The 478,118-nt window shown below is 38.1% G+C and overlaps 3 protein-coding genes, 6 long non-coding RNA genes and 2 pseudogenes across 17 annotated transcripts; 5 read left to right on the top strand and 6 right to left on the bottom strand.

Annotated features, from left to right (window-relative positions):
• Positions 1–2,020: 2,020 nt before the first annotated feature.
• On the bottom strand, positions 2,021–47,292 carry STON1 (stonin 1). Of its 2 annotated transcripts, XM_031675575.2 has the most exons (5): positions 21,673–21,910; positions 21,230–21,288; positions 13,045–15,003; positions 6,862–7,064; positions 2,021–5,028 (listed from the first exon to the last, which is right to left on the bottom strand). In XM_031675575.2, the coding sequence occupies exons 3-5, from the start codon at positions 14,954–14,956 to the stop codon at positions 4,954–4,956; spliced, it is 2,190 nt and encodes a 729-aa protein (XP_031531435.1). In that variant the 5' UTR covers positions 14,957–15,003; positions 21,230–21,288; positions 21,673–21,910; the 3' UTR covers positions 2,021–4,953. The 2 variants fall into 2 exon arrangements, with proteins under 2 accessions (XP_031531435.1, XP_006211319.1); XM_006211257.4 differs by lacking the exons at positions 21,230–21,288; positions 21,673–21,910 and adding an exon at positions 47,236–47,292.
• Positions 34,148–45,216, top strand: LOC140685872 (uncharacterized). Of its 3 annotated transcripts, XR_012059310.1 has the most exons (4): positions 34,584–34,655; positions 43,453–43,612; positions 44,025–44,128; positions 44,858–45,216. It is a non-coding gene; the product is annotated as an uncharacterized lncRNA (long non-coding RNA). The 3 variants fall into 3 exon arrangements; XR_012059312.1 differs by lacking the exons at positions 34,584–34,655; positions 43,453–43,612 and adding an exon at positions 34,148–34,337; XR_012059311.1 differs by lacking the exon at positions 43,453–43,612 and having other exon boundaries at positions 34,576–34,655.
• Positions 46,858–50,513, top strand: LOC140685702 (uncharacterized). Its single transcript, XR_012059048.1, has 3 exons — positions 46,858–46,993; positions 49,444–49,538; positions 50,066–50,513. It is a non-coding gene; the product is annotated as an uncharacterized lncRNA (long non-coding RNA).
• Positions 48,977–50,594, bottom strand: LOC116279409 (large ribosomal subunit protein eL29 pseudogene; annotated as a pseudogene).
• Positions 50,595–57,283: 6,689 nt separating this feature from the next.
• On the bottom strand, positions 57,284–115,273 carry PPP1R21 (protein phosphatase 1 regulatory subunit 21). Of its 3 annotated transcripts, none has more exons than XR_012059047.1 (23): positions 115,046–115,219; positions 104,211–104,279; positions 101,386–101,532; positions 99,161–99,259; positions 97,871–98,035; positions 97,637–97,695; positions 96,556–96,650; positions 93,829–93,881; positions 93,188–93,337; positions 90,811–90,912; positions 90,633–90,721; positions 88,414–88,550; positions 82,783–82,875; positions 78,935–79,062; positions 76,400–76,552; positions 73,313–73,405; positions 70,695–70,937; positions 65,521–65,553; positions 63,682–63,798; positions 61,432–61,530; positions 60,290–60,418; positions 58,090–58,182; positions 57,284–57,952 (listed from the first exon to the last, which is right to left on the bottom strand). XR_012059047.1 is itself a non-coding variant. In XM_072937761.1 (23 exons), exons 2-23 carry the CDS (start codon positions 112,876–112,878, stop codon positions 57,923–57,925), a joined length of 2,286 nt encoding a protein of 761 aa, XP_072793862.1. In that variant the 5' UTR covers positions 112,879–112,958; positions 115,046–115,137; the 3' UTR covers positions 57,284–57,922. The 3 variants fall into 3 exon arrangements, 2 of the variants coding, with proteins under 2 accessions (XP_072793862.1, XP_006211316.1); XM_072937761.1 differs by lacking the exon at positions 58,090–58,182 and adding an exon at positions 112,876–112,958 and having other exon boundaries at positions 115,046–115,137; XM_006211254.3 differs by lacking the exon at positions 58,090–58,182 and having other exon boundaries at positions 115,046–115,273.
• Positions 115,274–152,837: 37,564 nt separating this feature from the next.
• On the bottom strand, positions 152,838–205,561 carry FOXN2 (forkhead box N2). The gene is made up of 6 exons (XM_006211253.4): positions 205,380–205,561; positions 178,371–178,925; positions 167,133–167,257; positions 164,806–164,870; positions 158,491–158,559; positions 152,838–157,250 (listed from the first exon to the last, which is right to left on the bottom strand). The coding sequence occupies exons 2-6, from the start codon at positions 178,905–178,907 to the stop codon at positions 156,727–156,729; spliced, it is 1,320 nt and encodes a 439-aa protein (XP_006211315.1). The 5' UTR covers positions 178,908–178,925; positions 205,380–205,561; the 3' UTR covers positions 152,838–156,726.
• Positions 205,562–205,669: 108 nt separating this feature from the next.
• On the top strand, positions 205,670–354,475 carry LOC140685874 (uncharacterized). Of its 2 annotated transcripts, none has more exons than XR_012059315.1 (5): positions 205,670–205,945; positions 206,513–206,555; positions 223,283–223,376; positions 333,627–333,744; positions 354,169–354,475. It is a non-coding gene; the product is annotated as an uncharacterized lncRNA (long non-coding RNA). The 2 variants fall into 2 exon arrangements; XR_012059314.1 differs by lacking the exon at positions 205,670–205,945 and adding an exon at positions 205,988–206,110.
• A 10,560-nt stretch (positions 354,476–365,035) lies between these two features.
• Positions 365,036–429,944, bottom strand: LOC140685875 (uncharacterized). Of its 2 annotated transcripts, XR_012059316.1 has the most exons (4): positions 429,859–429,944; positions 392,738–392,849; positions 381,188–381,347; positions 365,036–365,155 (listed from the first exon to the last, which is right to left on the bottom strand). It is a non-coding gene; the product is annotated as an uncharacterized lncRNA (long non-coding RNA). The 2 variants fall into 2 exon arrangements; XR_012059317.1 differs by lacking the exons at positions 365,036–365,155; positions 381,188–381,347 and adding an exon at positions 389,176–389,547.
• LOC140685873 (large ribosomal subunit protein uL22 pseudogene) lies at positions 410,442–411,021 on the top strand (annotated as a pseudogene).
• A 612-nt stretch (positions 429,945–430,556) lies between the features above and the next one.
• LOC140685876 (uncharacterized) lies at positions 430,557–431,403 on the bottom strand. Its single transcript, XR_012059318.1, has 2 exons — positions 431,336–431,403; positions 430,557–430,956 (listed from the first exon to the last, which is right to left on the bottom strand). It is a non-coding gene; the product is annotated as an uncharacterized lncRNA (long non-coding RNA).
• A 63-nt stretch (positions 431,404–431,466) lies between these two features.
• On the top strand, positions 431,467–437,453 carry LOC140685877 (uncharacterized). Of its 2 annotated transcripts, none has more exons than XR_012059321.1 (3): positions 431,467–431,664; positions 433,166–433,262; positions 437,258–437,453. It is a non-coding gene; the product is annotated as an uncharacterized lncRNA (long non-coding RNA). The 2 variants fall into 2 exon arrangements; XR_012059319.1 differs by lacking the exon at positions 437,258–437,453 and adding an exon at positions 435,076–435,329.
• Positions 437,454–478,118: the final 40,665 nt, after the last annotated feature.

The following is a 478,118-nucleotide window of genomic DNA, read 5'->3' on the forward strand; positions in this document are numbered from 1 at the left end:
TTATATTCAACAGCATTTTTAGACAAGGCATTAAGAATACTTTAAAATGTTTGTCTATTGCATTAATTTTAATTATGCTCCACTAGATTCACAATGCTTTGAAATGCTTTACAAAATGCCCCCAAGATCTTTTATTAATCATAATACAAGCACCACCAAATTTCAAATGCTGTTTCTCATTCTGGGTAGCAGCAGCTTGCCTGCGAGCGCCCTCTTCTGTTTCAAGAGTATACCGCAAATTGTATTACATGGAATCCAGAGCAATTCCTGACAGAATAAAAATGGGCTTTTCAGGAAAATGTCAACACACACAATCATGTTATTTAAATATGCTATCCTCCCACCTGAGTTTGTACAGCTTTTCTGGAGCGGACAGATGAGGTGAAGATGAGGCAAAGGTTGCAATCCCCGAAGTGTAGCAGTGATTTGCATTTCTTGCCCAGGAAGTCTCCTAGAAATGAACTTTGAAACATGGGGAAACTCGTCTAATCCGTTTTCCGTACAGACGGAACATGATTTTAAGGCATAATATCACCTGGAGCTTTTATCTAAGGTACTTTTTGTAACTCAACTATTTGTGTTCTGATTAGCAATTCTGTCTTGCTTTAAAATTGACAAATTCATATTATAGATGCCAGTTCTAAGCAGGAACTTATTAACATAATTATAACAAGAAAAATCTTTTGTTTCATATAAACTGGAGAAATATGCAGGTGATTAGGTTAAGCCCCATGAAACTGCTATCAGGAATGGTTAACTATTGTTAGTTTCATACAGTTCAATCAAATACACCCAGCCTGTCCTTTAGGACCATGGGCAAGAGCACAAAGGTCCTGGGAGTGGAGGAGCTGCTGATAATAGGGAGGGGCTGGGAGAGACCCGGCAAAATGTAGTGGAATCAGCATGTGTCTAAATAAAGGGGGCAGGGAATCTAGGTGGAATTGAGACAAAACAGAAAAGAAATGATGGATGGAATTTGAGGAATTCTATTACAAATATGATCAGTTTATGTCACTTAATCTTTTTGTTATTCCTGCAAAGTCAAGCCCTGTTCATCTCAGTAGTGGCTAAAACAGCTATTAACGATCTGGCCTCTATGAAGTTTTATTTCCTGATTTTGAAATTTAACTTTAATAGCTAGATAAAAATTGAATTTCAACACACAGCAGCTTCCTTATATAAAGGAGTGAGGTTGGTTTTTATTAGAGCTAATTTATCTTCATATCTTTAATGCCCTCCCCCCCAACATATATATCCCTTATCTGAAACAGATTCTGTACAATTGCATAAAAATTGTTTTCTAAACTTAAAAAAAATGCTTTAAATGCACATAATTTCTCTAATACTAGTTGTCAAAGTTCGAAAATTCCTTAAAATTCTCCTGTGAACAAAGTTCTTCCTGTTATTGGGAAGACCGAATAGTAAGGTGTCTTAACTAGTTCATTAATCCAGGTTATCGACATTTTCCATTGTCTTAGAGCTGTTTTACAACTTTGTAAGTTTTAGAAAACTGATAATAACACAAATGATCCTTGTCCATACAAATGCAAATTAATTGTGTGGGGGTAGGGAAAACTGAATATTGACATTGCCCCGTGGATAGATCCATTTTGCCTTTATTTGTAAATTCATTTCAGAGTTCCTTATTTCCTATGTATTCACTGCTTTCTGAATTCTCCTTGGAACCACTGTAACATCTTACCAGTTCTCTCATTAGTTAGTGAGTTAAGTAAAACCTTGGGCACATACTCTTATTGTTTCTTTATGAGAGTAATGACGATTTACTCTTTCTAAAAATCATTCTTTAATGTCACAAATTGTACTTTGATGGTATTATTTTTCCAGGATATGCCAAGACCAGTGAACATGGTGTTCACTGACTCCTTAATAGCGAAGCAGTATACATTTGCCTGACAGAGAGTCAATTGTTTAAGGTTATTGAAATTGATTTCATATCTTAAAAAAAAAAAAATAGCCCCAGACCTTGCCAAAGAAGATATAAGTCCACTGCACAGCAAGAATCATTTGAAATACATCTTTAATTTTAAAAAATCGATATGCAATCTACAAAATACTTTGTTACATGATTATTAAGGTTCAATCTGTTTTATATTTGTATTGATATGGCATAAAATCATATTTTGAGTAAGATATAATAATACTTAGTCATTATTAAGGAAGGCCTTCTGATTGAATTTATAAGAAAAAGGGCTATATCATAACATTGATCCAGAACTGAGGGAACTAAAACCCTAGAACTGTCTAATATGTAAATCAGGTCAAAAATGCCAGCCTTTATTTACGTGCTGGGAAAGGTTTTTTTTTTTCATACTTTTTTAATGAATAAACTATTTCCATTCCCATAAAAAAAGGAAATGTCCTTAAATTCAGATCTGTACAATTGATCAGGTAACCATCAAGCCATGAATTCATTTACACAATTAATATGGTCCTTTGACTGGTAAGGCAACCAGACCAGACCAATTAGAGTAGAACAGCTCATCCCAAACTGATCAACTCCTTGGAAGTCGGCCATGGTGTCCATCAAACAACTGACCCCCAAAGGTCAAATTCACAAAACGCTGATCTACATTACCTAAACTAAAATGCTAGAAAGGAGTACTTCCTACCTCACTTACCTCCTTCCTCTCTTCTCCGCCTTAAAAGCAGAAGGTTTTGCTGTTATTGTTTTGAAGATCATCATTTACTTCCTGGCAAAGGAGATTCTACTTCTTAATTTGTAAGTCTAAGTGGATCCTACCTAATTTTTCACTTAGAGCACTGTGGTCACATTTGACCTTCTGCCATTTCTGAGGTCAGAAGAATTGTATTAAAAAGCCTCTCCACCTACACAGAATGTTAATTTAATGCTCAGTAATGAATATTTAAGGATCCTAATAGATGTGCAAATTAACAATTACTCTGCAGCACCCCGCTGTTCTTGCTATCAACCTTTGCACTGCGCAGGAACTCAACTTGGGCTTCAGTCAGCCTTTCGTTAAATTTCCAGCACTGAATCTTGAGATGCCCTTGTAGGCTGGAGGGCTGATGAATTAATGACCCCAGCAGTGAGGGACCCGCACATTCTGGCAACCCCCTGAAGCCTGAGGGGCGATTCGTTGAACCCTATGCTGGAATTACTTTGCACTGTAAATATTAAGTTCATCCGAATCAGACTGAGTTCTTTATGGGCAGGATGCTGTAACACAGTTTTGAAAGGAATGGTGGTAATTAACCCAACAAACGTCCCAGGAGGAAGGAGCGGTATCAGGTTCAGCTGCCTCCGGATTTGTTCAGAGCAGACTAACGTCACTCCAGAATGTGGCACACCAGATGAGGAGACAGGATGGCAGAACTTTTTTTTAAAAATGATACACAGATTTGCCCTTCTATACGTCAACAGTGAGTCTTAAGGATATGATATTATGAGCAATACATTATGTGAAGTTAAAAAGAGCAATACCAATTCAACAGTCAACTTTTGCATTCTTTGCCTCCACAGTAAAATAATGAAAAGCAATAAAATCTGATTGATACAGATCATTATGAAAGTTTGTTTTAACCTGCATTTTGAACAGATTAAAGTGAAAGTAATGTAATATTAAGTAAAATGGATGAGGCAGCCTCTGTGGGGCCAACAAATAATGTTGTTTGGAAGAACACTATTCTATCAGTTTTGACTCAAAACAAATCTAGTAAATAGAGAAAAATATCTCCTAATCATATCTAAGGATCAACATAAATTGAAGGTGTATTAATACATGTTTTTTCCACATGTCTTTCCAACTAAAAAACTACCTAGAATATAGATTTCATAAATTTAAAAGTCTGATCTTTCACTGTAAATACTGAAAGGAAATTATAAACAGAATTACAACTGCTAACGCCACAGGTTTTCATTAAAAAACATTTACCTGACTTTGAAGAAAAGAAATGTCATTTCTTAGAAATCTAGGTAAAATAATCTAGTGTCTTTCACTTTGCTCATCTTTCAAAGAAAATTACTCTAAGCTGAATTAGTATAAATAGCATGATAGCAGAACTAGCATAAAATAATCATAATATGATTTAGACTTCCACTCAAGAGTGGCTTGTGTTAATTACAAATAATACTTTATCAAAATACATTCTTAGAGTCTGTACTTTGGGGAAACAATATTCATGAACTTTAAAAATTCATTCTTAACATACATAAATATTTTAACTAGTGTCCAATACTGGGATTCCATTTCGAAAGGACTCTCTCCAAGCAAAAGGCAGTATGTCTTAGTGGCTTGTACTAAAATGTGTATATGAACAGAAACAGCTTCTTTGTAGCACACACCAGAATACAAATACACTTTGAAAATAATAACAGACTGGGGGAAAGACAGGTACCAAATACTCACCAGTGTGGTAATAGGTAATAGGAAGATAAATCATTCAGAATCAGAGATAGTTCCACATCTCCATGTAAGCCTGTGGGTTTCAACATCATTCTACAACTGGCCACATTTCAGAGCAGAGCAAGAGGGAGAATGAAGTATTTTGGTTCCTGTCTCCTTTGATTGCCTCCTCCTCCAGTTCATGTGCTGACTTAACAAGGAGAGATAGGGACGGGAGGATAATAAACATGGCACCCAGGTAACCCAGAGTACAAAACAATGAGCCACTGGGCAATCAAATATCAAAAATGCTTTAGCCAAGTGGCTGTCAGGTCACACCCTGAATAACAGTGCCTTTGAATTTCACTAGGAAACAAAAACATCATGAAAATTATAGACACATTTTCAACGAAACCCCTGGAGCAAAAACACGTATCAAAAGCATAAAGTACAGATGGTCTGGTGTCAGGTCTAAACTTTTCTCAACATGGCCATTGGGCCGGTTATTTCCCATACAGTAGCAGAACTATATGGTTTCTGTGAATTACATATTTGCAAAGTGGATCGTCATCACAGACTCTTGCTACTCCTACTGAGTTACGCAGTCACCAGCTTTATCTGGGTCTTCTCCATCGATTTTTATCCACTTCTTTTCTATTTCAACCTGTTATACAAAGCAAAACATGGGCAGCGTCAGTAAGTGCAATGCAGTACTAACACCTGTTCAGTCCTGGTTTATAAGTGAGGACTTTGTTATATAATTTTGAGCTGTCCTCTAAACTGTATGAAACTGGCACATCCCATGAACAAGAAAATTGGTATAAGGGAAGTCTCCATGTGCACGTGACATACATTTCAGTCACACATAATACTCATATACCTAGTGTTACAGGTCAGGTTCCCCAGAAGCAGACGCTGAGATGGAGACTGGTATGCAGGAAGGTTACTGGGGAGTGCGGTTGGGGCCAACACCTGATGGGGAGGGGAGGAAGGGAGCAGAACAGGAAGAGAGAGAAGTTGGGCTGCAGGACAGCCACAATAAGGGCTGCAACTAATCCCCAGGGAGGGCTGAAGCCAGGGTGGCCCTGCAGGGTTATTCCAAGGTTTTTAAATTTTTGTTTTGTTTTGTTTTGTTGGCTTACAAAGTTGTCTTTATTGGTTTCTTACTGTCTCACAGAGCATCAGGGTTGATCCCTCCCAGGAATATGGTATTTGAGAAGATAAATACTTAATTTGCCCCTTTCTCATCAGGAGAGGAAGATTTAATAAAAATTGTAATGCAGTAGCAATAATAATGACTGTGATCAATAATACAATGCTCCTATGATCCCCTGATACACAGATGGTTGAAGCTTTGAGAAAAGGGAACCCCTTTTTCTGGTGAGGGCCAGCATGCGCATGGAGACCCGTAGGGTGCCCATCTCCTACCACGCAGCACTTTTAAATACACCCCCATCCCAAGAGGCAAAGTATCTTAAACTCCTGATCCACCAGTCACTGGACACAGGCTGCCCCAGGAAGGGGCGTGATAGGAACATGATAGCTTTCCTCATCCAGGGCAATTCCCAGATGTTGAAGGAATAAGTCACTCAGTTCCAAAGGGGCTGCACAGAACACCACCCACTTGTCATTAATTTTCCCAGTAGAAAAAAAATCAGTGGATCCAAACATACAGGCTTCTAAACAGTCCAAAACAGAGAAAAATCCAGACTTATATTCCTATATTATGGAACCACCAGTTCATGTTAATGATGTCTTATGTAATCACACCATTTGAAGATACTATGGGAAATATGTGGCAGAGGTCATCTCTGTATCTACTAACTTTGCAGATGAGAAGGAAAAGCAAGTGCAAGTGTATGCCGCTCTTTAATTCATCTGGTGCAAGAATGTGGACGAGCTGATGGTGAACATAGAGTAATTCAGCATTTCCCAAAGGGTGCTCCCCAGAATACTACTGCAGAAGATATTGATAGGTGTTTTACATGCACGTGCCCATGGAAACAAGATTCCATAATCAATGAGTTGGGAGAAACTAAGCCAAGTTTAACAAGTTTCTTTATTGCAGGACTTCTCAGAGCCTTCATTACCATTAATTAAGTATATGAAATTCCCCAACTTATTTTTTTTCTTGGATCATTATATGGGACACATGTTCCACAGAACACATGTTGGGAAATGCTATTCTAACAAAATTGTTATTATAAACATGCTTCTGAAATGTGAGTTTATTTTTAACACCCTGTTTTTCATTGAGAGCTGAGTTAAGAACATGGCACTGTGCACTCAGTCTCCTGATCTTCTCAAGAACTGAGAGGAAGAACTAGACTCATTGGCAATCATCCAGTTTCCACAGCTGGGCTCTTTCCTAGGTCAGATACACACATACACACATATACATACATGGTCACTTAACAGGGCAAAGCAAGTACTTAAAGACAAATCAGGTCATAGTTTTGGAAACCCCCAACTTGAACCCAAGGACTTTGGGATGTACCTGGACGTTGTAGCAAGCTCGCTGATGAATGTGTTTCTGTGGCTGGACATCACTTTCCACCCCCAGAGACCGGACCTCTGTCTGGGAGGCACAGGTGTCGAGGACCCCAAACTGAACAGTAGCAAATGGGTACCAATCAGAGGGAATTTCTTGGTCTGATCCAAGTTCTAGTTTGTATGACAAACAGTGGGGATGATCAGGACCTTAGAGAAACAAAACTGAATGTCAATCAAAGTATTTCAATGGCCATTGAACAATCCTCTTGAACTAAGGAGGCCTGCATCCCTCTCGTTCATAAGCAATTCCATTATAATTACGGCAGTGTGAATTCCACTTAAATGGCATACCTCAAAATTCACAATTTTGCACGAACTAGGGGGAAACCTGCCTGCATTTTTAAAGTACTAGCTTTAAAAAAAAAAGAAAGTTTAATATTGCACTTAATTATCCAATAAAACAATGACCAACAATGCAGTGACAAGAAAAATTCAGAATTGTATACTAAGCTTTTTTTTAATTAAAAGATGAGTAATATTTACATTAAGCATCATTATTTGGCTACAACGTGCATGGAATCTGTAAGAAAAACTTTCTCTTAGGTAGATAAGATCTTACAATAATTCTTAATTTATTCATTTTCTTACCACTCTATTTATTGATAGATAATGCAAAGGTAAATTTCAGACTAAATTAGGTCACATTATCAAAAATTCTGAGTTTTTAAAAGTTAAACTTCATAATTTTTTTTTTACATTTCAGAAAATATTCTAGGCCAAAAATATTTTTTTAGTAGAACAGATTATCTTTCAGTGCATTCATTCCCACTCACCCTCCTTAAAGCTCTAACTGGAACAGATGTACAGTGTGGAGATGGGCAAAAAGGCTTTCAATGTTTCAATCTAATATTTATTTTCCCTTAATTAAACTTGCCATGTATTGAGCATCTACTCTATGCCAGGTCAGGCTCTGTGCCAGACCTAGGGATATCATATATACACAAAAATTTTAAGAGGGGTCATGTAACGTGTGTGTGTGTGTTTATGTGTGTGTTACAATGGAGCAAAAATATTTTCAGTGTAACCTCTGCAGGAACTCTATAAATGTTCCATGATTCTGATGCATTGTCCACAGCATCTATATATTCCATTCAGCTATCTTTTCTTAAATAAATGTATGAGATGATAATAATTTCAAAAGCCAGATTAAATTACTGTACCACTGACATAACTCAAGAAAGAACATTTCCATCAGAATATAGCTTTAGGCACAAAAACAAGAGTTTAAAGGATTTCACTTAATTCTTAAAAGATAAATTGCCTCTCATTCCTTACAACCTGTTTCTTGCAGAGAGACTAATAGAATTCTAAGGCTGTAAAAGGCCTTGAGAAGCGATCAGTCAATTAACCAACAGATGCTCATTAGCCATCTCCACCACCGACTTGTAGGGCCAGACAGCAATGGCCTTGGGGGTGCTCTCAGCTACCCAGATCACCGCAGCCAAGTGATAACTTTATTCACACAGACACAGACCCAGCGGAGATAACACAATCCGTTACCCTTACTAGCCTCTGTCTGCAAGATACAACAAGTTTATTTAAACTTAATTTAGGCACTCCTCAGTCCTTTATGGCACAGCGGTTAAAGCACATGAACACTGGACTCAGATTGCCCAGGGTCAGGTGCCAGCTCTGCTACTTAAAATGTGTGTGATCCTAAGCAAGTTATTTGATGTCTCTGAGCCTCAGTTTCCCCATCTAAAAATGGAGGTGATGATGATGATGATGATAATAATAGCATGAACTTTATAAGACTGTTGTGAGGATTAAACAAGCCAGCTGGCCCATGCGGAGCACGAGAGACGTAGCATTCTGTTGTGGTACAGACAGAAGAGCAAGGTGCTCTTCCGTGATGAGTCCAATGTTATTATTATTTAGTTGTCTTAGTTTTGGCTAATGAAGGGACTGTGACGTCTATACTCTCGGAGCTCAAAATAACATTGGAGAGGATCTAATTTGATATTCACATTTTAAAGAAAACCTCTTTTGGAACTTTTGTAGTGAAAATTACCCAAGGTGAAGACAAAATGTCAAAAACAAAACCTTTGTACCCACTTTTCTAAAAACCCAGTAAAAGATAAAGAACATTTTTCCTTTCAAGTTTTCTGGCATATTTTTCCTGGCTTTTAAAACTCTACTGTACAACGTTTAATAACTCACACTCCCTTTGTACTTTGATATCATGAAGAGAAGTATCATGTCTGTCCTTAGTACAGGTCTGTCTGGCACATTTGGGGCTCAAAAGACATTTGTGGAATTTCTGAGTAAATGAATAAAAGATAAGAGGAAAATCATGTTTATTTATTTCAGTACTGATCACCAGGGGGCACTCTCGGACTTTGGTAATTATTCTATCATCACTTCCTTAGGATCAGGAAAGCAAATCACAAAATCTGTTCTATTTATGGCTAGTAGATATCTGGTCCTTCCTGAACCCAAATATTTCACAACTGAAACTGAACTGTTGAGAGCTGGAGGGAGTGAATGGCAGGAGAATGACACAAGTGGAGCCAGCAAAGAGAAAAGGTAAAGGCAAGTGATATTTAAAAATTGGTAAAATTGTGAAAGTGGAGATAGATACATTTGTTAACTGACCCTCCACCATTCTCACTTCCCTTTCTAATTCTATGCTACTGCATGCAGCCTCTACGGCTGGTAACCAGTGTTCTCATTTGTCCTCATTCTCTTCTCCCCCCCCCTTTCCCATCCCCAGCAAACCCTGTGCTCAAGAAAGGTCCTCTGTTGTCCTTCACACCTTAGTCTGAATGAATTATTTGAGCTACCTGCCAGAGGCCAAACTGTTATAAAATGAAAGACTTGCCCACTGATAAAGGAATAGTAAACATTGACGTGCTGGTAGAAGAATATTTAAGGAGCCAGCATCCCTCCCCACCTCCCCGACAATCACATATATGTGACTGTATCAATAGGAAAGGTCAATCCTGATCTCATAAATCCCCAGGAGAGGCATTTAAAATTTTTTTAAATTAGTGCATATACTTCATATATGCACTAATTTAAAATATACATTTTTTAGTTTCCCTTTTTAAATTTTTTTTTCTTACAGTGCAGGTCTTTCAGAAAGTAACTTCAAAGGGTAACATTTTAAAGACATTCTTTTAAAATCCTCTGCTCTCTAAACACCCAGGTGATTTTAAAATCATATAGAAACACAGAGATGCATTCTAAGTCCCTGCTCCTCTAGTGAGGTCCGGGGACCCGTCGCATTGGCATCACTGGAGTGCACGTGGGAAACACAGTATGGGGGAGCCCCACCTGCTGAATCAGAGTCTACACTTTAACAAGGTGATTCATACGTACACGAAAGTCTGAGAAGCACTGCCTTGGGACAAAGATTTCCTCTCTGCCCTGTCTTCCTCTTTCTATGCTTCTCCTCAAGAAGCAAACTGCCAGGCAGCCTCTCTTGGCACTACCCTTCCACACTCCTACCACAGAGACGCGTCAGTGACAGGGCAACGTGATCCCAGAAGCATCCAGCACCAGCCCAGCTTACAGCGGCCTCCTGCCCCCCAGACTCCACCAGACACAGCCTCATTGCCTTTCTTTCCCCTGGGCTTCCTCTTGGTGCACAGACCTGATCTGAACAAAGCAGCTTTGATCCCAGAGGATTTGTTCAGTGAACTCTCACCGTGTAATTGGCTGGAATGCTTGTAAAACATCGTTCTGTGTGAGCCTGGTGCTCTGATAGTCTTCCGAAAGAATTCCCAAAGGCCAAGACCAAGTTCAGCCGGCCTCTCTGGGAATGCCCGTTCTTGTAACTGCTCTCAGGGAGCTCAGTGCTGCTCTAGAAGACACAGGAAAACACAGAGCAGGGAGCAGTGATGCCTAGGAGGCCACGACAGGTTTCCCAGGAGAGGTACCGGGCGGTGGTTCTCAACCCTGGCCACATGGGAGAGCCTTTCAGAAGCACCAACATCTGGGCCTCACCCCAGAGTCTGACCCGGCAAGGATGGGGCCTAAATATGGGTATTTTAAATATGAAAGCTCTCATGCTTCTAAAGACTAACACGCAGCCAGGGCTGAGAAACAGATTTAAAGGGAGTGATGAAAGAATCCCAGGCTATCTCATCTAAAAGCACCATCGCCCACCTATTCATCAAAGCCAGAGATCCTAACTCCTCCCACCTGCTCTCTTTCCCCTAGGCCCGCGGACCACCTGTCATGGTTCCAGGGTCACCTCTTCTGAATTCGCTCCCCCACCCCTCACTCTGTCTCAGTGCTCCCACTGCCTCCCGCCTTGCTCAGCCTCTCCCCTCACCCACCAGCCCCTCTCCGTCTATCTGCCATCTACCCGAATCTCTCCTTTGAAACGTACACCTGACTTTCTAAAACAAGGTATGATTCTGTCACAGTCGTTCCTGAAAACACTCCTGAGGCCCTGCTGACACCCCCCCACACAGCATGGTGCACAGCACTCTTCCCACCCTGCTTTCTTCTCCAACTACCCTCTCAGTTCCCAGACTCGGAAGACTCCTCATCGGCGTGCCTGTGTTTCTGCTGTTTCCATCCTTGATGGATTCCCACTGGTGTTCCCATGCTGAGCTCAACCATCATGTCTCAGCAGAGCCTTCCCTAGCAGCCCCTGCAGTTTCCCACTCCCTTCTCTGGGATCCCTACTAGAGGTGTCTGTACCTGCCTGGACTAGAATAGAGCACATTTCCACAGCGCATCTGGATAGCAGCTTCCAGCTCTGCTTCATCCGCTAGACTTCTGTTTCTGGAGAGGAGGGATCATGTTTGTATCTGTATCTCCCAAGCACCCAGCACAGAGATAAGACTGCCTTTCATTTTTACCCAAGTTAACTTCTAAGGCAGTCTTATTTCGAAGAGCAGGGAACAAAACTAAGGAGGAAGTGATCCCAGCTGAGAATTACAAAAAAGTTGAGTTATATTCATGGATGGCAGATCTTAAAAGGTTAATTAGGGAAGCTAAGCTCTGTAAAACAATAATTTTAATATTTGAGGTTGATGGTTGATGTCAAGAAGTCCAACAAAGAAAAGGAAATCTTCCTACACTATTGGTGGGAATGTAGTTTGGTGCAGCCACTATGGAGAACAGTCTAGAGATTCCTTAAAAAATTGAAAAAAGATTTAGCCTATGATCCAGCAATCCCACTCCTAGGCATATATCCAGAGGAAACTCTAATTCAAAAAGATATATGTACCCCAGTGTTCATAACAGCACTATTTGCAATAGCCAAGACATGGAAACAACCTAATGTCCATCAACATATGACTGGATAAAGAAGCTGTGTATATATATGCAATGAAATTTTACTCTATAAAAACGAATAAAATAATGCCATTTGCAGCAACATGGATGGACCTGGAGATCATCATACTAAGTGAAGCAAGCCAGAAAGGGAAAGAAAAATATCATATGATATCACTTGTATGTGAAATATTAAAAAAGAAAAAAAAGGAAACAAACAAACATATGTATTTACAAAACAGAGACAGACTCACAGGCATAGAAAACAAACTTATGGTTACCAGGGTGGCAAGGGACGGTGGGGAGGGATAAATTGGGAGTTTGGGATTTGCAGGTACTAACTACTATATATAAAATAGATAAACAACAAGGTTCTATTGTATAGCACAGGAAACTATATTCAATACCTTATAATAGCCTATAATGAAAAAGAATATGAAGAGGAATATATCTATACACATATATAGGTAGATAGATATAAGATACACAGATATATATATAGATATATAGATCTATATCTATATATATAGATATAAATGAATCACTGTGTCATACATTAGAAATTAACATAGCATTGTAAATAGACCATACTTCAATTAAAAAAAAAAAGTCCAACTAGATGGTGCCACTATCCATAACAAAATCCTAGCCTCAGATAGTATTTCTTAAGATATTTAAAAAAAAATTAGGTTAAATCTATCTGGTACAGCTAGGCATAAGGGGACAAAATGAACCAGCTGTTTGACTAAATGTGCCATCTCCCACCCAGCCATGCAAGCATGGCCTCAGCTGACTGAAGTTACCATCTGTCTCAGCCTGGTTTCAACCCAAGGAGGAGGGTGAAAACATTCAAGCAATTTCACAGGAAAATCAGCTTGGAGCATGGAATATTTACTTGAATTTTTATCAGGAAGCCGGTCTATCTTCCATACCACGGCCCGGTAGGCACTCTCATATTTTGCTGATCCCACAGTGACCTGTATGATGGGTTCAGATTCCGGTTCATGTAAATTCCCCAGACATGCCCGGCGGTTCATTTTGGCTTTCAGGGACTTCTGCCTCTGGAGGTTCATGGTCCAGAGAGCCTTGATCCACTGTGACGGAACAGGAAAGTGTATCATTATGTTGTCACAGGACCTCAAGGAGCTGGCACGGGATGGGGTCATGTTGACAAACGCCTGAAGCTCCACATACGCCCCCTGGACAACCACACCAGACTTTAGGGAAAAGGGAAGATCTTCCCCGTTGTACAAAGTCTTGAAACGCATCAGCTCAAACCGGCAGGCATCCAGAGGTACAAACTTAATGATTCTTGATTGCTCAAATTCTTGTGCTTTCACACACTTATGAAAATGATAGTCAAGAATATCAATCCCCTTCTTTTCTGGGTCTTTTTCAAAATAGCGTTCATTTCGCTTCTGCAGCTCCAGGTCATTCAAGGTTAAAAAGCATTCTGCATTCCCATTCACAAAGCAGAGGCAACAGATCTGAGTGATCACCGCACTTTCCACCAATTTTCCTCCTTCTTTAGTGATTTTACCCCAAAAGTTGTCCACAATTTCCAGGCAAATTTCTTGCTCCTCATAGTTCTTCTTTGGTTTTGAAACAGCTGGCAGTTTCATCAGTTCCTCCTCCACAGTAGTCAGAAAATCGAGGAAGTCATGGTACTCGGTGGACCCCAACTTCAGCATCTGTTCTACGTCTGGTTCGTGAACTACTTCTGTCTTAGAATGGTATTTCCTTCTTTCTGTGTAAGACACATGTTCAATCTTCACAGTATGGATCTTTCCTGTCACACTGAAGTTCTCAACTTTGGGTTCAGAAAGCCTGCAGTATGGATCAAGCTGTAACTCCTTAAATGGTTTTTCTAATCCTTTCTCATAATACATTTGCAAAATTCCTCCAGGTAACACTTTTAGAAAAATTGGCCCCCACTGACGGGAAGACATCATGTTCTTCTTCTCAGGGATTCTCAACATGAAAGACCATCCAGGCTTTGGCTGACTCCTGAAGAGCATATGGGGGACAAAGGAAGAGGCGGTGTCTTCAGGGTACAGACACTGCAGAGACAAATTTCCAAGTAAGTCTTGGTTCTCAGTTGACTGGAGATGTTCAAGTTTCTCACAGATGTAGCTGAGTGAACACTGATTTAAGCTTTTTTGATCAATAGGCATCTCTTTGTCTCTTGATGGGAACATCTTTCTGCTTCCTGGAGGGTCAAAGGTGAGCTGGGAAGCACTGCCTTCATCTTTCCAAAATGGACTTGAAAAGGCACAGTCCTCCCGAAAATACTGAAACTTGGGAGTATCACTTTGGAACCCTAGGCTTTCAGCCTGGTGAGGGCTCATTTCATCTGGAAGACCTACTTTGGGAGCTGGATGTATACATGAGTGGTCACTGGGCAAGGAAGCATGGGATAAACAGGCTGGTTTTGTGGGCAATAAGGAAGAACCTGCTCCTGGTATAAGCGGACTGTTTGAAGATGACTCCGGAATTGGATAAAGCACGTGAGTCCCTGCTTTGGGAATGCCAGGAATACCTGGGAAGTCTTTGGTAGGTGTAGAAAGAGGAGAGTTACTTGGAGGTCCTGGACTGAAGTAGAAGTCTGTGATGGGAGAGGAAAGAGGGGTACTGTTGGTGGAGGAAGATCCACTAGGAAATTCCTTAGGACCAGAAAGGTTCAGCTTAAGTCCATTCGGCCTACAGATGCCTTGATTCTCCAGAGGGAAATTCTTTGACTTTTGAGAAGACTGAAAAGTGGGGTCATCATCAAATGTGACCCAGTTGCCGGGGTTTGTGGAGCACATCTTTGGGATCAGATTGTGGTCTTGTCAATGAATCAGATACGTTGTCTCTATTAAAGGAGAGAGAGAAAATAAGAATATAAAATGAGGGGGGAAAATTCAAGTTACTGGAGGTCTTTTAATTGTTCTGAGAAATACTCGGATTTAAAAACATCCAGATTTATAGATTAATTTGGTTCAAAGAAATGCTTAAAAACTGTAACACCTTTGATGGCTAAATGGATTAAAAAAAAACAAAACAAGATCTAGCCATATACTGTTTATAAGAGGCCCATTTTAGATCTAAGGATACACATAGGCTAAAAGTGAAAAGATGGAAAAGATATTCTGTGTAAATGGAAACCAAAAGAGAGCAGGGTGACCATATTAATATAGAACAAAACAGACTTTAAGTCAAAAGCTGTTGTAAGAGGATTAACTTACCAGGAACATATTATAATTACAAGTATATATAAGTTCAACATCAAAGCATCCAAATATATGAAGCAAACATTAAAAAACTGAAGGGAGAAAAAGACAGCAACACAGCAATAGGAGATTTCAATACCCCAATTTCTACAATGGCTAGAACATCCAGATAGCAGATCAATAAGGACACAGAGGACTTGAACAACACTATAGACCAAACGGACCCACCAGACATACAAAATGTTTCACACAACAGCATTAGAATACACATTCTTCTCATGCACACACAGAACATTCCCCAAGACAAATCACATGTTAGGTCACAAAAAGGTCTCAACAAATTAAAGAAGGTTGAAATCAAATCAAGCATATTTTCCAAACACACTAGAATGAAACTGGAAATCAACAGCAGAAGAAAAACTGGAAAATTCACAAACATACAGAAATTAAGCAATACACTCTTGAACAACCAATGGGTCAAAGAAGAATTCAAAAAGGAAACTAGAAAATATCTCGAGACAAACAAAAATGAAAACACAACATTTCAAAACTCATGGGATGCAGCAAAAGTAGTACAAAGAGGGGAGTTTATAGTAGTAAACACCTACATTTCTTCCTATTTTCTTTTTTTCTCAATCTACCTAAAAGTTTGTCAATTTTGTTGATCTTTTCAAAAACCCAACTCAATTTCATTGATTTTTTTCAAAGAATTCATGTAAATGAACAACAGGCATATAAAAGGTACCCAATTTCACTAATCACCAGGAAGAGACAAATCAAACCACAATGAGACTGTCACCATCCTCTTGTTAGGAAAGCAATCACCAAAACAACAACAAAGAATAAACAGAAAGCCCACAAACAAAACACCAAAAAAATAACAAGGGTTGGCAAGGATGTAGAGAAATTGGAATCCTTGTGCACTGCTGGTAGGAATGTAAAATGCAAAACAGTATAGAGATTCCTCAAAATTTTTTGAATAGAATTACCACATCATCCATCAATCTTCTGGGTATTTATTCAAAAGAATTGAAAACAGGATCTCAAAGAGATATTTTGCACTCTCATGTTCACTGCAGCAACATTCACAATAGCCACAAGGTGAAAACAACCTAAATGTCATTTGTCCAATGAATGAATAAAGAAAATGTGATATATACATACAATGGAATATTATTCAGCCTTAAAAAGAAGGGAAAATCTGATTCATGCCACGTGGGTCATGGATGAGACTTAAGGACACTATGTTAAGTGACATAGGCCAGTCACAAAGAGATAAAGAACTATATGATCGCTCCTACATGAGGTATCCAAATTAGCCAAATTCACAAAAGCAGAAGGCAGAATGGTGGTTACCAGGGGCTCCAGGGAGAGGGAAAAGGGGTGTTGCAGTTCAATGGGTACAGAGTTTTAGTCATGCAAGACTAAAAAGTTGTAGAGATTTGTTGTACAACAACATGCGTGTAGTTAACAGTACTGTCCTGTGCACTTAAAATTTCGTTTAGAGGATTTTAAATGTGTTAAAGATTTGTTGTTTCTTTTACCACAATTTTTAAAAAATTACAACACTTTTGAATCAATTCAAAAAGTCATGAATGATTTAGACCTTATTAGTGCCATAGAAGACACAGGAGGAGGAGGTAAAAAGCCAGTTTATAATGAGCTTATAACCCAGTGACAGCCCCAAAATATGTGATGTTTATAGTTCAGAAGCATTTTCAAATTCATGATCTCATTTACCAAAATGACTCTGGGAGATATATATCGTTATTCCCACTTCATAGCTGAGATTACTCGGGTTTAGAGTCATTGCCTAAAGTCACCCAGCTGGTAACAGGCAGAGCTAGGGTTTTGTAAATAACGGCCTTATTGGCATATAATTCACATATACAACATGACAATTTACTGATGTTTAGTTCAGTGATTTTCACAGAGTTGTGCAACCAACACTACTATCTAATTCCAGAATATTTTTCTCAAACTAAAAATAAACTCTCTACCTATCAGCAGTCATTCCCCATTCTCCACCCAACCCCCACCCCAGGCCCTGGCAATCTACTTTCTTTTCCTTTGAATTTGCCCAGTCTGGACGTTTCATTTAAATAGAATCTACAACATGTGGCCTTTTGTGTCTGGCTTCTTTCACTTAGCACAATATTTTCAAAGTTCATCCACACTGCAGCATGCATCAGAACTTCATTCTTTTTTTGTGGCTGAATAGTATTTCATCATGAGGATATCCCACATTCTGTTTATCCAGTCATCAGTTGAGGGATACTTGGTTTGCTTCTATTTTTTGGCTATTAATGAATAATACTGCTATGAACATTTGTGTACAAGTTTTAGTGTGATCATTTCTCCTGGATATGTATCTAGGCTTGGAAAGAACCAGAATTTGAACACAGAACTTGACTGCTTCATCCCGATCTAATACAACATAAATTATTGAGGTTTTTCTAATGACATCAGAGGCCACGAGCTGGGGGCAGGGTGATCCAAATGCTGGTTGCTGCCCCTCACAGGCTGCGTGCTAAGCCCCTCCAGGATTTCAGCAATTAGAACAGAATAATCTCTGAGGTCCTTCCCAACAATACAATAATTCTGTGGTGGTTGACATCCAAGTGAAATTTTTTTTTCTCAAAAGCAGAAATTGCTTTTGTGTTACCACCGGCATACCAAACTTCTTGACCAAACTTCCAAACTGACAGAAAGTAAAACTCCATGAGGTCTACTGACGTGAAAACTCAAAAATGTACTGGAAGAAAGCCCGTGAGAAAGGCATATTTTTCTCCCTCCAGTCTGCTTTCTCGCCTCTCCTTGTGGATAATGAAGGCTCAACCAACGCAATCACTCAAGCCTGGAAAAGAGCCAACACAAAGAGAGAGCGAGGGCCTGAGGCTCCACTGGGGACAGGGCACGCTCAGTGTTGCCATTTGCTAAATCCGCACATTCCTAGGGGCACACATACACACAGTGGAGCAGCAGCCCAGGCTGGCTGGCTCCCTCTCGGGGGCATTTGACTGTCACTGCCCTTGGGCTGAAATTGCCATAAAACACTTTCCCTTCAAAGCTGGAAGAGCAGTTTTGACAGGATGCAGCCAGGAGGCTCAGAGGCAGGAAATCAGCAACAGTATTTCCTGATCCATCCCATCCCGCCCTCCTCAGAAGGAATCCAGCCAAAACAATTCTTCATGTAGGGTGAGAGGTTGTGTAAACATTTCCTTTAGTTGGGTTTATTAAAAAGAAAGAAAAAGAGAAGACCAAAAGAAGAAACAGTTCAGCTTCAGACTGAATCCTATTCTGATAGATACCAAACGTTTCACCTTACCCGTTTTCCACTGGGAGCTTCAAAATTTGGAACAGTGATAGTGGTTTCCTTACAGTATTTGCTTATTATGGAAAAAAAAGTGATTTCCATCAATCCCATTACTTTTTAAAGTGAACCTTGAACTTGAAATAGCACACCTTGCAAAAAAATCTATCTTGAAGGCAAAATCCATACAAAGTGCACACTTCACCCAATGCAAGACTCTTCCATAGGGACGCACTCAGCAAATGTAAGTTTAATTCAACCAAACAGAATCGTGCCCAACAAGATCCCAAACCTACATCCCTTTCGAATAGGCAGGACTTAGATGCTGCTCTGGAGTGAGCGGCTAAGACTCCAGGTCCCTGTGGTCCAGGACACATTTGCTTCCCACTATGCTCCTCTTTCTTCTCTTCTGTGTCCCTGTTGTGCCTTCCTTATTATTCCTTTTTACACTTACTTCCATTTCTCTCCTACCTCTTTTGCCTCTTCCCTCTCTATCTGACCTCATCTTTCTACTTTAGTCTCAAAGCATCCCCTACCCCAGTGTTGTCCCAAAGCCAACAACTAGAATCCATTCCATCCAGCACTTTCCTTCTCTTTCCACCCCTCCTGATCTATCCCCACCCCCAGCAGGGAAAGGAGATCATGTCCTGTTCAGAGCCTTGGTCTCTCCAAGGCCCAGTGGGTCTCAGGGAGAGATAAGAAAGCTCAGAGTCAAGAGATCCGAAATGCGTCTTCTTTTAATCATCTGCAACTTCACCTCATCTACTTGAAGACACTGGAATCAAAAGTATTCAAGCAACAACACCTATTCAGCCTCAGTAATTTTTTTTTTCCTGCATTGCACGTGGAGTAGGATCTAATTATGTATCTATGCTTCCCAGAGGGCCCTGATTCTACCATCCCTTTCACAGGCAACACTTCATTTAAACTTTATAACAATCCAGAGTGCCTCTGAGTGCCTTCTCCAAAGTCAGGATCCGGTTAGCAGAGGGCTGGGAACCCAGGACTCCAGGCACCGGCTTCCCAGCTGCCTTCCTCTGAAGCAAAGGTTCCTCTGGTTCGACTCCCTGGCTTTTTCCTCAGCTGTGGATTCTCCCTCACCCTACATGCCCTAATCCATTCAGAGGTCTGCTTTCAGCCAATCTGGATTATCCTAAAACTCCTAGAAGACAATTTCAGATAAACTTCAGAGACAGGGCAAGACACTAAGACTCCAAATGAGGCTCAGACAGAAAATGAAAATGTATTATGGTGGAAATTTCTAGAAATCACCCTCTGAGGTTTGAAGGTTTCTAGGGGAGTGTGTGTGCTCCCCCTTAAGACTATTAGACATTCTTTTCAGTTGCCTATTTTCAAAGCAGCACCAGAATCCACTGAACTTAAGAACAAATTAAAAGCAAATACACATACTTACTCACCCTGGGAATAATAAGGATGTAGGTAGACAGTGGTTTTCAATCTTTTACCTCAACACATGTGACAGCTGGCATCCAGAAGCCTAGCACATTCTCTTGGATGCACCAAGACTTCAACAACCCCTCAAATACTTATGGAAGCTCTAAAACGACTAATTATCCCCACCATTCCAAACGCTGGGTCAGTAAGGGAGGGCCCCAGGCCACGGCAAACGTGAGAAAGGCTGTGCTCACACACAATTCCTGCACCCCACCCTTTCTTCCACTTAAGAGATCACATGGGAATTCTTATAGGGGTACTGTGGAGATTGTCATGAATTTATTCTAAATTACTTTCAAAGTAAATCCTGACCAACAGAAACACCTATTAAACATACAGCAAATTACTCACAATAAGCCTTATGAATAGGAAGCACTGGTATGAAAACTCGGTCTCACCAAAATGAATTTGGGGATATAATTTTTCAGATTATTGTAGGAAAAATTCATATATTCTTGGAGAGTCAGAGGGAAGCTTTTTCAAGGAGGGGCCATGTCTCACTCAGCAGGGCATTTTCCACACTGCCTAAATATCAGCTCAATGCATTTTTGATTGAATCATTTTAAACGGTCTTTTTAGTTTTCCATAAAGTAGATCTCTATACTGCCCTCCCCAGTTCAAAAAATCACTGAATTTTAGAGTTAGGCAGAAATGGGAAGTATTCTGTTCAATCAACCATACCAACAAACATTTATCAAGTACTTACTAGGTGCTCATGCTATGCTAAGGACTGCATGCGTATAATCTCATTGAATCTTTACAGCCTCGTGAGGGGTCAATGCAATAATATGATAAAATATATAATTATATATTACAATATAATAATGTCATCTTTTTTTTTAGAAAAGGAACATAAGGCTCAGAGAGGTTAAGCTACTTGCCTAAAGTCACCTAGCCAGTTAGAGGCAGACCTGAACTGTGACCAGGTCTGTCTGATCCCAAAGCCCCTGCTTGACAGTATCCACCACCCCAGAAGTCCCAAGAGATCCAACGAGTGGCTGGTGTCACCACTCCAGCCTTCACTAAGGAGAAAGTTCCAGGGCAGGAGCCTTCACTTCCTGGAGCCAGGAACTCTCTGAACGGGAGGACGCTGTTCTCACCTGAAAAGAGCTTGTTTCTCCACAAAGACCAGCTCAGGTGTCTGCCCCGGGACAGCAGGCTGTGGGGAAGACATACTCTGAGACAGCTGTTCTCAAGAACCATAACAGCTCAGGGGCAATTTGGGTCAGTTCTGAGAGTGGCTTTCCTAACTCAGCCTGCCCTACTGTGTCCCTTCTCGACTGCATCATCTGGCCATCCCACCCTTAGTTGTGAACAGTTTATCAAACTTGCTGCCCAACACATTCATTGAGGTCCACCCTCTCTTCTGATGACAATCTTGGTACACTAATTCCCCAAACTCTGCATAGCTCCCTACATCTGTCCTTCCTTCCATGTCATCCCCACCCTCCTCTATTCTCAAGGGTCTACTTCTGTTGTTCTTGGCAGTTTTCCTTTGCTTTTCTTCAGAAATCATTTAAATCAAGTAAATATGAAGTTCTACCTTTTCCTGCAGATCGTCAAAATCAGATTAGTGGCATTTGGTTGTTGAATCAGCATTCCAGGCGGTTGGCAGCTGCAGACTCTGTCCCCACTTCAGCACGTCACCTTGGAGACCACTACCCTCTCGGGTGACCTCTAGGGTCTGGTTTCTCCATCTCTACCAGGTGCTGGGAGAGCACTGGGGCTGAAGAGGTATTCAGCAGAGCTCAGGGAAGCACCACTGACACCTAGCAGTAGCCTCCCGCTCTCAGTCCCGCCCCAAGTGTCAGTGTTGAGCTCCCTCCTACTCAAGCCCCACGACTACATCTGGACCCTCAGCAACGCCCTCGCCTCTGCAGAGGGCTGAATTCAGTCCTTTATGCCTGTGACTTTTTTGCTGTACAGCAATGCTGCATAATCTAGAGAAAGAATGTCTTCATGTCAGTTTCTGTGTGGTTTCACTGGCTGCTCCCCAAATAAGGAGTTCTCCGACTCTTCCCAGTGCTGGACTCCAAATGCAACAGTGGAATTGGGCTGGAGCTGCATTTGGAAAAAAAAAGAAAAAGCCTCCCTCTTGTTTTGTGTGGCTGGAGGTCTGCCACCTAGCTACCCTCCTTGCATTGTGAGATGTATATCCCAGAAACAGAGCCAAAGGCAGGGACAGCCCCGTGTGCAAAATGCATGGATGAAGAATTTTCTCAAAGGTTTGCTGTGGAAGTGTTTAAAATATCCTTCTAGAATGTTTCCCTTTAAAGGGAAAACTAAGAGCTTGAAACAGAAAGGAATCATAAGACAACACAAAACTCCAAGTGCAGAGAAAACCTTTGCAGAGCACACCCTCAGCTTAAGCTGCAGGAGAGGTGCCCACTGCGTGTACTGCGTGTACTACTAGCACATATGCTCTGCAGCCCATAATATTTAATCACAAACATGTGTGGCATTTATAGTTCAGCTATGTGACAGGAAATACCATTTGTAAAATATTAAACCACAGCAAAACCTGTCCATGCCTTCCAATATTATCTATGCTGGTTCCCTCCTACACATGGCTGACGGCTGATGACTGTAAGGTTAAAACCTAAAAACCAAGGACCACACTTATCACCCACAGTCCAGGACTGAGCATCACTCTGTACTGGTGGTTCTCAACGAGAACCATCTAATTCCCCAGGGCACGGGTGGCAGTGTCTGGAGACACTCTCGGTTGTTACAACTGCAGGTAGGAGGATGCTACCGGCATTCAGTGAGCAGATGCTGCGGAACACCCTGTAATACACAGGCCGGCCCCACAGTAGAGAAGTCTCTGGCTGGCCCAACGGAGCAGGAGCGCCACGGTTGAGAAATCCTGCTCTACATTGAGGTCAGAAAGCTGAGTGTGGGGAGCAGGGTGTCCACCCTCCTGCGTGTGTCTGCTTTGTGGACAGTGAATCAAGGCTTCAGTTTAGTGATTTGCCTGAAGTGGCCCAACCAGAAAAGGGCACTGTCAGAATCGAACCCCCAAATCTCATGCTCTTTCCACTACACCACACTGACAGCCCGAGCAAGAATCAGAATAGGAGAGAAGGCAATAAAGGAATATTTTTAAAAGGAGATTTGACAGGACACCAAATGGGATCTAGAAAACAAGGCAAAGCGCGAGTCTGGCACTTAGAAAAGAGAGACACAGGAGTGGCAGGAAGAGGAGCTGGGTTTACACATGTCTGTCAGGTCCGAGTATGTCTAAAGTGGAAATACCCAGCAAAGAGCTGGAGACACGAGACAGTCCCCAGAGAGAAAACCGGGGCCAGGCATGTAGAACTGGAAGTCTTCCTCCGCGAGGTGACATCCAGACACAGGAGAGAAAGGAAGAGGCCACATGGCGCCCAAAGCTGAGGACTGAGCCACTTTACAGGAAGAGGAAAAGAAACAGAGAAAGGAAGATATGCCTGAGAGGCCGAGGTAAAACCAGAAGGTGCAGGGATCCCTGCCTCAGGCAGAAAGAGTGTCCTGACGGAGCTTTGAAGAGCTGCAGAGGGCCGGACAATAGAGACAGATGGCCTTTGGATTTAGTGATTTGGTCACTGGTGATGGGGTGGGGGTGGAGTGCGGATGCTGGGGTCCCTGGGCAGGGCTGGGCTCAGCTCTCTGTACCTTGGCTACCCCACACCCTCCTCCCAGATCCCAGGTCTCTGTAGCTATGAGGTTGTACTGTTTCCCAGAAAGACTGATTTCTGGCAGCCCGAGTAACAGCCTGTCCCTTCATTACCCTACCTACTTCTGATCTGGGAGCACAAAAGTGCCCCAGGGCTTCCCACTCTCTGAAAAATCCAGCCCACCCCCTGGCCGGGGAAGGAGGCAGACAAGTGAGCCTTCGTGCAGGAGAGGGCCTGCAAACAAGGCCTGCTTTCAGGGCTGCCTTCTGGTATTTCTATCCCCGGAGGAGGGGGTCTCCAGTGGGAAGAGCACGGTGCTTGTGAGCAAGGGCATTATCTCCACAGGGGCCCGTGGAGCTGGGCTGGGGTTGGAGGCTCTGTGGTTATTAGATGGCAGCTCATGGGCTTGGATTCTGAATTCTCAAAGGAAACCACGAAAAAGATGTGGGATAAAGTTAGCTGAAGGGGGCTGGGCTCAGATCACACATCTTAAATATGCAAATCTCCTCTTCCCCTTCCCCACAGGCCCACAGGACCTCCTGAAGATAAGCAGAAAGTCCCCTGGAAGTTTAAAGAACTATCAGGAAGATCTTTGTCTGGACTTAAATATTTAGTGGTGGGGGGACCAAAATCAACCACTTTGCTATGAAAATTGGTCAAGTAATTTATCTTAATTACCATGTAATTGCTTCTAGTGTTTTGAGAGGAGGCGGTAGCTTAATGGCCCAGAAAGGCTATGTAACGCTTTAAAATGTGACTCCTTCCCACAGCACTAATCACGCTGATTGCAGATCAGAACGGTACGGATGAGACGTTAAGGGCAACCATCTGCCAAAAGAGATGCAGGATCTCGACCCTTGGAGGCTGGGGTTTGGGGAATGTCTGCCAAATGTTCTGGTCCAAATTCTTGTCCCACACATCCCCTGCTCAGTCAGTTAGCAAATAGATTACTGTGCCTTCTAAGTGCTAGGTCCTGGGTGAAGCACCGTACAGACAACAGAAATGATTAAGACCTGAGTCACTGGTCATCTGGGAGGTGTGAAGAAGGGTTTAGAAGTTAGGGAGATTTGGAATCCCAGTTCTGCCACTGACTACCTGTGTGACCTGGGGCAAGTTACTTTAATTCCCTGAGCCTCAGTTTCCTCAGGTTTGAAACAGGATAATAATAGTTAATATTTAGGGTGTGTTCGGGGCTGAATTTTATCCCCACAAAATTCATTCTTAACCCCCAGTACCTCCGAATATGACTATATTTGGAGATGGGGCCTTTACAAAGGTGATTAAGTTAAAATGAGGCCGTTAAGGTTAGCCCTGAGGCAATCTGGACGGGGTCTTTTCAAGAAGAAATTAGGACCCACACAACAGGGATTTGAACAAACAATGAAAAAGTCATGTGAGGACACAGAGAGAAGGTGGCCATCCATAAGCAAGGGAGAAACCCAACCTGCCAACACCTCGATCTTGGACTTCCAGCCTCTGGAGCTGTGAGAGACACATTTCTGTTGTTGACGCCACCCAGTCTGTAGTGCCCTGTTATGGCAGCCGGAATGAACTAAGGCAGGGTTCTGGCACATACTGAATAAAGTAACGTGTATAAAATGGTAGGTGTGTGGGGGAGACCATAAGGAGAGGCTGTTATTACTGTCGATTCCTGCTCCCAATGCAACCGAGCAGGACCCTTTGGAGCCTTCCCCAGACAGACCCCTCCCCCCATGTCTTCTGTCTGCCTCTTCGTAGAAAAGCTGTAGTCTCCCCCAAGTCAAAAAGCCTGATTAAAAGGATGTGAACAGGTAGTGACAAAAGTAGCAAATGGGCCAGAACTGGTGACAATTTAAACAGTAAATCAGCCATATGGCAGTCACAAAATCGCTAGTGACTGAAATACCTGGATAACTGTATGTGATGCACATTTCCTGAGTTGTTTTACAGATGCTAAATTGCCACCCCCACCATGGAAGAAGTTAACTACTTGATAACCATGAGCACACAGCCCCCAGACCAGCTGGAGCCTGAGAAGTGATAATGTTAACTCCTGTGACACTACCCTGTTACCTCACCATCAACCAGTCAGAGAATTGTGAACAAGGTGATCACACATAGTGCAACTCTCCTTCCTCACCTGGCCTTTAAAAATGCTTCCCTGAAATCCATCAAGGAGTTTGGGTCTTTGGAGCATTAGCTGCCCATTCTCCTTGTATGGCCCTTGAAATAAACCTTTCTCCACTCCAAACTCCGACGTTTTGGTTTGTTTGGCTTCACTGTGCATCAAACACACAAAGTTGGGTTCAACGACACTAAGGTGTTTATAACCTGGCAGGAAAGAGAAGAGAAAGCGACAAATGACAGGCAGAATATGCCCACCCTCCTGCACTGATGTGCACTGGGAGGGTCGGAGAGGACAGCCCTAGCTCAGGGCAGGAGGCTTCCTCGGGAGGGGGCATCTGCTTAGGCAGAGACACGGGGCAGCAGCTGAGGCATTAGTGATCATACCCTCTGCCATGTTTCTGTGCATCTGGGTCACGTGCCAGTTGACACCAGCATAAGGGAATTTCTCCTGCCTGACTTCATCCATTCCACTGAGAAGACACAAATCCAGTTATACGCATGCTGATCATCGCTATGGCAGTTCTCTTCTCTGGCTGCCCAAACTGAGCCACAAGCCACGGAGATGACCTCAGAGGTGATCAGGGCTGTGTGTGTTCTCCAAATCAAATGCATTTTGGTTTATCTGTGTCTGTCCAAGGCTGTTGCTGACCACCAAGCTCACCTAGCAATGTCCACATCAGTGGGAATACAGAGGCAGGAAGCACTGACTTACGGAGAACACAAGCATGTTTGCTTCGATTCTCGCCACTGCCAGGAGCTCCATGAATGTTCACGCGTATAAATGTGCAACCAAAACTGACAAAACATTGTAAAAACGACTATACTTCAACAAAAAATAAAAATAAGAAAATAATAATAATAAAAGAAAAATAAATGTGCAACAACTTGAGCAATTCCAAGAATAGGGAAAGATTTAAAACATCATTCATTAGTAGAGCACAGGGAACTATATTCAATACCTTGTAGCCTATAATGAAAAAGAACACGAAAAGGAATATACGTGTGTATATGTATGACTGAAACATGTTGTACACCAGAAATGGATGCAACACTGTAAACTGACAACACTTCAATAAAAAAAGAAACAAAATAAAAAACAATAATCATGCATTAAGGTACTAAATATAAACCAAGTATAGATCAACATTTACTTGGGCTCTTAGTCTCAAAGGCAGATATCACACACAAAAATAATATTTGTGTCTCTAAATTCACAGGGAATGTGTACAAAATATTTTTGAATTTAATCACATTTTGAAGGTCATTAAAGTCTTCACGAAGAAGAATTTTGCACTTAGATCAAAATCTGATTAGAAACATGTAAACGGATGCAAATGAATGGATTTGTCGACATTCTCAGCAACAGGTGCTAGTGTATATTTCAACTTTGGGAATGTCTAAGTCTCAGCCTGGGGCACTCGAGCCTGTGGCAGAGTGGCATCCTTCCTTCTGACTTTGAGCCCTCATTTTTTTTTTTAATTTTGTTTAGTTATAGTCAGTTTATTTACAATGTTGTGTCAATTTCTGGTGTACAGCACAATTTTTCAGTCATATATGAATATACGTATATTCATTTTCATATTCTTTTTCACTGTGAGCTACTACAAGATCTTGTATATATTTCCCTGTGCTATACAGTATAAACTTGTTTATCTATTCTATATATACCTGTCAGTATCTACAAATCTCAAACTTCCAGTCTGTCCCTTCCCACCCACCTCCCTGAGCCCTCATTCAAATGAGTAACTTCCAGCCTCCCCACAAAGCACTCTGTGTGCCTCTGAATAGCCCTGCCCAGCGAGGCCCATGTGCCCCTAAAAGAGCCAGTCCAGCACAGCAGGGGCTCACCCAGACTCTAAGGTGCTGGTGGCCTCCACTGTACACCACCCTAGGCTCTTCTGTCTTGCCACACCCATCTCTCCACCAGACCTTCATACCACCGCTCACAGCACACAGAGGTCTGTGGTGGGAGGTCCCCACAGCTGTCTGCCCTGCCTGGGAGCCAGGACACCAGTGTTTGGGAGGTTTTTTTCCCAACTCTGCTTCTCTCTGGCTCTGTAAAAACAAGTCACTGCTATGAAGTGGTTTCCAAGGGCCCTTCAAACTCTTAACAATCTTTGAAGATGAATTCTCCCCAAAAGGGGTCTGCAGAGATCTGTGCCTCCCTGAAGACCCCTTCCTACTTAAACACTTCAGGGCTCCTGCAACCATGCTTCAGGCTGGAAGTTTTCCAAAGATGGTCACAGCAATATCGCCTATCTAATGCCCTTCTTTCTGAAAGGTCACCTTGTCCCTCTCGCACTGAGAAGGGGGCTCTATTTCCCCTCATTTGAATCTAGGGGTGGGCCTTTTACTCTTCTAACCAATACAATGTGGCAGAAGGGACATTGTGACAATTCTGGGCCTGAGCTGACCCAGAAGCTGCCAATTCCTGCTTGCTGGAGGCCAGAGCCACCACATAAGAACCTGGCCATGGAGGGGCCACACTGAGGCACCATCTGGGACATCCAGCCACTTGAACTTTCAGTGACTAGGCCCCAGTTACCATCTGACCACAGTGACATGAGAGACCCTAATCAAGAACCACCCAGCTGAGCCCAGTCAATCCATGAACCAAGACAGGGAATATGAAATTGTGGTTTTAAGCCTCTACAGCTTTTTGTGGTAAAATATACATAAACATAAAATTTACCCTTTTAACCCTTTCTAAGTGTACAGTTCTGAGCAGTAAGTATAGTCACATTGATGTGAAGCCACCATCCATCTGCAGAACTTTTTCATCTTCCCAAACTGAAGCTCTGTATCCATTAAACACTAACTCCCCATGCCCCCACCCCAGCCCCTGGCAACCTCTGTTCTATTTTCTGCCTCTGTGAATCTGATGATTCTATGTACCTCCTGTAAGTGGAATCATACAGAATTTGTCCTTTTGTGACTGGCTTTTTTCACTTTACATTATGCCTTCAAGGTTTATCCATGTTGAAACATGTGCCACAATTTCTTTCCTTTTTAAGGCTGAAAAACACTCCAGTGTCTGTGTATACCATGTTCTATTTATCCATTCATCCATCCATGTAAACCTCTACACTTTGGAGTGGTTTTCTGCAGCAAAAGATCATTGGAGCAAAAACAATGCAGCCCGAGGGCAGCAGAGCCAGGCTCCCAAGGCAGACGTCGGGGCCTGGAGAGTGTGGTAGGAACACAGAGCACCAGGGCACCAGCCCCCAGAGCAGATGACTGGCCAGGAATCCAGGATGGAGTTCCCAACAGCACTTGTCACAGCGGGCTGGGTATGTCCTGGGGGCTCCATTCTAGGCTGGAAGCACCCACCCCCCAGGGCAGGACCTGATTCATGGCTGGGTACCCTGCCCTGGCACTCGCTAACAGGCCCAATAAATGGTTGGTGAATGAGTGAAAAATGTACTTGACACTGAAGCCAGGTTCTGACTCACTCTAAAGTTTCTCACAGGCTTCCAGGAGGGCAAGAACTATGCCAAGGAAAATGCAGGAGAACAGCTACTTCTGACTGAAAAGGAAAGGGGTAGGGGGTGGGGAGAAGCAGAAAGACATTCTGACAGGATAATTCACAGCAGGCCCGGGCTTCCCAGGAAGCTCAGTCTCCATCGAAGCACCCATCCCAACCTAGGGACGGGCAGGGCCTTCACCATCCAGAGGTGAGGAGGCCCTATTAGGAAGGTGTGCCAGGCATGAGGCCAAGTCAACAGGACGAAGCCCCTCAGGGATCAGTCCTGCTCAGGGCAGTAGAGCCTCATGTGCCCATTAAAGGGGCAGGGGCAGGGCTCAGAGGGGCTCAGCCCATGCTCACTGTCCAGGCTGTGGGGGTGGGGCAGGGAACTGGGCTGTGAGCTGAGTTGCATTTTTGAGCCCTGGGAGCTTTGGGACAGCAATCTTCCTTCACTGCAGGGAGACCCAGGGTGGTTGCACGATGACTCCAGCCCCCTCACCATAACCACTTTGCCAAGGGAACAGGCCCATTCTTCCTGAGGCACTGCTCCACCTGGCCACTTAACAGGGCGCCTGCCACAGGCCACGATGCACTGGACCATGGACATAAACACCAAATCTAAGAAGAGGACTTGTACCTGGTTGACTTAAAGAGCAAGTGCCACCTCTACAAATGCCCACTTGCGGGTTAGCAAAAAGGGCTCAAATCGCATTTCAACTCTGCATTTAGGTTTGCCAGCCTCTAAAGATAAAGTGAAACCGTGGGTAATAACCACAAAGGTGTTTTTCTTATTTCTCTTCAAAGCATACATATACCTCAAAGTTTGGAAACTGCTCACCATGTGGAAAGCAGTTATAAGTACCAGTAAAAGGACTCAGAAAACATGGGCTTGGGAGTTGGCACAGCTTCGAAGTAACTGCGGGCAATTTGAGCAAATCAATTACCCTCTTTGGGTCTCAGTTTCCTGATCCACAAATGGAGGAAAATACTATGTATCCCCATGGCTTGTTTAGGTACATTAATAAGAATAAATGTAAATGAGACATGTAGAAATAGATATGTAGACAGATACAGACACAGATATAGACATGAACATGGTTACAGACACAGACACATATGTGAGGTCCTCATATGAAAAACCGTAACTATGTTAGAGGTTTACTTATGTCCAGTGGGGCTTGCTGATACCTGCTGAATAAATGGTCGAATAAGACAAGATTATGACAAGCCTCACATTTGGTGCAAGCGGGTCCATTGTCACACTTCAGAACCCTCAGCTAGTGTACCTACCAGATCCAAGAAGGCCAACTGTCTCCCCAGGAGGCCAAGCCCTACTCCCCATGTCTTAACAACAGACACCCCAGCCTGCATGCTTCCTCCCAGCAGGCCTTCTATTCTCCCCGCCACTCGGATGGAGTTAATCTCCATGGCCTGATCTCCATGGCCAGAGCCTGCCTCTTGTCCCTGCCCCAGACCCCCCCTCCAAACATAACATGAGGCCCCTTCTTGGGCCAACTGCCAAACCCAGAACCCAAGGTTTGCCCCCAACGGTCTCCACTGCCTTTGGTACCAGATGGAAACAGCTGATTCCCTTTCCCTGGTTTTGCAGAAGCACAACCACATGGCAGATTTGTGGCTCGGGAGCCAGCGTGTCTGCTCAGGACCTCCTCCTCACACCTCAGGCCTGGACTCCACCTGTGACCTTCACCTGCAGAATGAGGCTCACGTGGGGTCCTCCACCTCAAGGGGCTTTGGGGAGCACCACATAAGGTGAAAGACTTGTACGTTTCTTTGAAACATACAAAGCCGTCCATAAGTTCTTTAGCCTTTGTCATTCTTGTTAGTTTATTTCTGTGTGTTCTCTAAGTCTCTAGAAGGATTGGTCCCTGGGTAAATTCTTTTGGTACAGTGACCACACACACAGAGAAAAGCTCGATGCTCTTTGTGATTCCAGTGCTATGCCTGGAGTGTGATCTCCGGGACAGAGATGGGGACGGAAGTCAGGAAACCCAGTCCCAGCCTCTTTAGCTCTGCCAGTAAATTAAGTGCATCACTTAACCAATCTGGGCATTTTTCTTCACATGCACAATGGAGCTGACAAGCCACCCACATTCCTATTCACCAGGATACCAGGAGGGCAAAGAACTTGAAAAGAAAAACACTGCACAAGTAGAAATGTCACAGTTATCAGTGGGCATAGAGAGTTGAGAAAGAAAAGATGAAAAAGAAAAAAGAAAGGGGAAAAGAAACACAAGACAGAAAGCATTTGGAGTGAAATGGGAGGCTCTTGAGAAGGTGGGGATGAATGCCATGGAAGTTCCCGGGATGGAGAGTCTCCCCCAGGCCTGAGAGTCAGTGTCTAGATGAGAAGATTTATCACAGGGACATCTGAAATCCCCTCTCAGGTGGCAGGAAATGAAGTCCGTACACCACCCGAGGTGGCACAGGACACACCAGAATTGCTGTTAGTACTGTTATAGCTCAGCACAGAGTGAGAAGATAGGTGAGAAATTGAGGTCCACTACCTGCAACAACTGTGCAATGTCCCTGGAGAGGCCCTGGCCGCTGGCACATGAGCTCCAACCTACGTGCTCCCCTTTAAGGGGGACTTTCAAAAAATGAAAGAGTTCCCAAAGGCTGGTCACCTGCTAATCACGGTGGGGTGTGCTGAGCCCACATCACAGAAATCTGGTTATGAAATCTGGAAGTGTTTCTCGCAACAAGATTTGGGGGAGGCATGCGAAGCACACACTCTCTTAGAAAAAGACTTCAAACATCCTCCAGTCCGACCTTCACATGAGGAATGTCTAACACCACGTAGGGAACAATGCAGCTACCGCAAGAACTCCGGCAGTAATGGAGACCTTGTGACTCTATAAGTGAGCTCATCTCATTATCATTTGGACAGAATTAAACTCTTCTCCCTCCCGTTAACCCCAAATTAACCTCCTCCCGGCTTCCATCTATGCTCTGGGGGGAGGTGGGAAGGGACACAGACTAAGTCTAAATATTTTTTCACCCACTCATTCGTCAGACAACTGAAGACAGCCAGTCTTGATGACTTGTGCTAGGTCTTCTCATAGACTCTCCTGAGAGGGGCACATTTTCAGGATGCCCCTGAAAACACACCAGCCCCTTTCTGTGCTTCTTTCCTGGTTATCTCTGGCCAGCTTTGACCTCAGACTGCCATCAGATGCTGACGACTGCCCCTGCCTTACTCAGGGCATCCCATCCTGGCCAGGACCCCTAGCTCTGTGTTTGCTTTACAACTTGGCCTTGGCCTTTGGCCATAGTTTGAGTAAACTCTGGCCCATTTCGTGGTCTCAGTTTTGTTGCTCTGCCCAGTGCCCAGGGCTCGTCATGAACGTGATCCATGATGAAGTCAAGAAATGTGAGTCCTAAATTCATGGCACTTAATGAAAAGCAGCTGGGTGTTTGACTTTAACCCTTCTGATAAAGACTGAATCTAGAATGTTCAATAGGCATTAAATATCTTTTCTAACACTTCATGTGACAGATGAGGAAACAGAGGTCCAACGAGGTAAGTCGTCCACTCAGGTTAACATGGCCAAGAAGATGAACATGAACTCTAATCTTTGGTTTTCCAGGCCCACATTCTTTCTACTGCAGTTGAGAGGAAGTGAGGCTCCATTGTGGCTCTCAGAACATTTTGGAGTAAATCTTCAGTAGTGTGTGTGTATGTGAGTTCATTCTTTCTTTGACTCAAAAGACATTCACAAGCACATACTATGTGCTTTGTAAATACCCCAGTAAGATTTGGAGTAAGCTTCCATAGGGATCTACACCTTGGTGTGCACGCACATGCAGAATTAGTTCATTCTTTCACGCATGCTCACATTCACTCAACAACATGATAACACCCTTAACACTAAACTGTGCAGTGGCACAAGTGAAAAACAGTCATAGTCCCTTACCCTAGGGCAGTGTCCATGTAGCAGGGACAATTCTCAAATGTTATATCAATGTAATAAAGCCCAGTGCAGGGTATTGTGGTACTTAATTAAGCCAGATGGTTAATTAAGATTGGTGCCAGTGATGGTAGTAGTGTCCATAATTGTGCGAGGAGGACTAAAGCTGCTGATCCTGATGGTTTGAAAAAGCCTTAGGAAGAGCAGACTTCTGAGCTGCATTCTGAAGGCTGACAAGAATTGATCAGGCAGGACAGAGTGGAGAGAGCTGGGTGTGGGTGCAAAGACAGGGAGGCAGGAGAGAATCTGATTCTGCAGGTAGGTGGGCATGGCTGAAGCCAGGAGTTAACATGGGTGATACACTAAGAGAGGCAGACGGGTGGGTAAGGTACAGAAGCCCTTCTGCATCGTGCTAAGGAATGTAATTTTATCCTAAAGGCAATAGGATTCAGTGAAAGAATTTAGAGAGAGCGTAAATAGGAGCAGATAAGAATTTTAGAAATAAAGTTCTTACAGTAGAGGATGGACTGGATGGTAGTGAGGCCAGAGGCAGGGAAACCAGATAGTAAGCTATGGCAGGAACCCAGGAAAGAAACGAGAGTTGACCTGATGGATCTGCCTACATGCACGTAGTTTTAAAGGCAGAAATACAAGGAGAGAAGAGATTGTTTTTCATGTACATCTCTCGTGGCCTGGGGCAATTTCCCCAAAGCTTTGCAGAACCACATCACCTTCAAAATTCTTCACAATTCTCCACAGTGACGTGGTGGCACCAGAAGGTGATGTCAGCTACAGCATCAGCACCAGTTGTGATGTGTAGGGGCCTCAGGCAGAGCAGCTGCTCTGTAAGTGGTGGCTGCCTGCATGAGCCACATATATCAAAAGCGGGTGGGGATGGACAAGCCCGAAACAAAGTAAGGTCAGGGCCCCCAGTGCATGAATAAGTCAGGTCGGAGCAAGGCAACAGTGAGAAGCAAGACAAACAGAAAAGTTCCAAGAGTTAAAGGAACCAGTTCTGCACAGCAGCAGAGGGAGAAGAGCACGGACAGACTAGGTAACCAATTTAAAAAAACAAGCATCTGTCTCAGGCGGTGACATCCTCCGGTGAGAGTTTGTATGCAGAGTGCAGTTGGCGGAGCCCTTGTGAGAATCGGAAAGGAGTCCCCTCTGGTCAGACCACCAACAAGCAGGCCACTTGGGCGGAGTTCGCAGCCCCGTTCCCACCCGGGGCTGGGGAGAGCCTGTGTGCGCGTGCGGACGGGCACGTGCGAGCGGTTAAGTAGCAACAGCCGGCGCAGAGGGGAACGTGTGGGTGGCGATGAGGCCGACCTCCACACGCAGGGGGCTGTTTAAAGCTGGTAAACCCCATCAGGTGCGGTACAGAGCTATTCTCAACTGGGAGTTTAGAGTCTAAGACGAATGAGGTGGAAACCCTAAAATAATTTTCTTCCTTATGGAGGAAAAATGTTCATCTAGGCAAGTCTGAGTGAGCCTTCTTGGAATTGGAGGATTCTGACATTATCACCCAGTTCCTAGGAAAGCCTGGTCACTATTTTTTTTTCCAAAATAATTTTTCCGAAAATCAAGAACACCCGACCACAAGTATGTTATTTAGAATGACCCGCAATTAGGCACCTTCCACTGAAGCCACGACTAGCAGAGGCACTGGGGATTTTCACAAAATTTACGGGGTTCTGCTTCAAGCCACAAACTAGTAACAGGTCTGGAGCTGCACTGGGAAGTTCTCAGTTGTAAAGATGAGGGATTAAAATATTTCTCTATGTTTGTATTAACTCTAAATTGAGGCCAACAAAAGCAAGGTTTGTAAGATCAATTACCTATCTTCCAGGGCCTCCAAATTGGTCCTGATTATGAGTTACCACAAGCTGGGGGGGGGGGGTTCAAAGAAATGAACAGAGGCCAATGTGTCAGCCAGGACTCTCAACTTCTGGGCTGTGGCTGTTTTAAATTAGATTCTCAATGCTGCTTCCATGAGAACTCTTGGCTTAGATCTGCAATGGAAAAGTTATTTTTGTGCTCTAAGCCACGGATATTTATATGGAAGCATATCCATAATTTCAATTATGTTCTGTTTTCTTGATGCTCTTTTCCTTCACTTCAGGACAGTCACAGCTATTATTATCTCTGATTAGACACTTGCAAAAAAGCTCTGGGTCAAGTACAGACTCCACGGGGCCCGGATAAATGATTATTATAAAACAGGGAGATTTTAGGTCTTGTGAAATCCTTAAGAAACACCTTCAGTTTTTCTATCCACTCTGGCTGCCTCTTCTCTGTCAATTCCCTACCCCCACCTGCCCCTCAGTGGCCAAGGGCCTTCATGATCTCTCTTGGGAAAAACTAGTCCCAGAAGTAGTTCTGTTTTTCACTCCTTATGTACACTCTCTGTGATCTCTGCATTTAAAACGTTATATTCAGTAATGAAACAGACGGTTTTCATCTCCTTAAAGAACAGGCGCACCATCAAAGAAAGCAAAGAGAGATTTCTGGTTAAGAGGGGCATGGCTCTTAAGTGACATAATTATTCTATAGAAAGGTCGATCTGTAGGTGAGGGGGGGGTTGCTATTAAGAGGTGGTACAGATGCAAAAACAAAATGGCAGAAATTCATCCAAGAGAAATCTAAACTGATGACCAAGAAAACATATTGAAGGGGGAGGGTATAGCTCAGTGGTAGAGCACATGCTTAGCATGCACGAGGCCCTGGGTTCAATCCCCAGTACCTCCATTAAAAAATAAATCAATAAACCTAATCCCCCCCTCCAAAAAAAAAAAACAAAGAAAAACAGAAAGACAAAAAGAAAACATATTAGGAGATGTTCCGTGGCCTCTCCCCAGAGATCTCTCTGGATAGAACCTCTGCAGCACAATCTTGGTTCAGAAGAAACAGCGCAGAGGAAAGGAGATGGTGGGAGGAGACTAACATTTGTGAGCGTTAACATATGCCAAGCACTTGGCCCATAGTATTTCCTTTTATCTCAATCTTCAGGAAAACATTTTGAGGTAGGTTTTATTATCACTGTTTTATAGAAAAGGAAGCTTAGCCTCAGAGATGTTAAGTAACTTGCCCAAAGCCACTGCCATGGTCTGAATGTTTTTGTCTCCCCAAAATTCATGTGTTGAAACCCCAAGCTCCAAGGTGGGGCCCTCAGGAGGTGATTAGGTCACGAAGGTGGAGCCCTCATGATGGGGATTCCTATAAAAGAAGGCTCAGAGAGCTAGCTCACCCTTTCTACCACGTGATCACGCAGACAGAAGCTGGCTGTCTGCAACCCAGAAGAGCGTCCTCACCAGAACCATGCTGGCACTCTGATTTGGACTTCCAGTCTCCAGAACTGCAAGATGTAACTTTCTGTTGTTTAGGAGCCACCCAGTGTTTTGTTATAGCAGCCTAAACAAACTAAGTCACACACCTAAGTTAGTGGCAAAGCTTATATTCAAACCCAGATCTGCTTGACTCCTAAGTCCATTTCTTTTCCATTATCACATAGGACTGACATGAGGGCCAGAGAAGGCCAAGGATGACTGCAGGTTTGGTTTCCTTAAAAAAATAGGATGTAGGGGGTGGGCATGGGAAAGGTATGTCTGTATAGATATCTTTAAATATTATAAACAGGCTCTGCTCATCTCGATCAGCACTCCCAGAGCTGCTGTCAGCCACAAGCAAAGAATCAATTGTTCAACGTAAACCTGTCTGCGCTGTTAGAGACACAAGTAAACACACATGCCAACGGAGACAGAACATCATCTCCACGACCTAAGGGCACAGGAAGTTCTCCACAGAGGCTTTTCCTCTCAACACAGATAAGAGTTAGGATGCTGGTTTGCCACGAGAAGGTTTTCATCTACTATAAAGAATATAAAGACCCACATTTGGGGATAGGAACAGTGTTTGGGAAATTCAGATCTCTTGTGGACTGAGAACGTATGACCAGATACTGAGCAAGACACCACACCAAGGTTGTCCCCTGATGTGCAGAGTTAGCACCTGGTACTGTTAGGGCCTCTCCTCTGTTGTGTTCATTCAGCAGCATCCAGGGACTAACGTAGAGGCACTGACTTACTTGTATTCTACTTTACATACAGCAAAATAAAATAAACTTTAAAATCCCTAGCTTAAAACTTCAGTCAGTATGATAGGTTGGGTTGACACAAAAAACTACACCCTTCCAATCTAAACACTTCAAAATATGAACAAAACTCTAACAACAAAAATATTAATATATAAACATAAATAAAGCAGAAATCTCTAGATACCAGAAATAAAGAGAGAAGCCAAAGTAGGTCATCAGTGGGAGCTGATGCCAAGGGGCTCATGGAACAATCCAGACCAGAAAGAGGCCTGAATCCCCGGGGGCTCAGACTCTAATGCCTGCAGCGAAGGGAGTCCAGGTGATGGCCATCTTACACTGGGGGCTGTTAGTGAAGCATTTACATAAAAGTGGAGGTAATAAAGTGAAACAGTTCTAGAGGGACACCATTAGCCCATCAGAGGAAAGGGCAAGAAAGCCTGTCATCTGCTTGGGCCAAGAGAAAAAAATGAGTGACCTAAAAAAATCTGAAATCCAGGCTTGCACCACAGTGTGGGAACAACGTTTAAGTGCATACTTTCAGGTTGTACAGGGCATATATGCCAAGACATTAACCAAACGGCTCGTTTGGAATGGGTGAAACCCAGAGAGAACAAGCAGAAGCAAATGTGAAATCACTTTACAAGGATATACTAACAGTCTTAGGTAGACAGGATTTCTACGGAAAACAACTCTTGGCAAAGATGTAAGACAAGAGGAAATGAATCGTCATTAAAAAAAATTCAAAAGCAGAAATAACAAACAATCTAAAAATATCTTTAAAATATTGAAAGAGAGAAAAAGGATTAGAAATTATAAGACCGAGGTAATATTTTTTAAAAAACAGGCAGATATCAAGCACCAAATAGAAAGCCTAGAAATAAAAATATATAGACATTAAATTAAAAAAAACAATGGATGGGTTGAACAGTAGACTAAATTCAGTTGAAGAAAAATGAATAACCTGGAAAACAGAACTGACAAAATCACTCAGAATATAGTTCAGAGATAAAGAGTTATATACAGCTGACCTTTGAACAATATGGAGTTGAAGTGCGAGGGTCCACTTATATGTAGATTTTTTTCAAGGGTACCACATAGGCCTCAGTTGGTTGATTACAGGGATGTGGAACCACAGATTTGGAGGAACCACACATACGAAGGAACTGCACATATGAAGGGCCAACTGTATGTTATACGCAAATTTTCAATTGCGCAGAGGATCAATACCCCTAAATTTCCGCTGTTCAAGGGTCATGTAGTAAGGAAGAGAAACCTCAAACGCGGAAGACTTACATGATAAAATGAGAAGGTTTAACATTTGCCTAATGGGTTTTCCAAAAGGAGAGAAGAGACAGCATGAGGGACTCAACATCAGGGTAGGGGCTTTTGTCTCTTAACATTCATTCCTGTATCTCTAGCACCTAGGAACATTCTCGATACACGGTAAGTGCTCAATAATTACTTTAAAATAGATTTGTAGAGAAAACTGAGAAACCTTTAGATATGAAAACAGAGAGTCTTCAGATTAACAAGCACACTGAATTCCAAGTCGAATATTATAAAACAGACTGTACCTGGATACGTTCTAATGAAAAGACACAACATGAAAGACAGAAACCTGAGACTGAAAGTCTCCAAGACAGAAAACAGATTACCTATAAAAGAATGACAAACTGAAAAGAGATTCCTCATAAGGAACATTTGAGACAAAAAGATAATGTAATAATATCTTACAAAATGCTGAGGGAAAAATATCTGCTTAGAATTTTATACTTTGATAAATTATCTTTTCAAGAGTGACATGAATTAAGACAGTTTCAAAACAAACAAAACCAAAAATATCCACAAGATTAAGAGTACTGCCACTCCAGAACTTCACTGAAAAAATTATCAGTATGAAGAAAATGGACACAGAAGTAAGGAATTGTAAGCAAGAGGCAATGTGAAGACAAGAAATTGGTCAAGTTAAATTTTGACAGTAAAAAAAAAAAAAAGTAGAAATAACAACATTAATGATTAAAGGCAGGGTGGGGAGAGGACTATACACAATGTGGGACTAAACCACTACACCACAATAAGCAGGAAGATGGGAAGAGGGCAGACTAGATTTAAAGCCATCGAAGGCTACCGCATTGTTGAGAAGAAAACAGAGAAACTGATTAACTTTAGATTTTGTTAAATAAATGCACATGTTAAAAATTTAAGGATAACTACTAAAAATACAAAAAGAATTTGTTTTTCAAAACAGTTGATGGAAAAAAAGTAGGAATATACAAAGCTTGACCAATCTACAGAAAACTATGAAAAGAAGAATAAAAGAAACAACAAAAAATAGTAAATAGGAAACACAAAAACTTAAGATGGCAGAAAGAGGTCAAATGTATATAAATTACAAAAAATGCAAATGTTTAGACTCTATTATTAAAAACACAGATTTTCAGAATATAATGAAAAAGAAAATGAAGCTATATATAAAAACTGTTTCTAAGATTCACAGTTAAAATTATACAGAGCATTTAATATAAAAGGATATACAAAGACACAAAAAACAGTAACTAAGAGGAAGTACGTATGGCAACATTAATATCAGATAAAATAGAATTCAGGACAAAAGCATTAATAGAAATAAAAGGACAGTACATAACAAAATAAGTTCACCCAGGAGAAATAACAATCATGAACTTGCACCAACACTGATGGATTACAGTGAGAAATTGACAAATTCACAGAGTGGAAGATTTTAACATTCCTTTCTCAGAAACTGAAGAGAACTCAGCAGGCAAAATTAAAAAATCAGGAAAAACATGAGAAATTTGAAAAACACAGGTAATAAGTTTGACCTATTAGACTGATATAGAATGTTGCATCCATCAAGCAGGGAGTATATTTTTCTTTTAAAGCACACATGAAATACTTGGAAAAATGTTTATGTAATTGGAAAGGATTGTTATTATACAGACCATGCTGTTCTTTCATAATGCAACTAAATTAGAAATCAACAATAATTTAAACAAAGTTTTTAAAAAGTTTTTTAGAAAGTTGAAAATGGAAAATTAAATAATCCACGGGTTAAAAAAGAAATGAAGTACAAAAAATTTAGTCAAGTGGTAATGACAGTACACATATCAAAACTTGTGTGATGTTGCTAAAGTAAGCAGAGCTAACTCTACAGCTTTAAGATGCATTTACTGAAAAACAAAAAATAAATGAGCTAGGAGTCAACTCAAGTCGCTAGAAATGGAAAGAAGAAATAATACAAATAAAACGGAAAAAAAGAAATAAGAAACAGAAAGTATAGATAAGAAGGAAGCTAGTTATTTCGTAAGACTAGGTAGACATCTATATTAATTTTTAAAAAGAGATGGCACAAATAAACAATAGTAAGAATGAAAAAGGGAATGTATGTATCTTAAGATATAGTCAATATTTATAAAAACCACATAAGAAAGTTATGAATAAGTTTATGCTAATAAATTTGAGAAACACGAAATGGATCATTAAAACAAATTATCAAAACTGAATCAAAAATAAATAGAAAAACCTAAATTCATCAATAATCATTAATGAAATGGAATTGTCAAAAACTTGACACACGTACCCTGGCTAAGCAGTTCAGATGATTTTACAATGAACTTTATCAAACTTTTAAAGGAACAGTCTCTACAATATTAAATATGGTGAACTGGTGCAATGTTTCTGATCTTAGGGGAAAGCATTCAGTCTTTCACCATCAATTATCATATTAGTTATAGGTTTTTTTGTAGGTACCCTTTAGCAAGTTCAGGGAGTTCCATTTCATGAGTAGTTTGATGAGAGTTTAAAAAAAAAAGTGTATTTTCTCTATCTCTTTCATTACCCTAAGATGTTGAATTACATTGATTGATTTTTTAATGTTGAAGCAAGCTTGCATTCCTGGAATGCATTCTACTTCATTATGATTTTTAAAATGTATCAACAAATATGACTGATGATATTTTAAGCATTTTCGTATCAGCATTCATGATGGATACTGGAATTCTATTTTTCTTTTCTTTTAAGGTCCTTGCCAAATTTTGGTGTATTAGGTTGGACTCCAAAAGATCAGTGGGGAATGTTCTCATACCTGTTTTCTGAAATAGTTTGTGTACCGTACAATATTATTTGTTCATTAAATCCTTGATAAATTTACCATTAAAAAATTTTTTTTAATTAAAAAAAATAAACAGATAGTCTACCTCTCAGAATCTGCTTAAGAAAAGTATATATGAAAGAGGAAAAGTTGACCAATTTATTTCATGGAGCTAGCTAATATAAACTTGATACCAAACAATATAAGAACATTTTTTAAAAAAGAAAATTATAGACTAACTGTTCCACCTATGAACATTTGCAAAAACCCTAAATAAAATACTAGCAAATGATACAGTCCATAGGATAAAAGAACATATATGTGTATACATATGCAAGTACATCTCCACATAATTGAATATACTCATATTATTTATCATACTATAATATTAAGAAAATTATATCACCTCATATAATTTACATAAAGATATTAAAGCATTACATAAAATCAACACTCAGTCATGATAAAATGTTTAAGTTGTTAAAAAACATTAATAGAAGGCAAGTCCCTAATTTAATAAAGAATAACTACTGAAACCTTAAGCAAACTTCATGCTTAATGGAGAAACTTTAACATAACTCATTAAAGACAGTAAGAAGACAAAGATGCTCGCTGTCACTGTTACTATTAAATATTTTACTGGAGGGTAATGCATTAAAATAAGAAAAAGATACAGGTCATAAGGAATTAAAAAGAAACGACAAAATATTACTGTTTTGTGATTGTCTACCTAGAAAATTCAAGAAAATCTACACAGAGACTCAGAACTAACAAGAGAAGTCAACTAGGATGCCACGTACAAAGTCAAAATTCAAAAATCAGGAAAGTTTCTATGGGCCAGCAAATAAGCAATTTCAAAATATAGTAAGAAAATAAGATATCATTTATAATATCAACAAAACGTTTAGAAAATAAAAATCACAAAGTTGTGTAAAACATTTATAAGGGAAATCACCAGTCATCTTTCACCTGAATAAAAGGAGATGGGAAGATCTGATACCTTTGTAAAGGTGTTAGTTCTCTAGCATATAAATTGAACAAAATTTCATTAAAAATCCCAACATGATTTTTTGCATGTGTGCAACTAGACAAACTAATATTTATATGAAAGCCAAGAAAGCCAAGAAATTCTGAAAAAATATAAAAGTAATTGTAATGGCTAAATATTATTGTGTGCTTCCATATACAGCAGGCACTATTTGGACATTTTGCATACATTATCCTTGAAGTGGATACTTTTATCTTTTGTACAGACAAGGAGACTAAGAGAAATTAGGAAACTTGCCCAAGGTTACTTGGTATTCTTAGGAGAAGCAGCAGACACAAGAAGACAATGATGTAATATGTTCCAAGTACTGAGGGAAAATAATTGTCAGTCCAGAATTCCACACTCATTCAAACTCTCATTTGTAAGAGCAAAATAAAGGCAATTTCAGGAATACAAATATTTTAAAGTTTACCAAAGACCTGTATGAAAGAACTTCTAAACAGACACTGACATGAAGAGAAATGAACTCGGAAGGAAGGAGTGGGGTGTCAGAAGCAGCAGCCTCCAAAATGCATTGAATAAATAAAATAATATAAAGTAGGTGAGAAAGGTGGGACTAAGGAAAGTATACGTAAGAAACAGAAGGTGTATAATAAAGTTATTAGTTATTCAAAGTATAGGCCATAAAGTCTTATGCGTATGCTAGAAGTATAGGCCATAAAGTCTCATGCGTACGCTTAGAACCACTAAGTTGGTTCAGTGCTTCCTTTTGGCCAAATAAGAAGGGAAATGTCAATTAAAGGATTCACAGCAACCATGAGACAAAACAGACAAGTTGCTCATGAGTACTATTCCTGGCACTGAGACCACAAAGACATTCCTCATATGGTTAAATGGATACAAGAAGTAGGACTTTGGTCCAAGTATGATAATTTGCTTGTGAAAGAGGTCCTTGACTCTGACAAATTTTTTTCAACAAGGTGATTTAGAAGCATCAGCCTTCCAGAAATCTCTTCCTTGAAGAACAGATGAGCTAAAGCCTCCTTCTTAAGGCATGTTATTTGAATGACCAGGTGTTTCATTAGACAAGCCCATCTTTCTGCAGATCTTTGCGTACTTTCCAGGAAGAGGATGGATAAGGTGACTTCTGGACCTGGTTGCCTGTGAGGGGACATGGTGGTACAGCATGTGGGCTTCTTTCCCAGAGCTATCCCCAGAATATTTCCACCTCCACTAAACCAGTTCACCTTGCCAGTGCATGGGATCACCCACATAGCCGGGCTTCCAAAAAAATAATTTATTATTGTATTGTCACAGTAATAAGCATAGAGAAGCAATAAGCTTTTCTTTTTCTCTCCTGTTCCATGGTAAATCCTTGACCTATCCATCCTGACATTCCATATAACACATAGGTAAGTGGGAGCCTGGCAGCTTTCCCTGGGTCTTCCTGCCCATCTCACTCCTCTGACAAGGCCAAGAACAATGAAAGCCCACATTGGTACAGCTCTAAAGACATAATTTGCCAATCTTTAAAAACTCTGCTTTCTACCAGGATTGCTGCAGAATCCCATGGGGTTCCTGGAACTTCAGGCTGGCTGGGAAGCCTCTAAGGAATTCTGGACATTTCTCATTGGTACAGCTGGCTCCCAAGGGAAGGTGAGCTACCTCTGACTAAGTCTGGAGCAATTTCCAAGGACTTCCAAAGAGAAGTGACAGTGGGAGATGGAAGAGGTGGGAGACAGAGGCATTTTATAATTAATCAAAACTGATTCTTACTGAAGTTCTTACTAAAGCACAAATTACTTTCTGTTCCTTTTCTATTTTTCCTTAAAATAAAACTAAAAAAAAAAAATAATAATAATAATAATAATAATACACACGCAGGGAGATGGTAGACAGCAGTGATTGAGATGTGTAGACTTTGGCCACTGACCCAAATTCAAGATTTAATTCTAGCATAGTGGTTATTCAACCTTGGCAAGTTTCCCCTCTGATTTTAGTTTCTGAATCTTAAATCATGAGAATAGTAGTACTTACCTCAAAGAGTTTTAAAATGAAATATGTATGTGCTTCATACTCAATAAATGTTAGCTATTACTATTGTTAAAAAGTTGAGAAACACAGGCAAGCACAAAGAAAATCAGAAGTACCTATAATCCCACCATCCATTTCCATGCATATAATTCCAGTATTTTAGGGGTATATTTTCAAAGAGTGAGATTCAGTGCTTTCTATTTCATAGCTTGCTTTTAAAATTTAACATCCCTACCCTAAGCATGTCTACACAATTTGGTATTTTGTACAACATGATTTTAAAAGGCCACATCATACTCCTTTAGGTTATTTTACTTCTTAATGACCTCAGCTCTCCTTCCTACTCTGCAGGTCCCACATCTTGTGTATTTCCAACTCACATGACCTGTCCAGATGATAGCTGGCTGCTTTCTATTGGCTAACTGGGGAGGCAGCCTTCATCTCACCATCCAGACCACGGGCTCCTTCAATCAGGGACACGTTGCTAGCCTTCACTACATCCCCAGCACCGAGAGCAGCCTATCTGGGACTGTACAGCAAACCTTCGTGACTGATGGCAAACCTCCCTGTTTAACAAGATTCCACAAGGGGATACAAAAGCTGAACAACGCAGAAAGGCCATTTCTCTCCAAACAGCATAAGGTTATTTTCTGGGGCATTAAGTACACTATTAAAAATTCTCAGGAAAAGGAAGAGGCTGAAGATTTTTATCTGAGTGCATTGTTTTTCTAAGCACCAGGTCCAAACAAGTTCAAAACTTCGAAGGGCTTTCTTTTTGAATGGAAGTCACAACACTTCCTTACCAATGACATTTCGAGACCACAGTAAAACTTTACTAATTTATACTAATGGGGAACAGCCAAACTCAATCAGCAGAGAAAAATGAATTACATCCTTTTTAAAATAAAGGAGTTTCTTTCCAATGAAATTCATTTTTAAAAAAATCTTTACTTCCAAATAGTTCAATACCTTAACTTGTTTTGATGGGTTGTTCAGAACCTGGTCTAAGACATTTGTTGTAACTACATTTATTGTTTGTATAGAAATGGGAATGTCTGAAGTTTCTGAGAAGTGCATTCTCCCTAAAAACAGTAACAGTCAACACTCCCTACAATCTTGTTCATACAGCTCACTCCTTAGGAAAGCTTTTTCTTTCTCAGTCACGTGGAAGCAAACCCCAGCTCAGGCTGCCCCCTCTCCCTCCACTCCAGTTCTGAGTGAGTGGGCAGAGAGGTTTGCAATATCAACCCAGATCAATCCCTAAAAAAAACAAACAAAACAAACAAAACGAAAAAAACAAAAAAAAACCCAAAGAACTCCAGATTCCAGGCTTGATCTGTCCAGACTCATCTGAGAATTAACAAGCTCCTTCTAAGCACCCAGAGAACTAAGCCTGTCACGGAAACACTGATTCAACCCTAACAAGAACAGACATAAAAACCACACAAATGAACTAAACATTCCTCCACCCAATCAGCATCCAGTTGAAGCAACAGCCTCAGGATTAAAATTAAGTGAGGCTGTTTTTTCTTTGTGGTCCTGCTCATTTTCCACTCTTCTATTGCCTTCTTTTCACAACTCCTGTTTATTAGAAAGTGGGGGAGCTGGGAAAGGGCTGGAGAGGAGAGAAATGCAGGGACTATGTATGCCAGGCTGGGAATGCCAACAAACACTGCAGTTTATGTCGGGCAAATTAAAACTTCTAGCCCGGGGGAGGCTGCAATAGTCTGTTTAGGACAGCCTGAAAATAAGCTACACTGAACTCTCATCTCCCACTAACACAGTTAAGTATGGAGTGAAGTCTTTACTTTCCAAAGATGGGGTTCTGCACAGTATTTTTAGCAAGCATTCTTCTTCTTTATTATTTTTCCTGTTTCTTTCAGAATTAGAAAGGCTAATTAAATGAAGTATCATTATTATTTGAAGAAAGCATAGTCAGAGAGGTTTAAAAACAAAACAAAACAAAAAGACGCCCAAGAGAAATAGTAAAATCCCAAGGAGGAATGTATTTTAATTTCCCCTTGGGTACACAAAGTAGGACTTGCGGGTCCAGGGGACCCAACACCAAATCCCAGTGAAAGTCACTCCTGCAGGAAATGTGTGGGCAGGTGTGAAGGCCCCTGTGGCTGTGGCTCCTCGGCCTGGGTCATCGCCCTCTAGGGCTGGAGCGGGCCCCAGGCTGGAGATACCAGCCTGTGGGACAGGAGCCTCCCAGGGAAAGGCGGGGAAGGGGAAGTAGCAGCACGAGTAACAGGAGCCAAAGAAGGAAAGTGAGAGTGTGGGGGTGGGGGGATGCTGAGCCCCCGAGAGAGGGATGGAGGACTGGGGCTGGTGACCCGGGTCCGGGAGGCCCGCCCGGACCGCGTGGATTTGGACGAGCCCCCAGCCCCGGCCCTCGGAACTGAGTCTAGATTCTTCACTTTGCTGCTTGAATTTTCCTTCTCTTGAGAGCGGGACCCAGGTCACAGCAGCAGCCCCAGAGCTGAGGTACGGAGGGGAAGCCCGGTGGGGCCCACCCGGCGCGGGCGCTGCGCCCTGAGGGTAGCGAAGGTGGTGAAGGGGAGGGGAAGGGGCACCGCGCGCCCGGCGCCCAGCCAGCCCGGGCGCTGCCTGCGTCCCGCGGCGCCGGCGCCTCCGCCACCCGCAGTTTCCCAGCAAACCCGGGCAACCCACTCCGGAGAGGGGGCTCCCCATGCCTCCCCGTCAGTCCCCTGGGGCTGGTCACTCACGGGCAGCGCGGCCGGGGCTCCGACTCAGACCGCCGCCATCCACCCCGGAGGAGGAGCAGGAGGAGGTGTGGGAGGAGGAGGGGGAGAAGGGGGAGGAGAGGGAGGGCCCAGAGCGACCCGGAGTGAAGGGGCGGGGAGGGGGTAGCCACTCCGCGGAGGCTCTTGCGTCCCTGCCCCACCCCCTGCTCCGTCCTCTGCCGGATCCCCACTTCTTTCCCGCCGTGGATCCCCAAAACTTTTTCTGGTGTCTGATTCTCCATCTCTTCCCTCCGTTATCTTCCTGCACCTGAGTCTCCAGCCCCCAAGTCGGGGAGAAGGTGCTCCGTTCCCCAAAAGTGGGGCGCGGCAGGGGCAGGTATGAGTTACGTTTGGAGGCCCCTTGAAGTAGACGGCTGGGGCCTTTGACAGATCTGAAGCCACCCTGCACCCCCTAGGATTGCTATCATCGCTGCGTGGTGGGATGATGGGGGCGGGGCAGGGATGAGACCTGTGGTGTTTTCCACCTTGCTTTACTGAGCTTTTGGGTTTTCTTTTCTCTTGAGATCCGATAGGAGAACTAAAGAACTTTTTTGACGTTTTTTAAAAACTTAAGTATAGTTGATTTACAGTATTATATTAGTTTCAGGTGTACTGTATAGTGATTCGGTATTTTTCACAGATTATACCCCCACTAAAAGTTTTTACAAAATAATGGCTGTAATTCCCTGTTCTATTCAATATATCCTTGTTGCTTATCTATTTCACGCACAGTAGTTTGTATTTCTTAATCCAACACCCTTAATTTGCCCCTCCCCTCTTCCCTCTGGTAACCACTAGTTTGTTTTCTGTTGAGTCTGTTTCTGTTTTGCTACATACATTCATTTGTATTGTTTTTTAGGTTCCACTTATAAGTGATATCATACAGCATTTGTCTTTTTCTGTGTAACATTTCACCATGCATAAAATTCTCTAGGTCCATCCACGTTGCTGCAAATGGTAGCAGTTCATTCTTTTATGGCTGAGTAATACTCCCTTATAGATGTGTGTATATATATACACCACATCTTATTTATCCATTCATCTGCTGATGGACACTTGGGTTGCTTCCATATCTGGGCTAAGAATTATTTTTGAAGCCTCTGTCAAGTGGCTCCTCTTTTCCCTGAAGGTGGGGCCAGCCCTGGTGCCAGGGTAAGATGAAAGGTAAAGATGGAATCCCACCTTCAAGGCCCATCAATACTAAAGAGGAGGAGACAGACTAGTGAAGGGCCAGGCTGTGTGGATGAGGCAGAATGCAGAAGACAAGGGGAGTTGTCCTTCAAGAAGAGCTTAAAGGGTGGCTTCTAGTCCCTACTCCATCACCTCCTAGCAGGTGATTCTGGGCAAGTCACTTGACATCTGAGCCTCTTCCACAAATGAGGCTGCCCCACTAGCAATCAAAATAAAAGAAGATCCACTAGTGCCCTTTACCCTGGAGGGACACCTAACCCCAGGATGGGAGGCTTGTGAGGATTTGAACAGACTCAGAGAGGAGAAAAAAGGGCATTCCAGGCCCTAGGACATGGTGCTTTGGAGGCTGGCAGGACTGAAAGGCTTAGGGCAGGTGGGAAATGTTTGGATGAGAAGGTGGGACTGGACATAAAGCAGAAAATGGGAAATCCATAAAGTTTTTAAGCAAAGGAATATTTTTTTTCCTGCCTCAGGTTTATTTGTACAAACAGCACAGGTAGACATGAGCCCCATGCAGACAGCAGCCCAGAGGTCACACCAGTCCTTCTATCCTCACATCAGTAGATGAAAGCCTCTACTCTGGAGCCTTTGTTGGGGGCCTGTGTACCTTTGGGAGCCAGAGCCGGAGCTGCAGCTGAAGCTGTGGCCTTGGTCTAAGCCTTGTCCTTGGCCTTTGGCCGACAGAGCCTGAGACCCTTGGCAATGTGGGCATGAGCACATTTTCTGAGCCTGGGGTGAGCAGTGTAGGCAAGCTGACTCAGCTTGCGGCTGTTCCTCTTTGGGATCTTGGGCTTGACCTCCTTGGGCTTTCCAAGAGCCTTGACAGTCTCAGCACGTGCACTCATGGCCTTGGCGTTGTTGGCCTGCATCTTCTTCAGGCCCTTCTTGCTGTGCTTCTTGGCAAAACGCGTGTTCCTCAGGAACATGGGGTCCACCCCCTTAAGAGGTTCGTATCGTTGTGATCAGGGTTTTTTAATGCCATTTCTGTGCCACTTTCAGGACTGGTTGTGTGTGGTGTGGTTCTTCGACTTGGCCATGTCTGCACCGGAGCTGGGAGATCCCGAATCAAGCAAAGGAATATTTTGATGCAAGTGGTATCCTGTTCACTGTTGTATTCCCAAAGCCTAGCATACAATAGGTACCCAGTAAACCGTTTTGGACTCAAAATGGCGATTTAGGAATACCGATTTAATGGTCTGAAAAGTCCATCTTTCAGATGGACTATCTGGGAAGAGGGGGCTTGAGCTCAAGGAGAGGAGTTAGGAGGCCCTAGTGAACATCTCACCATGAAGGACAATGCCTGGTGGTGGAAAGGAAATGAAGGAATTCTGATTGAACACGTCCTTCTGTTTGCACCGCAGTGTGATTGTCTCTTCAATGCTCTTTTAGGTGTAGTCTTACTTTTGACCTTGGTGTTCCTTGGTGAAATGGAAAAGATAACCAGTCAACTGCCAGCCAATGGTTAGAACCTGTGCTGAGGGCTTTGAGGAAGGAGGGAAACATTCAGAGGGCATGGGAATGCCTTAAGTCACACAGCTGGGATCTATTTAGGATACTTTTAGCTTCAGATAAAATTTCTAATTGTGTTTATGCTTAAGACATCCTAAACAACCAGAAAAAGGCATCAGGTCCTCCTCACTTCCCTATTTCCTCCCACGACCATCCCTCAAGAGTTGAGGAAGAGCAAGAGGGAGCCTGGAGAACAGAACGTCAACCGAATGGTAACTTTTCAGAGACTCTTCTGTGGAATCAGACAGGTACTGCATCAGAGTCAGCCTTCTGGTAAGGAGCTGAGAAAAGTGCAGAGCAAAAAGGACAAAGAAAGAGAGAGGCAGAGGAAGGGAAGAAAAGAGGGGCTTTGACCCCAGGCATTCTGGCTGAAGCCCCAGACTGAAACTCCTGTATCCCGTGTCTAGCCCATCTCAGAAAATGCCACAAGTAACAATTGGAGAAAGGACTCAAACAGGAAACCCCACCACACTGGACAAACCAGCAACTGTCGATGCATTTAAATGAGTCCTGAGCATACCTTCTTTAATTCCATCATCTTAGACTAAGCAGTATGGCCTTGATTAGTAGGCAGTCCACCTAGTGAAAGAAATAATTGTTTTGGAAACTTTGACACTTCTGCAAAGCAAATAGGCCCATAATTTTCTAAAGACCAAATCAGTTGGTTGAAAACCATTTATCTTTTGCAAGAGACAGCCCCTCCTCTTCTGTGTGACTCAGCATGGCCCCAAAGGTTGCCACTTTCATGAATGCAGATTTATTTCTTGTAACTCCTCCACATATTTCCAAAGGACCCTTTCTGGCAGTATCCCTTTGTATCAAAATCTGTTGGTAAACAGCTCAGCCTGGCCTCAATAGCTAGGCCACCACAGCTGTTCAAGGCTGGCTGTGCCTGTGACCTCATGTTACTCCAGATCCTGTTCTTTTCCTAGCTCTACAGTAAGGAGACCCTCAGACCACATCACTCTTCTTGTCATTAGCACGTTTCCCTTTCCTGGCAGCCTTTTTAAGGAAACCATTTAGAATTCTGTTTAACAAGGGGCCCCCAAATTCTCTGTAAATATGATCCAGTATATTAACTCAGAATTCCTCAAAACTCAAATCAGTTGAAGCTGTCAGGATCTGTTAATATAAATTCAAACCAGCTTGTGGAAATGCCTGATTTGAAAGGGGATTTGGTTGGAAAGTGAGGACTTCAGATCTAGAACAAGCTTAGCCCTAAATGCTTGATAAGAACATTCCTCCCTAAAAACTTGAAAACAGTAAGTCTCTATTTATATTGCAACGTTCATTCAAGACAGAGTAAAAGCTTGTGGAAAAATCGTACTCCAAAAAGGTATTGAACAGTGATAGCTTCAACAACAGTGAAAATGAAACAGGAAAAAAAAATCACCATTTTAGGCACATGATGCATTCTGGACTGATATTTGAAGAACACACTGTTTTTAAACAACTTTATCTATGAGGAAACTTGAATACTTGTGGAAAGAAATTTCCAAAGATAAATAAAAAGCCCACATCTTCACTGAGAATGCTAACTGAAATCAATGGTAATTTAGGGAGATGATCACTTAATCAACTCTGATTGGCTATCCTTTGTCTTGGAGATGGGACACTCTTAGGTGTGGCTTGAGCTAGTGATACAGTCCCTTGGCCTGCTCCCTAAAACGTATCCAGTTAGCATCAATTGAACACCTACTATGTACAAGACATCCTGCTAGGCACTGTGGGGAAGTAAGTGTAAGGCATGGTTCCTGCCTCACAGCATCTGTAGTTGTTCAGAGAGACAGCATACAGCAAAATGACCAGATGGGATGTGTTGACAATTTAACATAACAGAAGAGGTGCCCTAAGGAAATGCAGGAAAGTGGAAGAGAGGGAGCGTATTCTTCAGCATCTGAGCAAGACGTGAGCGACATTTTGTTTTTGTTAGTTAACTGAACTGCGTTGTTTCTATTCTTGGACCTCTGGGGTGTCACCACTCAGCCATCCCACTAGTGTTTAGGGAATAGTGGGGCTGAGTTCAGAGATCATTAAACACACCACAAAGGTTCTAAGTGGGGGAGGTACCTTTTGAGGCCCCTACATCCACAAACCAGACAACAGATTCCAGCATGTTTCTACCCAGGAGTCAATTCTAATCCTCTCCTTATGAAAACAGTTACTCTAATTCTGCTCTATAACCTTTTCTTTCAAAGATTTGGAAGAACTGTAATGGGTTTTCCTGCTCTAATGCTCTGACTGCCAGATAATTTCCTAATTTGGAGCTAATTACCAAACTGCTTAAAAATGTAAGTCACAGGCAACACTTACTGACAAGCTTTCCACTTACCACCATGGTATCTGAGGACATGGCCCTTAGCCAAGAACAGAAGCTTCCAGCTTCCTCTTCTATCCCAGAACAGACTATTCCTTGTCAGTGTGGCTCTGCCAGATGGTTTCTTAGCCATCATCAACCAAGTTGCTATCTTCATATGTTAAAGTTATAGAGTTAGTTTGAAGACTTTTAAGAGCTGGGAACAACTTTCAGGGTCAATGCTGCATAAAACAAAACTCTAAACTGTACATTTTTCTGTCTGACGATTTTTATTATGAAGAAAGCTTTCATTCGTAGTCATCTGGAGATAGCCTTTCCCTCCAACTTGTTTGATGACTTTCTTAGCTAATTGGTTCCTCATTTTACTTATTTTTTTCTCACATTTTTGTTTGGAAATAGTGCAGCTGAGTTTTTGTTTTAATGGATAATGAACTTGGAAGTGGTCATGTTGCTAAAAAGTATCTGTTAGCATAACTGATAGAGTTAGTTTCTTACCAAAAACAGTGGGAAAGCCAATTTTATCAGCTTTGAAAAGTGAGCAGTATTGCTTATAATAACATAACGGGGGGGGGTGTTTAAAAGTGATCTGACAAGACACATGCTATTTTATCACTATTTCTCAAGCTGTGCGTGGAGCATCTTATCCCTTCTCCCAGGCCTGCTATAGAACAGAATGTGAACAATGCCCCCTAGAGTTGTGCAGCCAGCTAACCTACCTCCCGCCCCATCACTTCCTATTTAAGAGTTTTTTTCTCATTTGGAGTTTCTTATAACATAATCCCAATTCTTATTAAAAACTTATAATGCATGAAAAAACAGGAATAAACAAAATATTAATAGCTGAATCTCCATAGAAGGAGATGTGTGCTCTTGAAACTTTCCCTCATTTTCCAAATTTTCAACAATAAGCATGCAGTATGTAATCAAGAAAAAGTCGGAAATGTCATTTCAATAAGTTCTGAAAATTCCATCTCCTTCAGGAAGCAATGCATGATAATTAAAAGTCATTTTTCTTATTTTTTCCTTTTGCTCCAACGTGGATTTCAACCAACCGAGTCCCTACTTTGTGCCCAGACCGAGATTTCTCTCTCATTTTTCACCTTCCAAGCCCCCAGAGGTCTGGTCAGAACAGACGATGCTTTGAGAGGGGCGCTGCAATGGAGGCAGAGGCACAAGACACTCACTGAAGGGCTTGTGGAGTGTGAAACGGTATTTTAAGAGTGGCAGCCGCTTGATGCCCAGAATAATGAGGAAGGGAGATCCCAAAACAGCAGCAGTATTGCTGGCCTAGAGACCAGCCAGGATAGCCTGGAGCAGATCAAAGGACTTGTAGGAAAGACTTCTTGATGGAGATAAATCTGGCTGAACACCCAAGTGAATCTGACAGCAGAGACAGAAGTTATATACCGAGAGAGAATTTAGGAATAAATGATGAGTACCATAGAAAACACAGATAAATAAATAAATAGGTAAGTAAATAAAGAGCCAATTATTAACTCCAGGAAAAATAAAGAGTTGTACAAGAAAGGAAAAGTAATCATGCTACATCGTGTGACTCGGCGACCAACAGCATTTAAATAATCTTAGTAAGGAATATACTGAATATCGACCTAATCAAAATGTTGGTATAACTAGCTTGAGAGAAGACAGGAAAACAGGAAGCATGTATATGTATGTGAGTGGTGAGGAGAGGGAGGCAGATGAAACAGAGACAAATCCTCATCTTCCAACTGTGACATCAACTGATAAAGCCTAACAGAAAAAGCAAAAGTAGCGTGCCATTTGGAAATACGGGGACAGACACCAAAATAGTGAGTGCAAGTGCTTTTCTTTGGGGAGCGTGATACGAGGGGGAGGATCAGGAGGCTGTTTTTGTTTGCCTCGTTTTGTTTTTTTCTTTGTAGTAAGTATTTTAGAACAGTTTGACTCAAACTAAGTTTGTAACTTTCGTAAAAATACAGACACTTAATTACAAATGTTACAGCCTTGACAGATTATCCCTCACTGCCCAGTGTGAGGCTAGCCCAGAGCAGGCTGGATGACCTGTGGCCATCTGTAATTACGCATGGACGCGATCACTTTGTTGTCTCACTAGCAGGCAGCCAGCACGCCTGTTTTGCGCATCAGTCTCATCAGCACTGACCACTCAGCAGGCGCTCCACACGTCCTTGTTGAGCAAATGATGAAATGAGTAAGACAGATACAGAAGGTAGTGCTCCCCATCTTTACACAGGTATGCATAACTGAAGGGTTTACAGGTGAAATGAGCCAATGTCTGGGAATTGCCTTAAAATAGTCCAGGAAAAAAAAAAAAGAGTGTAAAAAAGATAAAAAAAGATTAACAAAATGCTCATAAGATGTGATGGGGACATAAGAGTTCATATTAGTCTCTCGTTTTGTGTATGTTAGAAAATTCCTTTACAAAAAAAAAAAGAAGTAACAACAAAGTTTATACAGGAAGAGGATTATAAGGGAGGGGTAGCGTCATGGCATACATTTATTAAATTCAGAATTTGGTAGCTGGGAAGGTTTGTGTAACAGGGAATATGTAAATAAAAATAGGGGTCAGAGGAAAAAAAAAAAAGCATGTCAAAGACAAACACTGCACCAGGGCCGTTAGCCCAGGAAGCTAACTGAAAGCTGAAAGAAGGGTAGAGGTACATAATGAAGACATGGAAAAGGAAAGCTGGATGGAGTGCAGGAGTTACTGATCCTCCAAATACAGAGCACCTGTAGGAACAGAACTGAATGTCCCCAATTTAAAGCAGAACTACAGCACTGCAGTAGTGAGTGACCTAGGCTCTGGAATCGGCCTAGCCTGGATCTGACCCCTGATCCACACATACCAGCTGTGTGACTGTGGACAAACTGCTTAGCTGCTCTGAGCCTTGGTTTTCTGTCTGTTAAAACGGGGGAAGTGATAGCACCAATGAGATATAGGTATTGGAGGTTTAAATGAAATAAGTCATGGCAAGCCTCATTCCATGCCTGACTTAAGTAACTGGTTAACAAATGGTGGTTATTATATGCCGGGGCAAGGTACTCTGCCAACAGAGCAGAGATCTTAGCAGTTAAGTTGAAAAGGGACAATTCTGCCAGGGAACCAACTGCACCCTCTACAGTCCTGCCCTGTCCCTCAGGCCGAGGAACCCTCCCAGATGCACTGACCCTGACAGAACGGCCAGACAGTCTCCAAGTACTGCCTGCGGGTCTGTGGGAACCAGACACCATGCAGGGTGAAAGGGGCCACCAGTCTGAGAGCTCTGGCAGCTCATGGCTGATGGGAGATACAAGTCTCAGCCACCAAAGCAAAGAGGGACACAATCCCAAGATTCACATTTTCTCTAAGGAAAAAACAGGCCCAGCTCTCAGGAGAAGTGTAACTCTCCCTAACCCAGAGGTCTGAGTGTGTTCATAAAGACAGAGGGCGAGGACGCTGGGCGCGTGGAAGAGAACAAGGAGAAAGTGAGTGATGGTCAGCTTGTGTGTCCACACGTACCCACTAGAGCTAGACTGTGCCCAGCAGTCAGTGAGGGGCCACCGTGAAGGCTTTCCACCAGGGAAACGGCTCTGGAGAGAGACGGTCTGGTAAAAGGCGTAGGAGGTCTGGGTACAGGAAGACGGGTCGTCCAGACAGTAAGGAGCCAGGGCTTGATTCATGGTTTTGAGTAAGGATCCTGCAAAGGCAGAAAGACTCAAAAAGAAAAGATAACCAATGAAACATGTGAGGTGAGGAGGAACCCAAGGTGATTCCCAGGTGCTCGGCTTAAGTTACAATCAGGTGGAAGCAAGCTGCTCCTCCCTCAGTCCTCCCTCTCAGTCCTGTTTGTTCAGGTTAAAATCCTTGCCTCCCCTTTGACCCCTCCTCTTTCTCTCACATTCCACATCCAGCCCAATCAACATTCACGTCAACCAGTGTTCACTGAGTGCTAGACGATGTTCTAGGTACAGTGAACAAACCAGACCAAAAATCTGCCTTCCTGGCACTGCGTCTTCTAGAAGTAGAAACAGGCAGTACATGAGATAAATAAGCAAAACACACTGTATGCTAGAGTATGGTAAGTATTAGGATTAAAACAAAGCAGAGATGAGTGGCGTAAGTAAAGGGGGAAGGTGCTGCGATTTCAGCAAATCCTATTCACTCTCTTCAAAATAAACCCAGAAACAGACTTTACACAACTTCCTCTGCCACCATCATCTCTATCCCAACTTGCTTGCTTCCACCCTTGCTCCCCTACAATCTATTCTCAACATAGCAGCCAATTCCATTAAAGCATCAGCCAGACGATGTCACTCCTTTGTCCCAAACCCTCCAAAGGAAGAAGAGAAATGGACTAGAAACTCTGATTACAGCATCACAGAACACTGAGGGTCTAGCGGGGGCTGGAAACTCTAGGTGTACAGTGGAGCTAATCAGCATGGTGACTTGATGTTTCCCTCTCAGTGCTTGGGGGCTTAGATGCAGCTGCAATGGAAACAGCTGGTTCAGTTGATGGAGAATTAAAATGAGCAGGGCACAGAAAACAGAAAGGGCAAAGGGGCTAGGGACTCGAAGGGCCCAGAGGATGGGACCAAGGTGACTCACCCAGAGATCCCCGAGGCAGGATTCAAACACCTTCATTACTGTGAGGACTGGGCACAACCACCAGACTCTCCTGAGCAGTCAGCCGAGGATGCGGGGCAGGGTCCGAGGAGTTGGCCTTTGTGCTGAGCACTGAGGGAAGCTGGTGGTGAGCTCTCAGGGAGAGACACCACTGAAAGGTACACTGAAATGACACAAGGTTTATGAAATAAACCAAGGGGAGCCTGAAAGGGCTGAAGGTCCTTGCTTGAAGTATGGTTGCGAGTACCTTGAGAGGTACTCAAAGCCTTAATAAAGGATTAATGTACAATTATTCCAATTTGGGGGATTAAAAAGATTACATCTAAATCAATTGGGATTTGGTAATTTCAAGAAGCCTACTTTAGTAAGTTTCAGTTTCCTTTATCAGATTTTCATAGAGAGACTGAAAGTTTGATGTAAGTACGAATTTATTGACATCAATTTTCCTTCAGCTATTATTCCAACACAGAGAGGGTACTGAAGAGTTGAAGACAATGATAATAAACCCACGAGATCTAAAGTTTTCAAGGCCCACTCCCTCCAGAACAGCAAAAGAGAAAAGGAGAGAAGGAGAGGGAAAATGTGTAAGTCTTCAAAACGCATCGAGACTGCTTTCTATTATAGCAAAAAGTAACGAGTTTGACAATTTAAGCATTTTATCCAGAAACATAGATCTATTCCATAGATACCAAATTGATTACCATATAATTGAGCTTGAAAATATACAAAATATTTGTTGTTCTTACATACTGAAATTAAAACCTAATTTTAAAAAGTGCACAGTAAAAACAGCGTAAGGAAACCTACAATATCCATGGTATGTATATTGTTTTCCATTTTACTGTCAACAACAAATTCTGTATTTGCCTTATTGGTTACAAATATATTTTAAATATTTCAAGGCCATTTACAACACTGACGACTTTACTAGGTCCAACAACACTCCAGCCATCTGAAGGCGGCCAGCACTGGACGTGGTCTCGCTCCGCAGCTCCGCACAGCAGTAGCAGCTCTGGAAAGAGAGCGCCCACCAGCCAGCTATTTGTAAACTATCGACTCTTGTTCTTTTTAGAATTTCCCTGTGCAGAGAAAAATATCAACAGTAAGAATGCAAACTTCTAGAAAAACCGTTTACACAGTTCAGAGACCAAGCTGTCTGGAAGCCATATTTCACTTTAGAAAACTTTCACTCCCAAGAGGGAGAGCAGCTGATTACCTGCATCGCTAACTTTTACTCAGGAATCACTAGGAGTTTGTTACTTTTAACTCTCCCCACTTTCTCCAGTCATGGACCTTATTCCCTTGGAGTCTGAAGACAGACAATAAAGAAAAAAAAGAAAGCTATCTTAGATTTAACAAACCTCAAATACCCATTTTGTTCCAAAGACAAGGTATTTTATGATTTCATAAAGCTGAAAAAAATTAGCTTAATCATCTTTCTCTGTTATTTAAACACCTTTTAAAAGGTCTTAATAGGCACTAATTTTGAATAGGTGCCAACTAGCACCCCAATGGCAATGATTATCTGTCAAAAGGAAGCTCAGATACTGGCTGAGAATGAGTTAGAGAGAAGAAATGTCTTAATTTATTCCCAATTCCCTCACACATGGAGATTTGGATTTACCAGTTTTATGTAACTTTTCTTCTGGAGAAGTTCACTTTTTAGGAAAACATCCTGATTAAATTCCTGTATTTAACTATTACGTACAAAGACTTTTTTTTCATGTAAGTGGGAAATGATTGCAGAATACAAACATTAAGAGCAAGATAATAGCAAACAAATGGTTTCAGGATGTTTACTTGGTGTCCAATGGAGACCATGTCAACTCAGCCATAAGATGATGCTGTAGCAATTTAAATTACCAATAAACAGGGGGCAGGTGGTGGGGAGCAAAATACAGGGACCAAAGAATGATCAAAGAAAGCTTAACAATAGAAACTACAAAGTGAAGAAGGATCTCTAGCTCAGTGTTTTATTAATGACAGATATCCTAAGGACTAGATTAAAAAGTTATGAGAGAGCTTAAAAATCCCCTAACTTCTAAAGTAGCTGCAATACAATTACCTTTGGGACAATAAGCTTTACTATACTCAACATTAATCCTTCTCAATCCAGAACCAAATGCCTTCTGAGCAACTCTGAGGTTGAAAACTTTCCCTGTAATCACTGCTACTTTTTTTTCAAATGTTATTATGTGCTAAAGCAGGCGTTCTCCTACGTCTCACACTAATGCATGTACTTTCATGAGTCACCTATTGCCCTGGCAGAATATCCAGAGGCCAAAAGGGTTAAAGGCAGCATTCTTCAAGATAACCAACACCCTACCCTCTACTTCCAAGCTCAAGTTTCCTGAAGCACAAGTGACTGGAGAACCCTAATCAGAACCACATTGGCTGGTTACAGTCATCACAAGATGTCCCAGAAAAGCATCACAGACACTCTCTGAAGTAGCCAGAGGCCAATCAATATCACAAAACTACGCTGAGAAACACAATTATATCACACAGATTCCAGTGCATTAACCCGATACACGTTCCAAGGAGACACCAACTGAGCAGCTGGCTGCACCACCACTGGCAGGTGCTACAGTGAAGCTATGGTTTGTTCATCTCCATGTCCTCCCCAGTGCCGGCACACAGTGGAACTCAGTAAATGCCTGCTCCATCAACAAGTGGCAGCAGCGGATCTCAAAGAGCGCGGGCTGGAGACTGTAAATCCTAGCTGCTGGTGGTACAGTATTGTCTAAGTTATAAAAATAAGCTAAGCACCTGAGATGATGCATGAAACCAACTCTCTGGCCTCTGGAAGCCTACCTTTCACATTAAGAGTATATACATTATGTTACAACAAAGAAACATGGTATGTGGATATGCACTTCCAACACAAAAACACTACCAATATCTACTGACCCCAGCCTGGACAAGCAGAGGCTTTACTGGAAATGAAATCTAAGAATCTTTTGGCATTAAAAAGACAAGATAGTCCTAGGTTATTTGGATATGTATGAGAATAAATTTGCTAAAGGAGGTTACTCTTCAACAGCACCATTTTAGACTCATATCAATGAAGAGTAATCCCTGTCATAAACCTCTAAGAGTGCTCCTGATTGATAGACTAGTAGCAGAAATACCAAAAATGCCCAAAATGCAAAAAAAAACCCCAAAAAACAAAAAACAACACAGGACACAGTAGTAGGGCTTCAGAGGTCAGATCATCTCTCAACTTATAACTTAATCAAAAAATCTTAATTTTTAATATTTTTAATTTTAATAAGAGGGCAATTGATGAGATTTATAAACACTTTAAATCTCTTAACCTTTCACCCTTGAAAAGCACAGCAATGAAGTACCTTATATTAAATACATTAAATATGAAATATTATACTTCAGAGACACCCCTCCGTCCCCTCCCCTACCTTACTGGACATCTTTAGCGTGTCAATCTCTTCTCTCTGTTTAGATAATGTCTCATTCATGCTGCACAAGTGGTCACTCATCATACTTAACTGATCCTCGTAACTCCTCTTGGTAGTTGTCAGCTCATCCTGAATGGCGAGGGAAAAAAGAGAAATCAAAACCACTCGAAAGCATTTTTAATTTATGAAAAAAAAAATTTGGAAAAGCAATCTATTAAGACCCATTTGATCAATTAACATGAAGGTTAAGCCACAGGCTTAACAAGAGAACAAAGTTAAAAGACATGGGGAAAAATTTTTCTTGGCCTTCAAAATACGTTCTGAATTTTTTTGCAAAAAATGAAAGAGTTTCCTTCTTTGCCAGGTATAAAATTGTCACCAAAAAACCAGAAGGCTACATGGTCTTTCCAAATTCCCTCAGGTTTTCCAGAGCCTTTGGTGAGGTGGGGAAGGCAGTCTCTGGCACATTCCTGCCACCTCACATCTCAACCGCCCATAGCCCTCTGGGCAGGACCCTCCCTGGAAGAGGCAACCTCCACTCTTCTCATCTCCCAGGCTCTCTTTGGCCCTTTAAAATCTAATCCTGTGCTCCTAGCTAATCTGATAAACTAATCTGAGACTAGGAGGACGTGTGTGTGGCTGTGTTAATGAGTTACTTCTCCACTTATATCATGTTTATATTTAATAAAGGCTTTCTGGAAACAAGGTTTTAAAACAAAGCAGTGATTAAGGAGGAATATTTTGCAGCCCTACCTTTCAGTTTACGTGACTTTTACCAAAGAGTGAAGAGAAGGAACACAGTCACAAGAACAGAACAAGCCCACAGCCCATGACAGGGCTTAACAGGGAGGAGAAGAAAAAGGAAGGAGCACGGGTAAGTAAGTATTACTCAGAGAAGTGCTGACTACAAAGCTATTTACAATAAAAGAGTTACAAGTTACAAGTTCGAGAAACCAATACTACAACCATTTCTTGCCTGATATAAGTGAGATGTTACTTTAAAATGAGTTAAGAATAAAATTGTTAGAAAAACGCGTGTCTAGAGGTCAAATGCCAATACTTTAGAAAGAAAATGTTGACTCTGTGGTCCAAGAACTTTCAATGAAAAAACATACTAACACTGCTTAGTAGCATGAACTCACCTGAAGTCTGCTAATGTTCTGAGTGGCTACTTTCATCTCTTCGGTCAGTGCCTCTTTGGACTTTTCAGCCAACGCCAGTCTTTTAGAGAGTGCTCGGCACTATTAAGTCAGAAAACATTCCATTATCCCAGAGAGCATTTCCCAAAACCAAATTTACTTCAGGAAGGGTTATGAGAAAACAAACCTCGAAGCCTAAAGTACTTCCTCCCTCCCCCACCTCCACAAGTATCAGTTGACTATCTACAGGCCATGTACCACATGCTGGAGTGCACATAAGAAAGATATGGTCCCCACTCACATCATTTTAATAAGGAAAAAAAAGTCTACTAACCCAAATTCATCAGTGTCTTTTCCTAGCTCTAGTCTGATGACTAAGGTTACAAAAAACGTTAAGAAGTTTTAACATTTACCCAAGATTCATTTACACCCACACTCAATGAGAAGGGATATGGTTACTTCAAAAGTTATCAATGGCCATGCAATATGAATCCTAAGATATTTTTCTTGTGTTTTAAGACCATATCACAGGACTAATAAAAGCTTTACAGCACTACTCCACAGATAAAAAAAAAAGTGGATGCTGGGCTTTAAAGATCCCAGTTGCTTTCTTTGGAGGCTCTACCAAACCTAGGCTGTCCAGGACAGAGGAGATCAAGAAGGAAAAAGAAAAGTTCTGTTTCGTACTACATTCAAAGAGGGTGTGCCATTAAAAGGATCACTGGAGGGGGGAGGGTACAGCTCAGTGGTAGAGCATGTGCTTATTTAGCATGCACGAGGTCCTGGGTTTGATCCCCAGTACAACCATTTAAAAAAAAATAAGCTCACTAAATTTTCTGATAAACCATGAGACTGACAAGAGGATCTGTTGAGACACATTTGAAGGCTGTATCAATATCAGATGCTCAGACTAACCATTCCAGTAAAGTCATACAAAGGGCTACCACTTCCTGTTTACACACAGAAAAACTAGTACAACTTAAAAATTCTTGCATCACAGTTGTGCTGAAAGAATTTACCAAGATAAGCAAATCTCTTAGAAATAAAACAACCTCAGTTATCCCCCCTTACTCATTTCATTCCTCACAAGAGAATTTTAGGCAAGTTCAGCCAACCAAATCAACCACCCCTCTATTAACCATGTGTCTCTATACTCAGCACTGACCCCGAAAGAGAGGGAGAGAGCTGTGTAAAGCCTGGGTTCTCATGAGGATGACAGTCAGGTCTGGGACAGTAACTCAGATGACAAGAACTGCAGCAGCTCTGTAGTCAGGCATCCAGCGTGCCGTCCTCTCCATTTTCTACAGCCCAACAGGAATCACTACTGGTCATCTTATCAGACAGGCATGTAATGGCTGTTGTAAACAACACTTAGCTAGGCACATCATTTATTTTAGCAGGAAGCAGGAAAACAGAAGCAAAGCCCCTCTCCACTCCTAGCAACTGGCTTCCTATCAACCTCTCCGTCTCTATAGTATAGGAGAAAATCACAGTCAGGTCCCAATAAAGGGCGTTGATTTTTCTTTGTCAATTTCCTTAACAATGTGAAGCATCATAATTCTCCATCTGCCATCTATAACTGATCTTTTAATAAAAAGTTTCAAATCAGAGACCTGGTAGATATCTTATATACTGAATGACATCTATACTATCTTATCATTCGTTCCTTCTCTGGTATATATAATTTCTTCCTTCATTTTCTCCCCTTCTAATCAATGAACTATGTATAATCTTATTACCTTGCACAGTGTTTTTCTACTTCTCTTAAGAAAATGAATTATTTGGTGAGGGAAGAAGAAAATGTAACAAAAAGTAAGATTTTATGTCTTTTAAAGGTTAAAAGAGGTTACATTTTTTATTTTATCATTTATAGAAACTCGTTTCCACAAGCTATCATTTAGAAACTGGAGAGTATTAAAAAAAAAAAGGCATATTTTGCTTTTAATTTTCTTAAATAAAAATTCCTTGACCTATGAACATTACCTGCTTATAACTCTCTAAAACAAGGAATCCATAATAATAATGTTCCAAAACATGTTATATAACCATAAGAAAGGCTATCTGTTATATTTCTTGCAATAAAGATTTTTGGTTGATATATGGGCCAATCAAAATGAACTCTAACTAAATCTATATTGTGGACACACAGACACTGACTTCTCTCTTCTGATGAACAGCAGGAGGCCAGGACAGTGACCTAATTCCTGAAGGGGTTAGGAAAAAACCATCTAATCTAATTAACTCTCCACTCACCTCAGCATAAAAATGCACTGACTTACTGTCAGCCAGCTGCAGCTGAGACGTCAACTCCACGATCCTTGCCATGTAGTGATTTTTAATTAAGTCTTCACGAGATTCCACATCTGGAACCTAAATAGAGCACACATAATTCAATAAAGGCCAGGGAGATGAAACAGCTCTAGGAAAAAAAAAAAAAGCATCACTTTAGCAAAAAAAACCAGACATTTTGCACATTTTCATTTGAAATGTGATAGGGAATTATAGTTTTTCCACCTGTCAAACTTCAGACAGAGCAGGTAAATATATATTGCAAATTTCTTTTATTCAGCATCCTGCCTATCTCACAATGAAGCTGAGGCTTCAACACAACAAAGCAGAAGTGAAGTATTAGGAGGCCCACCATACGTGGAGCCATGTCCCACCATCTGGTTTTCACTAGCCACAAGCCTAACTTTCAAAATCTCCATCCATTCGATGGACCTGAAGACCGTCATTCAAAGTGAAGTGGGCCAGAAAGAGAAAGAAAAATGCCATATGACATCATTTATATGAAAAATCTAAAAAATAATAATAATAAGGACACAAATGAACTAATTATTTTGATTTCTTGAATATATGTAAGCACATTGGACTGTCTTTTACGACTGGATTACCACTTTCTGTTGATTCTTATTTTGTAGTTGGCTTTATTCCTTTGATAACTATGGAAGTTTAAAAAGCTAAAGATGTAATCTGTTCTTAGAAACAATAATTAGTACATATATGAAGACTAAAACAATGTGCGGTATACTGTATATATGCATTTATATGCAACATAATGTGTGTGTGCAGTCAAACTATAATAATTCTACATAATAAAATTGGGGGAAAAAAAAATCTCCATCCATTCGACTACTATGTCCTCCTCTAACTGGAAGAGAACAGGGGGAAGGGGAGCATCTACTGGAACTCCTGAAAAAAAGGAACATTGTTTTTACCCCTAAATTATCTTATGATAGCAATGCTTTTAAACATACTAACAAATTAGGGAGGAGGGTATAGCTCATTGGTAGAGTGTGTGCTTAGTGTCAACAAGGTCATGGTTTCAATCCTCAGTACCCCCATTAAAATAAATAAATAAATAATCTAATTACCTCCTCCCAAAAATAAAAAAAAATAAAAAGGCCTAAACATACTAACAAATTAAACTGTTCCTACAATGAACAATTTACAGTCCTTGTCCCAGACTAGTTTTCTACTAGTTACTCTAGCAGTGACACACTATGGGTTTTAAATATATGCAGAAGTTCAAGATTACCTTAAGTATAAGGCCAATAAGGAAATCAAAGAATTTACAGACCTACTTGAACTATATTTACTAGCTTGTCATACTGAGGGGTAAGGTGAATGACTTCAGTGTTCTTTTAATGGTTATTTATAAATTTACATCTTATTTCAAAATTAAAATGTGTAAACCTGACAAGCCAAATCTGATCTGGGTTCACTCACCTGAGGGGCTGAAAAGAACTACCAAGCCCACTGACGGTCAAGGCCCTGAAAAGCCCTACCTTCCCATCCTGCCTACTGGGAGGGTGAGGTTCTCAGCCTCGTGCCACATGCCAGCGAGCTGGTGGCCAGGCTCGTGCCCCACCTTGTCAAACTGCCAAGACAAGTCATTTAAGGAGGCAATTACAGAAACAGGCTATAATTTGTTGGTGACAGTTAAAACTGACCCAGAGAGAAAAGTAACATGGATCCACATTTGCTAGAATCGTCAGAGAACACAATTGGACAAAGCTGACTTTTACAGCTTTTACAACAAACGTGGCCAGATATTTACTAACAAACAACATGATGTTAAGCACAAATTACCTCGCTGTCAGATGTCCTGGTTAAAATCCCAATCTAGAACACAAGAGAGAAAAACCTTTAGACTTTCACACTTCCAACACAATAGTTTAAATACTTGTAATATTTTCTCTTCTCGGTTCATACTGTTTTGAAGTGCATTAGCAGTGGAGTTCTAGAAGATCACCCTCAAATCAATCCTCCGTCCCTGCAAAAAAGCTGGACCTGCGGATAAGTAATCACACTCTCGATTTCTGCCATGAGGCAGTGATGGATAATGACTACCACCACTATTTCCGCTATCAAAATGCTATTAGCCATTTTCACTGAAAACCAACAAATTGTCTGGGAAGAGGGAGAGGAAGAACAGTTCTTAACTCCTCTTGTCATTTCTACACTCACTTCCAAAGCAGCAGCCAAGAAGATGTAAAAACAGTTTCATGATGACCGTAATAACTAAATATTCAAAACACAAAACACAAATAGTAAACTCTCCGGCTGAAAGGTCAAAGGAGAAAGAAGAAATACATTTTTGATATGTTACTATGACACTAATAAGAATTAATTTCAGACTTAAATTAATGAAAAAGAAAATGTAATTATAAACACATTAAAGTGTTACCAGGTTTTTAAAAACTTGCTTCAGTGGATTAAGAATTCAAAACATCTTGATTGTGGTGGTGGTTTCAGAGGTGGATACCTCTATCAAAATTCATTAAATTGTATATCTGAAATATGTATAGTTTACTGTACAGGAATTATACACTACGATAAAGGTGTTTTTAAAAAAAAAAAGAATTCAAAAACAGATAGCCATGGTTCCTGAATTCAGGTTACTGTTGAAAGAGGAAGGGCATGTGCCTGGGCTCAATAATTTAAGGAAACTATTGGAAACTCAGTTCTATAGATTCTGTTAATCAGAGGTAACATCCAATGAATAGTTTTCACAGATTCTAAATAATACCTTTAAGAGTACTGCTTTGAACTGTGAGCAGTATATGAACGTTATGCCCACTTTGCTGTAAAAGGATCTTTCGTAAGTCCCTTTTTTATAGAAGAGCTGTAATTTTCTACACATTGAAGTAGGAATAGCAATTAGTCTTTCAGTTAAAAACTGTTTATAGTAACGCACTCATCATTTTAATTTTATACATTCAAATATGGCTACATTTGGCAAAGTAAGCCACAAGTATGCATCTGTTCTGCCTCGCCACCCTGTCTCTTTACTCCTGGGATATGGTTTGAAAATGTGGTACAGCACACAGTCCCACAAAGGAATGGAAGAATATAAATGGAAGGAAGAGCTATAACATTAATCATTTCAACATTTTCTCATATGCCAGTAAGAGTATAAACTAATATAGCCCTTTTAGAAAATAATTTGGCAATAAAGATCAAGGAATTTGCAAACATTCATGCTTTTTGACCCAGTTACTCTAACCCTGAGAATACATCCCAAAGAAAACATCTGAGATATATAAAGACTCTTACGCATAAAAATGAGATGTTATTTATAATAAAAAAAATTATAAACAATGTCCAATCATAAGTAAACTAAAGAGTACTATGGAATCAATAACTAAGTTTACATAGTTCCTAATAACAGGATGTATGTTTTTATACTAAAAGATTTGAAATTTTATATAGTATAATGTCAACCAAGTACGACATTTTGTAAAAAAAAAATGTTAATGTTTGTTGGGTATTCAGGAAAATATCAATTTTTTTCTTCTTTTACTCTTCGGTATTTTTTAATTATCTACAATGTACATGTATTATTTTTATATTTAAAATATGTATTTACAAATTCTATGAATTTAAGCAATGCTTTAATTTCAGCAAAAAAAGTGGAAACTTGTATTTCTCTCTGCTTTTTCTTAAGGTTACAGCTATTCTTTTATTATAATAAATAACAGGTGGCTAAATGTTCAAATTACAGTACGAGGAATTTCAATGAAAAATAATAAGCCGTTTAACTTTGGAAGTGCTGTAGGGAGAGAAATAACAAGTTTCTATCTGATGTAACTTTTTCAGTCCCAAAGTGCCTGAACCAAAGGAATCTTCCGGGGACTTGCAAGGTGAGTTCCTCTGTTAAACAATTAACTTTAAAGTGGGCACAGACTTACTCCAACTCCCAAGAGGAAGACAACAGAAAGGACACACACAGAGCCACACACTTAGCTCACTTAAGCTCACTTGGGGCAGGGTGGGAGGTTTGGGGGAAGAGGCGATAAAAAGAAAGGCTGAAAAGAAAAACATCAGAGAAGGCAGAAAACGCCACCTTTTTTCATCTCTATTGTCTCCAGGTTATTTTTGGCAGGAACCTGCCACGTGCAGAAGGGAAGGAGAGTTATGTGGGGAGACCATTCTCTCAGCCTGAAATATACTCTTTTTCTGCCTAGGGCTCCTGTTCACTTATGAAACGCACCAATGTTACCCCTTCTGTGATGAACTCCCTGAATCCTCCAGGCGCCTTTTTACACTGTGAAACATGAAAGGGGGCCAACCATGTCCTGGTTCTCTGATCCTGACCATTAAAGACAATGCCCCAAACTAGTATTCATGGAAAATGTGGCACCTCAATGGTACCTTAAATGATAGTAAGAGTTTTGAATTCAATAAGACAAAGAGAAGGAGAGAGGAGTTAGAAGGCAAAAGTATTTGAGTATGCAGGTGATGGGAGTGATGGATAGACATCCAGACAAAAGATAACAGCTTGAACAAAGACAGGGAAGCAAAAATGCAAAAAAAAAAAAATTATCTGGAAACTGAGCTCAGTTTGGGTTTGTACAAGGAAATGTAGAAAAAAGGTAGCTTGGAGTAGGTGTTCACAGACCTTGAATGTCAAACTAATGAGTGGATTATATAATATAGATAGTAGGGAGCCACTGAAGTCTTGAAGCAAGAGAGTGCCTCATCAAAAATATACTCTAGGAAAATTACTCTGCTAGCATCTTATGAGGGTAGGAGGAAAGAGATCCTTAAGAGATGCAGACAGAAATAGCAGAAATCAAGGCTATGTAGCACATGCTAACCAGACAGACTACTTAAAGTAATAGCAACTTCCAAACTCACCAAATCCAAATAAAGTCATCGTCACTCATTACTAAAGGTTTCCCATGTCCCTGGAATCTTTCTCACTTACGTATGGAAGAATAGTGCTCTACACTGAAAATATTCAAATAAAAAGACAGTCCTCAACATTCAGCAACTGAGATTAATGACTCAAATACACTAGTGTTACCAACTTTCAGTACTTCAGAAAGGCAAGCTGTAAACAAGTAAGTCTGTCAGTTGATTTGTTTTTTGACATCTGTCAGAGCACAAGACTATGTTGGTTAAAAGGACAGAGGGTGGACCTAGATGTCCTGGGTCTGAATCCTAGTTCCATCACTTATCAAGTACGTGACTTTAGGTGAGTTATTCTACCTCTCTGTCCCTACGTTTCCTCATCTATAAAATGAAAATGTGATAGTACCTACAATCCCACAGGATCTGTGTGAGGACTGACTGAGTTGACACACTGAAAAGTCCTTAGGACCATGCCTGGCACATGACCATTGCAATTACTGTCATTGTCATCAATGCCCTCTCTGGTCTGGTCCCACAGTTAGTCCCTGGCCAGCAACCAACCACTGCTAGTGCAAGTGAGAGAAAAAGGAAGAAGCAGAGGCAGGGCAGCAGGAAGAGACGATGAGATAATGAAGAAATCAAACCCAGTGGAGAACAGTCCAACCTAATCAGTGAGCAGGCTCTGAAGGAAGTCCAAGGATGAACGGTGGCAGTGCTGCACTTCCCCAAAGGGTACCTGAGCAGATGTCAGAATTCTCCTCTGTTTGTTAAATGCTCTTCTAGGTAGTCATCCTTCCCTGTCAGAGGCAATGTGCAACACTTGTGGCCGGGACTCAGACTTGCCACTGGGGGTCACACAGGATCATCCAGTGAGCATGGTGGCCATTCAAGTCACAGCTCTGAGAAGTTTGCTTTGTTTTTCCCTTTTCTAAAAATTTTAACTCTCTTTCCTCCCCTACATTTTATTATGAAAATGTTCAAACACACAAAAAAGTTGGGGAAAAAATTATAATGAACATCTGTGTATCCATCATCCACATATGATAATAAATGACTTGCTGTATTTGCTTTATTTATCTGTTGTGTGTATATATTTTCTGAACAATCTCAAAGTTGCAGACATTATGATACCTTAACCTAGGTACTCTGGCATTTATCTCCAAAAAATTAAGATATTCTCCTGAATATTCATAATATCATTATCACACCTAGGAAAACTAACACTAATTCAGGTTACTGACACTGTTAAGGTACAGTGAGGTCTGTATACATCCTGAATATAAAAGCTCATTTGTGTGTTTACTATCAGGTATGCTCTGGATCAGACACAAGGTAGATGTGAGAATGACTGTGACTTGCTCTTCAACAGTATCAGTGAGCTACAGGGCTAATACACGCCTTAGGACAGGGCCTTCATGAAGTACCATGGCTCTCCTCAGGCTCCTCAAATGCTTACAAAAATACACCTAGTGAGATCCTTCCAATTTTGAGGGTTTTTTCCCTTCCCTTCCTGATTTCTCATTTTGGTTTTTTTTGTTTGTTTGTTTGTTTTTTACAGTGAGTAGAGAACATTCTAATCAGAAAACTTTTCTTAATGTAACTTTGAATTCTGTAAGTCCAATAAAGATGTTTCTTCACCTTCGAAATCAATGCAGCTAAATATAAGGCAAGAAATATAAAGCTGCAAGATAACTTGCCAGTTTAGTGTCTTCTAAAATATAACTAACTATATGTGTATCATAAAGTTTTATACTATCTAGGAATATACCATACAATTGGTTTAAAATGCTATTTGTGGTCATTTCTATAAAAAGTTAGGCATTTAGCCCTTGGTCAGAAACATAACCTCCATATTACAAATGTTTTGATGGAAAAACAGAATTATCTTAAATTTAATTTACTATTATTTTCTCTAGGAACACAGCCCTCACCATGGGGAAATCTCATGTAAAATCAAAGGGAATCAAATGGAGTTGCTTTTTGAAGGGAGCATCCTGCTTACCAACCTGCTTTTTCTAGAGCACATGGATTATTCCTGCTATAAACTGATGTGTGATTTAGACGGTTAACACTGAACACGTAGCTGGATCCCTATCAATTAGCATTAACAAAAGAAAGACACTTACCAGACTGGTGCTGTGAATGGGCTCCTGCCCAGCCTTAGCTGAGGCGTCTTCCTGGCCCATAGCAGTCACCACGGTGGCACTTTCCTGGGCCAGCCCAACCATCTGCCCATTACTTGTACTCTTCAGTTTATCTGCAATTCGCTGGTTTTCTTTCTCCAGCTTGATTTTAGCTAACTGAGCTTCCAACATCCAATGTTCTTTTTCCTGCTCCAATTTAGAAATCTTCTCCAAACTCTGCTGAACCTTGAAAGCAACAGAGTTCTGCACCTTAGAGGATGTTGCAGGCAAAACTTAGCAGCTCAGAAGAGAAAAAAAAATTATAGAATGTAAACCAAAACTACTTCACAGTTGTAAAAATAAAAAAGTTTGATCCTTGAATAGGGAGAGTTTATTATTAAACAGGATACAAAAAGCACAACCATAAATTGAGAAACTGAACAAAATAAAAAAATCTCTAGTCATCAATAGGTATCATAAAGAGATTGAAAAGGAAAACCACAAAGTGGACAAAGCAGCATGTATCCAACAGAGGACTAATATCCAGAACACAAAAACAACTTCTATAATCAATGATAAAAAGATAGGTAACCCAATAGAGAAACAGGAAAAGAGACTGGACTAGGCACTTGAACAAGACTATCAACATAAAAAAGAAGGGACTCGATGTCACTATTTATCAAGGAGAAGCAATTCAAAACCACCAAAATGGCTAAAACAGAACATACAAAGATGGGCATGTTTGTGGAGCAACTGGAACTACCATTTAGTGCTGGGAGGAGTGGAATTTGGGACACTTTGTAAACGGTTTGGCAGGATCTTTAAAAGCTGAAAATGTCATATCCTATGACCTAGCAGTTCCACTTCTAAGTATATGCCTAACAGAAATGCATGCATATTTATCAAAAGATAAGTATAAGAACACCCACAGCAGCCCTATGATAGACAAACACTTGAAACTACCCAAATACTCATAATAAGCAGTAAAAATGGATAACTGAGTTATATATATTCACACAACAGAATACTCAACAACAATGAAAATGGACCACTTACAACTACATATAACATGGATGAACATTACAAATATAATGCTGAACAAAAGAAGTGAGATCTGAAAGAGATGCTGCATAATTCTCACTTAATATAAAGTTCAGTATCAGACAAAAAAACAAAGAACACAGGATAATGGTTATCTCTGGGGGAAGAGGAGAGTAGTAACTAGAAGGCTTCTGGGGTCCTGATCATTTTTTTTTAAGGTACATCTTACAAAACAAAACGTCCTTTTAAAAAATTTTTTATCTAGCTACTGGTTACATTAGTGTATTTACTTGTGAAAATTCATTGGGATATATTAATAATTTATATACTTTTCTTTTGTATACTTCAATAAGAAGTTTCAAAAAAAACTAATTCACCAAGCAAATGAAAGCATGAGAATTAAATGAAAATAAAAGCAGCCTTAGCATGAATTCCAAATGCTTTACCAACTATCATGGTTGAGCAATTACCATGTACCAGACACTGTTCACAATTTCCTCCCATTATCCCACTGAAGCCTCCTAACAATACTACAACTCTCATTTCTCAAAGAGGAGAACTGAAGTCCCAGCAGCTCAAACCACCTGCTGAGCTAACAAATGGCAGAGCCAGGATTTGGGACCTCATGTGTCTCGTTCATCAGTCTGATGATGCTTCCCACCACATCATACTGCCTCCTCCCATTGGCTGAATTAATCCCTGCAAGACCCTCACTTTAGACAGGCAGGATGTGAGACCCCCGAGTGCTTTCAGACCAGCCTGCAGCTGGTCAATGGCAGAGTGGGAAAAGCCACAGCTCTGAAGTCAGACCGTTCCACCACTGACTAGCTACTTTGGATAAAAGCTGCTTAATTTCTTTGAGCCTTACTTTCCTCACATAAAATAAGAAGGTGGTCTACATTTCACTGTTAGTCTGTTTTTCAGGAATTATGTGGATTAAATTTTTAGTTTCAACGTCTTCTTGAATTAATGCTGAAAAGGTAAGTGATGTGTCCAATGAAAATAAGGTCAGCATAGGCAAAATATTGTCTCTGATGAACCTGTGCTTCCCTTAAAACAAGTATTTCCAAAATCAAAAGCAAAGCAGGTGTTAAAGTGAATAAACCTCTGGCAAAAACTAAACTGGCGTCAGTCTGCACCAACTTCTGAAAAAGACAGTACCACCTACTTCCACCAAACCCCCAAATTCAACTGACCAACTAAATACTGGAAATTTCTTATTCCTGCTCATTTAAGAAATAAAAATAACTCACCTAATCTCTAGCCTTCCCCTTTTTTTGCCTTATTATTTCAGCCATTTAAATCTATTTATTAGAAATAAATAATCAGCATGGCCAAAGTGTGCTGATATTACTTCAGTGGCAATTACAACACCAACTGAATTAAGACGACTTATTTAGAGTATCAAGATACGTTTTCAATAAATAATGCTTATGGTGTTTTTTTAGCATGTTAGTTAATTAATTTTGCATGTTTACTTATATAGTCTTTTAAACCACTCTATGTATATTAAAGACCTTCTACAGGGGATTTAACATTTATGCCCTTTAACAAATACCAAGATTTTCCAGGTGCCATACCTGTTGTGCAAGGCCTTCTCGACTTTCAGTAGAGCTGAGAAGGACCCGGCGGTTTGCCAGTGCTTCTTCATAAGGCACAGATTCCAAGAGGGGCTGTGGAAAAAGCATCACAAGGATTAAAGAAAAAGAGCACATCATTCCCATGATCTTACACGTAGGAATGCTACATGATGTCTGATGATAAGTTCAGATATACACCAATATAGGCTGTTTCCTTTAATGGATGTGAAAAGAAAAAGGAAAGAAAAAGAATGAAGGGGAACTTATCATAACAGTCTATAAGCTACACTATCTAAAACCACAGGATTTGCACCAAAGTAGACAGATGAAGGAACAGCACAGAAACAGCCTAAAGCACCCACAGAAATGTATTATGTGACAAATGTTACATTTCTAAGTCAATGGAGAAAGGAGAAACTGGATAAATCGGGCAAGGACAACCAGCTAATAATTTAGGAAAATAACTATGTAGATCCCTATTTCATACCTTATATAAGAATAAATAAATTCAAAATGGGTTAAATATTTCAATCTAAAAGTTTAGACGAGAAAAATACTGGAAGAAAACATAGGTGAACACTTCTATAATCCTGGAGAGTATCCTGACTTTCTAAGATTCCCCTGACCAAGAATCACCAACATAAAGAAAAGGACTGGTTTGATGATACAAAAATTAAAACTTCTAAGTTTTGAAAGATTACTACAGCAAACTGAGGGGAAAATATTTCCAACATAAACAAAGGCCTAAAATCCTTACTATAGAGAGAGCTCTTTCAACACTAAGTAGGAACATTTATTTTAAAATAGGTAAATGACTTGAATAGGGAATTGACAGAATAATATAAACTAATTTTATAAAAGGATGTTCTACTTCAATAATAAGCAAAGAAATGCACATTAAAACAATGATAAGAAACCTCTTGTCTCTGAGATTAACAAATTAAATTTATGAGTTAAATTCATAATTTTATTGCTGATAAACTATAAATAGGTAAACTTCCTAAAGTGTAGTCTAGAAAGATGTGTCAAAATTTGAAAAATTCACAGACTTTGAACCAGCAATTCCATTTTATAGGAATGAATCATAAAGACATAATGAAAAAAAATCAGATGACTATAGGGAGACAGGTAGCCTGATACATAGCTAGGGATGTACAACCACTCTTAAGGGCAATCTGGCAGTAAATATTAAAACTTAAAATGTGCAAACCACATTATCCAGAACATTCCACCTCTCAGTATTCCACACACATGCCCAAGGAGGCATTTACAAAGCTATCCATTGCAAGAAAATTGTAACAGTAAAAAACTGGAATCAACCTAAATGCCCACCAAAAAGGGAGTATCTAATTGAACCATGGAATATCCATATTATAGAATTGTATGCCATTTCAATATAGTAGCCATCATATGTATTGATATAGACAGATCTCTAAACATATTTTAAACGAAAAAACAAGCTACACAACAAAACATGTGTTTAAGCTTAAAAAAAAATTTAGAAAATTCTATATATTATATATAGTCTGTAAGTCTACACAGATGAGTATAAAAGCTCCAATAGAGTCTGTAAGGTTATACACAAAACTGATAACTACAGTTACCTCTGGGAAGGAACTGGAATTAGGGATTATAGTTTACCTATAATGTTCTCATGTATTATTTGATTATTTTATTTTGGCAGAGGGGGAGGTAAATTAGGTTTATTTACTTTTTGGAGGAGGTACTGGGTATCGAACCCTGGACCTTGTGCATGCTAAGCATGCACTCTACCACTTGAGCTATACCCTTCCCTCCTCATGTAACATAAGAATGTTTTATGTGTAGCTAAAAGTTAAAAAGTAAGGGCAAAAAGATAAAAACAAATGCACAAAGTTGCATGTACAAGAATACCTACTGTAGTACTGTATGTAACAGTGAAAAATAGGAAGCAACCTATTAGCAATGGTTGGTTAATTAAATTATTACACATTTCCACAACGAAATACTACAGATAATATACTGGAGGCATTAAAATGACAGCAATTTATATTTACAGATATCTATTTTTTGATTTATAAACATATCTACAGTGCATTAAGACAAAAAAACAGATTCTAAAACAAGTGTATGTATCCAGATACACTGCTTTTTATAGTGTGTGTGCATATGTGCACGCACGTATTAAAATTTTTGTGGATACAGATATACTCTAACAAAGCTAAGAGCAGCTACCTTTGGGGTGGTGGGATTTGAAGTGACCATAACTTTCTTCTTTATGTATTGCTGTATCTTCTGATTTCTTTCTGCAATGATTGTATACCCTTACTATATTCAGAAAAAAATTCTAAATGTATTTCGATATTTTTTCTGTTTCTACAAGGTTGAGATTTCCTGAAATCTGACACTTACCGGCTACCCAGTTGCCTCACCTTAAACACTCTACCAGGCACTGGGGACACGAGTTTATGAACATGGCACATGCATACATCACTTATTATGTAAGTCCTGGGTCTGTGTCATGTCCTCCTCCTCAAAGATCGTCCCTCCATGATAACCACCAACCACCTGTGCCTCAAAATTTTATAAAATCTAAACAATATGAATCATGGAAAGCATAGAGGGTCATAACCCACTGCAGCTGTCCACCAATAGTGCACCCTGAGCAGAATTCAGGATGAAAAATCAGGATGAAACATTGTGTGCTTTGAATATCCGGGACCCTAGATAATTAAGATGCATATCTGAGGAGAAATTTCAGTGACTCCAGATTCTTGCATCTTCCCAGACATAGATATCTGTTCTTTATTTTTTTAATTAACTAATTAATTTTTGTTAATGGAGGTACTGGGGATTGAACCCAAGACTCTGTGCATGCTAAACATACGCTCTACCATTCAAGCTATATCCCCTACCCCAGATATCTGTTCTTTGTGATTAGCAGTAATCTTTTACCAAGATGTATGCCTGACCACAGGTATTTCCCAGCCAAAAAATGTATATATATACTGGCTTCTCCCCTGCCTCTTCAGAGCAGTCTCCTGGCCATTCTCTGGAATGATTTCTGATTTCTTTCTCCGATTTAAATGTTAACAGCAGTTCACAAACCTTTCTCAAAGCCTTCATATAGGCAGCAGCTTTTTTCTTGTACTGCAGCATGCATTCAGCTGAAAGAGGACTGATGAATCCACTCGCTGCCCTAGGCCCATAGCTCAGTGAAGCAATGAAGTAGTCCACATTGTTGCTGAAGAAAGATGCAATCTAAACCAAGCGTGACAAGAAGACAGAATCTGTTTTCCAATAATATATCTAAAATACATACCTGATAGCTTTCAGAGCAAAGTAAAAACTACTGAGAATGGAAATGAAATGTCAACACTTGCCTCAAAAGCCTACATTTCTTTATTTGAAGAGAATACCTAGGCAATGATTTATAATAAAAAGACAAACCAGTACAAATACTGAGAACAGTCTTTTGACATGTCTTAATCTAGACCATTTCTATTCTCCCTGAAAACCATGACTAACCCCAATTTAACCTGGAGATGATGCTCATGAGCTTTTTACTTCACTAATTCTGCCCCTGCTCTCAAAATATATATGTTTGGATTTATAGATTCCATTGGCATTTTAACTTTGAATGTTTCATATTCCAACATACAACATGACAAACACCTTGAATATATCTCTACTTAAATTTAACTCTGCAAATCTTAATCTGTGTGTACAAATATAACAGGAAAAAAAGACTGAAAATTCAGTAAACCCTTGTCATTTACAGATTTATCATTTGTTAAATCTATGTAAGCAGCCACAAAGATCCTTAACTGTAATACTGCTGAGCCACAATTTTGAATCAACAGTGCTACATGAAATGCTGATATAAATCAAAATGTCTCAGGAATTCCTTAGCCAGAAAAATTAAAGTCTTGGATATATTAAATAGTATTTCATTTTAATAAATAAGAAAAAAGTGACTAGTGAAATACAGGATTCTACCTTGGCAAAAACGGCTCAGAAAGTAAGAAATCACTCACTAATGGTATGAAAGGTTATCTTTTTCATTAATATTTTCCTGTGTCAAATGAAATTCTGTTAGGTAGTATTCAAGAAAATGAAAACTCAAAATCTTGAGCTGTGTATTCCTTGTGCATGACACGGATAATCACTTACCCAGCGTTTGCATTTAGGTCATGGTAGTATGTGGTGAGGTTTACTTTCTTTCCTCTTTCTAATATTTCTACATTTACCAAATGTTCTGTAATATGCATATGTTACACTTTCCTAGGGGTTTTTTAAATTACAAATGATAAAATTTAGTTTAATCAAATCACCTTAGCTGCCACCAACTTAACACTTACTTCAGATACTTATTTTAGTTAAAAACCATTTATAAGAATTTCAGTGAAGATCAAATACTTTACCTTGAGACAACTTTTAAGGTTCCAGGTAAAGCAAATCTAAAATAACCTATAAAGTATATGAGTATTTAATAGTCCAAAGTTCTCATAAAAAGTCACAAACGTAGAGGTTCCTATAAAATGTCACCATTCTCTTTTTCCAGAACTTTTCTTAATTGAATTAAAGTTAGAAACAGCCTCAGAAAACTTCCAGCATGCCTGCAGATAGAAGCGTTAAAGAGGAGGCAGTTGGGATGGTCTTCTGGCTAAGGAATCCTGTAAGGCACTGATCTGTGAGCTGACAACCTAGAGACAACACCTTCTAATTACAGACCCAAACTAGAACAAACTGTCACTAAGAGCAGGCTGAGTTTGGAAAAAATGACATTGAATACCAAAGATGATCTATGATCTTTTAGATTAACTTAAACCACTTGAAAAAAGTATGTTCCTATTAAGGTCAACATGTCAGAAAAATTATGGCACATAACACAGAAATCAGCATTTCTTTAAGAAATTATGTTGAGTATGCTGAAAAATATGGGCTAAGATCATCCTGAACAGTCCTTTGAATTTATATGTATGGGTAATTCTCAGAGAAATTCTTATTATTAAAGGCTATGATGAACATGTACTCTTAGAATGTGACATCTGCTAAAACTAGTTATCCAAGATAGAACTATTTTTAAAGGCCCTGCACTTTGGTCAGCTTATAATAGTAACTAAGTACTTAATGGTCATTATTTAACATTAAAAGTTCAATGAAAAGACACATGTTAAAGTCAACTTAAAAGTACTTATGAAGGCACAAAACCACAGAACTAGCATTATGACAAATGTTACCAAAAAACAAACAAAAAGCATTGAGGGAAAAAACAAAATATTAACAGAAGTTTTATATTTTTTCTCTTTTTATATATCCCAAATTCTATACAGCAGATCTTTAACACACACACAAGGATCTACAGTGAGACCACCTAGAATCTTCAAATCATCAATCAAGTATCTCATTAAAACATCAATAGTGACTGACCCACTTATTCATCACAAATGCTTAACAGTAATTACCATATTGTTCTAAATATGAGGTAGGAAGGAGGAAAAGGGAGACAACTTTATTTTAAAGCCTGAAAATCCAAAACCATTTTACAGATTGATTTACCTGTGTCATCCAAGAAAAAAAAAAAAAAGGAGCACACTTAAGAATTAAATTTAATGTCAATATAAACCAGAGAAAAATTACCTTTCCTGCTCCATTTGTCAATGCCACTACCGATGACAGGATGCAGTCATTAGTTGTTATGAGCTTCTGTGTTGCTGTTGGAAGTTCATGCTCTATCGTAGCCTTTTGACTATAATGTTTGGAAATATCTATAAAACCAATCAAATGGAAACTCATTACTATCTATATACAAGTTGCATACAGCTAACCAGCCCATTAACATCTCATATTTACTCTTACAAATTTACAAAATAAATTTGACAAAAAGTGGTTCGTGAAAATCAGGATTGTGCTGAGTATCAATCACATCACAAGTGCCTGTGGAAAGAATAGAAAGTGGTGAAGTTCCCTTAACACCATCCTGGTATCTCTATTACAGCTCCCAGCTTGTGGGTTGAATTCTCCCTCTTTTGAGTATTAGCCCTTATTCTACTGCTGGGTAAAATGAGCCTGACTAGTATTTACCGCCTGAAAACCTTGTTTTGATAGCCCAGCAGGCACAAATGAGAATTTATATTGTGCTTATATAAACAAACCATGAGGCTGGAAAAGAATAACCAACATGGGCACAATGTCCCATAATCCCTACTGGATCTTAGCTGGTTGGCCAGACACACTCTAACAATCAGAAAGGTCTGCATGGCCAAATAAGGATTGGATACTCTAGCGTTTGGCTTCACATGCTATTGCCTCCAGTCCAAGAAACTTGTAACAAAGGCCTCTGCTTATAAAAGCATAGAAGAGAGGCTTAGATATAATTGTGTTGAGAGAAACAGCAGTAGGTGAAACTGGCCAAACAGCTAATCTTGGGGTTTTCTGGGTCTCTGAGAAATAAAATAAATTCATCCTGGAAACAAGAGAAAATGGGAGAATTTCAAGACAACATTGATTTACAAGGAATGGTAACTATATTTTTAAATAATAACGTGTTTACAATATATAGCCTCCTCTGAATTGTTAATACTTGTTACAAGATTATCATTACCAGAAAAGTCAAAAATAAATCACAAAACATGGAAATGAACTTTTTAGAGCAGATGTGTATACAAAGAATTTCATTTATTCAGAATCAAGAAATTTAGCTGATTTTAGACTACGGGTAATTAAGAGGAAATAAGACTATTTAGAAAGATATGGTATTTGAGATTTAATCTGACAATGATCATGATATTTTAACACAAAATTACTGTTTTAAGAATAAGATTAATTTTACTACAATTTAACAGAAAATTGTGTTGTTTGTATATATTGTATGTATATATACATATAAACTTTCATATATATAACTTACAGTTTAAGATAGTTTAAGGTTTATAGAAAAATTACAGAGCTTCCTGGATACCCTTCATCCGACACTACTACGGTACAGTTGTCTCAGTGAAGGGACCAAATAATTGGTACATTACTATTAGGTTTAATATATTTTTAAAAAATAAATGACTATTCATAAGATATCCAAGTGAATAAAAATTCAATTGGAATGCTGAACATTTTTTGTATACTGAACTTGCTAGCCCCTAGAGCAGATACTTTCTTTCTATACACCACAGAAAGTTTTACTCAATATTGTACCGTCAATATACAATAATATAATACAACTGGCTTAGTACATAATCTTGGTCGATTGGTGTAGGTGACTGAAATACTTATAAAAGATGTACACTACTAAGAACCCTCACAGAGGGTTCTATTGAATTAAAGCCACTGTAGTTTGACTATAGTAATTCCAATCCAATTGTTTACTCTTTACTGAGTCCAAATATTTTCATTATTTAGTGTGTTCCTTGATATTAAATTTTAACTCCAAAAAGAACAAGGAAATCATGTGATCTAGACCACAGAGGTTTATTTTTATTTTATGTTTCCTACAAGTCTACTCACTTTAGACCTAAGACTAAAGATCAAACAATTCTCACTTAAAATGCCACTTGTTAAAAAATTAATTCACCCCCATTTTAATTCCATGTAGGATACACATTTTCATAAATCTTTCTCTTTTTATACTAACACCAGCCCACCTGCTTACTTGCCTTCCGTCCTTCCTTCTTTCCAGCTTAGATCAAGCAATTATTCAGGGCAAAGCATCAAGAGAAAAGGTTTGAAATAAGAATTCTCTTAAGAACAAAGTTTATTCTGTTAATGCCAGTTAGTGCTCACTCTGAGCTTTCATGAGAGACACACAATAGTGTTCCAGCTAGGTAAGAAGACAGATTTGAACTGTAAACCTAGCAACAAGAGCCCTAATCTGCTACCAACCATCCTTCATGTTTTCCAATATCCTCTCCTTTTATTTTGTCCACTTTCAAGGACAGAAACAAGATGAGGCACAAAGGGGGCTTAGGGGGCCTCTGATCCTCCCTAATCTCCACCAGCTCATGCCAGAGAATAACAGTAACATTCTTTGACTTGGACTACTTGGCATCTTCTTAATCTTATGTCACATATAAACAAAAGCATCTTTAGAAAACTTAAAAATGTATTATTATTTACAGAAGCAGAAATAAAAATCAAGATTTTTTAATGTAAATGAAGCTTTAAGATCTTTCTCAAGGGATAGCTACCCTCCACTGCTTTAGCTACCCTCCTTTATCAAAATTCTACAAAAAACACTAGGAGGAACAAATCGTAACATTAGCAAAGGAAAAGTTAGAAAACAAAGCCAAAAAACCTGCAGCCACAGAGCTACTTGTGGTTTCATCAATGGCCTAGTTCTAGGTTAAGTAAAGTTCTAGAACAGAGACTATAGTTAACGAGCTCCCCAAATCAAAAGCTGCACAGCTGAAAGGTATCAGTCCCTCAGGTTTTCTACAGACCAGACTAAATTCTGGAGGGTTGGGGCTGACTATTGTCACCTGCCACCAAGACTGTCCATGCAAGCTATGATTCCTGAAAGCAGACCTAGCTCCAGAAGTACAGTGACTTTAAATTCCTTATAATTGAAGGCAAGCCACAGGAAGGAGCATTCTCCAGACTGAATGGCAAAGTGATACTGGATAATACTGCTGAGACTAAGACTGATTCTCACTACCAGAGGTTATGTGCCAATCTATAGAAGGTCCCAAATATATCTATTTTATATATGCCATCCAACAAAGTTTTAAGTTTTTAAAAGGTATTTTCTGTGAAACCAGTCATTGGTCACAATTGTACACTAAACACCACAGTGAAAAATCTAGGCACCTGGGCTGTTTCCAAAAGTCCTTAATAATTGCTCCTGTCCTCTCCTCCTGCACTTACTCCAACAGTCTTCAAAAGGAAGAGAAAGGAGGAAAAAACTTAGGAGACATGCAGAGCTACAGATTAAAAAGTCAGGACTCAGAATCACATGCTAAGAAGCAAATGAAATATCCTTCAACGATTATATTCTTAGGCACACATAGCAACTGACAAAAGCTTAAAAACAGACCTTCATTCCTTAAGCCTCTGCTGAACAAAACAGAACTTAAAATGGGTACTCCAAACCTAAAAATGCACAGGAGGGTAGAAAACCAGTGCATTCTTTCTGGGTACATTAAACCTTCATTTCCTCAGTTCCTTCATGCTTGGGCTCTAACAAGTGCAATATTTTGCTAAATGCTTCTGAATAGCATGTCTGGTTTGATAAAATTCACACACCTGCCTTAAGTCAGAGTAATGCATTTTTGGCTACAGTTCTGTGCACAAGAGTTTCTCTTCAGCACTCTGTTTACCTTCAGGAAAAAAGCAGATGGGAAAAGCAGAAGGCAGAGAGCTGTGCACTTCAACGTAAGCCAAATGCTACTAAGCCTTTATCTGGGGTCTATTACTCTCGGCAGTATTTGTTTAAATCTCATTTAGGCAGATCTGAGAAAATGGGACGAAGCCTATTTAGGTTCTTTTTCAAGCCTCACCTTTCATGACATCATGAAATCCATTCAGAGCAGCACCAACATTTGTTAGGACAGAACTGTAGTTTGTTCGAAGGAGTCCATCGGGCTCTGTACCTAGGAAATCAAGATCACAAACCTAAGCATTTTCCCAGAAGACTCCTCCTGAAAAACTGATAGCCCACTATCTCCCCTGTACTTTAGAGAATGAATACTGTCTGTGATATGTTGAAAATAGTGGCTTTTAACATCATTGCAGACACATTCGGATAAAATGGTGATAATTGAAGACACATCTAAATTGATTTTCATCCCCTATGTCGACAAATATTAATGGTTAAGAATCAAAATTAAATTGCTCAGCAGGGTTATGTCTTTCACAATTCTTTTTGAAATAACGTCTCTGTGAATTTCACCTTATTACTATAGAACACATTTCTCATTTTGCTCTTTCCCTACAGATTATTATTTGCTGAACATCACTAAAAACACTATTACTCAAACATAGTTCCAATTCTGGCACGACAGCACAACCCAGCTCCACAGATCCACTCCCAGTACAACTGGTGAAATTATTTTACAACCACTTAAAACGTTGGAAATTACCCTAAGGGCACACAGCAAATGAAGAAATAGTTACTCAAGAAAACCTGTATCAACTTGGTAAGAACAGTAAGAATCTGTGGTATTTGAACCAGGACCCACTCTCTCCCCCTACCAGTCAGTGAGCTAGAAATCCCAGTCCAGAGGGTACCGCCACTGACACAGGACTCCCTCTCCCCTAATTCAGCTGGACAGCTGAGTTCCTTATCTTGCTCCCAGCTACCTGTTGCTGAGGCTAAGTTCTAGGTAAGTATGACTCAGAGGTGGTGGCTTTCTTCTATCATCCAGCCCCGACTTGTGGGATGGAGGCTTTACATGGGCATGGTGCTGCTGAGAACATGGGGCCTTGACCACCCTGACCCCAACTCATTAACAAGAGTTCCATGCTGAAAGAGGCAAGCTGAGGAGAGCTAGGGCTCCTGCCCTATCCTGTCCATGGAGTGCTCAAGCACTCATGCAAGAGTGTCACTCTGAGAGAAGTGCATCATTGTCCCCACCCTTAGCATAGAACCACGGCTCAGAGATTTAGTCCAAGGGAGAAACAGTTTTTTAAACAGAAAGCTCTGGATCTCTTTCCAAAAGAACTAATTTAATTCGCAACAGACTGGGGAGAAGTTTAAGCCTAGGGGTGCTGTGAAAGCAATTGATGTACAAAAGAAACTAGTACATTCATTGGAGATATAAGCTTAACTGACATCTATCAACTGATTCTTAACAAGGGTTCCAAGACCATTCAACAGGGAAGGAATAGTCTTTCAATGCATGATGCTGAGACAGCTGGATAGCCACTATGCGAAAGATTAAGTTGAACCTTACCTCACACCATATACAGAAATTAACTCAAAGTAGATCAATGACCTAAATGTAAGAACTAGAAGTATAAGACTCTCAAAAGCACCCATAAGGATAAGTCTTCATGACCTCACATTTGACAACAGATTCTTAGGTATGACACCAAGAGCCTCAGTACCAGAAGAAAAATAAATTTGACTTCATTAAAATTAAAAACTTATACTTCAAAAGACACCATCAACAAAATGAAAAGATAATCTGTAAAAATGGAAGAAAATCTTGAAAATCAAATCTCCACTAGGGAAATGCAAATCAAACCTACAATGAGATACCACTTCAAAAAGTCGGGTAACAACACAAGGGTGGCTAAAATCAAAAAGTCACATAACGAGGGGGAGATCAAGATGGCAGAGTAGATGGACATTAAGCCCACCTCCTCCCTCAAAAATACATCTACAAATCTCACAGAATATCTACTGAAAGCTGAGAGAATATCTCATACAACCAAAGCTGCAAGAAAGATTCACATGAAACTGGGTAGGACAAAGGGAAAGGGGAGAAGAGGAAGAATTGGGGTGGGACATACACCCGAGGGAGCTGTGAAAGAGGAAAGGTTCCCTCATCCTGGGAACCTCCGTCACTGGCTGGGAGGTCTGCCGGGACAGATAGGGAGCTCCAGAGGCTCAAGAGGAGAACGCAGGACCTGGTTTGCAGCACTGCAGGGTATAGAGAGACCAGCACAGATGGTCCTTGCTACATCACAGCACTTCCCAGGCCCAGACACAAGCCTGCTAGTGTGTGCAACAGTTGGTGCTGAAGTGGCCCCTAAGGGCAGGACCAGCAACAGTGAGCTTTGTGAATGCACATACCATGTGGCAAGAGGCATCACAGAGTCACACATCCCAGTGAACAGCTCCTGGGAAAGAACATGCAGTGGTTCCTTTCCCAAAGGAGTACTTTAGTCCCGCCTACCTCACAGCACAGCTGGGAACCAGATCTGAGGGCTTCTACTCCAACAACTGGGGAGCAGACCCCACCTCCAAAAGGGCTGTGACAACTATAGAGCACAGAGGAGGCCCCACCCAACATCCAGTGCAGGCTCTGGCCACAACACCAAACATGCCCCCTGGCAAGGGGACAAGGGCCATCATATCCTGAGGAAAGATGGCAGGAATCCATATCAAAAACAGCCCTTGCACCAAAAATATTGGACTCACACAGCCTACACAGGGTCACTCTTACATAAAAACAGCCCTTGAAGGCCGCAGTAGATAACTGTTTCTCCGAAATTCATAGAAATAAAAGTAAAATGAAAAAGCAGAGAAACTACTACCAATTAAAAGAACAAGAGAATCCCCTGAAAGAACAATGGAAACAGACTTCTCCAGTCTATCAGACCCCGAGTTCAAACAGGAGGTAGTAAAAATGCTGAAGAATTAAAGAAAGACTATCGAAAGAAATGCACATTTCTGTAACAAGGAACTAAAACTATAAAGATGAGTCAATCAAAATTAGACAACTAGGGGGGACTATAGCTCAGTGGTAGAGCATGTGACTAGCATGCTCAAGGTCCTAGATTCAATCCTCAGTACACCCATTAAAAAAATAATAATAAACCAAGCTAAGCAATCAATAGCAAAGTAAATAATGCAGACAAACAAATAAGTGACCTGAAAGACAGACTAAAGGAAATCATCCAATCAGAACAGAAGACAGAAAGACAAATGAAAAAAAAAAATGAAAGCAATATAAAAGACCTATGGGATAATATAAAGCGTAACCAACCTACACATAACAGGAATTCCAGAAGAAGAAAAAGAAAAGGGGACTGAAACTATATTTGAAGAAACTGTGGCTGAAATTATCCCAAACATAAAGAAAGAAACAAATATCCAGCTACAGGAAGCACAGAAGGTCCCAAACAAGGTAAATCCAAACAAACCTACTCCAAGATATTTCATAATCAAAATGGCAAAAGTTAAAGAGAGGATTCTAAAGGAAGCAAGAGAAAAACAAAGAGACAGTTACAAGGGAATCCCCATAAGGCTACCAGCTGATTTCTCTAGAGAAACTTTGTAGGCCAGAAGAAAGAGGCAAGATATATTCAGTCTTGAAAGGGAAAACATGCAACCTAGGATACTGTACACAGCAAGATTATCATTTAGAATAGAAGGAAAGAGAAAGAAATGTCTCAGACAAGCAAAAACTAAAACAATAGAGCAATACTAAACCTATCCTAAAAGAAATATTGAAAGGTCTTCTCTAAATAGAAAAGAAGCAAAAATCTATAGGGAAGGGAAAATCACAATAGTTTGATTGTTAAAAAAAAAATCAAAAAATTCTGTGAAAGCAATTATAACTACAACGAACAGCAAAAGGATAAACATGAAGACGTAAAATAGAACATCAAAATCACACGTGTTGGGGAGGGGAGTACGAAAATACAGATCTTTTATAATGTGTTTGAGCTTATATGACTACCAGTCTAAAACAACTAGATATAGCTATGAGTTAATATACTTGAAAACCAGGGTAACCACAAACCAAAAACATACAACAGATTCATGGAAACCAAAAAGAAAAGAACTCAAACATAATACAAAAGAAAACCATCAAACCACAAAAGGAAAAACAAAAAGGAAAGAGGAAAGAAGAATACAAAATCAACTGGAAAACAAGGTTTAAAATGGTAATAAATACATACTTATCAATAATCACTTCAAATGTCAATGGACTAAATGCTCTGATCAAAAGAGACAGAGTGGCAGACTAAATAATACAATAAGAACCTACAATATGCTGCCTACAAGAGACCCACTTTAGGGAGAAAGACACACATAGATTGAAAGTAAGAGGATAGAAAAAGATGTTTCATGCAAGTGGAAATGACAGGAAACCAGGGATAGCAATATTCATATCAGACAAAACAAACTCTAAAACAAAGACCATTAAAAAAAGACAGAGAAGGACACTATCTAATGATCAAAGGATCAATACAAGAGGATACCACATTCATTAATATGTATGTACCCAACATAGGAGCACCTAAATACATAAAAAAATACTGACAGACATAAAGGGAGAAATTGAATGGGAATACAATAATAGTAGGAGACTTTAACACTCCAATGACATCAATGGACAGATTTTCAATCCAGACAGAAAATCAATAAGGCAACAGAGATCACAAATGACACATGAGAACAGTTAGACTCAACTGATATCTACAGGACACTGCATCCAAAAAAACCAGAATACACATCCTTCTCAAGTGAACATGGAACATTCTCTAGGGTAGACCACATACTCAGACACAAAACAAGTCTCAACAAATTTAAGAAGACAGAAATTATTTCCACCATCTTTTCTGACCAAGACGGCATGAAACTAGAAATCAACCACAGAAAGAGAAACAAGGAAAAAAAATACTACATGGAGACTAAACAACATGCTACTAAAAAGCTAATGCATCACCAATGAAGTCAAAGAGGAAATTAAGAAAACAGATAAAAAACAAATTTCTTCTGTATAGCACGGGGAACTGTACTCAATATCTTGTAATAACCTACAATGAAAAATATGAAGACAAATATATGTATATATATGTATGATTGAAACATTATGCTGTACACCAGAAATTGACACATTGTAACTGACTCTACTTCAATTAAAAAGTAATAATAATGTAGTCACAATTAAACAAATCAAAAAATGGACAGAAGACCTAAATAGACATTTCTCTAAAAAGACATACAGATGGCCAACAGGCACATGAAAAAATGCTCAATATTGCTAATTATCAGAGAAATGCAAATCAAAACTGCCATGAGGTATTGCCTCACACCAGTCAGAATGGCCGTCATCAAAAAGTCTACAAATAATAAGTGCTGGAGAAGGTGTGGAGAAAAGAGAAACCTCCTACAATGTTGCTACAAATCCTTACGCTTTGTCCTCTCCATTTAAGAAAGAAGAAGGAGAGAAAGAGATTTAATATTTAATGTATGTCTTCAATGTCTGATATTGTACATTTTAAATTCAACTGAATATACTTCCATTTTATAAATGGGAAAACAAGAGCAGAGAAGTAAAGTGATTTGCCCAAGGTCATATATTTTTAAGGGGCTGGACAAATTGAATTCAAGTTTTTCTCACCCCAGATCCTAGGCTTTTCTCACTTAAACATGCCAAACCCCCTCCCTTCTCTAGCTTTCTATAACTCTAAGTTCTTCAAATTGAATCAAGAGCAAAAAACACACTTACTTGGCAAGGCGAGAAGACCAATGTAAGTCTGCAGCTTCTCAAACACAGCTGTCATCTTTTTCATGTCCTGAGACAGCTCTATATTCCTGGCTCGTAACGCAGACGTGCAAAGGGAAGCTTCACATTCTTCTTCTAAACTAGGAATGGGCAAATTTTTTTTAAAGTGAGCATCCTGAATGATTTTCAATTCGTTATAAGAAACCATCTAAATTCTCAAACATCTATACCCAAAGAGAGAATTTGCCAAAAAAAAAAAAAAAAGAAAGAAAGAAATTTGACCTGATTGACAAGGTTCCATTTTTTATACCATAATATACACACCTGCTTGCTGCAAATGCCAATGCAGCAAAGGACAACTAAATGGAGGAAATAAAGGCAGGTGCCCATTATCTTTCCATCCTGAGAGCAGCACAAAAATGTTTCCCTTAAAAATATTTTTAGGAGAAAAATATTTCATAGATTGAATTCCTAAAGAGAACTAATTAAACAGGAACGAGGAGAGAGAATCATTAAGAAAACTTTTTCAGTGTATGTAGTTTCAAAAGTCAGACTGGAAAAAACAATCTATAGGCTCAATCTGAAAGTAACTGATTAACATTCATAAAATATATTTTACCATTTTCTATTTTTAAATGGTAAGGTTAAAAAACTACATAGACTCTCAATAGTGTTTATTAAAAATGTGCAGGTAATCAGGTAAAATGCTTTTTACACAAAGCTAGGAAAGTTATTAGCACAAGAATGATAATGACATCCACTCTCTTGACCCTGCCACTTCTATTTATTTATAGCAGACAGCTTCATTCAATACTAAGCCCATTTACTACTAAAGAACAGGTCATATTGTCAATTAAAGTGGTATTTAAACCAATGACAAAAAAAATTGCCTAGAAACATGAATACCTGATAAGGTAGGGCTGAAAGCATATGGGACAGAACATTCCAAGAATAGGAATCTTTGATCAAGAAAGGACTTATACAGTGTTTCTAAAAATGTAATGTTGAAAAAATTAATTAAGATAAAATAAAAATGCATAACTATTTCAAGTAGTAAATACCACTTTTGCAATGGTTCTTAAACATTCTTTTTAACGTAAGTCAAACCAATAAAGTATATTCAGTGTTAAACTTATAAAGTCAATTTTCAAAAAACTTTAATTACACTGAACTTAAAACATTAAAGGATCTGAATGAAACTATAACTCATAATTATTAGTTCAAGTCATAATTCTCTGATTCCTAAAATTCTGTCATATGCACTAATCATGGAATTCAGTTACTAAAATACCTTGTTAGGTTAGAATTGGGAAGTAAGATGGCTCTTAACACATAATAATTTCTCTATAATAAAATTTCACATTTTTGAAAAGTTAAAATCTACTACTTTAGTTCTGCAAGGACTTAAAAACTCTAAGTACTTGTATTATTTTCAATACTGTAAGTTATTCATTTACATATTTCCTAAACCTTAGTTTGCAATATGGTATAATACACATATGTTCTTATTTCTCTTATGTTCCAGTTGTACTGTTCTTTCATTTAGCCTTTTTAAAGACTAAATCTCAGGATGAAAAGATTTAGATGAATTAGGAGTCTTGGTAGTTTTAGACCAAAAGCATCAAAATGTACATGCAATGTTCTCAAATTTCCAGTTACATAAATTATTTGCTCTTGCCTTTCCAGAAATATTTAAGATGGAATATTTAAGGTTATTAAATTACATATGATATGAAGGCTGGAGTAAATAAACAAAATTTTTACTTTATAACTTAAATAAATTACCAATAATAAAAACAACAATATACTATTTCAAAGAAAACTAAGGATTATGCATTCAAATGTAGAGGCTGTTATATACCCCCATCTAGATGTTTACAGTAAAAGGATGATAAATAACCAAAATTGAATTGCTTTCAATAAGTGTGTCATTCGCAAGCATTAAAAATACTGGTTCACATAGCATTACATGGTTATCGTAGTATTCACAGTACAGAACTACTGAAAAAACCCTAGCTAACAAACAACAATTCAATTTTTTTAAATCTAAGTTTGTACTGCTCAAGCCACAATTTTCCTTTTTCACAAAAGTCCAAACTGGCTGTGGTGCAGATAACTCAGGCACATCACAAGGCTCACATGTTAGTACTTCATTAACTCCAGCACAGGTCAGGTGACACCTCATAATTCCCCAAGCTCCCTGGCCTTAAGGGCTAAAGTACCTTTTTAACTGATAGGGAAGAATCTTCCTAAGAAAACATATGTAAGAGGTTAAATGCTCTGAAAAAGTTTTCAATTTCACAGTTGTCTCCTGGAAAAGAAAAACAATTTCAAGGTTAATAGTGCCATCTGAAAAAGAAGAGCTCCCGCTTCCAGAAGTAAAACGTTGAAGGAAATTACCAGGACAGTCACAGTATCCTCAGTAATACTTTCAAATAAATGAAGCATTCCTTCCTCAAGAGGGCGAACATAGGATGCATTTTCATGAAGATATTGTGAGAACTAAATAGAAAGGAAAGAACTGAATTAAATCACTGGAAAACAAAGGATATCAACACATTTATAAATGGACTCACTGAGTTATAAACCTAAATTCTTTTGGAAACTTTTTTTGGGATGTTTGACTTTTACACAGAGCTCCCTGCTAGCAATCCCAGATACTATCCCCAAGTCCCCATCCCACTGCACAAGGGGGAACTAGAAGAGGGGTGACAAAATTAACAAGCAGGCAAGGGGGTACCACTTACAACCCAGCACCAACAGGCCTTCTTCCCTCAACACCTGCTTGGGTACAGAGGTTCCAGTTTAAAAAAAAAAAAAAGATTTGATAATCAAAATTGTATGACATAGACTTTTGTATTATTTAACTCATTTTTTTTAAGAAACAAGCCCCTTAAGGACAGCTTCTTATTTTTACTATATACAATGCTCAAAGTTAACAAATTCCAGGGATGTTGTCATCATCAAAACTTTTATAAAAACTTTTATAACTGTCACGGATACCGTAATACCTACAAAGGATTAACTCAGTGTGAAGATAAGATTTCTAAAGAGACTCCACAGGCACTTGGATAATTTCAAAAAAAAAGTTAATTTTTCACTTGTGAAATATCTGTTATCTAAGAACTGTATAATGGCTCAGGATTCAGTTCTTCAGAACAGAAATGTAAGGTCCCATTTTGCACAAATGTGATTCATCTGGCCCTACTGCAAGCTACACAGATATACAGGCCTGGGGAACTCAACCTCTCTGGGCTTCGATGTGCAGAGCTGTAAAATAAGTTAACTCTAAGCTCACAGGTATAAATGGTATAAAAGTCTACTTTATGAATTCTAAAAACAAGTCTAAACACTTTGGTCATCTTTTAACACATGGTTTCTGAATCTTTTTCAATAATACTTATTGGGAAACCCACACTGGGCTTCTCAGAGGCCAAAGCACCAAAGGTAAAGTATTGAGAAAAATATGAATTCTTCCAAGTAATTAAATGCTTAAGATGAACATATTTGATTCTCACTCTGTGCGCATAATATGGCAACAAACTAAAATAAAATAATGGACAAAGAACAAGTATCGAGTGGGAAGTCTTCTTTTCTCTTATAAGTTTAAAAGAAAATACAACTACATTAAAATGCCACAGTTCCATTTTCCTTACCCAGGTCATCTGAAGGCTTTTTCCCGCAGTGATATTAAAGGGCACTTCGAAAACCTCAAGTTTAATTTTTATGAACTTCAAGAGAATAGTTTCATCAAAACTGATGAAAACCAAGCATGGCTTCCCATGTGGAAGGCAGCACGTGACGATGGTAAGAGCTGGCCTTCCCTGAGTGCCCACTATGTGCCAGGCACTGTTCTTAGTGCCGTACGTGTATTATATCATTGAACCCTCAAACATACCGCCAGGGAGGTACTATGTCCTGCATTTTCAAGATGCATAGAGAGGATAAGTAAGTTGCCCGAGGGGACACAGAAAATGGCAGAACTGGGCTGGGTCCCCAGGAGTATGACTCCAGAGTGCAAGCCTCTGCTATGCTAATAGGCACTTACGGGATCTGTGGACATAATGCAACTCAAACCCTGTAAATATTGCAGGATGCACACACAAAAAAAGGAGGGGGGGTGATGACAAGAAGAATTGGGTAAGTAGAAGAGAGGCAAGACTCACTTCAGACCGCCAGTTATAGGGCACTGAGTGCGCGTGGACAGCGAGATCCCCACCTTCCTCCCTCCGGGACGGCCCTGATGATCCTGCCTCTGCTCGTCTCGGCTCTGAGTAACATACCAGCCTCGCACACTGTGTCAGGGCTGGTCTGTGTGACCCGTCCCATACAGCAGGAGTGACGGTATGTGACTACATGCATACTCTCTCTGCTCTTCCTCTCTGTGGTTTTGCTCATGCCTTCCCCTTTTCCGGGGGGAAAACACCTATCCTGCTTCTCTCCTCCTATCCAAATCATGCTCATTTTTCAAAGCTCAGTTAAATCATGAAAGAATCTTTCCAGACACTATCACCAGCAGCAACCCTCCCCTCCCTGATGACCTCATATCACTTGCTGCTCCTAACGCTCACTCACACTAAGGTCTTTTAACAACACCCTCGTTCATTTTTTAAGAATCTCCATAGTTGCCATATTTTCTTGAGGGCAAAGCCTATGACTTATAGTTTTTCCCATGTCCTCCATAGTACTTCACTGATGCACAGACATGGTCTGATAATAAATAACAAGTCTCCATGTGTGTTCAGGGCAGACAGAAGGTATCCTGAGTTAAATTTACCTTCTGATTCAATGGAGATATAGTGTCGATGGCAGAGTCAACAGGAAAAATCTGAATCCTTTGTTCTGTGTAAGTGTGAAAGTTCAGAAGAGCCTTGACAAGATCCTGAACAAAAGCCAGGGCCTGCCCAGCAATATCCCGCATCTTCAGCTTTAAAATGAAAAAGATACAGTTAAAGTCAGCTACCAAGTTATGATTTCCAAACAACTTTATTAACTCTGCTTTTGGAGAAAATATTTGAATTCTAATTATTCCTTAATTTAAATTCATTTGCACCCACTTAGATTTTAACATTACCACCTAAGTAAGTTAGAAAGCCACCAGTTTTGACAAATATACCTCCTCCACTTAACTTAGACTGTTAAAGTGCAACGTCCACCAAGCTAAACAAAAGGTATGACTCACAAAATTAGTGCATCCCACAATTCGGTTCTAATGTTATCAGATAAGAGAGACAGCAAAAATCTGTATCATTTACAAACTCAAAAACAGCAAGTTACACAATTTAAAGTCATGTATGAGAAAGGAAAGCTGAAGTTAAACGCAATGTTTTGGTGCACTAAACAGAGGCCCAAACAACTAATGCATGTTTCTGAGAAGTGTGACACGCAAATTGCTGAAAATAAAAGCTTCATCTTTACCTGATGTCTCCTATTGTGGACCGGAACGTTCAGAGCATTATACTGACTATACTCTGCAAAGCAAAAATGGATATACATTAAGTCATTTTGCAGTTACAGGAAAACAGCTTAACTGAGAAATACTGAATGCCCTGCAGCAAAATCAGCTTCACATAAGAATTTAAGATGATCAAAGCCACAATCACAGTACAGGAGAATGATGGAACTTACACAGAATCAGTTGTTTCTCAGGTAAGGTAATAGTTCCATTTTTTTTTTTAACTTTAGGATAAAAAACCAAACCCCAACCCTGTGTTTCTAAGAAATCATTTCAAAAATTCTTTTGGGGCCCAACAAGATTACTTAGAAAGGCTCATAATGTTCTTGCCATCTTCTGTCACTCTTCCTGAAATAGCCCTGCACACAGCTGCCACACTAATCATCCAAAAATGCCAGTGTTTCCATGACACTACAATATTTGAAAATCTATCACTGTCTGCTATCACTGACTCCAATGACTCAATCCTAACTTTTCTGGGTGGTTTCCACACCTTTCTCACAATCCTCCTCTAGAGTCTGCCCTAGAGTCTGTCACTGATTCTGATAGCCTCCATTTCTATTAGATCAGCTGTGTACTCCCAGCTTGGTCTCCCGTCCATCAATATGCATTCTCCTATTAGCCCTTTTTCCGCCTTGCTCATATTCCTTCCCAGCCTGGTCATCATTTTCAACACTGCTCTTACTAACAGAAAACTAGATCAGGATCCACGACAATATATTCTGCCTAATTTAAGCAGGGAGGGGTCTTCAAAGTTACTCAGCCCTCCATGATTTCATTGCTGTGTCTCTATCATACTTCACATAACATCTACTCCAAATCTTTTGAATTTCAAGCCCCCAATACCATTCCTCCTTTCCTCCTCTACCCTATGGATGGGTTGGCCTCCCCCTACAATGTCAAGACTAGAGCCAAAACACAAGGGGTTCTTACACTCCTCACTCTCTATCCCAGAGTCTATGGCTTCACATATCCTTTCCTCGGCTAAACTTCTGGGCCCCTAGCAACAGCCCCTTCTGACCCCAGCAGGCCTTAGGATGTCTATCACCCCCTCCTTCCTATACTTTCAAAATCACTTCATTATAAAAAGAGCATCTTTTGCAGCTTGTTTATCCCCACAGTGACATTTCCCTTTTACTTATATCATACTTCATTCTCTGCGCACCCATCCCCCGTGTGCACAACCTCTCCTTTTTCTCTTCTGGAGTACTGAGGATCAATATTCTGGCAGATTGGTGTGCACTGCCCTCCACACCCCATTGTAGCCTCCGGTCAGACTTAACAAAGTACTGCTCAGCAGGCCCTGACAGCACCTTTCATCCTACATACCACGCTCCACGCAGTTCCCTGGCTCTTTCTTCCTCATCTCTCTGACCAATAAAACCTACTCTGGCATCCTGGCCCAACTTAAAGCACACTTTTTCCAAAAGGGCTTCCCCAAACAACCCCACCAGCAGTAATCAGCCTTCCTCTGAAACTCCAAGAGATTCTTCATGGAATAGCTTAGCCCGTATTTTAGACATTTCTACATCTTATCTCTCCCCTACTGGACTACAAATTTCTTGAGGGTAGAGATTTTTGTCTTATGCATTTTTAACATATTCTATGCTCCCTGCCAATCTAGACTTTCAGCAAATATCTCTATATACGTCAGAACTAAAAGTAGTAACCTATTTGTGACATAATAAGGACTTAAAATAGTTACAACTAGTACTAGAAAAGAAAGCACAAACCTAAAGAGATTCAGAAAGAAATTCTAGATCTGATGACTGATAGATACAAGGGTTAAGGGTGAAATGAAATGCCAAGGTTTCAAGTCTACTAGATCAAAGTACACTGGTGCTATTTACATTAATGTAGAAAACAGTAAAAACAGGTGTTTTCAGAGAATTTAGGTTTTTGATGCAATAATGACATATGTTGATTTCAGTGTTAGATCACACTGCTATTTTTCTTTGGTGTCTTTTCTTTCCTCTTTCTTTAGGTTTTCCTTAAGAAAAATCGAGACGTCATCAAAAATTAATTTCAATCATATAATTATGAAAAAGGAAATGTGTATGCATTTGAATTTAAGTTTCTGAATCCAATTAAATGTTTTCTTTGTTTTCAAGTTTTTGATTTAATTCTTGACTAAAGATCACAAATTTGGCACCTGTTCTACACATAAGTTGATGTTTTATTTTTCCCTAAGTTCTTCTTGTTGCTCTTGGCTGTGTAAACTACCAGACCATTCCCAGGATGAGCAGGAAGCAGGGCTTACCCAAGTCAGCTCCCTAACTATCACTGGGGACTGTCCAAAGGGCAGGAGCGACCAAGCTAAGAAGATTCACTTCCCACTCATCCCCCTACTCCTCTCCCGCCTCACTGCCCACCATGATCAACTTTTCTTATACAAATATCCAGGTACTTTATGTGCAGGTTGGTTTTCACCTTGGGATACGCTAAATTTGTGCAACAAAAAAATAAGTTTTGGGCTTTTTCCAAGTCTAGCTTTGGAATAGTTATATGATAACTTAAAATCTCCCCATAAAACATTAAGAGCCAAAGCTTATCCAAAGGACAAAAGGAAAGCAACCCTCTGTTGGGCCAATGAGATTTTCTGACAAATAGGTCAGAAATTATGCTAATTAGCTGGTTATCACAAAGAGGTTCAGAGTTGCAAACACTGGAAAACTGTACATAATACCTACTTGTATCATTAAAAGGTACTTTTTCACTGATGATTGATAAGGATTCCTCTAATCTACCTGACAAATCTTCATGAAGATTCTTTAACTGTAACTGACTGAAAGAAAAAAAATACAAAACCATATTATCAACAGACAGTGGATGGTCATTTGCTTGTTACCTCAACAGCTGGTATCAGGCTTTCAGAGAATCATGCCTGACATCTCAGATGCTCTTGATAGTAGAGAGTTGTTTAAAAAATGAAGATACAAAAAATAGTAAGTCTTGATTCTAAAGTTCCTAAGACATCTGCTGAATGAATGGAAGTTTGGAAGAATTTATCACAGTCACATTTATTTATTTATAAATACAATAAGTGTTATATCTTATACAATCTTAAGTTTATTTCCCCAAGCTCAAAGAAATCATAGAGCCATTTCAAAATCACAAATTTGCTCTTTACAACACATAAATATTTGTTCAAGTATTATGGTGAAGTTTTTTAAAGTATTATGTTAGATTTTTTTCTCCTTTGAGCTCAAAATCTGATCATTTTTGGTTGTGATTCAATTAGGAGCATAGGCACACATGTAAATCATGCACGTAGCTCTAACAATGAAACTAATCTGAAGAAATCTACTTGATTGAGTCTGTTAAACTAAAAATGTCATTTATAAGTAAATGGTGGTGCATGCTCTTACCACCCAGAGATAAGCAATATTTTAAGATGTAGCTATCTGCAAATTAGATATCATAACCTCTATTTTATTTAAAACGTACCATTAAAAGGATGACACCATGATCATTATCAGAAGGCTTTCTCTCTAAAGTAGTCTGAGACAAAAAGGATCCAGTCCTCAGGACAGGAGCCCCAGGATGCCATCTGCCACAGCCCTTAACACCCGCAGCCTGAGGACTAATGCACACACCCCTCTACCAAGAACATAAGGTCCCAGAGATAACAGAGTTGGAAAGGATCCTGGAGATTACCTACTCCTAACTCCCTGCAAATGTGAGAAAATTAAGAGAGAGGAGCTACTAAACCAAAACTCAGGTCTTCTGATTCTCACTTTAGTGTCTCTTGGAATTCACGTTTCCACATACCATTCTTCTGTCCGAAGTCGACACTCCTTGGCCTCCTTTTCTAGAGTCTGAGATTTTACCTGAATTTTAGAAAGAAAAGAAAAGCAGATGGCTCAGGCTACAGATGAGAGCATGCTGAGGAGACACTGCAGGCAGCAGTCTTGCCCTAAATAGCTAATTCTGTCCTATAAAGCACACAGACGATTTACAGAAGCCTGCACTATTTAACGTGCTCTCTCCGATAGCAGGGCTTACTTCTAGTCTAGCCTTGTCGTTCTGCAGCTTCTCGATGGTTTCCATGTACTTCCTCGTCAGGCCGTCGACCACGGCTTGGTGCTGGGCCGCCTCCATCTCCAGGGTGGCCAGCCGACTCCTCAACTCTGCTTCCACATGCTTGTGCTGCTCATCGGCTTCAAAAAACTGAAAAGAAAAGATCATTTTCTCTTCTCACCATGTCCCAATATATGCAAATGAAGAGAAACCTATTGTAGTGACTAATCACTGAGCAACTTCCATAAGGTTCCATATGCTCACTATGCAAAAGCCACACACACGTGGCCTCAGAGGATCCTCACCGTATGTCAGAGGTAGTGCCACTGTAATCCCTCCTCTATAGATGAGGAAACCGAAGCTTCAATGGGCTACTTAACTAGTCAAATGTCTCACAGCTAAACACTGCAGAAATGAGACCTGAACACAGGAGATCTACTCCAAAGTCTCCTCCTTCCCACCTCCTGAATTTCTATTTCAAATAAATTCTGGCACACAGAGACTTCAACTGACCAGGGTATAACTCTTGTATATAACACAATTATATAATCAAAATTCAAATAGACGTTACTCCTGAAGCATGTAAAGCTCCTTTCCTTAACGAGAATACAGTACTAATTAAGAATTATGAATACTTAACACAAAATGCATGAGGCCAAAAGTTCATCTTTTTAAACCTTTTCAAAGACCAAGAAAGCACATTTACTTTCCACTGTTTGACAATGCTCACCATATCACATTAAAAAAATCAGGAGAAATAGGTGATGCCTCACACTACACGCTGAATGGTTTGGAGCAAACATTGATTACTCAACATTCCATAAATATCGGACGGGCTGCCACGAGTGAGGCCCTGTTCTGAGGCTAGGAAGACAAATCCAATATAGTCTGTACCATATAAGACCTTCCAGACTAACAGGGAAACATAAAAACCAACTAAACTGCAATAAATTAAAAAGCAAACACTATTACTGATAAATCCCCACCCAACCATTTCCTATATAAAACGAACAGTGCCCAGTATATGTCTGTATTATTAACTTATAAAATTATTCTGCTGTTCTCTGAACAAGTGCATATTCAAAGCATATATCCACACTAAAATATGAGTAAGATTTTAGAAATGAATACATGACATGACATATATACCTAACAACCACAGGAAACATTAAAATACCCTCCCATACACAAAACACTCCATCTTGCACTGGTTTTTCCACATTCCAGATCACATAGCCTATTTTTAAATTCATATGGAAAAAAAGATTTTCTCACTTGTATATGCAACCGTTCATTCTCTTCTATCTTCTTTTGCAGGTCTTCATCAAAGACACTCTTCTGCTCTTGACTCAGCTGAGAAGATTCTCCACTTTTCTGATGGAAAGAATAAATTATGTCCACATAACTTTCATCCTTTAGAGAAATATCCTAAGCTACCCAGATTACCACCTTAGCAGCTTGTCTCTTCTACATGTTCACCATTCTCAAACAACCCTGCAAAAGGCATACAGTCCATCATTTAACTTTTCCTATGTGACACTAGCTGAAACTGCAAATATGGCAATGAGCAGGAAAACTTTAAAAAGAGAGAATGAAAAAAAAAAAAAAACAGGTAAGGCTCACTATTCTTTGCAGATGAATCCAGGAGTAGCTCTCTTGGAAGACAGAGCAGACCCAGAAAGCTAGCAATATAAATATGCTAACAAACATCATTTCAATTGATCTTTTGCTTTGGAAAACGACAGTGTTAGCAATTCCATGAGTCTGAGTTGCTAAACTCCTTTAAGAAATTGTAATAAATTTCTTAACAGCATTCACAAAAATAAGTTTATACAGAAGTTCACATAAGTTTCTAATTTGAAAATACATCACAAGATAAAGTTATAAATAAACAGAAGGGAAAAGCACAAAGATTATGAAAAATACCTTCCTTTTGCCTTTTTACCAGTATTAACTTTTTTTCTACATAGAAGAATAGCACTATTTAGAAGAGCCAATAAAGAACATTTGTTTCCATAGAATACACACAGAAGTGAGACTATTCAAGGGACAGCCCAACAATGAAACTGTGTTCAGTCATCCATCACCACCCTCCTCTGCCTTTCTTGTGCTTCACTCCTCACTTAAAATGAAGTCACTTACCGATCCAATGTGAACCAATGATTAGAAAGCCCTCTGAAAATGGAGTAGTTATGTTCAAAAAAAAAATTAAATGCAAACATAAGAGGTATGCATGCATAAGGAATACTGTTGAATGACATATTCTGGGTCCTTAGTACTTCCAAATTTGGAAAGCTTTCATTAAAATTAACTCAGAAGTATTAAACCCAAAACTCTGCTAAAAGAGCCCTGGGAGAGGATCTCACTAACCTGGGGAGCATGTTTGAAGTACAGATGGCTATTCCCTCCCCAAGGGTCTTTTAGAAGTTCCAGAGCATGTGTATTTTGACAAAGTTTCCCAAATGATTCTAATACATAGCAGTTTTGCCCTCTCTTTTGCCAATTTACTTGAAAATTACCATTCTAGAGAATACTTCCAGGTAGGGGAAATGTAAATGGAAATGTACTAACACATAATTATGTGGCCTGCCCATCATATGCCAAATACAGTCCTAGGCCCTTTAACATGACCCCAGTGAATCCTGACAGCAAACCTGAGAGTATCCTCCCTACAACTGAGGCTGCAAGGCTAAAACATTTGCCTAAAGTCATAGAACTATAAATGGCAAAGAATTCAAACCTGGGCTCAACGCCAAAGCCTGCACTCTTCCCTTCACACCAGGCTGCTTCAGAGTTACTGCACGCCTCCTTGCCTTCTCCCTCCAACCATTCTACCATTATTGCCTCGTGTGGGCTGTTCTACACACGCACAAGACTTTTAAGGACTCAATCACTAGCTCCTGCCCACCCCCCAACTCCCCAAAATAAAGCAACTTCTTAATCACAGAACGTTCAAAAGTACCAGATCATCCATTTCAGAGCAGTAAGCATCTTGCCTCACTATATAAAACCATAAGAGAAAAAAATGTATATTTACATCTCAGGACAAGAATAACAAATTGGCCTCCTAAAAATAAACACTGAGAAATCTACAGCAAAGTCATAGCCTAATATGAATATTTCATCTGCTATTTTCACTGAGAGTTACACTTTGACGATGTTTCTCATTTTATCTGCCTTATCCTGGGTTAATGGCAACTTGTTATAACTAAAAGATATTAATAATTTTCACCAATATGAAATACTCTATTCACATTTTTCTAGCCACTAAATCAACTACATACATGTTGGCTCCTAATAAATTCTTAAAAACTCACTTTCATTTGCAAATACCTATAACAGTATATATTAATAGTAGTAATGCTTTCTTGACCTAATATCTAGGTGTAATAATGGAACTTTAGAGTATTTGGAGGTGAGGTCTTCTGTTAAAACCAGGATGGCCTGGCGATGTCTGTACCTATGACAAGGTCACATTAACTTGCTTTTACTTGACCTACCTTGTTTTTCTTGCCTCGGGGTTCACTTAGAGCCAGTTCATCTTGTAGTAGCTCTACCCTCTTGGCAAGCTGCAGATTCCGGAATGTCAAACTGTCCATTTCCTGCTGCAGTTTCCTCAATGACTGATCCTTCATTTTCAGTTGTTCCTACATCAAAGTGAAAACATACCATTTCTTATAATTTAGCCTTAAGGTTTGAAAATAATGGAAAAAAAAAGATTTTTGTTTCACAAAAATCGAATCAAAACATTTTGCTTTAAGGATTTCAAGTTGTATGTTTATCATTCCAGTTCCTGTATCTTTAGCTCTGTTTTATGACAGAATCATCTTCTGGCCAAACTGAGCAAATTTAAAAATAAAATTAAAAGCATATATAGACTGAAGTAACAGATAGTCATCAACTCAAAGTGAAATATCTACAACTATATGTTGTGATACAATGTTATTATACATGTTTCCCAGCAGTGAGGAGGCACAAAGCCTGAGGCTACAATTTTATGAGCTTGAAATTTTAAAGAGAACCTCAGACTCACTGATGATGTTCTTCAGTAAGCAAGAATGGAAGAAACAGACTTTATTCACTTTTTTCCATAAGTCCTCCTTGAATTTAAGTCAGTCAAAATGAAGTCTTTTCAATACATTTTAAGTTATTCTGATTTATCAAAGATAAAAATCAAGATTACCCTAACTCAGGAATATTTTCAGATGCTGTTCTATGTCAGTTGACTTTCAAGTGACAATAGGAACAGAATCTAAAATCCAAACAACACATCTACTGACCATTCTGTACTGTTTATACCATGATGGGGTAAGAAAACAGGAAACTAGAGAAATACTTAGTTTCACTCTATTTTTTTTTAAAAAATATTATTCTAACTATATTTTCTTTATGACATTCTGACAACATTGTGTTCACTGGTAACCAAACACAGATGGCCATATCCTACCATATATTGAAAGATCAGTACGTTTATTACTTTCACTGAAAAATCACTATAAAGCTAAGAAGAGGTCAAGTTTTAATTAATAGGGGATTTAAGTGCATTGAAACAGCAACCTAAAAACCAGAGGCTGGTGTCTGCAATCTACTGACATTACTTGCATGTTGAGACCACTGCTAGAGGGATAGAGTATGTTTCCATTAACAGAAAAAAAAAAAAAAACTTCCCTTTCTGCAGTTTGTTTAGTAAGCCCTTAATTTTTACTTGAAGTTCACTGGTAAATTCAGGCCCAACCCATATCCAAATTATCATATCTTTCAAATTAAAGAAATTCAAATCAATGAATGCTTACCAATAATTCATTGAAGAGGCAAACCCAATACAATCAAACACCTACCATAACAGAAGATGCTCTAATAATTCCATTGAGCAAACCAGCAAATTATCATTCTTACTGTAATTTTAATGACTACCGCAATGAATAGTAAAATTAAAAGTAATTCCATTATGTCCTTATAATTAGTTAATCACTAGTTGACTAATGTTCGAACTCCATTAACCAATCATTAATTTCTCAAGACATCCATCCCAATCTCTCTGTAAACCCCAGTTTCTGCAAAGGGGATGATAATAGTGGCATATGCTCTCATAGCGTCATTGTGTAAACCAACTAAGATGATGGATGTAATGCGCTCAGTACAATGTCTGACACACAGTGAGAGCTCAGTAAACAACCTGCTGTCGCCATCACCTCTGTCGCCACCAGAGCCACTAACACAGAGTTAATCAAACACAACCAGCAACAGGAGGGTGTCAAACACCAGAGTGGACTACTAAGACAAGCTGGGAAATACTTTCTCTACTAATAGGTTTTAAACATTACGAGGACTGACAATGACCATTTTTTCGTGATTCAGGCAAAATAATAACGTGGTTAACAAATCCCGACTATAAAGCTTATTTTCAATAAATCTCAGCCTGGAAGCAGAAAGCTGGGGAAGTATAGGGAAGGTGTTCTGAACCCTGAGTCTGTGGAACAGCACCTGAGGAGGGAGCACTCTCAAGAAACAGATTTCTCTAATGTAGGGTCCAAAATTGGCTAAGTAAAAGGACATAATCTGGGTCCTGGTTACTATGTCACTGGTTGGGGGCTACTCCAAAAAAGAGATGAGAGTAAAAAGAATCCCTTTATTCTAAAGAAGGGGCAAGGGAGAGAGCGAAAGAATGAGGTAGGCAGTGTATTCAACTGAAGCTTGACGAAGAAGGAATCTATATTCTAGAATTAATTTATCCAATTAAACATATCACTAAGGAATATTTATTACATGCCTACTAAAATGAGGTAGAAATTCATCTCCCATCATATTTCTCCCCTCAGTTAACCAAGGTGCTGATGGTAAAATGTATCACTCAAATAGCCCTGATTAACACAGGTTATTACTATTAAATAGCTCAACTCAAAAGCAAGATTAATGGACTAAATGGTTCATACTTTCAAATCCATTTATTAGGGGACAACCATCTGCTGAATGCTGGGGATATAAATATGAATATGACATAGCCCCCCTCAGAGTGCTATCAGATGAAGACAGATAAGAAGCCCCATTAATCCAGATGAATTTAGCTGTGAGAGAAGCTGGCTATAAGAGAAATTCATTAGGTACAATCAAACAATACTTTTTTGTAACTTCTAGCTAAGGAAATCAAAAGTCATATCTAAGCAAGTAGGAAAGTTAAACACACAAAAAACTTTATTACCCTCCGTATCTTCAGTGAATCAGTGTCAGAGTTGGGACTCTAACCCAGAAAACCAGCTGAATTCCCTGCGATGAGCATCACCAAACACTAACCTAATCCTCACAATACAAATACCCTGTTGCATACCTTTAAAGCAGCAGAATTCGCCTGTTCATCCACAACACCTTTCTTCAAAACCTGATTCTGAGCCCGAAGCTGAAAACAGAGGAAGTTATAATTATTTTTTAATATAAAGAAATAACTTATAGCAAGGAAATCACTTACCATTACTTGATAGGAATCAGTGCACTGAGTAACTATCTTCTCACATATATATGAGATCAAAAGTATTAGCCCAGAAGAGGACAGTAGAGATCATTCTGCCATTTCACAAATAAAGACAGAGGCTGAGCTGCCCAATGACATAAAACTAATCAGTGCAAAACTGAGATTAAAATCCAGGTCTCTCAACTTTAAGTACATGGTTCTTCCTAGGAAATCAAGTCACTTCCCTAAATAAAAACTAATAACAACAAATAATAGGGGACTGAGTATACCATTTTCCTTGAAAATGAAACACCATTTATCTGTAAAATACACACAATTGGCCTAATTATGGAATACGAATCCTACAGAAAAAGTACAGGGCATCAACATACCCCGCAAGACTAATACTGGTCGTGCAAATATCATCAGCCACAACAGTCTCAGGAATAGTGGACTTAATCAGGCATCATCTGAAGCCGTGTACAAAAGCAACTAAGAAACAAGCTCAATTTAGAAATTAACAATAATAGCAGCTAGCATCTGAATGCTCATTATATACCAGGCACTGTCCTAAGTGCTTTATATATATATCTCCTCATTAATCCTCACAACCCTATAAAATAGGTAGGTATTTTAATTATCTCCATTTTACAGATGAGCAAACTGAGGTACAGAGAAGTTAAGTGGCAAGGCTGAGGTTCAGACACCAGCAGTTTTGACTCCACAGGCACAATGCCACTGGACAATATTGGCTATGGTTTTATAAAGCTACATATAAATGAGAAGAGTAGTGGGTTGAAGAGGTGGGATAAGCCTTTGAAGAGGTAGGGCTTGGGTTTTGTGTGTGTGTGTGTGTGTGTGTGTGTGTGTGTGTGTGTGTATCTATACAGTTAATTTTTTTAAGTTGAGAAATAACTTAATTTTAAATAAAGTACACAAATCAAAAATTATACAACTTAATGAATGTTTACTTATGTACACATCTACACAACCAGCACCAGCAGGGTTTTGAAAGGTAAACCTTCAGTAGTAATTCCCTTTTGTAGTTACCAGCAAGGATAACACACAGCATGTGAGTATAAATATACCAGTTAGCACAGCCAAAGCAAAAGGATTACAGACTAATATTCTGAGGCTCTGTACAGAGAACACGAAAGACTAGGTTCTTCTCTGAGAAACTAAATGAATGGGACAATTTTATCCATGAGCTTAAAAAAAAATTTACTTCTAATTCTGCATAGCTCACATCTGTCTCCCGAGAACAGAAATGACCCTTTTCTGTGCCAAAAGAGTAGGGTTATTTGAATACGAAACCTTAAACTGAGTAATCGACACTCAAGAGAAAATTTAGCTAAGATTCTAAGAAGAAAAGCAGGAATACTGCAGGATATTCGGTTTGAGCAAGACAGACTAAAAAGATGAGCTGCTTCTATTTTTAGAAAGTTGAAGATCACAGTTCTCTACCACAACAGAAAGAAGACCCAAATCTTGCTTTGTTATTTCCTAGAAAATAAAAACTTCACTTAACCTTTCTGAGCCTCAGTTATATGGTCTATAAAATGGGCTAATACATCCCTATCCTCATTCTTCAGAGGTGGTTGTGAGACCCAGATAAGTAACCTATGTCAAAGCACTTTCTAAACCACAAATGGAAAAGGAGGTCTTCTTAATACAGCAGTATCGAAGGGAAAATAGATACATTTATTATAGTTTGCCTGGTATAAGGCATTGTGCTAAATGGTATGGGGGAGAGAAAAAGTAGAAGAAGTGGTTGGTCTCTGTTTTCAAAGAGTTTACAATTAAAAGGGAAAATAAAAGATAATTAGCAACACTAGTATTTCCTGCTTTAAAAATAATATAGATATTAAATTCTCCAGAACAGGAGTTGATAAACTAAGGCCTATGGGCCAAATTGGTCTGCTACCTATTATAAAGTTTTACTGGAACACAACCACACTCATAATTTACCAATTGTTTATGGTTGCTTCTGAGCTACAATGGTAGGGATGAGTAGATGCAACAGAAACTGTATGGCCCCAAGCCTAAAATATTTACAATTAGGCTCTCTACACTCTGCTCTAGAAGTTCAGAAGTGAGAAGTAAATATCACTTTAATGTTGACTTCCATCATATAGTATTTTACCTTCTAAGCAGTATCAACATACTCTTGGACAATGTGCTACCTAGCTAACAGAATTCAACAAACATTTTCAAACCCATGTAGCCAAAAGACAGCAATACTATTTCAGTCTTTAGGTTTCATTTTATACCCTTGTCTTAACTTTGACCTATGATCTCTCACCTGTCATCTTTGTGTGGTATTTAGAAACTCCTAATGACTGCTTCAAAGACTATGGGTGAAACTTGAAATCCACTGAACTTATAATTTTCTGTAGGATCAGAACTACATTAATCTAAAAAAAAAAGGGATCTCACCTTTAATTTCTAAGGCACACTTAAAAGCTACTTGAAGTAGCTCAATATCAAAAAGAACAAACAATCCAATCTAAAAATGGGCAGAAGACCTAAATAGACATTACTCCAAAGAGATATAGATGGCCAACAGGTACACAAAAAGATGCTCAGTACTGCTAATTATTAGAGAAATGCAAATCAAAACTACAATGAAGTATCACCTCACATCAGTCAGAATGGCCATCATTAAAAAGTCTACAAATAATAAATGCTGGACGGGGTGTGGAGGGAATATAAATTGGTGCAGCCACTATGGAGAACAGTATGGACAGTCCTTAAAAAACTAAAAATAGACATCATATGATCCTGCAATCCCACCCCGGGCATACATCCGGAGAAAACTATAATTCAAAAAGACACATGCACCCCAATTTATAGCAATATTATTTACAATTGTCAAGACATGAAAGCAACCTAAATGTCCATCAATACACATATAAAGACATGGTATATATACACACTGAAATATTACTCTGCTATAAAAAAGAATGAAATAATGTCATTTGCAGCAACATAGACAGACCTAGAGATTATCATATTAAATGAAGTAAGTCAGACAGAGAAAGTCAAATATCATATGATAATATCTATACGTGGACTGTTAAAAAAAATGATACAAATGAACTTACTTACAAAACAGAAAGAGATTCACAGACATAGAAAATAAACTTACAGTTACCAAAGGAGAAAGTGGGGTGGGGTAAGGGGGGGATAAATTAGGAGTTTGGGATTAACATATATACACATTACTATATATAAAAAAAAAGATAAGCAACAAGGACCTACTGTATAGCACAGGGAACTATAATCAGTATTTTATAATAACCTATAATGGAAAAGAATATGACAAAAATAGATACATATATATATATGTATAACTAAATCACTTTGCTGAACATCTGAAACTAACACAATATTGTAAATTACCTATATTTCAATTTTAAAATGGTTTAAAAAAGCAACTTAAAGCAAACTCAACAACTACTTTATTATAAAAGCAAAACAATTTTCAAATTACTGCTGTTTGGAATTTAATCTGATTGTAATGAAAAATGATTTGAATTTTCTTTTGGAAAATACTGTTTGCTAAATGGATAATTCAAATATGGTTTCAGTGGAATCACTCAATAGAAAATGTAGCTTTTAGAAATATTTATCTGAAATCCCTTTTTAAGATACACGTACCCCAATGTTCATAGCAACGCTATTTACAATAGCCAAGACATGGGAGCAACTTAAATGTCCATTGACAAGACGATTGGATAAAGGAGTTGTTGTATATGCGCGTTTCAAGGAAAATGATATACTCAGTCCCCTATTATTTGTTATTAGTTTTTATTTAGGGAGGTGACTTGGTTTACACATACACACACACACACACACATACAGACAGTGGAATACTACCCAGCCATAAAAAATAAAATGCCATTTGCAGCAACATGGATGGACCTGGAGATTGTCATACTAAGTGAAGCCAGTAAGAGAAAGAAAAATATCATACGATATCACTTATATGTGGAATCTAAAAAAAGGACTCAAATGAACTTATTTACAAAACAGAAACAGACTCACTGACATAGAAAACAAATTTATGGTTACCAGTGGGGAAAAGGGGAGGAGGTGGAAGGGTAAATTGGGAGTTTGGGATTTGCAGATACTAACTACTATATATAAAACAGATAAACAACAAGGTCCTACTATATAGCATGAACCATATTCAGTATCTTGTAATAGCCTATAATGAGAAAGAATATGAAAAGGAATATATATAATTGAATCACTATATTGCCAGAAATTAACAAACATTATAAACCAACTATACTTCAATAAACAAATAAAAATAGAAATTTAAAAATAAAATAAAATCCCTTATCTGGTAGGTAGAAAAGGATAAGCTCGCTGACTTCATTGCCATGTTCATTATACTTGTCATTTGGTGTCTTCCTGCATTTCAGCATCACTACTGCCACATCTCTGCATCCTGACCAGCAGCTTGTCAGATGCAGATAGTGCTGTGATCAGTCTGGTCTCTGACATTCTTTCTCCTCACCAGCATTCACCACAGTGGGGAGGCAAATGTAGTGTTTCTGTTTTAGAAATAGTTACAAGATCACCAGATGGTCACTAATGCCTCTAGGAGACAAGTGGGGAGACTCCAGTGGACGTGGATATAAGTGACAAACTGCCCTGAAGTCTCCATTAAGACAGAAAGACCTCCAGAAGGTGATACAGCCTACTTCTAGCAGCTGTGCTGCACACTTCTGTTCCATTCAACAGAGAAATGGTACCTCTGAATCCCAACTGAGAAACCCTCTCAGTCTTTCCAAACCTCAGTTTTTATTGTTTTGTAATCTTTTGATTAGCTTTACCTTTACTCTGAAAGCACAGCCTTTCCTCATTTTGACCAGCCAAATCCTGGTTGTTCTTCTAGAGCATACTTCCTGCTCTGGTCCTATTTCCTCCATAGATTTTTCCTAACCACTCTCTGAAGTCCCCCATGAACCACAGTGAGCTTGCCTTCAGTTCCCTGGGCACTTGCTGATAACAAGACATCTCTTAGTAAACTGTTCAGTTTTAATCTTACTTTTTAAAGTAGTAAATTCTACAGTTAGTAATTTATGTATGATTTGTGCACTCATGTTCCATCTCCAATTAAACTGTCCTTCACAGTACAGACTACAGTATACTTCCTCGTATCTCCTGCCTACAATGAAAGACCAATGCTATGGATAGAGAAGGAACTCAATACATTTTTAGTTAATTAATCAAAGTAAGTGCTGTAAATAGAAGTGTTTAAATGTAATGGACAACTATAAGGGACCGTCATTACTTTAATAGTAACTCTCAAACACCCTTCCCCAGATGATTTGAACCTCATGGTCCTACTGGATACCAAACATCTTCAAAAGCCCTGAGCCTAACTCTCTAATAACCAGTGTCCAGACTGCTCTATGTAACTTTGGTTCTACAACAGCCTGGGCTCAGACTTATCACAAACCTGTTTCTCCAGGGACAGAGAGAGTGGTAGTGAGCCAACTATGATCTCTCTCATACCACTCTGCCAATCTGTGGTAGGATAATTGGCCCAAGATTATAGAGATTTACTACCTTCGATCACAAACTATTGGAAGCGTTTGTGGGGAAAGAAGAGATAAATCACCTATATGCATTTTCTTGTCTAATCCTCAACAACCTTCTGTGTTACAATCACTGTTTTCATACAACGGACATCTTGACACTGTGTCTAAACAAATCTTTAGACACGCAGCATTTCTCCAATACAAAGAAACATGTGCAAGAGATAACCCATAGCCCATCCCCAAGCCTCACTGATACCCTGACCCAAAGCTTCAGAATACTTAAGTCATCTGCAGACCCCGACTTCAGTAACTCTGGCCTGGATGATCTCCAAAAAACTCCCAGTTCTAACATTTTAGGTATTTTAAAGAACTGGGAATACCATTTAGTCTTTCCCTGCCTACTGACTTGCTCCTTTCCCTGCTAAATGATAAAGTAACTGCACGCTACATACTATGTACTATTAGGTAGGGGTTATTTTGTCACTGTGAGTTGGGAAGGAAATCTTTCAGACCCGCCCTAAAATGAAACCCTTTCTCCCTCCACATAGGGAAATTCATTAGGACAAAACTTCCACCCTCAACCCTGCAGACTAACTGCGTCATCAGTGGCTGGTTGGCAAGTCAGTTGAATGACGGAAGAAGAGTAGAACACCCCTTGTCTTTCTAAGGCCTTGCTGTTATTCAAAGCGTGGTCTGCGGATGGCTGCAACAGCATCACCTGGGAGTAGAATCTCAGGCCCCAGCCCAGACCTACTGAACCAGAATCTGCAGTTTAACAAGGTCCTCAGGTGAGCCACATAGACATTTACATTAGGGGCTAAGTTAGCATAGTTCAACAGGGTAGCCAGTAGCCACATGTGCCTATTTAAGCTTAAATTACTTAAATAAAAATTAAAATTCAGTTCCTCAGTTGAGCTGACCACATCTTAAGTGCTGAACAGCCCAACTGGACAGCAAAGATGCAGAACATTTTCTTTCTTATGGAAAGGTCCACCAGACACCACGGAACACAAGGCTGTTTTTCAATCCACCTTTAGTAGTCAACCATACAAATTAGGCTAGAAAAAAGCTGATACTCAACTTTAATCCAATCCAATCTTACAGGAGGAAGTGATTAATCAGGCTCAGCCAAGCTCTGCTATCTGGAAAGCAAACACACAGAACCAAAACCGACCCTTTCCCAAAATAAGTAACTTGGAGAGTGTAAGTTTAAACAGTTTCCAAAGGTGATCTCCTTCATAACTAAAAGAAGCATCAATTGCAAACTATTAGAGAAATAATAGGTGTTTAGCTTTCCTGTTGGTTTTTAGTGCCTTGAAGAGAGCTTCAAAAAGATTATCTTCATCCAAGCCAAAGCTACCATACTGATACCATTTCTTGAGCAATGGTTCTCAAACTCTAGTGTGCCATCCAAATCACTGGAGAGGTTTGTTACAACACAGATTGCTGGGCCTGACCACCAGTTTCAGATTCAGTAAGTCCAGATCAGACCCAAGAATTTGTATTTCTTACCCATTTCCAGATGCTGATGATGCTGATCTAGGGGCTACACTTTGAGAACCACTGACCCAGAGTGACACAAACACTGGAAAGACATTTAGAACTTGAAACTTGCGTACACACAGTGCATGGTGCCAGGTAAGAGCACAGGGGCCTGTGCAGAGAAAGCAGGCTGAAATCAAATGAGTCAGGACTGCGTGCTCTCAGCCCCTCTTCTCTATAATGATATACCAGAGCATCAGAAGCAGAGCAGGCCGTGGAAGAAACACCAAGAAATGATCTTTGATTCTTAATCTACAGTGTCATAAAAATGAGGCCTTACTTAGCTTTCCTTCACATCTCAAAGAGGCAGCCTCCATCTACTACCCATTAACTTCATAATTCTCTGAAAACCAGCCTCCACAACCTTTCCTCTCCCCCAAACTCGGTCAAACCAGAAATTTTAAAAGCCTCCAATGATCTCCTAATTGCCCAAACCATTAGAGTCTTAATCTCCAGTTACTGACCTTTCCAAAATACTTTACGTTTTAGCAACCTGTCTTCCTAGAAATTCTCATCTGCTTTGGCCTCTTTGGTTCATCTTTTATCTCACTAAACTCTCAGTCTCTTTAATGGGAGCTCCTCAGACTGTTTTGTTTTGTTTTCTTCTCAGGGGAAAAGAAAATTATGACAAGTTATTAAGGAAGAAATGGGCTCCTTCCCGGAACACAGGCTGAAATCTGCATTACATAAGAATGAGAAGATTCCACAAATGTCCCTTACTTAGGGATCATGCTTGCTGCTCTCTTAATATGTAGGCCTCCTGCTACAGATTAAAAGGAGATCTTCTTTCCTTCCATTCTAAACAAGGAAAAAGAAAGATGTAACTGGATCTCAACCTCAGCTCACAATTTCTGCACCAAGGAAGCTAACAAAACAGTAGAATACCCCTTCCCTGGGCACAAGGTAGCAGAGATTTTACCTAGAAATTGCTTGGCACTGGAATTGACAGGGAATGAAAAGCACATGAAATCTTTTGACCAATCCCTATTCTTGTGCTCTGAAATTTCCATTGCATTGCAAGCAAAAGGATGAAAAATGGTCTGGCCGAAGAGGGGAGACAACCTCAAGTCTGGCAGACCTCCTACAGTCTCCTTAGCATCCCCTTCTATTGTCATATCCTTTCCACAAAGAATCTACCGAAAGTGATTAACTCTCAAAGTTCAACTATCATCTTTACGGGAATTATTCTAAAAGCTCTGGCCATTGTACTGACTTTTAGCCAGTCCATCTCCACTGGAAATTTTCAGCAATTACCCCAATATCATCTCAAGCTACTATGAGAAAAAGATAGCTTTAATGTGCCTTCCAACCATAACCGCTATGATTGAATCTAACCTTTAATATACCCCTTTGCTCCAAACTGGCTTACCTGCCCACCCTCCTGTCAGTGGGCAGTCGTGTTCCCTCAGAGCAGTCCATGCGTCAGCACTGTGTCTTCCCTCACTTACCATGTCCTGCAGAATGAATGAGACACAAGGATGGGTGCCTTGACACCTTTATATCCTTTCTAAGTTTGCTGATAAAGCAGGCACTAGAAAAAGAGATAAACTAAACTGTATTTTTTAACCATAATTCCCAAATCTAAGCCCTCCTCTCCATCTCAACCATCACTAAATTTACTTAATCCTAAATTACTCTTCCCAAACTTATTCTAAGAGCCTACAGTCTGGTCTTCTTTTCACCAGTCTTTCCCTATTTCAGTCCATCCTCCACCAAGCTACCAGTTTCCTTCCTAAAAGCAATGTCAGTTTCCTGTTTGACAATACTTAACGTCTCTCCATTACTCAAGGGTAAAGTTCAAACTTCTTATTTGACATCCACAACCCCTCATGATCAGGTCCAAATGATCTCTCCAACCATTATTTCACCACTCTTGCCGTGTATCTGAATGAGCCATCATGTCAGCAAACAGAGACAGTGCCCTTTGCTTGGACTACTACTATCCACCCCTTCCTACCTCGTCCCTACTGCCCAATCTGAGTAACTTCTACCCTTACCCACCATTTCTTCTGTGCTCCCACTGAACTAACACTTGTCTCCATCCTGTATCCTAATTATGTTCAATGTCTGAACATTCTGTTAAAGGATTCTCCTTAAGGTGGAACTCTGCCTCACTCAACAGAGCCTGTCAGACTGTTCACAGGGGGCACACAGTAAATGTATCCTGAACAAAAGACCTTACATATCCAAAAGAATACAAATCTTTCAAAGTTTTTATTACTTTTGGGAGGCTATACAATTATTTCAGCAATGAACTCACTGCTCAAAGTATTTATGGCACTCTCTTCTGCCTTTGGAATTGTCTTCCAAGCTTATTTACTCTCCGGAGAAGAGAATCAGTCCCCTTACTTTATACTTCTGAAACATTTCAGCAAAAAACAGTAGAGCCAAGTTTCAGGTATTGCCATCCTCCACCCACTGCACTTTATCACATGGACTTGTTCTAAACAACTTCTGGTCCTTTCAAACAAAGAAATATTCCTTCAAAGGAAAAAAAAATTGCCATCACTGACACTGTGCCACAGGCTCTTAAGACAAATTCAGATGGAAATGCAAGAAGTTTCGCCAATAGTAGCACAGCTGAAATAAGTGTAGCATCTCAAAAGGCTCCCATTTGATGGTGAAAAGACTTAAGGGTGTATGCTTGCAGAAAGGTTTTATTTGTCAAAGAATATTTCATTTCACCAAGCTGAATACTTCTTAAATGAAGTACAAAACTGTGTCTCGGTTTCTTCAAACTGTAAAAAGGGGTCTGTTTTCCCTTTGCTCTCATGAATGCCAAGATCATCGAACACTAAGTTAAATGACTGTTCAATTTCCAAAGATGTAAGATTCTGCTTTTGTAACTTAACTAGAATATTCTTGAGGCAGAACCACCCTACCTAGAAAAGCAGTACCACCCTTTTCCAAGGAAAGGGTTCCATCATTTAAAAGACTAATACCATAAATACCACAAAGGGACAGGTCCCATTTTTGCTTAATTCAGCATGTATTGAGCACCTGATAGGTGCTTTGCCTCACTCCAGGTGATTCAAGAAAATGAGAGCGAAAAGGACACAGCCCTAGCACTTAAGCTTTCAAAACCATTTTCAGACATCTTGCCAAAGCACTGAATACATTCGTCAACAAACATCTCTGGTGAAGCAGTTTTACATGCATGAATCTATTACCCTGACTGGGGGCAGATAAATCCCTTTATCCTCGTATCATCCCTGTGGGAAGGGAGAAAGCTTTATCTTTCCTATCACTGGGCTGGGAAAATTGAGGAAGCAGCAGTGGAGGGATGGTGCTCACCTTTCCCTCCCCCTCCCGACTAGCACCAGAGGCAGAAGCCAGGATTTCTGACATCCCAGTCCAAGCCCGCTAGTTCAGTGAGAAGGAAAAATCAAACTCCTGCTCCTTCCCGCAGAGACGCACACGAACCCAGTTACCGCCCAGCCCCATCTCCTGGGAGCTGCAGGTGGAAGCACGGTAATGGTGGACAGAGGAGGCGGAGGGGTGAGGAGGGGCGCGCTCTAGTGCCCCCTGCGCCCGCCTACTTCGTCCTGACAAGTCGCTGCTAAGGCAACCCAAGGCCGCAGGGCCAGGGACCCCGTACTCCCCGCCCACGACGGGTACCTTCGAGTACTCCTGAGCCAGCTTCTGGTACTTCCCCTGCAACTCTGCCGAGGCCATGGCCTCCCCCGCCCCGTCCAGGCCAGGCTGCCCAGGCCGCTCAACCCCGCCTCCCGCCCCCAACCCCAGACACGCTGCCGGGTTCAGCTCCGCCAGCGCCTGCCAGCTCTGCCACCGCCGCCGCGCCTCCTCCTCCACTTCCGGGTTCGCCCGGTGAGAGGAAGGCGGAGTGGGGCCGGGGGCGGAGCGGCCACCGGGGGCGGGGCTACGTCTTGACGCCACCGCCCCACCCTCCCGCGCCCGAGCATGTGCGCGCGCAGTCTGGCTGGCGCTCCTGGACTCTGCCTGTGGGACCAGGGGGCGCCATCTTGACGCATGGCCCAAGATGGCGACCTAGAACAGAGAAGGAGAGAATCGAAAGAGGAAGAGAATGATGAGAGCCCACAGAATGGGAGGGGGACTGAGGAGAGGGGCGGTGGTTGTGAAGAGCCTAGGACCGGAAGAAGAAACATTCTAAGCGCATCAAGAATTCTGGCCGGACCGCATCACACACACCCGCGGCTGGTTCCCATGGCAACCGTCTGGCGTTTGATGGTTACGGAAAGAAAGACCTCTGTTTTCGGCTCTCTTGTTATCCGGATTTGGTAGCGCCGGACATGCCTTGCATTGTAAACTCTCAGACCTCCCCCAAATTTATAACTCTCGCTGCTGCCACTCTCCCCTGTTCCAGACCAGACAAACCTTCATTGTCTTACATTTTGACATTGAAATTTCTTTGTGTCCATTTTTTACCCACTTCATCCGCCCACCCCTGCCCCCATATGCATACTACATCAAAGCCTTTTTCAGTGGATTGGGTAAAAAGCCCTTAGGAAATTTAATGGAATGACCCCTAGCACGCAGATGGGGTAGACGTTAACTACAAATAACTAGAGAAATTAAACAAAAAATAACCTGCCTTAAATATTTTATGCTGCTTTTGCTCGAATTAAAAGCTTACCTCTACTCATTCATTAAATTTTTTGAGGACATATTATATGTTAAGTATTGTACTAGGCATATATTGCAACATGGAGATGTTCATAGAGGAATGAATAACTAAATTTAGAGTATTTGCCATAAATTGCTACACGGTAGTTTAAAACTATTAAAACTAATAACCTAGATCTGTTTGTATCAACCTGACAAAACACAACGTTAGGTGTAAAAAGCAAGTTGCAATATACAGCATGAAAAAATACATTTTAAAAATACGAAGCAACATTTGTACTGCTCATGGACACATGAACGTGTACTAAAAATAGAGAAACAAGAACTGGAAGGATACACGGTGAATGCTGGATGGTAATTGCCTCTAGTGAGAAAAAGAAGAAAGGGGAATGAAAAATAAGAACAAAGGAGCAGAAATGTTACTTTTATTTAATTTTTTAAAGTAAATATGACAGGATGTTACAATTTATTATCCAGGTAGTACGTACAGGGATGTTAGTTATAATGGCATTTTAGAATGCTTGACATTTTCCATGATTAAAACAACTGCTATCCCGGTTTCTTGTTGGTCTATGACTAAGCCTGGGATTTCAGAGTGAAAGGTTGAGGCTGTATGTACTTTTCAGCTATTGTAATGTGTAAGAGAATTATAAACTTTTTTAATTTGCTATAGCCAAGTCCTACTGTACAGCAAACTTTTTTTTAATTATTAGTTTTCCATGGCACCACCAAGCGGCAGAATTAAATATTGTAAGTGTATTCCTGTGGTTTGTAACATAATGGAATTTTCAACTATTTAAAAATAAAATTTCAGAAATAACATTCCAGAGAAAGAATGTTCAACTTTGGCTAGAGAGCCTGTGTAAGTTTATTTTATTGAACTGAGAAATTTATATTTCCACTGCTTAATCTAGTTGTTCTGTCAGATTCATTGTTCCCAAAACCCAGTTGATAAATATGAGTACATTAAAGTTAAGACTCTCTTCCTCAAAAGACACCGTTAAGTGAGTGAAAAGGCAAGATGCAGCAGAGTAGAAGATGTTTGCAAGATATGTATATCCAACAGAGGTCTCTTACCCAAGTATGTAAGGAGCTCTTACAAATCAATAAGGAAAAAGACTAGCAACCAGACAGAAAAATGGGCAAGACACTTCAGCAGGCACTTCACAAAAGAAAGATACATAAACAGCCATTAACCGTACAAAAGAGTGTTCAGTTTCATTAGTGATCAGGAGGAAGTGAAATTAAAACCACAGTGAGCTACCATGCACACCCACACACAAATGGTTAACATTTAAAAGACTGACAAGTATTACAATGTAAAACAAGAGAACGTGCCATAAAATGTTGGTAGGACTATAAACTGGAATAGTCATTTAGGAAGACAGTTTGGTATTATCTACTCACCTACAAATTATATATATTCATGGTCTAGCAATTCTACTCCTATGTATACACTGAAAAAAATGTGTGCATGTATTCATAGCAGTATCATTCATAATAGCTAAGTAAGTCTATCAAAGGATTGATAAAAAATGATTATACGTTCATGTTGTGGAATACTAAACAGCAATGAAAAAGCTGAACAACTACAGTTAACTACTGGGTAAATCTCAAAAAATAATCCAGAATGAAAGAAGCCAGATCCCTCCAAAAAAATGTATTGCATGACTCTTCATTTGTATAACATTCAAAAATGTCAGAAGTCAGTTAGAAAATCTTAACTATTCTAACAGTTCTGTTTATACATTTAAATTCATATATCTAATGTTTGTTTTATCAATTACAATCTGAATATCTAAGCAGCAGGTTGACTTTTGCAATAAAGATGCAATATGGAATGGTTCACAGTTGGAAAAAGAAGAAAAGATAAAAGTACTGTGAATTTAAAAGAATTTGGAAAATTTATGAACCATTCCAAAAATGATAACAATCAGCAACCAAAAAAAGACAATTCAACTACAAGGTTCAGGTATGCAGGCTTGAGAAATAAAACTAGAAAGAAAATTAAAGAAGTGCTAACCACAAAAGTCAGGAGCTTTATTATTTTGGTGAGGAAGAGGGTGATAACTATTGAGGAGGGGCATGAGATGGGCTTCGGGGATTGTTGGCAATGTTCTCTTTCTGTGTACTGGCTACACAGGTGTTAACTTTCTGATAATTTCTCAGGAGGTACATTTTTGTTTTGTGCATTTTTTTGTATGGGTGTTACATTTCACAATAACAAAATTTTTAAAAAATCTCTGGTATCTCATATGCTTGGCAGCAATAGTCTTCCAGCAGGTCTACCTCTACTTCTGCTGGGGAGCAAACACAGCAGCCCACAAGTCCTGAGCCTCCCATCTCACAACTGTGCCTCCAGAGAGGACCTAGGTTGCTTAGTTCTCAGTTTGAAATATCCCCAGGAAGGTCTCTTCTGGCCCAGCTTGGGAAAGGTGCCTATCACTTGGTTAGTCAGCTCTGGCAAGAGGGCCTCAGTCACAAAGGACAGGCTGGTCAGCTGGGACAACCCCTATGCCCTGACCAAGCCAAGAGAGAAGAGATTATTCTCTCCCCTAATGAAGACTTCTGTGGCAGATGTCACCAAGGTAAATAAGGGACACATCACCACAAAGTCCAGTGAGGGCCAGAAAGCAGCACCAGGACCTACCTGATACAGATCAAAGCCCCCTGCCCTGCCCTCAAGGGCACAGTGTACTGATCACACTCCCAGAAGCTATCTTGGGAGGTGAGAGGAAAAGGACAAAACTCAGAACAAATGAACATTTTCTAAAAGGAGAAACTGTTGTAAACCAAAAGAACACTATTTTGACTGAGAAGATTGGGAAATTATTAACTAATGAATTAGGATTTTCTCTTCCAATTCAGTGGAGACTGTGATGAAGACTAGATTGGACACAAAGAAATGGAAGGCTCCATTTTTTTCTGAGCATCTAAGCACACTATGAAATGACTAGGATCACATAAGAAGAACAAGAAAACATTTTGTATTTTTAATACTTCGTCTTGAACATGAAAGATTGGGCATAAAACAGAACTTGGGGACTTTACATTAATGAGTCAACACTATGTATTAAATAAGGTCTCTTTAAACAGAAACACACCTAAAATAAGGATATCTTTTGATCAGTTGACGAAAATGTGACCAGAGGCTCTCAGGACCTAATCTTATATTTTCCCCAGGACCAATGCTATTCTCTAATTCAGGGTATGTGGTGATTTTACAGAATATAACTACTGCAAATAATGGGAATCGATTGTTTAAGATTGAGAACAGTGTGGAACTTCCTTAGGTAGTTCAGACCAATGACCAGGTATGACACTGGGTTACTCAGATGTTGTTGTGAGTCTGAGTGAACGTTATTTCCTGGTGCAGTAGAGTCACATGTTTTCTATCTTTGCATGGATCTGAAAAGCAAGAACTTCTTTCAAGCTTCAAAGCTCTGTCCTTTGAAATCATGCATTCTAGTCGATAATAACTTGCCATGTGCAGCAGTTAACTACAGTGACATTGCGAGGCCAGCTAGCTCCACCCATACAGCCATTAAAATAACTAAGTAAAGATTTTGTTTGTCCTGGTTTCACAATCCCCATGGCTGGTCACCACACTTGGGTGGACATAAGGAAAAGATTAAAGAAGGAAATTTATGGGCCTTTTATTATGACATATTGTCCTTGTTGTTATTTACATTTTTAATCCAGTAGGGGAATGTATATCACTGTACCATGAAATTAAAAGAAGGTGGGAAGGAGAAAGAAAAGAACTTTCCCTCCACATGCATGAATTTTTTCTTGAGCAGTTAGCTCCAAAGCTTACATTTTGTGATGAGTACTCAGTGAGACAAAATCTGAAGATTTGCAACTTTGAGGATCTCTACTAAAAATAGGAATTCTGAACTTGAAGTTTTGCAAATTCTTTCTCTGGCCATGCCCTAATGCTTTACCTATTTCAGTCACAGAAAGACAGAATGGCAGAATAAGCACAGAGCCCTGGCATATCTTGCCCAAGGTCACTTGAAAGACATTGGCAGAAGCCAAACTAGAACCCAGGTCCTTCCCCTCCACTGCAAGTCTGTATTTCCTCTGCCAGGTGAAGTGCCCACTTGTGGGAGACCCTTTACTATGTAGCTTACACAGTCAGAAGGTGAATGCATCCTAGATTAGGGGTGAGGATGCCAAAGGGTGCGTTATACTCCGAGGTATTTGTTTGGACTTGTACCTTCATGAAATAGATACCTTTTGAGCTGTTTAAAGGGAAGAGGGTGGGACTGCTCTGAATATCCAGGGGTCTCTCACATAACCCAAGGGCAAGATCCAGAAGGCAGGTGGGAAGCAGAAACATTTTACTGCTCATGCCTCATTTCTCACCCCTATTCCCCTCTGTGTTTTCAGTTCATAATTGTTTTTTCTTTTCTCCTAATACTGGTTTTCTCTGCTGCCCAGTTTTATGGAAGAAAATGATGATGTACAATATCCAGATTTGTACACATTAACCTATTAGACATTTGAAGTTTGTAATTTTTTATCACGGACAGTTTGAAAAACGTACAAAAGTAGAGAGAATAATATAATGAACCTCATGTACCCATCATCCAGCTTCAGTAGGGGACAACTCCCTATCACTGCACCCCACTTAATTAATTTGAAACAAATCCCATATATCATATTATTTTATGCTTAAACACTTCAGTACATACCTCTAAAAGAAAGGGCTTTCTTCACATTATTTTTAACTAAGGTGCATAATTTATCCAAATTCCATTTGTTTTTACTTACTGTCCTTTTTGTTCCTCTTTGGCTATAACAGTTTCTCAGACTTTCCTTGCTTTTATGATCCGGACAGCTTTGAGGAGTACCGGTCAGGTGTTTTATAGGGTGTGCCACAACTGGGACTTGTCTAACATTTTGTTATGACTATGCTGGGGTTAGGTTTTTTGGAAGAAGACCACAGAGGTAAAGTGCCATTCTTAACATATCATATCAAGGGCACATACTAGCAACATGTTTATCTTGACCATCTTGATAAACTATTAGATGTTAATCTTGATAATCTATTAGATTTTGCTATTAAAGAGCATTTTCTTAAGCATGGAGACTTCACTTTCCCTTTCTTTCTGCCCTAAAATTCCGATTTTGCCCTTTCTGTTAGAAGGGCTCTAGGTCCCCTGTTTGTGCAGAGCTAACTGCAGACCTAATATCCGATGTTAGACAGAAAAATGGCCTCCCAAGCATATCCACGTTCCAGTCTCTGGCACCTATGTATATGCTTGGTTACGTGACAAAGGGGAATTAAGGTTGCACATGGAATCAAGGTTGCTCATCAGCTTTCCAAAGAGAGAAGCAGAGAGATGGCAGCATGAAAGGAAATTGGCCCAACATTGCTGGCTTTGAAGGTGGAGAAAGGAGGCCAGAAGCCAAGGAACGCAGATGACGTCTAGAAGCAGGTGACGTCTAGAAGCAGGTGACGTCTTGAAGCAGGTGAAGGCGAGAACACAGATTCTCCCCTAGAGCCTCCAAAAGGAACGGAGCCCTGCCAAGAGACTGCTAAAATCTTAGCTCGGTGAGACCACTTTCTGACTTCTGACCTCCAAAACTATGAGATAACAAATTTGTGTCATTTTAAACCACTAAGTTTGGAGTAATTTGCTATATCAGTAAGAGGAAACTAAATAGCCCCGGAGTTGACACTCATAATGCTACTACCCAGCTCCTCTCTTCTACTGTGTCCTGAGGTCACTGGCCATCCCAGGCTCATAGTCATCCCAGCCACATCATTCCAAGTCACCAACCACATATTTTACATTTCCATGGCAACACTGCAAAACTGCAGTGGGTAAATCAGTGGTGTGATGGTGCAGGCTCATAGTGGCTTGAAAGAGACAACTGCTAAATTTTCAGGAGTTGTTCAAGTTCGTTATTAAACAGAGCCATCATTAAAAGTTAAATCACAAAGCCAGTTAAACATTTGCCACCTCTGTAGAGGACACGTGAAACCTGACTTTGAAGTTCTACATACAACTTCAGGGTACTCTTTGTATGTCCCACAGCAAAGGCCATAAACATCTTTGTGAGGCAAGATCCAGGAACTACTGAGGCAAAATTCATCTGCTAGGCCCTGAGGTCTCACAGACTCGGGGTCTAATTCATCTTCATTTCCCTAATGCACTGAGTGCTCAGTAAATGACAACCAAATCAAAAAATTAATCCATGGTTTTGTCAAGGTAAAAAGTGACACCTTACTTGAATAAGGCCCTTTGGATCACACAATGACTAGCACTCTTATTTTTTCTGTACTTAATGAGTTTTCATAAAAATGATTTCATTACTAGCTAATTAATTTAAACCAGTACTAAATGTTTCATAAATGTTAGTAGCTGTTATCATTACAAGTATTACTATTTAGCCCACAATCTATCCAAGTCCATTGGCATATTAATGTTCTATATTAGGTATCTTTTTCTTTTTTATTTTATTTTATTTTTTATTGAAGTGTAGTTGATTTACAATGTCAGTTTCAGGTGTACAGCAAAGTGATTCAGTTATACATGTATGTACATATATACATATTTTTCAGATTCTTTTTTGTTACAGCTTATTATAAGAAATTGAATATAGTTCCCTGTACTACACAATAGGTTCTTGTTGTTTATCTATTTTATATATAGTCATATGTATCTGTTAATTCCAAACTCCTAATTTATCCCTCCCTTGCCTTTCCCCTTTGGTAACCGTAGTTTGTTTTCTATGTCTCTGAGTCTATTTCTGGTTTGTAAAAAAAAAAATTGTATTTTTTTTTCAGATTCCACGTGTATGTAAGTGGTATTATATGCTATTTGTCTTTCTCTGTCTGACTTACCTCGCTGAATATGATAATCTCTAGGTCCATCCACGTTGCTGCAAATTAAGTATCTTTTCCTTAAAGCCAGGTGAGGGAATTCATATATTTACATTTTGAATAATAATTGATTGTGATAGCTTTTCTTGTCTTAGCCTTTTAAAGTTTGTAACCATCAGTGCTGGGAAAGTTAGACAGCTACATGTAAAACAATGAAACTAGAACATTCCTTCACACATTAAAAAAAACCAAAACCTCAAAATGGTTTAAAGACCCAAGTGTAAGACATGACCCCATAAAGCTTCTAGAAGAGAACATAAGCAAAACACTCTTTGACATAAATCATAGGAGTGCTTTCTCAGATCAGTCTCCCAAGGCAAAACAAATTTTAAAAAGCAAACAAATGGAGACTGATTAAACTTAAAAGCTTTTTCACAGCAAAGGAAGCCATCAACAAAATGAAAAGATAACCTACTGACTAGGAGAAAATATTTGCAAATGATGAGACTGACAGGGGGTTAATATCCAAAATATACAACTCAATTAAAATAAATAAATAAATAAACAAACAATCTAGTCAAAAAATGGGCAGAAGACTTGAATAGACATTTTTCCAAAGAAGGCATACAGATTGCCAACAGGCACATGAAAAGATGCTCAACATGGCTAATTATTAGAGAAATGCAAATCAAAACCACAGTGGGGTATCACCTCACATCTGTCAGAATGGCTATCACCAAAAAAGACCACAGGTAGCAAATGCTGGAGAGGATGTGGAGAAAGGGAAAATTCGTACACTGTTGATGAGGATGTAAATTAGTGCAGCCACTATGGAAAACAGTATGGAGGTTCCTCTGAAAACTAAAAACAGAACTATCAGGGGAGTGGGTATTGCTCAGTAGTAGAGTGCATGCTTAACATGCATGAGGTCCTGAGTTCAATCCCCAGTACCTTCATTAAAAGAAAAATGAAAGGAACTATCATGTGATTCAGCAATTCCACTCCTGGGTACACATGCGGAAAAAACAAAACACCTGAAAGACTTATTTAAATTTAAATACCCCCAGGAGACATTTGGCAATGCGTGGAGACATCTTTAGTTTTCATGACTGCGTGGGGAGGACTAGTGGGTAGATGCCAGGGATTCTGTTAAATATCCTACAACACACCAAACAACCACAAAGAATTATTCAGCCCAAGATGTCGAGGTTGGGAATCTCTGACTTAAATGAACAAACTGTTTAACCCTCTCTGTAGTGTAAAATTAATTAGACCAGGAAGCATTAGGCTGAGGTGGTCTACGGAAGCAAACCAAAACCTAAGCCTCACGGTTACAAATCGAAGCCTAAGGACAGCCAATCACGCAACTAGGTTATAAGCTATAGCCATGAATAAATTCCTTACTTTGCTTCTGGTGTTTTCTCTAGAAAAGTTTGCCTCCGGCTCCCATCTCTGGAGTGCTTCTAACTGCTCTGCCTAGTTTGAATGAATTTTGCTCAAATAAGTTCTTAAATTTTAATATGCCTCATTTTATCTCTTAACAGTTCAAAAACACCAAAAGATAGTTTACACTGCGAGACTCTTCAAAATCTTTGCCTCCAAACACTTGCCTTGCTGTGCCATTGTTGGGCTCCACCCCGCAGGCCGGCAAGCCCTGTACTCGCTCAGCCTCAAGAGCAAAGAAAGTGCCCGGAGTCAGTGACAGAGACATCAATGGTTTGATAGATAGGGAGATCTTACGTATCTGAAGCAAGGCCTTGGAGCGACACCCCACCATGTGCGGTGGACTGTGGGCAGGACACAGTGGCAGTCTTTGCTCCTGGGGGAGATGGGGAGGTTACCAATTATAGGGGAAATTGATGTCAGGTTGGTTCATCGGTTGCCAGGGTAACCAGCAGAGAGGCATGTCTCTCACTGCCCTTTTGATAAAGTATGCAGTAGAAACAGTTCTGATCTAAGGATTAGATCACCAGCTGAGGCCAGTAGCAAGTACATAGGCATTTACTGATTGGGCGCTAGGATTAAGAGGGAAGACTGGTCAGATGAGTAGGGTGTAGGTGAAACAGGGACTGGGTGAGCAGGGCACCTACACAGAGCAAGAGAGCCATCTTGAGGCTCTGATCATACATCCATAAATCCTAAACTATTACAATATGGTCCTCCCTGAATTCTAGTCAAGTCTTGGCATTGAAATACCCACCTTCAACCAGCCTTTACCCTCCCTCCTCCAGGATGTTCCTACGACTGGTTTGGCCTCACCATGGTGAGAATAATTGGTCTTAAAGATCGTTTTGGCAACCATTCCAAGGAGCCAGTGCCCCACAGGTGCCTTTCCTGCATCACCTGGTTGTAGGGTCTGCTGCCTACAAGTCTTCATTCCTGTGTGGGAGGGTGAGGAGGACGGGGAGCGAGCCCCAGGCCTCCGGGAATGGGCCCAGCCCCACAGAATGGGCACGAGCCTTCCTCACAGCCTCTCTGCCCATGTGTTCAGACTGTGCAGCTCCACGAAGATCCAGACCACAAAACAGGAGACGTGGGTCCTATCTCTGACTTTCCAGGTAGCGCACTGGGAGATCCCTGGCAGGCCTCTCAGCCCATGCCCACAGATGAGGATCCCCACATGGATGGGATACAAACTGCAGGGCACTCTGAAGATTACAGAGGCAAGAAATGGCCCCCACCATTCGCCCAGTGAGTTCCAACTCCTTGGCCTGGCTCATTTAAAAACAATTGAAAAATAGAGAAAAGAAAGGAAGAAGTTACATATATATATATATGTATATAAATATATATATATATATATATATATATAAAAACTTGGAGGCATTTACCCAAGAGAAATGAAAACATATGTCCACAAAAAGATTTATACAAAAACATTCATAGCAGCTTTTTTCTTAGTAGCCTAAATTGGAAACAATTCAGATGTCCAGCAACAGGAGTGTGTATAAGCAAATTGTGGTGCAATGGAACACAACTCACCATAAAAGGAACTGGCAACAATGTGGATGAACCTCAAAAACATGCTGAGTGCAAAAAGCTATGCACAAAAAGTACACATTGTACATTTCTATTTTATGTGAAATTCTAGAATAGGCAAAACTTATTCATGATGAAAGAAAGAAATCAGAGCAGTGGCTGGGGGTGAGGGTAGAGTTAACTGAAGGCTCAGGAGGAAACTTTCTGAGGTGATAGCAGTGTTCTCTATCCTGAAAAGTATGGGGTTACCAGGTGTATATATTTACTGAAACGCACTGAACTGTACACTTGATACCTGCGCACTTGACTATATATAAGGACAAGCCTAAGTGAGAAAGTAGTGAGGGGGAGTAGAAGAAATATCTACAAAAAGGCAGTTTTATGTTCAAGGAAACTTGAACGTAGACTGTTTGTATGAGCATTTAGATGACTGCAAGGGGTTTTTAGATGTGATAATGGTGTGTGGTCATGTAAGAAAATGCCCAGTTTTTAGAAACGCTCACTGAAGCATTTAGGGCAAAGTGACATGATGTCTGGATTATAATATTTTAGAAAAAAAGCTGCTAAGAAATGAATAGGATACATAAAGCAAGAGTGACAAAATCTTGGTAACTCCAGAACCTGGATGGTAAGTAACTGAAAATATTGTTCTCTTCTATTTTTGAAGACTTTTGTAATAAAAAATTGAACTATCCTAGGTGAGCAAAGAGAGAATATAATACCCACAACATAAAAGCAGAAAGTATATGGAAGCTGAAATATTCTTTTTCCTTATCAGACCAGGGGTCAATTTTCCCTTTTTTTCTGCCTTGGCAGATTTTTCACTGTGGATTAAAATTCACGCATTCCAAGATCATAATTATGAATGGATTATAATAGTCACTTATTTCATATTCCAATCAACAGTTATTGAAAAATAACCATTCATATGCCCCTTTGAGAATGTCCCGGAAGTATCCCCTACACCCAATTATTTTCTCCTCCCGAGGAGTCGCTGGCTCCGGTTTTTTCTGCCTGGTATAATCTCACGTTACCAGCAGGGGGCGCGCCCTAATCGAATTTGTTTAGGAAAGATAAAGTCAGAAGACAGTCTGAATGGCTGGTTATGAGTCTTTTGGCGCGCCTGTGACCAGTGTTTGTAATTGTTTAGGGACGTCTCTAGTGACCTCATCCCACTACACCTGAGTCTTTCTGAGGAAACAATTAGCCTGTTTGAACAGAACACGTACGGCAAATTAGTGACTGGAAAATTACTAAGTCATTCTACAGGAAGCGTAAGGACATCCGGTATTCCCTCGAGGCTTAGAGTTAGGGTGTGGACCATTCTTCCTCACCTGAAGGCTGGGAAAAGAGACTAGTCAGCCCTCACCACAGGGTGCAGCCCCTCCTTTGTCCTGGGTAGGCTGGGCTGGCAGAGTAGGAACAAGGCGGGTCTTTCTAAGCAGGGCTTCCATGGTACAGATGAGGGGGCTTCTCTGGCTCCCAGCCTCCTGAGCCATGAAATGCAGCCTTTGGAAGCCTCCGTGCTGGAGAAGTCTCCAAAGAGGTCATGCCATGTGCTCCAAACTCTGGGAGCTGACTCTCCAGCACATCCTAGGCCCTCTGGTTCCTTCTGGCCTTGTGCCGAGAGACCAGTGGGTTCCAGGCCGCATTCCTGCTCCATGAGCAAGGCCTCAGAGGACACGGCCCTCGAAGGAGAGGATGAGAACGGAGGACTTGCTCTCTCTCAACTGCAGATTTGATCCTACTCTCCGCTCAAGTAAACCCTTCAGTGAGAGTGGGCAGCTCCTGACAGCTCCCTGTGGCTTTCAGAGTGAGGAACAGATCCTTGTCATAGCCTGCAAGGCGGGCACAATTGGCCCCTTCCTACCTCAGTCTCATCCTGACCACCCCCCCACGATGTTCCTGCAGTCCAGTCGGCAAGGCCTTTGGTTCCTGGGCTGCCCTGTTGTCACCAATACTTTGCTTGCTTTACCCAATACTCTCCTCTGCCCCCTCCCCACGGCCCCTCCACTCTCCTAGCTGAGTGCCTCCTGTAAGAATTCTATGGACCTCAAGCTTTTCCTGCAGAGCTTTGCCACAAGACATAATCCCATGCTTCTGATCCCTCCACCAGACTCTAAGCAACTTGTAAAGTATTTCCATAATATGTTTTGAAAAGTTAAAAACACTTCATATGCCCATCACTACCCCAGGGTTGAACCCGTAAGTGAAGATACTAAAGGCTTCTATCTGACCCCCAATCCCCAAAACCCCAAGGAGACATAGAAGCAACCTAAGTGTCCATCATCAGATGAAAGGATAAAGAAAATGTGGCATACACACACCAACACACACACACACACACACACACACACACACACACACACACACACACACACCATGGAATACTATTCAGCCATTAAAAAGGAAGGAAATCCTGCTATTTGCAACAACATGGATGAACCTTGAGGCCATTATGCTAAGTAAGATAAATCAGACAAACACAAATATTGTACAATCTCACTTATATATGGAATCATTAAAGAAACAACCTCATAGAAAAAGAGTTCAGATCTGTAGTTACTAGAGGTGGGGTGGGGTGGGGGAAAAGGGGTGATTGGATGAAGGGGTCAAAAGGTACAAACTTCCAGTTATAAGATAAATAAATACTAGGGATATAATGTACAACACAAAACCTAGAGTTAATACTGTTGAATGGTACATTTGAAAGTTGTTAAGAGAGTGGATCCTAAAAGTTCTTATCACAAGGAAAAAAAATTTTGTTTCTCTTTTTTTTTTGCATCTACATGAGATGATGGATGCTCATTAAACTTACTGTGGTGATTATTTCATAATGTGTGTAAGTCAAGTCAGTGTGCTATACACCTGCAACTCATACAGTGCTGTATGTCAATTATATCTCAATAAAAATGAAAGAAAAACAAGAAGACCCCAAGGAAGGAGGCACCAGAGTGAAGAACGTGGGAACAAGGACCTTCCAGAAGCCCCCAGACCCCACCACTGGGGCAGCTGTCTTCTCTCCCTGTGGGCAAAGCTGATGGATCCTAGCCTGGGATCAAGGGACATCAGAGCTTAAGAGAGGAAAAGCAATGGCTGAAAAGACAGAGCTGAGGAATGTCACAGAAAAAATAATAATCAGCCTGCTCAGAGCCCAGAGTCCAGAAGACCCCCTCGGTGCCCCACACTCAGAGCTGCTTCTCCTTCCACAGTGGTACCAGTTTCTCCCTGCCTCAGGCCTTTCCAGCAGAACCGTCACCAGAGGGGACCTCAGATGAGAAGGGAACTCCACGTGAGAATTACGTTCTGGTCACCATTCATTTATATGTTTGTGTGTTCACTGAACAGATACCAACGGGGGCAGTGTGTGCCAGGACGAGGGTGGGTGCTGGAGGTGCCCCGAGGAGCCCACAAACAACCATCTGGTGGGGAAGGTGGGGAGTAGGAAAATCACTGTGATACAACAGAGGCACTTCAGTCATCACAGGCACAAAGAGGCCCTTGTGCCAACACAGAGGTTAAGAATCTGGACCTTTCGTGAATGAAGAGGAGGAAAGGGCCACGCTGAAGGAAGGTGTCCAGACGAGGTGGGCCTTCGGAGACTCAGTCAGCCCGTCAGCCAGTAAATGCTTCCTGAGTGCCTGGCGTGTCGGGCACTGTTCTGGGCACTGGGATGCATCAGGGAAGAAACGGTCAAAAATCCCTGCCCTCACGCAGGTGGAATTCTAGCGGGGGCGGGGGTGGTGGAGCACAGAGCATGAACAATCAATACAATCAACACGTAGATTCAAGAGCGGGTTAGAATGCTGTGTGGGAAAACAGGACAGCTGAGAAGGGGAAAGAGTTTCTGGTGAGGTGGTCAGGCTCATTGAGGAGGTGACATTTGAAGAAGGACTTCCAGGCAGAGAAGGAATCAAGGAACCAGCAGCTCCCCCGGCACTGGTATGTGGGGCAGGTTTTCCAGGTGCAGAGAGCAGCCAGGGTCAGTGCCTGAAATGAGAACGTGTGAGAATGAGGAAGGTGAGGAGGCCCGTGTGGCTGGATCAAAGGGGAGGGAAGTAGGAGATGGGGTCGGATTGCAGGGGGCCTTGCAGGCAGTCGTGACAACTTCGGCTTTTACTCTGAGGGAACTGGGTCACCACCAGAGCAGTGGTGTGCTGCTCAATTGCGTTTCTAAAAAAGGAGCCTTGATTTTTTAGCATCTGCCAATTTTGGTCGTATAAATACCCCCACCATGGCCTCTTCTAAGCTACCAAGGTGACACTACACTGAACACAGAAGGGAAGGCTTGGGAGGGTGGCTTCTCACCGGCTCGGACCAGCTCCTCCAGCCCCCACTGTCATGGAGGGTTTTGAGCAGAGGTGTGACATCATCTGACTTGTGTTTTAAGAAGGTCACTCTGAGAGCACCCATAGGTGGGTGGGAGGGCAAGGGCCAAAGCAGAGGGGACACTTTGGAAGCTAGCGCCAAGATCAAGGTGAGAGAGGTGTTCCCGGAAACCTGCAGAGGTGGAGTGAGTGGTAGACAAATTCTGGGTGTATTCTGAAAGAGGCAGATTGAAATCCACCTGGGCTTTTTGGCAGGCTGGATGTGGAGTGTGAGAGAAAAAGCAGTACAGGATGGTTTAGTGGAAGGTTTGTGCGGGAATGAGAGGAAAGGCATTCCAGGCACAGAGAACAGCGTGTGAAAGCCATGTTGTATGCATACATTGGGGAAAAGAAACAAGGAGGGGATGGGGTGAGTGAACCAGATATGTGAGCAGAGGCTGTGGACAGGGCTGAAGAGGGTCCCAGCCACGTGCACCCTACGAAGGAGCCAGGACTTGGGCCATAGCCAGGGGAGAGCTACTCATGGGGTTTTAGCAGAGAAGTATGTGCTTAAGTTCATAATATTCAAAAGTAACTGGAGAAGCTGGAGGCAGCAAGACCAGTTAGGAAGCTGCAGCATCAGCCCAGAAGAAAGAGCAAGAGCTTCATCTGGACAGTGGTGGTGAGGATGGAGAGAAGAGGAAGGAGGAAAGAGAGCCTGACGGCCACAGCACCGGGTCCGAGGCCAAGCTTGCACATGGACTGTGGAGCACTGTGGGCATTCCATACCTGTTCGTTCAGTAAATTAACTCATCAGCTGACTGATGTGAGTCTTATCCTTACAAACCTCCTCCCAACCCCCACTTATCTCCCAAACTAAAATGTCTTTTTCAGAGGACAAATAAATATATAAAATACTGTTTAAATGCACATGTTCCTGTGAGGGAGCTGAAAAGTCCTCACTGTTGATCCAGTGGGTGGCTGCATGGGTGTGCCTGCGGAAGGATTCCTCAACCTGAGCTGGGCACATCTGTGCACTCACTGGGTGTATGCACACACACACACGCGCGGGCCAGGACTCACTCTGCCATGTCAGTGACAGAGCTCGGTGCCCTTCCTTAGACTGAGCCCTCATTTCCAGGAGGGAGGAGCGGCCAGGAGTACTGGGTGAGAACAGAAGTCGCCGACAGAGCACGAGGAACTATGAACTTCACCTGCTTGTTTGCTGTTGAAAATCCAGGTGGCTGTGGTGTTCTTTCAGCTTGAGTCACACCTTAGGGAAGGTGTATGTGATGGGAGGAGAAAGGACAGGGTCCATTCTTGTGGCTGACACAAGACAAAGACACCCTGAGCCCAGATTTGTCTCTTAACAAAGCTGTGTGGTTACCATCCCGCGATGTCATTTTTTATAGTACGGTGAAGCTCTGGTCGCCAGTCTCCTGGTCCGTCTATTCCAGAAGAAACAGGCTCTTTCCATCCTTCAAATTGCTTCCCACCCCCACAAATGGCTTCTCTTCTTTTCCGTGTCCAGGGCACACGTGTATTTCTTCCACAAGGCCTTTGTGGACAGCACCTCCAGCCACAGACCCGTAGACTGTTACAGACGGCCCATAAAGCCCAAACCTCACCTACTCCAGACTCAGTTATTACTTCCTCAAGGGCAGTTCCCTGGGGGAAGGTTTCATTCTGGTAAGGTTTGTTTTCTTAGTTAGCCCGCAAGTGTGAGTTCAGGGGCTGACCTAACTGGGGCTGGACTCCCAGAGGCTCTCAGGGACACTCACTGTTCTCAGATAATGACCCCAAAAAGGAAACAAGAGAAGGCCCCCTTTCGTGCTCAGACTGTGAAGAGTGTATCCATCCACGTCCACCAGAGTTGGAGTCTCTGCAAGAGAACCAGAAGAGTATGTATGTGTGTGTTTTTGCTGGTGTAAACACATTAATAACTGTCATCTGTTGCATGCCTACTGAGGACCAAGAACTTGATATTCTCAGTGAATCCTCAAAATAGCCCAGCCAGGAAAGTGTTACTATGGGACTTCTGATTAATAAATCTGTTACACACTAGTCATGGGAATGACATGAGACTTTCTGATTCATTTTCTTTTCAGAGATATTTGACAATTTTTACAGATAGGTCAAATTTTTCCCACTTTACCACTTTTATGGGATTACACTGTCTGTAATTTGGACTAACATGCATGACGACCAAGCCTAATCAGAGAAATAAATATACACTTCTGCATTTAAACATTTTTAACAAATAGTATAACTCATGAACAGCTCTAAGTCAAGTGATTTTATTAAAAGAAAATGCTCACTTAAGTAACTGTTAGGTCATATAAAATAAATCGAGTAAAAAGCAAAATAATAATAATAACAATGCCCATTACAAATGGGTATTCGGTAAGCATTTGTCCTAAACTTTCCCTTAAGGATACAAATTACTAAGTGTCTGAAACTCAGGGAAGTAAAAGGACTCACCCAGGGTCACACAAGCTTGATCTCCAGACTCCCTTTGTTTACCTCTTGGCAGACAGAGAAAATCATGCAAGAAATACAGGCATCTCGTCTCTGCCCTCCATGTGGGCATGGGCTGGGACTTGGGTTCCTTGTAGTTCAGGCTGGAAATCCCCAGGAAACAGTCACCGTAAACTAACGCTAAGCTAGGAGCAAAAGAGGATGAATCTTTCAGAAGATGCTGTTCCAGAGCTCACGCCAGGCATGTTGCTGACTGATTCCCACTTCCTTTCTGGACCTGAGCACATTTTACAATAAAGGGTTTGAAATGAATGAAGAGTCCAAACCCTAGCCAGAAAAGAGCCTCAGACAAAAAGAATCTGAAAAAGAATACAATATATGTATAACTGAATCACTTTGCTGCACACCTGAAACTAACACATTGTAAAGTAACTATACTTCAATTTTAAAAATGGTTAAAAATTTTGAAAACACATTAAATTATAATTATGTTGCTTACTAGCAAGAATAAAAAAGGATTTTGTATGATTGATAGAAAGAATAAAATACAAATTTTTTTTAAAAAGAGCCCGAGACAGTCATGGGGTGGTCATCAGGCAAACACTTCATTTACCACATCCTTAGAAATGACGATACCTTTGCCAGTTTGGTTTCTGTTGTCCTGGCAACAAGCCATCTCTAAACAGTCCTTGTCCTGGCCAAAGGGCCGGGGCAGGAATTTTGATCAAGATATAGTCCAACCTGAGCTGAAAGTTGGTTGAGATTTATCTGGGGAGAAGGTGAAGGTTTTAACTGCCCTGCAAAGATTGTTTATACTTGTTTGTTTTACTCTCTCTTACTCCTTCGGGTATTCGAGAAAGCGGGCCCAGCCCCTGCTACAGTTCTACCCACAGAGAAGGCATTCAAGCCACATTGGATGGAATGAAGTGACATGATTTTAAGGAGGTCATAACATTTTTTTTCCTCAGTTGTTTCACAGATGAGGAAACAAAGAAAGGTTAAATTCCTTGCCCCAAATTAGAAAGCGTCTCAACCACTGAGCCCAGTCCCAGAGCTCCTGACTGTCATCTGGTCCAGAAGAGCCCAGTGGCCTGTGGTTTGCTCAGGGTTCTCCGTCCCCTTGCTTTGCCTGCGCCAGGCTCCATAGGAGACACTGCCGCTTTGTGTCTCCTTCCTTGGCACAAGATGAAATCAGGTGGTCCCCATTCTTCCTGCTCCACTCTGCCAAGTTTATCTGAACACATTTCCTGTGCACAAAGCCAGCTCACCAATTATCTGCTCCAATTAAGGAGTGTGAGCTGTGGTTAAATCAGTCACTCCAGTGGGGTGACCAGGGCGAACGGTGGGCTGGCCACACTGGCTGCAGGTCCCCTCTGTGTCCCTTGCTGTGCTGCTTCCCCTGGCACCCCTCCTACCCCCAGATGGCCTCTGTGGTTTCTTCACTTCCCCTCTCATTCTTTCTGAGTCCCTGGAGTTCCAGAATTGTGTCTTGCCCTACCTCCTATCTCTGTCAACAGAATTCTGTCCTAATTCTGTGTCCTCTGATAAACTAATGTATAGAGTTGCCAGTGGTAGATCATGGATTAACACTTAAATCTCTCAGAGATAATTAACCATCAATTGACCTTGCACATGAGGCATCTTCTGCATTTATGTCCAAAGCCAGGCTTGCTACAGATGAATGTGAAAATCATGCCTATTTTGCTTTGATGTACAAACGCCAAACACTCAGCTCTCTCTTGCCAGCCCTTTCTGCTTCTTAGCACTAAAGCAAAGAAGGCAGACAAAGGCTGAGTGTGTGTTAGTCTGATCAGACAGGACAATGGGCACTGTCAAGACCAGTGCCCTCCTCTCTGCTTTACGGGAACAAATGTTATGACCCTGAGATGAAATGTAGAGAAAATACAACCCACGTATTCATACCTTCTTAACAATAAAATCAGCATAATGCTTTGACTAAAAAGATTCAAAGAAGAAATAAAAGGGAAGTAATTTGTATAACGTAATATGGATTTCAATATGGAAAAACTTGGGGCCAACTACCTTAGATAAAATGAAGAAGTCAAATGTTGTAATTAGTCATAGATTCACCATGAATGGGACAACTATAAATGTAGATCAATACAGTTGTATCATGTTGCAAACAACTAGTGTTGTGAACAAATCCTAGTAAAGTTCCAAAACACAAAGTCCAAGATTTCTTTCCTTTACGTGGCAGTTGCATTCCTGGAAAAATTAGGTGTATCTGAATCCATGCGAAAAAAAAAAAGCCCCACATTTTATTTATATGTACAATATAGTTATGGCACAGGTAATTTTAAGCATTTTTATTGGTTTAAATCTACATGAGCATCTGAGATGGATGTCTCAGGCTCTTGTCTACTAAACACAAGTAGTGCCATTTATTGTGACAACAAAAAACAACCCCCCAAAAGCTCCTAGTGGGTAGTACTGTGCCCTTCACTCCATAAAAAGTCAACCCATTAGTAATTATGTTTGGCTTCTGCTAACAGAATCCTTAAGGACTTAAACAAGGTAGGGATTCGGTTTTCTCTCAAGTGAAACAAATCTGGAACAGACAGTCTAGGGCTGGTTTTTCTAAGTCTCTTATCCTTTCTGCTCTAACATTCCTAGTATTGATTTCCATCCTTAAATTAATGGTCACAAAATGGCTGCTGGGGCTCCAACTATTGTGTCTGTGATCTAGGTAGGAAGAAGAAAGAAGGAAAGACATCAGGAAGAGCAAAGCCACACAGTAGATGAATAAATCTCCTTTCAGAATGTTTCTGGAAGTCTTGCCCAACAACTCCCTTTATTTCTCATTGGTTACCCCTATTCTCAAAACCAGCCTGGAAATGTAATTTTTTAGTTAGATGCTTTGCTGGGTTCCATAGTGAGAAAGCAGGAGTGAGTGGACATTTGGTAGGCAGACAGTCATCTCTACCATATTATTTCACCCACTGACAATGTCCAGGGAACCTACCAAAGCCCCAAATGTAGATTCAACACGCAGGTGCTAAAAGAGATACATAGTCTTCTGGGTTGTTTGGCTCGGGGTATCAAATACATGTGGACTTCAGTATTTGTCTGCTCTTTCGTGCGAGGGAGCAGAGTGAAGCCTCATCACAGTGATCCATTCTGACTAGATCTGGGTACCGAACAGATGTAGGGACAGCAGGTTTATCTGAGAAGGGGCTCAAAACCCAAAATCTGCCTGAGCTTCTAGTGTGAGAGAGCAAGAAGACAGTGGTTCAGTGCCTCACATTTGACATTAGCCATTCAAATGCATGTATGTAAGTATGCATGTATATTTTCCAGAATTTGTGCCAACTCTATTTTCCTGGGGTGGGTAGCAGGGATGGAAGGGGAATGAAGGGGTGGCAGAGACAGGCTACCACACTCTAAAGTGGTCAGCACTATGGAAAGGCACATACTGGGCACTGTGTGTCTGCAATATTCACACATAATGGGTGCCACACCTAGTGTGTGCTCAATAAATAGTTGTATTTCTGACTTGTGATTCTTCTCTGTGTCTCTTAGAGAGGAATCTGTTCTCTTCTAAGCTGAGGCTTCCCAGGCTGAGGAGTTACTCACCATGGCTGGACTGCTGAAGGCTTTGTTTTTCCTTCCATTTCATTCAGTCCACTCCTCCCTAGGAAAAGTTCCTGAAATACGTTTTAATATTCAACCTGGCAGAAATCCTTCTTGGTTGAAGCCATGACCAAACTCTTAGAACTGGGAAATATCAGAGATTAAAAAAAGATAATAAAAATAATATCTGTACTGGGAAATTCCTAACTCTTCCATAGTCTCAAAATCCCTCTAGAGGGCAATTTGGAAAGTTTTCAAGATTTTATAAAAACATTCATACCCTTTGACTCAGCAATTTCTCTTTTAAGAATTTATAGCAAGAAAATAATGAAGGATGTACCCCAAAGACGCAAAATAAGGATAATTGTTAGGGTCTGGCTTATCATCATGAAAGACTGGAAACCACTAACTGTGGTTGTTTCCAGTGTTTTATAACCAGTAATAGGAGATCAATGAATAAATATAGTACCTTCTGTACAACAACACATTACAGCCACTTGAAATGATTCATGTAACAATTGTGTATTGATTACCTGCTATGTGCCAGGCACTGCTGTAATTAGAAGGATACATTAGTGAATAAAACAGACAATGCAGATCTCACATTCTGGTTATGTGCCATAATTGTATTTATTGATATGAAAATATATTTAGGCTATATTGTTAAATGAAAAAGGCAGGTTAGAATGTCAATATTATTATTAAGAATAATAATAGCTAACAATTATATAGCGTTATTATGTGTCAAATATCAAATATTTAATTTATATAAGAACCTAGAATGAACTAATACTTGCTTAAAAATATTCCTTATATTCATTACTATTTTGTTGAGTAAGACAGGCACCAGTGAGATAAAAAGGTCACTGTTTTCTTTCTCCCACATTTTACTTCAAACTTGCTTTCAGGATTTGTCCTTTTCCTGCCCCTGGACGAAGTCACTCAGGCAGGTCTCCAAGCTTTTCTGGTCCCTTTCAGTCAGTTGAGCAGTCTTACTTCGGTAATTACAATGTGCAGTCCAGTCTGAACTTCTTTCCACTTGAAGAGAATCTTCTCCAGGCAAGCCTGATGCGAGCTTGGACAGCTGGGCGGGTTAGTGGTTTGTCTTCCCTCCCATAGCTCCTCCTCTTCCCTCCTGCTCCTACCCCTCCGAGGCTGGGCCCCTGGGATGGGGCAGTGGGGAGAGCAGTCCTCCATGGCAGCCTCATCCTGCTCCATCATTGGTTCCTGTGATTGCGGCAGAAGCACCTTTGCAGCCTCTTTCTCTGACAGGTGGCTGTGCAGGTTTCTCCCAGACTCATTGTCCAGGATTGCTGTCTCTTCCAGGTTGAAGCTTCCAGTTCTCGCCTCCGCCCATGGGGTCTCCAGCCATCTCCCTTACACTAACTCTCTCCTTTGGGCCCTTTGCCCTCCCATTCAGGCATTCTCTTTTGTAGTTCCCTTTTTAAACAACCCAGGCTAGATCCTTCCTCGGATACACATGGCCTGGCGAAGCTCACACTAACTTGCCCCTGACTACGGAAGCGCAGCCTTTCTCCTTGCTGGCAGACAGGCTTTGGGTCCAGCCAGAATCGCGCATCTGTGCGCTTCTCTTGACAAAAAGCAGACATTAGTCCCCAAACTCCAGTTCTCTGAGTGGGTCTCTGGAAGAATCTCTCACTTGGCTTGGGATGAAGGGATTTACTTTTCTTCCCCCTGGGAGATGGGGTGAGACTTAGCCCACCAGCACAGGGCTCCCCCGTGAAATTTTCTCTTACTACTTAACTCTTCAACCCTCATTTTTCAGGCTGGAGGGTTGATTGCTTAATGCTGGCAGAATCTGTTTCATAATCTCTGTCTACCCTGCATAGTTTACATAGGCGTCATCACACCTTAATTTGAATATTTAGGATGTGGAATCCTTGGGCATCTATTATACTGTTATCAGCCTTTAGGGCTTCAGCCAAAAGTAAGCAGAAAGATTCCCACTTTAACATCCGGTTACATACATAGATGAGTGCACCCGTCTGAACGTTTCACTTCAAAATGCTATCAGTTATCTTCAGGTCAGGGAGTTATTTTCCTCTTTTTTGTTGTTAAGAAATTGAATCCATGCTAACTGGTCTAAACAAGAGGAAATCAAAATTGAAATGATAGATAATTTATACATTAATAAATGAAAATTCACAGTGAAATGTATTTAGGGAAAAATCATAAAATTAAATACTTTTATTAGTAAAACTGAAATGTTGAAATAAATTAAAGAAGGTAGAAAGAATAACAAAATAGTATGAAGGTGAAAGTAGGAGTTAGTAAAAAAGATAAAAGCAGAATCTAATTTATTAGAAAACAGAATTGTAAAAGAGAGGCAATGATAGGCACAACAAAGTTTTATAAGAATATATGCAGTTTTATGACAATAAATCTGAACATTTAGATCAAATGAATAATTCAATAGAAAAATTGAAAATCCAAATAGACCAATCACCATAAAACATTGGAAAAGTTTGTCAAACCTCCCTACCTCCATTCCCAACAAAAACACAAATCTGGTGGTTTAACAGGTGAATTCTACCAGTCTATCAAGGAGCTGATCATTTCTCTCATTTCTACTGTTCCAAAGGATAGGGAGAGGAAGACAGGAAACTGTCTTAGTCTATTTTACAAAGTTACAAATCTCTAATACCAAAACCAGCAAAACATCACAAAAATGCTATAGATCAATCTCCAGGATAGTACTAAACTGGCAAAGCCTTACAAGGCTCATGTGACTTGACGCTGTCTTGTTGTTGATGGGTGCGTACGTTGGCGTGCCATCTGTCAGTGCAATTTCTGGGTGTTTACATTTAACTTAGAAATTCAGTTTTCCCTCTTTGTCTTAAATTCATATGAATATTTCTGAGTAATTTAATTTGTAGGAAGGGAAAGTTGCTTTTACTCATTTATTTCCTGTTTTATTTCACTATGGTCAGAAACTGTGACTGTAATTTTTACCTTTCAAATATCTATTTGACAAGGATAGAGATTTTTGTTGGATACAAAATCCTACATGTATCTGTTAATTCAAGCTTTCTAAGTATATATATAATTCAAACTTTAGTTTGGTTATTTTGTTCTTTCTGTTTTAAAAATTCAAAGGAATGTTTATTAAAATTTCCAGTTTAATTGTGGTTTTATCAGATTCTCAATGCAGTTCTAACAATTTTTGCTTTGTTTATTTTGTCCATAAATATTGACAACTATTATAACATCTACTTGGTGGACTATACATGTGTCAAAATAAAATATCCCTCTTTATCTTACCTTTTTGCCTCAAATTCTGTCCTGTCTTATATTAATTTTACCATCTTCCTTTTCTTCCTTTATTCCTTCCTTCCTTCTCTCTTTCTTTCTTTCTTTTCTTTGTTTCTTTCTTCTTCTTTCTTTTCTTTCTTTCTTGCTCTCTTTCTCTCTTTTCTTTTTTGTCTGTTTAATCTGTTTGCCCAGTCCTTTATTTTTAGTGCTTTTATTTTTGTTCATGTCTTTTAACAACATACCTAATTTTGCTCTCTTTAAGAAATCATTTGAAAGTCTTTCATGGGGAATTTGATATATTCACATTTACTGTGCTCACTGCTTCCATTACATTTTAAGTTCCTGTGTGGAGACCTCCCCACACAGAGGGATTTTCTGTCTAACCAGGGAGACAAACAACTAATGCATAGGATTTTAGCTCAAAAATGTTGGCCTTCAGAGTTCATCTAATCCAACTTGCTCTTTGACAGATGAGGAAACAGATTAGTGCAAGGTCACACCATTTAGAAACAAGTTTGAACTAGCAGCTAAATTTGAACACAAGTCTGTACCATCTAATATAATTTCATGAAGGGTTTGTTAGGATCAACTGAAATAGCTGTAGTCAGGCTCTTCCCCTTTTTGACAGTCCACAGCATTGTTTAGAGCTCAATTATATTTAATGTCATTGCTCATTTAAAAACATGTTGCAATATTTTCCAAAGAGTGATACAATTATCACTGAGGACTGGATATAATTTTAGGTGGCACACAGATAAACATTAGTTTAATAGTTACACATTTACTTTAATGTAAATTAGGGAAAATATGTATCTACCATAGATTTTATCTAATGGGTATAACTTAGCATAACACTAAGATTAAAAGTGAGGCCAATTTAAAGAAAAATACTAGAGAAATAATAGTGCAGGTGACAGACAAGGAAAATATGAATGACTGAAGTTTGGGCATAAAGATTTTTGGATAAGAGAAGTCGGGGAACTGTGGTTTCATATCTTGGATCTGTCTCTTTTGAGGATTAAATACAATAAGATATGTAAAATGTTTGGTTTAGTAAATCTTTGGCTATTTTATTTCTATAATTTACATTGTGTCAGTCCTGTTGACTTAATTACATTGTAAAAACCTTCAATGACAGAAAAAATTACACTTTGCAAAGCAAAAAATAACTATAATATGGGATTTTTATGTTCTAAAAGAAAAGCGGCCTTGATAAGCTTGTTTATTTCTAGACTGGATCTGAGTTTTATTTTTTCAACCTCAACATAGTCCTCAAATATACCAGTAACAACATACTGAAGACAGATTTACGATACCAGATAAGCCATACAGCAAGTCAGTGGAAATGATCTTTGCCCTCTTCATGGTTACAGTCTAAATTAGTCTCCATATTGGCCTTATTGTAGGGAATCCTGGCTACCCTTTCAACTAGATGTATGAGTTAGTTATCTGGGTCTCAGTTTCCTCAACTGCCAAATGAATATTATACTAGTTAACTTGTAAGTTTTCTTACAATTCTAGTGGATTACAAGTAATTCTCCTATTGGATCCCCCCAAATGAATACTATTAATTAATTATGTAAAGATATATGTGCATTTACTATGTGTCAGGCACTGAGAGAGAGAACATGGTACCCACTGTCCTCAAGAAGCTCCCTTAGTAAGTATCTAGTTGATTTATTATCTGACTAAGATAATAATAATAATAATAGATTTACCTTCCTAAGGAGATCATTATACTGTATAATTGGGGACAGAAAAAAAAAGTTAAATGGTTAGCTCTCCCAAATTCACAAAAAATTATTTTCATGAGAGAAATTCTGAAAGAATTGTGTTTCTGGAAACAAACCAAAACAGTCTGAACGAGATGATTCTGGAAATCCATTTTTGGAAACCATATCACCAGTCCACACCTGGAACTGTCCAGCTCTGTGCTAAATTGTCTAGCAGAGTCAAATGCAAAAGAGGAGGGACAAACTTGCAGAACGTTCTAACTAGTTGGAAAAATAAAATGTACTTGCATGGCCCTGTACCCAAGAGCTCATACAGCAACTTTGTGCAAATTAGGAAAAAGTACCCACTCCAGGCAGACAAATTACAAAACGGTGCCCCAAACAAATCAGATAAAGACACCCTTCCTGAGACCTGAACAAGGGTGTGTGTGGACACATGCAGCACAGGCTGATTTCAGCTCCACTCAACCCCCTGATTTTGTGTTGAACACAGACCACAGACCTGTGGGACAGCCCAGCTTATGGGGAGCAAGTGAGTAACAGTTCTAAAGACACTTAGGAATCATCTTGTGAGTTAAATTGTGACTCTTGTGAAAAAGAGATCTAAGAAATTTCCTATTTTACCAGTCTCTTCAAACCGAGTAACGTCCTTAGTTTAAAATGAAGTTTCTTCCCATTGCCGTTAGAAACATAGTTTTTTTTTTTTATTTTACAAAAGCTACATTATTCATATAAGGCCTTTTGTCCAGAGCTTACTGCCATATCAGCAACAAGAAGCCCTGACGGTGTGAGGGTTAAATGTTTGAAAATTCTTTTCCACTGAAGGCTGATCTTGTTGCCTAGTGACTGCTGCGTTGCTTGCTGCTGTCACTCACCTTGTCTCCAGAGAGTTATCCCCCACTCTCATAAGGAAGTTTATGATTGGACAAAGGTGACATCATAGCACAGAGAGGAGCTGCATCTCTTTGTCAAGACAGCACCAATAAAATGACTCAAGAGTTGGTGGTCAAGTGTTTTGGTTCCTTTGTTTTGTTTCCTTAACATGGAGCTAACAAATTTGATGAAACAGTTCCTTCTTTTGCCGAACCAGTTTTGTAGGTGTTAGTAGGGAATTTTTGCCCATAAAAATATACCTTGACAGCACATGGATTATCTTCACATCCATTTAATCAACACTATCCCTGCCAAAGCCATTTCCCCTCCAAGCACTTGGTCAGCACTTGAGAAGGCGAATAGATTACAGGCAGAAAATGACTACCCTGGAGCTCATTATCACACCACTGGTTGCAGAGTGAAATTTCACACAAGGCAGGTTCTTCTGGGTGCTTATCTGAGAAGTACCTAAAGTGGTTCCAAAGCATCAGTTTCAAGGACAGCTCTATAATAAGCCTTTAGCGCACATACATGAGGCAACAAAAAAGTTTTAAAAAAATCGATTAAAGTTGAAAGCACACCTCCTTTTAAAATCAAGCAGTTGGAAAAATCTCACACATTTTAGATAAGTAAATATAAGCTCTTTGATTACTTTTAAAATTTATGTCACACATGTTTGCACTGCTTTGAAAATCAGGCCTGATAGCCTTTATTTTGTTTTTTGCACTGACTTGAGCTACGCACGTAGTCTTGAATATTTCAGCCATTGAAGACATTAGCTATGTGACTGGAGTGTCGGTTGCAGATTCATTATGGCAGGCTGCTATATTAAATCATCTGTTAAATGTGTTCTTTTCTTGGTAAATATTCAGTATACAGCATAGTCACGGCTGGGATAATTGGATAATTGCTTCCAATTAATGCTCTATTTTGAAAGCTGCAACTCTATATAAAGCTTTGAGTTGAGCTGTAACAAAGGCAACCCCTACCCTGGGAAACAGAGAGTGAGAATTCCTTTCTGCATTTCTACTGGAAAGCAATTAGAGAGAGAGAGTACTAATAAATTATATATGGTCCTGCTTTTACCTGCACTGAAAAAGAACCTGTAATGTGTTAGCTGAAATGTGTAAATAAACCACCGCCTCTCCTGAGAGCTGGCTGCAAGTATTTTAATATTGCAATTCTCATTCAAATAATCAACATTGTTCTTAAAGTGAATTAAAGCTGACCATGTATTTCCTGAGAAAAATTCATTTAAAAGAAGGGAAAGATGCTATTTACAAAGAATCAAGTTACAAGAAGACACTAATCCTCAGAATTATCATCAAACACATTCAGGCAAAAAAAAAAAAAAAGACAACTTATATATAATTCAATTTCCTTTAAGGATTCTGATTGGTGTGCAAGTGAAGAAAGCAGAAAGTTCGTTTAAAAGACATCTTAATAGATGTGAGGGGAAAGTTCTGCTTCTGACATGATTCTTGTTCATTTGGCTAGAAAATACCAAACATCTGGGTTCTTACAGTATTTGCATGGTAACAGTGAATTATGGTGTTGTAGAGCTGACAGTGCTATAATCTGGTCAAGATTCAGTTTTATATTTACTTTTACTTACCTATTAATAGATTTAATGCTGTAAACAAGATCTTAAGGGAATGCTTAAATTACTTAATGAAAACTTCTCAGATAGGCTAATTATAAAATTATTCTTCTCTATTCCCTTAATGCCACAAAAAAACTAGGATGGCTTAGATCCAATTACACTTAAAAGTAATAAATATGTATTTTAATAGATGTTTCAGCAATGTAGCCTGACCATTAGACCAATGAGAAGAGTTGAAGATTTTTACTCTATGAGACAACTTGTTAATAAGATACATTAATATATGTAATATATGTATACAGTTTAGAGAAACACCACTTCTTTCTTAACTTCCTGGATTATACATCTCTTGGTTTTGGAGTTATTTTGGTTTGAAGGGTAAGTGGAACAGGTTATAGTGTAGAGGATGTCCTGTTTTGTCAGAAGGTATTTCATTAAGAATTTGTATTTACAATTTGCTATGAACGATTTGCTAAGGTGTGGCAGTGACCCTTAGAATATGTAATTTGATTCCATTACTCCCAGATCGTGAATTCTAAGTTCTTACCATGGTGGCCACAGAACTCTGCATGACATGACCCTTGGAACCTGAATACTTCACAGGCCTCTGCTCCTACCAGTCTTTCCTTTGCACAGGATGCTCAGGCAAATAGCTATTCCTCTTGCTAATGCTGTAAAAACATCAAAGAGCTGCAGCCTCTACCTTAGCCTTCCCTCTTTCCTTCCTCTGGATATTTGTATATGTCATTCCTGCACATCATTTTAATCCCTGCTCAGAGCCACATAAGTCAGTGGGCCTCCCTGTCCACTTTATCTAAAGTAGCAACTGTTGTGCTGCACCCCACAGGCCTGCAAGCCCTGCACGTGCCCAGCTTCAAGACCGAAAAAAGAGCCCAGAGTCAGCAACAGAGACATCAGTGGTTTAATGGAAAGGGGGAAGTTACATGTCTGAAGAAAGGTCCCAGAGTGACACCCCACCGTGTGCGGTGGACAGGACATGGCAGTAGTCTTTACTCCTGGGGTTGAGAGGGAGGTTACCAGTTACAGAGGGAACTGAGGTCAGGTTGACTCATTGGTTACCAGGGAAACTAGCAGAGGGACACGCCCCTCACAGCCCTTTCATAAGCTGTCATAGTGGAGACACTCTGATCTAAAGTTAGAACAGCCACTAGCTGGGGTGGGGCAAGTGTGTAGGAAGGTCGGTGGGGTGAATAGGGTGTAGGTGAAGCAGGCACTGGTCGAGCAGGGCATGTACAGAGAGCAAGAGAACAGCCAACTGGGTGGCCTGATCGTACAGCTATTATCACCTCTCCCTTTCCTCACCTGTTTTTCTTCATAGCACTTATCACTTCCAATATTTTATTTCAAATTTTTATTTTGCCAATCTCTTCCCACTAGAACGTAAGCTCCATGAGGGCAGAGACTTGCATTTGTTTTGTTTGCTGCCAAACCACCAGGGCCTTGGTGACGATTCGGTGAATAAACGAAGTTCAAGCATTCTTCTTGTGCCTGCTTAGTCCTGTAAACTAGAGGCAGTAAAACCTAATATTTTAAGGACAGATTTAGGAATTAGACTTGGTTTTTTAACCATTTACTGGCTGGTGTAACCACTGGCAATTTAAGCTCCTTGCCTGTGGATTTGTTCGTCTATAAATAATGTTTACCTCATTAACCTTAGAGAGTTAGTTGATGGGAGGATTAAATAAAATAACAAACAATATCTAAATGCTTGGTTTAATACTTGCTATGCCTGTCAAGTAGAAAACACTTAATAAGCAGCAGTTATAACATTCCAAATAATACCCTTCATACATTAGTAAATCAGATTCAGGTGGTTCTTAATTTAATTTTAAAAAAAAGCCACTGAATTTCTAGCAACTGGTTTTCCACGCTCACTCAACCCTCCTCAGAAACCTTTTAATATTTCTTCCTCTCCAATCCATCTCATAGTCTGTATGGGAACCATCTCTCTGACTTAAGGGTTTTTATTTAACTCACAGATCTGAAAGTAATAGAAGCTATTGAATTTATTTCAACTTCTCACCTGTTCCTTACTAACAAATTTTTATTAACTTTCTTACTCTGCATTTCAAATAGGACAGATTATTTTTGTTTTGTGAAAAAGAAATTGGAATGTCAAGGAGCTTTTCTTCCTACTACCCCATGTAGGCTCTTAGTTCTCACTCCGCCCCCCACCTCCACACCCCACACGCTCACCTAGGCTACCACTGATCTGCTTTCTGTCACTATAGATTCAGTTAGTCTTTTCTAAAATTCCATGTAAATAGAAGCACATAGTACATATTCTTTTGCAACTAACTTCATCTACAGTGTTATGCGCATCAGCAGTTTCTTTTATTTCTAAGTGATGCTCTGTTGTAGAAACTCACCACCATGTTCTTATTCATCTGCTGACGGACATTTACGTTTTTCCATTTTAGACCTATTCTGAATATGACTACCATGAACATTTGCTCTCATGAACATTCAGACACAAATATTTCATTTTTTCATCAGAGTATACCTAAGAATGAAATTCCTGGGTTTTATGGGCTGAATTGTGTCCCCTCCCTCTCCTCCAAATTCTTATCTTGAAACCCTAACCCCCAGTCCTCAGACTGTGACTGTATTTGCGGATAGGGTCTTTAAAAAGGTAATTAAACTAAAATGAGGCCATTTAAGGTGGATCCTAATCCAATCTGACTGGTGCCCCTGTTAGAAGAGGGAATTTGGACAAAAAGGAGACAAAAAGAGACACCAGGGATGCCAGTGTGCAAAGGCCGTGGCAGGGTACATGAGACGGCAGACTTCTGTAAGTCAAGGAGAGAGGCCACTTTATCTAAAATAGCAACTGTTGTGCTGCACCCCACAGGCCTACAAGCCCTGTACATGCCCAGCTTCAAGACTGAAAAAAGAGCCCAGAACAGAGGAAACCAACACCTCCATCTTGGACTTCCAGCATCCAGAACTGTGAGAAAATAACTTTTTATTTCTTAAGCCATCCAGTCTGTGTCATTTCATTGTGGCAAACAGCCCTAGCAGACTAGTACACTGGGGTATATAATAAATGTTTAACTTGATAAGAGATTGCCAAACTGTTTTTCAAAGTGTTTGTGCCATTTTATATTCCCACCAGCAAGTATGAGATTTATAATTACTTCACATTTTAAAAAATTGCTTCACATTTGGTATTGCCAATCTTCCTAATTTTATGCATTCTATTGGATGTATAGCAGTAGCTCAGTGAGTTGTTGTTGTTGTTTTTAATGGAGGTACTGGGGATTGAATCCAGGATCTTGTGCGTGCTAAGCATGCACTCTACCATTAAGCTATACCTACCTCTCTTACTGGGATTTTAGTATGCATTTACCTGATGACTAATGATGTTGAGCATCTTTTTCCATGGTCTTATTGGCTATTCACATACCTTTGGTTAATGGTCTGGTCAAATCTTTACTTGTTTCTTTACTCAGTTTATGTCTTTCTAATACTGAGTTGTAGGAGCTTTTGATATATTATGAATACAATTCTTTGTTCGATACACATGTTGTGGATATTTTTTCCCAGCACGTTTGCCCTTTCATTTTCTTAATGATGTCTTTTGGAGAGCAAGAGTTTTTAATTTTGATGAAGGTAAGTATAATTTTTTTTCTCTTATGGTTTGTGCTTTGTGTGTTCTAAGAAATCTTTACCTGCTCTGAGATCAAAAAGATTTTCCTCTATGTTTTCTTTTAATTTTTTTTTACACTGTTATCTTTAACATTTAGGTCTATGATTGATTTCAAATAAATTTTTATGTATGGCGGGAGGTAAGAGTTGAGATTCATCATTTTCCACATGTGTCTCCAATTGTCTAGCACCATATCTAAAAAAAAAAGTACTTACTCCTTTGAATTAATTTGGCGCCTTGTTCAAAAATCAGTTGATCATATATGTGTGAATTTTCTTTCTTGACTATTCTGTTTCTTATATATATTTATGACAAATACCATACTGTTTAAACTTATGCCAAATACTGTACTATTTAATTATTATAGCTTTAGAGTAAATTTTGAAATAAGGTAGTATAAGCCATTCAACTTTTGTTTAATGTTTTTGGCCATCCTCTAAGTCATTTGCATTTCCATATAAATTTTAGATTCAGCTTGCCAACTTCCTCAAAAAAGCTTGCTAGATTTTGCTTGGGATTGAACTGAATGTACAGATAAATTTGGAGAGAACTGACATCTTAACAATGTTTAAGTCTTTGAATCCATGAACACAGTGTATCTGTCCATTTATTCAGATCTTCTTAAGTTCTCTTGGCAATGCTTTATAGTTTTCATTGCACAGGTCTTGCATACATTTTGTTAAATTTGCTCCTTTCTATTTCATTTCTTGCATACTAATGTAAATAGTATTTTTAAAAATTTCACCTTCCAAAAGCTTGTTGCTACTATATTGAAGTACAATTGATTTTTAAATCATTTTACATTTTAGTTGATTTTTAAATCCTGTGGCCTTGATAAATTTGTTTATTAGTTCTAGTAGCCTTCTGTAGATCCTTTAGAATTTTTTTTACATATACAATCACGTTGTCCATAAATAAAGGTGGCTTTATTCCTTCCTTTCCAAGCAGTATACCCTTTAGTACTCCCTTCTCCTCCATTTTATTTTTTGGCCTTACTGAAGTGGCTAGGATGCCCAGTAAAATATAGAATAGAAGTAGTGAGAGGAGATACCCTCGGCTTATTCATAATCACAGTGGAAGTGGCTCTCGCCATTCTATATAATGTTAGCTATAGATTTTTCAGAGATGCCTATTATCAGGCAGAAGAATGTCAAGAGCTGTGAAGGATGTGAGCTTTTACAGTACTTTCAAGCCAACAAACTTGCCTGCTACAGTTTTATGGATGTTGGCAGAAAACATGAGACTCCTGGGTCAGAGACAAAGGAATTGATTACTTACAGCACAGAAAGCAACATGAGCTTCACCATCATGTTGGGTCTCATTATTCCCATAGAGATGTGCAAAAGCAGCCTAGGTGGATGCTACTTAGGAAACCCAAATATTTTATAAAGGCTGCAAGCGAATGTGTCTGATCTTTGATCCAGAGGGAGCCATTACATTCTTGAAAGTATAGTTTGGAAGAAAAGACTGTCAGTGCCTCTGTTTGCAAGATATGCAAAAGTATGAGACACCGTACTTCACCTCCATTAAGATGACTATTATGAGAGAGAGAGGTTGAGAGACACACAAAGGAAGAAAAAAACAAGTGCTGGAGAGGATATGGAGACACTGGAAAATCTGAGCATTGCCGTGGGACTGTAAAAGGGTGCAGCTGCTGTAAAAAACAGTATGGTGGTTCTACAAAAAAATTAAACACAGAATTATCATATCATCCAGCAATTCTACTTCTAGGTATATAACCAAAAGAATTGAAAGCAGGGATTTAAACAGATACTTGTACACCAGTGTTCATAGCATTATTCACAAAGGCAGAAACAACTCAAATGTTCATCAACAGATGAATGGGTAAACAAAATATGGTATGCATTATGGTATGTATATACATTGTACATATATTATATATTATATATGGGAAGTTTATAGAGATACAAGCCTACCTCAGTAAACAAACAAATAAAAATCTCAAATAAACAATCTAAACTTACACCTAAAGGAACTAGATAAAGAACAAAACCTAAAGTTAGTAGAAGGAAAGAATTAATAAAGATTGTAGCACAAACAAATAAAATAGAGACTAAACAACAGGAAAAATCAAGGAAACTAAGATCTGGTTCTTTTAAAAGATAAACAAAATCAAAAAAACCTTTAGCCAGACTCATCAAGAAAAAAAAAAGGATGGTCACAAATAAATGAAATCAGAATGAAAGAGAAGTTACAACTGGCATCACAGAAATTTAAGAGATTAAATTAAATAAGAGATTACTATGAACAATTATACACCAATAAAATGGATGAACTAGAAGAAATGGACAGATTCCTAGAAATGTACAATCTCTGAAGACTGAGTAAAAAATATGGACAGACTGATTATCAGTAATGAAAGTGAATCAGTAATTTAAAAAATTCCAACAAGCAAAAGTCTGGAACCAGATGGCTTCACAGTTGAATTCTATCAAACACTTTAAGAGAAGTTAACATCTATCTTTATTAAACTACTCAAAAAAATTGCAGAGGAAGGAATGCTTCCAATGTTTCCAAACTCATCCTATGAGGTTAGCATCATCCTGATAGCAAAACCAGTCAAAAGTACCACACACACACGCAAAAGAAAAACCAAAAAAAAAAAAAACAAAAAAAAAACAAGAAAAAGAAAGAAAATTATCGGCCAACACAAGGACATATATTCAAAATCCTTGACAAAGTATTAGCAAACCAAATTCAACAGTACATTAAAAGGATCCTACACCATGATTAAGTGGGATTTATCCTAGGAATGAAAGGATGGTTCAATGTCTGCAAGTCAATCAATGTGATACACCACATTAACAAATGAAAGAATAAAAGCTATTCATCTCAACAGATGCAGAATAAAACTTTTGGTAAAATTTGACATCCTTTTTTGATAAAAACTCTCAACAGTGTGGGTATAGAGGGAACATACCTGAACATAAGTCATATATAAAAAACCTACAGCCAACATTTATACTTAACAGTGAAAAACTGACAGACACCATTTCTTCTAAGATCAGAAACAGGAATGCCCACTCTCACTACTTTTATTCAATGTATTATTGGAAGTCCTAACCAAAGTAATCTGACAAGAAAAGGAAACAAAAGAAATCCAAATTGGAGAAGTAAAACTGTCACTATTTGAAGATGACATGATACTACATATAGAAAATCCTAAAAGTGCCACTGAAAAATTATTAGAATAAATGAATTCAATAAAGTTACAGGATACAAAATTAATATACATACATCTGTTGCATTTCCATACACTAACAACAAACTATCAGAATAGTACAGACTTTAGTTGTAAAATAAGTCACAGGTATGTAATATAAAGCATAGGGAAAATATAGTCAATAATATTGTAATAACTTTGTACAGCGACAGATGGTAACTAGGCTTATTGTGATCACTCTGTAATGTATACAAATATCAAACCACCATGTCATACACTTGAAACTAATGTAATATTTTAAGTCAACTAAACTCTAAAATAATTTGTTCATCTAAGTTGTTGAATTTATTGGCATAAAGGTCTTTTATATATTTTTTCATTAAGGTATAAAGGTCTTAATAGTATTCTTTATTACCCTTTTAATATCTGTAGAATATGTCCTTATGTCTCATTTCATTTCTGACTTTGCTGATGTGTCTTTTTTCCCCATTAGTTAATCTGGCTAGAGTTATCACTCTTAATGTTCTTGTCAAAAATGTTTCATATATTTTGTCCAGTTCCCTGGCTGCAGTCTATTTCAAATCCTCAGCCAGTGGACAGCAATTTTGCTTCAGGTTCTTGAATCTCCACTGTTAGTATTTTCTACAATCTCTCTTTTCTGTCCAACTCCTAGTTTCCTCTTTTATCAAATTTTCCCAACAAGATGGATTTATAAGTATTTACTTGAACCAAAACCTCAAGGTAAAGAAAAATGTATAATGGAAATCAATCCACTTAAAACTTTTGTATAAGAATCACTTTCAGTTAAAGAGGGATTATTGTTTATTCACTACATTATGAGCTAAATAACTTGCTTTGAAGTTCACTGAAAAATGTTTCTAGTTTTCCAACAATCTTTTGGAACACAAACTATCTTTAAATATAAGTTGTATTTTCTATGTAGCACATAGTTATTTTAATTTAGAAGTTAGTAGCTTCTAAACATACCTCTGTTTAAAATTTCATGGAGCTATAACATAAACAAGGACTTACTTGTATAGTGCAGGGAACTGCATTTAGCATCTTGGAAAAGAATCTGAAAAAATAGATATATATATAACTGAATTACTTTGCTGTACACTTGAAACATTTTACATCAACTATGTTTCAATAAAAGTAAAAATTTAAAAATTCATGGGGCATATTAATAGTTATTGTTAATATTTTCATTCCTAAAGATTTTCAGCACTTTTATATCTAGGTTTTTGAACTTCTGCTAGCTTTATTTCCAATTAAAAAAAATGAAAAATTCATGTCCTGAAATTCTTGAGGAAAAGACAATGTGTTTTTACTTATATTTTAATCTTTTTCTAAAAATGATATATAAAAATCATACTAGTTCAGAACTAGTATGAGCTAGCAAATAGTGAATCCAATAGTGAGAATGAAATTCTCTCTGTAAAGGAACAAATACATGAATCTCAAATGGCTATCTTTTAAATGAATCTGCATTTCAAAGGGATGCCTTGGAAGGATCCAGGCTTAGAGAGGGTGGTAGGAGTACAGAATCAATATGGCTGTCTCACTGACTCATTTTGAATAAACAACTCTAAGTAAGACAATACCATTTAAAGGACCAGCACAGAATTTCAAAGGGGAAGTAATTCCCCTGGGGGAATTAAAATCAAGATATTGGTTGTAGATTATCCCATTTTCCAATGGATGCCCTAAGTTTTAAAAGGTGGTATTGCTGGTACTTTTGAAGTAAAACTACTGTACAGTTGACCCTTGAGCAACGTGGGTTTGAACTCCAAGGGTCTACTCATATTTGGGGATTTTTCAACAGTAAGGACTATCGTACTACAGTCCGTGGTTTAATCTGCCTTTGTGGAGGAATGGGAGATACAGAGGGCTGTCTATAAGTTATATGTGAATAAACCCCCACATTGTTCAAGGGCCAACTGTATTTAGAAATAGTCTTAATAATTTCATATTCTACTCAATTTTAAATCATATTTCAAAATATCTCATATATATGAATAGGAACAGAATTTAAACTTTAGGAAGAGAATAATGTAATGAACACTGTTATAGCTTTCAACAACTAAGGTGACATAAAAACCAGGAAAAACAATACTTTTAAAAAATAGTCTTAAAAAAATTCTGAAATTAAAACTTTATTCTTGTATGACTCCAATTCTGCAACACTGAAATGGAAAGTGTGTGTGTGTGTGTGTAGGGAGTATGAACCACCTACATCTACACTACCAACCACCAAAGGACAGAGAAAGCACCGCAAAAATGTTACAAAACAAGGTTTATTCTGTAATACTTCATCATAATGAATTGCATCTCTTTGGTAAAAATAAACTTTATAAACATTTTAATAATCAGAGATTAGATACAAAAACTAAACATTTGTTAAGTTGTTTTTAATATGAGCAAAGACTGGCAACTGAGAAGTGGTTCACTTGGACGGGTCACCTACTGGCAGTTATAACTCAAACTCAGGGTAATTTTTATGCTACATTAGAAAAGAGGATAAGGACACAGTTTAATAACTCAAATTTCTTGAATCAGAAAGCATCCTTATACTTTCAAATAAATAATAGTTACAATGAATTGGCAATTATACATTTTTATACACTATATAATGGCAACATAATACTTTAAAATTAAGCACTTTGTTTAATAAGAAATGTACAACAATTTTAAAAACAACTTTTGACAATGGCACTGGCAGTTAGATGCAAAAAATGTGCTTCAAGAAAAAATGGCAGGTACAACATTAAAATACTCTACTTTGTCTTTCAATAAATATTTGACTAACATCATTAACATACTGAAGCAAACTTTATTTAAATCAAAGCCTACACATTTCAAACTAATAAAAAACTATAAAATATATGTAAACCAGAAAGCCTCAAAGGTTCTTAATCGAATGCTATGGTCTTCACAAAAAGTTGTTAAGTTACTGTAGTATTTAGGACAATAGTCCTTACAGCCTTGTGAAATAGCCACTTGTGTTGCTTAAATTGCTGGGAAAGGCCTCCTGGTCTACCAAGACACACACATTCCCCCCCTAAAAATTTCTCTAGTTTTAAATTCGTGCTAATGTATATTTAATTGACCATCTAGTATGAACCCTTTACATAATACCTCAGAAAGGAGCAAAAGAAAAAAATACATATATTCTAAACTTTACTATATACAAAGGAATCTAAAGAGAAGTCATGCTGGCTATTATGGACAGGAAAGGCTTATTAAAGGTGGAAAAAGGTGGTGATCCACCAATAATTCGCTTTTCCATGAATACAAGTATTTTTTCTCTGAATTTGAAAAGTAAAATAAAACATGAACTAATTTAGTAATATATTGCACAAATAAATTTCAAAAATATATATTCCAGAAACACTGATTCTGTTTAGGATATGAAAGATGATTAGTTGTGTTGAGTTACAACTTTTACTAGGGATCTATTATAAAATGGAATCAGCTGTAACAATGTACACTGATGCAAAGCAAATTATATGTTAGCTTAAATCACAGTTTAAAAATATGTTGGAATATATATAACCTCTCCAAGATTGCCAAGTTGTTTCTATTACAGGAAAATATTTAATAAAATAGTCTTGGAAATACCATTTCCAGCCGACAGGACTTGGAATGACTTTCCTTAACTGGATGATTATTAGCCATGTTTTTATCTCAACATCCCTGAGGAATGGGATCATGTCTATCGAACTAATAATGGGGGACCATAATTAAAAAGTTTCTTCCCCTTAAAAATAACTGCCTTGGTAAATCAGCACATGGAAAGTGATACACTGAATTCTGTGCAAGAATTCAAAATAAGGTATCATGTAACTCCTTCCTGTTAGTTTTTAGTGTGAAAGTGTTTACTGACTTTGCTAGTGATGAATATAACTTTCAGCTTTCAAATTTGTGGAAAGAGTACATAAAGAGGGAGAGAAAAATCAAGTTTAAAGAGTTATTGTTATTTATATTAAGAAAAGCATTTTGAAGATCCCTATTAAAACTGGGAATGACTTTCCCCCTCCTTATTTTAGATAATTTTCCTTTACTTATACAGAGTAATTATCTAATGGACAGGAACAAAAGAGAACATTTGTGGTAAAGAATTTCAGCTAAACAAAACAAATTGGAACCAGATCATTGAAACACTGTTACTAAGGTCTATCCAGAGGACCACAGTAAATAGCTTAAAAATTTTGTTACTAAAGTGATTTTTATAATTTGTGTACTATTTATACTGTGGTATAAAGGCAATTTTTGGTGTTATATTCATTGTCTACAGTAAAAGGTGTTAACTTGGGCTAGCCATTTTCTATAGAAGATGTGACATATATGAAGGAAAAAAAACCCCAATACCTCATGTTGCATACGTAAGGACTATTTTTCAGTATCAACAAGTTGAAAAAAATTACTATTTTTGAACAGCACCAATTCTATTAATGTGGCTATCCAGGTTCAATTACAACTAACATGGAAACAGGACAGATCATATTAATGTTGTTATCCATGGCTTAAAGACTTGCCAATTGAAAAAGATTTTTTCATTATGCTTCTCATTTGACAGTTTTGCCCAAATAAACTCTTAAAATAGAAATATTTGTCTCTTAAAAAAATTAAGAAAATGATTTATTGTCATAGAAATAGTGAAAGTAACAAACCAAAATCAAGAGCCTGTGTGTATACGTATGTATATACATGAGCTATCAGAAAATGAAAACAAGGTCACTGTCAATGAAACATGATGTAGTATAAGACTGAACTTTTAAAAGGTTGCTTTCACTGTTATAAAACAATATATAGTGAATAAGTTTAGTTTTAACAGCATCCCTTGTTCTTTTTGAATGATATAGTCGAACTATAGAAATGATATGAAAAATGTATCATACAAGCAGATTTGTTCAAATATTTAAGAAGGCCTTAGTCAATACATGTTTGGAAGGTAACAAAGTCTTTTAGCGTGGATTTCATGGCACATAATAGGTATTATACTGCCTCCTCAAAAGAACTTATTAAATAAGATCTAATTTTATATGAATTTTGAAATCCATGACGGCATTTTTCTCTCTAGTTCTGTTAAATCCTTTAACTTAATTGGGTACACATACAAATTTAAATTCATACAAAGCTTGGACAGAAGGTTTTTCCTAAATGATCTACCTTTATTTCTGATGACACAAGTAATAGTATTCAAAATGTTTATGTTAGATTATGCTCCTTTTGTATTACAAGATTCTCAGAATACAGTACACTTAGCAACAAATGAAAGATCCTCTTAATGCAAAAGTGTGTCAAAATGGGTGTGTTAACCCCTAACACACTGTATGGCTATATCCTCTCATTGGATAGTTTCTCCTCAACAAAGATAGCTAGTGGCTAACATTTAAACAATGGCTGCAAAGCACTTTGGGAAAGAACAAACGGCTCCAATAAATGCTATGCAATATCTGGAAAGTTAAAAATTTTCAAAGATAAGATTGTAATAGGAATTGGAGTGTTCTTAGATGAAATTACATTACAAAATTGCCTTTTCTGAATCTTAGAACTTTTTCTATACTCTCTGCCTATGTATCCAAAAGGAACTTTCTAGAAATCTAGGATCTTTTCTAGTTCAATTTTGTTTATACCTCAACAAAACAAATTTAAAACAAAAATTAAGATAAAATTAAAAATTTGAATCTCATCTTACTGGATTGTATGTGTCAAGAGAGGAGTACGTGATAAAGACAGCAGCAGAACTTTTAGCTGGATCAGCAACTATAGGTAACTACAGATTGGAAAAGAAAATGAAAAAATATGTTACAGAACCACCAATTCTTACATTCTGACATATTAACAGAATAACAGATTTCCCCTACAAGTTTAAGACAGAGGCTGGGGATTCTCTTACATGAAAATTTCCAAATTTTGGAGACACTAATTGCAAAAATTATGCTTCTAGGACTTCACATCATATGGCTGGGCATGATCCTTAACAGCAGTCATTTAACAAAAATTTAAAAAACAAGCAAACAAAAAATGTTTTGAAACAAGTAATTAGCACCCCTCCCCCACCCTAAAACAAAAGAAGTCCATTATGGCTTTGATATCCCTTGTAAAGAATTAAGTAGAAGAGTATTGCCACACTTCAAAATAATTTCACACTAATAAGTATTTCTATTTTTTCCTCTGCTTTTGATTTTGTATCTTTGCAGTACTTATTAGGGAACCTAGACATGTACGAATTCCAGCAAGGTGGAGCAGAGATCCAGCTGCCTCCTTGAGCTCCTCATCAATTTCTTGACATGACTGTTTTTGTCTCTTTTTGCCTGGTTGCCCTTGTTCAGAGGTATCTGTACAAGCCTGGGATGCATAGCCACTGTCTCCAAGAGGGTCATCTTCATAATCAACGTCTGTATCTTCTTCACTGTGAAATCCTTCACTGCCGTCACTTCCTACATGGCTACTCTTTGGGATAAATTCATATACCTCATCCACAGAAGACAGGGAAGACACACTAGACCTGGATGCACAACGCTGTGCTGCCATGCTACTTGCACTGTAATTGTGGTCTTCTTTTGGATCGATGCTGGTGGCTAAAGAATCACTCTCATGTAATCGCACTGCACTGGAATGATTAAATGCATTGCCATAACTCCTCTTTTTTTGCACTGCTGTTTTAAGAGGAATGGGCTTCTCACCTGTGGAAAATAAAGCTTCGATCAATAAATCAAATGCATTTGATCACAAAAACAGGCCATTTAAAACTACTATATCATTCCTGAATAGGCCAATTTAGATTGGCAATGTTTTGTAGGTGGTTTTATTTTACACAGACCATATCATCCTATAGGTATTAATCTGAAACATTTTAAACCACTTAATGGTATGTCTCGATCTTTGCCTGGAAAATATAATTATTTTGAGCTGCCTGCACAGAATGCCTCAATATCAACGTGCCACTGTCTAGCTAACCATTTCCTTGTTGATATTTAGGTTGTTGCCAATTTTTCATTATTACAAATAAACCACAATGAAAACCCTTCTGGATGCCTGTTCTCACACATATGCAAGAGATAACAAGAAACAGAATTACTAAGTAAAAGAATAAACACATTTTAAATTATAATTGGTGTTTCCAAATTGCCCTCCAAAACGGTTGCACCAATTTATATCCTACAGTGTATGATAATATCCAATTCTATACTTAACCTCTAATGTCATTTTAATTTTTCATAATCTCATGGACAAAAATATAGTATCTCAATATTGTTTCATTTTGCATCTCCCTGATTTCTAAAGGCATCTTTTCAAATGTGTGCTGTCCATCTATATATTTCCTCCTCTGAGACCTACCTATTCATATATTTTGCTGGCTCTTCTGTTGAACTGTTTTCTTATTTCTTACTTATAGGATCATTTTATATTAATGTGTATATTCGATATTAATCCTTTGTTACATACAGTAAGGAAATGTTCTCCCAGTGGTGTGTTTATTACTTTTCTTAAAGATATCTTCTGTTCTCAGAACTCTAAAAATTTGATGTTTAATTAAATTTACTCATCTTTTACGAATATTGCACTTTGTATCTCAAAGGTGTCTTTTGCCATTTCAAGATTATAAACATACTTTTGAATGTTTTCTTATTTATAGCTTTCATTTTTACTTAAATTTTTAAGATTAATTTCTAAAAATGCTACTTATTTCTTTATTTCTTGGTCAATGTAACAAGATCTATCACATCATTAACCTCAATCTCTCAACTGTTCACATAAATGAACAGAAATACAATAAAATGGAAACTGAATTATTCAGATGAAAACACGATTTAGTTGGAAAGAAGAAATTCTGTCTGTAACACTGAAATATTTTGCATGCTAAATGACATTTGAAAGGAACTCACAAAAATGTATTTTAAAAAGAAAAGCATGATTGCTTACATTCTAAAATTCCTTGTTCTATAGAAGTATTTAAAAGCATCATTGCAGTGGCAGCATCAATATCAGATTCTGAAAAAGAATGGTAATATTAATATTCTTTATAAAAGAGAGGCTGTTATAAGTATTTGTGTGTACCCAAAGTTAACCAACTTATCAAGGTTTTGGTGTATTTTCTACTTAAAAATATACATATATGTACATACACACGCATGTGCATACACACAAATACACTTTAAACAAAATGAGGTACATATTATTTTGCAATCGCTTTTGTTCACTTAAAATTATGAACAGTATTGTATAATGAATTGCGAGGTACTAGAGTTCATGAAAGTTCTCTTTTTCACAATGAAAATAAGAAACTGACCTACATTTCAGTAAGGATTGCCCTTAAACAGATTAAATTAACTAAAAATGCACAAAATATTAGTACTGACTTCAGTTATAACTATATACAAGCCTTAAGTACTACAGGTTTATATAATACTCAGGAGCTCAAACACAATTATGGATATCCCATAGAAAAACAGGCTTTTAAAAGGTTGGTAAAATCAGCAGGTTCTATTCTAGGTAAGGTCTTTATGGTCTCATATCTACTTTTAAACTGAAAGTTCCTCTCCATCTTGGTGATCTGTTAGTCTGAATAATTGCAATCAAATAAAAGTGAAATGGTATAATCTAAAATGTAAAAAGAAAGTTAGAAAATGTTTGTAAATTTTAGATTACAAAGAGTAAGTTTAAAATAAGACTCAGATATGAAAGCTCCCATTTCTCTCTCAAAGATGGAAAATTTTTATTACTACAAAGCTTTCCATTTTACTTGTAATATCTGATTATAAAGTTACTTTAGATAATAAAGCCATGAGGATATTGACTTGCTTTCTCCTCATCTTGACCACAAACTCTGTGAAGGCAGGAATGTTATTATTATTGACCTTAATAAACAGGCCTAAGTAAATCAGAAAGACTGTTCTATGAGGGGGCACATAATATTGCACTCTTTTCCCTTGATACTGAATGTCTTCCTGGTTAGTCTGTCAGCTTCTTTAAGGTAAGAATCATGTCTTATCCTCTATGTTCCATAATGCCTGGAACAAACAGTAGTTCCTTGATAAATGTGTGAAGAATATATTACATCTTTCCCCTCCTTTCCTTAGATTAAGCTAATTATCACCAAATTACTAACACTGAGTAGTTTCAACAGGCTTGGTATGTTCTAAATATTATTACTCACCTAATCCTCACAAGCTTGTGGTGGGTACTGTTAGTATTTCCATCTTAAAGATGAGAAAATAGACAAACAGGGGTCTCTAGGAATGACAGAAGTGGGATTTAAACCTGAGTAGTCCACCTCCAGAACCCAGGCCTTCAATCTGTACTCTATCATCACCCCTTAATACTTCCTAGGCATCATAATTAGAGAAGGAAGTTTTGTAGAAAATTACAGAATATCCTGGAAATTAAATTCTCTATTCTGTTATTCACTCAATAAGCTGAGTGTCCTGTTAGGAGGCTGACACCATTCCAGGCTGCGGGAATATAGCAGAAAGCAAAACAGGAAAATCCCTAACCTCTCAGAACACAAAGAAATACAGCATATCAGAGAGTAATAAATACTAGGGAGAAGAATTAAGAGGGAAGGGAGATAGAGAATGTGGGGAAAGGTGGTTGCAATTTTAAATACAGAGGTTAGGGAAGGCCTCAAGGAGAGGTAAGGTTGAGCAAAAACCTCAGGGAGGTAAGAGAATGAAAGCATGCAGATATCCAAAGGAAGAGCATTTCAGACAAAAAGAACAGCAAGCAAAAAGAATTTCAATCAATGATTCCCATACGCCACAGCCATAAGGCTAGCAAAAGAAAGATCTCTCTAATTCCTGTCTTTTAGAATGAGACCTGACTAAAATATGACAGAGTTCTGTATTCTAACATGTCTTTAAAGAAAAAAAGGTGCAGCTCTAGCCCATATTGTGTCTCTGTGTGAACTGGAAAAAAAAAAGCAACTTGCCTCCAGGTGAAAGCTTCCCTGTACCAAAGCACACAGCTTGAGGACTAGAGTGTAGGATGATTTCAGAGCCTCTCATTGCCTCAGCCAGGTGTCCTTGTGCAGGGCGTGACTTGCATGGCATTATGCAAAATCCCTAACAGAGATTCCTGCTCAATGAAATAATTTTTCATTTAATTAAAAAAAATCTACCTTGTTTCCAATTTTATTTAAGAAAAAGGGAAGTGATGGTGAGAATCTAACACTGAAATGCATTATACTGAGGAAACAATTTCAGGAAATTTATAATCTTATAAAGGAAGCACCTATAAAACATTCTTAGTAAAAAAAATTAGTATAAAAAGTATATCTCTAACTTATAGTAACTTAGCAATTAGTAATAACTTGGTAAAAAAAAAAGCATATCTCTAACTTGACCTCTTATAGTAAACTTCTATTACAATTCAAGGAGTCATATTTCTGAAACACAATACCTAAAACTAGAGAAAATTGATCAAGAGATTTACTGTGACAAAATAAAAAAGCTGCACGAACATCATTTCTTAAAATAATAACAAAATTAGGTACTGCTTCTATAATGCTAGAATGATAGGAAAAGTGTGCCTTAAATACAGTTAATTCTTACAGGAATTTGTTTTAGCCAAGTTAATTTGAATTCTCCCACATGAAGTTAACTTCATGAAACCAAAAACTTCTTTGCAAAAGGATTTTAGGTACATCTGATTTGTTTGGCTAAGTATGCTTCCCACAATGTCCTGCCAATTAACTGAAAAAAAGGTTTAAACTTCAATGTTAAAATATGAACTAGAGAAATGACCCAAAACACTTCGCAATCAAGAACACCTGATTATCCATGATTTGTTCAAAGTACTATCTTGAACTTCTTGGAACAAAAACTGTCTGTGTACACTTTACAATTTTTACTTATAATATTAAAATTAAACTGAGGACTTAGTTGTTTATTGACACATCTGAAAACATTTCATAGTATTACTTTTTCATTAATAAGTACTTTATGCTATTTTAAAGACTGCTCTGTTTTTTTAATAAACATACTATCAGCTCTATTATCTAATATTTTCTGTTCATAAAGCATGAAATTTGGCTCTTTTATAAAGTCTCTTGTATATATTTTCTCTGACACTATTTAGGTGAATCATATAATTCACTTTCAGCTGAAAATCATTTGTCATCAGAGTCATCAAAACAGTGAGTTGAACAACAACAACAACAACAACTTAGTTAAAAGTCATTATTATTTCCTTTTTTATCCTTCATAGTCCTGGCTGGAGTTCAAAACATGCTACTGATTTAATAACTGGTTCAAATAAATCTCTGTCAAAAGTGTTAATTTATACCTCCTGGTTTATATTTTCTTAGCCTTGATGCTAAGAAATTATTAAAAATAATTGAGAAGAAATTAAAAAGACGTCAGTTTTAGCTATGTGAAAGTGAGAGTTACAAGACAAACAAGTTTCTGTTATCTGATTCTCAGTCCATTTGCTTAAGGAATGATATGAGAATCACAGAGGCAGAATTTAAATGGTTATAGGCTATGTAATGACTACAATAGGGTTTACTGCCTCTATCAAAACCAACATACACATTTATAGGGCATCTAAACAGAGAAACTGTCTGGTGATTATTCAAAGAAGTAGGAGAGTGGTTTCAATAAATTACCAACACTTTAAGCTGCTTGGACAACCTGTTTACTTTCACTTCAATTAAGACACAAATTATGCCGATTATGAACTTATTTTATACATAGTAGTTAGCACCTCTTAATCCTCTACTATATATCCTCTAATAATATTATCTTGCCCCTCTGCTGCTATCATTTGATATAATTGCTTTGGTCCTTTTTATGTCTTGGAAGAAAGTTACTTAATTTCTCCAAAGTCCAGTTTTCTCTTTTTATAAGAGAGGGTCACAACATCTCAAAGAGCTGTTGTAAGGATTAAGAAAGATAATGCATGCAAAATACCATAGGCAGGAACTCAATGCTAATTAATGTTATAATTTAGGAAGATGTTCAAACTCATTATGCTAAATAAGTTCTCTTTGATTTGGCTAACACTTGCTTAAACTTCTTCATTTGCCTTGCTCATGCTAAATGATCACATCTACAGTTACTGGACGGAGGCTACCCAGTCCTCTCTACGCTCTTAGGTTTCAGTCATACTTACCAACCTGCCGTTCCCAGCAACTGTTCTCCATCAAACCTCTATCCAAGGTTAAGTATCCTCCCAACTCCAGCTCAAGCACCACACTTTCTTCTCTAAGAGGCCTTTCCTGATCTACCTTTTAGTTTGCCACCCACTTCCTTTTTTCACAGTATACTCTGCATAATTCCAGTTGATCTTCTTCAATTAAACTATATGTTTTCTGAGAGCAGAGCCTGGATCTCTTTCATTTCTGCATATCTCAAAGCACCCAGGTCAGTGTTTGGCACTGAGGAGGAATTCAGCAATTACTTGGGAGAATAAACTGTTGAATGTTTAATAGATTTATTGCTGTATTTTTCAAACTTTTCCCTAGAAATAATATCAAGAATTAAGAAAAAGCAAATTTCCTCAAAAGTCTATGAATATGTGCTAGAGCAACCTGATTTAAACACAAAATTTTTTACAGTTTTTGTGTGGTATTATGTTTTTCTCTTAAAACTCATGAAAACTTTGTATTCTATTCCAGGACAGGCCTGCATTTGTTTTAACCTAGAATACCAACCACCCTTCCCACCAAGTTAATTATTACTAGGGGATAGGTCTAAGACTCAGAATTACAGAGACGGAGGAAAGTAAGGTGTTAGCAGCAATGGAGAGATGACGGATCATATGTATAACTCATTAGATGAAGGAGAAGTACCTAGGCTCTAGTTGTGGAAGCTGCTCCCCAAAGGAAGAAGCAGAATTTGGATGGAATAGAACAAGAGCAAGAGATTCTAAATAAACCCCAGAATTTAAAAGAGAAAATGTTCTCCAAATGTGTATATGAACTAAGCTTAAAAGACTAGGAATCAGAACCTACTGAGGTAATGCAAAGATAAAGGAAGTTTTGGCAATATCTGTAACAGAGAAATAATATTTTCCCACACAGGCAACAGGAAAATGGATACTTACGTTACATTAAGTCAGAATATTATCTAAAGCAGACTCTCAACTCTTCCTTATTTTTACAGAACATCATTATATTGCTTCCTAGGTTCAGCTTAGTGTAGTTTCAAAGAATCAAAATGTCTCTGATACGTAGAAAGGCTTTTAGTCTGAGAATATCATTTTTAATGGTCATAGAAATACCTGAAGGCTCTAAAGCAATAATGCTAGGAAAACTTATGTTAATATATTACTAATCTATAACATTAACTATGAGTAGGGGAAAAAAACACTAATTCAGAATTTTGATCTACTTAAAGGCTACAAAATCTAAAAGTTAACTTATTGCTTTTTTCGTAAATTATACTTCTTTACACTTATTAACCTATAAAAGAAATATTCTGAATTATATTCTAATCCAGGGGTTGGCAAATTTCTTCAGTAAAGGGTGAGTAAGTAAATATTCTAGGCTTTGTAGGCCAAGAGGCAAAATTAAGGATACAATATAGAGGTCTCTGTTGCAACTACTTAACTGTCACTGAAGCCAGTTTTCACATGCCTCAAAATATTATATTGATTTTTTCAACCATTTACAAATGTAAAACTATCCCTAACTCACAAGTCACACAAAAACAGGCAGCAGGCCAGACATGGGCCACAGTTTATAACCTCTACTCTAGTTCAAGACAGACTTGAAAAGATAACTCTCCACTGATGGTATTGCTGAGAAATATATTCAAGGAAAAGTACACATAAAAGGAAATGAAAAAAGGGATGTAAAACAGTGTACACAGTACAAGCCCAGTATTTGGAGAAAAAGTGTGTGTGTTGTGGCGGGGTGTGGTGGGGCAGGGTGTATGTGCATGCATATGCATAAGGTATAAAAAAGGACCAAATCAATTATATCAAAATGGTAGCAGCAGAGGGATAAGAAAGATAGGGGAAGGAGATGAAGATGTACAGCTACTACGTATAAAAAAAATAAGCTACAAAAACATATTGTACGACACAGGGAATATAACCAGTATTTTATAGTAACTATAACCTTAAAAGAGTATAACCTTAAAAAATTGTGAACCAATATGTTGTACATCTGAAACTTTAATTTTTCAAATCCTCTACAAGGAACACATAATATTTTTACAATTAGAAAATAATTAAACAAAAACTCTGATTTTTGATCTGAGTTTTTATGACTTAAAATAATGATCTTTCACATACCTTTGAGAGTTCGCACCTGGTTCTGCTTGAGCACAGAGCTTAAGTAGTGAGGGGATAAAGAGCCACTGAAAAATGAGATAGTACAAATATAAAAATCTTTTCACATTTTACAGAACTTAGCCACAAATACAACTAATTTGTACAATAAAAAACACAAACTATTTTTACCTTATTTTCTTTGCTAAAACTATTCAGTTTAGGAAGAGTCTGCCAAAGCAGAAAGAGCATAAGATCCAAGATTAAATCACAACTATTTGGACGTTCACAACTATTTGGACGTTCTTAGGCAAAATAATTAATCTCTTAGTGTCTTCATCTGTAAAATAGGAATAATTAAACCTCCCACATAGGGTTGCTGTGATAATTAAATAAGAATAATGAATTTAAAATGCCTGGAACAAAAGACAATACATAATAGTTACTGTTCGATTTGAACTAGATGCTTAAATTTGATATATTACAGGTGTTACTATAGAAATCAAAGTGTTTATCAAAACAATGTTTAAGGAGGACTGTATAATAATGACTAAAAATAGGTAAGTTCCTGATTTAATTACTACATACCAATATCAAATTAAAATCTCTAAATTCATGAAAAGAGATCAGAGTTTTTTTTTTAATTCCAAAAATTGAAACATTTGGGGGACAAACTACTTCTCTTCTCTAGAATATGTGATAGTATCAAAAAAAAATCTGTTTTGCTAATTAAACTAAAAGTCTATTTCCTAGTCACAGTTTTATATTCACTATAGCTCCTTCTCTTCCTTAGACTTAACAATTATGACATGAAAGGGCTACACAAAGGCATGTCAGATGGAACTGCCATTTTGTCAAACAATGACAAAATGTTTCTGAAGATATTACAGTAATGTTTTAAAGTCAAAGATTATAACCATTATGCTGTTGTTCTATCCACCTATTTTTAAGCCACAAGATCATCTTAAACATACAAACATGGCAAAACTAAAAAATATAAATATGAAAATGCATCATATCAAAGGCACAGGAAAGTATATATTTCATGGTATACAAAAGAGCGCCAATTCTCCCATTTAATTTTTAATTAAAAAACATCATTAAATAAAATACAAAAGGACTACCAGTAGAACTTACCATTAATTTCTAAATTATTATTTTTTTTAACTAGGACATCTCATAAGCACCAACATTAACTAATAAGGTATCAATCAACTCCCAAACAATGAGAATATAAACTCTAAAAACATCTTTTCTAGGTTTCATTCCATAAGGATAAATCAGTTCTTCTTACAATGATCTTTCTAATCTCTTTCTCATCTACTAATATGGTAAATAAACTTAAAATCTTAGTGAGTATATATATATTATTCAACTTTAGTCTTAACTTTTTTTTTTACTGTATGTCAGCTACCAATCTTTTAAGAAATTAGACACTATATGAAATGTTGATAATTATTTCAACTGGGAGTTCACACTCTCCTACTTTTGTGTATGTTTCAAATTTTCCATTATTTTATTTAAAAGCTTTCAAAAATTGCTTTTTAGAAATTGCTTTTTAGGGTAGTCTACAATGGGTATTTTGATAAAATCTGTCATTTTCAATTCAAATGAGTATATGTAACAGAATTAAAAAAAAAAAGATTCTGAAGTCTTTGTTAGAAAAAGGGAACAATCAGATTTAAGGATGTTGTATCATTTTCAGATTTGATTTAAAATGGGAAAGCTGTAAGATCAATAAAAGTCACTGAGTTTGAAAACAAAAGCCAAGGAAAATCATAATTACATTTATCAGCAGAAACAAAATAAAAAACTCCAAAGCATTATTTTACTTGCCACCATTTTAAAATTTGAGATTTGAACCTAATTTTCAAATATTAAACATGCTGTGAGAGAAAAAAACTTAAAATAGACAAAGAAATATAAATACACATATAAAAATGTTGCAATGACAAACTTATCTTAAGCACCTTATTTAAAAAATTTTAGTATATTTTTACTTTGCCGAGTCTTTAGGTCAGCATTAGTACTGTAGACAATTAAAATGATTGAACCTTTACAAAAATATTTCAGGTTATACCTGAAACCATATTATAAACGTTTAGCTAGAATATATTCAGTATTGACAATATTTTTCAGAATTCATGTTCTCACCTATCCAATATCCTATTTCTTAATTATGTAAGTTGGATCATAAGTAAAAATGTCTTAGGCTAACATCTTATCGATGTAAAAATAATTCTCCATATAATTAAAAACCTTCAAAACCTTAGAAGTTTGTTAATTTTCTCCATCTTATACAATGAAATCTTATATATCCATCACCGACATTAATAGGAAAGATCCTGTACCTCTGGGGTGATGCAGGAGGGGTGTAAAAAGTTGATTTAGAGGGAAAAGGTTGCTTCTTCAGTGCCTGCACAAGGTTGGGTTTATATTCTGGATCAACACACCATAAGGAGCCTTTCCCATTAACCTAGAATAAAATACACAAGAATTAATAACCTGAACTTTAAGACATACACAATCAGTGTCTGAATGTTTTTAGTATCTCTGGGACAATAGTCCCTCATTTGTAACAAAGGGATAATAACAGTATCTACCTCATAGGGTTGTTCTGTGGATTAAATTATACATAAAATGTTCTGCACAGTGCCTGGCACACAGGGCCACAGGACCACACAACTCTAGGACATGTCATTCACATCACAGTTTGTGAGAATGACACAACCCCAAGTTGTGTGGAGAAGAGCATGAAGGGCTATACAAGGCGACCCTCCACGTGCTAAGATGTCAACAAATGTTAGCCATTATTATTGCATTATTATTGTTAGAAACAAGAAAAAAAGTAAAAAGTAGGTAGTGTCATTTCCCCAAACATAACAAGCAATAAGATATTAGGTGATGCATCAAAAAATAATTTTATTTTTTAACAGCATTAACACTAGTGTTTAAGTTCCCATTTAAACTGTTTAAATTCAAAGCGAACAATTTAATGAAAAGCATGTTGAAAGTTTCAAAGAGTAGCAAGCCAAAAACTGAGGCATGGAAAAGATCCCTGTAAAAGATAAAACTGAGGAAGAAACACAATCCGTTCCCCCTTCCCTCAAGATGGTTAAGTTACAGCATTTGAGGGACTTCTGGATGATATGGTAATGAGCACACAAGCCGAGATCTCACAGAAATAATCAATAGAATCTAAAAACAATAGAATTTGTAAGATTACTGAAAACTAGAGAAAACATAAATAAAAGTGCCTCCTAAACTGAAAATTAGAAGTGCCTGAAAGAACAGACTGCCTACTCCACAATACCTAGTAAGAAGGAAGAGCTTACCAGGAGGATAAGTGGACAAGATAACTGAAGAATCTCGCTAAAATCATCTAACATGCAGTGGAAAGGCCAGGCTATAATTCCTTCAAACAGATTTGAAAAATGCTGCATATTTTACCTCTTTCCTTCTTAGAAGTTCACATTACATATTAGCAGATTAAAGAGTCCTAAATTAGTCCTGCTTTAATTAAACCTGTTTCATGTAGTCTCCCAAAAGTTGTTTGACATAGAATTTCTTTCTCCCAGGAAATATCTGAGGAAACTAGTGCTCTGTGGAATACCTATGAGAAAAACTGATATAATTAATGAATTCTTATAGAATATATTTTCCAATTAATGGAAAAAACTATACACATTAATTAGACCATGAAGAAAAATAAATTCTCCTTTGAAGGTTACTCTAGCGCAGAAAGAACAACAACAACAACAAAAAAATGATCCCAACAAGAAAATTCACTGACCACTTGGATATTTATAAATACCTGAATTAAAAACATATCCGAACTACAGTTACAGATTATTGAGTAAATAAAGGGTATAAGAAACACAGTTACATCAAAAAAAAGTGGATGTGGTCACAGTTTTACTTAAAGGCAAATTTAAACAAAAATTGAAATGTATGAAATAAGTTTTTATCACATCTGGGAAGAAAAACAGAAAAAAATTATATAATGTAGATATATAGAAATAAAATTGATAAACTGAAAAACTAGATATTAGGAACAGAATAAAACTGATAAATAAATTCAATAGAGTACTCTAAAAAAACCATCAGTATGCTACACACACTAGTTGAGCTAGTCAAATGAAATAACTGAAGGGCTTCAGGAGCTGTGATGTCATCTGCTAATTCTTCTCTCAGGATAAATCTTTCCTACTTCCTTAGTTGAACATCCATCCCCACCTACACATCCTGAACAGAAGCCTAACTAGAAGCATACCTCTACAAATGTACCACACCTGCCCACAGCCTACACAAAGAACTCCACAGCCATACAAGGAGGAAGTCCAACTGTAAACCCATTCCACTTCCCCAGAGCTAAACACTAACTTGTAGTTAATAGTGTAAACTTGGGGTTAGAATGTCTACTTTGGAATCCTGGTTCAAACACTTAACTGCTGTGTAACCTTTAGAAAAATGTCTATGTTCTCTGTGTACTGGTATGCTCAAAATATATTTAATAAAACTTTTAAAGATACAATGTCAAAACTAAATATAAGGTACAACTTAACCCCTCTCCCACCATGATGATGTACAAAACTTCCTTAGACTCTCAGAACTAACTCACAAGTTTAGTGACATTCAACACATTAACTTATTAATTTTTATCTTTATATTACACCTTTTCTATTTGAAAAACCTTTTTTAAAAAATTGAAGTATGGTTGATTTACAATGTTGTGTTAGTTTCAGGTGTATAGCAAAGTGACTCAGATATATATAAAAACTTTTTCAGATTCTCTTCCATTATAGGTTATTACAAGGTACTGAATATAGTTCCCTGTGCTAAACAGTAGTTCCTTGTTTATCTATTTCATATAGAGTAGTATGTACCTATTAATCCCAAACTCCTAATTTATCCCTCCCAAACTTTTCCCTTTTGGTAACCATAAGTTTGTTTTCTATGTTTGTGAGTCTGACTCCATTTTGTAAATAAGTTCATCTGTATCATTTTTTTTAGATTCCACATATAAGTGATATCATATAAATTCGTCTTTGTCTGACATACTTGACTTAGTATGATAATCTCTAGGTCCATCCATGTTGCTGCAAATGGCAATATTGCATTCTTTTTTATGGCTGAAGAATATTCCACTGTATATGTATACCACATCTTCTTTATTCATTCATCTGTTAATGGACACAGTTTGCTTCCACATCTTTATGGTGACTCTATTTTTAGTTTTTTAATGAACCACCGTATTTTTCTCCACAGTGGCTGCACCAATTACATTCCTAACAAAAGTGTAGGAGGGTTTCCTTTTCTCCACATCCTCTCTAGCATTTATTATTTTTAGACTTGCTGATGACAGCCATTCTGACCGCTGTAAGCTGATACCTCATTGTAGTTTTCATTTGCATTTCTCTAATAATTAGCAATGTTGAACATCTTTTCATGTACCTAGTGGCCATCTGTATGTCTTCTTTGCAGAAATATCTACCCATCTTCTGATTGTGTCAAAAATCCTGTCTTAAAATTTGAATTACTTTTGACACAACATTACAAACTGACTATAACTCAATAAAAAAAAACAGAAAAAATATTCGAATAACACTTCACAACTACATTAACCATTACTTAGACAAATAAAATTTACAAAGTTGTACTAGTTTCAGGTACAGCAAAGTGATTCATATATATATATGTTATATATATATAAATATATATATTATATAATATATATATATATATATAAATAAATACTCTTTACAAGGTGATATTAGTCTATTATTGAATCTTTTTTATCACTGAATATCATTATAGCAGAATGGCATAATGAAAGAAAACTTTCAGAGGTTTAAAAACTGAGGTCCTAGGGGTAGGGTAAAGCTCAGAGGTATAGTGCATGCCTAGCATGCATGAAGCCCTGGGTTCAATTCCCAGTACCTCTAAATAAATAAACCTAATTACCTTCTTCCACTAAAAAGACTGAAGTCCTAATCAATCATTGCTTATTGATTGGCTATATGACAATGGACACATCATTTAATATCCAAGAGTCAGTACTCTCATTCATATTTTATCAATAAAATTTTTAAAAAAGGTAATTTCACTGAGTTGTGATGAAATTCAAATAAGGTAGTTTATATGTAAGTGACAGATCTGCAAAATAAGTGAATACTAAGGGGTTATTCTGAAACTGGCATACAGCAAGAGTTTATATGGTTTAATAACAATATTCCTACTCTGTTTCTTCTAAGAGATGAAAGTTTTTAAAGTATTAACAGTAAGAACAAAAATCAATTAATTCTGAATAAGAGACTAAAGTTAGGAGAAAAGAACAAGAGATAAACTAAATTTAGAAGAGAAAAAAGCTCTTGTCTAAGGAAAAGTATGGTAATTGAGTGTAAGGCCTTTTGTAACCTAGCAACTTAAATACACAGGAAAAGAAAAATCAGGGGTGTCATATCATACTGTAATACAGAAAGAAACATACCATACTATCAGGTGAAACTTTTTCTGGTGGAAAGCAGTATGACATCACATGAACAAGTATTTGAAATTTTACTTCTTTTTCAAAGGAAGTCAAGTTTTACAAATGTATTTTTGGATTAAGTGATGGAATATCTTAAAGTAGATATATTTTCAGTAACTTGGCCTAAGTGGTAAATGTGTTTTGATTGATAGGAAAATAAAACTTCAAAATGTTTGCACCCACAAAATCCTTTGCCCCTAAACCACTTGTTTCATACAGAAAAGATATGCATGAATTATTTTTCATATATTAACTAAAACAATTATTTTAATAATTCTAACCATGTTCTATCTTAGTATTTCTGAGATTATACTCCTAGATGCTGTTTAGTTCAAATCTACTTTTAAAATTCTATTGTGAGAGAACTGCAAATTGTTTTGATCTCAGAACTGCTATTTCCTTGAAATAGCAAATTGGAAGAACTGGTAGTGAAAACTTGCAGTTCTGGGCAGTGAAGTATCTTGAGTAAGGTCTCCAAATAACAGTCTGGTTTATGTTACCATGGCAGCACTTCCGTTCACTAGGTCTGTTCATGAACTATCAGTAACGAGATAAAATTATGTATTTGCTAATCTATGTTTTAGAGTCTATAGCAAAAAGGAACTTATTTTTAACTAAGTTTCACTTAAAAACTTTGCCTCTTTATTGTGTTTAGATGATGGAACACAAATCATAGTTTTGGAAGTTAAGTATTGTTTAAAAATAAATATGCCTGTAACAAGATACATTTTTTGTGCAATGGAAACAGGAAATCTGCATTCTCTCATGTACTATTTTGCATTTTGGAACTCTAAGGCTTCGGACTTATCTGGTAGAGAACCACTGAAGGTTCTGAAGAAATGAGGAATATACTAAGAAATGAACTTTGGAAGTTATAAAGAAGTCTGGGAGAAGAGGCAATGTTCACTATTCCTGAAATATTTTTATGTATTTTCCCTGTACATTTTAATAGATCCCCCCTCCACTTAACTACCTTTTTTGTGGTTTTTAGAATCACTGAATTAAAAATGACATTCATAACTCTGCTTATAGCATGAACTTTTATGGTAGTTAGGGTGACTTCCTTTCTTGAGATTCAGCTAATCATCACTGTGAAATGTACAGTCTAAAATTGTACCAAACCAGGCAAAATTTCTAATTTCATGTTTCCCAGCTAAAATCTCACAGTTAAATATTTCAGTTTGGCTTTTAAAAATATTTAGCGTTTAAAACATAAAAACAAACAAAAAACCCACCATGTCTAACATTTTAAATTTTAAAATCCTGAGGCAGATAGATACCAAACCAAGATTTTTAGACCTGTCTTTTGAGAGTAATAACTCTGGTATGGATGGGCGTAGGGAACTAATCAGCAGCTACATCAGCTGGTTGGGTATCAACATTAATTTGTAGTTTGACCTGGACCTTTGTCATCTTGTCTTTTTTTTTTTTTTGAGCATATCATCTCTAGATGAGTTATTCATCAGGCACGGGGAAATATACACAAGATCTTGTGGTAGCTCACAGTGAAAAAAAATGTGACAACGAATATACGCATGTTCATGTATAACTGAAAAATTGTGTTCTACACTGGAAATTGACACAACATTGTAAACTGACTATAACTCAAAAATGTTTAAAAAAATAGAAAAAATAGTTATTCATCAGAAAAGTGCTTTCAAGGTTGTCAAATTCAATTCCAACTTTTAATGGAAGAAAGTATAACTCACTTGCCTTCTTCAAATTGGAAGAGAAATACTGTCATTTTAGGCACTGGTTCAAGAAGTATTTCATAAACAAACAAAACCACAAACATTCCCAATCCTACTTGAACGTATCATTTTCTGTCCAAATTTCTGACATTTAAAGTGGTCCACTGATTTTCGTGAAGACCATCACCTACCAGTTCCTTCCCTCCCACTCTGACTTGTAATGCTAGCTAATTTTTGATCCAATATATTACAATTTCTGTATTTATCCTTGTATTCTTTTAAAAAATTTTTTCTTTTTTTATTTTCGGGGGAGGTAATTTTTTATCTTTTAATGGAGGTACTGGGGATTGCAGCCAGGACTTCATGCCTGCTAAGCACACACTCTATCCCTAAGAGCTATATCCTTCCACTTTTCCTTGGATTATTTATTAACTCAAAAGATGATTTCTTTCTCATCACACTCTCCCTGTACTCTATGCTTTCCTATTCACTTGCTCTCACTTCCTTAATGTCTTTCTTTCTCTATGCATTCAGAAATGCTCAGATTGATTATATAAATAATGCATACAATAAAACATTATGGACAAGAACATATCCTTTTTGATCACTACCACAAATTACACCACACTAGACATATTGTTCTGCAACTTTTATTACAAACAATACCACAGTGGATATTATTAGCATCTCCTGTGTGCAAGTAAGAATTTTACTTTAAGAGAAATCAGAATCTGATCCACTATATCAAAGGATATACACATTTCTAATTTTAATAACTACTGCCAAATTACCTTCAAGAATGGTCATACTAATTGACACTACTATCAGTAGTATGAAACTACTGATACCGATCTATTTCTCCATATCTTCATCTAATTTGATATTATAAAACATTAAAAATTTTTGCAACCTTATGGGTAAAAACTTTTTTGTTTGTCCCTGATTACCAGAGAGGATGAACATCTCTGCATAAGTTTATTGATCATCTGTATTTCCTCCTCTGTGAACTGCCTAGTCATATTCTTGTCCATTTTTTCTATTAGGTTTTCTTTTTCTTGTTGAATTATACTTGTTCTTTACATATAGTGGTGTACTGCTGATTGTAAACATCTCCTATCAACTTCCCATTTAATGATACAATGTTGGTAGCTTGAAACTGACCATGATAGAAATATTTATACCATGGAAGTCTATAAAAGCTGCATCTCCACCCCCATCCAATTGTTAAACCTTTACCAGTATACCACTATTTATATAATTTTAATCCTAATCTTTTGGCTGCTACTTGTCTAAATCATTTCTTCTTAGCTAATCATTTTCAAGTTTTCTATAACATTTGACACTGTTGCTCATTCAACTTATCCCCCTTGGCTTCCACTATACCATACTTTTCCTAGACTTGTCTACTGAAAATCAGTGCTAATGACTTCCAAACTTAGTGCTTTAATCCCACAATATCACCACTATTCCTGTATCATATTTCTAAATACCTAGTAGATAGTTTCCCTTTTATATCCCACCATAAGTATAAACCTAGTAGGTTTAAAACTAGAAAAGGATTAAGTGATAGTTAAAAAAAAAAATCTAGTGATGCATGTTGGAAAGGATACATTCAGAATTTCTAACACTTCCAGTCACCTGAAAGTTTCACTGGAGCTGAGGAGTCTGCTTCCAAAATTGCTCACTCACATGGCTACTAGCAGGATGTCTCATTTTCTTGCCACATGGGCCTCTACATAGGGCTACTTTAGTGCCCTTATTATATAGCAGCTAGCTGGTTTCCCACAGAGCTAGTTATCTAAGAGCTCAAGATGGAAGCCATAATGTTTTTTATGACCTGGACTCAAAAAATATGATCCATCATTTCCACAGTATCCTCTTGGTAACACAAGCCAGCCTTGTTCAGTACTGGAGGGGACTCTACAAGGACATGAATACTGGAAAGTGGGGCTCATTTGAGGGCCAACTTGGAGGCTGACTATGACAGAGATTAATCCTTTGAAATTGCTGAGGCTTTTTCAATGGCCTAGCATGTGGCTGATCTTCATAATTATTCCATGTGTAGAAGAGAATGTGTTACAAAGCAATTTATTACACAGCAATAGATAACTAATACAAACTCCTTTAAATTAGTTATAAGATGATGATGTGTTCAAATGTCTTGCTACCCAGTGTGTCCATGGATTAGAGGCATCAGGATCACCTGGGAGCTTGTTAGAGAGCCTCAGTCCCCATCCCAGATTTGCTGAATCAGAATCTGCATTTTAACAAGATCCCCAGATGATTAGTAAGTTTGAGCAGCACTGTCATATAAAATCCTTCAGTCACCTAAAAATATAATTACTTGCTCTTTTAACTTTTAGTCCAAATAAGAACAGGAGAGTTTTGCTACCATGTAGGGTATAGAAAGCCGTAAAAGAATATCACTCCCAGCCTAACAAGGAAAAAAAAATCTACAAAACCATGATTTTTTTATGAGCTTATCTGAGAGCTCAGGCTGCAAGACAACTGAAAGAACTTAATTCTGAAGAGTGACAGGCCCTGTAAGGAGAGATGAAACATATGAACTGCTTCACCTTTGGAAGGGCGTGGAAGAAATGGCAGTCATAATAACAGAAGGTAAGAAAAATTGCGCAAATTTTAACAAATTTTTAAAAGACGAGTGTAAGCTGGCAAGATAATTTAGCATCCCTGGCATTCCCAGACAGAAGAGTCTGCATCCACCAGTCAGCATTTTTCCACGAGCCTCCATAATGTGCTTCACAGGAAGATTGTAGGCAGGGCAGGAGACCTAGGGAAGACATCCTTGGAGATGGAGATAGATATACAGAAACTTTCAAGGCTTGATGCTAGAGCAAGGATACCAGGCAAAGTTCATTCATGCTCCAGGCCCTGAATGTGCATAAGGTGAGATCAGGTGTCACCGTGCAAGAGGCACAAAACCTGCCTACACACTGGACAAAGCTCCAATAAGAAGCAAAAGCTGTCTGCCACTGAGCGAGAGGCAAAATAACCTCCTCACCCCAGTCCTAGCCAAAGGGTGGCTACTGTTGGAAGAAAAGTATAAAACCCAGCTATCTTTATACTTTCCTGATACCAGGTAATGTGCTACGTGTCATTAGAAGGGCAGGAAATCTGCTCATGCCCAAATTCTCCAAAGATACAAAGCAGAGATCTTTGGCCACTGGAAAAGGAAATGGTTGTTCACTTGTACCCAGAACTTCCCACTGATACTAGGCAGCATTTATCTACCACAATGGGAATGAGCAGAAAATTGGCCTGAGCTGTGCAACAGCACTGTCCAATAGGACTTTATACAATGACAGAAATATCTATGTTTGTGCTGTCCAATATGCCAACTAATAGCCACACGTAGATAATTGGTAATTGATGAGTGCAGCTCAAGACTCCACTCTGAGTAGATGGGAGAGACTGTCCACTCATGGAGGAGATGAGAAAGTCCTACTCTTGAGGCACAGGCATACAGAGCCTGCTTAAGACTGAAACTAGAGCATGAGAACAAAGAAAGAAACACACCCTGCCCACACCAAGCACCCTGCACCAAGTAACAAAGCAAGAGCAACCTCCTGCTGATGAAGGGGCTAGAGCACAGAGAGAAATACTCAACTCCCAAATGCGTCACAAGCTGAAAGATGAAGGTGGAGCTGAAATGCTGAGAAAAATTACCCGACATTCCAGGCCTCACAGTAAGTACAAAGTATCAGTGGTCCAACTCCATAGGAATGTGAAGACTATGATACACTGAAGGTAATTACGACAACCACAAGACCCAAACCCAGTTCAATTATTAACTAGATTGACCAATACCTTTTCATACTAACAACCTAATAGAAGTACAAGCTTATATATTTCTGGAAAGAAATCTTATTTACCTCAGTCTCTAGCATTCTTTTACAAACAGTATCTGACATTTAATCTAAAATTATGAAAGACACAAAAACAGGAGATAAAACAACAAACAAAACCAGACCCAGAGATAGCCCAGAAACTGAAATTATCAGACAAAAACTGTAACTATGATTAATATGTTTACTGGTCTGGTGGGGAATTTTAGCAGAGAGATGGAGACTTTTCAAAAGGCAAGTGAAATACTAGAGATAAAAAATATGAAGAAAAGTTTATCAAGCTGATCAGCAGAATGAACACAATAGTGAAAAGAGTAAAACTGGAGAAAGATCAACAGAAATTATCCAAACTGAAACAAAGAAAGAAAAGAGTAGGAAAAGGGGCAGAGCAATCAAGAGGGGAGACAAAAGCAAATGGTTTAATATATTTTTACTTGGGGTCCTAGAAGTAGACAGTGAACCACAAGAAATAGTTGAAGAGATCATAAGCAAAAAAAATTTCTAAATTTAATGACAACAAACCACAGAATCAACAACCTCTGAAGAACCAAAGCAGGATAAAAATAAAGAAAAACACACTTAGGCACAGGATAGTCAAACTGATAAAAATATAAAAACTGGGGATAAAGAGAAAAGAGAAAAATCTTGAAGACAGAAAAAACCCACAAAAACATGACAACAACAACAAAAAAGAAATATTACAAACAGAAGGCCAAAGAATGGCAGCAGACTTCTCATTTGAAACTATGCAAGCCAGAAGACAAGAGAGTAATGTCTTTAAAGTACTTAAAATATTTCATTGCTAGTGGACCCAAACTATAAGAAATATTAAATAAACTTCTTTGGGAAAAAGGAACTGATCCAGATAAGGCATAAGGATTAGTCAACTTCTTCCGTAAAAGGCCAGATAAAAAGTGAAATAATATTTGAAGGTAGACTATGATAAATTAAAGACATATACTGTAAACTGTATAGCAACCACTTTAAATAAAAACGTAATAGCAAGTAAGCCAATAGAAGAGATAAAATAGAATCATAAGAAATACTCAATTGATAAAAAGGCAGAAAAGGAAAAAGAACAGATAGAGCAAATACAAAACAAATGTGGCATGATGATAGACTTAAATCTAACCATATCAATTACATTAATGTAAATGGACTACATTCCAATTATAAGGCAGAGACTGTTAAGTTGAATAAGAAATAATACATAGATACAGTGACAAGACTACTACAGAAACTAAGAACAGAAAGTTGGAATATTAAAAACAAAACTAGTTTATGTACCTATAGTAAACTAAACATAATTCTGCTAGACTTATGTCAGTACAGAAAAAAATTTAAAACAGCTCAGATGAAAGCAAATGGTGAATACAATTAACCTCAAGCAGAAGTAATCTTACTTGACTATTTTTTGTCTTACTTTGATTTCACCATATTTTAAGGTCTCTATGTTAATTCTCCCCCACCTCCCCAAATATAGCAATGTTCATAAACACTGACCTTGCCATGGCTTCTTTCCACTTTCTGAAAACATTTATTCAGGGACAGATTATGTCGAACAGAATTCTTCCAGCCTGTTGGTGCAGTTGCAAAATATGGGAAGCGGTTCAGAATCCAGCTATAAATTTCTTTGACAGGCAAACATTTATTTGGAGAGTGTTCAATAGCCATATAAATGAGAAGACTAAAGGAGTATGGGGGCTTTGAAGTTGCTGATTTTTTCTCTGGGTTCTGATAGCAAGGTGGTCCTAAGGATGGCACATCATCTCCCTCTATGTCATACAATGGACTAACAATTGGAAGACCCTCACTTCCGAAGCTGAAGTTTGTTAGAAGATTAGTACTTTCATGAAGCCAGTTCAAGTTTGTGAGCTCATCATCTGCTGACTCACTGTCCACTAGAGTGGCCTTTGGCCTGGCAGCATCAACAGCTTCAGGCAAGCTTCCCATTTTGTAAATCTGGCTTAATCCTGCGAACTTTTCAGCTCCTGGAGTTTCAGCTCTCTTCTCTGGAGTCATTCCAATTACTGGACCCATTTACTCCTACAGTTAGTTCTGAAACAAAAGAAATAATTATCAATCAATGTAATATTGAAGATTCATAAACTCATGGAAAAAGGAAATACATCTTTAAATATCCCCAAATCAGAGAAATTTTACAATTAGTATCCCACATAATATTTAAGCACAATATTTGTACAACAAAGACACTAAAAGTTACAATACAAGAAACAGAACTTACTGCATATTATTTGAAATAACTGTAAATAAAATGAAGTATTATAGCACTATATGTAAGGGTGACATTAACATAATTAAATAATGTATTTTGAATACTTGTTAAAGTCCCTAGTCTGTAGTAACTGCCTAATAAGTAATGAGTGCTATTATTAAAAATAAACAGACTATTTCTTAATCACTGAATTACCAGCAAAATTATATTTACTATAAGTTTATCATTTCTTTTGTAAATTCCATTATTTTTAACTCTTCCTTCATTATCATCTTATCAAGCACTGATAGTGAAAGGCTGACATTCTCTTAGTAAAGTCTCAAATGTCACTATATTTTCAAGGGGAGAAAAAAAAGCTGTTTCTAAACTATCCTTTTTTATTTCTACTTTTTCAGTGACTTTTGGATTTCCTCTTGAAGCAAACTTCAATTCAAAAATCTTATCAAGGGAGAATAACTGACCAAGAAAGAAAGTGATAGAACCTTGCCATTTAATTCATTTTCAATGGTTCATCAAGGTACCTCATCTCCAAATTCTGTGAAAAATACTCTATTTGTCTTCTATTATTCTATTCAATCTTCTTATGCTTATATAACTGAAATAAGAGAAGTATGTCTGGGATTTCATTTTACTTAAATCAAAGCTGGAAGATTACTGTAAGACTTATGAAAACCAGTCAATTTTAGATGTAGAACAGTTTATCTAGATTCTGGTAGCTATTAGATGCCATCTCAGAACACCGAATTATCAACAGAATCAGGTAATACTTTTGGAGTCAGCCACTGCACTAAAACACAACATACCACATTTCAATTAACTATCAATTAAACCCTACAAAGTAGGCACTATTATTAGCTCAATTTTATTGGGAAAATGACTCAGAGAGGTTAAGCGTCCTGTTTGAGGTTGCCTAGCTTGTAACTAGAAGCACTAGAATCTAAACCCAGGAAGACTAACCTCAGAACCAAACCTCAAACCACTACATTATCCTGGTAATAGTATACGTATACACATCACCTATGAGTACCAATGACCCAACCCTATCCATTTGAAATCTTATCACTGTTCTCTCTTTATCCAGTTCCTATCTCTCTCATGTATACCTACGACTTAACAAACCAAGGCATTGCAAAAAGGAAAAGATCAAACTATAACAAATTTGGTTTCTATTTTAATCAATTATGAAAACCACACATACACAAACATATGTACATGTGCACGTATGTACATACAACATATTTCAGAGATGACATCCTGCCCTATGTAACCAAATTATTAATTTTACCACCAAAGTCTCTCTACCCATAGAGAATTTTTAAAATATAATGGATGAGAATTCATTAGTTGAAGAAAGTCTTGCTTCTTTTTTTTCCAAAACACTCTTAGCACTCAGTGTTCAAAGAGTGGAAATGACAAATTTCTAATGGTCTACTTCTGCCTTTTCACCTATATCCACATTCATCTTCAATTACATATAAAAATTAGAGAGTACCAAATAGCAGTGGCTAACATTTACTAGATTTTATTATATTACAGGCACTATATTATAGTCTTTAAAATGCATCATCTCTACTTATTCTGCACTACTACTTAGTTCTTTGTACGGTCCTCTCTTCCTGACTGTGAATCCCATAAAGAGTAAGTCTTTTACTTTCGTATTCCTAATGAATCTTAACAAAATGTTGGGCATGAGCTGGCAGTCAAATCATAATTATTTCAAACTGAAATGACCTTATAAAATCAACACATACCAACTGCTGTGCTATCTGCTTTTAAGAGTTATTTTACTTTAGAAATAAATCCTTAATGCTAGGAAACATCCTCACTAGTAGCAACCAGAAAACTGAAATCATTGTTATAGATGAGGAAATGGAAGTGAAGTAAGCAATTTACCTTAGGGTTCTAAAGCCAATAAAAAGTGAAGCCAAAATTGTAAACCAGGCTGAGTTCTACATTCAAGTTTTTTGTCCATTAGAATACACTAATGTCTTGAGAAATTTATATTTTAGCAATACCACTCAAAACAGATAGATACTGTTGACAGTCTCATCAGAAACTAATTTGAATGATAGCAAATATGTTATTCCTCTGAATTACAAGCTTAGAATAAAATCCCATTACTTTAAGATGTAAGACAACATTATGGCAGCAAATATGCCAAAGACTACACAAAGCATACAGCCAAGCAAAGGTAAAAAGTCAAGTGCTGAAATTGAAAGGCTGATACTCTTTTAGTAAGGTTTTTATGGTCACTGTATTTTCAAGGAGAGAAAAAAGCTGTTTCTAAACTAACCCTGTAGAATATTTTAGAACACTATCTACTTAAAACACTAAGTCCACCATAATAGACAAATGATCTTTTCTTACAAATAAGTATATAAATAGCAAACAAATGTATTAGAAAATATTCAGCTTCATTGATGATCAAAGAAATGCAAAGCAAAATAAAAATGTGATATTAAATATGATAATGTACTTATTAGCACACTGCCTGGTGAGCACAAATATTGGTAATACAAATAACAATTTCTATTTTTGCCCAAATTAGCAATGGTTTAAAAAATATATAATATACAATTTTGGGCAAGGACATAGGACCATTCTGGAGAGCAAACTGGCAGTATAACCAAGAATCATTAACAGTGTCATATTCTTTGACCCAATAAATCCACTTAAAAGTCACTTCAGTGCAATAACCCCATGGAGGGAGAAAGATTCTCTCCCCTCTTTCTCTCTTAAACACAGAGATGTTTATCCAAGAATTATGAAAGATAATGGGAAAACTATAAACACCTTATATATTTTATTATTGAGAAATTGCTGACTAAACTAAAGCACATCTATTCAAGCTGACATTCAGCAGTCATTAAAAATGTCTTGAAGACTGTGAAGTAAACAAAAAAGCTTATTAACTGCTGAAAAAGTAGAAAATATACAAAAAGCTAATAATGGTTTATATTAGTAACTTGGTCATTTTTTCTTTGTTTTAGTTTCCAGTTTTTCTTTAATGTTTGTTATTTTTATAGTTTAAAATTAAAACAACACACTCAAGAGGGAAAAACTCATGCTAGATTATTTTTAGTTGTAGTATTTCCATTTCACAAAAAATCAAATCACAAAAAGGTCACAGACTGATCAAAGACCTCAAGTCAGAAACAGAAGGCACCCTTCATATTCTTAGTACACTACAGCCTATTCTGTTACTAAGCTTTTCTGTAACACAAATTAGCTCACTAGTAAGGGAAAGATTCTACTACAATGTAAAAATCACATTGGTTTGTACATGATTTTTCCCTGCCTATATTTTTGCACTACTCAGTAATAAGAGCTGAAACCAAAATAGGCTAACACACTGGAAAGCAGCAAGCTGCTGAAAATACAGTACTGTACACAATTCTCATTCAATCCATGTTCTTCCTCTTGGCACAGCTTAGCCACATGCATTTTCTTGGAAGTGTTTAATGAGCTCCTCTTCTTCTCCAAATCTTTATATATTTTACTCTGGCCTCCATAACCCTGCACTTCAATCTTTCCTTGCATGCCCTTCTATCAGGCTGCGTTCATCTTTTTTTTTAAATCTTAAATTGACTGTAGTATTTCTTTATTTATAACAAATTTAATATATCTTTTAAAACATTCTAGTATTTCTATTAAAATTTATTTTTGTTAGTGTTCTGATTACAAAGCTTTGCATGTTTTAGGTGTGACCCATCAGCTGTGCACAATTTCAGTGTTTTCAGAAATATATAATATGTAATATTACCACAGAAAGGTCTGTATATTTCCCACTATAACCAAGAAAACTTGTAGTTTTATTTATTTGGAAAATTCTAATTTTATGAAAAACTATTTCTTAAACTGAACCAGTTCAGTAGCAGAAAATAATGTGCGTACAAGTTTGCTTCATGAAGCTAAATGAGTAAAGAAATAAAAGGAAATCTGGGCTAGTAAAATAACATTTCCTTTTAAATCTTTCACAAACAATACTTCAACAAACCACATATAATTGTTCCACATGGTAAATGCCACTCAAAACAAGCAGTTAAGGCCTAGCAAATAAGATGTAGGATTTGAAAAATATATTCTAATTTCTTAAGTGTGTAACTAGCATAACTCAAATAATGAATATATGCTTTATAAATTGATTCCTAAAACCAAGCCATTACTACCAAAAAAAGTAGGCAAATGTACAAGTCATTTCAGAAAAGTACACATTTGTGTTAGGACTCCAAATCTACACTTCAAAAAAGGACAGAATTTTCCCTCACAAGGAGAATTTTTAAAGTGGAGAGTTCAAACCCAGTACAATGATTTGGAAGCCTGTATCTAGAACTTCACTGTTCAGTGTCATGGCGGTATCTTGAAAAGATGGCTCAGGATTAAAATGCACCTTTTTCACAGCTATGCAGCTCAACCCTCTTTCAAAGGTGCGTAACAGAAAACTGCATATCTGCATATTATGTTCAATATTTCAGTGAAACTCAACTCTAGGACAAGAAAAATAAAACTCCCTATTTGAGTTATTAGATCATTTCCTAAAAGGTTAGAGGAGAGCACTTTCGCTTAAGGTTGGTATTAACACTGGTCTGAGAGGAAATTCTTAACAGGGACCAAAGAAGAGAAGGGACACTAAGACACAGAATTTTCAGTGTTATGTAAGACACAAGGTGCTGAATTACAGTATTACAGGTGTTACACTGATAGCTTTATTTTGCCTCAAATAACTAAGGAACTTCCTAAACACAAAATGTTGGTTAAAACCACATTTTATGGCTTAATTTGTTCACATTTTAACCGACTGTATGAAAGGCTAAGCAAATAAAAATTTTTTTCTTATAGTTAGGATCCCTAAACATTATATTATTTAGCCCTCTAAGTTTTTCAAACATAGAAAATTGAATTGTACTGAAAATTGTTTCCCTGCAAAATCAAATTCATTAACATTATTGCAGCAGTAATCCATTCATTTTTACAGATGGCTTATATTCTGCCTTACGAATATGACACAACTTATTATACTATTAACATGTTTGTTTGGGGCTATCAGAAGTAGTATTGTTATGGACATCCTTGTTTGCACCTCCTGGAACACAACTGCAAAGAATTTTTCTTAAATTCTAAAAGCAGAATGTATGTGAAGGAGTAGAAATATTGGGTTACAGAGTTTTCTTTTCTTCAACTGCTAATGACAAACTGATACCAGGAATGTATGTGTATTCTGTTTGCTCCGTGTAGTCATCAAAAATAATTTTTTTTTTGCCAACCTGATAACTATGAAATTGTATTTCCTTGTGGTTCAATTCACATTTCCCAAGTTAGTAATGGGGATGAATATCTCTCATATACAAAAGAAACCTAAATGGCAAATATATATAATTTTTTCATCATTTAGATTTCCTCTTCTATTAAATGTCTATTTAAGTCGTCCGTATTGTCTGGATACTAATCCTTATATGTGATGCAAATATATTTCCCTAGTTAGATGGCTTGTCTTTTTATTAGTTGCTTATTAATGAAAAAGTTCTTAACTTTAATATGGTAGACTAACCCTTTTCTTTATGGGTTAAACAAACTGTAATTTGTTTCTCATTTAAAAAGTCCTTCTGTATCTCAAATTCATAAAGGTTCTATCCCTTACTGTCTTCTAAAAGCTGTATAGTTACCTTTTGTACTTAAATCTTCAATTCACCAAAAATGTGTATCTGTATTTTTTAATCCAATTTCATTTTTTGACATACGGATATACAATTGTTTCAGCATCACTTATTTAAAATTTTGTCCTTGTTGGGAGTACCAATCTGTCACTGGCCTTTAGCATCCCTGCACATTATCACCAGGTCTGCCAAGGATGAAAGGCTTTCACATGGGCCATTGCTTAGAGTGGTGCTTGCTACAAGCAGAATTGAGGAATGACCTAACATTCCATGGACAAAGAGCACAGTCCAAGCTCCATCAACATTTCTTCTTCCATTCATGAGTTATTTAGAAGAATATTAATTTCCATGAAAATTTTTTTTCTTACTGATTTCTAACTTAAATGAATTGGTCCACATGAACAATTTCTAATTAATTTTAAGTTAAATGAAATGTTCTACAGATATTCATCCTTTGAAATTCTTTGAAACATCCTTTGAAATTCATTGAAACTCCAGTATGTGGTTGATCAGCTGATGCTTCCAGTGACTGGAAGAAATATGTCTATTGAATCAAGCTTGTTAATTACATTGTTTAAGCTTTCTATATTCCTACTGTTTTTTGTTTGTTTTGGTCTGCTTTCTTATTAAATCATGAGGAAGATATATTACAATCTCCCACTATACTGCTGAAATTTATCATTTTTTCCTGGTTAGTTCTATTAATTTTTGCTTTATTTGTGGTTATGGTTATTAGTTGCATACAAATTTTAAACTTCTATATATTCTTGGCAAAATGAAACATTTACCATTATGTATCAATTCTTTTTATCTCTAGTAATTCTACTTGTCTTAAAAATCTATTTCAAATAATATGCCAGCTTTCATTGCATTAATATTTGCCTGCTATATTCTTTTCCATCATTTTACTTACTACATGTTTTCCTTTTGTTTCTTTGCAGTCTGTCCTAAACCACATATAGCTGAACATTTTAAATATAAGGCACAGATATATTTGGATTTACTTCTATCATCTTATTTGGTGTTCCACTCTTTCTGTTTCTTTCTCTCTTTTCTTGACTTCTTTGGGATTATTTTTTTCTGGTTCCTTTTTTTTTTTTTTTTTACCATCTACTAGTTTGGAAGTTATATATTTATTTCTATTATTATTATCTTAAAATTTTTACCACACATACTTCTCAAAATCCAGTTACCTGTAATCTCCTGAGTAAAATAAAAAGATCTTTTGAATACTAGCTCCAATCACCTCTTCCTGGTTTATAACATAACTGGTTTTAGTTTTAGCTTTTTCCCTTTTTTAAAATCCCACAAGACACTATTATTATTGTTCACACAGTTTTTAAAATTAACTTAATACTTTATTAACATACACTTAGCCACTGTCTTTGATTATCACTCTACTTAAGAAGTGGTCTGCTAGTGAACTTACAGATTTCTCTAAGCATGTCTTTATTTTGCCCTTTTTTTTGAAAGCTATTTTTTTGCTAGCTGCAGAATTCTAGGTTGAAACAGAATAGGTCATAGATTTTAGATTTATTTTCACTGAGTTTTCATTTCATGGTCTCTATTTCTATTACTATTATTCAAACCTGATGATTCTTTGAAAGTGTTCTGTGTTTTCTCCTAAAAATTTCCCCTTTATTAATCTCTTTTATATTTTCCAATTTCTTGCCTGTGTTGCATTCCGGATTTCTTCAGATTTATCTTCCATTACATCATTTTTTTCTTCAATGGAGTCCATTTGCTTTTATCTATCCCTTGAATTCTACTTTCAGTTACTGTATATTTTCATTTCTAGAACTTCTGCTTCTTTTACAAAATGTTTGCTCTTTTCCTCATTTTTAAGTTTCACTGAACATATGCTTATTTTATATTTTATATCTGATAATTCCAAGATGTGAACCACTTGCATGTCTGATTCTACTGATTCTCTTATACTGTGCCCTGGTTCCTTAGATGGTTTGTCAATTTTTATTTTAACCAACTTAATTTTTTTTCCTTTTTTCAATTTTATCAGGTAGAATTATTACAGTTTGACTGCACATACACATTATATTGCATGTAAATACATATATACAATATACTGCATTTTTTTAGTTTACATATATGTACTGATCATTGTTCTAAGAACAGATTAGAGCTTTAGCTTTTTAAACTTACATAGTTATCAAAGAATAAGGCCAACCACCAAGTAAAAATCAACAGAATGTGGCAATCCAATCATAAAGGACAGTCAAATGTACTTACACATATTTAAGAAATCAATCATCTATTGAGCAACTTATTTTCATTAGAACTTTATCAACAGGAATTCTTTGAAGATGATGATTTGTACTGCTTCCGTTAGGCCCCTGGGAGTAGTAACAATCCAAGACCATTTAAAATTCTTAGCTTATGGTTTAGTGTGAATTCAGGCTGCAAACCAGTGTGAGGGCTGGTTTTTGGTAACAAACTTCTAGTAGAAATTTTTAAATTTTTCCTGTTAGGAGCAATATTCTAGAAAGATAATTTTCTTTGTTGAGAAAGAATTTCTTGATCACTCTTACACCTAGAAGGTATATAGCCCTATGGAGAAGGGCTATTATTGGAGAAGACTATTTCCTGCTTCATGTTTTACTTTGGCTGGGTCTGGGCTTTGCTTCCTGATCCCTGAGCCCCTACAAGGCCAGGAAAACAGAAGCTCACTTGATTTGGTAAGTATCCTCCAGGCAATAGCCAGCTTCAGTTACTCAGCTTACCTCACTGGATTTTCAATTAGTGATTGGTCTAAACATTCTTTAATATTCATGCATTTTATCCAGCATTTTAGGTTGTTTTCTGCAGAAAGGCTTGTCTGGCAGTAGGTAGAAGACATTTCTCTGGAGGTGAAAGGTGGTTATCAAAAACTGTGTGTACATTTTTTTAAAAGGGTGCTTCTTCTCATCCTTTTTAAAAATCATACTGTTTAAATATAGCAAAGATGTTTTAACCCCTTAACTATGATTCAGGGTATTATAAACAAAGACTTGGTAAAGAATAACACACGGATTACTCAAATATATAGGACTATTTGCCACTTTCTTAGTGTTTCTCAAATCAGAGTGTCCCATGGACACTCTGGGGGTGGGGCACAAGTTTCGCAAATTTTCATTTTGTGCTTTCATTTCAAAACTATAAAGAGAAAAAATAGAAGCCTTAAAAAAAAAAACTACCTTAGAAACTAAAGCCGAAGATTTTTAAAATGGGATCTATAATAGTTTCCTTTAAAAGGGATCCACATATTATTCCAGTTATAAATATTGCTCCACACTAGAAGGCCTCACATTGCTATGCTTCAGTTACTGGATTAAACCTAAGTTCTATATCCTAGTCCTCAGCTGTATTGTAGTCACTGTACCTGATTATATAGGTATATGATCCCTTATCTAAAATCCTTGAAGGCAGATATATTTCAGAATTCAGAATATTCTGGATTTTAGAAAGGGGCTATAAGGCACATGTGACATGTTATATGATGTGTCAGTGAGGTCTGAGGTAGCACCCCATAATAAACATATGAATACTTCTGCACCAAAATGTATATTCACACTAAGAGGGGAGTAAATAAAGACCATCCATAGCTTTATTATCAGTTCAGATCATGTTTTATCACTAAACAGGTGAATGTTTTATCACTAAACATTAACTAAACAGGTTAATAGAAGTTTTGGCTTTCAAAGTATTTTGGATTTCTAAATCATGGAGATACAATTATAAAACCATTATCTGCTACAGACTGGAAAAATCAGATAAATTTCATTAGAATGTCAAATAAATAAGATCTGATAAGGTAAGGAATTCACCTTAAGGTGCATGAACTTAATGTATAAACTTCGTAATCTTTTCCCCCAGCTACTGAGGAGTACCTTTTTGTCTCTACTTGTGTTTTAACTATTGAGGATACAGCATTAAGTAACCTCCTGAGAAGCAGGAAATGTATTATATTATGAATTTTAAAATGTCAGATGCACCTAAATGTATACAGAAATTTAAAATACATTCCAAAGCTAACATATTAGCTATATCAGATTAAGTTTTAGTATCTTTACATTTAACAATGTAGATAAAAGATAAAGACGTAAGATAGAGATAAGAGGTACACTGTTCAGAACAATCTCTCCTGGTCCTTTGCTAAAGAGTTTCGAGAAACCTTTCACTCTTACTACACTAATGGCTCTGTTGTCACAGTTGTTAGATTCTACGGTAATATAGCATAGAACTGTAAAACAAAAGGCTTCTTCCTTGAGAAAGGAATATGTAATACGAAAAGATACTGAACAGAAATTTGAGGGGGCAGTATATTTAAAGTTAAAATTGTGAAAGATAAGCAATTTCATTTTATAAAAATATTTACATCTGGTGGCAGTGAAGTAGAAGGTTGAGAATATGAGCTGAGAAGAGATACTGCCTGGATTCAAATCCCAGCTCTGCCACTCAACAGGGTATAAGGCCTATCAATTCAGAATTCTAACTGTCCCTATTTTCAATAAGACTGTTAGTACAAATTAAATGAGAATATAAAGCACTTAGAACAAAGGTAGAGGGTAAGTACACAATGAATACTAGCTACAGAGATAATTATAACTTATTTATATTTAAAATTATTATTAGCATTCTTTCTAAAATAGTACATTTATAAATGTTGTATCTCTCAAATACAAAAAAATTAGGGTACAAAAGCAGTAACAATACTTTGTTTTGAAGTTTGGAAATTAAAAAAAAAATCTAGTATTAAGGATGGGTCTCCCTTATGTTCAATGATACCCTCTGGTAAGGTAGCCAATTGGAATTAGGACTTCTCAGAAGAGTGCTGCAATAACAGTTTCATCATTTTCTTTACAATGTGACTTTCACTTCCTTATTCTATCTGTTTCCATGAACTTTGTTATGTCATGTCAACTTTTTACCAACCACGCTACATGACAGAAACTTTCTTCAGATCTCTCTAGTTTAAATAATCTAAAAGAATTTAAACCATACAAACTTTCAGAACTTTTTTTAGTATTTTTTAATTAATGGCCCCAAAAGAATCTAAGTTCCTTTACTAACAGCTCTGCCTGATGCTAACATTCTAACACACAAAAAAAGAATTTATAAAAATATTAAGTGGGGAGGGTACAGCTCAAGTGGTAGAGCACATGCTTAGCATGCAGGAGGTCCTGGGTTCAACCCTCAGTACCTTCTCTAAAAAATAAATAAATAAACCTAATCACCACCACCCCCAAAATTAAGTAAATAATTACACTATCTCTGAAATAAAAAATGTTGAGTTTTCACTAGTAATGACATTCTTAGTAACAAAAAGATATAGAGGCAAATATAATGCTATAATCAAAACAGGACAGAGATACACATATTTACATATAATTACATTTATTTGTATCCAACTAATTCAGCATCTACCATCTTGTTACAGAACCCCTATAAGTTAAAATATTCAAAATAATAATTTATTCCAAGATATTACTTTCCAGATATTACTTATATTGTATATTTCAGGATAGCTGCAATACTTAAAAAATATGGACCTGTGTATAAAATTTATTTAATGACCCCAAAAAATCAGATCCTCAGTCCAGCAATTCTCATAAACATAAAAGTTTTTATAGTGAATACTTTAGTATTATAAATCCATAGCAAATAAAAAATTACTGCAATTAATTCAGTTCTATTAATGATGTGTTTAATACTTTTAAAAAGTGCTTTTCAAATTATATTATTGAATCTCTTCATGTTACATTTTTCAATTTTAAGTAAGTTTTTATCTTACTCATATTATAGTTCTTAGAATCCTAAATCTGTAAGTTATTGTTTGTAAGATAATTTTCTAATGTTAAATATGTTATTTAAGAATCCTTATTAGGAAATAAATAGCACTGAAAAATACATCAAAATAAAATATGATAGTAATTTTTGATACTTCAAAGCAAATTTATTACAATTTATTTTTTCCTGGCACCCTTGAGCCAATCATTGAATATTTCTTTCCTCATTATACAGAAAGGGTAAATGACAAAAATCAATTTTGCTGTTTCTGAAAAGTTTTTATTACACTGGGGTGAAAGGGAACCATGCCATTCATTATGTTTTATTAGAATGGGAATGAAGTTGAAACCAACTCTTGAGCAATTGTGCTGAGAGGCCCTGAAGAAGACTGGCAATCAGTGCCATGCTTAAAGTAAGGGATGATTAATCTTGAACAACATGGCAGCATCTGACCTAAAGTAGTTTCTCATTTTCACCCTACTAGTCAACTTCCTACTTAAAATCAGTCTCATAAATACTCTAAACATCTGAATTCCCGAAGTGTGTGACAAATGAATATGATTTTTGGTTATATTTAAGTATATACATTTATAATTTCTAATTCTGTCTTTTTACATGGTCTTAAGACATTTGCAAACTTCTACTGTCTCGCCATTTTACCTCTCACCAAGAACTTAATGTCATCAATAACTTAATCTTAGAAATGTCAAAGAGCAAGCAGAAAGTAAGCCCCTTCTCAGATTTGTGGCTTTTCCATCCAATTGCTTTAAAGTAACCAATATAAAAAACCATATGCTCGACTAAGACAACCCTAGCAGAGGCTGTCATTCACTTAGCTCAGATCACTAAACAATGATTTCCATAGGGGGAAAAAAACCTACTACAGAGTTACAGCATAGTATAGAAATCCAAATGTTTGTGAATTTTATTAGAACTGCCTGGCAATTACTTCAATTCTTTAATTTAAGCTTTGTCTCCAAACAAGATTTCCTATATAATAAAAGGAATTTCCGTTCAATTTCCCTCTCCTTTCCTCACTTTTAATCTCCTTAGGAATAAACCATTTACTCAAGACTGGAATCCACATTATTACATTTCCTAGATTTATTCAACAGTATAATAAGCTTATTATAATAAGCTCAATATAAAATATTTTAGCAGTTTACAGATAACTTTTCAAAATCTTGAGAGTTCCTCATTTTTCAAAAACGAAAACAATTTTCTCATTAATTTATCACAGCAAAAATAAAGTGCAACACCTACTGAGCACATATCATTTGCAAGGCATTGTGTAACAAATCTAAGGCTAGAACTTTAAAGATATTCTATTAATGCAAAGTATCTGATAACTCTGGTACTCATCAGGTAAGAAAAAAATAGGACACATAAAAGGAACTCACAACCTTTCCTACAATACATTCTTTGTTTTGATTAAGATTCTCTATTATAAATACTGTCTATCTCATAAAATCCAAAATTGAGGTTAGAGGGTAGATTCAAATCCCAAATGTACTACTGCAAAAAGACGTATGTTTGATTATAATGCTACATGATGTCATGTATCCAGGACAACAGAAGCATTATGGTCTCTTAGGGATAAAACTGCCTCTTGGTCATAGATTTAGGTGACACAGCATGTGATCCATTGTCTCTAAACAAAAAATGTGTGCAGCTGCATTTTCGAGTCAAGAAAGGGGGAAGGGCGGGGGGAGGAATGCAGAATACAAAAGGGTCAAAGATTTGTCTCATAGGGAAACTGTTTTTCAAATAGGGGTAAAAAAATAATAATAAAATAAAATAGAGTGTGTGGGCAGGGGACTATTTCTCCAACTCTTGCTAAAAGCAGAAAACAGTAAAATCTGGAGGGGAAAAATCTGTTGTAATAATCTTCCACTGAATCCACTTTTCTCCGAAATTAACTTGCCCAGATACATTGTGTAAACCATGGTTCAAATGACACTTCTATCTAAATAAGTTTGTTCTATTTGTACACAGCATATAGAGTTTTCCTACACATTGTTGCAGCATTTGCCTCCAAAACAAAATGTCTCAGTTGTTCATCAGTTTCTCAGGGAAGTTAAAATGAAGCAATAGCTTAATAAGTTTAAAAAAAAAAAAAGCACATTTGCTTCTAACCGGTAAACAAATCTGATACTTTCTGTGTAAAGACCAAATACTTTTTTTTCACAATGAATCCCTAGCACATCATCCTGCCTTTCAGAGACAAATAATGATTTCATAGAACAGCAGTACTACAACAGTTCTAAATTGAGCACAAATTGTTTTCTGTCAAGAGAAATTGCTATTTCTAATAATTACTTTTAAAAAGTTGATGACAAAATAATTTGTAAACTTCTATTAGTATCTAAAACATAACACTAGTTTACCTTACATGTTATTAAATACAATGACAGAAAAAAAGCACCACTAGCTCTAAGAGTAAATCTAGCTCAGAAAACTCATCTCCTCAACTTTTGGGATTGAAATCAATGCCATGTCTAAACAAAAATATGTTAAAGGCTAGAAAAAACTGACAGCACAGACATTAAAAAATAAAAAACAACACAAAAAACAATATCCACGAATGGAGGGAAAAATCCTTACCATCTAGAATTTGAAGCAATATCACCTGTGGTACAAACTATATAGTGACCAATTAGCCAAACAGCACTCTGGTTTTTTAATAGCCCTGAAATTGCACTTAAAAAGTTATTTTGAAAGGAACAAAGTTACAGAAACCTGAAAGTCAACAGATCTAATACCCTAAAGCACAAAGATAAACTTGGTTGGCATTTGAGTACAAACAGGTGGTATTCTTTGCCATCAAAATTTATGTGTAATATGATTTTCAATGCCTTGAATATAAGCCATAATTAGTCAGCCATGCAGTAAATCTACAGTGAATTACACTGTTCTACTGAAAATAACATCTTTTAAAAGAAGATTCATGATCAAAATAAATTTAATAAAGGCAGTCAATGATATCTCACTTTACTAATTGCTCCCATGTCAAATTTGGAAAGCAAGATTAAAACTTAAGACTGTATACTAGTTGATTTAATATCATGATTTTATAAGTCATTTCTAAGAACACAATAGAAGTATAATTTAACACAGAATTAAGTCCTTTTTAAATAGGACTAAACTAATGCTATATGTACATTTACTGAAGTAAAATATATTTATGCTAAAAATGATCAGATATGTGTTATTACATAGGCTATCTCCAGAGCATTTTAGAAAGTAATACTTAACGATAATAATCATTCAAGTTTCTAAATAAACCTACATGGAATATAACCCAAATTCTAAGAGCCCACATCAACTGCAGCTGCGCACAACTACAGCGAACTAGTCTAGTTGTCATTACTAGCAGACAGGATCAGCAACTGAGTGGATGCTAGTTCCATTTGATAATACAGAGATCACTGAAAGAGAAAATGGCTGTTTTTCTCCTTGGAGGTAGATCAATGATTGTGGCGGCGTTTTTGTTTTTTGTTTTGACCTGTTGAGTTTGAGATGCTTGTGAGCTTTTAAGCAGAGTGGGCATTTGGGACATATGTGATCTAAAGTTCAGGGGAGAGGTCTGGTCTGGTATTTTGGAGTAGTTAAATCTGAAATCTGCCCATCTCTCTCCCACTTTCACAGTCACTACTATAGTCCAGATCAACATCATCTCTCATCTAGACCACTACAATGGTAGTCTACACGAGGACCCTAACCCTATGGCTGTGTTTGGCACAAACATATGCAGTGGCTCTGACAGTATCTTCCTAAATTAGTCTCCTTGCGTTATATGCCTGATTATCCTAATTTGTTCTCTATAATACAGTTTAGAGTATCTTTTAGAATGCAAATCAGAAAATGTCCCTTTCTTGCTTAATCCATCAAGGGGACCCTTAGGTCAAAGTCCAAAGTCCTTAACCTTGTGTACCAGAGACCCTGCCTAACCTCTCTGGCCTATCTTTTGCCACTCTCTCCTTTGCTCCCCCCATTTTAGATGTCTGAATAGGCCATGCTTTCTCCTCCCTCAGGGTGTTTACAAATGCTACTCCCTTTGCCTCAAAACACACTTCCTTTTACCTAGCCCAGGCTAACTGCAATCATTCACATTTCAGCCTAAAAATCGTAAGGGAAACTTTCTCTAACATCCCAGACTACAGAGGGTCACAAGTTCTTTTCTTTCATAATATCCTATACTCTTTGATAATATTTGTCACACTTGAGATGGCTTAATACATATCTTTCCTGACTTACTGAAAGCTCCATAATGGCAGACAAAACAGCTGTCTGTCTTATTTACTGCTCAAATATTTGTTGTCTGACAGATCTTGATTCCAGCTCTGCTACTACGTAACTGTGACATCTATAAAATGAGATGGCTGAACTTTCATTCTACAAGAATCTAAATGCTATTAAAAACTGAAATTCAACTACTACTAGCTTTCCTGTAGATACAGACATGGTTAAGACATATCTTTCCTGCTAGTAGGTGTATTTCCTATATGTGTGTAAGTGTGTGTGTATAAATTATGTACACCTAATTTATGTAAGTGAGATCTAGTACTTTTACATAAAAAACTCATTGGCTACTTACTGATACCATGGATCATGTAAAGTGCTTTACTAGTATTAACTCTTTTAATTTAACAACGCTACCAGGTAATTGCTATTATTAGTGTCCATTTTGTGTAGAAACAGATGCAGAGAGATTAAATAGTACGCCTAAAATCACAAACCTTGAAGTAGCACAATTGGCAAGTAACCTCAGGGAATGTGGCTCCAGAGCTAACATTCTTCATTTCTACACTAGCTGCCATCTTACTAAATGCCTAAATGGCTTCATAAGTACAAAAAAATCAAAAAACAACAAAAAAAATACTCTCAGCAATTCATCTGACTCAATATTTACATTCTCAAACTAATGTTCATCTACTTGAAGTTAGTCCAAACAAGACTAATCCTGTTCAAATACTTCCTGTACATTTCTCTTGTTACATGCTTGCCCCTGCTATTCCAAGCATCTGGATTGCCTACCTTCTCTATCACCACTCAGTCAAAACCCTAAAATTTAAGGCCCCATTTAATGACAATTTCTCTACATAATTTCTATTTGAACTTCTTTTAGGGATTTTTTATCTCTCCTACAATGCTCCAATTGCATTTATATGTCCTCATTTTAAAGTAGTTATTTGTGTCAACAGCTCAAAAGAAACAAATGACATGAAATCCCCTTATGAACACTAAAGTTCTATATCTTAAAAAGTATTTAATCCAGACTAAACCAAAATCCAGAGAAAGAGACTAGAAAACAATGGGCTCACACCCCTGAGCAGAGCACCTCAGGCAAGCACAACCTGGCTCTAACCAGCTGCCAACTAGATTAGAAAAAGGTAAAACTGTACTCAACTTATACTGCATTTATATGTTTTATTTTTATTTAAACAAAGTAGGTATTCTAAACCAAACTACATGGAACAAAAAATTGAAGGGTAAAATATGACATTCATTAAAAAAAAATTTACTGAGCACTTAACATTCAAGTACAGAATATTATGCTAGACACTACATTCCATTCAGCTTCGTGATGTTTTCACTTTCTAAATTTCAGTTCTCTACTTAAGAAGTATTAGGAAAATAGCTTTATCACAAAAGAAAACTTTTAAACATTATATTTTAATTCTATCTGAATAAAATGCTATTTTGAAGTAGTAACTGAAGGAAGTCTACTGTTAATCCATTTGTATGAACAACTATTAGAGGAAAAGTTTGACAAAAACAGAGATAAAGAGTCATTAAAGGCACTGACACACCATAATAAACCTCCATTATGACTATAAAATCTACCCCATTCAATCCCACTCCTTGGGGAAAGTTCCTACTCCGTGTTCCCACAATACTGGAATCTATATCTAGAAGGGTATGTCACACACTGCAGTTATTTATTGACATGCATCTGATTCTTAACACATAGTAAGCATTTGATTTTTGTAAAATGAGTATCTTCACCTTGTACAAATTAAATTTTTGTTCTCCTAAACATCAAGAGAATTTCCCTTTAGGCATTCTATGTCTTATTTCTGAATTATCATCTTTGTATTAGGGAAAATCAACAAATTATGTTCTCAAAACTCTAAACAATCAATATTAAGCTATTAAACCCAATTATTTCTCCATAATTTAAGAACGGCCCTATGCATACATAAAGTAGCTTAGCTTTTAAATATTGTAAAAAGCTAAAGCATTAAAAGTCAAAGTACTAACACTTATGTATTTGCAGCAAAAAGATAATCCCATAACCCTTACACAATTTCCCAAAGGATCTTTAATAGATTCTTAAATGTTCTCTCAATTATGAAGAAATAATCAAGGGAAAACAACAGGTTCAGAACTTTGTGACATATATAGACAACCAGTGGACGGTATTAAGTGGCAATAATTTCAGAGGAAATAAAAAAATTTTGCCAAGGTCTCAGGGGGAAAAAATGTTACCATAGGATACAGACACCTTTGAGGAAAAAGAAAAAAAAAAAAAAGAAAAGGAAAAAAAGATACGACCATTTCCGAAATTAAAATGATCAGGAAGAGGATTATGCGAAGATGGCAGCTCTGGTGGCAGCAAATTTTTGATTCCTTGAAAATCTTCACATAAAAACAGGCAGAGCAACTAGACAGCAAACCCCAAACCAATCGGTAATATTTACAACAAAACTATTTAACAAAGTCTCCCCACAAATGCCAAAATACAAAGGAATGAAACAAATCACCAATAGCCCCAGGCTTATTTTCTAGGTGTCTAAGTGAGAGAAAACAGGGAAGCAATACGGTAATTGAGGGACTGGAGAAAAGAAGCACAAAGCAGTCAAAAGGTATTCACTAGAAAGCACTGAGAGACAACTTGTGAACAGAAGCTGAAACGATTCCAAGAGTGGGTGAGTGCAAAGGGGTCCGTCCACAGTAAGGCCTTTAGGCTAGTAACAATCTAGTCCCTTCGAGCTCTCGAAACTGACATTTGGGGCCCTCTTCCAAGATAGATCCTACACTAAAGAGGCAGGGCTGGGCATAGAAACAAAATTGAGCATGATAGGGAAAAACAAAATGAAGGAAAGAGGGTCCAGATGGAATAGCTAGAAGTGTTTTTAGACTGTATGACAGAATCACATAGACAAATGTATCTGTTCTTTAACAAAAGAACGCCATGCAATTCCAGAAAAACTATAGGCCTAATAAATCTAAAATCTTTAGTATAATGGCCTGTAAGTTCCCTAAACCACCCCAAGATTCCTGAATATGCAATGCTCTTTACATCTTTGTGCTCTTAGATGTATTTAAGGTTCTCCATCCCATGTTTTAGAACTGCTCAAAGTCATCTCCCTAGGAGACTTCCTTGAATTATTTGCTTTGTCCAATCATGCTTCCTTAGCATCTTATATGGAACCCTATCATAGAACTTACTTGCTATTTCTGGTTACTCACAATTACTTGTTTACCTTTCCAATTCAGCCACTAGAACAGTAGTTTTCCAACTTTTGATGCTATCCCACAATCAGAAGTACATTTTTATGAGACCCATGATATGCTTACATATATAACTGAAGCAAAATGAAATCAACAACTTTTACCACGTACAACACGTTGAAATTTTCTATTTGATTGTATTTTGGGGTGGTAGGATGGTCAGGTGGGGGAGGGTAATTAGGTTTCATTCATTCATTTTTTTTTTAATGGGGCTTGAATCCAGGACCTCGTGCATATTATGCCTGCACTCTACCACTGAGCTATACCCTCCCTTTCATTGTATTTTTTTCAAAGAAATGGTCACAATTTACTATATTGACTATCATCCATTTAAGAAATACTGCACTAGATTATAAATCCTTGTAGGAAGAACTCAATACATTCATTTCTATAATCTAGAACAGATCATAACATTCAGTAAGCAAATGTTTAAATGAATGAATAAACACAACAGCATCCTGTACTAGAAAAGCAGAAGAGTTTTGAAGTAAAGCAGACTCATCAGCCACCAACTTATGCAATCTCTGACAAATGACTTAACCTCCTTACATCCCAAGGAATAACACCACTTATTTAATTCACCATAACAATAAAGTAGTGGCATTCCTGTCACAGAATAGGCATTCCACAAATATTAGTTTGCTCTCAGTACCTTGTATTCTTACCTACTTCTTCCAGAGGACAGATCAAGATGCAAACATCTCATCCTGGCAAGTATCCATTTTGCAAAGACTTTACGTCTCAGCACAAAGAACATGCAGTTTTAAATCTGAGAGACTTGGGTTCAAATAACCTGCTCTGCATTTACGTGACTTCTCATTATCTGTTTTTTTTTTTTTAATTTTTATTGAAGTATAGTTGATTTATAATGTTGTATTAGTTTCAGGTGTACAGCAAAGTGATTCAGTTACACATATATATTCTTTTTCAGATTCTTTTTCATTATAGGTTATTACAAGATACTGAATATAGTTCCTTGTGCTAGACAGTAGGTCCTTGTTGTTTATCTATTTTATATATATTAGTGTGCATATGTTAATCCCAAACTCCTAATTTATCCCTCCCCCTCAACCGCTTGCCCTTCTGGTAACCATAGTTTGTTTTCTATGTCTGTAAGTCTATTCATTATCTGTTTCTTTACAGGAATAAACTACATCCTGCAGGGCTGTTATGGGTAATTAAATATTATACTCATGGGTCTAGTACAATACTGTTCCAGAACATAGTAAGCATTCAATAAAAGGCAGTAATTATTGCAATGATTATTAATAAATGTTGTTCAATCAGCATAGAGGAAGGAGGAGTTGGACAGACGCATAGGGTAAGCAAAAGGAACAGTAAAATCTTAATTTACAAGAAATTTCTTCCTTATTTTCTGCATTTCCTCTTTTAAGATAAAGAAACAAACCACAAGGATGTAAATTTATCAATTTCCTCAATTCTCTACCTCTAAGGTTATATTTACAACTTAAAATAACTGTACTGTGTCAAAATTCTAATTTAAACATTAAATTATGCTCAGTGGGCTATATGACATAAAATGTGAAAAGCATAAATGTATTAATACATTTTAGGAAGAATTTCAATATGAGTTCAAAGTAAGAGTGGTTTTAGTTAACCCAGTTAAGTAGAAAAAATTTAACTGAAATTCTCATTCAAAAGTCTTTAATCTAATTTTCTCTAAAAATTGGTATTGTTTCAATAGTTCTATTAATATTGCCAATGTTAGAATGGCATCACTCTTCTATTAAGTGACTTCCTTCCAAAAAGGAGTTTAACATAACTTTCAAAACTTTGATTAATGTTCTTTATTTTCCTCAATCTCATTTTCTTTTCCATAAATAAATAACCATGACCTTTCAAAAAGAAACGAGCTGAGGGTCTCTGTTCTTTTCCCAATGTGTTTTTCCCAACACACCTTTCAAACCACTTCTTAAGAAAAAAAGCCTCCAAGTAGCAAAAGAACCAAATACCTATGAAAATACAATCAAGAAGCCATGAATTTTCTTATACAACCTGCAAACTTTTAAGATATAAAGATAATTAATAATAATTAAATTTCTGGTAATTTAACAGTAATATACCTATTTAGAATCAAAGTAATTTTCCATTATCCGTGCTGGTAGCAAAAAGATGGTTATTTTTAATGGTATGTATATTCAACCTTTATGGTAATACCTATTTTCTAAATGGCTACTATAAGCCTTTTAGGTCTACAGTAATATTATGCTTATAACTGTCAATAAAATAAGACCTATGTAGGTGAGGGGACAAATTCTATTCTACAGGAAGACTCCAAAATGGTAGAAATGATGTCTGTTGCTCACCACTATATTCTTAGCAATTAAATACAGTAGATGCTCAATAAATACCTGTCCACGTTTAAATGTTCATTTAAGGACAAGAAAAATAGATTGAGGGAAATAAAAAAAAATACATGAATCAAAATTAGGTCAAAGCCTTGAGTATAGGCTGTACTTGGTGACTTGCTTCCAAAGAGCAGAGTATGAACAGATGGGGAGTGAAATCTGACAAAGACCTCAAACAGGTGATCAAGGTGAGCAGCGCCAATTCTATGCTGTTAGTATATACTCTTGATATGCTATGATGAGAATGGCACTTCACCTCTGTTGTCTCTCTAAAGCCCATAACCCCAGGCTAGTCATGAGGAAAACATCAGATAAATCTCAACTGAGGGGCAATCTATAAAATATCTGACTAGCACTCCTCAAAACTGTCACAATCATCAAAAACAAGAAAAATCTGAGAGACAAGAATTCTGCAACAGGAAAAAGGACACTAGGGAAAAACTAATGAAATCTGATTAAAGCATGCAATTTAGTTAATAGTAACATAGCAATTTTGTTTCCTTAGTTGTGACAAAGTTAACAGTAGAATAAACTGGGTGAGGTATACTCTGTACTATCTTGCAGCTGTTCTGTAAATGTAAAACTATTCTAAGATTAAAAGCTCATTTAAATAAAAAATAGTTAAGGTAAGAAAATAAAAAATACATGAATCAAAATCCCCTGTAAGTAAATGATGATAAAATATTCTTTTGGTCCCTTTATATTTGGTTGTAAAACAGAGACAGCATTCTCATACAGTGGAAATAAAGTTACTGAACAAGTCTACAGTGTTAACTATGAAGTCACATATGACTAAAGCAGATGACCGCTTATTCTTGTTTCCCAAAGCACCATTCTTAGGCCTCAACACTTTAATTACTAACTCTATGACAAAAAATCATTAACATCAGCTGTCACCTCTATCTTGAATAGATTATCCCACATCTTTAATCTCTAGTCCCTAAAGGTTATGTTCACCTTGTTATCTCCTACTCACCTTACATTCAACTAACAAAACTCACCATCTTCTTGATGATGCTCCCTTTCCAAACCTCATTCTCAAAGTTACTTATTTTTCCTTCAATAGGTCTCTCTTCTTCCCACAATTAATAATTAGTGCTGCACACTGCTGTCAAATGAACCTTCCTCAAATAAGGCTTTTATCCTATCATTCCCAGACTCAAATGCCAGCTTTTTTTTTTTTTTGGTACTAAACTATGTTTAAATTCAGAAGTGATGTTTTCAAGACCATCCATAATTGATTATTCTTTTATACCACTCACTTTACAAGACTTTTCTAACCATCTCTCCACCTCATACTGTAAGTGCTGCCTTGCCTTTACTTAGAAAATAATCAAACATTCATTAAGCAAATAACATATATCTGAGAAAATAAGACTCTTCTGGGTGGTCAAAGACTGTAACTTTCTTGTGGGGGCAAAACCTAAAAATAAAACTAACAAAGAGTATTGGAATTTGCCTCATTCACGGCTGTAGCCTCAGTTCCTGTAACAGTGAGTGGCACATGGTAGATGCTCAAAAAATATTTATTAAATAAAAACAAGGTAGTATAGAGGGCTACAGCACAGAATAATAATATACTATTAGGGAAAAGAAAAGAATTTTCAGTTGGAGAGGTGAAGGCAGGTCTAAAATACTACGATTCTAAGGCTCTCAGGGTCATCAAGATTTTAGCCAAGCCTCAAGTTTGAGTAGATCTTCCAATAGTTTAGAGTATGTGTGCAGGGGCATTACAAACAGGAAAAAAAAAAATGTATCAGCAAAGATAAAAAGTAGAATTGTTATGCCACACTGAAGTAGTGAATAATGAACAGTTCCTGTAAGTTAGTGGAAGATAAGCTGGAAGAAGACTGGGACCAAAGTTTGAGAAGTCTTGAGAAATTTGGCATTCCTGCTTGATATAAGGGGTATGGTCATTAGAGTGATATAATCTTTAGGAAGATTAATCTAATGGTAGTAACACGGATGTTAGACTTTAGAAAGCAAGTGCCTTAACTTTCTACAAGAAGTCTCCCCTATCTACTTAAACTTTCTAGTTTCCTTCTCCTCTTAACTCTTAAAGCACCTGCCTGCATTATACAATTTAACTCCTAATTATATCCTCTTAAATTGTAAACCTTTTTTCCCCACATATATTAATCTTGTCTCTTCAACTTAAGAATAGAGATCAAATCTAAGACCTTTTTTCTTCCCTAAGAAATCAGCAAAGCACTGGGCCCTCAAAACTTTATTTTGGAGGACTTTTTTTTTTTTTGCATTTATTCAAAATCCGGCTACTAAAATGACAACAATCTAAAAGCAATACACACACACATATAAGCTGCCATAAGAACAAGATTAAGCCTTGTTTGGGTGGCACTGTAAACAGTTTCACTTGATAGTGGGATCCCATTACTAATAATGTAGTTATCTTCCAGCATATGTTTTCAGTGCTTCCTGCTTTATATAAGTATTTCTTCACCTCATTTACTCTTCTTTCTCAATTAAGCATTGCTCTCAGTGGTCAGCACACATATTCATTTCTCAATTGGGGGGAGGGTATAGCTCAAGTGGTAGAGTGAGTGCTTGGCATGCAGCAGGTCCTGGGTTCGATTTCCCGTATCTCTACTAAAAAAAATAAAATAAAATAAATTACCTCCCCCCAAAACAAAACAAAAAATAAATAAACCAATCAATTGCATTATCTTTTCTGTACTGAAGAGTCTCTCATCTTTTTATCTATTAATTATACTGATTGAGAACCACTATGATGGCATAAAATTCTAATAAATGGTGCTGCTATAACTTCTTCACACAATTCTTTTAAACATTCTAAATGTTTCCTGTGTAGCATTCTTCAAGTAAAACTGATTCAAATATAAATATGTTACAGAAATAATTCAAATTCACCAAAGCTTTTAGAAAATGAAACATGGTACACAAGTAACCAAGGATTGTATGTGCTTAAATTCTAAAAATCTCCAAACTCTCCAAAAGTTTACCTTCAATCCTTTTTTATTTTATTTTTATTTAAAATTACTTTATTTACTTTTATAAAATTTTAATCTTCAACTCTTGACCTTCTATGTACTCTAAAAGTTAAATTTCACTCCCTTAAAATAAAGTCTGTTCATGTTAACAGTTATTTTAACTGTTAATACTTTCCCTCCAAAAAATCAATTAAGTATTTCATCCCTAAACAAGTATTTTCACTCGTAATATATTTCTATCTTTTCAGGTCACATTTTTTATGTTAAAAAGAAAAAATTTAGATTTTTATAAACTACCAAGAAGAAATCCTCCAGAATGTGATTATTTCTGATTATATCAGAACCTCTTATTAACGGTTCTGAAATTCAAACACTTTTTTCTCCCAGAGTTGAGAAACTCCATAAAGTTCTCTTCTATTCCCCATCATTCCTTTATGGTAACTAATACTGCTGAGATTTTAAAGATGAATCATCAAAACGGCAGAAAAAGGCACAAATGTCAATATATTTTTACAAGGACTTCAAGGAAACAGAGACAAGTCTTCGATTCGAAAGAAACAGAGATAGACACGAACAGTTCAGCTTTTTCCACTTCCCCATCTCAGAAAACACCAAAATAAATGGATGTAAAGATACAGCAGTTACAAAGCCCCTGGCTACCAGTGAAGCTTCAGCCCTAGTGGCGCTAGGACACTCAATTACACTCAGCCGGCCACGTGGCTGTCACAATCAGAAAGAAGACAGGAGAAACAGAGTAAACTAATCTGGAAAAATAATCGACCTCCTCCCGCAACCTCGGAGTTGGGGTAGAAGAAAGAATATCATTTCTTTGCACGCTAAGACTTTTTTTTTTCTGTAATAAGAAAACGAAGTACAGAGGCTGCTCTAAAGAGACTTTAAAGCAAAAATCAGGTCCAAGAAGATCCTGAATGTGCCCCCAATGAGTTAAGACACCGTAACTCTGAGAACTGCTGTGTGAACAGAGGCATTCTGCAAAGGGGTAATGGGGTGGAGTAAGATGGAGCACTCTGCACACGGGCCGCTTTCCCCTGACTCCCACCGTGTCCCCCAGGTTCCAGCCCTACCTCTGCAGCAACTCAGAAGGCTGAAGAGCCTCGTACACGCCCTCACGACCTCTCACCTTCCTAGGAAAGAGGACTGAAGGGCAGAGATAACCACAGGGCCAGAGAAGCGGCGAACAGGAAGTGCCCATATTGCGGCGCTGAAACACCAACTCCCACCCTTCCAAGGCAGCCGCCCTCGGAGGCCCCCGGGGCGCCCGCTGGAGGAGGGGCCAGAGTGTGGCGGGGTCGCTCCCCCCCACATCCGGGTGCCGCCCCTGTCCACCCCAACGCCTGACCGCCCCGCTGCTCGAAGTTTACTCCCGGCCGCGCCCGGTGCCTCCCCCGGCACTACTTGGCCGGGCCCAGCCAGTCCGCCCGGGGCCGGACGAGGACTCCACGCTCGGCACGTCTCGCTGTACTTCAAACCGGGGGAGGGGGGCGTTGCAAAGCCTCCCGAGGAGCTTGGGGCGCTTCTCCTCACCGCAGATTCGCCCCCATTCAAGCCATAAGCGTCCTCCGAGCCACCTCCGAGCCTTCCCGAAGAGCCGGCACCGCTCGCCGCGGTTACCGCTCGCCGCGGTTTCCGCCCCACGACACCCGCTCCTGGCTAGTCATTACCTTTCAGGAAAAACTCCTTAACTCCTCTCGGGGCCGCATTACCCTCAGTTCGCCACCCCACCCTCCCAGGAGCCCACACACCACCCAAGCCGCGCGCAGGGCAGACCCCCGCGCTGGCGCCAATTCCTCACAGGACAAAAATGTCCGGGCGCGTCACGGGACAGTCGCCTCCGCTCCCCAAGCCCGGGGCCCGCCGCACGCGCTGCCTCCGCGCCTAGGAGCTGCGCCGCGGATCCGGGCGTGGAACGCGGACGCCGGGCGGCGTCGGCCGGGGAAGGCGCCGCTCCACCCCGGACTCACCGTCAGCTCGGCCGCCGCAGCGGAGAGGCGAGGGTCGGGCTGGGGAAGACACAATATGGCAGAGCACCGCAGCTGTTCCCGGCGGCTTCCAGCAGCCGCCTCCGGGAAGACGCGGAAACGAGCAGGCAGCGGCAGCTGCGGTGGCGGCCGCGGCAGTACCACATCGCCCTCTAGCTCGCTTCCTCCCCCTCCCTCTGCCCTCCCCCGCTGCCATGGCAACGCGGCGCCAAGGAGATTAGCCCCGCCCCTACCTCCGGTCTCCGCCTCCGGCGACCCCTCCGGAGCGGGGCTCCGCCCGTCCCTCCCTGTCCCCTCCCACATCTTACCAAAGGGCTGGGCCCGGGACTCTGCAGGCTGCCCAGAACAGCGGGTTGGAGAGGAAGGGAGATGTAGTGTCCGCAAGGGCGGGACTCACGCGGAAGGCAGGGCCAAGACGTTGTGGGCCAGTCGGGTTTCGGGCTGAGGAGGGGCTGGGGAAGGCGGGAAAATGGAAAGGCCTCGCCTGTCCCGGGAAGGACCTATAGGAGTGCGGCGGGGCGCGGCGCGGCCGTTGAGTGGCCGAGACGGTACGGGGGCAGAGCTGGGCGGAGGTGGGCGAGAGTGGCCGCTAGGCTGGTCCGCCCGCGGTGCCTGTGGTGGGACTGCGGCGACGGCCCCCAAAACCTGAGCTTCTGTGGGTTTCCCCGGGAGCTTTCCGCCGTTGACCAGGCCTTGAAAGCGCTTTAGGAACGGTAAAGAATTAATAGAAACTTAAAGTAGTATCCCCCTCGCTTGACTGAAATTTTGTGTGGAAACTAAGTTTAGTGTTTATGAGGTAAAAAAAAAAAAACAAAAAACAACAACTTTGGAATCAGATCCAAAATTTAAGAAACATAGCATTTACTGAGTGCTCATAAGTGCTGGGGACTGGGCTAAGTCCTTTACATGCATTGTCGTAACCATAATGCTAAAATAGGGTTGTCAGATAAAATACAGGTGTGCCCAGTTAAATCTGAATTTCAGATAAACGTAGTATAATTTTTTAGAGTAAGAATCTTACCTTTGGAATATACTTCCTGTTTTATTTTGTTTTTTGTTTTATTCCCCTTAATCTGCCAACCCTATCCTAACTCTTATTACTTCCCACTTTACAGATAAGGAAACTGAAGCTTAGAAAAGTAACCTATCAAATAGAGGGTGAGTGACAAAACTGAAGTTCCATTTTACTGCTGTCATTGTGATCTGATAATTACATCTCTGAATGCCTATATCCACATCTTCAAAAACTAGATTATTGATACATAGCTCACAAATGTATTGAATGGATTTTTTAAAAGGGTATATGAAAGAGACCTGGACAGTGACTGAAGTGTAGTAGGTATTGACAGAAGTTCATTTCCTTTCTGAACAATTTTTTTTTTTAGTTGAAGTACTGCCAGTTCCAATGTGTCAATTTCTGGTATACAGCACCGTGTCCCAGTCATGCATATACATACATACATTCGTTTTCACATTGTTTTTCATTAAAGGTTATTACAAGGTATTGAACAAAGTTCCCTGTGCTATGCAGAAGAAACGTTTAAAAATCTATTTTTATGTATAGTGGCTAACATTTATAAATCTCAAACTCCCAAATTTATCTCTTCCCACCCTCTTTCCCCCTGTAACCAAAAGATTACTTACTATGTCTGCAAGTCTGTTTCTGTTTTGTAGATGAGTTCATACTATCCTTTTTTTCTTTTTCTTTTTAGAGTCCACATATGAATGATATCATATGGTATTTTTCTTTCTCTTTTTGGCTTACTTCACTTAGAATGACAGTCTCCAGGTCCATACATGTTGCTGCAAATGGCATTATTTTATTCTTTTTTATGGCTGAGTAGTATTCCATTATATAAATATACCACAACTTCTTTATCCAGTCATCTGTCGGACATTTAGGTTGGTTCCGTGTCTTGGCTATTGTATATAGTGCTGCTATGAACATTGGGGGCATGTATCTTTTGGAATTAGAGTTCCCTCCAGACATATACCCAGAGGTGGGAATGCTGGATATATAGATATGATAAGTCTATTTTTAGTTGTTTAAGGAAACTCCATACTATGTTCCATAATGGCTGCATAAAACTACCTTCCCACCAGCAGTGTAGGAAAGTTGCCTTTTCTCCACACCCTCTCCAGCATTTATTGCTGAACAATGAATATTAACTGTATATTAAATATGTGCCAGACTCTAAGTATCAAGTAAGCAGAGTATGAAACAAACACCTACTGACAATAAAGCAAGTCAAATTGTGGGGATGACAGAGATATAGAAAAATTGAAGGTATTACAATATATAATAACATAAATGGAGGTGTTTGAGCCCCTCATTCCACAGATGAAAACACTGTGTTTCTGTAATTTGTCCAGAGTCATCAATTGGTTCCATTTTTTTCTCATTACACTGGCTCTCATAAACTATAAGGGACTCATAGATATATTTAGAGTCAGAGGCCACAAGGCAAATGTACAGTGTGCTTCAAATGAAGCAAGAGTTGCTTTAGTTTCTTCCTTCAGAGTAGTCACTGTTGCCCCCTCATGTAGACAAATTCAAGGAAGTTTCTAAAGGAAGAGTTTAGCAGAAAGGGAGCAGACAAAAGAAGGAAGAAAGTCTGAGAGAAGGTGGCTTCTGGAAAGTGACAGCATCCTCAGACCTCAGTTTTGTTTTCTCTCTGCTGGTCGTTATCATGGTAGCAACTAACATAATATAGGTATTCATCTCCTTATAGATTATTATACTACTGTCTTACTTGATATAGTGAATGTCAGTTTCTATTTTCCCTTCTAATCTACTTTAAACTCAGGTGACCAAACAGTCCTCCTCAACTCTAGAAGACTCACAGAATTTGAGAGCTGGGAGTTATATATACTATAGAGAGGTATCATCTAGGAGTCAATCTATCATGGATGGGAAAACAAATTCAGAAACTTTATGTTAACTTATCCAAGTCAAATACTGAATCTACTACACCCTCATCCACTAAGTTTTCTCTGCTGATTGATTCATACCAGAGAGGCTGGGCCCATTTAAATAATCTCTGACAATAAGGCTTGCTCAGTCTCTTAGGAAATCTGTCACACTTAGTTTAGAGTCCAGGGACACTTGTATACTTGGAGGCTGCTTTAGAGGAATTTGAATACCTATCAAGGAAAAGCTCTGGTTAAAAATAATAATGATTCAGAGTGAGTAGATTTTTCCCAAGAATTCACAAGACTAAAAAGGCTAGGAAACCAGAGCTTACTCTTTAGGAAAAAGAGGATCCTTACATTTAAGATATTCTCTGAAGCTTGGACTCTTCTTTCTCCAAAATACTAAATATGAAAACGAATATGTGTGTGTATATGCATGACTAGAACATTGTGCTGTATACCAGAGATTGACACATTGTAAATGACTGTACTTCAATAAAAACAAAAAACAAACAAAAAAACTAAATGCTTTCAAGCAACATATTCAGTAATAAACTTTACTAGAAGACAAATGCATTGGAAAATATAGTGTTTAAAACAATCTCATGTTTAGGCTGAGAAGTGATAGGAACTCAAATATACATGTTTATATTTTAAATGTATTTATCCTTGTATCACATATATTTATGTATCACTAAAAATAACTGGTTTACCAACAAGGAATCTCTACTTCAACCCCCTTGAGGTCAGTGGTAATATCTTTTTCATCCTTATAGTGTAGTTTCTTAGAATAGCTTTTGAAACAGAGGTGATGTTCAATAGTATTTTTCAGTAAACGAAGTAAGTTTCCTCAAGTTACGTACCAACACTAGGATATAAGATTCCTAAGTACTGATCTGCCACTTGGACTCAAAAGGTAGAATTGTGAATGAAAGTTTAATTTTTTTTATTTAAAGGTCTTTGAAAGCAACTATCTGTATTTAATCATATTTATAAGCCCTGGTATTGGCAGTAATTTGGCAGACTAATCCTCCTCTTGAGGACAGTAGAAAAACTCAGTAAAATATTTAAAAAATCAGCCCAAAGGCATCAGAGAGCTAACAAGATAGGAATTACCAGGCTATGATCTGAGGAATGGTGGAGGCCTGGGGACATCCATTTATCCATTCCATAGAAGATTGCTGAGAGGATGAGCAGGGATGGAGGACAATAATTACAGTCAGGGTATACTAAAGGGGAAGGAAGAGAGGTCTGTTGAAGCCCCTTTGTTTAGGACTAGGAATCCAAATGGCTATATCCTAGAAGTAAAGAGAAAACATCTCATTTTAAAAACATCTCAAGACTTAGATTGGGTTAGGATAATTCCTTTTACCTAATGCCCTCAAGCCCTTGTTGGAAGCGTACTAAAATGCTATCTGGAGCAGAGCAACATAGGCCTCAAATCCTTTCTGCAAACAATTTTGCAAGAGACAGAATGGAGTAACAAAAAGTAATCAATCTAAATGTCAGATAGGAGAAAAATGAGGACATACAACAGACAACAAGACAAATAGAAAGAACTTAGTAAGATGGTAGATTTAAACCTAAATATATTACTAATTACATTAAGTGAAAGTAAATCCTAATGTAATGAAAAAGATTGTTTTGATTACCGATTGCTGTGTAACAAACTACCTCCAAATTTAGTGTCTTTAAACTACCACCATTTAATTATATTTCATGATTCTATGGGTCAGGAATTTGCATAGGACACAAAGGGAGTGGTTCATCTCATTTCTGGGTGATGTCTGCTGGGGCTGAAACATCCCACATAGCTTCTTCACTGAGATTCACATGTCTGGCATCTCAGTTAGTATGGCTCCAATGGTGGTGGTCAGCTGGACCAGCTTGACTGAAATCATCTGTGTAGGGCACTGGTTCTCACTGTTGATTGAATTCTTCGGTTTTTGTACAAGTAGTTTCATGACTTCTTCCGCTTCATGTAGTCTCTCCTTGGAGATAGGCAAACTTCTTATACACAAGCTTAGGGCTTCCAAAAGGATTAGGCTTGGAACTAGCACATTGTCATTTCTACCACATTCTATTGGATAAAGCACATTACAAGCCCAGAGTCAAGGAGAGGGAACTATATAAAGATGTAAATATTAGGAGGTGTGATGAACCTGAGTCCACCAATACATGTAACCAGCTAGCACAGACCATCAGACTGGACAAAAAAATCGAAACCCAACTACATGCTATTTACAAGGGATAAATGTAGAATATAAAGATGCAGAAAGGTTGAAAGAAAAGGGATAGAAAAAACTAAACCATGGAATACTACCAAAAGAGAGCTGGATTAGATTAAGTAGACTCTAAGACAAAAAGCATTACTAAAGGTAAAGAGAGATTCTTCATAGTGATAAAGATTTAATTGGCCAGGAAGATGTTTAAAATTCTAAATTTGTGTTGCCCTAATAACATAACCTCATAATACATAAAGCAAAAATTTCAGACCTCTAAGGAGGAATAAAAATTTGGTAATTTTAGTGGGAGATGCTAACGTGTTCTTCCTGATAAAATAGGCAGACAGAAAGTTCAGTAAGAATATAGGTTTGAACAACACTAATTAGCAAAGTTGAGTATAATGGCATATTGAGTACATTTCTATAATTCTTTACATATGAACAAATTCATCACTTATATTATTTCTATTTGGGCTTATGAAGCTGGACGGGACATCCAAGGATCCTGAGCCTTCAGGCTGGTTGGAACATATCTCTGTTTCACAGATATGTTTACCATTGTGTATCTTTATCTTGTTTATTAAATAAATGTATTAAGTTCCTATTATATCCAGGCCCTGTACTTAGCACAGAGATGAAAGCTACAGTTAACATAACAGACAAGCCAATCAGAAAATAAAATGTGGTACTGTAAGTGCAGTAATAAAGCTTCACATAAGAAGCAATGGGAACCAGGTCCTAACTCAGCCACAGGAGATGATGTCTGAGCAAACTATGAAAAAAGAAAAGAATATAGAATAGAAGTGGCAGTGTTGGGGTGGGAAGTGGCCCTGCACCTAGCAAAGCCTGGTTGTGTGAGAGATGACTGTTCAAGTCAAAGAACTGCCAGTCCTTTGGAATGTCTGAAGTATAAAAGTTTGCTTGACTTAGGAGTTATCTGGTTGCAAGAAACAGAAATTTGTGCCAGCTGGCTAAAGGAAAGGAGGAATGAATGTAAAAATAGGCAAGGATTAATATGAGACACAACTGTGGGAAGCACAGCCAACTCTACGAGAACTCCCTTCCTCCTTTCTCTCTCATCTTCTGGTCTCTAGGCTCAGCTTTTCTTTGCATGTCTGCTTTATTCTCTTTGCAGATTGGCTTCTCTGCTTGCTTTCTGCTTGTATGTGGCCTGTGACTGTCCCAAATAGTGATCCTGGCTCTCCACCAATTGCCCCCACCCAGTTTTCCCAACTTTTCTGCTTAGCAACCCATAGTTATTATTAACTCAGCCTCAGGGTACCAATTCCAAATTCCCAGGAGCTGTAATCTGCCTGGTATAGTTTCAGCAAGCATGTAGATCAGGGGTCAGCAAACTACAGCCTGGGGATGGTGGTGGGGGTTGGGGAGGGAGTATGGCTGTCTTCTGCTTTTGTAGATAAAGTTTTAATGGACCACAGCCACACACAGTTATTTACATATTGTCTGTGTCTTTGGCATTTGCAAGGACAGAGTTGAGTAGTTTTACCAGAGAACCTATGGACCGCAAAGCCAAACACTATACTATCTAGACCTTTCAAGATAAAGTTTGTTGACTCTTGCATTGGACAGTGGGCTGTTGGGACATAGGGCTGTATAGAGGGTTGGGGTTGGGGTGGGTTGGGAGTCAGCTCTGGTAATGGAAGTTCTGAGAGGGGATAACCCCTTCCCCTCTGTAGAAAAAAGGATAATATGGAGAAAAGGCAGCTGAGGAATTGTTTTGAGAAAAGAATTGTTTGAATGTTCTAACACAGGAAAGAAAATAATCAGTCTAAGTATGCACTAAATTTTTTACACAAAGGGTGGGAGAGTGCAAGACAGTTACTCCTTAATCTGGAGAAGTTCGTTAAGCCACTAAATTTAGGAGAGCATGTCACTGTAGCTACCTTTAAATAACCCACTTATGGCAAATTTCCCAGACCCTCCATAGTTATCTCTTGCTGAGATGAACTGGCTGAGGCACAACGTTCATTGTACATACAAAGATTTTTAAAGGTACGTCAAGAAGATTGAATATTTACCTTTCAAAAGAGGGAAAGAGTGAGAGAAGAGGCACTGAGAGAACGAGACAGATAGATGGAAAGACAGAGGCAGATGGACTGAGATTCAGGGGAGGGGGAGATGAAATCTAGAAATTGAAAATTTACCATTTTGGTAAACTTAAGATCATTGTAGGGAAAATCTTTCATAAATAGTCTTTTGGGTTGAGTCAAAAAACTATTGGAGTTTAAACAGTGTTAGAGATCATTCTAGTCCTTGCTACACAAAGCGTGATCTGAGCTCACTCAGCAGCATTGGAACCACCAGAGAGTTTATTAGAAATGCAGAATCTCAGGCCCCAGACCAGACCCGCTCGTTAAGAATTGCATCTTTAAAGATTGTACAGATGATTCACAAACACATTAAAGTATGAGAAGCACTGAATTAGAACAGTAGTTTTCAAACCATTCAGAGTAGAGCAGCGGTGGTTTTGTTTTGTTTGCATGAAATCTGACAAGGAGTCCAACTCTATCAAATGATCAAAGTGGACATTCCCTGGTTGAAGATGGGTGGATGCTGACAAACAGAGAAGGGCTGGAAAAGCCCAGATATTGCCATCCAATGTTCCTCCAGGGATACAGTTTGAAAACCACTGACAGCAGAATGAATAGAAGTAATATCAGAATCTTCAGGGCCAGGCTCAGTCAAATTCCCAGGCCCTCTTCCACTTCTACCTCATTGAGAATTTCCACTATAATGAATCCCTGTTAGTGATGCCATACATCCTGCCTTGAGAGAGATGGAATTTTTAAAGACTTGGAAATCACTGATCTAGATCCTTTTTCTCAGCTTAAAGATGGGGAAACTGGGCTCAGATTGTAACCCACGAAACTCCATTAAAATATGGCCACATTTAAAACTATATTCATTTCTATGCTGTAGGCTGATGTCTGTGTCCCCCAAAATTCATCTATTGACCCCTAATGCTCAATGTGATAGTTTTAGGAGGTGGGAACTTTGGAAGATGATTAGGTCATGAGAATGGAGCCCTAAGGAATGGGATTAGTGCCCTTATAAAAGGATCCCTCAGAGGTCCCTTTTCCCTTCTGCCATGTCAGATTACAGTGAGCAGATGGCAATCTATGAACCAGGAATTGGATTCTTACTGGACACTGAACTGTGGGACTACACAGACTCTAGAACTGTGAGAAAAAAAATTTGTTGTTTATAAGCCACCCAGTCTGTTATATTTTGTTATAGCAGCTGAAATGAACTAACACAGAGGCAAATCTGAAGCTTCAGTAATTCTCAGAAACAAAAAAGTGCCAACATTCCACATGCCTTTTTATTTAGTAGTGAATTGGAGAGACAATGTGTGCAGTTTTTAAAAGCCCTAGACTTAGACTTACGTTTGAATCCTGGGTCTGCTACTTCCTAGCCCAGGCAAAGTAGTTCAACATTTTCTAAACCTCTTCATGTCTACAGTGAAGATAATTCCCAACCTCAGAGGGGTGCTGTGAAGCAAATGTGTATGAAACAACCTAGCAGTGCCCTGGTGTGCTCAATAATAAGTGCTTAATAAATGTTAGCTACTATTTATGTTGTTTTTAAATAAACAACTGAAAAGTCAAACTACTTCAATTTTAGAAATTGTCTAAATGGATTGAACATATGAAGCTAGAGAAGACTGTTTTCTTTTCCACTTTTGGAAGAGTAAAATAAACTTACCTGCAGCTACAGGCTATCTAGTAAACAGAGTTTCTTCAAAATACTGCAGTTGTGAAAATCGTTTTTAATAAATGAGACAAATATTTAAGGAAAGCAGAGAGTAATAAAGAGATTCCGAATTATATGATGGCAAATGCAACTTTTTGTTCCACAGCAGTGTTACATTTAGAATCAGGCGTTTTTAGTAACTATGGTCAATTACCTCACTCTATCTTTTGAATTGTGCAAGCCCCAAACCTTGGAGTCATCCTTAGTGCCTCAGTTTCTCTCATAACTTCAAAATATGTTTAGAATCGGATCCCTTCTCCCCCGAAGGTAGTCTACTGCACTACCTTCGTCAAAACCACAGTCATCTCTCAACAAATGAATTTAATAGCCTCCCCCAACTCCCTGCTTCTATTCTTTCCCCTACACAATATTTCTTACGATAGCAGCCGGAGTGATCCTTTTAAAATCTGTCAGTTCGTGTTACTCCTCACCTCAAAACTACTCAATGGCTTCCCCATTTCAAGTCCTTGTAATAGCCTAAGTCTTCCATAATCTAACCCCACCTCTACTACCACCATAGGCCTCCCTACCCTTTGATGACAATGGCAGGCACACTCTGCCCTGTGACGTTTGCTCTTTGCCTAGAATGTTCTTCTCCCAGGTATCTGCTTAGCTAACTATCTCACCTTCTTTAGGCTTGCCTTGACCTCTAATTTTATACTGAGAATTACCGACAGCCACATCCCAGGAATCCCATTCCCCTTTCCCTTGGTGTACTTTAGTTTTCCCACAGTAATCATCATCTTACGACACACTAGATAGTTTATTTGTTCTGTTTGCTTATGTCTGTCCCCCTCCCCCAGCACCAGGCCGGAGAACGTAAGCATCACAGGGGCAGCAATCTCTGTTTTGGTTACTGATGTATTCTAAGCATCTAGCACACTGCTTGACATATAGTACACACTCAACAAATATTTGTCAAATTAATTAGTTAGTTTTGTGGTTACAGGTTTGTTGCACTTTTTTAGACAAAACTAAATGAAATTGATGATACTTTAACAAATCCAATAATTGCATGAGTTAGGGGTTTTCCATTTTCTTTTTACTTCTCTTTGTTTTTGGTTTCCTCTTCATGCTGTGATAAAACCCCCAAACGTCTTAAATACAACTCTATTTTAAACTGACATGCATATTTCTTCACCTAAGCACCCATGCTCCTCATGTTGTTTAACATACACTTATGCCATTTCCACTTTCTTTCCAGTCCTCAGTCACACCCAATCTATGCACAGAACAGATCTTTTATGTCCAGATATCCATTACTTTTAGGACTACCTGGTCTTACATATTGGCTGAGAGACGCTCATTCTCAGACCAATAAGTCTAGATTGGGACTATTGCTGTAAAAAACGGAGAGAATAGAAGCACTAGTGCATAGATAATCTGGCAGTTGGTCCCTATATGGGAAAATGTTGAATCTCTGTTACCCCTTCTCTCAAGGGACAAGAGAAAAAAGACAAATTGGAGTGGGGACATTAATAAAATTGTGTGCTATATGCCGTGGTTTATAAAAGCCTCTCTTAGCTCCTTTACAAAATCTTCAATAAAGTCTACATTGCTTATAAAAATTTGAGGAGTGGAGTTTCTTTAGAAGGGATTTGAATATGTTCTGAGTCCTACTTCATGGTTGACATGGGGCCAAAATGGAGGCTTCCATGACAGGGCTACAGAAGGAAAATTTTGGGTGTAGGATTAGCAGAACTCATAAAGATCTATTCAAGTAACCGAGAGAAGTGTTAGGACAGAGACCATAAAAATGACAAAAAAAATCATGAAATTAGAGCCCTCCTTTTTTGTTAGGAATCTATCTCCCCAAAATACCTGTTTCAAATGTACAAATGTTGCCTTGGCAGGGAGAAATTGGTAGGGTCCATCCCATCCGTCATTAACACACTTGTTGAGGTTAGTTAGCTCCTGTAATAAAAAGCCTTGAAAGAAAAGGCAAAGGGGAAGTATTCATAGTTAGGATGAAACAGGAGTTTCAGAAATGTTTGGAGGCAAAACATACTGCCAATTGCAAACAGGCATTGGCACCAGTGTGTCTCCTGGCAATCGGGAGAGGACATAGTTGAAGGTGCTGCTCCTTTGTGTGCAAGATTGGATTACGTTCTACTCAATTTCATCACATTTTTGCTTAATATCATTCTTGGCGTAAGGTTTTATGATCACGGATATCCTCATCTTCTGCTGTTCCTTTATTTCCAATGAAAATTTTGTTCTCATTTAAGCAAGTTCTTAATAACATTTTAGATCCCTATTTTTATTAAGTTGTTGATTAGGTTTATGCAGTATAAGATTATTAAGCCATGAATAGGAAGATAAAGAAATAAAAAGCACAGGAAATACTAAAAGATCATAGAGGTGTCCTTAAATAAAGTTCTGGCTTGAGAACTCAATGTACGTATTACCAAAAGGTAATAAACCATAAGCAGTGGTAAACAAGAGACAAGCAAACTACAGATAACTTTGAGATAGTTGGGGAAACTTGAAGGAAAAGATGGGATTTGACTGAGTACTGAAGATCTGTGGGGATTACTAAATGAAGTGCATTAGGGAAGAAAGAAATGATATTCTAGGTGGTAGAAGAAATGGATAGATCCCTACAATAGAGGACCTGAAAGCCTCCACAAATAGACGTATAATTGTATTTCATATGGTAGCTAAAAAATCCTTAAAAATTTTAAGTATTTTGTACACAATGTTTTCCCCTCTGTTTATCAAAGAAAGAATGTTTTTGGAAGAAGTGCCTTTATTATTTTTACTGCTTGGCACTATAACTTGACTTGAATCCTGCCAGCATTAGTTTTTTCATCTAAAAAATTATTTCAACACAGACATAAATGTGTATACACAAATACACACAGGTATTTGTGATTTCATTTTTGGCATGCTCTGGAAGTGACTGTAGTTCTGTGAGCAGGGCTGGCTTCACAGGTATGTGACTAGTACATTCCCATAGGGCCTGGTGGTGCTCAGAGGGTCCACTTTTGGGATATAATGTCTGTATTTCCTCTTAATAATTTTATCTTTGAATTTGTGTGTTTTGTAAGTGAAGTTGTTGGGACAATGGAACATGTGATGGGGGCTTGGCTCCTTAACTTACACGTGGTCCCACCTCCTGCCATCTGCTGATCTTCCAGAATGGGTTCTCAACTGCTGGCTCTCCCATGCCCTGACACCCCAAGCCTTGCCTTGCCGTCCCCTTTGCCCTCCTCTTTGCCCCTGCCTACAGTGGCAGCTTGGTCATGGGGAAGTGGAGGAGGTTGTATTCTACCAGTACCCTCCAGCAGGGATCTGGGTTCCTGTTGGGTAGGGAAAAGGTCCAGCACGTGCACCTGCAGAATCTTGGGGCAGGCATGACAGTGGCTGTACGTCACAGTGCTTTTGGTGGGTGTCTTTGGCAGGGGCAAGCTAGCCCTCCCCACATCCGGGTACCAAGTGCCTCCTAGAGTGGAGGTTGCAATCTTTTGGGGATTGCCCATCTGGCACGGGTTAGGGTGACAGGCCATGGGAAGGGAAGATGACTTTCTGCCCCTACCCAGGGCACAGCTGGTGAGAGGTGAACCTGGCAGCTGGGGAGTGTAAGTGCACACATTTGTGGAATGGTGCCCCAGGGCACGTCTGAGTGGCTTAGGCCCTGAAAGTATCCCAGTGCAAGGCAGCAAGACATTAAGTAGCAAATAAAAGAAACACCGTGATGAGCTGAGAGAGAGGAAAGAAGAAAGAAAAATGTTTTATATTTTAGTGTCTTTAAAATTGCTGTGTGTTGGCCCTTATTCTATTTTTTGAACTAGGCACTATATTTTCATTTTTCACTAGGCCCTGAAAGTAATGTGGCCAGTCCTGTCTGTAGGCATTGCCATTTCTTTTTCCTTTCTAAGTAACAAGTTATAACATCAGAAGTGGTGATGCATCTTCCATTAGTGAAAATAAGCCAATTTTTACAACACGTAGTATTATTAATCTTCAATTATCTTTGATGGGTTTAGCAAAGGGGAAGCAATTTTCCCCATACCCATAAGAATTGCTGTATCATTAAATTCACTTTATTGTATGATTTAAAATTAATAAGCAGGGAAGAAAATTTAGTAGTTGTCAGTAAAATTCCATTTTAAATTGCAGTAATTTCTTTTCTGGATGTACTTGATATCTAGCAATCATGTATAAAATGTTGCTTCTGTATAGATACTGTATCACATAGAATTTATTTTCAGTTCTGAGGCAGTCAAGTCTTCTAAGAATAAAATAAGTGTTAAAATAATTGAATCTTTGAAATATGCATTTGCCCTTCTTTGGTTAGAAAGTGGTAGTTTACTAGAAAGAACCCAGGATTCTGAGATAAAAGAAGAAAATGGGAAAGTTATTTAACTTTTCTGGTTATCAACTTTATCTTTATTAAATAAAGACCTTCAAGTAATTAGAAGATTTCTCAGGTTTCTTCCAACCCTGGAATCCAATGAAGTTTGGACAGCATGCTTTAAACACACACACACATGCACACATGCACACATACACACGCACTTTATTTATTTGAATGAATACTACTACTGTTAAATTGTCTTTAATAACTATGGGTCTTGGAACATATTTGCATGAAATGAATAGAGACCTATTGAATTTACTCAAGTAAAATTTTTTTTCCTTTTGAGTAATTGTGTCATGTAGAACAAGAATGTATAAAATATACGTGTGTGAGTACATATTAAAAATAAATGTATAGTAACCACCACCCAGACTAAGAAATAGAACACTGCTCTTCCTTAAAAACCTCTGGTTTACACCTCTCAGAACACATCTTTCTCCCTGCCCTGCAGAGGTAACTGTTATATTGCTTTTTTGAGATAATCATTCTCTTATTATCCTTTACAGATTTTACCATCTATATGGGTGTTGTTAAATAATATGTTATTTTTAAAGAAGTTGTATTATAAAAATATCATTTTGCATTTCACAAAGGAAAAGGGAAGGACAGGAATCAATACATTTCGGGACTCTCAGGATCAAGATTTAGAGACCTTTGCTCTAGCGCTCTACCATTAATGTGCCTCTGCTACCAAAGTATTGAGGTAGAAAGTCTTACTGGCTGAAATGGCTTTTTTCTCCTTAGTCAGTTCTCTACCTGTGATCCAATTAACTGTGGCTGGGGAGAATGTAACATGGTAGAAACAGGGCTGCCAGAACAGTCTCCGTCATGATTTATTCAAACGTTATGTACACTGCTCAAGAAATAGCTAGATACAATGTATAGTCAGCCAATGATGGTGTCACTTTGAACAACTCTGAACTACCATTGGCTTTGTTTTCTCACTGGTAAATACTGCTTTTCACATTCTGTTAAAAAATAATGGTAAGCTTTTTTTTTTTTTTGGTGGGGGGAGGGAGGTAATTAGATTTATTTATTTATTTACTTTTTTTTTTTTTTTATGAGGAGGTACTGGGGATTCAACCTAGGACTTCATACATGCTAAGCATGTGCTCTACCACTTTGAGCTATACTCTCCCCCCTAAAAAAACGGTAACCTTAATTCATTTAATGGGGCAAAGGAAATAATTTTCCCCTTTAATTATTTAATTATTATTCCGCCTTTCTTGCGTGTCTGTCTTGCCACTTAATGGAGAAATGCACTGAGTCTCACCCACTGCTCTGTGTTGGGCTTGTGTTCTCTAGCCAGAAATGTGATAGAATGAAATGCATTCTTCTCTGTTCACCACATAATTTAAAACATAAATTGTGTATTAGAGATGCAGATCATTGATTTTACCCATCCTCTGTTCTAAAAGATTCTGACTCTTGCCTCCACCACTGTAGAAACTTTGCTGGCCTATTTGTACTGTGTGACCCTACCCCTCCTCTGGACTTTGGTAAATAAGCCATGGGCAGACATTTGGCTGGCCCAAGGAGATGTACCCTATTTTGTAGCTAAACCAGTCAAATTCTCCTTTTTGAATATTTGAGAGAGGAGACAAGGGAGTGGTTAACCTAGGGAGTGGTTAACTGTATCACTTTCATAGGGGAGCTGGAAAGAGTGACTGCCCTGTTCCCACCCTTGCCTTCTCCTTGAATTCTGTAAGATCAGTAATTCTTATAGTACAGATCAAGAGTATAATAAACACTTGAACAAATTTTAGTAGGTACTTGAAATAAAACTTGGTCTAAAACAAATAGAAACTTTTTTAAAATATATTTTTTCCTTTAAAAAAAAACCAATTTATTTCCTAAAACAGTGGTTCTTAAACTTGAGCATGCACCAGAATCAGCTGGAGGTTTGTTAAAACACAGATTCTGGGTCCCATCCCAGAAGTTCTGATTCAGTATATTTGGGATGGGGGCAGGGCATTATAATTCACATTTCTAACAAACCCAGGTGATACTGATCTACCTTGTCCAAGGACCACTCCTTGAGAAACAATGTCCTAGAAATAATCATCTAATATAACATAGCTAACATGACTTTTTTTAAACCAAAAATTCAGATTCTTCAGACGAGTGCGGTGGTTATGAGTTCCTACCCTGAATGAAGCTAGGTAACCCAGTTGCAAATCCTGGCTCTGACACTTACAAAGTTGGTAAACTTGGGCAAGATAACTTACCTTTCTGTGCCTCTTCATCTGTAAAGTAGATAGTCTATTAGACAATACCAGTAGGCAGCCTAGCAGTGTACAGTTCCGGGGATCTCATTCATATAGACTACAACGTGAATGGCATCCCCTAGAATTGTGCAAAGGAGCCATCCTGTTACGAGTACTGACCTCATGGAATTGTGATGATTAAGATCATTGTAAGGATTAAATGAAGTGGAATGCATATGAATGGTTTAGAACAGTGCCATCACATGGTAAGTGTTCATTAGGTGCTAACTATTAGAAAATAGTCCATGTCTTGGCTGTGCGAAGAAAATACTGAAAGCATAGTCATGGTAACTGTATCCCTAGTTAAGAATTAAAGGAGTGCCAGTACCACTGTGAAGGTGTAGTAGATTAAAAATGCTTTTTTTTTTCTAAGAGACATGCTTTGGAGAGCAGAGAAGTGGCAAAAGAAAATATGACCCTAAATTGAGTGGAAAAAATATATGACCCTTATTCTCCTAGGCACAAAACTACCCTTTACCTTGTACATGTATCTAGTTTAAAATAAAATTAAACAGTCACTGTTATCACCAAATTATATTTTAATATCCTGAAACATTAATACTCTCACTATCAAGAAGTAGTTAGTGCTCTGTGTATATTGGACCCTAATGGTTTTTAAAATTGTCGGTTTATTTCTTCAACATACTGTGTTCTGATTTAAAATATTACTGAAGGGCATAGGTGGTAAATTGCACAATTTTATTTGACAAGATAAGAAACTGCTTTAGCAACAAAACAGTGGAAAAACCCAAGTTGTACTTGGAACTGTAGCAATGGTACAAGCTGGGTGAACTTGGTGCCATAAGAAAAGTCCTTTGAGACGTGTTTGTGAATGTTTATGGCAGTATTATTCAGAAGAACCAGAACCCGGAACAATCCAAATGTCCATCAACTGGTGAATAGATAAACAAAATGTTAGTTATCTATTGCTATGACCAAATCAACTAAAAACAACAAACGTTTATTTTCTCACCATTCCTGTGTCTGAAATCTGGACCTTTCTTAGTTGAGTAACTCTAGCTTAGTCTCTCCTAAGGTTGCAAACAAGATACTGGCCAGGAATGCAGTCTCATCTGAAGGCCGGACTGCAGAGGAGGTGGTGTCTGTTTACATGCTCAGTCATATGGTGTTAGCAGGCCTTAGTTTCTCATTGGTTGTTGGCCAGAAACATCAGTTCTTTGTCATGTGGATCTCTCCATAAGGCTGCTCACAACATGGTAGCTCAGAGTGAGGGATTCAAGAAAGAGAGAGAGAATGAGAGCCACCAAGATGGAAACTACACTCTTTTTATAACCTAATCTCAGAAGTGACAGCCCACTACTTTCTGTTCATTAGCAGTGAGTCACTAGGTCCAGCCCACACTCAGTGGGAAGAAATTGCACAAGGGCATGAAGATCAGGAGGCAAGGGTCACTGAGGGACATCTTAGAAATTGCCTACCAATATGTACACCCATACAGCACTACTGCTCTGCAATAAAAAGGAACAGACTACAGGGATATGCTACAAATGGATAAACCTCAAAAGCATTAGGCTAAGTAGAAGTCAGACATAAATGACCACATACTGTATGTGTCTAATATTTGACATTCTGAAAAGCCAAAATTATAGAAACAGGAAGTAGATTAGTGGTTACTTAGGGCTGGGGGTGGGAGTGGGAAAAAGGAATTTTTTGGGGGGAGGGTGATGGACATGTTATAAAAATGGATTGTAATGATGGCTACACAACTCTATATATTTACTAAAAATTATTAAATTGTACGCTTACAAAAAAGATGGCACAGGATACAAAACAACTAGCCTGTACTTTTCAAAAAATGTCAATATCATGAAAGGCAGAGGTATTATGTCATATTAAAAGAACCTAAAGAGACATAACAGCCAACCATAATGCATGATCTTGGATTGGATCCTGAATGTGGTGGTGGAGGGGTGGTGAATGGGAGAGATGCTGTAAGGACTCTACTGGGAAAATTGGAGAAATTATATATGGACCATAGATTAGATAATTGGATTGTATCAATATTAAAGTTTCCAAATATTTGTCCTGTGGTTATGTAGGAGAATGCCTTCGTTCTTAATAAATACATGCTATTTAGGGGTAAAGTTGCATGTTTTCTGCAACTTCCTCTCAACTGGTTTGGGAAAAAAAATTATAGAGAGAATATAGAAGAGTGATAGAGCAAATGTAGTTAATTGTTAATTGCTGGAGAATCTGAGTGGAAGGTGTATCAGAATTCTTTGTACTGTTCTTGCAACTCTTTTGTAAGTTTAAAATTGTATCAAATTTAAATTTAAAAAAATAAAACAAATCTTTGAATAAAATTCACCCTCTGTCCCTTAGCTTCCAGCCAGGATCAAATACAACTACCAATACAAACAGAAAAACCAACTGGAGCAAAAAGAAAACAAATTATTTTTGACCTGTTACTTGTCAGGTACTGTTTTTCTTTGTTTTATTTAAATCTTTTAACACACTGGAAGCACTGTTTCTTGACCTCATCTGTGCATTACAATCACCTAGGGAGTTTTAAAGCTCCTTATACTCTGGCAACAACCTCTCTGGTGAATTTAAAAGCTCTGGGGGTGAGACCCTGTCATCAGTATTTTTAAAGTTCTCTGGGTGATTCCATTGTGCAGCCAAGGTTGAGACCACTGTCTTTGACCTAAAGTCTAAGGTCTAAAGACGTTTATTATCTCCCTTTTATAATTGTCAAAGCAAAGGCCCAGGGAGATTCAATAACTTACCCAGCTTGTGGAAGTAGCAGAGGGATTGGATGGACACAGGTATACAGAAAATGGGAGACATCCATGTGACCCCATTTTCAGGCTCTTACTACCTCACCTTCTGGCCCTCTTGGGTCTTTACCCCGCTTTCTCAAGCTTGATCTTCAGACAAGGAGCTGAGCTGAATGCTGCAAAATACAATCACACTTGCTTTGGATTTTAAGGAACTTATAAAATGAACACAAACATATAAAAGGTAGTGCATATTTATAGAAATATCCTATAAAAGCACATAGCTGCTTTGTGAGAGGGTGAAATGTGGTGTTGGGAGTAGTTTCAATCCAGAAAGACTTTGATAAGTGGACAAGATAGAGAACTTTACATCTCTAAGCACTCCTTCTCATGATAGCATATTTCTTTTCAACTTTTATACATATATGTTATATATATGTATATATATAAGTGTAGTCAGTTTATAATGTGTCAATTTCTGGTGTACAGCATAATACTTCAGTCATACATGAACATACATATGTTCATTTTCATATTTTTTCACCATAAGTTACTACAAGATAGTGAATGTAGTTCCCTGTGCTATATACTATAAACTTGTTGTTTATCTATTTTATATATATATTAGTTATTATCTGCAAATCTCAAACTCCCAATTTATCCCTTTCTCCAGTAACCATAAGTTTGTTTTCTATGTTTGTGAGTCTGTTTCTGTTTTGTAAATAAGTTCATTTGTCTTTTCATTAGGTTCCACATATAAGTGATATCGTATGATATCTTTCTTTCTCTTTCTGGCTGACTTCACTTAGAATGACATTCTCCAGGGCCATCCATGTTGCTGCAAATGGCATTATTTTATTCCTTTTCATGGCTGAGTACTATTCCATTGTATAAATATACTACAGCTTCTTTATCTAATCATCTGTTGATGGACATTTAGGTTGTTTCCATGTCTTGCCTATTGTAAATAGTGCTGCTACAAAATTGGAGTACAAATATCTTTTTGAATTAAAGTTTCCTCTGGATTTATGCCCAGGAGTGGGATTGAATTATATGTCATCTATTTTTAGTCTTTTGAGGAATCTCCGTACTGTTTTCCATAACAGCTGCACCAAACTACATTCCCACCAACAGTGTAGGAGGGTTCCCTTTTCTCCACACCCTCTCCAGCACTTATTGTTCATAGACTTTCTAATGATGGCCATTCTGACTGGTGTGAGGTGATTTTAGCAGGAAGACTTTCAGCTTTTCACCTTTGAGTATTATGCTGGCTGTAGATTTGTCATAAATAGCTTTTATCATGTTGAGATATGTTCCCTCTATACTCACTTTGATTAGAGTTTTTATCATAAATGGGTGTTGAATTTTATCAAATGCTTTTTATGCATCTGTTGAGATGATCATATGATTTTTGTCCTTTCTCCTGTTCATGTGATTGATTTGCATATGTTGAACCATCCTTGTGTCCTTGGGATGAACCCAACTTGATCATGGTGTACAATCTTTTTTATGTGCTGTTGGATTCTGTTTGCTAATATTTTGTTGAGGATTTTTGCATCTATGTTCATCAACGATACTGGCCTATTGTTTTCTTTTTTGGTAGTGTCTTTATCTGGCTTTGGTATCAGGGTGATGGTGGCTTCATAGAATGAGTTTGGGAGTATTCCCTCCTCTTCAGTCTTTCGGAAGAGTTTGAGAAGGATTGGTATGAGCTCCTCTTTGTATGTTTGATAGAATTCTGCAGTGCAGCCATCTGGTTCTGGACTTCTGTTTTCAGAGGGGTATTTTACATTGCTGATTCTATTTCGCTTCTAATGACTGGTCTGTTCAAATGATCTATTCCTTCTTGATTCAGTTTTGGTGGACTTTATGTTTCTAGAAACTTGTCCTACTTTCAGCCCCACCTTCAAGCCCCACCTCTCTTCTCCTGAGAACACACCAACAATGGAACCAATCCAAGAAAGCAGCTATGGAGTGGCTGTGTTGTGCCTCCCCCTACCCCCACACACCAGAAGTGATGCTCTTTCATGGGGGTCCCAGGCTGTTCTGTTCGACACACACCCCCAGCCAGAAGTCACTCACCTTTCAGTCCCCTGAGGCTGCCTCCGTGCCCCAGCCTTCTGCCCAGGCTCCTCACCGATCTCTACCATCCAGTCCCATCTTTTCCCTGCCATCTTGCATCTAGAGCTGGGGATCGCAGGGACCCCCCCATGTCAGTTTCCCTTAGTTCTGTCTGCTAAGTGGCTGCCACTTTCTCCTCCGAGCCTCAAAAGCTCCGCTTCTGTCCCTAATGACCTCCCGGCTGGCTGGCGAAGGGGAGTCCCGTTGTGAAGGTGTTTATCTTCCTGTGCTGCTCCCTCCCCACAGGACTGGTCCTGCACTAATTTTTTTCTTTTTTTCTCTTACCAGATTTTGTGATAATCTGACTGTATTTAGAAGTGAGAGACACTCTGCCAGAGTTCAGTAGGTTTTCTTTCCTTTCAGGAGTCAATCAAATACTCAGTAGGTCCCTTAGTCCAGGTGGTAAGATTACCTTGTTTAGATGAAACAGTGTCCCTTTCAGTGGGTTCGTAGATGTAATTCTTGGTGTATTTGTTTGAGAGAGCAAGCTGTGAGTCTCTTTTCTCCACCATCTTGGCCAGCTCTTCTCTTTTCAGCTTTATTTCTTTACTATTTTTCTCTTTGGCTCCTCCTTAAATTTCCTTCGACTAGACAAAACAGACCTTTAAAAAAAATCTTAAATAAGAAATTTCAAAAAGATTTCACCCCAAATTTAGAATAGTTAAGTATGCTTCCTTTAAGCCCCATTTCTCAGTAACTTGTAGATCTTTAGAAAGAACTATGTCTCATTTTAGTTTAGTCCCATCTATTAACTTTTCATATTGCTGAACAGATAATATTCATGTAGTAAACCTTAATTGTTGTTGTTCCTGGGTTTCACAAACGTTTAGAAATAAGCCTCTGCAAGTACTATTTAAGCTGAAAAAGGGGAAATTTGACCCATCGTTTATCACTTAGCTCGTTAGCATTCTAATATGACTGCAATTTGCATTTGACTAAGGGTTTGTTTTTTCACTCTTGTAATCTTGTTGGCAGAATATCGCAGTTTTTGGTTGATTTTTTTTTAAAACAAATTGTCTATCTACATTAGGGAAATAAGGTGGTGTTAATACAAGAAAATTGAAAGTGAATTAATTGCTCTAAAACAATTCCATGTTGGTTTAGCCTCTTAGGTGGTGTTATTTGCATGGGTCTCACAAATGCTAATGATCAATTCACATTGACATTTAAACAAAATCAACCCTAAGACATTTCTCACACTTCCTAATGAATGATTTTCTCTTAATCTCAAATTACCTAGGTCCTGCAGTGATCTAGGATAGCTCTACTTTAATTAGTAAAAGAGTGGCTGAGGCTTTCCAATAGCTTCTTCAGGTAACTAATTCAGAATGAACTAGCTGTTTTCTAGCTCTGTACCCATCAAAGAATGTACCTTGATGTGGATACACATAAGAAGGAAATTAACTGGACGATGTTGAGGCAATCTTACTGGTATTGAGATTTTTATTATTAAAAAAAGTAATTAAATATTTTAGGTAATAACATGTTATTATACAATAGTCTAAAAATATTTCAGAAGGCCTATAGTAAAAAGCACATTCACTCTAGAGAGAGGCAGGGTATCTCCAGTGTCATGACACCATTCCTTTCTATATGTGCTATAGACTGAACGTTTGTGACCCCCAAAAATTCATATGCTGGAACCTAATCTCCAAAATGATAGTATTTTGGAGGTAGGGACTTAGGGAGATAATCAGGTCATGAGGGTGAAGCACTCATTAATGAGATTAGTGCGTTATAAAAGAGACGTCCAAAGTGCCTACCCATTTTGCCCATGTGAAGACACAGCAATAAGATGGTGGTCTGTGAAGCAGGAAATGGGCTCTTACCAGACACCAAATCTGCAAGCAGCTAGATTTTGGAATTCCCAGTCTTGGGAACTCTGAGAGATAGATTTCTGTTGTTTAAGCTACTCAGTCTATGGTGTCCTGTTATAGCAGCCCATATAGACTAAGACAGTATGTGTACTAGGTGTCCCAGTATAAGAAGATGTATACAAATATATAACACAGTGATACAAATATAGATAAAAGTATAGAGATATATATATATAGATGTATTTATTGGACAATTATATATATTATTATACACACATGCACACACATATACATTTCTTTCCTTTCAGGAGTCAATCAAATACTCAGTAGGTCCCTTAGTCCAGGTTGGAAGATTACCTTGGTTAGGAGTGTCCCTTTCAGTGCCCTACTATATACTGTGGTAACAGGTTTTCATCACATTTCTCTGTCCTGGGACAAAGTGCCTAATGAACTCCTTTACAGTAGAAAAGGGACTTAAAATACCTGTAAATTAGGAATCCCAAATAATTAATTAGTAGTGATAGAATTTTTGGAATGCAGACAAGAGAGAGGAGCGATAATTAAAAGAACATTAACAATTACCAAGCACCTACTATATGCAGGAGATTATGGTAATCATGTTCAACCTATGTTATCCTGTTTCATTCTCTCAGCAACCATGAGAGACAGATGCCATCTTTCCCACCTGAAAAGTGGTAGAGGTTTAATAACTTGCTAAATACAATGAAGTGTAAGAGTGGAGATTCAAACCCACTTTGAAGTTCTATCCACTTGAAAGCCTGCTTTCTTTTCACTACACCATGCTGCTATCAGAACAAAAGAAGCTTCAATAAAATCTGATAAGAAAATAAATCTGAAAATTTTATATCTTATTGAGGGAAATGTTACCAAGCTCAGGTTTCACTGCTCGAAAAGCCAATATTTGAGAGACAAGTTCTGGTAGGAATGTAAAGGTTGCTTTATTCAGGAGATCAGCAACCTGGGAAGATAGCAGACCTGTGTCCAAAAACCAACTCTGAAGATTCTGCTTAACCATGAAAGTTTTAAAGGGAGAATCATTTGGGGGAGTGGATCAGAGTCTTCATTATCTTCCACTGTGTGCAGACTTTTTTCTGCTTGGTTGGTGGTGAGGTAATAGGGCAGTGTTCCAGAAATCTTGTGCTCAGCCTGAAGTTACCATCCTCCACCTGGGGGCCTTAGTTCCTGTAGAAGTACTCAGATATGTTTCAGGTTGCTATGCACATCCTTAGGAGGAAGCAGGGTCCTGCCCCTTTGCTGCACTATTGTTTCTTGACTACTTTTCCTTTGTTTCTGCGTTCCCTCACTTCCCTAATTTGAATCTACCCTTTGGAACTCAGGGGAGATATAGGAGGCTGAAAGCCTTTTTCCTACAAACAAGAAACTGGGAACAAAGAAAGTCTTTTGTATCTGGGAGGGCTCAGTTTCAAAAGGAAACTGACTTCACTCTTAACAATTCATAAGTCTCATCAAGAACCCATGATGAATATGGCACTGGATTCTGGAAGATGCCAGTAAATCCTCAGGATGGTTCCTGCCTTTGAGGAGGTGATTATATGATGTGGAGCTTGAGCATGGACCCCTGAAACACTAAATACACCTTATAGATGTGAATATATGTGAGAGACTGCCTGGGAAGTTCAGGAATAGGAGAGATGTGGTGATAAAAAAGGTCTCCTGAGGGACTGGAGCCGGGCCTTGAAGGACAAGAAGGTGAAAGGAATTGGGTCAGGGCAAAGAAGATAAGGAAAGAGAGCCAGGTGGGAATATTGAGGCTTGGATCTTCTGAGTCTTGAACATACATATGACGTCCATACCATATACATACGATACATGCATGAGTGTGAGTATGGCTACATTTCTTTACACTTTAAAGAGTACATTACTTATATTTCTGGCAGGAGAGTTAAGTTAATGCAACCACTCTGAAGAGCCATTTGGTAATATCCAAATAGATATGTGCACCTTTGTTCCAGTAATTTTATTACTGAGTATATATCCTGGAGAAATTCCCCCTCACGTACTCAAGTTGCTATGAATAGAATGGTCATTGCATGTTTTTAACAACAAGATATTAGAGCCAACTTACATGTCAATTTATAGTAAAAAGAGTAAATAAATTCCAGCATATTCATCTACTAGAATATCTATGATGCAATGGTTAAAATTCAGTGAAGTGGAACTATATACATAAACATGATAAATCTCAAAAACAATGGTAAGGGATAAAAGCATATTGCAGAATATATTTGGAATGATATTCATATAAAGTTTTAAAAACAGGCCAACAGTCTTATATATCACATATTTGTACCAAAAATATACTACAGTACTACATTTCATATATATACTATGTAGTAAAAAGATAAAAATAAAATTCATGATAGTGTTAATCCCTGAAAATGACAAATTTGAATACAACTTGGAAAGGGCCTTCAACAGTTGGTAGAATAATTTATTTTTTGAACTGTGTACTGGGTACATGAGTGCTTATATATCAATCTCTAATATTTTGTATGCCTATAATATTTCAACCTAAAAACATTAGAAAAGCTAAAAAGAACTAAAAAGATACACAGTGAAATCCTTAATAGTATTTGTTGAGATTATAATGCAGATTAAAATTTCTTCTTTATATTCTATATTTTCCAAAATAAATAATAAAATAAATAAAAACAAGTTTTAGAAGCAGTACATTACAAAGCCATGATATATTGCAAGAGCTTAGAACAGTAATTGGCATACATTAAAGTCTCAATAAATATTCACTGAGTGCATGAATGAAATGGATGGATGAATAATTGAGACCTTAGCAGTACAGTCTAGCAGGGAGGAAGAGAAAGCTACGAATGGTGGAGGCAGGCTAGTGCCTGAGTCAGATAATCCTATGTGGCACCATGTACAGCAGCCATATTCCTGTTTCTAAGGAGTTAGAACCAACTCAGGTATAACGAGATTGGGCAAAGGCAAAAATGTTAACCTGATCAATTTTCCCCACTCTCAGCCAACTATTTCTACCTTCTTTCTCTTTCCCACCTACCTGTGTTGCTGAGATTCCATCATTCCTAGAACCTAAGCCAACCTGTCACCATTTGTAGGACAAGTGGAAATGTCTGTATATAAATGGCATCCACGTATAAGCAGCTAGCCTAGGTAACCTAGGTTGTATCTAGACATAGAATAGATAAAAGCTAGTGAATTTACACTAGGATTGTCTTAGTTTGGGCTGCCACAACAAAGTACCATAGACTGAATGGCTTATAAAAAACAGAAATGTATTTCTTACAGTTCTGGAAGCTGAAACTCCCAGATCAGTGTGCTAGCATTGTTGGGTTCTGGTGAGAGCCCACTTCTGGGTTTTGTGCTGATTTCTTGCTGTCTCCTTATATAACCAAAAAAAAAAAAAAAAGGTAAGAGAGCTCTCTAGGGCCCCTTATATAATGGCACTGATCCCATTCATGAAAGTTCCACCCTCATGAGCGAATTATCTCCCAAAGGCCTCACCTCCTAATGCCATCACATTAGGGGTTAGAATTTCAACATGAATTTTGGGGGACACAGATATTCAGCCCATAAGTATCAAACCTTAAAAACATCATCTCAAATATTTCATTAGGCTGGGGTTGAGGCACCATAGACAGATTATATGGATTCAGTAATACATTTGCTAGATTTAAATGAGTCCATATTTGTATTTGTACTGAAGTTCTTATACACCCAACCAGAATTATATACCACTTGGTAAGAGTCTGCTTATTAAACTGACGAACAACATGATTTTTTGGGCCTAGGCAGTTTGGAGAAGATACAACAAGAATCTGCATAGAAAATAGCAGTAATCTTCTAAATACAGCCAAGTCAATTGTATCTGTTGTGCACTAACAGAAAGACTCCTGGGTTTTAGTAGATAGCCCACTATGTAATCATCCTGACTGAGTAGCCTCAGATACTTTGTTTTGAAGGGAGTGCAGAAATCCTGCAGGTTTAATTGCCAATAAATCAGCATGACCTCCACTCCCTGGTATTCCTTTTCTACAATGATCTTTTCAACCAGAAGATGAAGAGATGTATTTTACAGTGTGTGTGTGTGTATTGCCTGTGGTAAGATAACAGAATTATACTTGCCATTTTCTCCATTATAGGCTATGCTAGATAATGAAGGACCATATTAATGACATGTTCTGTTTGCTTTTAGGTTATTTCCATCTTGTATTATAGTTATCTTTTTTCGTTATTATGGAGAGCTGTCTTTCTTTTTTTTAAAAAATCCTTCTGTCATTTGTTAGTTCAATATTTTACCATCACTAGAGATTTTATTTACTAGTTAATTCAAAAGAATTTGCATTAAAATATTCTGGCTCACTCAAAAAGCTATTCATGACCTGATTGAATTGGATGTTACTCTTAGCTGATTCTCAGATTTGGTTTTAAAAAAATAGCTATTTTAAATTAATATTTCTAATTCATGACTATAACTAATATAGAAATTTTAACTCTCATCCATACCCAAATGTTACATAAACTTGCTGTTTGTACTGTTGAACTGTTTGTATGTTTAAGTTTAATTTGAATGAATATTATTCTGTGGTATATTTATATGTTTAGAGTTTTATGTGAACCCTATAAGAAAACATGAAAATTTAAAACTAGTGAATAGTAGGTTCTACTTTATACTTAATCTCAGAGTGCTGTTGCTACCTATTCTGATTTTAGGGTAATGCTTTTCTTTCCTGACCACTGGGAGCTGGACCAGATGATTCCTTGAAGCTCTGTCTAGCTCTCAGATCTATGATGCAACCTGCTGAGTCAGGAGGCGATCTTCTTATGGGCTATATGCTGGACAATACTGTTGTGCTTTAAATATACAGTTTTAAATGTTTTAGGATTGAAAAGATTCTGGGATGATGGCAACAGTGACATAGTTTGTTAATCTTTCCAGATCCCCATATAACAACAAATAGAACCACTAGATAGCAAAACCAAGATCATTTTCCATAAAATTAGGTGGTAGAGTATCCTCAGAAAACCCAAAATACAAGCAAATGAGAACAAGCCACCAAAATCCACAAGACCTGCCATTTGTGTGGGAGAAAGCAGAGGAAAGCAATAGGGCCTCTGATGAACCTGAAAACAGAGTAGAAAAAGTAGCCAACAGATATTCACTGGAAAGGCAAAAGACCAGTATGAGAATAGCAGCTGAAACTGGGAGGTATTTCCCCCAGTCCAAAGGCAGTTGAATGTGAGAGGCCTACAGTGTTGGGTGGAAAGGAATAGAAAAGATTGGTCCCAATAAACTCTTTAAACTACCAGCTAGGGCTCCCTTCCAGAGTAGAGCCTGACCCAGACTTCTGAGAGTGGATTCACAACTATCAGGACAAACACAATATAGATGAAGGAAAGGAAGAATCATGGCCAGGAAATTTCCGACAGCAAGCAGTTAATTTTTAAACACTTAATGGAAACAAAAGAGAAAGCTCAATGAAGTTAGCAAAGCTACTCTGAACCATGCCTCCTTTTAAAAATTGAGAGAAACTCTTTTCACACAAAAATGGGCAATAAAGTAGTTAATATACTAAAAAGAGGGGGAGGGAATGAGGAACGGATTGACATCACTTCAATGAAATTATATCAGAAACGTGTCCACAGAACACATCAAAACCAGAAACGTTTAATTTCACAATAATCTAAAAGGTATTAAGAAAAATAATCTAAAAGATATTGACATAAAAAAATCACATTTTATTTTGAACTTAGAATTAAAAAACAAAATAAAAATCATTTTGGAAATGAAGTCTTAACTATAAAGGAACATAAGAGAACATATAAATAATATCTTAACAGAAATAAAAGATGAGAAGAGTAAGAATTTTTAAAATGAAGTTAAAAGACTTAGAAACAACTCAAGAGAAAGTGACAAATTAAAGACAAGTATGCTGTACACTAGACGTTGATGCAACATTATAAACTGACTATACTTCAATAAAATAAAAATAAATACAAAGAAGATCCAATATACAGATAATAGGAGGTCCTCAAAAAAGAAATCAAAGTGAGGAAACAAATCATATACTAAAAAATGCAATTTTAGAAAACTTCACTGAAATAAAAAGAAAAAAGAACTTAAATTACATGTTGAAAGAATATACCATGTATCAAAGAATATCCACCAGGATAACCAATACCAAGACATAATTTAGTAAAATTATTGATTTTAAAGAAAAAAGGGAAAGAAATCCTTTAGGTTTCTAAGCAAAAGGAGCATGTAATTCATATGCCAAAGACAATGATGTTATTATCAGACTTGTCAATACTTTATGCGAGACAAAAATGTAGTAACATATTTAAGACACTCAAAGAAAATAAATGTGAATCAAGGATAAATTCAGCAAAACTGACCATCAAGTATTAAAAACACAGAAAAGCCTAAGTGAAGCAAGCCAGAAAGAGAAAGAAAAATACCATATGAGATCGCTCATATGTGGAATCTAAAACAAAACAAAACAAAAACAAAAACAAACAAAGCATAAGTACAAAACAGAGACAGACTCATAGACAGAATACAAACTTGTGGTTGCCAAGGGGGCGGAGGGTGGGAAGGGATAGACGGGATTTCAAAATTGTAGAATACATGAACAAGATTATACTGTATAGCACAAGGAGATATACACAAGATCTTATGGTAGCTCATGGAGAAAAAAATGTGACAATGAATATATATATGTTCATGTATAACTGAAAAATTGTGCTCTACACTGGAATTTGACACAACATTGTAAAATGATTATAAATCAATAAAAAATGTTAAAAAAAAACCACACACACACAGAGTAAAGTGTTTATCAACATGGAAGAACTCCGAGAATTTCACTCTTTTGCTCTCTGAGGAGTCTATTACACAATAAGCTTTAGACAACAAAATGACTAAAGCGACATTGACATTAGGCCTGCTCATGAGTAGTAACCAAATAATCACATATAGGCTAAGATTAAATAACGATTAAAAGGGAGAGTATGGTATGTGGTGACTCTCTGACAATGTAGATACAGTACAGCTATTAAAACTGGGAGGACAATGGGGAGACGAATATGGGAAATTTAAAAATCTGTTCTCAGTAATTCTATTCATATTTTTCTGAGCCTGTGATTTATATAACACAGGGTAAGATGAACAGCAATTATGGGATATTTGAATTGTGTTTTACCTTCTGCCCTTGAATACCAGGATTTCCAGTAAGGAAGACTAAATACAGGAGGGGTTAAATAAAAAAAACTATCATCCTGAATTTGAATTGGAAATATCAATATTAACTCAGAGATATGTTATGTTCAAAATGTATGTTTTTCTGTAGTTGCGTGTTGTTTTACAATAGAAAGATATTTTTAAAATTTTATTTAAAAATTTTCATATCTCTGTCCACTAAAGAGGCCTAGGAACAGTGATGAATCCTGTAGCCATGAGCCTCATCTCTAGCATCCAGATTGTGGTCTTGAAATATAGTATCATTTCTCCCCAGAAGGAACCTGAGCTTCTTAGGGAAAGGCTGATTTCAGGTCTTGGGCATTATGTTAGTTTGCTAGGGCTACTTTACCACAAATGAAGTGACTCAAATAATAGAAATTTATTGTCTCACAGTTCTGGAGTCTAGAAATCCAAAATCAAAGTATTGGCAGAGTTGGTGCCTTCTGAGGGTTGTGAGGGAAGGATCTGCTCCAGGCCTTTCTTCTTGACTTGTAGATGGACATCTTTTCCCTGTGTTTCTTCACATTGTCTTCTCTCTGCATCTGCCTCTGTGTCCAGATTTTCTCCTTTTTTTATAAGGACACTAGTCATATTAGATTAAGGCCCACTCTAAGGCCTCATTTTAACTTGATCACCTCTGTAAAAACCCATCTCCAAATAAAGTCACATTCTGAGATACTAAGAGGGTTGGAACTTATCAACATGTAAATTGTGGGGAGACAATTCAACCCACAGCAGGCAGTAAATATACAGAATAAATTTCAAACACCTTGTTATACTAGATAGTGAGGAAGTTATTAAGATTTACCAGGGCCATAGCCAAAGACCTAGGAGCCAACCTGAAGAAAAGATATGAAAATTACAATTTGAGGACAATTACAAATTTACAATAAAATTACAATTTTTAATATATATTAAATTGGTCTCCTTTAGAGGATGACAGGGAACTAATTCATTGTCTTGAAAACCGACAATGCTAAAGAATCCACTATTTACCCTACCCTCTATATATGAACAGTGCCATGTATCACTTTATAGTAAGTGAGGGGAAGCATCTTTTTATAAAAGTATTTTATGCTTTTATATAATAATAATTTTAAAAGAAATAACAGAATTTAGCAACCCTCAACAAATTAATGGATACAGTCACTGAGCATCAACAAGTTTTCTTTCACTGTGCCTCCCAGTGAAAGAAAACATTATCACCTAGTGTCTTAGTTCACGGGGCCGCTATGACAACATATCACAGACTGGATGGCTTGTAAACAGCAGAAATTTATTGCTGACAGTTCTGCAGCCTGGAAATCTGAGATCAGGATGTCAACATGGTTGAGTATGGGCCCTCTTCTGGGTCCCAGACTTACCATGGTATCCTCACAGGTGGAAGGGGCTAGGGAGCTCTGTGGGATCTCTCTTCTAATTCTATTCATGAAGGCTCCTCCCTATGGACCTAACCACCTCTCTAAGGCCCTACCTATTAATACTATCATTTTGGGGAGTGAGGATTTCAGTACTTTGGGGAGCACAGACATTCAGACCATAGCACCTAGTCTTCCCAAAGGGATTAAACTTGAATGTAATCATGCCTCTGGATCCAGCTGCCAATGTGAAGGAAATGAAGAAGATAGAGAAACTTGTTGAACCATGGGTATACAGTCAGCAGTGTTTATAGTGTAGGAGAGTATACAGGTTTAACAGGTAGGGTGTAAAGAAAAGAATTGGAGGAGGAACCTGTAGATTAAAAGAGACTTGAAAAAATTTCTTAACAGATAAGACTAAACAATAGTCTAGGAATGCACATTTGGATGCCTTATTACACTTGGGTGGTAATACTGTAAAGAAAGCAAGGATTGCTTTTTTTTTTTCACATTTTTTTCTCTGTGATTTATCATAACATTTTGTGTATGTTTCCCTGTGCTATACAGTGTAATCTTGTTTATCTTTTCTGCAATTTGAAATCCCAGTCTATCCCTTCCCACCCTCTACCCCCCCCCCCCCGCCCTGGTAACCACAAGTCTGTATTCTCTGTCCATGAGTCTATTTCTGTCCTGTATTTATGCTTTGTTTTTGTTTGTTTGTTTGTTTTTGTTTTTTAGATTCCACATATGAGCGATCTCATATGGTATTTTTCTTTCTCTTTCTGGCTTACTTCACTTAGAATGACATTCTCTAGGAGCATCCATGTTGCTGCAAATGGCATTATGTTGTCGGTTTTTATGGCTGAGTAGGGATTGCTTTAATACTCAGAATAGTAACTATTTTTTTGAAGAGAGACTGTTATTATTGGAACGAGTATATAGAGGGGCTTCTGGTTGGGGGCTGGGGTTGACAGAGTTTTATTTCTTGACTTGAATGGTGGTTACAAAAGTGTTTACCTTACAATAACTCACTAAGCTATATATTTGTCTTGTGTGTTTTTCTATATGTTTTGTTTTTTCAATAAAAAATTTTCCTCCTTTTTGTTTCGTTTTGTGTTAAGAGCAGTGCAAAATATAAAGTCTCTTTAGAAGAGACTTGTGCTGTATGCTGCTTTCATTTCAGGACACTTGTCAGTGTCCTCCAAAAATCCTAGTGTGATCACATTTTCCTGTTAAATTTAGCAAAGCCTGTTCTTGGGATAAGAGACAAACATTCATTTCTGTCTGCAATCTGATTCAAGAACAGGATAGGAAAAAAGTAGCGAGAGGCCAGCAAAGTAAAAGATAAAAATGTTTTGCCATCTAAGCATATTTCTGCAAAAAATAAAACTGGGAGAGCATAGGTATAGGTATGGCAGCATTAGTAGGGTGGTATCACAAAAACCTCTCTGAGAAGCTATAGAATCCTTTACTTTTCAAGTTTACAACTTCATTCCACCCAGATTAGACAAACAACATTTGAGCTTTTACCCATTTGATCCATTGATCTTTTGACTTTAAGCTATAAATCAGTCTTTAAATTACTAGCAAAGATCTTTCTGAAAGCTAACTTTCCTAAAGTACTAGTTAAAGGGAAGAACAGGAGTCTGCAGTATCAGCAGTATCTGAGATGAGTGAGAAGAAGGCCATGGGATCTGTGTCACAATGTGCAAGTATGGATTGAGTATCAAGTTTTCTGTAGAGTCTCAATTTTAAATATGGAGTGAGGGGGAGAGAGTATAGCTCAAGTGGTAGAGCACATACATGCTTAGCATGCATGAGGTCCTGCATTCAATCCCCAGTACCTCCTTTAAAACAAATAAACAAACCAACCTAATTACCTCTCTCCCCTCCTCCCCCCCAATTTTTTTAAAACATCAAAATGGAGTTGGAGCTCCAAATATATGGTCACCGTATCTATTTTACAAACTCATTCTTTGTCTTCCTTCCTCCATTCTTAATGAAAACAGTGCTGTTCTTGCAAGTAGATCTGGCAGATGAATTTAACACATTCTTAAACATTTAAATTATTAGAACGAGCCCAAAGGGTTCTGAGGATGTGCCCCAGAACTCCCAAGTTGCCACTTGGAGGAGGGGTGTTGGTAAGCAGACAGTTACTCAAATCCTGTCAATTATTTAAGGCCCAGCTCAGCATCATCTTTCTGTTCTCCTGGCCTCTTAAGCTGACTGAACCACTCATAACTTAGCTTTCAAAATTATTTTGTCAAAACAATGGTGGCTTTATTCCCACTCTGCATATTGTTCTCCAACTACTTGGTGATTGTTGACTTTGTGTCTCTATCTGGTTACGAAGCTTCCTAAGGCAGCAAGTATGTCTTATATTTTTCTGTATTCTTCACTGCACATAGAAAACACTCAATACTCATTGATCTCATTGACTGATCCTTTAACTCATCCATTTGTTCAATCAAAAATATTTTTTGAGGACCAACTATGTGCTGTCCTTTCTGCCAGAGTTACAGCTTGTAAGCAAGTTTCTACTGTCGTGAAACTTTGATTTTAATAGTTAAGGAATAAGCAAGAACCCCAAGATACTTTTACTTGGATGGTGGTTGCAAAACTATGGACTCCAAAGTGACTAACTTTCCAGCGGTAGCAGGGGCTAAACTGCCCCTTTGTCCAAAAAGAATTTTCAGCCCATTCTGCTGCTTAATGGTAGGCAAACTAAAAGAAAAGGAAAAACAGAACAGGTCCAGCAGGTGTGAATTCTTTCTGGTTGTTCTCCCCTTCAGTGAAGTGCATACTTCAAAAGCCAAGTTCAAAATCCGGGGATGGGAGGGGATTCAGTTTCCCTTTGAATTTCCCTCTGATTCCTGTACTTCTTCTCATTACTTTCCCTCAGACATACATGATTTTGTATACTACATACATATATTGTGTACACATGTATATCTGTGTGTATATATGTACATACACAGACGTATATGAACACACATGTTTATATGTATATATGTGTGTACACGTGTGTGTGTGTACAATGCAGTTAGTTTCTCTTCCCCCCGCTTTATAGTGTTTCTAGGGAGACTTTTATTTTTAAAGCAGTAATCACCCTGGTGTCCTTTACCCTCTAGCGTGATTTCTCAAAGTCAGGGCAGTGCCAAAGCTGTAAACCTTTGCCTTTATGATTCTCTTTTTGATGTTGGAGCTTTCTCACCACCTGCTCTTTTGTCTAAGCAATTCCCAGAAGCCTAGGAATTTGGCTACTTCTTAACCATTGTTATTTATTTCATCAATAGTGTTGAAGTGGAAAATTTTGTATTACTGTGACAACAGTAACATTAATTTTCAAAGTAGATGTTTTCCTGGCTTTTTTTGTTTTGACACAATAATCTTGGACTGAAAAGAGGACTAAATACATTTGCCCCAGGCCAGCTGCCCAAGCTTTATAATGCATATAGTATAAAAATGCTAACACTCTGCCCTTAAAAATTAACTATAGTGCAAAATGGTGCAATGCTGTTAATTAATTGATAGAAACATAGATACAGGTACTTTCGGAATGAGGAAAAAAGTGTAAAAGTCAGTCGTTCCATTTGTATGAATAAAGAGAAAACGTAAGGAATTTCAATATTTTCTGTTACTTCTGGTATGAAAAAAGACATGAACTGTACTCGTTTGACTAGAATCTTTTAGTCCTTGAGGGCTTTGAATTGTTTCAAAAATCTCCAGAGGTAAACAAATCTCTCTAAACAAAGAGATACTGCAGCATAAAGTTCAGGTCAGAGTACATGTGGGAAAGATCCACTGTTACCCACAGTTTCATTGATTGTCTGTCCACAGCCAACTTGGTTTGAGCTTCCTCAGAGCTCAACTTGGGAACAGTACAGTCATCTGGAGCCACTCTGTACCGAATGACAACCATCTGCCTCCCATGTGCCCTTTCTACTTGGACAAATAAAAACAATCACCCACACAAAAACCCATTAATGCATATTTCTTCAAAGACACTCAGCCCCACCCTTAAGCAGTAACACCTCTGACAGCATTCTTTGAGTATCAAGGATGGATCACCTAGAGCAAACCTTGGACATATTTAGAATGTCTGTGCATTTCTACAAGAAAAATACTCCTGGTTATGTTTTTGGAGACTTTCATCTTCCCATCTGTCTGTAATCGGATTACTCGAATGATGTACAGAGAGTGAGTGAACAATTATTTACATGAGCCTTGGCTTACAGCACTAAATTTTGACAACAGTGATACTATTTTAAAAGGATTCATGATTTGTTATTATCTTGTTATTTTTTATATTCATAACTTGTTTCCTTATCTTCAGAGATAATCTACTCTTTTGAGTATTAGGGATCTAGGAGTGGTAGATAAAAGAAGTGACTGTGGACAGACAATCAATGAAACTGTGGGTAACAGTGGATCTTTCCCACATGTATTCTGACCTGAACTTTATGCTGCAGTATCTCTTTGTTTAGAGAGATTTGTTTACCTCTGGAGATTTTTGAAACAATTCAAAGCCCTCAAGGACTAAAAGATTCTAGTCAAACGAGTACAGTTCATGTCTTTTTTCATACCAGAAGTAACAGAAAATATTGAAATTCCTTACGTTTTCTCTTTATTCATACAAATGGAACGATAGTAATGCAGTGACCCTGTAAAGCCTTAGGCTGAGTTAAACAGTTGGTCTTATCAAAGCATTTTCTCTTAGATCATTGTGGGGCAGGGGAGCATATTTTTACCCCTGAAAAGATATGATAGCTTACAACCCTTGAAGTAAGTATAGGACAATTAATTCTGTGTTAATATGTTGCTACTGACCTGTGAACTCAAGATATCATTTTCTCATATAACATTTTTTTAATTGGAGTATGGTCAGTTACAATGTGTCGATTTCTGGTGTACAGCATAATGTCCCAGTCATGTGTATGTATGTATATATATATATATATATATATATATTCATTTTCATATTCTTTTTCATTAAAGGTTATTACAAAATATTGAATATAGTTCCCTGTACTATATGGAAGAAATTTTTTAAAATCTATTTTTATATATTGTGGTTAACATTTGTAAATCTCAAACTCCCAAATTTATCCCTTCCCACCTCCTTTCCCCTAGTAACCACAAGATTGTCTACTGTGACTGCAACACTAATGAACTCATCTACAAAACAGAAACAGACTCACAGTCATGTAACATATTTGAAACAGCCAGTTTGCCTATTTCCACAGCCCACAAAACTAGAATATTCTTTCTAATTTGTCTAACAAGTGAGTGGAGCTCAAAGTTTGGGAACAAGAAGAATTTGAAGCCTGGTGAGATATAATACACCATAATGCACATTGACTACTGAGTTATATGGGAGATCAGTAAAAAAAATAAAGAAATAAATATCTGTGTGTACTTAAATGATGTCTCACTATATTTACCCCTACTTCTTGAGTTATGTTGAATCATACTCATTCATTTATTTAACAAATATTTATCAAGCTTCTGCTATATGCTAAGTCTGATATAGGCACTGGGAACATAATAGTGATTGAAACAGGTAAAAATTGTGTAACTTATACTCTAGTGTATTTAAGGATAATGATTCAGTGTATGAGCCACATTCACAGAATTAGTTCCAACATTGCTCCAACTGATTATTTTAGTCTGTCCCCAACCACTCTTGGCTCTCAGTTGTTCTTCAGTTCCTTTTCTGCCTGATCACTTTAGTTTGGCACATTGATTGACAAACTTTCACTTTGTTCTTCATATTCTATACTTTGTTCTTAGTCTTTCAAAAACTGCCTTTCCCTTCTGATATGCCTCCCCTGAGAACAAATGACCCAGTGATAAGCCTCCTGGTGTATAACTCCCAGAGCCTACCATATTTCTGTACAACTCATACCAGAGATGCCCTGAGCCATGAGCAGATACTAGACAGTAGACTTGTGTTTTGTTCTTAGTTGCAGACTGCATGGTTATGCACAGTGAGGAATATTTCTGAGCAGAGCTTCTTACTTGGCCCAGTGGAAGCTGAAAATGAACAAGGTAGTACCTGGGCAAAATTAAGAATCAGATAAAGGTGACTCTACCATCCTAAACTCCTGTTTTCTATCCCTTTTTCCACTTAGTAAATTTTCTACCTTTTAACATACTGCGTTAGTCACTTTAGAGGCCAACAACAACAAAAGTCCCTCCTTTGACTTGTCCCTCCTGTCCTCACAGAAGGAGCCCTGGCTGCAGCAATTAGAGGACTGATCCCTAAGAGCTACCATGAGTGGGAAAATGTGCCTCAGGAGTTCCTTCCCTGCACCCTTAACTCTAAGTCTTCTTTCATTATTCTATGCTCTAAGCCTCCCAGACACCAAGATCTAGAGCAACTACCCTCTGTTTCTATATAATGGAGTGATAACTAGCATTAGTTGAGGGCTTAGTATGTGCTAGGCTCATACTAAGTACTTTACATGTATTATCCTTTTAATTCTTCCAACCTGATGAGACAGGTACTGTTATCACCACAGAATAAGCTCTGAGTGCACATTTCTTTTACTACTAGGCAGGAATGTAGCACAGAATTTTGACTCTGGGGGTTGAGGTTCAAAAGAGAGAAAGCGTTTGGTAATTGGTTATGCATTGCTGTATATGTCCAAAAGTTACCTCAAACTTAGCAGCTTAAAACAGCAAACATTTCTCATTTCATACTCTCTGAAGGTCAGGAATCTGGGAGCAGCTTAGAGGGATGGTTCTGGCTTAGGGAATCATGAGGCTGCAGTCTAGATGATGGCCAGGGCTGCAGTCATCTGAAGGCTTGACTGAGACTGGAGGAGCTACTTCCAGGATGGCTGAAGATAGCTGACATACATGGTTCTTGGCAAGAAGCCTCAGTTCCTTGCCTCATTAGTCTCTTCACAAGGCTGTCTTAAGCTATGGCAGCTGGCATCCTCCAGAAAGGCTGATTCAAGAGAGAGCAAGGCAGAAGCCACAATGTTTTTTTAAAACCTAGCCTCAAAAGTGACATTCCATCACTTCTACCATCCATTCATCACATAGACCAACTCTGGGTACAATGTAGGAAAGGATTGCACAAGGATATGAATACCTGGAGGTGTGTATCATTGAAGGGCCACCTTGGGGTTGGCTGCCACATCTTTTAAAGTTAAAAATCACAAACCAGCTCTGTTCCATATTAAGAAAACAAAGTCTTGGAGTGTCTCTGGTTGTCTGGCACTATCTGGCCTTAACGATTAGGTGTTGTACAAGTGCTGGGCTTGCTGGAAGTGATCTCTGCCCACTCAGGACTGGGGCTGTCAGTTGTCTTTGCTGTGTAAATGAGATACCCAACAAAGGATTATTATATTAGTCATTATTTTGCAGAAGTTAGGCCTGAACCACTGTCAGCTGGCCATGTCAAGGGCTTGTGATTCCCATTTTATAGGCTTTGGGAATTGAGACATTTGGTTAAGGTAATACTGCTAGTCAAGGAGGCAAATATTCCAGTTCAGGCTGTCAGACTGCAGAGGGCACCTTCATAATCAGAACCTAAAAAGGTTGGCCATGCTCTCATAGTTCCTTCCAGCCACCATTCCAAACCCAAGGAACAGGGAGAGGAGGAGCTAGGACAGGAAATGGGATGCAGCCAGAGTGCTACTTAAGATTCCAATGAGGATGTATATGGCAGCAACCTAGAAGACTAGAAGGAATGTATACAGTTAGATCAGAACACCCAGGCCTGGAGATGAAATCAGAGACTTGAAGAAAAGGATCTCCTGCTTCTAACAGGCTGATTGAGGATCTTTGTTTCCTAATAATGTATGAAAATAACATAAGAAATCCAGTGTTAAATTTTATTTACAAACCAGAAATAGACTCACAGACATGGAAAACTATGGTTACCGGCAGGGAAAGGTGGCAGAGGGATAGATTAGAATTTTGGGATTAATAGATACACATTACTATATATAAATAGATAAACAACAAGGACCTACTATATAGCACAGGGAACTATATTCAATTTCTTGTAATAATATATAATGAAGAAGAATCTGAAAAAAGTATGTATCTGTGTGTGTGTGTGTATTGCTTTGCTGTACACCTGAAACTAACATTGTAAATTGACTACACTTCAATAAAACAATAATAATAATAAAGGGAGGCAGGGAATAAATCCAGTATTAGTAAAAAAGTATCACAAGTATGCTTATCGTTAGTGCTGAATAATTAACAGTTTGAAAGGAAAAAATACAGACACTTACCTTGCCAAGGTAAAAGGAAATATTTGTCACTTGTGTCTAGCTAATAAAATTGCATTAAGGAATAAATGCAAAGAAAACATGGGTTCTGAAATGCAGCTAGGAGATGCTAAGAAATTCTCTTGGGCTGGCTCTGTCCTACCTTCTGCTTCCAAACACCAAATAGAAAGTAGCTATTCCTTTTGAAAAATGACGTTTTCCTTGGAGATCCCATGGATGCTGACCCAGAAGAGTGCAAGCATACAAGAATTCTGTTGGAGATGATGTCAAATTAAGAAGCTCATATGTGACTTCCTTGTTTGCAACGCATTCCTTGATTTTACCATGGTAATCCAGGCACTCTCTCTTCCTCTTTTCCCCAAATGGGAGTTTGGATTAAGGATTAGGAAGGAAAGGACATTGAAAACAGAGCACTAGGGGAGGACAGGCACTGGGAGTGTTGCTGAGGAAAGGAAAATAAGAATTACTCGGCTCTTAGTCACCTGACAAAAAAGAATTTTTGATGAGAGACAAAAAGCGTGATATAAGCAAGATTTTTATTAGTAAAGTAAAAAAAATAGTGAAAGATGGTACCCTCCCGAGAATTCTGGGAGCAGGTCAATCCAAGAGAGCAAAAATGGCGCCGTTCCTTTGTTTCTCTTGTTTTTATATCCTGGTTTCATGATTGATTGATTGATTGATTGACAACTCAGGTTCCCTGTGCTCTGGCATGCCCATCCCCTTTTGGGCAGGTTCATTGGGTCAGGTTATACCAGGTCCCCTTCCCATGCGCAGCTGCAGCACTTTGGTTTTAACTGGCTTCTTTCACTGGCCCTCATTAAGAGAAAGTGAAAATTTGTGGAGTCCCTTTTCCTGAATGCAGACATACTGTTACTTTCTGGGTTGTTCCTTTTCCCTTCCTCTCCCCCTGCCCAGTGCTCATTTCTGTCTAAACTGCCTGACAGGAGGAGGGTTGCTGGAGACTCTACAGCTCTCTTCTCAGATAGATTCTCTATGATCCAACTCCTCAAACCTCTTTTCTGCTTTCCACAGATCTGAGAAATTCAGCTTTCTTTTCTTTCCTGAGCTGTTAGCACCTGCTCTATTTCTTGGTTCTCATTTTCCTCCAAGAGTGGATGTGGAGTGGGATGTATCCCTGTCTTGTTGTGCACCAAAATAAGTACACAGGCCCTTTCGTTTTAAGGGCTTTATGAGGGGCACCATGAGGAAACAAAAGGGGGAAAAATTAACTTGAGGAAGTTATGAAGTCTCAAAAAAACTCACATGGTGTCCAGCTTTATCCTTACCTGGTACCCAGAAGTGTTGATGGCTCCTTTTCTGCTCCTGAGGGTGAAGCTCTCATCAGAGCCCCTCCTTTCTGCACCTCTTCCCTCCCTTATCTTTTCCCACAGACCCACCCCTCCTTCCCTGAGGGCTTGTCTTTCAAGATATGTAAGTACAGTTGGGTGTGGACATGTAGACTTACATATACTCCCAGAGCCAAGGAATCATTTACTGTCAGAGTCACTTCAAGGTTGCTGTCTTCATCTCTCTTAATGACTCCTTCGTGCCACCTCAGGAGTTCTTCACTAAGAGCTAAGAGCATGAAAACTGCAGTTGAGGAGAAGGGACATGGGGAGAGGTAAAGATGTAGGCTTTGAGAAGGCACCAAAGACACACCATAGCAACTTTGTGGAGGGTCCTTGATTGCTGGTGTGGGTGCTAGGACATCATCTCTAGGGGAAGCATGTAATAGCCTGCTCTAAGTGGATGTACTCTGTAAATGTGAGCATCGACACTGCAGATGTTAAGGGGTGTGAATCAGAGGAATTCAGCCTGGCATAACCAGGAAGCCAGTGCTTTGCGGGATAGACCAGTGACTCACCACAATTTGATCATATCACATACAAGGACAAAACTTGACAGCCTTGATTAGCTAAATGGGGATCAAAAATACAAGTCGTTTTTTATAGTAGGAGAGAGAGCGCATTTAAAGTTAACTCTTTAAAGTGTCTCCAATTGTTGGGTGCTTAATTCATTCAACAAGAATTTCAACAAAGTGTAGAAACTGGAATACTGATGTTACTTCAAAGGACTCAGAAGTACAGTAACTTAGGTGTGGTTAAATCTTTAGTGATATGAAATATACTTTGTGTGAACAACTTATTAAAGGTTGCTCATATACCTTATTTTCTTATTTACATTTGAATAATATGGTCATTCTGTTGAGTGTCTCTTGACATCAGCAGTGATAACTGAGACTGGTCTCCTCAGTACCCTGGATTTCTTGCTTCTTCAATTGGGGCAGTTATATTCTGCATCCAGCCCTTGGGGAGGAAACAGGCAAGCTCAGGGACCAAATGGGTTCATAATAATTGATGAACCACATTGAAAGCATTATATATAAATAATTATATATCTTTATTTAATATGGGACACATTTTTATGAGATAAAACTTTTATATGATATGTATAAAAAATTAATCTTAAATTTGAAAAAAAAATAAACCTACATTGGAAAAGGTAGCTGATGACACAGTAGTTTGGAGAAGTTAAAAAAAAAAAACTGCAAAGGAAAACCCACTGAAGGATTTTGAGAAACTCCAGATGGACTTGAACATGTTGATAGAGGCAGTGGGCAGCAATATGACAGATTAGGTCTGACTTCAGTATCTGTAATTTTCAAAAGGAAGTTTGAAATTCCCAGATAAGCTTAATTTGGTGAAAGAAGAGAAAAACTCTAGAATACATAATTCTGTCTCCATGGGTTTTGAAGAACTATTTATGAGTATGGAACAGCCTAAGGGCTGCATGGGAGCAGTGGACTTGTTGCTCTGTTCAAGACAGCTGGACCTTCTGTTCTCATCCAGCCATATAGAAGTGGTTATGATTCCTTGGATGCTCCATCCTATGACCTGTTCCCCCACAGTCCCCTACATCCCTTTCCCTCTCTTAACCCTCTTGGGTTCTCATAGCAGTGTATACTTTCCTTCTGTGGCAGTTAACACAATTTGTAATTAGATACTCATTTGATAATTTGGTTGTCTGACTTCATCAATACTGCAAACTTCAAGAACAGGGACAAACTGAAGAAGTAATTTTGTTCAGGAATGTATCCCCAGTGCCTACCTAGTACAAGGTACCTAGTGGTAATCAATAAGTATTTTTGAACAAATGAATAAATTATTCTTTTTTTCTCTGCTTGGAATGTCTTCCTTCTTCCTATTTGGCTGATGATCTCATATTTATGATTTTCAAAACTCAGCTTGTATCACCACTCCAAAATACTGCTCCTGCAGAGGAAATTACAGCCTCCTTTCTCTCTACATCTGCTAAGCATCTGCATTGCTGTACTCAAAACACTGCCCTGCAGTTGTTTGTTTACATGGGTCTCTTGGCAATAGACTGTGAGGTCCTCGAGGTCAGTAACTGGGTATTGTTCATCTTTTTATTCCCAGTATCCAGTGGCATATAGCAGGTTCTCATAGATGTTTGGGGAGGAAATGAGGTAATAAATGAACCTTGTGTTTTCTACCTACCATCTAAGGAGAAGCCCATTTAGGGGCAGTGGTGACCTATAGGGTTAATAGTTCAGTGAATATGCAGGACACCAATGATGCCCTGGGGAACGTTGGTGTTTCTTCCCCTTCCTTTAGACTCTTGCCACTTTTCTCCTCATTCCTCCCAAGTAGAGCTTCCCAGGCCACTGTGAGGCAAGTCCACAATGCAAGTAGGGATAGTCAAAGAATTTTGCTAGATATTTTCTTCCACTGTTTGAGTGATAGCTAGCAGTTCTTTCCTCTTTGATGGTGCTAATGTCAAGGGATGAGCACAAGCCATTCCTTACCACTTGCTGAATGTAGCCATCCCTAGAGAGAGTCCTGAAAGGATCAAGTGCCTAGTTCTAGTAAGATCCAGGCATCATTGTCCTTTCAGTGATTTGCTTATGTAAGCAAGTACATTGCCGTTTGGCCTAAACTAGTTGATGTCATAAGGCTTACTGACTGTTAAGAGGCAGAACTCAGTTTCTCTTCCACTGTTGGTCCTCTTTCCCTGTGCAGCCCTGAGCCTCTCCTCTAATAACTTCTTGAACAAATAATAAAGAATATCTGTGAGATAATAGAAAATAGGTATATTGGTCTCTGCCTCCAGTTTCTGGCACAGAGTTCCTAAAATGCTTATAATTTCTTAGGTGATAATAATAATACAAGGAACATCTTTTGTTCTAATATTTGGTCTTTGACCTTGGTTCCTGCCAGAGATTTCCTAAATCCCTAGGAAGTTTTAACTTTTGATGGTCTCCTGGATGGGGACTGTTCACCAGAAAGACTAAGCCATGATTGGAAGCTTGGAATTTCCCATTCAGAAAGGGGAGTGGGTCTGGAAATGGAGTTTATGATTGATCATACCTATATGATGAAGTCTCCATAAAAATCCCAGAAGTATGGAGTTTTGAGAGTTTCCCGGTCAGTGAGCACATGCACATACCAGGAGGGTGGTGTACTCCAACTCTATGGGGACAGAGGCTTCTGCTTTTTGGACCCTCCTAGACCCTGTGTATATCTTCATCTAGCAGTTCATCGGTATCTTTTACCATATCCTTTAATAAACTGTTAAACTTAAGTTAGTGTCTCCCTTAGTTCTGTGAGCCACTCTGGCAAATAATCGAATCCAAGGGGGAGGAGGTCAATCTCCAATTTGTAGCCAAGTTGTAGGGACCTACAATTGTGATTAGCATCTGAAGTAGGGGGCAATCTAGTGGGACTGAGCCCTTAACCTGTGGTGTTTGATACTATCACGGGTAGATAGTGTCAGAATTGAGTTAAATTGTAGGACTAGTATCATAGAATTTCTTGGTGTGCTGGGGGTGGGGGGAATCTCACACATCTGGCATCAGAAGTGTCATGAGTGTGGCAGCAGTGTGAGAGCAAAGGAGAAGCACAGGAGGAAGAACTTGGTTTCTTTTTTTTAACTACACTATCCAGTTGGAAGACTTCCAGTTTTAAGATGACGGAATAAAGATGGTTCTGCTCCTCCTTTTCTCTCAAAAATTTCCCTAAAAGAATAAGAACAAGAATAAGAAACATAGAGTTCATCTTGAGTAAACTAGGAGACCACTGTGACTCTGAACCAGAGGAATAAGGTCAAACTGAGGTTCCTGTGCAGGGCCATGTTAATCAAAAGGAGCTGATTCATCCCCTGCATCTTTAGAAAGGCTCAGGAATGGTGGCACCAAGTACCTGGGAGGCAGAAGCAATGTAAGGGAGTTGAACAGGGACTGTTTAAGAGTATGTAAGGAATGGCTAGACATCTAGGTTCCCACCCATCGCTATAGTGGCTATGTTTTCCCCACCCTCAAACATGAGAGTGGGGTCTCTGAGAAACTGAGATAGAAAGTCTCAGGAAACCAGTATAGAGAGGAGCTGGGAGTGAGGCACTACAGTCTGAAAAGAGGGAAGTGAAGACCTAGTACCAGCTTCTAACAGCACTCCCTCTCTCCTCTCCACCTGTAGGAGAAACTGAACACCATCAGAAAAGAGACCTACCTATGCTAAAATTTAGGGATACCAAATGAAAAAGTTGGCTAGACATCTGCTCATATTACAGTTCACCAGAAGATAAGCCCACCTTCATATGAACAGTTCCAAGCAGCTTTAAAGTATCTCATTTTAAGTTATAAATGGATAAACAAAGATCACTGGAGAGCTGAGGAAAACCTCCAATGTGGAAGTTAGAAGCCAGAATAATAACAAAGCGGGGAAAATCTTTTCAGAGAGAAAAAAAAATATCATTCCAAAGGATTGGGAAACAGAGTAACACCAGACTTCTCAACAATGACATTGACAGCCAGAAGCTAATGGAGTGATGCCACTAAAAGTCTGAATAAAACTTATTTTCAAACCTAGAATTCAACACCCGCCTACCCAAACAAACCATTGATTATGTGGGAGGATAGGGCATACACATTTTCATTCGTGCAAAATCTCAAAAAGATGTTCCTTTCACATATCCTTTCTCAAGAAATTACTGGATAATACAAAGAAATAAACCAGGATAGAACACAGTGGCTCCAGGGAACAAAGGATCCAACACAGGAGTGCGGCAAATGGTATCTCATGGCAAAAGGAAGTCCCAAAAGACCTCAAATAGACTAGGTGATGTGGTAGGCTTAGAAGTAACCGAAGTAAATTAAATGGGATGGAGGGCTCCAGGAAGGATGCTGTCAGGGGAACAAAACAGAACTACTAGATTCTCTAACAGGTTTGGTTATGTGAAATTTATTAGGGAGAAGCATTTTATAGAACTGTTGGTAGCTATGTGGATACTTAGAATTCGTTCAATGAGATCTAAGCAAATGGAAAAACAGATGCAGTTATCAACTTAAAAAGAAACTAAAAGATATACAAAAAAGCAAATTCAGTCATCATACCCTTCTTGACTCATCAGCAAACAGTACTTTGTCATATTAATTAATACTGGATATGAGTTTAACCAAAAAAATATGATACAACTGTCTTGGAAGGATGGAGGAAAGGGCAGGGGAAGAGTAAGAGTGATAATCATATAATGAAAGGAATTTAATAGATAATATTTAACTTGATAAATAGAGAGAATCACATACCCAGAAACTTGAAGGCAAATAGAAACAATTGTAAAACGTAGAAAAAATTGTCTCTGGATGATAGAATGGTGGGGATGGGACAGAGCTGTTTCAAAATACTGCTGGATTTTTTAAAATAAGTGTTTTGATGCTACTTGACCTTTTAAATTATGTACATATATTGCTTTGATAAGTAAAAATTAGTTTAAAAATATCATACTGAAGTGACATCAAATTATTAGCTTGCTCAGTTGCCCACATGTGTTATTTTAGCTCTGCTCTTATGCTTACAGGATTGAAGATGTGATCAGAGAGCGGGTCAGAGGACAGGTTATGAAATGCCTCATCTTCCGAGCCAAAGAGCTCAGATTTTATTGTGCAGGGAATGGAGAGCCCTCAGGGATCTTAAAAAATTCAATAATAGATCAGACATGCTCTCTGAGCATTAGTTTCCTAGACTAGGTTGGCCTAGGAAGGATTATTCTGCCAATTTTTCCCCCCTCAACATTTTAGCATGAAAATTTTCAAGTGTTTTATTAATTACTAATTTACAATTTTTATTTATTTTACTAGCATTTATCATATATTATTAAATAATTATAATTATTTAAATTTACTTTGAAAAATTTTCAGAAAAATTGATTTATACATTGAACATCCATATAACTACCTAGATTCTACAATTAACATTTTACTGTATTTGCCTCCTTACATAATGATCCATCTACCTATCTGTCCATCTATCAATCCATCTGATATTTTTCATAAACTAACAGACATCGATATACTTCATCTCTAAACACTTCAGCATGCATATCATTTATTAGAGGTTTTTGTAAACAGTTCTTTTGGATAAAATCTGCATACAGTGGAATTCACAAATCTATAGTGTACCATTCCAGAATTCTGACAAATGCACAGGCCCTCATACATGCAAATGTAAAACCCACACTCTTTTCAATATATAGAACATTGTCATCACCCCAGAATGCTCCCTCATTATTCTGTACTTTTTAGTATCTTTGCAACCATAAAGTCCCAACAGGACTGAGTGCCAACACTGAAGCCACTGCATGAATGCGGGGAGGAGTAAGAATGGAATGTAGAGGTGGGGCTGTCAATGTAATTACCCTCTTTGATGGAGTTCCAGGAAAATGAGAGGCATTGACAGAGTATGAGAGGTTCATCTTGGTAATATCTTGGTTAAAAATACCAGATAAAGCTTTAAGATCTACTGGTTGGCAAAGCCTACACTAGATAACCTCTAAGATCTCCTCCAGCTCTGATGCTACATCTTTGTTTCTGGGGTTTGGAAAGCTAATCTTGTTTTCAGTGAATTTCACAAGTGCTTATTAAGTATACAACTGTAATGACAGGCCCAAAAGGCCCATGGTACATTAGCTACTACTAATGCCATCTGTTCTTAGGCAGAGTTAACCAGCTTTTGCTCTGGCTCAGGCTTTGGTTATATCTGTCTGATTTGTAACATGGAGGTTGGTAAGTTGAAGAGCTTCTGTAATATACCATCCTTGACATCTGGTGATGGCATCTTTTACCCACTTTACATAAAAATTACACAGGGAATAATTGTCCTGTCGTGGCCAATGATGGACATCTGTAGGATTGCTGGCTAGAGTTAGCATTTCAAGCACAGAACTTTTCTAAATGTGGAATTAAGTGATCTCAGAACTTATAGTCTCATGTTCTTTTTCAGACAAGACTTTTAAACACTTAGTAAAAACTATTTGGTAGAATTTAATCAAAACTCTCTCTGGCATGTCTACAAAACTGTGTATTATTTTCAGAATGGTGAAGATTCAGAAGTGCCTTCCCAAGAATAGAAGAAAAGACCCAGTCAGTCAGGCAGTGAGTTCTGAGCTGCTAACTACAACCTCCTGGCCCTGGGCTAGGTGTATAGGGAATTCAGAATAACTGTAAGAATGACTCCTAGTTTTAAAGAGAAGACAGAGCTCACTCCAATTAGGCAAACACCCAGAAGCTCAGCTGTGTGTTAATGTCTCTCCCCTGGGTTGGGGCAGGTCCCCTCTGCTACAGATCCTGCTCTTTCTCTATCACAACATTCTTCACTTGTACACCTGCTGTCTTAGTGTCAATCTCTCTGCCAGAGTTAGTGAGTTCTGCCCAGTTCACTGTTGGGTTCTTAGGACCTAGGCCACTGCCTGGCACAGAGTAGGGCCCCAGTGGATGTTGAGTTAATGAGTAGAGTTATAAAAAGACATTTCTGTTAAATAAAAAGCTTTAAAATGCAAGTTGTATCAGGTTAGGTTTTTAAGACCTTTTCTTTACAACATAGATATACCATTCTTTGAAAGCTTTCCTTGATCCCTGACAGTTACTTTATCCCCATAAAGCCTGGTCCCACTTCTGTGCCTTGACCCTATTATGTCTTAAGCATCTGTTATGCTATATATCACTCTCTACTGTATCTTTTTGTTTTCTTGTCTGTATCCCCCACTAGACAGAGTATACCTTGAAGACATCTTTGCATTCTAGAGACAACAGATATTGGTTAAATAAATAAAGTTCCTTTCCTTAGGTTATTAAAGCTGAATCCGTTTATTAAACATATTGTAGGCAGGATTAACCAGAAGCAAGAATTTATAGTATTTTGATGAAATTTCCCTCAATGAATATTTGTTGAAAACTGTTAAGGATAATTTATTCATTCATTGCAACTAGTGTTCCCAAAGGCCTCTAAGAGCTCATTTCCTGTTCTGAGTAAACTCTATCATCTTCTGAGATCTAATCTTTATTTCACAGGAAAACGAAGCAGGTTCTCCCTGAATAGTGGGGGTGAGTCTCGCTGAGAGGACTGTTTTCCTTCTCTTCTTTGGTAGAGAAAATTATCAAGACTCTAGGATCTCTGAAGTTGACATATGAAGGCTAATAGTCTAGAACTAGTATTAGAAAATGGTAATTACCAGAGAGGTAATTATTTAACTGGGAAAGTAGATGCTTAAGTTACTTAAGAACATAAAAAAAATACTAGATTATACCAATGCAGATGAAATTTGGTGCTACTGAAAGCCAAGGATTAAACACTTAATTTTCCTCTTTTTTTTTTAAAAACTGAGGACACTCACCCCCAATCTGCTATCTTTGAGAGATTTCAATTAGGCCATCAGTGCTGTCAGGTAACCCTTCTACCCGTCCTTAATATATTTATTTTCCTCATCTCTTAGATGACTATGTTACATTTCACGTTTCTTCTCAAACCCCCAACATCTCTGCCCCTTCTCACTCTCAGCTGAGGATCTTGCTTCATATTTTATGTAAAAAGCAGAAAGAAGCCATAAGAAGAAAAATTCCACACACTCCCACTGTCTACATCTACCCATCCACCTATGTCTATACCTCTAGATGCTGCCTGTCCTTTAGTTACGGATGAATTGTCTGCATTCCTAAGGCCAGCCTCTGCACTTGGGCACCAGATTCCATTCCTCTTTTTCTCTCAGAGATATCCCCTCCTGTCTTGTATCATTGACTTTTCCCTCTCTACTGGATCATTTCCTCCACCATACATAGTTATTTCTCTTATCTGAAAAAAACAAACTAAAACAAAAATAACTCTCCACCAACACTCAGTTATTTCTTCTCCACTTTGTTTGTATCTCTTCAATTCCTCTCCTTTCCCCCCCTTTTTGCCTTTGTCTATATACCTTCATTTTATTTCTGTATTTAAAGAAGAAAATATAAAACAGAGAAAAATGGTCATAAATATGGCAATTCTTATCTGAGCATTTTAGAAAAGGTAATTAAGATGATGATAAGTAAATGTCAATTTTCCCCCCTAAATAGCTGAAATCTAAAATAAATAAATAATAAACATAGCTAAAACAGTCACCCCTCCATATCTGTGGGTTCTGCATCTGCAGATTCAACCAACCATGGATCAAAAAGATTTTTTAAAAATTCCAGAAAGTTCCAAAAAGCAAAACTTGAATTTACTGCATGCTGGCAACCATTTACTTAGCATTTACATTGTATTAGATATTATAAGTAATCTAGAGATTAATTAAAGTATATGGGTAGATTATATGTGAATTCTGCATCATTTTATGTAAGGGACTTCAACATCTGTGGAGGTTGGTATCAGCAGAGGGTCCTGGAACCAAGGGGCAACAGTACTTATTAAGGACTTATATATACTAGACCTTTACTTATTTCCTTTAATTTTTACAACAACTCCGTTTGGAAACTACTAACATACCTCTTTTTATAGATAAGGGAATCAAGGCATAGAAAATTCAAGTAGTTAAAACCTACTCAAATGCACTGCAGCCAAGCACACCCCCCACCACTACACCAAGCAGCTCTTGAGAAGGTCACTACTGACCTCCACACTGCTAAGTCCAATGGTCCAATCTCCACCCTCATCTATCTTGATCTGTCATCAGAATGACACAATTGCTTACTCCTTCCTCTTCAAAACATGTCTTTTCACTTGACTTCAAGGACTCTCTTGGTTTTCCTTTTATCTATGTGCCAGTTCTTTCTCAGTCTTCTTTGCTGGTTTCGCCTCATTTCCCTTTTGACTTTTGACTATTGGAGTACTCCCAAATAACCCATGGCTAAGGTATTAGACATCTAACTTTCACACTCACTCCCTTGGGAATGTCATCCAGTGTCATAGCTTTGAACCAATATACTCTGAGAACTTCCAATTTATGTCATTAGCTGTATTTCTTCCCTGAACTCTGGACCTTAATATACAGCAACTGTTGGTATTTCTACATATATCTAATAAGAATCTTTAACCTGATGTGTCCAAAGTCAAAAGTCTAATTCCCCGCCTAATCCCACCCAAAACCTGCTCTTCCTACAGTCTTCCTACCTTAGTAAATGGCAGCTCTTTGCTTCTAGTTGTTTAGGCCAACAACTTGGGAATCACTCATAACTATTTTGCTTTCTGTCACACCTGATATCCAACCTATCAGTAAATCATACTGATTTCACCTTCAAAATATATCTAGAATATGATGACTTCAACTGCTGTTGTCCAGTCTAAGCCACCATCAGTTTCTTCTGGATTATGACAATAGTCTTCTAACTGATGACACCATTTCCACCCTTGCCTCTTTGAGTCTTCTCAACAGAGCAGACAAAACGATCCCTTTAAGATCTAAGTTAAGTCATGTCATTCCTGTACTCAGAGCCCTCTTGTGTCTTCCATCTCACATACTGAGCATCCTAATCATGGCCTCAGACACCCTACATGATGGAAGCACTGTCCTCCTTCCAACCCCTGTCATTTCCTCTCCCAGTACTCTTCCCCTCCCTCCTCCCACTTCAGCCACGTTGTTCTCCTAACACATGTGGCACATTCTCCCCTCAAGAACTTTGCACTTGCTATTCCCTTGGCCTCCACCTCTTCCCACAGGGCTTCTCCTCTCCTTATTTTCAGTCCTGTGCTCAAATGTCAGTCTATTAGTCAGGATTTCTCTAGCCACCATATAAAAATTAGTGACAGTCTTTCCCTCATCCCAACTTCCATTTCTTTTTCTTCTGCTATACCGGTCTCCAGAACATTGACCATACTCTGATATACTATGTATTTACTTGTCTGTGTATATTCACTAAGTGTCATGACAGAGGGACCAAAGGGACTTTATCTTGTTCACCTCCTTATTACCAGCACATAGAACTGTGCTTGGCATCTAGTATTTAATAAACACCAATTGGATAAATAACACATGAATTGTAGCTTTATTACTATGAAATATGCTATTACTAATATTGTTATGATGGTTCAGATTTTTCCTTCTTTAGCTAGCTAACTTCTGTTTACCCTTCAAGAATCTACTTAGGAATTCCAAATTCTAAAAAGCTTTCCCTTCATCTCCAAGGCTGTGTTAGGTGCCCCTTCTCCAAGCTCCAGAGATAATCTAATCTATCACAGCCTTGGTTATATGAAAATATCTGTTTACCTAGGGCACTTCCCCATTGCTGGACTGTGATCAGGGCATGGTATCTTTTGACTGAGTCTCCCAAGTCTCAAACAATGTTTGGCACAAGTTAAGTCGCCTACAGATGTTTGAAGGAAGGAGGGAGACATCCAGGAAGAAAGGAAAGAAGTATAAGGAGGAGAATGGTGGAAGATAAGCTGCAGTTTTTATTCCTAATTTTAAAAAGAGTCCTTTACAAAGTCAATTAACACACTTCAGAAATATTGCATACTTCCTTTTAAAAAAATTGTAGTAAAGTTCATAGAATAAAAAACTTACCATCTTAAAAGTTTAGTGGCATTAAGTACATTTACATTTTTGTGCAACATCTCCAGAACTCTTTTCATCTTGTAAAACTGAATCTCTGTACATATTAAACACTAACTCCCCAGTTTGCCTTTACCCTAGCACTTGTGGCAGTCACCACTCTGTTTTGTGTCTCTAAGAATTTCAGTATTCTAGGTATCTCATATAAGGGGAATCATACAGTGTTTGTCCTTTTATGATTGGAGCATTTCACTTAGCATAATGTCCTCAAGGTTTATCTATGTTGTTGCATGTGTCAGAATTTAATTCCTTCTTAAGACTGAATAATATTCCACTGTATGTATGTACCACATTTGTTTATCCATTCATCTGTTGATGGACATTTGGGTTGTTTCTTCCTTTTAGCTATTGTGAATAATGTTGCTGTGAACATGGGTTCAAGTCTTCACTTTCATTTCTTTTGGGTATATACCCAGAAGTGAAATGGCTGAATCATATGGTAATTCTATTTTAAAATTTTAGGGGACTGCCATACTGTTTTCAGTGCAGTTGTATCATTTTCTATTTCCACAGATATTATGCACAAGGGTTATAATTTCTCCACATCCTCTCCAACACACTTTTTTCCTTTCTTTCTTCCTTCCTTTCCTTTCCTTTTTTCTTTTTTCTTTCTTTCTTTTCTTTTCTTTTTTTTCTTTTTTTTTTTTTTTTGATAGTAGCCATCCTAATGGGTGTGCGGTGCTGCAGATTACCTTTTAAAATCTAAGTACATCTGCAAATACATTTAAGCCCCAAATTGTGGGTCTTTAGCCTGAAAGGCAGCCAGTGGTGCTGAAGTGAGCTTCTGGAATTTATTCACCGGCTGTATAGACTCTTCTCTCTCCATCTGCTCGCTCCTGGCAGAGCCCCACCAACCACTGGTGAGCAACTTCCATGGTGTCAATTCTTGCAGTTCCTGCACCCAGCTGCTCAGCAGTATGAAATATGCACTGCAAACCATACTCTCCTCTTTTCTCCTGGAGCTGCAGTGCATCCTCTCTGCTAGGCTCTGCAGACTCCTTACAGGTCCAGCTCCTCCTTAAGATTCCACAGTTCACAAAAGGCAACTGAGGGAGCTATACAAGGTTTACTTGCAGGAAAGAGGTAGCACAAAAATAATATGCAATCTCAGTGAGTTGTAAAATAAGAGTGGGGACAGATTCTGAAGATTTCTTGTAGTGCTGGCAACAAGGCTGAGTGAGGGAACACCTGGCAGGCCCCTTCCCCCAGCCACACTCCCCATCAAATCATCACCCCTGGAGTCCAGTTCTGTTCTTAGGGAGCTTCTGAGTGGATCATTTCCCCCATATTGCAGAGAATTCTAAAAATATTTCCCAAAGCTTATGTACAGGCAAATAGAAGGGAACCTATGATTTAAACATTTTAATTTCACAATTAACTGTTACTCTGGGCAAGTCAGTAAACCTCACTACGCCTGTTTTCTCAGCTATGAAATGAAACTGTTGGACTAGGAAGTCTTTAAGGGCTCTGCCAGCTCAAAAAAATTTCAACTCCAGGACTTCGGATGATCCAAAAAACATTTCCTTTTAGTTTTAGAAATTATACACACACACACACATACACACACACACACACACATAAAATATAGATGTTATATATATAAAATCTCGGATATATTCACCCCATAAAGGTTTTGCATAGTCTATGTTTAAATAAGTTGGTGTTTTCTAAGTATAACTTAGACAGAACAGGTCACTTGGGGCTATTCTGGCTGAATTTCAAGGAAACAGCAATCCACCTAGTGGATAATTCACATATGGTCAAGAATTGGAAGGCTCCAACCAGTTTTTAATAGGCCTGAGAGTTAAAGCAATTCTGTCTTATTATTCTCTCAGTGGCAACCTCAGTGTTGAGTAAATCTCCGCAAACTCAGAATCGGATGTTTGTTGCTGTTTGTTCTCTGCCAGGTAATTGTAAATGTGTGTGTCTGCATTTGCAGAGAGCTATGACTTCTCAGTCATTTGCCCTCATATCCACCACCACCTCCAAATGTTTCTTTTCTGAAAGCACACACAAAAATGTTACTGGGTTAAATGTAAATATGAAATGCTGCCTCAGAAACAAACATATCAAGTGTGTGCTTGGTGGTGCTCAAAGGCTATCATTGCTCATGTAGTACTCCCTTTTGCTCACTCACCATCAAACTCACATTACAAACAATGTAAAGAGAGAAAAATCCTGAGTTGTCATCTCCCACAGTATTACCGCAATTGAAAGGTAATGAGCCTGTTATTGGTATGGGCCAGGAGTTGTTTTAATGGGTTTCCCAGCCTGTTGAGAATTATTTTAGGTCTCTGAGTTGAGGAGAGTGAAACCTGAAATCACCCAGTTACTTCTGTCAGACCTTGTAATTGATGTCACCAGGCATTTCTTAGAGAGTAGACTAAACCTCTTCCCACCTGCCAGGCATGTTCATTTTCATCAGTTAAAAAAATAATAAAATATAAGTTTATTGAAAATAATCCTTAATACCTGTTCATCCACTCATTCTACATTCTGAATGAACTTTAAAAACAAAGTTAAACATGCTGCTTCTGATTTGCTCTGTATGCTTTGACGTGCCAGTAGTTGTTAGCACACACAGAAGAGAAGCTCGTAGATGATTCTCAACTTTGAAACCCTTTAACACTTACTTTGGTAGCATACAGTGTATGGGACATATCAAATAAAGTAAATGAAATTACTTTTATAATTCTAAAATAAAGTTTGCAGTTTCTTGATGTTAGAAGTCTGTGTTATCAATTATATCAGTTAAAGTTCAGTTGCAGGAAACAAATCACTGACTGAAGAGCATCTAAAATAGGGAATCAGGTGCATACAGAATTGTTGGGGAGGCTAATAGGAGTGGGATAAGCTGAATCCTTTCTATGAGCCCCAGAACATCACCACTGAACTGTCTTACCAGAGGAGTGTCACAGTCAGAAGGTGGAGATTCAGGAGCCCCCTCTGCAAAGTGTTGCTTTTAAGAATACACCACTGAGACTGTGATTCCAAAGATCAGGAAGCTGCCACCACAATTGCCTTTTGGCATCTGTGAAGCTAATCTCTGGACACTAGGATGCTGTTGCAATGACCATGACTGTCAGCAGGAACAGCTAAGAACATGAGAAGGTGGTGCCTGTTCCTTCTGCTTTCCAAATCTTGCTTAATACACTGAATTGATGCATTCAACTTCACATCCAGAACCAGCTGCAAAGGAGTATAAGTGTGAGGGTTTTTTTGTTAACATAAATAATCATTAATTATTATTGTCGTTAAGTACCACAAAGGCAAAGCACAGAATATAATGATAATATATAACAGGGTGATCTGACTTCATTTGCAGGCAGTAGCCAGTCCTTTACCATCACAAAAAATGCCACAATGAATGGTCTTGTATTTATATAACTTGAAATGTGTACAAGTGTATTCACAGAATAAATTCCTGAAAGTAGAATTGCTTAGTCAATGGGCATGTTGTTTGTAATTTTTCAAAGAAAGCATTTTATTTTATTCATTAGTTCATTTTATGAACAGCTAATACAACATGCACAGGGTAAAAAGATAAAACGCACAAAAAGGTATTTAGTGGAAAGTAGATTTTCTTCACAATCCATCCAGAGATATTCTATGTATATGCAAGCACATAGACACATACATATACATATATACCCACACACAACATATGTACATATAAATTAATATGTAGAATTTCTCCTCTTTGGGCAGATTTTTATTTTTTTCTGCATTATAGTCTATTGGGACCAGGAGAGTTTTGCGACACATAGTAAGTCCCCAGGCTTCAGTGTACCACCATTGTGTTAGAAACATCCTTTGTTACTGTCTCGTCAACTTTATTGTCCATATGTGGGTTTCACTATGCCTGTGTAGTACTCTGGAGGCAAGGACAGCTGTGGATCATGGTCCTGTACAGTCCTTGGCCTCAGATTTTCTAACAAGATCTTCTATGCTTTGTGTAGGACCAGCATCATGGAGTTCATCTTCTCTATCACCTCCTTCTCCCCTGTGTTGAATCTCCCGTTTTATGTAGTCCATGTATTCTTTCTTGCTTTACTCCCTTCATTTAATGGAGCATATTTTCCAGCAATTTTCTGAAAAAGCATACGTGGAGGGTAAATTTTTGAGATTCTGGAGTCTGACAATATTCTTACTCTATCTTTCCACTTGATTGATAAAGTGACTAGATATAGAATTCCATATTAGGAGTATTTTTTCTTCAGTTTTGAAGGCTTTGCTCCATTGACTTCTAGTTTTTCGTGCTGTTGTTGAAAAATCAGAAGCTCTTCTGATTTTCTGCTATGTGACCAATTTTTTAGTAGGATTTTCTCTTTGTTCCTAGTGAAATTTCATAATGACATGCCTCTGTGTGAGTCTAATTTCCATCCACTATCTTCAGCATCCAGTAGGCCCCTTTCAGTCTGAAAACCCTGGGTATTCTCTTGAATTATTCATTGCTACTTTCTTCCCCTCTGTTATTTAGATGTTGGATCTCCTGACTGGCTCCACTTTTCTTATCATTTCTCTCCCATTTTTCTTCTTTTGGTCTTTTTGCTCTATTTTCTGGGAAATTTCCCAGCTTTATCTTCCAAAATTTCTACTGAGGGTGTTTTTTGTTTTGTTTTGTTTTTTGTTTTTTTACTATTGTTATCATCTTTTAAATTTCTAAGAGCTCTTTTTTTGGTTCTTTAATTTTTTTTCATAGCATTCAGGGTGCAGACTTGTCTCATTTTGCTAAGGATATTAATATAGTTTTTTTTAAAAAGTGTTTTAACTTTCCTACAAGGGCTCTTTCTCTAAGTTACTTTTCTTCTGTTTGTTTGCTTTGGTCTTTTTTCATCCATGTTAGGGTTTTTCCTCAAATGTCTGGTAATCCTTAGTTGTCTGTTCATGATTTAAAGTGAGAGATTAATTTTCTGGGGAGATGGAAATGTTCCATATTGTGTTAGGGGTGTGAATTGCACAGATGTGTGCATTTACCAAAATTGGATGTACGCATTTCAATACTATGTATAAAATGCCCAAAAATGCCCATTTAAATAACTAAAAATAAGTGAGGAATGAAAACAGTGGAGGCTCTGAGCAAGTAGGTAGGACTTACCAAGCTAGAGGTTTACCTTTTTTACATCTGGGTGGACCATTTGTTGGTTCAGGATCCGGCCCTCAGTGGAACCTAGCATTCTCCAGCCCTGACACCTTCTTTTACCTTCTTAGTTAATACTGCTCCCCTCCAGGATCTGCTAGGATAAAAGAGGGTAGTTACCCAGCACTGTGGAATAGGGAAGGGCTTCAAACTGCTGCTCAAACAGCCTTCACCCATTCCTCCTTATTTCAGCATGATGCCCCTTCACCCCAGCTCCAGTATTACCCAGTACTATGAATTCTTCAACCTTTTGAAAATCCTGCAGTGTAAATTGGTTTCTCTGCTTCTTCATTGCCACTATCCAGTTTCCAATATATTACTGTTCTTGCCTCTTCCTTTCCCAGCTCCAGATGGTTTATGTCTTTCAAAAAAAATAAACTTCTTTCTTGTACTTTTTGTAGGGTTTCAAGAAGAGGCACAGTTAGATGTGTATATTCAATCAGCTATCTTCACTGGAGAGTCAGGAAATCAGAAATATGCTTTTTAACTCTCTAGCTTCTGCAGTACAGGAAGGCTTTGTATAAGGAGTTTGGAATAGCTGCTAAAAGTACTCCACAAAGTTGTCACATTCTACCCTTTGACCACTCAACATCTATACATACCCTTCTTCCTGTACTTTAATTCCTAAACAACAGTAGCAACCACGGCATGCTTCACGTAACAAAATGCAGTGATCCTTCGTGCAAATGAAAACATGTTCAGTGTCTCTCTGAAGGGGAAATTTTAAAATGCTCTTCCTCTGTCCTCTCTCTGAGTATTGTTCATTCTTTTAGTTCAGGAATAATCTCTCCTGGATATCCTGTAGCCTAAAAACTATAAATTCTAAGATTAACCATTACCAACACATGAAGTAGTAAGGATGAAGGGGTACTGATTATTATGTGTAATTTGCATGTGTTAGGAAGAAAATAGGGGTGGCTGCTATAGTCCTTGTTTCTGAAACTGGTCATGAGGCTGCAGGTGGTATTTATACTTTCCTTCCTTTGTGCCAGCAGCTTAGCTATTTGGGGTTCGTTTTGTCTGTCTATTCCACTAGTGGCAAGGCTAGGTGTATTGGACTGCCAACAAGGAAATTTTAGATGGGTCCTCCCTTATCGTTTGCTGTTTTCAAAATGCAAATCTCTGGCCTTCTGGAATTGCAGGAAGCTAGATATTATTGATTTCTATGAAAGGAGGAAAGCAAACAGGGATCATGTGCTGCACTTTCTATGTAGACAACATCTCAGCCTGACAGCTGAGCACTTCTAGCAAGTTAAGCAAAAACGGATTAATTTACCAATGGAAGGAAGATGGACTTGCCTTGAATTGAAGGCTAACTAGTATCAAGATTGCTGTTGTTCATCATCCAAATGGTGAAGCCTGACCTTGTGTTTAAGAAAACCACCAGCTTCAGTGTAGAGGTGGTCAGCAGGGGCAAAAGCAAGGAAAATTGAGGTAGTCCTCAAAAAGCAGTTTTGGAAGGGTAGTAAAATTTATTTTAGTGCCTTCCTTTCTCCCTCATCAGCCTGAGCTTTTTCTCCCTCCCTGGCCTGTATTGCATTTGTTCCAATCTCTGCTGAAATAGTAACCGTTTATAATATGTCATCTGATAAAGGATTGTTATAACCGCTTCAAAAGACATTTTTATTTCAATAGAGTATTCATCAAAATCAGAAAGGTTTTGAAATTAAACAGTAGAACTTTACTGATAAAGTAACAGATGATGGCATTAATCTGCCCCACCCCCACCTGATTTTGAGCAGAAGGTTCCACTAGCCTATAAAATTGTTCCACTGAATTGATCTGTAATATAGATTATAATTAGTGCTAGGGACAGGGTTATATCCGTGTCCCCTGACATCTGGCCCACATTCATACCCTATTATCATTGAGCTCAAAAATGGTTTTATTAACTTATAGTTCCATTATTATCCAGCTCAGAATGTGTGGGTAGTGGTTAGCTTGGATGTTTAGGACATAGAGCTCTAGAATGTCAGCAAAAGTTATATCTCAGACTATCTAATCATCTTCCAAATTCATACCTGGTCTCTAGGAACATTGGCTTGGCAACCAATTGTAATGTTACCAGGTCCCACTCATCTGGCAATATAAGAACACTTCTTGGTGCTGTTTTCACACTGGGAAACTTACGCAAGGTTGAGTTGAGAAACCGGTGTATTTAGGGTTTGAGGTAGCTCGCATTAAATTGGGGACTTTCCAGGCAAGAAAAAATCAAGTATTAAGTCATATCCTGGACACTGGGGCCCAGAGAAGGGAGTGGTAAACCATAAAAGGATTATTTAAGGTTTGCTTTAGGGAAAGATTTTGGTGCTCCTTGGAGAACTAAAATAATAGACACATCAACCTCTGCCTTCAGTGAGTCAAAGGATGCTGCCAGCCCTTAGATTCAGTACCTGCTAATTTGGAGTTCATGATCTTTTGACTCTGCCTTTGTGCTTTCTATGAGAATAAGATTTATTAAACAATTGACTAGAAGGAGTTTTCAGAGGAAATAATGAAACCATTTTAGAGAATAAACTCTTCACAAGGAAACAGTTGCTAAGCTAATTAAAATGAATGCTGTTTACCTGTTAATTAATTATAGGAAGGACCTAGAAGGCCCTTCCCTTGAGATATTTTATTAGTTTTAAATGTAGTTACTCTAACCGCTCACAGTTAATTATGTTACACTTATGTGGCTGAGTTTGCAATTCATACTTGCCTCTGTCCCCAACAAGCAGTTCAAAAAGCGGAATTTTACTAGAAGCAATGAAATGAGACTGTGTGCCACAGACTGAAGAAAACATTGATCCTTGCTCAGGAAGAAAGGGGCTGGTGGCGACAGTAAAAAGCTTTCAGTAGGAAGGAAGCAAATGACTTAGGTAAAGTATTTGGATGGTCTGTCAAATAACAAACCAGAGGAAATTGTGGGGTGGGTCAGGAAAAAGCTAACTGAAAAGACCTTCATAGCGATGTCAACAACCCGATAGGAGTGAGTGCACTTGTGGATTTGGGTTGCCATGAGCTGAAAGTCTGATGAATGTGAGAAAATGGACAGTTTATGAATTTGAAAGTCCAGGGAAATCCATGCTCTTGAAAGGGTCTTGCCATTTTGTAATCATTAAACCTTGCAGGGAAGGTTGGCCTCAGAGAAACTGACCGCAGAGTAGGTTCACTCTGAAACCTGCCATGAGAATGGAGACACATTAACATTAGCCTAGCTGCCTGATGGGGTGGGGACCCTGTTTACCTGCATAGTGAGATGGAGCCCTGTTTTACTGTATAACAATTCCCCCAGTAAATACTCCCTGTTATCATGGTCTGAGAGACATTCCCTGCAATTAAAAGAAAAATTTGCTTTGGTTCAACTTGAAAGTTAACACCTTTAAATTGGTTTTATTATAAGAAGTAAAATCAAAACAAAACAAAAACCATTGTAATTGCTGTGTCTGTGTAGGCGGATGCTCTGCTCGTAGTACACGTGCATATAAGTTCAGCACCAAACCCTGTGCCAAGGAGGCGGGACAGAGAAGAGACTGCTGGAAACCAGGGCACTTGCTGGTTAAAAAGTTTACTCAAGAAATAAGTTCAATTAAACAAATCAGGGAAAGGGGAAGCAGAAAAGAATTCCTTCTGTTTTTGCTCACTTTTTGGGTCTAGGAACCTGTACTCATTTTTGTTAGGGAAACAACTATTGATAATACTGGAAATTAACTGTGTTCATTGCATTTAAAAAATATTTCAAATGTGTGATTTTTCCATTTGAGATGCTTTATTTTTGCCCTGAAGTTTTATTTATACCAGCTAGGTTGTTTTGTTGTTCACAAAAGTCTCTCTGCCCGCTAGACTGGAAGCTCCTTAGGGGTAAATTTCGATCTTCTCAACTCTCAAGTTGCTTTGCTTTTTCCCTTCCCTGTAAATCAACCACAGATATCTTTGGACAGTGCTTTGATGCTGCCAATTCTGGAGGCATTGTTTGGTATTAGAAATCGCTGGAAGGTAGCCAATTTCCCAAAGAGCAAAAAGTAAACCAGCATCTGAAATTGTCAGTTAGATGTTTTTCTGGTCACACTAGAACTCTTGAACCCTTTGCAAGGAATTATAAGGAAGATGCAAGGTAACCAAGTCTTTAGGGGTGAATGCCAAGGTGCAGATGCAAAGAAGGCCCTCTGTTTGCTACCCCTCACCACTGCCTGTGACATCTGCTAACAAATGCCACAGACCTGGAAATCAGTACCCCCATGAGCTGTGGGTTTTGGAAAACACTCTAGTAACACCGCTATCTCTAGAACATTGAGGAAATAAATGCATCTCAAAAACATTCTGTGAATAAATACAATCATGCACTCTTTTGACTACTTAAATTGTTTTTAACTTGGAAATAGAGACAACGGATGCCAATGGGGGAAATTGTACCCAGTGTTCTGAAACTCCATAGATAAGATCAGGTACAAATCTGAAGGGTTTGAAGGCTTTCGGGACCTCCAGCTGATGATCCTGGAGAAAGGCAATGCCATCTGGAAGCCCAAAGACAATTCTATCAGGCAAATAGAATGGTTAGAGTTAATTATAGCAGTAAATAAGAGTTCAGAGCACGTGACTCGTAGGAGCCATGCTGAATGGTACTTCCTGTCTCTGACGTAACCAGGTGAACCTGGTCATGTGACTGCTTCATTTGTCATTATAGCAATTTGATTTTCTCCCTCTGTAGCTCAAATGACTGTTTAAATTGCAATATTGGAGAACTGATGAAGTCAGCAAGCTCTTTCAGTATTTCCTCTATAATTTCCCTTGGCTGTGAAGCTCCTTGTTCCCCAATACCAGCACCTTATTATCTGGGCAAGCCCCTCACAGTTGCTCCAAGTTTGGGCCCTTCAGCCTTGTTCTTTCTCTGCTACCTTATGAGTTGTCTGGGAGTGCTGTTCACATGACACTCCCCACAACCGGAAACTACGGAATATCTTGCTTATTGCAGTGGTTTTCTAAGTGTGGTGCCTGAACCTGCAACATCAGAATCACCTGGGAACTTCCTGGAAATGCAAATTCTTGGTCCTCACCTCAGGAACACTGATTCAGAAACTCTGAAGATGGGCCCCAGCCATCTGTGGTTTAACAAGCCCTCCAGGTGATTCTGACTCATGCTAAGGGTTGAGAACCACTGGCCTGTTGGATCAAGTGGAAGCTGTTTTTCTGTTCTTTAAGGCTCTGTCATCTGCTCTGGCCTGTGTGTTCCATTCTGTTGGTACTTAGTAAACACCAGTTCTGTGCTGGGGATTTACATTTGCACTCTGGCTAGCCTGAATCCTAATTTGTTATGCTTTGTATTGCTCAGTAAGTTTTTTATTTATTGACAATACCAAGTAATATGATATTCCATAGATATGAAAGAATATCCCATATGAACGAGACATATTCTTTCATATACTGAAATGTTAAAAAAAACTGCTAAAGATTTTTGCATTCCTGTACGAATTATCCTTAGCTAGATAACAAATAACCCCCAAAACTAGAGGCTTAAAACAACAAACATTTATTATCATAGTTTCTGTAGATCAGGAATCTGAGTGCTATTTAGCGGAGCACCTCCGTCTTCTCAAGGTCTCTTACAAGGCCCCAATCAGGGTGACATTGGTGCTGTTGACTCATCTGATTCCATGCTTACTCACTGGTTGTTGGCAAGGTTCCTTGCGGGTTGTTGGCCTTAGGGCCTCAGTTCCTCACTGGATGTTGATCACAGGCCTCTCTCAGTTCCTTGCCTCATGAACCTCTCTACAGGCCACTCACATCATGGCAGCAGGCTTCCCTCAGAGCGAGCAAACAAGAGAGAGCTAGACTGGGTAAGCAATTATGTACCATAGTTTATTTAACCATTCAACTCCCTACTGTTGATAGTATTTGGGGATATTTCTAGCTTTTTACCATTAAAAATAATGCCACAATGGAAAAAAAAAATTGAGTGAGCAAACAGGATGGAGGTCACAGTCTCTCTGTACCCTCATCTTGGGTGTGACATCCCATCATCTTTGCTGGGTCCTAACTTCTCACTTTCTGATCCACAGCTTCTCTAAACACTAGGGTGAGGGATGCCCAAAGGAACCACTCAACACTCATCTACCACACTTTGCTTGATGTACACCCATGGGTTCATTATAGCTAATTTTTCATTTGGATAGTGAATTGTGGTAAACATTTTCACGAGATTTTATACACATATTTAGATTGCTAGAATTCATATGGTAAGGGGCACACCCACTTGTGGAATCCTCCCCTAATCCTAGGTACTTCTGCATCCTCATATGCCTATCGTCCTATGGGTTCAACCTAAAAGTGGCAGAATGGAGATAAGAATTGAAGTTTTCTGATTATTCACCTAATGCTCTTTTCATAGCAATACATTGATTACTAGCTATGATTCAAGTTGCAAAATTATTCTTCATTAAAAAATAATTTATCATATATTATAGCTTGTACTCCACTATATATTTTAAATTAATTAGGGTCCAGCTAGTAAAAACGTCACATATTCACCATTCCAGGAAAAAGGAAGAAAGGAAATTAAAATAACTTGAGGAAGAGTTAGGCACTTAGTAGGTGTCATTACAGTTAATCTCATATTATTTCCATTTCACAGATGATAAAACCAAACATCATTTTGATGACTAGGCTAGCCTGGGGTTTCCCAGCTACTAAACAGTGAAATGGATTTGAAGCTGGGTATGTCTCATTCTAAAGCCTCTGCTCTTCCTAGTGGATCAAATGCTATTTTACTGACTGTAATCTGTAAAGCACTTGATAAATGTAAATTATTAAATTACCTAAAATCTTCCATTTAATTGACTTCATCAACCTCAGAAGCATAGTGATATCTATATCTAATAAAGATCATTCCTGCTACCTTTAAAACAGATCCATATTTTTAACTGCAGACAGCTGCTTCTGGTTAGACAATTTTCAAAGTTAGACCATGAAACATTACAAGGCAAGACATTTGAAACTCTCCAGTTCTTGTTCCTGAGTCAACTGTATAATTTCTTGATCACATAAGATTTGTACAGTCTGTACACTTGGGTTAGTTAACTAGTGGCTTGGAAAAAAGGAGAAGTGTGAATTCAGAAAAGCAGCTGCTTCTGAGTAGAATGATATCAGACAGTCTCAAAATAAACTTGATCCAAGATTGTGTATTCTCCTGTGAATTGGTTGGTACGTCTTGAAACTTCCTCACTTTGCAATGATTATATTAAATCACCTTTCTATTTTTGTAAGATTAGGCTATCAGTGGTTTTAAACCCATTTGTAGAAACCAGCCTCTTTTTCAAATGGAATCTTTTGTGAAACATTAATATGTAAATCAGATAAGATAAAAAATGGTGAGGTCTGGAATGGGAGCCCAGAGGCACATCAGCTCTCCTCCAGCTTGGGCCTAAAAAAGGAGGATTGCCAAGACCCTCTGCAGAATGCCCACGTAAGGCCTCCGAGGTCCCTTACAAGTCGAAAATTCTTTGAACCAATGGCTCTGTTGAGTATGTGTTGGTTATCTTATTGCCATGAAAATCAGTTGTATTCAACAAGGGGGAAATAACAATAACTGTCTTTCTCTGGGAACAGCTGGTCTGGAAATTGGAACACTTTAGTTCTAATCCCAGCTCTGCCACTATTTAGGTTTGTTACCTTGGATGCTGTTGCCCATCTATAAAATGAGGATAAAACATTCTCTACCTACTTTATTTTAAAATACATTTTCTTGTGAGATTAAAAAAATTCCCTTTGACAAAAATAAAGTTAGAGTATAATTGTGAAGTATTGCTTTCAGGAAGGTATGTGACAAGAGGTATGGATATTGACTTTTTATCCCAAAGTCACTGCTGTACAGTTCCTACTTCTGTTTATAATTATAATAAAATTAAAAGCTTGAAATATAAGTTCTACTAGTGCCTGGCATAGGATAAGTATTCATTTTCATTTGAGCATAGTTATAAGACTTTTTCAGATGAAAGTGACAGAATTCCTTTCTTTAAAAAAAAAACTTGGTTTTTACAGAGTTGACATAGTTTATCAAATTAATATATGATCCTTATGAAACATAGAAACCAAAAAAAAAAAAAATCCCCCCATTTAGGCCTACAACGAGTGACATTTGTTGAAGGTCTTTCAAGACATTCAATGTGCATGTAAATAAGAAAGATAGTAAGTAGGTAGATATGTAAATATAGGTAGAGTGAAAAAGAGACTGATTGGTAGACAGAGATGGGAACCATACTCTACATGCCATTTTAAAACAAACAAACAAAGAATAGCTTTGTACTTTAACGGAGTTAAAGGAAATTGAAGTGAAACTGTAAGAATTGCTGAACTTTAGACAAATGTTTCTTCACTATGAAAGTTATTAGTTCCTAAATTTTTTTTAAGTTATGAAAACCACTGAGAGATTGGAATCATTATGTGAAAGATTTTTTAAAAAGTTCTCTTCTAGACTATATCTATGGATGCAAGATGAGTAAATTAGCACATTTATTCTTCCACTGTACTCTTGATTTTTGTGTTATCACTTACATTCTGTAACCATAATTTCCAGTTATTTAACCTTAGTTTTGTATTTAAGTGAATTAAAATTTCTTCATTAATCCTTTTATAATGGCTTCCATATTCCCTATTCCTTTATTATTTTGATTTGATTTTTGTTGGTTGAGTTTCATCATCCAATTTTCTTTCCAAGCTTGATAAGTCATGTCCCATTTCTTTATATCTGAGGGATATCTGCCTGGTATAACCATTTTTTAATAAAGTTTGGCTGAATATAAAAAAAGTCTTTATCCCAACACAGATACACATAAAAGATTCTAATAAGTTGGAAGTTTATTGCTTTCTCACATAACAGAAGTACAAAGCTAACATGATGGCTCCATCAGGGACTCCTGATCTTTCCAGCTCATTGCTCTACCATTTCTTAGCATATGGTCCTTGTCCTCATGGTCCATCATATTCAGATTTCAGGCAGCAGAATGAAAGAAGGAGTCAAGGATAGGCCCCTACCTGTAAGGAGATTTCTCTGAAGTGGTACACAACATGTCTACTTATATTTTACTAGACAAAATTTAATTACATGACTGTGGGATATAGCCTTTTAGCTGATGGCAATTGTCTAGTTCAAAATCTGGGTTCTTAGTGTTAAGAAGGAAGGAAATCAATATAGAGAAATAACAAGCAACTTCTGCCTGCTGTACCTGGATGTAGAGTTTGGGGTTATGCTTTCATGTTCTCAAAACTGTGTAGTCATGCACCATTATCTTCAAGCATTTGAATATCACTTTGGCGATGTCTGAAATCAACCTAATTCTTTCCTCTTTGTAAGTAATCTGCCTTTTCTGCTTGGATTCCCATATGATTAGTTCTTTATCCTGGAAGGTGAATGATTTCTGTAAGATATTTTCTTGGTTTATCTTTCTATATCATTTTTTCCAAATATATGATATATCAATTTGATTGCAGATTAAAGCCTTTATTTAAGGAAACATTTCTTCCATTATATTTTTAGATATTATTTCTATTACATTTCTATTTTTCAAGAAGGTGAATCTCATTTGTACACCTTCTCTATAAAATTTTTATATTTTTGTTTTTTTAATACATCTTTCTAGGCTGTTCCTTATGTCTTAATATGCTTTTACCACACTTTCCACCATTCTTGGTTGTTTCGAACATAGCATTCATTTCTGAGATGTTTTTATTTTCTCTTTTTATTTCTTTCTCTACCAATCTGCTTTTATCTTCTTCTGTTGTATTTTTTAAAACCCCTGTAATATTCTTTGAGACCTATTTTTAGAACAATCATTTATGTTTAATACATTTTGTCCTTCTGATTATGTATTTTTTGATTAGTTTATTTTAAATAATGTAATAAACACCTGAAAATCTAACATGAAAACTAATTCCTTGAAAATAATCTGTATCTAACTATGTGGCTTCCGCACTGCATCAGAATGCCTCTCCACATCCAAAGTAAGCATTGTCCTGAGTCCTACATTCATCATTTGTTTGGTTTATTTTTATATTATGATATTGTGTCAATATGAATTCTTTAAAATGATTATATATGTAATATAATCACATATAATATAGTACAATATTCTTTATGCTGATTGTTTATAACTTTATAAATAGGGTACCATGTTGTATGTAAGGGACTCACTTTTTAACTCATGTTGTATTGCTATTATCCATCCATTTATAGTGTGTCATTGCAGTTCATCTGTTTTAGTTATTGTATAATATTCCATGGTGTGACTATGCCACAATTCATTTATCTCCTTTCCTGTTCATGGGCATTTGAATTATTTCCAGATTATTGTTATGTGAATGATGTTTCAATGAACTTTCTTCCATATGTATCTTGTTATACAGGTCCAAGATTTTCTTTGGGTTTCATGACTAGAAGTTGAATTGTTGAGTGGTAGAGTATGTCTAAAACAGAATTCTTTATGTAACCCACAAAACCGACCTCCTCTCTTCCTCCCTATTTCTGTTAGTAATATCCCAATCATCAGCTCCCTTCACTCCTAATCCTCCCTTTTTCCCTATATCCAATTGATTGCCAAGCCTGGAAAGATATTACCCATCTCTCCTGTTCAATCTTCATTAATTCTCCCCCAGAGTTCCTATTCTTAAACATCATTGTTAATAAATTCTAATCACATAATTTCTCTAGGAGATTAAGTGGATCTATAATCCAGTATTCAAAGCTTTCTACAGTAATGCTCCAGTCAACCTTTTCAGCCTTAATGTCTCTCTATTTTTGAAGTGGAGAATGTTAGAGTGCGAAGGGAACTTAGAGATCATCTGGTCAGACCCATTTACCTACAAATAAGGAAACGGAGGCCCAGAGACGAAAAAGGATTTTATCAAGGCCACACGTGATCTATTTGAAAAATTTCGTGGCTATTACAGGCTCTTCAGGAAGAAGGCAAAAAGAAGCTAGTGATCTTCCATCTTGAGTTAAGGACAGTGGAGTGGAATAATTGTAGGCAGGGAAAATGAACATGATTATATTACACTGAGAAAAATATTGAGATTGTTGAGCAGGTAGAAAAGAACCATAAAGAATGGACACTTCTGTTACTATGCTGAGTATAACAATTATCACTATATATATATATATATTTATTTATTTTGAATGTAGTTAAGCTCTTTAGTTTTTTATGGAGACAAAGTTGGTCAAAATTTTTTTAATGTCTGAAACTTTGCATACCTTTATGTGTGATGAAAATGTCAACAAATGTTTCTCAAAATCTTTCTGATTTTCCCATCTACTCATCGTAACTGGAACTTTTAAAATTCCTGCTCATACAGTTCCTGCAGAGAGCATGACTGAGGGATAATAGGGCGTCAGACTTTTGCTAACACATTATTTATTTTAATGAAAGTTTTAAAATTGATTTATAATGTTTCAAGTATACAGCAAAGTGATTCAGTTATACATATATATTGCACTATGTTAAGGTATAATTGTTGTTTGGGATTGAAAGAATGAAACCGTGTTCTTACAGATAGTCATTGTGCCTGAGAGTCATGTCTTTCAAAGAAGAAACCAGAAAGAGGAGGTAGAGGTGCCCTAGATGGGTGGTTTAGGTTGTAAGTTTGAAATTTAATTCTCTCTTTCCCTCTCTCCAACCCACCCCTTCTTTCTCTTGCTTCATCTGTCAGTCTTGCTTGTGAAATAATAATAGCTACTAAATGCTTTCCATCTGCTAACTGCTTTACCTAGCTTATCTCATTCAATTCCCACATCAACTTTGTGATTATTTTACTTTATTATTATTATCTTCATTTTACAGAAGAGGACACTAAGCAAAGAGAGAATATAGGACATATAACTAACAAATAAGTAGTGGGTTATAAAATGTCACTCTTCGTCTTTAGACAGTTTGAGGGATAGGAAACAAGAACACAAATGTTTATGCCTAAAAATTTTACTGTCTTTATTTGGGGATAAAGTGTAGACATTGCAGATGCCTTATGAAATGGGATAGGTCTTGAGTACCTTGGGATTGAGTTCATGTTAGAATGTTTCAAAATTTATAATGTATAAGTCTTTTAAATTTTCTTCATTGTGTTTATTTCTCTTTTGGCCTCCCTTGGTAGTTAATAAACCCGTCCATTTTGTGCCAAGTGACCCAAGAGATTGTTTAGATTGTTTAGTTTGTTCACCTTGAGTCGGAGCACTTAAGAGGCAGCAGAATGCTCATGGAGGAAGAGAACTTCTTGACAAGAAAAAAAAAAATGTAATAGTCATCGAGATAGTTCTCCTACTATTTGAAGAGCTTTCCTGTCTCTTCTGGAAAGTTCCCTCCCATCCAGTGCTAAACATGGAATTTTAGACAGGTTCTAACCAGAAAAAAAACTGTTGGCCTTTTGGAAATAGAATGGTTCATGATAAAAAGCAAGTAGGAGGGGTTATGGGAAAAGATGAAAGCAAAGGGTTGTCATCTTTTAACTGTCAATCAGTTAAAATTGGTAAATATTTATTGTAAGTCCACTGTATGCTAATCTAATCTAGATATGATCCTTGCCCACAAAATCAAACATCAGACATAAAAGGGTAAATATGCACATGAGTGGAATTGAAAAACAAGATGAAAATACAAGGCCTGTCGTAAAACACGCCCAATGAGGGGAACAGACAGTAAACAGGTTCTGTAAGTGTGACAAGGAAGGAGAACTCACTGGCTGGGTGATCTTCCACTTGAGCTAGATATTCAAAGAATTGTTATTGTTGGACAAGTGGAAAGGAAGGAGAAATGTCAGGAGTGGAGGTGAGGTATCAGGAATATGTAAGAAATTTAAGAAGGGCATTGAGCAGAACTTTCTGGCTTGAATTAAGAGTTTCTTTAAGGGACTGATAGGAGATAAGGCCTGATGGAGGGCTCTGAATTCCCGAATGAGGAGATTACTTTATCTTCTAGAAAATGAGATTCTCTCAAAGTTGTTTGAGACGAGCAGTGAGACAATGAAAGTTACTTTTTAGGATGGCTGGTCAGTAGGGAGACAAGGACATTGTGGTAGAAAAACCTCAACATTTCAATGGTTAATGAGTCTTCAGGAGACTTTTGAATGTGCCAAGTGTTTAGAAAATACTGAATTCTTTGTTTCTTATGATAACTGCTGGGAGAAAGGAGGGAATAGAGCAGGCAGAATTTTATCTAAAGCAGAAGACAGTTAACTTGCTAGCATTTACTTGCATTGCTGACATTTTGGGGACAACTGTGGCAGAGGCCACACTTCCTGGAAAAAGTGGAAGTTCTTAGTCCATAGATTGAATGTGGGAAGATAGAGGACCTTCAAAATTGGAGACAAATAAAGTCCTCAAAGGCCAGCATGATGTTTCTTCCTCTTTTAAAATGTTTCTGCTTAAAAAATTTTTCTGTTTGTTTCTTTAAAAATCTCTCTTTATACTAATATGATCAGGACATTTCATGTAAAGAGAACAGGTTTCTTCTTCCTAGCTAAAAGTTTCTGTAGGCCCAACATTTCCTTTGGAAATTAAACACTTCATGGACAGGAACCTCAGTTGATAAGGTCACAAGGCTGTCACACTCAGGGATCAAAGTTTTGCCAAGATTGCTGATGGTGATGATGGTGATGGCTCTTGCTGGGAATGCTCCATTACCAAACAGGCATAAAGGGCTAAGTGTCTGCTCTAGACCAGCAGAGTCAGGTGGAGGATGGATTTGGAACAATTTCCTTGAATCAGGGATGCTAAATTGAAAGCAAGGAGACCCCACTGGGCAAGATTTGGGATTGGAGTGGAGATCACTGGAACAAAGGGCACAGAGAGGACTCAGGAGCAGAACTGAGGTTTACTGGCACCTGGTCCAGTGCTCTCCCCACCACACTGAGCTGCATATAAACCTATATACAGTTTAAAACCTTCTGTCACTCTCTTGCCCCCTCCTTGGCCACCCACGATCTTGTATGTGCATGAGAAATTTTGAGTATACTCCCATACCAAACTTGAAGTTTTGTCTGATGTAGACTTTGCCTCAGAATCAGATTTGTATACCCAGGACTCTGATTGCTTGACCTGACATGTCCTTAGTCCTTAAAGGTCTTAACCCCTGTTAGCCATTATCCATTAACCTACCTGCCTTTCCACTTTTTCTGACATCTGATGACTAAAGGCCTGTGCTTGTACCAGTCTGATACTAGCCAAACTCTTGCTTCTTTGGTGTCCATCATCCTGAATTGAATCTGTATCAATATGATGATTCACTTTTCATGTGGTTGTTGGTAGTTGTGTTGACAGACCAAGTTGTTCAAAGCAGAACTCCCATCTAACTTGTAATGTGAATTTCAACCAATAACAAGGTTATGAGGCCCCATGGGGCTTTGTTCCCTTTGGGATAACAGTACTGACCTGGAGAGCTGGGATCTAGGAACCAGATCAGACCAATGAGGGAAGGGTCATTGGAGAACAGATACAGCTGCAGAGTTCTGGGAGAAAGTCAAGTGATTGTATCTGGAAAAATTCTTAGAAGTGGAATTACTGGGCCAAATGGTAAGTGATTTTGTGATTTTGATAAATCACCCTTCACAGAAGTTATATCCATTTACACTCCTACAGGCATGAGTACCATTTTTTCACAACCTCTAGACAACAGAGTGTATTATTAAACTTTTCAACTTTGCCTATATGGTACATCAAAATAGTATCTCATTTTGGTGTTTAAATTTATAATTCTTTTACCATGATGGAGGATGAGACTATTTTAATATGTTTAAGAGTCATTTATATTTTCTTTTTGTGAAGTCTGCTCATTTCCTTTTTACCATTTTTCTACTGTATCTTTTAATCTTTATTTTATTGGTTTGTAGAAACTCTTTATATATTAGGGAAATTAATCCTTAGGTTGTGATATGAGTTGCAAATATTTTTACCAGTTAGCTATTTATCTTTTCATTAACCTTTTAGTGACTTCTTCAGGACAGCTTTTTATCAAAGTGTAACTATTACTGAATTCATTAATATTTTATTTAGTGACTTCTGAGTTTTAAAGGCTTTCCCCATTCTGAGATTATGAAAAAGTATCCCATAAATTTGTCTTGTTCCTTTATAGATTTTTTAAAACTTAAATCTAATCTTTAATCCATATAGAATTTATTCTAGAATGATATATAGAATTTGGTGGCAATTTATTTTTTTCCAGATGGCTACACAGTTTCTCCAATAACATTTATTGAATAATCTATTCCTTACTTCATTGCTGCCCATGATTTGAATTAGCCCTTTTATAATATTCTACATTGCTATATAAATTTGTGTTTAATGCTGAACTTTCTCTTCTGTGACACTACTACAGTTAACCCTTGAACAACATGGATTTGAACTGTGCAGGTCTACATATGCATAGGTTTTAGTTGAATCCTCAGATGTGGAATTGTGGGCTTGGAGGAACCGTGTTTATGGAGGGCCAGCTATAAGTGATAAATGGATTTTCAACTGAGTGGAGGGTCAACACCCCTAATACCCACGTTGTTCAAGGGTCAACTGTGTATCAGTTTCTTCATGCACCAATACCACACTCCTTTAATTATACTAGCTTTATTAGATTGTTCTAATGCAGGTGATCCATGGACTGTACTTTGAGAAGCACTGTCCTAAGGGCTAGGGCAGTATTAGCTGTATGCAGAGTAGGATTATGAGTTGATTTCAACAAGGAGAGGGAGGATACAAAGAATGGCGTTTGAAAAAAAAAGTTAAGATTTCTTAATTCAAGCTGAATCCATTTCTTTTCATGTTTTCCTACTTTTATATTTTCTTAGTAACAAATATAACTTTAGTTTGACTGTTTTGGTAGTGATTTTTGCCAGTTGTTAGTTTTGCTTATTTGTATGGCTCTTAAACTAATATAAGAAGTACATTTACATGATGGCATTATTTATTTAGTCCACATGCATGGATTTTTAGATTCATGGACCCATTGCAATAGTAAACAACTGAAGTAGATCAGAAAGTATATCAGTGTGCTTCTGCATACACAGATTGTACACATACATCATCAGTTCATTCATTCCTTCAACAAGTGTTAATTGAGCTCTCATTATGCTGCCAAGAACTTTGATAAGTGCTGGGGATACAATAGATAAGAAAAAAATTAATGTGAATGAAAGAACTTGTATTAGTTTCCCAAGGCTGCTTAATAGCATACCATGAACTGGGTGGCTTTAAAAACCAGAAATTTATTCTCCTGCAGTTCTGGAGGCTAGAAGTCCAAAATCAAGGTGTCATCAGGGCCTGCTCCCCTTGAAGGCTCCAAGGGAAAAATCCTCCCCCTTGCTAGCTTCTAGTGGTTGTCTGCAATCCTTGGTGTTGCTTAGCTTTTTCAGCTGCATCATGCCAGTCTTTGCCTCCATCTTCACATGACTGCCTTCCCTCTGCATGTGTCTATGTCTCTATACAGCATTCTTTTAGGAACGCCAGTCATTGGTTTTAGGGCCCAGTCTAATAGTATGATCTCATCTTAACTTGATTATATCTCCAACAACCCTAATTCCAAGTAAGACCACATTCACAATTATCAAGGGTTAGGACATGAACATCTTTTGAAGGACACAACAGCACTTATCAAAATGTAAGGCAGAAATAATATCAGTATTAATCAGAACTCACTTAACTGATCAAGCCAGTTTTAAAACATAATTTTAAAATAATTGCCTGATGAACAATTTAGTTCAATCAAATGGGGATGGAGAGAATGGGAATAAAGAGGTAGTGGAATCATCAAATTCATTGAACCTGCCATTGAAACAGATTGTCTTACTGTATGCAAGAGCTGCATTAACCAAGCTGGTGGCTTGGGTTGTCAGGAATAAATCTGGGATATGCAGGGAAGAGAAGCCCTTTGGAAGGGGAACTGGAATGGGGCCAACAAGAAACATCTCCACAGTTATATGGAGGGTCTGCAGTCTGCCCTAGTTAAGGCAAGCTACCCCTACTTCTGTGGGAGGAGACATAAACCTGGGCTGCTTTTTCTTTTGGAGGAGGCAGTAGAAACCAAAATACACCCTCCCTGACTGCCCTGTTCCACTGAGACGGCAGAAAAACAAGCCACCCAGCTTCTCCCCCTTCCTGACCTTGGGAGCTTTGGCCTCAGCCAACCTTCCTTACTGTGAGATCCGTTTCAGGCCAAGAATATGATTCTCAAAACATATTTCTGTGTCTTTGGTTTCCTACCAGGCTGTCTGTTTTCCAGCGCCAATATTTTCATGCAGGCAGCAAAGTGACTGTGGTTAGGATTCCGGTTTATTATATCTATTAACATTATTTTTTTTAAGTGTGGTAACAGATTCAGAATTGAGAGTTCTAGGAGAAGCCCATATTTTCCTACTGGTGACATAAAAAGCAGTAACTGAAGTTCTATCTAGCAGTAGATGTAAAAAACATTTCAGTTGCTACACAGAGAGCTAGCCCTCAGCTAACAAGTGAATTTGTTGTCATTTGCCTTCAGGTGCCCACAGCTGGTTTCTTACCTCACCCCTAGTGAGGGGCTCAATGTCCCCCTTTTGTCTTCCCTCTCCAGACTGTGAAAACCCACTCTCAAAAAGTATTTGATAATCTCACTTGCACAGTTGCACTAATGGCTGATAAATGGTAAAAGGAAGTCAGTGGAGTGTGGCTGAAAGCACATTTGATTAGGAATCCAAGGCCTGGCCTGTTTGGATTCTGTTATATGCTGGTGTTGAGGAATAGCACTCCTAGACTTTTGGAGGCAGACATGCCTAGGTTTGAAATCCTGGCTCCATCACTTATTAGCTGTATGATCAAAGACACTTATTTAATCTTGGTGCTCTTAAGTTCCCTTTTCTCTAAAGTGGGTATTGTAACACTTCATTTACCAGATTATTTTGTGGACTATTTGTCAGGTAGCATAGTATGTGACATATAGCAAGGCACTGAAGTGACAGTCATGGTATTTTGCTGATGGAAGAGGGCTGAGGATGCTCTGCTCTTTAAGAAAGAATTCCTTTGCCTTTTTGTCTGGCTAATTAATGAGTGTTTGCTTCTCATAGCAAACATCAAGCAGCATTGTGACTCTGACAACTAGAGATAACTCTCCATAGAACTAGCTCATGTCAAGCTTGCCTGTAGACAGATCTAAGAAGGCAGAGATGCCCCAGCAGAAAGACAGCATAGATCCCCTCTGGAAATTTTTGCCAACCCCTAGCCAGGAAACAGGCCCCATCTGTTTGACCAATTGCCACACCATTGCTTTTCTGGTGCTCCATCTAGGTTTCAGGAGCCTTAGACTTAACCTAAGAGGCAGAGAGAAACATGGAAACAGGAAGGAGACAACAAATACCACCGGACTGGTTTTTAAGAATTTTTTTTATTGGTTCTTCTCTATTATCAGGTTATTTCTTACCTCTGAAGAATCCATCTTTTCAAAGGTTAGGTTAGGCCTTTGGAAGATGCTACTCCCCATCTTCTATCAACTTCACCCAGGGGTCACTGGCGTGCAGTCATTAATGTTTTTCAAGGTTATCTGGTCATCCTTCGCTAGAGTGGAGTCTCCCCAAGAAAGAAGAGTGTGTATTTCATTTATTCATTTATTTGTTCATTCATTTGCATATTTAATCATTCATCACTGTAAGATTAATAATAGTCAATACTGGTTGAGCTTTTCCTATATGCCATATAATTTGCTAAGGTTTTAGCAAGTGGGAGAGTCGGGTTTCTACAGTTGGCCCAAGTCAGTGCTAAGTAGACACTGAATGGTATAGAAGTTATACAAATGATAGTTTGCATCCTCCAAGAACTTGAAACTTAGGTGGGTACTTAAGACAGCTAAGCATGGTTTGGGACATGGGACAGAATGAAGCTAAACATTAAAATAAGTATAACTGGACAAAGGAAATTAGTGTGTACTGGACAGGTAAAAGAAGAACTTCTAAGCTGTGAAGGATGAAATGATTTTGCAAAGGTATAGAATTTAGAGCTCTGAGTAATGGAAACAGAACAAATAGGAAGGTAGACCAGGCATGTATGAGTTTGGTAGGTAGAAAAAGGAGGCAATGCCTATACAACCAGAACAATATGGTGGGGGATAAGGCCCAAGTCAGAGTGGGTGGGCCTTGAGCGTTTGGGAGAGAAGTTTAGACTATTGTATTGAACACGCTATGGGAAACTGCTGAAACTTTTAAAATAAGAGTGTGACACAATCAAAACTGTGCCTCAGAAGGATTAAGAGCTATCAAGGAGGAGAACAGGAATCTAGAAAACTAGTTAGGACATTTCTTGAGCAGTCTAAGAATGAAATAAAATTCTGAGCTAAATTAATGGCAACATAAGTGACAAGGAAGAAAAGAAGGTGAAAGTGAGGTTATTTTAAAGGAAGAGCTGATAGAACTTTGTGGCTAATTGGCTGTTAGTGATGATGAATTAGTGAGACAAGGAAAATGTTGATAATAAAACTGGAAAGTTAGGGAAGGAAGATATGTATAAACATTTTAAATTTAACTATGGAAGATCTCTGGATGGGATGTTCACTTGGAGGGGGCAATTTGTGTTTGGAGCTTGGGAGAGGGATTAGGATTGGAAAAGTATAAAGCTCCTATCACCTGAGAACTAAACATGCCAGGGCCAGAAGTGGATGGACACGGGCTGCTGGTTAGGGTTTCAAGACAACTCCCCACGAGTATCTCCCATTTCTGCATGTCTTGTGAGTGAGGTACTTACTACCCTTTATTTGAAACATCTTTTCAAGAATCTTTGTATAATAAACAGCTGTAAAAGATAGAGATAGTGCCTCCATCTAGAGAAAAAGCCTCACATGCTTACTGTCCAGTGTAATAAAGACAATATCTTTCTCCCAAACAAAGAGCAGGCATACTTACTGCCCATTATAAAAGATAAAGGTTCCCTAAGCTCGGAGTTCCTTTACTGTAAAACAACCCACAGTTTACACAAGCATTCATTTGGGCCCATCCACATTGTTCCAATGAGATCAGGGAGCAAGAGGAACTAATGTAAATATCCTAATGGTCATCCTATTTGCTGTACTGTGAGCAATAAAGTCCTTTGTCTCTGATCCAGAAGTCTCTTGTCTTTGGCCAGCATCAGTGAAACCTTGTCAAGATAATTTGTTAGCCTATATGTTTGGTAAAGTCTTAGACACCTTCACAGTTCTTGAAAGTTAGATGAAGAGCTCTTATAGAAGGGACAGCTAGACAGGGTTCTGGGTTTCAGGTGACTCTAGTCAAGAGTGGACAATACTGAGGATCAGAAAAACTTAGGCAGAGAGAGATTGGAGCAGTGTACTCAAGAGCTCAGGCACGATGCCTACCCAACCTACAGCCCCCTTCCAAGTGAGACTATCCCCTCTATGGCTTTCCAGCTGAGGGAAGGCTCCTAGAAGTGATGTTCTCCACCACCTGACCTATCGATCTGATTGGCCCATAAAAGCCCTGCTATTATAGATTGAATGTTTCTGTCCTTCTCAAATTCGTATGTTGAAATCCTAACCCCTTAATGTGATGGTAGAGCCTTTGGGAGTTAATTAAGTCATTAGGGTAGAATTCTTATGAATGGGATTAGTGCCCTTATAAAAGAGACCCCAGAGTACTCCCTTGGCCCCTCTCACCATGTGAGGACACAGTAAGAAGATGACCACTGTGAAGCAGAGCTCAATCATGCTGGCACCCTGATCTCAGATCCCAGCCTCCAGAACTGTGAGAAATAAACTTCTATTGTCTACAAGTCGCCTAGTCTTTATTATAGCAGCCTAAACTGGTGCTTTATTATAGCAGCCTAAACTGACTAAGACAATGCCTTTGTGCCACCGTATAGGTATGGTCTAGCCCATAAATTGACTGCTTTTGGATTAAGTATCCCCTTCTTGTCTAAACAGCATGGCCAGAGAGATCACAAAGCATCTTGGGCCCTTCACCTCAGAGATAGGCTGGGAAAAGTGAAGACTAAACGAGGACTGGCCAGAGGAAATCAGGCCCCACTGTAGGAGGGTGCTCAGGAAAGATATGCAGTTATAGGGGTGTGACAAATTCAGGCTTGACTGTGGGTGACTAGCAGAGGCTGTTCAACCCTTTGAATGGAGGCCTTAAAGCAGGAAGTGCAGACAGTAGGAGATATGCAAAGCCAGACAGGCTGGAGTACTATGGTCCTTAGAAAGCAGGCACAGCTAGACCCTGACTGGGCTATTACTGTGTTGTATTATTAAAAGGGGGAGTGAATTCAGTTCAAGTCTGTTGACCCAACACTCATTAAATGTCTGCTACCTACTAGGGACTGTGTGAACTACTGGGGAAATGACAGTATAAGACATGGTTCCTAACCTCAAGGATACACAAATAAATATTATAGAACATAATACATGCAATAATAAAGGCACATGCAAAATACAGAAGAGGTGAGTGAGCCATTGAATTAGTGGGGAACAGTGGGAGGTAGCCAGAGCAGGATCACTGAGGAGCAGATCCCTGTGCAGCATTTCAAAGGATGAACAAGATGAACAGATGTTTTCCCAGGAGGATGGAGTGGGTGGAATACATGGCTCAGTCTAAGGTTTGGACAAAAAGAGCATGGCAGGAATTAAGCAGGTAACAGAGCATTCAGAGTCACACTCTGAGCTCAGCAGAGAACTGAACTATTAAAGAGGAAGTGGAGGCAGAACCTAGGCCTGTGACAGGGTAGGGAAGGAGTCAGGAATAACCAGGCCTCAGTGGGCGTGACCGATCACTGGTATGTAGGGTGACAGGCCTCTAGTCATATGACTAATTCAAGACCTTCCCAGGTGGAGAATCTGATTTTGGAAAGATCTGCTACCTGTTCAGAATGAGCTCGGGGACAGGAGTACCGTGCCTCCTGGGATGACTGTCCCCCAGTGAGTTATGCTGAGTGTTGCTGGGTGAATTCCTTCTTAATGAATTCTGCCATGTTCAGACTCTTGGCTCTCTGGATTATTAAAATAGCTTCCTAATTGGTTTTTCAGCTGTCTAACACAAGCTCCTCTGACCCATCTTCCAGACAGCCCTTGGGGTGCTTTTCCTAAAAGTCAGATCTGATGATGTCACTTTTCCTGCTTAAGATCCTTCAGTGGCTGCCCATTGTCTAACCCCCTGCTCTTTAATAAGACCCTTCCTAATGAGGCAGATGTTCTGGGAAGATAATGAAGCTGAAATGTCAGGCTCCCCACCTTCAGGTCCTGGGGCCCCCTAGAAGTGTGTTTACCTGGCCCTTTTGCATTTAGCTTTGTAAAGAGGGTTCCCCAAGTTGTAAAAGCTCTAGGCCCCACAAAACCTAACTCTACCCTATGGTCCTGCCCATCTCTCCAACCTCATTTTATAACATCTCTCTCTCTCCCTCTCTCCCCCTCAACCTCTTTCTCCCCTCCTCCCGCTCAGCCTCTCTCTCTCCAGCCTGAGGTTCTCTGAACACCCAGCCTGGAAACATCCCCCACCAACCTGTCTGTTCTTTAGCGCCCTGATGAGGCATCTCTCCTGAGGAAAGTCTGCCCTCATCTCCCTATGCCTCCCAAAGTTCATAACTTCCCCCTCCATGGTACCCTGTACCATGAGTATACTGCTAGATTTCTGCATGCATCATGCCACCTTGGCAGCTTCCTGCTCCACTGAACCCAGATAGTCCCAACACAGAAACAGCTCTTGCAGTGAAGAGGAAGATCTAAATAGGGCTTGTTGAACTGGCCTGAAAAGAAATGCTATTGCTGCTTTTTGCAATTCATATTAGTCACCACTTATTGTAAGCATACTTAGTGCCATGGAGTAAGTAAACCATTTAAAATACATTATCTGTAAGCCTCGCAATAACCCAAAAGTTGACCAATGAGAAGATGATATTAGGTCTGTCCACATGAAATTGCCATTATTTGGCCATCTTTGGTGTATATAAACAGCAGTTTCCTGTGGTTCAATTTAATAGGTTTAAACCAGGTCTGTCTGACTCCAAGGTCAGTCAATCTTCTTTCCTGTGGAGAGGAAGAACCATCGTGGCTGGTTGAGGTCAAGAGGAGAGAGCTTAGAGCTGCGGCTGCAGGGTAAACCCTGACAGCTCATGGCTAATCGTGTAGGGAGAAGTGCATGTGATAATTCTTTTTATTTCTATATCTCCTATAGCCATTTATAACAACCACAGTCCAAACAATCAAAATATTTGTTTGTATGTTTTCTTCCTTTTCAGTTAAAAACATCCCAAAGGGCTCTATTTTTTTTTTTTTTTGAAGGAAGAAAAGAAAAGGAAAACAGAATGGACAACATAGTTTTTTCTATCAAGATTTTTAATAACATCTCCTTGCTGATCTTATGAATAAGACAGCTCCCCTTTATTTATTTTACAAGATCATATTTTAAGTAACAGCAGCTTTTACATGATACTCCTTGCATAATGATTTCAAAAGAAGAAATTGTATTTATGTTTTGGGATAGTATTTAATTGCCAGGAACATAAGTAAAGAACCCAAGGCAACATTACTATTGAAATCTGAAAGAAAATAGAAAGCTTCCAGTCCCATTACTGCAGTGCAAGGCAAAGTCATAATTAATACATTTTATAAAGAAGTTATTATCAAAGGGGGTATGTCACCAAGCCCCAGCAGGCCAAATTGTTGAACTAATTTAGCTAATAACCACTTTGCCATAACCATTACAGGCAGAAAAAAATTGATGAATTAATGTGGGCCACACTGCAGATCCTTCATCGACTCTACAAAGGCATTTTGCACATTGCCTGAGGAAGGATTTTGAACTGATTGTCTAGAGCAGAATGGGAGAGAGCAAGAACCTAAAATGGAAATCTGCAATTACAGCTCAGAATATCTTTAGGGAAGCTGAACGATTTCAAAGCACAAAGCACGGGTCAGCCACACTGGATGACAAATGAGAATGGCAAACGATTTCTGACCGCTGGCACCCCTCACAATGCACAGAACGACTTTCATTTTCCCCTGGTCCCTTTCTCCTCTCTCTTTCCTCCCATCCCTAAAGGCCATCTAGGCTTGGCACTATTCATTTCATCTTCAGATGCATACATCCAGTAAACCTTCCATAAAAAGAGTCACTCCCAGGTCTCTCTCCCACCTGGTCACAGGAATGTCCTCTTATCATTATTGGCCCCCAAACATATCTGAATGCAGTTGTGAGCAAGACAAGGTTGGGCAGCTGCCACCCCTGCCTTCACACTAATCTGGGGCTAAGGGGCCACAGGTTTGGTCCCATGAAGAAAAGTTTACTCTTTCTCCATTGCTGTCAGTCTAATTCCATTTGTTCTTCCTCCTATTCTTTTAAAGACTTCTAGTCCCAAACAAAGTTCCATCTAGAGAGAAGGGAAAATCTTGACTCATAAACAAAATCTAAACTCTGATGACCAGAAGTGATTGCACAAAGATTTGGCTGCTAATAGGTGACACATCATAGAGGATAGCTGGATCCAGGATAGCTGATAATTTGCTTAAGGTCTTTAGGACTTGCATCTTGTAGGAAGCCCTAGTAGTGAGACTCCATGGTACAATGACTATGGACTAAGTTCTGCATTGGGCATTGGAAGATAATGAGTCCTAATCCCCTCTCTTTTACTAAATAGCTAAGTGGCCTTAGATAAGCCAGTTTGTTTCTTAGAACTTCCATTTCTGCCCCAGTTAGATGCCTGGGTCAGACTAGACTAGTAATTCTCAACCTTTTTTCCCTCAGTGACACATGACACATTCCCACAACAGCGCCATGATCATACCCCAGAATTTGAGGTTACTCCTATGGGATGGAGCTGTGTTTCTCAGCATTTTTTTAAGCCCATGGTGTCTTATGAAGACAAAAACATAAAGAAAGATAATGTGAGACCCTGCCAACTCTAACATCCTCCAATACTAAGCAGAAAAGGTAGATTTTTAATTTATGCACTTGTCTCTATACCTGGGTGTGTCTCAGCCTACCTCCTAGAAAGTATTCAAATATTTGTTGAACAGAATTGATTGAGTGGCTTAAATGTCATTCTTTCTTTTAGGTCAGGGAAGGTTTCCTCTTTTTTCTCACCTCTTCACTGCCTTTTATCTCCCTTCTCCTCCCATCCCTTCCATAGTCCAAGAGGTGCTTGGGCAGTGGGACAGGTGCCGTTTGGCAGAGAACCTACACTCATCACTTTAATCCCTAGCCTGGGAAGCATGTCTAACCTCCAGGAGATCTGAGCTTTGCTTAGTAAGAGAACCGAATGTCACTTTTCCTTTGCCTTTTCAGCAAGCAGCAAGCAAGAATGTCCTGCAGAGGGCCAAGGCCAGATAGGCTTACATGGAGCACACTGGAGTCTTTTTGTGCCAATCCTCCCTATATTGTGGAAGATCCAGCAGGAATGTGGCCTGAATTTAAACACTCAAGGCCGTGACCATTAACAGTGAACACTTTTGTGGATTCATGCAGCCTCTCCTGCCTTTCCTCTCCCATGGCCTTGAATGATCTGTTGTTTGTGGACAATTCGCTTGTTGTGCTCCAGAGAGCAGGCTGATCCTGGCTCTCCTATTGTCTCTTATATGGGCAAACAAAAGCAGTCTTCTTAGGCCAGAGCACGAAGCTGATAAAAGACTGATTAAAGCCTCTTTTGTGGTGAAATTTAATAGGTCTGGGTTGGGCATTATATTTGATTAACCCCAACCAGTCATTACATGGCATTGTATATACAGGACAGCTATACCCAACAGCTCCCAGCTGGGAGGAGCCTGTCTTTGAACTCCTCAATGGTGCCGAGACACCACAGGCAGAGCCAGTCGTCAGCAAGACGGAAGTCAATAAACTTATCTCTGGGGTCTGTGATTTTCCCTTTCAGTGTCTTTCCTTCTCCACCTTCCCTTTAGGTTCACCCTTTCCCAGGCACTCAGTGCTCTTACATTATTAGGTTCTTTCCAACAGGCAGGAAGACATCTGATAAACTTATTCACACTGAGTGATTTAATGGGTTACCCTTTCCAAGAGTAGTTGCAGCTCAAAAAAGGAGCTTGGATTGGGAACTGTTGAACTTGGAGGGGTGATACACTCATGATGGTGTCAGAGCCTGCCTGGTTCCTCAGCTCAGACTCTCTTCTCCTCACAGTTGGGCCAGGTGGCTTCTCCCTGCAGGCTCTGCAGGATCAAAAGTTGGCCTCAGTTTGGAGAAATTAAAGAAACTCTAGATGGACCCTCAGGTGACGCTCAACCCTTCCCTATCACCTGTCCTGTTTTGCTCAGTGCCCTACCTCAGTGATTGGATATTGATCACATTGGAGCAACCAGTCTCCTTGCCATTGATATCTGGCCCACCCAGGATCTCAGACCTTCTAAGGATGAGCTCATGCCTTGAGGTTGCCAATTCCATCTCTAAACTCTCTCTAACCATATGTTTCCCATCACTGATATGAACCATAAGCTTTCTAGCCATCGTTCTAGATTTCCAACTATTCCTTACTCCCCTGCTCCTTCTCCTTCCATCCTTTATCTCTTGCTGGACTTCCCTGAGGCTGGCCTGAGTCTGGTCTATGACTTGCCATCCATACAACTCTATTTCCTCCTGCTACCTCAATCCAATTAGAGTGATGTTCTAGGTCTGAGGTCCACCTCACTTCCCTCTGTGGGTGTATCTGGGAGATATTGCAAGTTTGGTTGCAGACCACTGCAGTAAAGTGAAGATCATAATAAAGTGAGTCATCTGAATTTTTTGGTTACCCAGTATACATAAAAGTTATGTTTACACTGTACTGTAGTTTATAAGCATGCAATAGCATTGTGTCTAAGAAAAAAAAATGTGTATACCTTAATTGAAATACTTTATTACTGAGAAATGCTAACCATCATCTGACAATGCAGAGTTGCCACAAATCTTCAATTTGTAAAAAAAGCACAGTATCTGTGAGGCACAGTAAAACAAAATGTAACAAAAAAGAGATATGCCTGTAGTTAACTTTTCTCCCCCTTAGTGTCACAATAGTATTGGAGCTAAGTATCAGGAATCAATAGCAGGAGGCCAGCCTGGATGATCAGAGAAATTTATCCAATAGGTGAATGAATGAAATACCCTTCAAAATTCCACTCACACACACCACCCTCACTGTCAGCATGTTCTCAAGGCTCTGTGTGCGTCTCTCTGTCACAGCACTGACCACACTGCACTTTAATTGTTGGTGTAGTTGTTTATCTGTGCCCCCTACCAGGCTGCAAATTAGAGAGCAAGGACCACATTTGACTTTGTTAGCTTAACACATAATCAGCTTTTTAAATTATTATTTTTTAATAAGTTGAATGAATTGAAGAGCCATTAGAAAAGTAAGAACTGCATCCTGAATTGTGGAATGTCCACTATTCACTATGCGAGGCCCTGCCTTGTACCTTCTTAATAGGTAACAAAACTTTTAAGCAGCTACTAATATAGCTGCATTTAGTAGGTGTTTGTCTGGTTTCACTTTTTCTTTCCATTTTCAATCTTTCAGAGTGTCTATGTTTTAGGTTTGAGTCTTGTAAAAAGCATAGAGCTGGGTTTACTTTTATTGTCTGATAGTCTCTGTCTTCTGACTTTACTAAACTAGACTAACTTAAGGAACTGAACTAGACCATTTACTTCACTTGAAATGACTGGTTTTTTGAAACTATTGCCTACCATTTTATTTCATATTCTTCATCCCACCTTTTAAATTTCCTTTTCTTTCTCCTGCCTTCTTTAAGATGACTTGATTTTTTAATCCGTTTTTGTTTCTCTAGTTTCTTTTCAATTAAACACATTCTTTTCAGGATGAGAGTCCATCTGTTTTTGGAATGCAGAAATTTTCTGACTTACTATTGCATAATAGGGCAATGGATCAGGCTTTCCCTGGATGCAAATAGCAAAATATACAAATAATTGATGATCTAGCACATGATTTAATCATTTGTTCTTTTTCCTAATAAAACTATAAGCTTGTAATGAAAATAACAGCATGAATGCCAACTATTCTTTAATTTTGAACATTTAAAAAATAAAAGAATATAAACATAGAACAAAGGTCAAGGTGATAGACAACTGGAGCCATCATATTTTATTTAAAAAACTTAAAATCTTGCCAATCATATTAGTTAAATCTTTTTGAATTACAAATGACAGAAGATCCAATCCAAATTGACTTAAGCTTTGGCTCATGTGACTGAAAAATTCTGCTGTAATGCTAGCACTGGGGGTGGCTCAGTGCAGGGGCTCACTATGTCACCAGGACTTGGTTTCTCCCTTATTCTGTCTCTCGAGTCAGTTGTCCACCAGGCTGGCTTCAATTTCAATCACATGCTCCTATAGTCATTAGATGGCTGAAGCAACTCTACATCATACATTCTCTCAAGTCCCATCTGAGAGAGCCAGATTTTGTTTCCCAAAAGTCCCAGCAAAAATCTTATCTTTTTCTCCTTGGCTCTGATTGGGTCATTTGACCACAGGACCTTATCATCCAAGACAAGTATATTATACTCTTAGCATTGGGAGAGGCTAAGGAGAGGTCTGGAACTGTATGAATCAAGAATGGGGAAATTTAGATACTGGAAGAGCTAAAATTGGGATGGAGGTAAAATGATGCCAAAAGCAGTATCCACTGAAATCACTACAGTACTTCCCCTTATCCACAGAGGGATATGTTTTAAGACCCCCAGTGGATGCCTGGAACCACAGGTAGTACCAAACCTTGGATATGTTATGTTTTTTTCCTATACATACATACCTATAATAAAGCTTTTATAAATGAGAACAGCAAGAGATTAACAATAACTAATAATAAAATAGGACAATTATAACAATATGCTGTAATAAAAGTTATGTGACTGTTGTCTGTCTCTCAAAATGTCTTATTGTACTGTATTCACCCTTTTGGTGATGATGTGAGATGATAAAATGCCTATGTGATGAGATGAAGTGAGGTGAATGAGGTAGGCATTGTGACATAGCATTAGGCTACTGCTGACCTTCTGATGACATGTCAGATGGAGAATCATCTGCTTTGGGTGATCCTGTACCATGGAGCCATGATGATGCTGATGATTGGATGTTAGAAGCAGACAATGCTGATGGTTGGAGATCCTAGGTAGTACAAGCAGGGCAGTGGGAGACTTCATCATGCCGTACAATTTAAAACTTATGAATTGTTTATTCCTGGAGTTTTTCATTTAATATTTTCAGACCAAAGTTGACCATGGGTAACTGAAACCGAGGAAAGTGAAAATCTGGATAAGAGGACTACTGTACTTCATTTTACTCTGCTTCCCCTCACTAGGGTTAAACAGAAGTCAGCTCTTTTATTATACCTTTTCTTAGGGTCAAAAGATTTCCAGGTGCTGTGTTCTCTGAATTGGGCATTGGCTTTGAGTTACAGCTTTGATATTGAAAGTGTTTGCAGAGTTTTTACTTCAGTGGTGGGAGTTAGGAGTGGGGATGAGGGAGGAATAATTGAGATGCTCTTAGTTATAGTTACTCCTGTGAAGAACTATTGTTTTCATAGGTTCTCCTCATTTCAGTCAGGATACCTGGGTTCTAATTCCAGCTCTCCCTTTAATTTCCTTTGTGACCTGTGTGTCTGACTTTTTGATCTATAAACAAGACGGGTGAGTTGGAATCAGTAGTTTTTAAACTTTTTTTTTTTTTTTTTTTTACTTTTGGACTCCTTTTGCTAATGAACTCGTACTTGGATACCCCAGTAAACATGTGACAGAGAAGATTTTATTAATGTGCAGGCTCTCTCCTTCCTCACTGCCAACCTAACTGAAAAAAAAAAAAACTTTTTCCTATTTATGCTCCCCAAACTCAACTCTCTGAAGGTTCATTTTTACCAGAGCAAATCCTGAACTTCTATGATTCAGGGCCAAAATTAGAGTGAGGAAAATAAGGTACTTGCTTCTGTTACAGCATTTAAGGGTGCTCCTAAAACTCAGTAATCAAAATAAATAATATTTTAAAAAATCAAAATTAATGCAAAAAAATCCCTGATGAGCAAAACATAAAAACGTTTGAAAAGACAGAATCCAACAGTGCTGAGCCAACTCATACTGCCTGAGGCAAAGGGAAAATTGTGCAACTCTATATTAGTTCTTATGTATTCATTTTAATGGTTAATTTTTTTCCCCAGAGCACTAAGAGAGTTGAAAAAATATTGGAAAATTAAAAAGTAAGTGTATTAAAACTCCCTTATTTTAATTTTAAGTATTTACTTATACCAAAACCAGAATTTTTTATAATTTTACTTTCTTTGCTTTAATGGAAGCAAATTCATCAATGTTTTCATTAAAACCCATTAACAATTCAAAATTATATAAGAATATGTATAGGGGTGCAATTTTTAACTACTGAAATCCTGTTTTTCTAAATTTGTTTGACATCTCTATGCTTAAATTTGATTCTCCTTATAAACCTTTAACTTTAACAGTTTTTTAAACTAAATTAATTTAATTTTAATTATTAACTTAATTAAATTAGTATAGTACATTTTTTAAATGGAAAATTGAGTTAAAAGGTCACTCAAAAATCTCATAGCCCTAAAATTATTGTTTTGGGTTATTTCCTTCCAGTATTTTTTGTATACCTTTCTTTTATATAATTATTTTTTTCTTTTATATAATTGTCATTATTACATATAAATAATTTGAGTCTTTTCTTTTTGCACTTACCCATGTTGCTAAATCGCTTTCATAATTACCCCTTAAAATGACTGCAAAATGTACCAGTGAGTAAATTTCATAAGTTATCTGTTACCCTATTATTAGACATTTGAGTGGTTTCCAAGTTGCATTGCTATAAATAGTTATGTTGCTTTATGCATATTGCCTTTTCCATATTTTTTTCTTTAAGATGGAATTTATGAGCATTTATAAAATACAATTGAATAGACTTTTAATAAAAAATGTTGGTCTGAGCTAATGCCAGAAGTCGCTCTTCTCCAGCCCACACAGGAGAAATGCTAGTCAATTGTGTAGCCAACTCTGAAAGCAAGAAAGGGAAGTCTCTAAAGACCAGAAATAAAGGAGGAGCCCACAGCAATGGGAAGGATCCTCAAGAATGATGAGGTTGAGGATGTGGGTTAAGAGTTGAACACAGGCTGTTTGGATTTGAACTGCAGACTCTGTCTGCAGTGCGGAGGGCAATAATGTAGTTCCCTGTTAGGAAAACCTTCACTCCAGTTCAGAAGTGTTTCCCAAGTGTTAGAGATAAGTTGAAGAAAAAAGTAAAATCATGACTCTCATGCAGATATAAAGGTCATTTGGTAGAAGGGCTTGGTCTGGAAAGAGCAAGGGAGTTTCCTGGATAGAGGATCAGAGCACTAAATGGGTCACCAAAGACAACATACTTTTAAAAAGATTTGTACTTTTCAATATGTCAAATACACATTAAATATTTAGAAATACATACTTTTTAATATCAAGCTATAAAAATGTATACCGTAATATAACTGGGGTCACCCTGCCCTTTAGAGCTGCACATGATTGACTCATTTCTCAATTTGTTTAAAGTTCAGTGTCTTCCTCAAATTTTCCGCAAAAGTCCCAAGGGCAAGTTCCTAGTCAGTTTTGGTCCTCATCTCCTGCTTCTGCAGAATGAATTGTCTGGGGATCATTTTGCCTCCCCATGCATGACTGTATAGACCCAGACTTGGAACCAGCCCCTCTCCCTGAGTCCTGTCACCCTACGCCCCCACTACCACTCACCACTGAACCAAACAAGGCCATTCTGTGCATGGCAGACTTTAGCAAAGGTTTTGGGGTGGTGAGGGGGTTATATTGCAGCAGTTTACAAAACTTAGGGTAAAAAAATATCATCCCTGTTTTGAAAAGTTCTTCACTGCTCTGGCACATGACTCAGTCCTCTCCTTTCTCTACTCTCTGACATCCAAATTCCCATTAATTTTTCATGCCCACAGAGGCTTAGATACTTTTTCGCCACAAAAGACCTCCCGGAAGCAGTCCTGCTCTTTGATCCAGGTAAGAGGGGCCTCAGCTCTGGGCACTGTGCTTTAGAGGAGCCTGCGCCAGACCTCTACTCTGAGGCACTCACTTGGCCAGGGATTTCATGTATACCCAGAGTTTGTCCTCCTTCCTACCTTCTAGATGAGATAGTAAGTATTTTAGGCTTTCTGGCCATGTGGTCTCTAGGTCAGCTGTGGGCAGGAGTGTGTTCAGAGGTTGGTTGGGAAGGCAGGGGTGTCCTCACTTGTGTGCCAGAAGCTCCCTCCATGGGGGATGGAATTGAGTTAGGAAGAAAGGCCAGGAGTGGAAGTGGCTCAGGAGCCAGGGCTGGGGCCCAGCCTCTCCCGAGGATGCCACGTTCGGCTTCAGAGGTCTGAGGAGTCCATAAAGTCTGAATTCAAACCTGGCCTTCCAGGTCATTAAGAAGGACTATTTGTCAAGTTCAGAGAGCAGAATACTTTTTTTCAATAGTTTGCTAACTTGATTTATGAACTTAAACCTTTAGACACATAGTATATGGTTCTCCTTTGCCATTTTACCCAGCCCCTCATACTTATGTCAAGGGATTTTCCTAAGTAAAAATTTGGTTCTATCTTGAAGGAGATCCTGATTTAAAAAAAAATTTTTTTTCATTCTGCTACAATGGTGTATTTCTTTTACAGATCTAAACATTCAAAGTCAATACCAGATGAGAAGCTAGTATGATTTGATGTTAAATCCTGAGTTTGGGCAAGAACTTCTTACATTCCTCCAAGTTTAGGATTGGTCTAGTGACCAGGAAGGGCTAAATCATCTGGTGGGGGGTGGTCCTGAGGCTTACAGTAGGGAAGAATGCTTCAAGGTTAGAAACCAGGCAGGGACCGACAGACCCAAACTGCCACAAGTGTCATTTGGTTTAGAAACCAAATTTCCCAGTAGCTAGGACTGCTAAGCATGGAACTATCAGGGTTTGTGCTTGCCCCAAGAACAAACACCATGAGAGAAAGTCACAGTGGGGATAATGAGCGTCATGTCAGCTCAGAGCTGTTAGGATAGGAGACTGGAAAAGGGACACTACAGCTGGTTGGGAGGGCTTCTCCCTCGTGTTTCTCTTGACCATCTGTTCAGAGCTGAGCCATCGGCTTCCCATTGGAAAGGTCAGAATGGGTGTGTGGGTAAAGCTTAATGTTGGCTCCACATGCCGCAGTAGATGCAGCTGCTCTTGGCTTGGTCACGCTTGGGTTTGCACCCAGGACCCTCAAAAGCTCTGCACATTATGGTAATTAGCCATCTGCTGCAGCTTTTGCAGCACTGGCTGATCACAAAAGGAAGCCAGGAGGCTCTCTAACAACAGCAGAAATGGAAGTGTGAGGAGGTGCCTCTGGCCACTGGGCCCCTTCCCACTCCTCTGCTGGACATGAAGCCTGAGGGAACTGGCCCAGCATTCAGAACAACCCCTCATCTCCCAGGACCCCAAGGTAAACAAACAAGGGGTCTCCCCGCTGGATGCACGGCTGTCACCCATTCAGAGAGAGGAGCTGGACAGGGAACACAAGTCTGCTAAGACAATGACATTCTCTGTGTCAGTAGGGAGACAGACACACCATTTGTTTGAGAAGTGACTTTCCATTGGGGACTAGGTGACTAGAAATAGCATGATTGGCAATTTTTGATTATCAGTTTTTACTGAAACTCTAAAAATTTTACTTAGGTATCTAAGTTTAGATTAGTCTCTGATAAGTAGAAGCTACTGAAATCCTAAAATTATTTATGGTATATACATATGGCAATAAATACACAGCTACATATGTAAGCAGTGATATCCAGATCTATAAATACCTGTTGGCAGAAATCTTGTCATATATAAACAACCTTTGAAGGATGGGACTTTCATTTTATATATGTGGGTATATAGATGTATAAACTGTAAAATAGCTTCTAGGATACATATGTATGTATTTATACATATCTATGCAGTATATATATTTTCAGGGTTTTTTGAACTTCAAATATGCAAAGATGTACACATAAATATAGAGCTACACCCACATGGGGTGGGGGATAGCATCTAGAGCCCAGGATTTGGGAACTGATTCAAGTCCCAGTTCTGCCACTCCACACATACATGGTCATACTTATGGGAAGATTGTATTCATTACGGTAGAAAAAGTGGACTAAAACAACCCTCAAACCTTATTAACATTGGCTGGACTTAACTCTCCTGGAGAGAATTAGAATTATGGGTGTGGTGTGGTAGGAACTTGCAGGGAGGTAGCAAGAGGCCAGAGCCCTGAGCTAGCAGTTGAAGGCATACAGTGGTGAAATGAGGTTATACTCATAGTTATAAGGGCAAGTCCAGAGGTGTGTGTGAGTTTGCTGGGGCACAGAGAGAGAAGAGCCTAACTAACCCTTGATCTGATCTTGAAGGATGCACAAATGATCACAGGGATGAGGGAAAGCATTTCAAGATTTAGAAATAGTATCTCCAACGGCATGAAAATGCAAGGTGTGTCCTGGTAATGGTGAGACACTTGGGATGGCCAGAGCTTAGGGTGATAGAAATGAGATCAGAATGGGTGGTAGGAGTTGGATGGAGAAGGGCTGATGTGTGGCCCTAACGAGCAAGAGATGACTTATCCTGCAGCTGCTGGGGAGCCCCAAAGGTTTTAAGCAGGGGAGTTATGAAATCAGACATAGGTTTGAGAGAGGTCAGTCTGACAGCCAAGAGGGGTCAGGCTGGAAGGGAAGGGCTGGAAGGAAGTTACTACAGGATGCCAAGCAGGAGATGACGTTGAATGAGGCAGTAGAAATGGGGAAAAGGAGGTGAAGTGAATTCAGGAGCTTGTGGGGGTAGAATTGGTAGGACTTTGAGGCATGAGAGAGAAGGAAGAAACAGATGACTCGGATTTCTAGCTTGATTAGTTAGGGAGAATTTTATGCTCCTGATGGAGACAGAAAATGTGGGAGGAGAGATGGTTATAACTGGTTAGAGAGTCCTGTTTTGGATATATTGCTTTGAGTTGACTGGATAAATACCTCCAGAGTGAAGTAAAAGGAATTTATACACATATATACGCACAAATACAAGGCCCCTACTAAGAATAACTGGAAGGAAGTATTAGAAACCCCTACCAGGAAAACACCAACAAACCCTCATATGATACAGGCCCTGGTCCCCCTCAGACCTCTCTCCTGTGCCTCCCTAGCAGCTTTCTCTGCTCCAGCCACATTGGCTTCCTTGCTGTCTTGTGAACATGCCAAGAGCCCTCCTCTTTGGGCCTAGCTTTAGCTGTTCTGCCTCATTCTTCTGTTTTCTCATTTTGTGTATGTATTATGTGTTGCTCATTTGCCTGTAAGAACATACACTCCACAGAGGCAGGGATCCTTGTTCATTTTGTTCACTGATATATTTCAAGCACCTAGAACCATACTGGGCACATAGTAAGCTTTCAATAAATATTTGTTGAATGAATGAATTTTAAAGTGAGTCCACTTAAAATGAGGATCAAATTTGATTACAAATTTATCTTTAAAAAGAGAAATAAAAATTGAGTATTTTAATGTATATTTGACAAAATATGGTTTATAATTACAGCCATTGTAATTCTTAGAGAAAAGAATGAGCCAAGTGTTTCATACCTGAGAGGCTGTATAATTTTTCTGACAAAATTCTTTGATAGTATAATGTAACTTAGACCAATTCCTATTTGACTTTTTGACTTTTGTGGTACGATCATACAAAAGGGTTATGTTTTGCAGAAATATTTGAGACTTTATCAGTTTTTCCCAAGTACTTCTCTTAGTATAGAATAAGTAAATAAATAAATAAATTTAAATTGAGATATAATGTATATATATTGAAATGCTCAAATCTTAAATGTACTATTCAATTAGTTTTAGGAATTTATATCAAAATGTAACATTTCCCTCTCCCCAGAAAGCTTCTCATATGCCTTCTCTGTCAGCACCCCTCTGCAAGCAATCACTTGTTTGATATCTATCACCATCGGATAGTTTTTCCTGTTCTAGAATTGCAAATAAATGGATTCATACAGTATATAGTTTTTGTGTGTCAGGCTTCTTTCACTGAGCATAATGTATTTTGGGATCCATCCATGTTGCTACGTGTATCTGCAGCTCATTTCTTTTTGTTCCTCAATAGTGTTCCAAGGATTTCTCTTACATTTTGAAGGGCTCATCTATTATCATCTTTGTGGATTTTCTCAATTGACACTTGGCTCTAACTCTGACAATGGCTTTGCATGTGGTTCAAGTAGTACTTTTTCACTTTCATTTGAAGTTCTGTATTTCTGTAAGACTTGCCACTTTACTTTGCACTTAGTTTCTGTTATATTTGCAATGTATTATCACATATATAACCAACAATGCATGAGAAACTGACCAAAGAAGATTTTGGCAAAAAAAGAGTATTTAGTTAGACATTAACAGTGAAAAAGGAAGAATGCTGGAAGTAGAGATTAATTTTATATGTGCTCAGTTTACTAGTGAATATTTTCATGTTTTGATCACTTTTGCTTCACAAAGTAAACATGTAAATATAGGGACCGGAATAATGAACACTCTTATACTGAGGACCCTCTTTCCCTATGTGTGTGTGTGTGTGTGTGTGTGTGTGTGTGTGTGTGTGTGCGTGCGCGTGCGCATGTGTGCATGCATATACATGCACAACACTTACAAGTCCATGCCTGGGAATTGCAAAATCACTTGTGCATACACATTGACTAGCTTGCTGTTATTGTCTGTTTGAGACTATAAACCTGAACAAGGCCAGTGTTAACTATTTGATTCATAGATGTCCATTTGATTCAATTGTATGAAATTGCCAATATTTGAACATTTCTGAACTCTAAAACCAGCAATTTCATGGGATTCAGCTTTATGGTTTTTATACTACAAGTTGCCACCCATTAATGGGTAATGAAATCAATTTAACAGATTGGTATCATCAATTTTCAAAAAATGAAATAGGCTAGAAAATATCAGAGGGCATCTCATGTTATAAGAATAGATATTATTTTGTGAACCTTTTCTTTCAGTAATATATATATGTATCATATCAATTAGAATATTGATTTGGATGCTTTAACAAAGACCAAATAGTGAAGGCTTAGACAAGAAAGGTTTATTTTACTTTCATGTAAGTCTGAGCTTGTAGATTGTCCAAAACAGTAGGCAGCTCTGTTCCACACAGCCATGCAGGCACTCAGGTCCCTTCTATTTGATTGCCCCTCTGTCTCCTTGGTGTTGTCCTCATCTTCCTGGTTGTAGCCAGCTCATGGCCACCACATCTTCATTCCAGTCTGTTTGAAGGGATAAAAAGGAAGGTAAAGGAAAGCAACTTTCTTCTAAAGACATTATGGGGCCAATATCACTTCTGCTCCAATTCTAATGACTTCTCCTTAGCCCAGCAATCCCACCTAAGCAGACCTCTCTGTGGATAGATGAGGGCCTGGGAATCATAAGCATTCTTCTTCTCTCTGTATAAGTTTACCCAATAAGCCCTATTTTATATCTGCACTACAAAGCACTGCATATATGAATGCTGAGTCCTGTTATTGCAAGTTATGGTTTTAAAAAAGTTGAATATCTCTAGATAGTCTAGCTGATGATTAATGTCCAAGTGACAGAATTATAAATGCCTTTTCCAAATATTTCTGCTTGGCTTATTCTGCTAAAGACAATTAACTTTAAGATAATAATAGAGAATCAAATAAATGTTAGCTCTTATCCCCTAGGTCAGTTCTACAAATCGTAAAAATTGAGCAGCTATAAACATTTTGCTGCATTTGCTTCATCACTCTCCATTGTATGCATTATTTTCCTGAATCATTTGACAGTTACAGATATAATGCTCTTTTACCTCCAAATGCTTCAGTGTGTGGTTCTTAAGGAAAAGGACATTCTCTTAAATAAGTGTAATAAAAGTATCTAATTAAAGAAATTTAACATTGATGCAGTACTATTATCTAATTAACAGTTTATACTAAAATTTTGCAGAGTATCCTGATAATGTCCTTTATGCCAGTCACTCTTCTTCCTGTCCCTCCCCCTCCCACAACCCGTGCTTACCCAGGATCCAATCCAGGATCACAGATTATATTTAGTTATCATGTTTACCAAAAATTTTAGACCTGCACCTATCCCCACAGCCCTTAGACTCCTTTCTTTCCTGCTGATGTCTTTTTTAATACTGTACTTTGGCTATTTGTTTTCTTTTCATGGAGATGGTCAAGGATGACCTTAGGAATTGTAACCATGCTGTCAGATCAAGCCTTGAGTTACAGTCAATTCAAGCAGATTTTATTTTAATAGCTGTATAAGAGGTGGCTCCACAAGGCAGGAGAAGAATTCTGTGAAGTCCAAAGGTCCTTAGACTTGCAAGAAAGATATTTACATATCCAAAGAGCCAAAGGAATACACAATGTGATAGACTTTCCCAGGTAGATTCGAGAATTAGGTAATAGTAACTTGACCACACCCTTCTTTAAATTCCAGAGACAAGACTAAGCAAACAGGCTCAGACTAGCAACTGGGGCCATGAGAAGAATTCCCCTGGAGCCTGCAGCCCCAGGCCTCAAATCTCACCAGTATCTCCAGTCTATGAACAACTCTGTCGAAATTTGCAGGCAAGGGAAGGTCAAAATTACTTAAGATGACATTAGTTTCCTTAGTGTATTGAAAATGAAGATTTATAAATTATGTGTAGATATGAAATATATCAAATGAAAATATTAGAAATAATCTGTAAACTTTGGTACTTTAAGTATTAGTCATGTTTAGAGGGCTTTAGACTATCTCACAGATTAATCACAGATTAATGTTACAGATATAATGTGAAATGAATTTAGACTTGTGATTTTAGGTTGGAATTTACTAAGTTTGTAAACAGCATTAGAGCAGCCAAAAGAATGTAAGATTAATCATATTTATAAGTTTAATTTATTATTAGATTTATAAGACTTAAAGTCTTATTTAAAAGACATATTTATTAGTCAGAGAATGGTAGCTCTTTAAAGGAAGTAAAATACATTAAAAGTATCAATGCATTTGAAATATTTAAAGGGATTTAATTTACTACATTTGTAAATAATATAAAACATAATCAAAGCCCAGTTCAGAGTGATTATTAAAGCTTGAATACTATACAGAATATTATAATCTGTAACCTGAACTTAAAGTTTAATAACTAGGTTTTAAATTTTGTAACCCCAATAACTTGAATATTAATTTTTAAAAATAAAGTAACTTTTGTGTAAACTTTTCAGTGCTCAGAAGCCATCCTCAGAGACACTGAAACCCCACATTTACAGAATTGGTCTCCTTGCTAATAACCAGTTGGTACATTGCCAGTGGGAGGCTTCAGGTGTGGCTGGCGGCCCCTGCCTGGATGCCCATTTTGGCTTGGCAGTGGCAGAAACTGCTCTCTCCTCATCCGCAGAAGAGTCAAACTGTGAAGAGCCCATAGGTTTCCCCATCAGAATCATGGCCAGCTAGGGCCTTCATTATTAGGAGAATCTAGCCTTTGGAAATATTTTTACCTCTAACCTTCCTGAATGCCTTCCAGCTTGCCAAGTGGAGTATGTTTTATGATTTTAGTTATTTCTGACTGAGATAAAGCTAACTCAGACCTTTCCTGTCTTCTGTAGTATTTTTATTTTAGATACACATTTATTAAAAAGAGACACCTGCTTTTACCATTTTAGCTCTGCCTCTGTAAAATGATGTATATTTACTACTGCCTTACCTCAGAGAAATTCTCACCTGATTCTGTTCACTCTCCCTTTGGCCTTCTTTTGATATGTCCATCCCACACAAGGTGTCCAAGTCCCTACTGAGTCTAGGCTGTTGGATGCAAGTGACGTATCTCTAGGGGATGGGGGAGTGTGCATGGTACTGAGAGAAAAGCCTGGTCCTAAGATTCCTTCACATGCTGGTTCTTGGGGTGCTTCCTCCCATCTCCTGTGTCTCCCAGCCACCCCCTGTTCTCCATCCTCCAGCATTCCCGCCTCTTTCCAGCCTGTGGAAGTGGAATGCCACTCTGATTTAAACAGGTGTCCAAATCTTTATTTCTCCACTTTGATTGACAGCCTCTTTGAGTCTTTGTTTCTGCCTCTGTGTGACTTGAGGAGGGAAAACTGCCCCTTGGGTACCAGTGAGAGAGTAAAGCAAAAAGGGAAATATTCAGAAATATAGAGATATGATGATCCTGCCTCACTGGAAATGATTGATTTTATTTCATCTCATCTTTTCCTTGTAAATGGAGAAAGGGAGTATGTGCTCAAGGAAGATGGGCAGGAAGACAAATTTTTCCCCAAAGTGCAAGGTATGAGTCTGAGTTCTGCTTCACCACTTATTTGCTGTGTAACCACAAGTAAGACATCAACATTTCTAAGCCTCAATTTCCTATCAGTAAAATGGGATTTTAAAAAATTATACTTGATTCATAGGGTTGTTGTGAAGGCTAAGGAGAAATTGCTTGTAAAATACTTAGACTAGTACCTGGCACAGAGTAAATCTTCAATAAGCCTTAACTATTAGTCATTATCAGCATCATGACTATTGGCTCTATGCTCTAGTGGGCCAGGAAAGACTGATGATACCATGTTAAAATTTCATCCAGAAGATGCAAGATGCCTGCAAGTCAAATTATCCATCTACAGGATAGCCACAAGCCTAGTCCTAAATAACTGCCTGGGGGAATTTCAAGAGCTGTGCCCTCACTGTGATTCCAAGAAAACTAAGGACAGAATGTCTGATGCACACTTTGTATTGTCTCTCTATTTTTAACAACAAACTCCCAAAGTGAAGATCAAAAGGCATCTTACTTTATATAATAGATGGGTCCCTGAAAAGTTAGAAACTTAAAAAATTTCAACTCAATACAAAATGCCTGATACATCTGCTTCCACTTCTGAGATCATTAAGTTTAATCCCCTTCTTATACAGAAATCTCTCCATTACATAAAGCTCCAATGATAAATCATTTTGTAAAGTGAAGAATTCCATCCCTGGTCTTCATTATCATATTTTCCTAAAGAGAAAAAAAAGTCTTTCCTGTCCAATAAATGGTTAACACCAGATGACATGTGTGTTCTTTATCCATATTCCTTAGAAGGAGATTAATTCAGTTGCCAGAGTTTGTCTTTTCCGCATTTTCCCCAGAGCCATAGGTTAAGTTTTTGGCTTTGTAGATAGTTGCAAAGATCCTTTTTTCTTTCTTTCTTTTTGTTAAAAGACAATCCCCTTCCAACACCACCCCCACCCCAGCCACTGAACACCCAACAACAACAGTAATGTCTCCTGAAACACTTTACATGCCTCTTTGTTCTTCCCTTTTTCCTGAACTCAGTTTCTATTATATCAATATTTTACATTATTTGAGAAGAAGCAGTTCAGTGCCACTCTGAACCAAGGAGGGGAAAAGTGCTTATACACTAGAGGAGTATGAACTGCTGCACCAAAAATACTGGTGATTATGAAGTCAGCTTCCTGCAGGCCCAGTGCCTGGAGCCAACAGTGTAAATTCTTGCCAGTATAAAGCTTCTCTGCAAAGGGATTAATCCTGTAGAGGCTGCGGGTACTGGAGGAGCATTTTGCTAAGACAGAAATCCTTTAAGTTAATTAGTGTTTTGAAAAAGCCAACATAAAACTGTAACAATCATGGTCAAGAAGAGGGCTTGACTTCTGTTTTCTCCTGGGTCAAAAGGGAGGGAACAAAAGCCTGGTTGAGAGAGAAGCCTCACTGTCTTATCAGATCCACTGCAGAACAGAGGCACTAAGTCAGTGGATATGAATGTAAGCTCCTCTGAATTTCTGGGCAGACTAAATCATCTTTCTTTGGTGCAAATCAATTAAAGCAAATATTTACTGAGTACGTACTGAGTGCAAAGTTCTGTGCTTAACAAATTATATTGAAATTTCAGAGATGCATTTTCCTTATTCTCAATAGACGTTTAATGGAAGTTATGTCTTAATGCTTTAAGCTACTTTGTGTATAACTCCTTAAACTTCTGCTGTATGTGTCAAGTGGTTATTCTTAAACATTTCTATGACTCTGTATATTTGGACAGTCCTTGGTTTTGGGACACTCAACTTTTATCAACCTGCCCCTTGATTTATTTTTTTACATTGATACTCCTAAACTACCTTATTAAATGGAAACCTTCCTTTATTAGCTGATAAATGAGCATTTAAATTTCTGCATTCACTGCTAGCTGATCAATGGCTTAATTCTGACAGTCTTTATCTTTGCGTGTCCAGTGCTGTTTTGCAATTATTTGAATACTTTCTTTTGCATTTTGCTCTTATTTTATAAATTAAGTGCCAAGTCGGGGGGAAAAAAGAGTGAAAAGAAAAGTAGAGCTCAAAAACAACACAATGGAAAAAGATGGAAATTATTAGGAATACTAAAAGCAAAACATTTTTAGCTTCAATTGAATGTCTATTGACGTTAAGCCAAAATTTTGTATGTTTGGGAAAAACAAAACTAAACAACATGCATGAAAGTTGGAAATAATTTGAAATTGCATCTAAAGAAAAAGGTATAATTAAATATTTTACCATTTTTCTGGCTTTCTGCAAACAAACTTTCCCTTATAACATATAAGATGACTCAACTTTCTAATATTCAACTTGTGTACATAGATTTTAGGTGTGCTATGTCTACATGGAGAAAATTGCCTACAAAGAACCCTGCCTGTGAATCTTTTGTAGAACAAAGGAATCATTTTAACAAATGAAAAGTCTTGGGTGGAATAAGTACCAAGTTTGCTCCTTGTTCCTCCTGAAACCCAGGTCAAATGTGCTATTAAAAAAAAACAAAAAAAGCCATAAGAGCAAAGAGAATGGGAGGGACAGGCCACTCACAGATAAGAGTTTTCAAGAGCTTTCTGAAAGAGGAGAAGAGTACTGACAAAGGAAACTTGTAGAAAAAGGAGAGTAGAAAGCAGGAGCTGCTCCAAGACAAGGGCCCTTCCTGTGTTTTGTAAAATCTTAAGTGAATTGAAGAGACTTTGCAAAGTGTCTTTAATGGCAGTAAAATAAGTGGGTGGAGGGTAGGGAGTGATTTTTTTCCGAATAAGATGAGGTCAAGTGATCAAACCTTAGTTGATGCAGGGATGGGGGTGGGTGGCGGGGGGACAAAGACTCCCTCTGGCCTTAAGGAGAGAGCAAGGCCAGAAAGGCAGAGGGTTACTGCTATGGTGCCCCTAAGTTGACTGAGCCCAGAGCACCAGGGTCCTCACGCTGGGTGAAGAGTCCTGTACTCCTGGCATAAAAGCAGAAAGCCACTGAACCTTCTAGAACCACGTTTTCCAGCTGGAACAGAGGTTTCCAATGCTGACTGCAGTCACTATGCAACCCCACTGTGAGCCATGTCCAGAATCTGATACAATTGTATTGGAAGAAAATAAAGAAAGAGACATTTCTTTCACATGTGAGTCTTTTGTTAAGATCTACAACCTCTACATTAAGAGGAGCAGGAGGACTTGTGGTTGTACCTTGGAAAATAGTAATTTTGAGTATCCTGTAAACCCATGAGACAGCCTAAAATTTAAAGAAGTAAGTAATTGTCTGTTATGCTTAGAACCAGCTTGCCTTCCAGAAACTTTTCCTTTCCCTATAAGCACCACCTTTCACTGCTAGATATGGTGGAGTTCTCTCTGAGTTTCCTGCTATAAATCACATATTTGTCAGGAAGGAAGAAGTTTTCCTCTACTCTTCTAGGTTCTTCTGGCTGGTCTAGAATTGAATTGACATGAAACAGACTAACAAGAGAAAATTAAACAAAACTTTAATAATATGTATACATGGGAGAGACCCAAGAAAACTGAGATACTCACCAAAATGACTCAAGCCCTCACCTTAAATACCAGAATTTGCTAAAGACAGAAGAGGATGCTGGGGGTAGCGGCTTGAGACTTCAGAGGGGAGAAAGGCAATTCACATGAAAATGGAAAAGCAAATGGAAAAGAGTATTCACAAATGTAACAGGGTCATCAAATGGTCTCCCCACACTTTCAGATTGCTAGCTAATTGAGTTGGCAATAAGGAACAGAAGAAAGAGGATCAGATTAGCAATTAGGATCTTGGATATGTTGAAGCAAGCCCGTCTGGATCAGAGATTTCCCCACTGTGCCCTGAGGATCTCTAGGGGTTTCACAGAGACACCCCTCCCCATTCCCACTCAAAATGCCACCTAGGGGTGGGAATGGAAAGGTCAGGTGGCCAGGACCGAAGCTTGCCATCTCTCCCAACCAAAGCAATTTGCATTTTTCTGTTTTCCATTTTGGATTTTCACTCTGAAGAATGGGTTGTGCTGCTAAAAGAAATTTGAAAATTGCTGGATTAGATTATCTCTAAGGTCCCCCAGAGCTCACACTTCATACCTCACACTCATTTATTCATTTTATCTTCCTTTACATTGTACCTCTGGGACTTGTGAATAGGGAGGATCAGCTATATAACTTGCAGGGCCCAAGGCAGAAAAAAAAAAAAGCCATTCAAGGTACTAAAACATAAAACTTTTTCCTTTTTTTTCTGTGGTCTTTCTCTTGACTTGTCATGGTGTTTTTATTTGCTCTTTATGTCATTCTAAGTAAAGAGAAAATAAAATTTTAAATTATTAGCATAAAATTTACCATTTGGTTTTACATTGGGCAGTGCCAGCTTCAGATGTAAATATAAGAGCACTTATATAATTTGTATTTCATAGCTTATGCATGCATATATATTTTGTTCTGATCAGAACATGGAAGCACTGCACAAAACTAAATCAACTGTTTTTATTTCGTATCTTTTTTGCCCCTTATATATTTTTGTTAATTAAAGGATAGTTGGTTTACAATGTTGTGTTAGTTTCTGGTGTATAGCATGGTGATTCAGTCAGATATATGTGTATATATATATATATATATATATATATATATATATAGTATATATATACATATTATTTTTCATTATGAATATTATAAGGTATTGAATATAGTTCCCTGTGCTGTACTGTGGGCACTTGTTGTTTATATTTCACATCTTCGTGCGCACACATTCTACCAACACTCTCTACCCTCTACTGATAAGTAAGAAAGGACTGAGAAGAGGAGCTAGGATTGCCCTGTCTTTTCCTTTCCTTCTATGTTGTCATTTTCAGCAGTAGTAGTTAGCTAATTCAAGAAGTAGCAGGAGTAAGAAAGGATATAATTGGGCTCCTTGGTGGTTGGTATTTCTTAGACCATCATTATCTTCTTTCTGTGTTCAGAGCAGGTTCTGATAGCCACTTGGGGATCTGAGCACCCCTGCTTACTTAGTCCTAGGCATAACATGCTTACCTTGTTCTCTCTTTGAGTCTCACTGAACTCCCACGCATTGTGGGTCCACTGGGATTCTGTGCTCATGAGGTCTTGTGAATGCTGTATGCGGAGGATGTAGTAAGGAACAGCAGTGGACATGCATACTGGATGTATCTCCTCTGTTCAAACACATGTCCCGTTGTCCCACTGGACTTCATTTAAGAATACAAGTTCAAAGGTAAAATTATGAAGAATTTCAAAACATTGACACAACATTGTAAAATGACTATATTCAACAAAAAAAAAAGCAAAAAAAAAAAAATTCAAAACAGCAGCAGCAAAGCATTAAAGCCCACGGGTGGGGCCCTTCTGACCAGGGACCCTGTTTGACTATACAGGTAACACACACAGAGCCTGGTCCTGTGACTGAGAATGGAGCATGAACATTTTGATAGGCAAGTACTTTCTTCTTTGAATATGTCAGTGGAAATAGTTATAGTCGGCATTACTACTGTTCACCAATATCCACTTCTCTTCTCCTTCTAAGCTCAACCCACCTTGAAGAATGTCCCTGTGACTTTTGTTAATAAAATGTGTGTGTGCAAAGTGACATATGTCTCTTCTGGGCAAAAAGCACTTAAGAGCTGGTGTGGGATTAATTATTTATCTTACTTTTCCCATCACAGTGGCCAACACTATCCAGATGGTGGAATCCCTACCAACCTGGGTCCCTGAGTGAGAATAATGTAAAGCTGAACCTCCACCCACCCTCTTCCCTCCTGCCAACCCAGAGTGGACATGAAGTGAGAGCAGGAAATAAACTTTTATCATAAAAATTTGGAGGTTGTTTGCTATTGTCCAGACTAATCATGTCATTACTGTTTGCATTCCACTTCCAAAATTTAGCATTCATAACTATACCACAGCTTAAAATTATCTTCAAAATAAGCATAAAATGTATGTTAAAACCCCAAATCTATAGCTTTTGAAAGCGGTGACAGTCTTTTTCCTTGAAATACTAGTTTCCTTTGGTAAATTTTGTATTTGCTGAGTATTTAATCATCATCAATTTTTATATGTGCATTGTTTGAAGGGCAAAACACAAGGGTAAAGTTCTGAAGGTTGAACCTCATTTTCCTTTGTATCCAGGGATTCCCTCTGATATCCCAGACTCACTGTAATGTCCCAAAGTCTATAATTATGCTACTGGTCAAAGCCTTTTCTTTTTAGCAAACTTCAATGAATAGAAAAGGTAATAACTCCACTGAATCTTTTCCCTTGCATCACCTCCAGAAGTGGAGTAATCAGGACAGATATTTTCCTCAAGAAGAATACAAAGAAAAAACAAAAGACCTGGACAACCAGGGCCTGAATAACTCTGTATACCTGAAATTTTCCCCAAAATGCCACATATTATGGTGATTTTACAATTCATATGAAACTCCTCTTCTTTCTCTGACCTCTGAAAGAAAACAAACTCCATCACTGGGGAGAGCTACTTATAAGAAGGCTAGAACATGGAAAACTTATTTTTAAAGCAACTATAAAAACTGGCACCAGAGATACTTGCTGGATTCTCTCGCATTCAGAATTAATGCTCTGAGGAGAGGAAAAGCCAATGAATGCAAAGGTCTGAGCAGCAAATTAACAATTCTCATGTCAGCCTTGATATTTGATGTCAGATAAATTTAAGTGAACTAACTCTCCAATTTCTTTCTTAGAGCAAATATAAAATCTGTTCCTCTATTGACTTTAATAGGGGAAAAATACCCTGCATTATGGAAAATGCTAACTCTGAGATTCAGTTATTTGAAGATTCAGAGAATTTCAAGTAAACTCAGTATGTTTGGAAATGCCTGGCAACTGGCATTTGTAGACTTAATGTTTTCTGGCTTGAGTATCTTTGGGTGACCCTGAAGTTTCATTATGGGCAGAACCTTGCAATTTTGTGAGAGCACGAACGTGAATAGATTGCCACAAGTTTGGGGTATCCAAGTCACTGCACTAATTCAGGAGGTGTGCCCAGCCTGCTGCGCAGCAGCCTCATGTCAGTGCAGTCATGCTGTTCTTCATCAGCTGCATATGCAGTAAACCCCAGCAGGTATAAAAATTCTCTTTTTGTGTGTGAAAAGAGCCCTGCAATGAAAAATAGTCTTTAGTCCTAACGTTGGAGAGAAGGTGACAAATCTAAGAAAGTGAGTGTTCTTAGGCAAAAAATAATTTGGGGGTAATTATAGCCCATTGTCAAAATCTCTTTTGTTTGAGATTGATAAATTATATGATGAGTCTCCCATGCACTCTCTAAAGAGAGAGAATTCTGTTTATGAGACTTAGCAACTTCTGGGCCAAGGCACAACTACTTTTCAAGTGAGAAATAGAACAATAGAACTTCAGTGACATACGAAAAGCCTTTAACTAGTAGCCGAGGATGCACTGAGAATAATTTCCTTTCACAGAAATGGGACTTAAGAGAAGGTCTGTAGATCTGTAGGTGCATCTCTATGAAGCAATAGTTGGTGTAGCTTCTACAGCTGCAATTAAAGCACCAAAACTAAAAGTTGGTTCAATAATCTGCATAATGTGATAATAACAGGGAAGGTGGCTTCAGCTGACCTTCCTCTCAAGCTGAAGAAACTCATACTGGAAACATGCCCTAGCACAGAAGAGTTCAACTCACAGGAAGTCTGCCTGTATTCAAAGACAGTTACTTTGTTTCAGCAATAGATTTAGTGTTATCTTTATGCCAGGAAATGGATAGAGTTGCAAAGGACACAAAAGGTAGTTGTCAATCATATTGTTCTTAAAGGAAGCACTTACAACATTAAAAATCCCTTCTAAGGTGGGTCTTTGGCTCTCTGCTTTCATTATCTTCCTCTATAATCCCCTTCCCTCACATCTCCTAACTCTGATGCTCTGAATAATATATTAGAAGGACAGAAGGACCCTACTGATCTCCCATGACTTGTCATTCTCTACTCACAACACTTTTGAGTTTGAGCAACTGCAGTTACATCAGCGTAGACAGAATTTTGCTTTCAGACTGTGTTTATAGTTAATATTACTTCAATCATTCTGTAAGGTAGGATAGTTTTACTTTGTTTATTTTAATAGTTTTATAAAAGATTCTAATTCTGTATTTATAAGCTCTTTGAAAGTTTGAAGGAACTTAAAACTTCAGTAATAATTGCTGCAATTTATGGGGCAAATTGAATCTTGTACTAATATTTGAAAATTTGTTTATTCACAACAAAGTCGTGACTTTACGCATCTGGACAGATATCAAGGGTTTATGTTTTCTGTTTATACAATTAATCATTTACACATAGGTACTCTGCTTCATTCTGTATATTTTAAAAACCATTCTCAGTTTATATAACATGTAATTTTCAAGTAACAAAAAGATTTACAAAGATGCAGGAGAGAGTCAATTTAAATCAAGTGTAACAGCTCTGCAGCTTTGTGCCTCTAAGCCTAATAGAACATGAGGGACTTGGAAATTGTCACTGTTTGAAAGTTAGTCTTGTAAAGAAAATACATAACAGATGGAAGTTCTGAAGAAGTTGTCTTACAAGACAGACTGTCTTCCAAGTCAAAAATAGAAAATAACTGAAAATCTAATAAATATTTGCCCCAAAGTCAAAAAAGCTGTAGCTTAATCACCAATGTTATTATATCTACAGAAAACACATCAATTTCCAGCAGTATGGCAAACTAGGTAACCTGACCAACCCTTCAGGTGAAGATGAATAAAACATAGTAAAATTTATAACCATCTTTTAAAATGTATTAGTGATCTAGCAAGGAAATAAGGAATACTCAGGCCAAAAACTAAGTGAAAGAAGGGGAAAAAAACTCAGAGATATAAGCTGAGCAATAAAATTGATTTTTTTTTTCTTTGAGGGCATTTGCTCAACTGGGTAAACCTGAACTTTGGTTTTTATGGCTTTATAAGTACTGGAGATAAGAGACAAAGTCCAGGACCTCAAGGGTTGATAGTTGTGGGGGCATCTATTGTGAGACCTAATGTAATTAGGACCTTACTAGCCTCAACCTTACTCTAGTGTAAGAGAAGCAAGCAAGAAACCTACCTACCCTATCCCAGAAGACTGCAAGGAGAATTCACTGCCTCAAACCTTATTACTAAATAAAAAGTGCAAACAAAAATCTCACTTAAGAATTTGCAACCAAACAAGTAGACTTAATAGCCTGAGTTTACTTTATCCAGAAGGTCAAGGTGAGAACTTAGCTTAAAATAGTCTTAGACAGAATGTACCCTCAGGCACCTGGCAGAAAGAAACCTACCTTCATTCCAAGCTTCAAAGAGTTCCCTGAGATAAGATTTCATAAAATATAACATATAATCAAAAATTACAAGATATAAAAGAAAGCACAATATTTCGACCAAAAGCCAGCAGAAACTAGAGTTAGTACAATCAGATCACCAAAGACTTCAGATACAGTAATTATCAGAAATGTAATGTGAAATTTTGAAAAAGATATGGGGAAAAAATGAGTAAAGAACAATAATATGAGGAATGACTAAACACATTAAAGAAAGAACCAAATAAACCTTATAGAAAGGAAATTTGGAAACTGAAATTATAAATCAAATGAATGGGTTTAACAAGCAGATTAGATACAAATAAAGAATTAGTGAAGCAAAAGGTAGGTAAAAGTTTATGAAAAATTTTGTATAAATAAACAAAGATATGAAAAATACAAAATAGAAAGAGACATGGAGCAAGACAAAGTGAGAAGGTCTAAAATGTACCTAAATAGAGTTCCACAATGTGATGGTCAGTTTTATGTGCCAAGTTGGCTGGGCCATGGTATCCAGATATTTGATCAAACATTATTCTAGTTATTTCTGTACAGGTATTCTTAAGATCAGATAAACATTTGAATCAGTAGACTTTGAGTAAAGCAGATTACTCCCTATTATGGGGATAAGCCTCATCAAATCAGTTGAAAGCCCTAACAGAAAAAGACCAATCTCTTCAAGCAAGAAGGAATTCCAATAGCAGACAGCCTTTGGACACAGACTGCAACTCTTCCCTGGGTCTCCAGCCTGCTGGCCTATGCTATAGGTTTTGTACTTGCCAAGCCTTTACGATCACATGAGCCAATATTTTAAAATAAATCTCTCTCTCTACACACACACACACAAACACACACATACACGCGCACACACACACACACACACACACACACACACACATGCATATCTTGTTGGTTCTGTTTCTCTAGAGAACCCTTACTAATACACTCAAGGAAAAGAAAGAGAGTGAAGCAATATTGAAGAGATAATGCCTGAGAATTTTACAGCACTGACAAAAGACATGAATGCACAGATTCAAGAGTATTAATAAACCCCCAAGCATGATAAATACAAAGAAATGTGTAACTAGACACAACATAGTGAAGCTGAAGAGCACCACATGCAAGATAAAATCATAAAGGCTCCATGTGAGACACATTAACTTCAAAGGCATGGCAGTGAGACTGACAGCATGGTCTCAACAGTAACATTGGAAATCAGAAGATAATGGAATGACATCCTCATACGCTGAAAGAAAATAATTGCAACCTAGAATATTATGCCCAGAAAAAAATACCTTTCAAGAATGATGAAGAAATAAAGATATTTTTAGACAAACAGAAAGTGAAGGAAAAATTGAAAAAATAAAATCATCAAACAGTGAAACTATCAGAGGGCCTTATTAAAGGAAATTCTAAAAGATTTGTTTCAGAGAGAAAGAAAGTGATCCTTTCTTCCGTATAGCAAGAGACTCCATATAGATAGATGCCTGAAGTGGGTGTGAGATGCAAGAAAAATGGAAAGCAATAGAAGTGATAAGTAGGTAAATATAAACAAACATTGACTGCATAAAACAGTAATGATGACATATAGGATTCAAAACAAGAAGAGTATAAAGAAACAAAAACAAAGTATCTTCCCTCTCCAAGGTTTATAAAGACATATGCTGCTTATATCTTCTTCTAAAATGCTTTCTGTTTTTCCTTTCATATTTACATATTTAATCAGCCTGGAATTTGTGTGTGGGTGTGTTTGTGTGTGTAAGGTGTGGCATAGATGTCTCTATTTGTCAGCTTTTCTACAGTAACAAAAAACCCACCCCTCAAACTTCTAGTGGCTTGCACCAACATACATTATTTCTTGCTCATATGAATGTCAGCAACTGTAGATTTGCTGCTTTAACTCTACCCCCAGGTGTCTTCTCACGCCAAGTCCCACATGCCTTCTCATTCTGGGACCCAGGATGAAAGAATAGCCCCTTTATAGGACATACCATTCTTGTAGCAGAAGGAAGGAGCAAGACCCTGCCACACTTAATCTATACAGATGTGGCACATGCAAGTGTTTAAACCAGACTCAGTGAGATTGGAACTATATTCCTCCCATAGGAAGGCACTACAAATCATATGGCAATGGGTAGGACTATATAATCCTCTAACAGGAAAGGATTCAAAATATAATTTACAAAGTTCCTCATTCAGTTTTTTTCCCCCATATTATGCCCAAGTGTCTCCCTATGATGTACTGAAAAATCCTTCTTTTCCCAAGGATTGCAAAACCAGCTTTGTTCAAAAACCAAGATTCCACATATGTGTGGGTCTGTTTCTGTTGCTCTCATTTTCTTCAATTTCTTTCTCCCTGTTCCCAAACCAGATTATCTTATTACTGTAGTTTTATAGTTAAATCCTCATAGCCGGTAAATCAAGTCTACCCTCTTTGTTCAGGAGTACCTTGGTTATTTCTGGATCTTTGCCCTTCCATATACACTTGTTGATTTCTGTAAAAGCCTGTTAGGATCTTGAATTAGTTTACATTACATCTATAGATCAAATTAGAAAGAGTTTACATCTTTACAATATGAATCTACTAATTCATTAACATGGCCATCTCAATCTTCTTTAACAGTAATGTTTTATAAATTCCTGGGTAGAGGTCGCCATGTCTTCTTAGATTTACTCCTAAGTGTTTACACTTTTGATGCTTTTGTAAACGATATACTTCCTTTAATTTTGTTTTTATTACTGCTTTTATGGCTTTATTCATTAATTTTAAATTTATGTTTTAGATCTCTGAATTTTTTTTTGATGTAAAAAATGAATAGTCATTTTAGCTTAACATTTTTGGATATATTAAGCCATCTGTGTCAAGAGTACATCTTATTAAGAGTACATCTTCTCCCCTTTGAATGCCATCTTTATGATACCCTAAATTTCCATAAATGCATAAGTTTTTTTCCCTATTCAGTTTCATATTTTTGGCTTATGCACCAATGATCTATAGTTATATGTTATTTTCCAGGCTCTGTCCATTTCTTTGCTGGTTTATAGGTTTTTTCTTTCTTATCCTTCTTTATTTTTTACCAGCTTCACTATATTTTTGACTCTTATTGCTAACACATAGACATGTAATTGGTTTTTATATATAGATGCATTTAACAACCTTGCTAAATTCTTTTATTAATTCTAATAATACATTAGGGTGGGTTTTTTTGGGGGGTGTTTTCTTTGCTATACAACAGTATTGTCTCTGAGTATTTTCAGGTTTCTTTTTCTTTTTTTCAACTCATATATTTTTCTTCTTTGTTTTCTTACTGTATAGGCTAGGACCTCCAGTACCATGCTTAATCAATGTAATGATAAGGTGTATCTTTATTTAATTCATAATCTGAAAGCAAATAGTTTTAGTGTCTCAAAATTAAGCATCATGTTTGTTGGAAGGATTTTTTTGGATATCTTTGTTAGTATCTTTGATAGTATTTTCCAAACATGGCTGCAACAGTATATCCAATTCCTCATGTTCTTCTAGGACTTAGCCACACCCCCATGGAGAGATGGAGTCTGTATGCCCTCTCCTTGAACAGAAGCAGCGAGGGTTTTGTGACTGAATTGACGAATAGAGTACAATGAATGTGAAGCTCTGTAGCTCTATAGACTTTGAAGCCTAGGTCCTAAAAGATGCATAACTTCTGACTAGTTCCTCTTCCTGGGGCATGTGCCATTGGTGCCCTGAATTTCTATGTACGAAGTCCAGATACCTTGAAGCCACCCTGCTAGAAAGATCATGTAGAGATAACAAATTGAGTTAGAGGTACCCAAGGAGCTATTTCAGACTCCAGATGTTCAGGCTTTCCCAGTGAAAAATATTTCATGCTCACTTCATTTGGTTGTTGCATACAATTTATATTAATCTCGCTTAGGCTCAAAGTTCTAAAAAAATGTTTAGAAAATTGAATCAAGTAATGTATAAAGAAGACCAAAGAAAAATAAAATCATGTGAAGGAAAACAAACACGTTATTTGGTGAGTGCCTAGGCTAGGAGGACTCAATACACCGGGTGTTGGAATAGGTGAAGTGCTTCAGGCATCTCTGTCTAAATAGGGTCTCTCCATATGGTTTGTGTATTTTTATTATCTATTATTGTGTAACATCACCCCAAAATTTACTGACCTAAAACAACAAAATTTATTTATTATTCTCATGCACTCTGTAGGTCAAGGAATTCAGGAACATCTCAGCTGAGTGATTGTGGGGGTCTCATAAGGTTGCAGACAGATGGCTAGGGCTGGGATCATCTTTAAGCATTCTTCATTCACCAGTTTGGTGCCTACCTGGGAAAGTGAGCATTATTTTAAGCCTAGAGTGAACAAGAGTCCTTTTGTTTTAGAGGTCCTCAAGACTACCTTCAGGTTTGATGATTCCCTAGAAGGACTCATGGAATACAGAAAAACAGTTACACTCATGGTTACAGTTCATTACAGAAAAATGATACAGATTAAAATTAACAAAGTGAAAGGCAGGCACTAGAGCAGTGTCCAGGAGAGACTAGTGTAAGAGTCTAGTTATCCTCTCTCAGTGGATTTGTACAGACAGTGCTTAATTCTCCCAGAAACAATGAGTGACAACATGCATGAAGTATTGCCTCCCAGGGAAACTTGCCTGAGCTTTGGTGTCCAGGGTTTATATTAGGATTTTGTTACACAGGCCCAGAATGCCTGAATGACTAAATTCAGTGTCCAGTCCCTCCTGAAGTCAAACTTATATGGCATGGACCAAGGCCTTCACCATAAATCACATTGTTAGCATAGACTGTTGGGTGTGGTCCATGACCCCTGGTTATACAAAGACACTTTTATCAGGCAGGATATTCAAGGGCTTAGAGTTATCTCCCAAGAGCTGGTCAAGGAACAGCCCTTTCTTTAGAATGTGCAGGGTTTGGGCACCCCAAGCCTGCTGAGTTAACCCTGCACAGCACACTTTAGACAGAATTTGTTTTGCCAGACTCCCGAGTCACCTCTAATTTAGAACCCATGGTTTGGGGCTTTTGGGATTACATCAGTCATGTGATTTTGGGTTTAAGTCTCCTTAAGGTGTGACTTTGGATTATAACTATCAGTGATGATAATTCCCCTCCTGTTCTGCTCAGTGCCAATGAAGCATTCCTTGGAGTCATGTGTGTGTATGTGTGTGTTAGGGTCATGTATTTATTTTTCTCCTTACGGTGAGGGCATAACCTTACAATGAGGGATTGCAGATGTAATGGCCTGATTCTCCTATTAGATTTATCAATTTTAGAGGCCTCTAGATTTTTGTCTTCTGCCCTCAAGCTTCAACAAGCTATAAATACCAACCGAAGCTCAAGTTTGCAAAAGTCCTTAAGGCAAATATGACTCCAGTAGTCTTTGAGTCCTTTCTTTTACTAAGCTATTTGGTCTGCTTGTTCCTTGCTATTTTACATTCCTGTTGAATGTTTTTAAGAACAAGTTTTAAGTATATATATTATTTTGTATTTTAGGTTTTTGTCTTTTCTTTTTTATTTCAGGGGAATTCAGGGGGCTAGAAAACACCTAGATATCCATACTACTGGAGTACAAGACCAGTTCATTTGTTTTCATTCTTTCTCTTATAAAATAGTAAAGATATTTCAGGCTATAAGATTTCCTTTGAATACAACTTCAGCTATTTCCCATAGATTTTATTATAAATTTCTATCCTTTTGTTAATGTCTAAATAAACTGTAATCTAAGGTTTTATTTCCTCTTTTAGATATTTTAGAAAACATTCTTTAATTTTGAAGTGGTTGTTTCCATTTTGTTGTGTTTCTATATTCCTCCATTGATTTCTAGCTTCATTGAATTGTGGGCAGAGAATTTGGCCTGTAAAATCTTTGTGTTCTGGAATCTATTAAGATTTTCTTTGGGCCAAGTACATGATCAATTTTTATGGATATTCCATAAGCAATTGAAAAGATTGTGTTTTCTCTGTTTATAGAAACTGTTATATAAACAGGGGTAACATTTATACTTAGAATGAATGTGCTTTTCTCTTTTATATTTCCATATGTGTGTTTTTCTCTCAGTCCCCAGAGTAATCTATTGCCTTGGGTGGGAATTTGGACAGTTATAGCAAGGATAAAAAGAGAAAGTGGTGGTCTATGTTCAGCTTTTTGATCACCAAAAAAGGATTTTTTTATAATCTAAAGTGAAACAATGTTCTTTATAAATCAGGCTTTGACCAAAGAGAAAAGGATTTTCTAAATTTCCTATGCTTCATTAGCACATCCAAACCCAGGCCTCAGGGATTTTCATGCTGTGTTTAAAGTAAACCTTGAGTAGATAGAGCTAAGTTTGTTAAGTCCTTGCTAGGAAATCACCTTTTCTGTCTTGATCTTGTTCTCTCTATTGGAAAGGGGGAAAGATCCACATCTTAACCATCTTTCTCCAGGCTGAAAACTCGGGTGCAGTGGTTTTGAGGGTAATACTGGTATTGGTGTTGGAGTAGAATGGCTCCAAGTAATAAGATGTCACAAAAGCTGGAATCAGAATGAACTTGTGCCCTCCACGTAGAACTCCTAGGAGTGTCTGCCACTCAGACTGGCCTCCTCACTATCATGTGGAAAAGTGCCAGGCTGTGACAATATAAGCATAGTCCTGTGGTGAAGATGAGCAGAGAAAGAGAACAAGCTGGATCCTTGGTCTCTCTCACCATCTGTGTGATATGGAAGGGAGTCAGAATTTTCCATACGCCCCCCAGGGTGGATGGCTGGCTTCGAGAGTGAGGATTGAGCTGACCCCTCCACAGAGGCTGCAGGTGGACAGCCAAAGCTAGGGGTCTGATGCTGGCTTGATTGGAGGAGTGAGAACACAGTGACTGCTGAATCCAAGTAGGGCCACTAAAGGCCTGCCAGGATCCAGAGAAGGATAATGAGGTTACCAGCCACAGACTTAAGCAGTGGATTCCACCTAACCAGATGGACCAGGGACATTGTTACAGAAGTCCAGTGACTCTGAAGACAACACCAGGTCCTGCCCACACAGATCCAAGACCTCCTCTGCTGTATAACAGACAACTTCTTGGGAGTGATAGGGAGTAGAAAAGAAGTCTAAAACGTGCGTGTATACCCAAAAGAGACAAAAGAATCCCAGAGAGATTGAGATACCATTAATTAGCAAAGGTAAATCTTACTCCTTTTAGTGCCCAGTCAGGAAGAGCTTGTTAGGATGATTAGAACATTATAGGAAATTAAGGATCTACAAGGTTTTTTACATATCCAAGTAGCTGTGGGTGCCAGTGTGTGACTTCTTTAGCAACCTGTCTGTTGGTCTCACGTCAAATGTGTTACTTGTCTTATTGAAATTCCATTCATCCCTTATCTACTGCTTGTCAATTTGAGCTCCCAAGTTCTTAAAGAGGAATATTACCCCCTCCCCATTTGATAGTATTTCATCAACTTCTTTATTTTCTGAGCAATTTTGCCATAACTGTTTTGCTGTGTTGATGTTTGATAACAAAAATATGTTATATTTTCTTTGATGAATTCTATTATTTATCCTCATAAATTGTTCATTCTGTCACAGTAAATGCTTTTGACTTTGAAATCTATATTTTCAGATGATAAATTAGGTATTTCTGCTTACTTTGTGTATTATTTCATAGGGCCGCCCAAACCCCAAAAACCTGGTGGCTTAAAACCGCAGAAATTTATTGTCTAACAGTTCTGGAGGCTAGAAGCTGAAATCAAGGTGTCAGCAGGGCAGTGCTCTTTCTGATATTTCTAGGGAAGGATCCTTATGTACCTCTTCTGGTGTTTGTTGGCAATCCCGGGCACTCCTTGGCTTGTAGATGCATCAGTCTAATCATGTGGCCATCTTCTTCCTGTGTGTCTTCACACTGTCTTCCCTCTGTGCAGGTCTGCATTTGTGTCCAAATTTTACCTTTTTAAAAGGACGCCAGTCACACTGCATTAGGGCCCCCTGATGCCTTCATTTTAATTTGATTACCTCTGGAATAAACAAATACCCTATTTCCAAATAAGGTTACATTCTACCTAATGAAGTACATTCTGAGGGTTAGAACTTCAACATATCTTTTTGGGGGGTCAGGATACAAGCCATAACACTTCATTTCTGTTTGCATGGTCTATTTGGCTCTTTCCTTTATTTTCAACCTTGATCATTTTGTTCCTGGCACATTGTTTTTAGACAGAAAATATTTAAGAGTCTTTATTTTTATAGGGAATTCAATTCATTTATATGAGTTTTAATACCTTCATCTTAATTTACAGCTACTAAGATATTTTATTGTGGTTTCTCTTTTTTCCCTTTCTTTTATTTTGCTGGGTTGATCAACTGGTAGCTATGCTTCCCACCACTGAGATGAAACTATTTGAATACTTTTAGTTTTTTACTTTTTATTCTCTCCCTCCCCTTCCCCTATTTTGAGATCTTTGTTCTGAATTCAACTTTCATTTCACTGGAGTACTTCCCAAGCAATTTCTATTGCATATGTCTGTATATTTTCTATGCCACTGTATGTCTGAAAAAGTTTGTTGTTGCTTTCATATAAAATGATAACTTGGCTCAGAATAGGAATCTTGACTTGTGGTCCTTTTCTTTCAAATGTCCATATATGTTGTTTCACTGTATATAGAGTTAAGTAATGTAGCTGAGAATCTGAACCTGGCCTGGTTATCTTTTCATTTAGGCAACCACATCTCTGTCTGAAAGTTTGCTAAGCTTTCCTTTTTATCCCTGGAGTTTGGAAATTTCACTAGGATGTGGTCAGACTTGTTTCTTTTATCCTGAATTGTGCCTGCCACTTTGTGAGCCTTTTCAATCTGAAAACTTGTGTTAGTTTAGGAAAAATTTTTTCTCTATTTCTTTCTTCATAATTGTATCTTCTCCATCTGTTTTTTTTGTTTTGTTCTGTTTGTTTTTAATCTGGAACTTTTACGATTCCCCTTTTAAGACTTTTGGATATGGCTTCCATGGATCACCTTTTTACTACTAATTTCCCTTTTTTTGGATCATTTTGCTTAGGGATGTGAGATACTGTCTCTATTAATATGTTCCTATGGTGTCTCTATTAATAAGTGTAGATCCTTCAGCATTGTCCATTTTCTTTTTCACATCACCTGAATTTGGGGGTAACTTTTTATTTTGACGTGATTTTTAAAGTACAGGAAAGTTGCAAGAATAGTATAAGATATTCCTTTATTAATTTTTTACATCTTGCCACATTTTCTGTGAAATTTTTTAATGGGGAATCATATTTTTAATTTCCATTATTTATAGGTAGGTTATAGTATTTGTTGCTATCATGAATGGAAGTTTTCCATTACGTTTTCTTGTTGGTCGTTTTTGGCATATGTGAAATTTGATGGGGGGATAGGTATCTAGTAACTTGACATTTTACTAAACTTTCCTGTTAATCCTAGGTTTTTCAGTTAATTCACTTGTATTTTCTCAAAAGATGATCATATCAACTGCAAATAATGACAATTCTACATTTTTCTTTTTTATAATGAACTTCCTATTTCTTTTTCTTATATTATTATTTTGACAAGGGCCTTCAGAATAATGTTGAATAACATCTGTGATCTTCCTGGTCTTGTTCCTAATCTTAATGGGCTTTCCTAAGAAATTGAGGAACGTCACTTGTAGTTCACCAAAAAGCATGATATTTGCTATTTGTTTTTGAAAAATGTCCTTTCACAAGGAAAGTTCCATGTGGTTCTAGTTTAAGCATTTTGCTTAATAATAGATGTTAAATTTTATCAAATCTCTTTTCTGTACTCATATAAGGAGTATAGTTTTTCTAATGTAATTTATTAATATAGTGAATTACAGTAATAAATTTTCCATTTTTTAAAATTGATGTGTAGTTGATGTACAATATTGTATAAGTTTCAGGTGTACAACATAGTGATTCATAATTTTTAAAGGTTATACTTCATTTATAGTTATTATAAAATATTGGCTATATTCCCTGTGCTGTTCAATATATCCTTGTAGCTTATTTATTTTATACATAGTAATTTGTACCTCTTAGTCTCTTACCTCTCTCTTGTCCCTTCCCTCTCCCCACTGGTAACCACTAGTTTGTTCTCTATTTGTTATATTCACTAGTTTGTTGTATTTTTTTAGATTCCACAGCTAAAAAAGTGATATCAGATGGTATTTGTCTTTCTCTGTCTGACTTATTTCACTTAGCATAATAGCCTCCAAGTCCATACATGTTGTTGTAGATGGCAAAATTTCGTTCTTTCTTATGGCTGAGTAGCATTCCTTCTTTATCCATTCGTCTGTTGATGGACACTTAGATTGTGTCCATATCTTGGTAATTGTAAATAATGCTGTTATGAACATTGGGATACATGCATCTTTTCAAATTATTGGGGTTTTGTTTGTTTGTTTTTTGGATATATACCCAGGAGTGGGATTGCTGGGTCATATGGTAGTCCCATTTTTGTTTTTTTTTTAGAAACCTCCATACTGTTTTCCACAGTGGCTGCACCAGTTTATATTTCCACCAGCTGTGTTCAGAGGGGTTTTTTTCCCTTTTCCCCACGTCCTTGCTAATACTTGCTATTTGTTGTCTTTTTGATGATAGCCGTTTTGACAGGTGTGGGGTAATATCTCATTGTGATTTGCATTTTCCTGATGATGAACAATGTTGAGCATTTTTCATATGCCTCTTTTTCATGAGCATCTTTTCTTTGGCCATCTGTATAACTTCTTTGGAAAATGTCTTTTCAGGTCTTCTGCCCATTTTTTAATTGGGTTCTTTGTTGTTTTGATGTTGAGTTATAAATTTCCTAATTTTTAGCCATCTTTACATTCTGGAAATAATGCTAATTGCTCAATACATATTCATCTTTTTAACATACTATTATTGCATTTAATTTGCTGTAATAAATTTAGATTTTTCTATATATATCTTATGTAATATTGAGCTATGTTCTACTTTTTTCTCCCAATATCCTGGTTTTAGTGTCACTGTTATGTAAACTTCCCATCTTTTACTGTGCCCTTAAACAAATTTTAAATAAAATAAGAATCTAAGATGATAAAGTTTTGAGTCATTAATAAACCTCTTGAAGGCTAAGTCTAGAAAGTTAAATGAAAAGTAATGATGATAAAAGACTTACATTTCCTTTACTATTCTCACTTTGTTAGAACAGAATCTTTAAACATATCTGCTGATTTTAAGACATCAGTTACTCAGGGCCTCATTGAAACCCTCATTGAAACACTATCATTTTGGTAGTGTCAAAACCTTAGATTTGCAGAGTACTTAAAGTTTTTAGCTTATGAAGTCAAATAGTACTAAAAGTAATATAATAAAGAAAACACCAGTAGCTGTCCTCACTGCCCCCCACCTTCTCACCTCCCAAAGGCATCCACTTGATGTTTCTTTGGTCATTTATCACCGTATTTCCAAGTAATAGATACTGCTCTCTCTGATTTTGTCAAATTTATATACAATCCATTGTTTTCCTGTTTTGGTAGCTGAAGATTTTAACTTTCAAATACTTTCTACTCTTTTCCCCATTCTCTCAAAATAGTTATATCTTTTTTCTTAAATTTCCTACTCATTTTTATGTTAAATAAATCTTGCACACTGCTGAGCCGAGTGGCATACTCATATTACATTTCTTTTGTTGTAAGATACTTTGATTTTCTTGTCATTATTCATTGCCTCATCTTTTCATTTGCTTCATTTTCCCTGAACCTACTGCTAGGTCTTCCAGGGTTCCCCAGTAGCTCTGTAGAGTGTCTCTCAGTACGATTTCCCAAACAGTCACACTTGGTATATAATTTCCTTTTCATGTTCCTCCTGCAATCTGCTCTCGTGGTCTCCTGGCCCACAGCTCAGCTCTCAGCCTGGGAATCCCCGTACTGCTTTCCTGCACAGGGTGTCCTGCTTCATGTTTTCATGTCTTCTTTCTTGATTTAGTCCCTCTTTTCAATGAAACGTGTACCAGCAGCTTCCTGAGGAAGACCACTTGAGAGTGAAAAGTTTTGAGACTTTGCATGTCTGAAAATATCTTTATCATGTCCTCATGCTCAGTTTGCCAGGCTCGACATTCTAAGTGAAAATTAATTTTGTGGGCATCACTCCTTTTTATTCTGGCTTCCAATGTTACCACTGATATAATCACCATCATTACTTTCTTATTCCCAATGTGTTATGTGTGTATTTGCTTTTCCTCTTTAAACTTTTAGGATATTTTTGTTGTCTCTGGTAAGAATGAGTAATATCATAAAGAACTACTGTGTGTTCCAAGACTATTGCCCACTTTGTCTGTGATCCAGCCATTTGATCCTCAAACAACTATATGAGGTTGCTGGGGCGGAGTGGGGTGGTTTTCAGATTTCTTTTTTAAATTGAAGTATAGTTGACTTACAATGTTGTGTTAACTTCTTGTGTACTATGAGGTTGTTGATACTATAATTATTCCCCCTTGACATAAGTAGAAACCATGATGCAGAGAGTTTAGGTGATTTTCCCAAGGACACACAGCTAGTAGTTGATGCACCCAGGATTTATATACAGGTCAACTCTACAGTCCATGCTCTCAACCAGTATTCTTAGCTTCTCCAAGATGGTAAAAGTAACCAAAGGAATGTTTGATTAATGTAGAGTTTCAGGCACTAGGTTCAAATGGTAGGGATTAACACCACATACAGTTTGGGTTCTTCACCTATGCACAAGGTCAACACTAATTATGAGGCAGGTTCTCTCTGGGCTACAGGGCCTTGGATATTTTCTAACAGAAACCAGCCAGGAGTGCTTTTAACAGCCATCAGGCAGGGAGTTCTCCAAGGCAGAATGTGTATAATTTTCAGCACAGTCTTGTGCCACTTACAGCCAAGGAGGAGCCTTGCAGAGGGTGAGTCATGTTCTGTAAGGCTGACCCAGCACCACTCTTCTCAGTAGCAAGCACTCCTCTTTGTAACATCTTGGAGTGTCTTGTACCCAGAAGCTGCTAAATGCTCATGCTTTTATCTTTTATATGTACTGCAGTCATTAGTGACGTTCCTCTTCTTACCTCCTAGAATACTGCTATAGATGCCAATCATTGGCACATGATCATCTGTTGTGTGATATTCTTTGTATTTTCTATTAACTTTTCACAGTTTTATGTATTCCCAGCTATACTGTGGGCAGAACTATCTTATATATGTTCTAACCCTTTATGGTGACAAAGAGATGACATATACGTGAAAATGTATACATACACATGTGTGTGTCTATACATGCTGTTTAAAGGCTTTTTATCATAAAGGTAATATATCTTCATGTTAAAAAAATTAAAACAGTGCAAGAGTGGAAAGTAAAAGTTAAATTTTCTCAATGCTTGTAAGTCTCCCAACCCAATCCTTTCATTGTCTGCTTTCCCATTGTCTATTTCCACTCCATAGAAACAACAGTGATCACTTATGTGACTCTTTCCAGAAATTTTCTATATATATAATAACATATACATATTTTAACATAAATGAGATCATCTTACGCATATAGTTCTGAAACTTGGCAATTTGTAGCTGCAAATTCTCCCCTTTTTAAACAGCTGTGTTGGATGACTGGAGGAATTTTATTAACCAGTCATCTATTGATGGCCATTTAAGTCCTGTCTAGGTTGGGACTTTTTATTGTTTGTTTTGGTTTGCTATTGCAATCAGTGTCACAATGAACATACTTGTAAAAACATCTCTAATCACTTATGTAATTATATTTATAAATAAATTCTTTGAAGTGGACCTCTGGGTCAAAGAGTACATGCATTTAAAATTGTGATAATTACATCTACATTTACTTCCATGAAAGTTTTGCCAAATTATACTACTATAAATAGGGTCTGAAAGGTATGTTCTTCTCCATCATATCCATTGTCAAAACATGGAGCTTTTCAATATTCCCTCATCTAAAATGGAGGAAAATTAGCATCTCTTTGTTATTTTCATTTCTCTAATATTGAATAAAATTGAGCAGATATTTTTTCAGATATTTATTGGCTATTGGTTTCTCTTTTACAATGAACTGATTTTCATATCCTCTGATATTTTCTGGTGGTTTGTGCATTGGTTCGGCTTTCTGTTTAATTTAAAAGAGGTTGTTTGGTTTGCTAATTTATTTTTTGGCATATTGGTGAAATTAGTCCATTACCTGTTATGTGTGTTGCCAGTATTTTCCCTAGTTTGTTGTCTAAATATCAACCCAGTTTTTTGTCTGTAACTTTGTTACTTTTGGAGTATATATGGACATGGAGATGTGTATGAGTTAGGCAGCTGAAAAGAGTAGAGTATTGTTTAAACCCTGGAAGCACACAGAAGTGAAGAGGATTAAGGGGCAGGAAAAGAAACAAGGGAACTTTCCCAGCTCTGTTGCTCATGTACATTTTCTCCTTTCACAAGAGTCATAAGCCTTATGACTTTGTAAACAGCTAGGAAGCAACCATTACCTAAACCTGAGACTCCCATTTACATACTTTTTAGAAAAAAAAAGATAATAAAAATAATTTTTAAAAGTATATTGGTAGATAAAAGGTAGTTTTCTTCTTAAAAAACAAACAAACACGAGAGAATAAGGGATAGCCAGGATTGGATGACAAATTAATATCCAACTGGCCCATGCCAACTCTTCCAGCCAGCTTAATTCTCATCAGCCACTATAATTTATTAACAGTGAGGTGAGAAAAGACATGAATCAGCTTAATGTGATATAAGTAGGGCGTTACCATAGCAACAAGATGCAGTCTGTTTTCTACTATTTATGTATGGTTTATTTTCTCCAGAGCCTCTTGAGTTATTGCTTGAGACAAATGGAATGAGAAACATCTTGTTCTGAACACCTCCCCCCTCCGCCCCTCAGTGTGTATATGTATATAAAACCACATATTTTTTTAATGAAAGAAAAAACAAAAACACTTGAAATTAAAAAAATATATATGTTTATAGCAGAAAAGCTAACTACATAGTTTCCAAGCCACTGTGATTTTTAAGAACTCAAATGTTTTTTTTATTTTCACCTCTGAGACATGTGATTCCTCACTGAAACTGGAACCTCTGGGAAAAAACCCAAAACACATGCTGGAAGCAAACCTAAAGCTAATACTGATTCTCAAAGGAAACATTCATATTCTCTACCCAGACTTCATGACTGGCTGGAACCAACTCTCCACTCCTAAAAGGAGTTAGCAGACTAAGCCTGGTGACAATTTGTTATTTCACTCGATCTGAAAAATTCAGAGGAAAAGTGCAGTCCAGGGAGGAAGACAGGGCCAAGTTTCTGAGCCTGCCAGCCCATAGAGCACACCATGGATCCTTAAGAAATCTTACCAGCCAGTAAGCAGCCTTATCCTTGCCTGAAATACCCTGCATGGAATACATACATTTCATGAAGGGTCCCCATAATTTTCCCCATTCTCTACTTTTCCCTAAAGGTGTAGGATTTAGAGTTTTTAGATCAAAGATGAACTGGTCATCTCCAGGCCATAGGAAAAAGAGGCACTTGCTTCTCATGAAAATTGCTCCCAGACCTCAGACTCTAACGTGCTCACATTCAAGATCCTTAAATCCCGTGCCTCTTTAGACACGCTTCCACATTCAAGTCTGGGAAGAAGGGAAACTGTGGGAGAGTATTATATCTGCTTCCAGGGAACCTTTTGGTGTCTGAGAAAGACCCTTTCCCCACCCCATCTTCTGCTGGAGGGAGGAGATGGGATTCAGGATGTCATACAGCAAGTGAGTTCAAGCAGTTTCATGTTAACCAACGTCATGAGACCATAGAACCTTGATATCATCATATGATGCCCTCATCATCAATAACCACTGTGATTTAGCAATAAAGAGAACATCTAATTCAGCCTACACTGGAATATTCCTTTGAATTATTTTCCTTCAAAGTTGTAGCATTTCCAGCTATATTGAGCAGTGGAGTATCTACTTTTATTTATTTTTTTTAGGTATAGTTTACACACAGTAAAGTACACAAATCTTAAATGTTTCAGCTTGAAGGAATTTTACTTATGTGTATATACCCATAACCACTTACCAGACCAAGATATAGAACATTTCCAACACTGCAGAAGCTTTCTTTAGGCCCATTTCCAGTCTATACCCCTCCAAAAGTACATATTATTCTGATTTCTATCATCATCAATTAGTTTTGCTTGCTCTTGAACTTCATATAAATGAAATCATACAGTATGAACTTTTATTTATCTGGTTTCTTTTGCTCAACATAATGTCTCTGAGTATCACTCATAAATGATGTTATATGAATGGTTCATTTATTTGTAGCTGTGTAGTACTCTACTATATAAATATTCCACATTATATTTATCCACATATATATCCATATATATATTGTCCATTATCTTATTATATCTCCATATATTTTATATATATATATATATGTATGTATATATATCCATGTATATGTTATTAACCATTATCTTATTGATGAATATTTGAGGGTTTCAGGTTTGGGGATATTATCAATGAAGATCTGTGAATATTCTTATACATCTCTGTTGATGAGCATGTGCAGTTATATAGAATGGAATTGCTGAGTCACAGGTAGTTTTAATTTTAGTAGTTACTGTCAGTGTTCCCAAAATGATTGAGCCTATTTACACTCCAAATACATCTTTGGCAACACTTGGTGTGGTTAGTCTATTCAGTTTTAGCCATTCTGGTGGGTAAGTAGTTGTATCTCATTGTGGCCTTAATTTGCATTTTCCTGGTGACTAACAATATTGAGCCCTTTTTCAGATGCAGGGCCCAGTTATGAGATCTGCACCAGCCCAACAAGTATCCCTATGCCTGAGGCAGTGAAACATTAAGTAGCAACTAAAAAAACACAATGACAGATGGAGAGACAGACCACAGAAGAAAGAAAAAAAGCATGTTTCCTGCCTTTTAAACCAGGGACCCTGTATTTTCATTTTGTACTAGGTCCCACAAATTGTGAGCTTGGACTCCACCCCTGGCCTGCTGATTCCAAATCTTCTGGGTATGACCTGGGATCCTCCACCGTCACTGCCACTGCCTCTAGGCTAGTTTAGGTCACACTCTCCCCAGCTTGGTCATCTACTTCCAGTGTTGCCCTCATTCTCCCCACCAACCCCAACCCATGCTCTGCTTTACAGCCAGAATGATCTCTCCAAAACAAAAATTGGAAGCACAATTCCTTGCTTCCCATGTTCCCATTTTCCTAGAGTTAAAGCACAGACTCTTTAACACCACTTACAAGGCCCTGTGTGATCTGTCCCCTGCTCGCTCTGTGACCTCAGCTCTCTTCCTTCTCTGCCTCCAATCACAGGAAATTACTTTCAGTTCCTTCAAAGTACACGCTGTTTCAGTCTTCCATTGTCCAGACATTCTTCTTCTTATGACCTTCCTACCCACTTCTTAATATGATTAACTCTAACTTATCATTCAGGTCTCAGCTTTAGTCTCTTCTTTGGAAGTCTTCCTAGACTCTCACCCCTTGTTTGCCCCATCACACTATTGTGCTGCATTATAATTGCCTGTTTACTTATCTGCCTCCTGCATTTAGATTAAAAAGCTTTATGAAGGCAGGACCCGTATCCTTACCTTCTGGCCCAGTTCCTGGACCGTAGTTAGGATTTATGTTTGTTGAATGAACAAGTGAATGTTGGAACACTTCAAGTTTTTTAATATAGAAGGCAGTTGTAGGAATAGGGGAGGGGAAATGAGACTGAAGAGTAGCAGATATAGAGGAGATCATATTTCAGGGAAAAGTTTGATTTTGGTTCTGTCAGTGAGAGGGAGACTGACAAATTTTACTCCCCGAATTCACATTCCCTCAAGATGGTTGGTTGCTCTGTCTCCCTGCTTCACATCACCTGTGTACTTTGGCTTATGCTGATCTCTTGTCTGAAATTCCATTCCTTGTTTCAATCACATCTCACCTGCTCTCTGAAGCTTTCCCTGGCTCTCTAGACTCTCCTTTCCTCCCTCGGATTCTACAACATTCTGAGATAATAGAACACAATTACTTGACGGCATTCTCTGTTTGACCGCCTGCCATTTACTGTGTCACATCATCCTCTGACAACCAGGATATAGGGGAGAATGACTATAAGCAAATAAAAGAGATTAAACATTGCAAAGTGTATTCAAATAAGTATTATCCTACAAATAATCCTCATTTGAAATAATTTTGGGACTCCTCTTTGGGTTTTTATGTACTATCTAAGAAATAGATTTGTTCTTTATTGTGACCCTGAATTTTGGGCCCCAAGTAGTATTTACTTAGCCTGTTCAGCTACCTTATTTTTCAGACTTGACTCCAAATGACCTTTATATGTAACTGCAACAGTAATATTCTATCAGAAAAGCAGAGGCACTATGAGTGATATAGAAGAACGGGTTTATTTTATGGATTAGACTTCACACAGTTGTAGGAGCTGGTGAAGATGCATGTTGTCTCTGCTTCTGGAATGGGTTTGAGGTCTCTTTAAATCAGCAGGGCCAACAGTTGGGAATAAAATCTGACATGAAGTGTCAGAGAGTGAGACAAACCGGACTCCATGTAGGTCTTTCATTGCTGCCATCACTGATGATGCACATGACCCACAGAAGCTTTGCCCCAGAGCTGCCCCTGAGTCTGGCATCTGACCTGGAGTCAGAGAAGCTTGAGCAGGCAATGAAGTGGCAGCTCCTTTGAGCCCTGCTACTGCACCAGGCCCACAAAGGGAGCCCCCTGATCAACAACAGTGTGTGCAAACTAGTGACACCTGTTCCCCTACACCAACCTGCAAATTCTCTCATGACTAACCGTAAGCCAGCAGGGTACATGGAAGGGTGTTTTGGGAAATGTTTAGCTGCCACACAATACCAGCACAGTTAGAAAACTCAAGCTTGACCCCCAAGGGTTTGCCACCATTGCAAGTAGTCAAAAGCAAATGCCAGTATATGAATTCCCCAAAATATGGACACAAGAGCAAAATCTTTGGAATGAGTGCCAAATGTTTCCAAGAAGGTTAGATTGACTTCTTTGAAAAAGTACAAAGTTCATTTGGATATACAACATTTGTTTCTTTATGGGGAAGAAAAACAAGCCACAGTGTTTTACAGCCATTTCTTCTACTTCCATTATTTTCCCCTCTGGTTCTTAAGTTTAGAGATATTTTTTGTTGGTGGTGGTGGTGGTGGTGATGGTTATTTTTACATGATACTCAACTGAGTATTATGGCTTATTCATAAGTTGTCTGAAAATAATAGAGAGGAATAGGTGAGTCCTGGGGAAGTATCCTGGAGCTGGCCATTTCCTTGTCCCTTCCCAAGGTGGAGAGCCTTGCTACTTTCTGTTATCATGAATATACTTCCTAACTATAGATTTTAGAGGGCATTTTTTTCTCTGGGACTGTGGCACCTTCCACCACATTGTGCAAGTCCTTTCTTGTTAGATGGCACAGGTCAACTTCTGTGTTTTAACTCTTCCTAAAGGCTTCTTCCTTTAATGTTCACAATGTGATATTATTGTCAACCTAGGCAAATCCAGAAGCCAGCAAAAATGGTCTGAGTGTAGAAAACTTAAATAACAAGTGGCATGGTTAATGAATTATGTTTCTGTCAGCCTGATTGCAGTTTTTTTTTTTTTTTTATTTCTTAAACAAAGCCCGGAGGCTTATGGTCCCTAGCATATCCATCATCTTGACCATTGCTGCTAAATTTTAAAAACTGTGTTAAAATACACAAACACAGAATTTACTTATTTAACCATATTTTAGTGTAAAGTTCAGTAGCATTAAGTACATTTATGATTATGTGCAACCAACCTCCAGAACTCTTTTCATCTTGCAAAACTGAAACTCTGTACGTTAAACAACTCATTCACCCCTCCTTCTAGCCCCTGAACCACCATTCTACTTTCTGTCTCTATGAATTTGGCTACTCTAAGTACCTCATGTAAGTAGAATACTGTATTATTTGTCTGTCTGTGACTGACTTAATTTTACTGAGTATAATGTCCTCAAGGTTTAGCCATGTTGTAGCATGTGTCAGAATTTCCTTCCTCTTTGATAATACTGAATACCAAATAATACTCCACTGCATTTATACACAACATTTGTTCATACATTCATCTATCAGCGGACACTTGAGTTGCTTCCACATTTTTGGTATTATGAATAATGCTGTGATGAACATAGGTGTACAAATATCTCCTTGAGACCCTCCTTAGGAGGAGGGTATATGCCTAGAAATGTAACTGTTGGATCATATGGTAATTTTATTTTTAATTTCTTGAGGAACTTCCAAACTGCTTTCCATAGCAGTTGCACTATTTTACATTCTCACCAATAGTACACAAAGGTTCCAACTTCTCCACATCCTCACCAACACGTGTTATTTTCTGTTTTTTAAATGGTAACCATTCTAATGGGTATGAGGTGATATCTCATTATGGTTTTCGTTTGCATTTCCTTAGTAATTAGTGATGTTGAACATTTTATCATGTGCTTGCTATCTACTTGTATATCTTCCTGTTGTAAATACTCATACTCGCCCCTGCCCTGCGTCAGAATTCCTCACACTGCCTACTTGTCCCAGAGGCGTGGGTCCACAAAGAGTCCAGAGAAAGCAAATCCTCCCTCTCTGCCAGGGGCTGTAAACAAATCAGTCCCACCTGTGAAGTTGCAGGGCCACCTTGCGCAGCAGTGATGTCTATGACCAAGTCCCACCTCTCTTCTTGGGAGAACACACCAACAGTGGAGCCAAACAGAGAAAGCGGCAAAGGTGTGGCTGCGTTGCACCCCTCCCCCTCCCACACCAACAGTCATGCATTTTAGGGGGGTCCCAGGCTGTTCTGTTCCGCACACCCTCCCAGCCAGAGCTCACACTGCCCTCCAGTTTCCTGACGCTGCCTCTGTGCAGTGGGCCCCAGCCCTCTGCCTGAGCTCCTCACGGATCTCCAGCAGCCAGTCCCAGCTTGTCCCTGCTGGCTTGCATCTAGGGCTGGGAATCACAGGGATTCTCCATGCCAGTTTATCTTAGTTCTGCCTGCCAAGTGGTTGCCACTTTCTCCTGTGGGCCTTGGAAGCTCTCCTTCTGTCCCTGCTGACCTCCCGGCTGGAGGGGCACATCCCAGCATGAAGGTGCCTTTCTTCCTATGCCGCTCCCTCCCTGCACAACTGGTTCTGCACCGATTTTTTCTTTTTTCTTTTTTTTTCTCTTACTGGGTTTTGGGAGAATCCTTCTGTACTTCAAAGTGAGAGACACTCTGCCGAGTTCAGTAGGTGTTCTGTGCGATTTAATGGGTTTGTAGGTGTAATTCTTGGTGTATTTGTAAGAAAGGGCGAGCTGTGAGTCTCCCTACTCCGCCATCTTGGCTCAACCTGTTGGAATTTCTAATTTGGATATTCTTGGGTACGGACTGGACATGAAGATTTTTAAATATCGCCAAGTCATCGTAGTACAGGTATCCCCTGATTTTCAAGTTTCCTTTGCACCACTTTGCTTTTGCAAAAGACTTATATTAATACCTGTTTTGGCTAACAGCAACAAAAACATCCAGGGAGGATTTTCACTTTTACAGAAAATGATTAAAAAAAGCATTTGCATTTGTTTTGCAGGGAGCAGTTAAAAAGGAGGAGGGAAACCTGGGCAGCGAGAGTGGCCCCACCAAGCTCCTCCCCCCGGAAACAAACTCAGCATCTCAGCATCAAGCCGCCAGAGCTTTGAACCATGCCTGTGAGTATCTGTGCTTTATCTTGATTTCCTTTGTGCATTTGTGAGCAAGATGTGTCCTAAGAATTACCGCTTTGATTCACACCATTTTGGCTTTGAAAGGTTTTATAGGAACACTATTTCATCAAACCAGGGGAAACCTGTCTACAGCCCAGACTGAGAACCACATTAGGGAGCATCAGAGTCACCTGGAGGGCTTGTTGAACCACAGATGGCTGGGCTCCATCCCCATAACGTCTGATTCAGCAGCTTTTCGGTGGGGCCCAAGAATTTGCATTTTTAACCAGCACCCAGGTGATGCTGGTCCTGCTAGCCCAGAACAGAATAAAACAGAACAAAAAGAGGGATCTCATTCAGTTGTGAACAACCCACTCTTCTCTCTTACTAACTTCATAATTGGCCCCAAGGATGAGTGAGTGTACTACTACTAGATATTTTTAATGTTTTTATATATACCCTCCTATTTCCCCCTCAAAGATTTTGAGGTGGTAGTATGATTTGAAGAGAAATCAAAAAAGTTATCTGGTAGTTACTAATTTGCTTTTTTGGCTATTAAAAGCTTATCAAGATCTTTATTACAAATCTTACATATAATGCAAATTTCCTTGGAGGAAATAAACCCCTGAGCTCAGTAGGGGAAAGGAGATAGTGAAGGCAGACTAGGATGGGGTCCTGCAAAGTTACTGACTTAATTTTCACTGAGAGCTGCCTGGGTTTTGACCTCCAAGTTGTCCCTTGAACACCAACAGCCCAGGAATCCTGTCTTCAGTCACTGGCTGTTCTGTTCCTTATCTCCACTCATCCCCACCCCTGTACTAATCCTACTGACCAAACCACTGCCACTGCCCCACCCTATCCCACCCCCTCCACCACCACCAAACTGAGCAGCCTCTTTTGTTCTCCTGTACAAGTTCCTCTATGATTAACACTTTGCCTCTCTGGATCTCAGCTGTGTCATATGTAAAGTGGGGAAAGGAGGATGGGGAAACAACACAAGAAGGCCAGATGGGTTATTGGGGCACTGTGATTTCTACACTGATTCACTGGCCTTGGGGCAGAGCAGCACAAAGGCTGGTAAACCTCAGCACTGCTCTGGAATACCCAGGCTTGGAAAAGGACTGAAGAGAAGTTAGTTGACTTTTCCTTATTTGCCTTATGGGGGCAACCTGGTACAGAGAAAAGATTAGACTGAGAATTGGAAGTCCTAGGTGTCAACTGAAATAAACAAACAAACAGACAAACAAAAACCCTAAAAGTTGAGTTATGTTTTATTCTGGGACTTTACTGAGGACTATAACCTGGGAGACAGTCTCTAAGATAACTCTGAGGAACTGTTCCAAAAAGGTAAGGAGGGAGCTACGATCTGTAGGAGTTTTTCTGGGGGAGGGGGAAGGGGAGGGACAAAAAACATGTAGTTGAATTTGACATCAAAAAATTACCACTAGTCACAGAAAACAGACATCTCAAGTTAACAATTTCAGTGCTTTTCTATATTTGGGAAGATGCAAGAGTCTGGGCTCATTGAAATTATTCCTTTGATGTGCATCTTAACTATCCAGGACCAGTATCCTGTTTTTCCCCATCCTGAATTCCCCTCAGCGCACACAACTGGGGGTGGCTGCAGTGGCTGGTGGCTTGATGGTGGGCAGTGCTGTCCACATAGGCGTGGTCTCAGTTCTACCTTTTACCTTCTGTGAGATCTTGGGCGGTCACTTCACCTGTGAAGGGCCTTCTTCGTTCCCTCATTTGTTAATTATCTACTGCATGAGGCCATTTGGACAATCACATGGGAGAATGGAAGTTCAAGCACGTGGCGCTCATAAAAGTACCTATATTAGATGGAGGCCCAGCAGCCCATTGCACTTCTAGAATGCTGTCACTGAGAAAGGACTCCACAGTGCGTGTATTCTCTCCCCATTCTATAAACGTCATCAGACACTGTGGAACATACCCAATTAAGCCAGAATGCATCTGTGCTCATAAAAGAAGCTATGACAGAGGCTCTGTGGAAATCCAATCCAAGTTGGTTCCAAAAACACACATTTTATACTGCATTTTGCATCCGTGCTCCTCATACACATCCTATCTTCCAGCTTGGTCCCAGAGCCACATTCTTCTTTTCTACCTCTTAATCCCCAAACTCAAGGGAAAATACCCTTGTTAGACCCTGACTCTCAAAAGGAAAGAGAGGCTTAGAAGGGACAATGCCTTGTGAGCCCCTGAACAGACCACAGTGCCTTCTAAAGGAGAAATCTTACTGTAAGCTATGCTGTTTGTTGAGCAGTAGCCCTTGGTCAAACCATAATTTAGGAGCTCTCCTCCCTTCATTTGAACACTTAGAAATATATTTTAGATTGTTTCGTTTGTTTTACAGTAAGCACACATGACTTTGGTAAGCAGAGGAACCAAAGATCTTTTTTTAACTATAAAAATGCACTTTATTATGGGTAGAATATTGGTCAGAATGATTACGGTATTCTACTTTTGTTGACTGTTGTTTTGAAGTATACATTTATAATGGGGACAATATTTTGAGAATGCTAAAACAATGTGATTTCATCCTCGGTAACCTGTAGTTCCTAGTGTAGCTGAGGCTCCCGTAGCAACCCAGAGCAGAATTTCTTCCGTGGTGGAGAGAAGATACCCCTTCAGTCACTTAGCCATGAGGCTTGGTGCCCCCCAGGATAGGAGGCTATGGTGTGTATTGCTCATTCTGAAGAGGCAGAAGTGTGGGAGCGGGGGGACAATAGATCCGAAGGGGGACAGAGACTGTGAGATGCCCTCCCTCCTCCCTATCTGGACCTCAAAGTGAGGAGACTATAGACACATCCAGCTGGGCACTAGGGAACCCAAGTTAATTGGACTTGGTGACTCCATTTCCTGGGCATATCCTGTGGCCTCTAGGAACCCAGCCTTTTAGCTTCTCCACATCCAGCCTGAGGGGAGAGATGGTTGGTCTCAGAGAAGGCAGGAGAGCAGTTCCCTGCAGCCTATGTGTAACATATAGAGTAGCTAAGAGTTCCCAAGTGCCTCAGTAAGGTGCCACAAAGGGGCTTAGACCTGACAGAATAGCCAACGTGGAGTCAGGATGAAGAAGCCTCAGCACACAGTGCTACTTTTAATTAGCAGGGTGTGTCTGAGAAGTCAGACTCCCGGTCAGGGTGCCAGCGAAAGACTACATGAAGCCAGTCCAGGGGCCAGGCTAGGAAACAGGAGACGAGTGGACCTGAGTCTTCTCTCCTGGTGCCCTGAGGTCATATAAGCTCCCACAGACCCTAAATGTCATCCTAAAAAAGGAGTGGGAGAGGAAATGGAGAGAACTGAACGTTTATGCAAACTGAGTCATTGAAAAGAGATTATTTAAATGGCACAAATAGAGATACCAGTGATTTGCAAATTTGATGACTGTTTCTTTCTCTCACTACTCAGGGGTTGGGAATTTGAGGGGGAAATTAGACAGTTACGGGAAAATAAAGAGGTTTTATTTCCTTTGTACAGCCAAGTAGTGCCATGTGTAAGAGTCCAGCACTGTCCCACATATGTGCTGTTAGCTGGATGATATCAATTGCTTGCTGCTTGGTTTTGTATACTGGCTTGATTTGCACACTATTCAGTCCTAGAATCCTTGAAAAACAAAGAATCTACACACACATTATGTATGACATCACAAACAGTTGCTGCCATGATGACTGCTCTCATTCTGAGTCACCAGGCTCCACACCTGGTCTGAGGTTACCTGGACCCTAAACGCACCAGGAACACCTCTGTGAGCTGTCATTGAAATATTTTGCCTACTTTCATCATTCACCTTCCAGTAGAAATATCCAGGAACTGTGTTATTGTCCCAAATTCTTAAAAGTAATTTTCAGAGTGTTTTATTTCTATTATGTCATATCATCCCAACAACTCTGTGAATTAGCTGGAAGGAATGGTAGTAGTTCCATTTTATAGTTTAAAAAAATTCTCAAAAACTTATGCATTATAAGTCACATAAGTCAGGGCCCAGTGAAAACAGAAGGCAAACTTGGTCTTACAACAGAGTTTTAGATGATTGGTTGCAAGCATTTGTATACTGAAACTCCTTTTACCACCTTGTAAAGTTCAGTGATGCCATGTTGGTAGTTGAAAACTATGCATTGATGTGAATAATATATATTACCAAAAAATCACATATTAAAAATTGGGTTTCTTTCTGTTTTTGTTTTCCTGGAAAGCTGGTTATTAAATATTTACCACTGCACCACTGGTTATAGGTATTAGAAGACTGGAAAATAGGGGACATTGAGGTAACTCAGATACTAACTGGAGAAAGCAGCTAACTCCCCAAGACTGGGAAATAAAAGAAAGATGTTGGATTATGAAAACCTGGGAGCTCAGAGGAAGAGCCCTCAGAGCCTGGGTTCAGACTGCAGAGAAGGGGTGGCTGTCCTCCTGGTAGTGATACAGTTGAGGGGGCATGATGATACTGCATAGGGTTGCTGAAGGAAACAGGAGGCCAGAACCTGCCACTGATGCTGGGGTGAAGCTGATAGGGATAGCAAGCTAACAGAAAAGAGTGTATCCTTCCTCCTCCTCCTGCCTTGAGCCTCCCCCTACTGCCCCTACTGGCAGAGGTTAACAGGGAACAGCAGCAAAGGGAGTTCCCAGATGCAGCATTTAAAAACCACCTACAGAAGATGGATGGGGTGAGAGACAATAGCTTAAAACCTAGCACTTAAGCGACTTGCCCAAGGTCACGTTCTAAGAGTGGTCTGCCTTGTTCCCTGTGATGTTTCAGTGTCTGGAAAAGCCCCTGGTATATAATATACCCTCAGAAAACAATGTGGAAGGAAAGAAAGAAGGCAGGCTAGACTAGCCCAGTTCTACAGCACACATTCAAAGGCAAGAAGGGTCCAAAATATCCTTGTTTGCCTCCCCCAGTCTGTAAGCACCATCACAGCACCAAGTATATCTATATTCTTGACCCAGTTGTCTTACAGTGCTGCTGTGGCTCTAAGGAGGTGCTGCAACCTGGTGCTTTGGAGAAATGTAGATCTGGATTCAAATCCCAACTCCACTATATAAGAGTTGTGTGCCTTGGGCCAATTATTCAACATCTCTAAACCTTTGTTTTTTCCTCTATAAAATAGAGATAATAATGTGTGGCATATGCGCAATCAATGCTCACTGTTACCATTATTCCCACCCCACACCCCAGAAGGGTGGGCAGATAAGTGGCCAGCTGATGCCTGTGACTCCCTTGGTCTGGTCTTTCCTCCCCTGTTCCCCAGTACTGGCCAAGACAGGGGCTGGAGGTAAAGGGATCTGCCCAGGGTTGCTACAGTCAGGCTAAGGGTTGGTAGATGGAAGCCAGGCTGGCCGGGCCCAGGCTCTGCAGCCAGGAGGATCCCAGACACCACACTTGTAACCTCACCCTGCGACCTAGAGGTGGGAATCTGTGTATTTCCTAATAGCGCTACTGTTTCAAAGCAAGTCTACTGCAGCCTGAGACAAACGCGGGTGTGGCGGTTCCTTGCATTCAAAATGAAACAAAAGAAAAGAAAACAAAGAGAACCCCCGCCCCCAAGCCCGGAAGGCCTGCAGACCTTTTCCCAGGCACAATGTGCAGGGACAGAGGAGCGAGCGCCTTAGTGACTACCCAGATGCAGAGCCTAGGAGCGCAGCCCTGTCACGGGCTAGAGCCCGGGGTCCCGATCCCCAAGGGCACCGGGGCCCCAGGGGCGGGAAGGGCGAGGTTCGTCCAGCCCAGACGCTGGCCCAGCAGGGTCCGGGTTGGAGAGGGCTGGGGCGCGACCCAGCTGAACACACCCCGCCCCAGGAAGCCCCCGCTCCCTCTGCCGGCATCCCGGGAATGTCGCCGGTCCGGGAAGCATCTGGACAGCCTCTAGGCAGAAGGGGGTGGGGGGTCAAACCTGCAATTTCTCGGGTGTTTTTGCACAAAATTCCCTCAAGCTTTTCAGCCCCGTGAAGTTGAAGCCCACCGGGGTGAGAAGGAAGGCGCCTACTTCTCCAGATAGACTTTGTCGCAACAAAGACTTTAAATCCTCCGTTCTGCGAGCACCCAAAGGCGCCTTCTCGGCTCCATAGATCCCTTCTTTGTGTCTGAGGGAGGAAGTTCTTCCCCGCCTGGAAGCCTACGGGGCCAGCCCGAACAGGCGTTTCCAGCTGGATTGTCGCCATCTTGTGGCAGGATATGGTGGCCACACTGGCCCAGCGGCCAGACCCACCTGCCTGCAACTTTCTTGGGTCCTCCAAGTACTTTTCCTTCTTTCCCCAGCCCCCTAGGAATGGAAAATGTAAAATCATGTTCCCTGGGCATAGGAGTTGAACTAGGAGGCATCTGTCGGTCTCGCCCGATTGCAGGCAGGTGCCTTCTTAAAAGGCAGCCAAGTGTTACTTGGAGAGATCATCCTGACTGAGTGGGCTCTGCCTCCTGAGGCACCAAATCCAACCTGAAACGGAGTGCCAACCCCCACCAATTTCCCATGATACAAGCTACTGATTAAGAAGACAGGGAAGCGCTCTGTCTTGTCCTTACTAGTTACAAATGTTATTATACTTGATGAGTGCTGTTAAAGGACCCCTATCATTAAAGACTCCCTATTATTATTGTTATTACTATTTAGCATTTATAATGTCTATATTTTCAAGACATTTAGTCTATTATCTGTGCTTTCCAAACACTCCAGAGAGGCAGGCAAGTGACTTCATTTTATAAAGTAGGGAAACTGAGGCACCTGTAATTAGTAGCAAGTTCATGGATTAATGAGTCAATAGTAGTCATTTCTTCCTCTATGATTATTGTCTTACTCCAAAGTGTCATAGATGACAGTAGTTGGTAAACAGACACTCTAACTTGAGAAACTAGTTTCTCTCGCTCAATTTTATGACCCCTTGTGATCACATTAGAAACCAAGTCCCAGAAGTTTTAAAACTTGCAAGTCATGTGCTCATTGCATTGAGCATATGGGTGATGTTAATTATATTTTATTTTATTTTTACAAGTCAAACACAACCCATTAAAAAAAAAGCAAGGCTATTACAATCAGTAAACCAGATGTATTTTGATTTGGAGAATAAATTGGTTTTCAAGACATTCATTCATTATGAATACCCCATTCATTAAACATAACAAGCATAAAACAGACCAATTTTTTTAAAAAGACCATCTTTCTTTAAACTCTGTTATCCTCTTAGAGACAGGAAAGACTATTTTCTGCTTTTAGACTGTGTTTTTTCTTTCCAAAAAAGCTTTCAATCTTACCAGTAGGCACACGCACATTACCACGGGACCTTGAGTTTTAAGTTTCTTCAATAAATTTTTTTTCTCCAAAAGCAACAACAAAATAAGTTACCTTGCTCATAGAAAGCAGTTGCATTATGTGCTCCCCTCCTCCTTCTTCATCTCCCACCAAAAGAAAAACATCCTGTCATTCTGGAAGTCTCTAGTGGAAAGTCCTGGGCTTGAATTCAGAGCTGGGACAAGATTGAGGCAAAAGAGGGTTTGAGAAGCTTGTCCTATCACCAGCTGCTGAGTTAGCCAAGCCCCCAGCAAAGCTATGATGTTGAAGAAGTTTGTCTGGGAGTCTTCTCATACAATCTTTAGTGTTCTCTTTTTCACCCAGTTCTCATCCAAAATAATAAATTTCTAAATGTAAAGTTTTAAAGAAGTTAAGGGAGTTGCTTACTGGTTTGAGGGGAATCGGGCTAGCCTTCTCAACCTTCCCTTATATTCATTCAGCTTGTTAATTCACTCAGAAGGAATGTATTTATATATGTATTAATAAATGTATTAATGTATATATTAACAAATGTATTAATAAACAGCCATTCTTGATGGGCCTATGATAAGTAAGGCACTTTAAATTCACCATTATTCCTATGCAGCAACCCTTTGAAACAGATTCTTATTATCCCCACTTTATAGATGAGGACACTAAAGTTCAAAAAAGCTCAAATAACCTGCTCATAGTCACACAGCTAGAGGGGAAGCTGAGATAGGTACATAGGGTTGCAACTTCTGTGGATTCAGAAATATGAAGCTACCTTTACCCTATAGGTTCCTTCAGGTGAGAAAACAAGACTCAGGAGCATGATAGGTAAATAGAAAATGAGTTGAAAAATAATAGAGTGACAAAACATTCCCAGTCAATGGAAAGAGTCCTGTGTGTACATCCAATATACACTGTGTCTGTAAAGTGGACTCCTGCAAGGCCAGCCCTGCTCAGTTTACCAGCCAGCTTCATCTTTTTGTCTCTGTATTAGACCAACTGGATGAGGTGGGATAGGGTGACAGTCAGTGGAGAAACACATGACTCCCCAGACTCTTTCAGACTCCTTCAGCTTCCAGCCAGTGAGGAAGAGGGCTCGCCAACATCCCAGCCTTCACTGAATACAGAGATATTCCAAAGCCTTAGGCCGTCCTAGTTGGAAAACAAACATGTAGACATTTACAAGTGTGGTAAATGGGAGTTTTCCAGGTGGTACTGTATACATGGAATAAGGGTGACATTAACAATGAGGGAGGTGATTTCCATTCAACTGAGAGATTTAAGAAATTGGTAGGAAATTGATAGGCAACATGGAGCGGTGTTTGAGAGTACTTCTCTGGAGCCAGGCTGCCTGGATTGAAATCCCAACTCCATCACTTATTAGCTTTATATCCTTGGGCCAATAATTTGACCTGTCTGTGTCTTGGTTTCTTCATCTGTAAAATGGGAATGATTATAGTACCTGCCTCATAAGGTTGATGTGAAGATTATATGAGTTAATGATTGTTTTTAGAGCAGTGTCTGGTCTATAGTAAACACAATACAAATATTAGTATTTATTATCATTAATGTTGGAAAGAAACTTCAGTCAAACTTATCTTGGCTCCTATCCCTGCTGAGTGGTCCTGGATAATTTACCCAACCTCCTTGAGCTTCAGTTTTCATCTATTAAATAGGGTAATAATAACACTATTTTGCAGGGGCATTGTGAGGATTAAGTGAGATAATATGCATGAAAATGCTCATCACAGTATTGGTCATATAGTAGCTCAGTAAATTCCCATTTCCTTCCTTTCTTTAATTTAGCATTAATGAACTTTTTTGATGTGTTTAATAGTAAATATGTAATAGTAAAATGAAAATATACATAATCTATAACTATATCTCATAATTAAACTATAAATTAAAATATACTTTGTTAAAAAAGAGAGCTCTATGTAGAGATATGACAGCCCCTGGACATAAAATGCAACCAAGCAGGGCTGTTCCTCAGGAAAACTGTGAGGTATGTCAACAGCAAGTCTATCTCCCCTTTCCTGTGCAATGTTTTGGTCAAGTTCAACTTTACCTTCCTCTTCAGACCCTCTGAAGGCAGGATCATCGGGAGGTGTGGAGGATAGGGTGAGGAAAGGGACAAGGAATGACTCACTGCGGGCTCACTGTTGTTTCAGCCCCTTTCCTTTTTCCCTGGAGTGGAGGTCCCAGGGACTGCAGCAAGGCTGAGGTGGAGGGAGAGGCTCAGGGCGGGCTGCTGGCCCTCTCAGACACACTGCACCAGGTGCCAGTCCAGTGCATCCTTGTTCCTTGCTTTTCAAAGGACAGCATTAGCAGCATCCAGGGGCTTGTTAGAAATGCAGAATCTCAGGTTCCACCAAAGACCTGCTGAATCAGAGTATGTGTTTTAACAAGATACCCATGAGATTTAGATGCACATCAAAGTTTGAGAAGCACTAAGCTGGAGCCTACAAAGCCCACAGTAGTAATTTGGACTGAATGGATGCTGGCATTGGGACCTCTGCTTTAAATTGTATGTCTCCTCTTCATTTCCTCTTCTCCTGAGCCCACACTATGTGCCTTATACATGGAGAAGATGGTGGCCCACTATGGTGAGAGTGAGAGCCACTTTAATTGATCAGAACTCTTCAAGAGGCACAGAATTGGGAGATGGCCCAGGTGACAACTGAAAACTCACTCTGGTGGCAAGCAGGGTGGTGAGGGCAACAATCAGTCAGGCAGTGTCTGTGTAGCACCTATTTGTGCCAAGCACTTATTGTGTGCAGGCACAGTGGATGACACAAAGAAATAGCATGGTGCCTTGGAAAACACTAGACTGGGAGTCCTGGGGAGGTCTGGGCCCTGATCTAAGTGACTGGGCAATTCCCCTCACCCATCAGCATCTTCCTTCCCTGTCTGAAAAATGTTTGTGTCATATTAGAGAATTCTAAATTCCCATCCAAATCAAAAGAGATGTGATTCTAATAGCCCTAGCCTCAAAACCTTAGTCTAATTGAATAGACGAAATGATTTTAAATGATTACACATGAAACAGAGGGCAACCCAGGACAGGATGTGATTAAGGGCAGAGTCATGCAGAACTGGCAGCTTAGGGATCAAGGACTCTTGGAAGCTGGGTGTAAAGGGCAGTGTCTGGAACCTCCTTAAACTCCTCCTCCCCTCTCTCCCCGAGCCAATAGGGGAGGGGGGCGGGCTGGACTTCCACACGTGGCCACTAGGTGTCGCTGTCATGATGTGAAATCCCTGGCTGGCAGGGACGCTTCCAGGGAAAACCTCTGCTGCCCCACTGGGTAAAGGAATAACACTGGTTTCCAGACCTAGAAACACAAGTTTCTAACAGTGCTGAGAAACTCAGAGCACAGGTCGGCCTGTGTCAAAGCGGGAATCCGTGCATACACTCTGCCCTGCCCAGGCCGGCTCAGATGACGTGAAAGAAGCAACTAGCAAGAATGTCAGCGAAGAGCACACAAAGGCCCATCTCCTTACGCGCGCGCGAGGACACACACACACACACACACACACACACACACACACACACACACTTTTTGGACAACGAGGTGTCAGGAACCCCTCTTCCCACACCAGGTCTCTACGCCCACATTCTGGCCCAGCTTCTCACTTGCCCTACAAATAGTCTGCAGGGAATCTGAGCCTAAATCAGAAGTCCTCCTTCCAGGAGAGCTTTGCCCTCTGGTGGAGAGGAGAGGCTCCAGTCTACTCACTTTGTTCCAAGGTAAGCAGTGTCCACTCCAGAGCTACCAGCACTCAACCTTCTCTCCATTTCATTTCCCTGCAGAGGGGGAAGTGTGGGAGGGAACCTTAGCATTGCCTAAGGCTCTCCTATGTGCCAAGCTCTGGGCTAGGTGTTTTGCATACATTGCTCTGGAGTCCACTTCCTCTGTCCTGGTTCCCACTCCCCACTTCCACTCTGCCCCTGAGAAACAACACAAACACACTGAAAACCTTGAGAACTCTCCTAGGGAAATAACCATTAATTACTCTGAGGTGTAGGCGAAAGTGCGCAGAACTAGCAGCCCCCACACCTTGGTCATTTTCCGTTCTGTTTCTTGACAGCCATGTGACAATGTGACATCATTTAACCTTTCAGAGCCTCAATTTCCACATCTGTAAAGTGGAAGTAATATAGAAGCCATTTTTTTATTTTAAAATTTCTTGTTTTAACTTTTTATTGAGGTGTAGTTTACATACTACAAAATGCACATTAGTGTACAGCCCACTAAAACTTTCAGGCCAAACATCCCAGACTGAGAAGAAAACATCGCCAGTATCCCAGAGTCCCTTGTGCTCTCTGCCAGTCACTATCCTGCCATACTCCCACCAGGGTACACACCAGCCTGACTTGTAAGAGCACAAATTAGTTTTTGCCTATTTTTATACCTAATACAATATGTACTTGTTCCTCTCTGGCTTCTCTCATTGAACATCATGTTTTTACATGCAGTAAGAGATTGTTTATTCCATTTGTTGTAAGGAATTCCATTCCTTACTATACAACAATTTATCCATTCTACAATTGTTGTCCATTTGGGTAATTGTTGGGTGGGGTCATTGTAAATGGTGCTTCTCTGAACTTCCTAGTAGCTGTCTTTTTCTCATTGTTTTTTATTGTGGTAAAATATATTTTAAAATTTCCCAATAACCATTTTTTAAAAATTAAGGTATAATTGACATATATCATTAAATTAGTTTCAGGTGTACCATATGATTCAATATTTGTATATATTCAAAATGATCATCATAGTAAGTCTAGTTAACATCCATCATCTTGACCATTTTTTAGCATATAGTTCAGTAGTATTAAATACATAATTTTGTTCAACCATCACCACCATCCATCTCCATAACTTTTTTCGTCTTATAAAACTGAAATTCTAATCTCACTAAATACTAATTCTCATAACCCTTCCCTGCAGCTCCTGGAAACCACCATTCTACTTTCTGTCTCTCTGATTTTGATTACTCTAAGTGGCTCATATAAGTGGTCTAGTATGTATCTCATTCATACTCATTTCTGTTTGACACAAGACTCTGATTTCTAATATTTCCTTTTTTGTGTGCCACTTTCAAGTAAGTTTGAATTTGTGCATATTAAAGCATCTGTGTTTTGGTGACAAGCACACCCCTTTCCTGGTAGGCTGGCTATGAAGGGATTTGAGAAGATCAGGGCCGGCAGAATTTTGCTAGCTCCCCAGTGTGCTTCCTTTAACAGGTATGTAGCTGCATTTCTGTTCTGCACAACCACCAGCGCATTTCATGTGTTTTAATCCTGTCTCCAAAATTAGGTTGTCAGATATGGAGCAAAAAAGACCATATCTTTCCCTTGTCTTATATCTCCTGCTGAGCTGACCAGAGGCTGGGGATAAAGTTGACAAATATTCAACTCATTATTTTCATATTAAACCCATTAGGTTGGTTTACACTAGATTAGACTAGACTAGGCCATCCAGTGGAGAAAGAATTGCTACCTTAGGAGCTCCAAATTATTCTGGAGTAAGAAAGGGCACTGGAAAAGGTCAGAAGTCTCTTTTATAGAAGTTCTGCAGAAAACTCACTTGTGTTTCATAGGTCCTGAATTGGTCACATGCAGGCCCTGAAAAAAATCAATCCAGTCAGAGTCCTGCAATACACATTTGCCTGATTTTGAAAACTATATGCGTTTATGCTTTATATTAACTTTTGAAATAATGAAATTGATGCAATATGCTGAATAATTAGTGAACAACTGTGTAATCACTATGCAGATCAAGAGAGAAAACATCACTGGCATCCCAAAGCCCTTTATGCCATGTGTCTCTTCCTGATCACAACTTCCTCCTCCTTTCCTCCAGAGATAATTATTACCCTGACTTTATAGTTCTGCCAAATAAGCATCTTTTAGAAATATAGTGTATTTTTGCCTGGTTTGAACTTTATATAAATACCATGTGTGTATTGTTTTCTCTTATTTCTTTCCCTCAATATTGTTTTATGATCAAACCATGCTGTTTCATGTAGCTGAAGTTCATTCATTTTCATTACCATATAGTATTTCAAACTGAAAATATGCTACAATTTATTGATTTATTCTATTGTTAGATATTTTGGGTTGATTCTAGTTTGGGCTGATTTTGAATAATGTTGCCAGTACAACCATTCCTATATACATTTCCTGTTATATATGTGTATAATTTCTCTAGGGTATACATTTAGAAATGAAGTGCCTCATTTATAACATATTCACATCTCCAAATTTACTGTACTCTACCAAACCGTTTTTAAAGTTCTACCAATTTACACTCCCATGAACAGTATACAAAAGTTCTCATTATTTCACATCCTTGCAAATACTTTGTATTGTCAGACTTAATTTTTGCCAAACTGATGCTTCTCTGGTGGATTTTCATCATAGTTTTAATTTGTATTTCCTTGTTTATTAATGCAATGACTGCTTTTAAAGTATATTTATTAACTATTTGCACTTCCACTTCTGAGAGACACCAAAGTCCTTTCTTCTTTTTATTATCCGTTTCTTACTGATCTTTTGAATGAGTTCCTTATACGTTCTGGATCCAGATTCTTTGTCAGCAGAATGTGTTGGGAATATCTGCTCCCATTCTATGACCTACTTATTGTTTCCCTTTCTTTATAGAATCTTTTGGTAAACAGAAAATTTCCGATTTCATTGTAGTCAGATGTTTCAGTTTTTTCTTGTATGTTTGATGCTTTTGTTTCATATTCAAGATATCTTGTTTAAGACATTTTCAAGTTCATGAAGATATTCTTGTGTATTATATTTCCCACAAATTTTGGTGGTTCTCCTTTCACATATTAATGTATAATCTTCATCATGTGGAACTAGCTTTTGTGTATGATATGAGGTAGGGATCCCATTTTATGTGGTTCTGCATGAATACCCAACTAGCCAGTGTTGAAAAGACTGTGTTTTCTTAACCAGTATTCTGCAGAGACTCTTTCAAGAAATGACATAATAATATGTGTGAATTGGTGTGCAGCCTCTCTATTTCATCCAATGGCTTGTCTATCCTTACACAAATACCACACTGCCATGTTTATTATAATTTTATAACAAATTATGATATCTGGAAGATCAGTTTTTCCCACTTAGTTCTTCTTCAAGAATATGTTGGCTATTTTTGATTTTTTGTGTTTTATGTAAGTGATAGAATTGGCTTATGAGGTTTCAAGAAAGAATAAGGCTTTTTAAAGGGATCATTATTGATTTCTAGTATAATCTCATTGTGGTCAGAATATTATTTTGTGTAATGCCAGTCTTTCCATTTTTGTGGATTTTCAATTTATGGAAAAGGATAATACTGATGTTTGTAAAATTCCACATGTGTGCTTGAGAAGCATGTGTATTATGCAGTTGTTCATGTAATATCCTGTGTATGTATATATTCACTAAACAGATTCCTTGTTCAAAATGTTTTTAGCTTTTATATGTGTTTGTTCTATCAATAACATAGGAGAGTTAAAAACTCCCATCAACTGTGGATTTTCTTCTTTCTTCTTGTGGTAGGTCTGTAATTCAACTAAAGTTAATTTTTATGTTTGATTTGTGTTAGAGGTTGAATATATACTTTTCTAATTTCAGTAAGTGCTGACAGATTGCTTACCAGAATAACTACTCATTTTAATCATTTCCAGCAGTGCAAGAGAGTTCTCGTTTCTCCACATCCCCTTCAACATTTGATATTATCTACCCTTCTACTTTTTGCCATTCTAACCAACAAGAGGTGTCTTGTTTTGATGTAAGTTTCTATGACATAATAATGAGTTTGAGTCACCATTGATTTTTGTAATGCTATCCAGAGATGGTATTAAGGAATCTGTTGTTATTCTGTATCTTGTTTCTTTTATGTCATCAAATTTTCTCTCAAAGCTTTTCTTTCTTCTGTTTATCTATGGTGCTGAAATTTCAAAATGATGTATATTCTTCCATTTAAAGGGCACTTCTGGGCTCTTAATATGGAAACATATGTCCTTTGGTTGTGGGATCATTTTTCCATTCTGTTTCCTCTTTTCTTTCTTTTTTGAACTCTTGTTCACGAATTAGACATTACAGATTGAGCCTCCAAGTTTCTTTCATATTCTTTACTGTTTTTTTTATAGCTTACTTTATTTTAGGGGGAGATATCAATGATCTTACATAACAAATCTCAGCTTCCTAAAATTTTACCTGTTCTCTACTTATTTTTATTTCATTTATTTTTGTGCCATCAAAACCTTTTTAGAAAATATGAGATTTTCTTATCTCTATAGACATGTTAATTCAAGTTTATCTTTTTAAAAATTTCTTCTGTTTCCTGAATTCTTTTCAGGTAATTTTAAGACCTTTTGTTTTGCTTGCTTGTTTTCTCTCTTTTTCATTTTAGAGACTTTCTTCAAATGTCAGATTATCCTTGAGCATTTATTCATATTTAGGAATAAAAAAAATAATGAAATTATGAAAGCAATTGTATGTAGAAAACTTAATGGCTGAGGGTTTCCAGTTTAGCATATAAGAAGCTTGGCAGTCACCACTCCATCTTAACAACAAGTAAAATGCTGAATAAACTGAAAAAACAGCTCTTCTTAGATCCATAAGAGAAGTGAGGTCACAGGGCAAACTGCTGCCCTCAGAATTGGAGAGACCAACCAGTGAATACTGAGAATTACAGCTTACTGGAACAGAAACCCAGGAGCAACAATCTCCACAGGAATCAGTGCTGAGGTAGGTGCAGTACAGTGCTGGACTGTAATAGACAGATTGCTGGAGGCTCAGTGTGGACAAGTCTAAGAGATAAACACTCCAGGGGACCCAATCATAGGGAAGCCCCTACACTTGTGATTTTTATCTCCAGGTCCTCACAGTGAATATCAGAGAAAAATTCCCTCATGCTTCCAGCAAGGAGGGGGAAAATTAACCACTTTGAACTATGCCAGAGCATTCTGTTTTTCCTAGCATGTTCTACTCCAAGGAGAAACTACTCAATCAGAGCCTAACATATCAGGTTTTACTAGAGCCTAACTAACCTGGAGGAAGGGAAATATGCAACCCTAGACAGCTACGTGGTAGAAGGGAAATACTCAGTCTGCTCCCTCCAACCTTGCACATGAGGAAAGGAAAATACCCAGCTTCATCCCACCTAAGGGGTGAGAGGGGTTGAAAAGCACATGTGAAATTCCACAATCCAGATACAGGCTCAACAAACTACTGAGACCTAATTATAGGCCTATAGAATGCTTTTTCTCCTTCAACACCTTACCACCATATTATTAAAGGCTTATTTACAACAGTTTCTTTTACACAGTACATTATATTCAGCTATCAAGAAAAAATTACAAGACATACTAAAAGGCAAAAAATGTAGTTTGAAGAGACAGCAAGCATCAGAACTAGACTCTGATATGGCAGGGATGTTGGAATGATTGAACTGGGAATTTAAAACAGTTATGATTCATATGCTAATGAACAAAATAGACAGCATGCAAGACTAGATGGGAAGTGTAAGCAGAGAGATGGAAATCCTAAGAAAGAAACAGAAAGAAGTGCTAAAGATAAAAAAGCTGTAACAGAAGAAAAGTCTTTGATGGGCTTACCAGCAGATTAGACATGGCTGAGGACAGAATTTCTGAGCTTGAGAACATCTCCATAAAAACCTCTAAAACTGAAAAGCAAACAAACAAAACTGAAAAAAAAAGAAGACCAGAAAATCCAAGAACTGTGGAACAATAACAAAATGTGTAATACACATAATGAGAATACCAAAAGGAGAAGAGAAAAAGGAACAGAAAAAAAAAATACTTGAAACAATAATGACTGAGAATTTCTTTAGTTTAATGTCAGACACCAAATCACAAACCCAGGAAGCTCTGAGAATACCATACAGGGAAGGATAAATGGCAGAAAAACTACACATAGGCATATCATTTTTAAACTACAGAAAATCAAAGATAAAAAATTCTGAAAGAAGCCAGGAAAAGCATCAACAACAGCAAACAGCTTACCTATAGAGGAGCAAAGATAAGAATTACATCTGACTTTCTCAAAAACCATGCAAACAAGGAGAGAGTAGAATGATATATTTAAAGTATTGAAAGAGAAAAAAAAATCAACCTAGAATTCTGTACCTTGTGGAATTATTCTTCAAAAGTGAGGTAGAGAGAAACACTCTCAAACAAAAATTGAGGGAATGTGTTACCAGATCTGCCTTGCAGGAAATGTTTGAAGTTCTTTATAGAGAAGGAAAATTATGTAGGTCTTTGAATCTACAGTAAAGAGGGAATCTACATAAATAACTCTGACCTACATAAAGAAAAGAAGATCATCAGAGAAAAAATTAGTGAAGGTAAAATAAAATTTGTATTTTCTTATTCTTAATTGATTTAACAGATTACCATTTGCTCAAAATAATACCAACAAAGTATTTGATTAGGTATCCAAAGCTGGTTCAAAAACCAATTAATATAATCAACCACATTAACAAGTTAAAGAAGATTCAATATTGTCAAGACATCAGTTCTTCCCAACTTGATCTATAGATTCAGTGCAATCCCAGTCAATAACCCAGCAAGTTTTTTTTTGTGGATATTGACAAATACACTTCAAAGTTTATTTGGAAACAAAAGACCCAAAATAGCCACCATTTATATCCTTTTGGATGGACCTTGAGGGCATTATGCTAAGTGAAAGAAGTCAAACAGAAAGACAAATACCCTAGATCTCACTTATATATGGAATCTTAAGAAAAAAACTGAACTCATAGATACAAAGAACAGATTGGTGGTTGCCAGAGGCAAGGAATGGGATGGGGGATGAAAAAAAAAAAATGACCAATAGAACCCTGAAACTAAGTGCTGGCAAGGATTTAAAATGTAGGAATTCTCGTTCATTACTGGTAGAAATGAAAAATGGTACAGCCACTTTGGAAGACAGTTTAGTTTCATGGTTTCTTACAAAACTAAACATCCTCTTACCATATAATCCAGCAATCATGCTTCTTGGTATTTACCCAGAGGAGTTAAAAACTTATGCCTACACAAAAACCTGCACATGGATGTTCATAGCAGTTTTATTCATAATTGCCAAAACTTGGAAGCAACCAAAATGTCCCTTTGGAGGTGAGTGGATAAGTAACTATGGTACATTCAGACAATGCAATATTATTCAGGCTAAAAAGAAAACGAGCTACCAAGGCATGAAAAGACATGGAAAAAGCTTAAATGTATATTACTAACTAAGTGAAAGAAGCCAATCTGGAAAAGCTACGTACTGTATGATTCTAACTATAAGACATCTGGAAAAGGCAAATCTATGGAGACAGTAAAAGATCAGTGTCTTGGGGAAGAGGAGGATGAATAGGTGGAGCAAAAATAAATTCCAGGGCAGTGATTCTACTCTGTAAGATACTGTAATGGTAGACACATGTCATTATACATTTGTCCAAGCCCATAAAATGTATAAAACCAAGAGTGAACATAAATGTAAGCAACGGACTTTGGATGATTATAATGTGTCCATGTAGGTTAATCAGTAGCAACAAATATGCCACTTTGGTGTGGAGTGTTGGTAACTGGGGAGGCTGTGCATGTTTGCAAGAAGAGGGTAAATCAGAAATCTGTGTACCTTCTGCTCAGTTTTGCTGTGAATATAAAGTGTCCTATGACAGAAGGTGTATTCTGTATATATTATATACATATATATATAATATATATAATATATACAGTGTATATATATCACTTAATGAATTCATAGGCTTCATTGTACATGGATCAGGTGGGGAGCCCCCTGTCTCACTGAGATGCTCCTAGATATCAATACAGACAGTGCTTGACTCGCAATGTTTCAACCTACATTTTTTTTCTTTTTTTTTTTTTTTTGACATTACAGTGGTACAAAAGTAATACGCATTCAGTAGAAACCATACTTCAAATTTTGAATTTTAGTCTTTTCCAGGGGGAGTGATATGCAGTACCATACTCTCTCATCCTGGGCAGGGCTGTGAGTCAAAGCTCCCAGTCCACCATGCAATCACAAGGGTAACAACAAACACATTTAGAACCAGTCTTTATCCATACAATAATTCTGTTTGTACTTTCACTACAGTACTAAATAAATTACATGGGATAGTCAACACGTTACCATAAAATAGACTTTGTTAGATGATTTTTGCCCAACTGTAGTCTAATGTGAGTGTTCTGAGCAGGTTTAAGGTCGGTTAGGCTAAGCTACGTACAATATTTGATACCTTAGGTGTATTGAGTGCATTTTCGACTGACAATATTTTCAACTTGTGATGGTTTATCAGGACATACCGCATCATAAGTTGAGGAAGATCTGCATGTGGAGTGTTATTTCTATAGTCCTTATCTACAGAAAAGAATTCTCCATTCTCACACTGACATGGCATTATGACAACTATCAGAGTTTTGAAACTGGGAAGGAGTGGAGTGGAACTGAGGATCCACCCACTCTTTCAACCTGTCCTTCTGTTTTCATTTTCACACTTCACCCCTGCCCTTCATGGTCCTTGTGGATTTTCAAGTTTTTTCCATTTCTCCTCACTGTTGCACTCTGTGGTTCATAACTTTCTCCATTCTGAAGTTGATTCTCTCTCCTCCTCCACTAGCTTTCTAACTTGGAAAAAAATTGCTCTGTGTTAATGTCTTCTCTCCTCTTGGTCTTTGAGTCCTTATATAATTTCTGTCTCAGTTAGTGACATAATTACCCGTCTTCTCAACTTCCATAAATCAGCATGTCACTCTAAAGTCCTCTAAATTCTCATCCAATTGTTCATCTAGTCTAAGTGATTGTTATATTCTAAGTATCTCCTGGATACATATCCACAAATACTACTTTAGATCTGGTCCTCCTCTTGGACCACTAAAAGAAAAGAGATTGTAACCTAAGGGGGGAAAGTCTCAAAGTGAACATTTGCCTTTTTGTCTCAGTACTGACCGGGAGCAAAAAACGTCCCAATGTGAATGCTCCTGGCCATTTGGCTGGTGTCCTTTAATAGGGAGATGGCTCTTATAGCAAAATATCTGTATGTCTTGGGATAACGCTTATCTTTCTATCCTGTGCTTATTCAAAGAATTTCCTCAAATGAACATTAGTTCTCACTTTCCTTTTTTCCAGGAAGAGACTGGGTTATACCATTGGCAACTATCATTGGAAAAGAACCAGGAAGTCTGGTAATTGGGAACCTTAGAAGATAATTGCTCTCAAGAGAACTGTATCTGGTTGACTAGATGAGCTAAACCCCTAGTCCTAGGTCCATGATGACCCTGGGAAGTTCTGATGCTTTGGGAAAATTCATCTATTCAGCAGATAACTCTCTCCCCTCTACCACATTGACTACAGTGCCAAATTCTGAAACACTATTCACCATATTTTCAGTGTTACCCAATATATCATTAAAAGATGAGCAGCATGATTTACAATATAGGCAATCAGGAAATAACTTGAGAAAATCTCTATGTCAAACTGATGGCTTCTTTAGTGTAAAAATCTGTAGAGTCAAGCACACGAACAAAATGTACACACAGCATTATCTCTGTATACACGCAAGCTCATACAGAATTCCTATTTATATTCATATCTCTAAGCTGCCTCATCATAACATCCTCCTAAAAACTTAAGACTCCTTTGGCTCTGCTGGTTACCAAGGTGAATCTTATTGGAGTAAACACAGTTTAGCCGGTTGCCTCAGACAGAGCGGTTCATTTAGGACACTTCAAGTCCTCTGCTTAGTAGCCCCCGCCCCTTTCCTGAGGTCCTTCCTCCTGCCCACTCCCTCACCAACACCAGGCAGAAGTGCACACTGCCAGCTGCAGAGCTGGCACAAGGTCTGAGGAGCTCTATGTGGGGATCCTCAGTTAACACATGGAGCCCAAAGAGAAACAGGGGAAAAAATTGCAATGCTCAGCTGAATTCCAGAAGCCTACTCATTCCAATACTAACAGATGAGTAGGAGAACAGGAAAGCAAGTGTCATGATCCCACCCCTCCCATTTTCCCTGGCTCCCTCTTCTCATCATTCCAGCCTTCTACTCCTCCCCAAGTTCCTGCATCTGAAGCAGCTCTAATACTTAAGTCTAAAGACCCAACATCTTTCTTTTCTCAACTCTCAGTCTTATACGCCTTGGGCCAACCAAGACTAACTAAAACTGAAAGTTTTTTTTTTTAAAGGATGAAATAAAAGAATTTAGGAAGAGTTCAGTGCCCTTTCCCGGGAAGACAGTAGTGCCTTAAAACGGCACAGCCTACAAAGTAGGGCCTCCCTTTGAGCTCTTCTGGCCTGGCCCAGGTGGCCAGGAAAAGAGGGTAGGCTTCTAGGGCCAGCTCTTCTCACATGCTATCCCTGGGCACAATTTTTATATGTCTACATTCCAGATTTTTAATTTGTTCTTTTTTAAAAAAAATATTTTCTCTGCCTTGCTCCCTAATATGAAATGGAACAGAGGGACTTACACTTTGAGCTCTGGCTGGGCCTTTGAATATACCGTATGTTTCTCCCCAGATTACCCCAGAGGCAAAACTCAATCTCTTTGCTAGTTTTTCCAAGAAATCCACTCATGCCAAAGTTTGGTGACTTTAGTTGCATTTACTTAAGCTTTGGGGGAGTTACAAGAAGAGGACCACATCACAAAATGAAGAGCCATTCTCTTCTCTCCAGCCCTCCTCTCCTCTGCTCTCCCTCCACTCTGCGCACCACCACCCCTCTAAATTTTTCTCACTTGATTTGGCATGGTAGTTTTCCTCTCTCTCTGAAACTGTAGTGCTGACATCCAGACACTGCATGAGGGTTGAGTGGTTGAGGAAGGGAGTAGAGCTTAGATTTCTACCTCCAATTTGCATAAGCATATCCATCAAAATGTTCAGAAAAACAAGGGCCTCTTCATCAACATAATACACTCTCTTTGGAACACAGTCATTACAGATAGCAAAACTTTTCCCCTAATATCCAGAGATACATAGATATGATACAGATATAGATTTCTATTGTTACCCATACATTTATAGATAGATAGATAAATAGATATATAGACAGACAGATAGATATAGATAAATAGATAGACATAAATGTGTGAGTATTTTTCCATGTATCTATGTATCTGTGTAAGTGTGTATGTATTTATCTATCCATCTATCTAGCAATAGAAATCATTTGTGACTCTGGAACTAAACAAACAAAATGGTTAGAAACCTCTCTTTTTCCTGGCTGAGTCTCTTGGGATCTTGCTTGTTCTCCTCGGAGAAAGTTGATGTTTTTGGCCAGAGCTGTTGCTCATCACTCTGCCACCTGGTAGCTAGAGCCACTTCTACCCCTGTTTCTTCTCACCAGAGGCTATCCTGCTCCCTGAGGCCCTGCCCAGTGGTAGAGCATGTGGCTCATGTAGCCACCAATGATGTTTTCCTAAGGTGGGGGAGGTCCCTGTCACTCCTTTAGCCTTGTAACTTTTACTGCTCTGGTCCCTAAACATAAGTCCTCCTGTTACCACTCTTTTATGTTATTTGCTCTCTCAACTTCTCAGTGGTTTTTCTTGTTGAAGGATATCCCTCAATGTTGCACACAAAAATTTCCCTTAATACTAACCTGTATGTACTATCCAAGGGCCAAGTCCCACTGCCTTGCCTCTGTCCTACTTCAGTGTGCATCCATGGCTCTCCCTGGTGTGTGCAAGGAGATGGGGAAAGCAATACTGTTAATTCTGGCTTCCTGGGCACCTCCTCAACCATCTGCCTGGAAGCCTCCCTGTTTCTCCCAGAATTCCCATGTCTGTTGGCTCTTCATGCTAATAAGATTCTTTAAAGAATCCTGACATTCTAGAACAGTGCTTTCTAACAGAAATGTAATGCAACTCTCATATGTAACTTTGAATTTTCTAGCAGCCACATTTAAAAAGAAAAGGAAAAACAAATGAAATTAATTCTAATAATACTTAACTCTATTAAAAATATTATCATTTTAACAAATGATCAGTATAAAACATTCAAATGAGATTAGTTTGGATACTACATCTTTCAAATCTAATATGCATTTTACACTTAACAGTATATCTCAATTCAGACTAGCCACATTTCAAGTGCTCCATAACCATATGTGGCTAGTTGCTGTCATACTGGACAGCATAGTCCTAGAGTTTCAGGTATAAGTTTGTAAACAGGCCCCTCTCATGTACATAAAATATGCGCCCATGTATCAAGTACAAACTTCTCAGCTGAGCTTTTAAGGCCATCTATAATGTGCCCCACTGTTGGAGTCAGGATGGTCTCCTTGTTGGTGCTCATTACCTCATGTTCGTTCCTGCCTCTGTGCTTAAGCTTTACTGTTCTCCTAACCTCCCTCTTTTCTCTTTTCTGTTCTAACTCCCAGCCTAGCTGCAGTTCCATCTCCTTATGGACTACAGCAGTTCCTACTATTCTTTCTCCAGAGCTTCTTACAGTAACAATTTATAGGCAGGACCATAAATTTAGAAATTATTGATTATATTGTCTTTGTATTATTTGCTGTTATAGATAAAATTTTTCTCTTCATCAAAACTGGGAGCCCTTTCGGAAAAATATCTATGTTGTATATTACACTTCTCAGTCACCAGTATGATCTACCCTAGCACAGAGCCCACAGTACACACTAAACATGCTTTTTAGTGGCTTAATATGCTATTAGATGCAGTTTTTATGCCATTTCATTTGTACCTTGTCTCTCCAATTAGATTGAAAATTCCTCCCAAATCATATGGTGGTTCTTTTTATCTCCCAAATCACTTAGCACAAATCTACTAGGATTTAAATATCTAAATCTAGCCAAAATTGCAAAATACTTGACAGATTAATAAGTACTTTTGCATACCTAATCTCACTTGATTCTCATTAATCCTTTTGAGGTAGAACTTACTGATATCATTGTCACCTTATACATGGTCAGTGTGTGGCACAGAGAAGTTGATTGATTTGCTTGAAGTCACACATTAGAGAAATGCTAAAGAGCCCAAACATCTAATTACAAATGAAAGGTCTCACTTTCCAAATCAGTGGTTACCACCTATACCTCTGTTACATCCTACCCTTATTCCCTCCAAATTAGGGTAGAACCAGAGGTTTTGTTTTGCTTGGTTTTTGTAATTGATATTCTCCAGGAGATTATTGAACATCTGGACCTGCCATGTCCAAGAATAAGCATTTGGGAACTACTCCTCAGAAATGCTACGTAAAAGGCAGACAGCTCTCTTCTCTGCTCCTCTGGGGAGAATTTCCAGGGTAAGGCATCTCTGTAAGGGATCGCCCCCACCTGCTTCTCTGCCCTTGCCTGAAAAGAGAAAGGAGTACAGAAATTGTTAAATATGTTTGAGAGAGTACTATTCAGTGATAGTTCTATCTAAATTTAAATATAAGCTCTCATGTTTTTTACTCTAAAAGTCCAGTGATAATATTTGAGAACATTCTCCCTCCTCCCAGAGTGCCCCACACCCATTAAAAGCAGCATTATTAAAAACAGCAGCTACTGGGCGTGCTTAGAACAGCTCTTCTCAAGTAAATAACTTGGAATGTTTTTATTTTAGTATATCAAAGGAAGTCTGGACCACATTATGGTTAATTGACTACATATTTCCATGAACAGAAATGAAGCTATATTTTAGTTATAAGGATATGGACCACATTGTCTTTAATGCTGGATACCAGCTTTTTAAAAAGAGATGAGAGAGAAGAAACGAAAAGTGAATTACACACTGAATTTCAGCTTGACTTAAAATCTTAGCTGTAGTTCTAGAGCACGGAAGTTATGGGGAAGGTAGCACATATATTTTGGTCTAATTACAGTGATTATACCTATGCTACCCTGGCCCTATCTTTGCATACATTCTGATAAGGAAATATTCTTATAAACAGTGCTCTTTCTTTGTCTGTCCTCCCTGGAGGGAGGTAGTTAAAGCAGCCTAGGTGACTAGAAAACAGAATTCAGAAAGCTAAGCAGAATGAAGAGCCATTTCTGAAGTTCAGAAACACTTATAGCAAAGTTTATTTCTTTTGACAATTTGCATAATTGTTTTTGTGCTTCATGCAAATTAGGCTTAATAAACATTATTTATTTCAAAGCCGAACTCATCAGTTTTGGGCTTAGCTAGTCTGAGAGTGGGGTGGAGAATTCCCAGTGCGAGCACTGTCCCCTGCAACCTCCCCAGTGCTCATTATCTCAGGGAAGGGGCCCCAAGTGAAGCCACACCTAGCACCTCGTCCTCCCAGTCGGTCTCCTCCCTGTTTACTCTGCTAGTGAGAAATGGTCCAACTGGAGACATCTAAAACCTCTAAGCTGTGGGTGGCCTTGATCAAATGCTCTAAGAAGAAAAGAAAAGAGAGGAAATTTTTGATTATCCAGAAACCTTGGATAATGAGTCTCTCTGGACACTTGAAATTTCCCAAATATCTGAGTATTTGCTTCTTTAAGCCTCACACTTTTAACTTTAATCAGTTCAATTGGAACTCTGCACCAAATATATCATATTCTTCCCTGAGTTCTTAAACAAGGAACCTAATTTAACATTTTCTTGACTGAGTCACAAAAATTATAATCTGTTGTAATAGAAATACAACAGAAAGATGACCTCAGAGGTTGCTGAGACATGTAAGATGGTCGATTCGTATATTAAATGACCCAGATTTATGTACGTGTAAGTCCTTGTAATGACTTTTTATAGTTTTTCTGAAAACCTCCCTCTCTATTGTCAGTGTACTTAACCACTAGCAGTCCCTTACCCCTGTTTTAAACTGCTATATTCTAGAAATTAGAGTAACGAAGGTGTCAAGAGAAGGTTAAAAGGCTCTGACAGAGGACGTAAGGGACAGCAAATTGGACTTTATTGAGTCCTACCAAATTTCTTCATTTGGGTCAACTGTATAGCAATTTCTACATGGGGAGATTGTCAGCTGAGTTCTGGAAAGGTGAGAGACTATTGTAGCTGCTCCAAGGAAGTTGATTTGAGAACTCAGAAGAATGCTAAGATATGAATCTTCCTCACAGAATTTATAATAAAATGATTTTTCTGAAGACAAAAGCCATACATGCCAATTTTAAAATCTTTAAATCATATAGATATATCCAGTGTGGAAAATGAAAGTTCCTCATATTGAATCTTCACCACCATGAAAAGACTACTTGTGAAAAATACATCAGTGTTTTTTTCTGTCCACATACTAGTGGGTTACTAAGACTGTTTTTAAAAAGTAAATTTAGTATCATACACTGCTTGTGCCTTACCACTTGATCTTTCAACTTACCGATTAATCTTGAATGTCCATGAATTCATACATTTTTAGTTACTGTATTGCATTTAACCACAGCTTCGTATTCCATTAAGGAAGCATCATAATTTATTTAAACAGCTCTCTACTGATAGATATTTGGATAGCATCCAGCTTTTCAACATTGCAGTCAACACTGAAATGGACATCTTTGATTATGTATAATTGAGTATTTGGGTAGGATAAATTCTTAGATGTGAAATCTGTCATTGTGTTAATTTCCTAGAACTGCTGTAACAAAGATCACAAACTGGGTGGCTTAAAACAACAGAAACATATCGTCTCACGGTTCTGAAGGTTAGAAATCCAAAGTCAAGATGTCAGGACCATGCTCCCTCTGAAGTCTGTAGGGGAGCCCATTCTTGTTCTTCCCAGCTTCTGGTGGTTTGCTGTCAATCATTGGTGTTCTCTGCCTTACAGCTGCATAACCCCAATCTTTGCCTTCAACGTCACATGGCAACCTCCCTGTTTGACTCTATCTTCATGTAGCTATTTTCTTGCATTTGCTCTACCACTGAGCTTTATCCACCTCTTTTTTGTTGGGGGGGGTGGGCATGACACAATTTAAGCCATAACATGCTAAGAGCTTTCAAAATTTTAGTAGATGTTGCCAAAGCTTCTTTCAAAAACATTATGCCAATATAGATTGTCACCAATAATGTATGAAAGTGACATACACTTCTCACCCACCCTGGATATTACCAATTTTTAATTATTTCCTAATGTGTAAGTAAAAACTTATAATTTATTATTTTATTTTGCATTTCTCTAATTATTAGTGAAATGAGAAAATTTTCTCTTGCTTTACTGATTAGTTGCATTTTTTCCTGTAGTTTGCCACCCTTTTGTCCATTTTTCTATTCCATTGTTCATCTTTTTCTTATTGATGAGTGTTTTTTGCTTATTAGAGGAATCAATAAATTCTTTGCTTGTTATATATGTTGTACTTTCCCTCCAACTTGTTCTTTACTTATGTCTTTGAACAGTAGCTTTTTAAAAATGGAATAATAATTGACATATACATTGTATTAGTTTTAGGTGTAACATAATGATCTCTTATATATATGTATTGTGAAACAGTTACTGCAATAAGTTAGTTAACATCCATCACCACACGTAATTACAATTTTTTTCTTGTGATGAGAAGTTTTAAGATCTATTTTCTTCCCAACTTCCAGAATATAATACACTGTTAACTATGGTCACCATGCTGTAATGTATTACATCCCCAGGACTTACTTATCTTATAACTGGAAGTTTGTAGCTTTTGACCACAGAAGCTTATTATTTTATGTAGTTACTTTCCCCTTTTTATAATCTAGGAATTTTCATGTTTAGAAAGGCCTTATCAAAGAGGGGAGGGATAAATTGGGAGTTTGGGATTAACAGATACACACTACTATATATAAAATAGATAATAAGGACCTGCTATATAGCTATATATACAGGGAGCTATATCCAGTTTCTTGTAATAAGCTATAATGGAAAATCATCTGAAAATATATGTGTATATATATGTATATACATAACTGAATCACTTTACTTTACACCTGAAACTAACATTGTAAATTGACTACACTTCAATAAATAAAAATTTAAAAAAAGAAAGGCCAGAGAATACAGACTTGTGGTTACCGGGGTGGGGGGGGGGGGCGGGGTAGAGGGTGGGAAGGGATAGACTGGGATTTCAAAATAAAAAGAAAAAAAAAAAAAAGAAAGAAAGGCCTTATCCACTCCAAGATTATAAAAATATACACTCATATTTTCTTCTAATACAGTTATAGCTTCATTTGTACATTTTTTATAATCCCTTTGACATGTATTTTAGTATAAGGAGTGAAATGAGCATCTAGAATTATTATTTTTCTAAGTGGCTATCAATACTATTTGTTGATCTATTTTCCACATAGATTGGAAATGATACCTATATCACTTACTGCATTATGTGTAAATTGCTGCATGTTTGGGGGTCTGTTCGTGGGCCATCCTATTCTGTTCCATTGTCCTGCCAGTCTCTTATTAAGTAGGAACCACAGTATTATAGTTACTATAACTTTATAATATATCTGAATATCTGGTAGGGCTTATTTCCCTCCTTTAATTTTCATAAATTTTCTGACTATTATAACTTTATTCCTTTAGATTAAGTTTAAATTTCATCAAATTCTTCTACAAATCTTTTTGTATTTTGATGGAATGACATTGACTTTATATTATAGATGAAATTTACACTGTGTATTCTTTTGTTTTCCTCTCAAAGGTAGAACTGTTTCTTCATGGATTGAAGTCTTCTTTCGTATCTCTCAATGTTATATATACCTTTCTCTTTGTATAATACAGTATATATAATTTTGTCAACTTATTCTTAAGTATTTCATTTTTTCATTGCTTTTGTGAATAAAATGTTTTCTTACATTAAGTTTTCTACCTGGTTGCTTCTGCATGCAGGAAAGTTATTGATTTTTTAAAAAATAATTAAATATGTTACTGACTAGCTTCCTGAATTCTCACATTGTTTCTAGTGGCTTTTTGTTGTTTTCTTGTGGTTTCAGGTGAATTGTCATATCATCTACAGTAAGTAGAATTTTGCCTCTTTTCTTATGGCATTTACAATTTTTATTGGCTCTCTTTCGTAATTGCATTTGCTAGCTCTTCCAGAAAAATATTAAGTAATAGCATTGGTAGTAGACACACTTATTTTATTCCTGATTTTAGTGGAAATGTTTCCATTGTTTTCCTGTTATTCATGATATTGAATTATGATTTGGAATTCATATATCTATTGGATTATGAAAGTATTCCTGTATTCCTATTTTCACACGGTGGTTAGGAATATGTCACTTCCCAGCTATATACAGTTCCTGCTCTAGCTATGTGACCTGAGGCAAGATCCTTAAACTTGCTAAGATTTAGTCTGGTTATCTGTAGAATGAGCCTGGTGAACCTTCATCACTGGGTAATGGTGAGGGCTCAATGACAAAACACACACAAAGCACATCAGATGGTGCCCAGTACATAATAAGGGCAGAATAAATGTTAGCTTTTATTATTGTTACTGTTTTACTCTAAATGAATGTTCAGTTTTATTACATTCCTCTTCTGTATCTTTGAATGTAATCATGACTTTTCTCCTTGACTATTAATAGGGTGAATTACACTAATAGATTTTCTAAAATTGAATCCCCCTTGAAATGAGCTCCAGTCTATCACAGTGTATTCTTTTAATGGACTTCTGGATTCTCTTTGTTAATATTTTGATTAAGATTTTTGCCTCACAGTTAAAAGTAAGAGCACCTTAGCATAGTTTGTGTGTGTGTGTGTGTGTGTGATTTGTGTGGTGTGAGTATGGTGTGGGTATGGTGTGAATAGATGTGATGTGGTATGGGTAGCGTGTGGGTGATTCATGTGTGAATAGTGCATGTTTGTACTTGTGTAGTGTGATACATGTGTATGTGTGAATAGTGTGTAGTGTGTATATGTGGTATGTTCATATTTATACAGTGTGTGTGGTAGTATAGGGGTATGTGTGGTGTGTGTAGTGTGGACAGTGTTGTGGGGCAATGTTTGAATGAGGTGTGCAGTATATGCATGGGATCTCTATGAGGTTTTGGTACCAATGATATATTGGCTTCATAAAAAAAAGGAACTTCTTTCCCTTTTCCGTTAACTCATTGCTGAATGAGTTTAATGGCATCAGAAGCATTTCTGCCTTAAAGGTTTAAACTAATCAACTTGTTAAATGATCTGGGCAGGGGCAGTCTTTGATAACATTATCAATTTATTCCATGGTTTGAGTTTTGAAAAATCTTTTTGAGTCAATTTTGATAAAAATTTTTTGAAAATCATTCATTTGTTCTTTTTTATTAGAGAATAAAGGAACAACTGTTTTGATATTATATCAAATAATAGTGTAGTATATAATTAAAATGCTTTCCTAACACTTAATAATGAAGACAAAAAGTAAGGAGAGTTGAGAGGTGATTTTGGCACCAAGAGTACTACAAAGATAATCAAGCCGGGAAGATGGACTCTCTTTGAGATTGGATCATCTTTTAGTAAAAATGGGGAAATATGTGATTCATTGGTTTACCGCAGTTAAGTAAATAGTAAATGAATACCTACAAAATAAGTGTGATCAGTAGACTTAAATCCTTCTAAACATGGCTCTTGAGGAATATACCAAAAGGATTCTTTAGGGGTGGGAATGCTAGGAAGCTGGTGCATCAGAATGGAGCTCAGCCAAGTGTGTGCCTACTGTCAGCTAATAGAACAAGAAGGACTTCCTGGAGGAGATGGACTGAAACTAAGTTGAGAAAAGAAAAGTGATTCAAAAAGGCCAAGGATGTTATGATAAGAACTGCAGTCACGGGATAAAAACTACAGGGTGGAGGTCATGCCTGCTGGTGTGGGAAGTACAAGTACCAGGACTAGTGAGACTTGGGGTTAGCTGGTGTGTGGGCACAGAGTGTCGAGCTAAGGAGATCTGGCATGAGCCACATGTCTTTCAGAAGTCAGCTGACCTCTTGTTCTTACTTGAAGCCTTATTCATGTTTGTACCTGTTGCTCTTCTTCCCCCTTGAACTTGAAGAGAGGGTGCTAAGTTAGTACGCTCAGTTAGATGACCTAAACATGGGCTGGTGAAATGTGGGGTCTACAGGCCTTCTCTCCTCCCACCCCCGAGTGTCCTGACCTCTTCTGAGTTTCCAAGTGCTGCTTCCTTGGCTGAGGTTTTCCCAGAACACAAAGTTCTGCTTGTAGGCTCCAGATACCCAGAAATGCCTCTCTCTGGCCAGTCGACTGCTTCTCCCATCTCCACACAGGACCTGGAGGAATGTCAGGGAGAGAAGGGAAGATGAGAGCTAATCATTAATTCCCTCAAGGGATCTTGCAGAGGGGACATGGACTTACCATTTCCAAATAATGACATTCTAGTTGACTGTTTTGTTCTGAAAGGGCGTTTATGTCCCTGATCCTCAAGGGAAAGTTAAAATGAAGTAGGCTTTATTTGGTTGTCTTTGCTCAGTTTGGAGCACCTGGAACTGCAAGGGATTTTACACCTGAATTCTGGGGCCCTGGGGGTTCTGCAGCCTGTTCTTTGTGTATAGCAGGTGCTCAGTAAGTGCCTGCTGACTTTATGTGATTGTGGTAGGTCTGGTGGGTGGTTGGCGGCAGAGATCAGACCGGGACTTAGAGCTATGGGATTGGCTTCCTGGCCTCCTTCCACCAGGCCCACCTGAACCACTCTTGGGAGGTGAGGCTGGAGGAAGCAGGCTGTGGAAGCAACTGCAGAAGTGGTGTCTGGAGAATAGGAGCAAGCCAGGGAAACACTCAGGCCTGGCCAGCATTGAGAACCAGGGTTTCCAAACTGAGATGTGTGTCAGAGCAGGGGAGAGCAGCCACAGGCCAGAAACCAGAGTCTTTGCAACCAAACTTACAGGGCCTGATATTATTCCTGCCATGGCAGGATCCAAAGACGGTCCCAAGAATGGCCTTCCCAGAGGCGAAAGGCCCATCAGATGCCAGATTAGACCTGCTGTTGTTACCACATCCTCCTGACAAGACTCCAGAATATCTATAATGTTAAGGGTTGAACTTTGAGTGAACACCACCTGCTGAAGACCAAATGCTCCCTGCAGTGTTTCCAAAATGTGACCTGTGGACCAATCACCTATCTCAGAATTACCCAAGATGCTTGTTACAAATGTAAATTCCAAGGCCCCACCCAGACCTACTAATTCAGCATCTCTGGGAGTGTGGCCAGGAGTCTGCATTTTTAATAATACCCCAGATAACTCTTATTTATACACACTGACATTTGAGCTCTACCATGTGTTACTGAAACTAGTAACTAGTTCCAGGGAACACACTAGTTCCCTGGAAGTGAGTAAATGGCGATAGTAAACTCTGGCCCATATTCATTTCTTTGTTCACTTATTCATTCAACAAATATTTTTAAAGACTTATGTTCAAAGCATTGTTAGGTGCTGTGGAAAGTTAAACTTAACCAGTTAGTACTTATTTAACTAGTACTCAACTATGCTCCAGGCAAGATGCGAGGCACTGCAGATCCAACATAAATAAGCAGTTCCTGACCCCAGAACCTGGACAGGGATGGGGGCCCTCATGGGACCAATGTGACACAATGTGACACACACTGCTGATGATGTTATATACAAAATATACGACAACAGTGTTGGAGAAATCATTCTATTAAAGGCCAGAAGTGAAGATGGCATTTGAAGTAGATCCTGAAGAATGAGTAGAATTTTGCCTAGGGGAATAGGCAAGGGTAAGAGGAGCATGCTGAGTGGAGGGAGCAACCCCACGAAAGGCACAGAGACACAAGATGCAGGACATACCTGGGGGTCCAATGAGAAGTTTGGTGTGACTTGCCTATGGGGTGCCTGCCTAGAGGAAACCAACTGAAAATGAAGCCAGAAACAGGCAGGTGCCAGGTTGGGAGGAACTGTAAATGTTATTCCAAGAGTTTGGACTTGGTACTATACCAAGAGCCAGTGGTTCCCAAACCTGGCTGTGCAGATTCCTGAGCCGTATCTACATCCAGTCTGATTCGATCTGGGGTGGGATCAAAGAGTGTATTTTCACCAAAGTCTGCAGGCAATGCACAGCCATGGTTGGGACCCACTGTAATGAAGATTGCTAGAAGGACTTTCAGTAAGGAAAGTCATTGTCACAGTTGGACTCTGGGCAAGCCTGAGACTAGAGTGAGGGGAATGAGGCACCTACGGAGCAAAATTTAAGAAGAGTTCCACTCTCAGCACTTGCAAGATCCTGAGAGTAGTATCTCCTTAAACTTCATGCCTTTAGCACTCCACTCCACATCCTAGTCCCAGCCATGACTCAAGGGACTATAGAGAGGCTTCCAAGTGGGGAGGGCAGTAGAAACAGGATAGCCTTCTAGGTGAGAAAGGATGGAGGCCTCCAGGATGGAGAGAAGATCAGAGACCCTTCCAAAGTAGCACCTGTAAGACTGGATGTGACCCAGGGCAGCAGCCTAGGAGGAGACTGAGGTTGTCTGGCTTAGGCCCTGGAGCATGAGAACCGTGCACTGACATAGTGGGCATGAAGTAGATTTGGGGAGCAGATAAGTGGTTCATTTTGAGACATACTATTTGAGGTTCTAGTAAGAGATTCTGGACAGAACTGTACCACCACTTCTTCCTGAAGATACATTCAGGTACATCCTATTGCAAGAATCTCAACAAATTCAACAACCAATTATTAAGCACTTAATATGTACAAAGCCCTATGTTAAACTGTGGGGGTGGGGGGCACAAAAAGTGAATAAGACATTACCCCAAGTCTCCAGAACCTCTTATATGCAAATGAATAATTCTAGTGCATTAGTCTATATTAGATCCAATGATAAAAGTACAGAAATAGTGCTATGGGTACCAAGAAGAAGATGTAAGAATGATTCTGGAAGTGAGGATTGGAGAAGGCTTTTTGGAAGCAAGATCTGAGCTGGCTCCTAAATGTAGCTATAAGAGAAGAACAAGCAAAGCAGAGAAAAATTTGAGTGAAAGCACAGAAGCAGGATGTGCACAGAGTATTAGAAGACTGCTTTGGAGACCATGTTCCCACATACATTTATGAAGCATCTTATGTATGCTCAGTACAATGTTAGTGTGGCAGCCATGAGAATGAACCTTATATGCATCCAGTTATGAGGAAGCTCACTGACCAAGGGCCCAAGTGCCACACTCTGAAATCCATCGCTGCCTTGTTGTGAGGGCCACACTTTTCCCAGGCTGCTCCCATGCAGGGATGGAATCTCAGGGATTCTGGGAGAAGCCCATTTCTAGAAGATACAGACTCATCTGATGGCCAGTTTTGGCTTGAGGATGGCCATCTAGGACACTTCCACCCACTCTCCCTTTATTCGCCTTCACTTCGGGTCAGATTATATTGGAGCCTGGAGACTTTCCCAGCCTTACCAGCGACTTTCCCATTTCCTTTCAATACTAGCTTTTCCAAGGCTAGACTAACCCATATAGGTATTGTGAGGGGGAATAATATCATGATGATTTCTTTTTCTCGGTTCTTGGCATATTGAATTATTCCTTAAATAACCCTAATAGGGCTCTCTGTTCAAAGGAAGTTAACAGAGAGATATTTTATAAAAAGAAAACATTTCTGAAAAAGGACAAATCACTCTGCCTCTTGATGCTTTTGTGTGTATCAAGATTTCTCCAAGGGGGGTGTGGCTGGAATGAAACATGTTGGTAGCCCAGCAATAGGCTCAGCGGGGTGGTGGCTGAGCACAGTACTGAGCTGCGGAATTTCTGCTGGCTGCTCAGTCCTGCCTCATTGGCTCTGTGCTTTCTCAGGCAGTACATGATGGATGTTTTATAAGGTGCTCTGATTTTCCAAAAATCATGTTGGGTAGGGGAGCTTTGGAGCCAAGCAGGCCTTGGTTTAAACAGCAAATGAGCAACTTTCTACATAACCTCAAACTGGTTCCATAACCTTTCTGAGCTGCTGTTACCTCACCTACAAAATGGGGATAGCACATGGCACATGCACAGTTACTTGGAGGACTGGAGATAAACTGTAGTGCACCAGGCACTCTATAATTGGGACTTCTTATGTCTATTAGTTTTATCCAAAAAATGGGGTTGAGTTTAGCAGTGTAGGGTGGAATGCAGTCGAGGTCACACTGGAGAATGTTTCAGGATAAAGATCCAGTGTTTCTCTCTATCACTGCCAACAAGAGGAAACAGCTCAGAGATCAGAATGAAGATCATCCAACAACCTAATACTAGGGATTGCCCTTTTGAAATTCTTAATTTTGGCTATTAGAGCCAGAACCTTCTGTAGATATTAGTGTGGTGTTTAACAGCACACAAGTCTCTGCTTCATTCCATCAGGATAGACGCAGTGTTGATTCAGTGGACTTAGGTGTTTCCATGCCAGGTATCTCTCAGCACATAGAATCATAGATTCATTTTTCTGATTCCCAGCAGAGGGCAATTCCAGTTATGTGTGCACTAGCATGCAACCTATAAGCCTCTGTGGTGGGTTGAAGATGGCTAAAAATTCTTCTATCTTCCTTCCATAGATGGGTGGGTTCCGTTTCCCCTCCCCTGATGCTGAGTTGGCACAGTTGTATTAGTCAGAGTTCTCAGAGAAACAGAATATATACGTGTGTGTGTGTGTGTGTGTGTGTGTGTGTGGAGAGAGAGAGGAGATTTATTATAAGGAATTGACTTACATGATTATGGAGGCTGAAAAGTCTCAACATCTGTCATCTGTAAGCTGGAGACCTAGGAAAGCCAGTGGTATAAGTTCCAGTCTGAATCCAAAGACCTGAGGACCAGGAGCACTGATGTAAGACTCAATCCAAGAGCAGAGGGACACCAGTGTCCCCGCTGAAGCAGTTAGGCAGAGAGAGCAGATTCTCCCTTCTGCCTTTTTGATCTACTGAGGCCTTCAGTGGATTTGATGATGCCCACATTAGGAAGGATGATCTGTTTTACTCAGTCTACTGATACAAATGCTAATCTCATGCAGAAACACCCTCACAAACATACCCCAAAATACTGTTTAATCAAATATTTGGGCATCTCATGAGCTGGTTGACAGGATACATAAAATTAGCCATCCGAGAACAGTGAAAGGAAAGCTTTGCTAGTTCTGGGCTAGCCTTTAAGAGAACAGGCAGATTCCTCCTTGCTCTTTTGGAACCCTGAGTAGCCACAGAACATGTCTGGCTGGCCTGCCAGAGAAACCATGTGCAAAGGCCCTGGGATTATGTGGAGAGAGGACAGCCAAGCCAACCTTCCAGCCACAGCCATTCCTGCTAAGACCACAGGAATGTGAGAAAAGCCACCTTGGACCCTCTAGATCAGACTAGCCACAGCTATATACCCTGAGCAATCCCAGGCAACCCCAGGTAGGGCAGAAGAATCACCCGACTGAGAACTGCCAAACTTCCAACCAACAAAATAGTGAAATCTAATAAAATGGTGGTTGTTTCAAGCTACTAAATTTTACAGTAGTTTGTTATACAAAAAGAGATAACCTTGAAGAAAAGTCTGCACTTGGAACTCCCTTGGTATGGCACCCATGCTACCCTAAGAATTTGAGATGACTCAGCGCCCCGAACACTTTACTAGACTGAGAGTTCGAGACTTTGAGCGACTTTGAATTTGTTGCCTGCTCACCATCTCAGAGCTAAAGGTGTGTGTAGGGGGAATACGCAAAAGGATGCTCCCAGGCTCACTCTAGAAATTGATTAATTTCCTTCAACTCTAACCTTCTCTCTTCTGACAATTGTTTTTAAAAGTGGAAGACTAGGATGGAAGAGAACAGAAAGAGAAAGAATGGAATATAGAAAAAAGTGAAAATGGAAAGAAAAGGAAGTTGGAGTTCTCAGATTGAATGGCGTCTGCTCAAAAATGAAGAAATAAAATCAAAACCTCCAAGCAAAGAAATGAGCCAATTCTCGCAACACCTATTCATTGTTCAACACCAACCACACATTAGAGGATAAATTAAGACAAATAGCTAATGGCGAAGAGAACTTCTTTATTCTCGGTTTCTATTTGACATCAGTTTCATTTATTCATTCATTCAGTCCACAAGCATTTATTAAATAATTGTTATCTGTAGGAGAAACTAAAAAAATATGGTATAATTGAAATATCCTACTTCACCCATTTGCAGCAGATGATAACTCTTCAGAGGTTTGATTTCCAGAATATATAAACAGCTCATACAACTTAATAACAAAAAGAGAAACAGCCCAATCCAAGAATGGGCAGAAGACCTAAACAAGCAATCCTCCAGTGAAAACATACAAATGGCCATTAGGCATATGAAAAAATGCTCAATATCACTAATTAACAGTGAAATGCAAATCAAAACTACAATGAGGTATCACCTCACACCAGTCAAAATGGCCATCATTATAAAGTCCACGAACGATAAATGCTGGAGAGGCTGTGGAGAAAAGGGAACCCTCCTACACTGTTGGTAGGAATGTAGTTTGGTGTAGCCATTATGGAAAACCATATGGAGATTCCTCAAAAGACTAAAAATAGACTTACCCTATGATCCAGCAATCCCACTTCTGAGCATATATCTGGAGGTAACTCTAATTTTAAAAGATACATTCACCTCAGTGTTCATAGCAGCACTATATACAATAGCCAAGACATGAAAGCAACCTAAATGTCCATTTTTAAATGACTGGTTAAAGAAGAGGTGGTATATTTATACAATGGAATACTACTCAGCCATAAAAAAGAATAAAATAACGCCATTTGCAGCAACATGGATGGACCTAGAGATCATCATTCTAAGTGAAGTAAGCCAGAAAGAGAAATAAAAATACCATATGATATCACTTATATGTGGAGTCTAAAAAAGAAAAAAGAGGACACTAATGAACTCATCTACAAAACAGAAACAGACTCACAGACATAGTAAACAATCTTATGGTTACCAGGGGAAAGAGAATGGGAAGGGATAAACTTGGGAGTTTGAGATTTACAAATGTTAGCTATTACATATAAAAATAGATTTTAAAATTTCTTTTGTATAGCACAGGGAACTATATTCAATATCTTGTAATAACTTTTAATAAAAAGAATATGAAAATGAATATATGTATGTATATGCATGACTGGAACATTGTGCTGTACAATAAAATTATGCACCCCTAGAATGGAGGAAATCCATTCTTCTCTCCTGGGGATCCCTATCTGTGATACATTCAAGAAGCCCACAAGTACTTAGCCAGATCACTTCAAAGAAAATCCATTCGACAGCCAGAAGAAACTGTTCTTCACCACTGTTGCTGTAGCCATGGCTTCACTGTAGAGCTGCTGAAAACAGGGAGTCCATTCTTTCACCTAAATAAATGCTACAGTGGGTAAGGTCCATGCCAGAAAAAGTTGAAGTTAATGTGCCCACCTTGCCACCAAAGCCAGTAGTTCACTACTGGCCCTGTGCCTTGAGAAGTCGCCATTGAATCTGAGGTTCACTACCAATTTGGCAGTGATTTTTCAGAGTGCAGGGTGGACAAGAACATTCCTTCTTCCAAATGCATCATCCACTTCAGGTGCATCAGGCACCAGTGTTATAGATCTTTAGGGAAAGAGCCACATACCAAAAGTCCTCCCCTGCTAAGGAATGCCAGGGAAGTTCCAAAGTAACCACAAGATATACCCCAAATCAGATCTCTTCCATGAATCATCAGATCAGATTCCCAAAGAGGAGAGGAAGTCCTTCCCTCCCCAGTCCAAGCCTGCTAATTTTCCTGTCCCGGTGTTAACCACTTGTCATCCCCTATGGTTTCAACAGAGAGAGTCCTTGGCCACTTCATTACAATGAAACATTGTCTCTCCTTTGGAGAGGGTATACACATACAAAAACGGGTAACAATAAAGGAGAATACTGCATCAAATCATAGAACTTTAAGATTAGAACAGACTCCAAAAAGGGTTGTAGTTCAACCTCCCCATTATGCCAACAGGGAAACAGAGGCTCAGAAACTTAACCAATCTGTGCAAAGCCAGGTACAACATTTGACAGTTGAATTCAAATCCTCAACCCAAGCTCATTCCTCCAGATTTTCACATAACTGCTTCTCTTGGCCTCTAAATGAAACTAAAAGACACTTAAATAATTTGGGGGCTTTACTTTTTTTCTTTGCCGAAGAGAAACAGAAACATTCCTCGTTAAGCCAAGGCAGGGTCTGACAGAGCTTGGCAGCTGGAAGTGTCTTTCTAAATCTGGAAACACAACATCTCCTTTGAAAAGTGGGAGCAACAATTTGTGCCTCTTAAATGTGAAGAAACGTATTTCTTTGTGAGAAAAAATTAACTGCAGTGAAATTGCTGAAGAAAAATATTGGGCAAGGCAGTCAGCAAAACAAGAGATACTGAGTTTGTCAGAACATCCAGTTTATTCATATGCCAAAAAGGGGAAAAATACCAGCAAATTATTTTCCATTTGCAAATATGTTTTGTTAATTTTCCCAGAAGATAAATATACAGGAACTCATGAGTTACAAAAATTGAATGCCCAAGTATTTCGTAAAGAGAACAAGCTGAAATTGGGCTAAAGAGGAAAAAAAGATTCTTTGTTCACTTTACAAGAAAATCTTCCCACCATCACCATCCAGAATCATTGATGGGCTGAGTCAAATACACAAGATCACTGATTTAGGGGAGATGTCAGTTTAAGACATACACTCATTTATTCACGTATAAGAATGACATGAAGGAAATGGCAATAATGCCTTCCATTCTACGCTCAATTTTTGAAGTCTTTGTGTTCATTTTTGCTTTAACACCAGATTTCTAGATTGGATGGCTGGATGATACAGTCAATCACATGGAGAAAGGCTCATCAATTCCGATTTTGACCTTGTGTTTCGAGTATTTTTGGGATCAAATTCTTCTAATCATTGGATGAAATGATCTCTTTTACTGGTATGAAACTTGGTGTACAGCTTGCCAGACACTTTGTTTTTGGGTCTTTCACTGAATCGCTTAGCTTTTTGCTGTTCTTCCTCCCTTTTTTCTTTCCTTATTGCTGCATCTTGAGAATAATATGCCCTCATGATTGAATGACATACTCCTCTCCTGGAATATGCAGGTCTGGTCCAGCAGAACACCCATTGTGTGTTCATGTGGAATCATTCAGTTTTGTGTGTTCCATCATTGCACATTCGCATGCACATTGTCTTGCTTTTTTTATTTTCCTCCTTTTCTTTTGTCATAGTCATGATATAGCTGCACATCTATGATTAACTGAAATGGTATGGGACTGATGATTAAGGGAGAAAATTCTAGAATTAGATCTGTTCACTAGAATTGGGGACAAGACAGCAGGTACATATACCAGGGGTCTAGAGCCAGCTGAAGATGGGAAGTTCAGTCTGCAGGCAAAGCAGAATGTGACAGACAGAGGGCCAGGTCAATATTGGCACCATAGGATGTAACATGTACTGGGTGCAGTTCGTACCAGAGTGGTACGGGGAGATGGTACCATTGCTCCTAACAAGGACAATCAGAAGTGTGCAGATACTACGCAGAGTCCAAGGCATTACTGAGGCACCAAGGAGACGGCAGCAGCATCTGGTTACCAAAGCTGGCCTCAGGCGGAAAGTGGACCAGTAGTCAGGGTGAGCCTGAGGCCCCCTGGAGCTTCTTCAGCAGATCTGCCTCAAGTCCAGGAGCTGGGGTAGGATAGGCAGTGGAGAAGAGAGGCATGACGGGGGAGGGAGACTTGTGCCATTGGGGGAGGCGTCATCTGTTGAACCTGACATCTCCCAACTGGACTTTGACAAATCCCCTTGAGGACAAGGACTGTTCTGCTCCTCTGGCCTCCAGAGGGCACATCCTGGGTGCTTAATAGGTGCAAACACAATTGAGTTGAGGTAAAGGGCCATCTTCAGTTAATTATTCAGAACCCCATTGTAACAAATAGCTTCATGGATTTAAGGTACTGCAAGGGCATAGTTGGTCTCCAGAAGAGGAACGGTTGTACAAACAGAAGCCTGACTGTGCAGATGATAGTGATTGACAGGTATGTACTGACAAGGACCCTGCTGCTTATGTAGGTTGCACAGATGCAGACTCAGCAGCCTTCCAGCTTTCAGAGGGGCTTCACCAGCCCTCAGTGCCCTGCTGTCCACGCAATGATACCATTAGGTTGTCTGAGGAGCCTTTCAGGGCCTGCAGAAGCTCCCTTCCCATTCTCTTGGGAGGGGAACAGGGCATATTATTTCCTTAGTCCTCCATTCTGTTCTGAAGACTCTCTCGCTTAGGACTGCCTGCCTGCCAGGTAAAAGTAACCTAAGAACCCAGCACATTCTTGAGTGCTCACTGCGAAAGTAAAGGGAAGATCAGTTTCCCAGGATCAGTTCCCAGATACACAATCCCTAGAGGGCCAGATTTAGTGATTCCTGCAGTGGTTCAACTCAGTAACCCCTGGGTCCACTCCACACCATCAGTACCCTAAATTAGGCAGGGCTAGGAATCTGTTCTATTTATATTCTAGACATTATTAGGTCACCTACACCTGCCAGAGAAGACTACAGGAGAGATGCATAGTTTCTGCTAAAAGTTAAGGGCTGGTAGCAGCCAACTGGTTGGACATAATAGACATTTATACCAAAGTTGTATTTTTTTCCAGGCAGAAGTGGAGATAAACAAATTCTGCCTGAAGCAAATTTGTGAGACTGAGAAATCAGTGAAATTTGCCTTGGGTGTCTCCCATCTCTTCTGTTTCCCCTCAGTGACCAAGCCCTCCCTCCCATCACTGCTCCTTCCTGGTTCTGGGTGCCTTCCTGAAGTTTCAAAAAAAAAATTGATAACATAATTAAACTTAACTGTCTCCTTCACATTACTGTGGTAACTGCCCCAGGTATTTGCATTTTAAAATCTTTTATTATGGAATGAAACGGTTTCTAGGTCTTCCCCGGAAGGGATGTTTAAGCAATATTAAGCAGGTGGAGAGGTTTTTTAGAGCAAGAGAGTTTTTCCTGGTTTCCAAAATTACACTGCGCTGTATCAAAGGCTGGCTGGTCCCAATTTCAATAATTGACTATAAGTTTGCTTTAGATGCATTAGGTGCTGCGAAGTTACTTGAAGGAACATCCTGGCTCTGTTCTCCCAGCCTCCTCCTCACCCCATACACCCCTATTCCTCTGCTAAAGAGAATATCCAACATTACAAGCCTCTATGAATTACTAAAATATTTTCGTATATGTTATCTCATTTAATCCTCACAAGAGTCCTATGAGATAAGGACTTTAATTATCCTAATTAAAATGGTAATTCCACTTAATACTGCTTCTAAAAATTCCATTTCCTTGACTCAGTGTCGCTACACTCTCCAGGTTTTCTTCCTCCCCACAACCCCAGCTCACTGCTCCTCCTCAGGGACCTTTGTGGGCTCCATTTCTCCCTGGCCCTTAAACATTGGGGTTCCCTGGACTTTTGCCCCACTTTAACCCTGGCCATCACATTCATTCAGGAACTTTAATTGCAGTGTGTATGGCTCGACTTTCATGGCTACTGTCAGAGCCTAGCCCACTCTCTGAGCTCCACGCCTGTTCAACATTTCTGCTTGGATATCTCACAAGTCCCTAAAAATCCATATGTCTAAAACAAAATGCATAATCTACCCCTACTCATCCACTACTCACCATCACCGCTGAAAAATTTGCCCATTGGACGCTGTTCATTGAGTCCTCTGTCTCCATTCATTGGCCAAGTTATTTTAATGGTCTCTCACCTCCACTATCAGAGTCACTTCTCCATTTAGACTCCTGTAGTGCTCCCCCAATTAGGTTCCCCTTATCCTCTTAGCTGTCTTTAACCCATTTGCCATAGGTAACCTGAAAAGGTTTTGTAAAATACAAATCTCACCAAGCCAAACCTCTGCTGAAAACAGAGGTAGTAGTTAGTAGTTGGCCTGACTATTGTTGGGGACTTATAAATATGGATCCCAGTGCTTAATGTGGCTTCTGAAACTCAAGGAAGTATGGTCTCTACCCAGCGTTCCAGCCTTTTCTCACCCCACTGTCTGCTTCACCATCAACATTCCTGCCCCTGTAGCTTCTTTTTGTCTCCTTGGAAGTTCAGAGGTTTTGGTACCTCAGGACCTTGGCACTATCTGTTCTCTCACCTAGCTAACTCTTAATCATCTTCCAGATCTCAACTTAAAATATCACTTCCCTAAAGAGATCTTTCCTGATTTCTTAGACAAGGCTAAATCCCCTTTGGATGTGCCCTAATAGCACATAACCCTCATCACAATTGAAATGACTTATTTAATGTCTGTCTGCTTAGCTAGACTGTAAACACCACAAGAGTGGATTTTTTCCCCCAATATCCAGCACAATGCCTAACACACACTCAATATTCAAAAAATATTTATTGGATTGAATTAAGTGACTAGCCCAAGCCAGGTTAGAAATGTCAAAGTGATGACATGAACCCCAGTCTATCTGACCTATCTGACCCCAGAGCCCATTTTCTCTTACTTTCTTCCCTCACTGTGCATCCCTCTCCTCCCACCAATTCTTAGATGCCCTGGGATGGTGGTCATGTGATCATCCCTTAGTAGAAGTAAATCTCAATCTCTTGTTTCAGAATCTGCTACCTCCATATCCCAGTTGGTGAGGACCAGGGAGCAGTTCAGGGACCCCACTAGTGTGGTGGGATATGTTTTGGTTTAAAAATATGTGCACAAATTCTTTAATACTCCCCCTTTTAAGAAACGGAGATTAATTCCCTTACTCTTGAGTGTAGACTGGACTTAGTGACTCACTTTGAACAGATAATTTTGGCAAAAGTGATCATCTGTAACCCCTGAGACAGGTCATAAAAGACAGTGCAGCTTCCACTTTGCATTCTTTTGGATCACTCACTTGGGGAAGTCAGTTGCCATGTCATGAGGATATTCAAATAGCCCTATGGAGAAGTCCATATGATGGGAAACCAAGGCCTTCTACCAACAACCAGCAAGAAACTGAATCCTTCTGCTAACTGAGCTGTGTGGGTCAGTTGTTTTGGAATCAGATCTTCTAGCCAAGTCAAGCCTTCAGCCGACTGCAGTCATGGCCAACATCTTGACTACAACCTTATGAGACCCTCTGAACCATAACCACCAAACTAGGCTGCTCCTAAGTTCACAACCCCCAGAAACAGCTGAAAACAACAAACACTTGGGGATCATTTGTTATGCAGCAACAAATAGCTAATACAGAGTAAAAAAGAGAGAGATGGTAGGATCAGAGCATGTAACCAAACCATAGAGGCAGTTCTTGGGAATAAAGGACAAGAGAAGCTATTGTGTAAAAGCTCTTTGTCTTTTTAATGGATATAATTATGTCATGTTGCACATAACAATGCTGAGGTGGAAAGTGAGGTATTAGAGCAGAAGGGAGACAGAGAACCCTGCTAGGCAGTGAAATAGAAGTGAGCATCCAAACATGAGCCCCAGACAACCTGTGGCCAGTAACACAAGAAAGGAGATGGGAACTATGAGGCAAATGGTGCCAAATGTAGCATCCATAACCAAGCACTGAGCCACAGGGGGGATATCTAGAAGTGGGAGCCAGGACACCAAACTGCTCAGAATTAGTGACACATCTACACATCTGAGATTGCAACTGGAACAGGGCATGGAAACAGAGGATTCTGCCTTGGACCTTCTGCTCCAACTGACTGAGTTCCCACACACTGCATACATACAAGTTTCTGCTCCTAAAGTACCTTGTAGTGGATGCTGTTGGGCCCCACCCCATCCGCTTTACCAAATAAGTGTTAGCTGATTACACTCACAGCTGCCTGCTCTCTGGAGAATTGTCCTCAGCTAAATGTTTTGTAGTCACCTATTTCCCCACCAATAGCCCTCAAGCAATGACTGGCATGGCATACAAAAAGCCAGTGCCCTTGCTTGAGATGAGACTAACTCTCTGATACTATTTATGCTCCAGAGCTTCTCCATGGAATTAGATTTAAGCTAACATCTAGTTGAGACCACAGCCCCTACCTCATCCTGCTTCTCTCACTCCCCTTTCCTGACAATAAGTCACTTAAATAATAAATCCCTTGAATAAGAATCCCCAATTCAGGATTTGCTTCTAGGGAACTTAATCTGTAACACACATTAAAGACACCTAGTACTTTCTGGTGTGTGTGTGTGCACACACACGCACACACGCCTACAGACCAAGTGCTTGTCTACCCTTAAAATTCATATTCAAGCCCTGACTTCGAATGTGAAGATATTTGGAACTGGAGCCTTTGGGGATAGAGGCCCCCAGGATGGAATTAGTTAGTGTCTTTACAAGAAGAGAAAGAGACCAGAGTTCTCTCTCTCTCTCTCTGCCTTGTTTGATGCAGCAAAAAGATGGATATGTGCAAACCAAGAAGAGAGTTCTCACTAGAAGCCAAATCTGCCAGCACCCTGAATTTCCCAGTCTCCAGACTGTGTGAAGTAAATGTTTGTTGGTTAAGCCACCTAGTCTGCAGTATTTCATTATAGCAGCTCGAGCTGACTAAGGTTGTGTATGTGATTGTGGTGATAATGAAAGAATATCTATAAATCAGGGAAAATAATAAAAATTTCCCTGCTTAAGGTGTCCATGACTCAATAGAATGAGAAGACAAAATAAAGCAATTTGGTTAAATGGCTTAAAAGAAAGATGTTAGTAAGTTATCTAAATGTTTATTGATTGTGATAAGTTTGTACTAGCAAAGCTAGGATAGCTTTTCCCACAGTCTCTTTCTCTGTATGGTTCCATGTTAAAGCTGTCTAAAAGAAAAATTTAAATAAGATTTAGAAGGCAGAAATGAAGCAGCAGTACTCTCTGAAAGTTGTTGTGGTTGGATGCAATGAGAGATACAGAAATGCTGATATATTCTAGATTAGCCTGGCTCTTCTGACCTCGAGCTCTTCTTAGCTGATGACCCTGCTGACCAACAGCAACCCCAGGCTCACCATTAGATGCAAAGACCATAGCTTACATAGACTTCTCCACCAGCTTTCCCCAGGAAGCTGGATGTGCCTGGCTTCCCAAGTTCCCTAGCAGGCTGTAATTTGTCCAATCATGCCAATGTGCCAGGAAGGTAGATTATTGATTTTCTCTCATCTTCTGTATCCCCAAATTTTCCCATAATTTTGAAATGTCTTACACCTATAATACATTCTTTATTCCATAGTACTCAAGGTAGTCTGCTTCCCTGATTGAGCTCTGATACCCTGATACACTCATAGACTGATTATATTTAATTGCCATATTGTACAGCAACTAGTATATATTTCATTAAATGGTTGTCAGATCAATTTTGTTGATGTTGTTTTTCACTAGGAACAATACACTCTCTAGAGATATGTTCAACATTTAGAGCATGCTACTCTTTTAGCACAGTCACCTGAAGAGAACTTACAAAAGAATGAGTTCATTGAAAAAACACTGAGACATTGGCAGACATCAGTAATGTAGAAACAGTGGAAGATTTTCATTTAGAAGAATGACACATTTAGATTTTCAATTTCCTTGCACCAGAATATTTGCAATGTGGAAAAATGAGTTGTAGAGAGCTTTAGAGTGGAAGTAGGGAACCAACTGGTAGGATATTGCAGTTGTCTGGGCAAGAGATGATGGTAGATTGGACCACAGTGTTGGCAGTAGCAGTGGAATGAGGAATCTTTGTCTGCTAGAAGACAATCCAGGGCATAGATAATCATTTCAAAGGGAGCAAATGTATCTTTGGCTCTGAACCCCTATCATAGAATGACTAAGACTTTTAACCTCCCAAATACCTACTAATCCCTTGTGGAAATCCCAAATGGATTATATGTTATTTAACTTAATTTTTTTTTTGCTAGCACTACTTAATTTGTTTTTGTTCAACAGCACCTGTATAGTCCTTGCTATCTAACCACTGTTCTAAGTGCTTCTCAAAGATTGATTCATTCAGTAATCCTTACAATAGCCGCTAGTGCAGTTTTCCTGGCATCTTCAGTTCAAAACAAAACTTCCATCATCACTGCCATTGCTGCTTCTATCTCATATGTTGATCTGGATGATGGAATTTTCTTCTATTCCTGTAGCTGCTGTTACTCTCTCTGACATGGGGAGGTATATCAGTTGGGCTTTGCATTGCAAGCTACAGAAAAGGGCTTAGGTTATTTTAAGCAGGAAATTGATTTTTCTGTAGAATATACCACCACTTACCCCTCTGAGTATGCCACATCTACATGCACCTTTGTTTCCATACTTAAATGCTCACACACAAACACACACAATTTCAGCTAAATATAATGCAGCTCCTCTTCATGATAACCAAAAATATACTCACCTCCTCCCTGAAGGGAGAAAATCCAAAGTTTCACCAGAAAATTCAATCTTGCATGCAAGATTTCTGGGTGATGTCCATGTCTTCTTTAGTCTGATACAATCCCATATTGACATTCTACAACCTTTGGACTAAAATTTGCAATTAAACACCACAAACACACCTATATGGAACAGTGGGGAAAAAAGAGAAGAAGGAACAGTATTTGTTTTATACACAAGTAAAGAATTATGGATAGAAGCTACAATTTTATAGCTGTTTTTTTCAAACCAAGATCTCATCATAGCTCATGAATTGCATTTGATCATTAGTAGACCACTGCGTTTTCAAGGGATTAACCTCCCACTTTTTGGCATGCATATGTGTCTAAAGTAACTGCTACTTCTGAATCTGTGGCAGATTGTATTTTCCAGATATACCCACACTTTATATTTATCTCATCCCACATGCTCTTCTTATAATGTGATTGTCACTCCTCCCACTAAGAGGTCAGATCTACATTTCCTCTCCTATACTCTGGGTAGGAACTTATGGTTACTCCAACCAAAGAAGTACAGTGAAGTAATTCTATGTGACTTCCAAAACTAAGTCATAAAAAGGATGCAGTTTTTCTCTCTCTGTCTCTCTCTCCCTCTGTCTTTCTACACTTGTCCTTGGAACCTAGCTAATAGCCAGTATCAGTTGTCAGGCATGTGAGAGAAGAAGCCTTCAGATTATTTCAGCTCCAGCCCTTGGAGTCTTCCAGGTGAGGCCCCATTCATCAGGGTACAGATGTAAGCATTCTACTCTTTCTTGTTTGAATTTTTGACCCACAAAAACCATGAGAAATAATTATTTTCATTTTAAGCCACTGAATTTTAGGATAATTTGGTATACAACAATAATTACTAATCACAGCCTTATGTCATGATGTCATCAATAGAGCAAACAAGAATGATGTCCTGTGGGATAAGGATATGATCAAGGTTCAGTGTAGCAAATATGTTACAGTGACAAAAAGTTGATCTGTAGTGAGATAGGACAGTAAAGTTGTACTGTGGCCCTTGCCAAGTAAAAGCAACCTGTCTCAGGTACTTCTGTTTGTTGGGCTGAGGGGAAAAAACATTTACCAGATTATTAGCTGTGCTCTAGGCATCAGTGGTATTGATTTGCTCCAGTAAGAACAGTGCATTTGGAACAAAAGTTGCAGTTAGAGATAGTAGCTAATTAAATTTATAATAGTCCACTTTCATACCCCAAGACCCATCCATCTTCACTGGCTAAAATAGAAAATGAAATAGGAATGTGGTAGGAATTACCACACCTATATCTTTCAAAGTTTTGATGATGGCCCTGAGTTCTAGAATTTCCATCAGAAATTTATTCACCTATCTAGTCAATAAATATTTATTGGGCGCCTGTTATGTGTAATCATTGTCCTAGGCACTGGGGATAGAGCAGTGAAAGGAAAATCTCTACCTCTAAGGAAGGAGATTACATTCTAGGGAAGAAAACAGACCATATAAAAACAAACAATTGTACAATATATTGCTAGGTAGTGATAGGTGCCATGAGGTAATATTACTTTACTTGGCCATTACTATTATAATAGCCTATACTCCCTGAGTCAGGGAGTTAATGTGAGGATTCTTCCATTTGCTAAGGGTGTCTAATTCTACCTATATCTTTAGGCAGTGGGGAAATAATCATGGAAGAGAGTTTGGAGTCCTACAGGACCTACCATAAGATGCACTGGGTCAAAATTCCATGTAACACCTAGCCCTCATAAGTCTCAATAGGAATGGAGTTCTGGATCCCAAGAAATTAGTGTAAGTCCAAGGTCAGTGTTGATGAGCCCCTGAATGTTTTGAATGTTTCCCTTTCTCTTGATCACATTTACCCACTAAGTCATTTTGGACCTATCGGGGAGGACAGAGAGGAAGATTCACATTTTGTTCTTGTGACATTAGTGTAAATTTCTTCCTCAGGTGTACTTGACCACACCTTCTCTCTAGGAGTTCTGCATTGTGAATTCATTCAGGTCTAAAAACTGGGTGAGATGTCGTGACTCACTTTGAGGGTAATGCAAGCTCTTTTTCACCAGATCTATCTTTTAAAAATTGCAAATCAAGTAGGCTTTAGCAGGCTGCCCATATCTTTTAACCCCAGGAATCTCATGAACTGTTAAGCAATACCAGAGATCTCTGCAGATCAGAACACTCTGATTACCATCGGGCCTATTCAGAAACCACACTCACTTTGCTCTGGGAAGTCAGTCCAGGATTTGGCCTCTGCCATCCCCTGCATCCTTCCATCCCATCCTTTGTTGGTTTAAGCCTGAAGTGTTATCTTACATACTACTAATTATTTTAACTACGGGTGGTTAACCTGACCAAGGACAGAAGCCAGAATTTAAGAAAGTCCTTTCAAAAAGCTGCAATAATACTGTTATGAAAAAGCTTTTTCCCAATTCCTTATCAAATGAGCACCTCTGCAAAGAACACCACATAACTCTTAATCATTTTACCAATACAATTTTTAAGGCAGAGATTTGCTTTGGACTTATGTCAACATCTTCAAATGAAGCTCTAAGGAGCTGTCTGGAACATTTTGCAACACTCTATTCTGGCTAGAAAAGAGTTTCAGGACCTCTCTAAGTTTCTGCAAACACTGTTCTTATGTTATTATTTGAGTGAATATGTCTTGGGAAAACTCCCCTAGTGAAAAAAAATTCCCTAGCAGATCTTCCAGAGCAGGTCTTCCTATAGCAGGTCTCCATTTTCCAGAAAGATATTTATCACTCCTGCCTCATCGGCACAATGTGTTCACTATCGGTCTTTCCCGAGAAACATCTTATTCAGCATTTATTGCTTCTTTCCATTCAGTGGTGGGGAGATGTACTTGCTGTATGAAAGGAGAAATCAATAATTTCTGGCACTTAATGTATAGTATACTTGAGAGGGAGCTCAAGATTTAAAGGAATGAGCCCACTTGGGATTAATAACGATGGAGTCAAAAGTGATTTCATCAGATGCCATTTGAATTTCTAATTCCACCCTCTTTTCTTCGTCCCTGCTTCTCCATTCTCAAGTGGCAGGGCTGAAAGAATCCCTTGTACATTCCATCTTCTCAGACCTGTGGAGCAGTACTCAGAGGAAACACTGCTCAGCCTCATATTATAACTCTGTCCATTTGGAAAAGGGCATGGGGTTCGGGGATAGCTTCAATATGGGTCTGAGCCTTTCTCCAACATTTCTAAACACTGCTATTTCTTTCATGGCACAGCTTTTGTTTTGAACCTTCTTTCCTATGCTCTTGTTTAGGGTTGCTTCTGATCCTAAATTCATTGTCTTCCACCAACATGATTCACTAAGAGATGCTCTGGGAATCTGCATGGAAGAGTGGAAAGATGATAGGTTCTGGAGTTCTATACCTGAGTTTAAATCCCAGCTCCGCTGTTACTAGCTATGTCACTTTGACCACATAACCTAGCCTCTGTGAACGCCAGTTTCCTCATCTGAAAATGAAGTGAATCTATCCTACTTCAGACAGTTATTATCAGAATTAGAGAAAATATATGTAAAGTAACTACTCAGATGTTTGGCACATGACTGATAACATATTAATAGATATACCAGAACCACATTAGTATGTTATTAATAATTATTATGTCTCTGAATTACTCTATACTCTTCACAATAAAAATATTTAAATATTTTGAGCCTTTACTAAGTAGGCATATTTCTAAACTCTCTACATATATTATTTAATCCTCTCAGCAGCTCTATAAGTTAGGTATTATTACTAACCTAGTGTTGCTGTTGAAGACACTGAGGCACCGAGAGACTAATTAACTTACCTCAGGTTACATGCTGGGAGGTGATGGAGTCAGGATTTGAATATATTCTGGCTCAAGACTGGCACTCTTTAGAGGCCATGTAGGAATGCTGATTCTTAGAGTATATTTAGAGGATCCATAAGAAAAGTATATCATATTTTTCTAGATTCTTCACATTGTATTTTATAGTTATTGAAGAGAGAGGTGTTTAAATGAACCAGAAAGACCAACAAAGTCACTCGCTACAGAAGTAAGCTGAGTTAATTCTCAGCCATGAGGTTCATCCCCTCCTTGTCCCTGCTTCAGGATGCTTTCAGCTACAGGTAATAGAAAATTCCCCCATACTGGTCTGTAAAGGAGTATATTGGCTCACTTAACTGCCAGTCCAAAAGTAAGGCAAGCTCTAAGGTTGGTTGCTCCAGCAACTCAACGAGATCCTAAAAGACTCAGATTATTCCTACTTCTCTGGCTTGCTGTCTTCTATCAGCTTATCTTGAAGCTTGCTTGCCTCATGGTCCTAGTGGGTAAGGAAAAGAGATTCTAATGCTCTCCCAGAAGAGTGAAGAAAGATTTTCCTGAACATTTTATCCCACATTCAGATTCTTCTCACATCTCAGTGGCCCAGTTATCACATGCCCATTCCCAAACCAGTCACTGGAGATCGAAATGGAATTACCCTTGGGCCAGTCAAGCCCATCCCTAGAACTTGGGGGTTTGGTCATCTTCCACAAGGTGCATGGATGTGAGTGAACAGAGAAACTTGAACAAAATACATGCCCTCTTAGGAAGGAGAAAGGAGGGGAATGGTAATGGACAGACAACCAGTGTATCCAACACGCACCTAAGGGTACATTATCTATTTCCCATGTATTTTCCAATCTTCCTGGGCCCTGATTTTGTCTTCCCTACATTAGGGATAATACTAATGGCTGCTCCTCACTGAGTGAGCTTACACAAGATGATGTATGTGGAAGGATTTCTAACAGCATACAAAGAAGAACTGTAGTTATCATTGCTGCAGTGCTGTACTAGTTGAAATTTACTCATCAAAGTCTGTTGTATTGTTAGTAGCAGGGCCAGAGGAACAGAGGCCATATGTCTTTGGTGCCTGCCAACCTCTATTTCATCCCTTCCCACCTACTAAAACTCACTCTCTCCCACCCCAGTGCTGCCCCAAGTAACCTCTTCCTGAGAATTCAACCCAGGCTCATCCTGACATCTAGTGTTTTGGACTCCCGCATTTCTTCCCCCTTGCAACCATCCCACCATCAGATCTCATTTCCTAACACAGTCGCTCTGAGCTGACCTCTGGTCTCACTTTGCCTCTCATTAATTTTGTGATTTGGAGCAAATCACTTCATCTCTCTGGACTCCACTTCCCTCTTCAGTGAAATGAGATGCTTGGACTAATTAATCTCTAAGGCACCTTCAAGCTTTAACTTTTACGAGTCTATGAATTTCAGACAGTGAGGCAAAGAGAAATGACAAATTTCAGGCAGATGGAGGATGAGATTTGGGGTAAAGGGAGTTTAAGCAATCAAACGGTCAGTTGGTAGGGCTACTTTGGCTTGGGGGTTCCAAACAGAGACAGACACAAACGCATATATGTGCACCCACAGACACGCACACGTGCACACATGTGCGCGCACACACAGAATGCACGTTAGCAATCAACAGCGAACATCACAACGAGAATGAGGACATCTAATAAGACAAAGATGGGCTCAGCTTACAGAACAGACCTGAAGGATGCAGGTGTGGGGAATGAGACCACATCCTTAAACACATCCGAGTTTGGCAGAGCTGAGAATTCCAGTGAGGGTGGAAAATCATCACTGCTGTAGGCATTGCCTTTGTAGGCCTAGGTGAGCTGAAATCTGAGGGGAATCTCTGAAGAGATCATACTGACCTTCCAGACACAGGGACACATCTGCTACTGGGTCTGACCTTATTTTGCTTTTTTCCTTTCCTAGTTTCAGCTGGGCCTCAAAAGCTGAAAGGCCAAAATCCAACAAGAAAATCTGTTTCTGTTATATTCTCTTGGCTGCTTAGGAGACCTCTCTTGGCAGGCTTTCTGGTGATTTTTCCAAGCCAGAGGGCCTCTCTTCCCTGGAGTTTCCATCACCTTGTTCAGGGAAGAGAAAGCTCTAAGTATCACTATGCAGTGCCTAAGAGGCAGTTGCTGTCTTTCTTTCCTTTCAGTTCTCCCAAGAGTACAGACAACCTGCACATAGTAGGACAAAGGATAGTAATTACAATGATAATAACAATAGCAGGAGCTGCCATTTATTGCCTGCTTACTATTGCTCAGGCATGAGACTAAGCACTTTATATATTAGCTCAATTACTAACTAGGTGTGAATGGCAAATATTAGTACAGTATAAAAACATTAAAAGAGGTAAACATGGGTATTTTATATTGATAATAAGTATAGTCCACCAAGAAGCTATACCAGCCATGAACTTTTACACCCCTAATAATACAGTTTCAAAAACATAAGTCAAAATGCTAAGTACAAGGAGAAATTGACAGAACCACTATATATTAGAAGATGTTAACACATCGTTTCTCTGAAATAGATCAAATAGACAAAATTAACTAAGTATATGAAGAATTTATATAGCACAGTAAAAAGTTTATAGAACTTTCCACTCAATGGAGATTATACATTGTTCTAAAACATATGTGAAAACAGTTAAAATAATTGACCATGTATTATAAAGAAAATCTTCATAAACTCTAAAAAGCAATATTCGTACAAGCACATTCATTGATCAAAATGCAGTAAGACTTAAAAATTAACAACTGAAGGATAGCAAGAGAAAATCTACCTACTTGAAAAATTTATACACATTTATGAATGATTGTTGTGTGCATCAGTCAGGGTTTAGTCAGAAAGATGGATCCCCTAGGAAATATCTGTATATGTGGGTGGATTTGCCATCCGTATATACAGAAATTTATTCTTATGCAGTTGTGCAGGCTGGTTAAACAGTCTCCATGAGGCTGTTGTCATTACATCTAATCCTGGAACATGAAGTCCTTAAGGCAGGCAGTCAGGATATAAAGTGGGAAGAGCAAGAACAGGCTGGAACTGAGAAGCATAAGCTGGTGCACATGAGGGCAGTTCCTGCCTTTGACTTTGATCATGTAGAATCCTAGTCCATTTGTCACAGAGCTAAACATACACACACACACACACACACACACACACACACAATGCATACATGCACGTGCACAAGCACACAGTGAGTACACGTTAGCAATCCATTGCGAACATCACAACAGGAATGAAGATGTCTAATAATTTCTCTGAATTAGGAGTCAGAGAAGCTTCAGAAGAAGATGGAGCAGCTCCAGTCTTAGCCATTGTCCCACACCAACAAGGAGAGCCAGTAGACAATGTATGTGAACTATACAATGGCTATTGCTTCACTTATGCTCTCCAAGTTGCCCACAGGAACCTCCCTGTGGTCCAGTCTAGCTGAAACTATTACAAGAAAGGGAATTCTGGGAAATGTAATTCAGCCTAGCCGAGGTGATAACTTAAAAAACCACCACAATCTATCCCTTGTCAACTTGGCACCAAGCATTTCTCCATATTTAATCTCCAAATAAAGATAAAAACAAAGTCATACTTCTGCCCAACATAATACAATTATCACCAGGCAACAAGAAATATGTTAATCCAGGGGTAAGAATACTTTCTTAAAGGGACAGATAGTAAATATTTCAGGTTATGCAGGCCGCATAGTTTCTGTTGAGACTAGTCAATGCTAGCATTGTAGCATGAAAGCAACCATAAATATGTAATGGAATGAATGTGGCTGTGTTCCAATAAAACATTATTTACAAAAACAAGCCCTTGGGCTATAGTTTGCCAACCCCTGTGTTAATCCTTTCACCAAAGTAGAAAAAAAAATCCTCTTTTTGATTTGATTTGAATAATCTTTATTTTCCTCCTATTTAATTCACACGTCACCTTTTGATATACCATAGCTTAAATATTGAGATATAATGTTAATTACACTTAGCACATCTTATATTAGATAAGGAGATAAAAGAGAAAGAAGAAAACAAAAATGTCTGGTTACTGTATATACAAACATATCCGTATCAACATAAAGAAAATAATACTCATAACTATTCTAAAATGCTTTTCTGCAGCTGATCATGGTTCCTCATCTGGTTCCAAATCTACTCCTGGAAGGTTGAGGCCATTAGCAGTCCTACCTGAATTAAAGGTAGTTGTAGTTTTCCATTGACTTAATAATCACAAAATACAGGTGTACTAAAATTTGCCCTAGAGGATCTCCTGAATTCCAGAAATACTCATTGTGTAATAGCAACTCAATTTCCCCTTGATAGTCGAGAGCAATCACCACAGCCGGTATAGTAAATCCCTTCTTTGGCTGTTGATTCAGTGGCCGTAGGAGCCTAAAGCGGCCAGATAGCAGTCTCAGCTTCCAGTTCAACAAAGTCATTGTTGTGTCCCCTGGTCAGACCAATCCTCTCTTTAGACTTCTAGATCAACAGAACCTAAAACTGGGGGGTGGAAAACAAAAATTATACTAGTGGATCACTAGCGGTAATAATGAGAGCAACAATCTCCATTTCTACTCCCCTTGATTCCCAGACTTGTGTATCCTGTTATGGGAAAAGCAGCAATATGATGAATACAGATTTAGAACATCTACCATAACCTAGAGGCCTTTGCTCTAGATCCACTACCACTTACCAGTTTTCATAACTGAGCCCTCAAAAGGTTCTTACACCATTCTATCACATCTGTTGCTTCAGAATTATAGGTAACGTAGTTAAAACCAGTGAATTCCATGAGTATGCACCCATTGCCTCACTTCATTTGTTGTAAAGTGAGTTCCTTAGTCAAAAATTATGCTGTGTAGGATACTATGTTTTTGGATAAAATATTCAGTCAATTCAGAGATAGTAGTTTTGGCAGAAGCACTGCAAGCAGTTGAGGGGGAAAAAAAGGCAAATCCATATGCAGTAAGAACAAAGTGCTATTCCTTCCATGATGGAAGCTGACCAGTGTATTCAACCTGCCATCAGGTAACAGGCTGATCCCCCAGGTAATAGTGCCATATTGGGGGCTCCATGTTAGTCTCTGCTATTGGCAGATTGGGCATTCAGCAATGGCTTTATCCACATAGGCCATGGATAGTGAAAGTTCTTGTTGCTGAGTCTAGTATAACCTCCATTCTGATTTCGATGACCATTTGTTCATGAACCCATTGGGCAATGAGGAGTGACTGCAGAAGAAAGCTGACTGACATCCACTGAACAGGTCATTCTATTCACCTGATTGTTAAAATCCTCCTTTTGTGAGCATTCATATGAGACACAATTATCTTTACATTCTATGCTCATTTGGAGAGGTTTATCCACATACTTCTTCCACAGCTTCCTTGTCACCGATTTTCCAGTTGTTTCTTTCAAGTCCCTGACCACCCAGCCAAATCATTACCCCTATATGTAGACCCATATGTATGGCCATCTATCATTCCAGGCAAACCAACAACTATATGCCCTCTTCAAAGTTCTGCCCACAGGAAGGGTTTCCCTTCACCACTATTTTTCAGTGTTGTCCCAAAGTGGGGGTGTGGTTGCAGTGTTACACCTTTCTACTTTTAGGTGTTTCTTGCACATCATGCAGAATTACCTGTAAATTTTACAAAGCAGAAACAGACTCACAGACATAGAAAACAAACTTATGGTTACTAGGGGGGAAAAGGAGGGGAGGTGAAGGAATAAATTGGGAGATCGGAATTTGTAAATACTATACATAAAATAAACAACAAGTTCCTACTGTATAGCACAGAGAACTGTATTCAGTACCTTGTAATAGCTTATCGTGAAAAAGAGTATGAAAGAGATTATTTATATATACACATATATATAGCTGAATCAGTATGCTGTACACCAGAAATTAACACAACATTGTAAACGGACTGTACTTCAATTTTTTAAAAAAGCAGGAAAGATAATTTTTTAAAGGATTACCTATAAACCAAATTTAATTATTTTCTTTCTCAGTCAACTGATCATAGGGAGCTCCCAGTGAAGCCTGAGGTGTGGCTGAAAGAAAGAGGGAAATGTAGCTGGAGTGGGGGTGGGGGCATGGCTATCTGGGCTACTTCCTTGTGCAATTTATTTGTGCCTTCAGGGACTGCTTAAGTCCAATATCATAGATAACTCTTACTTTTGATGAGTGAGTAATGTTGTTCATGCCCAACTTTATGGTTTGGTGGGTCAGGCATGCCCAGTTTATGACGAGCATCTCGTGTTATATGGTAACTTGGTAGCTCATGGTGAAGCATTTAGTTTCTAGTAAGGCCCAGTAACAAGCCAAAAATTGTTTCTTAAAAGGGGGAAATATGGCTTTGCTAAAAAATCCTAAGCATCTGTGCTGTGATTCACTTATTTAGTATAGGGACTTGCCAAAGGCTTCAAACAGCATCCCTGTGTACCACTAATACTGCAAGTACTATCACATCTTCTGAGTCATATGGCCCAATTAGCAGAACAGCTTGCATAGCAGCTTGACCTGTTGCAGAACCTACTCTTATTCACTCAAAACAGGCAGCTTTTCAGGTCACTCAGTAAATGGGTCAAAGTAGCATGCCCAAATGAGGTATATGTTGACCAGTAGGCATTGTGCATCTTTCTTAATGGTAGGAGAAGCCAGATGCAGCAACTTGCCCTTTACCTTAGAAGAGAAATCTCTTGTCTCAAATAATTGGACCACTAGAACTTTCACAAAGTGACAGGCCCTTGCATTCATGTGATGTTTATCTTCTATCCTCTGGCACACAAACACCTTATCAACATGTCTAGAATAGTTGCTACTTTCTGCTCACTGTGTCCAGTAAGCATAGCATCATTAGTGTAATGGAACAGTGTGATGTCCTGTGGAAGGGAAGGACTATCAAGGTCCTTGTAGACCAGATTATGACAGGGGCTTGAGAGTTTGTGGAAGGACATTGCCATTGTGGTAAGACAGTGAGGGTATATTGCTGCCTTACCAGATGAAAACCAACTGTTTCTGATGGTCTTTACCAAAGGATACAAGGATAAAAGCACTTGCCAGATCAATAGCTGCATGCCAGAGATGTGATAGTTCGCTCCAGCAACAAAACTACATCTGGAAAAGCAACTACAATTGGCATCAGCACCAATTAAGTTTATGACAGTCCACTGTCATTTTAATTGAATCACAACCCTACATCTTTCAAGTCCTTTCAAGTGGCACTAATCTCTGCAATTCCTCCATGAATGCAGTATTGCTTTTGGTTTACTGTTTTTGTAGGTAGAGACAGTTTTTGTGGCTTCCTACCATAGTAGCCCTCATTCCACGTGTCAGAGAACAACTGTAGGGACTCTGCCAGTTTCTGGGTGTGTCTTTTCTAATTATACATTCTGGAACTGGAAAAACAACCACAAGGTGGATTTGGGGACACACTGGACCCACTGTGAGAAGGATCTGAGCCATGTATTAGTTATACATAGCTGCATAACAATTTCAAAACTCAGAGCTGAAAACAGCAAACATTTATTATCTCACATTTTCTGTGGGTCAAGGAATCTGGGAGCATCTTAGCTGGATGCCTCTAGTGCAGGGTCTCTTATGAGACTACAGCCAAGATGTTGCCTGGGGCTGCAGTCATCTCAAGACTTGATTGGGATTGAAGGAACCATTTCCAAGTTCACTCACCTGATTGTTAGCAGGCTTCCATTTCTCTGTTTTCTTGCACTGAGGGCATTATTTCCTCGCCACATCACGTGGGCATCTCCATAGTGTTGCTCACAATATGGCAGTATGCTTCCTTCAGTGCAAGTGATCCAAGAGAAAGAGAGGGAAAGAGAGAAACAATGAATCAAAGACAGAAGCTATAGTCATTTTATACCCTAATATAGGAAGTGTTATCCTATTATTTCTTCCGTATTCCATTCATTAGAAGCAAGTCACTGGTCCAACCCATACTCAAGTAGAAGGGATTACATAGGGGTGTGGATACCAGGAAATGGGTATCAAAGGGAACTACATTAGAGGCTGCAAACCACATTGGATTATTGAAATAAAAATAAAAATGATGAACAACTGACTTAGAAATAAATGTTGAGACCAAAATGCAAAATTCCTGGGATCTTCACACATTCTGTTTTAAAGACTGGAAATTCAAAGCATAGAGTAATTTAAAATATTTGCCCAAGGTCATTTAATTAGTGGCAAAACTGACATTCAAATCTCTATCTAATTTCGAAGGCTCATTCTGACTCTGACCTCTCCTCCGTAATGTCCTTTAATGGATCATTTATTTCAGCTTCTTCTCCCTTCCTTCTCTTCCCCTTCTTCCTACTTTTCTCTCCACTTCTCTTTTAGCAAAGAGAAAGACTATTCAGGGACTGGTGTATTTACCTTATTGGACCAACTGAGACAACCTCAAATGTGAGGTCATATTTTTTTCAGAGAAGTGACCATTTAAAGTGATAACCCATCAGCTATCACATTGAACTCTTTCTTCCCCTCTGATGATTTTACATCTTTCCTGTACTTTTTGCTTTCTGAGCAGGAGCTGGTGATATTGATACCACAATTTCAGCACCCTTGTTCCTTAGCAACAGCTAAGTTGTCTTTGTAGGTACCTCAAGTTTCAGAGCTGCTAAGAACTTCCCCTCTAAAAGGGCCAGAATCACTCTCAAAACAATGAGTCCAAAGTTTAAAATATAACTTGAGTGGTGTAATCATACACCCCCACCCCTACCCACTCCTTCCACTTCCCTTTCCCTCCTTCCGGGAGGCCCAACCAGTGAGATTTACAGCAATAATTTTTGTAGTCCGGGAAAATGCCAAGGTCACACTTGGGAGTTCTGGGCTGCCCAGAGGATAGTTTCAGTTCCCACTGCCTACTTACAAATAAGAAGCAACTTGCATGTTTAGAATGATCATTTTCTTTATGTAGCTGAAATAAATCTTAACTACAAATTAAAGGTTGAAAGAAATAAACTTTAATTTTAAATAACAAAACCATTTATTTTCTGAGCCTCATTCCACATATGAGTAGAAACCTAGTGCATCAATTCAGGAACCCATCCTTAAGTTGACTTGAGGTCTGTGGTGGGTTGGGGAAGGATGGGTGGGGAAGGTGGGGAAGGGGACTCTGACCTTCAGTTGCCATCTATCTATACCTGCATCTTGTGAGATGTCTATCATTTGGCTGGTCTCCAGTCTTGAAACCATTCTCAGCACCTTGTGCCTGACCAGAGCTCTTCCAGGCTGGCTCTATCTCAAAAATACAGGCAACATTCAGCTGTACTTCTATCCCATCTGGACAGGAAAATCCTGCAAGTCTTATGACCTCCCTGGAAGCAAGATACAACCTTCTTCTTTTAAATCCCTATACCTATCTGAAGAAGGTTCCACTTCCTTCACCACCCCCAAAAATTGGTCCTGTGAGAGTGAGCCACAAGACCCCTGTTCAGGAACAAATAATGTCTTGCTTCCTCTCAGACGCTCCTCTTCTTCCTCCCCCAAGTTCTATAAACTAATCTCAGGTGGAAAGGAGGAAGGGAGGACAAAAAGGCTTTGATTAACCAAATATTTTAAATCCTTTTGTCTTTCTGGACCTGAGATTTTAAAACTCAAAAGGAAATATCTCACTCTTGTTCTCTGATTTTTCTGTACAACCTTCCCTAAGACAATCTGTATCTTGAGAATGGGGAAAAAGACACAGGATAAATAAGAATTATGGGAGAATACATATCAATTAATATTAAAATATTATTTCACTACAATTAAATACATTTTCCTGCCTTACAAAAAAATGTGTCATTTCTTTTAAAATCGTAGTCCTTCATTTTATTTCATATCCACCCAAAGCAGGGAACTCTGCCAAATGTCCTGAGTTAACTGTCCTTGGAGTGAAAAAACTGTGAGACACAGCCCCTTTCTTTAAGAGTGGTTGTTATGGGTTGAATTTTGTTCCTCTCAAAAGATATGTTGAAAAAAGAAAAAAAAATATGTTGAAGTACTAACTCCCAGTGCCTCAGAATGTGACGTCATTTGGAAATAAGATTGTTGGAAATGCAATTAGTTAAGAATAGGCCATACTGGTGTCGTTATAAGAAGAGGAGAAACACAGAAATCAAGACACACAAGAAGATAGGCGTGTGAAAACAGAGGCAAAGTTTGGAGTGATGCATTTACAAGCCAAGGAACACCAGCAAACACTAGATGCTAAAAGAGGCAAGGAAGGATTCTCCCCAAATGATTTCATTTGAAAGTATGGCCTTATTTTGCAGGTGTCTCATAATTGGTCCAGTAAGGTAAATATGCCAGTCCCCGGATAGTCTTTCCTCATTTGATAAAAGATGGAACGTAGCCCTGTCAGCACCTTGATTTTGAACTTAGCTTCGAGAACTATGAGAAAATGAATGTTCACTGGTAAGTCACCCAGTCTATGGTACTTTGTAACAACAGCCCTGGGAAATGAATACAGCAGTCTAATTAATGATTCAAAAATTCAGATATCTCAAAGCAGTTATAGAATAATACAGCATTAAACTGTGCAGCACTAAGGAGAATTGCAAAAGGAGTCCCAGGGGTGACTGGGTTACTTCATTCATAACATTAACACAAAGAGGTTTATATCTCCTTGGCATTTTGGGTCCCATCTTTGAAGATCTCTTAAGACAAAGCCTCCAACTAAAGGTCAGTCTTCCCAGAAAAGAGACTTTTCGTTTGGATACAAATGCCATAGACTCCAGAGATAAACGGGACAACCCCTCACATCTAGGAAAATTATGCTTGCTATGACTGTTAGCCCTATGATGGACCAACAATACAGCTCTGAGCTTCTCCTAACCAGAGGAGATCGTTGTCTTATGAGACCTGTTTTGAATCTTCATTTGTTTGCCTGAATTCTTGCTGATTGGATCCTACACAGCCTACCTGATTTGGTTCTGCCAAGTCATCCACTACTCTTGGGACCTCTTTGACATGGCACTAAGTAAGTTGTTTCTACTGGGGCTTCAACGCCCATCAGCTATATAACAAATACGTTCTTTTTTTCATAGTTGTGGGATTGACTATTATACATTTCCCATTTTCAGGGAAGGAAGTAAGAAATGGGAAAAGAGATTAGTCTCAAAGGACAGAACAGTAAGGGCAGAATGAGAACCAAATTAGGGGCTTAGAAACGGACAAAGGAAATGAAAACTGGCTGGACTTACAAGTCAAGAGTTATCCTTGTCTCCTCACTTTCCCCTGTCTCCCACATCCAAATAATTAGCAGATTTTATCCATTTTATGTCCAAAATACATCCCATATCTAATTCTTTCAAATTTCAATAGTCACAACTTCTTTATACCAAGCAACCATCTTCTCTGCCCTAGACAACTGCCAAACCTCTTAACTGATCCCTCTTTTTCCAATCTTATTCTAATATAGTACACAAAGCAACTACAATAATCTTAAATCATGAATAAATTCACTTCTTCTGATTAAAATTCTTCAACTTTCATTTTCAGACAAGATAGAATAACAGAGACTAGATCTATCCTCCTTCCCTAAGCAATTAGAAAAATGGACCCCTCACCAAAATATATATATGTGTGTATATATATATATATATATTTATATATGTTACTGATAATAGTAGTTACTAAGGTTAGTTACTGTGAATGGTAGTTCTGGTTACCTGGTTAGTTACTGAGAATGGTAGTTTAAAAAGGTAAAACTAGTTGTAAAAACCAGCAGCTTTGCTACTTGTATAAACCTACTGTCTAGAGGCAGTTTCTAGTCCACATCTCTGAGAGAGTTAACCAAACAGATCTCATGAGTTGCAGAGACAGAGACCTAGCTAGGGGAGGTTAGTGGCTAGAATTTGTGAAACAGAGTACTGGAGAAGAGTGAAAAGCATAGAGATAGAAACAGACAGAGATAGAGATACATGGAGATGGTGACAAGAAACAGAGAAAGAGAGAGAGAGAGAGAGATTTTCAAACGTCAACAGAGGGATCCCATCAAGTCTCCACCTGAGTACTGATCTATGCAGTGTAAGAGGAATCTGCCCTAGGGCAGGGAAAGAACTACCTGAAGGCATTAGGCAGAACAATTCACAGATCTGAGAATTGTTTGTCTTCCTACCAGCCAGCGTAGAAAGACCTTATATCATAATACATGGGGCATTGAGTACATTCCTTTAAAAAAAAAAATTTCTAGTAGCACTGCATTCACTCTAGATTAAAGGTTTCTCTGGACCTGCCCTAATAAAACTTAAAAGCAAGCTCTAAAATAAGCCAAATGATCCCATGTAACTTAACTGTATATCAAAAAAAAAATCCAACATTAGTTAAAGAAATAGAACAAAATCCAACAAAACAATATAAAATTAATAATGTCTGGCATCCAATAAAAAATTACCAAGCATGCAGTCCGGACTTGTGATTATGATAGAATGAAGAGGTATGTGAAACCTCTCTTCAGAAAACAAATATAAACTGGATGAATTTGTCAAAATAACCGTTTCAGGGCCCTAGAAAATTATCAAAAGTGCACACTACATTGAGAAGCTATTATTAATTTTTTTTAATTGAAATTTCAGGTAAGACCAGCAGGAATCTGTGACCTTCTTGCCTGGGTCCATTCCCATGCTCCTGCCCCCAGGTTAGTTACTGAGAATAGTAGTTTTTAAAAGGTGGAGCTAGTTGTAAAAGCTAGCAGCTTTGCTGACAGAAGGGGAAGACTAGGTTTGGAGCAGGAAGCAGAAAACCATGACATCATTGTCAGTTAAAAAAGAAAAATTGGTAGAAAACAAACAGGTAAAACTCACAACTTTGCTAGTCTGAATTTGTGATCACAGCTGGGTCAAGCAGCCAGACCAGGCAGAAATTTAACAAGGAGATCTTGAAAATGACAGAGCCATAGAAGAGCTAGATTAGCTCTTCATCTATCCCTGGCTGACCGGCAAACTACACACTTGCACAGGGGGACCCAAGAGAGCCCAGTGGAAAGTAAACTCTTAGGCATACTTGAGAAATAGCTAAACTTTGAACGAACTCACTCCTCACTTTACACATAGATAGGCCAGCCTCTGGACTCAAGGTATTTGAGCAAAATCTCTGCTCCAATTATTGGCTGATGACTAGGCTATGTTGACACAGAGATGACCTCTAGTAAGCTAGTATTAGAAATAAAAATAAAAGCCTGAGCAGAGACATTAGCAGTGGCCTACAACCCTTGGGGGAGAAAGATTCCACCATTTAAGTCCAAATAAATTTTTTAAAAATTAAGGGGGAAAGGTCAGAATACAGACTTGCTACTTATGTATTACTGAAAATGCCCAGTTGTCAACCAAAAATTATGAGAAATGCAAAGAAACAGTAAAATGTGATTCACATTCAGGAAAAATTCAGTAATAGAAACTAACTTGATGAGCCCAGATGTTGAATTGAGCAGATAAGACTTTAGATCAGCTATTATAAATATATTCAAATAATTGAAGAGAACTATGATCAAAGAATTAAAAGAAAATATTAAAATATCTAACAATAAGGAATTTTAATAAAGAAATAAAAAATATAAAAAAGACCCAAGTGGAAATTCTAGACTTGGAAAGTGCAATAACTACATAAAAAATTCCCTAAATGGACTCAACAGCAGATCTGAGTTGGCAGAAGAGCAAACCAGTGAACCTGTTAATAGATTATTAGAAAATTCCAATCTGAAGAACAGAGAAGGAAAAAAAAATAAAGAATGAAGAAGAATAAAAAGGAACAGAGCTTCAAAGGCCTGTGGACAGCATCAAACATACTCACATATCTGTAACAGGAGCACCAGAAGGTGAGCAGAGAAAGAGAAAAAAAAATTTTTTGAAGAAATAATAGCTAAAAGTTCTCCAAATTTGATGACAAACATTAATCTTCAAACCCAAGAAGTTCAACAAACCCCAAGTATGATGAACCTAAAGAAATCCACTCCTAGACATACCATAATCAAAAAAGTTGAAAGCCAAAGAAAAAAAGAAATTCTTGAAATCATTAGGAGAAAAATGACTCATCTTGTACAAGAGAACAAAAATACAAATAATAGCTGATTTCTCATCAGAAATAATGGAGCCCAGAAGGCAGTAGAGTGACATATGAAAAAAGCTGCAAGAAAAACCTTTTCATCAAGAATACTATATGCATCAAAACTAAAGATAAGAACATTTCTGATGATCGACAATTCAGAGAATGTGTTGCTAGTCAACCTGTCATACAAGAAATACTAAAGGAAGTCCCTTCAGGCTGAAAGGAAATGATACAGGATAATAAATCAAATCCACTGGGAGAAATAGGCTCAGAAATGATAAATATTTCGGTAATTAGAAGAGATAAATAAGTATAATAAGTAAGAAATACATATTTATAAATGTTTAATATGTAAAATAGTTTATAAATAAATCTATTTTCTCTTTTCTCTTAATTTGTTTTAAAGCACAAGATTGTATAATACAGTAATTATAACACTATATTCTTGGGTTTATAACACATACATTAAAATATATGACAATAATAGCATGAAGGAAGGAGATAAAAATGGAGTTATATTGGAGCAAAGTTGCTATATTTTCCTGGAATTAAGTCAGTATTAACCTGAAATAGATTGTGATAATTAAGGTACCCACTATAATCCCTAGAACAACAACAACAATAACAAAAAAACTTTAAAAATAGTATTTAAAAATTTTAAAAAGGAATTAAAGTAGTATACCAAAATGTCTGTTTGTCTCACAAAAAAACAATGAAGGAACACGGGAACAAAAAAAGCCATGAGATATATTGAAGATAGCTGTGTAAATCCAACTATGTCAAATAGTATGTTAACTGTGAATAGACTAAACTAATCAAACAGCAGTGTCAAACTGGGAGAAAAAGAAACAATACATAGTCTACAAGAAACACAGTTTAGATTCAAAAATACAAATGAATTGAAAATAAAAGGATAGTGTGATTGTTAATTTTGTGTGTCAACTTGGCTGGACCACAGTATCAGATTTTTGGTTAAACATTATTCTGGATGTTCCTGTGAAGAAAGTTTTAGATGAGCTTAACATTTAAATTGATGGACTTTGAGTAAAGCAGATTAACTGCCATAATACAGATGAGCCTTACACAAATCAGTTGAAGGTCTTAATGGAACAAAGACTGACCTCCCCTGAGTAAGAAGGAATTCTGCCAGTAGATGGACGACCTTGGATCAAACTGCAACTCCCCTGAGTCTCCAGCCTGCCAACCTACTCTGCAGATTTTAGACTTACCATATAAGCCAATTTCCTAAAGATAAACCTCTCTCATTCTCTCTCTCTCTCTCTCTCTCTCTCTCTCTGTCTGTCTCTTTCTCTTTCTCTACTGGTTCTGTTTCTCTGGAGAACCCTGACTAATACAGATAACAAAAGATGTATCATGCATGAACTATAGGAAAACTGGGTGACTATATTAACAAATACGACTACATAATACATTGTGGATAAAATAAACATTGAGACAAGAAATCTTACTAGAAAAGAAGTGAAAAATTTCATGAGGATAAAAGAGTTAATGTGTAAGTGTAAAGAAATAAAAATATAAAAGTATATATGCACCTAATAACAGAGCCCTGAAATATGACACAAAAACTGATGGAATTGAAAAGAAAAATAAACAATTCAACAATTATAGTTGGAAACATCAACTTGGCATGACTGACACTTATAGAACAATATACCTTCAAATAGCAGAATTTACAATCTTTTCAAATATTCATGGAATGTTCTCCAGGATAGACCATATGCTAGACAGTAAAACAAGTTTTGGTTGAAATTATTTAAAATATGTTCTCTGACCACATAGAATTAAGTTAGAAGTCAACAACAAACAGAAATTTGAGGAAACCACAAGTAGTTAGAAAATAAACAAAACACTTCTAAATAATCCATGGATCAAAGAAGAAATGACAGGCAACTTGGAAAATACCTTGGGCTGAATGAAAATGAAACATGACATACCAAAATTTATGGCATACAGATAAAGCAGTATTTAGAGGGAAATTTATGTCTTTAATTAGTTAAAAAGCAGAAAGATCTAAAACCAAAGAAGCAAAAATAAGCCTAAAAAGACCATGCCAATTTTATACATAGTCAAATTACTAAAAACTAGTTATAAAGAGAAACTTAAACTTATAAACAAATTCAGAGGAAAATATATGATACAAAATGGGACCAAGATAAGAACAACTTCTCATTTTAAAAAACTGTGCAACCCAGAAGACAATGGGCTGAAAAAAGAAGGCTGAAAATCTAGAATCATTTAATCAGAAATACATTTTTAAAATGAATGTGGAATAAAGACATTTTTCAGACAAAGCTAAGACAATTTCTTTACAGCAGATCTTTCCTACAAAAAGATGATGAAGGATGTTATTCATGAAGATAGAAATTTGGATCTGCACAAGGGAATGAAGAGCGAGAAATGATAACTTTTCAGTTGAAAAACCTGGTGGACATCACCTTGGCCAAGTGATCAAAATTTTGTCACCAGTAAGACCAATTGACACTATGCACTTCCTGGTGTGATATACTGAAAAGGATGCAATATCATTTATATAATACCCATGCCAAAAACGTATAACTTGAATGTAAACATGAGGAAACAAACGAACTCAGCTGAGGGACATTCTATGAGACAGTTTGCTCATACCTTCAAAAATGTCAATGCTGTGAAAGACAAAGGCTAAGAAGCTGCTCTGGATTAAAAAAGACTAGAGAGATATGACAACTAAATGCAACATTTGATCCTGGATTGGATACTGGATTAGGTAAAAAGGAAAATGACTATAAAGGACATTATTGGGGGAACAGGTAAAATTTGAATATGTACTGAATATTAGGTAATAGTATTGTATCAATATTAAATTCCTAAATTTGATGACTGTATGGTAATTATATAAGAGAATACAATTTTTCTTAGAAAAGACAAATTGCAATGTTTAGAGATAAAGGGTATAATGTCTATAAGGTATTCTCAAATGATTTTGCAAAAAATATATTTATGTGCACACACTAAATGAGCACAATGTGCATAAAATGACCCTCTGTGCATATACTCCTCACCATCTTGCCATTTACCAATTGCAATGAGAAGATGGGACTAGATAATCTCTCAGTTTCTTGTATCTCAAGAGCTCTGACTCTGATTTTACCTAATTTTTTCTTCTTTCATATCCCAGTCACCTCCCTCAACTCACTTCAAAGCATTTCCAGAGTGCATTTCCCACTCTGCACTTTTCCCACAGAGGACAGTTGTTAAAAAATATGCTCCATTCCCTGAAGGAGGTAGGAAAAAAAACCTTTAAAAAAATGAGGAGAGTAGTGGAAAATATAAAAACAAATAAATGAAACTTCTAGAGGTGAAAAACAAAATGCACTGGAAAATATTACACTTTGCAGTTTTTTCACCATCCAATTGGCAAACCCTTTTCCCATATTGTAAAGCAGCTCCTGAAACATCATTTCCTTTAGGCAGCCTTCCCATATTGATTCAGAGAAAGAGCTCTACTCATGACACTCCTATAGCTACTTCCTCTAGTACATATTTAACTTGGTTCAACCTGCCCTAAGAGGCAATCATTCTTGACCTGTATTAACGTGCACACTTTCCTGTTTAGTGGCTTGACTTAATATGCTAAATTGCACTGTGAATCCTTTATATGTGTATCCATGTCAGTGAATCTGTCTTTGACTATCTATGTTCTTATAGTTCAATAAGACTAAAACTCTGATGCCCCAGATTATTTTTTCAAACTTCATGCCTAAATCTTTAATGAAAAATAAATCCAGTACTTTTGCTTTGAGGAAAATAGAGTCTATATACTTTTCTCTATCCTCCCTAGTAAGTACAGCTAAAAACTCTGGACATTATATAATACATACATACATACATATATACATACATACATACAAACATATGTTATATATTAATATTATATAAACTTATATGATAATATTTTATATAAAATTTTATATAATATAGAATTATATTATACAATAAATAAAATTATAAATATACAAATGAATTATAAATTACAAACTACTATAAATATATTAAATTATAATAAATAAAATAAATTATATATAAAATAAATAAGTGCAAAATAAAACATAGGAATTCTGAGTAGTAGAAAGAAGGAAGCAGCCTGGTTAGACACTTCAGGGCTCAAGGGATGACAAGGTGGTGAGTTCCTTGAATTTTTCTTTTTGCCTCATATACCCTAGACTGGGTGCTGAAGAAGATGGCAACATGCAAATGCCAAACAAGTGCAAACATAAAAAGTTCCAAGAAAAATTTTCTCTCTCCAAGGACCAGGAAGTGAAACATTTTTAGAGAATGACTGCTCTACTGTAGTCGACTACAACAGAAAAAAAAAAATGACCCTATCCTAGGACCCTCAAAGGCACAATTCATACAAGGAAAAGTTGATAAGTGGGACTCCATAAAAATCAAAAACTTTTACTCTGCCAAAGACCCTCTTAAGAGGATTAAAAGACAGCTATATTCTGGGAGAAATTATTTACAGAACACATATCCAACAAAGGACTAATATCTAGAATATATCAAGAACTCTCAAAATGCAATGGTGAAAAAACAATCTACTGTTAGAAAATAGGCAAAAGACATAAACAGACTTTTACTAAAAAGGATATACAGATGGTATATAATACATGAAAAGATGTAATACTTCATTAGCCATTAGGAAAATACAAATTAAAACCACAGGGAGGTACCATTACATACCTGTGAGAAAGGCTAAAACAAAAAATAATAACACCACCAAATACTGATGAGGTTGTGGAGAAACTGGATTCCTCATACATTGCTGGTAAGAATTCAAAATGGAATAGCCACTGTAGAAAATAATTTAGCAATTTCTTAAAAACAAGCAAGCAAACAAACATGCAAATACCATACTACCAGACAAACAGTTGAACTCTTGGGCATTATTCCAAAAAATAAAAATGTATGTTCACACAAAAATTTGCACATGAATGTTTGTAGCAGCTTCATTAATGATAGCCAAAAACTGGAAGAACAAATGTCCTTTGATGGGTAAATAGTTAAGCAAACTGTGGTACATCCATCCCTGGAATACTATTCAGCAATAAAAAGGAATGAACTATTGATATGTAACAACTTGGATGAATCTCCACAGGAGTATGTTGAGTGAAAAAAAAGTCAGTCACTAAAGGTTACACACTGTATAGTTTTATTTATATAACATCCTTGATATGACAAAACTCTAGAAATGGGAAACAGATTTGTGGTCTCCAGGAGTTAAGGAAGTGGTGGAGGTGGGAAAGAAGTGGATGGGACTATCAAAAGGCAACTTGAGGGATATCTGTGGTGCTGGAAATGTTCTGTATCTTGAACATCAATTTCAGGGACCTGATTATGATATTGTACTTTAGTTTTGCAAGATGTCACTGTGGGAAACTGGGTAAAGGATGCATGGGATTTCTATTTTCTTACAACTGTGTATGAATCTACAATCATTGCAAAATATAAAGCTTATGTTTAAAAAAGTAAATACACAGGAAGAGGTCACATTTGGCTGTTTTTAGGCTTCTAGACCTTAGAGTAAAAACCATTTTATTTAGAGAATCCTTCAGGCAGAACTGGATGACCCTGGGTGTCCTGTGAAAAGAAGGTAGACACACACTAGAGACTTAAAAAACCAGAATGAAGCCAGGTACAGAAGGTGAACTTTATCTACTTCTTAATTAAGTCCAGGGCATAATTTTCTTTTGTTTTTTTAGGCTCTCACACACACTGCTAAATGCAATATATCCTTCATGCTACTACTTTTTAAAATATTATTGATTTTTGTCACAGGATTGCACTCAGGGAGGACTACTTTCAAGCCAAGGCAAGCTTTGTGTACTGAAGCCATATTTGTTTAGTGGCAATTGTAGGTTTAAATGACAAGTGAAATAGTATTTGATTTTGATTCCCCTCCAGGCCTCCCTTTCTCCTCCCTTCCGGAGATCATAGGTGACTTTCTGTATTTCCACTTATACCATGTCTAGATTTTGATTTGGTTTTATTTATTGTGCTTAATTCATTTCTACAGTTTCTACCTAAGGACTCATGTCTTTCTTCAATTCTGGAAATATCTCTTCAAATATTTGCTCTCTTCCTTTTTCTATTTTCTTTCCCAGCAATCTACTGCTAGCTAGATAGATGGTGTAACCTCTTAGTTCAGTCTCCAAGTCTCCTAATCTCCCTTTTGATTTTTCTGTCTTTTCTCTCTGTGTTGTGCATTCTGAATGATTTCTTTACATATATCTTCTAATTCTGTAATTTTCTCTTTAACTAATCTAAGTTGCTATTTAATCCAGTTTTCTCAGTAAATTTTCTCAATATTTTGACTACTAGAGCTTTTGTATCTTTCAGTTATTTATTGCTACATAATAAATTATCTCAAAACTTAGCATTCTTAAAACAACCTTTTATTTTGTTCATGATTTTGTGGATTAGGAATTCAGAAAGGGCTCGGTTAGAGGTTCTAGGTTAGGGTCTCTTACACAATTGCATTCAGACAGTGGTTAGAGATGGAAGATCAGAGGGCTGGAGAAGTTGTGGGCAGTTAAGATATATCCCTTTCTTTATGTAGTCTCAGGACCTCTGCATATGGTGATTTTGCATAGGTTTGACAGCTCCTGGGTAAGTGAACTCCTTACATGGCAGCTCAGGATCTGAGCACCAATGATCCAGTCAGCAAAGCAAAAACTGCCTCATATTTCTGACATAGCCTCAGAAGTCATACAGCACCACTTACACCACACTTTATTAATTACAAGAGAGTCGCAATCATGTCCCTCAAGGAGAGAGACATAGACCCCACCTCTTGATGGAGGGTGTATAAAAGACACATTGTAAGAAAAAAGCATGTGGGATGGGAAATATTGTTGAGGCCATCTATGGACAATGACTTGGGAAGATACAACGTATCATGCTATGTGATTTTTTTTTTCAAATCCCTTATTTTTAAAAAATTATGTCCTGTTCTTACCCTACAAGTTCTGTTCTTTCCTCTCTTGTTTTTTTTTTTTTTTTTGAACATTTTAAAGCATACTCAAAGTCCCTTTTGCATTGTGTCCTAGATTGTGGAAAGACACCATCAAGCTTTTCCATGGCTGCATTTGCTGGGGGTTCAATGGGATTCACTGATACCACATAAATATTTAGTTTAAATTCTTGGCACAGGGCTTCTAGGTGATGAGGTTATTGTGAGAATTTGAGGCTGCATAGGCAGCATAAGATAAGGATCTTTATTTCTCTTAGCTAACTCTTCTGACATTCATGGCCAAGGGTGGGAGTCTGGCCCATGCTCTTAGACACCCAACTACAGTTTACTCCATGCACAAGAGAGCTAAAGACTTGACCACCATCATTTCCAGGTGTTGAAATCCATACTCCAAGGTGCTGGGATTGCTCATAAGACATACATAGCACTCACCTCTGTGGATTCTCTTTTTAACACCTGGAAATTCCTATTTCTTACTTACAAGCTCAGATATAATACTCAAAAAAAAAGTTTTTAGTGTCTAGAAATTTTAAGTGTTAGGAATGGGAAGAGAATTTCCCATGTTTTCTTGGTCCTCATCTTGATCGAAAGTCAACTATGTTTCTCAATATAAAGCTTTAGATTGCTCAAAGCTTGCATTTAATGAACAAATAAGCTCTTCTTTATGGATCCCCTAATCTCATTGTAGGATAAAATAAGAGAATGAGGTTTTTGTGCAAAGGAATAAAGAAGGTATGGGTGTGTATTTGGGGAAACCTGTAAGGGAATGGACAAGTTCGTAGCCTGCTAGATTCAGATCACAGATGTCAAGGACCCATTCTTTTTTTTTTTTTTTTTTTTTTTTACTATTGAAGTATAGTTGATTTACAATATTGTGTTAGTTTCAGGTGTATAGCAAAGTGATTGAAAAGTTATTCCAATGTGAGTCTGCTGCCTGGAAGGTACCCAGTGAGAGTCCAGAAGATTCTAGTGATAGTCACTATTTAGTGACCTTCCTATGCCCATCAACTGACCATCCAGTCTTCAGATGGGTAGGAACTCTAAACTATGTATTCTCAGAAGCCTTAACTACCAGCTTTCTAACTGAGAAGTGAGGAATAACAACACCCTGCCCTGCTATGATTCTATCTAGGCCACAATGTTGTCAACCCTAGGAGAATGCTTCAGGAAACTGAAGTGAACATTCTGAAAAACCACTAAGGTTTGGAAAATATCTCTCTTAACTTTTTTCTTCATGGAAGAACAGAGCATAACACAGCGTCAAAAACTAAGGCAGCTGGAGGTTTCCCCCATGTATGTCACAAGTGCAGAGATTTTAGGCACAGGTGAGTTGAGGTAGTGAGAATCCTAAGGAAACTCAACCTAATCTAACAGAGCCAGCTGTCACAGGGGAAAATGAGATTTTAATAAAGCTAGTTTTCAATGCATTTTTCTCCCATCTTCCCCTCCTCTTGCATCTTATTCAAAAGGAATTATTTTCGGACTTCTGTCTGAAATTGTCTTTTCAAAAGAAGACTTGTGAGGATTCATATTTATACAATTGCTCTTATATAAACTAGATAATAATGATAATTCTGATTCTCCAACCATTACCCATTTCTCAAGGTCCAGCCCGTTCTAACATCTCTTTTCCTCTGACTTCCAGTTTATTGTCTGTTTCACTCCCTGGTCATCTCACACATGCCTCAGGATTTTTCTTGTCATTGTCTCAAGTCCTGATTTGTCGCTAATATTCTTTGTAAACTTTTAGTATGTTGAGTTTTTGTCTCTCTAACCAGATTATAGGAGTGCCTCACTTTACACAAACCACATAGTTATGAAAAACTGGACAAAAAATGAGTTTTTGCTAACTTATTATTTGATCTCATCATTTAAATTTTGATATGAGTTTGTCAGTTGTGAAATTAAATATGCAGTAGGAGCTTAACAAAACACTTGGTCTATTAACTTGACTTGAAATTGGGACCCTGTCCTAATTTATATTTTTATAAATCCAGAATTTCCCTTGCATTCTCCTTTGACAACTTGGAGAAGATCCATCAGTGATCCATCAATCAAATCCCTCTGAATTGCACCATCCCCATTCTTGCTTATTCTCTGCTAAACCCACTTGGTGAAACTCCAAATGGAGTAAGCCAACTTTCTGCCTCCAGCACTCCTGTACCTGAAATATGAAACTCCTCTAAGAGTAATTAATTGTACAGCTCTGTAGATTTCACTGTCACCAATCTCTTCAAACCCCTAGTGCTGCCACCACCCCCAGAACTCACAGTCTCTCACTTAGCTTGAAAATACACACACACACACACACATATACATATATATGTATATATACACATACATATGTATATGTGTGTCATAAAATAGGAACAACCTCAACAAAATTGCTGCTCTATTTAACCCCACCCACATCCTTCCCTCAACAAAATTACATAATTGAGATATGACTTTGGGTGTCCCTCTGACCATCAGAGACTTAATTAATGTGACCCAAGCCCTAAAACTTCAATTTCTCCCCTTTTTTGAGTCTAGAGACCATCCTTAAGGAATACGTAAATACAACATTTAATTGCTTTTGCTTTATCTATTCCTTTTGCACTCTGTGTTTTGTCTCTAAGGAGTCCCTGACAGCCAGGATGCTCACCTTGGTCCCTTCACTATTTACCACAGTAAATCCCATTATAATAGTGGTTTTGTTAATTTCATAGTTTCACTGAAGAGGGGTTATGGGGAAGTATCACACTCTGTCTTTTACCAATATAATGATCTTATACCCTACCTTCTATCTCAGAGCCATCCAAAGCCCCATGCTCTTGGCCCATGACCTTCAATGCCATAGGTCAATGAAGTGTAGCCCCATTTCCTAATGTTTCTCTCTTAAGGTAAGTCTGGCTAGTCTGCCCAGTCTTCACCTCTTTGAGATTCTAGAAAATAAAATTTTCAACATTTCATTGTACTCATCTTTTTGGAAACTTTCTTCCATTTTCAGTGGAAAGGCTGTTTTTAACTTTTTCCATTAATTGAAGGCTTGTTTCACCACCCATTCTTGGAGTTCTATTTCTATCTTCCTCAAAGCCTTGCTTTGCCTATTATCTTTTCCCTTTCCTTTCTTGAGACTCTTTCCGCAGCCTACAAACAGTCCAAGTTTATTTCTTCTTAAAAGAAACAAACCGTATGAAACTAAAAATCTGTATAGCAATCAACAGAATGAAGAGACAACCTACAAATGGAAAAAAAGTTGCAAACCATACATCTGGTAAGAAGCTAGTATCCAAAATATACAAGGAACTTAAACAGCTCAATAGCAAGAAAACAAATAACTCAATCAAAAATGAGCAAAAGTCCTAAATAGGCATTTCTCTAAAGACCCACAAATGGCCAACAGATACATGAAAAAGTGCTCAATCATGCTAATCATCAGGGAAATGCAAATCAAAGCCACAATGAGATATTGCCTAACACCTATTAGAATGGCTATTATCAAAAAGACAAAAGCTAACAAGTGCTGGTTAGGATATGGAGAAAAGGGAACCCTTGTACACTATTGGTCGATTGCAGATTGGTATAGCCATTATGGAAAACAGTATGGAGATTCCTCAAAAAATTAAAAATACAACTACCATATGGTTCAGCAATCCCACTTCTGGATATATACCCAAAGGAAATTAAATCAGGATCTCAAAGAGATATGCACTCCCATGTTCATTACAGCATTTTTCACAATAGCCAACCCAAGTGTCTGTTAACAGAGAAACGGATAAAGAAGATGTTACACACACACACACACACACACACACACACTGGAATGCTAGTCAGCCATGAGAAAGAAGGAAATCCTGCCTTTTGAAATAACATGGATAAACCTGGAGGACATTATGCTAAATGAAATAAGCCAGACAGAGAAAAATAAAGACTGTGTGATCTCATGTATCTGTGGAGTCAGAGAGAGAGAGAGAGAACTCACAGGGAGGAGAATGGTGGTTTCCAGGGGCTGCGTGGGGGATGGGAAAATGGTGGTCAAAGGGTATACAGTTGCAGTTCTATACGTTGTAAAAGTCTAGAGACTGTTACATGATAATTCTACTTAATAATATGGTGTTGAACACTGGGAATATGCTTAGAGAGTAGATTTCAGGTGCACTTGTCACACAGAAAAAAATGTTAACTGTGAGGAGATATGTTAAATAGTTTGACTGTGGTAATCTCACTAGGTGTGTGTATATCAGATCATCATGTTATATACCTTAAATATATGCAACTTTTTATTAAATATATATAAATTAATGAAAAAAAGAAACAAACACTTTTCCGGTAGGCGGCCTGAGGTGACCTCGAAAAATGGTTCGCTATTCACTTGACCCAGAAAACCCCACAAAATCATGCAAATCAAGAGGTTCAAATCTTCGTGTTCACTTTAAGAACACTCGTGAAACTGCCCAGGCCATTAAGGGTATGCATATCCGAAAAGCCACCAAGTATCTGAAGGACGTCACTTTACAGAAGCAATGTGTGCCGTTCCGTCGTTACAATGGTGGAGTTGGTAGGTGTGCCCAGGCAAAACAGTGGGGCTGGACACAGGGTCGATGGCCCAAAAAGAGTGCTGAGTTTTTACTGCACATGTTCAAAAGTGCAGAAAGTAATGCAGAACTTAAGGGCTTAGATGTAGATTCACTGGTCATTGAGCACATCCAGGTGAACAAAGCTCCCAAGATGCGGCGCAGGACTTACAGAGCTCATGGTCGGATCAACCCTTACATGAGCTCTCCCTGCCACATTGAGATGATCCTTACTGAAAAAGAGCAGATTGTTCCTAAACCAGAAGAGGAGGTTGCACAGAAGAAAAAGATATCCCAGAAGAAACTGAAGAAACAAAAACTCACGGCCCGGGAATAAATTCAGCAAAGAATAAATGCAAATAAAAGTTAAGAAAAAAAAAGAAACAAACAAAATAAAAATTGTCATCTATTATACTTCCCTTCAAGTTATTATCCTATATTATTTTCTCTCCCTCATGGTCAGGCAACAGGATTTTCTACATTGGTTTCTCCAGTTCCTCTGCTCCTACCCACTCCCTGACCCACTGCTTCACGGCTTCTGCCCAAACACGCGACTGAAACTGCTCTTACTACATCACCAATGTCTTCCTTTGGCTAGGTAATGGCTAACAACGGTTAGGATTAACTGAAGGCTCACTAAGTACATACTAATATATCCACAATCTCATTTGTCCTCCCAACAGTCATACAAAATAGTAAGATTATTCCCATTTTATAGATGAGGAAACAAGCCTTGGAGAGATAAGGTAAAGTGTCACATAACTATAAATTGCTGAGCAGGGACTCAAACCAAACTTTTTGACTCCAGTACCAGTGATTGTATCTCTAGGTCATATACATTCTCTCCTGCGAAATTTCACCCTGTTACCACTCCCACCTTTGTACAACTCCACTGTTCTGGTTTGCGTGAGTCTACTGCCTCCTACTCATTACAGCTTCTCAGCCTCCTTTCCAGGCTTTTCTTTTTTTGAACCATGCCCTAAACTTTAGAGCTTGCTGGAGTTCTGTTCTTGGCCCTCTTGTAATTTCACACCACATAGTCTCCTTGGGAAGGTTCGTTTATTCTTTGAACTCCTCTTACTGTTGTTTGCTGTTAATAACCAACTGCATATCTCCAGCCAGATCACTCTCCTGTTCTCCAGATCTGAATATCTAAATGTCTCCTGGACATAACTTGGACACACAAATTCAGTATTTTTAAAGTGAATCTACCTGTCTGCCACTGCTTCCATCTCCCCCTGAAAAACTATGTTCTTTCTTCTGAGCGAAGGACACTTTCATCTACCTTGCTGACCAACCAAATCACCCTTAATGTTCCTCTCCTAAATTCTCACATGCAATCAATCACCAAATCAATTCTACCACCTAAATCACTCTCCTTTACAGTCATTTCCCAAGTTCAAGTCTACATGATCACAGCAGTCTTGTTTATCTCCTCATCACCTTAATCCATTCTTTAGGCTTCAAGCTACAGGTTAGTTCAAATATGCTTTATTTGGCTCTCATTATCTTTAGACCAGCAGCTACTTAGGGCTTGACTATTGTTCCAAGTGTCTCGTTCTGCTGCCCAAGCTAAAGGAGAAATGGCCACACTTGAGTCTATTGTAGCCAGAGAGATCATTCTAAAATCCAAAGGTTATCAAGCTCTCCCTTGATTAAAATTCTTCAGTGGCTCCCTAATGCTCTCAGAAGACAACCCAAACTTATCATGATATTAGTCAACTAATGCCACAATGATACTGTACAACAAACTATCCCCCAAATCAGAGGCTTACAATAACAGTCCTTTATTTTCATGCACACAAGTCTGTAGGTTGGCTACAACTAAGCTGAGCTAGAATAGAATTCAGGCTCCTGAGCTCCAGGATGCAAGCTATAGGAGGTATGTTAGGTTCAGTGCTCTACATAGCATAAAGGATCTTCCCAATAAAGATCCTGCCTTGTCATTCAAGTTCCCAGCACAGAACCTAGTTTATAGTATATGCTCACTAAATGTTTGTTGAATGACTGAATGAAGCCAGATTAGGTTCATTTTGGGGAATCCAAGAAATTAACTTCTGTGTCTGCAGACTCCTCATTATGCATGTCATTTTCTCCTTTATAATGTGTCTTGTTTAGGAATCTGATTCCTTTTTGATCACTTCCTTCTGCTCACTACTAAAACTCACTCTTACAAAGGCCATGCACTCAGTAATGTACACAAAATAAAAATTAAAAATAAAAATAAATTTTAAAAAATGAACTCTTCTAGATTTATTTGGCATCTGAGCTCTCATTGAGGAATCTATAGCAGGACTTTGACCTCTGCTAAAGGAATTTAAATCACCTAGTAAAAGATAAAGAAACAATTAACACTAAATAAATAGCAAATTATATTCTCCTTGAGGTAAGGTATATTCAAAAACCAGATTCAACTCCTGTTAGTTTATCATACAGATGTCAGCTCAACCCCTTATAACCATGTTACAAAAAGTTTCACTCAATTAGGTGCTTTATTTTAAGCCCTCCAGGATGGAAGCTTTCTTTGAATGCACTATGGATAAAGACAGCTGCCACAGACAATGACCTTCCCATAACACACCAACGTTCATGCCAGCCTCCCCCATGATTAATCCTTCAGCCTGTGGTGTACACATGGCTTCTTCCAGTCAGATCCGAGATGCCCCTAGAAATAGGTCATCTGAAATAAACATCAACTTCACTTCAAAAAGATTCTATGCCTATGTGGTCATAACCCAAAAAAAGAGTCCTTTAGGGAAACAGGACAAGTAAACAGCAGAGCCCAGGCATCCCCTGTATCCTGTTCCTTCCTTCTCAGCGCAGCTTCATCTTTGACCTCTCTAAAATCAACAGTTCTCTGCCCTTTGAATTGAATTTGGGCAACATCTTTCCCTCCTTTTCTTATTTCCATTGCTTTAGTCCCACAACATAATACTCATCTGCAAGAACATTACTTAAGTCATGTAAGCAGCAGACTTGTTCCAACTTCCTGACAAAATTATAAAACAGCAAACACAACCAGGATGCATCTCTAAGCCAGATTATTGGGAGAGGGAGTTGGAAGGTAATGCTCGGGGGCAGAGGAAACTGATATTTATTGAACAGTTTCCATGCATCACTGTTCTATTGTTTTACACACAGGATGTAGTTTAACCCTCATAACACTTATTTGAGATATCTGTTATTATCTCTCTTTGTAAATAGAATAGCCAAAACTCAGAGAGGTTGATTAACTGGCCCTTGAGTCTCATAAATAATCAGCAGAGATAGAATTAGAACCCAAATCTGACCAAGTCTTCAAAATCCATGTACCCAGCGCCTGCTACATGTCTACTTGATGGAGTCTGCTTAATGAGAGAATGAAAGATACATTTCCAGAATTGTATGATAAACAAGGAACTGTTTTGGCGAACCAATCAACAATTTTCCAATTAACAAGTATGTGCTTAAAGCTTCATAAGTGGCAAGCTCAGTGGTAGGCACTACAGGAGAGACACAGAAGCAGGTGATAGGCTTTCTGACCTCCAGTGGCTTACAACCCAAGAGAGGAGAAAAGGATCTTACATCTAGAAAATGAACAAATGCTGAATTGTATAGTACAAATCAGAGATAAAGACTGGCCAGTGTGGGCTGAATAAAGAATGGATAAATCAGTGTTCTACTTACAAGAAGCTAGATTTAAGCAAAAGAATTTATTTAACATGAAAAAAATATGAAAAGGAATATATATATATATATGTATGTATGTATAACTGAATCACTATGCTGTACACCAAAAATTAACACAACATTGTAAACTGGTTATACTTCAATTTAAAAAAGAATTCATTTAACAGCTAATGGGCAAAACCACAATGGGATATCACTTTATACTCACTAGAATCACTAGAATGGCTATGATAAAAAAGACAGATAATAACAAAGATTATTCAGCAAAGATGTGAAGAAACTGAAACCTTCACACATTGCAAAATGGTGCAGCTACTCTAGAAAACAGTTTAACAGTTCCTGAAAAGGTTAATCATAATTACCATGGTTACCATACCAGCAATTCCAGTCCCACGCATATACCCAAGAGAAATGAAGATATAACATCTACATAAAAATTTGCACATGAATGTTCATAAAGTCATTATTCATAACAGCTAGAAAGTAGAAACAACCCAAATATCCATCAGTAGATGAGTAAGTAAATAAAATATGGATATCCAAACAATGGAATATTATTCAACAATAAAAAGGAATGAATTATCTATACATGCTACAACATGGATGAATCTTGAAGATGGAATGCTAAGTGAAAAAAGCCAATCCCAAGAAATCACATGTTGTATGATTGCATTTATATGAAATGCCCAGGATAGGGAAGTCTAGACACAAAACAGATAAGTGGTTGTCTACATCTGGAAGTAGGGGGAGGAATGGAATGTGACAGATAATGGGTATGAGGTTTATTTTTTGAGGACAAAAATGCCCTAAAATTAGATTGTGGTGATCACTGTACAGTCCTGTGAATTTGTTTTAAAACATTGAGTTGTACATTTTATTTTTTTTGAATGCTTAAAAAGATATTTTTAATTTCAACATCATTGTACTTTTTCATAGTAATTATGAAAATGTTGATCAAAATTTTGGATCCAAATGGAATATGATTCAATATGGAAATTTTGATCAAAGGCAAATATAATTTTCTTGAGTTGTACATTTTAAATGGGCGAATTGTATGGCATGTGAATTACATCTCAATAAAACTGTTTAAAAAAACTAGTGGGTAGTTTACAGAATCTCTGGGAGGCTGGAGAACTAGACTCAGAGGTTGCGCAAGCAGGAAAAAATGCTCCAGATTATTCAGGCAACTGTAATGGTAAAGACGTCACAGCCATTGCTGCTGGACACAGGCTGTATTGCTTGCCCAGAGGACATGACCAACACAGAATTAAGCTACAGGGACCACAGCCATTCCTGCCTCTGGCAGCCAGGTCATCTGATAATGCTGCAGCCCCCACTGGCCACCAGAATGGATTCTGCATGGTCCCTGCTTCCCTCCCTGACTAACTTGGGGTTGAGAGCATTTCACTGGGAGAGTCTAGGTCACATGGCCACACTGCAGCTGCAATGGGAAAGTGAGCACCCAGCATTGTCAGGGTTGTAGGAGAGAGTGAACAGTGCCTTATAAGGGGGTTCTCCAAGCATAGGAAGAAGTGGCCACAAAGCATGACTAATGCTGCTACAAAAAGTTTCTCAAATTGGTAATAGCCTTAGCTGGTCTTTGAGGGATGGACAGGATCGGGACCCAGAAAAATGAGGAAAACGTTGCAGCTGAGGAAATTGCGTTAGGTAGATGAGAATATAAACCTAGGTTTTCCAGGAATTCTCAAGGTCCTCCAACTTGATGGAAAGGTAAGGCATGCAGGCATCTAACAGATGATGCAGGGGGCAAAGTGACATCAAGCTCTGGGCTGTGCAGTTGTAGGAACTTTAAAAGAACGTTCACCCAAGGTGGGTTATTAAAGGAAACCCTCAAGGTCCAAATTGCTGGTCACAATTTCTTTGTAGTTTGGCCATCAGTGGCTTCAGTGACAACTTAAAAGTTAGAATCAACCAATTCCCTGAGTACTAGGGAGGAGGCACCCAGGTGGTTTCTTCACTTCCTTTGTTTTGTCCCCGTGCAAGCCTGGGCAGGAAACTGAGCGATGGAAACAAGGGCTGCTTTTGAGGTGTATTCAAATGGGGGCTATGGTGGCAGTTTTGGGGTGGGACATGTTATTTCTGGTTTAGGGTGTTGAGACTTCTTTGTCAAATGATTTCTTTTTCTCCCTGTGTCTCATGAACACAGGATAGATTGATTCCTTTCTCAGACCATCCCACATCATTTCTTTCTATTCTTGAGTTCTGTTTAGAACTCTAAATCTTTGTTCCATCTAGGTAACTGAGATGATGTAGAGCAGTCTGGAAGAGGGTCTGGCCCTTTCACCATAGTTCATTTTATTTTTATGCTCCCTTTCTATCTGGCTTTTCTTAATAGCTTTGAGATGAATTTCCTTTCAGCCTTGCTCTGGCCTTGTGAAAGCAAAGACTTGAGTTATTAGGCACAATAGGAACATTTATTTATCTGGCTTTCATCAAGATAAATAACCAATTTATGTAATATCTTAGCACATCAAAAATTCCCAATATATAAAAAATAAGTGTGGTTTACTTAATGGTTTTGCAAAACTTTGCTGTAAAAATCTTAACATGGTAAATTAATTTGCTAAATAGTATCTTAACCTGAAGTCTCTTATAACACTATGGGGCAGATGGAAGAGGTGAATTTTAAGAAAGTCTCACCATGGAGCTTTAAAAAAAAAATCACCACATCAGCGACATCATACATAAAAAGCAGGGGTGATGGATTCTCCATCAATAAATTTAATAGCAGCCAGAGCACCATTTGCTAGAAATTCACTTTGAGTCTGAATTATTTTAAATAAGGCATCACACATAAGAGTAAGAAAGAAAAAAATTCCCAGCTCAGTTTCCATTAATTTCCCAGCCAGTAACTTTGAAATAGTGTAGAATTTACAGGTCAGCAGCAAAAACTCACTCAACCAGGGAGAAAATGGGCCATTTCTCTTTGGTATCCAACTGAAGACCCCATTTAGGAGCTATTTCCTGATTCCTGAAAAGTCTTTTAACTGTATCATTTCTTGATTTTAACTGGTCTGAAGTAGCTCCCCATGATACAGGGGAATGTGAGTGGATTGAGTTTTCCCTGCATTACAAGGGTATTATCCAGGCTTCCAAGTGGCAGCCTGCCCAGATTAGTGTTAAAGACTGTAACGCCAACTGAGATGAAGACACAAGACACAAATGCTGGCTTTTGTCATTGGCAAGTTAGAAATGCTGAGCAATTGGAAGAGAGAAATGCACCTAAGTTTTGCAGCCCATTAGAGGGGTTTGCCTGTCTATTCTGCTTTACTCCTTAGAGCAGGGCCTTTCACTGGGGTTGGGGATTCAGGACAGCCATTTGGCTGGTTCTCACATTCATAAAGAGCTTCAACTACAGACTTTGATGTTCTCATCAAAGGAGGTCATCCATCCAGTCTCAGAGATGCACAATGACTAAAAGAGAAAGACGTTCATCGTAAAACTTTCATCTACCACATGTCTTGCCTGTGGTGCACTATACATTAATGTTTCAAATATTAGTCTTAATGTGAATAACACAAATACATTTAATGTAAAGAGCATTTAAAACAATTTTTGAAACCCAGTTTTGAAATTTTTCACTTATTTTATATGCCCAGATCCTCAAAAAATTAATAAATAAAAGAACAAAAGAGAGGAAAAAAATGATCTGGAGCCTCTCTCAGCTTCTAAGAGACCCTGTCTAGGAGGCTATGTTTATCTTGCTAATGACAAGATGCTATACATTTGATTCAATTTTATTTGTTTCAGTTGTTAATCAATCTTTAGGACCTTAAACTGTAGAGATTATAAAAGTAAGCTGTAAATAAAAATAATAGTTACTATTCAGTGAGCACCAGCTACATAGTGACCACTGTACTAGACTTTCTCTGTTATTTTCTTTAATCCCCAGCAGCACTCAAAAAAGGATTATTATCTCCATTTTACCTATACATAAACTGAGGCTCAGAGAATTGGTATTTGCCTAAAATCACCCAGATGATCCAAAGAACTGTATCTGAGCCCAAATCTGTCTCCAAAGGCCTTGTCTCCAAAGCCACTGCTCGATGATCATTTAAATGGCAGCTACAGGAAGAGGGTATAGCTCAAGGGGGAGGGGATAGCTCAGTGGAGGAATGTGTGCTTAGCATGCATGAGGTCCTGGGTTCAATCCCCAGTAAAAATAAATAAATCAATACCTAATTACCCCCCCCACCCCAAATCAAACAGCAGTTGCTAGTTTTATAGGAAAACTAAAACACACAACTCTACACTCCCGAGCACATCTTCTCCCTTAGTCAGTACTAGATGAATACTGCCAAACTGTACTCTTTGGCCTCCCTTTCTAATCTCATGCTGACCAGGTCCCATCTACCAGCTCAGTCTTCCTGTAAACAAATAACTGCAATACAGCTAAATAGGTTTCAACTTTAAATTTTTGTGTTCTGAAACTGGAACCTGCCTGAGATTTTGGATATTTCAAAAACTTTTCAGCAACCATTCACAGATCACTGGTGGAGTGATAATCTCATTCCCAAAGGATAACCTTATACTTAAGCCTTGGCCTACCTTGCTTTTTCTCTATGCATCCAGTAATGTGCCTTCAGGGAAAGAACTAGTAATGCTCAAATATTCATTAGCCTAGTTACAGGACATCTCTTATTTTTAATAAACAATTGTAGCCTTTTAGTAGGTAAGATAGGTACATGGAAGAATATTCAAAAAGGGCAGAATAATTTGTAATGAAAGTAGGTGTTCCCATCCACCTTCCCCCTCCTATCCCAATTTTCTTCCTGGAGGCAACCACTATCTTTAAGAGATATTCCATGAAACCGTAAGCATTGAATACATCCATTTATTTTTTTTCCAATAAAAAATGCTTTTATTTATACTTAGTAATTAGTTGTCAACATTTAAATGTCAGTTTCCACCCTAAACATTGTGTTTTTATTGGTCTTTAAGATGGTTTGATACCTGCATAGAGCTGCTCTCTTATTTTTTATGGCTCCATTGTGTTTAACCAATTCCTTTTGGATAGACATGTTGCTTTCAAGATTTTGCTGTTAGAAACAGTGCTGCAGTGAATGCCTTTCTACTTGTAACAATTTACAAATGTAGGCATATTTATATGATTAATTTCTAGAAATGAAGTTGCTGTATCTAATTTAATCTGCCCTTTCTGGACGCTGTGTCAATTTACACTTGCACCAACAGTTTTCCTGCTTCCTAAAATTTTCACCTACACAATGTCTTACAAACTTTTGGATCTTTGCAAATATGATTGTCAGTTTTAATTTGTGTTTCTCTTATTATAAGGGTGATTGAACAACTTTTCATATGTTCGTAAGTCATCTGTATTTTTTTCTCTATAAACTATCCATTAATACCCTTTGCCTATTTTTATATTAGGCTGTTGATCCTTTTTCTTATTAATGTGTAGGGACTCTTTATATTAAGGAAATAAATTCTATGGAACATGAGCTATAAACAAATTTTTTTTCTCAATTTGTCACTTGTCTTTTAACTTGATTATTTTTGGCAAGCTGAATTTTTTCATTTTTATTCATTAAAATGTATCAATTCTTCCTTTTATGGCCTCTGGGATTTGCATCAAACTTAAAAAGCCTTTTCCCGCATTGATATTATATAGGAATTCTCCTATGTATTTTATGACTTCATTCTTTTATGTTTAAATTTTTGATCCATCTGGAATATATTGCATACAAGAAGCAAGGTAGTGATTCAATTTGATTTTAGTGTTCCAAATGGCTGCCAAGTGGCCCCCAAACCGTTTTGCATTTCATCTTTTTTAGATAATGCTTTGGAGCACAGTAAGAAACCTGGAAACTGATGTTACCTTTAGCCTCAGATCCCTCGGAAAACCTGTCCCACATAGTACATGGAAAGCACTGTCACTACTACCCTTACAAAATATGCTGGCATAAGCAGGATGTATCTGAATGAGAAGCAGGACAATTGGAATTAGTCTAACTTCTAGGCAAACAAGTTTTGTGAGGCCTAAAGCATATAAAGTTGTAGAGGGGAAGAGATGGGGAGTTCTTTAAATATACATATAATAATAAATATAAAACTAGATATAAACATGAAAATTTATTTAGAATAAAAGGAGAAATTATAAAATAAAAATTTTAAAAGCAAATACATTCTACAAACGTTAGAAAATGCAGAAAAATGACATAATAAAATAACATAAGAATATGTTTATTAACTGCCTGACACACCTCTACAATGTTTTAACTGCATGTTCTTTAATTGACCCTTCATATGACAGTGATTTTATAGTATTATTTTCCATAGAGAAAATAGAAAGATAATTCAGTTTTTACTCTAGCATCGTTGATCAAAATTTGTCTTTATTAGTGATGATTTAGAAAATTTCTTCAGCATTAACTATGATATTGGTATTATCATGTAACACTGCAGGATTGTTGTCAAATTTGGGGAAATCTCTATCGAGATTTCAGTTCATTTCCATTTTTGTTGTTCAATGACTGAACTTTAAATTCTCTTTGAACTGATGTTACTCATTAACCAGCTTGTCATCAGTGCCCTCATTGTAAAGCTTACACGAGTTTGTATAATTACTTTTTGCCTAGTATTTTCTGCCAAATCACAAAGTAATATAAATCCTTTTTCTAGTATGTTCATATGATTTTCTCATTTTCATTAATTGGATTGTTAAACAATCCAAGAGTTTATTCATTACTTCTCTTTAAAATGTATCTCTTCCTTTTAGGGAATTGTTGATTTAGCTATGCTCTGAAATTTAGAGGGTCAAATTCACTTCTTGTTGTCTTTTCCCATCTGCATTGCTTTTATTTCATACTCCATTAATTTTTAATTTATATTTTATTAAAGTATAGTTGCTGTACAATATTACATGTTTCAGGTTTAAAATATAGTGGGTCACAATCTTTAAAGGTTATACTCCATTTATAGTCATTAAAAAATATTGAGTATCTTTCCAATATTGTACAATATATTCTTGCAGATTATTTTATACATAACAGTTTGTACCTCTTACTCCCCTATCCCTATATTGCCCCTCCCCCTTCCCTCTTCCCACTGGTAGCCACTGGTTTGTTCTCTAAATCTGTGAGTCTGCTTCTTTTTTGTTATATTTACTAGTTTGCTTTATTTTTTAGATTCCACATATAAGTGATATTATACAGTATTTGTCTTTCTCCTCTGACTTATTCACTTAGCATAATGCCCTCCAAGTCCATCCATGTTGCTGCAAATGGCAAAATTTCATTCTTTTTTCTGGCTGAGTAGTATTTCATTGTATATATACCACATTTCTTCATCCATTCTTCCATTGATGGACACTTAGTTTGCTTCCATATCTTGGCTGTTGTAAATAATGCTGCTATGAACATTCAGGTGCATGTATCTTTTTGAATTACTGTTTTTGTTTTTGTTTTGTTTTGTTTTGATATATAATCTGGAGTGGGATTGCTGGGTCATATAGTAAGTCTATTCCATTAATTTTTATATGAAATTTTATTTACCAAAGTTGAAATTAAGTCTGAAATTACAAATTATATAGGAAATAATGAAAAAGAGATTACCTTATAGGAAAACCAGTGGATCATAGCTAAAACTGTACTCTGAGGAAAATTTATAGCCTAGTACCAAAAATAAATTATTTTACTTTTAAGAAAGTAGTAAAAGAACAAGAAAACCCAAAGAAAGTAACAAGAGTAATTAATACAAAGGTTGAGCTTATTGAAATGTAAAAAAGCTATGGAAATATAAATAAATCTTCAAAGTTTAATATTTGAAAAAGACTAATGAAATGGGTAAATCTCTGTCAAACCTAATTAAAGGAAAGATATAGAAAAGAGAACCACAAGATTGGAAATAAGAAAGGAGATATTATGAGAAAATATTGGGAGTGAACATTAAATTCAACTCTATATCTATAATTTAAGAATGTAGAGGAAATTAATGTTTTCCTGTTAAAATGTAACACTACATTAAAACTGAGGTTTCAACTCAAGCTGTGAGATGATCAGACTTTATATTCTGTATTCCAAAGGAAGGACTATGCAAAATTTACAAAGGGAAAAGGCAATACTTTATTACATAACTTTTTAAGCTTTCACCCACTTTGAGGGCACAAAAGGGTCAAAAGTTGGAAACTAAAGAGAGAAAATTGTTAGGAGGCTTTCTTTGGAAATAGCTGAATTGTGATTCCTACTCTCCTTCTCCACCAAGGGAGAGAGGAATGTTACCTCCTAATCCTAAATCTAGTCCTAGAGGTTTCAGTCAGAGCACCTAAAAAGCTTGACTTGTGTTCCCTGCTACTGTTGGGAGGGGGCTTTGGGGATGAGGGAGAGGAGCACAGCTGTCTGGGGTCTTAGTCCCATCTAAGCAATCTCATGGGCAAGAGATTAGCTGCTCCTGTGGCAGAACATAGGCAGTTTTTTAGGGATTGATCTGCCCTCCAGTGTTTATTGGGACAGAGTTTCTTCCCCTGAACCAGACGTAAGCCTTGAGGGAGAGAGAATCAGCTTCTTTGATTATTGCCAAGAGTGCAGTTTGAGAGGATTATGAGAAAGCATCAGAGAGGGTATAATGGGAAAACTAGAGACTAAGGGTACAGAGGCTGCATAGGCTTCATTGCCCAGATCTCTAGATTTGCTGTCAGAAAGTTTTCAGCTGGAAAACTCTGAAAAAATTATACAAGGGGCCATGAGAAAATAAAAAGAAAGAAAAATACTGGCCTAGGGGATGTGAAGCCAGCTTATAACAGTTATCTGCCAAAATCGAACTTTCTACTCTTCTTTTCTGTCCTTCCTTTCGGGCACACTCCAGCTACAAAGGGATTGAAAATAGCAACTAACTGAGTGCAGACGAATAAAAGAAAAGGTTTCTTCCATGTGCTAACAGTGGTTGCAGTGTAATTGTTTAATGTCTCTAAACCCCAACTTAAAAACAGACAGAGCAATAGGTAGCAAAATAAATACCCATGCACGGGTACTTAGTACAGTGAAACTAGTTGGCTAGGTATCCACACAAATCCAAAAATACAAGCAGGTAAGGACAAACCATTAAGAGCCACAGAACCTGCATGATGTCACAGACCTTGCACAGAAGAAAGCAGAAGGAAGCAATGGAGTATCTGACAAACATGAAAACAGAAGGTCTCAAAATGGCCAACAGATATTTACTGGAAAGCATGAAGGAGGGTTAGAGAGGAGCAGGTGAAACTGAGAGGAGTTTTGCCTAATCATATAGCAGGGCTGTGCCAAGGGTCCACGGAGAGAACTTTAGAAGCTGGAGCAATCTGACCCGTGGAACGTACTAAGGCTCCTGTCCAGGAGAGGCCTCACACTGAGCAAAAACTGTTGAAACTAGAATCAAAGTTGAACAAGATGGGGTCAACAGAGGAGGAAGGAAAAAAAAAAAAGATCTCGAGCAAGTGCAAGGAAGAATACAGACCAAGGAAATCTCAGAAAAACAAGCCACCACATTTTTTAATGCTACATGAAAACAGATGAGAGAGCTCTTTGAAGTTACGCTGACCCATACCTCCTTTCAGAAGTTTAGGAAAACTGGTTTCACATTAAAAAATTAACAATAGAAAAAGATTGAGGTTGAATTCCACACACTCAAAATTCCACACAATAAAAGAGAAAAACACAAAAACACATAGAGTAACGTCTCATGGTCCAGTGGTTCTCAAACATTTGTTCTCAGCACCTCTTTATACTCTTAAAAATTAGTGAGGATTCCCCAAAAGCTTTTGTTTATGTGAGTTATGTCTTTGGATATTTACCCTATTCAAAATTAAAACTAAGTTATATTTAAAAATATTTACTAATTCATTTGAAAATAACTCACCCATTACATGTTCACATTAATAATATATTTTATGAAAAATCACTGCATTTTCCAAAATGCTAAAAGTAATTTAATGAGAAGAATAGCATTGCTTTACATGTATACAAATCTCTTTACTGTTGGGCTTAATGGAAGACAGCTGGAGTCTCATATCTGCTTCTGCATTCCATCTGTAATGATGAGCCATTTTAGTTGAAATATATGGGAAAAAAACCCTGGTCTTAAATAAGTACATACTTGGAAAAGGAAGGAGTATCTTAATAGCTTTTTCAGATAACTGTGGGTATTCTTCTTTAATATTATGCCAAACTATCATAAGTGATAATTGCTGGAAAGTTAGTTGCAACATGGAATATGAAACTCTGTCAACAAACTTTTCAAACTTTGTTCTATTAAAATCTATTCATTTATCTTTGTTTTTTTGCTTTTGTTTTTTAATTTTTTATTGAAGTATATTTGATTTAAAATATTAACTTCAGGTATACAGCATAGTGATTCAATATTTTTATAGGTTATATTCCATTCAAAGTTAGTACAAAATAGTGGCTATATTTCCCTATGCTTTACAATATATCTTTGTTATTTCTTTATTTTATACATAGTAGTTTTTATCTCTTAATTCCATTACCCTATTTTGCCCCTCCCCTCCTCCTTCTTCCCACTTGTAACCACTAGTTTGTCCTCTATATCTGTGAGTCTGTTTTGTTTCTGTTTTGTTACATACATTCATTTGTTTTATTTTTTAGATTCAATATATAAGTGAATAACAGAGTATCTGTCTTTCTCTGACTTATAATACCCTTTAGGTCCATCCACATTGTTGCAAATGGCAGAATTTTATTCTTTTTATGGCTGAGTAATATTCCATTGTGTATATATACAACATATCTTCTTTATCCATTCATGCTTTAATGGACCCTTAGATCCATATCTTAACTATTATAAACAATGCTGTAATTTGTAGACTTTTTCGATGATAGTCATTTTGACAGGTGTTAGATCATATCTCATTGTGGTTTTGACTTGCATTTCTCTGATGATTAGAGATGCTGAACCTTTTTTCATGTTCCTGTTGGTACATCTTCTTTGGAAAAATCTATTCAGATCTTTTGTTCATTTTTTAATCAGGTTGTTTGTTTTTTTCGATATTGAATTGTATGAGCTGTTTATGTATCTTGGCTATTAACTCTTTATTTATCATATTATTTGCAAATATTTTCTCATATTCAGTAGGTTGTCTTTTTGTTTTGTCAGTAATTTCCTTTGCTATGCAAAAGCTTTTAAGTTTAATTAGGTTCCATTTGTTTATTTTGCTTTTGTTTCTTTTGCCTTAGGAGATGGATCCAAAAAAATATTGCTACAATTTATGTCAAAGAGTATTCTACCTATGTTCTCTTCTGGGAGTTTTATGGTTTCAGGTCTTACATTTTGATCTTTAATCTTACATTTAGGGCTTTGAGTTTATCTTTGAACATATGTGAAAAAAGTTCTAATTTCATTCTTTTGCATGTAGTTATCCAGTTTTCCCAGCACCATTTTCTAAAGAAATTTTCTCCGTTTTATATGTTCTCACCTTCTTTGTTGTAGATTAATTGACCATAAGTGGGTGGGTTTATTTCTAGGGTCTCTATTCTGTTCCATTGATCTATGTGTCTGTTTTTATACCAGTACCATACTGTTTTGATTACTGTAGCTTTGTAGTATAGGCTGAAGTCAGGGACTGTGTTACTTCCAGCTTTGTTCTTTTTGGTTAAAATTGCTTTGGAATGATTTGTCTTTGAATGGATTTTTTACCCATGCATAACTTTGTAATAATACATTGATCATTTGGATACGATCAGTTCACTGAATTATGTGGATCTTCCAAAGTTTGACACATTTCGTTAAACAATAGCAAAATGTTGCACTTGTAAATCTCACCACCGATCTCACCTGAAAGTCCTTAAGTATTAGGGAGCTCTAAAGCCAGCTCATGGTGGCACATCCAAGTTTTCCAAAATTCAAGTGTTCACTTGAAAACTCAAATTTTATCATTGGCAACAAGTACTGTCAGTTGTTTTCCTTGAAATTTCAGGTTCATTTAGTTCCTTTTCAAAATATGTCTACAAGATGCCTAATTCTGAATAATCATAGTTTACCTGTTAATCATTCTTTCAAGTAAAGATAGTGTTCCTTTTTTTTTTTTTTAAGTGATTAGTTAAGTTAGCAATTCAAGCAGTTGCAATATTCTTCCTGGAAACAACCATCATACTCTAGTATACAGCTAGTGTTTTGTGTGCACTTCCCATTTTGTCACACACAGAACATTTTTTCAAAATGTGTACTCAAGGGATAAGATTTCATAAAGTTAATAATTTTTCCTGTTTCATTGAGGACATTAAGTGAAACAGGCTTTTTAAAAAATGTGTATAAAATGTCTACTAGTATATTGTGTTCCCATTGCCTTGATTCATGATAAAATGCTAGCAATTTTATCTATCCTTGCTTTGAAATATCAGTGCAAATGTCAACACAGTAAAAGAGAGAAATAATTTCTTCACAATATCATGAAAATACTTTTTCCCTTTCAGTGTGTCCAAAAGTGAACCATATTTTTAGGTCTACTTTATAGCAATGAAAGCACTCAGATATGCTCACAGAACATACCAAGACTGTCAAAACTATTTGAAAATGAGCTAAAGGACATCAAGAAAATAATACAATATTTGAAAGAATTACATAAATCAAACTTGAAAATAATTAGAAATGAGGTGACAGATCTAAGGAAAGAAAGGAAAAAAATTATTTCAAGATTAAAGATTAACCTAGAGCTAATAAACACCGTAGATTATGTGTTAAGAGGAATAGAAGCTGAAGAGGAGGATTTTTTTTATTTTTAAAAATAAAAGATAAATGGAGAGATAAAAAAAAGAATTTGAGGGAAAGTGGCACATATTAAAGATAGACAATGAAGTCCAACGTATAGACAATAAAGATCCTAGGGAAGAAAATCATAGCAAGAGATGAGAAGAAACATTAAAAATCTAACTGAAGAAAACTCTCCTGAAGTAAAAAAAAAAAAAGATTTGAAACTATTGAACACCTCTGTTCCTAAGAATATCAACTCAGAACAAATAAAACTAAGACACATTCTAGAATTGTTTTCAAAAAAAGAAGAAAGAAAACATTTTGGTCATCTAAGCAAAAACAGTAAGTCATGGGTAAGGTTAAGAAAATTAAATTAGCATCAAACTTTTCAACACCACCACCATATAACACAAGAAAGGGAGGTAGGATATTTAAAATACTCAAAAAGAGAAATTGTAAGCCAAGGACTTTATATCCAGAAAATTGACTTTCAAGTATCAAGAGCATGGGTAAATGATTATCAACATGCAACAATTCAGAGACTATTGTACCCATCAGCCCTTCCTAAGGAATCTACTAGAGAATGAACTTCAAACAATCGAAATGACTAGGGAGACATTGATATGAGGACTATTAGTGAACATGAAATATAGAATGTATAGTTTTCTATAGAACTAAGACAAAAATGAAAAGTTAAAAAGAAGAGAGTTTAGTATGTAATGTTTACATGCTTAGGCAATATAAATATAGTATAATGATTTTTTTTAAAAAATGAGAGATAGGGAGAGAATAATGCAAAAAAATTTATAGTTTTTCTCAGTACATAGTATTGTTTAACTGAGACTATTTTTTGTGTGCTATATATGTTAAAATAAATGAGTAGTCAAATGATATTCTAATTCTATCATCCTTGATCCCTTGAGAACCAAGATTCATAGTAGAGAAGGAAAGAGATAATAACTGTAACATAGAAGAGGCTAAGTAAAAATCTGTAGACCTGAATTTGAATTAGAAATATTACTGTAAACTCATGAGGTATTTTACCTTAGAAAATACAAATATAGATTTATACATATATACAACCTAGTTTTGTCCACTGAAAAGGCCTAGAAACAATAACTAGCCCAATAGCAATTAACTAATCTAGTATTCAAAATGTGGTCTTGAAATACCATTTCTTGCTACAAGTTTCTGAGAGAAATGGATGATTTTGAATCAGCAACAAAGAATGTATAAGAAAAGCTTAGAATATCTTCAGGAAATTGGTTCTAGTACCCTCTTTTGATACCAAAATCCAAGGATGAGCAAATCCTTTATGTAAATGGTGTAGTATCTGCATATAACCAACGCACATCCTCCCCTATACCTTAACTCATCTCTAGATTACTTATAGTACCTAATAAAATGTAAATGCTATATAAATAATTGTAAATACAATGTAAATACTATCTAAACAGTTGCCAGTGAGCAGCAAATTCAAGTTTTGCTTTTTGGAACTTTCTGGAATTTTTTTTTCTGAATATTTTTGATCCGAGGTTAGTTGAATTCGTACATATGGAACTGGTGGATATGATCATGTCAAAGGAACCCAGAAGCTAACTTGAAGAGGCTCATACTCAGACCAAAGATTGGAAAATTTGAGCTTCAAAAAAATAATTACTATAATTGATTGGAACCTATCAAATATGTTTAAATCCGTGAATTCATGATATTTTTTAACTAATTGATCAAGCCAGACACAAAAGACCATACATTGTATGATTTCATTTATATAAAATATACAGAGTAGGTAAATTCTTAGAGATATAAAGCAGATTGGTGGCTGCCAGGAACTAGGGGATGGAAGAAAAGGGGACTGACTGCTTAATAAGTAGGGGGCATTCTTTTGGGGTAATGAGCATATTCTGGAACTAGAGACTGGTGATGGTTGCACAACATTGTGAATGTACTAAGTGTCACTAATGGTAAATTTTATGTTATGTGTATTTTGCCACAGCTTTTAAAAAACTGAAAAAGAAAAACGAATTGAGCACTGTCAGAGAATTATAGGAAATTAATTCATTATACTGAAAGCTAGCAAATAAAAGAGAAACAATCAGTTTCTCAGGAGTTTAGTAACCCAAAAGTAGGGAAAGGAGGGAAGGAATGAACGAAGGAAGAAGGATGAGAGAGAGAGAAAGGGAGGAAGAAAAGAAGGAAAAAGAAAGGAAGAGAGAGAGCAATATTATCTCAGATTGCAAGTGATATAATTGTGTTTCTAGCCAACTGAAGTTGACAAAAAAAAGCCTAGAATTAATAAGAGAATTTGATAAGGTGACTGAGAAATAAATTTATGTATACATGTATAAGCACACACATGCACACACACAAATACACGCCTAAGAAGCCAATAAATTTTTTCTATACTTTCAGCAATGGGGATAAAATTTTCATTCACAGCGATGACAAAATTTTTAAAATACTTGAGATAAATTTTACAAGGTCAGAACCTATTTAAGGGAAACTATAAACTCTTAGTGAAGAATACATGAAATGAGACCACAGCAGAGAAATTTATCACATTCCTAGTGGGAAGACAATTCGTAAAACCATATACCTCCCAAAATTAAAATATAAAGTTGATGCAATTCTAATTAGAATCTAAATAAAGTGGTTTCAGTTTTGCTTGGGAACTGAATAAAATTATTTTAAAGGACACTATAAAAGAATACATACCAAAAATAGCTAACAAAATTGTTTTTTAAAAAGAATAGTAAAGGGTTACAAGCGATACAGAGAGGCAGTTTTACCTAATGGTTAAGAACGTGGGCTCTGGAGTTACGGTGCCTGGGTTCAAACCCAGACTCTGTTACTTACTGGTGATATGGCCCAGAGCATGTTTCTTAAACTATTTGCCCTTTGATTTCATCACCAGTGAAGTGAGGATATTAATAGTACCTACCTCATAGAGGGTTTGTGAGGATTAAATTCAAATTCTGAGAACAGTATATCATGGATACTACAACTGTGCTCTGTTATTATATTACAATTACTATAAGGTCAGTGTATCAAAGAATATGACAAAGGTCCAGAAATAGGCATAATGAAACAAATTAGAGAATTGGAAGTAGAGTCCAGGATACACGGGAATTTAATGTAACACAAAGGTAGAATTTAAGTTTAGTAAAGAAAAAATATTTTATTTACAGAAGTGGCACAATGGGCTGGCCATCTGGAAGAAACGCATGTCATATACAAAAATAAATTCCAGATGGATTGCAGACTGAAATGTAACCAAAAAAATAAAACTTTTAGAAAAACTTAGGAGAATAATCAACCTTGGGATGAGAGAGGCATTCTTAAATAGGACAGAAAACTCAGACTCAATAAATAAATAGGCAGACAAACTTGAAAATGTACAATTTAATATATTGTATAGCAAAAATCATAAGCATAAATAAAATAAAAATACAAATTATAGTCTGGAGAAATATTTGCAATACATTCATTCATTTAACAAATATTTATTTGGACAACTTTTATGCAGTAGGTGGTACTGGATACCATGCTGAATAAAACATTTAGCAAATGCTGCAAGTCAAAGTTTGATTTATTATTTTGTTAATTGTCTATATGACAATCCTGTATTCATGGAGCTTACCTTCTAGGGATAGATGATAGATATGACAGATAACATACAAAAAGTTCATACAAGTAAGGGGTTGGGGGGAGCCCAATGGTAAGAATGGTAAGAAAATATAAAGAGACAATTCAGAGAATTCCAAATAATCATAACAAATGAAATTGTATCTATCACATTTATATGGTTGAAATACTGCATATTTCTTCACAGAAGTCACTCACTTCATTGATGGGTGAGTAAGGTTCCAACATATGTAGTGCTAAAACTGAAAGAAATTTCAGTTTAATGAATATAGTTTTACGAGGATAAAAGATAGTTTAATAGTAGATCACATTTCAGATTTAATGACAATAAATTTATCAGGAAAAGTGAACTGGAATAGAACTCCATTTGTCAAATCATGTTTGAACTGTAGTCATAGTTTGCATACAAATATGAGAGTTCAGCAATAATCAACTAAAGCACCTCGTAATATTCAATTGGCTATAAAAAAATTATGATACAGTACTGAATACTCCATTATTATTTGTAAATTATGTGTCTTTAATATCAGCAAAATTAACAATAAACTTATGTGCTTATATGTAACACTTTGTGTGTGTGTGTGTATTTGTATGTGTGTGTAGAGCCAGTTAAATACTTACCAGCACACCATTGCTTCCACCTATATCCCTTTAACCAGAATTTATTCATATGGCCAAGGAAAGCTTGTTGTATCTAGGCAACCTTGTGACAAGCTAAAAATTCTATCACTACAGTAAAGGATAGGCTGGATTTGAGGTAATAACTAGCAGTCTGTGACACACCACTATTATTTTCATTTTATAAGAGGAAATTGAGACTCAGAAAGCTTAAATTAACTTGCCCAAGAGTCACTCATCTAATAAGACAATGAGATGAGATTTGAACTCATGTTTTAAACTTTTTTTTTCTCTACACCATTCTCTACTGCCAGAAATATACTGAGTTTGAGGTAATGGTGGAATTCGCAAGTAAAAGATTTTTCCAACTTGCCTATAGGTATATACTTGTAAGATGACTAATGTAGAGAAGGGTTTTGATCACAGAGAAAAGAAATCAATGATGGGTAGCATTAGAAAGTCAGTGGGAACAATGTGTTTCTCTAAAAGTTTATTTGCCTTCAGGGACATTAAATCCATGGATTTATCCAGGCAGTTAGGGAACTATGTACCTATCTCCATTTTTTTTTTTCAGACATGGTCTGCATGATTTTTTTTTATTTTTATCTTGGAAATAAACATTACCACAGATACATCATGAGAGATGGATGGTAACCAAAGAGGGGAGAGAGGACTTGGACATGGGAATAAGGCAACTTGAAAACTGCCTTGTCCCAGTTGGTCAATAATACCGTCACCCTAATGTATTTAGCTCTGTGTGTGAATCTTATCTACTAGGCTTTAAACCCCTTGAAGTCAGGAACTGTATCTTGTTAAATGTCCTAACATAATTTCTTCATATAGTCAATGAGTAACAAATATTGGTTGAATGAATTATCATATGAATAGACTGTGATTAAATGTATTCAGTATTTGTTTATATAATATGTATCTCATTTCTTTTTGACTGAGTATCCCCTGAGAGGAAGAGCCATGTCTCCCATCAGGACCAAAGGTTATTCAATTATTTATCCAACAGATATCCAGTAAACTTTTGCCATATGTGAAAATATTGGCCATTCCTTAGACTAGGAACTCCACAAGGGTGGAGATCACATTTCTCCTTTCTTTTGAAATTTCCCATAAAGGACTGTATATATTTAGAATGCAAGGTTAATTTTAAAAATAGCTAACATTTATTGGATGCTTACTGTGTGTTGCACCAAGTACTTTATATGTATTATTACTTTTAATCCCCATAACAACCCATGAGGTAGGCAGTATTATTACCCCCACCTTATAGATGAGGAAGTTGAAGCTTAGGAAATAAACCAGCAAAAAACAAACAAACAAACAAAAAAATAGATACATAGTATCAGAATCCCTGGATCCCAGATTTTTACCCACTGTCTTATCCTGCCTTCCCCTGGGCTACCGGCAATGCCAGTTCTCTGGCACAGCACTGAAAAACAATGAACCATTAAACAGTTTAACCTTGTAGCTCTGCCAAGGACACTGGAGTCTTCCTTCAGTCCCTCCCCTTCTTAGCTAGGGCTGACAGATATGATTTAGAGGTCACGTTTTTAGACTAGGTGCCTTGTAAAAGAATCAGTGATGAACACCATTTCTGACAGATTTTTAGGATCTGGTTTTATGATTTAGGCAATAGACTACTCTCTCCTGTCTCTGGCTAATTAGAAAACTCAAAGTTGCCTTGTTTGCTGAAACTGGCACCCATATGTTGAAAATACCTTCAAAGAAACAGTGGAGTTTGAAGGAACCTTTTAGCAATTCCTGCTTTGTCTGGTTCAAGATGGATGTCTGAACTGATGTATTTACATTCCCTCCCTCCAGACTCTTACTAAGACAAGAATATAGATGTACAATAGGGGATAGGAGAGACCATGCATAGACCAGAGGATGTGATGACCTTCTGGAAAATAGAAAATAGGTAAGACCTTATTTAGAGGTAAAATAGAACCCCAAATGCACATAAAGGAGAAGGTGGAGATGGATAAAAAATAATAAAGAAGAGAAAAAGGAAGGAAGGAAAATTAGAAATGTCAGAAGTAGAACAACTTTATTAGAGAGTTGTTTATTTGAAAGCTCCATCTATGATGCAAACTAAAATGCAGCATGATTTCTAGCATATGATTGAGTATAAGAAAATGGAATGAATTTGACCTTGATACTTGAACAGGCTTCTTTGAACAGTTCTGCTCCTTCTCCAAGGGGTCAGCAACAATATTTGGGTATATCAAGGACGTTATTTAAAGAGGCATAATATTAAAACATTGTCAAAAGGTTTCCAATTTTTAGATTAGTTCACAGAAAAACCATGGAAAATTCAGTTGCAGAATAGAATGTAAAGACTATACACCTGGACAAGATAAAAGTAATACTATAGCTGACAGGAGTTGGGAGGAGAAGGGAGGAGGATGAAGTAGAGGTGCTAATATGTTCATGGTAGAGAATCAAAAGATACTGTCTAAAGTTGATTATAAAACAAATAGAAACTGAAGTGTGTTCATAGTAAGGAGACAATTGATAAGATCTAAATTTGATAAATCAAGAAATAAATGATTAGTATGTACTTTTGAATGATCATGGTAAACCACAGAATTTAAAATAAAATGGCTAAAAATGGATATTTCCTATCTATTCTAGAGAAACACTTCCACACGTGTACCAGGAAGTAGGGACAATGATGTTCAGTGCAGCTCTGTGCTCTAATAGTGAAAAATTGGAAATATCTAAATGTTCACTTTACATAATAAATAAATTATGACAGTGATATTATACAACAGTTTAAAGAAGTGAAATAAATATATATGCACTGATATGGAAAAATATCTAAGACATTGTTGAGTCAGAAAAACAATTTGTTAGATAATAAATGCAGTATACCATTTGTGCAAAATAAACATACCTATAAAGATTATAAAGATCTGAGAGGAAACCCACCAGTATTAATAGTGATGGTGACCTCTGAGAAGGGGGCTGTAATTGGGATGATGGTCAAGAAGGATGCTACCTTATCTGTTTGGTTTCAAATTTTTATGAGAAAGTGTTCATGCTTGATTTGTGTAGCCTAAAACTAATCATTTTTAAATGGTTACTACTGTAGCAGATATAGAACTTTTTTGTTTAAAGCTATTCTTTACCATGTCAATTTCTCTTTTCTATATGTATGTACATACTACTTTAAAATAATAACTTTAAATGACAACAAAAATCAGTGTTTTTGCTCTTTTAGTTATAGAAAACTTCATAGAACAGTGTAGCTACAGGCAGTTCTCTAAGCCCAAAAGTTGCCCTCCCACCAGCTCTATAAATGATCATTATTTATGGCCACTTCGTGACATAGATGTGTACAGCTATTTACCATTTCTACTGGGAGGATGGATGTTCACATTCATATGAGACAAAACAAATCAAAATTCAACTAGACTGACTGCTGTGGGCTTGGGGATTAGAAGAGCAAAAATAAAAATAAAAAACAAACCCAGCAACATACTTCAGTAAATCACTTCTCCTTTCTGTCTTGTTCTTAAGAATTTACCAACCTCATCTGTGTTGTAGACATTTTTATGTACTCGCCACTGAGTTTTAAAAAGCATGAACAAAATATTTGGCTGAACTGGCCTCTGAACTGGAAGCGAGATTGTAATGGTGGGTCTTTTTGTCCAAGATTCAGTACTGCAGTGTATGTATATCACTCCATCTGTCCAACGGTGGCCCTTTTTTCTTATCTTTTTATGCAGCCTTTCAGAAAGCTTCAAAATTTTACCAGACCCCATAGGTTTCATTTCTTAAGACCACGTGAGATCATTTGAGCACCAGGAGGATGAGAGAATATTTCTTACAATTCTTATTCAAATTCTGACCTTCTGACGACCTCCTTTCTTCAACATCCTACCATTTTGTTCTTTCTGAACCTCGAGGAGTGGGTTGAGTCTACCTTCCTCTTCCATAGCTTGTTTTTAAGGTATGATTCACTTGAGAAGAACCTAGAATCCTCCCAAAGCAAGAATCATCACAGACTTTGGTTCAGATGTTAATTTTGAGCTTTTTTTTTTAACCTATAAAGGAATTAGCATTATGATGTTTGTTCACAAACAATATTATTTAATCCTCTCAACATCCCTGTAAGCTTGGGTATTATTACCATTTTGAAGAAGAGGAAACAGGTGAGAAGGGTTAGGAACTTTGCCCCAAGAGATGCATCACAACAAACTGCTCTCCATTCCAGGCGTTTAACACAGCTCTGCTGGTCCAGTTATCTAACCAGATGTCGTTACTAAAATATCTCCTGGGCCTTCCTTTATAAAAGCACCATTATGCTTTTAGTAAACTTCCAGGGGCTTTAATGGGGAGATCTCCTAATGAATCCCTTTGAAGTTGCCAACACCTTTCAGACATATTTGCACCAACACCACTGTTGCTTTTTAACCTGTTGAAACAAAGCTCCCAACTTTGATGTTAGGCTCTGAATCCTAACCTGTGTTTCTACCTGGGCAGTGCATTTAGGGTGGTTATCTGCCACCTGAAAAATAGACCCATATGTATGGTGTCCCATTATCACCCTCTCTCTATATAAGCCCATATTTTTTTCCATCTAGCTGATGTTTGATACTTGCCCCTGGGATATGCAGGAGAGGACCCCCAACTCAAGTCTTCCCTCCCAGAACCATAGAAAGGTAAAGAAGGAAGATTAAAAGGCTAAAACAACAACAACAAAAACAGAAACGTTACAGGATCATTCCTACCCCACCTCATGTCACTGGCTAGGCCCTCACATTATTCCACTCACTCTCATGTTGATGGTACTTAAACCAAACCATGAAAAGCTCAAAGCTTGGAGTTTGGTGCATAAAATCGAGTCTTCACTTACTCCATCTGCCAGTGCCTTCATTCTCCCAGGCGATACTAAGTCTGCTCCAATGTCATCTAAGCTTGTCCTTCCTCTCTTCCAAGTTGAAATATTTTCACTATCTGCCTCATTCCCATTGGTCCAAGGTGTCTGTGCCTTCCAAGCCAATCCATGCAGATATACAAAAAGGCTTAGAATAGAACCTCCCTTCTCTTCTCAAATAAAGCACACATAGTTCCTTCAAGCCTAAAAATATCCAAAACTAAAAAGAAAAATTATAAATATGTAAAATTTCCTGTCTTATTTTTCAACTAATTTATCATGAACATCTTCCCACATCAATCAGTTTTGTGCAGCATTCTTTCTAATGTTTCAAGATATAATTATGCTTCCCTGTCTTCCCACTATTGAGCGCTTAGGTTCTCTCCATTTGTTCATCATAATGAACATCTTATACCTAAACCTATACATACGAAGTATGATTTCTGTACCATAAGGGAAGTAGCCTGATGAACAGGGAGGATACCCTCTGGAAGGCCTGTTATGCAGCTTCATTTTCTGTGTGTGATTGGGGTCAACCCTCCTTTCAACAGTATCTCTGTCCTTTGCTTACAGTCATCAGCCTGAAACCTATTAGTTGCGGACAGACTTGGGGAAAGGGCTTGGGAGCTGATAAACCTTGACATTTGTGTCTGAAAATTCACTGTTACTGTATATATTCTTTTTATATCAGTTTGGATAAAAGCTGGTAAAATTTAACCCAAGGCTTTATGGACAATTCATGAGAATTCTGTCTGGGCAATTAGAAAGGCAATTGAGTTTCTAGAGTAAATTTGGAGTTTGTGGGGCCAGCAGCTGATCTGAGCCTTGGATTGGCCACTTTTCTTTCGTTGTTTTCTGTAGCCCTTTTAAAATCAGCTTCAGAAGGTCAGGAGAGGCAGTAATTGCCCCTCATTTCCAGCATTATGTTGGAATATAGGCATGACGATGATGGTGATAATAATGATAGTAATGATAGCATAAGTAGACTCTGGTTAAACCACTTATTCTACCAGCAAGATTTTCTATTCCAGAAACAATACTATAGAACAGAAGAACAAGATAATCAGAACTGGGGTCTTCTCATCTCAGAGAAAATGTGGGACTCAGTGCTCTCCCCACTCGCCTGCAATGGGATCCAGCTGTGTGTCCATTCTTCTGTCCCTAGTTCGTGAAGGGCAGATGTTACAATTCTTTGATGATTAAAAAGCAAGACATTTGAGGATTAAACTAGAATTGAGGCAAAGATTCATAAATCTCCTTTTAGCCACAAGAAGACTGAAGACTTTGCCTGCAAAATCCTGAGGATAAGGGACTGATATGCTATCCATCACCTTGATGTGTTCAACATTCAGTTATAGAGAGGAGCTCAATTTTAATGGTATACTAGGAAAAGAGTCTGGTGGGCGATCAGGTATTGATTTAAGGTATCACAGACAGTGTGTATATTCTGTGTCAGAAAGATGGAGGATCTTTTTCTTGTGACCAGAATTAGAGATCTTTCTAGCAAAAGACACCTAAAGGGCATCTGAATATCACACCAGGGGCAACTGCCTGGTCCTCAGCGATTACCACTTCCATTTTGGACCATGGTCCTCTCATAAAGCGTTAGGCTTGAATTTAAAATGTGATATGCTGTTATTCAAATTCATTTTCATTTAATGAGGCAAGGACATATGATATGAATGGGAGTCAGCCTTAGATTTGGGAATATTATAACAGTTCCTGTGTTGTATAATTCAAGGATCACCAGGAAGACTCTGCTCTGTCTGCCACCAGATGTACCCATTGCTTGTATTAAAGAACTTTTTTCCTATTTAGCCTTAGGAAAAAAGGCTCTCAGAGTCCTCAGTAATGACATAAATACCTCTGGAAAGGGTCACATAATCAGCTAATATTTTAGAAGGGATTCATTTTATTATCATGTTCATATTATATCATATTTTTAAAACTAATGTAATAGCTTATCTAATTAAATCTTACCTAGAACTCCAATATATAAAGGCATAGTGACTCTGGCTGAAGCAGGGATCACCTATGCAGCTTCCTCTTCAATCTGAGGAAATCCAGAAAAGCAAGAGTCAATTCTATATTTTTAATGAAATTTGAATTAAATATTTTCAAGGCCCTCTATGTAAGGAACACTGAAGAACCTTAGAGTTCCTCAATATCAATATACAGTTTGGATAATTTAAAATTGGACAACTAGGCATTATGTGCTTCTCCATATAATGCAGTAGGAAGGACATGAGACCACCTATGAAATATCCCCACCAAAAAAGCAAAAAATCTGATCAAGTCTCTAGTTCTAAAGTCTCTATTTACAGGAAATAACGGGATAGAGAAGTAAGTCAAGTTACACCATGTGGAAGCAGTCAGCCAAATACAGGATGAGGGAAATCCTAGAGGACAAATGACCTGGCTTGTTCAACAAATAAGTAGCATGGAAAGGAGGAGGGGGGAAAGGGAGACTATTAGATTTTAAAAGATTGAAACAATAACAAAAGGGCAACCCAATAAAATTAAATTTTATTAAATTGAATTAAATTAAAAATGGGCAAAGGACTTGAATGGACATTTCCCAGGTAAGCTGTATAAATGGCCTAGAAGCACATGAAATGATGCTCAAAGTCATTAGTCCTTAGAGAAATTCAAATCAAACCCACAATGAGATACCACTTCACACCCAGTAGGAAGGCTATAATAAAAAAGGTAGAAAACATTAAGTGTTGACAAGAGGCTGGTACTCTTATACACTGCTGATGGGAATGTAAAATGGTGCAGTCCCTGTGGAACCAGTTTGGCAGTTCCTCAAAAAGTTAAGCATAAACTTACCATGTGACCCAGCAATTACACTTTTGGTTATATACCCAAAAGGAATGAAAAACTAGTACTCAAAAAAATACATGCACAAGCATGTTCACAGCAGCACTGTTCAAAATAGCCAAAGATTAAAAACAGCCCTAATGTCCATCAACAAATGAATGGGTAAACAAATTGTGGTACATATACACATTGGAATATTATTCGGCCATAGAAAGAAATGAAGCACTGATACACGCTATAACATGGATGAACCTTGAAAACATGTTCAGGAGGAAAAGAGCCAGGCAGAAAAGGTCATATTGTATGATTCCATTTTATGAAATATTCAGGACAGGTAAATCCATAGCAATAGAATGCAGATTGATGGTTGCCAGGTGTTGGTGGGAGGCAGGAGTAGAGTTCTGGGTTTCCTTTTGGGATGATGAAAATGTTTCATTAGAGGTGGTGGTTGCACAAGATTGTAACTGCACTAAGTATCACTGATTTGTTTGCTTTAAAATTATTCATTTCATGTTATGTGAGTTCCACGTCAATAAAGATAGATAGATAGATAGATAGATAGATAGATACATACATACATACATACATACATACATACATACATACATTGATTGATTGTTAAAACACTTGAGAAATATACCAACCAAAAGGAGTGTATAGACTGTTGGTTTTGATCCTGAGTCAGTGAAAGTAATTATAAAAATATATTTGTGAGGCAGTTGGTGAACTTTGAACACAAACTGAGTGTTAGATGACATTAAGGAATTACTACTAATTTGTGAACTAATGGCATAGTGATTGTGCTTTTAGAAATCCCTTCTCAGTTTGAGATTCATTCAAAGGTGAAGTAATATGATGTCTGGGATTTGCTTTAAAATACTATGCCCCCAAAAGAATACTGAGAAGGGGAATAGTTGAAATAAGATGCAAAATTTGACAATTGATGTGGCCAAGTAACAGGGACATAGGCATTATTGCTAGTTTTGTGTATATTTGAGATTTTCCATAATGAAACACTTTTTAATTTAGTTTACCAACCACAGATTTATTTAATGCCATTTATGGTCCTTTGAGATGACCATAGGATAGGTACTTGGGAGATTTTGAAGAACATGGGGAGAGGAGGTAGGGAGAAGGAAAAGCAACAGGTAGAGAAAAGGAATACTGAAAAAGAACACAAAAGGAGTCTAAAAGCATATACTCCACAACTTTGCGGGGGCTGGATCCTTGAGGAGGAAAGAGAAAACTGTGCCACAGTCCCACCTGATTATGCTTCTAGTGACTACAATCACAGAAAGCCAGGACATGGGGTAAAGGACTCTCAGTGTGCCCCTTCCCAAGGCAGAAGAAACAGCATCTTCATCTTAATTACCAGTGGCCAAACATTTACTGCACCACCTGTGTATAAATCACTGTGATTATTAGCTGCTCCAAGTTAAACCACAGCCTTAATCAGTATCCTGCCAGTAGTGAGTGATGGCATCCAAGTAGCACATACAGAACTTGGGGACCTGGAAGTGGAGAGGACTTGAGAAATCACAGATCCCTCTTGATTCTGTGAAGTCACAACGGACATTAGCAGTGTTGAGTGCACTGGTTAGAAGCCTTAGGCTCTAGTCCCAGCTCTACCAGTTGCCAGCTATGTATACCTGTCTCTAGCCATGTAAGACTCTAGTTACCAACTTTCAGCACCCTCTTTGCAGAATGAAAATTTGGATGGTTTTTCTTGTCCTTTCTATCTCTACAAAGCATTCACTTCATTTATTCATTCATTGCATGAACATTTATTCTATGGATAACCTTAATACATCCAAAGCTAGCAAAGAACTCTAAGGCTAGGGTTAAACACAGAATCTCTAGAAAGTTTTCCCTCATCAAAATTCTCTAGTGGCCTCTTGACTTCATTAGTTCATAGTTAATTACACAAGTCTTCTCCTCTAAATGGGAAAATTTAGCAAATATCTTTCTTTACCCTAGTCATGGTGGCCTCATAGATGAAGTCCTAATATTATAGAAGGAAACAGCTTTGTTTCACAATTATTGAAGAGCAAGTAGTTCTTCCTGCATTTGTTTCCTTTCCCTTAATTAAAAAAAAATCTTAAAATTTTGCCATCCAGAGAAACCTTTTAACATTTTTCTGTATGTCTTTCCCAGCATCATTTGTAGTGGTTACATAGTATGCCTTTGTATGGATACATTATGATTTCCTTAATCATTCTCTACTTAGGTAGTTTCTTACTATAAAAATATTGGGAGGGACACCCTTATACATACATCTTTGTTTACTCATTCGAGAAAATCCTAGAAATGGAATTTATGGGTCAAAGAAAATGCGTATTTATAATTTTGATAAAACTGTTTAAATGCCCTCCAGAAAGACTGTAGCAACTTATACTCCCACAAATATTATATGAAAATGTCTGTCACTACATCCTTCCCAGTGTGTGTTAGCATTCATTTCAGTCTTTGCCAATCAATCCTTCCTGACATTTTACAGGGTCTCCTTAATGCTGTGTTTGTGTTTCTATACCTGAGAGGTGCTCTAATGCTGTTGTAAGTTTATCCAGAGGTGGCAGCTTCTTTCCTCTGTTTCTGAGGGGACAGGAATCTGTCACAAGTCACCTGAACCTCCTAGCTCTCAGAGCAACTCTCAGGAGTGTGCAGGCTGTCTTAGCTTCTCCTTTTCTTTGTCCTGCTGCTAAACTACTTTCCATTTGAACACGATGCTCCCAGCTTCAGGAAGTACTCATCCAGAGTCCCTATTTTATCACAAGCAACTAAAAGGTAATTCTTCACAGGTCTTCTTTCGATTATGTAAATTAAAGCCCCAATTCTGCAATTTACACTTGATTTTTGGTATAATGTGAGCTTTACTAAAGTAGCTATGAGTGATAGAGGAGGTTCTGTTTGATTTGGATTCCTTTCAATTATGATTTCCTGCTAGCTGCCTGACTTACCGTTAGCCAAACACAGAGGGAGCATGGCACCATAGGTAATTCCGTTTTTCTTTCTTAAAATATTCAGTTTAATAGGAGTTGGCAAGAATCTGTCAGGTGGCTAGGGCTTTTTTGTCCCGCAGCAAATTAAACACGTAACTGATCTATTCTTCTGGCCAATCTTCCTTCCCCAATCCTACCAACATGACACAATAGTCATGACTTTATGAAAAGGAGAGAGGTTACAAGAACCAGTAAGATTTAGAATATGCTGTCTGCCAGCCTAAGATGACTTCATGAATGCGTACAAATTACTATTCCCATTTTCTCTGCAGAGAATAGACTGTTACATATGCTCTCAGCTGCATTGTGAAATCAGGTTTCTATCTTCCAAGCCTCTCCCCCAAACACAAGCCTGTCTCAAAAAAACTGCTGGTCCAGGTAGTGTTCCTGGCCAATGCACTGATAGCAGAAATGAGGGTGTTTTATTCCCTCTGAAGAGGACAAAATGTGAAGGCCTGGCTTTTTAGAAGGGTCATAGAGGGCTATGGATTTTTGCTGGTCGTAAATCAAACTGTTGATAAAAAGCAATGTGCTTTCCCGGAAGGTATGATTTGAAGTAGCCCTGACCCAGGGCATGGTGAATATACAGCATGTTAAATAAGAGGCGATGGTCACCTGGGCGACAGCTGGATGACTCCAATAATTTTTAAAAGTCTGTACATTGAAAACTCCAAGGAGTACTTTCAGTTTGTAATCTTTTGGAAGAAGCACTTCATTTGCTGGGCACAAGGGGCAGCTGTTGGAGTCCATGGCCATCAGAGGGCTCCCCTCCCACTTTACTTTGAATTCACTCACACTCTCTTTTCCCCAAAAAGGAAGAACCAGTTGGTTTAGGGCAGCGTTACCCAACTTTTTTGAACACATGCCTTATTTAGATAGATGTAAAATTACATACACATACTCCCACAGATATTCTGGCAGCCTCTACACATGCTGAACTTAGAAATCATCACCTTCTATATACCCCCACTAGCCTGGGAGATTTTACCTAGCCTTACTTGTTTTTTCATTATGAAAATGGTAAGAGATTGTTTTTATTTGCTTCAAAGAGTGAAAATGACTTTTCAAACTATATATTTCTCCTAAGAGTGGATAATGGCCAGCCTGGAGAATCAAGAAATACCATATTCCTAATACTCACTAGTCTAGACCCCTTTCCTCACACCATTCGTATGTTTAAGATCCTAGCCAAAGGCTCTATTTGGTCATCTGCACTTTAGCACAAGTCTGCATCACTCTGTTGCTTCTCTGGAGATATGTGCAAATTAAGCGTGATCTCTAATTGGAAGTGAAAGGTTTCTGATTGGAGGGCATACATTCAAAGTGGGAGGTTGGACTCATAACTCCCAAACCTGGCAGAATCAGGAGCCCACACAGACCTACTGAATCAGCCTCTCCAGTGGTATGATTTGGGAATCTTTATTTTTGTAAAGTTCCCCCAGGTGTCTCTGATGAGTGTTCAGCTCTGTATTCAATCAGTTGACCCTGTAGTGGACATTTGCTTTCTCTGGCTGCTCCAATTTTTTTTTAAACATTCTCATCATATATGTATAGTTCTCCACATTGTGAATACCACCCTCCCATTGAAAAATCTAAATAAACCACTCTCCTAGATTCATTTGCTGCTGAGATGTGAGCATGTGACAGGTTCTACATTCAGGGGCACTTATATGAGATTTTGATTCAGAAAGAGCTACCTAAGGAAACAGCTTGGGCACTGGGAGTCCATTTTTGCTAGCACAGGTGACCTCAGAGGCAGCATGTTTCTGGGGTTGTCAGTGGTGCTGCAGCTTGCAGATTATGGAAGAAGCTGTGCTGTTCTAAGGTCTGGGATGGCAGCAGCTCCCACACCAGGCAAATTCAGTGGTATAGTTCTAGATGTTACTCCTAGGGGCCCAGTCTAGAGTCCTAATTCTCAGTCTTGACTATGCAGTGGAATCACAGGAGGAAATAGTTTAAAAAACAAACAAACAAATAAAAACTTATGCCTGCATTCTACTCCAGATACTGATACATGGTACAGGGTACAATATGGGCATTAGCTCCCAGGTGATTAAATGTGCAGCCAACTTGTAACAATGACTTAATAAATGCCTTCCCAAGTAAAATAGCTAAAATGCATCTATGATCTGCAACTAAGATTCCTGAACAGTACAGATGCCTAAGATCCCTTCCAACTCTGAAAATATAGAATTTTATATTGTTCTATCTTTTTAAATTGCTAATGGGGTACCAAGACAATTCAATGGAGAAAAAAATAGTCTCCTCAACAAATGGTGCTAAGATAACTGAATAGCCACATGCAAAAGAGTGAATTTGGAACCCTACCTCACACTATATACAAAAATTAACTCAAAGTGAATTAAATGGCTAAACGTAACAGCTATGAGTATAAAACTCTTAGAAGGAAAAATGGATGTAAAACTTCATCACCTTGAATTTGTCAATGATTTCTTTCATATGTTACCAAAAGCAAAAGGAGCAAGAGAAAAATAGATAAATGGGAGATCATCAAAAATTAAAACTTGTATGCCTTAAAAGGTATCATCAAGGAAGTAAAAAAAAACTGACAGAATGGAAGAAAATTTGTAAATCAGATATCTGGTAAGTAAGTTGTATCTAGATATATAAGGAACTCGAAAGAAAGAAAGAAAGAAAGAAAGAAAGAAAGAAAGAAAGAAAGAAAGAAAGAAAGAAAGAAAGAAAGAAAGAAAGAAAGAAAGAAAGAGAAAGAAAGAAAGAAAGAAAGAAAGAAAGAAAGAAAGAAAGAGAAAATAAACAAAAAGAACTCCTGCAACTTAATAATAATAAAAAAAATTAAAATGGGTAAAAGTTCTGAATAGACATTTCTCCAGAGAATCTATAAAAATGCCCAATAGCACATAAAAAGATAGTCAACATAATTAGTCATTAGGGAAATGCAAATAAAAAATCAAATTGAGATACCATTTCACACTCACTGGGATGACTATTTAAAAATAGCAGGTGTTGATATGAATGTGGAGAAATGCCTTATACACCACTGATGGGACTGTGATATAACCATGTTGGAAAACATTTTTTCAGTTCCTCAAAATGTTAAACTTAGAGTCACCCTATGACCCAGCAATTCCACTCCTCAATACATACTAAAGAGAAATGAAAATATATGTCCATATAAAAATTCATACATGAATATTCATAGCATCATTATTCATAGTAGGCAAAAGTGGAAACAACCCAAATGTCCATCAACTAATCAAAGGATAAATACAATATGAGTTATGCATACAATGGAATATTATTCAACAATTTAAAAGAATGAAGTGCTAATACATGCTATAGCATGGATGAACCTTAAAGACATTACACTAACTATGGAAGCCAGTCCAAAAAAAATTATATGATTTCACATTTATGTGAAATATCCAGAATAGGCAAATCTGTAAAGAGAAAAAGTTGATCAGTGGTTTCCTAGGACTGGGAGGGTTGAGGAAAAAAGAGATGTGGATGTTAAAGGATATGGGGTTTCTTTGGGGGATAACAAAAGTGCTCTAAAATATATTGTAGTCATAGCTGCACAAGTTTGTGAATATACTAAAAACCATTGAACTGTACACCTTAAAGATATACTATGGGAATTATACCTCAATAAGGCTGTTAGAAAAAAATTTTGGAGGAATTTCAAAACTTGACCACTGACAGAGGAAATATTTGGGAGGAAGAGTGATGGAAAAGCTTTTTAGGACTCAGAAGATCACCCCACACAGCCAGCTACCTTCTCTGTCTGTTGATAAAGTACAGTGCAGAAAGGCATGATCCCCAAAACAACAGGGGACCCCAAAATATATGATAGTAAAAAGATCTTTAATAGTAATTAAAATACTTTTTGAGAGGAGGTCACAAAAATAATAGTGCATAACTAATCAACCTCTTTCTTGTAGTCAGAAAGAGGAAGGAAAAGAGAGAGGAAGGTAGGAACGTAAAGGGAGAGGAGCAATTGTGCTGGATATCCTCAGGTGGGTGCAAGACATGGCTGGGTGCTGAAGCCAGGCAGAAAACTTAATCTGAGCCAGCACAGAGACAGATGAGGCTGGGAAGGTAGGACCAAGGCAGAGAGCAAGTGCAAAGTCCCTTTTAAAAAATGAGAATGTAAGAAATGTTTGAGAGCTTTGCATCGTCAAACTGTTGATAGAGGTTACCTCTGGGGAGAGGTTCAGAGTGGAAAGAGAAAGGACACTTTCACTTTTTATCCTATTTTTCTTCTTTGTAATTAAAATTTTTTGTGACAAACTTGTTTTACTTTGTGATTAACAACCTAAGAATGAACTAGTTTGCTTTATCAAGTATGAGCATGACTATTTAAATGAGAAAAAAAATCAGGAAAAGAACCATGAAGCAGAAGGAAAGAGAAACAGGAAAGGAAAGAGAAACAGGAGAGGAAAGGAACAGACAGGACAAAACTCACCACCAAAATGGCATTTGGAAAGGGAAGTTAATACATTATTACTTCAAAAATTTAAAAACTAGTTGCAGAAGAGTTTCTGTAGCACAGGATAACTAATAAAGACTGTGCCCTTGATTTTGTACTTGCCAATTTCAGTGATTTTCTCAAGGTCGCATAATTAAAAGTAGACTAGAATTTTAGTAAAAAAAAAAAAGTTAGGATAGGTTGGAGTATTGGATGCCAGACTAGTACTTTAGTTTATTTTACAGAATCTGAGAATTTCTTAAAGAATTTTGAGCAAGTGGGTTTGTATTTGGTAGTGACATATAACAATGGTTCCCAAACCTGGCTGTGCATCAAAATCGTAGTTAGCTTTAAAAAATATAGTGATTCTTGGAATCTACCACCTTTCTCATTCAGTAGATTTGGGCTAGGTTCCAGGAATCTTTATTTATAAACCTTATGTGTTTCTGATGCTCTATCATATTTAGGAATTGGGGGAATATAGGACAGATTAGAGTGCAGGAAATAATGCCAGCAGGGAGACAGACAGGAGCTCTGTCTATAGGGTGTTGCGACACTGAAGTGGAATGGTGGCAGAAAGAAAAGAATCAATATGACTATCATTATGAAGGTTTGGTGAGTGCCTGACTCTACAACCCATGAGGCAAATATCACACTATTTTTTAATAATTATTTTTATTGAGTTATAGTCAGTTTACAATGTTGTGTCAATTTCTAGTGTACAACACAATTTTTCAGTCATACATGAATATGCGTATATACATTTTTATATTCTTTTTCACTATGAGCTACTACAAGGTCTTGAATATATTTCCCTGTGCTATATAGTATAAACTTGTTTATCTATTCTATAAGTACCTGTCAGTATCTACAGATCTCGAACTCCCAGCCTGTCCCTTCCTACCCACCTCACCCCTGGCAACCACAAGTTTGTATTCTATGTCTGTGAGTCTGTTTCTGTTTTATATTTAATTTCATTTGTCTTCTTCTTCTTCTTTTTTTTAGATTCCACATATGAGTGATATCATATGGTATTTTTCTTTCTCTTTCTGGCTTACTTCATTTAAAATGACATTCTCCAGGGATATCGATGTTGCTGCAAATGGCATTATGTTGTCATTTTCTATAGTTGAATAGTATTCCATTGTATAAATATACCACCACTTCTTTATCCAGTCATCTGTCGATGGACATTTAGGTTGTTTCCATGTCTTGGCTACTGTAAATAGTGCTGCTATGAACATTGGGGTGCAGGTGTCTTTTTAAATAATGGTTCCTTCTGGATATAAGCCCAGGAGTGGGATTGCTGGGTCATATTTTAAGTCCTTTGAGGAATCTCCATACTGTTTTCCACAATGGCTGCACCAAACTGCATTCCCACCAGGAGCGTAGGAGGGTTCCCTTTTCTCCACAGCCTCTCCAGCATTTATCATTTGTGGACTTTTGAATGGTGGCCATTCTGACTGGTGTGAGGTGATAATACTTCATTGTAGTTTTGATTTGCATTTCTCAAATATCAGCCTACTTTATTAACAACTCAATATCCCCAAACTTTGCATAGTGTACCTCATATAGTAAGGGCTCAATAATATTTACTGAATGAATGAATGAAAAAGAGAGAGTCAAAACTAACTCTAGGAGTCTGAGTAGGGTGAATTAACACTGGTGGTACAGACATTTAGGGACTCTGGTTTCAGGAAAAATAATGAGACCAATTTTCCATGGTTGAGTCAGAAAGAATGGTAAGATGTTCAATGCTTTAGGGATTACGGGGGAACTTGTGCCTATATCTCTCTAGGGCATTGTGGCTTGGACAGTACTGGGAAGAAGTAGTCTGGATAATGTTTTCACTGTCTAAAGCCTTTATATAACTGTCTGCAAAATTAGACTCTTTGAGACATTCAATTGGGTCATCAGGTCTTGCTGTGTTCTCTGACTGCAGGTGGGAGGTTCACAACTAGGTGGTTTTCTACGTCTCCCTCTTTGTAGATTTTAATTGGGTCAGCTCCCCCCTACACCTTCAGTCAGCATCTATGAAGGAGTTTGTACTCCAGCCATATTCACCTATTCACCAACTACACCCTAGCTCCTCTCACCTCAGTTCCCCTTTTACATCTGCCACAACCCTCTTCTTCACAGCCTGCAGCCCCAACAACCACAGTCTGTTCCTATAGTTCCTTGGCCCTTCACCTTTGGATTCTGCCTCCCTTTCACAGAGAGACAGGGTTTCTGCTGGCTAGACCGTGAGCATTCTCTCAGAAATGCTTCTGTACTTTGTTCTGCCTTTCTCTGTTCCTGGCCATCCTGGACATCAGCTTCCAGGGTGGGACCCTACTACTTCATTCTCCTTAAAAGGAGGATCAAACGAGCATGTAGCAGAGAGCTCTGAAAAAGAAATGGGACATTTCCATCCTCCTTGTGGGAGGAACAAAGGCCTGAACTAGACCTGTGGTCCATTTCCATTTAGGTTGAGCACATCTGGGTGTACTTATAGATCAAATAGAATGGCATATTCTTATGGAATCTTGGGAATTGGTAAAAATTTTTTTAATAAATTAAATATAAAGAACTACCTTGGCACCCAGGTACCATGTTGCACTGGAATTAGCTGTGTGACCATAAGCAAATCACTTCACTGTAAATGAGGTAAATTTAGCTAAATGGTAATACCATCCCTTCTAACTCTAACATTCTTTGACCTAATAAATGTACATCCTTTGTTTCTGATCCCTCTATCCTGAGGTGGAGGAGAAATGGGGCAGGGTATTTGGCACCTCCAAGATTAGAGAGAAATATGGGAGTGACACAGTCTAGTTTCCCAGGTCAGTGCTGGAGAGGGAATGCCAGGAGGCCAGTGGTCCAGCCGGGCTGGAATGTCTTACCTGAAAAGAGTCTTCATAGCTACTGGCATCTGAAGATGCCAGGAGAGACCCAGGAGCCTAAGTCTGCAGCTAAGTGAAGGTGAGAGGATTTGGAAACATGACAGCTATGAGTAGTAAAATCAGTATAAAATGAGAAGTGATATGGACAAATTGCAGATATATAGGCTTATAGGTATATAGGCCCTGAATTTCTATCCCCTATTTTTGTAGATAGTCAGTTCCATTTATAAGGGAGCCAGGACGGAACTGGGCATGCTGAGGTCTTATTTATTGAGTACATACTCTATCCTGTGATTTCCACTCCCTGATTCCCATCCATGCCCAGAGAAGTAACTTTCTACTGTTATCAACTTTCCCAGGGTCAGACTGATGCACCTGGGGACCCTCTCCCACTATCTCAACCAAATGCTTTTCAATGAAGGAGCTATATTTCCAGTCATCAAAGGGAATAATGAGTAACGCTATTTTAGAAAGGGGAGAGGGTAATGTTTGCTTTGCGGAACCAAGGAGCTAGGGCTCATTTTGTCAGAAATGCAAACTTCTGAGTCTTTGGAGAGGTGAGGGTGTCATATGTATATAGGATGTCACATTGCATTCTGCTTCTTCTATTCTCTGTGAAGGGTGCTGCCACTTAGGAAGATAAGTCTTTATTCTGAGGATTGCATGCCTATTTCAAACTATTTTTTCCTCACTTGTCTCTGATTTCTCAGTCTTTTACTTTTTAAAAGCAACTTTAAAAAACACTTTTGAATAATCAGGATGTTGCCAATGTTTCGCTCTTATAAACATTACCATAGTAAACATCTTTATACATACATCTTTGTATATTTGCCCAATGATTTCCTGAGGATAAATTCCTGTAAGTGAAATTGCCAAACCAAAAGAAATTGATGTTTTGAAGGAATTTAATAAAATTTGCTGAATTATCCTCCAGAAATGTAACAATATACATACTATCAACCGATTATGACAGTACCATTTCTCCATATGCAACAAACTTTTTCAAATCATTGCTAATCTGAAAGGTTAAAAATGTCCCCTTTGTGAATTAATTTCATTTTCAGCTACCAAAGATTTTTTTGCTATGTATGTTTATTTGCCATTTCAATTTCTTCCTTTCGTGAGTTTTCTTTTCATACTCTCTGTCTATTTTCCTTTTACAATATTTACCTTTATCTTATTTTCTAGTAAAAGCTCTTCATCTATTAAGACTATTAAACCTTTATCCACCTTTGCAAGTATTTTTCCAGTTTGTCCTTTGTCTTTTTTAATTTTTTAATTTTTCCCCTGGTCTTTGATTAGTAACATTCTCTTTTGTTCCATCCAGATGATCAAATCAGGCTTGGAAAAAACACAACCCAGAGAATCAAGGGTCTCATAATAGGTCTTCTTTTCATGCTGATACATTTCCCTCTGTCATCGCTCCAAGATCTCCACTCTTGCTCTAAAAAATATAGGATCACATTATCAAATGCCATGGTCACAAGAGCAGGCTAGGCTGTAGCTCTTCATGGGCCTGCCCAACCCCAACCAGCAATGCCTATTCTCCTGGCAGCTCCTGGGCACCTTCCCTACCATGCAACCTCCTACTCTGTCAGACCCCTGTCCTTTGTCTTTATCATAGTTTGTGGCATTCACTTCACTTTGTCTTTCTTGATCATGTAACATTTTATTATTTTTGTTTAAACAAATCTGTCTGATACTTGCCTTTAGAAGGCGAAAATCCTGAAAGAAGCCAGAGGAAAAAAAACCACCTTAATTATAGAGGAACATAAATAAGAATTATATCAGACTTCTCCTTGGAAATGATGTAATCAAAAGGAGAATAGAGTGAAATATTTAAAGTGCTGAATGAAAAAAACCACCGAACTAGAATGCTGTATTCAGTGAAATTATCCTTCAAAAGTGAAAGAGAAATAAAGACTTTTTCAGACAAACAAAAGTGAGGGTATTTGTCACCAGTAGTCCTTCCCTTGCAAGAAATGTTAAAAGAATCTCTTCAGAGAGAAGAATATATAGGCCATAAATATAAAACTATAGAACATATAGATCAAAACTCAGATCTATATTTTACTAAAGAAGATTATTAGAGAATAAACTACTAAGGTAAAATAAAATCTTATATTTGTGTTATTCTTAATTGATCTAATAGATAACTGCTTGTTAAAAAATAACAATAGCAATAATGTATTGGCTGATTATAGCTTATGAATCAGTGAGATTAGTAGCAATATTAGAAGGGACTAGAGGGAAAAATTGAAAATATTCTGTTATAAGGTACTTGTCCTACCTATGAAGCAGTAAAATAAACAGACTTAAAATAGACTTTCCAAGTTAGTTGTAAATGTATACTGCAAACCCTAGGGCAAAACATTTTTAAAAATTTTAAAGAGGTGTAATTACTGTGTTAAGAGAAAATTGAATAATATAAAATGCTCAATTAAAAACAGAAGGCAAGATGTGAGGAAGCAGGGACGTGTGGGGTCACTTCCTGTGTGCAGAGTTGCTTCCTGCACTCCCACCCTTGCTCTCTGTTCAGCTGCCTGATGGCTGCCCTCATGGGTCTCATACACACTCCTGGGAAAGGCCTGTCCCAGTTGCCTCTGCCCTACCACCACAGCATCCCCACCTGGCTGAAGCTGACTTCTGATGACATGAAGGGGCAGGTATACAGACTGGCCAAGAAGAGCCTGGCTCATTGTGGTCCCTAGAGACTCACATGGCGTTGCATGAGTTTGTTTTGTAACAGGCAATAAAATCTTGAGAATTCTTAAGTCCAAAGGACTTCTTCTTGATCCTCCTAAAGATCTTTATCATTTAATTAAGAAAGCTGTTGCAGTTTAAAAGCATCTTCAGTGGAACAGAAAGGATAAAGATGCTAAGTTCCATCTGATCCTGATTGAGAGTTGCATTCACTGGTTGTCTCAATACTATAGTATACTCTAGTATACTAGAGTATAGGACTACTAGTCATCCACAGCATCTGCCCTCGTTGCACAAATTTGTCTATGTACTCAAGCAATAAAATTATTGTTTAACTAGGAAAAGAAAACAGAAGGCAGAAAAAGAGGCCAAGATAAGAAAAAAGGAATGAATACAATGACTAGAAGACAGTTGCAAATATGGAGGATATTAATCCAATTATTCCAGTAATCATTTTAAATGTGAATGGTCTAAACATACCAATTAAAAGACAGAGACTGAGAGGGTGGATTAAAACTCACATGTTGTCTATCTATAAGAAGCCCACTTTAAAGACACAAACAGATTAAAAGTAAAAGGATAGAGAAAGATATACCATAGTAACATTAATCTAAAGTAGTTGTATTAAATTTCAGACAAAGCTGTCTTCAGAACAAGGAAAATTATCATGGTAGTACCAATTAATTATTATTCTACTACCATGATAATATCTTTCTCTATCCTTTTACTTTTAATCTGTATGTGTCTTTAAATAATATTAATTATAATATTATTGACATAATATCAATAATATCAAGGAAAATTATTAATGGTAAAGGGGTCAATTCTCCAAGAAAGCACAACAATTCTGACTGTGTTTGTTCCTAACAACAGAGCATCTTAATATATGTGAGGCAAAAACTGATAGAATGCAAGAAGTAGATGAAGCCACTATTATAGTTGGAGATATGAATACCCCTCTATTAGTAACTGACAGATCCAATAGGCAGAAAATCAGTAAGAACATAGTTGAACTGAACCACATCATAAATCAACTAGACTTAACTGACATTTATAGAACACTTTATCCAACAACAGAAGAATACACATTCTTCTCAAGCTTACATGGGACATTTACCAAGATAGACCACATTCAGGGCCATAAAACACACATTAACAAATTTAAAAGAATAGAAATCATACAAAGTATTCCCTCAAACCACAATGGAATTAAGCTAGAAATCAATAATAGAAAGTTAGGTGAAAATACCAAAATATTTGGAAATTAAACATCTCTAAATAATACATTGGTTAAAGAATAGATCTCAAAAATGTTTTAAACATTTTATACAAAATGAAAATACAACTTATTAAAATCTTTGGGATGCAGTGAAAGCAATGCTAAGAGGGAAATTTATAGTATTAAATTCACATATTAGAAACTGAGAAATTTTAAAAATAATAATCTAAGCCTTCAATTTAGAACACAGAGAAAGAAAAACAATATAAACCTAAAGCAAGCAGACAAATACATGTATATATATTTAGTACAGGTGTATATATTATATATATCTATATATATTATATAGATAGATATGGATATAGATTTTAGAGAAGAAATCAATGAAATTGAAGACAAGAAAACAATGGAGAAATCAGTGAAACCAAAAGCTGGTTCATTTATAAGATCAATATTTGCCCTTGGAATTTTTCTTCTTTAAACTGTTCTGTCTCTTTACCAAATGATAATTTACATACCATAAACTTACCTATTGTAAGTGTACAGTTACATCAGCATTGTCCAATAGAATTTTGTGCATAGTAGAAATGTTCTATAATATACAAAGTCCAATCAGGAGCACCAGTCACACATGGCTGTTGAGTACCCAAAATGTGGCTAGTGTAACCTAGAAAATATGTTTTTTTATTTTGTGTATTTTTTATCAGAAGTCATAAAATTTTGGATAATTTTGTTGACTACTTTTTTCCTTTTGATTCTTAACTGACATCAGGGAGAAAAGAAAATGAGAATTTTGCTTAAGAATGGAATTCAGGTGGAAAGAGAGGAAATTTGGAGTACAGAGCATATCCTGGGAAAGGTAATAGAAGGGACATCAGGAGCACAATGGACACAACCAAACCCACCTTTCCAGGGTCAGATCAAGAAAGGGGAAGGTCCTTTGGGCCAAATCGCTCCTAGCCAGGGTGCTTTTGGTAAATGTTCAGGCTTTAAGGGACAGAATGTCCAATATTTCATATTTTTTTCCCTCTTTCTATTCCCTTCTGAGATGGTGAACTGGCTTGCAGAGGAGGAGTATCACTTACATGACTGTATGGCAGTGGAGTCATTACTGGGATCCATACAATGTCCTCTGGCTCCCCAGTGGTCTTGGTTATAAAATGACTGAATCAGACACTTTCCTGAACTGGAGATGACTGAGGGAGAGCTAGTTCTGTCTGACTATTGTGGTGGATATGCTGGAATCCATAACTGGAGCCCCAGCACTGCAACTATGTCTTCTCGGTCCTAATGTTCCCCACTTACTGGATCTCTCTTTATTCTATCCCCCATTCTTCTCAGTCCACTGAAGCTCCCAGCCCCTAGCCCTCTCCTCCTCCTCCCAACATGCTGGCACTGATATTCTCTAGGCTTCTTCACCTAGGCAGCAAGCTTTGGGTAGAAGTATACTTTGCACTATGGAAGAAATGGTATGATCTGAGTCCTTCAGGTTAGTCACTGATGTGTAAAGTGATTTAGAAAGTCTTTTTTTCTTCTCATGACACCAGGCTTTCACCACATTTTTTTTTTTTTTTTGCTGGGGGAAAAGTAGCTGAGTAATGACTTTTTTTAATTCTTTAAGTGGGTATCTATTCTTCTCTTGAAGCTCTAAAACCTACTGCTACAATGGGTGGAAAGTCCCATGGCAGCAAGATTTAGAGAACATAGAAATACATATGTCACTATCTTAAAAATGTATCTATATCTCCTGTGCTATGCTCTCTCTTCCCCCAAATGCTCCATAAAAGAAAGGCCTTGTGTACCTTTTTGCTTCTGCCCCCTAGCTCCTAGAATAGTGTGTGGCACATAAGAAGGGTTTATGTGTTTCCTGGGTGAATGGGTGAATGGATGGGGTACAACTGCATCCTGCACTAGTTCAGAGTGACTAAATTTAGGAAGATAATTATGCTGCTAATAAAAAAACCTAAGCAGAAATGAGTTTCAAACCACTTACTTGTTATGTTTGTTCATGCCACTGTTTCCTCTCAGTCCACAATTAACTGCTTCATCTAGTTATTGGTCAATGTCATATAAGGCTAATGGTAATACAAATAATTCTTCAGTCTCTGCCCTCACCAAAGGGAACTGCTGCACAGGTAACTCAAAGTATCAGATAAATGTCTACCTGATATGCTTACATTTTAGGTTGAGGAATTTCTGTCCCTAAGGCTAATCTTAACCAATCAGATTGGTTTTGCAGATTACATGTTTTCGTGAATACAGCTGCTGCCTGAAGAAAAATTTCCCTCTACTGAGTTGCTATGAGTATTTCAGAATTTTTTGATTCTGAAAGTAACATGAACTTATCGTAGAAAATTTGGAAATTGGCAAGAGCTTTGGTTGGTTTTTCTGCGTGGGTTGTGGATGTATGCATATTTGAAGAAGCAAATTTTTCTGTATAAGGAAAGGAGAGAAGTTTGGAGACCTAGGGTGGGGAAAATCTGGAATCAAGGAAGCCAGAAACCAGCCTGTCTAGGTACAAGCCTGTCTAGGTGCTCCCGAGGGAAGGGCAACAAAAAGAAAACCTTCTTTGGCTTGTAGCTGGAGAGAAGGGAGAAATAAGACATATATTAGTCAGGGTGCTCCAGAAAATAAGAACCAATATATATTTAGAGAGAGACTTATTTATTAGGAGGAATTGCCTCACACAGTTTTGGAGGCTGAGAAGTCCTCTTCACCATCTGCTAACTGGAGACCCAGGAAAGCTAGTGATGTAGTTCTAGTCCAAGTAAAAAGGCCTGAGAACCAGGAGCACTGATGGCATATGTAGTACAAATTCGAAGGCCCGAGAACCAGGAAGCCAATGGAGTAAGTTCCAGTCCCAGGGCAGGAGAGTAACGATGTCCAGCTCAAGTTGTCAGGCAGAGACAGCAAATTCTCCCTTACTTCACCTTTCTGTTCTACTCGGACCCTCAACAAAGTATGTAATTGGGGAGGGCAATCTGCTTTATAGAGTCTAGGGATTCGAATGCTAATCTTTTCTGGAAACTCCCTCACAGACATGCCTAGAAATAATGTTAACAGAATATCTGGGCATCCCATGGCTCAGTCAGGTTGACACATAAAATTAGCCATCACAAGGCACACCTAAGGGGAATATATAAAGTGCTGCACAATATAAAACTCTCCTCTGTCTTTCTTATACAACCTTTAGTTAGAATCAACACTTGGTACTAATAGAATCCTCCTGGGGAACAAAACAGATATTGAGTCCTATTTAGTGATAGGTTCAAGGCTAAGACAGACCCATGTTAGCCATAGGGACTAACATAGAAAAACCTGAAAAGAAGAAAACGTGAATGCTCTGAAATTCCACTTCATAGCAGTGACCTTTGTTGACCTTGTTGTATGTTTCTTTCCTTCTTTTACATATGTATTTATGTATATTTGCATGTGAGTACGTATGTAATAAAATTAGGGCTGCATTGTATAAATAGTTCTCTATTCTTCATTTTTTTTACCTTTCATTAAATCATGGCTATTAAATATTCTTCAAAAGCATGATATTTAGTGGCTGCATAATAGTTCATCAATACAGATATATCAAAGTTATTTAATTATCTATTACAGGTATTTATCAGTTTCTAACTTTTTATTACTACAAGAACTCTAGCATGAATATCTTTTAATGTAAATCTATACGAGCATCTATAATTCTTTCCTTAGGATAGAGTTTAGGCAGTCAAAGGGCATGAAATTTTTATTACTTAAAAATTTTTCTTTATAGTGTAGTTGATTTATAATGTTAGTTTCAAGTGTACATCAAAGTGTTTCTGTTATACATATACATACATATATATTTTTTCTTTTCAGATTATTTTCTGTTGTATGTTATTACAAGAAATTGAATGTAGTTCCCTGTGCTATACAGTAGGTCCTTGTTGGGGCATGAAATTTTTTGACTCTTGATCCATACTATTTTGCCAAAACACCTTTCAGAGTGGTTTTTATACTCTTACTAGCATGGTAACAAAAAGATTATTTTCACCTGTTTTTGTATTTTGTATGAATGGAATCACAAGGTGTGAACTCTTTTGTGTCTGGCTTCTTTCCCACAATACATGTTTGTGAGATTCACTCCTGTTGTTGCTTATAGTTATAGATTGTTTCTTCTCCTTGCTGTTATTAGAGTTCCATTGTGTGACTATACCACAGTTTATCCATTGATGAGAATTTTGGGCATTTTCTCATTTGTTATTATTGTGAATAGTGCTGCTATGACATGTCTTTTGGAAAGTGCATGTCCACTTTTCTGTAGATAGTTACCTAGGAGTAGAATTGCTGAGTATACATATATTTAGCTTTAATGGATATTGTTAAATTTTTTTCCAAAGTGGTCATAATTAATTTATATCCCATCAGGTATGAGAGTTACAGTTGCTTCATATCCTTGCCAATATTTAGCATTGTTAGTCTTTTTAATTGTAGCCATTCTGGTGGATCTATAGCAGTATCTCATTGTGGTTTTTATTTGAATTTTCTTAGTGACTAATAGTGAGGGCCTTTTATATGTTTATTAACCATGTAGATATGTTCTTTTGAGAAGTGTCTGTTCAAATTTTTGCTCTGTTTTCCACTAGGTTGTATAATATATATGCATGCAAATATCCTTTCCCACTCTGTGGATTCTCTTTTTACTCTCTCAATGGTATCTTTCGATGGGCAGTTTTTAATTTTAATATGGTCAACTTATCAATACTTTTCTTCAATGGTCAATGCTTTTTGTGACAGCTTAAATAATTTGTGCCCATTTCAAGATCATGAAGATGTTCTATGTTTTCCTCTGAAAGTTTTATTTTTTTCTCTTTCATATTTAGATCTGTAATCCATTTGGAATTGATTTTTGTGTATGGTGTGAAGTAAGGTTCAGAAACATTTTATTCCATACATATAGTCAATTCACCCAGCACCATTTCATGGAAAGACCGTCTTTTACCCTCTGCCTTACATTATGTATCGTCTTTGTCATAAATCATGTGACCATGCATATGTGGTTCTATTTCTCCATTCTGTTCCATCAGTTGATTGGTTTGTGTATTCTTGAGACAATATCACAATGTCTTAATTATGAGAGTATCTGATAGTTTAACGTCTTCAGCTTGTTTTCAAGATTGCCTTGTTTGCCTACTTTCATAATGTGATATTAGGGAATTTTCTTTATTGCTATGCAAGAATTCCTTACTAGTGAAGCATTTTAATACTTCCCTGTTATATATATTATTAAGATCTTCCCATTTGTCATTTGACTTTTGATATTATTCATAGCATCTCTTGTCATAAAGGAATATTAAATTCTTACAAACTGAAGTCTATTGTTGTTCTGTCATTCCCCCGACACTATTTTTATGCTTACAAAGTTTTTCCCCAATCCCCATGAAGTTCAAATGTAATGTTTATAATTTAAAAGATGGAGCATGTGTGACTACATGAAAATAAGTATCTTCTATAAAATAATCCGTAGTTCCCTTTACTTTCTAGAGTAGGAAGATGAGGCTCAGAGAGGACAAGGGAGGATCTTAAAATTAGGAAAATGAGAATTCTGAGAAAGCATAGCCTACTCCCCTGAATCCCATCCTCATGGGTCAGTTACTCTGTTAAAAAAAAAAAAAAAAAAGGTCCCTCCTACTCATCTGATCTCTCTGCGTTATTGACCCATTCAACAGAGAAGATTGCTGTATTAGTGTAAAGAGGACTTAGAGGGTCTGAGCTCCAAGGACTGGAGCCGAAGCTGTTGGCCAGCCAGGATCACCCTGCTCCAGAAGTGATCAGCACTTGTAACCAAAAGCTGCTGGGCAGGGCCATAGCCCTGTTTTTACAAGGACTGTGGCTCAACCCTGTGGCTCGCAAGAGGCAGTCTGGGAGCTACTGGCCAAATCAATGAAGTTTGTAAATATGCCTGACTAACGTACCAATGGCAGCTTAGCTCACAGATTTCCCTGTGTTTATTATCTCTTCTGGAAGCATAAGGAAAAGAAGGTAGTTTGGTTATTTGTTTTCTTTTTGACAAAACCAAACCCTTGTAGCAATTATTAAGAGGCAGAGTAGAAGTCCAGCTAATGAGGCAGAAATATGGTTTTCATTCTAGCTTTATTTTGATCCTGTGCTCATTTTTTTCCTCTGTAGGAGAAAAAGGGGGAAACCATTAAACCCCTTGTTGGCACTGTGTGTGTTGTACTTAGTCCGTGGCCAAAGAGAGTTTTATGAGAAAGTTTGCTGTGTGCCAGTGAAACATTTTCTCTTTCATTGTTTTAAAAACAAAAACAAAAACAAATACATTAACTAAAACAAAATCTCTCATCTCCTCCCACAAGAAAGAAAGAAAGAAAGAAAGAAAGAAAGAAAGAAAGAAAGAAAGAAAGAAAGAAAGAAGGAAAGAAAGAAAGAAAAGAAAAGCCAAGCCCACAGAGTCATAGAGCTGCTTGCTTTACTATAAAAGTTTTCATAATTTAGTCCTTCCCAAAAATTAATGCATATGGCTGACTGCAGTTATGAAACATTGAAAACCTTGGCTTTTCAGCCACTTAGTGTCCATATCAGATATCCTTGGAGGAAAGCCAAAAGGGATGAAATCTTCTGAAAGACTAAAAGATGATTATCTCCTTTGGCTCTACTGTTTGACTCTAAATCTCTAGCTTTTGAAAAAGCTTGAGCAAACCAGTTTAGATGGTGACATATTTTTTTCCTTCTTAAAATTATGTTAAATTATGTTCATATATTCACCTACAATCTCATACTGGAGATTAACTGCCATAAGCTACAGCCTTTCTAGACTTTTAACAGAGCAGAGGGAGCTCTGCTGCCCTTAGGTGAGTCCCCTGTCTAGCATCTAAAACCTCAAAGTTCATACCAGAGTTTCACCTATTAAGAAGGTTTTCCTGGGACAAAAGGCAATTACTCTTAAAGACTGATACTAATTGTTACCTCAGCGTGAATGACTTTACAGCGTGAATGACTTTACAGCGTGAAGGTTGATACTAATTGTTACCTCAGCATGAATGCCTTCTCTCCAGGGCTAGCTTTGACAGGAAGAAGTTACATGCTCTGCTGGGAGCCAGTCTCCACTGAGGGAGACTGAGGAGGGAGACAGAGGAACAGGGAGAAGGTACAGAACTTGTGAAGCAACCAGAAAATAGGCACTGCAGTCTAGTGCACACTCCTTCAAAAACACACCTTGGTTTTATGCTTCCTTTCTTTTTTCCAGCAAGATAAGTGAATTTTTTCTTAGTAAGGATAGAGTTGGAGTAAGGATTAAAAAATATTTTGAAAAGGGGAATGGCCAGGGAAATAGGAGACAAGGAGGCATCTCCTGGCAGAAAACACACACTCTGGGTCTGTCAAGACTGAGGAGTCATCTTAAGCTGGCTCTGCAGAGGGAGCCAAAGGCTTTCAGAGACTGGGTTAAGACCTCACCCTGACCCAGTTGCTCAGTTGCTCACCGCTTCCTGGGCTTTGTGCAGCAAGTCAAGTGTTTGGACCTAGTCTGTCTTGTGATCTAGGCAAAGACAGAACCCATCCCACTTCTACCAATGTGAGAGAAGTTTTCATTCATCTCTGACTCACTCTCAACTTCCATGAAACAATTGATCTTCTGTAAGAAACAACTGATTTCTAATTAGATCTTTCAGGGAAAACTATAAGAATATCTACAAAGTAGGATAAAAGTGTTCAGTTAATTATATCCTAAATAAGAGAAATATGCACTTGGTCTTCTGAAACCAAATAAATATTAATTAACTCAGAAACTTTACAAGATTCTCTTTTTAGAACGCTGAAGTAATGATTTTTTAAAAGCTGAATTATGGACACAGAGTCATACAGCTTTACATGTAGGTTCAGAAACTCTTTGAGCCTATATAAAATACCTAGAAGAACACAATGCTTTATGCATAGTAGGTATTCACTCAGTATTAATCGATTAATCACATCTGTTACTCCATTCCCTTTCACTCTGCTGTGTGTTTTGAAGTTACACAAGATTATTACCAAGAATTCAGTTACACTCTCAGCTTTCCCAGAGACACAAATTCCCACAAGAGTCAAATCAAACTGAAGAGGAATAGAGAGGAGCACATGAACCTCTGGTGTTTTTGGTTTTTGATCTTTATTATTTTGTGACCACTGCCTGATTTCCTTGGTGACAAAGCCTGATTTATTCAAGGGCTTGGAACTATGTCCCCTTTTTAAAGAAATGGGGATGAAATAAATTCACTCTTTTTAAAAAGACTAAAATTCCTAAAGCACTTACTTGTTCTAAAGAAGCAAAATTAAAGCTAAGGCTCAAATAACTTTTTGAAGAATCAAGATTCTTTGAAGAGTAAATCCAATTCTGAGCCCCACTAAGTTAGCAAAGAAAACCTCTTCTCCCTCTGCATTCTCTGGATACACCCCTCTGTCCCCTGCCTTGATCCAGTATTGCAAGGAAAAGGCTGACATTGGGATAGGAGACTAGAGAGAATGGAGAAAATAGAAAGTGGACAGACTAGTGCATAACTTTGTATACCTGAACATCATGGGGTAGTATGTGGCTTTTTATTTCTGGGAATTTGATCTCAGAACTCATTGGAGACCCCTATCCTCAACACCCTCATCTTGGGATTGGGAGGGAAGTTTCTTCACTTCCAAGTAGATCCCTAGCAACTTGTCCTGAGAAGTTTGGTAAAGCACAACTCCTTTCTTGTCTGTAAAGAACTGATTGTAAATGTTAATATCGTGATACAAAGTAGAGTTGTTTAGACCACATTTCAAGAAAGCTGAAGTAGGATTCCATCTCAATTTAGGCCATGGGTCACCAAACTTGTTCTGGAGAGGACCAGTCCATCTCCACTAATGAACTCTACTTTTGTAGCATGAAAACAGCCATAGACATTACATAAATAAATAGGCATGGCCATGTCCCAGTAAAACTTTATTTACAAAGATTATAAAGATGCAAGATGTGGTTTGGCCTATAGGTCATAGTATGCTGACCCTTGATTTAGGCTATAGTAATAATGATAAATGGAATAATAATAAATAAAATAAGAATGAGTGCCTACCTCATTTTCTTATCACAAAGACTCCCATGAGGTAAATAATCTCATCTAAGGATGATATTGAAAATAATTAACAACTGATATGGCCAACCAATCAGAACACACAAAACATTGGTGTATTTTGGTTGAAAATTCACCTGTTCTGATCACCCTCATGTTGCAGATTTGGGAACCGGGGCTTAGAATAGGGTAGTGAATTGTCCTAGATTATACAAACAGTACATATAGTAAAGCTAGGATTTTCGTACATATGATCTGACTCCAGAGCCCATATTCAATATATGCCTCTATAGACCAGAGGGACTTTGTGAAACTGAAAGTTGCAGGCTAGTTCCAATTGCTGAGTCACAAGCGTGTCTGAGCAAAGGCAATCCTTTCATACCACTTCCAAAAATATTCAAAACACAGGTGAGCATAGTTGTTTTGAAATATTTCAGGATGTTAATTGTTACATTAAAAATAATTTAAATCAAAAGAAAATGGAAATTCCTTTGGCTTCCCTCAAACTTGAAACTTTCCCTTTTTCTATTCCTATGGCTTATTCCCACACTTCCTCCTTTGCTCAGGTCTCTACTCAAATGTTCTTTATTGTAAGGCCTTCCTGACTGCCAGTAATTCATAAAATAACAGCACCTGCCCTGCATTTCTTATCTCTCTTGTCTTGCTTTATTTTTCTCCACAGCATTTAACACCATCTTACATACTACAGGTTGAATGTTTTTATTTTTTATCTCCTCCAGTTAGAATATGAGCTCCACAAAGTTAGGGGCTTTGTCTTGTTGGCTACTATATCCTTAGAATATTATCCTAGAATAGCACTTGTTGAATGACTAAAGGAATACTGTTTGCTTTAGAAAGGCTAAAAGCATGGTACAACAATAAAAGCATTGGATTTAGAACCAGAGATGGGTTGGAGTCCCAGCATTGCCACTTACTTGTTGTATGATCTTGAGCAAGTTAACCACTTGTAACCTTACAGGCTACAGGAAGAGCAAAGGCCTTGAGATGGGAGCATGCTAGTCAAGGCATGGTGGCCAGGGTGACTGCAGCACAGAGAGAAGACAGAACATGGTAAGAGATGAGATAGATGAAGGTTGAGGGGCAGACTGTATAGGCTTTGTGAGATATTTTAAGGACTTTGAGTTTTGTTCTAAATGAGCAGAGAAGTCAATCAGAGCATAGGACACAGAGGAATAACATTATCTGTTTTAAGTTTTACAAAGACTGCTTAAGGGCAAGGATAGAGGCAGATAGACCAATTAGGAGGCCACCACAGTAATCCAGGTGGGAGATAATGGTAACTTGGGCCAGATTAGTAGTAGTGGAGGTGATGAAAAATCATCAGATACTGAATATGTTTTGAAGACACAGACAGCAGGATTTGCTAGTGGTTAGGGTAGGGAATGTGAGAGGAAGAGAAGCATCAACAATGACTCCAAGGATTGTGGGAGGAGGAAGTATAGGGCAGGGGAATCATAAATTTGCTTTTGGTCCAGTTAAGTTTGAGAAACCTATTTGACATCCAAGGAGAGATGTCAAGCTGTTAGTGGAATAGACAATTCTAACATTCATGGGAAAGGTATAAGCTAGAAATATAAATTTGAGCATTTTTACAAGGTAAGTCAGAAATTTCTGTCCTGGCTGCTAATAAGAATCACTTAAGGAGTTTTTTTTAAATTTTTTTAATTGTGGTGAAGTGTACATAACATAAAATTCATCATCTTAACCATATTAAAAAAAAACAACCTAGACCCCAACCCAGACCAATAGAATGAGAATTTCTTGGGGTAGGGACTGGGTACCAAGTTTTTAACAGTTATACCAAGTGTTTAGACTTGGGAAAATGAGGTAAAACCATAAAGGAAATAGAAAAGGAACAGTCTCTGAAATAGGAGGAAGCCAGACAAGTGACACATCCTCAAAGTCAATTACAAAAAGTATTTCAAGAAGATGGTAAAGGTAAACTGTGCCAGGTACTACTGATGGGTCAAGTAGTGTGAGGACTGAAGAAAAATCATCAAACTTAACAAGACGTAGCTTCCTTTACAACTCCTCTTGGAGATTAATTAAAGAGAGATTTTATATTGATAGGAACCATCATATCGTATTTATTTATATTAAAAAATAATATCTGGTAGTTTAAAATAGCACCTTTTGACATCAAAGCCCATTAGACATTTTCAATCCTTTTATGTCTTGCTCATGCTTCACCCATGACTTAATAACCACAACAGGGTCAGTTGGTGATTTGGTCCCAGCCTGAGTCTCCTGCAGAACATAGACCTGCATATTCTTCTCTGAGCTAGAATGAAAAAGGAATCTTTCAACTTGATTACCAAGGAGATGGGATAATAAACTCACCCAGCCACTCCTAGGAGCCAAGCCAAAGCAAGGCAGAAGACGACTATGTATAAATAGGAGAAACCAAGCAGTCACTAAGAAAACAGAGTACTTCCTCTTTTTTTATTTGTGAAAATGCCCTCATCTCCTCCCTCAACAACACCACACAAATACTCAACTTATATAATGCTTTAAAGGTTAACCAAATTGAGCTATGCCAGACCGTGAAACAAAAAGAATTCAAAGACTTGAACTGTCCATTGAGAAATATCTGCTGCTCAGGTTCAAGTCCATGTCTTCCAGATGTTTCCTCCTGTCCTCAGAGTCACTTCCTTCTTGCTGACCCTGAATCTGCCCTCAATTTATTCATGAATCTGGTTGGAGGCATCCACTGCTTACCAAGAGCCTTTCTGCAACCCATGCTGAGGAGCTAATGTTTTTTCCCACCTTACTTCCATTCCCAAGGGATAGAAGCTATGATGAGGAGCAAGGATGAAATCAAAAATACATGTACAACATAATGCAGGGACCATATAAGGAGGTAATGTCAAAATCCTCATCCTCCTTGTTATTCACTCACTTCTTCCTCTTTACCTCATCTGGATGCTGTATCTCAAGCAGGCACCTGGGGTGCCTTCTGCTCCTAGAATAGGATTTGGGAGGAGTTATATAGGCTTCTCTATAGAGCCAAAAGGTCTTCAGCAGCTTTTCTGTCCCACCCAGTTCATCAGAACAGGAGGCAAGATTGGGACCTCAAGGCTGAAATCCTAGTGGATAGTAAAGATGGGAATTTTCCTAGAGCAGGTATTCTCAATCTGGGGACTATCTCTGTGGCATAGAGTAAATGTGTCCCTCCAAAATGCATATGTTTCAGCCCTAATCCCTAGTGTGATGGTATTTGGAGGTGGAGCATTGGGAGGTAATTTGAATTAGATTAGGTCCTGAGAGTGGAACCCTCAAGGTGAGATTAGTCACTTTATAAGAAGAGACACAAGAGAGCTTTCTTCTCCCAATGTGACACAGAAAGATGGTGTCCATCTGCAAAATAGGAAGAAGGCCTTTATCAGACACCAAATCTGCCATACCTTGACCTTGAACTTCCCAGCCTTTAGAACTATGAGAAATAAATGTTTGTTGTTTAAGCCACCCAGTTTATGGTATTTTGTGATAGGAGCCTGATCTAAGACACTGGAGACCTTGGATGGTCCAAGGGACTCACACATCCTTAGAAATTGTAAGTAACATTTTTCAGAGAAGGGTGTATAACTCTTACCAGAGATTCAAAGGACTAAATCTGTGATACCCGCCCTGCCAAAAGATTAAAGTTTACTGACTTAGAGTGACCTTGTGTTTTTATCCTGTGGGATTACAGGAAACTTCAGGACTGGGGATCCCAGTCTTGGCCTTTATTCCTACTTGAAGACATGACCAGTGCCTTGGAGTACTAACAAATATGATGAAATGAGAAAGATTCAAGAGAATACGCATGTTCTCCATCCAATATTGTTAATGTCTACCTGAGAAAGTTTGTTATCCACTATAAAATATAGAGTCCAATCTGGTTGCAATCATTACATACACTTGGGCTACTTTCCCTACAAGCTTTTAATAATAATCACCCTTAGACTCCAAAGAAGATAAGTCACTGAGCCTAACCTTATCCCTGCTTCCCTCTGCCCCAACTCCACTCCCATAGTAAAATATATTCCAAAGTCAAAAATAATTTTTAATGGTTAATTGTGATTAATAAAAATTTTCTAATCCACTGAGTCTATCCATAGAGCAGGTAATGCAACTTTGGAACAAGAGGTAGTCTGATTTTTTTGCATTGTATGGACCGTTTAGCAAAGTTTGGGGGACCAGTATGAGTATTATTGCAGCACAGAGGGAAAAGATTTTCAGAAAAGGAGATCAAGAAAAATATGACTCATCATGGGTGAACCTTGAAAACATTGTGCGAAGTGAAAGAAACCAAATACAAAAGGCCACATTATGTATGATTCTATTTACATGAAATGTAATTGGCAAATCCATAGAAACAGATAGTAGATTAGTGGTTGTCAGGGGCTGAGGGAAGGGGTAATGGGGAGTGACTGCTAATGGGTATGGAGGTTCTTTTTGGGGTGAAAAAATGTTTTTGGAATTAGGTAGTGGTGATGGTTGTACAGCTTTGTGAATATACTAAAACCTCTGAGTTGTACACTTCAAAAGAGTGAATTTTATAGTATATGAACTATATCTCAATTTAAAAAAAGAAGAAAAGAAAAGATGTGACTCAGTAAAGATTCATCACAATTATGACTAAATCACTTATTTGACAGTTAATTTGGGGCATAGTCTTGAGATATTTACTATCTGTATAGTTCTCTGCTGTTTAACCGCTCCCCTATGCCAATGGAAATTTTTTTATCAGTTTTTCTGTTTACAAAAACAATACATATGCACTATTTAAAATTCTGAAAATACAAGAGGACATAAAGAATAAAATAATTTGAAAAACCACCACCCAAAGAGGGTCACTGTTAACATTTTGGTGTATATTTTTTCACTTTATTTTTCTATGCACTCTTTTGCACTTCCTTGTATGTCACCACTCTTCATTCTGTATGAAGTATCCTTTTCCGTAAATCATTAGCGTTCTTACAGTAAGAATGCAAAAAGTGTAGAAAAAGTCAATGTTCAGTTTTTTACCTCTAAAATAAGATTTTTTTTATCAGACATTAAGAGCTTTGAAAGCTGAACTTTGAAAACAGAGAAAAAGATTTTTTAATGATTTTATTTCTCATTCACACAAGAGAGAGAGCCAGTTTACTAAATCATAAGAGTTTTACTAAAAGCCAGGAGTGGAAAACTCTCAGAATGAGGGAAGTATGCTTGAGGGGGTGGGGGGTTAGGTATGGGGAGACTTTGGCTCAGAGGATTATGGGAAAAAAGAAGAAACTAAGGGAAGGGGAAGTAGACAGTCATACAGGTGTATTCTGACCTCTACTCTCTGGACTGAATTCCTGGAGGGAAAGCATGTTAGACAGATTGAGCGGTAAGTGAAAGGCAAAGGAGCCTTTGCCCTGCCCCGCAAAAGAAACCTAGGAGGAGACTGCAGCTCAGGGAGATCCCACACTAGTATGGGTCAGAGGTTGAGCAATAGCAGGACAACAGTGACTAGATAGATGAGGCAGAACGGCAATCTCAAACCCCTCTTGGCTCCACTGTGATGTAGAAGGGACCCCTCCAGGGGAATGCAAAAATTAGCCGAGCATTAGCTGAGGAGCAGCTAGTGTACCTCAACCAGATCAGCTGCCCTGCAGTGGAAACCAGACCCCACCCATTGCCATGAGGATGGGTGAGTATCCCATGCATAGATGCCATCTTGGCAAGGAAGAAGATAGGAGAGAACCAGCCTTGTTAGGGAATTGAGCTTTGAATTAATGAGTATTTACCTGATAGCGTTTTACATCAAAATAGACTGTTAAACCACAAGAGACTATTCAATCTGGAGGAGGCTGAGATAACTTTAATTGGAAGGGTGGGAGTATGTGAGATTAGATTTGTTGAGAAAACTAAAGAAGCCACATGCCTCTCAGCAGATCTTATAAATATGTTTAGGAAAATGGAATCATTGAAAATGATAAAAATTTATAAATATGTTTAGTGTACATGCTTTTTATAACCTGATGTTTTTCACTTTAATATTAGGGGTTTTTGGGGGGTTTTTTTTGCTGTTGTTGTTTATTACATTTTCTTTCCCCCAGGGAGCTATAAATATCTTGAGGACATAATGTTGTTTTCTATTTCTTTGTATCTACTTCAGTGCTGAGCACAGAGCAGACACTCCATGTCACTGCCACCTAAAACATTTCTAGTTCTCTCCCTACACACATGCAATTAAAAAAAAAAATCTTGAAGCAAACAGGTAGTTTGTAAGAAAGGGCCAGTGGGAAGAGCACTGAACGTCTACCTGAGTTCTTGTCCTGATATTCACTGACTTTAGGCACATCATTTCATCTCTTGCTCTCACCTTCTCCACTCTTAAACCCTAGGTGAGAGATAATGCCTTCCCTGCCTTACATGCATGTGTGAGACTCAAATAAGGAAATGTGCATGAAATCCTTAGGAAGAAAACGCAAAATGTTTAATCCAAATCTAATTTTATTAGTGAGCCCGAATAGAACACCAAAGTGCCTGAGATAAGGCTTTCTTTCTTTGTAAACTTCCCTCTTCTCACAACCTTCCTCCAATTCCATTGCCACAGCAGCATCCTCCACCCCTGCTCAACCCCCAAGATTGTTCTCTGCCTGCCAGAGCCAGACTAAAGTCAATGATCTCCTGATAAATACCTGTTTTTAAAGAACAACTGAAAGATTTTTACTTAGGTGACTTGTGACTGTTTCCTGGACACAGATGGAAAAAGGTTATTTAGAGACAGGAAAACAATAAGGGCATTTTTTATTCTAACACTGATTAAAGATCATTAGTCCTTTTCACGTCACCAATTAGCAGGCCTTAAAGGTCTTGACTGAAAACAAACAAATAAGAGTAAGGATTTTCTCTACATGCCAATAGTCTTAACTAATGGCCCAAGTAAGCTGTGTAGCCAGGACTTCACCACGCAAAGCACTGCACCTTGATTCCTGAGTGGGAGGCCTCCGGTCTCATACTCTGTGGTATGTGGACTAGGTATGGTTTTGGAGCCTCAGTAAACCCACAGCTTGCCCCCAGTGGTTTCAGAATCTAAAGCAAGCATGATCCTGAATAATTCATTGTTTTTCTTTTTTAAATACAATTCAAATTTAAGTGCCATTCACTATTTAAAAAAATCTCTGAGAAGTATCTTCTTGATAGTAAGGAATATTTTTTAACGTTGAATAATTATTCATTCACTTAGGAAATATTAAATGATTATTTGTTATGTGACAAGAGCTGTGCTAGGCCCTGGAATACAAAAAGGAATCAAGCTCAGTTTAGTAGGGGAAATAGATATATCAAACAAGCAATTGTTCTACACTGTAGTAAGCGTATCATAGATATTCACAGTCCAAGAGGAAGGGGGACCCAGAGCACCCAAGGCAGGTGCTGCAGGGAAGATTTCATGGAAGCAGCCCTCGAGCTGGATGTTTTCATTCATGCACTCATGCCACAAACACTGCCCTCTCTATGTGTCAGCGTTCTTCTAGGTACTGGGTATACAGTTGTGAACAAAACAAATGAAAATCCCTGCCCTCATGAACTTTCATTTTTGTGTAGACAATAAAAAAGACAGGTAAATACATGACTTATTTATCTAACTAGCGAAAAGGCCTAAGGAAGAAAAATTAAACCACAAATGCAAATTTGAAATTGTAGGTGAGGATGCCATGGAAGGTCTCACTGAAAAGGCAACTCTTATTATCTAGAGAAAATGTGAGAACAAGCCCTGGGGATACCGTGGGACGATATGGCAGAGGGTACTATAAGCACAAAGGCTCTGAAGTAGACAAGCCCCTCAATCGTTTGGGGAAGAGCAAAGTCAGTGTCTCTAGAGTAAAGTGAGTAAGGGGAAGAGTAGTGAGTGGGAAATGAGATTTGAGAGACATCATATGAGAAGGAGGGCAGACTTTGGACAGGAAGTCATTGGAAGGTTCTGAGAAGATGACCCTGCATGATATGTTCACCACAGACAAGACCAGTTGGGAGGTCCCTGCAGTAGTCCAGATGAAAGATGGTCATTTGGACTAGGGTGGTGGCAATAAGGCAGGTGAGAAATAGTCAAATTCTGGATATATTTTGAAGGTAAAGCCAACATGATTTGCTGATAGATTGGATGTGAAATGTGAGACAAACAGAAGAATCAGAAAAACACCAAACTTTTGGCCTAACTACAAGGATGGATTTGGGGGCAGACAGGAAGGAGTTGGTTTAGGGGGATAGATCTAGAGTCCAACCCTGAACATGTTTGATTTGAAATGTTTATGCTATATAACTAGAGATATAAAAGAGTTGTACATTCAAGTTTAGAGTTCAGGGCAGAGGTTTGGTATAGAGACATGAATTTGGGCACCATAAGCATATAGACTGAATTTAACACAATGAGTTTGGATGAAATCATCTAGAGAAAATGAGGATATAGAAGAGAATAAAGAAGAATAAAGAAAGAAAAGAAAAGCTTTCCAGACAGAGGGGAAATTATATGAGGACAAGAAGATAAGGACAGAAATTAATTTGGTTAAGACAGGAGTTGACAAACTTTTCTGTAAAAAGCCAGATAGATATTTTAAACATTTAGACAATACTTAGATAAATACTTTGTGGGTCATAGTATCTCTGTCACAACTACTGAACTCTGCCATCATCGCACAAAAGCAGCCATAGACAACACCTAAATGAATGAGAGGTCTGGATTCAAATGAAAATTTATTTATGAATGTTGGAAGTTGAATTTAACATAATTTTCACATGTCTAAAAAGTATTAGTCATCTTTTGATTCTTTTTACTTATTTAAATATGTAAAAGCCATTCTAAACTCACAGGCTATACAAAAACAGGCAGCGGGCCAGATTGAGTCCACAGACTAAAGTTTGCCGACTTCTGAACTACAATACAGCGTGCAATCAGGGAGCGGTTGAAAATGAAATTGCAGAAGTACTCAGAATTTACATCACGGATGAAAAATAATAGGTATAAAGTGACTGGTACATGGTATGCACTCAATAAATGGTAGATACCATTATTGATTTGATGTGTCATATAAAAGGAACTAGCAGACAACTTTAAGGAAGTGAGATTTATACTCAAAACTAAGACCTACAATCACAGGACTTAGCAATAACTAAACCAAGACAAGAAAGAGGATAAATGAGGCCTTAACTGAAATGAGATTGGGGATAACTTGAGGGGTCCCAAAGGTACCAGCAAGACATCCTTGGTGGAAGGTACTGTAAAAATGCACACATGCATGATGAGATGTAATGTTACTTTAGTTTTACAAAACATGTGTGGAAACTCATTGTGGTTGCAGGCCATAATGATTCATTTGCAGTCCATAAATTAAGATCTTCAATCAATACAAAAGATGCTTCAGAAGGAATGAACCATATTTCAGTGATATAGGAGCTTCTTTAATTATATACAAGCTTATCAAACCAGAGATAAAACATGGTGTACCAATATATCAGAATCACTAGGCAGAACATGGGCTGTGTAGTAAGATGAACTTCTCCACTCCACTAAACCACCTCCCTAAACTCCACTAAACCACCTCTCCACTAAACCACCTCCCTACTAGCAGAACAAGTTTGGGTTTACTTGTTGTTCTGCTTACCAGCTGGGTGAACTTAGCTCAAGCGCTAAGGCCCCAATAGGGCCTCACTCTTCTCTTCTAAAATGGAACTAATGATATATTTATCCACTTGAAAGCTGGGGAACAAATTGTTTATCTTTTGCTTTCTTTCAGTTAATTTTAATCAAAAAGACAACTGCCCAGTGACCTGGCCTGCAAGATTTTCTAATGATCATTATTATAAAGCAGATTTTATTTTATTCCACTATAGATATAAGATATGTTCATTGTAGAAAATACTGAAAAGGAGAAGTATGATCATATGGGGTGGAGAATCACCCTTATACTCCAAGAAAATCACTATTAAAATTTTGAATATTTTTGGTCTTTCTATAATTATTATATTTTAAATTTCCAAACGTTTTGCCACCACAAAATTTCAGCTCTCAGATGGCCATATTATTTTTATTATTTTAACCTGAAAACACTAGAATATATTAATATTATGTAACAGACATTTTTCTTCTTCAGTACACAAAACAAAACTTCATAGTCCCAACAATATACGATTAAGATTCTGGAGGATGTGCTTCAGGACTGTTTCTTGAATACTTAAAAATAAAAATCAACATTCCATTTTTAAAGAACAGCTGTCTGTACTCCTCTGCCATTTTTGCTTTATGGTCCCTTCTGATTCTTAGCTGTAATTAATTTACTGGAAAGATTTTACAGGACTGAATTAACAATATAAACACACAGTTGTATGATAAAAGTCTGTTATTCTTCATGTCTCTGTATTTTAAAAAATCATCACTGCTTTTCAAAGAAGCTATCACATACAGATCAAATTATATTACATGGCAACTATAAAGCTCCTTTTAACAACAATAAAAACCTTCTCAAGAATCATCTTACAGCCGACAAATGAACTTTAAGGAATATTTGACAAAATAAAAATCTCACTTTAACAAGGAATTGTCCCTTAAGAATTGTTTAGAAAGAAACCAGACCTATGATAATAAATTGACATGTGGCTATTGAGCATTTCCTGGCTGTTGCTTCAGTTCTCATATTTCTGTCTTGCCCTTCACAATATTATTGTTGTGATGAGGGAAAGGTACACGTTAATGATTTCTGCGCCTGTTGTTTTGCCCACATTGGCCAGAAAGCCCTTTCAAGATCGTTCTTTGGAATCAGGCTTTGTATGTGCATTCCAAGTGAAAGTTGGGCCTTTGCCAGTGAAGTCAATGTCAGTGTCAGTTGTCAGGGTCCAAGAACACTTCTGTGAAAAGCAGTTTGGTATCGAAGAAAGAGCAAGGGACTGAGGTTCTAGGTCCTAATTCTGACCCTGATATCTATTAATTTTGTATTCCTTGGGTGTCTACTCAAACCAAATAAGCTTTTATTTCCTTATCTGTAAAATGAGATTAATAACAGCCCTGCCTATCTCTCAGGGTTGTTGTGAGGAAAAAATAAAATATTGCAAGTGAAAGTGCTTTTTAATAAAATGCTAAGTTAGTGTCAAGTTTTTCATATGTGTGGTTTTATATATATTTTTTACCATTTATATATAATTATATATATTTATCATTTATATATATAACTTACCATTTTAACCAATTTAAGTGTACAGTTCAGTAGTATTAAGTACATTCACAATGTTGTGCAACCATCACCATGATCTTTCTCCAGAATTTTTTTTAATCTTCCCAAATTTAAACTCTATCCATTAAATAGTAACTTCCCATTCCTCCCTCTCCCCAGCTTCTGGCAACCATCAGTATATCTTCTGTCTTTATGAATTTGACTATTCTAAGTAGTCATACAAGTGAATCATATAATATTTGTCCTTTTGTGTCCAGCTTATTTCACCTAGCATAACATTTTCAAGGTTCATCCATGTTATAGCATGTATTGAAATTTCTTTCCTTTTTAAGACTGAATAATATTTCTTTGAATATAAATTTTTTGTTTATATTTTGTTTATCATCTTTTAGTGGACATTTGGGTTGTTTGGGCTACTGTAAATTAATGCTGCTATGAACATTGATGTACAAATATCAATGTTTGAGTCCCCCCTTTCAGTTCTATTGGGTATATACCAAATAGTGGAATTCCTGGATCATATGGTAATTCCATGTTTATTTTTTTTGAGGAATTCCTGTACTATTTTCCACAAAGGCTGCACCATTTTACATTCCTACCAACAGTGCACAAAGGTTCTAATTTCTCTCACATCCTCATCAACACTTGTTATTTTCTTATATATACATATATAAGAACCATCCTAATGGTTATGAAGTGGTATCTCATTGTGGTTTTGATTTGTATTTCCCTGTTGATCAGTCATGTTGAGCATCTTTTCATTGCTTTGGTGATCTGTTTATCTTCTTTGGGAGAATGTCTTTTCAAGTCCTTTGCCCATTTTTTAATTGAGTTGTTTGGGTTTTTGTTGTTGAGTTGTATGTGTTTATACATTCTGGATGTAAATCCCTTGTCAGATATATGATTTGCAAATGTTTTCTCCCACTCCATGAGTTGCCAAATATTTTTATTTCTATTCATGTGCCAAATTTTATTTTTAAAATATGCTCAATCTTTCACCAGGGAGTGTTCAGAATTACTCTCCCAAACAGACTTCCTCTATATAATGATACTATAGTTTAAAGACCAGATGAGAAATTTTCATTGGCAAAACGTTTTCCTCTGATTTAAGTAACAAGAAAAATATTTCAAACTTCCCCTATTCACAACCTGTCTCAGTAAGATACTTAATTTAGTAGCATGTTGAAAATTGATTTTCTTTACCTGCTTACACAGTAAATTAGATAGATTAACAAATCTGACAACAGAAAGCTAAAGCTCTCCCTGAGGGGAGAATGGAGGGACATTTTTTAAAATAACACTTACAGTTTGTGCCTTGCCATTCACCAACCACAAAGGAAAAATGAACAAGCCATATCCTAGCAGAGAATTATTACCCGCTCCAGAGGTAAACTGTTAAATTGTGTAGGTGTAAGTAACATTCAAAAAAAAATTGAATATCTACAAGTCTTTCAGTCAATCATTTATTTTACGAATTTGATACACTCACCTCTGTGTTAGGCACTAGTGACACAAAAATGAATGGGCACAGGTCCTGCCCTCAAGAAGCTCTCACCCCAGTGGAAAAAACAACCAAGTAAAAAGACAATTACAGTACAATATGGTGAGTATCAGAGAACTCTGAGGAGTGTTGCCATCGTGGATAACTCACAGCTAACTGCTGTGAGGAATAGCTCAGAGTTATCAAGCCAACTGATCACCTACAGGGGCCCATGAAATTCATTATGAATATAAAACCTTATAAAATGTTAATTATTGTTATTACATTCTTGGTATTCTTTTAGTATTAGAGATAGAGTGTATAAACCACGTAGAATTTGGGGTCTAAAATTTTTTAAAATTTATTTTCATTATGAAAATAATGCATTCTTATTGTAGAGAATGCAATCGATACAGAACTCACCAGAGGTAACCATCATTAACGGTTAGTTATGTTCTATTTCATCAAAGATGCCAATGACTGTGAGATGCATCCTAAATTCAAAAGTGCTAAAAAAGTTAGAGCAAAAAAGAGAATTTTAGGGAGCACTTGAAGTCTTGGGTATATATGAACAGGGGACAGAGGCACCAAGGCAGTCCTGTGTAAACTGTACAGGAAAATTATTAGGAAATCTGACTGGCATGATTAAAAGAGGATTACATTCATTTTTATACTAACATTTTGTATTTCTAGGTGCTGTACTGCACTAAAAAGTAGCATTCCAAAAATCTCTGGCTCTTGGAAGATGCTCCCAAAGTTTATGTTCCTAGAGTTGTACATAGTGTCTTATGAGTAGGTTAAGGAATATGATCCTTATCTTGCTGAAGATTTAGTCTGTATTATTCAAGTAAACCTTTTCCTGGAAGGAGATAAATCCCTAGTTGCTGAAACACTGGTCGATAAGTATATATTGGTCCCACATGGACTTATCACATATGAAAGAGAATACAGCTTTTTTTTTCCCCATTCATCATCCCATATTTGTTTTCTCTTCTAAAATCCAAAGGGTTTTAAAGAATGAAAAATGTTGGGTTGTAACCTGTCCAACTGCCAGGTCTCTTCATTTTAGAAACATTAAGGATGCAGCATGATGTAAAATAGTACAACAGGAAGACCTGTGTGTGGAAACCAAGGTGCTACTCTTAACTCTACCACTAATTAGATGTGTAATTTTAGATAAATCACTTAACCTCTCTAGACCTCTGTTTCTCATCTCTAATTTCTCTATCTAGTCCATAGATTATTGTGCAGATCAAAAGAAATCATAAATGTGAAGCACTTTAAAAAATGTAGCAATGCATGTTATAAAGTATTAATATATGCATTTATTATTGGTCTGCAAAGTCAGTACCAGACTCAGGCAAGAGGTGCCCTTGCCCTGAGCCCTGTACTTCAGAGGGCCCTGCATATCATAAACAGAAATGCATATACATTTATTAAATATCTTTCAACATATTCCTAGAAGATATGGCCTCAGCTCTGACAATAACAACAACATTCTTTGGAGCGATTCAAAGCTTATACACAATATTTTCTGGATCTGATTCAAAATGGATCATCTTTATTAAACATACCAAATTTGACCTCACAGCCACTCTGGGTTAAAAATTGAGATGCCATTTAAAAACTGTTAGAGCAGTTAGGTTTAATTTAGACAAGAGAGTGAGCTGCACTAGGATAGTTAAGTGAAGCAATAGACGATCCTGAGATAAATAAGGAATTGTGGTCTATGGTGGAAAACATTTTTTATTTTGTGCTAACCAGTTATTTGGTATGGACTATTGCTTACTATTAATGATGTTAGGAAATGTTTACAAAAAATACAAACAGATCTAAGTTTGCCTATTTTACTTTTTAAATAATCTAAAATACTTTTTAAATTTTTAGAGAAAATGATTTTTCTAAATAGAAAGATACAAAATGTGACACATACAACAAAAGTGATATTACAATAAGATAAAAGAAAATTGGAACAAAGAAATAAAAATGTTTGCATGATTGTGAAGACATTCATAGTAAATAAATTTCTATATATAAATAGAAAATATATAAAAATATATTATATATATACATACACATATACATACATACACATATATATACACACATACATACACACACTACTTTTTAAACATTCTAGGTAAGGCATGGTCTCCTGTGAAGAGATTTGAATGAATTAAACCACATATTTTTCTTTTGTTTTTCTTTATATCCCAACATTGAAAAAATTGAAAGAACTTAGCACCTTATGGATATAGATATTGCTTAAAGACTATTGAAAAAAATCATAGTATGAATGATAGAATTGATATGATAAAAGTAATTTCTAATATTTTCTGCAATGATGATCATTGCAATCCCATTAAAATGTTTGAATATAATAATTAAAATTCATAGTTCATTTCCAGATATAAATATTGATTTAGAAATTTTATTGACAGTATCAGTTGCTACTGCCTTAGCAGAATAAAATTTCTCCAATTCTATTGAACCAAATTTTTAAAACATCTAACGTTAGGGAACTATTTTTCATATAAAATAGTATTATAGTTAATTTTTTAAGTGGTCCTTTCCTCTAGAGATGCATATTGATATATTCATGAATAATATGATATTATAGCTAGGATTTGCTTCAAAATAATTGGGTATAGAGAGTTGGGGAGTGTAGATGAAGCACAACTGACTAAGTTAATTGTTGAAGCTGGATAATAGGTACATGGAACCCTCTATACTCTATTTCTACAGTTGTAAATGTTTGGAATTTTATATAATAAAAAATTAAACAAAAAACTACATTGATTCAAGAAAAGTTGTCTATTTTGCTATTAGTGTCAATATAAATTACATATATTATAACATAATTATTTTCCTAAAAAAAGAATATGTATACAATAAGTATATGATAATTTATAATTATGTACATCTTTATCTTATTCCTCATCCAAAAATCATCAGTCCATCAACAGAACATACAAATGTACAATATTAAGTCAAATCATTTTTGTTGTTTAGCTGACTTTCAGTCATAAAAAATATTGCTATATACACTGAAAATATTTTATCATAA

Source organism: Vicugna pacos, chromosome 15 (genome assembly GCF_048564905.1).
Source record: "Vicugna pacos chromosome 15, VicPac4, whole genome shotgun sequence".
Classification (NCBI taxonomy): domain Eukaryota; kingdom Metazoa; phylum Chordata; class Mammalia; order Artiodactyla; family Camelidae; genus Vicugna; species Vicugna pacos.

Coding starts and splice junctions, on each gene's coding strand:
- STON1 (XM_006211257.4), bottom strand. CDS start 14,956: ATGTGCTCCACAAACCCCGGCAACTGGGTCACATTTGATGATGACCCC. Junction 7,065..13,044: donor GCTTCCTGATAAAAATTCAA/GTAAATATTCCA, acceptor TGTTTCTCTAAG/GTCCTGATCATCCCCACTGT. Junction 5,029..6,861: donor GAGCTTGCTACAACGTCCAG/GTACATCCCAAA, acceptor TTTGTATAACAG/GTTGAAATAGAAAAGAAGTG.
- PPP1R21 (XM_006211254.3), bottom strand. CDS start 115,102: ATGGCCTCGGCAGAGTTGCAGGGGAAGTACCAGAAGCTGGCTCAGGAG. Junction 101,533..104,210: donor CGAATTCTGCTGCTTTAAAG/GTATGCAACAGG, acceptor ACTTTGATGTAG/GAACAACTGAAAATGAAGGA. Junction 97,696..97,870: donor ACGACAAGGCTAGACTAGAA/GTAAGCCCTGCT, acceptor TCTAAAATTCAG/GTAAAATCTCAGACTCTAGA.
- FOXN2 (XM_006211253.4), bottom strand. CDS start 178,907: ATGGGTCCAGTAATTGGAATGACTCCAGAGAAGAGAGCTGAAACTCCA. Junction 164,871..167,132: donor CCTCCTGCATCACCCCAGAG/GTACAGGATCTT, acceptor CTCATTTTTCAG/TGGCTCTTTATCCCCTCACT. Junction 157,251..158,490: donor AGAACAAGGAATTTTAGAAT/GTAAGCAATCAT, acceptor TATTTTCCACAG/GTGAGAAGCCCATTCCTCTT.